This window comes from Theropithecus gelada, chromosome 15, assembly GCF_003255815.1.
Source record: "Theropithecus gelada isolate Dixy chromosome 15, Tgel_1.0, whole genome shotgun sequence".
NCBI classification, from domain to species: Eukaryota; Metazoa; Chordata; class Mammalia; order Primates; family Cercopithecidae; genus Theropithecus; species Theropithecus gelada.
Window position 1 is genome coordinate 90,457,901 of NC_037683.1, and position 554,838 is coordinate 91,012,738.

The 554,838-nt window shown below is 39.2% G+C and overlaps 4 protein-coding genes, 1 long non-coding RNA gene, 1 other non-coding gene and 2 pseudogenes across 9 annotated transcripts in view; 6 read left to right on the top strand and 2 right to left on the bottom strand.

Moving 5' to 3' along the window:
- Positions 1–4,432: 4,432 nt before the first annotated feature.
- Positions 4,433–5,734, top strand: FOXB2 (forkhead box B2). The gene has a single exon (XM_025358583.1). It carries the CDS (start codon positions 4,433–4,435, stop codon positions 5,732–5,734), a length of 1,302 nt encoding a protein of 433 aa, XP_025214368.1.
- A 17,678-nt stretch (positions 5,735–23,412) lies between these two features.
- LOC112607749 lies at positions 23,413–24,895 on the top strand (annotated as a pseudogene).
- A 44,252-nt stretch (positions 24,896–69,147) lies between these two features.
- Positions 69,148–69,254, top strand: LOC112608842. The gene has a single exon (XR_003116116.1). It is a non-coding gene; the product is annotated as a U6 spliceosomal RNA (small nuclear RNA).
- Positions 69,255–82,082: 12,828 nt separating this feature from the next.
- On the bottom strand, positions 82,083–84,775 carry LOC112607750 (40S ribosomal protein S16-like). The gene is made up of 3 exons (XM_025358885.1): positions 84,659–84,775; positions 82,500–82,622; positions 82,083–82,448 (listed from the first exon to the last, which is right to left on the bottom strand). Exons 1-3 carry the CDS (start codon positions 84,773–84,775, stop codon positions 82,158–82,160), a joined length of 531 nt encoding a protein of 176 aa, XP_025214670.1. The 3' UTR covers positions 82,083–82,157.
- A 57,500-nt stretch (positions 84,776–142,275) lies between these two features.
- VPS13A (vacuolar protein sorting 13 homolog A) lies at positions 142,276–388,954 on the top strand. Of its 4 annotated transcripts, XM_025360006.1 has the most exons (72): positions 142,276–142,663; positions 168,176–168,219; positions 169,601–169,643; positions 173,895–173,990; positions 174,555–174,656; positions 178,310–178,419; positions 179,506–179,565; positions 181,645–181,704; positions 181,907–181,987; positions 183,004–183,061; positions 188,639–188,766; positions 188,962–189,068; positions 189,877–190,048; positions 194,953–195,015; positions 195,490–195,622; positions 196,701–196,795; positions 197,425–197,567; positions 216,774–216,963; positions 217,044–217,158; positions 226,049–226,185; positions 228,893–229,025; positions 231,041–231,158; positions 238,613–238,751; positions 251,298–251,382; positions 253,828–253,982; positions 254,417–254,573; positions 258,172–258,251; positions 259,873–259,932; positions 260,135–260,288; positions 261,381–261,497; positions 261,575–261,678; positions 271,356–271,523; positions 273,573–273,877; positions 281,195–281,342; positions 284,809–284,962; positions 289,829–289,956; positions 290,341–290,510; positions 291,086–291,303; positions 292,010–292,242; positions 293,412–293,504; positions 293,999–294,355; positions 295,297–295,398; positions 296,836–296,994; positions 297,163–297,418; positions 298,721–298,881; positions 307,729–307,832; positions 312,647–312,929; positions 314,796–315,191; positions 315,456–315,560; positions 315,686–315,832; positions 319,463–319,591; positions 320,045–320,178; positions 326,613–326,742; positions 328,731–328,963; positions 332,191–332,344; positions 333,154–333,300; positions 333,816–333,897; positions 334,785–334,854; positions 335,982–336,087; positions 340,934–341,047; positions 342,253–342,398; positions 343,578–343,659; positions 344,820–344,933; positions 345,773–345,848; positions 345,936–346,099; positions 346,409–346,454; positions 346,564–346,687; positions 354,970–355,081; positions 375,232–375,317; positions 378,188–378,311; positions 379,818–379,892; positions 387,551–388,954. In XM_025360006.1, the coding sequence occupies exons 1-72, from the start codon at positions 142,564–142,566 to the stop codon at positions 387,599–387,601; spliced, it is 9,525 nt and encodes a 3,174-aa protein (XP_025215791.1). In that variant the 5' UTR covers positions 142,276–142,563; the 3' UTR covers positions 387,602–388,954. The 4 variants fall into 4 exon arrangements, with proteins under 4 accessions (XP_025215791.1, XP_025215792.1, XP_025215794.1 ...); XM_025360007.1 differs by lacking the exon at positions 261,381–261,497; XM_025360009.1 differs by lacking the exons at positions 375,232–375,317; positions 378,188–378,311; positions 379,818–379,892; positions 387,551–388,954 and adding an exon at positions 355,273–358,155.
- Positions 388,955–394,585: 5,631 nt separating this feature from the next.
- GNA14 (G protein subunit alpha 14) overlaps positions 394,586–554,838 on the bottom strand; it is a 220,631-nt gene continuing 60,378 nt past the window's right edge. Inside the window, exons 2-7 of the mRNA XM_025359602.1 lie at positions 494,307–494,491; positions 405,609–405,763; positions 402,569–402,697; positions 400,128–400,257; positions 397,083–397,236; positions 394,586–395,667 (exon numbers count right to left, since the gene is read on the bottom strand). Of these exons, the coding sequence (XP_025215387.1) occupies positions 395,477–395,667; positions 397,083–397,236; positions 400,128–400,257; positions 402,569–402,697; positions 405,609–405,763; positions 494,307–494,491 (944 nt within the window). The 3' untranslated portion in view covers positions 394,586–395,476. The remainder of the gene's footprint in view (positions 395,668–397,082; positions 397,237–400,127; positions 400,258–402,568; positions 402,698–405,608; positions 405,764–494,306; positions 494,492–554,838) is intronic.
- Positions 428,101–491,686, top strand: LOC112608039. The gene is made up of 4 exons (XR_003115931.1): positions 428,101–428,312; positions 482,345–482,446; positions 482,887–482,964; positions 491,423–491,686. It is a non-coding gene; the product is annotated as an uncharacterized LOC112608039 (long non-coding RNA).
- LOC112608037 lies at positions 546,964–547,357 on the top strand (annotated as a pseudogene).

A 554,838-nucleotide genomic window follows, 5' to 3' on the forward strand; every position in this document is an offset into this window, starting at 1 on the left:
TGGAAAGAAAAAGAAGTCCAAAGCGATGAAATGACCCCTCCGGGGTCACCCACCCAGTGGTGTCTGGACTCGAGCTGGAAGCCACGTTTCCGAGCTCCGGGGCTGGCTTTCTCCCACCCTCTTCAAATCCACTTTAGGAGTTTCGTCTGGGAGAAGTATGCGCCGAGAAGTCAGCCGAAGGTCAGGCAAGTGCCAGGCTAGCGTGACAAGGAAGGCTCCTGGGATGACCCCAAACGTAACTAACCCAGGCAACCTTCCGCACGTCAGAAGTCAGTGGGTAAAGGGAGAACCCATGGAAATTGAGATGTGCGCGTAAACCTTTGCCTTCTTTCTAGCCCTGCACGTCGTCCTAGCCCTATCGGTAACTTGTGTTCCTCCTCGCCCTGGGCACAGCTGTCCGCAGAAGCCGTGGGAAGGCCTGGCCTCGATCCAGCCCAAGGAGCGCGTGAGACCCTCCAGGGACTGGGGGCATGGAGGAGAATGAATAAATAACCTCTCCTAAAGTTCCACATCGTTTTTTACTCCCCTCCATAGAGCCAATTAAACGCAATAAAAGCTTGCATGGAACCCCTCTTCCTAGCATAGCGTCGCCAACAATTGCCTAAGGGGTAAACCAAATACGCCTGAGATAATTACACTAAGCCCGGGGCAATGATTTGCCTGCCAGCGTTCTGAGCGCCAGCCAATATTTGGATAGTGCAGTAGTTGTTTAAAAACAAAGAAAAAAATTACTCGCGGAAACTTGAAACCGACTGGTTGGTGCCAGGGTGGTTACACGATCTGTTTTTCTTGAGCGGGGGTCTGCAGGCAGCTGGAGCGCGCGCGTTCCTGCCCCCGCCGGTGCCACTGCGCGCCTGCAAAACTTGTCGGAATTAACCTCCCGGGAAGTAGGGGAAGAGGAGAGCGCGCTCCCCCACCGCGGCCCCAGCTCTGCAGCCCTGCCCCGCGCAGCGCTTGGAATCCCCCAGGATCCTCCGCGACGGCCGCGGCCCGCCACTCGCCAAAACAGACACGCGACCCGAGCTCCCTGTCTGCGCTCTAGGCCGCATTGTGGCCTGGGCCGCCGCGTACGACTGTGGCCTCGGTGGTGGGGAGCACTTTCTACCCTTACCAAGCACAACCTGAATGTGGAAGCGTGAGGCTCGGGGCGCTTCGCTCAGCCTCCGCGACTGTTTTGTCCCAGGTTGCGTGGAACCCGGCCAGCTGAACTCTGCTTGCCGAGGCCGAAGACACTGGCCAAGCCCCTGGCGTCCCTTGGCGCTGAACCCGAGGTTGTGGTGGCGGGTCTGCAGCCTGTAGCAAGCTCACCTCGTGAGCGCCTGGCTCATTTTTTGTGTTCAGGGTTCGTGTTATGCGCCCAAGATTTGTCCCGGGAGTCTTTAAAGGGCCCCTCCCCTCGATTTGTTCCCAGGCGCCGCAAGTGACCAACGGGCACAGTCCCAGAGCTGCTCCCCAAAAGAAGACTCTGCTGTTCCAGCAACCCGCGGAAGAGATGCTATCCGAGGTACCAACAAAAGATCCCTTTGCTCGAGCTGCGTGTGGGGTCGAAGTCTGGAGAGCCCTTACGCGCGCGACACGCAGAGCTCCTCAGCAGAGGCCTGACAGCGGTGCAGGAGACCCCAGCTTCCTGGGCTGGGACAGGGCTGTTGTCGCCCCGGCTTGTTCCAAGGAAAAGGAGCCACCTGACTCCAGCGGGCTCTTGTCAAACTGTGAGCGTCCGTGGAATTCTGTGGCTTCCTGAGGCCAAGAGGCTGTCCGCTGCTCGGCTCTCTAAAGTGTCTCAGCGGACAAAAATCCCGCAGAAACTCCTATGGCAGGAGGAACGCTTCTGGCATACAGTGAAAGAGAAAACATCCTCCTCTGAAAAGGGCTTAGGACCAAGAAGTTTCTCTTTCCCCCAGGCCTTCTTGCAAGCTTCCATTGTAACATCTATTCTCAGACGTCTCCTGGCCTAGGACAAACTGGCCACATAGAGCTAGCCAGAGATTTAGCTCCTGGCTAAAGATGGAAATTATGAGCCTGACCCGCTCACGGCACTCCTGCGACCTGGCTAAGCCACCCCGCGGACAGACGTGCTCCCACCGTGCAGCTCACCAAAAGCCAGAAGCTGAAAACACGCGATCTGGTGTCACCAAGGTTGCTAGTGAGGGGGCAGCCCCCCAAGCCGCTGGGCCGATGACTTTCTTCGAGTTTAGGCGTGGGAAAATCGAGTAAGCCATAGTGTCCAAATGCCCTTTTCTCCTCAAATCGCCTAACAGGAAAGGATCCATGAAATTTCCAACTTCAGCCACCCTGTTTTACAAATAATGAAACAGGCCCAGAAACGGAGAGTATACTTGTTTCTAAACTCTGCTTTTCCTCCCATCCAAAGGGCAAAGGTAGCCAAAACGAGTATACAACTTCAGGTTCTCCCTGCAGTAAACTGGGTTTGTTTCCTGCTGGGTGTTTGGATGAGTGCAGAGCAGGAACCTCCAAGCAGAAGGACCTTACGCCTGGGTTCATCCACCTCTCCCTCGCAGGTCACACCAGGATTTTGTGGACTGATAATTTTTGCTTCCTATTTAATTATCTCCATTCCACCTCCTGCCTAGCCCCGGCCCGACACCCCTATGCTAAGAATAGCAAAGACTTCCTTCTAGCACACACAGGTGATGGGACCCCTGAACCCCCAAATCTTACTTCTGGCCCCAGCTCAGACATTGCCGTCTCAGAGAAACCTCAACTTGTCCAACTCACTCGCTCCAGGAAAGTGTGGAGCCTCCATCTGCCAAGCCCTTAGTGTATATTCTATTCGTGATTTCCTAGTTACTGTCCTTCTCGCCCTCCATACCGCGATAGTGGAGCTGGGATACTGTCTCCTGTCTCTCTGCACCTGGAGCCTCACATGCAATTGGCGCGCAATAAAAATGAGATGAATTTGGCATTTGGCGAAAACACCCCATGCTTTCCTCCCCATGAGTTTTTCCCTCCAGCCCTCTGGTCACTGGGGGCTCAAGAAGAGGCCTTGAGGACACGATACTCTGAACTTGACCCGCAGTGGCTAGCCTAGGAAAAAGGGTTTTTGAGGATAGAGAAGCTCAGAGCGAGTAGATGAAAACAGGGAAGGGTAAAAGGAAGGGGTCGGAAGAGGGAGATGCCAGAGAGAAGACAAGCATGAAAGCAGTGTCCTGTCCCCCTCTACCGTGCGTGGTGGCCCGGGTGGGGCGCAGCAGAGGGAACCGTACATGGAGCTGGGCCCCCTCCCAGCGAACAGCCTGCGCCACCCGCCGCACCCGGCGGTGGCTGGGGGCTGCCGAGCGAGTGGTGAACCCGATGGGTGGAGAGCGCCCGAAACGAGGTGGAAAAGGGGGCGGGGGCCAGGCACGGCGCCTTTTTGCCCCTTCTTCAGCTGTAGACGCGGCGGCGGCGGCGGCTGAGTCCCTCAGCCTCGGTCATGTGATAGTCTCGAAGCGCTAGCTGCGGGGGTCTCGGCGTCTCGGGGACCATTACAAAACGCAGCCAGGAGAGCGCGTCGCTGCCACTGCCGCCGCCTCTCCTCCTCAAGACAAGCCGGGGAGAAAGGCGGCAGCTGCGGCGCAGACGGCTGGGTTTCCCCTGCCAGCACTTACCCGTCATTCGCAGACACCTTCTCCAGCCCGCCGCTCGCGCCCAGCATCCTGCGCCCCCCGCTCCTCAGCAGAGCCTGCGGGCGCCGCCGCTTCAGAAACCACCAAACTTTTTTCCCCCTCGGCGACAGCCTAGGGATCGGCGTCTCTTCTAACCCCGGCGCCGCTGCGAGCTTCGGGGAAGAGACGCGCAGGCTGCTAGAAGTCAATATTCTCTCTCCTTACCCTGATTTTTCCCTCCAGGAAAAGGAGAACTCCAGCGCGGTCTGGCTAAGTGCCTGGCCAGGGGACTGCGTCCAGGGCACTGGAAGTCCTGCTGTCACTGGCCTCCAGGACAGCAGGCGCAAACTCAGATTTAAAGGGCCAGAGTCTCTACTGCCCAGACCTTCCTCCCAGCCGGCTTGGTCTGCGTTTCCCTCCGACCTAGAAAAAGCAAAGAGGCCGGGAGGAAACACGGCCCCTCGCCACTCTCCTCTGCAGCCAGCTCCAGCACTCAGTCTTTGGCCACCCGGGGGAAGACGCAGAGAAGGCGGCGGTAAACCTGGCGCGCCCCGCCCGCGACTGTGCGCGCCAGTCGACAACCGTCGGGGCCAGAAGTTGCCAGCTTCTGAGAGCTGAGTAGGCCCGAAAGGCCAAGGTCGGAGATACCAGGCAATTCGGAGAAAGCCGGGGAGAGAAGCAGAGAGGGCCTGGAGGGCGAGAGGGCAAAGTGGCAGGACTGGAGGGGCGGAGTGGGAATTAGTGGGGTCAGCCAGGCCCCAGGAGCGGAGTGCGGAGAGACTCTGTGGCCCAGTGCGGGCCGGAGGGCGGTGGAGGAGCCGGGGGCGATGCCGCGGCCGGGGAAGAACTCGTACAGCGACCAAAAGCCGCCCTACTCTTACATCTCGCTGACCGCCATGGCAATCCAGCACTCGGCAGAGAAGATGCTGCCTCTGAGCGACATCTACAAGTTTATCATGGAGCGCTTCCCCTACTACCGCGAGCACACCCAGCGCTGGCAGAACAGCCTGCGCCACAACCTCTCCTTCAACGACTGCTTCATCAAGATTCCGCGGCGCCCCGACCAGCCTGGCAAGGGTAGCTTCTGGGCGCTGCACCCCGACTGCGGTGACATGTTCGAGAACGGCAGCTTCCTGCGGCGTCGCAAGCGCTTCAAGGTGCTGCGCGCCGACCATACTCATCTGCACGCGGGAAGCACCAAGGGCGCGCCAGGCGCCGGGCCGGGAGGGCACCTTCACCCTCATCACCACCACCACCCCCACCCCCATCACCACCATCATCACCACGCTGCCGCGCACCACCACCATCACCACCACCCACCCCAGCCGCCGCCGCCGCCCCCGCCGCCGCCGCACATGGTGCACTATTTCCACCAGCAACCGCCTACTGCTCCGCAGCCGCCTCCGCATCTCCCGTCGCAGCCCCCGCAGCAACCGCCCCAGCAGTCGCAGCCTCAGCAGCCGTCTCATCCCGGCAAGATGCAGGAGGCGGCGGCCGTGGCGGCGGCAGCGGCGGCGGCCGCGGCAGCCGCGGTGGGCAGTGTGGGACGCCTGTCTCAGTTCCCACCTTATGGGCTGGGCTCGGCCGCCGCCGCTGCCGCCGCGGCCGCGGCGTCCACATCAGGCTTCAAGCACCCCTTTGCCATTGAGAACATTATTGGCCGGGACTACAAGGGCGTGCTGCAGGCTGGAGGGCTGCCCTTGGCGTCCGTCATGCATCACCTGGGCTACCCCGTGCCCGGCCAGCTCGGCAACGTCGTCAGCTCAGTGTGGCCGCACGTTGGCGTCATGGATTCAGTGGCCGCCGCCGCGGCCGCCGCAGCCGCAGCCGGAGTCCCAGTAGGCCCGGAGTATGGGGCCTTCGGGGTCCCGGTCAAGGCCCTGTGCCACTCGGCAAGCCAGAGCCTGCCTGCCGTGCCGGTGCCCATCAAGCCCACGCCTGCGCTGCCGCCCGTGTCCGCGCTGCAGCCGGGGCTCACTGTCCCCGCGGCTTCGCAGCAGCCTCCGGCGCCATCCACCGTGTGCTCCGCGGCCGCGGCCTCGCCAGTTGCCTCTCTGCTGGAGCCCACAGCCCCTACTGCGGCGGAGAGCAAGGGCGGCTCCTTGCACTCGGTGCTAGTGCACTCCTAGGGGACCCGGCCGGCGAGGGGAGACCAGCGCGGTGAGAGACGCCCGGCCCGGAACCGCACAAACCACCCGACGGGGAGAGGGCGCCCTGGCCAGGTTGGGCAGAGCTGGTGAGTCAGCCTTTGTTGGAAAGGAAGATATTTAAATAGACGAACAACCCCAAAAAGTGGATTCTCCGGTGGTCTAAATAAATATAACCCTCCAGGTGTCTGTGTTTATACTATGTTGTACAATCAGATTAATGAAAGCCAATTTTCAGGTAAGAGTTTCTATTGTAATTAATATAAATCGATAAGTTATGGGGGGAGGGAATGAAGGAGGTTAGGAAAGCCTCATTCGCTGGTAAATTGGAAGTGGATTCCGACCCTTATTCCTGGGAGCAGAAGCTGGCAGAGCTAAACCTCCCCGGAAGAATCCAACAGAGAGTGACGCTGAAACGGATCTCAGCCACCACATTTCTCTCTGCTGGTCGCATCCTCGGCGGTCGCCTCTCGTGAACATTCAAGACAAAACTGCTGTCCACTAAGGAAATCTCGTTTTATTTGAGAAGGAAAAGAGGAAGCGTTTGATACCGTTATTTTCCTGGTCAGCTAAATGGGCAAGGAAACGGTGTCACGAATAAAGTCGCTTTGGAGGGGGAAGGGGAGGAGAGGAGACAGCGGGAAACCCACGAAATATCTTTGAGAAACAGCTAAGTTTCTTGGCTCTGACCCGGGGGTCAAAAAGGATAGGAGGAACCGCTAGAGCAATTAGTTTGCACAAAAGAGAATGGCAGCAGCTTAAAGGGTAAAGCCCCAAATTCCAAAAGTTGGGAAACACAACCAAAGAGAGACAATACAGGCGACTTTCCACCTGCAACTCGTTTGTGTATCAATCGGATGAGAGCCCAAGAATAATGTCAATTCCCACGATCTGTTCTATTTGGAATTTTAAGGAAACAAATCACTTTTATCGCGGGATTTTGTTCCCCTAACTTATGAATGCAGGAAAAACTCATCACTCGACAATATTGCTCTTAACGCTTGCAGGAGCGTTTCATGGCTGTTCCCTTCCAGTCTCCTCGGACGCAAGCGAGGGGACCACCCCGTCACCTTTGCACGCTGCGGCTGTTTTGGTATTCCGTGTGCTGTTTGGGCGCTTACGTCTTTCAGGCGAATTAATTCTTCAGTTTCAATTCGTGAATGGGAAAGAAACTTGCCTTGTCGCTGTTGCCCTTCCCCCCTCTTGAGCCCCAGGAATAGCACTTTACTCGCGACACACTTTTGGGAATGGAGGGGGGTAGAATGGGGAGAAACCGCTTTGCCCTTTGGCTCTAAGTCACCTCCGCCTCGTGTCTGCGCCGCGTTCGGGTTGTGACTTTGTTTATGTCTGCTGTTGTTGTACGCGGTGTTCTCTATTAAAGCTTCTCTCTGGATATCTATGCTGGCTCCGTGTGAAGGTGTTTCAGTTCTCCAGGGACGAGGCCGTGGTGAGTGCCCACAGTTAGGTTAGGTTGCTTTGCAAATCCTTCCCCTCCCTCTTATTTCTTAACTTCAGAACTTCAAAGTGGTGAATTCACTGGCGAGCCACCAGTAGGCACCGATTTCCTCCATTGCTCCTTTCAGCCTTTGACACCATCATCTCTTTTACTATCTATTTATTATTAGCGGTAGTATTTGAGAGACGAGAGCTCACTATGTTTACCATGCTGGTCTCGAACTCCTGAGCTCAAACAGTCCTCCCATCTGGGCCTCCCAAAGTGCTAGGATTACAGGCGTGAGCCATCGCGCCCGGCCACCACCTATTTTTAATATGCCGGTTTCCTAATTGAACTTATGTCCACCACCATGGTAGAGACTGAATTAGCAAAAATCCGCAACAGTGCGTTTTTCCTGTCACCACTATCCGTCACCTCTCTCCCATTTTGAGGTCCTCCACTACCGTCTAAGGCCAGGAACTCGGTGTCAGCGGGATGGGTGCCCGACGGCGCCCCCTTAAGTCTGCGGTGCTGGACGGAGGCAGCGGGGTTGGCGCCGGGACACTGGCGTTGCCGCCGCATTAACTAGGGAAGCGCGCCCAGCCACCGCCGCCTAGAAGACCTGTTGCGCGCGGGCACCGCGCTTCGCAGGAGGTCGCAGCCTGGGGCTTGGGCCCGCAGATCTCTTGGTGGGTGAAGGCCAGCAGCCACGCTGCGAGAGCTGCAGGAAGGGAACCCGTGGGCAGCGGCGGCTGCAGAGCGGAGGCAGAGCGGCTACCGGAGTGGGCCAGGAGGTCCCAGCCGGGTGTGGCGCCTCCGCTGGGGCCTGGGAAGCCGCAACCCGGCCTCCGCCCTCCACCCTTCAGCAGGGGTCTACTTTGAATCAGCTTCCGTCTGCCCAGCCAGGCCCAACGAAAGTCACCTCTGACCTTTCATCAGAATAAAAAGCCAAAAGACGACCCATGCACAGAATGACAATGGCAGGGGCAGGAATGGGGAGGAAGTTAGGTTACATCTTAAAAATAGGTGTTTCCACGAATCCCTTATTTACAAATCCCATTGCGGGGTGCCTCAAAGTTTTGACTTCGCCTGGGAGACTCTTCTCAGGCCAGAAGTTTTGTTTTGGGGGCTCAAACAATTCGGGAGTATATCCCATTCTTCCAGCTTGAGACTGCCAGGTTTCCTGTGAGGTTTTCCTCTCCGTTATTCTGGGACTATTGAAAGAGAAAAAAAGAAAGAAGGCGGAGGGAACCATGACATGGGAGTTATAAATCTGGGGGAAGTTTGGGGTCTGGCTTCTCTGTCCATCTCCAGGTGAGTCTGAAGCCCCGGCCCCGAACCTAGTTTAGCAGCAGCAAGTTACCCGGTCAGAAGGGCCTGGGATCCCAGGGGTTTCTTCAAAACACCTCCTCTTTCTTTCTCACCTGCCTGAAAGGCCCAATGTGCTTTTTAGGAGCGCCCTCGGTCCTGCTTTCAGGAGAGAGGTGAGGCCCAAACCGACCTGCGGCGCCAGGTGGGCTGGCTCAAGGGTCAGCCTCTCCAGAAAGAGAGGAAGCTATGGACTATGAAGCCTCCCATCACCCAGCTCCTGCCGTGGAACCTCCTCCTGCATCAGTGAGATAAACACAGTGGTTTGGTTTGTTTTTTACAGTAAGGAGAGAAAGAGCAGAGATGAGAAGGCACAGTTTTCATCCATAAGGGAACCTTGGTTCCTAAAGGAAGCTGTGCACGAAGTGGAGACTGGAGAACAGGGGGATTCGTGCAAATAAACAAGGCGGGGGCAGGGGGGGGGGAGGCTTTTCTGTCAAGGCCCTGATCCCAAGGGAGACCCCGGTTAAAGCCCTGGACACCGCCCTGAAGACCCTTCTTCACTAAGATGGCGCCTGTCGTTGAACCCTAACTGTATTGTGAGGGCTTCATCCCCAGTAGCACCTACTACAGCGTTGCCAAGCCGGGAACCTAGCAAGGAATAGTCTTGACAGACCTTTGGGACACCAGGACTGGGAGAACCCCCCAGGCCCAGGCTCACTGCTGTCACCAGAATCAGATCTATATACCCAAGTGCCAAAACACATCCACTCAAAGACATTGGAGCCAGGTTTAGTGCTTATTTTAAACATGCTAATGGGGATCCAGCCATTGATAAAGTATTGGTTTGGCAATAATGGAAGTTTATAGAGAACCACTAAAACCTGTATAAGAGGAATAATAAAATAATGGTGATATTTTGGTAACCCTCTCAACATGAAATCATGCTCCTAGTTTCCAGGATGATAGATAAGGCTGTAGTTGTTTAGCCTGTATCCCACTTAAGTGAACCCTGAGAAAGATGAAGAGAAGTAATGAGGAAGGAGGGAGGTGTTGATATTCTTAAAATAAAAGTAGAAAGAAAACAACTTGGAATGAACCACTTGATTATATTTTGGAGGGAAGTTGAGAACAGAATTAAGGGCCAAGGTTAGGATGAAGCTACCTTAGCTATCATCCCAAGGAGAACAGGCCCTCCCACAAGGGCTGGGACTGGCACAGTTGGCATCTGGCACTTAGGAAGCCTGTCAGTCAGGCTGGCTTGTGGTCAATTATCTCCTTAAGTAGACTGGCATTAGTCCAGCCAGGGAGGAGGACTAGTTGCATCCATAGGAATCAGAGCCAGTTAGCTGGAAGTGGCACTGCTGAATTCCAAGCATCTTTGCATTGAGCAGTTTGGAAGGCTGATCAACACATCTCCCCCTGGGTTTCACAGGTGACATTTGCCTGCTTGGCACTAGTACAGGAAGACTCCAGCTGAGTGTGGAAATAGAGTGCCTTAGGAGAAGCAACACTGGTCATTAAAGTCACTGATTCCCCTCAAATTCCATTCATCTGACAAAATTACCATTTTCACTCCATTTCATTCCAATGCCATTTCATTTTTCATTGTACCTAACTATGAAATGGGAAGAAAGGATAGCCTGGGGGCATGTTCAGGCTTGGAGGATGTGGCAAGGGCTTGAAGTGGTATTTGTGTTAACCAGATTATGTGTCTGTGATTCTGCGTGGGGGTGCAAGAGCAGGGTGGAGCTGGCGCTGAAAATGGAAAACTAAAGAAATGGTTGCAAAAGCCAGGCATAACCTAACCTCTTTTGGGGTTTAAAGGCAGAGCAGGAATCCAAGTGTAGGTGGGAAGACCTTGAATTTCAGAGGACAAAAACAACTTCTTCGAGTGCAGGGTTCCCCATTTTGCTCACTCTAAGTATTTACATTAACTTTATCTTTCAAAGTTGAAAAGCTACCTTATACCCTTTGGGGGAGATTAAAGAGATCTGCTTGGGATTTTAATTCAGTCTTAAACCATTGTTTAAATGGTATGAGTCTGGCAAAACTCCAGCTATACTCTGTCCCAAGTACTTTTCCCTTTAACTATTACCCGTGTGTTTTCAGGAAAATTCAAGCCACATGTTTCTCTTTCCCCCTTGCATCCAAATGTAGTTTTATTGAATTTTAGCACGGTCCATGACATTCAAATTCTGAGTTTTAAGCCATAATATATTCAGATGATCTATATTGAGTCACATGATATGCACATATATCATTAAGCAGAAAATAAAGCATCTAAGAACTACAGTTATATGATTATAGTAACATTTCTTTAGACTGAAGAGCCACACTGGATGCCACATTAAAAAGGATGTTATAAAATTATCAAAAACTTTTTAAAAGCTAACATAGTGATTCACGAAAACATTTTAAAAGAATATTGGAAGGAGGTTCTTTTTGTATTTAATTTAATCCAAACAGTTCTTTCCAGCCACGAGGAACAGTGTCCTTTGTATACCTGAGACGTCCAAGTTTTGCTCATAAGTCACGGACCTCATAACTGCAGCATCATTTTTAAAAGGAGTTAAGATTTGCTATCCAATCTGAGACACCGCCAGTCCTGTCAACACCTTCCTGGACAGCATGTTTCTACTGTTACTGCAGAAGGAAACCTGGGAAGAAAGGAGCTAGGGAGCTGAGGTCCAGGACCAGCTAAACTAGATTTATTCCAGAAAGATTTCACAAAGCTGAAACACACAGATAAAAAAAAAAGGAAGGAAAGAAGGAAGCAGGGAGAGGCAGAAGTGTGCATCCAATACTAACAAAGCAAAAACAAAACTTAATTACAATTTTCTAACCTAATGCCATTGTTTTGGTTTTCTCTCAGGAAGCTATAGATCAGTTATTTCAATGTATACGACTGAATCTATTGACACTAAAGAGAGTAAACTACGTAACTCTCAGGCTCATTTATTGCCTAAAAAGATGAGGCTTTAGTCTGCCTAAGAATTCATCAGGATGAGGATTTTGTGACATTAACTTTGTTGTAATTTATTTTACAGGAATTAACCTAAATCCCCCTAGGGAAATGTTTAAATAAATTATGCTATTTGCATACTATGGAATATCACGCAGCCATTATAAGTAATGTTTATGAAAATTTACTCCTAGTAGAAAATGATTATGAAAAAAAAAAAAAAAAAGGCTGGGCGCAGTGGCTCACACCTGTAATCCCAGCACTTTGGGAGGCCAAAGCAGGCGGATCACCAGGTCAGGAGATCGAGACTGTCCTGAACAATATGGTGAAACCTTGTCTCTACCAAAATACAAAAAATTAGCCGGGCATGGTGGCACCCGCCTGTAGTCTCAGCTACTAGGGAGGCTGAGGAGGGGGGAATCACTTGAACTCAGGAGGCCTAGGTTGCAGTGAGCTGAGATCGCACCACTGCACTCCAGCCTCCAGCCTGGTGACAGAGCAAGACTCAGTCTCAAAAAAAAAAAAAAAAAGATTAAGAAATCCCGTTGAAGAAAAACTAGAGCCCCATAACATATATTGAAAAGATACTAAACAGCACTACACCAAATACTAACAGTAATAGCTTTAAGTTAGTGAAATGACATTTTTGTGTGTGCTTCCCATATGTTCTAGATTGTTTTAGATTATCTGCACCAATTAGGTTTTACTTTAGAATTAGGAAAATAATTACTCAAAAATCTATTCAGCCAATATGACTGCTATTTTAACAAAATGTAGATCTTTTTTAAAGTTTTTAATTTTAATCTTTTATTATTATTATTATTATTATTATTATTATTATTTTAGACAGAGTCTCACTCTGTTGCCCAGGCTAGAGTACAGTGGCATGATCTCAGCTTACTGCAACCTCTGCCTCTGGGGTTCAAGCAATTCTCCTTCCTCAGCCGCCCGAGTAGCTTCGATTATAGGTGCCTGCCGCCATTCCCGGCTAATTTTTGTATTTTAGTAGAGATGAGGTTTCACCGTGTTGGCAAGGCTGGTCTTGAAATCCTGACCTCAGGTGATCCACCCAACTTGGCCTCCCAAAGTGCTGCGATTACAGGCGTGAGCCACTTCACTCATTTTTAAATGCAGTAGTTTAAGTCTAGGGGGATGGGTGCAGAGCTGACTGATTGAAATATAAATGCAAACAGCAGCAAAGACACGTGGAACCCTGCACAGCTTGCTCTCTTCCCGCCATGCCTTGGACCACGGCCCCCATTGCAGCAGGCTTTTCAGGAAGAAAATGAGGCTACCCCTTTACTTCAGGAATTTTCTGAGAGTCACTGTCACATAGAGCTGGAATTAAGAAATGTTAAGGGGTTAAAATCGAGCTCCAGGAGAGAAAGACCAATTTTGCCTGTCCTTTTTTTTTTTTTTTTTTTTTTTGTAATATCTAGGCCCCCAGCCAACTGGATAGTGCCCACACACACTGAGGGTGGGTCTTCCCCACTTAATCCACTCAGATTCACATGCCAATCTCCTCTGGAGACACCCTCACAGACACACCCTAAAGTAATGCTTTAGCAAGTCTCTCAGTATTTATCCCCTAATCCACGCAAGTAGACACCTAAAATTAATTATCACAGCACAGAACGTCTCAGAGCATGGTCTGGGTTCCAGCACATCAGCCTCACCTGAGCACTTGCTAGAAGGGCACAGTCTCAGGCACCGCTCACACCTGCTGAGTCAGTCTTTGCCGGTGAGGCCTCAAAAGGGCTTGGGGCTTGCTGAAGAGTAAAAGTCACATTATCGTATTATTTCTGCTGGCTTCGTCTCTTTTCACCTTTTGTGTTTCATGAATTTTTAGTAGCCTTAAACCCTTTTTGAAATTAAGAAGACAATTGACACAAAGTTCTACGTTCTACCAGGTTAGGTATTTCCTTCCAAATGAAAAATAATGTACAGTCTTCCAAAATAGTAATGTAATTTTTACTAATTCTAGCTGGCAACTCTTTCTGTGGAATGGCAAGGTTTTCAAGGGGAAAAGTTTTAGATACTATTTCTATTACTTTGATTAAACCTGTATTGTGTCTTCCCTATCTATGCCAAAATTGTTTGTTTTTGGAAAAAAAAAAATTCAAAAAAGCTATAGCTACTCAGATTATTGCATATTTCAGAAGGGTGAACATCTCCCAACTTTTATGCCAGAAGCCTGATGACTTATTAAAAAGGGTCACAGATAATTGAGACATGGATTTTCAAATAAGTTTCACTGGAGAACTAAAACTGTTGAAATTATAAGACTGAATTTCTAACCCAAAGAAAAAAGAGAATCAAAGTAAAACCAAATATATCCGCTTTGACCAGGTACAGTGGCTCACACCTGTAATCCCAGCACTTTGGGAGGCCAAGGTGGGGAGATTACCTGAGATCAGGAGTTTGAGACCAGCCTGGCCAACATGGTGAAACCCCATCTCTACTAAAAATACAAAAATTAGCTGGGTGTGGTGGTGGGCACCTGTAATCTCCACTACTTGGGAGGCTGAGGCAGGAGAATCACTTCAATCTATGAGGCAGAGGTTGCAGTGAGCTGAGACTGCGCCATTGTACTGCAGCCTGGGCAACAAGAACGAAACTCCATCTCAAAAAAAATAAGCTATAAAATTCTGTTTTACTAGCTTGAAATATAAAATAGATCTTCCTTCCTTCCTTCCTTCCTTCCTTCCTTCCTTTCTCTCTTTCTCTCTTTCTCTCTTTCTCTCTTTCTCTCTTTCTCTCTTTCTCTCTTTCTCTCTTTCTTTCTTTCTTTCTTTCTTTCTTTCTTTCTTTCTTTCTTTCTTTCTTTGTGAGACAGAGTTTCACTCTTTTTGCCCAGGCTGGAGTGCATTGGTGTGATCTCGGCTCACTGCAACCTCCGCCTCCCAGGTTCAAGCAATTCTCCTGCCTCAGCCTCCTGAGTAGCTGGCATTATAGGCCTGTGCCACCTCACCCTTCCAATTTTGTATTTCTAATAGAGATGGGGTTTCTCCATGTTAGTCAGGCTGGTCTCAAACCCCCAACCTCAGGTGATCTGCCCGCCTCAGCCTCCCTAAGTACTGGGATTACAGGTGTGAGCCACAGAGCCCGGCCTGATTGTATTTCTTTAATATACAAAAAAAGTTGCTTTTTCTTTCCAGTTACTCCTAGAAATGTCTTCCTTGTCAGAGAACTCCAGAGGCTGACTCAGGCCTAGTTATGCCCACCTTTTAAAGAAAAATTGAGGTCTATTAGGTCTGTAAATTGCCTCTCAAATTTTAAGTGCATATGAATCATCTGGAGAGGTTTTAAAACCGTGTTCTGGGCCCCACCTTCCAAGACTCTGACTCAGCAGATGTGGAGTGGTGCCTGAGACTGTGCCCTTCTAGCAAGCGCTCAGGTGAGGCTGATGTTGCTGGAACCCAGACCACACTTTGAGAAGTTCTGTGCTGTGATGGCTAATTTCAGGTGTCCACTTGACTGGATTAGGAAATAAATACTGACAGGCCTGGTAAAGCATTATTTTGGGGTGTGTCTATGAAGTTGTCTCCAGAGGAGATTGGCATGTGAGTCTGAGTGGACTAAGTGGGGAAGACCTACCCTCGATGTGGGCGGGCACCATCCTATTGACTGGGGATCCGGACAGAACAAAAACAGATCTATCTACGGTAGGTCAATGACAACTGCAGCCTCAGATTTTCAGTCTTCCCTGCATTCTTGCCCCCTACAATGTCACTTTGTAGATCTTCACATCCAGAAGTGATTATTTTCTCCCCACCCTTGACCTGTGCCAGTCTTGTTACTTGCAGCTCAGCCAATAGAATGAGGAAGAGGTTACAGTGTGCCAGCTCTTAGGTTATATTTCAAGAATCTTGCATGGTTCCGTTTCCTCCCATAGGCCCCTGCCACTGCCAGGAGGACAAAAGGATGAGTGATCATGTGGAGCAGAGTTTGGGTCATCCCGAACTCTTCTTCGCCAGTGGCAAAGAAGGTGTAGAGGTCTTGTTTCTGCTACTTACCTATGTCTTATAGCTCTAGCTCTCACAGAGTTGGTTCAACATGTGGATCATCTCAGTGTCTAAAGCTTACTGTCCTTTACCCATAAATAAACCAGTGCAAGTAGCAAATGTCAGTGCCTTGAAGATTTGAGTTTACCTTTAAAGCCATAGTCATAAAGTCAAGCCTCTCTCCTTCCTTCCTTCCTCCCTTCCTTCCTTCCTTCCTTCCTTCCTTCCTTCCTTCCTTCTTTCCTTCCTTCCTTCCTTCCTTCCTTCTTTCCTTCCTTCCTTCCTTCTTTCCTTCCTTCCTTCCTTCCTTCCTTCCTTCCTTCCTTCCTTCCTTCCTTCCTTCCTTCCTTTGTTCCTTCTTTTGAGACAGAGTCTCCCTCTGTCTCCCAGGCTGGAGTGCAGTGGCTCAATCTCAGCTCACAGCAACCTCTGCCTCCCGGGTTCAAATTATTTTCCTGCCTCAGCCTCCCGAGTAGCTGAGATTACAGCTGTGCACCACCATGCCTGACTAATTTTTGTATTTTTAATGGAAATGGGGTTTCACCATGTTGGCCAGGCTGGTCTTGAACTCCTGGCCTCAAGTGATCTGCACGCCTCAGCCTCCCAAAGTGCTTATTAGGCGTGAGCCACCATGCCCAGCCAAAGTCAAATATTTATCCTTTCTATTTTAAAAATCCTGTGTCATCCTTCTACCAAGAATTTCTGACTGGTTCTTTTTCATCATCCACCCTAATCTCACAGGTTGTGTGGCCCTGGTGCTCTTGTTTGACTGTTTGATCTTCCCTTTCCTTTTCAGCCGCTAACTTTGTCCATTACCCTATTCCCCTTCAACTTCTGCTAACTCCTGATTAAGGGCAGTTTAATTCTTTTTCTATTATTATTATAAGGGCAGTTTAATTCTATCTCTTTTCCTCTAATTCCTTAAGACCTTAACATTGGGACTTCACCTCTACAATAAAGCACTCCATTTTCCTAAAAAAGATAGCTCTTTTTATAAGAGAAACTGAAGTTTTCACCATTGAAATCACAATTGAAAAATATAAGTGTAGACGCATATCCATTCCAACGCATTTATTTATCTATCTATCTATCTATCTATCTATCTATCTATCTATCTATCTATATCTATCTATCTGGAGGCAGAGTCTCACTCTGTTGCCCAGGCCAGAGTGCAGTGGTGTGATCTCACTCACTGCAACCTCCACCTCCTGGGTTTAAGTGATTCTCATGCCTCAGCCTCCCAAGTAGCTGGGACTACAGGCAACACACCCAGCTAATTTTTGTATTTTTGATAGAGATGGGGTTTCACCATGTTGGCCAGGCAGGTCTCAAACTCCCGACCTCAGGTGATCTGCCCGCTTCAGCCTCCCAAGGTGCTGAAGTTACAGGCTTGAGCCACCACACTTAGCCCAAAGCCATGACTGTAGTTCTGGAACCATGCCAGAGGCTGACAATAAAACATGTTTTCTATTGTGCCAATTATTAAGCTATTGCCTCTCACTTGCAACTCCTCCCCGCCCTTTCCTACCCTAAGATGCTGTGACTAGGACTCTGCAAACTACATTTCTGCTTTGCCAGCTTGCTGTATATTAGATTCTGGTAATACAGGGCTCAAGTGGGAGCCAACGAGTGCAAAGAAGGAAGAAACTTGCTCCTTTCTATTTGTTTCCTCTGGAGCTTCCTTCTGCTTGCAATTCCTGGAAGCATCACACTGGCAATGTTTCTTCACCCTGGCAAAAGCAGCTCCTTCCCATAGCAGCAGGTGAACTCAGGTGGAAGTCTGCCAATACTTGGAGAACTAGATTTATCATGCCCCCATCTCAGAGAAAACAGCACCAGTCAGCAGGTGCCCCTGAGGTTTTGAGGCTTAGCTCCAATGGGGCCTCCTCTAACTTTCTAAATGTTAATAACTCCAGCTTCTTCCTTTTGTACTCTCTGCCCTAGGGATGGATAGTTGCTGCTTTTTACAGTTGCTACATCTGTGATACATTAGACCGCTCTTTTTACCCTTTCAGTTGTTTACACCTTTACACCTAGTTAATCCATTATATTAAATTCTGTCAGTAAAAATAACTGGAGAGGTTTTTGTCTCCTGGCCAGAATTTGATACATCTGTCGTCAAAGACCTGCTAGTCTGAAGCAGAAGACTGCCTCTTCCGAGAAAGGTGTATGTCAAAGGAAGTACAGGAGAACATGGATGAGAAAGTTAAAGTTCAGATTTATCAGGCCGGGCGCAGTGGCTCACGCCTGTAATCCCAGCACTTTGGGAGGCCGAGGCGGGAGGATCACGAGGTCAGAAGATCGAGACCACCCTGGCTAACACGGTGAAACCCCGTCTCTACTAAAAATACAAAAAATTAGCCGGGTGTGCTGGCGGGCGCCAGTAGTCCCAGCTGCTCGGGAGGCTGTGGCAGGAGAATGGCGTGAACCCAGGAGGCGGAGCTTGCAGTGAGCCGAGATTGCGCCTCTGCACTCCAGTCTGGGTGACAGAGCGAGACTCCGTCCCCCCTCCCAAAAAAAAAAAAAAAAAAAAAAAAAAAAAAAAAAAAAAAAAAAAAAAACAAAAACAGATTTATCCTGGTGTAGATATAGATATGATCATACATACCAATCAAGGAAAATATTGTAGAATTTCTTCACTTTTGCGAATAATAAAGTGTACTCTTTAAAAATAACTGTTAAAGCCTGGCATAACCTTGTGTCTTTTCTGTGTGACTTTCTTGCAACTTGGCTTTGAAAAATTGAATCTTGGGCAAGGTGCGATGGTTCATGCCTGTAATCCTAGCACTTCGGGAGGCCAAGGCAGGCAGATCACGAGGTCAGGAGTTCAAGACCAGCCTGGCCAATATGGTGAAGCCCTGTCTCTACTAAAAATATAAAAATTAGCTGGGCGTGGTGGAGTGCGCCTATAGTCTCAGCTACTCGGGAGGCTGAGGCAGAAGAATCGCTTGAATTTGGGAGGCGGAGGTTGCCGTGGGCCGAGATCACACCACTGCACTTCAGCCTGGGTGACAGAGCAAAACTCCATCTCAAAAAACAAAAAAAGAAAAAGAGAGAAAGAAAAATTGAATCTTTGTACAGATAGATTCTGCAATCTCAGTGTGACAGACTCAGTCCAGGGACAATTTGCCAGGGTGACGCTACTCCAGACCACACTATTTAGCTTCTGTCCTTCAATAATAAATGAACAAAAAACTCAATTCTCCCTGAGAAGGCAGGAGACTAGAGATCAAAGTGGTGAAAACTTCAACATTGAGAACAAAGCAAAACAAATCAAATGGGTTAAAGATAAATAGAATGTTTCTGACTTTGACAAAACATATGTACAGTGAGCCCTCCATATTTGTGGATTCTACATTCATGGATTCAACCAACTGCAGATCAAAAATATTCAAAAACATTATGTCTGCACTGAATATATACAGACTTCTCTTGTCACTATTCCCTAAACAATGCGGTATAACAACTATTTACATAGCATTTACAGGGTATTAGGTATTATAAGTAACCTAGAGATAAATTAAAGCATACAGAAGGATGTGCATAGGTTATATGCAAACACTGTACCATTTTGTATCAGAGACTTGAGCATCCTCTGATTTTTTGTACAAATTTAAGGGGTACAGCAAGTATAATTTTGTTACACGAATATATTTTGTCGTTTGAAATCTGAGCTTTTAGTATAACCATTGTCCAAATAACAACTTTGGATTTTGATATCCAAGGGAGTTCCTAGAACCAATCCCCCATAAATACCAACGGATGATTATATATTGAAGATTTTATATATGATTTCATCATTATATATTGATGATTATATATTGAAGATTACATATTGAAGTCTACTTACAATAGTCAATAATTTATTGAGCTTTTGTGAGTTAAATGCTTTACATTTCAAATCCCATATAAACTTATAACAACTCTTTAATTTAGGTGCTTTCATTATCCTTTATTTACAGATGAGAGAACTGAGGCAAAAACAGTTCAGGGAGATTTTCCAAGACCATCCAACCAGTAAGTGGGTGAGAATAAGAACCCAAGCTTGTCTGATATAAAGCCAGAGCTCTTCACCAGGAGGGATACTGATTTACCTTAAGCTCTTTAAGAGTGTTAAATAAAATAATAGCAAGTTGGAATAAACATACTTCAAGGACGTTTACATAGTTTCCTATTAGATCAGCAAAGCCATGTTTAGAATAGTGATTTTGAAATAGTATTCAAGTGCTTTTCAAATCAAACACCAAATGAAGGAACTCAAGAGAAATTCGAGAATTGTGAGGTCCATGCAAGATTTAATTTAAATGACAACAAGCTGACACACTATGTATTATTTCACTGGTTTGATATTAATATTTATGGAAACTTTTTCAACGTTTCTTGAGATATCTTTTTCATCTTTGTCTCTTCATTACCTAGGATAATACCTGACCCATGATGCATTTTTAATAAAGATTTGTTGAAGAAAAGAAGAATTTGGTCAATTCATGTCTCCATTATGATTTAATGAATATTCAAATGCATGGGCTCTCTGCCTACATGGTTAATTTTTAAAACTTAGTTAACTAAATCCTAGTTAGCCTGAATGGCCTTAAGAGAGATTCACAGAGTCAACTACTTTGCCAAAGTCATTTAGCGAGTGTGTGTTGGAACCAGGATTGGAACTCAGGACTGTCAAACTCAAATCCAGCTCTTATCCAGTGTTCAACTGCTTTAAATAGTCTCTTCTCTCTGTCTCTTAGTTTTCACATCTGTAAAACTGAAAAAACAATGCCTACCTAAATAGATTTGATTTACTCAATAAATAAAGTCAAGCATGTTGATAATTAAAACTGAAATTCATATTTTCAACATTTCTTCGTAATTGGAGACAGATTGAAAAAACTGTCTTAAAATTAATATGATTTAGTAAAGGATGCCAGATGAAACAAGGAGATTGTTTTGGACAACATTTTAAAAGCTAGATCCATACAGTATTTCTTACAACTTTTCAGAGCTGTAATGAAGACTTTAAAATCATAGTTATAGAAACAATTTCCTGGCTTTAAAATTAATTTTGGCATTATATGGTACTTACTTTAACGTCAATTTTCTTTGTTTCAAAAACATTAAAAGCATATTAAAAGAAATATTGGGCCGGGCACGGTGGCTCACGCCTGTAATCCCAGCACTTTGAGAGGCTGAGGCAGGCGGATCACCTAAGGTCGGGAGTTCGCGACCAGCCTGACCAACATGGAGAAACTCAGTCTCTACTAAAAATACAAAAATTAGCTGGGCGTGGTGGCTCACGCCTGCAGTCCCAGCTACTCAGGAGGCTGAGGCAGGAGAATAGCTTGAACCCGGGAGGCAGAGGTTGCAGTGAGCCAAGATCACGCCACTGCACTCCAGCCTGGGGACAGAGTGAGACTCCATCAGAAAAAAAAAAAAGAGAGAGAAAGAGGAGATTATGAACAGAGAGTAGAGGACAGTGGAGGAAAATTGAGATGACTTTTTGGAAGAAAGAAAGGAAACATTTGTGCTCATACATCCTACAATATATCAGGTAGGAGTTTGCTTTTAAGTTGGGCTTTGAAGGAAGACTAAAGTCAGTAGTTGGATACAGAAAGAATCCACTTCCTTGGGGTGTGTGTGGGGGGGGGGAAGAGAGAGAGAGAGAGACCTGGGGTGTTGAGAGCAGTTGTGATTTATATGGCAAGTAGGTACTCATCATCTTGGTTGAATACACATTTTCTTTTTCTTTCTTGAGAGGAAGTTTCACTCTTGTTGTCCAGGCTGGAGTGCAGTGGCATGATCTTAGCTCACTGCAAGCTCTGCCTCCCAGGTTCAACCCCGTAGACACGGGGTTTCACTATGTTGGCCAGGATGGTCTTGATCTTTTGAACTCACGATCCGCCTGCCTTGGCCTCCCAAAGTGCTGGGATTACAGGCGTGAGCCATCGCGCCCGCCTCCTCATTCTTAAAACACGTGGTGAAAACCGTGGCACAGCATGCTTTGATTTGGACTGGACATGTCACTGGCTCTCCTGACAAAATGGAACTGGGGAATAGTATGACCTTCACTTTTATGGAAATCTTCATATTCCTTACTGCATGGTGTTTTCCACTGTGTGTGTGTGTGTGTGTGTGTGTGTGTGTGTAACAGATTCACCCTTTGCAGGTCTCCTCAAAGCCGATTCCTCCAGAGATAGGTAAAGTCTTTCTTGTCCAACTCTATTTGTATCTTCTTGTACCCATTCCATGTCCTGCAACATGAAATTATATGGGACTGAGGGCCTCCCTCCCAAATTCTTGCAGCCATTGTCATCTTTCAATTTAAGACATAACAGGTGCTTTACCCGTAGGTGGGCAACTGGCTCCACAGCAGATTTAAATTGACCAGAAGGATCATTTTAAAGTTCTAATTCTAGACACCTGACCAAGAAAAATGCCGGCCTTTGTGAACATCATCTAAAGGGCAATACGGTGAAATGAGATGAGCTTGAGGTTTGAATTCCATCTCTGAAATTTATACCTTATTCACTTTGATGAGAATAATTGAGTATTTCTAGTCTGACATGAATCCTCAAAACAACTGTTTGCAGTAGCTCCTATTCCCCATTCCCACTTGCATTTCATAGGTAAAGAAACTGAGGCTTAGAGAGTCCATTTTCCTTCCAAGATCAGCTAGTTAATGATTGTGTCAGGATTGGAACTCAAGGCAATGAAACTCAAGCCCCAGCTCTTAACCTCAAATTTATATAGCTTCATAAGTTCCATAACTTATTTCTCAGTTTTCTTACCTTAGAAATTGAACAAATAGTTTCTACCTTACTGGGTGGGTGGTTGGAGTAGCAACACAATAAATATTAGCTTCCTTTCACCTGAAACTGTGGAATTGCTAAATCAATTTGAATCAAGGCCTTTGGTAGAAATAAGTGAACATTATAGGTAATGCCCTGAATTTCATCCTCTGTTTTTCCAAGTAATTATAGGCCTCCCAATGACCCAGGTGCTTCCTGGTTGCAGATTTGAGTCTCCTACAGAGAGCAGGCTTCAGAAATGCCTTCGTTGGTCCTTAGCAATTTAAACACCTTTGCTGTGAGTGATTGAGGACTTTTAAAAGAGCACTTCTCACATTTTGTTGACTATAGCTTTTCCCTTTACAAATAGAAACAATTGTGTACATTTACATATGTATCAATCTGAGCAGGGTTAGCTGTGTATTAACTTGGGGCAAGGAAAACTTAAGTCTAGAAAGGGAAATTGTCTTTAGTTTATACAAAGGAGAGGAAATGTACTCCTACTCCCCACAGAGAGGAAGAATGGACGAAGAAAGTACAAATGACCTATAGCCACATTGCTAAATCCCTTTCTCCTTTCCACAACAAACGATCAACATTCAGTGACAATACTATGATGTTGATTTTGTTTTAAAGTGGTGTATCATCAATTTTCATTTCTTGTTTTCTCTTTTCCTATCAGGTGAGATAAAGCCAATGAATGAGTACTTTTGATGAATCACAATGGCCTTTTTGATCTTTTGATCTTCCCCTTATTATTCAACTAAGACAACATAGAGCCATTTCCAAGGGTTTACACAAGCTTTTTTGTTTGTTTGTTTCCCATGCTATAAATTGGAAGACCTGAGTACTAGTGTCTGCAATTCCCTTTTTTCCTGATACTGAGAAAACAACAGAACTTCTCTTGAGTTTTAGTTTCCTATTTACATTAATCAATTTTATATTTATCAAGCATTCCTTATGCAGCAAACACTGTGTTGTTGGGAGTTGTGCAAAGGAGTATAATAATGCTGCCCTATTTACCCCCACAAAATCATTGCAAGATGAAGTGTCCAAACACTCTGTCCATCACCAAAAGTTGATAATTATCTTGTTCTAAGAAGGTCAGGCGAATGAAAGCTCTTTGTAGACTAAGTGTGCTACAGATGCTAGTGATGGGGATGGTGGTAATGACGATAGTGATGCCGGTGACGATGAGCAGGGGGGATGCTGTGAATAGTATCTATCCAGTGTCAGGAAAGTATTGATGCTACTGCTCTAGATTCATTGCAGATTTCAAAGGGGCAAACAAAACTTTTATGGGCATGGAAATGGAGTAGGAAATGATAGACCTTTTTTTTTTTTTTTTGCATTGATCTAATAGAAGGTTGCTGCAGGGAGCCTATAAGCCTATAGCACATACATCAACATTATGTTCAAGTTCTCAAGATCAGATTCCTGGGCTCTCTCTTTCACATGCAACATTAACATTCTTCTTGACACATTTTGTAATGTGCTAGCCAGAGTTAGACAGAAACTCAGATATCTAAGAGCCTACTGAATTATTTATAATCCTCGAAGCTGCCAAATGAAATTTACAGGTTATAATTTTTTCAGAGCATCTCACTAAAAATAACAATCCCAAGGCCGGGTGCAGTGGCTCACACCTGTAATCTCAGCACTTTGGGAGGCCAAGGCGGGTGGATCACGAGATCAAGAGATCGAGACCATCCTGGCCAACATGGTGAAACCTCGTCTCTACCAAAAATACAAAAATTAGCCGGGCGTGGTGGTGTGTGCCTGTAATCCCAGTTACTCTGGAGGCTGAGGCAAGAGAATCACTTGAACCTGGGAGCTGGAGCTTGCGGTGAGCTGAGATTGCACCACTGCACTCCGGCCTGGGGACAGAGCAAGACTCCATCTCAAAAATAAATAAATAAAAATAAAAATAAATTTAAAAAAAGAATCCCAGAACTGATTACATGCCCCTCCACATAGCAGGCATTATTTTTAAGTACACTGAGCACTCTCTGGTATAAAAGATAAAAATGAGACACTTGACACTCACTACTAGTTTGTTCCTTGAGTCAAATAATACTAAAATCTAGGATTTAGAAAATATTATTGTTCTCTCTTTTTTACACATGATGTTGATACGGCTTCTAAAACAATCTCAAAGTCATTAAACTATCATTCTAAAATAAACATACTTGAGATTTCTGAATTTCTAAATTTTATATATAGCTCATATTCATACTAAAGCCAAGACTTAAAAGACTGTATAGCCCAATGTCTGTTTCACTTTTTAAATGATTGGTCCTTGTGGATACAGTCCGGTAAGAATCTAAATTAGGCAAAGCTGACACCAGGACTCCAAGACGGCGTCAGTCGTACCAGCGAAGGACAAGAAACATCTAGAGGTCAAACTAGGGTCGCTGCCAAGTTGGACCTTGATGCAGGACTTTACCCCTAGTGCATTGCCGGAGCGATTCAAAGAGGTTACTACCGGTGCTACAACAAGTACATCAACGTGAAGAAGGGGAGCATCGCGGGGCTGACCATGGTGCTGGCAGGCTACATGCTCTTTACTGCCTTTCCTACAAGGAGCTCAAGCACGAGCGGCTACGCAAGTACCACCGAAGAAGAGGACAAGCTCTGCACTCGCCACCATGACCTTCTTGGCCCAAGCCCCTCCATGAGGAACACAGTCTTGATCATTGCTGAATCCTTTCATATCCTAATGGGAAGTAACCTCCAAATAAAAGATGACAGGTAAAATATATATATTTATATACGTGTGTGTGTGTGTGTGTGTGTGTGTGTGTGTGTGTGTGTATGTGTATATATATGAGTTAAGGCCAGGCATGGTGGCTCACGCCTGTAATCCCAGCACTTTGGGAGGCCGAGATGGGCGGATCACTTGAGGACAGGAGTTTGAGACCTGCTGGGCCAACATGGCGAAATCCTGTCTATATCAAAAAATAAAAAAATTAGCCAGGTGTGGTGGCTGCGCCTGTAGTCCCCGCTACTCCAGAGGTTGAGAGGCAGGAGAATCATTTGAATCCAGGAGGTGGAGGCTGCAGTGAGCCGAGGTTGTGCCACTGCATTCCAGCCTGGGCGACAGAGTGAAATTCTGTCTCAAAATAAATTAATTAAATAAATAAAAGTTAAAAATTATTTGGATAGATGCCAATTCAAATGCTTTGTTAGATGTGTGCATTTTCTGTTGCTGCTGTAATAAATTACCATAAACCTAGTGGCTTAAAACAACGCGATTTATTTTTACAGTTTTGGAGGTCAGAAGTCCAAAAATTAGTAGCCGAGGCTAAAGTCAAAGTGTTGGCAGGACTGGCTTCTTCTGGAGGCTCTGAAGGGATAATTCATTTCCTTGCCTTTTCTAGTTTCTAGTGGTCCTCTGTATTCCTTGGTTTGTGACATCCTGCTTCATCTTCAAAGTATGCTTCCATCATCACATCACCTTCTCAATCATCTTCTTCTTCAATTTTTTTTTTTTGTTTTTTGAGACGGAATCTCACTCTGTTGCCCAGGCTGGAGTGCAGTGGCCCGATCTCAGCTCACTGCAACCTCCGCCTCCCAGGTTTAAGTGATTCTCCTGCCTCAGCCTCCCAAGTAGCTGGGACTACAGGCATGCACCACCACGCCCAGCTAATTTTTGTGTTTTTATTAGTAGAGATGGGGTTTCGTCATATTGGCCAGGCTGGTCTCAAACTCCTGACCTTGTGATCTGTCTGGCTTGGCCTCCCAAAGTGCTAGGATTACAGGTGTGAGCCACCGTGCCCGACCCACTTTCTCATCTTCTGTAGTCAAATCTTCGATGGGGTTCAGGGCACGCCACCCCAAAATATAGCACCTTGGCATTTGAGAAAATAGCAGAACCAGGAAGGTCACTTCACCTTTCACCATCCTTCCTCCATAATGCAAATCATAAAACCTAGGAAGAATTTTCTGATCTTCCCCTGAAGCATGTCGTAAGATTCTTACTAAAGAGGTGCCCTCCCTATACCTGGAGGATAAAGCTAAGACAGAGATGCCAAGAAGAAACTGAACAAACAGGCCTCGCTGAGTTCCCCTCAGTTTATTACCATTAGATCAGATCAGACCCCTTTTATCCAATCATACTTCTGCATGACTGTCCACTCTTTATTAAACCTAAGCACAAAAATACATGGGTTTCCCTCTTCCATTGGGCCTTTATTTCCGTTGTTGTTGTTGTTGTTGTTGTTGTTGTTGTTGTTGTTTTTGAGATGGAGTTTCGCTCTTGTTGCTCAGGCTGGAGTGTAATGGCATGATCTTGGCTCACCACAACCTCCACCTCCTGAGTTCAAGTGACTCTCCTGCCTCAGCCTTCAGAGTAGCTGGGATTACAGGCATGCGCCACCATGCCTGGCTAAGTTTGAATTTTTAGTAGTCACGGGATTTCTCCATGTTGGCCAGGCTGGTCTTGAACTCCTGGCCTAGGTGATCCGCCTGCCTTGGCCTCCCAAAGTGCTGGGATTACAGGCGTGAGTCACCGCGCCCAGCCAGGGCCTTCATTTCCTTATGAGGGCTCCCATGTCACATAAAACTTATTGAGTAAATGTGTATGCTTTCCTCTGTCAATCTATCTTTTGATGGGGCCTCAGCCATGATCCTAGTGATGGGTAAGGAAGAGATTTCCTGTCCCCCACATTTGCCTTTGCCTTCCTCTTGTAAAGACACTTACCATAACGCTTAGGGCCTGCAAGATAATCTCCGTGTTATAAGATAGTTCTTTAATCACATTTACAAAGCCTTTTTTTTTGTTATACAAATTAATGTTTTCAAGTTCAGAGAATTAAGAAGTGGGTATCTTGGGTGGGAAGGGACATTATTATGTCTACCACACCAGATGAGTCACTCATTAATATGGGGCTTTTGTAGACCTTATCTAGATGTTCTACTACATGAAAAAGGTAAAATAACATTTGATTTCACATCTAATCAAGATGTTCATCACAGTAAACTCTATGGAGAACTCCAACTAGAGCACCTGACATTCAAGATTATGGGGCAGGAAAGAATTGAATCAAAGAAAAGTAACAAATAAAGAAGTCTCACAATAAATCTCACAGATTAATTGAAGGCAAGATGATTTTACATCCAAAGAAATCTGTTGCTTGCCTTCTATCTCCATCTCTTTAATTAAAGACACACGCAAAGCTAACAGGAGTCAGCCTGTGTTGAAAAACTGAAGTAGGTTGGGTGCAGTGGCTCACGCCCATAATCCCAGCGCTTTGGGAGGGAGGCTGAGTCGGATGCATCACCTGTGGTCAGGTGTTTCAGATCAGCCTGGCCAACATAGTGAAACCCTGTGTCTACTAAAAATACCAAAAAAATTAGCTGGGCATGGTGGGGGTGGGGGGTGCCTATAATCCCAGCTACTTGGGAGGTTGAGGCAGGAGAATTGCTTGAACCCGGGAGGCAGAGGTTGCAGTGAGCCAAGATTGTACCACTGCACTCCAGCCTGGGCAACAGAGCAAGACTCCATCTCAAAAATTTTTTCTTTTTTTTTTGTAAAATTTCCCTAGTAACTGATGATGTTTAGCATCTTTTCGTATGCTTACTGGCCATGTTTATGTCTTTTTAATTAAGGTGTTTGGTCAAATATTTTGCAGTTAAAAAAGAATGAGTTAAAATTATTTCAACTGTGCACTTTGTTGTGTCCGATATTGACCCAGGCCTGATTATCAACAGGTTTTGTTTTGTTTTATTATTTGGTTAAGTCTCCATCCTAGATGTTTGCTACTTTTTAACTCATGGATTAACTCTGCACTTGGGGAATCTTTGGACAGCATCAAACCCACCTACAGAATTCTGTGATTTAATTTCTTATTGAAAAAATAAATTTTAGAGATAGGGTCTGTCACCCAGGCTGGAGTGCAGTGGTGCAATCATAGCTCACTGCAGTCTCAAACTCCTGAGCTCAAGCAATCTTCCCCACTCAGCCTCCTGAGTAACTGGGGCTACAGGACCATCCCACTACTCCCAGCTAGGTTTTTAATTTTTTCAGAGATGGAGCTGGGGGTAGTAAGTGGGGGAATAGGGAGATGTTTGTGGAGGTCTTGCTATGTTGCTCAGGCTGGTCTTGAACTCCTGGCCTCAAGAGATCCACCCGCCTCTGCCTCTGGAGTAGCTCCGATTACAGGCTTGAGCCACTGCGCCTGGCTGGAAATACTTAATCTGGTTAAGAAAATGCAAATTGTACCACCAGAGAAACCTTCATTTTTCACTTTGAAGTGAGGATTACAAGATAAAGATCCTTCATATATATATACAATTTTATTTTGAGACAGAGTTTCACTCTTGTTGCCCAGGCTGGAGTGCAATGCGTGATCTCGGCTCACCGCAGCCGCCACCTCCCAAGTTCAAGTGATTCTCCTGCCTCAGCCTCCCAAGTAGCTGGGATTACAGGCACCTGCCACCATGCCCAGCTAATTTTGTATTTTTAGTAGAGACAGGGTTTCTTCATGTTGGTCAGACTGGTCTCGAATTCCTGACCTCAGGTGATCAGCCCACCTCAGCCTCCCAAAGTGCTGGGATTACAGGCGTGAGCCACCGTGCCCGGCAGATCCTTCCAATATTTAGAAACAAGGTTGGGGTTGGGAAAGAGGGGATGTAGGGATGGGGAGGAATCTGACTTCAACAATTGATGTGGGTTTGAGAACCTTGGATTCACCCCCTAAGTATTGACATGCAAAGAAACAGCATGAAAAGGGAAAAACATTTAAGGGTTGCTGGACCTCAGTGAAAAGGCAGAGGTTTATGTGGCTTGTAATATATAAGGAGCTTCACATTTCCTCTCTTAAAGAAGAGGAAAACAGTAGAATTGTGTCTGTGTGTGTGTGTGTGTGTGTGTGTGTGTGTGTGTTTATTTGGAAGAGTTGATTCTCAGTCATTGATACTAAATGTAAATTTCAGAAGTTCAAATGATAATATCTGGTGACTCCTTTACAAACCATAGGACAGGAGCAGGCATCTGTCAGAAATAAGGCAAACTTCAACTTTTTAAAAATTGTGCAGGATGTCACTGTATTTTCAAAGGATTTATGACATGTGCTCGAGTAATATAGATCTGCTCATATAAAAGTTAACATAAAGCTCCATTTTCCATTGTTTTCATACGGAGAAAGTGTTTTGAATTCCATATAGTTTTTCCCCCAAACAATTTTAAATATCTCTGCCAATAATGGGATGGTATACTTCATTTGCCTCCATAATTGTGTTCCTGAAATACAAATTACATTTTTGTAACTCGAATTGAATAATAATATTCCCAGACTCCCCATTATGTAAATAAATTGGTATGTGTATGCTAAAAGCAGCGCATACATAGATTATACATTGTTTCAATAATAGAGAAACTGAGGCACAAGAGAATAAGTGACCCTAAAACACCAACAGGCAATGATAGCACTGGGAACAGACACAGGATTTTTGACTTCCAGCCAGAACCATGAAAAATATACCAACTTCCCTTCCTAAAGCAGAGCACATTTTTATTATTGACTATAGATTTAAACCTTAAAAAAATTGTCTTTTTATCCTCTAAGACATTGTTTCAAACATGAATTACTGGAAAATTATTTCAACTGTGCACTATGTTGTGTCCCCTGTTGATCCAGGCTTGATTATCAACAGGTTTTGTTTTATTTAATTATTTGGTTAAGTCTGCATCCTGGATGGAGTATTTAGATTTGCTACTTTTTAACTCATGGATTAGCTCTTCACTTGGGGAATCTTTGGACGGCATCAAACCCACCTACAGAATTCCGTGATTTAATTTCACTTATGAATTTAAAGGGCTTACAGCTGCCTTCGCAGTTAAATGAGGATATACTGAGATGTTGCCCTCCCTGGCAGAGACAATTCCCCAAACAGCCGGACTTCTGCACTCCCAGGCATGGATAGTTTGACCAAGGAGAATGAAGCTAGCACACACACACACAAACACATCATCTGAGACTTTCAGAAAATGGGGATCCTAAGGGAAATCTTGGAGCATAAATTACTTTGCAGGCTTGTTTTGTTTTTGTTTGTTTGTTTTGTTGTGTTTTTTTTTGTTTGTTTGCTAGATCTTGGTTGAAAGAGATTTGTGTTCTTTCCAGATGCACAGCTGTGGAGTCTCTGGGGGAATTCCTTGCTCTTTTTCATTTTTGCATATCAGCCAAAAACTGAGATCTAAGCACCAAATGTAATATCACAAACCCCACAGATGATGTGGGTGGGTTTTCCAAAGGAGACTAGACAAGGAGCTGATTAAAATCCAAGCTGGGGATTCTGAGGGCTATGCTGCACCACGGGTAGCGGGTAGCGGGATGAGGGGCAAGAGAGCTGAACAGGTTGTTTTGTTTTGTGGTTGTTTTTGTTGTCATTGCTGTTTGTTTGTTCAGCTCTCACTGTGGCTCTAACCATTAGTATAAACTTGGCCAAATTAATTTGGCCTTTTGTTATCTTAGTTGTGCTGGTGAAATAAATGTTTGTTATATGAAAAAAAAAATTAGTGAACAAACCATAGATTAATTTTTGCTTGTCTTGTAATTAGGTATGTGACCTTAGCCAAGTGATGTGATCTTTACTCCTTTATTTCTTTATCTCATAAGGTAGTCTAAAATTTATCCTGGTTCTTTTTTTTTTTTTTTTTTTTTTTGAGACAAGGTCTTGCCCTGTCACCAAGGCTAGAGTACAGTGGTGCAGTCACACCTCACTGAAGCCTCAACCTCCTGGGCTCAAGTGATTCTCCCACCTCCGGCTCCTGGATAGCTGGGACTGCAGGTACATGCCAGTTTTTTATATTGGCATATAAAAATGCCACACATGGCTAATTTTTTATATTTCTTGTGGAGACAGCATTTCGCCATGTTGCGCAGGCTGGTCTTGAACTCCTGGTGTCAAGTGATCCTCCTGCCTCTGCCTCGCAAAGTGCTGGGATTCCAGGTGTGAGCCACCGTGCCCAGCCTCCATACTTTTCCTTTCCCTGAAGGAAGAGGAGAAATGAACGAAATATTCTCACCTTGCTTTTCTCCTTCCCTCTTGTCTCCTGGTAAGGCTCCTACTGGCCAAACCCAACAGAACACCATAAGGCAAGAGAATCGGTTGGTGAAATCCACACAGGTTCACCTCCTGTGGAAGGATGCAGGGTGGAAAAGGATGGAGAATGTACAGCAAGGAGCAAAGAACCTGGCTGACCTACTCTAGTGTTCACCAGAAAGAGCTGCAGTAAGGACAGGGAGGGTGAGACTTACCCAGAAATAAATGTCGAAGTCACCGGATGTGGTGGCTCACACCTGTAATCTCAGCACTTTCGGAGGCCAAGGCAGGTGAGTCACTTGAGGTCAGTAGTTTGAGACCAGCCTGACCGACATGGTAAAACCCCATCTCTGTCAAATACAAAAAATTAACTGGGGGTGGTGGCGCATGCCTGTAATCCCTGCTACTTGGGAGGCTGAGGCAGGAGAATCCCTTGAAATCAAGAGGTGGATGTTGCAGTGGGCTGAGATTGTGCCATTGCATTCCAGCCTGGGAAAACCCATTAGGTGACTGCCTAAAATCATGTAACAGAAAAAAGGTAAGAGAAGAAATCTGGGAACATAATTAATGTAAAACAATAATACGTCAAATAGCAGCTTCTGACACCAAGGGCAGGACTATGGCTAATGGAATACAGTTTCTACTGATTCAGAAAACAAACCGAGTGTGGATTTTGAATGGCCAGAGAGCTCTCTAGTTACAGAGCCTGTAGTAGTGAAAATAGGCTAAGCTATACTGCTCTAACAAGCAGATTCTGAACTCAGAGTGGGTAACACACATAGAGCCATTTTTTTCTCCCCAACAAAATGTGCTGGATTGTGGCCTCTTTCCAGGGCAGCTCCCATCCAAGTGGTGAGTCAGGGATCTAAGCATTTATCATTTTTTAATTATGTCATCTGGAACATGTGACTTCCAAGTTGCCACAGCAGAGGAAGGGAGAGCTGGAAGGCTGCACTTAAATGCTTGAGCCCAGAAGTGACATACATCACTTCCACTTAATAGCCATTGGTTAGAACTAGTTACATGGCCCTGCTCATCAGTGGGAGCTGGGAAGTGTCAGACCACATGAATATTTGGTGACAGATAAATATCTCTGCTGCAGTCCTACTTTAATTACTTATGTAGGCAGGATAGGGGTTGCTGGAGTAGGTGAAGGAGACCCCTTAGGTACATAAGAAAAGGTTACTTTTAAGGCCAGGTGTGGTGGCTCATACCTGTAATCCCAGCAATTTGGGAGGCCGAGGCGGGCAGATCACGAGGTCAGGAGATCGAGACCATCCTGGCTAACACAGTGAAACCCCGTCTCTACTAAAAATACAAAAAGTTAGCCAAGCATGGTAGCACACGCCTGCAGTCCCAGCTACTCAGGAGGTGGAGGCAGGAAAATTGCTTGAATCCAGGAGATGGAGATTGCAGTGAGCTGAGATAGCACCACTTCACTCCAGTCTGGGCGACAGAGCGAGACTCCATCTCAAAAAAAAAAAAAAAAAAAGAAAGAAAAGAAAAGGTTACTTTTTAGTAATGGAGTCTTGTTCTCTCTACCTTCCCAGGAATCTGAACTTTCTTACAAAAGAAGGTTAAACTGGACGTGTTCATTAATATAACATTATTTATTGAATACTGTTCAGGGATGTAGCTGAAGCAAATATGAGGTAATGGCAAGAGCACAGGATTTAGGATCAGATACTATAGCCTCAACTCTATCACGTAACCATGGGGCTATTACTGATCTTCTCTGAGCATGCCTTCTTTTTCCTTTTTTAGAGTCAGGATCACACTCTGTCACCCAGGCTGGAGTTCAGTGGCACAATCACAGCTCACCGCAGCCTCGAATGCCTGGCCTCAAGCAAACAGCAGTTTTCTTATCTGTGAAATGGGGACAAAATGTCTGCCCTTGAGGGTTCTTGCAAGGAGGGTGTTGCCTTAGTCATGAGAGCTAGGGAAGGTGTTCCTAACGCAAAACAATTCATCAGAGACGTGAAGGTAGAGGAGGAATTCACACATGAAGGGGGCTGAGGGAAATGATTTCAGAAAAGAAGCAGGCCTGGCGCGGTGGCTCACGCCTGTAATCCCAGCACTTTGGGAGGCCGAGGCGGGTAGATCACCTGAGATCAGGAGTTCGAGACCAGCCTGGCCAACATGGTGAAACCTTGTCTCTACGAAAAATACAAAAAAATTAGCCGGGTGTGGTGGCAGGCACCTGTAATCCCAGCTACTTGGGAGGCTGGGACAGGATAATTGCTTGAACCCAGGAGGCGGAGGTTTCTGTGAGCCAAGATTGTACCACTGCACTACAGCCTGGACCACAGAGCAAGACTCTGTCAAAAAAAAAAAAAAGAAGAAGAAAAGAAAAAAGAAACAGTCTCTGTGCTGGGAAGGACATCTTCAAGTAGAAGGACCCAAAGAAAGTCACAGTAGTGGTGTATAAGAGGGAGATTAAACATCAACCTTGCAGGCCATGTTTGGAATTTTGGTCTTCATCCTAACAATGAAAGGAAGATCTTAATGGAGATCTCTTAGGTTCTAAATAAAGGGAATTATATGATCTGACTTGTGTTTTAAAAATATCTCCCAGGTTGCAGTGAAGAGAATCCATTAGTAGGGAAGAGTAATATCAAATATACCAATCAAGAGGCCATTGGAGTAGATCAACTGATGAGTTTGGTTGAAGTAGGTGTACAGAAAGATAAGATGAAGAAAGGTACTTAAAAGGTAAAATTAATAGTACTTAATGGGAAATGGGATATAGGGTGTTAGGAAAAGGGAGGTGTCAAGAATTGCTGCTACATTTTTGGCTTGCCTAAGTGAATGAATAGTACATTATTCCCTGAAATTAACTCTGTAAGAAGACCAGGCTTGGGATATGGGAGGAAGATCAAGAATTTACTTTTGGACACATGCACATGTATGTTTATTGTGGTACTGTTCACAATAGCAAAGACTTGGAACCATCCCAAATGCCCATCAGTGATAGACCAGATAAAGTAAATGTGGCACATATATACCATGGAATACTATGCAGCCATAAAAAGGATGAGTTCATGTCCTTTGCAGGGAAATGGATGAAGCTGGAAACCATCATTCTGAGCAAACTAGCACAAAGACAGAAAACCAAACACCGCATGTTCTCACTCATAAGTAGGAGTTGAACAATGAGAACACATGGACACAGGGAGGGGAACATCACACACTGAGGCTTGTCAGGGGGTCCGGGGGTAGGAGAAGGATAGCATTAGGAGAAATACCTAATGTAGATGATGGGTTGATGGGGACAGCAAACCACCGTGGCATGTGTATACCTATGTAACAAACCTGCACGTTCTGCACATGTATCCCAGAACTTAAAGTATAATAAAAAATGTTTTAAAATGATGTATTTTTGCACTCCTTTACTTGCCATTTTTCTGTATATTTTTAGATGTATCCCCTATAAGCAGAATGTTATTGGATTTTGTTGTCTTTTTTAAACCAAGTCTGACAATTAAAAAAAAAAGTTCACTTTTGGCTATGTTGAAATTTTGTTCATTTGAGTAATTCAAGTGGAGATGACAGGAAGAAATTGATCTAATGTGTAAAATGCCTGGTTTTCCTGGAGTACAGTACATAAAAATCAGTGACTATTATTATTGCCATTATTATTATTTCTATTATGACTTTGAGGGACTTTCATAACTGGTGTCCAATTTACCTGCTTAGACTAAAATAGTATTATTTGCTTTCAGTCATAATTTGCCATTCTATTTTCATCTATTCTATTTCAATTTACCAATTATTTATGGTCCAGTTTAGATGTCACCTTCTCCATGTGTAAAGGCTTTGCTTGTTCTCAAAAAATCTTCAGACTCTGAAATCCTGTAAAATTTTGTGAATCTCAAATACTAGCTTTTGGCATTATTCCAAATTGAGCTGTCCTGACTGGAACCTCTTGTCCTTCTAGTTATCACACTCTCTTATCCCGTCCTAAACAAATTTTGGGTCTCCAGTTTCTACGTTTCCTCTGTTTTCCCTATCAGCATCCCTCCCATCTTCCCTTTCTTCCTTACCCATCATTTCAACAACATTCTTGTCAATATTTTCAACCTCTTTGTTTTTCAGTCCTTCTATTGCAATTGTCTAGCGAGATCGGGCACATTGGCTTACGCCTGTAATCCCAGCACTTTGGGAGGTTGAGGTGGGCAGATCGATTGAGCCCAGGAGTATGAGACTAGACTGGACAACATGGAAAAACCCCCATCCCTACTAAAAATACAAAAATTAGCTGGGTGTGGTAGTGCACGTCTATAATCCCAGCTACTTGGGAGGCTGAGGCAGGAGAATGGCTTGGACCAGGGAGGCGGAGGCTGTGGTGAGCCAAGATTGCACCACTGCACTCCAGCCTGGGTGACACAGTGAGACCCCATTCCCCACACCCCCACAAAAAAACAATTGTCTAACAAAATCTAACCCTACATTAAGCCAATCATCTACCACCTCTAAGATTTTATCTAGGCTTGTAAACACTGCTGGAGAAATTCACACTATGATGAGAACAACTGTGTGGTACTGTTATTGGAAAGGGGTCCTGATCCAGACCCCAAAGGAGGGTTCTTGGACCTCATGCAAGAAAGGATTCGGGACCAGTCCATAGAGCAAAGTGAAAGTAAGTTTAAGAAAGTAAAGGAATAAAAGAATGGCTACTCCATAGGCAGAGCAGCGGCATGGGCTGCTGGATAGCTATTTCTATGGTTATTTCATGATTATGTGCTAAACAAGGGGTGGATTATTCATGAGTTTACTGGGAAAGGGGTAGGCAATTCCTGGAACTGAGAGTTCCTCCCCATTTTAGACCATATAAGGTAACTTCCAGACATTGCCATGACATCTGTAAGCTGTCATGGTGCTGGTGGGAGTGCCTTTTAGCATGATAACGCATTATAATTAGCATATAATGAGCAGTGAAAATGAGCAGAGGTCACTTTTGTCGCCATCTTGGTTTTGGTGGGTTTTGGCCAGCTTCTTTCCCACGTGCCATTTTATCACCAAGGTCTTTGTGACCTGTATCTCGTGCTGGACTCCAGTCTCATCCTGTGACTTAGAATGCCTAAACTCTTGGGAACACAGCCCAGTAGCTCTCAGCCTTTTTTTTTTTTTTTTTTTTTTGAGACGGAGTCTCGCTTTGTGGCCCAGGCTGGAGTGCAGTGGCCAGATCTCAGCTCACTGCAAGCTCCGCCTCCTGGGTTTATGCCATTCTCCTGCCTCAGCCTCCCGAGTAGCTGGGACTACAGTTGCCCGCCACCTCGCCCGGCTAGTTTTTTGTATTTTTTAGTAGAGACGGGGTTTCACTATGTTAGCCAGGATGGTCTCGATCTCCTGACCTCGTGATCCACCCGTCTCGGCCTCCCAAAGTGCTGGGATTACAGGCTTGAGCCACCGCGCCTGGCCAGCTCTCAGCCTTATTTTAACCAGCCCCTATTCAAGATGGAGTCACTCTGGTTCAAACGCCTCTGTCAGTACAACCATAAATTTGTATCAAGGCTCCTATGAACAATTCATTTCCTTTCTAGCATCAAGCAATTCTTCTAAGTTTCCCTAGATTTCCAACTTGCAACCTGCCCACACCCTTGCTGTCAGCAGATGACCTTGCTTTTACAGACAAGAAAAGAAGGCTCCAGAAGAGGCCTAATGTAATTCCCGGTGTGAATTCATGAACACAGCTGAATCTATACTTATTCTCTCTTGATGTTCTCAAATCATAATGGGAGAAATTGTCCCCTTACTATAGGGCTACTTGTTATATAAACTCCATCTCCATTTCCACTCCAACCACCACCTTCGGGAATTGGACCTTCTCTCCTTTATCATCAGTGTCTTCCTCTGTACTGGTTCCTCCCTGTTGGCATTTAAACATGCCCAAATCTCTCCCACCTTTAGGGCAAAACAAAGATACTCCCTTGCAGTCACACAAACATCCCTTGCAGTCCCGTATCTTCTTTGCCCTACTCCCTCTCCATCTCTGTCTGGCTCTGTTTTTTAATATAATGAAAGTATTTGATCCTTCTTAAAGCATTCTCTTCCCTTTGTTGTCATGATATTGTGTTCACCTAGCTTTTCTTTAACCTCTCCAATTACTCCTTCTCCTTAAACGTGGGCTTCTCCTTAAATGATGGTGTTGTGTTTGGTCTGAGATCCTCATCTCTTCTTCCTCTCTGCACTCTGAGCATTAGCTGGGCATGGTGGCACACACCTGTGGTCCCAGCTACTTGGGAGGCTGAGGAAAGAGGATCGCTTGAGCCCAGGAATTTGAGGCTGCAAGGAACTATCACACCACTGCACTCCAGTCTGGGTGACAGAGTGAAACACTGTCACTGAACATTTTTTTCCTACATAAAATAATACACTCTCTGTGCAATCCTATCTACTCTCAGAGCTGCAAATTACCATCTGTGTTGATGGTCCTCGGTGTATAAGTATCTCAAACTCAAATATCCCTCTTGAGAGTCAGACCTACACATTCTGCCGCCTCCTGGGTATAACCAATTGGTTGTCTCACAAGCACCTCAAGTGTATTATGTACCTTGCACTCACCACTTTCTCCCAGACCTGCTCCTTCTTCTGCATTCGACATTTCAATGTCTAACAATACAATTTGCCTCAAGAGAACCCTGAGCATCACACACTAGTCTCCAAGTACCTTAAGGCAAGTATAGTATCTGTTTGTTCATCACTGTATATCCAGCACCATGGGGCAACACTTGGCACATTGTAGGAACATGATACATATTTAATGGATAAATTAATTACTCCTTACTCTCTCTTATTCCTTGCATTCAGCAAATCATCAAGTCCTGTCAATTCTTCTTTCTAAATATTGCTTCAATTCTTCACATTATTATGGTCACTAACCTAGTTCAGGCCACCATTATCTCTTTAATAGTCTTTTAGTTGATCTCACCTTGCCCCCTGTCACAGAGACTTATAGTTACACCCAAGGCCCATTCTCCCTTCTTCTTTTGCTACTAGAACTGAGCCCCATGCCTCCCAGTTAGAGGCCACATTTCCCAGTCTCCCTAGCAGCCCTATGTGACCAAGTTACAACATCACCCATCACCTGACATTGTTCTGGTCAACAGTCTGAGAGTGGGCGTGATATGAGGACCTTTGATGCTCCTCCTCTTTCCTCCTTCTGCAACTTTGCTGCAGTTTGGTTATGTAGATGAGATGGTGGTGAATCAGGTTCAACTTTACAGGTAAAGGGAGCACAATAGGGGATTGAAGAGCTACAAGATAAAAGGAATCTTGTCCTCTCCAACTGCTTGTCATCTCAATCTTTTATATGACAGAGAAATGAACATTTTTTCTTTTTGGAATTCCTGTTATTTGGCTTCTGTTAAAATAACTAAGTCAATATCCTAAGTACTAATTCCTTCTTTTTCTCAATCAGAATCTGTCTTCTGCAATCCAACTAAAATGATCTTATTACACTACAAATATGACCAGTCATTCCTCTTGTCTTATTCATTTTTGTGGTCTTCAGAGGGCTTAGTACATGATCTTGTTGATAGCAAGTATTCCAGAATATTGATTGTTGGTAAATTATAAAGTTTATCTTCTAGTGGTACCTAAATTGTTAAACATAATTGACTTTTAATTGTATGTGACACTGCCTCGTCAGTGGATGAGGTAGCAGCTTAAGGCTTCCACAGCTTCTGAAATCACCCCAACATAGGCGTCATCCCCCAACTCCATTATCCAATGACCAACGGATCAGTAAACTCTCTGATGCTGAGTCTTATCCACAAGGACAAAGTTCCCGTGTGTGTCACTTACCACCCTAAATGAAAGGAAGAGAAAGAAATAGATAGATGAAAGGAGAGAACAACGGGGGAACAGGGAAGGAGGGGAGAGAACAGTATTGAACTCTGTTTAGTGAGAAGTAGCAGAAGGTCATTAGGAATTTATATCCACAGTTACTTGGCAAGGTAGGCTGTATCTATGACCACTAAAAATTAAGCCATAATAATGAGTCTAGGTGCTATATTTTTGTCAGGAAGGTGATCATTACAAGTTTAGATTCCAATTCAGTTAATGTTTGTTAAACTCCTACTGTGTGCTAAGAATTGTGCATGGGAAACCCTCCTGAAATAATTCAGTGTTGAAATTCTACTTGCCCTCTAGAGAGGGTTTCTTGACTATCCATGGCTTGGCAAAATCTTCAAGAACAAGACCATGTTATAAATCCCTCCATTATCTCTTTAATAGTCTTTTAATTGATCTCTTTGCCTCATCTTGCAAATCTTCTCGAGTTCTAATCAGCTCAACTCGCGGAGCTGGGCTAAAATAAAAACTGTGTCAGAAATAGTGTCAGAAATTCCATCAAGTTTAGAGCTGCCTCCTCTCCCAAATGTATGTTTTTCAAAGCTCTGCTAATTTTTCTCCCAGTATAAAGTATCATAAATTTGATAAACATGAATCATCAGAGAGTGCCATCAATAATGTAGCTGTTTTTCACAAAGCACTGCATTACACTTGACATTTGGAAATGAAGTCCACATTTTTGTGTGACATACGGAACAAATTACACTAGACGACTGGAGGCACCTGGGCAACTGATGTTTTCATTTGGGTTCCTGCAGTTCCTTGTTATTTTGTATTCACTTCCTCTTGTTCTTTGTTTTCATTCAAATTTTGCATCGCAAAAAACAAAGTAATCTAGATGTCAAAAGGCAATGAGGATCATTTGGAATCCAAAGTGTCCCGGTACACTGTAAAGCCTTTTTTTTGTTTTGTTTTGAGATGGAGTTTCGTTCTCGTTGCCCAGGCTGGAGTGCAATGGCGCGATCTTGCAACATTGCGCGACCGCAATCTCCGCCTCCCGGGTTGAAGCGATTCTCCTGCCTCAGCCTCCAGAGTAGCTGGGACTGCAGGCATGTGCCACCACGCCCTGCTACTTTTGTATTTTTAGTAGAGACAGGGTTTACTCCATTTGGTCAGGCTGGTCTCAAACTCCCGACCTCAGGTGATCCACCTGCTTCGGCCTCCCAAAGGGCTCACAGGCGTGAGCCACCGCGCCTGGGCTCACTGTGAAGATTTTAAGTGGTACAAGCACTTGTTGTCTTTCCCACGGATTGTAGAACTCATGGCAGAGAACACAGCAACAAGTATTAAGGCAATGTAAATAATCCAGCTTCACCCACTCACTGAATAAAATGCACTACACTTTCAAAACATTGATCTCAGTTTTAACCCCACTGAAGCTTGAATACTCAAAACCTGTTGATCTAAACAGAAGAAACACCTGAAGCCTTGAGGCATAGTAGCTTTCTGAAGAACAAAAAAACCACATTAATATTTCATATAGAAAGAATTTTTCAAGTTCTCTAAACAAGTGAGATAGCTCACGTTTACCTCCAGCGTGGGTCTTCTGAGTTCCATTGGACAGAAAGGTATTAGGTAAATTGTAAACATCACACAGCTGCTTCCCTAGTTAGCAAAAGCAGCATACTATCAAAAACAATGAGATCTCCAAATCTGGAAGATAAAATAAAATATAATAACAGCTGTTAACATTTCTTAAGCATTTACGACACAATAACACTGTACTAAATATTTCATCTGGATAATGAAATATTTTTATCACATCAACCCTTTGAGACAGATGCACTTACCCTATTTTACAGACGAAGAAAAGGAGATCTAGAGAGGTTATCAATGTCGCACAACTAGAAAGAGGTGAAGTAAGGGTTTAAACACAATATACCTTTTTTTTTTTTTTTTTTTTGAGATAGTTTCTTTCTTGTTGTCCTGGCTGAAGTGCAGTGGCATGATCTCAGCTCACTGCAACCTCCGCCTCCCAGGTTCAAGCAATTCTCCTGCTTCAGCCTCCCAAGTAGCTGGGATTACAGGCGCCCGCCACCACACCTGGCTAATTTTTTGTATTTTTAGTAGAGAAGGGGTTACACCATGTTGGCCAGGCTGGTCTCGAACTACTGACCTCAGGTAATCCACCTGCTTTGGCCTCCCAAAGTGCTGAGATTACAAGCATGAGCCATCTGCGCTAGACCCTAAATACAATGTACTTTTGTTTGTTTGTTTCTTTGTATGTGTTTTGAGATGGAGTCTCACTCTGTCGCCCAGGCTGGAGTGCAGTGGCGTGATCTTGGCTCACTGCAACCTCTGCCTCCTGGGTTTAAGTGATTCTCCTGCCTCCCGAGTAGCTGGGATAACAGGCTTCCACCACCACTAATTTTCTGTATTTTTAGTAGAGATGGGGTTTCACCACGTCTTTGACCAGGCTGATCTCAAATTCTTGCACTAGTAAATACCAGAAATTTTGTGCTTTTCAACATATAAAAGTTTAGTAGGGGCCTGGCACAGTGGCTCATGCCTATAATCCCAGCACTTTGGGAGGCCGAGGTGGGTGGATCACTTGAAGCCAGGAGTTCAAGACCAGCCTGGCCTACGTGGTGAAACCCCAATTCTCCCAAAACATAAAAATTAGCCAGTGTAGTGGCCAGCACCTGTAATCCCAGCCGCTTAGGAAGCTGAGGCATGAAAATTGCTTGAACCTGGGAGGCGGAGGTGCAGTGAGCTGAGATTGTGCCACTGCACTCCAGCCTGGGTAATAGAGCAAGACTCTGTCTCAGGAAAAAAAAAAAAAGAAAGAAAGAAAGAGAGAGAGAGAGAGAGAAGGAAAGAGAAAGAAAGAAAAGGCTTTATTTTTACGCACTTTTAGGTTTATAGGCAAATTAAGCAGAAAGTGTAGAGAATTCTCATATACCCAAATTCCCCCAACCACATACATACCACCTACACTATGCATTCTATGGCTTTAAAAATGTACGATGACATGTATCCAGCATTGTAGCGTCATACAGAGTAGTTTCCGTGCCTGAAAATCCTCTATGCTCCACCTATTCATCCTTTCCTTCTCCCTAACCCCTGACAAATGTTGATCTTTTTGCTGTCTCCATAGTTTTGCCTTTTCCAAAATGTCATATAGTTGGACTATGTAGCCTCTTCAGAATGGCTTCTTTTACTTACTGATATGCATTTAAGTGTCCTCCATGTGTTTTTATATCTTTATAGCTCATTTCTTTGACTACTAACTATTTAATTGGACATACCACAGTTTCTTTATCCATTCACCTGCTGAAGAAAATCTTGGTTGCTTGCAAGTTTGGGCAATTATGAATAAAGCTACCATAAACACGCATGTGCAGGTTTTTATGTGGACAATAAGTTTTCAACTTATTTGGGTAAATACTAAAGAGTGTGATTGCTGGATCATAAACTAAAAGTATGTTTAGTTTTACAAGAAACTGCCAGACTGTCTTTCAAAGTGGCTGTGTCAGTTTGCATTTTTATCAGCAGTGAATGAGAGTCCCTGTTGTTTCACATTTTCCCCAGAATTTGGTATTGTCAGATTTTTGGATTTTGGCCATTCTAATATGTATATGGTGGTATTTCATTGCTGTTTTAATTTGCAATTCCCTATTGACATGATGTTGAGCATCTTTTTCTGTGCTTACTTGACATTGCCATCTGTATATCTTCTTTGATAAGGTATGTTAAGATTTTTGACCCCTTTTAAAATTGGACTGTTCATTTTCTTGTTGTTGAGTTTTAAGAGTCCTTTGTATATTTTGGAAAACAATCCTTTATCAGTTATGTATTTTGTAAATATTTCCTCCCATTTTGTGTCTTATTTTACATTCTTTTGACAGAGTCTTTTGCAGAGCAAAAGTTTTTAATTTTAATGAAGTTCAACTTATAAGGTACTTCTGTTATGGATGGTGCCTTTAATATTGTATCTAAAAACTCACTTGAATTTTCTCTTATGTTATATTCTAAAAGTTTTACGGTTTTTCATTTTGCATTTATGTGTATGATTCATTTTGAGTTCATTTTTGAGAAAGGTATAAAGTCTGTGTCTGGATTAATTTTTTTAAAATTAAAAAAGGCCCAGTTGTTCCAATATCATTTTGTTGAGAAGATTATCTTTTCTCCATTGCTTTGCCTTTGCTCCTTTGTGAAAGATCAGTTGACCATATTTGTGTAAGTCTGTATCTGGTCTCTCTATTCTTTTCCATTGCTCTATTTATCTGTTCTTTTAACTAGTGCCACACTGTTTGATGACTGAAGCTTTACAGTAAACTTTTTTTTGTTTTGTTTTGTTTTTCTTTCATGAGACCGACTCTTGCTTTGTCGCCAGGCTGGAGTGCAGTGGCGTGATCTCAGTTCACTGCAATCTCCACCTCTCACGTTCAAGCAATTCCTCCTGCCTCAGCCTCCCAAGTAGCTGGGACTACAGGCACATGCCACCACACCCAGCTAATTTTTGTATTTTTAGTAAAGACAGGGTTTCACCATGTTGGCCGGGATGGTTTTGATCTCTTGGCCTTGTGATCTGCATGTCTCGGCCTCCCAAAGTGCTGGGATTACAGGCATGCACCACCGCGCCCTGTCTATAGTAAACTTTGAAGTTGGAAAGAATTGGCCCTCTGGCTTCTTTTTAGTCTTCTGACTTTGTTCTTTTCATTCAATATTTTGTTGCCTATTCTGGATCTTCTGCATCTTCGTATAATTTTTAGAATCAGTTTGTTGACATTCACAAAATAACTTGCTAGAATTTTGATTAGGATTGTGTTGAATCTATTGATCACATGGGGAAGAATTGACATTTTAACAATATTGAGTCTTCCCCTCCATGAATGTGAAATATATCTTCATTAATTTAGTTCTTTGTTTCTTTTACTATCAGTGTTTCGTATATAGAACTTGTACATAGTTTGTTAAAGTTATTGCTATGTTAACTCTTGAACAATGAGGGGATTAGGGGTGCTGAACCCCCATGCAGTTGAAGATCCAAGTATAACTTTTGACTCCCCAAAAACTTAACCACTAATAGCCTACAATTGACCAGAAGCTGTACTGATAACATAAGCAGTAAATTAGCACACATTTTGTATATATATCAAACTATGTATGTGTTATATATAGTTGACACTTGAGCAACATGGCTTTGAAGAGTGTGGGTCCACTTACACAAAGATTTTTTTCTTTTCTTTTTTTTTTTGTTTTCTGAGATGGAGTCTTGCTCTTGTAGTGCAGGCTAGAGTGCAATGGCATGATCTCGGCTCACTGCAACCTCTGCTTCCCAGGCTCGAGCGATTCTCCTGCCTCAGCCTCCCGAGTAATGGGGATTACAGGTGCCCCCCACTATGCCTGGTTTTTTGTTTTTTGTTTTTTGGGTTTTTTTTGTATTTTTAGTAGAGATGGGGTTTCACCACGTTTGCCAGGCTGGTCTCGAACTCCTGACCTCAGGAGATCCGCCCACCTTAGCCTCCCAAAGTGCAGGGATTACAGGCATGAGCCACCGCCCCTGGCCTACGAAGATTTTTTTCATAAACATATTGGAAAAACTTTTTGAGATTTGAAACAACTTGAAAAAATTCACGGATGAACCGTGTAGCCTAGAAATAATGAAAAAAATAGGAAATAGCTTTGTCATGAATGCATAAAATATATGTAGATACTAGTCTATGTTATCATTTACTACCATAAAATAAACAAAAGCCTATCATAAAAAGGTAAAATTTATCAAAGTTTATGCCTACCAGCATTTACAGACCACACATGGCACCATTCACAGTCAACAGAATGTAAACAAATATAAAGATGAGGTGTTAAATCATAACTGCATAAAATATACTGTAGTACATACTGCACCGTAATAATTTTGTAACCACCTCCTCAAGCTGTTGTGATGGGGTCAAGTATTTCAAGTATCTGCTTAAAACACCATGTGATGCTAACTAATCGTCTCCACATGAGCAGTTCATCTCTCTAGTACATTTTGCATCACAGTAAAAGTGATTTCTTGCAGATCTCACATAGTTATTCATCATGTTTAGTGCAATACTATAAACCTCGAATAACACTATGGGAGCCACACATAGTGCCACTAGTGATGTTGGAAGTACTCCCAAGAAGCAAAGAAAAGTCATGACATTGCAAGAAAACGTTCATTGCTTGATACATACTTCAGATTGAGGTCTGCAGCTGTGGTTGCCCGCCATTTCAGACAGATGATTTGTCTTGTAAATAGACCATGTAGCCTGGGTGCTGTGCCTCATGCCTGTAATCTCAGCACTTCAGGAGGCTGAGGCGGGTGGATCACTTGAGGTCAGGAATTCGAGACCAGCCTGGCCAATGTGGCAAAACGCTGTCTCTACTAAAAATACAAAAATTAGCCAGGAGTAATGGGCTATAGTTGCAGTCCCAGCTACTCAGGAGGCTGAGGCAGGAGAATCACTTGAACCTGGGTGGTGGAGGTTGCAGTGAGCTAAGATTGTGCCACTGCCTTCCAGCCTACTTACAGCCTTCCAGCTACTTACAGTTGCTGTACAGAACGGTAAATGTATTTTCTCTTCATTAAGATTTTTCTGGGCCAGGCATGGTGGCTCGTGCCTGTAATCCCAGCAGTTTGGGAGGCCGAGGCAGGCAGATCACTTGAGGTAAGGAGTTCCAGACCAGCCTGGCCAACGTGGCGAAACCCCGTCTCTACTAAAAATATAAAAATCAGCTGGGTGTGGTGGCACATGCCTGTAATCCTAGTTACTGGGGAGGCTGAGGCACGAGAATCGGTTGAGTCTGGGAGGTGGAGGTTGCAGCGAGCTGAGATCGCACCACTGCACTCCAGCCTGGGCGTCAGAGCGAGACTCTCAAAAAAAAAAAAAAAAAAAAGTGTATGTCTTTTCTCCTATTAATCAATCTGTCTCATGTCAGTGATTTTTCAGCACACCTTTAGGTGTTAATTGACTTTATATTATCAGGATGGCTTCTCATCAACAGAAGGCTATTTGTAGGTAAGCTTTTGAGGAGCCAAAAGTTATACTTGGATTTTCAAGTGTGTGGAGGGTCAATGTCCCTGCATTATTCAAGGGTCAACTGTACTGTAGTCCTCCCACAAAATAAGCCACAGAAAAGAAAATGTTATTAAAACAATCATAAGGAAGACAAAAATATATTTACTATTTATCAAGTGGACGTGGATCACCATGAAAGTCATCATCATGTTCTTTATGTCAAGTAGGCTGAAGAGACAGAGGAAGAGGAGGGTTTGGTCTTTCTGTCTCAGGTGTAGCAGAAGCAGAAGAAAATCCCCAAACAGGTAGACCTGACAAGTTCAAATCTATGCTGTTTTAGGGTACACTGTATTTCATTTTGGGGGATGTTGATGTAAATAGTATTGTGTTTTTAATTTCAAATTCTCCTTGTTCATTGCTGGCATATAGGAAAGTAATTGACTTTTGTATATTAAACTTGTATCCTGCACCCTTGCTGTAACATGTATTAGTTCTAGGAGTATTTTTGCTAATTCTTTTGGATGATCTGCTTAGACAATCATGTCATCCAAGAACAAAGATAGTTTCATTTCTTCCTTCTAATTTATATGTATTTTATTTCCTTTTCTTGTCTTTTGCATTAGCTGTATTTTTTTGTAGACGTTTATTATCAGATTTTTAAAGTCCTCTATTCCCAGTTTGCTGAGAGTTCTTATTACAAACGTGAGCTGAATTTTGTCGAATGCTTTTTCAGCATCTATTGATATAATCATGTGATTTTTCCTTTTTACCCTGTTGATGTGATGGATTATATTAATTGATTTTCTAATGTTGAATCAGCCTTGCATACCTGAAATAAAACTCATTTCATCGTGATGTATAATATTTTTTTAGTCATTATTGAATTTGATTTGCTCAATTTTTTGAGGATTTTTTCATCTATGTTCATCAGAGAGATTGGTCTGTAGTTTTTTCTTGTAATTGTTTTTTGCTTGGTATTAGGATAATGCTTGCCTCATAGAATAAGTTAGGAAGTGTTCCTTCTGCTTCTATCTTCTGAAGGAAGACCAAATTTGCTCTCTAATTCACTCTGGTTCAATTTCTTACGTCTCGGAGTGGTTGCAATCAATTAGGAAATATAAAGAAGTCATGACCCACTTTCTTTTTTGTGTTCCCACTGACTAGCAACAACCAAGCACCAGGCCTGGAAGAAATATTGTCAGAGTGTGGATGTTGTTTTGTTTTGTTTTGTTTTGTTTTGAGTCGGAGTTTCGCTCTGTTGCCCAGGCTGGAGTGCAGTGGTGCGACCTCGGCTCACCAGAACCTCCACCTCCCGGGTTCAAGCGATTCTCCCCACTCAGCCTCCTGAGTAGCTGGGATTACAGGCATGCGCCACCACGCCCGGTTAATTTTGTATTTTTTAGTAGAGACGGGGTTTCACCATGTTGGTCAGTGTGGTCTCGAACTCCCAACCTCAGGTGATCCACCCACCTCGGCCTCCCAAAGTGCTGGGATTACAAGCATGAGCCACTGCACCCAGCCACGTGTGTGTTGGTTTGAGTCACCCGGGAAAGAATGCCTGACCCACCGTTGTCATTTGGCAATGGGGCATGCAGGCAAACACCACAGCTCCGTGGGACCCCACAAGAATTTATTACAAAGATTTACCTGAGGCCACCAGATAGGCAACGCTCAAGGCACGGTAATTCATATGGTATACCAGCCACGGAGAATTTTTGAGGAAAAGGAATAAAAATTATATTCCTATTACAAACTGCACTTTGACTGACCAGTCCAAAACTGTAAAGATTTTGAAGATGAAAGTTGGAAAACTGTGAATATAAGTGCAAAAGGGCAAGTTTCTTGACTATTTCTTAGACAGAAGAGTATTTTACTGGTTTCTAGTATGTGACTTATACTCTGAAAACTCATTGCAGACCATTTTTATAACTTATTTGCATGAGTTTTCAAGCATTGAATGTCCTAACTTTCTTAAATGTCTTTGAAAGTAGAAATCAGAAGGCTGACACATTTTTTTTCCACAGGATAAATAAATAAATGACCTTTATCATATTTAACCAAATAACTTGTAAGGTAAATACATAAACATAAAATAGAGGGAATGTGTGGAGAGATAAAACTGGTGTTGGTAAGCTGGACGTGGTGGCTCACACCTGTAATCCTAGCACTTTGGGAGGCCGGGGTGGGCAGATCACCTAAGGTCAGGAATTCGAGACCAGCCCGGCCAACATGGTGAAACCCCGTCTCTACTAAAACTACAAAAAGTAGCCAGGCGTGGTGGCACATGCCTGTAATCCCAGCTACTCGGGAGGCTGAGGTAGGAGAATCACTTGAACCCGGGAGGTGGAGGTTGCAGTGAGCCAAGATCACGCCACTGCACTCCAGCCTGGGTGATAGAGTGAGACTCCGTCTCAGAAACAAAACAAAACAAAACAAAACAACACAACAACAACAAAACAACAACAACAACAACAAAACTGATGTTGGTGTAAGTTATCTGTGGTTGTTCAGACTTCTGAGCATTGGGCTTCTTAGGTTTCCTTCTATTGGAACTCAAAAAATGACACCCCGAAGTATGCTGTGTGCTTTGAACTAAAGCAGCAGCCTCAGAATCAAGGTCTCTCTGACCTCCTGTCCGCATTTCTTGACCTCTGCCTCTTCTGAAATGCAGGGAGGGGCTTTCTTTGAAGTTCCCTTACCTGACTAAGGGAAGCATCTCCAGAAGGAATGAGATTGTTATGTACCCCCTCCCTGGAATCCACATTAACCAGGAAAGAGTAACTCATATCTCAGGAAAAGAGACTAACGGTCTATACCCAGGACACCACATCCAGACAGATTTTCACTTGTTCTTCTGAGGGCTGCTACCTGGGAGAGTTTATCTGAACACTAAGACAACCTTTGTTGGCAGTGCGGTTCCTCTCCTCACCCTCCTGTAGCTTGTTGTCATCACCGTCCAGGAGCCCCCAGCTCCTTTTACTTTCTGTAGCTCAAAATACTATTTAAGCTTCAACACATCTGGCCTTCTTTGAGTCTCAAACTTTGCGGGACCCCTGTGTGTATGCACATAACAAATAATGCCTTTTGTCCCGTTAATGTTTCTACTATTGAGTTTATTTCTTTCTTCTTCTTTTTTTTTTTTCTCTGAAACAGAGTCTTGCTCTGTTGCCCAGGCTGGAGTGCAGTGGCATGATCTTGGCTCACTGCAACCTCCGCCTCCCGGGTTCAAGAGATTCTCCTGCCTCAGCTTTCTGGGTAGCTGGGATTACAGGTGTCCGCCACCACGCCTGGCTAATTTTTTTGTATTTTTAGTGAGACGGGGTTTCACCATGCTGGTAAGGCTGGTCTCGAACTCCTGACCTCAGGTAATCTGCCTGCCTTGGCATCCCAAAGTGCTGGGATTACAGGTGTGAGCCACCGTGCCTGGCTGTCGAGTTATTTTTAAGACTCAAATATTGAACCTCCAGAGAGAAAACAAAAGATTCTGTCACATCTATACTTCTTAGAATCTGACTTTTCTAGAAAACAGTAAGATCCACACATAGCCAAGGCCCACCTTTTGGGTCAACTAGGAGGTTTAATTTTTCCGTAAACTTAGATAAATACAAGGAGATTAAAGGCCTCTTCAACTGTTAGGCAGAGCCATTGTTCACAATGGAGTGTATCCCTTGGTGTGATGGATTGCACTGATGTGTGGCCTTCTCCCTTTGAATGTGTGCTGATAATATAGACGAGCAAAAGTACAGAGAGCAGTAATACAGAATCCATGAGATCTCCAAGCAGAAAAGGCTGAGAATTCACACAGGAGCTAAGGGCTTTTCATGGTTGTTGAACCTAAAAAACTGAGTTTGTCAGACAACATTGAAATACTTGGTACCAACTTCCCATCATAAAATATTTCATTTTATTTTATTTTTTTGATTGAAGTCCACAGGAGTCTTCAAAGGAGACAAGGAGAAGGTGACGAAGGACTCCAATACAGCGATGTTTGTCTGCAGGCTCTGTTTGCACTTCATGCTTCCTAGGTTGGGTGTTACAGAAAGAGTTTTCTAACAGTCAGTCTGTTATAATCTAGGTCAGAGCACTTCATTTCGGCCCTTGGGAGATTAACCAGCCACTTGAATGCTAATTTAGTGCTTAAAGGACTAAAGACTTTAAAAATCATGGGCCTGTAGCTTACAGAGTTTTGAAAATAAACCTTCCTGCCGTGCGGCCAGGCAATGCAGCTGCACATAGTTTTTGAGGACCAAGGGTTGTATTCATCTCAATTTCTATGAATTACAAAGTAAGGCGATACCTTCAAATTATGTGTACTTTCCTCCTGCAAGCTTTTGTCCCCCCCCAAAAAACTATTTATTATACAACTTTTAAGCCTATTGCTTTAATGTAAATACATATGCTTCATATCCCATTGGTTCAGAGCGGACACAAATACTATAGTTTGCTACAGGACGAGAAATTTGACTGACAAATAACATGAAAGGAAATACTGGTTAATGGCATTGAAGTTAGAGATCACTCTTCTTTCACATTTAAAAAAAATCTGTTCTAGTCTTTGCAGATAGTAAAGGAAATGTAGTTAAAATCTCATTAAAGAACCATGCCAACATCACACAAGCTTAAAAGAAAGACTTAACATATGAATTTGCAGAACAAAGCCAGCTCAAGCCTACAAACAATCTATTAGCACATTTGGCAACACGGGGCTTTAACACTTAGTTATTCCTACGGCCTCAGGAAGCCGGGGCCTTCTTGTGGCCTTCCCCATCCTCATCCTACCCCCAACCCCTTTGCACCTGGACCCCGGTTTTTGTGTGTGTGTGTTATGAAGAGGGTTATTTTGCCATAGAGAGAGGAGGACTTTCATGACTTCAAACATGGACATTAGATCAAGTTTTTATCTTCTCCCATAATCCTGTCTTTGATGTCACCAGACTGAGACCTCTCAGAATAGAAAGGGGGAGCTGTGAAAAGAGGCCTAGTTCATTTATATGTTTAAGTGCTGCTGCCCTAATTCGCTCGGGTAGCATTTTCATTGTCTTCTGCTTTGCATCCTAAAGGCAGGCTTACACCAGGCAATTATGAATGGCTCCTCTGAACAAATAATTGAAATTCACAAGTTGTGGGGTATGGTTCAACAATGTCTGGGTTGGAGGTGTGAGATCATACATACTCCCTCAGGCATTATTAAAGTTACAGGCACTCTCCTTACCGGATGAGTATTTGTCTTACATTAGCTTTAATGGCAACTAATCAGGTAAGCTGCATGTGCTAAAGACCCGAGTGGTCGAGTCGTCACTCTTTACAAAGCCATCAGAGATCAGAGCTCTGTTGAAACAGTAAATTCTCCAAGAAACATGAGGTTCCAACATGGCTATCCAGTTTTGAAAATAGGAGTGGATATAAAGTAGATTTAATTTCTGGAGAAAAAACATTCTTTTGAGGTTAAGAAAAGACAGTGACATGGAAATTCTGCGTTCCAGAATTCGAAGAGTTCATCTTTTCTACACAACCGGGGTAGTGTCATCTACGCGGGAGGCTCGGGGTGAATGTTTGAAGGCCAGTATATTTGCACATGTGCATTCATACTCACACACCCTTAGCTGACTAATTACAAATTAATTACTCCAAGCCAAGTTCTGCCCTCTGCTGTGTATATCCAAATTGGTTAATATAGTGGTGTGTTCTCTAAGGAAAAGATTTATTCTTGCTTATAGAGCACAATAGGCTCTTGTATTAACATGAATATTTGTTCTAAAGTAGAATTCAATGCATAAGCAGCAGTCTTGAATGGGCCCTGTTCCGTGAGCGTCTAAAAGAATCTCATAATAATGTAAAGGGACTCTCACCTCTAAGGCTGTCCTACGACTTAGGGCTCGAAATTAACGGTCCCTTCCACATCCTAGTGAAAAGCCAATGTATCTCACCAGGTCTATTGTAATAAAAATACCTGATGGGGAATCTTGCCCTTCCCCCTTATTTGCTAGCATCTGTGCACTACTTGTGTGGAGAGAAAAGAAAAAAACAGGCAGAATGGAAAGTGTGTAATGATAGTATCTACAGATGAGTCAGATGCCCTGGAGGACTCCAAACTTCTCCAACTATACCTGTGTGAAAGACTCCCACACTTATTCTCTAAGTACAAGGAGATGTGTTCTCCCAATAAGATTTCCTGGAGTTAAATTGTAGGGCAATGAAAGAAGAAACTATCTCCTCTCTCTAGAACCTTAATTAATATTGTGATCTCAGAAATTCTATTTTCTCTTCTTTCTACCAGAAAGTGCTAGAATTGACAAGGAAATGTCAGAATTAAAAACTGGAGATTGGGTTAGTAGGAATTGATACCCATATATACAGATACATGCCTACAGGTAAACAAAGATAAACAGAAACAGAGCAGATGTTAATTATGACATTATTTGTAATTATAAGTGGGAAATAATGTAAATGCCCCTTATTAGGGACTGGTTAACTTCTGTGAAACGGATGTGGCCATTAAAAAGAATGAGTTAGATTCAGAGATGACTTAAAGGACTTCAGTGCCCCAAACATTGAAAACATAATGGTACTCTCCTAATATGTAATGCCAATTTAAAATAAATTTAAACCACAAAACTCAAAATCAAACCAAAATTTGATTTTGAAATCAAAATAGCTTTTCTCTAGATTTTCTTAGAGTCCAAAAATATCTTGCAACACACTTAAAGGATGGGGTTTCCATTTTTAATGCCATCTGGATTTGGTTCTAAGAGGCAAAAACTTATGATCCTCATTTTTTCTGGTTAAACGGAAATAACTAGTATTGAAAAACAAAAAAGCAGAGCAGAACAGAACAGCAGTTAAAAGCTGGGGTATGTCAGAGAGCCTAGGTTTGAATTTTGCCCTCAAAACAAACTTACTTTGTGGCCTTGGACAAATTATTCTCTCTGTTTCTTCTGTCATCTTCTGTATGATGGAAGTAATAAAGTTACCATTTCAAAGCATTAAACAATACTACATAAAATGATTAGTCCTGTGCTTGCACCAGTAAGCATTCAATAATTACTATTATTAAAGATTTTTGATGCTAGGAGTGATGCTGTCACAGAATCTGATTCAATCCTCTGAGCAGTTAGACAAGATGTTCAGGGATTTGGGTTGTAGTCCGTGTCTTTGTACTAAGTAGCTATGGAACCGTGGTAACATCTATATTTTACATTTTGGTTTTCTGTAGATACTGAATGTGTTCATTAAACAAGTTGACTTAGGATTCAAGACCCTTCGTGATTGACATCCTGTTCACCTGTAGAAATTTAAGACGAGGCTGGGTGTGGTGGCTCATGCCTGTAATCCCAGCACTTTGGGAGGCCAAGGTGGGGGCAGATCTTCTGAGGTCAGGAGTTCGAGACCAGCCTGGCCAACACGGTGAAAGCCCCCCATCTCTACTAAAAATACAAAATTAGCCAGGTATGGTGGCATGCATCTGTAATCCCAGCTACTCGGGAGGCTGAGGCAGGAAAATTGCTTGAACCCAGGAGGTAGAGATTGCAGCGAGCCAAGATTGCGCCACTGCACTCCAGCCTGGGCAACAGAGTGAGACTCTGTCTCAAAAAAAAAAAAAAAAAAGGAAGAAGAAGAAGAAAGAAAGAAATGTGGGAGACTTCAAGTCCACTTTTACTTAACCAAACTCTGAAGCCTGAGGTATAAAACCAAAGCAGGGGAAATACCAGTGTGATATAGACAAGGCGACTCGCTGAGTGACTAGCCTGGGTTCCATGTGGGTGATCTGCACAGGAAGCCCAGTTAGAGCTCAAAGGTTGTTTGGTGAACGTGGACCCAGAGCTGAGGGAGTCAGATCTTGTGCATTTTTAAGGAACTCTTCCAGATATTCCTCCATGCTATAACGACTGAGCTGAGATTCCTTCTAGGATGGAGCTTAGACACATTCTTTCCTTAGTTATGTTAATACTATGCTATCAGTAAAGCCTGGGTAAGCATCAGTCTTTCTAGGGGGACTTTGCCTTACTCTGAATACTCACCATAAAACCATTTTATAGTTTAATTATCAGAGAATAATCTATATTTTTTTCGCATTCAAATCTGTAGAGCTGCGTTTCTCAAATAATCTGTAGTGAAGGTCCATGCTTTCTTGTTGTTGTTTTTTTACTTGTAAATTAATCATTTTTATTTATTTATTTATTTATTTAGAGACAGAATCTCGCTCTGTCGCCCTGGCTAGAGTGCTGTGGCGCGATCTCTGCTCACTGCAAGTTCCGCCTCCCAGGTTCACGCCATTCTCCTGCCTCAGCCTCCGGCTAATTGGTTTGTATTTTTAGTAGAGACGGGGTTTCACCGTGTTAACCAGGATGGTCTCAATCTCCTGACCCTGTGATCCGCCCGCCTGGGCCTCCCAGAGTGCTGGGATTACAGGTGTGAACCACTGCGCCCAGCAGATCATTTTTAATTGTATATATTTATGGAGTACAAAGTGATGTTACGATTTATGAATACAATGTGAAATAAGTCAACCAAGCTAATTAACATATCTATCACCTCAAATATGTAATTATTTTTGTGGTAAGAACATTTGAGATTTACTCTCAGCATTTTTGAAATTTCCAACACTCTATTATTAGCTATATTCACCAAGCCGGGCGATGGAACAAAGAGAAACCCATACTCCTCTTGTCTAACTGAGATTTTGTGTGCCCCTTGATTATCATCTCCCCGTTTCCACCTATTTCTCCAGCCTCTGGTGGCCACCATTCTACTCTACTTCTGTGAGCTCAATTAATTTAGATTTCATAAATAAGTAAGAATATTTGGTACTGTATTTGCCTTTCTGTGCCTGGCTTATTTCACATAGCATAATGTTCTCCAATTCCATTCATGTTGTCACAAATGACAGAATTTCTTTCCTTTTTAAGGCTGGGCACTATTTCATTGTAGATACATACCACATTTTCTTTATCCATTCATCTGTTGATGGGCATTTAGGATGATTTCATAATTTGGCTATTGTGAATAGTGTTGTAATGAACTTCGACAAACTGATTTCAAATCTGTTCTGTAAATATCCAGAAGTAGGATTGCTGGATCATACGATAATTCCATTTTTAGGTTTTGGTTTTGTTTTGTTTTTTTGAGACAGAGGCTCACTCTCTCGCCCAGGTTGGAGTGCAGTGGTATGATATCGGCTCATTGCAACCTCTGCCTTCTGGGTTCAAGCGATTCTCCTGCCTCAGCCTCTCGAGTAGCTGAGACTACAGGCATGTACTACCACACTCGGCTAATTTTTTTGTATTTTTAGTAGAGAAGGGGTTTCACCATGTTAGCCAGGCTGGTCTTGAACTCCTGACCTCAGGTGATCCACCTGCCTTGGCCTCCCAAAGTGCTGGGATTACAGGTGTGAGCCACCACACCCGGTTATTTTTAGTTTCTTTGACGAACCTCCAAACAATTTTCTGTAATGGCAGTACTGACTTACATTCCCACCAACAGTGTACAAGGGTTACTTTTTCTCCAAATCCTTGCCAACACTTGTTATCTTTAGTCTTTTTGTTAATAGCCATTCTGACAGGCATGAGGTGATATCTCATTGTGGTTTTAATTTGCATTTCCTTAATGATTGATAATGTTGAGCATTTTTTTCCACATATCTGATGGCTGTCTGTATGTCTTCTTTTGAGAAATGTGTCTATTTAAGTTCTTTGCCCATTTTTAATTTGATTTTTTGTTTTCTTGCTATTGAATTGTATGAGCTCCTTACATATTTTGAATATTAACCCCTTATTGGGTACATGGCTTGCAAATATTTTCTCCCAATCTGTAGGTTGTCTCTGCACGCTGTTAATTGCTTCCTTTGCTGTGCTGCCACTTCTCTTTTGTTTGCTTCTGTTCCTTTTTTCCTTTCTTTCGTTTCAACAGGAAACAAAACAGAGCGAGTCACCTTTCCACATCACATCCTCCCCTTGGTGTAGTCCTCTATACTGAGCACATTCATCTGACATTTGTACAGGTGAATAGGATCTCAATCATGAAGAGTCTTGGATCCTAAGTCTTGGGAAAAGATGGTATTTGGTCACACGAATAAGTTCTTTAGTGGCGATTTCTGAGATTTTGGTGCACTCATCACCCAAACAGTGTACACTGTACCCAATGTGTAGTTTTGTTTTGTTTTGTTTTGTTTAGGAGCTTGCTGTGTCACCAGGTTGGAGTGCAGTGACGTGATCTTGGCTCACGACAACCTCCAACTCCCTGGTTCAGGTGATTCTCCTGCCTCAGCCTCCCAAATAGCTGGGATTACAGGCATGTACCACCATGCCCAGCTAATTTTTGTATTTTTTAGTAGAGACAGGGTTTCGCCATGTTGATCAGGATTGTTTCCATCTCCTGACCTCATGATCCACCTTCCTTGGCCTCCCAAAGTGCTGGGATTACAGGTGTGAGCCACCGCACCCGGCCCATTGTATCGTTCTTATGCCTTTGTGTTCTCATAGCTTAGCTCCCACTTATGAGTGAGAACATATGATGCTTGGTTTTCCATTCCTGAGTTACTTTAGAATAATAGTCTCCAATGCTGCCATGTCTTAGTTTGATGTAATTCATCTGTCTATTTTTGCTTTTGTTGTCTGAGCTTTGGGATCCAATCCAAAAAAATCATTGCCCAGACCAATGTCATAGAGTTTTCCCCTATGTTTTCTTTTAGTCATTTTACATTTTCTGGTCTTATGCTTAAGTCTTTAATCCATTTTGGGTTTTTTGTACATGGTGTGAGGTAAGGGTCTAATTTCATTCTTCCACATGGGGATATCCAGTTTTTCACCACCATGTATTGAAGAGACTATCCTGTTCTTATTGTATATTCTTAACATGCTTGTTGAATATCCCAATCCATTGTGGACTGAAATTTTTTAAAATACAATAAAAATGTCACAAATATATTAATCTGCTATGAAAGTTTCTTTTTCTTTTCTTTTTTTCTTTTTTTTTTTTTGAGACAGTCCCACTGTGTCACCCAGGCTGGAGAGCAGTGGTGCATTCTCGGCTCACTGCAACCTCTGCCTCCTGGGTTCAAGCAATTCTCCTGCCTCAACCTCCCAAGTAGCTGGGACTACAGGCACGTGCCACCATGCCAGGCTAATTTTTTGTATTTTTAGTAGAGATGGGGTTTCACTGTGTTAGCCAGGATAGTCTCCATCTCCTGACCTCGTTATCCACCCGCCTTGGCCTCCCAAAGTGCTGGGATTACAGGTGTGAGCCACCGCGCCCGATGAAACTTTCTTAATTTAATTTCTATACATATCTTTCTTAGATTTCTACCAGACAGTTGGAGGACCACCACAAGTCTTTGAGTAGCTTGCCCCAAAATCCATATTTGGTTGAATTTTAAACTTCTTTTTGAAAACTATTGCTCAGGTTTCTCCTTATTTTCTAAACATATATTGGGCCATTCCTCCTTCTCCTTCAAACGTGAAGCTCCTTCTCCTTCATCTTCACTTCTGGAAATGCTGGCAGGCTTTTTAGAGCCAACTCAACGGATAACTCAGCTGAGAGTAATTTCTCTTCCTCAGGCTACAATAGCACTTTGCGTCTTCCGTACTATACAACACAGGGTCTTAGTTTAGGCTTCCCCAAAAGCAGACTCTGAGACAGGGATGCAAAGGCAAAGAGTATATGTGAGAGATGATCTCAGGCAATACTGGTAGAAGAGTAGGGAAGAAGTGGTGTGAAAAAAAAGGAAGGGAAAGCAGCCAACAAAATGTTCATTGTTTACTAAGTTACCACTGTGGGCATTGGGAGCTTGATCAGGTTGAGTAACTTAAGAAACTAGTATAAATCTTCAGTGTTATGCTACCAGAGAAGCAAGGGATCTAGAGGATTTATTAGAGGTGAGAGCAATGTAATTCCTCAATGTTGGCTTGCCAAAGTGTTCAGTGTACTCTCTGGCAAAGAAATGCAAGTGCTGGCAGTTGGAGGTATCTGTGAGGAGATGCACGTAGGACGTGCACAGCAAATGCAACACCTATGTCTTAAATTACGGTTATTGGAGTGTAGACTGAGGTTAGGGGCTATAAACTGTCCTAATTTTACCTAAGGCGTTTGATAAATATGTGTTTCTAGAGAAGTGTTCATACATGTAATTTTCTTACTAGAAAGTAAGTAGGACACCAGCCTTCACATTTCAGAGTGTTAGCAAATTGATTAATTCTTACTATTTTCTTTCATTGAAGTAAGTGTTTATCTTTCTTGCAATAAAACACAAGTATAGATCACTACACTGTGTATTCCTGGATTGATGAGCTCTCGGAAGCACTGAGTCCTTTCAGGTGTAGGTGGAATGCCACTGTTCTAGCTCGAGCAGTGCTTCTCAAACTTTAATGTGCTCACAAATCAAGGAAGCATCTTGTAAAAATACAGATTCTGGTTCAGTAGATCTGGGGTAGGGCCCATGATTCTTCTTTTCTATCTGGCTCACTGATCCTCAGACCACGTTTTGAATCACAAAAGCATAGGTCATAGAATTAACAGTGTGGTTCCTTGGGTTACGGGTTCATTGAATGTCTTTGCTGTACAACATTCCAAAAGGCTTCAACTCCATTTCCACTGCTGTGCCAGAGCCAGCTTATTATACTGGCTCCCGAGAGCCAGTTAAATTTTCAGGAATTTGACAAGTCAGTTGTTAGCTTGGAATCAGCCATGGTGGGAGTACTTACACCACACAAGTCAGCAAATTCTACAAGTCAGAGTTCATGTTTTCCAGAGAGATGGTTGACCAGTATATGCATCCTTGTTGCTTCCAACCCTGAATACTACTCTGTCCCATCAGGCACGCACCCAGAAGACTATGAAGATCCTTCGGTCTTTTGAGGTATTGGTAGGAGTGGGGGGTGCTACAGAGGGTAAGAACACAAGAATCTCTGAGTAGAAATCAAGGAAGAAATACAGACATAGGTAATTGTTGTTGCTGTTGTTATAAGTTGTTTCATTCTTGATAATTTATTCTTTTTTTAAAATGTTTTTTATTTTTATTTTATTTATTTATTTATTTATTTATTTTTTGAGATGGAGTCTCACTCTGTCATCCAGGCTAGAATGCAATGGCAGGATCTCGGCTTACTGAAACCTCCGCCTCCTGGATTCAAGCAAGTCTTCTGCCTCAGCCTCCTGAGTAGCTGGGACTACAAGTGTGTACCACCACACCCGGCTGATTTTTGTATTTTTAGTAGAGATGGGGTTTCACCATCTTGGCCAGGCTGGTCTCGAACTCCTGATCTCAGGAGATCCACCCGCCCAGGCCTCCCAAAGTGCTGGCATTACAGGCGTTGAGCCACTGTGCCCGGCCTGAGAATTTATTCTGTGAAAATATTTTAACAGAGCAAAACTGTCTATTACAATATTATCTGTGAAAGTACAAAAAATGAAGACTGGGTGCAGTGGCTTACGCCTGTAATCCCAGCACTTTAGGAGGCCAAGGCAGGCAGATCACGAGGTCTAGAGATTGAGACCATCCTGGCCAATATGGTGAAACCCCGTCTCTACTAAAAATACAAAAATTAGCTGGGTATGGTGGTGTGCGCCTGTAGTCCCAGCTACTGGGGAGGCTCAGGCAGGAGAATCACTTGAACCCAGGAGGTGGAGGTTGCAGTGAGCCAAGATCCTGCCATCACATTCCAGCCTGGGCAACAGAGTGAGACTCCATCTCAAAAGAAAAGAAAAGTAGAAAAAATGAAATATTTTGTATCCATTAAGCAAGATTATTACTAAGCCTATAGAAATGTATAAAATGTGTATAGATAATGATAAGTGGGGACAAAAGCAGAATACAAATATGATAGTTGTTTTTTATGTGGATTTGTTGTTTCAACTGTGTAGAAACATGGATGCATATAACAAAAACAGGAATGAAATAAATACAAACAAAATCCTTGCTTTATAATGCTAGTTTTAGAGGAAATTTTAAAAAAATTCTGAATATTATAGCCTATGAAAAATAAAATGTAACAAAACATTTTAACTTGTCAATTATATTTATTTTCAAATTAAAAAAAAAAAAGTACAACAAAAGTAAGAACAGGAGTCAGGCACAGTGGCTCAGACTTGTAATCCCAGCACTTTGGGAGACCAAGGCAGGAGGATTGCTTGAGCCCAAGAGTTTGAGACCAGATTGGGTAACACAGCAAGACCCCATCCCCATAACAAAATTTTAAAATTAGCCTGCTTGGTGGCTCATACTTGTAGTCCTAGTTATTTGGAAGGCTAAGTTGGGAGGACCACTGGAGCCCAGGAGATCAAGGCTGTAGTGAGACATAATTGCGCCACTGCACTCCAGCCTGGTTAACAGAGCAAGACCCTATTTCAAAAGAAAAAAAGTAAGGGTAACCAAGCAAAGTCAGGAGAAATATGAAAAATAGTTAACATTTGTTATGTGTTACATGTGAAAAGCACTATTCTATGTTCTTTATAAGAATTAGCCCAGTTAATTCCCACAACCTATGGTTGAGGAGCTTTTCTTATTGCCATTTTGCAGATGAAAAAACTGAGGCACATAGAGGTTTGTAATTTTTCTAAGGGTATACGGCTGGTAAACCACATAGTTAGGTTTCAGACCTGACTCTTGAACTCTGTAAATTCTTGAATCTTCATAAAATAGCTTTTGCAAAGTTCTTTCTGTCTTTATTTATTGATTTATTGAGACGGAGTCTTGCTCTGTATTCAGGCTGGAGTGCAGTGGCGTGATCTCGGCTCACTGCAACCTCCTCCTCCCAGATTCAAGCAATTCTCCTGCCTCAGCCTCCAGAGTAGCTGGGACTGCAGACACATGCCATCATACCCAGATAATTTTTGTATTTTTAGTAAAGACAGGGTTTCACCATGTTGGCCAGGATGGTCTCAATCTCTTGACCTCGTGATCTGCGCACCTCGGCCTCCCAAAGTGCTAGGATTATAGGTGTGAGCCATCATATCTGGTCAAAATTCTTTCAGAAACAATAATCTTATCTGGAGCAAGAAAGATTCAGCCATAATTTGTTTGTTTGTTTTAAAAAATAACTTTGACCTGTGAGAGAAAAGTGTAAAACTAAAGGCAATTTCCGATAGACTCAACAGTCACTCTGCAGAAATAATCAGTTCCTTGCTGACTGGGGTAAGAAGAGGCTTCCCCACTCTTCTAGGCAAAGATGAGCCACAGTCAGGTTCTAGGGAATCTTCTAGACCTCTCCACTTCATGTTTCTTCCCAGGAGCCAGAAGCTAGGTCACATGGTTTAAACGTAGTATGTCAGCAAGCATCCAGCCTGTCTTTCCTCATGCTCTTCATCTGCTAATTAGGATGACTAGTATATTAACCCTATTGCCTTCAGTTGCCTAGGAGAGCAATATACGAAGACTATTCATTCAACAAATGTCCTAAAATCCCAAAGTATAGGAATTCTTAGAAAATGTATGATATCAATATAAGTATGTATAGGCCAGGCATGGTGGTTCATGCCTGTAATTCCAGCACTTTGGGAGGCCGAGGTGGGCGGATCACTTGAGGTCAGCAGTTCCAGACCAGCCTGGCCAACATGTTGAAACCTTCTATGAAAAATAGAAAAATTAGCCAGGCGTGGTGACATGTGCCTGTAATCCAGCTCCTTGGAAGACTGAGGCACGAGAATTGCTTGAACCCGGAAGGGGGAGGTTGCAGTGAGCCAAGATCGTACCACTGCACTCCAGCCTGGGCAACAGAGTGAGACTCTGTCTCAAAATAAATAAATAAATAAGAATAAAATATAATTATGTATAAATATAAAGTATAATCCTTTCACATACAGCTTAAGAAGGAATTTTATTTAGTGAAATACCATTAATTGTACTGTGACTAGCACAGAATATCAATTGTCCTGTTGAATATAGTGGACGTAATTCCTAGCCTTTTTCTTTAAAAATGTAACATACTGGCCGGGCGCGGTGGAGGCAGGCGAACCACAACATCAGGAGTTCGAGACCAGCCGGACCAATATGGTGAAACTCCGTCTCTACTAAAAAATACAAAAATTAGCCAAGCCTGGTGGTGCGTGCCTGTAATCCCAGCTACTCAGGAGGCTGAGGCAGGAGAATTGCTTGAATCTGGGAGGTGGAGGTTCCAGTGAGCCGAGATCACGCCACTGCACGGCAGCGTGGGCAACAGAGAGAGACTATTCCATCTCAAAAAAAAGGAAAAAAAAAAAGAACATGCTGACAATACCCCTGGATGAGTAAATAAATTACTTTGTGCTAACATATTATGAAATAAATTAGAAAATATTGTGATTGCATTATTTTCATCTTAACATCCAAGTGGTTCTTTGCCCTCAGAGTCAATATTTGATTTCACAAATAACCATAAAATTGGAACAAAAAGTAATATTATTACAATAAAGTTGTATTCAAGCATTACAAAATAAAGAGATTTTGCAACTGCTGTTTGCATTTTTCTGTCAGCTGCTCTACAAATTCAGGCTAAAAACACTTTAACTGCATTCAAGTCGGTTTTTGCAAACAAGCCTTTTAGGTTTAAAAGCTGTTCAACAGAATTGACCATCTTTGTAACTCTCCAGTTTCAAAATGCAAATAAATGGTCCTCTAGGTGCTCCCTACGTATTGTTACAAAACCTACATCCTTTTCACCCCTTTTATATTCCTTTTACGGCTATTAATTTTTAATTCTGGAGACACAGTCTTTGCCTTTCTGGTTCTCTGGCGGGAGATAAATGTGATTTAGATCCTGTTTTATGTATGCTTGGGGTTGATGGTTCTGATTGTATCTATTTCCCAAGAGAAAAATTGCTGGTCCCCACAAGTCCTTCCTTGCGGGTCATAAAACAAATATTAAATAATGGCAATAAGCTATGAACCTTCTAAGTGCTCCAATGTTTAATGAAACGATTGCTGGTGAAAATAGCTGGCTGTATAGACAACTCACGTGATTTACCTTATTAGTGTAGACCGTACACATTTCTCAGGCCCTCGAGACCTCCTAGTGCATGTACAGAATATCAACTATTATTTCTTGAGCCATATTTTTATAACTTACAGCCCTCTGGTATGTTGATGGGAGAACAGGGGCTACCCAAGTTGTGTTCTCTCAAAACTAGATTTCTGATTCCCAAACAGAACTATTTTTTGACACTTAAACAAACTCTGTAAGTCTGTTACATTTAATATTTTATTCCCCCCCACCCCACCCCCCGCTAACGGGCTATTTAATGTGAGGTTTGTAGAGAAGTAAAAAGTTAAAACTTTCAGCTCTTCCTTTCATTACTTTTACCAAAGAATCTACAGAAAAGAGCTGGAAGAGTTTTAAAATGCAACCTTTGATGACATTCTGGAGCTCATCTAAGTATACTCTTTTTTTTTTTTTTTTTTTTTTTTTTGAAACGGAGTCTCACTCTGTTGCCAGGCTGGAGTGCAGTGCCACAATCTGGGCTCACTGCAACCTCCGCCTCCTGTGTTCAATCAATTCTCCTGCCTCAGCCTCCTGAGTAGCTGGGACTACAGGCGCACACCACCATGCCCAGCTAATTTTTGTATTTTTAGTAGAGATGGGGTTTCAGCATGTTGGCCAGGATGATCTTGACCTCTTGACCTCATGATCTGCTCGCCTCAGCCTCCCAAAGTGTTAGGATTACAGGCGTGAGCCACTGCGCCCGGCCATAAGTATACTCTATCTTAATCACTGACAATTTTATTTACAGGAGTATAATCCACTCAGCGCTGTTATTGTCAGTCTTCTACAGATTCTGCAAAGATATTAGCTAAAGTGCATAGGATCTGTCCTAAAAGGCTCTAAGGAAAGATTTTAAAGTAGGTACTAGGATCAAATTACGTGTGTGCATGTGCATAACCACAGAGTGGGCTCCTCCCACCCCCCCACACACATATTAAGTCAAAATACAGATACTTTCTACTTTTTTGTGTATCTTTTTAAAACGAGTTTTGGGAACCCCTGCATGTGTCCCCCACTCATCTAAAATCCTCATAATTTATTTCTTCTCCCAAAATTATAAAAATTTTGTTTTCTTTCTAGAGGCAAAAATGTTCCTAAACATTAATACATATTTAAGAAACAAGCCAGAGCTGAGTGGTATCGCTTCACTGGGGATGGCTTTACTGATTGCTACAATGCTGCGGACTCATTGGGCTGATCCAAATATGCACTTAATTTCTGTCTATGTAAAGTATGCGCCAATATGATTTATACTGATTATATATAATTTATATAGATATAATTTATCTATATTATAATAGCTTTCTATCTACATCTGTCTATATGTAATTTATATCTAATTTATAGTTACACAACATAAACCAGATTGCGGCGATGAACATTCTCCAGTAGCAGAGGCATTTCAGGTAGATTCAAACAAATGATTTGCAAAGAATCATCAAAAATTGATCTTCTGTTCAGAGCTGCACTTCATTAAATAAATGTGGGATTCAGTCATAAAAAGAAAAACAATATGCCTTGACTAGCTATGTTTCACCTTTTAAAAGAGAAAGAGAGAAAAGGAAGGAGTGAAAGACAGAAAGAAGAGATTTTTTAAAAACTTCAACATGTTGTGATGAGGTAGAAGAGAGTGGGATTAGGGGGTTGTGGGGTTGGGGGAGGATTGGCTCTGGCCATCTTATTTCCATTTACTGACCGGGTCACCTTGGGAGAATCAGTTCATGTTTCTGAACATCAGTTTACTCCACAGAAAACGGGAATGATCATGCTCATCTTACAGGGAACACGAAGATATTTACACATAAGAGTTTTGGAAACCATGAACTCACATGGGTTAATTCAACGTGTTAATTCAACTTCTGTTTCTACTTCATCCCTGGGGTGAGACAGGAAAAGCTTTATTTTCTCACTTTAGTTGGATTCTATTTATGACACAATGGTTTAAAATCACGTCTTAAAGAGATGATGGCTTTGGGTATGAGTCAAGTCTACAGACTAGTGCTTTTTAAACTTCAGTGTCCACACAAATCACCGGCAGTCTCATTAAAATGCAGGTCTGGGGTGGAGCTTGAGATTCTGCGTGCCTAACCAGCTCCTGGGTAAGGCCAAGGCTTGAGAACCCTGCCTGGTTTTTGATAATATTAAGGGCTGCTTCCCCACTTCCACATGCTGAGCACACATTATTTACTGGATCACAGCGCAGAGTTGTAAGTGCTGCTGCTGATGTCATTCGAGTTTTTTTCATGGTGATAAATACGTCCTCTGGGAATGATTGCAGCAGACAGAGAGGACTGTAAATGGAATGACAGGGTGAGGCAAGTAGGGGAGAGGGTGATCCGTGGAAGAATCTGCTGCTTCTCCTCCTCTCTTGCCTGTCACTCATGATGAATGGCTCTATGCAGAAAGGTTGGACTCAACTGCAGTGGTGACTTGCAATTAAACTCCCCACACATTCTTTGCCATGTCCTTCATTAGCATACTGCCCATAGTATGTACCATAATTATGGTCCATAATACATATCATACCAGGGTGGAGATAAACCTTCATTTTGGTAGATTGTTACACATATAAGCATCTATCTCTCTTATTAGGGAATTTAATTTTATACCTTAAAGCAGAAGTTTTGGCTTCATAACATCAAGGTGAAGCAATAATAAGAAATACAAATGACAAATTACAATGAATAGTACAGAGGCAAGCCATCTTCACTAAAAGCCACGTAGACACCATAGTCTCAAGCCATTCATCCAAGAAATATTTATTGAATCTCTACAGCATGCCAGGTATCATTCTGGGATCTAGGATAAAGGACTGAAAGAAACAGCTTCTCTGCTCTGACAGAGCTTATAGTTTACATAAATAAGCAAATACAGAACATACCAGGTAGGGATAAATAAAGAAAAAAAAGATAAAGCAAAGTAAGGAAGAAAGGAAAAGCAGATACGGGAGTTTTATTTTATATAGGGAGGAGATGGTAGTGAAAAGGGGTCAGAGAAGACTTAAAGAAAGTGAGATCAAGATACATGGATGGGCCAGGCATGCTAGCTCAGGCCTGTAATTCTAGCACTTTGGGAGGCCGAGGCTGGAGACTGCTTGAGGCCAGGAGTTTGAGACCAATCTGAGGAACATAATGAGACACCATCTCTACAAAATTTTTTTTTAAGTAGCCAGATATGATGGTGTGCAACTATAATCCCAGCTACTCAGGAGTAAGAGGTGGGAGGATCACTTGAGCCCAGGAGGTTGAGGCTGCAATGAGCCATGATTGTGCCACTTCACTCCAGCCTGGGCAACAGAAAAAGACCCTGCCTTTTGTTTTTTTTTGTTTTTTTGTTTTTTTAAAGAGGGTATATGGATATACAGTTAAAGAGATAACCAGGCAGAGAAAAAGAAGAATCGAGAACCCCAAAACTTTTTCTCTAAGCAACTTTAAGAATCAGGTTGCCATTTTAATAAGGACCTTATGTAAGCAAAAATGAACCAAGTGTTAAAATATTCTGGGCACTATTTTTCTCAATTTAATTTTAAATTCAATTTTATACTGATAGGGAAAAAAAGAGAAAAAGAAAATGGACATCATTGGACATGAAAATTCAATAATAGGCAATCCTCTTTAAAATAAATGTGAATGATTTTTTAAAACTGGAGAATAAGGTTTTATATAAGTTATTTTGTATACAACTGATAATTACTGATAATTTTTTTTTTTTGAGATGGCTTCTTTGTCAGCTAGGCTGGAGTGCAGTGGCATGACCTCGGCTCACTGCAACCTCTGCCTCTCAGGTTCAAACAATTCTCCTGACTCAGCCTTCCAAGTATCTGGGACTATAGGAGCCTGCCACCATGCCCAGCTAATATATATTTTTTTTTTATTTTTAGTAGAGACGGGGTTTCACCATGTTGACCAGGCTGGTGTTGAACTCCTGACCTCAGGTGATCCGCCTGCCTTGGCCTCCCAAAGTGCTGGGATTACAAGTGTGAGCCGCTGCACCCAGCTTACCCTTTTTTTAATCTTTAATTTTTGTTTTGTCAAGATGGAATCTTGTTATGTTGCCCAAGCTGGTCTTGAATTCCTGGGCTCAAGCAATCCTCCCATTGAAGCCTCCTAAAGTGCTAGGATTACATGCCCAGTACAATTAGACGTTTAAATATACAAGTTTTCTTTTTAAAAAATGTTTACCTAATTTGCATACAAATGTTCCAATAATCTGTTACATACACCTTTAAAAAAAAAACTGTAATACTATATATTTATTTTAGAACATCTGTTAATGAGTAATATGGTTTGATTCTGTGTCCCTACCTAAATTTCATGTCGAACTGTAATCCCCACACGTTGGAGAAGAGTCCTGGTAAGAGGTGACTGAATCATGGGGGCAGATTTCCCCCTTGCTGTTCTCATGATAGTGAATGAGTTCTCATGAGACCTGGTTGTTTTAAAAGTGTGTAACCCTTCCCCTTTTTGCTCTCTCTTCTTCCTGCTCCAACCATGTAAGATGTGCTGGCTTCCCCTTCACCTTCTGTCACGATTGTAAGCTTCCTGAGGCCTCCCGGCCATGTCTCCTGTACAGCCTGCAGAACTGTGAGTCAATTAAGCCTCTTTTCTTTATAAATTACCCAGTTTCAGGGAGTTCTTTATAGTAGTGTGAGAATGGATTAACACAATGAGCAATAACACAACAGCTTAAATCAACATATTAAAAAGTCAAAAAAGAAAGATCATCTTAAGAGATTTCAAAAAATCTTCTGATAAAAATTCAACACCAGAGAACTTCTGCTTTCAGCAACATGCAATAAACGTATTTCTCTCACAAAGTAGAATTAAAAACTTTGGAATATATATTTTTATATGTATATATATAATTTTTTTTGAGACCGAGTCTCTCTCTGTCACCCAGGCTGGAGTTCAATGGCACGATCTCAGCTCATTGCAAACTCTGCCTCCCAGGTTCAAGCAATTCTCCTGCCTCAGCCTCCCAAGTAGCTGGGATTACAGGCGCCTTCCACCATGCCAGGCTAATTTTTGTATTTTTAGTAGAGACAGGGTTTTACCATATTGGCCAGGCTGGTCTCAAACTCCTAACCTCAGGGGATCCACCCACCTTGGCCTCCCAAAGTGTTGGGATAACAGGTGTGAGCCACCACACCTGGCCTGGGACATTATGTATTAAATGAACATAAGAAGACTCTGAAAGGTGGAGAGAAGAATCCAGACTGGCTAAGGATCTTGGGACCCAAGGAATGATGTGGTGGTAAGTTTCCTGGGTTTTCTTTTTACTTCAACATCCCAGACTTAGAGCTGAAGGAAACAGCAACCTCGAAACACCAATAGGCACAGACAAGAAAAAAAAAAAAAAAACCATGAAATTTTGCTCTCTGTAACCAAAGGAACAAGAAAGGGACAGCATAGCAAAACAAAAAACTTTTAGCCAATAACCTTGCTCTACTCTGACCAAGCACCAAAGAAAAGACTGTGACCTATTCTTGTCCCCACCAGCGAAGACTGTGTGGGTAGCTTAGATTTCCAGCCATCAGAGGCTGTACCAAGGAAGCTCAACACCACGCCACACCATGATGGTATCAGAGAAGGCAAATAGGGAACTGGGACTTTCATGCCCATTGCTGGTAACAAGACCTTCCCCACACCTCTACCATGTCAGTGAAAACCAAATGGGGAACCTGGACTTGCACCTCCGCATGGCAACAATAAGAAGCCCTTTCCTTCCCAGTGTGGTGGTGTCAGAAGGCAGTAGTGAAGAGTTAGGGCTTTCCACAGTTGTGTCCGTGGAATTCTTCTAGAATCCCCACTCCCAGTGGTAACAAGAACCTGTTACAACTCAGGTATCAACAAAGGCTGACTGGGAGAAGTGGACTTCTACCTCCACTTGTCAATAATGAGGCAATATGCCCCTCCAGTATACCAGAGTAATGTCAAAGAAAGCCAGATAAAATAGTTTAAATAAGACCCAGAGTCTCATAGCATAGTATGAAAATGTCTAGGTTTCAACTGAAAATCACTCATAATACCAAGAACCAGGAAGAGCTCAACCTGTTTGAAAAAAGACAGTGCTCTCTTCGGCAGCACATACACTAAAATTGGAACAATACAGAGATGATTAGCAGGGCTCCTGCACAAGGATGGCATGCAAATTCTAAAGCATTTCATCTTTTGTAATGCTGCCCAAGAAAATCATCCCCAAGACACATAATCATCAGATTCTCCACAGTCAAAATGAAAGAAAAAATGTTGAAAACAGCTAGAGAGAAAGGTCAGGTCATCTACAAAGGGAAGCCCATCAGACTTATAGCAGACTTCTCAGCTGAAACCATAAAAGCCAGAAGAGATTGGGGGCCAATATTCAACATTCTTAAAGAAAAGAAATTCCAACCCAGAATTTTATATCTGGCCAAACCAAGCTTCATAAGCAAAGGAGAAATAAGATCCTTTTCAGACAAACAAGTGCCTTACAAGAGCTCCTGAAGGAAGCACTAAATATAGAAAAGAAAGACCATTACCAGCAACTGCAAAAACACATTGAAGTACACAGACCAGTGACAATATAAAGCAACCACATAAACAAGTCTGCATAATAACCAGCTAACATCATGATGACAGGATCAAATCCACACATATCAATACTAACCTTAAATGTAAATGGGACCAGACGTGGTAGCTCATGCTGGTAATCCCAACACTTTGGGAGGCAAAGGGAGGCCTGGCTCACTTGAGGCCAGGAGTTTGAGAGCAGCCTGACCAACATGGCAAAACCTCATTTCTACTAAAAATACAAAAATTAGCTGGGCATTATGGCGGGTGCCTGTAATCCCAGCTACTCGGGAGGCTGAGGCAGGAGAATAACTTGAACCTAAAAGGCAGAAGTTGCAGTGAGCTGAGATGGTGCCATGACACTCTAGCATGGGTGACACAGCGAGGCTCCATCTCAAAAAATAAATAAATGTAAAGGGGCTACATGCCCCAATTAAAAGACATGGAGTCGCAAGCTGGATAAGGAACAAGACCCATTGGTATACTGTCTTCAAAAGACCCATCTCACATGCAGCGACACACATAGTCTTAAAATAAAGGGATGAAGAAAAACCTACCAAGAAGATGGAAAACAGAAAAAAGCCATGGTTGCAATCCTAGTTTCTGACAAAGCAGACTTTAAACCACCAAAGATTAAAAAAAGACAGAGAAAGGTATTATATAATGATAAAGGGTTCAATTCAACAAGAAGATCTAACTATCCTAAATATATACACACCCAACACTGGAGCATACAGATTCATAAAGCAAGTTCTTAGAGACCTGCAAAGAGACTTAGATTCCCACACAACAATAGTGGGAGACTTTAACACCCCATTGACAACATTAGCAGGTCACTGAGATAGAAAATTAACAAAGATATTTGGGACCTGAACTCAGCTCTAAATCAAATGGACTTGATAGACCACTACAGAACTCTTCACCTCAAAACAACGGAATATACATTCTTCCCATTGTCACATGGCATATACTCTAAAATCAATCACATAATTGTAAGTAAAACACTCCTCAGCAAATGCAAAATAACTGAAATTAGAACAGTCTCTAGGGTTATGGTGCAAATTATAAATTAAGACTAAGAAATTCACTTAAAACCATACAATTACATGGAAATTGAATAACTACTCTTGAATGACTTTTGTGTAAATAGTAAAATTAAGGCAGAAATCAAGAAGTTGTTTGAAACTAATGAGAACAAAGATACAACATACCAGAATCTCTGGGACACAGTTAAGGGAGTGTGAAGAGTGAATTTTATAGTCCTGAATGCTCACATCAAAAAGTTAGAAAGATCTCAACAACCTAACATCACAACTGAAAGTACTAGAAAACCAAGGGAAAACCAATCCCAAAGCTATCAGGACAAGAAATAACCAAAAGCAATACTGGATTGAAGGAGATTGAGACATAAAAAATCTTTCACAAGATCAATAAATCCAGGAGCTGGTTTTTTGAAAAAATTAGTAAAATAGACTGCTAGCTAGACTAACAAAGAAGAAAAAAGAGAAGATTCAAATAAACGCAATCAGAAACAATAAGGGAAATATTACCACTGACCGCACAAAAATACAAACAACCATCAGATAACACTATGAATAACTCTACTCTATGCACGTAAACTAGAAAATCTGGAAGAAATAGATAAATTCTTGGACATATACACTCTCCCTAGAGTGAACCAGGAAGGAAATGAATCCCTGAACAGAACAATAATGAACTCTGAAATTTAGGGAGTAATAAATAGCCTTCCAACCAAAAAAAGGCCAGGACCAGATGGATTTACAGTTGAATTCTACCAGATATATGAAGAGCTGGTATCATTTCTACTGAAACTGTCCCAGAAAATTAAGGAGGAGAGAGTCCTCCCTAACCCATTCTAAGAGGCCAGTATCATCCTGATACCAAAACCTGGCAGAGATACAATAAAAGAAAACTTTAGGCCAATATCCTGATGAACATCAGTGCAAAAATCCTCAAAAAATACTGGCAAACTGAATCCAGCAGCACATCAAAAAGTTTATCCACCACGATCAAGTAGGCTTTATCCCTAGGATGCAAGGTTGGTTCAACATATGCAAATCAATAAATGTGACTCATCACATAAACAGAACTAAAGACAAAACCCATACAATTATCTCAATAGATGCAGAAAAGGCTTTTGATGAAATTTAACTCCGTTCATGTTAAAAATTCTCAATAAACTAAGTATTGAAGGAACAGACCTCAAAATAGTAGGAGCCATATATGAGAAACCCACACTCAACATCATACTGAATGGGCAAAAGCTGGAAGCATTCCTCTTGAAAACTGGCACAAGATAAGGATGCCTTCTTTCACCACTCCTATTCAACATACTATTGGAAGTCCTGGCCAGGGCAGTCAGGCAACAGAAAGAAATAAAGGGCATCCAAATAGGAATTTCTATCCCTGTTTGCAGATGACATGATCCTATATCTGGAAAACTCCTTAGTCTCAGCCCAAAAGCTTAAGCTGATAAGCAACTTCAGCAGAGTCTCGAGATACAAAATCAATGTGCAAAAATCATTGCAATCCTGTACTCCAAAAACAGTCAAGCTGAGAGCCAAATCAGAAACAAACTCCCATTCTCATTTGGCACAAAAAGAATAAAATACCCAGGAATACAGCTAACTAGGGATGTGAAAGGTCTCAAGAAGGAGAACTACAAACCACTGCTCAAAGAAACCAGAGATGACACAAACAAATGGAAAAACATTCCATGCTCATGGATAGGAAAAATCAATATTGTTAAAATGGTCATACTGCCCAAAGCAATTTATAGGTTCAATGCTATGCCTATCAAGCTACCACTGACATTCTTCACAGAATTAGAAAAAACTATTTTAAAATTCATATGGAGCCAAAAAAGATCTTGAATAGCCAAGGCAATCCTAAGCAAAAAGAACAATGCTGGAGGCATCATGCTACTCCATTTCAACTATACTACAGGCTACAGTAAGCAAAACAGCATGCTACTGGTACAAAAACAAACACATGGACCAATGGAACAGAATAGAGAACCCAGAAATATGACTACACACCTACAACCATCTGAACTTTGACAAACCTGACATAAACGAGCAATAGGGAAAGGATTCCCTATTCAATAAATGGTGCTGGGATAACTGGCTAGCCATATGCAGAAGATTGAAACTGGATCTCTTCCTTACACCATATACAAGCACGAACTCGAGATGGGTTAAAGACTTAAATGTGCAACCCAAAACTATAAAAATCCTGGAAGACAATCTAGGCAATAGCATTTAGGACACAGGCACAGGCAAAGATTTCATGATGAACATGCCAAAAGCAATTGCAACATAAGCAAACATTGACAAATGGGATCTAATTAAACTAAAGAACTTCTGCACTGCAAAAGAAACTATCATCAGAGTAAACAGACAACCTACAGAATAGGAGAAAATATTTGCAAACTATGCGTCTGACAAATATTCATCTGTCTAATATTCAGCATCTATAAAAACTTAAAACAAATTTACAAGAAAAAAACATTAAAAAGTTGGAAAAGCACATGAACAGACATTTTTCAAAAGAAGATATACATGTGGCCAACAAGCATATGAAAATAAAAATCTCAATATCACTGGTCATTAGAGAAATGCAAATCAAAACCACAATGAGATGTCATCTCACACCAGTCAAAATGGCTGTTATTAAAAAGCTGAAAAATAACAGATGCTGGTGAGGTTGTGGAGAAAAAGGAATGAGAAAAAGGAATCCCACTGTTTGTGAGAGTGTAAATTCGTTCAACTGCTGTGGAAGACAGTGTAGCAATTCCTCAAAGACCTAATGACAGAAATACCATTCAACCCAGCAACTCCATTACTGGTTAGATACCCAAAGGAATATAAATCATGCTATTATAAAGACACATGCACACATATGTTCATTGCAGCACTATTGACAATAGCAAAGACATGAAATAAACCTAAATGCCCATCAATTATAGACAGGATAAAGAGAATGTAGTACATATACACCATGGAATACTATGCAGCCATAAAAAAGAATGAGATAATGTTGTTTGCAGGGACATGAACGGAGCTAGAGGCCATTATCCTTAGCAAACTAACACAGGTATAGAAAATGAAATATCACACGCTCTGACTTATAAGTAGGAGCTAAATGAAGCAAATACATGGACACATAGAAAGGAACAACACACACTGGGGCCTATCAGATGAGGGAAGGTGGGAGGAGGAAGTGGATCAGAAAAAATAACTGATGCATACTAGGGTTAATATCTGGGTATTAAGATGAAATAATCTGTACAACAAACCCACATGACCCTATGTTTACCTATGTAACAAACTTGTACATGCACCCCTGAACTTAATATAAAAGTTAAAGAAAAAAAGACAATCAACAGATGCCAACAGAGATGGAATTATACATGCTTGAAACAAATTAAGTAATAGGCAGCTTCAGCAGAGAAATAGAAGATAAATAGAAGAACCAAATGGAAATTTTAGAAATAAAAAATACTGTAGCTGAATGTAAAAGTTCAGTGAATAGGATCAACACCAGAATGGTGGGAACACAGGGAAAAAGTCAGTGAATGGAAAAATAGAATAATAGAAATTGCTCTGAAGAACTGAGAGAAAAAATAGACTGAAAAAAATGAACAGAGGTTAAGTAACAAAACTAAAAATCTACCATCATTTCATCAGAGTTCTGGAAGAAGTGAAGGAAGAGGGGAGGGCTGGAAAAATACCTGAAAAGATAATAGCTGAAAACTTCACAAATTTGACCAGAGATATAAACTTACAGATTCAACAATTTAAGTGAATATTAAACAGGATAAACCCAAAGAAATTCAAGTCAACACACATCATAATTAAACTTCTGGAAACTAAAAACTAACGAACAAAAATCTTGAAAGCAGCTGGAGAGAAACAACAGCATAACAAAACAACCTTTGTTTACAATGTAGTTCTGCCCCTTACCTTCCTATAATTTGCTGGGCTCATTTAGTTTCCCAAGAAAATCATTTACAAACTGTTGTCTGCTCTTTGGGCCCATTTCTTTCCCTTGAAAATTATTTACTACCCCTCCTGATTGCCCACATCCTCCATTTTCCTCTTTCCTCTGAGGAGGGTGTTATTTTGGCTTCAGCAATCTGACCCTCTTTGATTCTTATATTTCGTATGGCTCCCATGCTTACACACAATAATACATTTGTATGTCTTTTCTCCCATTAATCTGTCAATCGTCAGTTCATTTCAACAGACTCAAACCTTCAGAGGGGGAGGGAAAAATTCTCTTCACTCCTACAATATATCAGGATATATTTATCAACTAGTTTTTCTTTACCAATGATCTGTCTTTTCTTGGATATCAGTTCACAAAGATTAAATCATTTTAACTTTATGATATATTTTATATTTTATTCCCTTCTTTCATTCTCACTTTTAAAAATCCTTAGCTCAGCTGGGTGCAGTGGCTCACACCTGTAATCCTAGCATTTTGGGAGGACAAGGTGGTGGATTGCTTGAGCTCAGGAATTCGATACCAGCCTGGGCATCACAGTGAGACCTCATCTCTATATATAAAAAAAAAAATTAGCTGGGTGTGGTGGGGCATGCATGTGTTCCCAGCTACTTGGGAGGCTGAGGTGGGAGGATCAATTGAGCCCAGGAGGTCGACGCTGCCACTGTGCTCCAGCCTGGGTAACAGAGCAAGACCCTGTCTCAAAAAAATTTTGTTTTTACTGGTTTTGGTTTTAGTTACTATAAAATGCTTAGCAACTAGCCATAAAAAAAGAATGAACAAGACATTTGTCAATTAAGGTGGAGTGATTTCCCAGATACATTAAGTAAAAGAAAAAAAAAAGCAATGAATAAAAAAGAAGTTTGTTTTACTACATTTTGTGTAAAAATAAAGGGGCAATATATTTTCTTGGTTTTATAAACAGAAATAAAGGAAAGATAAGACAAAAACTGATGAAAATGTTTATAGGTGCTAATTGGGAATAAATGGAATGAATAGAGATAGGAGAGAGTTTGTCAATATTACCTTTTTATATAATTTTGACATTTGATCCATGTAAGTGGTTTACATATTATTTTAAAATCAAATGAAATTTTAAAAATGGGAAAAAGATTACTAACATTGAAAACCAATAGAACTTGACTGTGCATAAAGTTGATAACATAGCTAAAGAGAAGAAAGAATTAATTCAAGTAACTTTTATACATGGAAGTCTGGTTGAAAATCCTTCAAATATTTTAAAGGCAGAAAAAAAAGAAGCTTGACTCGGTTGTTAGGTGTCTTAGTGGAATAATTCTGGAACTTTCTGTGTATATGTAAGATAGGGCAAATGAGCAAATGAATTTGTTCTTTGGTGAACCAAGTCCCTTGCTGTGGGAAAGGGGAGATACACTTGTGGAATAGAGGAATGTGAGGTATCCTGTGATGTTGGATTTGAATTGCAGTATCAGTATAAATTGAGTCCCAGGAGCAATTAGCATACCTAGAGCCCAGAATGTGGCTTCTACATACCTTTCTCACAAAAAGAACCAGAGTTCTTTATGGAAATGGTTAGTTTCAGGTGTGAGGTGGGAGAATTACAGAGGGAACCTGGAATATCTTAAGCCTGAAAGGAAGGAAGTGCACTAAAACTCAAGGGAACACAGGAACCAATTGACCAAATATGGGACAATTTGAGCATCAAAGCCAACCATTTAAAAATGAATCTTTTAGTTTATTATAATAAGCGAAAAGAAGAGATAGGCAGTGAAAAAATTCTTTAGAGAAAATGCCAGCTAACAAATGTAGAAAGAAACACAGAATTAGCAAACCAAAATCACCAACGTACCACCACTACATAGTGATTGAGTCAGGCAAGGATTATCTATGAATTCTAAAAGCAATGTGGTGAAATGTAATCTCCAAACAGGATATCCACACAGTCTGAAAGACTACAGGGTCCTCACTAATTTTAGAGAAAAAGGTATATCTTCACAACATAGAAACATGTGCACACTACCTTAATCAAATGATCAAACTTGACATTATCAATAATGAGACAACCTGACGTTATGTGCCTCTTCTGCGAAGCAATGGAAAGTACCTACGTTGTCAGCCATGTAGTATTCTCTTACCAAAAATGCTTAACACTATACAAAAATAGGTAGAAGGAATAAGATCTAGTGTTCAGCAGCACAGTAGGGTGATTATAGTTACAATAATGTATTGTATACTTCAAAATAACTAGAATAGAAGATTTGGAATGTTCCCAACCCAAAGAAATGATAAATGTTTGAGGTGATGGATATCTCAGTTACCTGTATTTTAACATTACACATTGTATGCTTGTATCAAAATATCATATGTACCCTGTAAATAGATACAAACTATTATGTGTCCATACTAATTAAAAATTTAAAAATACATTAAAAATACTTAACCCTAATATAATTTTTGAGGATATAATTTAACAAATCCAAATGACGTGACATTCTACAAGACAACTGCTCTGAACTCCTCAAAAATGTCGATAACATGAAAGTCAAAAAAAGCAGGGGCTTATTGTACTAGATTTCAACAAGCTTGAGGAAACATGACAACTAAATAATCCTCTGCATAATCCTTGATTGGACTCTGGATTTTAAAACAAAAACTATACAAATACATGATTGGAGTAATTGGTGAAATTTGAATATGAATTACATTTTGGATAATATTATTGTGTCTGCTGGGCACAGTGACTCACACCTGTAATCTCAGCACTTTGAGAAGCTGAGGTGGATTACTTGAGCCCAGGAGTTTGAGACCAGCCTGGGCAACATAGTGAGACCTCACTTCTACAAATAATAAAAAGAAATTTTATCTGGGAATGGTGGCATGCACCTGTGGTCCCAGCTACTCCAGAGGCTGGGATGGGAGATGGGAGGATTGCTTGAACCCGGGCAGTTGAGGCTGCAGTAGGCCATAATTGCAGCACTGCATTCCAGCCTGGGTGACACAGCAAGACCCTGTCTCATAAAAAAAAGAAAAGAGAGAACATTATTGTGTCAATCTTAAGTATCTTGGGAGTGATAATGGCATTGCGACTGTGAAGAATACATACTGAAGAATTTAAAGGTGAAGCATCATGGTATTGGCAAGTTACTTTCAAATTATTCAGCACAACAGAGAGAGAGGGCAGGGGCACAAATGTGGCACAATGTTAACAGCTGATGGATATGGCTGAAGGGTATGGAGGCATTGTGGTTGTATGTGGCTGCATACCAAACTACCCCAAAGCTTAGTGGCTTAAAAAAACATTCTTTCATTATATTTTACCATTTTATGGATCAGGAATTTGGGAGGACTTTCACTGGATGATGGTTCTGCTCTAGGTGGCATTACCTAGAGTCACTTGGTGACTGGATATTCACACAGCTGATGGACAACTGGTTCAGAGAATCCAAAGCATGCCTGGTGCTTTGGTGGAGATGGTTGAATTTAGCTTTCCATCTCTGTGTAGTCTTGGGGCCTCTCATTAGTCTCTTCGCCAGGGTAGTGGAGCGTACGTGGCGGCTCAGAGATTCAGGAGACCCCCCAGAAAAGCCAGTCTTCTTGAAAGCTAGGTCCAGAACTATCACAGAGCTCTGAGTTAGATTTTAGAGCAATCTAAAATCTTCTGCCATTTTAGATTGCTCAAGAAGTCACAGTAGTTCAGATCCAAGAAAATAAGGGACCCCACATCTCAAAGAGAAGAGCGTAAAATAACTTATGACCATCTCTACTCCACCACTGTAGGTTTCTACAGTTTTGAACATTTTCAGAATGAGGGGTGGGGGAAGCTTTAAATGGTGTGTTCGGCATTTTTTTTTTTTTTTTGCAAGTATGTCTATACCCTAAACTCCTAATTGTTTCTTATTTTGATAGTTCCAAGTTGCCCTCCAAAAAGTGTATACCAGTTTGCCTAGCAAAAGTGCATGGGAGTCACTGTGATCTTCATTATTCGAAGTAGTTTTAAAGTATACCTATATTGTGACATTTCCCTCATCAAAAAGTGGAGTCGAATTCTTCTTCCATTCAGTGTGGGCCACACTTAGTGAGTAGCTTCTAATGAATAGGATATGGTGGGAGCGATGATATGTAATTTCTGAGCTGAGATCTTAAAAGGAGATCCAGCTTCCCCCTGAATCTTTGTCTGTTGGGACATGCACTTTGGGAGCCCTGAACTGACAGCTAAGAACCCTGGCTACTAAGAGTGGCCAACTTTTCTGAGGGCCAACGTGGGCACAACTATACTGAATTAAAAAAAAATAAACCCAAACATAATAATCTAATACATATTAGATTATGAATAAGTATACTCAAATGTGTTATTATTTTAACATAAAATATGAAAAATGATATTTATCTGAAATTGTATGTTCTGTACTACTTACTTTTATGTTAAATAAATGCTATTATTTAAACAAGACAACAGTAAGCCTAGATAGCAGTGGCAGTTAGAAGTGATTAATAGTAGGATTAATTAAATAAACAATATGTGTGAGAAAATATAGCAATATTTTGTGATGTTTCTGTCTTCTGATACAGCAATTTATTTGAACTCTTTTTATTTTTTTTATTTTTTATTTTTTATTTTATTTTTTTTTGAGACGGAGTCTCGCTCTGTCACCCAGGCTGGAGTGCAGTGGCCGGATCTCAGCTCACTGCAAGCTCCGCCTCCCGGGTTCACGCCATTCTCCTGCCTCAGCCTCCCGAGTAGCTGGGACTACAGGCGCCCGCCACCTCGCCCGGCTAGTTTTTTGTATTTTTTAGTAGAGACGGGGTTTCACCGTGTTAACCAGGATGGTCTCGATCTCCTGACCTCGTGATCCGCCCGTCTCGGCCTCCCAAAGTGCTGGGATTACAGGCTTGAGCCACCGCGCCCGGCCTTGAACTCTTTTTAAATGCTTTATTGGATTTTTCAGTATTTCAGGTTATATTTTTATAAATTCTTTTTATTATTATTATTATTTTTTTTGAGATGGAATCTTGCTCTGTTGCCCAGGCTGGAGTGTAGTGGTATGGTCTCTGCTCACTGCAACCTCCACCTCCTGGGTTCAAGCGAGTTTCCTGCCTCAGCCTCCCCGGTAGCTGGGATTACAGGCTTGAGCCACCACGCCTGGCTAATTTTTTCGAACTCCTGACCTCAGGTGATCCGCTTGCCTTGGCCTCCCAAAGTGCTGGGGTTACAGGAGTGAGCCACCGCACCTGGCCCTTTATTTTCTTTTATGGAATAGTAAAGCTGAATACAGGCAAAAGTAAAATTCAGTTTGACTTGCAGTTCTGCTTTTATCAAATCCATATTACAGTGATTCCTGGTGTCAGTCCAATGTGATGTCAATTAAGCTAGCTATCCTCTCAACAAAAATGCCTGTGTTCATTTGCACATGAAATACTCAGGATATTACTTACTGGCAACAGCAGAATTTGGACCTGTGGTGCTCTAAAAATGCCCATCTGTTCTGCATCCACAGGCTCGTTCTGGTACACCAGCTCATCATCAGGCAGGTGCTTTGCATCTGTAACTTCATCATTATAGGCTATCCATGTCTAAAATGTCCACAATTTTCAAACACTCACATTAAATGTCGTGATTAGTTAAGTGTCTCTCAGGGAAAATTTTTGAACTTGTAAAATTGAAAGTAGATTTGACATCAATCTAAAAAGCTTTTACACGGCAAAGGAAACAATCAACGAAACAAAAAGACAACCTGCCAAATGGGAGAAAATATTTGAAAACTGTATATCTCACAAGGGGTTAATGTCAAAAATATATCAGGAGGCCGGGCATGGTGGCTCATGCCTGTAATCCCAGCACTTTGGCAGGCCAAGGCAGGCAGATCACCTGAGGTCAGGACTTCCAGACCAGCCTGACCAACACGGTGAAACCCCATCTCTACTAAAAGTGCAAAAATTAACCGGACGTAGTGGCAGGCACCTGTAAGCCCAGCTACTTGGGAGGCTGAGGCAGGAGAATTGCTTGAACCCGGGAGGCAGAGGATGCAACGAGCCAAAATCGTGCCTTTGCATTCCAGCCTGGGCAACAAGAGCAAAACTCCATCTCAATAAAGTAAAATAAAATAAAATAAAACAAAACAAAACAAAATAAAATAAAATAAATATATCGGGATAGCACATAATTCAACAACAAAAATCCCAAATAACCTAATTTAAAAATGGTCAAAGGCCTTAAATAGACATTTTTCCACAGAAGATATACAAACAGCCAAGAGGTGTATGAAAAGGTACTCAACATCACTAATCATCAGGGAAATGCAAATCAAAACCATAATGGGTTATCACCTCACACCTGTTAGGATGGCTAGTATCAAAAAGAGATAAGTGTTGGAGAGGGTCTGGAGAGAAAAAGAGCCCTTATACACTATTGGCAGGAATGTAAATTGGTACAACCATTATAGAAAATGGCATGGCAGTTTCTCAAAAAATTAAAAATACCTTATGATCCAGCAACCCCACTTCTGAGTATATATCCCAAGGAAAGGAAGTCAGTACCTCAAGGAGACATCTGCATCCTCATGTTCATTGCAACGTTACTCATAGTAGCCAACATAGGGAGACAACATGAGCATTCATCAGTGGATGAATGGATGAAAAAAAACGTGGCATATACACACAATGGAATATTATTTAACCATAAAAAAGAAGAAAGCCTTGCCATTTGTGACAACAGGGATAAACTAGAGGACATTATGCTAAGTGAAATAAACCAGACACAGAAAGATAAATACTATGTGATCTCACTTATATGTTGAATCTAAAAAAGTCAAACACAGAAACAGAGGGTACAACAGTGGTTGCCAGGCAGTAGGTGGTGGGGGAAATGGGAAGATGTTGATCAAAGGGTACAAACTTTCAGTTATAAGATGGACAGGTTCTGGGAATCTAATGTACGGCATGGGTGGTGAGGGTGTGTTAATTAATTTGATTGTGATAATTACAAAAATGTATACATATATCAAGTTATCATGTTGTAAACCTTAAATATATATATACTATTTTTCAATTAAATATTTTAAAATAAAAAAAAGAAAGTAGATGCCAAGCAAGTTAAAGTTTTAGTAAAGTAATTTAAAAGATTCTGTTTTTTCTGGTGGCAATTTTTTGAGTTCTAAAACAGTCTTGTCCCAAAAAATGAGCTTTTTCTTACTATATGAGTTTTTGTCACAACCTACACATAATATCAAACAATCAGGTGATCAAATGATCAGTTCATTCTTTTCTACATTCCCTATGACCTCTTCAAAGATAATTCAACCCGTTTTGGAGAAACAGCAAATAAATTTTTACTATACTGTAATCCTATACTCAATGTTCATCTTCAACATATTTTCAAACTAGAGAAGGACATTCTTTTTGTCCCACACTTTGAAAATCTGATTTTTTGGCAGGCCAACATTTGAGCATCTTTTTTTTTTTTTAAACTTTAAAATCCCTCAAAAACTGTTTATTATACAGGTGAATTTTGATCGTCCTGATGGGCTTATCGGTAGGATTTCCGGTAGCGAGCACGGGCACCAGGGCCTCCAAACTTTTTGGACTCGCGGCGACGGGGATCAGCCACCAGCAGGGTCCGGTCATACTGGATGAGGATGTCTTTGATCTCCTTCTTGGAAGCCTCATCCACGTATTTCTGGTAATAGGCCACCAGGGCTTTGGAGACGGACTGACGGATAGCATAAATCTGGGCCACGTGACCACCACCCTTCACACGGACACGGATGTCCACACCAGCAAATCGCTCCTTGCCGAGAAGCAGACCTGGCTCCAGCAGCTTGTATTGTAGTGTGCGCGGCTCAATCATCTCCAGGGGCCGCCCGTTCACCTTGATGAGACCATTGCCGCGTTTGCAGTGCGCCACAGCTGTGGCTGTCTTCTTGCGTCGGAAGACCTGCACCGACTGCAGCGGGCCCTTGGACGGCTTGGCTGCGAGCGTGGACGAGAGAACCTAACCGCGCGGCGCTGCAACCGGAAAAGCGAGCATCTTTTAAATAGTCAGCAACAATGGTAACCATCTTGTATGTTTTAGTCTCAGGAGGCTGGCCCCTCCCATTCTATAAAGTCGAAATCTTATTAAGGGCTTCTATGGGTTTTGAGAAAAATGGCAAAGAACCAAAAGCTTTCATGATTAAGGCCTCAGTATCAGAAGTAAGTAAATCACACTCCCTTTTAGCAGAGTCATGAGAAGATATGCAGGTGATTTAACAGGTAAGAGCTTTTTGTTTCCTCTGCTAAAACGTTTATAGGCTGAGTAAAATTTGCCAAAATATACATCTGCATTGTCTATTGTTTATGTAGATGAACGAGCAAAGTCTAGTTTGTATTTGGATGAGATATAAGCCATCTTTTATCTTAATGTTTTCTGCATTTTTATTAAAATCCTTATAGAATTTTTTTTAAAGATGGTTTGAAACTCCATTTCCAAATAAAAGTACGTAAGAGCTAGGGGAACATATTTTTGTTGTCGTAAGTCATCATATTCATCTAGAATTTATAGTAATATTAGAAATTAGGTAAGGATTTAGATTTGTCTTAACATTTGCTAGGCCAGTGGTCTTAACATTATTTATTGGCCAATACGTATTTTACCAACTCTGATGGTGTTGTGCCGTGTCAGCTTAGCAAAGCCGGAGTTGCCAATTATGTTTCCTATTACCTTTTGCTCAAAAAAAGAGTATCTCTTTTAAGTTTTTAAATTATTAAGCATTCAAAGACCTAGACTACGCAGCATTAAATCCGGTTTTATCCTGAAAGAAGAATGAAAATTAATGAAATTCTAATTTTTATTCTAATAGGAAAAAAGAAGAAACCAACTAAGAAAGTTTTGCCGTATAATGAGCAATTAAAAAAAAAAATAATGCTTGTGTTTACCTGAGTCATTCTTGTAACTCAAGTTGGAATTGATTTATTCCACTGTAGGCTTTTTACTTATTATATATTCACATTTATTCATATTATACATAATCTATTCCCAGTTATGCATGTTAATTTATTTAGGGCTTTGCCATGTCTTCTTGCCTTTGGAACATTCGCCATTTCAGTACTTATTAGCTCTTGCTACAAAGGATTTATAGAAGTATCAAGATGATTTTAAAAGTGGAGATCATGCATGGGACTGCAGGTGGAAAAAAAGGAAGTAAGTTGTAAGATAGTCTGCCATGGACCACAGGCTCCATATTTACTACTTCTGTTCACTTACTTGAATTTAGAGGAAAGATTTGGTGTTAGAGAAGTTGAAAATGATGATTATTGAAAAAGTCTAGTTTATCTCTGGCTCTGGATTTTCTGTTTCCTCTTTGCTATGCATGATTTGGGGGACACCTAAGTTAGTTCTGGCTTCTTCACAAATGACAACCGAAAGCCTGAGATTAAACATTAAATTTATTTCCAAAGCTACTAGTTTATTGTCAATAGGAGAGATATCTGTGCATGTGTTGGTTCCAGTGATGTAATTGTCACTCTCATCAAAGGAATTGCCTCTCATTAGATTTAGTTTCATTCTCGAATAAAACATCATCATAAATATGATATAGGATTCATTTCAAAAGATCAGACCTATTAAATCAGTACTGGAGACTGCTAGAGGATATAATTTTTAAGTACATTAAACACTCTTAAACACATGGCCCGTCTTCCCCTAGATACCTCTGAGAAAATGTAATTAAAATGTAGTCTGTTTTGTGGTTTTTTTTTTTAAGGAAAAACTCATCAAATCTTTACGACATTAGAATATTGCATACCACAAGTGTTTGACTTTATTCCACTGGATTTGAAAATAAGTGCATAGTACTTATCTCTGCATATAATGGAGAACCTGAAATGTGTGAAGACATGCTTCAAATGATGAAGAAAATGTAAATGCATCTAGTTTAAGGGGAAATAGACTACCTGCTAATTGCTTTAAGAATTGAGTGATTTGGAAGACCTCAGGAGAGGGTTCATTTCTCTGATTTGCATACACTTCGCTCATGCTACCTGGCTTACCACAAACGCCTTGATGATGTTGTGTGTGGAGTGTTCCTCATCAACACCAGAGACTGAGAAGGATCCAGTGGCTCTGGGGACCAGAGAGCTTCTTCCCTTAAAGAAGCTGCCCTTCATTGATATCTAGCCCTTCAGAGAGCAGACTTCATGTTTGATAAATGATCTGGTTTTCTTGTTACTATCACTATTATTATTATTGCCAAAAATTAACTGGCTTAATTTTCTTGGTGAGCATATTAGTTAATATAGCCCTTTCAGCTCTCATAGAGAGCCTCTCTTAGACAGTCTAATAAAAAGGGCAGAAAAAAAGAAGTAATATTATTTTTATTTCCTTTCAGAGCTTTTAACACTTGGTAATATAAATAATCAAGGACTCTTAAAACCACAAAATCAAATGCTTACAGCCTGCTTTTTATGCAGGTGAAGAATACAAATTCCCTTGGGGGAGATGAATGAGGTAGAGGAGAAAGTGTGAGAGAGAAACAGGACAGAGGTGCATGGAAATGGTCAGAATATAAAGTATACCCATAGAGAATGGGGACAAAGGAGAATTGCAGAGGAGAAGGCAGTAAAATAAAGATGCAGCAAAGATTAGCAGAGGGGGGAGTAAAGTGGGAACAGGAAGATAAAGCAGAAGAAAAGAGAGAAAAAGTAAGTTGAAGAGGTAAATGGATTCTTCCTTAGAAAAGATAGAACTACAAAGGAAGGGATATATAACATAAGATACTGTGATATGGAGTGTGTATTATATCATTTTTTAAAAAAACAACAAAAACCTTCATATTTACCACAATTTATGTACAGACCGCACTGAAAAATCTGACCCTGTACTCTTGCATAATTTTTTGAACTTCATAAACCTGTGTCTTCCATATTGAGAGTATTAGTAGTGCTTGAGAGAATCAAACTAGCTCTTTCCATAGTAGACAAAACATATTTTTAAAGAATGTCTCAAAGTAGCAGTTTCTAGTTATATATGAGGGTAATCAAAATGTTAGGATTTTCATTTATCTTGAATACACAACCATGATTTGAAACAGTATAAAGGGTTGCAAGGCATGTCAAGGATAAAATGCACTTTAAAAATTAAAAGATTCATAAGGTTAACTTTCATTTCAGAGAAATCTGTTAAATATGAATGTAAAAATGAATAAAATATAAGGTCATAGGCAAATCATCCTGTTTTCATGAACCTTGATCATATAATAGAAGTTATATTTGTTACTGGAATGTGAATGAAGATGGAATTCAAGATAAGGTATTAATCATAATTAGAATGACTATGACAGGTCCGTGGTGACAAATACTTAACAAGTAGTAAGAATGCTTATTCATAACAAACCTCTTAATTCATTAAATTCTTCATTAAAAGGGCAACCTCTTAATAAGTTCAACGTAAAGTTGGTATAACATGCTATTTGCATTTTCTCTCTTTTTATTTCCATTTTAGTAGTGTATTGTTAACAAATTGAGATAAATCATTTAAAACATATAATTACTTGGATATAGTCGCATAGTAATTCCCTAAGCAATTGCATGGTTATAAGTTGTCAGTGTGCATATTAATTTATCATAGCCACCAGCCTCATCTTCATTGATTTGCTACTAGCTGTTAGAAAAACAGATTAAGAAGCACATGATGCCCTTCTCTGAAAGTTTCATTGAGGCACAAGTAGGGCAAACACTGCTTTCCAATTAGAATCCTGCTGTTTGCCAGGACTTGACAATGACTAATTACAGTCCTAAATGACTTATTATGTTTGAATGCATGATTATTTATAAATACATTTTAAGAGCTGCACAAAGAATCATTCCTGGTTTAAATATGAAAGCCTACTTTCGTGTAAAGAGCAAAGACCTGTTGAACACCTTGAGGTCAAAGAAAAAAGACATTTTAATGCTAATGTCAGAATTTGCTTAGGCAACCATTGTCTTACAAAGAAAAAAAAGTGTCTACGGTAATGAATTTGTAAGAGAATAAATGTTAGGTTTCAATCTCATCGCTACTGACTATGAAATTTGTCACTGGCCAGGCACTGTGGCTCACACCTGTAATCCCAGCATCTTGAGAGTCTGAGGTGGGAGGATCGCTCTAGCCCAGGAGTTTGAGGCTGCAATGAGCTATGATTGTGCCACTGCACTCCAGCCTGGGTGACAGAGGGAGATCCCATCTTTAAAATAAAGAAGAAAGAAAAGAAATAAAAACAAAGCAAAAAAACCTTATCACCATAGGATTTTTAGAGGAGTTCACTGTTCTTAAAATATAGAATTACCTTCTCAGCGGTGCTGGGAGAATTAAATACTTAAAACGTGTACAGCACTTTGACTAATGTCTGGGACAGGGTAAACACTCAATACATTTTAGTTTTCATTGTTATTCTGTAGCTGAGTGACAGTAACAATCATGAACTATCTGGCAGGTCCTGATTCCAGTAAAGCTGGGGTACAATTTTTGGATGTATAACTGATTTTTGAAATTTTGAATCATTTTGGGCAATTCATTTGATCATCCATCATGCATGAATCAGCTTCTATGAGTCAAGCACTGTGCTAGGCATGGGAAATCAGACGAATACCATGCACAACCATTGAATTGAGTTTCTTTGCACTGTAACTCAAATAGATGATGGAGACAGCAAAGTGGAGTTACAAGTTGTTTTCTCAAAAAACTGCTTTTAAACTTTAAAAATTTAAAAATATTTGAAATATGTATGAGTAGAGAAACTATTATGTTAAACACCATGTTTGTACACCAGCTTTAGCAAATCTTAGCTATTTCTATATTTTTCATTCACTCATGTGACAGATAGACCTAGGGTGACCCCAATGTTTTCCTACCTTTGTTTCCATGCCTTTGTGTAATCTCCTCCCCTTGAGTGCAGGCAGGATCTCTGACTTGCTTCTAACAAGTGGGTTATGCCAAACATGATAGACTATCACCCATGTGATTATCTGGTGTTATATACTTGACTCTGTCCCAGCAGACTAAAGTGAGTGAGTTTCCTTGCTAGCTTGATGAAATTAAGCAGGCATTCTGAGGAAGTTCCCATGGCAAGAAACTTCGGTCAGCTCCTAGGGTTTGCGAGCAAACTTCAAGTAAAAAGCAAACAAAATGCTGGGGCCCTCAGCCAGATAGCCACAAGTAAATAAATTCTAGTAACACCTGAATGAGCTTGGAAGCACATTCTTCCCCAGTTGAGCTTCTAGATGAGAACACAGCCCATCTGACACGTTGACTGTGGGCTTACGAGGCCCTTCACTGAAACCCAACTATGCTATGTCCAGACTCCTGACCAATGGAAACTGTCTCTTAATAAATATGTGTTGTCTGAAGCCACTAAGTTTGCAGTTATTTATTACACAACAATAGAACACTAATACAACTTCTAATAATATTACAAATGACTCAAAGGCAAAAGGTTCATCCCTCTTGCCTTTAAAAAGGGAAAGATTTCTATAATGCAGAGAAATCTATCAATATCATGAGAAAAGGCCCAAAATCTTTCCTAGGAATTACTCAAGTGTTTAACATGTCCTGCTGGCATGTAGGCTGTCATGCTATCTAATCTACAGTTAGAGTCTGTTTCATTATATTCCAGGATATTTTTTAAAACTCACATCAAATAGCTATTTTCCAGCCTGTAAGTTTTGTGTTCTGGAATTATTTTGTTCAGTTATTGCAATCATTTTGTCATCCAGGATTAAGAATTATGATTATAAAAAATAAACAAAAAAGAATTATAATTATTTTAACATTTTTTTCTTTATGATCCACTTCTTTATGAGCTTTCTCATTTTCTCTGGAACTTCCTAAACTGAATATCTTCTTCTCTTTGCCCTTTCAGACTCACTCCCTGTCCTTCTCTGCTTTGCTACCTGGGTCCCAGGAATAGACTTGTATGGATCACAGCAATGGGTGGCCTTCCCCAGTGATTACCCAGTTGTACATTTCTTTAGCTCTTTCTTCTAATATTTCAGCCTTTAGATATTATCCATTGACATCCTATAATGAAAGATAAAATTTTGACTCTGTTTTATTCCAGTGTCATATTCACACGCGTATACTTTATCACCTACCAAACAAATTATATATAAGCCTGGTTTCTGTTTGTTTGTTTGTTTGTTTGTTGGTGGGGAATTGTTTGTTTTTTGAGACAGTGTCTCATTCTGTCACCCAGGGTGGAGCGCGGTGGTGCAGCCTCGGCTCACTGCAACCTCCATCTCCTGGGTTCAAGCAATTCTCTTGCCTCAGCCTCCCTAGTAGCTGGTATTACAGGTGTGTGCCATCATGCCTAGCTAATTTTTGTATTTTCAGTAGAGACAGGGTTTCATCATGTTGGGCAGGCTAGTCTCAAACTCCTGACCTCAAGTGATCCTCCCCTCTTGGCTGGGATTATAGCCGGAATCTATAATTTGAACTCCTCAAGAGCAGTAATGTTATTTTATTCTCCCTTCTATCTCCAGTGTGCAGCACAGAGTGGTTATATAATAAATGCTTGTTGATTTAATGAATAAATGTCCATTTAATAGGTACATATACATTGATCTTTCCTTCTAAATCATAAGTTTCATGAGATCAGGGATCTTGCAGATATTGTTGACTACAGATTCCTGTTGCCTAGAACAATATCTGTTCATAGTAGGTGCAAACAAATAGGTGAAGAATGAATGAAGAGATGAATTTTTATAAGTTTGTAAGCTTGGCCACATATATTTCACATTTTTGTTATATTTTACTATTTAATTAGCAGAATATACACATTATACATAACAGACTTCTAGAGACTTATATTCACTCATGAAATTTGTTATTCAGTGTCTACGATTCAATTTATGCATATTGTCAGTCTGACTATTTAGAAATTATTGGAGATACCCTCAGTGACCCTGGTCAATGCAAGCAGTTCATTCACATGATTCAAATAGTTAGACAGCAACTGGCCAAGAACTCAGAATTTAATTACTACAGGAATCAATAAAAGAAAAAAGAAGAAAGAACAAATAGACTCATCATATATACACAGACTTAGTTACTTTATAGAATTGTTGGGCATTTAAACTCATATGCTTGCTTACTTGAGCCATTTAGGTGCTATTAATATTTCAGCACCTACCACAGTATAATGGAGCACATCGTATGTCAAATATACTGTTTAATTCATCTAATTGTTAAGAATCCCACTGCCTCCACTAGCCTTCTGCAAAGCTCTATTATGACTTTCTTCTTTTTAGACTTTCTTAGGAGAATGGGGAAAAAATGCTTCCAATTATTCTGAGTTTATATTCAATCTCACTCATTTTAATCGCTTTTATAAATTAAAGCCCTTCCATTTCATGTATTCACATATGCAGGCACAAAAAAGATTTTTGATGATTTCAGAATTGCCACTTCACTAAGTTAAATATTTCCAAACTCTTTTTTCTTAACATGACTGAAATGACAAATATAATATGAACAAACACTTAGAATTCAATACCTCTCAAGCAACAGAGATCTTCAGGATTTTATCTTAACATAGTGACATAATTAACATTTGTTAATCTCTAAAACCTCAATAAGGTAAATTGCCAGGTAGTTCAGAATAACTGAGCTATACAGTTAGGTAGAGTTTCCTTGGTTTTGTTTTTCCTAAGCAATTGAGAAACCAGCTTTGTGGAATTAAAGAAAAAATAGACCAGGTATCTTAGAAGTGCATGAGATATTTCCAAGGTTTCCAAAACTGTTTCACTCATGGCTTTGAAAGTTTCTCTTCCTTTATGGAGTAATTTCTTTAGTCCCAAATTGGAGTTCTCACTGAATGTGACTGTGAGGTTGTGTAAGATAATGTCTGACTAATTACATTCAAACAGTAAGTCTTGCATCAAAAGCTGTCTTATAAGAATGCTCATTTTAAAACAAAGGCAATTTACAATTCCATAATACTGTGGATCCTGCCATTTTGCATTTGTTACGAAATGGCCCAGTTTTGTCTGGGAATAGATTGTACCTCTAAATCAAGCGCTTTATGATTAAATCTAGTCACTTCAGGTTTAAACTTTCCTGGCTATTTCTAGTAAACAAGAAAGCTTTGTATCTAGAATGCTTTCCTGTAGCCTAGGGAACAACATTTGTACTTCAACTAATAAATCGACCACAAGGTTGCTTTCTTGGTTCTTTTCTCTTTACATGGTTAGTTAATTCTCAGTATCTTCTTTCGAAGAGGAAATTTTGGGTTTTGCAACTTTGCCATGTGGCTTCAGGAAGCTGAGGTAGAGATGATAAGCAAGTTAGGCTTTGGTTGGAGACAAACTCGGAGTTTATAAATGTCTCAGATATTTCCAATAAATTGGAGGTCACCACAAAAGATGTTAGGATAATAAATCTACCCTCTAAGTACACACTCCCTTTACCCAGCAGGGAGCCCCCTGGGATCATTTGTCTGCTGTTCATTATCTTGTCTGCATTATTCAACAGCCCTGTTCTTACTCAATGGGCTTCAGAGAGCTTTTAACAGCTGCAGCATCCTCCAATTTTTACTTAAGTTCTCTTTCTCTTTGTTACACACACACAGACACACACACACACACACACACACACACACACACACACACGACAGAAAAGAAAAAGGGAAGAGAAAGAAGACTTGTCTTTAGCACCCAAGAGCTACCTGAGTAATTGAGCCCATATTATAACTAAGCTCGTGTATTTCTTCTGCATTAACTGTAGTATTTGGGGGCCCAAAAGAGAAAGCTTACATTTAAATAACAAGCATATGAGGATTTTAAAAAAATATTCCAAACCATCTAAAAGATACAATGAAAAGGCAAAACACATTTAATTTCTTGGAGATACTAAGTTTAAGCTCTTTTTAAGGAAAAATTTCCTTTTGTATCTGGCAAACCAAGAAAGTTTTTAAAAATCACCAAGGAACCTACTACATGATTGAAAAAGAAAATAAGCTTTGAAGAAAGGGAGGAGCTAGTTTGTTAGCTCCACCCAGATCAAAACCTTTGCATTTCATTTGTTGAAATTAGGACATACTTAGCTGTTCCCTCAGATATGTTGGTTTTCAGAAAGGTTGACAATATTCACGACTATGATAAGACTTAATAGTACTCCCCTGAATCTAACTAACCTAATGCCATTGAGGTAAAATAAAGTATGGTATTGTATTTATCAACCAGATGATGGATACTGTAAAATAGTTTTTCCAATAACCAGAAGCAGGAACCTATTTGAAAATAAAAGTACATGATGACAAGAACTGCTAACAGTGACTGGAAGGAATGGGCAAAGAAGCATTAAACCTACAAAGAAGCTCATGGAAGCACTTCAGGGGCTTACCAAATGCTAACTGTTTCATCTAAATTACGTGACATTCATTCAGAGGACTAATGAAATTTTTCTAATCTAGACTATGGAGATCCACTATGATGAGTTCTGATCTCAACATCTTAAGGTAAAGAATATTTAAAAAGCTGAGGTAAACGGAAAACTTGTAAATAAAACAGCATTTAAAGATAGATCTAGCTCATGTTGTTCATAAGGACCGGCTTGGTTATCCAGTGATAATGTGATTTGTAACTATATACCACTTGAGCCATTCATTTTTCTAGGAAGGCTATGCTTTGGACTAAAATGTGTAGAGCGAGAGAATTGGAAAGAAGGAATACTTGTGGACAAAATTAAGTCATTTAAATTTGCTCCGGTGGCCCCAAGATCCTCTGATCTTTGGTAAGAAAATAAGGTCTACAGAGGTTACAGTCCACGGCCAGAATGGAATGTCTTGATCTATGTATAATGACAAGGGACTGCAATTTCCTAGCATTAGATCATCATATTAAAAACCAAGGGAGCTTTTCAGCACCACCATTTGATCAGATTAAGATCCTTAGTCTTGTACAAAACACAGCTTGTTAGCCACCCAACGTCTGAAAGCATCTCTAAAGTGTCATAGAAATGCTAAGTAGTCTCAGGCACCTGGACAATGCTTGACATCCAAGTAAAAACCAAAGACCTCCTCAATTATCAGGATATTTGTTACTAGGAAAAATCTAGTTAATTAACTGAATCGGTGATTGGAAATATGTAAATAAGTGCCTGAAACTTTTGTCTAAATCCTTAATATAGTTTCAGCTGGACCTCCCAAAGCACATTAAATGCTGTGAAGACAAATATGGCCTTTGTCACTTGCTTTCCAAGATGTAAGACAAATGTCTAAGAAAATTATAACAGTTATATACCCCTCAGAATTATTTTCTGAATTATTACCCATATCAAATCTGAAGCTGCTTCCTTAAACTATTAAAATTCAGTTTGTAAATGTGGCATTTGCCCTTGAATATCAGATCCAATTTTGTACATGCTTTATACATTAATCCCCTTTCTTACACAGTCTATCTCACAATGCAGAAAATTTGATTTTCATCGTTACCATTTATTTTGTATTCAATCAGCACAAAACAAAAGGTTTAAAATGGTGCATGTTTAAAGCAGCTTCAGTCTCACGAAGTAAGTACCCGAATTGACTTTGTGAATATGACTTCCATTTTTTTTTTTTTTTTTTTTTTTGAGATGGGGTCCCACTGTATTGTCTAGGCTGGTCTTGAACTCCTGGGCTCAAACAGTCCTGAGTAGCTGGGACCACAGGTGTGCCACTAAACCCCACCTTTTTTTGTATTTTTAATTTTATCACTACTAGTATAAAGTCTCAGGGAGGAAAAGATAATTATTCAATATATTTTACTATATTTTGGGGGCCGATTTCCATATTGTCTACTAATCACGACAATTTGTATAACAATAAGACAAAACTAAGGCTATTTTGGGGTCTGGCGTCTGGGGTCTGGAGAATGGTGGCCTCCTTTCCACAGCTCCACTAGGCAGTGCCCTCTGTCTACTTCAACTTCACATTTCCCCTTGACACGGCCCAGGTAGAGCTTCTCTGTGAGGGCTCTGCCTCTGCAGCAGGCTTCTGCCTGGGCACCCAGGCTTTCTCATACATCCTCTGAAATTTATGCAGAGGCTCTTAAGCTTTCTTCATTCTTGGACTCTGTGTGCTTGCAGGCTTAATACCACATGGAAGCTGCCAAGGCTTATGGCTTGGACATTTTGGAGCTAGGGCAGAAGCCTGAGCTGTATCTGGGCCCCTTTGAGCCACAGCAGAAGCTGGAGCTAGAGCAGCTGGGATGTGGGCAGCGGCGTCCCAAGGCTGCACAAGGCAGCAGGGCCCTGGGTTTGGCCCATGAAACTGTTCTTCCCTCCTTGGCATCTGGGCCCATGTTGGGAGGGCCTGCTGTGAAGGTCTCTGAAACGCTTCCAAGCCCTTTTTCCCATTGCCTTTGCTGTTAGCATTTGGCTGTTTTTTAGTTTTACAAATCTCTCTAGCAAGTGGTTACTCCACAGCCTGCTTGAATTCTTCTGAAAACGAGGTTTTCTTTTTTACCATATGACCAAGCTGCAAATTTTCCAAACATTTATGCTCTGCTTTTATTATTATTTATTTATTTATTTTTGATACAGAGTTTTGCTCTTGTTGCCCAGGCTGGAGGGCAATGGCACAATCTCAGCTCACTGCAACCTCTGCCTCCAGGATTCGAGTGAATCTCCTGTCTCAGCCTCCCGAGTAGCTGAGATTATAGGCACAAGCCATGATACTCAGCTAATTTTGTATTTTCAGTAGAGATGGGTTTTCTCTATGTTGGTTAGGCTGGTCACAAACTCCTGACCTCAGGTGATCCACCCACCTCGGTCTCCCAAAGTGCTGGGATTATAGGTGTGAGCCACCATGCCTGGCAAGTTTCTCATTTTCATCTGAGACCTCCTCAGCCTGGACCTCACTGTCCATATTACTACCAGCATTTTGGTCACAATAATTTAACCAGTCTCTAGGAAGTTCCAAACTTTCCTTCATCTTCCTATCTTCTTCTGAGCCCTCAAACACTTCCGACCTCTACCCATTACCCAGTTCCAAAGGTGCTTCCAAAGTTTCAGGTATCTTTCTAGCAATATCCCACTCTCAGTATCAATTTTCTGTATTAGACTATTCCTGCATTGCTATAAAGAAATACCTGAGACCAGGTAGTTTATTTTTAAAAAGAGGTTTAATTGGCTCATGGTTTGCAAGCTTTACAGGAAGCATGAGGCTGACATCTGTTCGGCTTGTGGGGAAGCCTCAAGAAGCTTATAAAAATGGCAGAAGGCAAAGGGGAGCAGGCATGTCACGTGTCAGAAGAAGGAGCAAGAGAGAGATAGTAGAGGAAGAGAGGTCACACACTTTTAAACAACCAGATCTTTCAGGAATTAACTATCATGAGAACAGCACCAGGGAAATGGTGCTAAGCCATTCATGAAAGTTCTGCCCCCATGATTCAATCACTTCTCACCAGGCCCCACCTCCAACATTGGGGATTACATTTCAACATGAGATTTGGGTGGGGACAAATATCCAAACTGTGTCAGGTTTTTCAATTTCTAAATAGTTAAACAGATCAAAAGAAAAGTAATGCTCATGACACATAAAATATTTAAAAATTCAAATTTCAGTATCCATATATAAAGTTTTGCTGGGACACAGCCACACCCATTCAATTATACATCGTCTATGGCTGCTTTTGCATAATGCCAGAGTAGAGCAAGGTAGAGTAGTTTTAGCAGACACCATCTGGGCTGTAAAGCCTTAAATAATTTACTATCTGGCTCTTTACAGAAAAAGTTACTGATCCCTGGGCTAGACTCTGTGCTAAGAACAATGTATATATTATTAAATTTAAGCAGCTATAGTTGCAAACCATTTTAGTAATTTAATTTCTTCCTCATCATTGTTTAGTCATTTATATATTTTCATGTCATTTAAAAAAGTTTCTTCCTCCCCAAGAAACATATCACCAATGTAAATAACTTAAAATTTGTCATTACTAGAATAATAGTGCAATGATAAGTGCTGTCTTCCTCTTATTTCTTGTCTCTTAAAAGATGTAACTTCCTTTCTTTCTGTCTCTTCATAAATTGTATAAAATTGACCTCTATAATACTTGGAAAATTCCACAACCCTTAGAAATGAATCAAAAATGCTAGTTTCTTCTCAGGCAGTACCAAGAGTCCTGTAATATATATACTTTCCCAAACAAGACTGGCAAACTTGGCCACTGAAGCAGCTGTAAAAATGGAAATGCAATCACAGGAGGAGTTATCAGCCTTATGAATTGAGGCGTCTTGACACTACTTGACATTCATTCTCAATTACCAAGTTCAGGCTTCTTGCCTTCATTGAGCAGCACTACAGAGCACCTCACATAAATGAGTGGATTCTGGGCAGCCATGATGGTGTAAGTAGCATGCTTCACTTCTTCAAAGGACTTGGGTCAGCCAACGAAGCACTAAGCATTAAATTATTTCTGACAGCAGCCACAGGCTATTAGAATGTAACCCGCCTCTCTCTTTCAGATGTTTATCTTTGAAGAAACTACTCACATTTTTATTGCAGTCATAAACTCTGTTGTAATGATAAAAATAAAAAAGACATCTAACCTGTACCTGCACACTGGAGCAGAGCTCTGGATATATTAACTGGTTTCTCTTACACTTTCTTCAATCTAAGTAATAAGGTAAGACTTATGAAAAGTTCAAAATGGAGAAGAGTTGCTATGGAGTCAGTAGGATAGGAGTCAGGGATGTAGAAGATACTTTGTTTTCCCAAGAACATAGGTGGAAATGAATAAGGAAAGCTGAGTTTTGTCCAGACATGTATGTTTTTGTTGTAGCATTTACAGAAACATCATGAATTATAAGATACGAAAATATCTATGACTTCCTTGGAATTTCACATTTCATAAAACTGTGTAATGTTAGGACCTAAAGGAATTTATGTTTTATACATTCACATCTTTACTGTGTGTCTAACATGTTTCAGACATTGTGCTAAACAGATACATGTATGATTACCAGTTATGTTCAATGCTATTAAGGAAAGAGCAAAGTACTTTGAGAGAGTCTAGCAGGAACGATGTATGTTAGGCTTGGGAATAGGTAAACGTCAGGCAAGGTTTTTCTGAGGGAAGGACATTTAAGCTGAGTTGTGAAAGGAAAAATATATTCCAGGGAGGAAAAATGTTCTATGACCAATGGCCAGTGGTATATGGTCCTTTCAAGTGAGTGAATAGGCCACTGAGGTTTGGAGATATGATCCCAACAATATGAATAACAAGATGATTCCACCTGCCTAGCAGGTTTCCTGATTGAAATTGAGATTTTTGTTTGGTGGAAAGAAATGTGTTATGAGCTCAATTCCTTAATTTGTAACACGCATTGTTTACTAAATCATATGGTTAGTAGGAAAATTAAAGTTCTGGAAAATGTCTGTGATATGGTTTGGCTCTGTGTCCCCACCCAAATCTCATCTTGAATTGTAATCCCCACATGTTAAAGAGGGACCTGGTGGGAAGTGATTGGATCATGGGGCAATTTTCCCCACGCTGTTCTCGTGATAGTGAGTGGGTTCTCATGAGATCTGACAGTTTAAAAGTGTAGCACTTCCTCTCTCTCTCTCTCTCTCTCCTGCCACCTTGGGAAGAAGGTGTCTGCTTGCCTTTCACCTTCCACCATGATTGTAGGTTTTCCCGCGGCTTTCCCAGCCATGTGGAACTGTGAGTCAATTAAACTTCTTTTCTTTATAAATTACCCAGTCTCAGGTATTTCTTTACGGCAGTGTGAAAACAGACTGATATGATCTGACATGGAATCAACTAAATATGTTCGATATCTGAATTTTCTCAGTTTTTTGGTATTATCATGATCATTATAAGAGATTATAAAGTATGGGGATGGAAACCTGCCTCCTATCTGTGGCTGCATTACCATGACTAAGATGACTTGGTCCTAGAAACCGTTTGCTTAGTAAAAGCCTCAAGAAGACCTAAGAGTTCCAGGCCAATGTTACAACCTTTTATCCTATAAAAGCACACATGACAAGAGACTCATTCCTTTCTTCTATGTAAATCTCTGACAAATATATCACTAAGGGAATAACAATGATCCAATGGGGAAAATATGGACAAATAACTTGAACAGGCAAATCAGAAGAAATACTAACATACCTCTTGACTGAGCAGTCTCCATTCTAAAAATGTATTTTGCAGCTACCTCTCCACCTATGTAAGAAAGTATAATTACGAAGATATTTATAGTAGCATTGTTTATAAAATAAATAAAAAGTGGAAGTAGCCAAATTGTTCAACCATTGGATTATTGACAAATAAAATTCAAAATATCCAGATAACAAAATACTACACAGCCATTAAAAGAATGAGGTAGATATATGAAAAGCCATTGATTGATGTGAAAAGCCATTGTCTTAGTTTATTTTCTATTGCTTATAGAAGAATACCTGAAAATGGGTAATTTATTTTAAAAACTAATTCATTTCTTATAGTTATAGAAGCTGACAAGCCCAAAGGTGAGGGGCTACATCTAGTGAGAGTCTTTATGCTGGTGGGGACCCTCTGAAGAGTCCCCTAATGGCATAGGGTATCTCATGGTGAGGGGTTGGGCATGCTAGTGTGATATCTTAGTCTCTTTTACACTTCTTGTAGTCACCAGTTCCCCTCCCATGATAATCCATTAATCCGCGAATGGACTAGTCCATTCATGAGGACCAGACCCTCATGATCAAATAACCTACAAAACTGCATCTCTCTCTCTCTTTTTTTTTTTTTTAGACAGGATCTCATTCTGTCACCCAGGCTGGAGTGCAGCAGCATGATCTCGGTTCACCGCAGCCTTGACCTACTGGGCTCAGGTGATCCTCCCACCTCAGCCTCCCCAGTAGATGAGGACTACAGTTGCATGCCACCATGCCTGGCTAATTTTTGTACTTTTTGTAAAGACAGTGTTTCGCCATGTTTCCCAGGCTAGTCTCCAACTCCTGAGCTCAAGTGATCTTCCTGCCTCAGTCTCCCATAGTGCTGGGATTATAGGCATGAGCCACCATTCTCGCCCCGCCCCCCCACCCCAACCTGTCAATATTGCCACATTGAGGATTACGTTTCAATTTGAGCTTTGGAGGGAACAAGCATTCAAACCACAGCAACCATCAAGATACAGTGAATGAAAAAAGCAAAGGACAGTGTGCCTAGTAAGATTCATTAGTCATTTTCTAAAGGAAATATATAGCACATGTGTTACTGGCTGAACTGTGTCTCTCAAAAGCTGTGTGTTGAGTTTCTAACCCCCAGTAACTCAGAATAGATTGTATTTGGAAATAGGATCTTTAAAGAGGTGATTCAGTTAGAATGAGGCCATTAGGGTAGGATCTATCTAATCTAACTCATGTCCTTCTAAGAAGAGACTAGGACACATGGAGAGACATCAGGGACACACACATACGGAGGAAAGGCCGTGTGAGAGCACAGCAAGAAAGTGGCCATCTGCAAGACAAGGAGAGACGATGCAGGAGAAGCCAAACCTGCCAAACCTTGATCTTGGACTTGTACCTTCCAGAACTGTGAAAAATATATATATTGCTTTGTTTACACCCCCCAGACTATGGTATGCTGTTACAGCGGCAACAGCAACCTGATACAACATGTATATGTATATATGTATGCAGAATATTTGTGGGTGTATACTCAAGAAACAGCTGATGATATTTATCTGGAGACAGTGCGACTAGGGGTCTGAGGTGAAACCTCAGTCACACAGTCTATTTTGCACTCCTTTATTTATTTATTTATTTATGAGACAAGGGCTGGCTGTGTCATGCAGGATGGAGTGCAGTGATGTGATCTCGGCTTACTGCAACCTCTGCCTCACGGGCTCAAGCCATACTCCATCTCAGCCTCCTGAGTAGCTGGGACTACCACATCTGGCTAATTTTTTTGTACTTTTCATAGAAGCAGGGTTTTGCCATGTCGCCCAGGCTGGTCTTGAACTCCCAAGCTCAAGCAATCCACAAACCTCAGCATCCTAAAGTACTGGGATTACGGGCATGAGCCACCACACCCTGTGTTTAACTTTTACCATCTACATCTATGGTGCGTTTGAGGATGTCTGGGCTGATCCAGTAAAACTCAGGACCATGAGACTATAGTATGGCACAACATACTAGCTTTACTGGGCACTGCTGGAACAGGGTTGCATGAGAGAGGAAGTGCCGCATGGAGTAGACCTTCCAGAGACAATGGTATGGGACCACCACCCAGAAGGAGAAGAGGGCAAGGGGACTGTCAAGGGAGAGAGGAATTATAGAGGGGGTTCATGCATCTAAGCAATGTCACTCAGCAGCAAGGCGGGGAATTGGGTCAGAGAGCTCTGAGGGGCAGCAGCAGTTCAGGGTCAATTAAACTACAGGGTTTGTCTTCTGTATGGCTAGCAGAGGTTAAGTGCAGTTGTGAGGGGGTATGCAAAGCAAGTAGACTGAATGGCTAAAAATATGCTTATCTGGCCTATATCTAAAGCAAATAGATGTATAAAAATTTGAGTTTGGCATCAGTGGCCTTTGAGCTAACAGTCCTACTCTGCTGTGAAGAAATAAACAACATAGGCGTCAATATAAGGAGCCATTTTTAACCCCTTTATATAACAGCATCATTATCATTATCAAGATCATTATTCTCACTGTTGTCATCATCATCAACTATTTAATAGAAAAACAGAGATCTGTCCAGGTAGACGTTTCACTGAAAAATAAGGTATCAGGCATTTTCACTTCTACTCTCCTCCACGGGGGGACCACAGACCACCCCTACCCCTTCCTCTGAATCCTCTACACCACGGCCTTTACCTAAGGCTGACAAGCTTGTGTGTACTGAATATCAGGATTTTTTTTTTTTTTAATCTCTCCTGGGAACTCATTTTACATTTTCTCAAAAGTGTTAATATACATTCCTTAGTAATATCGCAGAGTCAATAGGTCCTGAGAAGAAAATATCTGAGATATATTGGTTGATCCACAAATAGAATGTCTGTTTTTCTTTCTTTTTTTTTTTTTTTTTTGAGACAGAGTCTCGCTCTGTCGCCTGGTCTGGAGTGCAGTGGCATGATCTCAGCTCACTGCAACCTCTGCTTCCCGGATTCAAGTGATTCTACAGTCTCAGCCTCCAGAGTAGCTTGGATTACAGGCATACGCCACCACATCTGGCTAATTTTTGTATTTTTAGGAGAGATGGGATTTCACCGTGTTGGCCAGGCTGATCTCGAAATCTTAACCTAAGGTGATCCACCCACCTCGGCCTCCCACGGTGCTGGGATTACAGGCATGAGCCACTGCACTCGGTCCAGAATGTCTACTTTTCTAAGTAGCAGAATTATCTACACTAAAGTTTTGTGAGGAATAGGAGAGAGTGGAATCTTGCATGGTATAATTTTATTAAGTGACCTCTAACATTACTCATAATATTTTTTTCTTTTTTTGAGAAGGAGTCTTGCTCTGTCACCCAGGCTGGAGTGCAGTGACATGCTCTCAGCTCACTACAACCTCCACCTCCCAGGTTCAAGCGATTCTTCTGCCTCAGCATCCAGAGTAGCTGGAATTACAGGCACGTGCCACCATGCCTGGCTAATTTTTGTATTTTTAATAGAGACAGGGTTTTACCGTATTGGCCAGGCTGGTCTCAAACTCCTGACCTCGTGATCTGCCTGTCTCAGCCTCCCAAAGTGCGGGGATTACAGGTGTGAGCCATTGCACCTGGCCAGATTACTCGAAATATTTTATCTTGTAATCTAGTGCCAGATGCAATGCAGGTGGGTGCTGTAAGAGTCCAAAATGAGAAAGCTCAGTAATAGCTGATTAAGAATGGAATTTTCTTTTCTCTTTTTCTCTTTCTTTTTCAGATGGAGTCTCACTCAGGCTGGAGTGCAGTGTGTGATCTTGGCTCACTGTAATCTCTGCCTCCCGGGTTCATGAGATTCTCGTGCCTCAGCCTCTTGAGTAGCTGGGATTTCAAGTGTATGCCACTACACCCAGCTAATTTTTGTATTTTTAGTAGAGACACAGTTTTACCACATTGGCCAGGCTGGTATTAACTCCTGGCCTCAAGCAATCTGCCCACCATAACCTCACAAAGTGCTGGGATTACAGGTGTGGGCCACCACACCTAGTCTAGGATGGAATTTTCATAGAATCATTAGGACTTGAGCTGAGCCTTGAGGAATGGACAGCACTTGTGTAAGAAGCAAAAAAAAAATGTAGGCAAGATGTCTTAGTCCATTTTCTGTTGTTATAACAGAATACCTGAGAAGGGATGATTTATAAAGAAAACAGGTGGCGGGGCGCGGTGGCTCAAGCCTGTAATCCCAGCACTTTGGGAGGCCGAGACGGGCGGATCACGAGGTCAGGAGATCGAGACCATCCTGGCTAACACGGTGAAACCCCGTCTCTATTAAGAAATACAAAAAACTAGCTGGGCGAGGTGGCGGGCACCTGTAGTCCCAGCTACTCGGGAGGCTGAGGCCGGAGAATGGCGTGAACCCGGGAGGCGGAGCTTGCAGTGAGCTGAGATCCGGCCACTGCACTCCAGCCTGGGCGACAGAGCGAGACTCCGTCTCAAAAAAAAAAAGAAAAAAAGAAAAGAAAACAGGTTTATTTAGCTCACAGTTCTGCAGGCTGGGAAATTCAAGATTGGGCAACCTTACCTGACAGCTTCTGGTAAGAGTCTTGTGCTGCATCAAAACATGGTAGAGAGGCCGGGCACTATGGCTCATGACTGTAATCCTAGCACTTTGGGAGGCTGAGGTGGGCTGATCACCTGAGGTCAGGAGTTCAAGACGAGCCTGGCCAACACAGTAAAACCCTATCTCTACTAAAAATACGAAAATCAGTTGGGCATGGTGGTGTGCACCTGCAGTCTCAGCTACTCAAGAAGCTGAAGCAGTAGAATTGCTTAAACCTGGGAGGCAGAGGTTGCAGTAAGCCGAGGCTGTGCCACTGCACTCCAGCCTGGGTGACAGAAAAAAAAAAAGAAAAGAAAACAAGCAAACAACAACAACAACAACAAAAACACACACACATACACACACACATACACACACACACGTGGAGAAATGGAATGGGAACTGGGCATGAACACAAAAGGAAAATAGGAGAGGCAACCTTGCTTTATAACAACCTGCTCCTGCAGGAACTATCTGTTTCCACAACAACTACCCAGTCTTTTGAGGAAGACATTAACCCATCTTAATGATCTTAATGACCTAGTCACTTCCTTTTTTTTTTTTTTTTTGAGACGGAGTCTCGCTCTGTCACCCAGGCTGGAGTGCAGTGGTACGATCTCGGCTCACTGCAACTTCCGCCTCCCAGGTTCAATCTCCTGCCTCAGCCTCTTGAGTAACTGGAATTGCAGGCACGCACCACCATGCTCTGCTAATTTTTGTATGTTTAGTAGAGATGGGGTTTCACCGTGTTGGCTAGGCTGGTCTCCAACTCCTGACCTCGTGATCTGCCCACCTGCGCCTCCCAAAGTGCTGGGATTACAGACCTGAGCCACCACGCCCAGCCCCAATCACTTCTTTAAGGCACCACTTGCCAACACACTTATACTGAGGACAAGTCTTAACATGAGTTTTGTGCTGTGGTTTCTCGAACCATAGCATATGAGAAACATAGAATTGTAGTGCCAAGGTCCCACTCACGGCAGGAGGAACCAGGGAAGAACATCAGCGTCAAATGCCTCTGCCAAAGATACAAGGTCCAAATACCAACTGGTGGCCAGGATAAAGCTCTTCCTCATAGAGGCCACAACAAAGTAACACAGGGGTGATGATCACTTCAAGGGAAATCGGAGTTAGAGCTGGGGAGCAGAACAAAGCCATCAATAAAACAAACCTAATGGTCAGACAGCAAAAGCATTAGCAGTAAGAGGTTGAGAATTGGAATGGAAGTCAGTTTAAGATAAAAAGTTCAAATAGAAACCATGAAAATCTGAGGGTGTAGTAACCCTATTTTAGGAAGTGTTCCAAGATAGACTCCCAAGGTTTAGGGGATATATGGGGGAAAACATAACATTTCCCAATCAGATGAAGTATTTCAGCAACGTTCAATTGTTTTACAGATGAGAAGCTGATGTCCAGATACACTGGCTTGCCCAATATCATGCAACTCATAGCTGGTAAGTATGCAAAGTAAAAATGAAGATAAAATGATTGGGTTTTTGTTCTTTGGAATTTGTTTGTTTAACATTAAGAAAATTAGTTTAATTACAACTAAGAGTACGTATAGGAAAATGGAAGCAGAATGGTTCCTGATATGGGAATCAGGAAAGATGGTAGACAGCATAGATATGGTGTTTTAAGAAAACATGAATTACTTCAAGCCCAGAAGATAAAAATGTGCATAAGAACAAAGAGGAAGATACTGACGTCATGCTGCATTGTAGATGTATGCTTATGTGTGTTTTTTCAATTTATGTATAATTGGGATGGGCATGATGGCTCACGCCTGTAATACCAGCACTTTGGGAGGCCAAGGCAGGCGGATCACAAGGTCAAGAGATCGAGACCATTCTGGCCAACATGCTGAAACCCCGTCTCTACTAAAAATACAAAAATTAGCTGGGTGTGGTGATGCATGCCTGTAGTCCCAGCTACTCGGGAGGCTGAGGCCGGAGAATCACTTGAACCTGGGAGGCAGAGGTTGCGGTGAGCTGAGATCATGCCATTGCACTCCAGTCTGGCGACAGAGTGAGACTCCATCTTAAAAAAAAAAAAAAAAATTTATATATAATTGGTTGGGCGCAGTGGCTTATGCCTGTAATCCCAGCACATTGGGAGGCCAAGGCAGGTGGATCACTTGAGCTCAGGAGTTTGAGACCAGTTTAAGCAACATGGTGAAACCCCATCTTTACAAAAAATACAAATATTATCCGGGCACGGTGGCACACACCTGATTCCAGCTACTCAGGAGGCAGAGGTGGGAGGGTCACTTGAGCCTGAAAGGTGGAGGTTTATTGAGCTGAGGTCATGCCACTGCATTCTAGCCTGGGTGACAGAGCGAGACTCTGTCTAAAAAAATACATATATATATACACACACACACGTGTACACACACACACACAATTATTTGTCAATTATTTGTGATATAGGCAGTGCTGCTAATAGTCTCTAACAGAGATGAACCCCCGAGGAGAGAAGGTGGAGAGGGTAGAGAATCGCCTCATGTTGTTCATGTAGGGATTTCAGTCATTTCCTTGAAAAGAAATCACTTAACATTATGTTATTTGATTACGGTGTGTCTGTGTTGGTGTATGTGTGTAAAATTAGTACTTTTTAAATAACACATAAAAATATGAGCTGTACATCCACTGGTATTAAGACGGGTGGTCTGTCAATGTCATATTGTTTAAATGCTAAAAAATAAAATAAATTTTTATGAGAAGAGTCCCTTGAGGATGTAAAACATGTATGTGCCCTAAGTAATAAATGTGGCTTGTAATTGACATAGATAATTCTTCAGTTGCAGATTTTTTAGGAGAATATTGTTTTTTGGTGATAAAATGCCTAGGGTGAGATTTGATGTAACCATTTGGGACAAATAAACAATGTCTTGGTCCTCAGTTTCTACAGGGTATTCAAGATTGTTTTCACTACTACAACTGCTATTTCTGTCCCCATTATCTATTACTAGAAATATATATATGACGAGTCTGTTGGCTTACACCTGTAATCCCAGCGTTTTGGGATGCCAAGACAGGTGGATCACCTGAGGTGAGGAGTCCAAGACCAGCCTGGCCAACATAGGGAAGCCCCATCTCTACTAAAAACACAAAAATTAGCCAGGCATGGTGGCACGCGCCTGTAATCCCAGCTACTCAGGAGGCTGAGAATCACTTGAATCTAGGAGGCAGGAGTTGCAGTGAGCTGAGATCACACCATTGCACTCCAGCCTGGGCAACAGAGCAAGACACTCTCTCTCAAAAAAAAAGATATACATATATATATGGCACTTTGTCACTCCAGCCACAGATGACTATCAAGTTGTATTTCTTAAATGTTGACACTGATAGGTGGCATATATAGTGAGGTCAGGATTGTATGAGTTCTGAGCATTTGTTTGAGTAAGCGTTCTAAAATTAAACTCAGAATTTTTGTAACATATAAAGCTTAATAGAGTGCCAAAAGCCTTTACGAAGACTGCCTGAACTTCTGACCACTTACTTAGTGAACAACAAAACCTTCAAAGCATTTGCAAAGTCAATCAAACATTTTAAAGCTTTAAAGTTGTACTTATAAAACTGCTTTATCTGTGGATGAAAAATAATCTGTAGTTGATGCCAGTGAAATGTCACAGATGAGGTCAAATAAACTAAGAGACCACCTGAAACTTCGCTAGGTAGGGCAAGAGAACATTGAAGGAAGACAATGAATTGGAAATGAGGAAAAAAAAAAAGCAAAACTCCATAGGATTAATAAATGATCAACATGTTTATATTATAAATGTTCAGTAAATTACAATCAACCCTGGAAGAGTTTGTTGTAGAAAATGTATCTTAACTCTGAACCCTATGTTCACATGTGGTATGTACTTCTCTTTTCACTGGACACAAATATGGCTTTTATAATCAGAAGAAGATCACTTCCCATACATTTGGCATTTCCAAACATTATTTATAATTCACAGGAACAGATCATTAAGCACATGTCAGTAAGTCAGGTGAATCATATTTATATTATGCAATCAATCTTTTATTGGTAGCATGTACGAATAATTCACAGGGATCGAATCAGTTTGTGTCATCTAAAATCTGCATTACCTAGTCAAAGTTTAGTCATGGGACTCTTTAAGGGATATAACTGAGAACAAGATTGTCAATTGTGTCTACAATATACAAGTAAATAAATAAAATATTAATATTTCATTAATGACTGCCAAGTTCTCATGAGTTTTCTTGTGCTCACTATAAAATTTATAGTGTTTTTTTGTTTGGTTGGTTTTTTTTTTTTTTTTTTTTTTTTTGACAAGATTTTCTCTTTTTCCCCCAAGGGGGGGGGGGGTGGCGGGATTTCAGCTCAAAAAAAAAAAAAAAAAAAAAAAAAATTTATAATGTTTTCCAAAATTGATTATCTCATTCTTTGAATACTTTATTTTACAGATATAGAATCTGAGACTTAAAGGAAAATTGGCAAAGTTGGAACTAATACCTATGCCTTCGCTTTGTAAACCAAGTAGTGTGTTATTCATCAAACTATGCCAATATTCTGAAAATCAGGACTCCATCCTGCCTGTTTCTAGACGCACCCTTCCACTTCTATCCAGAACAGATCTTCAGTCCCTACATTCACGATGGCTGTGTCTGGTGCTTGCTAAAGTGTCTGTTCTGATTGATTCTTTTTTCTTTTTTTCATTTGAGACGGAGTCTCACCCTGTCACCCAGGCCTGAGTGCAATGGCGTGATCTCGGCTCACTGCAACCTCCACCTCCTGGGTTCAAGCTATTCTGCCTCAGCCTTCCAGGTAGCTGGGATTACAGGCACTCGCCACCATGCCCAGCTAATTTTTTGAGTTTTTGGTAGAGACAGGGTTTCACCATGTTGGCCAGGCTGGTCTCAAACTCCTGACCTCAGGTGATCCACCCGCTTCGGCCTCTCAAAGTGCTGGGATTACAGGTGTGAGCCACCGCGCCTGGCCCTGACTGATTCTTAATAATTTGAATATCACTCTTGATCAATCCAAACCTATTCAGTACCAAGTTTTGAAGACTGCTAAAGGTAGTCATGGGGATTAAATCCATTCTGAAGATTCATTGCATTGCATAATATGAATATTAGTCAAGTGACTTACTGACATGTGCTTAATGAAAGATATAACTGTTGAATAACTGAATAAACATTGGATATTAGCCATTGTTTGGACTTAGTACATAGTAATTTTTTGTGGAAAAGACAATATAATAGCAGGATGTAGACAATCCCCAAAATAAAAGATAACTATTTTAATCTGATGGTATATGTAGGCCTGCAATTATATTTTAATAGTGTGCTTTATTCAATTTAGATAGCTATAAATATCTTTCCTTGTCTCTACACAGTTCGTCTAATCAGATTTCAGTGGCTGCATACTATGCTAATGGATATAGGTTTGATTTTAACTATAACATTACCACTTTAAGATTAAATGTAATGGTAATAATACTTTTGGTAAACTCACATATTTGAATTTATATGATACAAGCCATTAAAATATTACTTATTTTTTTCAATGACTTATTTTGATGATTTAGGCTCTTGAAACTCTTGTAATTCTAAGTCTGAACTAACTTAATTTATCTTGGAAAATGAAAATGTACCTTGAAGGTACAAATTACTTTCACAATAAATACCAAATGATTTTGATTTGCTTAACATAAAATTTATATCAGTATGTTACATGCTTGTTTAGGGAATATGTCTATACGTTATTTCTGTGGACAACAAGGAAAAGATACCAACTTTGGAAAACTAGAATACAATGAGTTTGGAATAAAAAAAATAAAGCCCTATTCATGGCCATTTTGTTATCATATATGATATAATTTTCACCTGTCAAAAAATACCATTTGGATATTCATGCTATCGTGGTTGTTTGATACTTTCACTGCTGCTGCTGTTTCAGCTCAGACAAGAGTGTGATTTCATCCTGAGGTCAAATCCCATGCAAGCACGATTTATTGAAGAAAATTTCACCTCACCAAAGCATAATGCATTCTGCCAAGCTTGTTCATGCCAATGCAGGTCATTTAGTACATAATTGGCTGCAACTGGCACTCACACAAGCTGTGACATTTTCTATCAGCAACAGGGTAGTATTTGGAACGCCAAAGAAACAATTACATGCTGCAGAAGACAACCTGACGTGGAAAAAGAGGAAATGCAGTATTAAAGAAACCAGCTCTTTTCCATTTCAAAGAGGTAGTGAGGAAACTACAGTACCTGTCATTCGACTTTCTTCTGTAAAGTGTGAGAAGTGAAGAAAAGAGAAAATACTGACTTGGGAAATAAAGGATGAAACCATTTGGTGTCTTCTGTTTAGAGAAGGCATACAAGATAAAGAGAGTATTAATTAAAAGGACCCAGAGACCACTTAATATTAAGAAAAAATGGCATTGACTTAAAAAATGTCATTCCGTTGGTAAATAAAGGAGAGAGAAAAAAAACTGGAAAAAGGAATGAAAGAAATAAAGTAAGAGAGGAAGTAATCCTTGTAAAAAGAAAACAGACCAGGAGAATCTGGGAAAATAGAAACCTAAATAAAAAACTGTGGCATCAATAGATTACTTTAAATGCTTGTTTTCTTTAGTAATTAAATGTTACATAATATAACAAAGGTACAAATTTTGGACTCTCCCATTAGCAAAGATTTAAAAGAAATTGAATATCCAGTTTGGGCAAGTATGTGGAAAACAGTCTCGTATACTGCTAGTGGAAATATAAATAAATAAATTGTGTGTGGAACTAATGGGTAAAACTTTATTAAAATATTCATACACTGACTCAACAGTTCCCCTTGGCTGCCCATGACAGCTCACGCCTGTAATCCCAGTACTTTGGGAGGCCAAGGGAGGACGAGTGTTTGAGCCCAGGAGTTTGAGACCAGCCTGGGCAACATAGGGAGATCTGCCTCTACAAAAAAACAAAAAATAAAAAAATAGATGGTGGCAGTGGCACATGCTTGTGGCCCTAGCTACTGGGGAGGGTGAGGTGGGAGGATTGCAACAGAGTGAGACCCTGTCTAAAAAACAAAGAAACAAACAAAACACAATTTTAAAAAATTATCCTTGTAGGAGAGACACATATAAGTATGAAAAAATATATATACAAGGATATACTCTGCAGAATGGTTTAGATCAAGAAAAATTGAAAAACAACCAAAATATGCATAAGACATTTAAGTTCATCCATACAGTGAAATGCTATACATAAGCTAGAAATAATAAAATCATACATTAATACAATGTCCTATATATTAAATGAAAGTGCCTATAGTAGTAGTAGTAATAATAATAATAAGCATAATAGAAAGTTAATATGGTATGATTCCAACTATATGACATTCTGGAAATAGCAAAACTACGAAGACAGTAAAAAAATAAATCAGTTGTTGCCAGAGGTTGGGGGAAAGGAGAGGTGAATAGGCAGAGAACAGAGGATTTTTAGGGCAGTGAAATTATCCATTATGGACACTTGGATACAAGTACATCTACATTGTATCTTGATATATGTATAAGACATAAGATACAATGTATCTTGTATCTGCATTCTATCTTATATCTCAGTGTACAGAGCTGGATCTGCAATGGTGGATACTTGTCATTATACACTTGTTAAAACCCATAGAACCTATGACATCAAGAGTGAACCCTAATGTATATATGGATTTAGGGTGAGAAGGATATAGCAATGTAGAATCATGGACTGTAACAATGTACCACTCTGGTAGGGGATCTTGATAGTGGGGAAGGTTGTAGCGGAAGGAACAAGGGAACTCTCTGTACTTTCCACTCAATTTTGCTGTGAACCTAAAACTGATCTTAAAAAATAAGGCTTACTGACAATTTTTTAAAATTAACATTTATCCAGTAGTATGATCACGGCTCACTGCAGCCTCAACTTCTCTGGCTCAAGCGATCCTCCCACCTTAGCCTCCAGAGTAGCTGGGACTACAGGTGTACACCATCACACCCCAGCTAATTTTTTATTTTTATTTTTGGAGACAGGATCTCTCTATGTTGTCCAGACTGCTCTCAAAATCCTGTACTCAGAGATCCACTCACCTCAGCCTCCCAAAGTGCTGGGATTCCAGGTATAAGCCACCACATCCTGCCAAGAACTTATTTTTCATGTCGTGCTAATCCCTTTATAAGCATTATCTCATTTAATTCTCACAAGAATTTTATTACATAGGTAGTATTTTTATCGGCAGATGAGGAAATCTGAGACTTAGGGAGGTTAAATAAATTGCCCAAAATTGCTCATAAAAGACAGAGCTGTGTCTGAAAAGCGGATGCTCCTGGCTCACATGTCCAGGCTTTCCACATGGTACATGGGACTTACTGTGCTCCCAAGGCCAAGTCTTATGTAGATTCTCAAAGTCCAGATTCCCGAAGTATAAACGATCCAATTTTGAAAGAATTATCTTACTAAGTGCATAAGAAAAAATACAGAGTGTTGGCCAAACTGTTAACGTCCTTTATTAAAGGAGAAACTGTTGGATTGTATTACATTCTGTTCATTTCTGCAAGGTTTGTAATTTTTTATAACAACACTTACTTCTCGAAAGAACAAAAAACAATAAGTTAATAAAATGCAAAATTTCTTTTTTTTCTTCTTCTTCTTTTGAGACAGACTCTCGCCCTGTCCCCAGGCTGGAGTGCAGTGGTGCCATCTCGGCTCACTGCAACCTCCGCCTCCTGGGTTCAGGCAATTCTCCTGCCTCAGCCTTCTAAGTAACTGGGACTACAGGCACATGCCATCACGCCCAGCTAATTTTTGTATTTTTAGTAGAGACGAGGTTTCACCACATTGGCCAGGATGGTCTTGATCTCTTGACCTTGTGATCCGCCCGCCTCAGCCTCCCAATAAAGTGCTTAATTTCTGAAAGTTGATGGCAAAGTAGCATTCTAATGTGACTGATGTGGGCCCAGCGTGGTGGCTCATGCCTGTAATCCCAGCACTTTGGGAAGCAGAGGTGGGTGGATCACCTGAAGTCAAGAGTTCGAGACCAGCCTGGCCACCATGGTGGAACCCTGTCTCTACAAAAATACAAAAAATTAGTCAGGTGTGGTGGCAGGCACCTGTAATCCCAGGTACCTGGGAGGCTGAGGCAAGAGAATTGCTGGAACCTGGGAGGTAGAGGTTGCAGTGAGCCAAGATCGTGCCACCGCACTCCAGCCTGGGCAACAGAGCGAGACTCCATTTCAAAAAAAAAAAAAAGAATTTACATTTTTAAAAAGCTCCCCAGGTGATTATGATACTCAGTCAGGTTTGGGAATCACTGTCTAAGGGAATGTGATTTATGTGGATCAAATGAAAAAAGAGAGAGATTGCACCTTATGGTACGTTAACTCTGTAATTTCATTTTAAAGGTAGTGTCAGAGAAAGAGTTTCTACATTATCAGTATATGTAATATTACTGAAAACATGCCTACAACTTTGTTCATGTGAAACATGGCAATAATTTATATTTGCCTTGGAATGGAGGGAGGAAGGGTGTTCGTAAAGTTGTATAATTGAGTAATTAAAAGGTTTTGGCATTGGTGCAGAGATGGATATCTAGAATGACACAGCATAGTAAAGAGCACAGAAACAGATCCAAGCATAGGTGAAACTTTGGTTTATGCTAGGGTTGGCCATAGATCGATGGGTAGGATGGCATTGTGCAATGGGCTACCTACATGAAGGGGAATTAAGATGAACAGTTAGCAGAGTGCCTGATACTTATTGGGCATTCAGATTTTTGGTTTAAGAGAGCAACTGCTTAGAAAAAACAGTCCCTTAAGTTCTACTTTTCTAACTTTCTACTGTCAGCTGCCTTCATTAGCTGGGCCTTCTCTTCCTCTTCCTCCTCCCCCACCTTTTGTTAAATGTTTGTGTTTGCCTCGATTCTTTCTTTCTTTTATTTTTATTTTTATTTTTATTTTATTTTATTTTATTTTGGGACAGAGTCTTGCTCTGTTGCCAGGCTGGAGTGCAGTGGCGCGATCTTGGCTCACTGCAACCTCCACCTCCTGGGTTCAAGCAATTCTCCTGCCTCAGCCTCCCAAGTAGCTGGGACTACAGGCACCTGCCACCATGCCCAGCTAATTTTGTATATTTAGTAGAGATGGGGTTCCACCATGTTGGCCAGGATGGTCTCGATCTCTTGACCTCGTGATCTGCGCACCTCGGCCTCCCAAAGTGCTGGGATTACAGTCGAGCCACCTCATCTGGCCTGCCTTGATTCTTTTGTTGGTTTTCTTCCATTTTCTTCACACTCTACCTGCTCTCCTGGGTGATCTTATCCATTCTCATGACTGACCACCAAAGACAAAAAGAAACCCTAAGTCTATTCTTTCTAGTGGAGGATTTTGTCCCAAATTCTGGATTCATATTTCCAAAGCTGAAGGTATCTGAAAGGCATCTAACATTTATTATCTTCTCTCAATGTTTTTTCTACTGTAATTACAATCCAAGTTAACGAAATCACTATCCAACCAGTTTTCCAAGGTAGAAACATGTAAGACCAACTTAACTTGGTCTTCTCTATGTCAACTGACCACCAAGTCCTATAATTTATACCTCAAAAATATCTCTTAACAACTCTGCATCCCTGTTACCCCTGCCTTAGCTCAAGTTCTCACCATTCTTCCCTCTACAATTGCAGGTCTCCAATCTGGTCTCCCTCCTTTCCATCTCTCCTTGGTCCAGTTTATTCACAATCTTCCAATGTAGAATGATTTGCCTTAAAATAAAATTTGTAAAAAAGAAAAAAATCAAATCATGCCTACCACTCCCCTTCTTAAAGGGCTGGTGGATTATGAAAGCCTACATAATAAAGTCCAGATTTCTTATTTGGCAAACGACGATAATAACAGCAATAGCACACAAATGCCTATTTCACATATGAGCAAACTGAGAACTCAAGAGGTTAAGTACCTTTCCAAAGGTGACACTTACGTGGTAAAGCTGGGATTTGAACCTAGACTGAATCCAAATGAAGACCATACTCAATTCAAATATCGCTTCCCTGACCTAATGTAGGTGTTTACAGATTTTTCTCTCCAGATAAGCTGTGAACGACAGGAATGGCGTCTTATTTATCTGAGTGTCTCAAGTGTCTAGAGTGTGTGAAACAGAAAGAGTGCTTAGTATATGCTTGTTTTCAAAAAGTGGATGAAGGAACAGAGAAAGGAAAGAAGTCAATGAAATGAGTGAGGTTGCTTTAAGAACATGATGCTTTTAAAAACTACTTGAAGAATTGTTGTGTAGAAAGGCTTTATTTTCCTTAGAGTAGGGAAGCTTCACCTGAACTCCATGAATGAGTTTAGGGAACGCATCTCTCTAGGATGAGGGTTCATACTTTCACAAGTCTCACAAAGCTGTCTGTGATCCAAATTAAAAATGTTTAGAAACCTTGGCTGGTTGTGGTCACTCATGCCTGGAATGCCAGCACTTTTGGAAGTCAAGGTGAGAGGACTACTTGGGCCCAGGAGTTTGAGACCAGGCTGGGCGACACAGGGAGACTCTGTCTTTCCAAAAACAAACAAACAAACAAATAAATAACAAAAAACTTGAAAATTAGCTGGGCATGGTGGTGTACACCTGTACCCCCAGCTACTCTAGAGGTTGAGGTGAGAAGATCACTTGAGCCCACGAGATTGAGGCAGCAGTGAGCCATGATTACATCATTGCACTCCAGCCTGGGCAACAGAGCAAGACCCTGTCTCAAAAAAATACAATAATAAAATAAAATCTTTACAATAAAATATCAAAAGCTCTGAATTGGTGGATGCAGTCAAGCAGAGGCCGGAGAAATATATCCAGAGATACAAACGAAGGAATTTCCATAGAATTTAGAAGAGCTGAAGACTAGACTAAAATAATATCCACATTCCTTCAATCTCTGTCATTCTAAAATTCTAAGATGCAATCCATAACAAATTTGTCTTTTCTTTTCTTTTTTTTTGAGATGGAGATTTGTTCTGTCGCTAGGCTGGAGTGTGGTGGCCTGATCTCGGCTCACTCCAACCTCTGCCTCCCGGGTTCAAGCAATTCTGCTGCCTCAGCCTCCCAAGTAGCTGGGACTACAGGCGCCCGCCACCATGCCCAGCTAATTTTTGTATTTTTAGTAGAGACGGGGTTTCACCATGTTAGCCAGGGTGGTCTCAATCTCTTGACCTCAGCCTCCCAAAGTGCTGGGATTACAGGCATGAGCCACCACGCCTGGCCTTTTTATTTTTTATTTATTTTTTTTAAATCTTTACAAAGAGTTCGATTTTTTCAGAAGTATCAGGGCATCTTTCTCAGTCTGTTTCCTTTACCTTTCCAGGTACTAACCAGTAAGAATCATCTGTAGGTGTCTCCGCATTTCTTAGCAAACAACTCGCATGTAAATTCTGTTGACATCTACAGGCACTGGTAATTCCTGCTTCCACATCAGCTCCCTTCTTACCTGTTGTGTAGCCTGACTGTTCATTTATTACTTATCTTGCTCCCTAGGTTATCTAGATTTTAGTTTACATTGAACAAAACTTTGAAGCATGAGGTACAGAAATAATTGTTCTGTAGACTTAATTTTCTCTAATAAATTGACCCTTTATTGAGTCCATTTTCCTTTTTCCCTCAAAGACATTTAGTTATTCCATAATTGCTGTTGACATAACAAAACTTTCAAAAATTTTTATATTGCTACTCTGCAAAAGATAGTAATAAAACAAGAGTTCACTTTCATGATATGTAGAAGTTTTTCCTAGTAACTTTTCCCCACATATATTTCATTATTTTCATCTCCAAGTGATTAAAAGGATGTAGTACATTTTAAAGGATAGATTTGGACAAATGTGGAAGTTATTCGGAAAATAATAACACAACTGTTTACCATTTTGCACATGTCCTGAAGTTATTGTACCTTTACTTAGAAACTTAACAAATATTTGTAGTTTTTTATTAAGAACAACCATTGGAGTGAAGATTAAATAAATAATTTCTGTTTGGTATTATATATTAAATTGTATGTCTTGTTACTAAAGAACAAATTAAGACTTTTGCCCCATTTCACATATTCAGACTTCCATGATCACCCTTTCAAAACGGTAAGTCAGGTGTAAAATAGATTAACCTTCCCGTTTCTCAGTGTGAGAAGTAATGAGTGAGGCAAATGTAAATTACTTTTATTGTTTTTATTGGCACAAATCAAAGAAAATGCATCAAAAAGGACATCGACTCTGAAGGTGTAAGTTGGTTTCCTGGTTCAACCAATACTTGCTGCCATCTGCTGGCCTAAACAGAAAGCTGCAAGGAATGGACCGCTGTGTGGAGGGAGTTGGATCAGGTTAGTGACAGAGCATTTATATAGGGCAGGGAAGAGCTAATTTATCCAGAATCGTCCTTTTAGAAATACTGTCCACCCCAGCTTCAGAGCCAGCACCTTCTGACTAGCAAAGGAAAGAAGAGGGTAGATGGTTGATGGGTATCTGTCCCCGGGGTAATAAGTATTTGCCACGGTCTAAGAGTCTGGTGACGGACACCTTCATTTCAAGCTCCCCCTTCCTTACCCTGGATAGCAAAGCAAAAGAGTTCATTTCTTATTGTGTGGCATAACATTTCCTAAAATATTGCCTCAAGGAAAACTGTCTCTCCTTGGTCAGTGGTTGGAGGTTAGGTACGAATTGCAACATTCAGACACAGAATTTTGAAATATGTGGGCGTTGATTTTAAAATAAGGAAAGGCTAGGCACGGTGGCTCACACCTGTAATCCCAGCACTTTCGGAGGCCAAGGCAGGTGGATCGCTTGAGACCAGGAGTTCAAGACCAGCCTGGCCAACATGGAGAAACCTTGTCTCTACCAAAAATACAAAAATTAGCAGGGCTTGGTGATGCATGCCTGTGATCCCAGCTACTTGGGAGGCTGAGGCAGGAGAATTGCTTGAACCCAGGATGGTGCAGGGGGTTGCAGTGAGCTGAGATTGCACCACTGCACTCCAGCCTGGGTGACAGAGAGACTCTGTTTCAAAATAAAAATAAAAATATAAAATAATACAAGAGTTGGCACAAAAATCTGAATTATGCCTCAGATTATGCTTTTTGTAGTTTGACCAAAGACTTGAAGGGTTCATGCTGATATATGGAAGAGGAGCATTCTCAGCAGATGGAACAGACAGTACGAAAGCCCTGTAGTGGAAGGACAGGCGCATGTTCAAAGGACAGCAGTAGGATAGTGTGGCTGAAGCAGAGTGAGGAGCCGATGTAGAGCAGCTCATTGCTTCTCTTGGAAAATGGGAACTTCAGAACACAGCAGGCTCCATTCCCACGTTGCTGGGGCAGAATATGGCTGAGCCTATTAGGTGAGATATGGGCTTCCCTGCTCAGCACAGTTCCCATCACTTCCTGTTATCTCCCTACACAAAGCCAGAGGGTCAGTTGTCATTAACCATCTTTGCCATATATATGTGTGTGTGTGTGTATGTGTGTGTGTATACATATATATACACATATATATACACATAGAGAGAGAGAGACTTTTCTTTTAACCTATGTGAGACAGAGCCTGCTAGATGCCTGCTCTTGCACTCTCCTCTTTTCTTGTTAGTGACTGACATCTCTTTTATCAGGGGATGGCATGGACCCAGTTAAAACTTTTATTTTCCTTTATCCCTTGTAGATAGCAATGACCAACGACATATATGTGGAAGTTTATGGGCAGGACGTCAGGGAAGATTCTTTTAAAATGGCTGACTAAGCCACAAGCATTCTTTTTTTCCCCTTCCTTCCATTACCTCCTAAATAAAGAGCAGACATGATAGCAGGGGCCTCAGTAGCTATTTTGGATCCTACACTGACCTGTGGATGGAGGTCAAGGGCTCAACATGGTGAATAAGATAGAACAAACCCAAATCTCTGATAACCACGGAGCTAATATGCCAGCTTTGTACTATCTCCAATGGACCTCCTTCTTCTTCTCTTCCTCCTCCTCCTCCTTCTTCCTCCTTGAGAGAAAAAAAATCAATCCTTATCTTATTTAAGCCATATATTTGGGTTTTCTGTTAAAAACAGCTGAATTCAATCTTACCTGATAAATCACAACTTTAACAAAACTGGGACAAAGAGAGGCAGACTGGGAAGCCCGTGTCTTTCAAGAAAAAATAGTTATACATTCTTATAAAAATGTATAACTTTGTACAAGGATGAAGTCTATTTCTTTGTATTTCTTTCTTTCTTTCTTTCTTTCTTTTTTTTTTTTTTTTGAGATGAAGTCTCACTTATCACCCAGGCTGGAGTGCAATGGCATGATCTCAGCTCACTGCAACCTCTGCCTCCTGGGTTCATGCTATTCTCCTGCCTCAGCCTCCTGACCAGCTGGGATTACAGGCACGTGCCACCACACCCGGCTAATTTTTGTATTTTTAGTAGAGATGGGGTTTCACCATATTGGTCAGGATGGTCTTGATCTCTTGACCTCCTGATCTGCCTCCCTCAGCCTCCCAAAGTGCTGAGATTACAGGCGTGAGCCACCACGCCCGGCCTTAAAAAATAGTTTCTGAATCAACTTTCTTATTAGTCTCCCTGTCTCCAGCCTCATCCCCACACAACCTGTTATCATTCCTTTATTCTGGGTGATTTTTCTAGAATTTAAGTCTAATTACTTAGGGACCCCAGGCATGATAAGATACCATGCCTAGAATTTTCTTCTGTCAATCTTGTTTATTCTTGCAAAAAAATCAATTACCAGTTTTGTTAATCTTTTATATGAATTTTTGCATCTCAAATTCATTCACTTCAGCTCTGATCTGGGATATTTCTTTTATTCAGGTAGCTTTGTGGTTGGTTTGCTCTTGTTTTTCTAATTCCTCAGGTGCGATATTGGTTCTTAATATGAAAATTTTCTAACTACATATGTAGGCAGTAAGCACTATAAACTTTCCTCTTTACATTGCTTTAGCTATGTCCTAAAGAGTCTGCTATGTTGTGTCTCTATTTCCATTATTTTCATAGAATTTTTTATTTCTGTCTTAATTTCACTCTTTATCCGAAAGTCATTCAGAAGCAGGTTATTTAACTTCCATGTAATTGCATGGTTTTGATATATCTTCTTGGCATTGATTTCTGTTTTCATTGAGTAGTCACCTGAGAGTGTGATTGGTATGATTTTGCTCTTTTGAATCTGCTGAGACTTGCTTTATGGCCACGCATGTGGTTGATCTTAGAGTATGTGCCATGCGCTAATGAGAAGGATGTATTAATATATTATATTTTTGTTGGGCGAAGTTTTCTGTAGCTGTCTATTAGGTACAATTGGTCACATGTTGAGTTTGATCTGTCTAGCACTGTAAGTGCAGAGTCGACCTCTCCCACTGTAATTATGTGGTTGTCTAAATCTCTTTGCACATCTCTAAGAACTTATACATCTTCGTGCTCCAGGTTGGGTGAGAGTATATACTTAGGATAGTTAACTCTTCTTGTTGGATTGAGTCCTTTATCATTATATAATTCCCTTCTTTGTCATTTCTGATTGTTGATGGTTTACAGTCTGTTTTATCTTATGTAAGAAGAGGAACCCCAGCTCTTTGTTTTGTTTTCTGTTCACCCGATAGATCTTTCTCCATCCTTTTCCTTTGGGCCAATGGGTGTTAATATTATGAGACAAGTCTCTTGCAGACAGTTGGGACTTGCGTCTTTATCCAATTTGCCACCCTATGTTTTTTCAGCAGAGTGTTTAGACCATTTACATTCAAGGTTTGTATTTCAAATGAAAAGGATTTAATTTCTCCCTTGCTTACAAAGCTTACTTTGGTGGGACATGAAATTCTTGGTTGGAATTTCTTTTCTTTAAGAATGTTCAAAATAGGCCCCCAGTCCCTTCTGGCTTGTAAAGTTTCTGCTGAAAGGTCTGCTTTTAGCCTGTTGGGGTTCCTTTCACAGTAACCGGGCCCTGCTCTCTAGCTGCCTGTAAGATTTTTTCTTCTGTGTTGACCTTGGAGAACCAAATGACTATGTGTCTTGGGGATGGTCATCGGGTATAGCATCTGACAGGGGTTCTGTGAATTTCTTGAATTTGCATGCTCACCTCTCTAGGGAGACTGGGGAAGTTTTTGTGGGCAATATCTCAAAATATGTTCTCCAAATTGGATGTTCTGTCTTCTCATCTTTCAGGATTGCTACTGAGTCGTTGTTTTGTTCTCTTTACACAATCCCATCTTTCTTAGAGGTTCGATCATTAAACATTTTTTTTCTATTTTTGTCTGCTTGATTTTCCTTGATGGAGCAGGCTTCAATGTCAGAGATTCTTTCCTCAGCTTGGCCTCTTCTACTGTTAATGCTTCTGATTGCATTTTGAAATTCCTGTAGGAAATTTTTTACTCGCAGAAGTGGAGTCGGGTTCTTTCTTGAAATAGTTATGTCATCTTTCAACTTGGATTGTTTTACAGCTTTACTTGGATTGGGTTTCGACCTTCTCTTGTTTCCTGATGAGTTTCCTTGCCACACAAACACTGAATCCTGTTTCGAAGATTTCGGCTATCTCCATCTGGTTAGGCAGCACTGCCAGGGAGCTAGTGTGATCATTTGAGGGTAAGAAGACACTGGCTTTTAGAGCTGCTAGAGTTCTTACGCTGGTTCTTTCTCATCTGCGAAGGCTGACGTCCTTCCTTCCTTTTAAGCTGCTGTCCTTTGGCTTTATAATTTCATGTTTGAGGGTTTGACTGTGGTGCGATGTAGGTATAGATGAATGGTTTCATTTCTGGATGCTTTCAGAGGGCCAAGGCTCAGCTCCACACTCCTGGGCTGAGTGCTCTAACCCTAGGTGGTTGCAACTGGGCCTGTGGCTTTGTTCTCTGGTCTCTTGTGGTTGACCACTGGATGGCCTGGGGGAACCAAGGTGCTTGCTCCCAGACCACTGGCAAGAGAACTCCATTGGGTGCTGGGGATGACAGGGCTCTGGTGAGACAATGGAAGGCCACAAAGAGAAGCAATCCAAAGGGGCTGCTGGGGGTGGAAATGCTTTGGAGGGTAGGTGGGGATTCCTTGGGCAGCAGTGCTTTGGAGGGGTCGCTGGCTGCTGTTTCGAATTACTTTTTCAGAGTAAATGTCTTTACAATCACAGATTCTCTTTGGTTTACAGGGAGTGCTCTTGGGAATAACCCCTGTAGGGGAATGAGGGAAGCAGGGCTAGGGAGAGGGAGAATTCAAGTGGCAGAGGAGTTGCAACAGAGGCCTCAGCTGAGCCTATGAACATTTCTGACTTTTAAAAAGTCAGGAAACAACAGGTGCTGGAGAGGATGTAGAGAAATAGGAACGCTTTTACACTGTTGTGGGAGTGTAAACTAGTTCAACCATTGTGGAAGACAGTGTGGCGATTCCTCAAGGATCTAGAACTAGAAATATCATTTGACCCAGTGATCCCATTACTGGGTATATACCCAAAGGATTATGAATCATGCCACTATAAAAACACATGCACATGTATGTTTAATAAAGCACTATTCACAATAGCAAAGACTTGGAACCAACCAAAACGTCCATCAATGATAGACTGGATTAAGAAAATGTGGCACATATACACCATGGAATACTATGCAGCCATAAAAAGGATGCGTTCATGTCCTTTGTAGGGACATGGATGAAGCTGGAAACCATCATTCTGAGCAAACTATCGCGAGGACAAAAAACCAAACACTGCATGTTCTCACTCATAGGTGGGAATTGAACAATGAGAACACTTGGACATAGGGCGGGGAACATCATACACCGGGGCCTGTCAGGGAGTGGGGGACTGGGGGAGGGATAGCATTAGGAGAAAAACCTAATGTAAACGACGAGTTGATGGGTGCAGCAAACCAACATGGCATATGTGTGTGTGTGTGTGTGTGTGTGTATAAAACAAACCTGCATGTTGTGCACACGTACCCTAGAATTTTAAGTATAATAAAAAGAAAAAAAAAAGAAAATTTCTGGAGTTGGGACAGCTTTCAAAAGTTGTCCTATATCTAGACAAAGGAGCTGAGTCCTTCTACCCCTTCATTAACCAGTCATTAGATGTGGGCTGCTCCTGGGGAGGGGAATTGGGCTTGGGGGAGTCAGCTGTCTTCTTCCCAGGGCAACGGAGAGGAACACAGCTGTAAACCACCAGCAACTTTCAGAAGCTGGGGGGTGGGGGGAAGGCGGTGAGTTTTGGTCCTGAAAGGAAGCTGGATAGGGCCCTACAGCCTCCTCCTCCTGCTCCTGCTTATACCCTAACTATATACATATCAAGGTATAATTAATGTATTTAAACTTTTATATATTGCTCTTATTATAGCAACTTTCGTATCTCAATGAGTCAGAACTAAAAATATGCCTGGCTCTTTGTTGTGTGTTCTTGGATCAAAGACAGAACAGATTTACACCATTACCAGGATTAGCGTCTGTGAACAATCAAATTAAGTAATAAGTTCAATGTGTTCTGTCCCTTTAGGTGAAAGGAGTAATAACTATAGGAGTGAGTAAGCAAAGATCATTCCAAGTATTGTATTTGGACGGGCAGGTGTTACAGGCAGACAGATGCCAGTAATACTCAGTAATCAGGGAAAAGGACATAGGTCTTTTTTTTCAAGGCAGGTGCCTCCCTATTACCTCCTGCAGTTCCCATAAGATCCTCCTGTTCCTTAACATGTCCCTCACCTCCTATCAGTGATGACTGGCACAGAGCTGCCCTGGCATTCATTGCAGTGGCTCTCGGCTGCTCTGTCATCCAGCTGTCCTCATGATTCTGGTTTCAAGATAAAAATTGCAATGGACTTTCATTAGTTTTGAGGCCAGAGTTAACTGAAGTAGCTTGTTTTCTTAACCAAGGTAAGCTTGTTCCCCATATGGGTGTTAATTACAGATCCATGTTAGTTCATTGACTTAAAATCATGGCATGGGAATATATCCATATTTTCTGCTGGTCCCACCTAATGCTCTTTCTGTGCCTGAGTAGACTTGTTTAATGTCTTCTGTGATGCTGAAAATAAACCTTTAAAGTAGCTCATTTGGAAAAATAGAAATGTAGCGGTTGAAAGGAAATTATGATTGCACTGAGGTGATTACCCAGTTTCTTAAATAATACTGAAAAGGGAAATTTCAAAATTATCTGTGTATTAAACCATATGTATCCAAACTAAACACATACTATTTAATTCTTTAAAAGGATTGGGCTCTAGTAAGACCAAACTAAACCCAGCTAAATCTTTTCTTTATGTCAACTGGGTATAAACCCTTCCTCAGATTTGCATGGTGTTGACTGAAATTCTTGTGGAAAAAAATGTCCAGATTGGTGGAGATGTATTAAAATCATCATAATTCTGACTGCATGTTTTATCCTTATTGGTCCCTTTATGTGTTAACAAACATATAGAAATGGATGAAAGTGAAATGTGCAAGGATTATTGATTTTATAATAAGTCAGTTGCATATCTCACCTGACTAGGCAAAGTCAGGATAGTGCACCTCATAGAATTGAATGAAAATGCTCCTGAGAAGCAGGCACTTTGACTGTGTCCTCAGCACCTAGAACAGTTTCTGGCACATAGTAGTAAACAGAAATAATTATTTATGGCCGGACACAGTGGCTCACGCCTGTAATCCCAGCCCTTTGGGAGGCCGAGGCGGGCGGATCACCTGAGGTCAGGAGTTCAAGACCAGCCTGACCAACATGGTGAAACCTTGTCTCTACTGAAATACAAAAATTAGCCAGGCATGATGGCGGGTGCCTGTAATCCCAGCTACTTGGGAGGCTGAGAAGGGAGAATCACTTGAACCCGGGAAATGGTGGTTATGGTGAGCCGAGATCACGCCACTGCACTTCAACCTGGGTGGCTGAATGAGATTCCACCTCAAAAAAAAAAAAAAGAAAGAATTATTTATTGAACTAATAAACGGATGGATAGTGAAATCAGCTATACTTTGAAATGTCTCATAGGAGATCGTGGTGGGAGAGGCTGTGGAAGCCTGAAGCAAGGATGGCTAATGAGATAGCTGAGGAACATACAGAGTACAAGGAACTGAAATGAGCATCAGGAAGACTTTCTATTTTAAGACTAAAAGCCTTACCCCCAAAGGAATGTTCCTTAAATATTTCTGAAAGAAAGATATATTCAAGCAGGGGCAAAAGAAGTCCTTTCATCAAGAGATGCTTGAGTCACCTCGGTTATTTTAATCCAGTAGATAGAGCTTGCTTTATTATTTTTTGTAAGGCCCTGTCTTTTACATCCAACATGATTTCTTAAGGTTGAGGGCAGGTTTCTCCCCTGTCTAGGCAGGATATCTCACTGCTGCAATCTCGTGACTGGAATCCCAGCAATGTTCTTTAGTGTTTCCTTTGGCAGGAATCAAGTTCCTTCTTGCTATTCTACCTACTCATGATACAACTTCCAGCAACATCAGCTATTTGTGATTCCTGTCATCTTGAAAAATACCCAATTCTGGCCAAGTATCTTGTGAGAAAACGCTATAGAAATGATCCTTATTTATTTGTGTTTCCATAATCTGAATAGACTTTGATCCACTTTTGTGAAGGCTTCCTGTTTCCCCCAAGCAGTCGTGGGTACTTCTTCCAGATTTCTGTTGTAGATTGAACATGCATCCTTCATGAAAATTAGTATATTATAGCATAATTGGTGTATTAGTCAGGATTCTCTAGAGGAACAGAATTAGTAGGACAGACGTGTATATGAAAGGGAGTTTATTAAGGAGTATTGACTCACATAATCACAAGGTGAAATCCCACGATAGGCTGTATGCAAGCTGAGGAGCCAGGAAGCCAGTACGAGTCTCAAAACCTCAAAAGTAGGAAATGGCCAGGCGCAGTGGCTCACACCTGTAATCCCAGCATTTTGGGAGGCTGAGGTGGGCTGATCACCTGAGGTCAGGAGTTCAAGACCAGCCCAGCCAACATGGCGAAACCCCATCTCTACGGAAATTAGCTGGGGGTGGTGGCATGCGCCTGTAATCCCAGGTACTCGGGAGGCTGAGGCAGGAGAATTGCTTGAACTCAGGAGACGGAGGTTGCAGTGAGCGGAGATAGCTGCTCTGCACTCCAGCCTGGGCAACAAGAGCGAGACTCCATTTCAGTGCAGTCTTCAGTTTGTGGCCAAAGGCCCGAAAGCCCTTGGCAAACCCACTGGTAAGTCCAAGAGTCAAAAAGTTGAAGAACTTGGAGTCTGATGTTCAAGGACAGGAAGCATCAGCACAGGAGAAAGATGTAGGCTGGAAGACACAGTAAGTCAGCACCCTCCACCTTCTACCTGCTTTTTCTAGCTGTGCTGGCATCTGATTGGATGATGCCCACCCACATTGTGGGTGGGTCTTTCTAAGGGTGGGTCTTCCTCTCCCAGTCCACTGACTCAAATGTTAATCTCTTCTGGCAACACCCAGAAACACCCAGATACACCCAGAAACAATACCTTGCATCCTTCAATCCAATCAAGTCGACACTGAATATTAACCATCACAACTGGTCATGTGCTTTCCTGCCCATAGATGCAATGTTCCTTGAAGAAAGAGTGTGTCTCCATATCTATTATAACCTGACACAATTGGTGCTTAGTAAATATTCATTAAGGTAGAAATTGATCTGACTTAACTAGCTACAAGGAAGATATATGAACCTCAATATGCCTGTCAGTACTTTGAGAGAAAGTTGGATATGTCCAACCCATCTTTAACCCATTCCCCATTTAGAAAACAAATGTGCAGCTCACTGCCAGTGCAGTATTCTCAGGGCAAATGGGAAATGGGTTAAGGGGATATATGTTAACCAAGACTGATAGAAGTCAATAAAACTTTTTTTTTTAAATTGCAACACTTCAGCTATTCTGTTCCAGGTCATCTTTCCTCATTTTGCCATAACAATCCACAGTTCATTACTTTAAGTTGAACCATGTGAAACTGACGATAATCAACTATTTTAGACGAGGACACCCTGCAATATCATATGGCTCAACCTAAAAATGTAGAGGAAGATGGGAGATGTGAACTTGTCAATGCATCTAACACCTCCAGGGGTATCATCTAATCTTCTCGTAAGCTTTTGACACCTTCTTCTTAGAACTGAAAAGTTTCCACATAACTTAGTTTTTGTTGGCATCTTTGCAACAAAAATATCGCTTGGGTTTCCTCCAACATGCAAACTAGCAGTAAATTACCATGATTACAAAGGTAAAGGTAAAATATCCTAAAACAAAGAGAAATGCAGATTATCATTTGGTGGATGTGTTTTGCTAGGGAACTAGATGATGTCAGAGGGCTGCCTTCTGTTTCCATTCTAAAGAACAAAGGTGAGAAAAAAATAAGAATTAATGTGATATTAAGGACATTGTAAAAAAAATACAAAACATGTGCATATGTAGGTGTGTATATATATTTCAATTTTCTATTTTACTAGTTTTGGCAAATATGATTTGTTTTACAACAAACTTTACTAGCAAAGAAAAGGAAGGAAGAGAAAAGGAAGAAAACTAGGAAGAGGAAGGAAAAGGGGGGTGAGAAGGAGGAAAAGAAGAAAAAGAAGCAAGATCTCCTTATTTAAAAAGAATTAATCCTCCACTTGTGTTTAATGTAGCAAAGCAGCTGCTGTGATCCCTTGAAAGAAAACTGTCAAGAACTCCACTGATCTCCTTGAAGTGACCACGTCATAGTAGCAAAGTCAAGCATGGCTCACTCATGAATCTCAGACATTTCTGTCACCAGAATCTACATCCTGCAGACAGTGGCAGGCAAAGCAAGGGGCAGGAGATAGGCTCAGTGCAGAGACGTCAGCATTGTTGAGGAGCAAGCTTGGCCATCCAGGATTATGTTGGGTTACAGAGGTGCAGAAGTGTTGGGATATAGAGATTTAACAAGAGCAGGTCCAAAAGAGACGACTGTCAGCTGGACATGGTGGTTCACACCTGTAATTCCAGCACTTTGGGAGACCAAGGCAGGCAGATCACTTGAGGCCAGGAGTTTGAGACCAGCTTGGCCAACACTGTGAAACCCTGTCTCTACTATAAATACAAAAATTGACTGGATGTGGGGGTGCCAGCCTGTAACTCCAGCTACTCGGGAGGCTGAGGCAGGAGTATCGCCTGAGCCTGGGAGGCAGAGGTTGCAGTGAGCCGAGATCATGCCACTGCACTCCAGCCTGGTCAACAGAGCGAGACTGTCTCAAAAAAAAAAAAAAAAAAAAAAAAAAAGGAGAGAGAGAGAGAGACTACTGTCATTGTCATTATCCTTTGAGTTATATTCATACTCCAGGAAGGAGAAAAATGAAGATTCATGGATTATATGTGGAAATCTATTAGAGAAATCAGAAACCTCCTGTTTGACTGCTTTTGTTTCATTTTATGGTTTTCTGAAAAGTTTTAAACACTTTGAAAACTAAATCTTGACTACAAATATTTTATTTTATGTACAAATAATCTACAATAAAGATATGATTATCACGTTTGAAATTGTAGTACACTACTTTAAAAGTAGAAGATTTAGGAAGATGGAAGCATAGCACACTCTCCTGGCTCGTGTGTGTATCAAAACAATATGAATAAGCTCCACTCACTTGTTTCTTCACATACAACTTGCAAGATTTCTCCACTTTTTTCTCTCTCCTTCCGTCTCCCTCTCTCCCTCCCTCTTAGTTTTAAAGGGTGTTTTTTTCTGATTACAAAAGGAATACATACCCAGTGAAATAAATTCAGTGATCAAAACATAAAAGAAACTCAGAACTTATCCCTGATTTCACCACCTGAAGACAATCACTATTACATCCTAGTATAAGTTCTTACAGACTATTTTCTATGCAAATGCCCACCAAGCTGAACAAATATCTGGAACTCTTAGCACATAGCAAGGACTCAAAAAAAGTCAGCTCTTGGACGGATGTATTGGCTTACGCCTGTAATCCCAGCACTTTGGGAGGCCAAGGCAGGCAGATCACTTGAGGTCAGGAGTTTGAGACCAGCGTGGCTGACCTGGTGAAACCCTGTCTCTACTGAAAATACAAAAGATAGCTGTGCATGGTGGCACACGCCTGTAGCCCAGCTACTTGGGAGGCTGAGGCACGAGAGTCTTGAACTCAGGAGGAAGAGGTTGCAGTGAGCCAAGATCACACCACTGCACTCCAGCCTGGGTGACAGAGTGAAATTCTGTATCAAAAAAAAAGGTTGGCTATTAACACTCTTTCATTTTTAACCAATCCTTTGGACTTAAGATATTCTAAATACATTTTCTTTCAAAATGTATATGATCATTTGAATGAATGCAATTTACAGAATAATTCCTCTATTAATGGATAATAAGCTTCATTTTCTACTTTTCTCTATTGTAAACTATGCAATAAACATCCTCATTCCTACAGATGTGCACATATGTCCATTTTTCCTAAAAAGAAGACAGATTTGTGTATAAACTATTCCAGCAGTTTGATATCTGGCTTATTGCTAAAACTTTCTGTGCATTAGTTTCCTCGATTGTAACAGTTGGTAATAATATCTACTTGCAAAGTTGTTGTAAGGATTAAATATTTATGTGTATAAAGTGGCACTACAGAGCCTGGCTCAGAGGTAGAATTCAATAAATGATTATTTTTCTTTAAAATAATTTACTAAAAATAGACTAATTTGTTGAAGGTTAAGCACAATCTAAAAGCTATTTACAAATACTGTCAAATGGACATCCAGAAAAATTATACCAATTTCTACTGCTATCAGTAGGGTTGGAGATTGCCCATTTACCATTTCCTTCAGAACTCTGGGTACTATCAATTTTTTAAACCTTTGTCGATTTTATAGATGAGAAGTGCTTTCTTGTTTTTTATTTGGATATATTTTATTAGCAGGAAACTTGACATATTCTTATACATCTATTATGTATTTATTTCTCTCATGAATTGTCTATTCAAATTGATTGCACATCTTTCTACTGAGTTCTTTTAAAAATTTAAGAGTATCCTGTATTTTAATAACATCATAACTTTGAAGATCTTTCTTTCAGGCCAGGAGCCATGGCTCATGCCAGTAATCCCAGCACTTTGGGAAGCTAAGGTAGGCAGATCACTTGAGGCCAGGAGTTTGAGACCAGCCTGGCCAACATGGCAAAATGCTGTCTTTACTAAAATTACAAAAATTAGCCAGGCATGGTAGTGTGCGCCTGTAATCCCAGCTACGGAGAGAGACTAAATATCCAATTTTAAGAATTGTTGTCCCCGGCCGGGCGCGGTGGCTCAAGCCTGTAATCCCAGCACTTTGGGAGGCCGAGACGGGTGGATCACGAGGTCAGGAGATCGAGACCATCCTGGCTAACATGGTGAAACCCCATCTCTACTAAAAAATACAAAAAAAACTAGCCGGGCGAAGTGGCGGGTGCCTGTAGTCCCAGCTACTCGGGAGGCTGAGGCAGGAGAATGGCGTGAACCCGAGAGGAGGAGCTTGCAGTGAGCTGAGATCTGGTCACTGCACTCCAGCCTGGGTGACAGAGCAAGACTCCGTCTCAAAAAAAAAAAAAAAAAAGAATTGTTGTCCCCTAATTCAAGTTAAGTAAAATGTATTCCCTTGTACTACATAATTATTAGGTCTTAAGCCAGGGCTTCTCAACATCGATCTATTAACATTTGGGGCCAGTTAATTCTTTGCTGTAGGAGGATTTCCTGTGTGTTGTGGAATGTTTAACAGCATGTCTAGCCTCTACCGAATGTCTGAAGACATTGGCAAATGTCCCATGAAGAGCAAAATCACTCCTAGTTGAGAAACACTTCTCTAAGCAATCATCGTTGGGTGGTGCCTTGGTTCATTTTGTGCTGCCATAACAGAATGCCACAGCCTGGGTAATTTATAATGAACACAAATTTATTGGCTCACAGTTTTGAAGGCTGGAAAGTCCAATATCAAGATACTAGCATCTGGTGAGGGTCTGCTTCTTGTGTCAACTTATGGTGGAAGGTCAGAGGGCATATGAGAGAGAGAGAACCCAATTGAAAGACTTTTTATTAAAGCATTAAACCTACTCATGAAGGTGGAGCCCTCATGGTCTCTTAAAGGCAGCCCCACCTCCTAATGCTTTTACAATGGCAATTAAATTTCTTTTCCTTCCATTTTTTTTTTCTTTTTTTTTTAGACAAAGTCTTAGTCAGTCGCCCAGGATGGAATGCAGTGGCATGACCTCGGCTCACTGCAACCTTCACCTTCCAGATTCAAGTGATTCTTGTGCCTCATCCTCCCAAGTAGCTGGGATTACAGGTGTGCACCACCACACCTGGCTAATTTTTGTATTTTTAGTAGTAAAGACAGGGTCTTACCAGGCTGGCCAGGCTGGCCAGGCTGGCCTCGAACTCCTGGCCTCAAGCCATCCACCCGCCTTGGCCTCCCAAAGTGCTGGGATTACATCCGTGAGCTACTGTGCCTAGTCAGTTCTTTTTACTACATTTTAAAAAACCAACTTGTGTGACAATTTGGTAATACCTCTGCTATGGCTTGAATATCCCGTTTGAAACTCATGTTGAAATTTAATCGCCATTCGTGACAGATTGAAAGGTGAGACCTTTGAGTGGTGATTGGGTCATGAGGGCAGAGCTCTCAGAATGGATTAATGCTGTTATTGAGAGAGTGGGTAAGTTATCTTGAGAAAGGGCTCCGGACAAAAGGATTAAGTGTCGACCCTATTAGTTTGTTTTATTTTTAATTTTATTTATCTTTGTTTTATCTTTCTGTCTGGTGCACTCACTTGCTACGTGATGCCTTCCGCCATGGGTTGACCTTCATCAGATGTTGGTGCCTTGCTCTTGGACTTCTCCGCCTCTAGAACTGTGAGTCAAATGATCTTCTGTTCTTTATAAATTACCCAGTCTGTGGTATTCTGTTATAGCTGCAGAAAATTGACTAAGGCAACATTTTTTTCTGTTAATTTCAATCTAAAAAATATTGTTGCCATGCTCTTTGACATAGAACTTTGATGTCTAACTTACTCATCATCTTGAATGCAGAACTACCTCAAAATGACCTTTTGGTCAGAAGGCATACCCGAGCCCACCTCTATATGGAGGTGAACTGGCTTTCTTATATTTCATTGTCAGACTACTCAGTGATCATAAAGGAAGCCAGTTGTAATGCCATCTCATTAGAGTTGATCATTATAGCAATTTGCTGTGTGCTTTAAATAGTTACACTTAAAACACTTGGTAAAATATGTAACCTTGAACTCACTACCCCTTAATACTTATCAAAAGCTTGATTGAGATAAAAAAAATTATTTTTGGAGAATTGCCTGTTGGATAAGTAGCCTACCCATTTCTCTCCATGTTAATGTATCTATCCCTATAAAAAGACAGACGGTCAGAAACATTATTACTTAAGCTCTAATATATGGCTTACCTGCCTCACCCGATTCATTTATTCAACATATATCTACTTCAGGCATGGTGCTTGGTGCTAGGGATGTAGCAATAAAGAAAATACAAATTCCCAGCACTCAGGGAGCTTGTATTCTATGAGAGGGTGTACTAACTAGTTATTGCTATATAACAAACCACTCCCAAATGCAAGGTCCTTAAAAAAAAAAAACACTCATTATTAGAATTCTTAAAACATAAGGGGCAGGTTAGGCCAATCAAAGAGACTGAGGCAACCTTGGTGACTTGGCACTGCTCCATGTATTGTTCATTGCCTAGCAGCCTAGGCCAGGCATGTTTCCATTGCAATGGCCCAGAGCGAGACAGTACGCCTAACCGTGCGAGTGCTTTCCAAGCTCTGCTTGCATCACAGCAGCTAATGTGTTATTGGCCTAAGCAAGTCACATGAATGAACGCAGAGTCAAAGAGTGAGGCGGAATGCCCCCCTTCACAATAGGGGAATGCTGCAAAGTTAAATGACCAGATACAGAGAGAGGTAAATTAATGGAATCAATGGTGAAATTATTACAGAGGGAGACAGAAAACAAGCAAATAAGTAGTGATAAGTACTGTAAGAAATAAGCAGAGTAGAAAAAAAAATAAGGAGTAGAGGAGGGATAGAGGGATAATGTTATTTTTCATAATATGTTTAAGGGAAGCTGCTTCAATTAGGAGGTATTTGAAGAGAGATCTCAATGTGAGGAGGGATCATTTGGGGGAATTTGAGGAATACAAGCTAAAAGGAACAAAACAGAAAAATAATGAAGAGAATAAACACGAGTGAAAAGACAACCTAGCTGGAAGCTATGAACTTGTATTCGCATCAGCCCATATGGTTGCCTGACCACTGCTATCCATTTGTTAAATGCATTTGCAGGAATGTGGAGAGACACTGACTTAATTTTTCTGCTCACATTGTCTACAGACCCGCTAGTCTGATGATGAGGTATCAGTAGTTAATGCGGAGGCAGTCCTCAAGTCCTCATGTTATTCTTTTTTTTTTTTTTGAGACGGAGTCTCGCTCTGCCGCCCAGGCTGGAGTGCAGTGGCCGGATCTCAGCTCACTGTAAGCTCCACCTCCCGGGTTCATGCCATTCTCCTGCCTCAGCCTCCCGAGTAGCTGGGACTACAGGCGCCCGCCACCTCGCCCGGCTAGTTTTCTGTATTTTTTAGTAGAGATGGGGTTTCACCGTGTCAGCCAGGATGGTCTTGATCTCCTGACCTCGTGATCCGCCCGTCTCGGCCTCCCAAAGTGCTGGGATTACAGGCTTGAGCCACCACGCCTGGCCTATGTTATTCTTTTCATTCCAAATGCTTTGATGAATTTTATGCAATTAGAGAAAAAGTCAGTTTGTACTGACCGCGGCCACTAAAGGACAAATTCAAATTCTATACTTCCTCAGAGACCAGCTCAAATGTCTGACATAGCCAGTGAGTAGAATTAAACCTTCTTTGTTTAGGAATTCGTCCATTAACCGTATAATGTTGAGAAAAAAACAAAGCCAAACTTGTATTCAATACCACAAAGCTGCAATCAACTGAGTCTTTCTTAAAAGGATATGAAAAGCAAGAAAATCTTTAGTATGCCATAATTAACATTCAAATGGAAGAGAAATCAATTCAGTAGTAAAAATATGTGGTTAAAAATGTCATAAGCTAACATTACTAAGTTTGATTTTCAAATCTGAAGTTTAGTTGAAAGGATGCTTAGGATTCATTTTATAAAAAATATAATTGATTTATAATCACTGTCATTTAAAATGAAAGTTTTCTTTTAAAACCGATTATTACAGTAGTTCAACTTGAATACCAATTTGGAAGAGTTTTGTATCAAAAATCCCACTAGATGGTGCTCTTTTAACTTTCTGGAAGGGAAAGTTGAGGCCATTTGAATCTCTAACTGATGCTGGAATCAGCTACTTTAACATTAATGAAAGCAAACTGGTGTATCTGACTCAGAATTTCCTTGGATATAAAAAGCAGAGTGTTTAATCTAAGAACAGTATAAATGTGATAATTGACAGAGACTACTCTTCTTTTTTTTTTTTTAGATGGAGTTTTGCTTTTGTTGCCCAGGCTGGAGTACAATGGCGCGATGTCGGCTCACTGCAATCTCTGCCTCCTGGGTTCAAGCGATTCTTTTGCCTCAGCCTCCCTGGTAGCTGAGATTACAGGAGCCTGCCACCATGCATGGTTAATCTTTGTATTTTTAGTAGAGATGGGGGTTTCACCATGTTGGCCAAGGTTGGTCTCAAACTCCTGACCTCCGGCTGATCTGCCTGCCTCGGCCTCCCAGAGTGCTAGGATACAGATGTGAGTCACCACGCCTGGCCTAGTCTTCTTAGCAGTGGAAAAACACCATGATTTCTTTCAAAGAAGAGATTCTGGGAACATTTATGTTTATGCTCTTTGGGAAGTAAGGTTTTATAAAATATGAACATTGGAAAACTTTAGACATTATCAGGTTCAACTTAGTAATTGAATTGAACTAAATAATTTAATTAGAAACATACTTCTGTTAGGGCTGGGCGTGGTGGCTCACACCTGTAAACCCAGCGCTTTGGGAGGCTGAGGTGGGCAGATCATGAGGTCAGGAGATTGAGACCATCCTGGCTAACACGGTGAAATCCCGTCTCTACTAAAAAATACAAAAAATTAGCTAGGCGTGGTGGCGGGTACCTACTGTAGTCCCAGCTACTCGGGAGGCTGAGGCAGGAGAATGGCGTGAACCCAGGAGGCGGAGCTTGCAGTGAGCCTAGATCATGCCATTGCACTCCAGCCTGGGCGACAGAGCGAGACTCTATGTCAACAAAAGAAAAAGAAAAAGAAAAAGAAAAAGAAACACACTACTGTTATACATGAGGCTTAAATGTACCAATAGCCTTTTCTGTAATTACAAATCTGTTTCTGTCTGTGATACTGTATGTAAATTCTCTCTATATAAAGTACTTAAGCTAGCTCTCCATGATGTAGAAAATATTATTTATTAATAAGTGCTGGATCATATTACAACCTCTACACATGTCTGTGTGTGCATGTGTGTACATACCAGGGAACAAGGGATTTGTTGTTTTCTCATAACGTCACATACATGTTTATTATGTCAGTAATGGTATGTCTTATCAGGATATATAGAAGTGCATAAACTTAGAAAACAGTTTTATATATAGTTCATAAAACAGCTCTTTGTAGACTAGTATATTTGCAGGCAAATAGTTATTAAATAAAGAATGTTGGCCTGGCACGGTGGCTCACACCTGTAATCCCAGCACTTTGGGAGGCCGAGGCAGGAGGATCATGACATCAGGAGTTCGAGACCACCTGGACCAACAGGGTGAAACCCCATCTCTACTAAAAATACAAAAAGTAGCTGGGCATGGTGGTGCACACCTGTAATCCCAGCTACTCAGGAGGCTGAGGCAGGAAAATCGCTTGAACCCGGGAGGCGGAGGTTGCAGTGAGCCGAGATCACACCACTGCACTCCAGCCTGGGCAACAGAGCAAGGCTCCATCTGAAAAAAAAAAAAAAAACAAAAATGCTGGCCGGGCACAGTGGCCGAGGCGGGCAGATCACCTGAGGTCAGGAGTTCAAGACTGGCATGGCTAACGTGGTGAAACCCCGTCTCTACTAAAACTACAAAAATTAGCTGGGCATGGTGGCACGTGCCTGTAATCCCACCTACCCGGGAGGCTAAGGCAGAAGAATTGCTGGAACCTGGGAGGTGGAGGCTGCAGTGAGCTTAGATCGTGTCACTGCACTCCAGCCTGGGCGACAGGGCGAGACTCGGTCTCAAAAAAAAAGAATGCTGAGATATAAACTGTGATTAAAACAATCAGGAAGTAGGATATTTGAAAGTGAGTACTTGGTTTACTTATGCATTAGTTAAGATTCTTACTGGGAATGATGTTATGTTGTGATGATAAAAGCATATACTAGAACAAGAAGAGTGTAGATATCATAGAAATACAAAAAATACTGTGTACATTTATCAAGCTAATGCATCTCCTTTGACAGTGAATCTCTATATTAATATTGAAGGAACAGTGTGCATTTAAGTACTTGGTAAGTGTTGATGTCAACTTAATTTTCTAAACAGAAGTATAAACATGAGGTTCAAATTTGCTAGTAACCTTTTTTGTTATTGAAATATATTCTCTATCTGTGACTTTTGAAACGACCCTGGGTAGACATCTCTTAGGTGAATCGAAAGAACTTACTCATACTCAGTAATAGCTAAATTCACTTTTTTTTTGTTTGTTTTTTGAGATGGAGTTTCACTCTTATTGCCCAGACTGGAGTGCAATGGCACGATCTCGGCCCACTGCACCCTCTGCCTCCCAGGTTCAAGCGATTCTCCTGCCTCAGCCTCCCAAGTAGCTGGGATAAAAGGCTTGTGCCACCACGCCCAGCTAATTTTGTGTTTTTAGTAGAGACAGGGTTTCTCCATATTGGTCAGGCTGGTCTCGAACTCCCGACCACAGGTGATCTGCCTGCCTCGGCCCCCCAAGTGCTGGGATTACATGTGTGAGCCACCGTGCCCGGCCGTTTTCTGGGTTTTTATCTTTCTTGACATCCCTACACTTTTGTTATTGCTGACCTCCCTTTCTTCCTGTAAGTCCTCTTGGATTTCTATGTCAGCCCACTCCAGGTATACTGGCTTTTGTTGTAGGTCTCTTTTCTCAAGTTCATTTTGTTTCTCCCTAAATGGATGGTTTCCTCACAGTTTAGTCCTTATTCTTTTGCTTTTCTTTACAATTCTTTACTCCAAAGTGTCATCCATACATTAAGTATCAAGGTTGCTTCTGTGTAGGGAGCCTCAAGCAGTCATCTCTTATTCTAGACTCTCATTGGAACCCCATTCCTTAATTTCTAACTAACACTAGACATTTCCTCCTGAGTGACTATTTACTCTCCGTCCCGAATATTTTCCGCTAGATTTCAAGTCTCATGGAACCTAAAACTAAAACTCTTTATCATCTCCTATAAAACCAATGTCTTGTTTTCATGTTTCAGTTGCTCTATATGATACAACCTTATTATATTTACCTCATCTACCACACTTAATCAATTTTGAAGGCTCTAAATTCCACGTTTATGACCTCCATCACATCAATGTCTTTCTATTCATTTGAATTGCGTTGGCCTAGTTGAGATCTCTAATTACCTACTGCCTAAATCTCCGTAATGGACTTTTCGCTGCTCTTTAACTCTGGGACTTTCTCACCCCACCCCATCCTGGTCAGTGCTTCCCACTTGTATGTTTTATTTCACTTGCATTAACAGATAAGTAGGGGAGGGTAGGTGAGGCAGAGTGACAGTGGCTGGCCTTAGAACTGCACATTGACGTGTGGTCCGGGCTCTGGGGAAGGGCTTAACAGAAATAGCAATACACACATGGTCACACAGCTTCCAGTTGAGTCAATGGTTCACAAAGGAGGGAAAGAAATCAGAGGCAGGAAATCAAGATCAGGGTCAATATTTGAAAGTCCAGAGAGGAAGAGAGTTCATTTCTGGAAGGTCTTTCACATCCTGTCTAAATCAATATTGGCTCACAAATGGAGACGTTGGGCTGAACAAACAAGGAGGGGCAGTGGTATCAGTGGGTTCAGTTCAGAGTGAGCTACCTAACCCCACTGCCCCGTGCCACAGGACAATTAAGAACAGACTCTCAGCACGTCACATGCACAGCCCAACTTCTCCATCCTTCACCTGGACCTACTTCACACTTCGCTGCTTGACCTGTTCTTGATTATCCGAACCTTTGACCCTTGGACTCATTACCTATTTATAGACTGGCAGTTGTTGCCTGTCCTGACACTTAAGCAGCTCTCTGGCCCTGAGCCTGGCTTCCCTCCTCAGTCATAATTTGAATTTACTCCCTTTGATGACATGGCTTCCCTCTCTCAGCCAAACATCTCCCTTGCTACAGACTCAGCTGCAGGCCCCAACTCCCCTTTTATAGATATAGGTACGTACAGAACTGTTAACTAGATAAGTAATTAAGTAGTGAAAAGGTAGAGAGAGAATTCTGAGGTACTGAGGAGGCAGTTACTGCAAAAAGCAGATACAACCCCAAGGTTTGAGTGAGCAAAGGGACAGACTTGGAAATTTAGAAGAGGGGCCCTCAAACTGAAACTCAGACTTCTGAGGCGAGGGGATGCTTGACTGGCCCCTGTGACTCTGAGTTCTGAGAAGCAAACTTCTAAGAATGGAGAACAATGAGGTTGGTTCTGACTGTTTTAAGATGGTGAGGTAATGCTGATTCTGAAGTGTTGGAGAGAATGCAAGCCAGATTAAGGTGCTGTTAAAGTGATATGGCAGAGCATAACTGCTGGCTACCTGAGACTGAGAGGTCAGGAAAGACCTCACCTCTATGATGAGGTGATATCTGGGCACAAAACTGAATAACAAGGAATCAGCTTTTAATATCAGTCATGTTAAAATCTGAGATCAAAAGCACTGATGGACATCAGTATTTGGTACCCTCTTTTTCTGGGAAGAGCGCAGCTGTTTTAAGTATTTAGAGTCAGAGGAAGGTGCTTGAGAGTCCCTTATTGTACATCCCTCTTTCTAGTATTTTACTGGGATCACAGCATAATCGATATTTTAGTACATGCTGGTAAGGTACCACATTCAGATACTTTTCTTTCTTGAATATTTTTACCAAGCACCCTGTGCAGGGATATTAAATTGTCATGTAGAAGCTCTTAACTCTCAGGCTTATCTCATCCTCTGGGGCAGCCCCTAGTTGACTTCGTCTCAGCAAACCCTTTAAAAATTATTTTAAAAATAATTATAGTTTGATAGAAAGTTGGAAAAAAATCTATAGGGAGGTCCCATATACCCTTCACTCCAGTTTTCCTGAGTGGTAACATCTTATATAACTATAATGCAATATCACAATAAGGAAAAATAAAGATATTGGTACTATCCATGGAGCTTGTTCAGATTTCTCCACTTTTATATGCACTTATGTGTGTGTGTGTGTGTAGTTTAATGCAATGTTATATAACCACTGGGACAATCAAGATACATAAACATGTATCATAAACATAAAGCTCCTTCCTGCTCTCCATATGTAGCCACACCTATCCATCCTACTTATACCTACCCTCTGGCAACAACTAATTTGTTCTCCATCTCTATAAATTTGTTACTTCAAGAATGTTTCACAAATACAATCATACAGGTTTTCACTCAGCGTGATTCCCCTGAGATCCATCCAAGTTATTGCATGTATCCATAGTTCACCTTTTTTATTGCTGAGTATTCCACAGTGTGGACACACCACAGTTTAACCATTCACCAGTTGAGAACAATTTGGGCTGTTTCCAAGTTTTGGCTATTCATGTATAGGTTTTTGTGAGATCTATAAGATTTCATTTCTCTGGGATAAATGTCTGGGAGTGCAATTGCTGGGTCATATAGTAAATGCATGTTTAGTTTTTGTGGCAACTGCCACAATTGTTCTCCAGAGCGCTTAACTATTTCACAATCCCACCTCCAGTGAATAAATGATCCAGTTTCTCAGTATCCTAACCAGCCTTGGTTTTGTCACTATTATTTTTTACAACCATTCTGATAGGTATAATATGATAAGATATCCTGACATCTCATTGTGGTTTTACTTTTCATTTCCCCAATGGTAATGATGTTGCACATGTTTTCATGTGCTTATTTCCATCTGTATATACTCTTCAGGAAATGTCTGCTCATATATTTTGGTAGGCTTTTGAGAGTTCACATCCATGTCTATCAATTATCCAATAAGGTTCAGATCCTGCTCACAGCAATTCATCAATGTGCATACATAGTTTCCCCAGAGAGTTATAACATAACACACAACATAATAGCATTTCTGATACATCATTCTTCACCAGCTTAGAAGGGCAAAATACATGCTCACTATAAAAAATTAAACTTGAAAGAACAGAAAAAGACACACATTGCCAAAAGTCTCACCATATAGAGATAACCACTGTTAATATTTGGTGAGCATACTTCTAGATTTCTTTCTGTATGTAAATGCTCTGCACACTTAAAAACTCATCATTTTATGTAATTAGTGGGATACTATTCTGCACCTTGTTTCTCATAAGCATATATTATTGACATCCTTCCACACTAGTATAGACTTTCATTATCATCTTAGTGCCTGTATAGTAACCCACTATGTGTGTATGTTTACTTAACTAGTTTCCCTATTAACAGATATTTAGGTCGTTTCCATTTCTTTTTGCTATTATAAACAATGCTTTAAATAATGTTCTTGGCTGGGTGTGGTGGCTTATGCCTGTAATCCCAGCACTTTGGGAGGCCAAGGTGGGTGGATCACTTGAGGTCAGGCGCTGGAGACCAGCCTGGCCAACATGGGGAAACCCCAACTCTACTAAAAATACAAAAATTAGCTGGGCGTGGTGGCCCTCGACTGTAATTCCAGCTACTTGGAGGCTGAGGCAGGAGAATCACTTAAACCCTCCTGGGAGCGGAGGGTGCAGTGAGTCAAGATTGCACCATTGCACTCCAGCCTGGGTGACAAGAGCGAGACTCTGTCTCAAAAAAAAAAAAAAAGTTCTTATGGGAATAACTTTTTGGATTTTTATAATTATTTTCTTAGGGTAAATCTGTAGAAGTGGGATTGCTGAATTGGAATTGGTCATATATACATGTACATATGTACACTGATATATATACACATATGTACTGTGTCAGTTTGTAAATGTTTAGGAACTGCCTTTTAGAAAGATTGTGTCAATTTACATTTTCCTCTGCCCTGCTTAAGATTTTCTTTTGTTTGTTTGTTTGTTTTTCTGAGATGGAATTTTGCTCTTGTTGTCCAGGCTGGAGTGCAATGGTGTGATCTTGGCTCACTGAAACCTCTGCCTCCTGGGTTCAAGCAATTCTCCTGCCTCAGCCTCCTGACTAGCTGGGATTACAGGTGCCTGCCACCATGCCTGGTTAATTTTTTTATTTTTATTTTTTAATTTTTAGTAGAGATGAGGTTTTCACCATGTTGACCAGGCTGGTCTCAAACTCCTGACTTCAGGTGATCCACCTGCCCCGGTCTCCCAAAGTGCTGGGATTACAGGCGTGAGCCACTGTGCCCGGCCTTAAGATTCTTATAAGGTTTTTACCTTTTTGCTTGTATTCCCCTTCCAGTGATTTTTTCTCTTTTTATTAAGGATTGGAACACACAGTCCAAATAAATTTATTTATTTACTAATTATTTTTTCACTGTGTCACCCAGTGTGCAGTGGCACCATCATAGTTTACTGCAGCCCTGAACTCCTGGGCTCAAGAGATCCTCTCTGTCACCCTTCGAGTAGCTGGGACTACAGGCATGTGCCATCATGCCAAGCTCCAAATAACTTTTTATTGTTTAAAAATTTTAAATTTTAAAGCATAAACAGATGGAGCACAGGGCTCTGTGAAGTTAGATTACTAAAAGTCCCATACCTATAAAACGGCTATCTTCTGCACCTGTTCCTCCAGGACACCTGCTTCAACAGCTTTGTGGTGTGCTTCAACAGCTTTGTTATCTGGCCATCTAGCCTGCTCCCACAATGCCCATGGGGAATGATAAAGACAAGCAGCCCACAAATGACATTTACTTGTGGACAAAAGAATTAAGATCAGGAGAAAAAAAAATTCCAAGATTACTACCAGCATGCCAAAATTTTAAAGACGAAGAGCGGTGGCATGGAAACTATACATAAAACTGCAAATCCTACTTGCAAAGTTAGAGATTTATTATAAAGTTAGATGATAATTGCAATTTGGGGTCATTCAGATGCTCTCCCCCTCTTTTTGTTTCTCATTTGATCAAAGAATGCAGTATAGCATTTTAATTGTGATCTAGAGAAAGAATAACTTACACTGACATACGTCCTAATTTGAAACTCGAGCTTTATAGTAGTCCTTGGGCGTATTTTTCAAGGTACAACAGAAATTTGGTTTGTTGGTTTAATGAGCATACCTTTTACATGGTGATGTTAATATATTTTTGCTTACAAACTTCCTTAGATGGATTAAGCAATACAAAGACTGAATGCAAAATATTGTCTTTCAGTATTTACGAAGCAAGTTCATGTACATCTAACACTAGATAAGAATTCGGTTACAGTATGCATCCACTTATTTCTAACGCTTCCTCAGCAGAATTTTTTCATTGCTTTATGCTTATACCTCTAACTTTTCAGCAACATCCCTTCCCCTTCCTCACTTCCATAAAATTTTCCTAGATTGTAGAAAACTAATATGAAAGCGTTTGCAAGATACTTAAGATGTATTTTTGGAGTTCTGGAAATTCTTTTAACTTTGAATTTGTAGTGCTAGATATAACAGTGGAATTTTGCAGCTTCTGTGTATCTGGCTTCTTATTAATAGCGCGATGGCAAAATGCCTCATTATGTACAGCTCTTCCCTTTCCTAGGTATTTTAGCCTCTATTAGTTTCTCCGTGCAGGTGTTCTGAAGTAGATTGTTAGCTGAATGCAAGAGAAGCAGGAGGGGTGGCGGCCAATCAGAAGGGTCAGGTTCCAGTTCTTACACAGAACATTGGTTGTATGACCTTGCACACATCCCTAACATTTCAGTTTCATTATATTTAAGACTAAGAGGTTGGAGACCTCATAAAGGTCCTTCAAATATAAAATTATATGAAAATCATTCATAAACTCATGTCAAAATTTATAGTTTTTGTCAGGCATTCTACTTGCAAAGGCACACCTTAAACATTTAATTTTGAAAAATCTGGTGACTATGCACAAAAAGTCGTAAAATGACACAGGAATTAATAGAAATCAATCATTATTCCTTTAATGTGCAAAGAGAAAACGCTCAATGTACACTTTTTCGGTCCTGAAGATGATTAATTACAGTTCTCTAAACCTCACATTTAGCCTGTGACCTCAGGCCTTTGGGATTACTTCTAAATAAGACCAAACGGGTCGAAAGAGCTGTAATTGTAATTTATTTTAGGTCAGTGGTTCGGTGGAGGCTTAGGGGTCAGGGGTCCAGCACTCCCAGTATTTCTTGGAGGGTGTTCAGTAGTTTCCAGACCGGCTGACTCTAACTCTTATCTGCAGGGAAGCGTGTCACTCTTTGGAATGAAAGACGGCTCCGCATAAACGACTTGACCAAAAATGGGTGCTCATCTCAGATGCGGGGCAGGGACTATGTAATTCCATCCTCGACTCGCAGCAGGAAGTTAAGTCCTCCTAAAGGCCAGGCGGGAGGTTACAGGCGCCGAGACACCCAGGCTTACTGGACCCTCCCAGCCTGTAATAATGGGGGGAGATGCTCCCTGGGACAGCCCCCTGGAAGCCTCCGGCAACTGGGCTGGGATCTGCCCACTCTTACTCAGGGGCGAGCCCTCTCGTACGCTTGGAGGCGGCCACCACCTTCTAGGGGGAGGGGCGTTCCCTTCCGGCGTAACCGCCCCGCACCCGCCCCGTTCCGGGGGGCCGTTGGGGACTCTGATCTGCAGGAGGGGGCGGGGGCGGAAAAAATCCGGTAGCTCCAGGCCGGTGTCCGGTTGCCAGGCAATGGGGAGGAGGCGGGGCCGACAGGAAAGAGGAGCCGTGCTCGGCGCGAATAGGGAACCCTCCAGAGCTGCGGCCGCGCAGCCGCCTTTCTTCCCTCTCGGGGCTGCGCGCCCAGGTCTGCGCCGCGCTCCGCCTCCAGTCGAGCACAGACCTGCGCACGCGTCGTGAGAGCGGCCAGCTCTGTCCCTCGCTGAGCTCGCGCTGGGGCTGCGCGTCTGGCCAGTGGGGGCGCCGCAGCCGGAGCCGCCCCGGAGCCGGTGAACCGAACGGCCTCAAGGGAGGGGCGTGGGGAAGGCGGCGGGAGGAGGAGCGCACGGGCCGGCCGCCGTGCCCACCACGGCTGAGGAGCATGGTTTTCGAGTCGGTGGTCGTGGACGTATTGAACCGGTTCTTGGGGGACTATGTGGTGGACCTGGACACGTCCCAGCTCTCTCTGGGCATCTGGAAAGGTAAAGAGGCCGCCGCCGCTCCCCGGCCTCTCCTGCCTCCGGGCCATTTCTCTGCCCGAGCGGGCTCCGGCGTTCTCGGGGCTTCGAGCACCTTGCTCGCCGGGTGCAGCCACCTGCCGCCGCCAGCCTCCGGGTCAAGTTACGTAAAGCCGGGCGGCAGTTCCCGGGCCTCCCCCCTCGAGTTGTTTATATTTTGCGGGGAAGGAGAGGGTTACGAGTGCGGAATGAAAAGGTTTGTATTTTCTGAGCGGAGCGAACCTGCAGTGGGCTCCGTGGGTCTGGCGTTCAAGTCCTGGCGAGGGGCCCTTCTCTACCCTTGGCCCCGCGCGGTCCAGCTTTAGCCGCGCGGGGCGAGGAATCGAGACGACGCCCTCCTGGGCTGGGTCCCATCCCTGTCCTTTGCCCCCCTGGGGTTATGAGGGAGGCCCCAGAAAGCCCCCGCGTGTTGCATGCTGCCTCGCAAGTGAAGGCAGGGCGCTGTGACCTGGGACGCCCGCTTCCTAGCTTCCGCAGCCTCCGTTCCCGGCTAGACCCGTGGTGCTTTCTGCTCTCCCGCTTCCGGCTGTAGGACCCGGACGCCGGCTCTCTCGCCTGGGTTCGGCCGATAACAAAAAGGAAACTCACGTGTAGAGTAACTCAGAAAGTTGTTTGTGTGGTTGCAGTTGACAGCCTGACCCAGGAACGTGTCACATTTTCAAGGCTTCAGGATATGTGGGTCAGAGTGAATTGCCGAATTTTAAAGAAAAACCAAGGCGTGCGGTGCAACGTCTCAGACCTGCAAAAGACCGGACTGAGCGGGGCCCTACGCTGCCTAGGTGGTGAAGGACCGAGCTTTCCTTGTGTCCGTTTAGTTTGGCGTTCTGCCTTACTGAGAGCCTCATTTTTAATGTTTCCATCTGTTTTTGTATTATTCTCTTGTTTATTTTAAACACCCGCTAGACATTAGATTCCTTTATGAAATGAATTTCCCAGGCTACAGTGAGGGTTAATTTTGTGTGTGAGTAGTGTGTTTAAATATATATTTAAAGTAATTTTAACTATTCTTGTCTATGCACACACTTCCAGCCTTCTTCTAAAATGCTTATCTCGACTCTTGTCGTTTATGAGATGATGTAAACAGGTAATTTAGTTTGATTTTAAAGAATGTTACTACGGTGGGGACCTAGTGTCATGATGGAGAGTGAGTGGACTACAAAAACTAGGGTCATAGCGATAGCTGCTCAGCCTGTGTGATTAGTACGAGAAACTTGCAGACTGTTTATGCAGCTTCTTAGTTGCAAAGTGAAAATGAAATTTGTCTCCCATCTACCTCAGAAGGAAGCCTTAAGAATACTTGAGGTGAACTTTGATCTGTAGTGGAACCTTGCTTCTGCACTCAGGGTGGAGGTTTGTTTAGAGTGTGACTAATCAACTTATTTATTTAAAATTTACATGCAGTAAAATTCACTCTTGTGATACAGTTCTTGACAAATGCTAAGAGGCATGTATCTACCACCACAATAATGACACATAAAAGTTTCACCAAGCCTCCCGAATTCTCTCAGCTGCTCCTTTGTAGTTGACCTCACGCCGCCTCCTGGCAACCAGTCATCCGTTTCTATCCCTCTGTTTTTTTTGTTTTTTGGTTTTTTTTTTGTTTTTTGAGACGAGTCTCGCCCTGTCGCCCAGGCTGCAGTGGCGCGATTTGAGCTCACCGCAACCTCCGCCTCTCGGGTTCAAGCAATTCTCGTGTCTCAGCCTCCTGAGTAGCTGCGACTACAGGCGCGTGCCACCATGCCCGGCTAATTTTTTGTATTTTTAGTAGAGACTGGGTTTTACTGTGTTAGCCAGGATGTCTCCATCTCCTGACCTCGTGATGCGCCCGCCTCGGCCTCCCAAAGTGCTGGAATTATAGACGTGAGCCACCGCACCCAGCCCCATCCCTCTAGTTTTTTTTTTTCCAGAGTGCATATAAATGGAATTATATGGTATGTAGCTTTTTGGGTCTGGGTTTAATTCGTCCATTTATCGCATACATTAGTGAATTTCATTTCTGTTTTTTTGAGTAGTGTTTCATTCTGTGGATGGACTGTATGTTTGTTTGGTTTTGAGAGAGAGTCTCACTCTGTCGCTCAGGCTGGAGTGCAGTGGCACAATCTTTGCTCACTGCAACCTCCGCCTCTCAGGTTCAAGTGATTCTTGTGCCTCAGCCTCATGGATAGCTGGGACTACGGGCGCGCCACCACGTCCCGCTAATTTTTGTATTTTCAGTAGAGACGGGGTTTTGCCATGTTGGCCAGGCTGGTCTCAAACTCCTGACCTCAAGCGATCCGCCTGCCGCTGCCTCCTAAAGGGCTGGGATTACAGGCATGAGCCACTGCGCCCGCCTAACTGTAAGTATTTATCTGTTTGATGGTTGAAGGATATTTCAGTTTTTGGAGGTTATGAATAAAGCTGTCATAAACATCCATGTACAGGTGTTTGTGTGAATATAATTGTTATTTCTCTTGGATAAATACCTAAGAGTGGGATTGCAGGTTCATTTTAAATTGGGTTGTACGGTTTTTTTTGTTTTTGTTTTTGATTGAGATTTAATTCATATACCACAAATTTCACCCTTTTAATATGTACAATTCAGTGTTTTTTAGTATAGTCACAAAAATGTACAACCATCACCATTCTCTCGTTCCAGAACATTTCGGCACCCCAGAATTAAACCTCATGCCCATTAGGAGTGACTCCCAATTTCCTCCCACTTCTCACTACTGCACCTCTGGCAACCACTAACCTACTTTCCGTCTTTATGGATTTGGTAATTCTGGACGTTTCATTTAAGTGGAATTATATAATATATGGCCTTTTGTTTCTGGCTTCTTTAACCGAATGTATTTTCAAGGTTCCTCCATGTTGAAGGATGTATGACTATTTCATTTGCTCTTTGGTTGAATAATATTCCATTGTATTCATAGACCACAATTTATGTGTATTCACCAGTTGTTGGATATTTAGATTATTCCTAAACATCCACCTTTTGGATACTATGAATAATGCCACTGAACATTCATGTTCAAGTTTTTTTGTGGATGTATGTTTTAAATTCTCTTGGATATATACTTAGAAGTGGAATTGCTTGGTCATATGCTGACTCTTTGTGTAACCTTTTGAGGAACAGCCAAACTCTTTTTCCAAAGTGTTTGTTTTCTTATTGTTGAGTTTTGAGCGTTCTTTAAATATTAAGCATACCACTGCTTCATCAGCTATGTAATTGGAAAATATTTTCTCAGTCTTTTCCCATTTTGTCTTTTGTAGAGCATACATTTTAAATTTTAGATAAAGCCCAGTTTATAAAACATTTCTTTTATGAATCATGGCTTTTGGTATTCATATCTAAGAAATCTTTTCCCAACCCAAAGTCAAAGATGTTCTCCTACGTTGTCTTATGGAAGTGTCGTAGTTTTAGGTTTTGGATCTCTTTTTGTGCAAGGTATAAGATATGTGTTAAAGGTTGAGGTTCATTTGTTTGCATGTGGATGCAAATATCCAATTGTTCAGCACCACTTGCTAAAAAAGATGATCCTTTCTCTGTTGCATTATCTTTGCATTTTGTAAAAAAAAAAAATCAGTAGACTTAATACTGTGTGGATTTAGTCTGTCTCAACAATCTATGCGTCTGTCATTTCACCAATACTATACTGTCTTGATAACTGTGTCTTTGTAGTTAGTCTAGAAATCAGGTAGTATGATCCCTCTAACTTTAGTCTTTATCAAATAATTAAAAACAAGTCATTGTCCAGGTGTGGTGCTCATTCCTGTAATCCCAGCACTTTGGGAGGCTGAGGCAGGAAGATGGCTTGAGCATAGAAGTTTGAGATTACAGTGAGCTCTGATCATGCCACTGCATTCCAACCGAGACAACAGACAGCAAGACTCTGTCTCAAAATAAAATAAAATGTCAGTGTTTTATTTATAGAAATTGGTTATGTTTTGATAGATGAAACTTTAAATAATAGCTGGAGTATTTTTAAAAAATATTCTTTGAGAATTTCAAAAGTAGTAATTTGACAAATTTGGAGGATTTTTAAAAAACACTGTTTGAAAATTTCTGTAATAGAAACTAGATGGCCAGATGTAGCAGCTCATGCCTGTAATCCCAGCACTTTGGGAGACTGAGGAGGGTGGATCACTTCAGACCAGCCTGGCCAATGTGGTGAAACCTCATCTCTACTAAAAAAATAAGATCCAAAAATTAGCTTGCTACTGTGGTGCTCGCCTGTAATCCCAGCTACTCAGGAGATTGAGGAAGGAGAATTGCTTGAAGCTGGGAGACATAGGTTGCAGTGAGCTAAGATAGCGCCACTACCTTCTAGCCTGGGTGACAGAGCGAGACCCTGCCTCAAAAAATAAAATAAAATAAAAATAAAAAGACAGAAACTAGATGCTGCATAGGAAAATTTTAAGATAATATTTTATGGTCTAACACAAAGGACCTATTGGTAGTTGTAAATGTGTGCTTTTGCTAGGCTTCTGTGTAATAATCCAGCAAATTTCAATAGTAGCGTGTTAGTATAATAATATCAATTAGTATTCAGTCATTACTAATAATGGATGGTGATCTGAAAATTTGTTACTGAGATGGATTCTTTGGAAATCAGAATGCATTTTCCCATGGAAGCATTCTTATATATGAATTATGAGTTTTCCAAAAACCTGCATTTAACTATAATGCAGCAGAAGAGTGCTGCGGTACTGGGTTCAATACAGTAAGTAGACTCACTGCTAGAAGAATCTGTCTGACAGGGAAGGAAAAAGGAATTGAGCTTCATTCCAGGACTAACTCTTGGCAAATTTTGATGTGGGTAAGGTATACTTTTTATACACTTCTATTTATAATTCTCCCTTCCCATATATCATCTAGAGAGGTGGTAATATTTCATAGACTCATCTGAAATTTATCCTCCCACCTTTCTCAAGCAACGTAGCATTTCACATGTTTTCTTTTTCTTTTTCTTTTTTTTTATTTTATTTGAGACGGAGTCTCGTTCTGTCACCCAGGTGGGAGTGCAGTGATGTGATCTCGGCTCACTGCAACCTCTGTCTCATAGCCTCAAGTGATTCTCCTGCCTCAGCCTCCCAAGTAGCTGGGATTAAAGGTGCCCATCACCATGCATGGCTAATTTTCGTATTTTTAGTAGGGACGGGGTTTCACCATGTCAACCAGGCTGGTCTCAAACGCCTGACCTCAAGTGTTCTGCCCACCTTGACCTCCCAGAGTGCTGGGATTATAGGTGTGAGCCACAGCGTCTGGCCATTTCACATATTTTCTTTAAGAGCTAGGCTGCATCAGAATCAGCCATAGGTGCTTGTTATGAACACTAATTTTTGAACCTGCCCCCAGAGATTATAAATTATGTATCTGGAATAGGACATCAGAATCTTTTTTTTAAACAAATGACACTGGGGACTGTGATGCACAGTTGGGTACATTTTAAGAGAACATTAAGGAGAAAAATATTAGAATTTTAAATAGACAAAAGCAGTAGTAAAGGTGGCTTGTGTGATAGAATTATCATTTGTAACACAGGAAGTACCTGTACTTTGTAGCCCCTTCTTAAGTTAGCCTCCCTTGTCACTATTTTGTTTGCTCCAAAATCATGATACTTGGACAAATTTGTAATTTTTTTTGATAATGCCTAACATCTTCATGTAACATTAGAAGTTCAGATTTCTTGTCTATTAACTAACATACATATTCTGTTTTTGAAATGTTAATCTCCCAGTTTTCCCTTTATAATAGAATCATGTGTTTAGTGGCCACTTAACTGCATACCCCCATTATACTAGAAGCAGTACAGGAAAATGAAGATTCAGTTAGGATACAGTTTTTTATTTTAAGGAGTCATTCTTCTGTGCCCAGAATACACTAGGGAGCCAAACAAATGATTCTTACAGTCTGGTGTTAATGACCAATTCTAATTCCTTACATATTATTTTTGTATTTATGTTCTAAGATATTTTAATAGAACTTTAAAGACTATGAAACATTTTATTATAAAAAGTGTTATGAGATTTTATAGTACCTCTGCATATACCCATTATCTAGATTCTGTCATTAGTGTTATGTATTAACAGGTTTATTGAGGTATAATTTACATCAGGTAAAATGTATGTTAAAGTCTACAATTTGATAAGTTTTAGTGTATGTATGCATGCAGGTCACAATCATAACATGATAATGAACATATATATCATACCTTAAAGTTTCCTTGTGCCTTTTTGTAAACCACATCTTCTAACCCTCCTTGTCCCTTTTACCCTTCTTGTCCTCAGGTTTTTGCTGATTTGCTTTCTGTTACTGCATATTGAGATTTCTAGACTTGTATAAATGGGATTGTACAGTTTGTATTCTTTCAGTCTGGCTTATTTCAGCATAATTATTTTGAGATTCATCCATATAGTAGTACAATCAATAATTTATTCCTTTTTATTGCTGACTATAGCAAGTGGTGGTGAGGATGTGGAAAAACTGGAAATCTCTATTATATCTCTCCTGGGGATGTAAAATGTTACAACTTGGGAAAACAATTTGGCAGTTTCTTTAAACATACATCTACCATATTATCAAGCCATTGCACTTCTGCATGTTTACCCAAGAGAAATGAAAGCATATGTTCATGCAAAGATTTGCACACAAATGTTCATAGCAGCTTTATTTTTAATAGCCCCAAATGGGAAACAATCCAAGTATCCACCAACAGTTGATTGGATAAACTGGCATATCCGTATAACGGAATACCATTAATACTTAACCACACGTTTTGTCACATACCTGTCCATCGATCATTTCTCTATCCATGCATCAATTCATATTATTAAATGTATTTCAGAGTAAGTTATAGAGATGAGTTCATTTCCTCCTAAATACTTTAGCATGTGTATCATTAATTAGAGTTTAGTATTTGCTTATTTTTTCCTTTTGAGGTAAAATGTATATAGAAGAAAATATGCAAATCTTAAGTGTACATTGACTGAGTTTTGACAAATACATACACATGTGTAACTCAAACCCCGTCAAGATATAGAACATGACCATCACCCCAGAAAGTCTTTTTCCTGATCTTTCCTGATCTACCCTTATCTTCAGAGGCAACAAATACTCTGAATTTTTTTTTTTTTTCTGTCATACATACACATCTATTCCTGCTTTGCTGAGTGTTTTCTTTTCCTTCAAGAATGTTGGGGCCGGGCATGGTGGCTCATGCCTGTAATTTCAGCACTTTGGGAAGCTGAAGTGGCCAGATCAGTTGAGGCCAGGAGTTCGAGACCAGCCTTGCCAACATGGTGAGACCCTGTCTCTACTAAAAATACAAACATTAGCTGGGTATGGTAGCGGGCACCTGTAGTCCCAGCTACTTGGGAGGATGAGGCATGAGAATCGCTCGAACACAGTAGGTGGAGGTTGCAGTGAGCCGAGATTGTGCCACTGCACTCCGGCCTAGGTGACAGAGCAAGACTCCATCTCAAAACAACAAAAACAAAAGAATACTGGATTTTGTCAAATGTTTTTTTCTGCATCTATTACTATTATAGGATTTTTTTCTTCTTTAACCTGTTGGTGTGATAGATTACAGTGATTGATCTTTGAATGTTGAACTAGCCTTGCATACCTAGAATAAATCCCATTTGGTCATGATGTATGCATTTAGCCCTCAGTATCTTCAGGGGATTGGTTCCGAGACCTGTGCAGATACCAAAGTCCACAACAGGGGGGGCATGGAAGCTCTCCACCACCTTACTTTGCCCTGTCCATCTCTTTATCTGTATCCTTTGTAATATCCTTTATGATAAACTGTTAAAATATAAGTATTTCCCTGAGTTTTGTGAGTTATCCCAGCAAATTATCAAACCAAATTAAAAAGTTGTGCGAACTCTGATTTATAGCTGGTCAGTCAGAAGCACAGATCACAGCCTGGGGCTTGTGACTGGCATCTGAAGTGAGGGGCAGTCTTATGGAACTGAGCCCTTACCGTGTGGGATACGACAGTATCTCTTTTGTCTTTTTCTTTTTCTTTTTTCTTTTTTTTTTTTTTTTTTTTGTGAGACAGAGTCTTGCTCTTTTGCCAGGCTGGAGTGCAGTGGTGCAATTTCGGCTCACTGCAACCTCCGCCTTTGAGGTTCAAGTGATTCTCCTGCCTCAGCCGAGTAGCTGGGACTACAGGCACCCGCCACCACACCAGGCTAATTTTTGTATTTTTGGTAGAGATGGAGTTTCACCACGTTGACCAGGATGGCCTCGATCTCTTGACCTTGTGAACCACCCACCTTGGCCTCCCAAAGTGCTGGAATTACAGGCGTGAGCCACCGCGCCCGGCCGGATATAACACTATCTCTAGGTAGATAGTATCATTATTTAATTGAATTATAGTTGGTGTCTGTTCGAGAACTGTTTAGGGATGGGAGGGAAAAACTTCATACATCTGGTTACAGAAGGGTTCTGTGTTGAATATGAGAGTAGAGAGAAAAAACTTTATTTTCCTTTGACAGTGTCATATTTATAGCTGTTTTTTGTTTGTTTTACTTGTTTCCGTTTTAAACAGTCTTCCCCTCCTCTTTTGCCGTCTCTGGTTTTAATTGATCTTTTGATATGATTTAATTTTTTTCTCCTGTCTTAGCATACCAATTATACTTCTTAATTTATTTAAGTGGTTGTCTTACAGTTTGCGCTGTTCACCTAAAACTACTCCAAGTCCGCATCCAAATAACATTATAGGTCAGGCACAGTGGCTCACGTCTGTAATTCCAGCACTTTGGGGGACTGAGGCCAGCGGATCACTTAAGATTAAAAGTTCGAGACCTGCCTGATCAACATGGTGAAACCCTGTCTCTGCTAGAAATATAAAAAATTAGCTGGGCATGGTAATGTGGGCCTGTAGTCTCAGCTACTCAGGAGGCTGGGGTATGAGAATTGCTTGAACTGGGAGGCAGTGAGCAGAGATTGTACCACTGCCCTCCAGCCTGGGCGGCAGTGTGAAACTCCGTCTCAAAAAAAAAACAAAACCAAAAAAATCCCACTGTACTACTTCATGGAAAATGGAGGTAGTATACATAATACTCTGTCTTACAATAGAGTATACAGATTCCTCCCTTCTGCCCATTATAATATTGTTGTCATTATTTTCATTTATCCATAAGCTATAATAATCCAGTGAATTGCTGCTGTTAGTATTTTGGACATCATTTTTCTGTTAAGAATAAGGAAGAAAAGACTTAATTTACCTTCATCTCTTAATTCTCTAATGCTCCTGTAAATCTGAGTTTTTGGTTTAAATCATTTTCTTTCTTTCTGAAGAACTCCTTTATTTATTTTTATTTATTTTTATTTTTGAGATGGAGTCCCGCTCTGTTGCCCAGCCTGGAGTGCAGTGGCGTGATCTCCGATTACTGCAACCTCCGCCTCCCGGGTTCAAGCAATTCTTCTGCCTCAGCCTCCTGAGTAGCTGGGACTACAGACGCACACCACCCTGCCCAGCTAATTTTTGTATTTTTAGTAGAGACGGTGTTTCACTATGTTGGCCAGGATGGTCTCGATCTCGTAACCTCATAATCTGCCCACCTGGGCCTCCCAAAGTGCTGGGATTACAGGTGTGAGCCACCACTCCCGGCCTGTCTTAACTATTTTAAGTGTACACGTCATGTAATAGGTACACTTACATTGTTGTGCAACCATCACCACCATTCATCTCCTGAATTCTTCGTCTTGCAAAACTGAACCACCATACCCATTAAGCAGTGACTACCCATTCCACCCTCTTCCTAGACCCCAGTAACCTTCATTCTACTTTTGATCTCTGTGAATTCGAATACTTGAAGTATAAATGGAATTATACAGTGTTTGCCATTTGTTACTGGTTTCTTTTTCTTTTTTTTTTTTTTTTGAGACGGAGTCTCGCTCTGCCGCCCAGGCTGGAGTGCAGTGGCCGGATCTCAGCTCACTGCAAGCTCCGCCTCCCGGGTTCACGCCATTCTCCTCCCTCAGCCTCCCGAGTAGTTGGGACTACAGGCGCCCACCACCGCGCCCGGCTAGTTTTTTGTATTTTTTAGTAGAGACGGGGTTTCACCGTGTTAGCCAGAATGGTCTCGATCTCCTGACCTCGTGATCCACCTGTCTCGGCCTCCCAAAGTGCTGGGATTACAGGCTTGAGCCACCGCGCCCGGCCGTTACTGGTTTCTTTTACTTAGCATGTATCCTCAAGGTGCATCCATGTTGTAGTAAATGTCAGAATTTCATAAATTTTCAGGCTAAATAGTATCCCATTGTATGTATATACTGCATTTTGTTTCTCCATTCATCTGTTGATGAAAAGTTGGGCAGCTTCCATCTTTTGGTTGTTGTGAATAATGGTGTTATGAACATGGACATTTTTCTTTGAGCTTAACTCTGCTGTCAGATTTTTGGGTTACATACCCAGAAGGAGATTTACTGGATCACATGGTAATTCTATTATCAATTTTTTTGAGGAACCATCATACTACTTTCCATAGTGGCTGTACCATTTTACATTCCTACCAACAGTGTACAAGGGTCGCAATTTCTCCACATCCTTACCAACATGTATTTTCTCTTTTTTTGATAGTAGTTATCCGAATGGATATGAGGTGGTATCTTGTAGTTTTCATTTACATTTCTCTAGTTATTAATGTTGAACATCTTTTCATGGGCTTATTGACCATTTGTATATCTTAATTGGAGAAATATCTATTTAAGTCCTTTGTTCATCTTTTAATCAGGTTGTTTTTTGAGTTGTAAGAGTTTATATGTTTATATATATACTGTATACATATATAGTATATGTATGTATACATATGTGTGTATATAATTTACAAAGAAAAGAGGTTTAATTGGCTCATGGTTCTGCAAGCTGTACAGCTGTACACTGGAGCTAATATCCAGAGTGTGTGTGTGTGTGTGTGTGTGTATATAGTGTGTGTATATATAGTGTATCTATATAGTGTGTATATATACATATATGTATGTATGTATACAGTATATATGTATATATGTATACATGCAGTATATATGTATATATAGACAGTGTAATATATACATATATGTAACATACATACATATATACTGTATATATATATACACACACACATATTAGATATTAGCTCCTTATCAGATATATGATTTGCAAATATTTCCCATTTTGTGTGTTACCTTTTCTTCCTTTTTTTTCCCTGCTAACTTTTATTTCAGGTTCATGGGGTACATGTGCAGGTTTGTTGTGTGGGTAAATTGTGTGTCACTAGGGTTTGATGTATAAATTATTTTGTCACCCAGATAGAGAATATAGTACCCGATAGTTTTTTAATCCTCATCCTCCCCACACCCTCCACCCTCAAGTAGGCCTCGGTGTTTGTTGTTTCCTTGTGTCCATGTGTACTGGATAGAGTTTGAATACATGTCCCCACCAAGTCTCATATTTAATTGTAATCCCCATTGTTGGAGGTGGGGACTGGTGGGAGCTGGATAGAATTTGAATACATGTCCCCACCAACTCTCATATTTAATTGTAATCCCCGTTGTTGGAGGTGGGGACTGGTGGGAGACAGTTGGGTCATGGGAGTGGATCTTTCATGGCTTGGTGCTGTCCTTGCAGTAGTTCTTGCAAGATCTGGTTAAGTGTGTGACACCTCCCTGTGCACTCCCCCTCTTGCTCCTGCTGTGGCCATGTGACATTCTGGCCCCCCTTTTGCCTTCTGTCATGATTGAAAGCTTCCTGCGTCCTCCCCAGCATCTGGGCAGATAGATGCTGGTGCCATGCTTCCTGTACAGCTTGCAGAACTATGAGCCAGTTAAACCTCTTTTCTTTGTAAATTACCCAGGCTCAGGTATTTCTTTATAGCAACACAACAATGGACTAACACAGTACTTCAAGGTTTAACACCCTCTTGTAAGTGAGAATATGCGATATTTGGTTTTCTTTTCCTGTGATAACTCGCTTAGGATAATGGTCTCCAGTGGCATCCATGTTGCTGCAAAGGACATAATTTTGTTCCTTTTTATGGCTGTGTGGTAGTCCATCGTGAATATATACTGCGTTTTCTTTATCCAGTCCATTGTTGACAGACATTTATTTTGATTCTATGTCTTTGCTATTGTGAGGTAGTGCTGTGATGAACATACGCATTCATGTGTCCTTATGGTAGGACAGTTTAAAGTCCTTTGGGTATATACCCAGTAATGGGATTGCTGGTTATAATGGTAGTTCTTAATTCTTTGGTAGTTCTTAGTTCTTAAATCTCCAAACTACATTCCAAAGTGGCTGAACTAATTTACATTCCCACCAGCAGTGTGTAAGTGTTCCCTTTTCTCTGCAACCTCATCAGCATCTGTTATTTTTGACTTTTTAGTAATAGCCATTCTGACTGGTGTAGGATGGTATCTCATTGCTTTTCATTTGCTTTCCTCTAATGATTAGTGATGTTGAGGTTTTTTTTTTTTTTTCCCGTGTTTCTTGGCCACGTGTGTCTTTTGAGAGGTGTCTGTTCATGTCCATTGCCCATTTTTTAAATGGGGTTGTTTTTTGCCTGTTCATTTAAGTTCCTAATCGATTCTGGATAATTAGACCTTTGTTGGATGTATAGCTTGCAAATATTTCCTCCCATTTTGTAGGTCATGTGTTTACTCTGTGGACAGTTTCATTTTCTGTGCAAGAGCTCTTTAGTTTTAATTGGGTCCCACTTGCCAATTTTGTGTTTTTTTGCAGTTCTGGAATTTTCATCATGAAATCTTTGCCAGGGCTTATGTCCAGCGTGGTATTCCCTAAGTTTTCTTCTAGGGTTTTTATAGTTTTAGATTACATTTAAGTCTTTAACCTGTCTTGAGTTGATTTTTGTATATGGTGAAAGGTAGGATCCAGTTTCAGTCTTCTGCGTATGGCTGGCCGTTATCCCCACACCATTTATTGAATAGGGAGTCCTTTTCTCATTGCTTGTCAGTTTTGTTAAAATCAGATGGTTGTAGGTGTCTGACTTTATTTCTGGGTTCTCTAACATGTTCCGTTGGTCAACATTTCTGTTTTTTATCAGTGCCATGTTGTTTTGGTTATTGTAGCCTTGTAGTATAGTTTGAAGTCAGGTAGTGTGATGCCTCAGGCTTTGTTCTTTTTGTTTAGGGTTGCTTTGGCTATTCAAGCTCTTTTTTTGGGCCCATATGATTTTTAAAATAGTTTTTTCTAATTCTGTGAGAAATAACATTGGCAGTTTGATAGGAATAGCACTGAATCTGTAAATTGCTTTGGGCAGTATGGACATTTTAACAATTTTGATTCTTCCTGTCTATGTGAATGGAATGTTTTTCCATTTGTTTGTGTTGTCTCTGATTTCTTTGAGCAGTGTTTTGTAATTCTCATTGTAGAGATCTTTTACCTCTCTGGTTAGCTCAATTCCTAGGCATTTTATTCTTTTTGTGGCTATTGTGAATGGGATTGAATTCTTGATTTGGCTCTCAGCTTGGATGTTATTGGTATATAGAAATACTACTGATTTTTGTACATTGATTTTGTATCCTGAAACTTGGCTGAAGTTATTAGTTCTAGGAACCTATGGGCAGAGACTGTGGAGTTTTCTAGGTATAAAATCATATCGTCTGCAAACAGGGATGATTTGACTTCCTCTTTTCCTATTTAGTTGCCTTTTATTTCTTTCTCTTTCCTGATTGCTCTGGCTAGGACTTCCAGAACTATGTTGAATAGGAGTAAGTAGGGATCATTATGTTGTCCTGGTTCTCAAGGGGAATGCTTCCAACTTTTGCCCATTCAGTGTGATGTTAGCTGTGGGTTTTTCATAGATGGCTCTTATTATTTCCAGATATATTCCTTTGATGCTTAGTCTTTTGAGGGTTTTTAACATGAAGGGATGTTGAATTTTATCAAAAGTCTTTCCTGAATCTATCAAGATGATCATGTGGTTTTTGTTGTTAGTTCTGTTTATAATGAATCACACTTACTGATTTGTGTATATTGAACCAACTTTGCATACCAGGAATAAAGTCTACTTGATCATGGTAGATGCTGGATTTGGTTTACTGTTTTGTTGAAGATTTTTGCATTTGTGCATTTGTGTTAATCAGGGATATTGGCCTGAAGTGTCCTATTTTTGTTATGTCTCCGCCAGGTTTTGTTATCAGAATGATGCTGGCCTCATAAAATAGAATTAATTAGAGAGGGCCTTCTCGATTTTTGGAAATAGTTTCAATAGGATTGGTACCAGCTCTTCTTTATATGTCCGATAGAATTTGGTTATGAATCCGTCTGGTCCAGGGCTTTTTCTGGTTGGTAGACATTTTATACAATTTCAGAACTCATTCTTGGTCTCTTCAGCTCTTCAGTTTCTTCCTGGTTCAATCTTGGGAAGTTGTATGTTTCCAGGAATTCATCCATTTCTTGTAGATTTTCTAGTTTGTGTGCATAGAGATGTTCATAAAAGCCTTTAAGGATTTTTTTTGTATTTCTCTGGGTCAGTGGTAATGTCCCCTTTGCCATTTCTAATTGTGTTTATTTGGATCTCCTCTCTCTGTTTTTTCTTTGTTAGTCAGGCTGGCAATCTATCTTATGTATTCTTTCAAGGAACTTTTGTATTTTTTTTGTTCAGTTCAACTCTAATTTTGGTTATTTCTTTTCTGTGGCTAGCTTTGGGGTTTTTTTGGGGTTTGCTCATTTTTTAGTTCCTTTAGGCATGATGTTAGTTGTTAACTTTAAATCTTTCTAACATTTTGATGTGGGCATTTAGCACTATAAACTTTCCTCTTAAGACTATGTTAGCTGTGTCCCAGAGATTCTGGTATATTGTATCTTTGTTTTCATTAGTTTCAAATAATTCCTTTGTGTTTTTTTTTTTTTTTTTTGAGTCAGGGTCTTGCCCTGTTGCCAAGGCTGGAGTGGAGTGGCATGAACACGGCTCACTGCAGCCTCAACCTTCCAGGCTCAAGCAATCCTCCCACCTCTCAGCCTCCTGAGTAGCTGGGACTACAGGTGTGCACTCCCACACCTGGCTAATTTTTTTGTGTGTGTTTTGCAGAGCCAATGTTTCACCATGTTGGCCAGGCTGGTCTGAACTCCTGGCCTCAAGTGATCCCCGCACCTAAGCCTTGCAAAGTACTGGGATTACAGGCATGAGCCACCGTGCCTGGCCCAAAGAATTTCTTGATTTCAGCGAAATTAGGATTCCATTGTTTACCCAAAAGTCATTCAGGAGCAATTTAATTTCCATGGAATTGTATGGTTTTGAGAGATCTTCTTGGTATTGATATCTATTTTTATTGCACTGTCATCTTGAGAACATGGTTGGTATGATGGTATGATTGTGGGATTTTTAATTTGTTGAGAATTGCTTTATGGTTGAGCATGTGGTTGATTTTAGATAGGTGCCATGTGCATATGAGAATGATGTATATTCTGTTTTTGTTGGGTGAGGTGTTCTGTAGCACTCAAATCCATTTGGTGAAGTGTTGACTTGAAGTCTGTTTAATACTGTCAGTGGATTGTTGAAGTCTCCCACTTTTATTTTGTGGTTGTGTAAGTCTCCGTAGGTCTCTGAGAGCTTGTTTTATGAATCTAGATGCTCTAGTGTTGGGTATATACATATTTAGGATAGTTAAGTCTTCTTGTTGAATTGAACCTTTTATCATTTTGTAATGCCCTTGTTTGTCCTTTATGATTGTTGTTGGTTTCAAGTCTGTTTTGTCTGAAAGAAGTTACCCATACCTGCTCTTTTTTGTTTTCCATTAGCTTGATAAATCTTTCTTATTCCTTTACTTTGAGCCTGTGGGTGGCATTGCATATGAAATGTGTTTCATAAAGACAACATACAGTTGGTTCTTGGTTCTTTATATGAATTGTCGTTCTGTGCCTTTGAAGTGGGATGTTTAGCCTGTTTACATTCAAGATGAATATTGGCATGTGCAGATTTCATCCTGTCATCGTGTTGTTAGCTGGTCATTATGTAGCCTTGATTGTATAGTTGCTTTATAGGGTTAGTGGTCTCTGTATTTAGGTGTGTTTCTGTGGTGGCCAGTAACGGTCTTTCATTTCCATGGTTAGCACTCCCTTAAGGACCTCTTAAAAGGCAAGTCTGGTGGCAGTGAGTTCACTTAGCATTTACTTGTCTGAAAAGGATTCTATTTCTCCTTCACTTATGAAGCTTAGTTTGGTTGGATATGATATTTTGGTTGGAATTTCTTTGCTTTAAGGATGCTGAATTAGGTCCCCAACCTCTTCTGGCTTGTAGGATTTCTGCTGAAGGGTCTGATGTTAGCCTGATGGGGTTCCCTTTGTAGTAGACCTGCCTCTTATCTCTAGCTCCTTTTAATATTTTTTCTTTCACATTGACCTTGGAGAATCTGATGATTATGTGTCTTGGGGATGGTCATCTTGCATAGTATCTTGCAGGGTTTCTATGAGTTTCCTGAATTTTCATGTCAACCTCTCTAGCTAGGATGGGGAAATTTTTGTGGACAGTATCCTCAAATATATTTTCCAAGTTGCTTGTTTTCTCTTCCTCTCTTTCAGGGACAACAATGAGTTATAGATTTGATCTTTTCACATAATCTCATGTTTTTGGGAGATTTTTTCCATTAAAAAGTTATTTTTCCCTTATTTTTGTCTTACTTGGAGAACCAGTCTTCAAGTTCTTGAGATTCCTTCCTCAGCTTAATCTGTTCTGCTGTTAACACTTCCAATGATATTGTGAAGTTCTTGTAGTGGGTTTTTTAGCGCTGTCAGATCAGTTTGGTTGTTTCTTAAAATGACTTTCGTTTTTCAGCTCTTGACTCATTTTACTGGATTCCTTAAATTCCTTGGATTGGGTTTCTCCTGAATTTCAGTATCTTCTGAATTTTATGCCCATCATTTCAGTCTGGTTAAGAACCATCGCTAGGCTGGGTGCAGTGGCTCACACCTGTAATCCAAGCAGTTTGGTAGGCTGAGGCGGGTGGATCACTTGAGGTCAGGCGTTCAAGACCAGCCTGGCCAACATGGTGAAACCCCGTCTCTAATTAAAATATAGAAATTAGCTGGGTGTGGTGGTGGGCACCTGTAATCCCAGTTACCCAGGAAGCTGAGGCAGGAGAATCACTTGAACCTGGAAGGTGGAGGTTGCAGTGAGCCGCAATTGTGCCACTGTACTCCAGCCTAGGCGACAGAGCAAAACTCTGTCTTTAAAAAAGTAAATAAATAAAATAAGAACCATTGCTGGGGAGCTACTGCAGTCATTTTAAGGTAAGAAAACACTCAGGCTTATAGAGTTACTAGAGTTCTTGCCCTAGTTCTTTTTCATCTCTGTGGGCTGATGTTCCTTTAATCTCTCCAGTTGCTATCCTTTGGATGAGGCTTTTTGCTTTTAGGTTCTTGGATGCCCTGAGGGTTTGACTGTAATGTAAATTGAGTTTAGTTGACTGGCATAGTTTCTTGATGATTTCTGGGTGCCAAGGCTCAGCTCAGCACTCCTGGCTTGCATGCTATAACCCTGGTGTGTTAGGACTAGGCACATGGCTTTGTTCTCTGTCCCCTCGGGGTTAAGCACCTCTTGCACTTGTGGGGCCAAGGTGTTCCTGGTCTGCTGGGCAGCAACACTCTGATGGTGGGGCCGGCAAAAGTGCTTGGTTAGGGCAGTGGCAGTGGGGTGTGAGGCCTGCACATGCTTTGGAAAAGCTGTGGGGGGAGGCTGTGGGTGACTGTGTCCTGGCAAAACAGTGGGGGGAAACTGTGGGTGGGCGCATGCTGATGGAGGCCCATGTGCAAGTACTTTCTGATGGTTAGCTGGGGCTTGCCAGCAAAGGAGCTATAGTGGTGGCTGCCAGGAAGTGCTGTGGTTGGGCATCAGCATATGTTCCAGTTAGATGTGTCCAGGCAGGGACTGTGGAACAGGCCGGCAGCCAGGGATGGGGGACGGGGGGCACTCAAATCAGACAAGCCCTGTCCCATGGGCAAGATAGTCCTGTTCTGTCTAAGTCCAATAGTCAACAAAGACCAAAGCTACCTAGAGGTGTGTGGTGAGCTTTGGGAGATGGACATTCCTGGCCATGCTCCACTGCAGCCATTCTCCCACCAGGCCCTCTGGGCTCCATGCAGACTGGAGTCCTGTTTCTGCCAAGTTCCCAAGCAGCTGTCTTTGCAACCTCAAATGTCTGTGGAAGTCATGGAGCCTCCTTCAGCTAGGATTCTAGAGGTCCATGGCAAGAATAGGCTACTCCATGCCTGTTTAACTCATCCTTTCCCCAGGAGCATTTGGGGTCAGAATGAGTCATGGTGCTCGGGGAAGTCCCTGTAGGGTTCCCAGCTTTCTTCTCCTTCAGCCCAGTATCTGCATCCTCCTTCTGTCCACTCTCGGTGCCTTCCTTCCAAAGATCTGCTCAGAGTGTGCTGGTCTTTTTGCTGACTCTGTGTCTGCTTGGCCACCCTGACTCTTCTGTGTTGTCTGTTCATCGTATATCGTGTCATGTGAGGAATAAAAGTTTTAACATTTGATGAAGTCCAGTTCACCTATTTTTTTTCTTTTGTTGCCTATGCTTTTGGTGTCACATCCAAGAAATCATTGCAAAATGCGGTGTCGTAGAACTTTCCCCTATGCTTTATTCTAAGTTTTATAGTTTTAGGTTTTACATTTAGCTCTTAGATCCGTTTTGAGTTAATTTTTGAACATGGTATAAGGTTCTAGTTTCATTCTTTTGCTTGTGGATGTTGTGGATTTCAACTTTTGTTGAAAAGTTGTTGAAAATACTGTCCTTTTCAAATTGAATATCCTTGGCATCCTTGAAGACAATTATTTGACTATATATGTGAGATCTTATTTTTGAGCTTTCTGTTCTGTACCACAGCTCTATGTGTCTGTACCACACTGTTTTGATTAATGTGGCTTTTAGTAAGTTTTAAAATCAGAAAGTGTGAGACTTGTAAGCTTCTTCCCCTTTTTCAAGATTGTTTTAGATATTTAGGATTCCTTGAGAGTTGATGTGGATATAAGTGTTGGATTTTTCCAGGATTCTGATATGGATTGCAAATAATTTATAGATTGTTTAGGGTACTGGTAGTATTGACATTTTAACAGTATTAAGTGTCCCAATCCATGAACATGGGATGTCTTAACATTTCTTTCTTTCTTTACTATCTTTCAGCAACATTTTATGGCCTTCACTGTATGCATCATTAGTTTCCTTGGTTAAGTTTACTCCTTAACACTTTTATTATTTGTGTTGCTGTTGTAAATAGAATTGTTTTCTTATTTCTTTTTTGTATTGTTCTATGTTAGTTTATAGATACTGATTTTTTGGTGTTGATTTTTGTATCAAGAAACATTCCTTAATTCTAACAGTTTGGTGGAATATTTAGGTTTTTCTACATATAAATTCGTGCCATCTGTGAACAGAGATACTTTTACTTTTTCCTTCCCATTTTGGATACCTTTTATTTCTTTTTAATGCCAAATTGCTATGGATAGGTCTTCCAGTGAGTGACAAATGTGGACATCTTTATCTTGTTCCTGATCTTAGAGAAAATATTTCAGTCTTTCAGTATTGAGAATGTTAGCTGTGGGCTGTTTATACATGACCTTTATTGTGTTGAGGTAGTTTCCTTTTATTTGCTTTTTTTTTTTTTTTTGAGTGTTTTTTAATCATGAAAATGTTCTGAACTTTTTCAAATCCTTTTCTGCATTGAGATGATTGTGTTTTTTTCCTTCATTTTGTTAACGTGGTATATTATGTTGATTTTTTTGTATGTTGAATCATTCTTGTATTCTGGAAATAAATACTATTGGGTTATATTATATATTCCTTTTAAGATGCTATTGAATTTTGTTTGCTAGTATTTTGTTGAGGATTTTTGCGTCATTATTCATCAAGGATATTGGTCTGTAGCTTTCTTGTAGTCTCTGTCAGGCTTTGGTATCAGAGTAATGTCTGCCTGACAGGATGAGTTTGGAAGTGTTCCCTTCTCTTCAATTTTTTGGAAGAGTTTGAGGCGGATTGGTGTTAATTCTTGTTTTAAATGTTTGGTAGAATTCGCCAGTAAAACCATTTGGTCCTAGGCTTTTTTTGTTGTGATTTTTAGGATTTTTTGATTACTGATTCAGTTTCCTTAATGGTTATAGGTATGTTCAGAGAATCTGTTTTATCAAGATTCAGCCTTAGTATGTTGTGTATTTCTTTTTTTTTTTTTTTTTTTTTTTTGTGAGACGGAGTCTCGCTCTGTCGCCCGGGCTTCAGTGCAGTGGCCGGATCTCAGCTCACTGCAAGCTCCGCCTCCCGGGTTTACGCAATTCTCCTGCTTCAGCCTCCCAAGTAACTGGGACTACAGGCGCCCGCCATCTCGCCCGGCTAGTTTTTTGTATTTTTTAGTAGAGACGGGGTTTCACCGTGTTCGCCAGGATGGTCTCGATCTTCTGACCTCGTGATCCACCCGTCTCGGCCTCCCAAAGTGCTGGGATTACAGGCTTGAGCCACCGCGCCCGGCCGTATGTTGTGTATTTCTAGGAATTCATTCATTTCTATAGTTTATCTAATTTTTTGTTCGTAGTACTTTCATAATCCTTATTTCTGTAAAATAGATAGTAATATCTCTGTCATTTCTGATTTTAATTATTTGACTTTCCTCTTTTTTTCCTTAGTCAAACTAGTTAAAGCCTTATCAATTTTATTGATTCTTTTTTTTTTTTTTTTTTTTTTTTTTGAGACGGAGTCTCGCTCTGTCACCCAGGCTGGAGTGCAGTGGTGCGATCTCAGCTCACTGGAAGCTCCATCTCCCAGGTTCATGCCATTCTTCTGCCTCAGCCTCCCGAGTAGCTGGGACTACAGGCGCCTGCCACCACGCCCGGCTAATTTTTTGAATTTTTAGTAGAGATGGAGTTTTCACCGTGTTAGTCAGGATGGTCTCAATCTCCTGACCTCATGATCCACCCGCCTTGGCCTCACAGAGTGCTGGCATTACATAGGCATGAGCCACCGTGCCCAGCCTATTGATCTTTTTAGAAAACGAATGGTCGGTGGCCAGGTGCAGTGGCTCACGCCTGTAATCCTAGCGTTTTGGAAGGCTGAGGCGGGTGGATCACCTGAGGTCAGCAGTTTGAGACCAGCTTGGCCAACATGACAAAACCCCGTCTCTACTAAAAATACAAAAATTAGCTGGGCATGGTGGCAGGCCCGTGTAATCCCAGCTACTCAGGAGGCTGAGGCAGGAGAATCGCTGATTCCAGGAGACGGAGGTTGCAGTGAGCCAAGATCGTGCCACTGCACTCCAGCCTGGGTGGTACAGCAAGACTCCGTCTCAAAAAAAAAAAAAAAAAAAAAAGAAAAGAAAAGAAAACTAATGCTTGTTTTTTTTTTTTTTTTTAAATTTTTTTTCCATTCTCTTTCACTTATCTTTGCTCTAATGTTTATTATATTCTCCCTTTTGCTAGGTTTGGATTTTGTATTTTTTTCCCTATTAAGGAATAGATTTAGGTTATTGATTTGGGATGTTTTTTCTTTTTAAACATAAGCATTTACAGCTTTATGTTCCCTTCTAGCACTGCTTTTGCTGTATCATACTAATTATGATGGTACAGTCTGTTTTTATTTTCATCTCAAGATATTTTCTAATTTTTCTTGAGATTACCTTTTTGACCCATTTCTTGTTTAAGAGTGCTTAATTTCCATACATTTGTGCATTGTTCTGTTTTCATCTGTTATTTATTTCCTTATTTATTTTATTTATTATTATTAGAAAAGATACCCTGCATGATGTCAGTCTTCTATAATTTTACAATTTTGTTTTTAATTGACATGTATTAATTGTGCATATTTATTGGGTACAGGATGATATTTCAATACATGTCTACATTGTATAAAAATCAAATTGGTATTTGGAATATCCATCACCTTGTACATTTATCATTTCCTTGTGAGGACATTCAAAATCCTCCTTCTAGGTATGTTAAAACATGCAATACAGTATTGTTAATTGTAGTCACTCTGCTGTGCAATAGAACACCAGAACTTATTCTTCCCTTCTTACTGTAACTTTGTTCTCATTGACCCATCTTTACCTATTTCCCCTCTCGCCAATATTCCCCAGCCTCTGGCAACCACTATTCTATACACTACTTCTAAGATGTCAACTTTTTTAGATTTCACATTGGTGAGTGAGATCATGCAGTATTTGTCTTTCTGTGCCTGGCTTATTTCCCTTAGCATTATGTCCTCCAGGTGCATCTGTGTTCCCGCAAAGGACAAGATTTTATTCTTTTTCTTTTTAATGGGGAATAGTATTTCATTGTGTGTGTGTGTGTGTGTATCACATTTTCTTTACCAGTGCATCTGTTGGTAGACACTTGATTGATTTCATATCTTGGCTTTTGTGAAAAGTGCTGCAATAAACATAAAGTGCAGGTTTCTTTTCAACAAACTGATTTCATTTCTTTGGGATATTTATACATTAGTGGGATTGATGGATCATATGGTAATTTTATTTTTAAATTTTTTGAAGAACTTCTGTACTGTGTTTTATAATGGCTGTACTAATTTATATTCCCAAAAACAGTGTGTAAGAGTTTCCCTTTCTCCACAGTCACACCAGCATTTGTTATTTTTTTGTCTTTTTGATGATAGCCATTCTAATAGATTGAGGTAATATCTTCTTGTGGTTTTGATTTTTATTATCTGATGATTGCTGATGTTGAGCCTTTTCTCATATATATACCTGTTGACCATTTGTATGTTTTCTCTTTACAAAAATTTTGACACTTGTTTTGTGACCTCACATATATCCTGAAGAATGTCCCATGTGCACTTGAGAAAAATGTGTATTCTGCTGTTGTTGGGTAAAGTGTTCTGTCTATGTCTTTTGGTCCAGTTGGTCAATAGTGTTAAGTCCTATTTTTCCTTATTAATCTTCTGTGTGTTTGTTGCATCCATTACTGAAAGTGGGGTATTGAAGCCTTCTACTATTAATATAGTACTATCTATTTCTCTCTTCAATTCTGTCAGTGTTTGCTTCATATGTTTTACTGGTCTAATGTTTGGTGCATACATGTTTATAATTGTTACATCTTTTTAGTGAAGTGTTGGTTTTATCATTATATAATGCCCTTCTTTGTTTTTTGTAACAGATTTTGACTTAAAGTTTATATGTCTAATATTAGTATATAGGCTAAATATACCTTATCTGAAATGCTTGAAGTGATTTGGATTTTGAATTTTTTTTCCTTCAGATTTTAGAATATGTACATATACATAATGAGATATCTTGGGGATGAGACCCAAGTCTAACACAAAATTCATTTATGTTTCAAATATACATTGTACACATAGCCCAAAGATAATTTTATACCATATTTTGAATAATTTTCTGCATGAAACAAAGCTTATGTACCTTCAACCATCAGAAAGGAAAGGTGTCACTATCTCAGCCACCTGTGTGGACAGTCTGTGGTCGTTTGGCATCATCATTATTCCTGACTGAATTTATATGCTGATAAGCAATCATTTTCTTACATTGTTCACACATAAGTTCTTAACAGTAAGAAATATGAGGTACCATTAATTCAGTGAAAATATAATGTGTTTAGGGTGAGTAAGCAGCACAGTGGGGAATATCTGTATCCACTGTTAAACAGCAGCAACAACAAACAGTGGCAGGCAGGCTTTCAGTCTCCACCTACAGTGCTGTGTTTTGATTAAAAGGTAACTGTAGAATGTACTTTTTTTTTTTTTTTTAAGTGAGAAGAAACATTAGAAGCAGTTGAGGGGCCAGGAATTGGATCCTCAAGGGATGAGGAGGCATTTTGCTAGATGGCTTTTTAAAATGTTTCCTCCGGAACCATCTGCCTCACTAACTGTTTTTTTTTGTCTGAGAAGTCTCTGATTTTATAAACTGTCATAATTTCTTGTTCTGTTATGAAGGCATGCTGCTCCAGTCCTTTAATAAGCCCATCACACATTTTCACCACGTGGTCTATAGATACCTTTTTGCATTGGTAACATCATCATCTTCATCTTCATCATCCACTTGTGGTATCGTGTCAGCACTCAGAAAGTTTCCGATTTTGGAGTTTTGGATTAGTCATGCCCAGGTTATGTAGGTACCTTTGCTCTTTTGGTTATTTTTGCATGGGTTTACTTTTTTTGTTTCTTTGCTTTTAACCTATGAGTGTTCTTAGAGCCAAAGTGAGTTTCCTGTAGACCACGTACTTTTATTTTCTCTCTCTCTCTCTCCCTCTCCCTCTCTCTCTTTCTCTCTCTCTCGCTCTCTCTCTATTTATTTTGAGATGGCATCTCACTGTTGCCCAGGCTGGAGTGCAATGGCGCGATGTCGGCTCACCGCAACCTCCACCTCCTTGGTTCAAGTGATTCTCCTGCCTCAGCCTCCCAAGTAGCTGGGATTACAGACATGCACCACCACGCCTGGCTAATTTTGTACTTTTAGTAGAGATGGGATTTCACCATTTTGGTCAGGCTGGCCTCGAACTCCTGACTTCATGTGATCCACCTGCCTTAGCCGCCCAAAGTGCTAGGATTACAGACGTGAACCACTGCTCCCGGCCAGGATCCTGTTTGTTTTAATCCATTCTGCCAATCTGTCTTTTTATGTGGGAGTTAAGCCATTTATATTTCAAGTGGTTACAGATAGGGAAGGACTTAGTATTGCCATTTTGCTAATTACTTTCTATATGTCTTACAGCATTTCTTCTTTCTGTTTTACCCCTTACTGCCTTTCCTTTGGTTTAATTTTTTGTTGCAAATTTGATTCCATTTGTGTTTAATTAACTAATAACATAGTTAATGTTATCATCATAGCAATGAAGTGTCGCTATATTGCCCAAGCTGGACTTCTAGGCTTATGTGATCCTCCCACCTCAGCTTCCTCAAGTAGCTGGGACTGCAGGTGCCTGCCACCATGCCTGGGTGACTTTTGTGTTTGTTCTAAAGATATTTTCTTTGTGGTTACGATGGGATTACATGTAACATCCTAATGTTATAGCAGTGTATTTTAAACTTTGGTTAATCCCATTTTGCAATTGTCTTATAGTTCTTGGACATTCTGTTCTATTATTTTTCTCGTTTTCTTTTTTTATTGGCTTTGAATTGGGAAGTCTTTATTTCTGTATCTTGGGACTCACTGATTTTGCATTAAATAATTTTTTCCCAATGGTTTATTGCAAGTATATTTAAATGTAGTTTACTTTTTGCATATTAATCTTGTATCATGCTACTTTGTTAGACTCATGTTATTTGTGTAATTCTAATTAAAATGTTGTATATGTTAACATTGAGCTACAATTGCAGAGGTCAAAAGTTACAGGAAGTGAGATTTGGTTAAGCATACTCTCTTAGACTATGTAGGAGAATGAAGGTGAGATAATAAGATTATAGGTAGATTTTATTATCTGTTATGCACATTATTTATGTATTTTTCCTGAGTATGACAGGAATGAAGCATACTTATTAACTTTTTAAAGTGAAAAATATTTGATTGTTTGAATCTTTTCTTTAATCTCTTTTAGGAGCTGTGGCCCTCAAGAATCTTCAAATTAAAGAAAATGCCCTGGTAGGTTTTGACTATGAAAAATTTGTAAAGTTATTGCATTTAATTATGTATACTTCTTCCTGATTCAGTTTGCCACCTTCAGTTATTTAAATTTGAGAAAGTTTTTTGTAAATAATTTTTGCAAAATGCAAATTTTGCAATATGGAGTTTTACTCTCCTTCAAAGCACAAATGGACAGTGTGATTTTTTTCCTATTTAAAAATAAATATTGTTTTAGGCTGGGCATGGTGGCTCACACCTATAATCCCAGCACTTTGGGAGGCCAAGGCAGGTGATTATTTGAGGTCAATAGTTCGAGACTAGCCTGGCCAACATGGTGAAACCCTGTCTACTGAAAATGAAAAAAGCTTTGCCAGGCATGGTGGCGGATGCCAGTAATCCCAGCTGCTAGGGAGGATGAGGCAGGAGAATCGCTTGAACCTGAGAGGTGGAGGTTGTAGTGAGTAGAGATCGTGCTGCTATACTGCAGCCTGGGCGACAGAGTGAGACTCTGTCTCAAAACCAAACAAAACAAAAACAAACGTACAAAAAATACAGATGTTTTTATTTTGAATTTTTAACTTGTTTTCTGATTTTTTTTTTTTTTTAAGACAGGCTCATGCTCTGTCACCCCAGGCTGCAGTTCAGTGGTGTGATGATAGCTTACTGTAGCCTTCAGCCCCCAGGCTCAAGGTGTCTTCCCCCATCAGCCTCCTGAGTAGCTGAAAAGTTTTTAATTTGGTCAAGACTGGTTCATTTATTCTTTTAATTGCTTGTGCTCTTATTGTCATATCCAAGAAGTCATTACCGAATCTAATGTCATGAAGATTTTCCCTTAGGTTTTCTTCTAAGAGTTTTATAGTTTTAGCTCTTAGGTTTAGATCTTTGATCCATTTTGAGTTAATTTTTGTATATGGTATAGGATAAGGGTTCAGTTTCATGTTTTTGCGAGCGGATATCTAGTCTTCCTAGCACCATTTATTTAAAAGACTGTCCTTTGAATGGGGAGAATGTTTTGAAAGTATTTTTTACAAAATGTGTATTTTGCAAAATAGAGTTTTAATCTCCCTAAAAGCATAAAAGGGCATTGTAATTGCCACTTCTTTTTCTTAAAATAATATAAAATTGGTAATGATTTGATATGAGTAGATTTTATGGTCATTTTTACTGTAGACCTTTATCCCCAATTATTATAAAAAGAGCAGCTTCCCTGAATTTTATGAATTTGATAATAATATCGCAATTATATCTTTATAGATGTAAATAAATGTTGATGGTAAGGAAATGTATAAGTTTATTTTAAAAATCCCTTGAAATAATTTTTGGAAGTAAACAATATTCATTTGTGTTGTTAAACTCTGTATCTACTAATGTTTTGTATATATATAAATTTTTTCTGTAGAGTCAACTGGATGTACCATTTAAAGTTAAAGTTGGTCACATAGGTAAGCCATTTTTATTACTGGGATATCCTCCTTCCTGGACATGCAGCCAGAACAATTTGCCTGATATCTCTGTTATGTGATATTTTTCATGTTTCTGAGCATCAATTAAAAATAATTACGTGTTTTTGTCTCAGTCGAGCTTCGTTGTGCAACTTAAAAATATTGTTCGATTCATATATCTCTTGCCTAGTATTTGATAACCTAATACATTACATATCTCTTTAGGTGGTAAATTGAGTTAATTCAAAGGATTACCTCTAATGGAGAGCTTAGCTGTTTCGGTTTCCTAGGTTTCTGACTAGTTACCACTGCTATGTTTTGATTAAGGTTGGATATGTTGTGTAAAGAATAGGTTCTGGGTCATCCAGGCTCTGTGACTAGGGGCCAATTTGAAAACTAATTTCTGCTCTGCAAGTTTTTGTATGTTTTCAGAAAATACTCTGCTTTTTCTTGCTTGGTATTATTTTTACCAGTGTTTACTGTTTATATCGTAAATATACTGGTTGAGCAGTAAATGATTGGAATTTGAGGTTTTAACAGGTTTAATAAAAACTTGTCTGTCATGTTTCTTGTGTTACAGTTTTACTGGTTTAAATATTGTGCAAGATAATAGTGTCTTTAATTGGGACTTTGAGATATTTTTGTTATATAGATAGTTTTTGTAGTAGAATGTATACATTGTTATTGAAGCTATATGGTTGTCGCTTGGGGAACAAAGTATTTTGAAAGCTTACCTAAATTACATGATAAAGGTCTTCATAATTATGTGTACTTATGGTTGGTATTAGACTATATACCATAGAAAGCTTTCATCATCATATGTTACTGACAGTAGAATTCTATCCTCTCTGCCCCTACCTTTTAAACACTATTTAGCATGAGTAAGAGGGGGAGAATGTCACCCATTTTTATCTACTTAACATTTTAATTTTTTCATATTTCTGATTACGTGTGTACATTTTAAATACTTACAAGTTTGTATGTATTGAAATACTTGTAATTATGCTATTTTTACAATTTTATAATTTTTTTATTAGCATGTAAAAAGGATTTCTCATAATCTGAGTTGATTTGATCTCATGTATTCTGTACCATAATAATCCAGTGCATGCATATTTGGATATTATAGAATGATTTTATTTTTCCATTGGTACAAAAATATTACAATACATATTTTTATATAACTTTTAAACTTTTACCAAAGGTCATTGAATTTTACAGTGATGATTATTATATTTCAGTGTATGTAAATTTAACCTCAATTCAAGAATAGTCAAAAAAATATATCAGTAAAGTAGATAGACCTATTTTCCTTAGACTCTGCCTGCCTTCTCTTTTCTTGCCTAATTTTGTTTAAAAATGATAAGGTAATTTTCAATGATAATATAAGATAGTAGAAAGTACACTGAACTAAACCCAAGATAATTTTGAGAATCATTTAAAGTGTTGTGTACCTCTATCATAGCACCTGTCTTTTAAAACTATCACTATTTTTCCCCCCTTCTACTAGACATCGAGTTTCTTGAGAAGTGGGTTTAATTTTTAGTGTATCCTCACCATTTAGCACATTACCTGGCATATATATTAGGGGCACAATTTGTTGTATGAAAGTAGTACATGTTTCCAAATGAATGATACAGTAGCACAATCAGTTTTATAGGAAAGTATTGTCCCCTTGCTATTATTAGGTATTGATCTTTCAAAGTTTTCCTCATTTAGAATGCAGAATTACAGGTATATCAGCTATAAATACACATGTACTATTATAAAAGAGGTTGTCTTCTGTGGAAGGCTTTTGGAATTACATCTGTATATTTTTCGAAATTTGCCAAATTTTCTACAAGGAGTCTACATTTTATAAGAGAAGGAAGAAAAGGTTGGTTGGTTTGTTTTTTGAGACAGCGTCTCGCTCTGTTGCCCAGGCTGGAGTGCAGTGGTGCGATCTTGGCTCATTGCAGCCTATGCCTTCCTGGCTCAAGTAACCCTCCCACCTCAGCCCCCGAGTAGCTGGGACTGCAGGTGTACGCCGGCTGAGTTTTGTATTTTTTTAGAGACAGGGTTTTGCCACGTTGCCCAGGCTCATCTTGAACTCCTGGACTCGAGTGATCCTCCTACCACAGCCCACCAAAGTGCTGGAGTTACAGATGTGAGCCACTGTGCCTGGTCAAGTTTGGCTTTTTTAAAAAAAGATTCGGTGGTGAAAATGGCACACTGTTAATATGCGTTTATTATTTATACAGTTTTGTCATTGCTCTTTGTCCTTTTGTTCATTTACTGTTTTTGAAGTATTACTGTATATATTTTAAGCAGTCTGTTGGTACATTTATAAATAAACTAACCGTGTCAAATTTGTTATAGTTTTTTTCCCAGTCTGATTTCATTTTGGTTATATTTTTGGCCTGTACAGAAATTTGAAATGATCATCATGTTCTCTGATTTAAAAACTTAGAAAGTTATTCCCCTTTTAGAAATCAGATAGTTTAGAGGCTGTGCAGGGTAGCTGATACCCATAATCCCAGTACTTTACAAGGCAGAGGCAAGAGGATTGCTTGAGGCCGGGAATTTGAGACCAGTCTGGGCAAAATAGTGAGACTCTGACTCTACAAAAAATATAAAAAAGAAATCAGATAGTTCGTTTTTCTCTGAAATGATATTGTATGATGAAATCTTTTTCTCAGTTTGAAGTTTTCTAAACATGGAGTTTATAAAGTATCATGAGATGGATCTAAGTGGATTTAAAAAAATTTCCCAATCACTAACCAGTTTTAGCAACATTGTATATTTAATAATCTATTCCTTACACAATTATGGCAACTGTTTATAAATCTAGACACTCATACCATTTAAACAATTTTAAAATATTTTAAAACTCTCTATTATGAAAATATTCTCAAGATACAAAACTAGAGTGAGTACTTTAAGAAACCCCATACATAGTGTTTTTGTAGTTCAAGAACCCTTATGCTTGGATGAGTTTGTGTCCTTTGTAGGGACATGGATGCAGCTGGAAACCATCATTCTCAGCAAACTATCGCAAGAACAGAGAACCAAATACTGCATGTTCTCACTCATAGGTGGGAACTGAACAATGAGATCACTTGGACTCGGGAAGGGGAACATCACACACCGGGGCCTATCACGGGGAGAGGGGAGAGGGGAGGGATTGCATTAGGAGTTATACCTGATGTAAATGACGAGTTGATGGGTGCTGACGAGTTGATGGGTGCAGCACACCAACATGGCACAGGTATACATATGTAACAAACCTGCACGTTATCCACATGTACCCTAGAACTTAAAGTATAATAATAATAAAAAAAAGAACCCTTATGCTTAAAAAAAAAATTCATTGCTATTTGATTGTCTTAGGCTGTTTTCATTAGTTTGCATAATTTTCAAATATTACCCAGAATGTTTTATTTTTACTATATGTGTAGTTTTTCACGTATAAAGTTTATATGTATGATTATTACCATGTGTATATAAAAATTCCTGTACGTACGCACATATGTATGTATGTAACACACATACACATAATGAAAAATATATATACACATACTTATTTAAAGTACATAATCTACCTTTTATTGGGGGGAGGTAAAGGTCTCACTCTATCACCCAGGCTGGAGTGCGGTGGCATGATCATGCCTCACTGTAGCCCCGAGCTCCTGGGCTCAAGATCCTCCCACCTCAGCCTCCCAAGTAGCTGGGACTACAGGCACATACCGTCATTCTTGGCCAATTTTTTTAGTTTTTATTCATAGAGACAGGGTTTCGCCATGTTGCCTAGGCTGGTCTTAGAACTCCTGGGTTCAAGTGATCCATCTGCCTTAGGCTCCCAAAGTGCCAGGATTCCAGGTGTTAGCCACAGCGCCTGGTCTTATCTACCATCTTAAAGCATTAAAAAAAATATATATGGAGGTTTAGAGTAAGGATTGGGGAAATTCAAAGTTATGATATTAACGATTGTTGATTAAGGGAAGAAGAATATTGGTTTGTTTATGGTACGGAGAACTGTAAATAGAAACTTGTGTAAATATTTTGAATATAATCTAGGTTTTCCAACAATACTGATATAAATACAATAATTTCACATCATTACAACAAACACTTGTTGTTTTTGGTTGTAAAATAGCTTTCAATAAAGTGATTAAGCGGATCTCTTCTAATGTCTGACAGAAAATAGACTAACCCTAAATGTAGGTTGAATGAGTAATATTTTTTGTCCTTTTTTTTTTCAAAAAAATGTAGGTAATCTTAATCTTATAATTCCATGGAAAAACCTTTATACTCAACCTGTTGAAGCTGTATTGGAAGAAATTTATTTACTCATAGTGCCTTCTTCTAGTAAGTTAAATTTAGAAAAATTATAATTTAAGTTTTTCTTTTTTATGGATGGAAAAATCTTTATATTCAAAATACTTTTGGGATTTTTTTGAGATTTTAATATTTAAATTTGATATTTGTTAATTCAAATTAAATTGGTTTTTACTCTACATTTTTGGAGATTTTGAATTAATGATTATTTATTATTTATTATTATTATTTTTAAAGATAGAGTCTCGCACTACCACCTGGGCTGGAGTACAGTGGCACCATCTCAGCTCACACTCTGCCTCCTGGGTTCAAGCAATTCTCCTGCCTCAGCCTCCTGAGTAGCTGGGATTATAGGGGCCCGCCACCACGCCCAGCTAATTTTTTGTATCTTTAGTAGAGATGGAGTTTCACCATGTTGGCCAGGCTGGTTTTGAACTCCTGACCTCATGATTCGCCTGCCTCAGCCTCCCAAAGTGCTGGGATTACAGGCATGAGCCGCTGTGCCTGGCCAATTAATGATTATTTGTAAGGACTTTTTTGGAATGACTGTATTTTTAAGGTAATTATGATTCTTCCTTTTTAATCTTCCTGTAGGAATAAAATATGATCCTATAAAGGAAGAGAAACAACTCATGGAAGCAAAGCAACAGGAACTGAAAAGAATAGAAGAAGCAAAACAAAAAGTAGTTGATCAAGGTAAAGAAAACAGTAAATAGCAATGCTAATAAGAGAAGTGGTAAAGACCTAAATATTTATCATAATTGAATATTATTTTTCTCTGGAGTTGCTGAGATTATTTAACAAATATGAGAGAGTCTCATTGCATGGGGAATTTTAATGTAGTTTGTATGCTTTGTTATGTGTACAGAAATTTTACCTTATGGAAATTTATCTTAAGGCAAATAATATGTCTAGCTTATTATTATTAGGTTTACATATTTTAAATATATATACACACATACACACATACATACTAGGTAAGTTCAGTTTTTAATGATAGCGATTAATTTTATCGAGCATATTAATTTTCTAGCCTTTGCTTTCATATTCTCCTTATATCAATTCTTCACCCTTTTGGAGATACTTAGTTTCTTGATATATTTCTATTTGCCTCTATCTGTTTATTTACCCTCTGGCTTCACATATTTTCCAATTAAACTTAGACCATATGTTCCATTACTGCAACCTCTTTTTCATTATTGGAAGCAGTGTCCTGCAGAAATCTAACTCCTTTTCACCTGTTCTCTGATCCTTATTGCCAGCTACTTTTTATACTCTCACCTAGTGGGTTTTTTGCCTTGGCATGTAAATATTCTGTTGTTTATCTTGAAACATGAAGTCATTTTCTTAACCTAGTCATCTGTTTATCTTCTTCTCCTCTGTCATTCATTTAATGGTTAAACATCTTAAAATTAAAAAAAAAGTTTACTGACTTCACTGTCTCTGAAACGCATTGATTTTCTTTTAATAAAAAATAAGCTTCAATAATAAATGTTTTACTTGTTGGCAAACATTAATAGAGAGTTAACATGTAATTCTTCACAACATCTCTTGTAATTCTGTTTTTTCTTTGTAACAGTTACTTTATATTATGTGTAGTCATTTATCCTTACCTCCAGTCCTCTTTCCTAAGTCTCCTAGGCCTTTTCTTTTTAAAAATTATTTTTATTTTATCAAGATAATATATATGCATAGCTTTAAAAGCTAAGCAGTATTATAGTATCCATATTAAAAAAAAACAACTGTTCCTGGCCCAGGTCCGCACCTATATTGCTAAATATGGTGCTTACACCTCTGTTTCTTGATTTATTTAGATATTATTTATATATAAAAAACATGTTATATATAACATAACATGCATATTTTCTATAATATATTTTATAACATATAATTAATGACGTTACATATTTTAAACTCATCTTGTGTTTCATTGGCATATATTTGACATATAATATATAACACGTGTAATATATATATACACACACGCATCCTTTTATGATGTACTATGAAGATTGACCCTATTTTTTCATCTTCTCTGTATAGTTTTATCACCTTTTTGGTTAAATCAGAATTCATTGTTTATAGTATCATGACTATATATAAATGTTTTATTTATATGTGAATAAATAAAAGTGGCTTTGAGTATGACTGTTTATTTTGTAGGCTTTTACTTAACCTCCCTGTTTTGTTATTGGGCTCTCCCTGTTCTCCCATGTACAAAATTTGGATCCTATTAGGGCCATTTTCTCTAAAATAAACCCTTGTGTTCTTACTAGGGTGGGAAAGGGATGTTGCTTGGATATTGGGCTGGGAGAGGGAGGAGACCTAACTTAACTGCTCATTATGCAGATTTAAATCAGTTCTTGTGTGATCTTCCTCTCTCTCCACTATGTTCCCTGTTTGCTATTTTTTTGTTTGGTGGGTTTCCAGTTCCTGTATCTTTCCAGGGTTCTGTGACTTGGTTTTTTGGTGGTGGTGTTTGTTTTAAACTCATCTTGTGTTCCGTTTTGTTACCCTGCAAGACATAGGCATTGGCATGCTTTTCAGGTAAAATGGATAGTTGGTTTTATTCAGGATTGGTGCTTTATTGACAGAGTAATATGAGAAAAAAGAGCAAAGGAATTTAAGGTGTTGGTAAAATAATGCATCATGGAATCTGAGCTGCATAAGGAAGTCAGGAGGAAGTAGTGGGTAGAGAAAGAAAGACTTAACATTTAATTGAATGACTAAATGAATTTATGAAAGAAAAGATTTTATTAGGTAGTGGTGAGAGTCAAAGATTAAAATATGATCCCCTGTCTTTAAAGAGCTTGTATTCTATTGTCTACTTAATTCTATAATCTATTTATATGTGTATATATTGATTTAACTCTGGTGTATTTGAGGTACATATGATTAATATCTTCAACTTTCCTTTCTCTAAGGCCTCCTGGGCCAGCTGAATTAGAGAGTAGTAGGCAGTTAGAAGAAAAGATAGATTTATATATATTATTTCTATATAGTACTAGAAATATGAAAAGAGGAACAGAACTACAAATAAAAAAGAATATAGCTTTCACTGGCATTTTTAAAGGGAGAAAAAGGATAATAACTATGGTTATCAAAGGCATATTTCAAAAAAAATAGGAACCTCAATTCTTTATTCTTCTTTATTCTTTCTTTTCTTTTTTTGAGACAAAGTCTCACTTTGTCTCCCAGGCTGGAATGCAGTGGTGTGATCTCGGCTCACTGCAGCCTCCACCTCCCTGGTTCAAATGATTCTCCTGCCTCAGCCTCCCAAGTAGCTGGCAGGGACCACCATGCCTGGCTAATTTTTATATTTTTAATAGAGATGGGGTTTCGCCATATTGTCCAGGCTGGTCTCAAACTCCTAACCTCAGATGATCTGCCCGCCTTGGCCTCCCAGCATGCTGGTATTACAGGTGTGAGCCACCTTGTTCCTCCAATTCTTGATTCTTTCTATTTCTCTGGAAAGTAATGGAACTTGAGATACTTAATACTCTTTTCTGAACATGAAATAGATGATGAACTTCTTTCATCTTTGTTCAAATGGAGAGAGGAAGAAGATCTTATTTCCTATTTTGTATTTACTAGGGGAGGAGGATATTCAACTGTTTTACACATCTGTACACAGACAACTTAATGGTGGTATCACAAATTTTGAGAGAGATTTCTGTTTTGCTGTTGTTAGTGGATTTTCTCATTTAAATCTATTATAATTCTTACCTACTAATCTTCATTTTTTATCTCATTTTTTTTTTTTTTTTTTTTTTTGAGACGGAGTCTCGCTCTGTCGCCCAGGCTGGAGTGCAGTAGCGCGATCTCGGCTCACTGCAAGCTCAGCCTCCCGGGCTTACGCCATTCTCCTGCCTCAGCCTGCCGAGTAGCTGGGACCACAGGCGCCCGCCACCTCGCCCGGCTAGTTTTTTGTATTTTTTAGTAGAGACGGGGTTTCACCGTGTTCGCCAGGATGGTCTCGATCTCCTGACCTCGTGATCCGCCCGTCTCGGCCTCCCAAAGTGCTGGGATTACAGGCTTGAGCCACCGCGCCCGGCCTATCTCATTTTTTAAAATATGTTTTTGTACTCAGGCATAGGTTAGCAAATTATAAAATTTAATGTCAGTAAATTCTACATGGTCTGCTTTAGTCTCATGGCACGATAAACTAGCTTTTGAAAAATGTTTAATTGCTTTTGAAAGACTTTTGGAAAGCAAGCTATTAGTGTTCTATTTACATATATATATATGTATGTTTCAGCAAGGCAGCATAAGTATGTTACTTCAATATGTGGATTTTTATAGAGTATATTTTTCATTCAAGTTAAAAAAAAGAATATTTGCAATTGTAGAACAACATCTGCCGGAAAAACAGGACACTTTTGCAGAAAAATTAGTTACACAGATCATAAAAAATCTTCAAGTGAAAATTTCCAGTATCCATATTCGTTATGAAGATGATGTAAGTATTTTAATATGTGATATTTGTTTTTATATTTATATGTAAGTTATTTTACTATTTATTGACACCTGCTTTTTAATGGCCAACCTATTAAATACCAAGAGGATACAGAGCTAAAGATGATGTAATCCTTCTTTTCTATAATTATAGTTGTAATTTGCAGTCCTTAGTATTGAGTGCTTGATTTTACACTTTCCCAAAATGTTCAGACATTAGATCATGAAGGAAATGCCTTGGGAGTTATGAATTTAGCAGTTATGTATTTTTAAAATAATTTAAAGTATGCTGTGTTTACCTCCTGGATAGAGTACTGGTCTAGCAATTAGTGGAGCTAGCCTTAAATAATTCCTTGATACTGAGTAAGTCATTTGTTTTCTCTTAACCACATAATTATTTGCTTTATAATCCTATTTTGTTAGTCTTTTTTAATAATTTTTTTGTAAACTGGAAAACATGCAGTTTAATATTCCCATGTAACACAAATATGTTAATAATTAATATTTTATTTGTTTTAGGAAAAATATAGGAATAATAGTTTTTCTGGAAAGTAATAAAATGTTTTTGGATGTTTGAAATAAGTTACTTCCCAAAAAGTTACCCCTCCCTCTCTCCTTCCCTCTCTCTCTCTCTTTCTCTTTTCTTGTCTTGTCTTTTCTTTTCTTCCTTCCCTCTCTCTTTCTCTTTTCTTTTCTTTTTTTTCTTCCTTTCCTTTCCTTTTCCTTTTCCTTTTCCGGCCTCATCTGTCGCCAGGCTGGAGTGCAGTTGCCCTACCATGACTCACTGCAAGCTTGACCTTCCTTGCTCAAGTGATCCTCCCACCTTACCCCCACCCACCCACCCTGCAGTAGCTGGGACTATAGTTGCACCCCACCAGGCCTGGCTAATTTTCTTACATGTTTTTGTAGAGGCAGGGTCTCACTATGTTATCCAGGCTGGTCTCCGGGGCTCAAGCAATCCTCCTGCCTTGGCCTTCCAGAGTGCTGGGATTACAGGCGGGAGGCACTGCACATGGACAATTTTTTCTATAAAGTGAATTTTGTCCAACTACTAAAAATCTGAGTAAATTTTACTTTCTTTCCTCTTTAGATTACAAATCGGGACAAACCGCTGTCATTTGGTATTTCCCTTCAAAATCTCAGCATGCAGGTATTTTGTTTATACAAGAATCCTAGCCATATTTAATTGTGCAACATGGTTAATTAAACTACTGCTCTTTGTATATGCCAGCATTAGAAATAGGTGTCTATGTAGAACGGGTGCAGAAAGGACCTTGATTGGATTGGAATCGAGGGTATGTAGATTCATATTTCAAAAAATGGTTGAAAATCAAATTCAGAAATATGAGGTCCTATTATTCTTGGTAATTATGATGTTAGATACTTTTGCTTACTTTAAAAAATCCATTTCCAAGTTTGTAATGAGTAAGTACCAAATACAAGTAATAAATATTCATATCTGAAACTTCTATAAGCCTTCAAAAACATAAATCATCAGTTTTTCTCAATATCATTATTAATATTGTAGCATAGTGTTTTCCTGTTTAATTTTTGAAATCAAGGAATTTTAAAAATATAAGAGCACATAGAGAATTTTGAAGCTTGCTTGCCTCCAGAATGGATGGCTGTTAAATTAAGAGCCTGTTAACATAACCTATTTGCTTAAAGTCTTAAATATTTTTATAGGAATAAGCTGTTTTGGATAAAGTTTAAATCCCTTTTGTTCTCTACTTCCACCCACCCCTCATTCCCCAGAGATAAATATCCTAAGTTTTAAAACTTTTATATAATATATCTATTAAAAATGTAGGATTTTAAAAGTTTACACACGTTTTATATGACTCTTCTATAAGTTCCTTTTTGCACTTTCCAGTGTTTTTGACGTTTATCTGTGTTGCCACACGTAACAGAATTCAGTTTAACTGCTGTATCATATTTCATTACATTATTTTATTTGTTACATCTATTGGGTTTTGTGTATGATTTCTTTTTTATTATTATTTTAAAATTGAGCAGCCTCCCAAGCCAGAGCAGGCTCAGAGAGACTCCACAATTTCTTTTTAAAATGTGGCCCCACTGCAAGGAAAAAAGAAAAAATGGCCTCCAAAAAGTTATTCAAATACTGTCATTAAGTTGAAAAATAAGAATGGAGAATTAGCCATTGGATTGGGCAGTGGGAAGGTCATTGGTAACCATGATAACAGTGGTTACTTATCATCACCTTTAGAAACTTGTCTGCCAGCCTAGACCTATTCAGTTAGAAACTCTAGGATTTGGATGCAGCAATCTGTGTTTTACAAAGCCCTCTAGGTCAGGGTTCCTGGGCCGCAGAACGGGAGGTAAGGGCTGGGAGTGAGCATTACCGCCTGAGCTCTGTGAGATCAGTGGTGGCATTCGATTCTCACAGGATCCTTGCAAATCTTATTGTGAACTGCGCATGCCAGGGATCTAGGTTGTGCCCCGATGGAAAAGTTATCTTCCATGAAACTGGTCCTTGGTGCCAAAAAGGTTGAGGACCACTGCTCTTGGTACCAAAAAGGTTGGGGATCCTAATGCATGCTAAACTTTGAGAACTACTATTCTAATTATCCATTCAGTTCTCCACATAGAAATGAAAACCATCTTTCTAAAATACAGATCTGATCACTCTGTTCCTCTCAGTGGTTTTTCATTGCTCTTAGTTTTGTCCTTAAACAACTTATAAACTCTTTTTAAACCAACCTCAGGCAATACACCTGGTTTTACCTTTTTTCTCTGTTTTGCATTATATTCTCTCGCATACTGAGCTACTTCAGTTGCCGGAATGTGTCCTATATTTGTGTACCTTTGGGCTCTGCCTGATGTGAATCATATTCCTTGTCGACCTTAGAATCAATAATTTTTAGTTACATGTTCTATATTAGGTTATATATAACATCTCTTTATCCATCACACCCCTGAATTGGATGCTCCTGCCATGTCCTCTCAATGAACTGTGTGTTTAACTTCTACTGTGGCACTTACCTGTTGGAAATTGCCTATTTCTTTGTTTGCTTTTCTGACCTGCAATGAGCTCCTTCCTTGAAAGCAGATACTTTACTGTGGTCAGTTAGTATTTTTTGATGGAGTGATATGTCTTTAAAGGCATTTTCATGGGACATTGGTCTAGGGTATGATAGATAGTGATTTATCACTCTGCCATTTCAAATGGAATGACCTTTTTCCTGCCATTCTTTTTTTTCCTTTTCAGACAACTGATCAATACTGGGTTCCATGTTTACATGATGAAACTGAGAAACTAGTTCGTAAGGTAAATAAATACTGTATTTGTCAACTCATGGACTTAAGAGAATTTTGGAAAGCCAAATGATAATATATAGATAAGGATGTATGTAAATTGTGCTTATTTGTTTAACTCTGTGATATGGCTCACTTACTTATTTGAGACTTCTAAAAATAGTATATGTTAAAAATTCTAAGAAAATGAGACATCTAATAAATTTTATTTTCAGTTAATCCGATTGGATAACCTTTTTGCCTATTGGAATGTGAAGTCTCAGATGTTTTATCTTAATGATTATGATGACTCCTTGGTAAGTAAATTTTTTTGATATGCATGTATATATTTGTTGGTATCATATTTTGAATGAGGTTTAATTCATTGTCATTTATCTAACATACTGTAGTCAGTATTTTTTTCTAGGCACAATCTATTAGCAGAATTTACAGATACAGGTGAAGATGTATTTAACTATGCACAAGCATGAATACATACCCCCATCTCTTTTTTTTTTTTTGGAGACAGGGTCTGCTCTGTTGCCCAGGCTGAAGTGCAGTGGCACGATTATAGCTCACTGCAGCTTCTAACTCTTGGGCTCAAGCGATCCTCCTTCCTGCCTCAGCCTCTTGAGTAGTGAGAACTATAGGCACATGCCACAATGCCCAGCTAATATTTTGATTTTTTGGTAGAGACAAGGTCTCACTTTTTCTTGCCCAAGTTTGTCTCAAACTCCTGGCCTCAAGCAATCCTCCCAGCTCAGCCTTCCAAAGTGTTGGGATTACAGGTGTGAGCCACTGCGCCCAGTGATACCTGCAAATCTAAATAGTTCTTAGAACATCCTTTTATAAGAGTAGTTTGGTGAGATATTGTTTAACTACTACCTTAATATTTTGCCATAGCTAAGTCCTCCTAAGTTTGAATTGTTTTTTAGAATTGTTTTTAAACATTTTTCTTTTGCGGATAATAGGATTTTTTAGGATAAAGACATATTAGCATGAATATGGCTAGGCGTGGTAGCGCACGCCTGTAATCCCAGCACTTTGGGAGGCCGAGGCGGGTGAATCACTTGAGGTCAGGAGTTCAAGACCAGCATAGCCAAAGTGTTAAAATACAAAAAATACAAAAATTAGCCAGACACAGTGCTGCATGCCTGTAATCCCAGCCACTTAGGAGGCTGAGGAAGGAGAATCACATGAGCCCAGGAGACAGGGGTTGTAGTGAGCTGAGATTGTGCCACTGCACTCCAGCCTAGGCAACAGAGGGAGATTCTGTCTCAAAAAAAAGACATATTGGCATGAATATAAATAAAAGCAATTTGTCTCTTAATAGGACGACTTGAGGAATGGCATTGTCAATGAAAATATTGTTCCAGAAGGTTATGATTTTGGTAAGTACATTTTATAAGATAAAAAAAGTAGTTAAAGCAATTGGTATAAATTTTAAATTAACATTGTTGCTGTCACTGTGCTAGTTCATATTAAATTTCCTTCTATATAGTTAAATGTATTTATAATGTATATACAAAACCAAATAATATATTTTTTATTAACATATATTTTATTGTTATGAAGCTTTTGACTATATTTCAAAACTGTAGGGAAAAATGTCCAACAAAAGATGTTAATGAATTATGATAAACCTCTAAGGATTATTCAATAAGCATTAGGGTAATATTTATAAAGACATTTCAAAATGGCAAATGTAATTTAATAAGGCTAGCTAGTACAGCCTTTCTAAAAATAGTAAGATCATGCTACATTTAAAATTTTTTTGATTTATACTTTTCTGTGTTTTCCAAATTTTCTAAAATGAGCATGCATTACTTTTCCAATCAGAAATGAATTACTAAAACAGAAAGAAAAAATCAGTGCTGTTTCTCAGCTTCCCGAGTAGCTGGGACTACAGGCAAACACCGCCACGCCTAGCTAATTTCTTTTGTATTAGTAGAGACGGGGTTTCACCATGTTGCCCAGGCTGGTCTCGAACTCCTGAGTTCAGGCAATCTGCCTGCCTCGGCCTCCCAAAATGCTAGGATTACAGGTGTGAGCCACCTGGGAACCCGGGAGGTAGAGGTTGCAGTGAGCCGAGATCGTGCCCCTGCGCTCCAGCCTGGGTGACAGAGCGAGACTCCGTCTCTACAAAAACAACAAAAAAAGTGCTGTTTCTTCTACCATGAGGGCACTTAATAAAAGTTGGTGATGGATAACTTGATTTTTGAATCTGCATGTCTGATGTCATTAACTGTAGAATATCCTTCCTGAAAGTATTTCCTTTCTTGGCTCAGTGATACTTTTCTGTCTGTATTATATACCTTCATGATTACTCAAGTGACTTTTTTTGTGCCCACTCTTAAAATAATTATTTTTATTGGTTTGAATTTGGTTTCATTTTCTTGATTCTCTTCTTATAGGACATATTCAGAACAGATGAGTTATCTGTGTTTATGATTTTCAAATCCATTGTGGTCAAGTCGACTGATTTCTTCTTTGCCCTGAAGTCATTTCCTGCTGTATCAGAGTTCAATGAGGGGAGAGAAAGTACTGAGTAATTTGAAGAGAACAAATGTAATATAAAGAATTACTAAGTATAAGAGGAGACTGGAGTAACAAGGGACTGTCTCATAAAAATGCTAAAGAATATAGACAGAAGAAACATCCCCTACCCTAGGGCTAGGATGGGGTGCCCAAAAGAGAATGTCCCCCTACCTCAGGACTGAGCTGTAGACCTTGTTGGAGGACATAGTGTGGCTTATTGAATGGCAGGAAATTCTCTGTGGTGCTGTGCCAGCAAAACCTGTTGGTACTTCACTCTCTGGAACTTTCTGGAAATCTACCTCTAGGGAGCCTCATGGAGGGGTATCTCTCTGAATGCACTCCAGTACAAAACTGCCTTAGCAAGGTGCTGGGGGAAGTTGCTGGCATCTGGCTGCTTCTAGCTGCCATGTACTACAAAAGGCCAGTGCTGAAGAACTCCATGCTGGAGGAAGCAGACACTGCAGAAGCTGCCGGTTCTGTAGGAGCTGAGTGTGAGAGAAGCCATGTTCGTGCAGGAGCCTATTGAGTGAACATACTGGAGCAGGCAGCATAACTCTTTCCTCCTGCAGTGTCTCTCCAGTGTCCTCTGCTGATAAAGCTTAACATTATGCCAGCTGGGAAAATAAAAAAAAAAATTTTTTTTCTCTACATTCTCTGCCTTCAAAAGAAACATATTTAAAGACCCCGAAATCATTTTTCAGAGCAGGCTATGAAGGAGATGTTTGGAGCTCAGAAGTAATAAATTGGTAACTGGCATACCTGTTGGAGAGGGAAGGGGGAATGAAGGTTTTCTTTTTGTTTATTTTTATATTTAATCGGGAAGATGACAGCTTGTTTATAGGCTGAGATGGGAATGATCCAGTAGAACATGACAAATTGATGATGCAGGAGAAACGGGGGACAGTTTCTGGATTGATATAGGTGAAAGAGAATGGTGTCTAGTACGCAAGTGGAGAGATTTGCTGCAGATAGGAGCGTAGTTAGTTTATTTATACGATAGAGTTTAGTTGTGAGAGAAGTCCTCATACTGAGTAGATGAGTAGATATGGTGATAAAAGTTGATGGAAATTCTCCTCTGAGCTCTTCAATTAAAAAATAAGTATCTGAGGTGTGTTAGGGTTCTCTCGAGGGACAGAACTAATAGGACAGATGTATATATAAAGATGAGTTTATTATTAGTATTCACTCACATGATCACAAGGTGAGATCCCTTAATAGGCCATCTGCAAGCTGAGGAGCAAGGAAGCCAGTCCAAGTCCCAAAGCTGAAGAATTTGGAGTTTGAGAAGAAGAATTTGAATGTTTGAGGGCGAGAAGCATCCAGCACAGGAGAAAGATGTAGGTTCAGAGGCTAAGCCAGTCTAGTCTTTCCATGTTCTTCTGCCTGCTTTTATTCTGGCCACGCTGGCAGCTGATTAGATTGCACCCACCCAGATTGAGGGTGGGTCTGCCCTTCCCAGTCCACTGACTCAAATGTTAATCTCCTTTGACAACACCATCACAGACACACCCAGGAACGATACTTGCATCTTTCAATACAATTGAGTTGACAGTCAATATTAACCATTACATGGGGTGTTGGAGGTTTTTGGAGGGAAAAGAGAGGATGAAATAGGAATGCTAGGGGAGTGAGAGAGAGAATTGACTAGGGCAATATTCTCAAAGTGTGGTTCAAACTAGCAGCATCATTTAGACATGCATATTTCTAGGGCCTTTCCCAGACCTCCTGAATCAGAACCTCTGGAGGTGAAGCTCAGCATTTAATGTTTTTGTATTTAATTTTTTATTTATATAAAATTGTGGAGTACAATCTGTACATGGATCTATTGCATAGTAGTGAAGTCTAGGCTTTCAGTGTATCCATCACCTGAATAATGTACATTGTACCCATTAAGTAGTTTCTTATCATCCACCCCTCTCCCATTTCTCTACCTTTCTGAGTCTCCAGTGACTGTCATTCCATGCTCTATGTCCGTATATACACATTATTTAGCTCCCACTTACAAGTGAGAACATGCAGTATTTGTTGTTCTGTTTCTGCATTGTTTCACTTAAGATAATGACCTCTAGTTCCATCCATGTTGCTGCAAAAAATGTGATTTTCTTCTTTTTTTTGGCTGAAAAGTATTCTGTGATGTTTATGTACCACATTTTCTTTGTCTGGTTACCTGTTGATGGACACTTTGGTTGCTACCATATCTTTGCTATTGTGAATAGTGCTGTGGTAAACATATAAGCGCTTTTTTTTTTTTTTTTTTTTTTTTTTTTTGGATATAATGATTTCTTTTCTTTCGGGTAAATACCCAGTAGTGGAATTGCTGGATCGAATAGTAGTTCTGTTTTTAGTTATTTGAGAAATATCCATACTGTTTTCCACAGAGGTTGTACTGATTTACATTCCCAACAACAGTAATCCCTTTTCTCCACATCCTCACCAAAATCTGTCATTTTTTTGTCTTTTTAATAAAAAAGACATTGTGGTTTTAATTTTCATTTCTTGGATGATGAGTGATGTTGAGCAATTTTTCATATGCATGTTGGCCATTTGTATATCTTCTTTTGAAAAATGTCTATTTATGTTCTTTGCCAACTTTTTTTGTTTGTTTTTGAGATGGAGTCTCGCTCTGTCTCCCAGACTGAAGTGCAGTGGTGCAATCTTGGTTCACTGCAAGCTCCGCCTCCCGGGTTCATGCCATTCTCCTGCCTCAGCCTCCTGAGTAGCTGGGACTACAGGCGCCCACCACCAAGCCCAGCTACTTTTTTGTACTTTTAATAGAGATGGGATTTCACCATGTTAGCCAGGATGGTCTCGATCTCCTGACCTCATGATCTACCTTGGCCTCCCAAAGTGCTGGGATTACATGCATGAGCCACCGCGCCCAGCCCCTTGCCCACTTTTTAATGTAGTTGAGTTTTTTGTTGTTGCTGTTTGAGTTTCTTGTAAACTCTGGATATTAGTCCCCTGTATGATTGATGGATAGTTTGCAGCTGTTTTCTCCCATAGTACAGTTTGATGTTTTAATAATCTCTCCAGGTGATTCTAATGAATACTGAAGTTTGAGACCCACTCAGGTAGAATAGGGTTCAAACCATACTTTGAGAACATTGCCTTTTTGGGGGGGGGCAGGGGAAAGGGACATATAGTAAGTTAAATATTTTACATTTTGCAGGCCATACACAGGTCCTGACACATTCCTCTTTGTTTCTTTTAAACAACTCTAGAAGTGTATGAAGCATTTTTGGCTCACTGGCTCTACAAAAATAGGCTATAGCATGGATTTGGATGATTCTTGGACTCAAGGACTGTTGTGTGATTGCTCAACAGCATTAAGGATGCACTTGAGATTTATGACATTAAAGTGAGACCCAGCAGTATGTTTTTACCCCCGACCGTGTTCAGCTCCTTAGGGGCACTGTGGAGTTAAGCAGGTTACTCCACACTGACGAAGTGAGAGGTTAAGGAGTCTATGCAAAGGAATGATTAAAATAACTGATGATGGAACTTCAGTAGCGTGGGGATGGACCGAGGATGTGAAGCAGAGGTGTAGGGCAGAGAAAGGTTGGAGGATCAATGAATTGTAGGTCCAGGGTAGCATCTGTCACCATCACCAGCCACTAGATTTATTTCTTTCTTCTGTTCTTTTTTTTTTTTAGTGTAAGAAGGAATACAGAAGAAAGAACAATATCTTTAAGCATTTGTTTATATTCAAACATATTCTTGAATGTTTAATGTTTAAGAAATTAAATGTTAGTCCGTATCGATGATTAAAATAAAAGGAATATGTCATCTTTATATACAAATTAGCTTATAATTTAATGATGGGTCTTTGTCTAGATTCTGCTATTACTGGTTTTCCTCTGAGTGGTTCTTATTCTTTTTGGCACCAAACACAAAGAGTTGAGAGGAATTTATCTTAGATTATGGATTGAGCCAAGCAGGTAATCCTGGGCAAACTTTCCCTTTCATTTCTCTCCTTTTACCAATTAAAAGTAAGAACACAGATGGATCTAGAGAAACTGATCAGAAATTCAGAAATTATATAATGGAAACCAGTGTTAATCCTCTTAGCATTTCTAATGTTCATTCATTCTATAAAACTGTGTACTTGTATTAAAACTATTTTATTGAATTTTTTTTCTTAAAATGTTTCTGCTTTTAAGTATCATATTGGTGTTTTGAAGGGGAGTTCAATTTGCCTTTATTGTATTTATGGAAGACAGTGAATTATAAGTAGGAAAAAGATAAATAATCTTTTCCACTAATTAAGGAACAGTTCATCTGACTGAACCATGGCAGTGTGAACATCTGGGAATTGTAGAAAGGGTATAAAATAAATGGAAATCACTGTTTTCAACTTCATCACTTTATTGCCTTGAGACTTTGGAAATATAACTCAGTTTTATTTTTTTTCCATTTGTATTGTTTTTCAGTATTTCGTCCCATATCTGCTAATGCCAAACTTGTGATGAATCGCCGATCTGATTTTGACTTTTCTGCCCCCAAAATAAACTTGGATGTTGAGTTACATAACATAGCAATTGAATTTAATAAACCACAGGTGATTTTCTTTAATACAGTTTTCAGTTGTGAATTATTGTTTGATGAAAGCAAAACTAAGATTTTAAATGTTTCACTAAAATTCTTGATGTTATATGGTAACATTTCCCTAAAAAGTCGGTAATGTAACTTTTATCTTCAGCAATTGAACAAAAAAATGTGATACATTTAAGAGCTTTAATTTTCCATTCTTTAGTATTTCAGTATTATGGAGCTTCTTGAATCAGTTGATATGATGACACAAAATATGCCATATAGGAAGTTCAGACCTGATGTGCCTCTTCACCACCATGCCAGAGAATGGTAAAATGCCTTGAGTTTTTTTTTTTTTTTTTTTTTTTTAAGATTTTAAAAATACGACATACAGATAAATTTCTCGACTTCAAGAGTAATCTTTAAAATATACCGTTTTTAAGGTCTGATACAAACCATAATTGATTTATAGCTAGAAATGTATGTAGCCGCTTTAGCTTATTGAGTTGATGAAACTGATTTAAGGGATTCTTCCTAACACAGTTTATAACTTGAGATACTCAAGTACCATAGTTTTCATTTACTATAGATGGGTCAGTATATTTAGAACTATTACAAAAACAAATCCTGGTTTGTTTTCTTGCATTGTCTCTCCCCAACCCCGACCTCAACTTCCCTATCAGATACACTGAACCAATATTATTAAACCTGTATTTTAAAACCTAAAAATGTTATGGAGTCTATGCAAGATAATCCCATTTTAAAACTCAAAAGTCTTGTTATTCCAGTTTTTAAGCTATTCCCTAGTTTCTAGAAGTTACAATTACTCTTTCAGTTGACTATTTCAGTTATTATTCAGATGACTAAATGTTATTTGCCAATTAATGCCTTAATAGTTCTTGTGTAGAACCATATTAACAAAATGGAATGATTTTGCTTATTTTCACTTAAGAAAGAGGAAAGATTAATATTGAATGGATTATTGATGCAAACAGGGTTGGGTAAAAAGGAAGTACTCAGATAATATATCATTTTCCTAATCTTTGTATTATAGTTATGTATGTTGTTAGAGTAGAAGCAATGTTATATTTCATACTGTTGATTTGAGGGTGTTAAATGTTTTTCTTTTTTTAACTAGGTGGGCTTATGCTATACATGGTGTTCTTGAAGTAAATGTTTGCCCCAGGTTACGGATGTGGTCATGGAAGCATATTAGAAAACATAGGGGGAAAATGAAGCAATATAAAGAACTGTATAAAAAAAAGTTAACAAGTAAGAAGCCACCTGGTGAACTTCTCGTGTCTTTGGAGGTTAGCATTTAAAAATAAATTATTGAATGTTTTGTACTACATAACTCCTTATTGGTCTTCAGTGACTAATACACTCTACCTTTCACTCCAATTTTTATTGACCTTTTCATCTCTTTTACTTAGACTTTTTTGTACTTCTGTTCTGAACTTCAGCTGGATAATACAAGATTTGTTGAAATTCTCCTGTGAGCTTTTGAAATTTGAGATTATTCTCAAGCTGAAGGAATTTGGGTTCATGCAAATAGTAACTTGAAACCTCTATTGATTATGTCATTTTTAACCTCAAAAGTCTAAATAGTGTTTGCTACATTGATTGTAACTTCTCTATGTTGGTTTCAAAGCCTTTTATGTGTCACCACTGCATTTTCCCCTATGTTACCATCTGACTATGCACTAATTTAATGTTTCCTGTCCTCTGTATATTTAATGCTCATTCTTATAGCCACACCTGTGCTCATAAATGCTACCTGCCTTTGTCTGTCTACCCACTCAATTCTGCTCATCCCTGAAGTTCTACTTAAGTCTTAGTGCTTGCATGAACATCTCTGAATTTTCTGCTTATACAGAGCCCTTTTTCTCTTAATTTTTGTGGTATTTCTAGTCTCTACCAGTAATTTTACATTTAATTATCTATCTTGAGATATTATTTTTGTATTAATCTTGTCTTAGCATTATGACATGTTTCAAGAGGGACTCTTACAAGTTGGTGAACTATAGCTTACAGAGATTAAGGGAAGTTAGTCTCTTGAAGTTAATATAAACATTCTGAATCCAGAATGAATTTCTAAATCATAGATTAGATTGAGTTTTACTTTTATTTTCAATGCGGGAGACTTTCTGAAGACCTAGGGCTATTAGGAATGCCTGGGCTTAGAGTCTTTTGGGGGATGGGTTCAGGTTTTCTTAGTCTTGAATCGTAACCTGAATCCTCCAAGTCTGGATAGGAGAACCCTGAATAAGTTATTCTGAAATAATAATAGGTTGTAGTTACTTCTCTTGGGGGAAAAATAGTTTGAGCATGAAATTCTCAAAAGTAATTATGGGTATGTAAAGATAGCTATGATGAAAGATTTAGCTAATCTCAGCTTATTTCAATAGCTATGACAACTATGAAAAGTGTTAAGTATTAAAAACAAGTTTTAAGTGTGTCTGGGCCTACTTGAAATATAGGCATACTTTGCTTTATTGTGCTTTGCTTTTGTACAAATTGTGTTTTTTACAAATTGAAGGTTTGTGGCAACCCTGTGTCTAGCAAATCTGTCAGCGCCATTTTTCCAATAGCATTTATTCATGTCTGTGTGTCACATTTTGGTAATTCCCAAAATATTTCAAACTCTTTCATTATTATTATATCTGTTATGATGATCTGTGATCAGTGATCTTTGCTGTTACTGTTGTAACTGTTTTCAGGTGCCACAAACTGCATTCATATAAGACAGCCGTTAAGTTAAGTTTAGACTAAAGCTGCATCCCTACATATTTTAAGTTCAGCCAAAAGGTTTCTCTGTAAGCCATGAACTATAGCTTAAATGGAAGTGTAAACAGACTCTAGTCTACTCTTGTGCCAATCACCAAGTTTTGGCCAATCACATGTGGCCAGTTGTTCAAACCGTGTTCAAATAAGGTGAACACTAAGCTATAACCAAACCAGCTGTTTCTGTACGTTGCTTCCATTTTCTCTATGTCACTTTCCTTTTTCTGTCCATAAATCTTCTTCCATTGCGTGGCTACACCAGAGTCTCTGAGCCTCTTCTGGCTCTGGAGGCTGCCCACTTTGTGAATTGTTCATTGTTCAATTAAACTCTTAAATTTAATTCTGCTGAAGTTTTTATTCTAACACAGCAAACTTAATAAATGTTGTGCGTGTTCTGACTGTTCTACTGACTGGCTGTTTTCCTGACTCCCTCTCCTTGGGCCTCCTTATTCCCTGAGATAAAATAGTGAAATTAGGCCGATTAATAACCCTACAAAGGACTCTAAGTGTTCAAATATAAGGAAGAATCATACATCTCTCACTTTAAATTGAAAGCTGGAAATTATTAAGCTTAGTGAGGAAGGCATGCTGAAAGCAGAGACAGGCCAAAAGCTAGGCTGCTTGTGCCCAATGGTTAGCTGAGTCCTGAAGAAAATTGAAAGTGCTGTTCCAGGGAACACATGAATGATAAGAAAGTGACACAGCCTGTTTACTGACGTGGAGAATATTTTAGTGGTCTAGATAGATGAAATCAGCTACAGCATTCCTCTAAGCCTTATCCAGTGCAAGGCCCTAAACATATTCTCTTCAATACCATAAAGACTGAGAGAGGTGAGGAAGCTGCAGAAGAAAAGTTTGAAGATAGCAGAGATTGGTTCCGAAGTTTAAGGGAAGAAGCTGTCTCTATAACATAAAAGTGTAAAGTGAAGAAGAAAGTGCTGATGGAGAAGCTGCAGCAAGTGATCCTGAAGATCTAGCTAAGATCGTTGATGAAGGTGGCTGTATTAAACAGATTTTCAGTATAGATGAAACAGCCTTTTACTGGGAGAGGATGCCATCTGAACTCTCATACCATGAGTGAATAAGTTAATGCCTGGCCTCAAAGCTTCAAAGGACAGGCTGACTCCCTTGCTAGGTGCTGATGTAGCTAGTGACTTCAGGTTGAAGCCAGTGCTTCTTTGCCATTCTGAAAATCCTAGGGCCCTTAAGAATATGCTAACTCTGTTCTGCCTATGCTGTATACAAGGAACAGCAAAACCTGGATGACACCATATCTGTTTACAACATTTTAAACCTAAACTCAGGCCTACTGCTCAGTAAAAAATATTTTTTTCAAAATTTTATTGCTAATAGAAAATGCACCTAGTCACCAAACCTCTGATAGAGAAATACAAGATGAATGTTGTTTCCATGCCTGCTAACACTACATCTGTTCTGCCACCAATGGATGGAAGAGTAATTTTAATTTTCAAGTCTTATTATTTAAGAAGTACATTTTGTAAGGTGATAGCTGCCTTATGAAATAGGTAGTTATTCCTCTGATGGATCTGGGCAAAGTAAATTGAAAACCTTCTGGAAAGGATTTGCCATTCTATATGCCATTAAGAATATTTGTGAATCATGGGTGGAGGTCAAAATATGAACATTGACAGGTGTTTGGAAGTTGATTCCAAACCTCATGGAAGACCTTGAGAGGCTCAAGATTTCAGTGGAGAAAGTCACGCAGATGTGGTGGAAATACCAAGAGAACTAGAAGTGGAGCCTGAAGATATGACTAAATTGCTACAAACTTTAACCAATGAGGAGTTGCTTCTTATAGAAGAACAATAAAAGTGGTTTCTTGAGATGAAATATACTCCTGGTGAAGATGAGAACATTGTTGAAATGACAATTAGAAATTTACAGAAAATTAATTGATAAAGCAGCGGTGTGGTTTGAGAGGATTGACTTCAATTTTGAAGGAAGTTCTGTAAGTAAAATGCTATCAGACAGCATTGTACGCTACAGAGAAATCATTTGTGAAGAGTCAATAGATGGGGCAAACTTCGGTTAAGAAATTGTAATAGCCACCCCAACCTTCAGCAGTCACCACCCTGATGAGTCAGCAGCTATCAACATTGAGGCAGGATCCTCCACCAGCAAAAGATTACAACTTATTGTTATTGATGGCTCAGATGATTGTTAGCACTTTTTAGCAATAAAAATTTAGCAATAAATTTTTAAAGTATTTTAAAATTAAGGTATTTATTTTTTCTTAAGACAATGCCATTGTACCCTTAATAGATTACAATGTAGTATGAACATAACTTTTTTTTTTTTTTTTTTTTGAGACGGAGTCTCACTCGGTCGCCCAGGCTGGAGTGCAGTGGCTGGATCTCAGCTCACTGCAAGCTCTGCCTCCCGGGTTTACTCCATTCTCCTGCCTCAGCCTCCTGAGTAGCTGGGACTACAGGCGCCCGTCACCTCGCCCGGCTAGATTTTTGTATTTTTTAATAGAGACGGGGTTTCACCATGTTAGCCAGGATGGTCTTGATCTCCTGACCTCGTGATCCACCCGTCTCGGCCTCCCAAAGTGCTGGGATTACAGGCTTGAGCCACCGCGCCCAGCCGAACATAACTTTTATATGCACTGGAAAACCAAAACATTTGTCTGACTCTTGCCTTACTGTGGTGGTCTGGAACTGAATCTGCAGTATCTCTGAGGTATGCCTGTATCTTAATGATAACATACAGGCTGTACACGTAATATGAAGGATTTATGATTATATATCTATGTGTAGTTTTTTTTGGGACAGGGTCTCACTTTGTCACCCAGGTTGGAGTGCAGTGGCACCATGACCCCTCAGACTTAAGCTGTCCTCTCATCTCAGCCTCCTACGTAGCTGGGACTACAGGCATGTGCCACCATGTTTAGCTAATTTTTATATGTTTTGTAGAGGTTTTGCCATGTTGCCCAGGCTGGTCTGGAATTCCTGGGTTCAAGTGATTCGCCTGCCTTAGCCTCCCAGAGTGTTGGGAATACAGGCATGAGCCACTGTGCTTGGCCTTGTAATTATATTTTTAGTTGAAAATGTCGCTAATATGTTTACCCTTATCTGTAGTTTAAACCCAAATAAAATCATTTTAAACAATGCATGTACATATTTTAATATGTGTTTATTACTTGAAGAGTTTGGAACTCTTTTATGCATAATATGTATGATTTCATTTTTCAAAATATTACTCTCTAATTTACTAATTTCCATGCTGATATGTGTTCAAGCATTGCTTCCAAGAATTTAACATATGTATTATATTGATGAGTGTTCTGTTGTTTGCTTCCTATTATATCTTTTCTTTAGTGCAGCAGTTTGATAGATTATGTGCTTATTAAGTTATTTATGTAAAGTTATTTTTGTAAAGTTAACACATTTTTGTTTATATTTTTCAGGAGTTGGAAAAAACCTTGGATGTCCTTAATATAACTATAGCTAGACAGCAGGCAGAAGTTGAGGTAATTCTTGGCTTTTCAATTAGTAAAAATAATTTTAAATTCCATATAGATATGACAGATGTGATATTATTAATCTTGTACTGTAACATACTGTTTCCAAAAAATGGTTCAGTTTGATTTTTAGTATTGTAAGAAAATTATTTAATATTTTTTGGCACATCCATTTAAATCAGACAGCTTTCTATGGGAAAAAGTCTTTCTAAATAATTGGGCTTTTCAAATATTCAGTTATGAAGGTTAAAAGCCAATTTAATTTTTTTCAATCATCATTTCTTATAGGATGGTGGAAAAACTATGTGGTACTCCTAAATTCTTATGTTTGACTAATGTTGCAGTTACTGTGTTCTGTTGTTAATGTGTATATTGTTTACATTCATTTTGCTCAAGAAGATAAGTTCTCAGAATGTCTTGCTTATATTTGTTTCACTTGCTAAAGGATAATATGTCATTTATTTGAAAATTTGTTCATTTTAGGTAAAGAAAGCTGGATACAAAATTTACAAAGAAGGAGTAAAAGATCCAGAGGATAATAAAGGGTGGTTTAGCTGGCTATGGTCTTGGTCAGAACAAAATACTAATGAACAACAACCAGATGTTAAACCTGGAAGTATGTCCATTTCATTTTACAGCATAATCACTGGGTGTCAAAATAAAGTTTTGCCATTTTTGCCTAATTAAATAGACATTGAAGTATATTTATGTAATTATATATATAGTTATTACAAATAAAACTATTAAAACACTGAAAATGTATGTTAGTTTAAAAATAAAAAATAATTTAAAAAATCTTACTAGTGCTTACAGAAGAGCTTTATGCCCAGAGATTTAGTGAATGCATATAGCACAGTAATAAATAAATAAAAATTCCAAAGTGGTCTCCATTGTAAATTTTTTTTTTTTTTTTTTTTTTTTTTTGAGATGGAGTCTGGCTCTGTCGCCCGGGCTGGAGTGCAGTGGCCAGATCTCAGCTCACTGCAAGCTCCGCCTCCCGGGTTTACGCCATTCTCCTGCCTCAGCCTCCCGAGTAGCTGGGACTACAGGCGCCCGCCGCCTCGCCCGGCTAGTTTTTTGTATTTTTTAGTAGAGACGGGGTTTCACCGTGTTCGCCAGGATGGTCTCGATCTCCTGACCTCGTGATCCGCCCGTCTCGGCCTCCCAAAGTGCTGGGATTACAGGCTTGAGCCACCGCGCCCGGCCAGTAAATTTTTATTGAAGTTGTTTCTTGGAAAGATTTTTGATTTTTAACTAACAGCTTAAGAGTATAGCTTTGGAGGTTTAGAGACTTAGGTACATGTTTTAGATCTATCACTTATTAGCAGTGTGTCTCTGGCACGTTATTTAAGTGCACTAAACCTCAGTTTTATCATCTATAACGTGGGAGGAAATTACAATATTAATACTACCTACTTTTTATACTAAATGTGTTGATTAGCACAGTGCTATTAATTGTCTAATATAGTTAGCCATTTTTGAGCTCTTGCTTAATAGAAATATCATAAATTAATGTTGCTAAACTTACATATTTAGCAGTTTATATTTTGGATAATTACTTGTAAAATTGCCAGCCCCATTCAAACATTCAGTGTTTAAAGTAAATTTCACATGCTGTTTATTAAAGGCAGATAAATTGTGTTAATTTTATTGTTTTTATTTAAGAACATAAAGCACTTCTTTATAATTTGTAGTTCTTGAAGAAATGTTGACACCTGAAGAAAAAGCTTTACTCTATGAAGCAATTGGCTATAGTGAAACAGCAGTTGATCCAACTTTGCCAAAAACAGTAAGATGTTTTCTTGCCTTATACCTTAGAATTTATTTATTTATTTAGAGACAGGGTGTCACTCTGTTGCCCAGGCTGGACTGCAGTGGTGTGATCTCTGCTGCCAGCCTTAACCTGGCCTCAAGCAGTCCTCCCACCTCAGCCTCTTGAATAGCTGGAGTCACAGGCATGCGCCATCATGCTGGCTAATTTTTTTTTTTTTTTTTTTTTTATTGATAGAGAGAGGGTTTTGCCATGTTGCTCAGGCTGGTTTTCAGTTTCTGAGCTCAAGCAATCCGCCTGCCTCGACTTCCCAAAATGCTGGGATTATAGGCGTGAACCACTGCGCCTGACCTTATGCTTTGGAATTTAATGTTACATATATCTATTTTTAATCCTTTCGAAAATACATGTTACTGACTTGTTCTGTGATCTTTTTTCTGAGTCTATAATTGCATTTATTTTCATTTCTAAGGTAGGGATAAATATTGTCTCTTTTTTTGGTGTTATTTTGATGATTCTTGAAGAGATAAAATGTTCTTAAAATATTTGGTGGTTTTTGAAATGAATGTACTATAAGAATAAGATTATTTGTTGTGTTTATATATATACATATATGTTTTCATTTTATTCTTCTGAATATACCTTAGTTTGAAGCCTTGAAGTTTTTTGTCCACTTGAAAAGTATGTCTGTTGTTCTAAGAGAAAATCATCAAAAACCTGAGCTGATAGATATTGTAATAGAAGAATTTAGCACCTTAATTGTGCAAAGACCAGGAGCGCAAGCAGTAAAGTAAGTATTAATTTATTTTCTTTTATCATATATCAAAAAACTTCTCTGTGTTCTTAGACATTAGGTCACAATCCTAGTCTTTTGTAAAGAGCACTATAGTTTAATATATCCTTTTGTGGTTTCAGGAAACTTAGGGGGTTTTTTTTAATTGTTAAAATAATACACGTTCAGTAGAAAACCACATTCCAGTGAAACACAGGGCATTAAAGAATAATACAAAAATGATCAGCAACTACATCCCACAAAAAGAAACAGTATTAACAATGTGGTTTTTATCTGAGAGTGTTTAGTTTTATTTTTTTTAAATAGCTTTGAGATGTAATTCACATACCCTGCAATTCATTTAAGGCATATGGTTCGTTGATTTTTCACAACTGTATTATATAGTAATTTCACATTGGTATATTTACAAAGTTGCACAACCACCACCACTGTATTAGTCCATTTTCATGCTGCTAATGAAGACATACCCAAGACTGGGAAGAAAAAGAGGTTTAATTGGGCCAACAGCTCCACATGGCTGGGGAGGCCTCAGAATCATGGCGGGAGGCCTCTTCCATGGTGGCGGCAAGAGAAAATGAGGAAGATGCAAAAGCAGAAACCCCTGCTAAAACCATCAGATCTCATGAGACATATTCACTACCATGAGAACAGTATGGGGAAGCCACCCCCATGATTCAGATTACCTCCCACCAGGTCCCTCCCACAACACATGGGAATTATAGGAGTATAATTCAAGGTGAGATTTGGGTGGGGACACAGAGCCAAGCCATATCAACTACTGTCTAATTCCAGAACTTTATTTATTTTTTTTGAGACAGGGTTTCACTCTGTTGCCCAGGCTGGAGCATATGGTGTCAGGATCTTGGCTCACTGCAATCTCTGCTTCCTGGGCTCAGGCTAATCTCCAGCTTCAGCCTCCTGAGTAGCCGTGACTACAGGCGTGAGCCACCAACACCTTGCTAATTTTTGGAATTTTTGTAGAGATGGAGTTTCACCATGTTGTCCAGGCTGGTCTAGAGCTTGTTGGCTCAAAGCAGTTCACCAGCCTCAGCCTCTTGAAGTGCTGGAATTACAGGTGCGAGCCTGGCTCATTCCAGAATATTTTAACAACTCCCAAAGAAACCCTGTAACCATTAGCAGTCACTCCCAAGTGCCCCCTTACCCAGCCCCTGGCAACAACTAATTTACTTTCTATTTGAAAGGATTTGTCCATTTTGGACAATTCATATGAATGTAGTCATACATATGTGGTCTTTTCTGTTTGGCTTTTTTCACTTAGCGTGATGTTGTCAAGGTTCATCCTGTTGTAGCGTGAATTAGTACATTGTTTTTGTTGCCTAATAATCTCTATTATGGATATGTCACATTGTGTTTATCGATTTAACTGTTGAGGATATTTAGATTGTTCCTTCTTTTTGGCTATTCTGAGTATTGCAGCTACGAATACTCATGAGTAATATTTTCTTTGGAGGTGGGTTTTAAATTTCTTGGGTGTATACCTGGGGTGGAATTGCTGTCTCATATGCTAATTCTATTTAACCTTTTGAGGAACTTCCAGACTGTTTCCCAAAGCAGCCTCACCATTTTACATTTCCATGAACAGTGTATGATGTTTCCAATTTCTTCATATCTTCATCAGTATTTGTTATTATCTGTTCTTTTGATTACAGCATAAAATGGTATCTCACTGTGGTTTTGATTTCCTTTTTCCTGATGGCTAAGGATTTTGAGCTTTTTTTGTGTGTGTGCTTATTGGCCACTTCATGTGCATGTCTTCTTTGGAGAAATGTCTATTAAATTTATTTTCCTATTTTATATTGGGTTGTCTTTTTATTTTTGAGTTGCAAGAGTTCTTTATATATTATTGATACAAATCTCTTATTAGATAAACAATTTTCAGTTATTTTCTCCCACTGTTTTCTTTTTATTTTTCTTAATGGTGAAGTCAAATTTATATTTTCTTTTTTTACACATGCTTTTCATTATACCTCAGAAATCTTTGCCTACTCCAGTGGTACAAATATATACTCCTATATATTCTTGTAAGAATTTTATACTATTTCCTCTCAAATGTAGGGTTATGATCCATTTTGAGTTAATGTTATTGGATGGTGTGAGGTGGGGGGGGTTCAGCTTCATTCTTTTTCATGAGATTATTCAGTTGTCCTAGCACCATTTGTTGAAAAAACTATTCTTTCCCCATTGAATGATCTTGGCAGCCTTGTCAAAATTTATGAGTTGATCATAAATGTAAGGATTTATTTCTAGACTCTTAATTCTAATCCCATTGATCTATATGTCTAGCCTTATGTCGGTACCCTGCTGTCTTAATTATGGTGGCTTTATAGTAGAACTTGTAATCAGGAAGTATGACTCTTCCAGTATTTTTTGTTTTAGCTGTCCTGATTTCCTTAAACTTCTGTATAAATTTTAAGATTGTTGTCCATTTCTGCAAAAATATAAGCTTAGATTTGATAAAGATTGCATTGAATTTTGTGGATCAGTTTTGGGTGTACTGAACAAATTATTCAGCACAAATTATTCAACTACTCATCTAAACAATATTAAGTCTTCCAATCCATGCACATTGGTTGTCTTTTCATTTATTTAGATATTTTAAAAATTTGAACAATGTTTTGTAGTTTTCAGATACAGTACACCTCTTATGTTAAATTTATTTGCAAGTATTTTATTGTTTTTGATAGTATTATAAAAGAATTGTTTCCTTAATTTCACTTTGGATTATTATATGTGTATAGACATACAATTGAGTTTTGTATACTGCACTTGTACCCTGCAACCTTGATGAACTTGTTTCATTAGTTCCACGAGTTTTTTTTTAGTTGATTCCTTAGGACTTTTTATATACATGATCGTATAATCTGCAAATATAGTTTTACTTCTTCCATTCCAGTGTGGATGCCCTTTCTTTTATTTTCTTGCCTAATTGCCCTGGCTAGAACCTCCAGTAGTATTTTAAATAGAAATGATGAGAGTGGGCTTCTCTTCTTGTTTCTGTTCTTAGAAGGAAGTGTTCATCCTTTCACCATTATGTTAGATGTGAGTTAGGTGTGGTCTGCATCATTTTACAATCCCACCAGCAATATACATGGATTCATAGTTTTCCAGAGCATTCCAACACTTGTTATTTTCTGTTTTTTTTTGTCTTTTTTGTTTTTTTTAATTTTTATTTTAAAGTGTAGCCATCCTTATGGGTGTTAAGTATAGTATTATATTGTGGTTTTGATTTGAATTTCTTTAATGACTAATGATGTTGAGCATCTTTTCATGTGGATATTGGCCCTTTGTGTAAGTTCATTGGGTCTATTTTTAAGTATTTTTCATTTGTTGTTGAGTTATAAGAATTCTTTTGTATTCTGGATACTAAACCTTCACCAGGTACATGATTGCAAATATTTCTTTCTATTCTTTATTTTGTTGTTTCACTTCATTGACACTGTTCTTTGATGTACAAAAGTTTTTACTTTTGAAGCTCACTTTATCTGGTTTTATATTTTGTTGTTCATACTTTTGATGTCTTATCTCAGGAGGTTCACCTAAGCCAAGGTTGTGAAAGTCTACTCCAATATTTTCTTCTAAGAGTTTTATACTTCTGTCTCTTACATATAAGTTTATGACCTGTGTCGAGTTAATTTTTGTAAATGGCATAAGGCATCAGTACAACTCATTTAATTTGCATGTGGATATCCCGGTGTCCCCTCACACTTGTTGAAGACACTGTTCTTTCCTCAATGAACACTCCTGGTACCATTGTTGAAAATCAATTAGCCATAGATGTATGACTTTATTTTTGGACTTCAATTCTATCTCATTTTTATTCTAGACTTTCACTGTGATTATCATTATACCAATATTGTACTGTTTTGATGACTGCAGATTTTTAGTAAGTTTTGAAATTGGGAAGTGTCTTCCTTATTTTGTTCTACTCTTTCAAGAATGTTTTAGCTGTTTAAGGGTTGCTTGCAAGAGCTTATGAATTTGAGGATTCACTTTTCCATTTCTGGAAAGTATCTCTTTGAAATTTGATAGCGATTGCATTCAGTATGTAGATTGCTTTTGGTAGTCTTGCCATAATAACAATATTAAGTCTTCTGTGAACATAGGATATCTTTCCATTTAAATAAATGCTAAATAGATGCTTTTTCTGTTTTTATGAAGAATTTCAGAAGGACTGTTATTAATCTTTAAATATTTTGTAGAATTCACTTCACAAAATGAAGCCATTTTGTCCTTGTATTAGTCTGTTTCATGCTCCTAATAAAGAGATACCTGAGACTGGGTAATTTATAAAGGAGAGAGGTTTAATTGACTCATAGTTCGGTATGGCTGGGGCAGCCTCACAGTCATGGCAGAAGGCAAATGAGGAGCAAAGTCATATCTCACGTGGAGGCAGGCAAGAGAGCTTGTGCAGGGGAGCTCCCTTTATAAAACCATCACACCTCGTGAGACTTATGCACTATCATGAGAACAACACCGGAAAGACCTACCTTCTTGATTCAGTTGCCTCCCATCAGATCTCTCCCACGACATGGGGGAATTATGGGAGCTAAAATTCAAGATGAGATTTGGGTGGGGACACAGCCAAACCGTGTCAGCTGAATTCTTCTTTGTTGAGAGTTTTTGATTACTGATTTACTCCTAACTAGTTATAGGTTTTACTATAAGTAAGTTTAAAAGGTTATAGTAAGTTTTACTATACTAAAGTTTATTGTAAAGTTTTACTGATAGTTTATAGGTTTATAAGTAGGATCTGTAAGTTACAGTAATTTTACTACAGGTTTTTAAGGTTATAGAAAGGTTTTACTTCCTATTAGTTATCTAATTTTCTATTTCTTCTTAAGGCAGTTTTTGTAATTTGTATATTTCTAGGAATTTGTTCATTTCTTTGTTTTGCTGGTACTATTTTTTTGCAGTACTTGTTTGTGGTACTTTTTATTCTTCTATGGTGTGTCATAATGCCTCCACTTTCATTTCTAGTTATAGATATTTGCATCTTTAGTGTTTTTTTTGTCCTATTTTAGGTAAAGGTTTGTTAAGTATGTTGTCCCTTTCAAAGTGGCAACTTTGATTTTTTTCATTCTCTCTGGTGTTTTTGTTTTATCTATTTAATTTGTCTCCACTCTGATATGTATTATTTTGTTCATACTGTGAGCTTTGGGTTTAATTTGCTCTTCTCTTTGTAGTTCTTTTTTTTTTTTTTTTTTTTATACTTTAAGTTCTAGGATACATGTGCACAACGTGCAGGTTTGTTACATATGTATACATGAGCCATGTTGGTGTGCTGCACCCATTAACTCATCATTTACATTAGGTATATCTACTAATGCTATCCCTCCTTCCCTCCCCCTCCCCACAATAGGACCCGGTGTGTGATGTTCCCCTTCCTGTGTCCAAGTGATCTCATTGTTCAGTTCCCACCTATGAGTGAGAACATGCGGTATTTGGTTTTCTGTTCTTGCGATAGTTTGCTGAGAATGATGGTTCCCAGCTGCATCCATGTCCCTACAAAGGACACGAACTCATCCTTTTTGATGGCTGCATGGTATTCCATGGTGTATATGTGCCACATTTTCTTAATCCAGTCTGTCACTGATGGACATTTGGGTTGATTCCAAGTCTTTGCTATTGTGAATAGTGCCGCAATAAACATATGTGTGCATGTGTCTTTATAGCAGCATGACTGATAATCCTTTGGGTATATACCCAGTAATGGGATGGCTGGATCAAATGGTATTTCTAGTTCTAGATCCTTGAGGAATTGCCACACTGTTTTCCACAATGGTTGAACTAGTTTACAGTCCCACTAACAGTGTAAAAGCATTCCTATTTCTCCACATCCTCTCCAGCACCTGTTGTTTCCTGATTTATTAATGATTGCCGTTCTAACAGGTGTGAGATGGTATCTCATTGTGGTTTTGATTTGCATTTCTCCAATGGCGAGTGATGATGAGCATTTTTTCATGTGTCTGTTGGCTATATGAATGTCTTCTTTTGAGAAGTGTCTGTTCATATCCTTTGCCCACTTTTTGATGGGGTTGTTTGTTGTTTTCTTGTAAATTTGATTGAGTTCTTTATAGGTTCTGGATATTAGCCCTTTGTCAGATGAGTAGATTGCAAAAATTTTCTCCCATTCTGTAGGTTGCCTGTTCACTCTGATAGTAGTTTCTTTAGCTGTGCAGAAGCTCTTTAGTTTAATTAGATCCCATTTGTGAATTTTGGCTTTTGTTGCTGTTGCTTTTGGTGTTTTAGACATTTAGTCCTTGCCCATGCCTATGTCCTGAATGGTATTACCTAGGTTTTCTTCTAGGGTTTTTATGGTTTTAGGTCTAACATTTAAGTCTCTAATCCATCTTGAATTAATTTTCGTATAAGGAGTAAGGAAAGGATCCAGTTTCAGCTTTCTACCTATGGCTAGGCAATTTTCCCAGCACCATTTATTAAATAGGGAATCCTTTCCCCATTTCTTGCTTTTGTCAGGTTTGTCAAAGATCAGATGGCTGTAGATGTGTGGTATTATTTCTGAGGGCTCTGTTCTGCTCCATTGGTCTGTATCTCTGTTTTGGTACCAGTACCATGCTGTTTTGGTTACTGTAGCCTTGTAGTATAGTTTGAAGTCAGGTAATGTGATGCCTCCAGCTTTGCTCTTTTGGCTTAGGGATTGTCTTGGCAATGCGGGGTCTTTTTTGGTTCCATATGAACTTTAAAGCACTTTTTTTCCAATTCTGTGAAGAAAGTCATTGGTAGCTTAATGGGGATGGCATTGAATCTATAAATTACCTTGGGCAGTATGGCCATTTTCACAATATTGATTCTTCCTATCCATGAACATGGTATGTTCTTCCATTTGTTTGTGTCCTCTTTTATTTCACTGAGCAGTGGTTTGTAGTTCTCCTTGAAGAGGTCCTTTACATCCCTTGTAAGTTGGATTCCTAGGTATTTTATTCTCTTTGAAGCCATTGTGAATGGGAGTTCATTCATGATTTGGCTGTCTGTTTGTCTGTTACTGGTGTATAAGAATGCTTGTGATTTTTGCACATTAATTTTGTATCCTGAGACTTTGCTGAAGTTGCTTATCAGCTTAAGGAGATTTTGGGCTGAGACAATGGGGTTTTCTAAATATACAATCGTGGGGAATGCAAAATGGTGCAGCCACTCTGGAAAACAGTACGGAAGTCCTTTAAAAATTTAAAAATAGAGCTACTATATGATCCAGCAATTCTACTTCTGGGTACTTATCCAAAAGAATTAAAATCAGAATCCCAAAGAGATATCTGTACTCCCATGTTCCTTCTACCATTATTCGTCATTCCCAAAATACAGAAACAACACAAATTTCCACTGGCAGATGAATGAATGAAGAAGAGAAAAGTGGAGTATACATACAATGGAATATTACTGAGCTTTTAAAACAAAAGAATTCCTGCCATTTGTGACAACATGAAGGAACCTAGGATACATTATGCTATAAGAAATAAGCCAGACACAGAAAAAAAAAATACTGCATGATCCTACTGATATGAAGTATCTAAAATAGTCAAACTCATAAAAACAGAGAGTAGAATGGTGTTTACCAAGGTTGAAAGTTGGAGAAATTGAGAGATGTTGCTCAAAGGGTACATATTTTCAGTTATAAGATTAATAAAGTACTTTGGGAGGCCGAGGCCGGTGGATCACCTGAGGTCAGGAGTTCGAGACCAGCCTGGCCAACATGGTGAGGCCCCGTCTCTACTAAGAATACAAAAATTGGCCGGTTGTGGTGGCGGGCGCCTGTACTCCCAGCTACCCGGGAGACTGAGGCAGGAGAATCGCTGGAACCTGGGAGGCGGAGGTTGCAGTGAGCTGAGATCACACCACAGAACTCCAACCTGAGTGATAGAGCGAGACTCTGTCTCATAAAAAAAAAAAAAAAGAATAGAGTTCTGTATACATAACATCCAGCATGGTGATTATAATTAATAATCATGTATTGTATACTTGAAATTTGCTTAGAGAGTAGATTTCAAGTGCTCGTATCACACACACACAAATAGTAAGTATGTGAAGTAATTAAGATTTTTATTAGCTTGATTGTGGTATTACTGTCTGATGTGTATATATACCTGACAATGGAAAAGGAGTGGGTTAGAGAAATAGACACAAGAAGGGTCCTTACTGTGAACACTTAGAAACAGTTTCAATATGACTGATAAAGGAGCAGAAAAGTATTTCCTTGTGCTACGTTTGATTTAAATGCATTCATTATACACATCTTCATTTCAGAGCAATTTCTAGTTACTTACATTTATCCACTACAGATGCTTTAAAGTCAACACTACCAAAGAAACACATATAATGGCACCAGTTTAAAATGTGTGTGTGTGTGTATTCATTAATAGTAATAATTTGAAAATGTAAAAATACGAGATTCCTAACTAGTTGCATGCTTATATATGGTTTAAAATACAGTGATGCTGAATAGCTATTTTTTATGTACCAATGAGAGTAGTCTATATGGTTTAAAATACAGTGACGCTGAATAGCTATTTTTTTATGTACCAATGAGAGTAGTCAATTTAGACATTCACACTGATAAATCATAAAACTCTTTCTGTGATTTTTTTTTTAGACGGAGTCTCGCTCTGTGCTCCAGGCTGGAGTGCAGTGGCTCAGTCTCGGCTCACTGCAGGCTCCGCCTCCCGGGTTCACGCCATTCTCCTGCCTCAGCCTCCTGAGTGGCTGGGACTACGGGCCCCCGCCACGCACCTGGCTGGTTTTTTGTGTTTTTGGTAGAGACGGGGTTTCACCGTGGTCTCGATCTCCTGACCTTGTGGTCCGCCCGCCTTGGCCTCCCAAAGTGCTGGGATTACAGGCGTGAGCCACCACGCCTGGCCGATTTAATGACTTTTTACTTAATTTTTTTGGTATCTCCTCTTTTGAGATTGCCTTCAGAGCCAGTCTTATCAATCTGTGGCTACACTGTTTTGGACAAAACTGATAATGATTAAAACAATGGCAAAAAGTCTAATTTTGGGAACTCAGTCACTTATTCATCATATATAAATCAAAATATTTCCAAATATACAGTTCCCTATCTCCAAAAATATTGACAGTTTTTCATCAAACAGGAAAGTCGAATGAAGGAATAGAAGCACAAGTTTAAAACAAGACTTAAATGTTTTGAATACTGTCAAATGTTTATCAATATATCGTGACTACCTGGATGAAAATCACTCATTTTCAAGTGAAATGTTATATATACCTACAGAAACTAGATATTCATATATTTTATAGCCAAATATTGTGCACATGTTAGGAATGATACTTAACCTTTTTGATGTTTTGATGTTCTAAAATTTCAAAAGAGAAATGTATTCTGTATGCATTCTTGTATAACAAAACTATAAATAAAAATTTGGTAAGTGTAGTAGGCAAAAGAATACTCCACTGAAACGTGTCTATGCCCTATTCCCTGATTGCTGTGAAAATGTTAGGTGACATGCAAAAGGAGAATTAAAGTTACAGATGGAATTAAGTTTGCTAATCAGATGACTTTGAGATGAGGAGAGATTATCCTGGATTATGTAGGTGGACCCAATATAATCACAAGGGTCTTTATAAGTGGAAAAAGCAGGTAGAAGAGAGAGAACCCGAAAGATGGCAACATGAGGAAAACTCAACCTGTTGTTGCTGGCTTTGGAGATGCAGGAAGGGGGCCATGAGCCACGGAATGTAGGCAAATTTCAGAAACTGGAAAAGGTGAGAAAATATATTATCCCCTAGAGCATCCAGGAGAAATGCAGCCCTGCCAATGTCTTGCCTTTAGCCCAGTGTGACCCATTTCAGACTTCTGACCTCCAGAATTAAAATATAATACATTTGCTATAATACATTTCCATTGTTTTAAGCTATTAAATCTGTCTCAATTTGTTATAGCAGAAATAGGAAACTAATACATTCAGTTAGCTGGTGTTTTTGTAGTCATATTCCCTCTGAAATAGTTTAGATAGTGATTGTTTTTTTAAAATATTGAGTGTATTCACAGCCATTATGAGCACTCAATTATAACTTACCAAAATAGTTAACACATCTTGAAAAATAGCCTGTAAGAATTTAAAAAGTGTTTCTAAGGAAAGGATTAAAAAAAAGAAATAAAATTATTTGATGCACAAAAAAAAAAAAAAAATAAATAAATAAATATACAATCGTGTCATCTGCAAACAGGGACAATTTGACTTCTTCTTTTCCTAACTGAATACCCTTTATTTCTTTCTCTTGCCTGATTGCCCTAGCCAGAACTTCCAACACTATGTTGAATAGGAGTGGTGAGAGAGGGCATCCCTATCTTGTGCCAGTTTTCAAAGGGAATGCTTCCAGTTTTTGCCCATTCAGTATAATATTGGCTGTGGGTTTGTCATAAATAGCTCTTATTATTTTGAGATACGTTCCATCAATACCGAATTTATGGAGAGTTTTTAGCATGAAGGGCTGTTGAATTTTGTCAAAGGCCTTTTCTGCATCTATTGAGATAATGATGTGGTTTTTGTCTTTGGTTCTGTTTATATGCTGGATTACATTTATTCATTTGTGTATATGTTGAACCAGCCTTGCATCCCAGGAATGAAGCCCACTTGATCATGGTGGATAAGCTTTTTGATGTGCTGCTGGATTCGGTTTGCCAGTATTTTATTGAGGATTTTTGTATCGATGTTCATCAGGGATATTTGTCTAAAATTCTCTTTTTTTGTTGTATCTCTGCCAGGCTTTGGTATCAGGATGATGTTGGCCTCGGAAAATGAGTTAGGGAGGATTCCCTGGAATCGTTTCAGAAGGAATGGTACCAACTCCTTGTACCTCTGGTAGAATTTGGCTGTGAATCTGTCTGGTCTTGGACTTTTTTTGGTTGGTAGGCTATTAATTATTGCCTCAATTTCAGAGCCTGCTATTGGTCTATTCAGGGATTCAGCTTCTTCCTGGTTTAGTCTTGGGAGAGTGTAAGTGTCCAGGAAATTATCCATTTCTTCTAGGTTTTCTAGTTTATTTGCGTAGAGGTGTTTATAGTATTCTCTGATGGTAGCTTGTATTTCTGTGGGGTTGGTGGTGATATCCCCTTTATCATTTTTATTGCGTCTATTTGTTTCTTCTCTCTTTTCTTCTTTATTAGTCTTGCTAGTGGTCTGTCAATTTTGTTGATCTTTTCAAAAAACCAGCTCCTGGATTCATTGATTTTTTTGGAGGGTTTTTTGTGTCTCTGTCTCCTTCAGTTCTGCTCTGATCTTAGTTATTTCTTGCCTTCTGCTAGCTTTTGAATGTGTTTGCTCTTTCTTCTCTAGTTCTTTTAATTGTGATGTTAGGGTGTCAATTTTAGATCTTTCCAGTTTTCTCTTGTGGGCATTTAGTGCTATAAATTTCCCTCTACACACTGCTTTAAATGTGTCTCAGAGATTCTGGTATGTTATATCTTTGTTCTTATGGATTCCAAAGAACATCTTTATTTCTGCCTTCATTTCGTTATGTACCCAGTAGTCATTCAGGAGCTGGTTGTTCAGTTTCCATGTAGTTGAGTGGTTTTGATTGAGTTTCTTAGTCCTGAGTTCTAGTTTGATTGCACTGTGGTCTGAGTGACAGTTTGTTATAATTTCTGTTCTTTTACATTTGCTGAGGAGTGCTTTACTCCTCAGTAACTTTGGGATAAGTGTGATGTGGTGCTGAGAAGAATGTATATTCTGTTGATTTGGGGTGGAGAGTTCTGTAGATGTCTATTAGGTCCGCTTGGTGCAGAGTTGAGTTCAATTCCTGGATATCCTTGTTGACTTTCTGTCGCATTGATCTGTCTAATGTTGACAATGGGGTGTTAAAGTCTCCCATTATTATTGTATGGGAGTCTAAGTCTCTTTGTAAGTCTCTAAGGACTTGCTTTATGAATCTGGGTGCTCCTGTATTGGGTGCATATATATTTAGGATAGTTAGCTCTTCCTGATGAATTGATCCCTTTACCATTAGGTAATGGCCTTCTTTGTCTCTTTTGATCTTTAATGGTTTAAAGTCCGTTTTATCAGAGACTAGGATTGCAACCCCTGCTTTTTTTTGCTTTCCATTTGCTTGATATATCTTCTTCCATCCCTTTATTTTGAGCCTGTGTGTGTCTCTGCATGTGAGATGGGTCTCCTGAATACAGCAAACTGATGTGTCTTGACTCTTTATCCAATTTGCCAGTCTATGTCTTTCAATTGGACCATTTAGTCCATTTACATTTAAGGTTAATATTGTTATGTGTGAACTTGATCCTGTCATTATGATGTTAGCTGGTTATTTTGCTTGCTAGTTGATTCAGTTTCTTCCTAGCATCGATGGACTTTACATTTTGACATGTTTTTGCAATGGCTGGTACCTGTTGTTCCTTTCCATGTTTAGTGCTTCCTTCAGGATCTCTTGTAGGGCAGGCCTGGTGGTGTCAAAATATTGAAGCATTTGCTTGTCCGTATAGGATTTTATTTCTCCTTCACTTATGAAACTTAGTTTGACTGGATGTGAAATTCTGGGTTGAAAATTCTTTAAGAGTGTTGAATATTGGCCCCCACTCTCTTCTGGCTTGGAGAGTTTCTGCCGAGAGATCTGCTGTTAGTCTGATGGGCTTCCCTTTGTGGGTAACCCAGCCTTTCTCTCTGGCTGCCCTTAACATTTTTCCTTCATTTCAACTTTGGTGAATCTGACAATTATGTGTCTTGGAGTTACTCTTCTCGAGGAATATCTTTGTGGCGTTCTCTGTATTTCCTGAATTTGAATGTTGGCCTGCCTTGCTAGGTTGGGGAAGTTCTCCTGGATGATATCCTGCAGAGTGTTTTCCAACTTGGTTCCATTTTCCCCGTCACTTTCAGGCACACCAATCAGACATAGATTTGGTCTTTTGACGTAATCCCATATTTTTTGGAAGCTTTGTTCATTTCTTGTTACTCTTTTTTCTCTACATTTCTCGCTTCATTTCATTCATTTGATCTTCAATCACTGATAGTCTCTCTTCCAGATGATCGAGTCGGTTACTGAAGCTTGTACATTTGTCATGTAGTTCTCGTGTTATGGTTTTCATCTCTATCAGTTTTTTTAAGGACTTCTCTACATTGGTTATTCTAGTTAGCCGTTTGTCAAATCTTTTTTCATGGTTTTTAGTTTCTTTGCACTGGTTACATAGTTCCTCCTTTAGCTCTGAAAAGTTTGATCGACTGAAGCCTTCTTCTCTCGACCTGTCAAAGTCATTCTCCGTCCAGTTTGTTGTGTTGCTGGCGATGAGCTGCGTTCCTTTGGAGGGGGAGATGCGCTCTGATTTTTTGAATTTCCAGCTTTTCTGCACTGCTTTTTCCCCATCTTTGTGGTTTTATCTGCCTTTGGTCTTTGATGATGTTGATGTACTGATGGGGTTTTGGTGTGGGTGTCCTTTCTGTTTGTTAGTTTTCCTTCTAACAACCAGGACTCTCAGCTGCAGGTCTGTTGGAGTTTGCTTGAGGTCCACTCCAGGACCTGTTTGCCTGGGTATCAGCAGCGGAGGCTGCAGAAGATAGAATATTGCTGAACAGCGAGTGTTGCTGTCTGATTCTTCCTCTGGAAGCTTCGTCTCAGGGGTGTACCCCCTGTATGAGGTGTGAGGTGTCAATCTGCACCTAGTGGGGGATGTCTCCCAGTTAGGCAACTCAGGCGTCAGGGACCCACTTGAGCAGGCAGTCTGTCCGTTCTCATATCTCAACCTCCATGCTGGGAGATCCACCGTTCTCTTCAAAGCTGTCAGATGGGGGCATTTACCTCTGCCGAGGTTTCTACTGTTTTTCGTTTAGCTATGACCTGTCCCCAGAGGAGGAGTCTATAGAGGCAGGGCAGCCTCCTTGAGCTATGGTGGGCTCAACCCAATTCGAGCTTTCCAGGGGCTTTGTTTACCTACTTAAGCCTCAGCAATGGCGGGCACCCCCCCGCAGCCTCGCTGCCACCTTGCAGTTAGATCTCATACTGCTGTTCTGGCAATGAGGGAGGCTCCGTGGGCGTGGGGCCCTCTGGGCCAGGTGTGGGATATAATCTCCTGGTGTGCCGTTTGCTAAGACCCTTGGTAAAGCGTAGTATTAGGGTTGGAGTTACCCACCCTAATACTAGGGTGGTATTAGGGTGGGATTTTCCAGGTGTTGTGTGTCTCAATTTCCTTTGGCTAGGAAAAGGATTCCCAATTCCCTTCCCCCTTGCACTTCCTAGGTGAGGCGGTGCTTCCTCCGCTTCAGCTCTCACTGGTTGGGCTGCACCCTTGGACCAGCACCAACTGTCCGACACGACACACCCCAGTGAGATGAACCCGGTACCTCAGTTGAAAATGCAGAAATCACCCGTCTTCTGTGTTGCTCATGCTGGGAGCTGGAGGCTGGAGCTGTTCCTATTCGGCCATCTTGGGCACGTCCCCCTGCTCTTTGTAGTTCTTCAAAGTGTAAAGTGAGGTTTTTGGTTTGATAGTCTTTCTTTTTTAATGTAGGTGTTTGCAGACAAAAATTTCCCTATGAAAACTGCTTTGGATACATCTTGTATGTTTTGTAATATTGTGTTTGATTTGCATCCATTTCAACATATTTTCTGATTTCTGTTGTGTGTTTTTTTTTTAACCTGTTCCTTCTTTAAGCGTGTTTAATTTCCACATAATTGTGAATGTTTCAGTTTTTCTTCTGTTCAGTTCTAATTTGATTCCATTATGGTTGGAGAAGATGCTTGGTGTATTTTCTTATTAAACTTATTGTGATTTGTTTTGTGACCTAACGTTTGGTCTGTCCTGGAGAATGTTCCATGTGCTTGCACTTGAGAAGAATGTATCTTGCTGTTGTTGGGTAGAGTAGTCCATATTTGTCTGTTACATGTGGTTGGTTTATAATGTTGTTTGGGTTCTCTATTACTTGATTGTTCCTCTGCCTAAATGTTCCTCATTTAATGAAAGTGGGAGCTTGAAATTTCTAAGTGTTATTGTGAGCTATTTCTCCCTTTAATTCTTTCAAGGTGTGATTCATATATTTTGGGGACTTTGTTTGGTGTATACATGTTTGTAATTATTGTATCTTTGATGAATTGAGCCTCTTAATCAAAATATAATGACCTTTTTTTTCTTGTCACAGTTTTCTATTGAAAGATATTTAAGTTAATTAATTAATTTAGATACAGGGTCTTGCTTTGCCACCCAGGCTAGTGCAATGGTGTAGTCATAGCCTTACTGCAGCCTTGAATTCCTGGGCTCAAGTGATCTTCCCACCACAGCCTCTCGAGTAGCTGGGATTAAAGGTGTGAGCCACCATACCTGGCTAAAGATTATTTTATATGTTAGTATAACCACCCAGCTCTCTTTTGGTTACGAGTTACATGCAATATCTTTTTTCATCCTTTCACTTTCAACCCGTATGTGTCTTTGGCTGTAAAATGTGTCTCTTTAAGGCAGTATGCCTATGGTCCCTGACTTAGGCTAGGTATATTAAATACATTTTTGACTTGGAATATTTTTGATGGGTTTATTGGGAAATAATCAGTCATAAGTTGAGGAGCATCTGTATTGTTGTATCATGTTTTTTTCATCCAATCTGCCAGTCTCTGTCTTTCCTTTGATTAGTTTAATTTCATTTACATTTAACGTGTTTACTGGTAGGCAAGAAGTTCTGCCATTTTGCTATTTGTTTATTGTATGTCTTATACCTTCTGTCCCTTCAATTCCTCAATACTGTCTTCTTTTTTTTCTTTTTTTCTTTTTTTTTTTTTTGAGACGGAGTCTGGCTCTGTCACCCAGGCTGGAGTGCAGTGGCCGGATCTCAGCTCACTGCAAGCTCCACTTCCCGGGTTCACGCCATTCTCCTGCCTCAGCCTCCCGAGTAGCTGGGACTACAGGCGCCCGCCACCTCGCCCGGCTAGTTTTTTGTATTTTTTTTAAGAGAGACGGGGTTTCACCGTCAATACTGTCTTCTTAGTGTTTGTTAATTTTTTTGAGTATATATTTCTATTTCTTCCTCATTTCTTTTTCCAAACATATTTTAGTCATTTTGTTCAGGGCTACCGTAGGGATTACAATTAACGTTCCAAATTTAAGACAGTCAAATTTGAATTGACACTAACTTAACTTTAATAGTGTATAAAAACTCTACTCTTATGCAGCTCCATTCTTCATCTTTATGTTATCATTTTCACAAATTACTGTTTTACATACGTGTATTCATTAGCCTAGGTTTATATTTATTTTTATGTGTTTGTCTTTAAATCATAGAGGATTTAAAAAGAGGAGTTAAAAACCAAAAATGCAATTACTGGCTTTTTTCTTTGCTTATGTAGTTACCATTACAAGAGTTTTTTATTTATTTGTATGGCTTCAAATTACTATCGAGTATCCTCTCATTGCAGCCTTTAGGACTCCCTTTAGCCTTTCTCGTAGGGCAAGTCTACTAATGACAGACTCCGTTTTTGTTCATCTGGAAATGTGTTCATTTTTCCTTCATTTTAGAAGGATAGTTTTGTGATATATAGATTTCTTGGTTGACATTTTTTTTTTCATTTGGCACTTTAAGTACATGATCTTGCTGCCATTTGGACTGCATAGTTTCTGAGGAGAAATTAGCTGTTAATCTATTAAGTATCTCATATATGTGATGAGTTGCTTCTCTCTTGCTGCTTTCAAGGTTTTCCTTTTTTGGCTTTTGACAGTTGGGTTATAATATGTCTCCGTGTGAGTCTCTGAGTTTATCCTAATTGGAGGTCTTTGAGCTTCTTGGATTTATAAATTTGTGTTCTTTATCAAATTTGAGAAGTTTCTGGCCATTACTTCTCGCAGTATTTTTAATATCTTTTCTTTTTCTCATGTCCTTCGGAGAGTCCCGTAGTGTATATGTTGTTCCACTTGATGGTCTCCCACTTTAGGCACTGTTCATTGTTCTTCATTATTCTTTATGCTCCTCAGACTCAATCATTTCAGTTGTCCTATATTCAAGTTTGATGGTTCTTTCTTTGGGCTGCTTACATCCTCTGTTAAACCTCTCTGCAGATGGTTCCCAAATCATGATTGTTTAGCTTACGATTTTTTGATTTTAGAATGGTGCAAAAGTGATCCATATTTAGTAGACATCTTACTTTGAGTATCCATACAACCTTTGTTTTTCACTTTTCAGTACAGTACTGAATAAATTCCATAAGCTATTTAACATTTTATTGTAAAATAGGCCTTGTGTTAGATGATTTTTCCCAACTGTAGGCTAATATAACTATTCTGAGTACATTTAAGGTAGGGTAGGCTAGGCTATGATGCTTGGTAGGCTAGGTGTGTCAAGTGCATTTTAAACTTATGACATATTCAACTTACAATGATTTTATTGGGACATTACGCCATTATAAATCAAGGAACATCTGTAGTGAATTTTTCATATTGGCTGTTGTACTTCCCACCTTCAAAATTTCTATTTGGTTCTTTGTAATAATTTCTGTTGATTTATATTCTGTGCTCAAATGTTGTTTTCCTGGTTTTCTTTAGTTTTTGAGTGTAAGACAGCTTATTTAACATGTTGGCTTAGTGAACATAATGTCTAGTCTTCTCTTTTCTGTGTATGCTTTGTACATTTTCTGTTTAAAACTTGATGTTTTGAGTGGTATAATGTGGTAACTGTGGAGATTAGATTTCCCCCCCTCCGTGGTTTGTTGTTGATTGTTGAAGATGTAGTTTTCCATTTGTCTACCTACTGTAGTGGGTAGAATTGTGTCATCCAAAACAGTATGTCAATTTCTAATTCCCAGTACCTGCAAATACAGCCTTATTTGGAAATAGTCTTTGCAGATGTAATCAAGTTAAAATTAGTTCATGCTGTATTAGTGTTTGCTCTAACTGAATGATGTGTGCTCTTCAAAGAGAAGAGAAATTTGGACACAGACTCGGAAAATAAGACAGACTAGAGAAGACAATTTGAAGATAGACATAAAGAGGAGAATGCCGTGTGACGATATCTTCTTAGCTGCACCCATATTAATGTAGATTTTCTGTAATGTGGTGTGGGGATTAGAGGTGGAAGATGGTCATAGCTCAGATGCCACAAGCTCTCCCTGTTCTTATCAAATTTCAGCAGATTTTTGTTTGTTTGTTTTGAGATGGAGTGTACTCTGTCGCCAGGCTGGAGTGCAGTGGCACAATCTCGGCTCACTCTGCCTCCTGAGTTCAAGAGATTCTCCTGCCTCAGGTTCCTGAGTAGCTGGGATTACAGGCAGGTACCACCACTCCCAGCTAATTTTTGTATTTTTAGTAGAGACGGAGTTACACCATGTTGGCCAGGATGGTCTCGATCTCTTGACCTCGTGATCCTCTTGCCTCGGCCTCCCAAAGTGCTGAGATTACAGGCGTGAGCCACTGTGCCCAGCCTAGATTTTCTTGAATAAAAGTTTTTCTGTTTGCTGTATGCCCTTAGATCAATTTCCAGAGATTTTATAATTTTCACTTGTTCTTTCCCTGTTTGGTTTGCTGGGGAGAAGAGTTGCTGAGCTCCTCACATAGTCATTCTCGAAGTCCTGCCTCATCCTTGGTTTTTAAATGTTTATTTTATTGTTTTATTTTTTTGAGACAGAATCTTACTCTGTTGCCCAGGCTGGAGGGCAGTGACATGACCTCGGCTCACTGCAACCTCCACCTCCCTGGTTCAAGCGATTTTCCTGCCTCAGCCTCCTGAGTAGCTGGGACTACAGGCAAACGCCCCCATGCCTGGCTAACTTTTGTATTTTTAGTAGAGACGGGGTTTCACCATGTTGGCCAGTTTGGTCTCGAACTCTTGACCTCAAGTTATCCGCCTGTTTCAACCTCCCAAAACGCTTTGATTACGGCTGTGAGCCACATGTCTGGCCTTTAAATGTTTATTTTTATTTTTAGAATAAAACGTGTGTGGAGTTGTGTTGTATGTGCAAAACTTTTCAGTTTTACATTAAGCATTGTAGATTTACTGTCATTTTAATTTTAGCTTATTATAACTTTGTTACATAGAAATCAACACAAATAGGATTCTTTGTGAATTAATCTATGTCAATTTAGAGGAACCATTGTATATCTTCTTTGATGGGAATGGACTGGAGTCAGAAACGCAAAGTGAAGTTGTCTTCATTAATATTTTAAATCATTTTCAATTGTAAAAATCCTTTACAGTTTTACTGATTACTAACTTTTGTTCTTTTTTTTTTTAAATGCAGATTTGAAACTAAAATAGATTCATTTCATATTACTGGCTTACCAGATAATTCAGAAAAACCCCGCCTCCTGTCTTCATTGGATGATGCAATGTCACTCTTCCAAATTACATTTGAGATAAATCCATTAGATGAAACTGTTACTCAGAGGTGTATCATAGAAGCTGAACCTTTAGAAATCATATATGATGCAGTAAGCATGTTTTTAAATTACTAAGTTTTAATATAATTTAGTTTGCTTTGAGTTTGTGATAATGATGTTTATTTTAACAGAGGACAGTGAATAGTATAGTGGAATTCTTCAGACCTCCAAAAGAGGTACATCTAGCACAGCTCACTTCAGCAACTTTGACAAAACTGGAAGAATTTCGCAATAAGACAGCAACAGGTAAATGCCAATATTAATGTTGATGAATTAAATACTGTATCCTATATTAAACTTTTATTTATGGTAGAATATTTTTAGTAAAGTTTATTTTAAATTTATGATATTTCTAGACTGGTTTTAGTTAACAGAAACTAATTTAGTACTTTTATGTTTAAAGGCAGATAAAACCATAATCATTTTTTACACTCAGAAAGTTGATACCTAGTAACCACGTTTAAGTTAGTTGCAGAATTTTGCTTAGGATACTTGGACCACTATTTATGACAAAAACTGGCCTCTCGTTTTCCTTTCTTAGAATGCGTTCCAGATTTTGATATATCAGCCTCAGGGAAAAAAGTTCTATCCTTTTTTATTCTCTAGGAGAGTTTGAATAAGGTCAGGTATTATTTCTTCCTTAAATATTTGGCAGAGCTTAACAGTAAAACCACTTGGTTTTGGAGATTTCTTTGTAGGAAAATTTAAGATTACAGATTGAACTTTTTAATTAAATAGTTGACCATAGAGATTATCTGTATGATTTTAATGCTTTGTAATTGGTTAGGACTTGTTTTCTAACTCAATATATGATGCTAAAAAAAAATGTTCCTCATATGCTGAAAAGCCTGTCTTTTCATATCTGTACCTATTCATTAGGTATGGATTGTTAATCGTGTACTTCAAGTTTTTTGTATCCTTTTGTCACCTAGTTCTAACAGTTATTAAGAGAAATACATGAAAAATGCCTCGTTATCAATTGTGGATTTTTCTATTTCTAATAGATCTGTCAGTTTGTTTAAAAAAATAAATTTGGCTGGGCATGGTGGCTCACGCCTGTAATCCCAGCACTTTGGGAAGCCGAGGCAGTTGGATCACCTGAGGTCAGAGTTTGAGACCAGCCTGGCCAACATGGCAAAACCATAATAGAGATGGGGTTTTAATAGAGAGCGGGTTTCACCAGCCTGGGCAACGGAGCGACACTCTGCCACACACACACAACATAATAATAATAAAAATTTAAAAAAATAAATTTTAAGGCTGTCATTAAGTACATGCAGGAGTAAATTATTTTTCCTCCTATAAACCAAATATTTTATCTGTGTAAAGTTGACCACCTATATTTTTAATGCTTTAATTTTTTTCCCTTTGCACTTTTTTACTTTATTTTATTTTTGATCTGGTATCAGTATGAAGTACAAAGTTTCTTTTCGTTAGAATTTACCTGGTGTATGTTTTTTCTTTTATTTTTACTTTTTCCCTATATGTTTTCAGATGTGTCAAGTCAACAACAGGTAATAGGATTTTTTCCAATCTAAATTTATGATCCTTATTTTTTATTTATATCTACTGTTTGCATTTAATTAATGTATTTAGGCTTATGTCTAACAACCTATTTTGTGCTTTTGAATTTGGTTTTCCTTGTTTTATTTTTCTTGCCTTCCTTTGGGTAAATTCTAGGATGCCTTTCTTCCCCCTTCCCTACATTTGATCGGGAAGTTAAATATTCTCTATCTCTTTTTATTTTAGAAATTACAGTATACATTTTTATAAAAATATAAATATAATGAATAATTTTATATTCTCCTAGTCATTATATGGACTTTAGTACTGTTGAACTTTATGTACTATCCCCATATACTAATTTTTGTACTTAAAAAAAACTTTATTGGACTATATGTGTATAGTTCATGGTAGTTTAGAATTACTTATGCATTTACTACCTTCTTTGCTCTTCATTTCTCTTACACCTACACTTTTTATCTGATTTTATTTTCTTTCTGTTGGAAGTTCATCTTTTTTTTTTCTTTTTCCAACCTCCGTCTCCTGGGTTCTAGCAATTCTCCTGCCTCAGCCTCCTGACTAGCTGGGATTACAGTCACCCACCACAATGTCTGGCTATTTTTTAAAAAAAATTTTTAATAGATATAGGATTTCACCATGTTGGCCAGGCTGCTCTCAAACTCCTGACCTCAGGTGATCCATCTGCCTCGACCTCCCGAAGTGCTGGGATTACAGGAGTGAGGCACCGTGCCTGGCCTGGAAGTTCATTTGTAAACTTCCCTTGTAAATATTTTATCTTGTAAGAATCTGCTGGTGGCAAATCTGTGCTTTTTTTTTTTTTTTTTTTGATACAGAGTCTTGCTCTGTCGGCCAGGCTGGGGTGCAGTGACATAATCTCGGCTAACTGCAACCTCTGCCTCCTGGGTTCAAGCACTTCTTTTGCCTCAGCCTTCTGAGTAGCTGGAATTACAGGGGTATGCCTTCATGCCCAGTTAATTTTTGTATTTTTGCTAGAGATGGGTTTCACCATGTTGGCCAGGCTGGTCTGGACCTCCTATCCTCAGGTGATCCATCTCCCTCAGCCTCCCAAAGTGCTGGGATTACAGGCATGAGCCACCATGCCCCATTGTATATTAGTTTGGCATGACACTACTGCATATAGAATTAAAGGTTGATGTTCATTTTCTCCTTAACACATTGAAGAGGCCATTCTGTCTTTAGGTTTTCATTACTGATGTTGAGAATTCAGGTGTCAGTGTGTCTGCTGTTTTTTTGTATATTATCTACCCTTTTACATTCAAGAACTTTTTATCTTTTGTATTCTGTTGTTGCAATTTGGTGTATCCAGCTATAGATTTGCTTTATATATCCTTTTTGGGATTCATTGGATTTCATGAATCTGAGTACTGGGATTTTTAATGAATTGTAATGATTTCTAGAAAATCTGTCTGGAAAATTATTAGCCACTAACTCTTTACATATATTCTCTTCTGGAATTCTGGCTAAATGAATTTTAGCCTTTCTTACTCCATCTTCCATTCTCCTTAACTTCTGTATCCTGCTTTGTTTCCATCTGTTCTTCTCTGTGTTACGTGCTGGGTCATTTCTTCTAATTTATCTTTTAGTTTACTGAGTCCTTTTTTAGCCGTGTCCAATGTGGTATCAAATCTCTTCATTAAGTTTAATTTCAGTGATTATATTTTTCCCTTTAGGAATTCTGTTTGGTTAAATTTAAAATCTGTGTTGTCATTCTTTTTTGGTTTTGTATTTCCCATGGATATCTTTACACTTGTCGTCTTTTTTTTTTTTTTTTTTTTTAGAGATCATAAGTACAGTATTTTATATTCTGTCTCACCAGTTAGTTCTCTCTCTTCAGATAGTCCGTTATGTGAAGGCTTTTGTGGTTCTCTTTTTCCTATCTTCTGTCTTTTGTTTCTTTTGATTCTTACTCATGGTAATGTGTGTCTTTTTATGCTTGGTAATTTTTCATTGTAATCTGCTCATTTTCCTTAGAATATTATTTGGGAGAATTCTCTGAAGCCTGAGATAACTGAGCCTTCATTCAGGGAAGATTTATATTTCTTCTGCCAGGTACCTTGGGTATGTTGGTGGCATAACTAAATTCATTGCTTAAGACATTCTGGACTGCCAAAGAATTGTTGGGCTACATACCTCCTTGAGGAATGTATCATAGTTACAATTCACAGAGGTATTACCTTTTTCTTCTAATTTTTCTCAGGGCCTTTGTTTGCATCCCCCTGTGAGTGTGTTTTAGGGAGAGGAAGGTTTAATTTCAGGATTATTCTTTCTTTGAGTGAGTGTCCTTTAATGTTTCAGATTTGTGAGGAGAACTCTTGCTAGACTCTCCATCTTTGTCTTCTGTTTCCTCTGTTCTGAGAGGCTGAAATTCTCATTGGAATAAGATCCAATTTCATTGTCAAAGTTTTAAAATTCTGGTTTTGTTAAGTCTGGAGTACACTTCTAATTGAACTCAGAATTTGTCCCATTTTGGTGGCTATAAAATCTGGCATGAAATTATAGTTTTTCTCTTGCCATTTTTATTATATTCACTTTATCCTTGTTGGTAGATATGAGATGTACTATCTGTCATTTTCCTTTGTTCTCTCTCCTAAGATAAAATAATTTAGATAAGTGAGTCAAGAAATCACTTCACATTTTGATAAGACCTTCAGGAAATGTCTAACTAGTTGTCTTTTGTTAGGCTATATTGTAATATGCATCTTGATTCATTATTAATTTTTCTTTTTTTTCACGGAAAAGTATGTGTTATATTCTTCAAAATATATGTGTCTTTCTTCTCTGGCTTTTGCTCATTTTTCTCTACTATTTTTATATCCGAATGTTTTAAATTAGATCGTACGTGAATACCTTACCTCTAGAAACTGTAGGGTTTGCATTTATTCCTGTATTCTTTGTTAAAATCTGGGAATTCCATTTCTAGTTCACATTCTGTATATTGGTATATTATATACTGAGTAGAAACCAAAGCATAAGATCAGGCTACTTCTAGTCAGTTGTTCTTGATTGATAGAAACTCATAAATACAAATTAATCATATTGGAAACACACTACAGACATCCAGATTTTGAGATATTTTTATTTCTTAAGATTTGTTTTCCTAAACTTTATTACTTAAAAAAATTACCAAACAGTAAATATCCACAATATAAAGTTCACATGTTACAGAAACATGTTTTAGAAAGTGGAAGTCTTCAGTATTTTAGCTTCTGTACATAATAACCTCTAAAATTTGAAGTCTGTTCTTCCAACTTTGTTTTCTTTTCTACACCAATAGTATAAAAATGCTAATTCTATGAAAAAAATGGAAAGATTCTATGATAGGTTTTTGTGCTTAATTTTTAAAATTTAATGTATTTTGGATTTTTTCTAGAAAGTTAAAATTTACCTATTTGTGAAGGGACTCATATATGTTATAATGACTCAGGTTACTTAGGTTCTTTCCTTCCCTCATTTTCCTCCTTTCTTCCTTTTATTTTGTTACATTCTCCTCTATTAATATCCTGGTTTCTTTGTTGTATTATAGGTTGAATATCCCTTAGCAGAAATGTTTGGGATCAGAAATATTTCAGATTTCTTTGGATATTGGAATATTTGCATTTTACTTACTTGTTGAACATCCTTAATTGGGAAATATGAAATTCAGAGTGTTCTAAGAAGCATTTTCTGTGAATATGATCTTTGAGCATCATGTTATTGTGGTGCTGAAAAAGTTTTAGATCCTGAAGCATTTTGATTTTGGATTTTCAGATTAGGGATGCTCAGCTTGTTATTTCCCCCTTCCTTTCTAGGAACTCAAGGTCTTTCAGGTCTTTTTGTTGTCGAGTATGGCACGAGCTTACAGAACCTGCTCAACTAGTTATCCTTTGTCTCTGGCAGGAAAACAGATGTGATCATTTGCTAAAACTCTTCTTTCAGAGTACAAGGTTCTCTGATAGGATCATAGCAAATCATTTTCTTTCAGTTATTTCATTTATTTACTCATTTAAATATATATAAAGAGTCTAATCTATATGTCAGACGCTGTGCTAGGTTTTAGGGAACATAGCAATGACCAGAATGGATGTAGTTCTTGCCTATTGATGGATGTTACACTTTTATGGATAGGACAAATATGAAACTAAGAGCAATCTACTGGAAAATTTTGATTAATGCCATATGGGTCCAATCAGGAGAGTAAAACCACACAGTAATTTTAATGGGTATATTTAATGTAATGAATTATTAACCGTAATGAAGGATTGTTTTGTTACTCCAAAGAGTAAATTTAAAGAATATAGCAAGGGGCCAAGTGTTGTGGCTCATACTTGTAATCCCAGAGCTTTTGGTGTCCAAGCGGGGAGGAACACTTGAGGTCAGGAGTTGGAGACCAGCCCGGAAAACATAGTAAGACCCTGTCTCTACAAAAAATTACAAAATTTGTCAGGTTTGGTGGCGTGTACCTATTGTCCCAGCTACTTGGCAGGCCAGAGACTGGAGGATTGCTTGAGCCCAGGAGGTCAGGACTGCAGTGAGCTATGATAGCAACTCCTACATTGCAGCCTAAGTGACAGAGTGAGATGCTGTCTCCAAAAATACATGTATTTAAGAAGAGTAGTTATAAGGAATATAGAATTGAGACAGTGTTCCCTAGGAAGAGGTCTCTGTCTTCCCTGAGAATTGAAATCCACATCTTGTTGGAGAAGGAACCTCTGTGAGTCACTGAATGGCAGAAAAGCCATGCTGGTGTCTTTCTGGTAACCTGCTCTCTAAAACTCTGGAAATCCATCCTCTGAGGTGAAAAGGGAAAAATATTCATGGGGCAACGTCTCACTGCCCTCGTTCTGCTGTGAAACCACCTTAGGAGGCTTCTAGGGGCAGAATACTGGCTTTTGAGTGCTGTCGGCCCTTGTGCACGGCATGCATTGTGTTGGAGGAAGGCGCAGTGTTGCAGGATATTGCTAAATGAGTGTACTGGAACCAGGAAGCAAACTCTTTTCTCCTGCAGTGTCTCTCCTGTGTTCATTATCTATTTCAGTGCTAGTTGGCAAAGAAAAATCATTTAAGCAACTCAAATCTACTTTCACAGAGCAGACAAGTGGGTGAATTTGGAGCTGAGTGAGGAAACAATTCTATAATCAGCCCAAATGCTGTTAAGGAAATGAGAATGATAGATGCCCCAATTTAGTTTTGGTGGTAGTGTCAGAGAAGATCTCTGAAAATTCAACATTAAGACCAGATATATTTGTAGGATCCACACTGCTAAAGGGTATAAGAAAGAGCCTTCAAGGTGATGGTCAACTGTGAAGAGCTTAACTTAGCAAACAGTTGGGTGAATTTGGAAGTTGTGGAAAGCTGAACTGGTTCTAATGTAATGAGTGAGGGGAGAGCGGAGGGATGTTAAAGATGCATACTCTTGATTATGCAAAAATGAAAATCATATTAAGCAGTTAGGATTTTGTTGTAAGTGCAATGGAAAATAGGGGAGAGACCCAATACACTTAAGCTCAAAATAAAATACTCTCCACTCTCTTCCATTAAAAATAACTTAGAGAAATCATTGTGTCCTGGCATCAAGAAAGGCTTTGTTGAAACTAAGGCTTACGGTAGAACTTCCAAGGAGTACCAGAACTTTGATTTGTAGAGGCCAGAATACACGAGGAATCCTTAGACTAGAGATGGAAATGAAGATAGAGAAATGCTTAACAGACAGACTCTGGAGAATCTTGAATGTCAGATTGACCCTTCTGGATGCTTCTTGTTGCTTTAGTAAAATCATGCCATCTGTGTTTGAATCCAAATCATTTGGGGAAAAAGAATGAATAACTGTTTGAGTCAATTCTGCTCTTAAGTTTCAGGCTAATTGGATGATCTTCAGAATTTTTGATGATCTGTCAGTCTGTTTTCAAACCTCTATCTCATCTCTCCTCCCATCCTCATTTTAAGAGATTTCACTTGAATTTGCTTCTTACAGGCTATGGGAAATGCCAAGGTTTTTTCTTCCTCTCTCTACTAGAGTCTTGCTTGGGCTGCCTGGGCAAGGCCACTGGAATCCCTTAAAGATGACACAGTTTTGATTATAGTTTCTCATATTTCAAGGAAGAGCCGTCCCAGATATAATTTATTAGTGTTATTTTTATAAAGAATACTGGAGGCAGCGTAATTTGTGAAGAAAAGAGGTTTATTTGTTTCATGGTTCTACAGGCTGTACAAGAAGCATGACTCCAGCATCTCCTTTTGGTGAGGGTTTCAGAATGCTTCCACTCATGGCAGAAAGGGTTAGGGAGCCCACATGTGCAGAGATCACATGGCAAGGGAAACGAAGGAGGTGCCAGGCTCTTTTAAACAACAAGCTCTAACTCACAGAGCAAGGACTCAGTCGTTACCATGAGGACAACACCAAGCTGCTTGTGAGGACTCTGCCCCCGTGACTCAGACAGCTCTTATTAGGGTCCCACCTTCAACATTAAAAATCAGGTGTCAGCATGAGTTTTGGAGGGGTGAAACACCAAACTGTAGCACAGACTTAGATTACTTATTTTCTATTTTAATTTAAATAGATATTTAAAACAATATATTTTAATTTCTTTTAATTTATTCATTTTCCTTTCTGTTGGCTTGTATATCAAGCTGATTATGTGTTGGCACTTGACACTTGTTCGGTGTCTGCTTTTAAGCTTTGTAATTGTGTATATATATTTATTTGTAATTTTAAGTACATTAAAATTGTTGACATATTCTTTAATTTGAACATGTATTCTTTAATGATAAATTCTTAACTTTAAAGGTTATATTAAAAGGTACCGACCTGCCTACGTTTTGTGTGTGTGTGTGTGTGAAAAACTGTGCCTTTTTGTTTGAGTCAGATCTTTTTAAACTTTGTAAGTCAAATATCTTTTATTTACTCAAACTGATTTGATGGCTGCTCATATAATTTTTTATTTTAAGAAAGGGTTCTCATCTCGTAGAAAATAATTTGTTTAGATTTAAAAGCTGATGCTGGACTTAGGGACATAAACTAGATGACTTTGGTATACTAATCACATGCAAGTGAATGAATTAAATTTATTAAACTAAAAAACTCCAAGTGAATGAAGGACCTAGGGAATGGGAAACTCTGGTTTGTTGCCTTTTCTGGTTTACATATGATTTTATTGAAGATGATTTGATAATCCAGGATTTTTTATGTTCTCAGAATAATACTAAGATCAAGTATTATTGTTCAGTATGGTAAGTGTAGCTCTATGAAGTTTATGATTTGAGAAGTATCTATGTAGATTCTAAGAGTTGTTGTGAATAAATGTTTTATGCCACTGAAACTTTTTTGTTTTTTTTGGTCTATATCTTTCTTCCCAATTTTACCAAAATTGAGTTTATAGGTTAAAAAAATTTTTTTGAGGAATTACTCCAATTTTGTACTCAGCTATATTTAAATAGGAGTGCACGCATTGGCAGATATTTTAAATTTTATATTGGAAGTATTTTGCTGAGGTCATTTTAAAATTAATACTAATTTTACATTAAGATTGTTTTATCAGTTCATATATTTAGTGACTCTATATTTCTCGAGTAATTTGTGAAAAGTATTCATAGAAAATATTTACATTTTTTCCAGGTCTACTGTATATTATTGAAACACAGAAAGTTCTTGATCTCAGAATTAATTTGAAGGCTTCATATATTATTGTCCCACAAGATGGAATTTTTAGTCCTACATCAAATCTGCTTCTTTTGGACCTTGGTCATCTTAAGGTATATACTAATAATATTTGATTTATGATATATCATTTAGGGTGTTTCTTTGTTTAAAATGTATTTTATTTTTTAGACAGTTTGATTTGTTGGTTTTTTTCCTGTATTTGTGGTAGATAAGTAAGATTTGAGAAATCTTCCTTTCTGATAAACAAAGTGAAGTCTCGATTAGGTAGTTTTCCTACACTTATGAAAACAAAATGACCAATTAAACTCTGCAGGGTCAGGTTAGAATCTAAGATTGATTGATTGATTGATTGATTGATTGACTGATTGATTGATTGATTGATTTGAGACACAGTCTTGCTCTGTCGCCCAGGCTGGAATACAGTACTGTGACCTTGGCTTACTGTAACCTCTGCCTCCTAGGTTCAGGTGATTCTCAGGCCTCAGCCTCCTATCTGGGACTATATGTGCCCGCCACCACACCCGCCTAATTTTTGTATTTTTAGTAGAGACAGAATTTCACTATATTGCCCAGACTGGTCTCGAACTCCTGTACTAAAGTGATCCACTTGCATTGGCCTCCCTAAGTGCTGGGATTACTGGCGTGAGCCCCCACACCTGGCCCAAATCTAAGATTTATATTTATAGTATTTGAGAGTCATGCTTGAGAAGCTTATTTCTTTCTCAATTTAGATCTGTTACTTGATTACTTAAAGTATATAGAATGAGAGAGAATTCTGGAAACAATCAAATACATCTTCATCTTTCTGAAATTTTTTGTATGTAAAATTATATATATATAGACATTTTAATATTTGTATTAAATAATTCTAAATTGAGAAATGGCCTTCTTCTGTTTACCTAAGTCACTTCTTTTTTTCTTTTTTCTTTTTTTTTTTTTGAGACAGAGTCTGGCTCTGTGGCCCAGGCTGGAGTGCAGTGGTGCGATTTCAGCTCACTGCAAGCTCCGCCTCCCGGGTTCATGCCATTCTCCTGCCCCAGCCTCCCGAGTAGCTGGGACTACAGGCCCCCTCCACCATGCCTGGCTAACTTTTTTGTATTTTTCAGTAGAGATAGGGTTTCACTGTGTTAGCCAGGATGGTCTTGATTTCCTGACCTCGTGATCCGCCCGCCTTGGCCTCCCAAAGTGCTGGGATTACAAGCATGAGCCACCGCGCCTGGCCCTCTTTTCCTAATTATATACTTTTTTCTTTCCAAATTTTCACTGGAGAATACATTTTTTTATGGTATTCTAGATCTGTACTCTTCACTGTAGTACCCACTGACCAGCCACATGTAGTTATTTAAATTAATTAGAATGAAATAAAATTAGTTCAGTTTCTTAGTCATATTAGCCACATTTAAGAGTTTAATAGTCAGAAGTGGCTAGTGGCTACTGTATTTTTTGTTTTTGTTTTTGAGACATAGTCTCACTCTGTTGTCCAAGCTGGAGTGCAGTGGCATGATTTCAGCTCACTGAAACCTCTGCCCCCGAGTTCAAGTGATTCTTCTGCCTCAGCCTCCCAAGTAGCTGGGATTTCAGGTGTGCACCACCATGCCCAGCCAATTTTTGTATTTTTAGTAGAGATGGGGTTTCACCATGTTGGTCAGGCTGGTCTTGAGCCCCTGACCTCAAGTTATCCACTGTCATTGATTTCCCAAAGTGTTGGGATTACAGGCGTGAGCCACTGTGCCCGGCCTGTATTTGAAAGCATTGATATAAAACATTTCCGTTATTGTAGAAGTTCTATTAGACAGCATTGCTGTAAATCATTAAATATAGAGGAATATCTATCACAATTTAAAGAACCAAGAGAGGTGGATAATATTAGAATGCTGTTTCTGGCCACCTAACAAAAATACGTGCCTGTCCTTGGTACTGACATCTTCCCTTATCCTATTTTTTAAAATTCTGCATTTGTTAATTGTGTAAACACCCACTGGGTATATATTTATAATAAAATTTATACAGCTTGTTATTCACATTTGAATTTTCAGTTGTTTCAAGGGCAGTGTGGTATAAAAGAGCATAAAGTTAGGAGTAAGGATATCTAATTTTGTGATTTTAGGCAATTTGCTTAACCTGTTACCTAAAATTGATTACTTTTCAAATAGAGATAATCTTTTTTTGAGGATTTACTTCACATGAGCTATATAGAGGGAAAAAAAGTTAAAAAATATATGTGTACACACATGTATTTTTATGAGTAAGAGCTTTATGTACTATTGTGGAGTCATCTCCAGGATGTTTAAGTGAGAAAAGTAATGTGCACAGTATGCCAAGAAAGGAGAGATGCAAATATAACTTGCCTGGAGTTGCATAAATGGCAGAGTTGGAACTAAAATTCAGCTATCCTATTTAATTCTGGACTCTTTTACTTCTTATTGTAAAGCTATATCAGTATTTGTCATACTGTAAAAACATTTTATAAGCTAAATTTGTCTCTTGATCTTACTCTTAATGAGAAGGCCTCTTATCACATTTAAAGAATTTGTACACGTATTATTCTTCAGGACCATCTTGGTTTCTTTCTTTTAATGTAAGTAAATGGGAAATATATCCTAATATGTAAAAATTTATTTTCTCTCTCTCATCATATACCTCATGGATGAGGACCTTTCTAATAGCCTTATTATGTATGCTTACTTGTGAATTTATCCTCTCATATTAACATTTTATATTATAGGTCTAAAAATTAAAACTTTATACTTACATTTTGAAGTATTTTGCATAGTCTAAACTATTAAAATTAACTTGAAGGTGACAAGTAAAAGTCGTTCTGAATTACCAGATGTGAAACAAGGTGAGGCCAATCTTAAAGAGATAATGGATATAGCTTATGATTCCTTTGATATTCAACTTACAAGCATACAACTGCTTTACAGTAGAGTTGGTGAGTATAAAATGCATTATCTGTTGATTGATTTTGTTGAAGTGATTAATTAGGTTTTTAGGCACTTTGAAGACCTTCCTCCTAAATGTGTTAGAACTTCTATGTTTTTGAATTAGAAATGATAGTAAATATTGGTTAGCTGTTCTTACCAGGAGCAGTCTTGCCCCCCAAGAGACATTTGTTGATATCTGGAGACATCTTTGGTTGTTACAGGTAGAGGGTGTGTGGCACTCCTAGCATCTAGTGGGTGAAGGTGAGGGATACTACTAAGCATCCTACAATATACAAGCCAGTCCCTCATGACAAATATCAGTAGTGCTGAGGTCGAGAAATCCTGATCTATATCAGTGTTTTTCAGTCTTTGACCAAAGTTGGCCCATATTGAAAATGATATTGGTATTACTACACAGCTGGATAACCAGAAGATATTGCTCAGGACCAGAAGTAAGCAGCCTGGGGATTCTGACAGTCATGGACAGCCATACAAAGACTGACGAGGGTCACTCTCCTTGGCATACTTATATCTCATTCACTGTGGTGTACCAATCAGGAGTCTCTGATTTAGAGCTAGTTTTTAAGATGAAGTCAAAGCCAGAAATTCACATGACAAGAGCCTTTTAAGTAGTTAGGAAGAGACCCCAGACTCATTCAGCTTTCTTTTCATTCTGTTATACTGCTTTTGAATCCCTAGAGTGTTAGTGAACATGCAGATAATTCAATAAAGTTTGATCTGTTGAAGAGATCCATATGTAGAGATCTGTATGTTTGTATGTGGTCAGATTTTAATTACCTGAGCTAACCAATAAAAGGAGAAACAATGAGAATCCAAAGTAGTTATTATCAAAATTGTTAATTTGTATGGGACTGAAACATTTTATTTAATTATATTTGCTTCAGGATAGTGAACATAGTTTGTATTTTTATCATATTCTAATTGTGGTGGAGGAAACCCAAAGGTATAGTGGGTGGCAAAAGTACATTATTTTTAAAGTCCATAAATTCTTTTCAGGGAATAAATTACTGGGTTTGGTTTTCCTTGACTGGAATTTAATGACTCAGAATTATTGGGTTCAAATGAGATAGTATATGTGAAAATGCATTATATGACTGAGATCCCATTAATCTTGTTATGAATTTTTAAAGTTATTTCTTTCTGATTATACCTATTTTAGAAAATCTGAACAATTCAGAAACCAAAAAGATAAACCTTTATGTTACTGCTTAGGCAAGAACACCATTGATATTTTGTTGCATATTCTTTTAGTATGTTTTTCAGTGTATGTGCCTGTGAATATGTGGGATGTGCTTGTTTGGTGTTTATATTGGAAGTATTTGTGAATGTATTTTTTTTTTACATGATTTATACAGTTTTATATCCAGATATTTTTTCTTTTACCAGTAATATTTTGGTCACTTGAACTCATGGTTTTTATTGTCTATATTATGCTATATGGCTATGGTCTCAGTTATTTAACCATTCCCTTATGGAACATTTAGGCTTGTAACTCTGCAGTGATTGTTGCCAGGGAGGGGGTCACATGTTAGTAGACCTCAATTTTATCACTAGCAGATTGATCACAGGCAAGTTATAAATTCTTTTGAGTCTCAGTTTTCTAAAGTGGGATTATTATATATCATTTTGAGAACTAACGTTTAAACATTGCCTAGAAGAGTAGAAATTATAAATTAATAAATGGTAGCTTTTATTAGTTACTGTTAAAGAACCTCACTTTTTACTACCTTTTGCATTACTGCCTTACTGCCATGTTACTTTTTTGGGTAAGGTATATGGTTGGTGTAGTGATTGTCAGTGGGTGTATAGTAGATTTGATGATAACCTACTGATTGTGTGTACCTGAGAATGTGACATTAAGATTACCTAGATGTGGGGAAATTTTCTTATATAATGGAATATGTGACTATAAAGTATTAATAGTAATTTTAGGTTTTGTGTGTTTTTCATATTATAGTTTCATTAAATATGTTATTAAATATGAACCATTTTCTGTACTTAGGTGATAATTGGAGAGAAGCACGAAAACTCAATGTATCTACCCAGCATATTTTGGTACCCATGCACTTCAATTTGGAACTGTCTAAGGCCATGGTTTTCATGGATGTAAGGATGCCCAAGTATGTATTGTTTGTTGTGTGTGACTGTGGATTTTCTGGGTAATTCTGTAGCTAGGGAAATACCATACTTAATGTGTGTGTGGTAAAATGTATATAAAATTTACCATTTTGACAATTTTTAAGAGTATACTTCATTGTCAGTAGATTCACACATGCTGCTGTTATGCAACCATCACCACCGTTCATTTCCAGAACTGTTTCTCTTCCAAACTGAAACTCTATACCCAATTAAGCAATAACACCCCATTCGCCCTGCACCCAGCCCCTGACAACAACCATTATACCTTCTGTCTTTATGAATTTGACTATTTTAGGTACGTCATATAAGTAGAATCATAGAAAATTAGATTTTGTGTGCCTGGGTTTCTTCACTTAGTATAATGTCTTCAAGATTCACCATGTTGGAGCATATGTCAGAATTTCATGTATTTTTAAGGCTGATTAATATTCCTTATATGTATACACTATGTTTTATTTATTCATCCTTCAGTGGACATTTGTGTTGTTAATGCTGTTTGGCTGTTGTAATAATGCTGAGGTACAAAATATCTGCTTAAGTCCCCGATTTCAGTATTTTCGGGTATATACTCAGAAGTAGAATTGCTGGATTATATTGTAGTTCGGTGTTTAAGTTTTAGAGGAGTGCTGTTCTGTTTTTTATAGCAGTTAACACCATTTTACTTTCCTACCAGCACAAGGGTTTGAATTTCTTCACTGCCTCTACAATACTTGGTATTTTCTGTTTTGTTTTTGTTTTTGTTTTTGTTTTTTTTATTTTAATAGTCATCCTAATAGGTGTGAAGTGATGTCATTTTCTTAATGCTTAGTGATGTTGAACATCTGTTCTTGTGTTTGTTGATCATTCATGTATTTATTTGGAGAAATATGTATTCAAGATCTTTGCCCATCTTTTAATGTGGATATTTATTTTTTTCTTTTTTTTTGTGATGAAGTCTCGCTCTGTTGCCCAGGCTGGAGTGCAGTGGTGCGATCTTGGCTCACTGCTACCTCCACTTCATGGGTTCAAGTGATTCTCCTGCCTCAGCCTCCTGAGTAGCTGGGACTACAAGCGTGTGCCACCACGCCCGGCTAATTTTTTGTATTTTTGGTAGGGACGGGGTTTCACCGTGTTAGCCAGGGTGGGCTCGATCTCCTGACCTTGTGATCCACCCACCTCAGCCTCCCAAAGTACTGAGATTACAGGCATGAGCTGCTGCGCCGGCCTGAGTTGTGAGAGTTTTAAAGTATATTTTGGATATTAATTCTTTGTCAGATATATGATTTGCAAATATTTTTTCTCACTCTGGGTTTCCTTATCACTCTGTTGATTGTGGCCTTTGATGTCTAAAAGTTTAAAATTTTTATTGTCCAGTTTATCTTAGTTGTCTATGTGTTGGTGTCCTATCCAAGAAATTATTATGAAATCCAATGTCATAAAGCTTTTCTTCTTTGTTTACCTTAAAGAGTTTTAATAGTTTTAGCTTCTTTTATTTAGATCTTTGATCCATTTGAGTTAATTTTTGTATGTGGTATGTAGAATAAGGACCCACCTTTATTCTTTTGCATGCAAATATCTCATTTTCTCAATATAATTTGTTGAAAAGACTGTCCTTTTCTCATTGAGTGGCCATGGTACCCTAGTTGAAAATCATTTGTCCATATATGCAAGAGCTTATTTTTGGGCTTTCTGTTTTATTCCATTGATCTCTATGTCTTTATTTTCCTGTACCACACTATTTAGATTACTGTAGCTTTGCAGGAAGTTTTGAAATCAGGACATGTGAGTTATTTAACTTTGTTCTTTTTCAAGATTGTCTTGGCTATTCAGGATCCTTTGATATCCCATATGAATCTTAGGATGGAGTTTTCTTTTCTTGCAAAAAATGTTATAGAGATTCTGATAAAGAGTGTATCAAACCTGTAGATCCCTTTGAATAGTATTGACATCTTAATAATATTGACTGTTACAGTCCATGAACATGGAATATCTTTCTGTTTATTTGTGTCTTCTTTGATTTCAGCAGCATTTTCTAGGTCTCAGTACTAAAGTCTTTTGCCTCATTTCTTAAATTTATTCTTTCTGATGCTATTGTAAATGAATTAAAAAAAAATTTTTTGGATTGTTTATTGTTAGTGTATGGGAACTTAACTGATTTTTATGTCCTGCAACTTTGTGAATTTGTTTACAGTTCTAAGTTTTAGGATTCTAAAGTTCTAACAGATTTAAGATTTTCTACATATAAGATCCTATCATCTGTGTACAGAGGTAGTTTTTTTCCCTTTCTGATATGGGTGCCTTTTTTTCTCTTTCTTGCCTAATTGGTCTGTCTAGAATGTTTTAACACTCTCTTGAGTAGAAGTGGTTTAGGTTGGCATCCTCACCTTAATCCTGAGCCCCGAGGAAAAGCTTTCAGTATTTCACCATTGAGTATGAGGTCAGCTGTGGGGTTTTTATGGATGACCTTTATTATGTTGAGGTAGTTTCCTTCTGTTCCTAGTTTGCTAACTTTTTGTTACGAAAATGTGTTGAATTTTTTCAAATCCTTTCTCTGCTTTGAGATGACCATGTGATCATGTGAAAAATGATCAAGATGATTTTTTTTTTCCTTCATTCTCTTAATGGGGTATATTACCTTAATTGCTCTCTATATATTAAATCATATTTCTTGTGTCCAGCAAAAAATCCTTTTATTCTAGGAATAAATCCTCTTATTCCAGGAATAAATAAATTCCAAGAGTAAATGATATATAAACCATTTAATGGGCTATTGATTTAGGTTTGCTTGTGCTTTTGTTGAGTTTTGCATTAATATTTTTCGGATATATTAGACTGCAGATTTATTTTCTTGTAGTATCTTTGTCTGGCTTTGATATCAGGGTAACGCTGTCTTTATAAAATGAATTAGAAAGTATTCCTGCCTCTTCGGTTTTTGATTGTTTGGTAGAATTCACTATTGAAGATCATGGGAGATTTTCTTTGTTGGGAGGTTTTTGATTACTGATTCAATCTCCATAGTAGTTTATCCAGATTTTGTTTCTTCATAATTCAGTGTTGGTAGATTTGTGTTTCTTGGAATTTGTTTCATTTAGATTATCCAATTTGTTGGTGTAAAATTGTTTATAATTGTCTTTCTCTTACAACCCTTTTTGTTTTGTAAAATGAGTAATAATGTTAACCACTTTCATTTCTGATTTAAATTGTCTTTTCTCTTTTTTTCTCAATCTAACTAAAGGTTTTCAATCTTGATCATTTTGAAGAACCAACTCACATTTTTGTTGATTTTTTCCTCTATTGTTTTTCTGTACTTTATTTTATTTATCTCTGCTTCCATCTGTTTTTTTTTTTTTTTTAAATTTCTGCTAGCTTTAGGTTTAGTTTGCTGTTCTTTTTCTAGTTCCTTAAGGTGTAAAATTAGGCTATTGATTTTAGGTCTTTCTTCTTTATTAATGTAGGTGTTTACAGCTATAAAATCCCCTTTTGGCAGACTTTTGCTGCCTCCTATGAATTTTGGTATGTTGTATTTTCATTTTCATTTGTCTTGAGTTATTTTCTAATTTCCCGCGTGATTTCTTTGATCTCATTGCTTGTTTAACCATCCGTTTTTAAATTTCTACACACTTGTGACTTCTACGTCTTTTCCTTCTACTCTTGCATTCTAGACTCATTTCATCATTATTGGAAAAGATTCTTCTTATGATTTCACTGTTTAGACATTTTTTGACACTCATTTTTTTACCTGACATATAATCTGTCCTGGAGAATGTTTCATATGCACTTGAGAAAAATGTCTATTTTGCTGGATGGAGTGTTCTGTATACATCATTTTGGTCCCAGTTAGTCAATTTTATTGGTCCAGTCCCCTGTTTCCTTATTAATCTGCTACCTGGTGGTTCTATTCAGTATTGACAGTGAGATATTGAAGTCTCCCATTATTATCATGGAACTGTCTGTTTCTTCCTCTTAATTCTGTCAGTGCTTGCTTTATATATTTTCGAACTCTGATGTTTGGCACATACATGTTTATAATTGTTATGTCTTCTTGGTGAAGTTATACTTTCATTATCATTATATAATGGCCTTCTTTATTGCTTGTAACAGTTTTTGACTTGCAGTCTACTTTGGCTGTTTTTGTTATAGGCATCCCTGCTCTCTTTTGGTGATTATTTGCATGGAATGTCTTTCTTCATTTTTTTTTTTTACTTTTAACCTGTGTGTTTTCTGTGATTTAATGTGATCTCTTGTAGACAGTATGTACTTGCATCCTGTTTTTTAATCCATTTTGTCACTTTAAGTTTTTAATTGAGAAAAAATATATTTACATTTAAAGTAAATACAGAAGGGGAGGACTTACTTTTGTCATATTGTTATTTGCTTTCTGTATGTCTTATAGCTTTTTAAATTCCTCGCTTCCTCCTTTAATGCTGCCCTTTGTGTTCAGTGGATTGTGTGTGTGTGACATGCTTTGATTCCTCTATCATTTCCAGTTTTGTACAGTTTACAAATGTTTTCTTTGTGATTACCATGGAGATTATGTATCATATCCTCAAGTTATAACAATCTATTTATTATTTCTTTGTTTTTTTAGACAGGGTCTTGCTCTGTCGCCTAGGCTAGTGTTGTGGTTGTAGCTCACTACAGCCTGGAACTCCTGTGCTCAAGTGATCCTCCTGCCTTGTCCTCCTGAGTAGCTGGGGCTACAGGCACACACCACTACACTCAGCTAATTTTTAAATTTTTTTGTAGAGGTGGGTCTTGCTGTGTTGCCCAGGCTACAACAGTCTATTTAAGATTGAGGCAGGTTGCATAGTCTTATGCCTGTAATCCCAGCACTTTGAGAGGCCAAGCTGGTAGGATTGCTTGAGGCCAGGAGTTTGAGACCAGCCTGGGCAACATAGGAAGACCCTGTCTCTACAATAAGTAAATAAATAATTAAATAAAATTAGCTGGGCGTAGTGGTGCATGCCTTTAGTCCTAGCTACTTGGGAAGTTAAGGTGGGAGGATAGTTTGAGCCTAGATGGTTGAGGCTATAGTGGGTTGTGATTATGGCACTGCACTCCAGCCTGGGTGACACAAAGTTTAAAAAGTGAAAAATAAAGTTGATACCAAGTTAGGTTCAATTGCATGCAAAAACTACTTGTTTCCTGTTTTGCCCCCTCCAGTTTATCTTATTGATGTCCCAGATTATATTTTTATATATTCTATACCCATTAACAAAGAATTATAATTATTTCTTATGCATTTGTCTTTTAACTTATGTAGAAAATAAATAGTAGAGTTATAAACCAAAATTCTAATAACATTTGCTTTATATTTGTCCATGTATTTATGTTTACTGGGATTATTATATTTCATTGTTAGCTGAAGCTATGTGCCTGAGATCCTAAGTAGAGAAGTCTCTTGAACTAAGACTGGGCCATTTAGATGATTTATTTCTAAATAGTTTTAGACTGTAGGTAGCCATTTAACTTCTTCCTTATAACAGCACCTTTTTTTCTCCCTTACAAATATTCAAACCTCAGGCACAGATCTATTTTAAAATTTAACTAAAGGCTTTTCTCATCTAACATCCAAACACTTCCAGGAGAGTTGCTACTAGCAAGGCTACATGAGAAGGCTTCATGCCTAGTTAAAGTGTACCAGGAAGAATAGAGGGAATTAGAGAGACCCTGGCCTTTTCCTGTATGGTACATGGTATGGACATTGTTTTTAATACTTACTATACTTAACATGTAAAAGGGAGAGACCCACACCCTTTTTTGTTGACCTTTACCTCATAGTGACTCTATAACAAGCATTGTCCGGGGCCCTAAATCTTACTCTCCTAGATTTTCTTTTCTTAGAAAATCAAAGCATGCACTGAGAGTCTTGCGGAAGAGGAATGCCTGGAATTTGGTTTAAGAGACAGAAGGAAAGAAAACCATGCTGTGTATTCCCTTGTTTTTTTCAAATCTAGCTTTAGATATGGTTCAATTTTAGAGAAAAGGCTTAAGTCTTTTCATTCCTCCCTCCTTATGTCCCCTGCTTGTTTACTCTTTTCTACTATTCTTGTGAAGTTTTTCATTCTGTGATGATAAAGATTAAAGATCTGTGTGATTTCTTGTTGTAAACATATGACTATGAATTGACATTTTTAAGCATAGTTTAAATACTTTCCTTCTTGGTAAGTTACAGGGTACCGGAAAAAGTAGGTGATCTTTCTCTGAGGGGAGAAAAGTGCAACTTTTATCTTCGTTTGGACTTGCTCTATCAATATATGATTAGGAAGAATTTAAGTCTCGTGATGCAGGGAATATGTATAGCATAGCAGGAATTAAAATAGCCGATTATAATAATATATCTATAATAATGTAATAAAGATTGATAATGGTTATAGATTCAGACCAGCTTATAGGTTAGTATAATTAAAATACAGGCCAGAAATGATAATGACTTAACTTACAAAGATGAAATCTTAGAATTTATTTGGTTTCTATTTTATAATATTGTGAGCAATATAAAGTGGATAGGATATGTTAAATCCTGGAACTTCACAAGTGTCAGGAACATTCCCTTGAAAATTGAGCTGCATTAATTTGAAGGCAAATAAAAGGATACTTGTTATTTGGTAGGTACTGTTTTGGTACCCAGCATCTTTAGATTGCACAACTTGCAGATTTTTCAAGAAAGTGAAAGTAAGTTTAAGGGCATTAAGAGGATCGATTCATAATGTTTAATGAAGTTAAACTACTCTGCTTGTGATTAATTACAAATATTTAGGGTATTGGAAATAAAAGAAAGCTTGTAATTTTCTGTAGGACTCCAGTACAGTTTTAGAAAGATAACGTAAGTAATCAGTGTGCATACATGGAAAAAGTAATTTTTAGGGAAATGCAGGGATAAAAATGGGGAGTGAAAACTTTCTCTCTCTGATAGTGAAAACTTTCTCTTTCTCTCATTCTCAAAGGAGACTGTCAAGGCAATTAAAAGAATAATAAAGCACTCTGATGTGATTTTGTCCCATGATCTTTGCTATATAGTCTCGTGAGCAGGCTATTTGCACTGCCAAACCTTAGTTTTCTTATAGGAACCATATACATATAGGAACTTAAAATAAATAGAGAGCAAAAATAGGTTGTCTGCCTCATAGATTGTGAGGACTGTTTACAATGATGCATGTAAAGTGCTTTCCTCAATGCCTGTCACATGAGAAACACTTGATTAGTAGTAATTGTCAATTGTATACAGTAAACAGTAGAAGAACATTACATGAAATAAAATCATAAACTTCTGAAAAATAATGAGGTTAGCCCATCTAATGAGACTGGTTAATAAGGTAAGACAGAAATTGGAGTAGAGATTTTTAGTGTTTAAAATCACATTTGATTCAGATAATTTGAGAACAGTCTTTTAAATTAGTGCACTTAAATCAGAATAATTCCTTTATAATTACTTATTTTTATCTTTTCAAAACAGATTCAAGATTTTTGGAAAGTTACCTCTTATTTCTTTACGAATCTCAGATAAAAAACTACAAGGGATTATGGAATTGGTTGAAAGCATTCCAAAACCTGAACCAGTAACTGAAGTATCTGCCCCTGTCAAATCATTCCAGGTAATGTGATTTTCAAAATTAATATAAGCATGAATTAGGAAAGTCCACTAATAATATTTGAAACAATCACAGGAATTTTATGTAAGACAGTTTGCAATTTGTTTTGAATAGACATTAAGAAAATTACATTTTAAGAGAGAAACTGAAATGGTAAAAATTATAGTTAAGAAAGATATAAAATAATAAATCGACTTTCCTAATTTTTGCTGCCTCCAATCCCTTTCCTGAGCGATAACACTGTTAACTACTGCTTCTCTAGTTTTTCAGAAAATATTGATGGCATATACTAGTACAGACATGCACAAGAACATGCATATGCATATGTGTGTGTATGCAGTATGTGTATGTACACATACATGTATATATTCTTTTTTTTTTTTCTGAAACAGAGCCTCCCTCTGTCGCCCAGGCTGGAGTGCAGTGGTGTAATCTTGGCTCACTGCAACCTCTGCCTCCTGGGTTCAAGCAATTCACTGCCTCGGCCTCCTGAGTAGCTGGGATTACAGGTGCCTGCCACCACGCCCGGCTCAATTTTTTGCATTTTCAGTAGAGACGGGGTTTCACCATCTTGGCCAGGCTGGTCTTGAACTCCTGACCTTGTGATCCACCCGCCTCAGCTTCCCAAAGTGCTGGGATTACAGGTGTGAGCCACTGTGCCCGGCCTGTATTCTTATATTTTTAAAATTAAATGAAATAATTATACTCACTATTCTGAATCTGTATTATTTTTACCATTATTATCATATATGCCTTAAATAAACGTTTATGTTAGCACATACAGATCTACCTCATTTGTTTATGGTGATATAGTATTTCATTTTCTGCATATACCATCTTGTGCTTAATATGTCTCCTTTTGATGGATAGTCACATTATGAGCGTTTATAGTTATGAAAAATACTGCTTTGAACTTCCTCTTATATATATACACTTATATATATATATTTGCTTATACTTTTATTCATAGAATAAATTTCTAAAAATGGAATTGTTGAATAAAAGAGTATGTGATTTTTGAATTTTGATTATTTTGCCAAAAAACATTTTTTTTGGGGGGGACGAGGTCTCCCTCATTTGCTCAGGCTGGAGTACAGTGGCGCAATCTTGGCTCACTGCAACCTCCATCTCCCAGGTTCCAGCAGTTGTGCCACCTCAGCCTCCTAAGTAGCTGGGACTACAAGTGCGTGCCGCTACACTTAGCTGATTTTTGTATTTTTAGCAGAGATAGGGTTTCCCCATGTTGGCCAGGCAGGTCTTAAAAGCCTGACCTCAAATGATCTGCCTGTGTTGGGCTCCCAAAGTACAGAGATTACAGGTGTGAGCCACTGTGCCCAGCCCAAATTTGCTTAACTTATAGTTTGCTAACAGTAAATGAATATCTTTCTCTGGTTTCATTAGTGAGTATTAGCAAATGTTAAAATTTTATTTGAAGTGAAAAAATGTTATCTTCTGGTTTTGATATGCTTTTTTAAATGAGTAGAACATACTTTCCTAAATTTACTAATTTAATTTCTGTTTTTGGAAACTGCTGTTAATACCTTTTTTCTATTGGGTTATGGTTGTCTAATTAAGGAAATAACCTGTTTGTCATTTAAAATTCCTGTTTTTTCCTCATTTTGTTGTTTGATTTTTATCTCATATATAAATTTATTTTTGCCAGGCAAAAGTATTTTATTTTTTACATAGTCACTTTTTTTTTCCTTCATGATTTCTAGATTTGTATCATGTGACTTTTCCCTTTCTGAGAGAATTTCAGAAAGAAAAAAATATATTCACATTTCCCTCCATTTTTGGGGGGTACAGAGAGTTCTTTACTCATGTTTAAATGCTTTTCTTTTGAAGTGGTTTCAAACTTGGAACATTCCAAAAATAGTGTTAATAACTTTTTTTTTAATTATACTTTAAGTTATGGTATACATGTGCATAACATGCAGGTTTGTTACATAGGTATACATGTGCCATGGTGGTTTACTGCACCCATCCACCCAGCATCTACGTTAGGTATTTCTCCTAATGCTCTCTCTCCCCTAGCTCCCCACTGCTCAACAGGCCCCGGTGTGTGATATTCCCTTCCCTGTTTTCATGTGTTCTCATTGTTCAACTCCCACTTATGAGTGAGAACTTGCAGTGTTTGGTTTTCTGTTCCTGTGTTACTTTGCTGAGAATGATGGTTTCCAGCTTCATCCATGTCCCTGCAAAGGACATGAACTCATCCTTTTTTATGGTTGCATAGTATTCCATGTTGTATATGTGTCACATTTTCTTAATCCAGTCTGTCATTGATGGGCATTTGGGTTGGTTCCAAGTCTTTGCTGTTGTGAACAGTGCTGCATTAAACGTACGTGTGCATGTGTCTTTATAGTAGAATGATTTATAATCCTTTGGGTATATACCCAGTAATGGGATTGCTGGGTCAAATGGTATTTCTGGTTCTAGGTCCTTGAGGAATCGCCATACTGTCTTCCACAATGGTTGAACCAATTTACACTCCCACCAACAGTGTAAAAGCATTATTGTTTCGCCACATCCTCTCCAGCATCTGTTGTTCCCCGACTTTTTAATGACCGACATTCTAACTGGCATGAGATGGTATCTCATTGTGGTTTTGATTTGCATTTCTCTAATGACCAGTGATGATGAGCTTTTTTTCATATGTTTGTTGGCCACATAAATATCTTCTTTTGAGAAGTGTCTGTTCGTCTCTTTCACCGAGTTTTTGATGGGGTTGTTGGTTTCTTACTTGTAAATTTTTTTCGGTTCTTTGTAGATTCTAGATATTAGCCCTTTGTCAGATGGATAGATTGCAAAAATTTTCTCCCATTCTGTAGGTTGCCTGTTCAATCTGATGATAGTTTCTTTCGCTATGCAGAGGCTCTTTAGTTTAATTAGATCCCATTTATCAATTTTGGCTTTTGTTGCCATTGCTTTGGTGTTTTAGTCATGAAGTCTTTGCCTATTCCTGTGTCCTGAATGGTATTGTCTAGGTTTCCTTCTAGAGTTTTTATGGTTTTAGGTCTTGCATTTACGTCTTTAATCCATCTTGAATTAATTTTTGTATAAGGTCTAAGGAAGTGGTCCAGTTTCAGTTTTCTGCATATGGCTAGCCAGTTTTCCCAACACCATTTATTAAATAGGGAATCCTTCCCCCATTGCTTGTTTTTGTCAGGTTTGTCAAAGATCGGATGGTTGTAGATGTGTGGGGTTATTTCTGAGGCCCCTGTTCTGTTCCATTGGTCTATATCTCTGTTTTGGTACCAGTGCCATGCTGTTTTGGTTACTGTAGCCTTGTAGTATGGTTTGAAGTTAGGTAGTGTGATGCCTCCAGCTTTGTTCTTTTGCTTAGGATTGTCTTGGCTATATGGGCTCTTTTTTGGTTCCATATGAAATTTAAAGTAGTTTTTTCAAATTCTGCAAAGAAAGTCAATGATAATTTGATGGGGATAGCATTGAATCTATAAATTACTTGGGGCAGTATGGCCATTTTCACAATATTGATTCTTCCTATTCATGAGCATGGAATGTTTTTCCATTTGTTTGTGTCGTCTCTTATTTCCTTGAGCAGTGGTTTGTAGTTCTCCTTGAAGAGGTCCTTCACATCCCTTGTAAGTTGGATTCCTAGGTATTTTATTCTCTTTGTAGCAATTGTGAATGGGAATTCACTGATTATTTGGCTCTCTGTTTGTCTGTTATTGGTGTATAGAAATGCTTGTGATTTTTGCACATTGATTTTGTATCGTGAGACTTTGCTGAAGTTGCTTATCAGCTTAAGGAAATTTTGGGCTGAGGCATTGGGGTTTTCTAAATATACAGTCATGTCATCTGCAAACAGAGACGATTCGATTTCCTTTCTTCCTTTTTGAATACCCTTTCTTTCTCTTGCCTGATTTCCCTGGCCAAAACTTCTAATACTATGTTGAATAGGTGTGGTGAGAGAGGGCAGTCTTGTCTTGTACCAGTTTTCAGAGGGAATGCTTCCAGGTTTTGCCCATTCAGTATGATATTGTCTGTTGCTTTGTCATAAATAGCTCTTAATATTTTGAGATACATTCCATGAATACCTAGTTTATTGAGAATTTTTAGCTTGAAGGGGTGTTGAATTTTATCAAAGGCTTTTTCTGAATCTATTAAGGTAATCATGTGGTTTTTGTCTGGTTCAGTTTATGTGATGGATTACGTTTATTTATTTGCATATGTTGAACCAGCCTTGCATCTCAGGGATGAAGCCAACCTTAATTGTGGTGGCTTAAGCTTTTTGATGTGCTGCTGGATTTGGTTTGCCAGTATTTTATTGAGGATTTTCACATTGATGTTCATCAGGGATATTAGCCTGAAATTTTCTTTTTTGTGTGTGTCTCTGCCAGGTTTTGGTAGCAGGATGAGGCTGGCCTCATGAAATTAGGGAGGAATCCCTCCCTCTTTTTCCATCGTTTGGAGTAGTTTCAGAAGGAATGGTACCAGCTCCTCTTTGTGCCTCTGGTAGAATTTGCTGTGAATCTATCTACTCATGGGCTTTTTTTCACTGGTAGGCTATTAATTACTGCATCAATTTTGGAACTTGTTATTGGTCTATTCAGGGATTTGACTTCTTCCTGGTTTAGTCTTGAGCGAGTGTATGTGTCCAGGAATTTATCCATTTCTTCTAGATTTTTCTAGTTTATTTGTCTAGAGGTGTTTATAGTATTCTCTGATAGTAGCTCGTAGTTCTGTGGAATCAGTGGTGATATCCCCTTTAGCATTTTTTATTGTGTCTGTTTGATTCTTTTCTCTTTTCTTCTTTATTAGTCTGGCTAGTGGTCTATGTATTTTGCTAATCTTTTTAAAAAACCAGCTCCTGGATTCATTGATATTTTTGAAGGGTTTTTCATGTCTCTGTCTCCTTCAGTTCTGCTCCGATCTTAGTTATTTCTTGTCTTCTGCTAGCTTTTGAATTTGTTCTTGCTTCTCATGTTCTTTAATTGTGATGTTAGTGTGTCAATTTTAGATCTTTCCCGCTTTCTCCTGTGGGCATTTAGTGCTATAAATTTTCATATAAACACTGCTTTAGCTGTGTCCCAGAGATTCTGGTATGTTGTGTCTTTGTTCTCATTGTTTCAAAGAACTTACTTATTTCTGCCTTAATTTCAGTATTTACCCAGTAGTCATTCAGGAGCAGGTTGTTCAGTTTCCATGTAGTTGTGCGGTTTTGAGTGAATTTCTTAATCCTGAGTTCTAATTTGATTGCAGTGTGGCCTGAGGGACTGTTATGATTGCCATTCTTTTGCATTTGCTGAGGCTTGTTTTACCTGCAATTACGTGGTTAATTTTAGAATAAGTGCGAAGTGGTGCTGAGAAGAATGTATATTCTGTTGATTTGGGGTGGAGAGTTCTGTAGATGTCTATTAGGTCCGCTTGGTCCAGAGCTGAGTTCAAGTCCTGAATATCCTTGTTAGTTTTCTGTCATGTTGATCTGTCTTATATTAACAGTGGGGTGTTAAAGTCTCCTGCTATTATTGTGTGGGAGTCTAAGACTCTTTGTAGGTCTCTAAGAACTTGCTTTATTCTTTAAGAATGTTGAATATTGGCCCCCACTGTCTTCTGGCTTGTAGGGTTTCTGCAGAGAGATCCGCTGTTAGTCTGATGGGCTTCCCTTTTTGGGTAAACCAACCTTTCTCTGTGGCTGCCCTTAACATTTTTTCCTTCATTTCAACCTTGGCGAATCTGACGATTATGTGTCTTGGGGTTACTCTTCTTGAGGAGTATCTTAGTGGTGTTCTCTGTATTTCCTGAATTTGAATATTGGCCTGTCTTGCTAGGTTGGGGAAGTTCTCCTGGATAATATCCTGAAGAATGTTTTCCAACTTGGTTCCATTCTCCCCACCACTTTCAGGTATACCAGTCAAATGTAGGTTTGGTCTTTGCACATAGTCCCATATTTCTTGGAGGCTTTGTTCGTTTTCATTCTTTTTTCTCTAATCTTGTCTTCATGCTTTATTTCATTAAGTCGATCTTCAGTCTCTGATATCCTTTCTTCCGCTTGATCGATTTGGCTGTTGATATTTGTATATGCTTCACAAAGTTCTCATGCTGTGTTTTTCAGCTCCATCAGGTCATTTATGTTCTTCTCTAAACTGGTTATTCTAGTTAGCAATTCCTCTAACCTTTTTTCAAGGTTCTTAGGTTTCTTGCACTGGGTTAGAACATGCTCCTTTAGCTCAGAGGAGTTTGTTATTACCCACCTTCTGAAGCCTATTTCTGTCAATTCTGCAAACTCATTCCCTGTGCAGTTTTGTTCCCTTGCTGGAAGGAGTTGTGATCCTTTGGAGGAGAAGCAGCATTCTGGTTTTTGGAATTTTCAATCTTTCTGTGCTGGTTTTTCCCTAATCTTTGTGGATTTATCTGCCTTGAGTCTTTGATGTTGGTGGCCTTCGGATGGCGTTTCTGTGTGGATGTCCTTTTTGTTGATGTTCATGCTGTTCCTTTCTGTTTGTTAGCTTTCCTTCTAACAGTCAGGCCACTTTGCTGCAGGTCTGCTGGAGTTTGCTGGAGGTCCACTCCAGACGCTCTTTCCCTGCGTGTCACCACTGGAGGCTGCAGAACAGCAAAGATTGCTGCCTGTTCCTTCCTCCAGAAGCTTCGCCCCAGAGGGGCACCCGCCAGATGCCAGCCAGAGCTGTCCTGTGTGAGGTGTCTGTCGACCCCTGCTGGGAGGTGTCTCCCAGTCAGGAGGCATGGGGGTCAGGGACCCACTTGAGAAGGCAGTCTGTCTCTTAGCAGAGCTCGAGCCCTGTGCTGGGAGATCCGCTGCTCTCTTCAGAGCTGGCAGGCAGGAATGTTTAAGTCTGCTGAAGCTGTGCCCACAGCTGCCCCTTCCCCCAGGTGCTCTGTCCCAGGGAGATGGGAGCTTTATCTATAAGCCCCTGACTGGGGCTGCTACCTTTCTTTCAGAGATGCCCTGTCCAAAGAGGAGGAGTCTAGAGAGGCAGTCTGTCTACAGGGGCTTTGCTGAGCTGTGGTGGGCTCCGCCCGATTTGAACTTCCAGATGGCTTTTTTTACACTGTGAGAGAAAAGCCGCCTATTCAAGCCTTGGCAGTGGGGATGCCCTGTCCCCCACCAAGCTCGAGCATCCCAGGTTGACTTCAGACTGCTGTGCTGGCAGTGAGAATTTCAAGCCAGTGGATCTTGGCTTGGTGGGCTTCATGGGAGTGGGATCCTCTGAGCAAGACTGGCTTCAGCCCCCTTCCCAAGGGAGTGAATGGTTGTCTCACTGGCATTCCAGGTGCCACTGGGGTATGAAAACAAGCTCCTTCAGCTAGCTTGGTGTTTGCCCAAATGGTTGCCCAGTTTTGTGCTTGAAACCCTGGGCCGTGTTGGTGTAGGCACCTGAGGGAATCTCTTGGTCTGTGGGTTGCAAAGAACATGGGAAAAGTGTAGTATCTGGGCTAGAGTGCACCATTCCTCATGACACAGTCCCTCAGGGCTTCCCTTGGCTGTGGGAGGGAGTTCCTGACCCCTTGCACTTCCTGGGTGAGGCAAAGCCCCACTCTGCTTCAGCTCACCCTCCGTTGGTTGCATCCACTGTCTAACCAGTCCCAATGAGATGAGCTGGGTACCTCAGTTTGAAATGCAGAAATCACCAGCCTTCTGTATTGATGTTGCCTGGAGCTGCAGGTTGGAGCTGTTCATATTCAGCCATCTTGCCAGCCACCAGTGTAAACAAGTTTTATCCTCAGTCTGTTAGAGAGTACCTTACTAGCTGGGTGTGGTGGCTCACATCTGTAATCCCAGCACTTAGGGAGCCAGAGGCAGGCAGATCATTTGAGGTCAGGAGATCAAGACCAGGCTGGCCAACATGGTGGAATCCCGTCTCTACTAAAAATACAAAAATTAGCCAGGCATGGTGGTGGGCACCTGTAATCCCAACTGCTCAGGAGGCTGAGACAGGAGAATCGCTTGAACTCTGGAGGCAGAGGTTGCAGTGAGCCGAGATTGAGTAACTACACTCCAACCTGGGCGACAGAGCGAGACTCTGTCTCAAAAAAAAAAAAAAAAAAAAGTGAGTTAATGTCCCATTACTCCTGAACACTTTAGTGTTCACTTTAGTGTTTTGCAATATTCTTCTCCTAGTCTGTTGGTGAGTTTTTTTGTTTCTTTAACTGTTTTTTGGAGAGCAAAAGTTTAATTTTAATACTATTGAATTTAGCAATATTTTCTCCAGATATTGAACTTTTTGTATCACATCCCTGCAATTTTTGCCTAATTTAAGGTCAAGAAGATTTTTCCCTATGTCTTTATTCTGGAAATTTCTTAGAGTTAGGTTTTATACTTAGGTCTCTCATCCATTTAATTTTTCTATGTGGTGCATGTGATGGGATCCTCTTTCTAGTTTTACATCTGCATTTATAGTTATTTCCGTTTTATTTGTTAAAAGGACCATTCTTTTACTGTTGAGTTGACTATATATGACACAGACTATAAATAGACTGTGTAAGTCTATTTCAGACTGTTCTTTTCCAGTGATTTCTGTGTCTACCATTTCCATCTGTTTCTGTCCTTTTATTGATATCATACTGTCTTAATTATACTATAGCTTAATGTGTTGAAATCCAGAAAGGTTAGTCCTCCAACTTTTTGTATTTCCAAAATGTTTTCGACTCATTCTTTTGCCTCTTAGAATCAACTTATCAATTTCCACAAAAATTCCTGCTGAGATTTGGATAGAAATTGTGTCATGAATTTGGGAGAATTAACATTTTAGCAGTATTGAGTCTTTCAATTCATTAACGTGGTATATCTTTCCATTTGCTTAGGTCTTTTTAAGTTTTTAAAAATTGGTGATTTGTAGCTTAAGCATCTGTTCGTTAATATATGTTGTTAAATTTGTACGTAGTGTATGGGCTGAATTGTACCCCTCAAAATTTATATACTGAACCCTAACTCTGCTATTTCACATTGTGACTGTATTTACAGATAGATTCTTTACAGCAGTGATTAAGTTAAAATGAGACCACTAGAGTGGTTTGACTGGTGTCTTTATAAGAAAAGGAAATTTGATCTCACAAAGAGACACCAGAGATGCATGCACACTGAGGAAAGCCCATGTGAGGACACAGAAAGGAGGTCATCTGTAAGCTAATGATAGAGGTGGCCTCCAGAACTGAGAACATAGGTTTCTGTTGTTTAAGTTACCCAGTCTGTGGTATTTTGTTATGGCAGCTCTACCTATCTCATACAGATTTTGGTACCAAGCAGTGAGTTGTTGCTTAACAAGCACTTAGAAATGTGGAAGTGGTTTTAGAACTGGGTAATGGGTGGAGACTGGAAGAATTTTGAGGTATATATTAGAAAAAAACCTAGATTCTATCGCTGAATAAATTGTTGATATAAAATATGGACGTTCAAGCTGTTTCTGGTGAGACCTCAAGTGGAAATGAGGAACGTGTTATTTGACATTGAAGGGAATGTGGTCCTTGTTATAAAGTGGCAAAGATCTTGGTTAAATTATGTTCTAGTGATGAACTTGGATATTTAGCTGTGGAGATTTTTAAGTAAAATGTTGAAGGCACAGTCTTCTTTCTCCTTGCAGCTGGTCAAATCACTTGAGGCCAGGAGTTCAAGACCAGCCTGGCCAACATGATGAAATCTCGTCTCTACTAAAAATATAAAAATTAGCGTGGTGGTGCACACCTATAGTCCCAGCTACTCAGAAGGCTGTGCACGAGAATCACTTGAACCTGGGAGGTGGAGGTTGCAGTGAGCCGAGATTGTGCCACTACACTCCAGCCTGGGTGACAAAAGGAGAATCTGTCTCAAAAAAATAATAATAATTGTACAATATATGGTTAATATGTATTTGATTTATTACAAAGATGCCAGCCTAGCTAAGTGGGGGAAGGATCAACTTTTCAACATATGGTGCTGAAACAACCGGATTTCCATGTGGAAAGTAAATTAATTTCAACCCTTATCTTATATCATATGCGGAATTTAACTTGAAATGAAACATAGACCTAAGTATAAAGTCCACAAGTATAGTTTCTGGAACAAAAAATGTTGGAGAAAATGTTTGAATCCTTGCAGTAGGTAAAGAGATCTTAGGATATAAAAAGTGCAAATATAACAGGAGGAAAAAAAAATTGGACTTTATGAAAATTAAATTTTTCTGCTCTTTGAAAGACATTGTAAAAAAAGGTGAAAAGGCAAACCATCTAACCATCCGCTTGGGAAAAATATTTGCAAAAATATTTTTACAAGTCCAGTCTTGTATCTAGAATATATGAGAAGACTAACAGCTCAATAATAAATGACTAAACAGATAACATGAAAAGATGTTCGACTTTGTTACTCACCAGAAAAATGCAAATCAAAGCCACATAGAAATACTACTGCACAATGGTTAGAATGGCTAAAAGTAAGAAGAAAGATAATACCATGTCAAGGTATTGCCATGACAAGGATTTAAAACTCTCACACGTTACTTGTGAAACTTGAAAATAGCATAACCCTTTGTAATAGTTTGGTAGATTTTAAAAATAAGGTTAAGTATATACTTACCATATAACTTGGGAATTCTACTCCTAGGTTTTTACCCAAGAGAAATGAAGTCATATGCCCACCAAAAGACTTGAACTAGAATACTCATAGTAGGGTTATTCATAATAGTAAAAAGTTGCATAAAACCCAATTGTCTATCCAGAAGTGAATGGATAAGAAAAAATAGTATATTCATACATAGAATACTATGAATATAGTATTCATAGGAGAAAAAATACTAGTACATGTAGCAGTGATGGGCAGTGATCGAGAATGGGGGGAGCTTCCCTCAAGACTCCAGGGTATTTTAGGGAATAGAATGCAGGATTACTTGCAAATTCCTTTAAGAGCTTAACAAAACTTGTATTCTAAAACCTAACAACTACATTACAGAAGAGGAAAATAATAGCCCAGTTTCACTAATAAATGTAAGATACAAAAATTTCAAAACATTAAAAGTTGAAATTAAGGTAACATAGTTGTTACTTTTGGGGGGATGCCTAATGATTGCAAGGAGCTTAAGGGAGGCTTATGAGTTGCTTGTAATGTTTCGTACTGGACATGGGTAGTTGGTCGGTTGAGTGTGTTTACTTTCTGAAAATGTATTGAACTTTAGAGTTTATGTACTTTGTGCAGTAGATTATAATGTACTTCAAAAAAAAAGAAATGCTGCTGCTGCTTTCCAAAATGAGCAGAATTTCACAGAAGGGGAAATACAAATAACCAAGGAAGCTGTTTGTGTTTGATATGATATGTAACCATTATGCATTTGTGAAATTATAATTAAAACTAGGATGACATGGCCAGTGAGACTGATATAATTTAAAATCTTTGAACACCCTAAGCATTGTGAGGATATGGAGATACTGAAACTGTGCTGCTGGTGTTAGTGTAATGTCTTATCACCACTTATGAAAATGGTTTGATAGTCCTCAGTAAGGTGAACATATATAATTTTACTCTTTGGGGAAGTTTTAGCCACAAGCACCTATATCAGGAGGAAAAAAAATAAATTGGACTTTATAAAAATTAAATTTTTCTGCTCTTTGAAAGACTTGTAAAAAAAAAAAGGTGAAAAGGCAAACCATCTAACCATCCACTTGGGAAAAATATTTGCAAAAATATTTTTACAAGTCCAGTCTTGTATCTAGAATATATGAGAAGCATACAAGCAAAAGCAAAACTCTGTAAGCAACACAGATGCTCACCAACAGTATAGTGGACAAATACGTAGTGGTTTATTCATCGGTGCAATGCAGCGTCACAGTAAAGTTCAGTAAACTATGAGTGTGGCTAAAATTTAAACATTGTTTTGTAAAAGAAGGAAGTCACGGGAAAATGTATGTCATATATGCTACAGTTTGGAAAGAGGCAGGAGTAAATGATGTATTATTTAGATAATCATTCATAGGTGCTGTAGTACAAACAACTAAGTAAGAGCAAGATCATGATGAGAGGTAGGGAGCGTGACAAGGAGGAATGAGATCCAGGAGGAACACATAAGAAGGTGCTTCTAGGTCAGGATATGGTGATGTTTTATTACTTGGCTGGGTTGGAAAATTCAGGTGGGTCTTTTATTATTATTTTTTAAACTGTAAAATTTGTTTTTATATATGCTCTATTTCCCCAAACTGTAAAAGAGTAAATTTCCTGAAATACCTTTCAGAGATTAAAAATAAAACTAAATTCCCCAATTCTAGGGGCTTTAAGTATTGTGACTTGTGTGTTCCTCACAGATGTCCTGATTTAATACTACGTTGAGTTAAAATATAAGTTCTCTTTCTACTCAAAGCCTTCATCAAGGACATTATTACAACAGTTCTACAATTTTTATTTAGCCTTAAAATTGTAAAACTACTTCTTTAAAATCTGCGTTTTATAATTTATTTTTCTAATTTAGACCTGATATGTTCTCAGTTAATTCAAAGTGGATAGCTTTTTGTCAAAACTGTTGTAGAACTTTGAATAAACATCTTTGGAATAAGCGGTGAATAAACATTTTTGCACTAATGAACAGTGAATTACTTTTCTTTCAGATTCAAACATCTACTTCTTTGGGAACATCACAGATTTCACAGAAAATAATTCCTCTCTTGGAACTTCCGTCTGTTTCTGAAGATGGTAAAATGAAACTGCTTAAGGATATTTTTCTTACTTTATTAAAATTTCTGTTTTGAGGCATATTTTTCTCAAAGGACCACATAGAGGAAGGGAAATACCTTTTCCTTTTAAAATCTAGGTTATTGGTTGAGGTTCTAGGAATGAAAGACAGATTAACATGAGAAAACAAGCAGATTTACTGGCATTCGTATTTCACGGGTACATGCAAGAAACTCAGGGATGAGTAACTCAAGGTGGTGATTAAAATTTGGGTTTATATATCAGTTTGGGCTTAAACAAAGGAAAAGAGGTTTTGAGCTTCAGGGGTAGGGGTTGCTGGGGAGGCAAGGTATATGGGAAGGCGACCAGAAAACGTATGGTGCATGAGGGTAAAGTTTCTTACGCAGATTTGTCAGTATTTTCTCTTTTGATAAGAATGTCTTGTGAGTAAGAGTCATCTTCCCTGGAACAGAAAGGAAGATACCTTTACAGGGTAGATTTCTCTTATAAATGTTAATTTCCCTTACAAAAGGGAAACTTAGGATCTGTCTTCAGAGCTTTTCCTGTCTGCTGTTTCTCAGAATAATTGACTCAGTGTAATAATCCTTATGCCAAAAAGTCATGTTTTCGAGTGGCATATTTTGGTCTTCAATAGTCATATAAGAAATTTCAGGCAATAGCAAATATTTGTATATTTTCAGGAAATTTTAACTAAAATTTACTTAAAATAGCACAATTCCTTAAAGTTGTTTTTGCGATGGGAATTTTTTGGTATAAAGTTGAACTCAAAATGACAACTTTATTTTGACCAGCCGGGCGCAGTGGCTCATGCCTGTAATCCCAGCACTTTGGTAGGCCAAGGCCGGTAGATCACAAGGTCAAGAGATTGAGACGATTCTAGCCAACATGGTGAAACCCCGTCTCTACTAAAAGTACAAAAATTAGCTGACGTGGTGACGCACACCTGTAGTCCCAGCGACTCGGGAAGCTGAGGCAGGAGAATCGCTTGAACCCAGGAGGCGGAGGTTGCGGTGAGCAGAGATAGTGCTGCTGCCCTCCAGCCTGGCGACAGAGCGAGAGTTGGAATCAAAAAAAAAAAAAAAAGTGACAGGGACCACTAATAAGTTAATTATCTTTATTTGGCTGTGAGTTAAAAAATGCCACAAAACTTCATAGATGTCTTAATTTCTAATGTGTTTTTTAGTTATTTGGAAAATTTTGCTGTAGTATATTTAAAACATTTTAAAAAATATTGTTAAAGGAGAATCATCTTAATAATTACCTACATTTACATATAAAAACTTGTAACTATTCTGATACCAAATATCTGCTTTTTAATGACCATATTAGAAAGAAAAGGTGTGTGTCTATATTTTTAAGACTTTAAAAATTGATAAATGTTAAATAACAGAAATTGCCATGTCGATTCTTGGTTTCTTTTTTTTTTTGAGACGGAGTCTTGCTCTGTCGCCCAGGCTGGAGTGCAGTGGCACTGTCTTGACTCACTGCAAGCTCCGTCTCCTGGGTTCACGCCATACTCCTACCTCAGCCTCCCGAGTAGCTGGGACTACGGGCGCCCACCACCTCGCCTGACTAATTTTTTGTATTTTTGGTAGAGACGGGTTTTCACCGTATTAGCCAGGATGGTCTCGATCTCCTGACCTCGTGATCCGCCCACCTCAGCCTCCCTAAGAGCTGGGATTACAGGCATGAGCCACCATGCCTGGCCGATTCTTGGTTTCTTAGAGAACAATTTATTTATTTATTTATTTATAGTCACCGGAGAGAAGTTGTTTGTGAGATCATCTACTTTAATTTCAATCTTAGTTTATTAGGGATATACTTCTGATTGTTTCATTTAAACCTTGTTTTATTGGTTTTACTAAGTTATCTAATGCCTTTTAGTCCTTTTTAATATCAATATATGTGTGTATGTACATCAACATGTATATACATATACTATATTTATATGTATATACGTATACAAAGCAGTGCTTGATCTCAGTTTACTTCATTCAAACTCTGCTGCTAACATTGCAGAGATTATACCTAAGCCGTGTTACACTATCCAGGTAGAGTGAGCATATTAACACATTACTTTGAGTATTCATGGTGTGTATATCATTGGCATTGGCATTTCCTGTAAAATTTAAGCGATTTTAAAATAGACTAATGATTTCAAAAGATGGGCTTCTTAAGCTAAAGATTACATCTTATAATGTTCCATGCTGCTTAGTCGCCAAGAATGTTATTTAAAAGTACAGTATCCCTTTGTTTAAAATTGACAATAAAAAAGTACAGTAATGTCTATATTATTTTCAATTTATTTTTGTTCTGATGTTTATATTTTATATTTAAAAGAGAGCCTTAGTGTTTTTGTGTTCATATTTATTTCAGAAAAATATTGAAATACTGTTAAATTGATCATTTTAATTATTGACTTAAATAATGTTCTGTGAAATTTAGATTCAGAGGAGGAATTTTTTGATGCACCATGTAGTCCCTTGGACGAACCTCTTCAGTTCCCAACTGGAGTTAAAAGTATTCGAACCAGAAAGTTACAAAAGCAGGATTGTTCAGTAAATATGACTACGTTTAAAATACGATTTGAAGTACCAAAGGTAGGTACTATGGTGAAATTGACATGGCTTAATTTGTTTGCTGTTTCTACTGTTTACAGATTACGATACAGTCTCATTGTTAATAAGCACTATCTTTTTCATCCCACTATCTTTTTCACCCTAATTAAACTAAATCCAGACTTGGCTGTGTGATTCTTCTTCACTCCTTTTTTTTTTTTTTTATAAGATTAACTTCGTTAATCAAGAGTGAGGGGTTTAAATGATATATTGTGGGTATTCAATACATGTTTTTGTGAAAACAGTTATTTATGTTGTGTGTGTATTGTATGTCTGTGTGAGTATAAAATCTCTCCTAAATTTTAGATAATAATATATCAATTGTATGTATACCTCATATATTCACATGTAACCACTATGCACTAAACATGTTTTTGTTTTATGTACTGGTAGTTTCTTCTTTCTTTCTTCTCCAGGTTTTGATCGAGTTTTATCACCTTGTTGGAGATTGTGAACTATCTGTGGTAGAAATTCATGTTTTAGGATTGGGCACAGAAATTGAGATTAGAACATACGATTTGAAAGCAAATGCCTTTTTGAAAGAGTTCTGCTTAAAATGCCCAGAATACTTGGGTGAGAATCTCTATTTTTTAAAATAAATAAATTGATTTCATTGTTTGACTACCTGCTAGAGAGTTTTCAATTCTTTAGGCTCCGAATCAGTACATTTGCCAAAATATTCTCAGAGAACCATTCCTTTTTTAGTTAATCTTTAACTTTTATAGTTGGTAATCTGGTGGGTACACCGGAGATAAAATGAAGATAATTTTATTCATTATGGAAAATCAGATGGTAATGGTTGAATTTTAAATCTACTTAACTGATTATTGGAACACTGAATTAGTTTCCTATTGTTGCTCTAACAATTTACCACAAACTTAGTGTGCTTAAAAACAACACAAATTTATTATCTTAAAGTTCTGTGTGGCCGAAGTCTGACACACGTCTCACTGGGCAAAACTCAAGGTGTCAGTAGGATTTCCTTTTAGGAGGCGCTAGAGGAGGGTCCATTTCATTGTTCAGTCAGGTGTTGGCAAAATTCATTTACACGTGCTCTAAGTCTATGTTTTCTTGTTGCCTGTTAGCAGATGGCTGCCCTTAGGCCTCTGTTGCTTTTTGCACGTAGCTGCTAACCACTACAAGGCATCGGATACTCCTCATGTTGCCATATCTCTAACCTCGTCTTCTGCCTTTTGCTTCCACTCCTCAAACTCCAGTGATTAGATTGGACACACCTCAATAATCCAGGATAATATACCTTAAACCTTAACCTTAATCACGTCTTCCAAGTCCCTTTTGCCGTATGAGTTAACATATTCTCAGATTCCGGGGGATTAGAGTGTAGGTATCTTTGTTGGGGGCAGAGGGCAGTGTTCTGTTTACTGCAAACCTTTTGTGTTCCAGAATCATAATGGATATATGATCCCTAAGGAAGTGTTCTGTTTCCTATGTTAGGTAATTAGGATTGTATTTATATTTCTTCATTTCTATTTTTTGGATTTTTTCTTGAAAGATATTTGTGAACAGTAGAGGGAATTATTAGGACACCAGTTTCATTTCATTGAACTCCTTTGTAGCATAGTAATATTATGTATGAGCAGAGGTGGAATTAAAATTTTTTAAATAGACTTTATTTTTTAGAGCAGTTTTAGATTCATGGGACAGTTGAGCAGAAGGTACAGAAGTTTTCCATATACTCGTACCCATACTGCATAGGCTTTTTCATTATCAACATCCTCCACCAGAGTGGTACATTTGTTACAATTGATAAACCTACACTGACACATCATTATTACCAGGAGTCCACAATTTAAAGTTCACTGTTGCTGTTATACTTTCTGTTTGGACATGTATAATGACATGCATCTACCATTACCTTCTCACGTGGAGTAGTTTCACTGCCCTAGAAATCCTCTGTGCTCCACCTATTTGTCCCTCCCTCCCACTGTAACCCCTGGCAACTGCTGATCCTTTTAGTGTCTCCATAGTTTTTCCAGCATGTTACATAATTGGAATCACATATATCCTTTTCAGATTGACTTATTTCACTTACTAATACATACTGAAGTTACCTCCATGTCTTTGCATAACTGGGTAGCCCATTTCTTTTTTAGCAATGAATGATATTCTCTTGTCTGGATGTACCACAGTTTATTTATCCATTCATGTACTGAAGGATATCTTGGTTGCTTCCAAGGTTTGCCAATTGTTAATAAAGCTGCTGTGAACATTTGAATGCAAGTTTTTGTGTAGACATAAATTTTCAGTTTCATTGGGTAAATACCAAGGAACATGATTGCTAAATCATCAAGAAACAGTTTGCTCTAGTAATTGGAAAGAAGAGTAAACCAATGTGACAGTGTTCCCTAATAACCCAGGAACTTTATAGCAGTTACTAATTTTTATGTTTATTCTTATGTTTGTTTTCCCAAGAACAAAGGATTAAAAAACCCTTGCAAACAGAAAAAAGAGTATACAGTTATTATTGTGCTTATTTCTGTAATATTTTTGTTTCTGTTTTCTCAGAGGGAGTGAATAGCAGTTTCTTGCACAAAGTAAATGATCAGTAAATGCTTGTTCAATGAATGAATAAATGTGTAAACAAAGTGGGAACTTTTTTAAGGCTTCAAGTGTGGCTAGCTCTTGCAGTAGAAAACAGATTTATGTGCTAAGCATTGAGTTTGGAGGACTCTGTGCAATTTGTGGCATTTTTTTCCTCAGGAATTGTATGATTAGTTTGTAGTCCTTTCTTCCAGTCTTTAGATACTAATTTTCTAGCAACCATAAGTCATTTGGTGATGACAGTTTTAAAGGCTTTTTAGAAATTCTCTTCTACAGTGGTTTTCTTAGTATAGCACATTTTGAGCAGAAACAGTAATATTAAAATGGGAGAGTTCCTTTAATCCCCCTTGCAGGACGTGCCACAGGGGTATGCACATCTCTAGGGGGAGCATGCACATGGGCAGGTGCAGAGGCTGTGGGGAGTGCTTTTGGGCTCCGGCCCCAGGGCAGCATCTAGGGGTAGATGTCTACAACTCCTAAAGCCCAAGGGGCTGTGTTAACAGTATGCTCTTTCAACTTTGCCATCTGCAGACGGCTTTTGTTAATCAGTTCAATAGACTGTCTTCCTTATCACAAGGGCAGGGGGCCAGTGTGATGGCCTGAATTCTTGCCCAGTGTACCAGAAGAATCGGATGACATGTGGGCTGGAAGGATGAGTGCAAGGTTTTATTGAGTGGTGGAGGTGGCTCTCAGCAAGATGGATGAGGAGCCGGAAGTGGGGGATGGAGTGGGAAGGTGGTCTTCCCGCTAAGGTTGGGCCGTCCAGCAGATGGACTCTTCTCTGACTGCCCCTGGCTGAACTCCCCTCGGCATCCAGATGTCCTTCCTCTTCTCTCTTTCTCTGCCATGCTACCCCGCCACTCTCTGCCACTATCCACCACTCTGGTTCTCTGCTCTTCTCAGTGCTCAGATGCGTGTATCTGTGCCCACTAAGGCCTTGGGCTTATATGGGCACAGGATGGTGGGTATGGTGGGCCAAAAGGCAACTTTTCAGGTGCAAAAACAGAAATGCTTGTTCTCACTTAGGGCCTCCGGTCTTTAGGCTTGAGGGTGGGGCCTTTGCTGGGAAACTGCCCTTTTCTACCCAGTATTTCCCTGTCTCCTGTCCATATCAATATAACTAATAAAGACTGATTACATGGTAATAGGGTTTATTTTAATCTAAACTAATATACAGAAAACTTTGTTTCATCTCATTCCTGTTCTGTCTTCTGAACAGCTGGGTTTTCAAGGACTCTGATGATTTCCTTTTTAGTTATTTCAGTGATCCAGGGCCAGAATTCTCTTCCTGCCCTTTCATTCTTCCTAAAAACCATTCTGGTTTCTCTTTAATTGATTCCTATTTTTCTTACCTTACCTCCTATCTAGGTTTAGAAGGGTATGAGACTTCAGTGTTGTGGCACATGAGGAGGTAAGGGAATTGTGAGGAGAAATTACACTTTTAGAGTTTAAAGAACAAAGAATTTACTTGACTTGAGTAAGGTAGAATCCAAGGTCCAGAACTCATACAGGAAAGCCTTCTTTTGCAATTACATAATTAATAAGATTGCTTGAATTTATTTTCGTTACCTTTCCTATGAAAAGATAATTTTTAAAAAATTATTTTTAGATGAAAACAGGAAACCAGTTTATTTGGTTACAACGCTGGATAACACAATGGAAGACCTGTTAACGCTGGAATATGTAAAGGTAAGCAGTTTCATTTATATCTGCTTAATATGGTAAGTATGCAGCTGAAATGTTATAATCAAGTTTTGTAAGTTTCGTATTATTCAGTTTGTCTAACATTCACTCTAACATAATCTCTGTAACTCCTAATACTAAGATTTTTTTGATTTGTCATCTTGTATTAAATAGCTGTGATTTATAAATACTTCATATAGCAAAATAAGAAGATTATATTCTAAGTAGAAATGACCTGGAGTTTGATTTTTTTTTCTCTCAACAGAGGTACTGAGAAAGAAACACACTTTTTAGTCTTGATAGAGTATATTGTTATATGTGATACAAGATGATGCTTTCCCATTATTTTCCACTGTTTTGTGAAGTTACCTGATATTCCTAGGATCAATAACTCCATTCCTTTTTTATTGATTTATGATATTCATTTAATCGTCTGTTAAGCTTTTCTATGTACTATGGTGTATTTCTAATTTTTCCATGTTTCTGCTGACTTATTTTTATATGTGTCAGACTATTTTAATAATTACTTTATAATAATAATGCAGAAAGCATTTAATCACTTTTAAAACCACTTTTGCTATCCATTATTGACTAGATATTTTAGGATTTTTGTTGTAGTATATGCATTATATAGTTTTTATATAACAAAAATGTTCTAGACCTAAAGAAAATGGATAAAGAAAATATGATATATACACAAAACAGAACACTATTCAGCCTTTAAAAGGGGGGGAATCCTGTCATTTGTGTCAACATAGATGAATGTGGAGGACATTATGCTAAGCAAAATAAGCCAAGCACAGAAAGACAAATACCTCATGATCTTCTTTATGTGTGGAATCTAATAAAACTGAACTCATAGAAGTAGAGAGCAGAGTGATGGTTACCAGAGGGTAGCAGGGATGGGAGGGAGGGAAGCAGAGGGAATAGAGAGTTGTCAATCAAATGGTACAAAGTTCCAGATAGACATGAGGAATAATTTTTGAGATCTGTTATACAGCGGGGGACTGTAGTCAATAATAATGTGTATTTCAAAACGACCAAGAAAGTGAATTTCAAATGTCTCACCACAAAAAAAGATAGGAAAGTGAGGTGATAGATATGTTAGTTAGCTTAATTTAATCATTTAACATTGTGTACATATGTCAGAACATCACATTGTACTCCATAAGTGTATATAATTATGATTTGTCAATCAAAAATATTAAATTTTTTAAAAAGAAAAAGAAAACACAGAGTATTTGGATACTTGGTGGACAATTCTGTCACAAATTTTGTTTTTAAATACAGGAAGAATTAGGAAGAACCGTACAGAGTTGTTGATGACCGAATGATTATTCTCCACACTTGATAATATCCAACATTTCCTCTCTTGATAATAAGAATGATAGTACGTAACGTTTATTGAATACTTGTTATGTGCCAAAGAGTCCCACACTTACATTTTCTTTTGTTCTGGTGAAGCAGTTGCTTATTTAGGTAATTATATGTGTGTGTATATGTATATATATATATATATGTATATGAACAGCTGGAAAATTATATAAATGTGTATTAGGATTATAATGTAATTGTATTTGTATGTCTTCCTACCATGTTCTAACAGATTTGTTTTCTCTTTGGATAGGCTGAAAAGAATGTACCCAACTTGAAAAGTACCTATAACAATGTTTTACAATTGATTAAGGTATGAGTAGATAATTTATTTTTTAATTATATACTGTATTTCTATTTCTTATGGAAATTATTTTCTAACTGGAATTGTAAGATCCTTAAAGATAAGAAAATATTATAAATTGTATCCTTTATGCCACAAAGCATAGTGCCTTGTAGACAGCTGGCAAGCAAATATTTATTGACCTATCACTAAAATCAGCTTTGTTCTTTAGGTAAATTTTTCCTCTTTGGATATTCATTTACACACTGAAGCACTTCTGAATACAATAAATTATCTTCATAATATCCTTCCGCAATCAGAGGAAAAATCAGCCCCAGTGTCCACTACAGAGACTGAAGACAAAGGAGATGTCATTAAAAAATTAGGTATGTTTTTTAAAAATTTAGCATCAACTTTTTTTCCTTTTTTAACCATGTAGGTCAATAAATCTAGACTCTGACTTTATCATTAACTTCAAATATTGGCTTCAGAATTCTGTTGCCTAGGTTAATATCTAGAAGGATTCATTATATGCTAGGATAATTTTAGAAAATAAAGGAAACTACTGCTGAAGAAAGTGTTGCTTTTGTTTATCATATATAATAATTGGTTTTAGTTTAAGATTATACTGTAGGAGTGTTAGATTAAAAAATTTTTTTTTCTTCCACTTTGATCCCAGTAGGAGGATTAGATTTAAATTAAAATTTAATGCATTTCATAACATTATTTTAGATTAGACAAATATGACTAACAAAATTTGAGTAATGTCAGCTGGGTGCAGTGGCTTGTGCTTGTGATCCCAGTGCAGGGAGGCGAGTGTTGTGAGGGTTGAGACTGGAGGATCGCTTGAAGCCAGGAGTTCAAAACTAGCCTGGGCAACATAGCAAGACTCTGTCTCCAACAAAATTTTAAAAATTAGTTGGGCATGGTGGTGTATGTCTGTAGACCCAGTTTACTTGGGAGACTGACACGGGAGAATCACTGGAGCCCAGGAATTCAAGATTGCAGCGAGCTACGAGCTACGATTGCACCACTGCACTCCATCCTGGGTAACAGAGTGAGACTCTGTTTCGAAAAAAACCCAAAAAACAAAAAAGAGTATCAGAGCATATTTTAAAATCAGAGTATAATACTTTCGAAGCAGTGAAAAGTTGCAATTTTGATAATGACAGGTACCACCTAGTAATTACTGGCTCTCAAAAAATTTTGAAATTTATAGCTACAGTGTTTTAGTTTCAAATGTTTAGTGTCTTCTAGAAACAATGTTTTGTCTATTTGCTTTTGTTTTCATTAGATTTGATTGTTTTTTAGAATTTTCAGTTCAATAGGGAATATTATACCTTGCTTTCAGCTGAATTGCAGATCAGGTTTTCTCTAATATCACTATTTGTGGTGATATTTCAGTTACTTTATAAGTATAGTAAGGTAACTACTAAACATTTTTCCTCATGTTTTACCATATGAATTTTTTTTTGCAGCTTTAAAACTATCCACGAATGAAGATATCATTACTTTGCAGATTTTAGCAGAATTATCGTGTTTACAGATCTTTATTCAAGATCAGAAACGTAACATTTCTGAAATTAAGATTGAAGGTAAAAATTTCACAAAAAGCAAATTAAAAGACATTAAATGAAAGAAAAGGCAGTTAATAATTCTTTTGTTCCCTTAGGGCTTGATTCTGAGATGATTATGAGGCCTTCAGAAACTGCAATAAATGCAAAGCTAAGGAATATAATTGTTTTAGATTCTGATGTAACAGCTATATACAAAAAGGTAAGAATTTTTTAAATTAAGTAATAGTACATCATTAAATAGGATTGTCCTTTAGGAGTGGTCATAGGTATCATTTAGAGAGTTGTCAGAATTGAGTAATGTGGCTTATTATGTGTGTGGGTTTTGGAGTCAGGCGTGATTGGGTTCTTAGCTCTACTCCTTAGTAGCTGTGTGACCATTAGCAGGTTACCTAATCTTGGATTCTGTTTCTTTATTTGTCAAATGAGGATTGCAGTATCTCATAAATGAGTTAAGTATAAATAATGCTCCAGGAACAAAGTTTTGGGAGAGAATCTAGTAAATACCTTTTTCACTTTTTTTTTTTTTGTTCTCTTTATGTACTCTGAATCTCATAATGCATCTAGATACATTTGAGGGTCTGAAGTCTGAGGAAGTGAGCTTTTTAAATAAAACTTATTCTCATCAATGATCACTAGTATAGTTGTTTTAATAATGTTAAGAGAGTCATTTGAACTGGATGATGAGTTGTTGAAGGTTAGGTGATTTGTTACTGGTTATAAAACAGTAAGGTTCCTGTTACAGAGTTGAACAGCAGCATCCTACCTGAGGCAGGTAGGATTATGTATTTAAGGAGGTTAAAGGAATATCAGATAGTAGGATCAGGAAAAGCTGAAGTACTTGTTGAGTCAGGAAGTCAGTATTTGGAATATGTCAAGAAGAAAGGAAATAGATAAGTAGATTTTGCCAGTAATACTAATGATATAGTGATGACCTGATTTTTATGTTTAAAAAATTCTTGTTTCTGATATCTTCTTGTTATGGCTTGTTTCGTGAGATAGCAAAACAGTTCCAACATCAAAGAGAAATGACTCATAGCAATAAGGAGCAAGAAATTTTCCAGAAGCCATGATTTTATTTGTTTCTATTATTTTTATTTTAAAAATCACAGTATCAGAATATTTAAGAAATAGATTATCCATTTTATTTTCCCTGTCTAGAAAGTAAAGCTCACAGAAATAAAGTATCTGTGAAAAGTTATGCAGAACTGAGAGCATGATCCAACCCATTGTTTTTGTCTCGTAATTTTATATTTATTTTTTATTTTATATTATTTTATTTTTTTGAGACAGTCTTGCTCTGTCACCCAGGCTGGAGTGCAGTGGTGCAATCTTGGCTCACTGAAACCTCCACCTCCTGGGTTCAAGTGATTCTCGTGCCTCAGCCTCCTGAGTAGCTGGGATTATGGGTGCATACTACCACACCCAGCTAATTTTTATAGTTTTAGTAGAGACAGAGTTTAACTGTGTTTGGCCAGGCTTGTCTCAAACTCCTGGCCTCAAGTGATCTGCCTGCCCCGGCCTCCCAAAATGTTGGTATTACAGGCGTGAGCCACTGTGCCTGGCCTGTAATTTTATTTTTAATATATCTACATGGTTAAAAATTCAGTTTACAAAAAGTTACAAAATGAAAAAAATCTTTCTCTCTTGTCTTCCTGGCCGATTTTCATTTCCGTTTCCCTATTTCTTGACTTTGATTCCATTGTACATGGTATTTAAACAAACTGCCTTGTTTAGTAACTTTCCACGTGTCAAAGAACCAGAGAGGCATAAGGTTTTTGCCCTTATGAAATCAGACCTGATTATGAATCAGTTTCATAAGCCTTGTACAGTGATATATACTATTGTGTCAGTTTTAAGTATACTGAAACATTGAGCCCCTCAACTTTAAAGGTTGGCGCCCCCAGCCCATTTGTCTTGGAGCAGCATCCTCCATTTACCGTAGCACCACTGGACAAATACTCTTTTTATTTATATATGCCATAAGGTAAAAAGGATTCTGGCTTACCTGATAGTCTCATGAAAACATATCATAGTAAATTAGTTTCTGATATCTTCTTCATAAAAAATATTTTGAAAGTAAAGGTTTAAAAAAATCCAGTTTTAATGCTTAATTCTTGGTAATGGGTATACAAGTCTTTCTAATTATTCTCAACTTTTCTGGCCTTGTTATTAGGCCAATACTTGCTTCATAAGATGAGTTGGGAAATGCTTTCCTCCTCTGTTTTCTGAAAAATTTATATAGAATTTGCATTATTACTTCCTTAAATGTTTGATGGAATTATCAGTGAGAATATTTTTCGTGTATAGTTGAGACTGGGATTCACTTTGTTTTCCATATGGCACTCAGTATCCAAAGGAGATCCATTCACTGCGTTTAATTGATATACCACTTAAGTCTGTTATAGTTTATGAATTTCCTTTAGTTTCTTCTCTGCCCTTGTGTGTGCCATTTTTTGCTATCTTATTCTGAACAATTTTCCATAGCCTCTATCTTGCTGATTATGTTTTCATGCTATTTAACATGTTACTGTCTCCTGTGTTTCCTTAAATCTATATTTAAATCTCAGGGCGCAGTGAGATTCAGGGTTTGGGAGTAGGGGTTGGCAAGATACTTCATAGTTAGTGGTGTGTATTTGCAAAGGAGGCACATAGTGTGTAGCTGTCTTTTTTTTCTTTTCTGTTTTGCGCTGTCTTGGGGTATCTTTCTTTTTTTTGATGTTAGAAGCTATTTGTCGTTATTTCCTGTAATTTGGTCTTGAGGTGTGTGTCTGGAGAGTGGCCTTAAGCCAAAATAGCCACTTTCTAGCTGCAGGCATGTTGGTCAGATGGAACACTGGGGAGACAACACGACAAAACACCTTCGAGGGGTGCCCACCAGGGAGGCTGACGGGAAGTCTGGAGGCAGTAGGGACATTTCTTCATTTATTAAATGGGAGAGTTCACTAGTCTTTATGCCAGCATCACCAATCATTTTGACTTTTCGAAAGTTTATTCTCCAGTAGATTTCTTAGGCAGAGCTCTTAGGAACAATAATCCTTGACATTTATATTTGCAGGGTAGTTTGAGTGGATTTTAAATCCTTGACTTGAATTTTCTTTTCTAGATGATCTTAACACATGTTACTCCATGTCTTACGGCCTCCTATTGGTGTTGACAGTTCTGATGACAGTTTGACTTTCTTTCGCTTCTAAGAACTTTGCCATTTTTTCCCAGATATTCAAAGCTAATTTGAAGCTTTATGTAGGGACTTCGGACAGGCAGACATCACAGTAGATGGTCAGGAACTGGTCTAGCAATTTTATGGCTTCTCAAATTGAGAGCATCTCTTGCTCTGAGGCTAGTCAGTTTCCTTTGAGAAAAATAGTGTAAGTATAAGCCTGACAGCCTAGATTCCAGGAGCCAATTGGTTGAAAGAAGTGGAGGCCGCATCATTTATAGATTTTTACTTAAAATACCGATTTTTTGATATGGTGTTTTATTAACCGTTTTTCTGTACCTGAAGTCTCCTAGACCACAGCCTTTCTGCTCTAAACTCTGTCTTGAGCAAATCTGTTCTATTGAACTCAGAGAGGAACAGTCATATAGCCCTACTCATATAACTTGCAGAGGATATTCAATTTTTTGTTAACTAATTTATCAGTATTTTTATATATATAGAATTTATACATTTATATGTAAATTATATATGTATAAATACCTGTAAGTAAATTAAGAAAAAACTAATTTGTATATTATATAATCATAATATATATAGATAAAATTTTCTCTCTCTTTCGCTCTCCAATTACACAATCACGGCTCACTGCAGCCTCAGCCTTCCCTGGCCCAGGTGATCTTCCCATCTCAAGTCCCCCAAGTAGCTAGGACTACAGGTGCACGCCACCACACCCAGCTGATTTTTGTAGAGATGGGGTTTCATCATTTTGCTCAGGCTGCCCTGAAACCTCCTGAGCTCAGGCGATCCACCTGCCTCAATCTTCCAAAGTGCTGTGATTACAGACATGAGCCACTGCGCCTGGCCTATTTGAGATATTATAGTCAGCAGAAGATAAAAAGCCTTTCTCCACGTGGAATAAATAGTAGTTAATCAGTAATATAAAACAATATTAGAGAGTGATATGTGCTTTGAAAACCAAGAAAGCAGGGTAATGTGACAGGGTAATTCACGTATTACGATTATCAAGAAATGCTTTTTTACAGTAGAAACATTCGACAAAAAATCTGAACTGTGGATTTGAGCTCTGTCAAAAGAGCATTCCAGGTGGAGGAAAGAGCAATTATAGAAGCCTTGTAGCAGGAAGATGCTTGATATATTTTGGGAGGTTGTAGGGGCCTCAGTAACCTTTGGATATAATTATTTATTAGTTTCTGTTTTGGTTTAGTTTTTACTTTTTAAAGTCAGATTTATTGAGACAATTTACCTACAGTAAAAATTACCTTTTTTAGTTGTAATTCTGTGAGTTTTGACAAATACTGTTGTGTAACTTACTTTCAGCATATACAATGGGTCTGCCACCCCTAAAAATTCACTACTGCCCTTTGAGGTTAGCCCTTCTCCCCATCCCAGCACCTTGGAATCACTGCACTGGTTTTTGTTCCTATAGTTTTGCAGTTTCCAAAGTATCATATAATGGAATCATGCAGTTATGTAGTCTTTCACATGTGTTTTTTTTTTTTTCCTTAGCATGTGAGATTGTAATTTTTGTCTTTTCTCTTTATGTCTTGATCAGTCTGGTTAGAGATTTATCAATTTTATTGATACTTTGAAAGAACTAGCATTTGTTTCAATTGAATGTTCTCTGTTTTTAATTTTATTTCTGCTCTTTTAAAATTCCTTCCTTCTGCCTGCTTTGGATTTAATATGCTCTTCTTAAGGTGGAAGTTTAAATTATTGATTTGAGAACGTCTTTATTTTCTATTATAAGCATTTGCTGCTATAAGTATTCCTTTAAGCACTGCTTTAGCTGCATCCTGTAAGTTTTCATATATTGTTTTTTTAATTTTCATTCAATTCAAAGTATTTTCTAATTTCTCTTCTGACTTTCTTTTACCCATTGTTTATTTAGAAGTATGTTATTTAACTTCTAAATATTTTGAGATTTGCAGATCCCTTTCTGTTACTGATTTCTAGTTTAAATTCATTATGGTCAGAGGAGAAACCGTTTCAGTTCCTTTAAATTTGTTGATGTTTGTTTTATGGCCCAGAACATATATGATTAATCTTGGTGAACGTTTCAAATGTATTTGCAATTAATATGTGTTTTTAGCAATTGCTGGGTTGAATGTTCCATTTGGGCAAGTAGGTTGGTGGATATAATTATTCAGGCTACTGATTTTCTGTTTACTGGTTGTGTTGAAGCTTCTGATTACAACCATTGATTTGCCTATTTCTCCTTTCAGTTCTTTCAATTTTTTGCTTTATATGTTTTGGCGATCTCTTGTTAGGTACATATAAATATATATGAATTTTATGCCCCCTTTATGAATATGTAATATGTCTCTTTATCTGTGGTAACTGTGCTTGTTCTGAAGTCTACTTTGGTAGTAATATAGCCATTCCAGGTTTCTTTGGTTAGATTTGCATGGTCTACCTTTTTCTATCCTTTAGCTTTTAATGGATGTCTTCTTGTTTAAAGTGAGCTTGCGTTTTTTTGAGGCAGAGTCTCACTGTGTTGCCCAGGGTATTCTTGAACTCCTGTGTTTAAGCTCACCTCAGCCCTGTAACTGGGATTATATGTGCATGCCACCACATCTGGCCTAAAATAGGTTTCTTATAGACAGTGTATATTTAGATCTTTTTTTATGTAATCTGACAACCTCTTGGCTTCTAATTTGTGTTTAGACTATTTTATAAAACTATTGATATGATTGGATTGTAATCTGATATCTCTGATTGTTCCAATTTTGCTTATCCTATTCTTTGTATTCCTTCTTTTGGCCTGAATTTTGATTAATTATCACTTATTTTATGGTTTCTCTTGGGTTTTACAATGTATATATCTTTAATCATAGTCTATCTTCCAATAATATTTTATTGTTGTACGTATAGTGTAAGAATCTTACAATACCATACTTCCAATTCCTGTTTCCTGTCTTTCTTGGTATCATCATAATTTGCTTTATTTTGGTACATGTTGAAAACTCACAATGTGTACCTACTGGATTTGGTTTAGTCAGTTTTCTTTGGAGCAATTAGTTTTCTAAAGATGTTTTACATTTTTCTTCATTGCAACTCTTTCTGTAACTACTTCATGTAGTTTCTGTCTATTGTTTGTATTTCTCTCTGAAATACTTTCTCTCTCTTTTTTTTTTTTTTGAGATAGAGTCTTGCTTTGTTGCCCAGGCTGGAGTGCAGTGGTACAATCTCAGCTCACTGCAACCTCTGCCTCCTGGGTTCAAGCAATTCTTCTGCCTCAACCTCCCAAGTAGCTGGGATTACAGTTGCGTGCCACTGCACCTGGCTAATATTTGCATTTTTAGTAGAGATGGGGTTTCACCATGTTGGCCAGGCTGGTCTTGAACTCTTTGACCTCAGGTGATCCACCCGCCTCGGCCTCCCAAAGTGCTGGGATTATAGGCATGAGCCACCGCATCTGGCACTTTCCCATTTCTTATAATGCAGGTCTGCTGGTAACGAATTCTCTCAGCTTTTGGGGTATAGATGAGAAGGGAGGTAGGAAAAACCTTTATTTTACCCTAATTTTTCTGAGTGACATTTTTGCTGGGTTGATAGTATTTTCCCCCTTTCCAACTGTTAAAAGATGTGATTTCATTGTTCTTTGTTACACATAGTTTTGATGAGAAGTCTATGACATTTCTTATTTTTGTTCCTTTGTACATAACTTGTCATCTTTTTTGACTGCTTTCAGGATTTATATATAGTGTGTCTAGATGAGTTTAATTGTGTTTTGATATTTGTCCTGTTCGGGCTTTTCTGAGCTACTTGGATGGCTTTCATTATTTTTCATGTTTTCTTCAAATAGTTTCTCTGCCTCTGTCTCCCCTACCCCCCGGCTCCCCTGTTTTGTCCTCCTCCACTTGTTCCCTGTTCCTCTTCTTGAATTCCTAAAATTCTTACTAGATTTCTGTTTTTAGTCTCACAGCCTTTGGATGTTCTGTTCAAGTTTTTTTCCCATTGTTTTCTTAGTGCATTTTAATTCGAATAATTTATCTTGACCTATTTTCAAATCTACTGATTTTGTCCTTGGCTCTGATGAAAGTACTGACAAACCCACTGAAGGTATTTTTCACTTATGTTGCCATGTTTTTTAACCTTTAATATATCCTTTTGACTCTTCTTTTTTCCATTTTCTCTGCTATAATAATATTCACTATCTATTCATGCATATTTTCCTTTTCCACTTGAAGCCTTTACCATATTAATCGTACCAATTAAAATGAAAAATTTTAGTTTTAACATGGTTGTTATAGATGAGTCTGATTCTGTTGATTCCTTTATTATTTGTTTGAATTTTTTCCCTTGCTTTTATTGGGCATCTCATAATTACTGATTGAATGTCAGACATCATATCATGTATAGCAGGGGTCCCCAGCCCCTGGGCTGTGGAATGGTACCGGTCTGTGACCTGTTGGGAACTGGGCCGGACAGCAGGAGTTGAGTGGTGGGCGAGGGAGCATTATTGCCTGAGCTCTGCCTCCTGTCAGATCAGCGGGGGCATTAGATTCTCATAGAAGGGTGAACCCTATTGTGAATTATGCATACGCGGGATCTGGGTTGCATGCTCCTTATGAGAATCTAACGCCTGATGCTCTGAGGTGGAACAGTTTCATCCCCAAGCCATCTCCCTACCCTCCAACCCCCGAGCTCCTCTCTTGTGGAAAAATTGTCTTCCACAAAACAGCTCCCTGTTACCAAAAAGGCTGGGGACCACTGATGTATAGGATAATAGAGACTGATTTAAATATCATAGTATTTATGTCTGGAAATGGGGATGCCTCTTTTCTGCTAAGCTATTAGCTTGGGGTTGGGGGTTGAGCTTAGCTTGGTTTGAATTTTAGATTAATATGATTTCCTTCACGACATTACTGCTTCAGTTTCCTTTAGTTGTAGCTTGTGCTTAGGGTGGGTGGAGGCTGTGTTGCTCAGATTTTGCTCTGTGCTGAGCCTTTGACCTTTCTTCTACTCTTGTACCTCAGAAAATTCGCTTTCCACATTCTTAGCTGTGTCCTAGATGTTAGAGGCTCTTGCTGCTTGTTTCTTAGTGCTTGTGAGCTTGGTGGTGCATATTTGGGGAGAAGGCAAAGTGGTTTGGATAGGCTTGTTAGTGTCCTGGTCCATTTTCAGTCCTAGCCAGGGCTGTTTCTATGAGTCTCAGAAATGGAGTATTCTTGGCCATCCTGTCCCTCCTCCTCATGGTATCTGATTGATAGCTCTCATATTTCCTATGTGGGATTGACTGTCCTTCCCTTCCCCTAGCAGAGGGAGACCGCTAATCATCTGGCCCCAGGAGAGTTCTTGTTCTTCCCCTAGATACAGAGTTATATTTTACTGTTGTCCCTAGGATACTGTTTTTTCACCTGTGCCCTGAGGGCAACAAGGTTTACTAGTTTCTTATGGCTATTGTTTTGAGAAGATGATAATTTTGGTAGTGCTTTGGGCCTTTTCTGCAGTGGAGGCTTCTCACCTTTTCCAGGGTTGTACCAAGGAAAGCTTTCTCTTGTTTCCCACTTGCACCCCGCCCCCATCTTTCTCAAGAGCTCCTCACGTGTGTGGCTCCCAGGGATTCTGCATCTCACATTAGTCCACACTTATCCTTTATCATTTTAGCTGAATTATTCTTACCTATATTGTATAGTATCTGATATCTCTTTCTCCTCTCTACCACAAGTGAACTGGTGCTTATTTTCTGTCTCTCCCTGAAGGTACCTGTTTGTCCTTAGATTTTTAGGGACCTTTGTTGTCCTGTGACCTCAGATTGCTAATAGTTTTAAGAAAGTTGTGATACCATAGTTTATCTGTTTTTTGTTTTTTTTTTTTTTTTCCTTTTTTTAAGGTTTGGAGGGGCCCTCATTCCAGCTTTGTGCACCCTAGGCAGAAGCAGGACTGTAGACTTCTTTTCAGCCCTGTCTCGTACCTCAGCCTTCGGAGGTCACTTATACATCTGGTTCTGGAGGATTCTTTGTTCTGTAGTTGTAACTGATGTGCTTGTTGATGGCTCTTCAGCTCCCTGTTCTTGCTTGCCTCTAGCATTTAGGAGAATTGAGAAAGCTGTGAGCTTAGTGCTCTGTCCCTCTTCCAAAAATTTTTTTAACATTTTACATCTCCTGTTGTCTCCACCATTTTTAACTGTTGTTGCAGAGCTTGAGATTTTTAACCACTGAGGTGATTTCTGGTTGGCAATTAAGATGGCCCTTTACAACCTGATAAGGAACAGAAGTATAGCAATAGGAGGAGACTCCTTTGGAGAATCCAGAAAAATCTATTCACATACCTCAAATCAAGAATAGATTTCAGTAAGGTGTAGATGTACAGTGTTTTTCAAATTTTTGTCAGTGAATCAAGAAATACATAGTTGTTCTCATTACAAAAGTATACTTGCAGACTGAAAATACATATTCAGATACTTCCTCTTCTCTTCTCCATTAAAAAAAAAGAAAAAAGGAAAAAAGCTGGAGCCAGAACTACTACCTTGATTTTATGACCCACAAAGGGAGTAGCCACCACCAATTTGTAAAACTTTGTAGTGTAGGTTCCAATAAAGCTGTTGTAATCGAATTGTTGCCTCATTTGTGCTTGGCTTGTGAATACTTGAGAGATTTTCTGACTATGTTTTGTTATTTTTTACTGTTTTATTTTGTACTGAAAACACTTCATTTCAAAAATCGATTGTGATAATTAAATTTTCTCTTATTAAGGCTGTTTATATCACTGGAAAAGAAGTTTTCAGCTTCAAAATGGTTTCTTACATGGATGCAACTGCTGGTTCTGCATACACAGATATGAATGTGGTTGACATTCAGGTTAATTTAGTAGTTGGTTGCATTGAAGTAGTTTTTGTCACAAAATTTCTATGTTCTATATTGGTAAGTATTATTTTTTATTTTACACTAGTTGGAAATTGCTGTATGTCAAATATGGATGAAGACTAATAAGAATTCCCTGCTTGAAATTTTTTCTGATTTTTAAAATAATTTTCTGGGTACCATTTATTATACATAATGACTGAAATGTGTAGTTCCTTCTTTATATAACATCATTTTGACATGGGAATATTCCAATTAATTGAAATACATATTTTATATATTAACATTAAGTATATGTACATTATATATCATATATATTTTATATATTAATTAGAACCTTCATTTTATATGTCATTGGCCTAAGTCTTCGTTTTGCCTGACTTACAACTATAATTTTAAAATACTGAATATATAAATTGAAGTTTGTTTTGGTCTCAAGTCATCATTAAGAAAAGGTTCTTTTAATTTTCTAGAGACAAGGTGTTGCTCTGTCACCCAGGCTGGAGTGCAGTGGCATGATCGTAGCTCTTTGTAACCTTGAACTCCTGGATTCAAGTGATCCTCCCGCCCCAACCTCCTGAGTAGCTGAGACTACAGGCACATACCACCATGCACATACCACCAAGTTTTTTTTTTTCTCTTCAAGTGTTTATAGAGATGGAGTCTTGCTCTGTTGCCCAGTCTGATCTTGAACTCCTGGCCTCAAGTGATCCTCCTGCTTTGGCCTCCCAAAGCACTGAGATTACAGGCATTATGTCCGACACGAGAAAATCATATTTTCGATTGCATTGTCATTCCGTGAATATCAGGGACTTTAAGGAGTTAGATTTAACCCCTATATGACTCCACCCTAAGGCATTTCGATTCTTATTTCTGCTTTTCTTGTTTCGGTTTTTGTTTTTCCCTTGCTGTCAGCTGATATTTTTTTCCTGTGGGTGTCATACCTGTCTCCATGACATCACTATTCATTCTTTTAAAATGCTGTCTCTGTGTTTTAGTGTGTGAACTAGGTAATCAAATCTAAGGTTGTAGTGGAATAAATAGGCCAAGTGTGGCAATTCTTACAAGCAAGAAAAGTATTTGTGTATTCATTTGAATGTATTTGGGAACGTGGAGCCCTCTTTTGTTATTTCAGAATTCTAGGTTAATTCCATATAATGTTGCTGTTTTGTGATCTTTTAAATTTAGGTTATCATGCAGTTTTTCTATAGCCATAAAATCATTTTGCATACAAAAATGTAAAGATAAACAAGTATTCCTTGTTGAATTTCTTCTCTTTAAAAAAAAAAAAATTAAAGTTGGGGTCTTGCTCTGCACCCCAGGCTGGAATACAGGGGCGTGCTCCTAGCTCACTGCAGCCTCAAACTCGTGCAGATCCCACCTCAGCCTCCCAAATAGATTAAATTAGCAGGGACAAGAGGTCCCTGCTAATTTTTTATTTTTAATTTTTTTTTAGAGACAGGATCTCGCTATATTGTGTAAACTGGTCTAGAACTGCTGGCCTCATGTTATCCTCCTACCTCAGCCTCTTGAGTAGCTAATTTATTTTTATAACCAAAAAAATCATGTCACTTGAACCCTCTTGTACTTATACTTAGAAATTACTAAAATGTTAGGTTTCCTTTGAACATGAAAATTAAGTATAAGAGTATAAATCTAGGTAATTATATTATATGTCATTGAAGTATTTTTTTGGAATTTGGAAATTGGAAAATTATTTTGAAACTTCTTAAACATATTTTATTTATTTATTTTTACCTTACAAACATAAATGAGCTCTCTGTCCACTGAGGTTGTATAGAGAAATAGCGTTGTTCCCTTTAGGGAAAGTGAGATAAGGGAAATAGATATTTGTAAGACATTCCAACGATCCCATTTAGCTTTGTTCTGAGGACTAGATTTTTATTTTATATGTTGTCTTTGTGTTTCTCAGTTTTTGTGGCAGAAAATTAAGATTTTATATAGACAGTAAGACTTTGAATAAATAATGTTTGGTTATATCAAGTAAAAGTTTTTTTTTTTTTAATGGAGGTGAAACCAGAAATATCATTATATATTTAATGTCTTATTTATTAATAACCTTAAGAATATAATTCTGTTATGTTACAGGCTTTTATAGATAATTTTCAGGCAGCTAAACAAGCCTTGGCTGAGGCAACTGTTCAGGCAGCTGGAATGGCTGCTACTGGTGTAAAAGAACTGGCACGAAGGAGTTCCAGAATGGCACTGGATATTAACATCAAAGCCCCAGTTGTGGTCATCCCGCAGTCTCCAGTTTCTGAAAATGTTTTTGTTGCTGATTTTGGGCTAATTACAATGACAAATACCTTTCATATGATAACAGAGAGCCAGAGCTCTCCCCCACCTGTTATTGATTTGATAACAATAAAGCTGAGTGAAATGCGACTATACAGGTAAGCTTTTCACGAGTATATTTGTGTGGAATGCAATATTTTTCTAACTTTTTACGTTAAAGACTTTAATGTCTTGAGTAGTCTGTTTACAGTGAGTTTTATTTTATTAATTATACGTAATTTAGTGATTCTCTCTTCCTTAAGTATATTTTGGCAAAATCAGTTATAGTCTTTGCATTTTAAAAAACCTAGAAAGTGTTTGAAACTTTCTTCTTAGGTAATTAGGAAAACTACAAAATTTATTATCGGAGGAAATATATTTGTGCTTCTTTGTAGTTCATTATAAGTTACAGGGCTATGGAATAAATGAGGAATTTCTAACGTAATACGTTTATTCACTTTGCAAATACAGTATCACCTTATCTTCTCTGTCAGTTGTGTGCTATGACTCTGATACTGTAATTTAAACAAACAAACAGTAGAATGCAACCTTATGTATTCGTTAACCATGGGGTTGGGAAGTAGGGGGATAAACAAATGTTCAAATAGTTCCAGAGCTTTTATACTGCGTCCTCTGTGTTTCTGTGCTGTTTCTAATCCCCATTCTGAATTTATGTCCTATTTTCCAACTTGGATCCTTCTCTGTTTATACTTCTCAACTGCCCTCTTCCTTCTTTCTGTCATTTTTCTTTGATATCATTCTCTTGCTTGTCTCTTCACCTTATTTTTGTTTCATTTTTTACTTAACTCCCATTCTCTACTTCTCTTTAGCTTCCGATGAATCTGTCTTTCCCTCCTGCACTTTGACCAATTGAATATTTTTAAAGCAGCTTTATTGAGACATAATTGACACAGAACAAGTTGCATATCTTTAATATTATACCATTTGATAAGTTTTGATATGCGTACGTTTCTGACAGTTTTTGTACAGTTGTATTATTTCTTCCTTAAGTATTAGGTAGAATTTACCAGTGAAGCCATCTGGTCCTAGAGTTTGCTTGTGGGAGGTTTCTAAATCACAGTTTTTATTTCTTTAATACATTTGGGGCTGGCTATTCAAGTTATTTTTTCTCGAGCGATCCTCCCTAGTTTTTTAAAAGATTTTTTGCATTTCATCTAAGTTGTAAAATTTAATGGCATAAAATTTTTCATAATGCTCTTTATTTACTGATAATCTGTAATGGTGTCTCCTGCCTCATTCCTGATATTTATAATTTCTGCCTTTGTACTGATGAATCTGATTGGAGATTTATACGTTTTATTGATCTTAAGAAGCAGGTTTTGGTTTTATTGTTTTTTCTATTGTTTTTGTGTTTTCTTGTTCGTTGATTTCTAATTCAATATTTATTATTCTGCTTTGGGCTCAATTTTGCTCTTTTTATAAGTTTTTTTAGGTGGTAGCTAAGATTATTGATTTGAAACATTTCTAATATATGATATAGTGCTGTAAATTGGAGTACTTATGTTGTGCTATAAATTTTAAGTTACTCTACAATCCTGTGTAGCTCTCTTCTCTCTAGTATTTTATTATATAACTCTAACTACCTTGGTTTCTCTTGGATTCTCATCTCTTACCTTCTCTACTCTGGGGCTTTCCTGGCCTTCTCCTGGGTTCCCCCTCCTTGTCCCATGGCCTGTTAATTATTGCAAAACAGTAGTAAACTGAGACAGTCGTAGGGCTTACCTCATTTTTTTCCCAACTCTTTGGAGTCATTATCCATTTTTGATGTCTTGTATCTTGAAAACTATTTTAAATAAATTTTGTCATTTTTTTTTTTTTTTGGAGAGCAGGGTTATTTCAAGCAGGAGTGTAAACCCATTCATGTTACATCATCTTAGATGGAAGGAGAAATTTCTGTCACTTGAGCACTTATTAAGCACCAAATATATCCCAGGCATTGTGCTAAGAATAAGAAATATAATAGTAAGCAATATTTACAAGGGATTAACAAACCCTACCTCATTGGGTTGTTGTGGTAGGTACTGTTTAATAAATATAGTGGGCTGGTGCATAAAAATGGGATCATATTTTGAAAAGGTTCTAGAAATTAGGTCCAAAGGAGACAAAACTAGAGGTTGGAAGGATAGTTTGGTAACTATTGCAGTAACTCACATAAGAATTATAGGTGACTTAGTCTAAGGTAGGGGAGTGAAGTAGTGGAGAGCTAACCAGAATTTATAGTAACTGATGATTGAATGGGTGTGGGAGTTAAAGGAGAGGAGAAATTAAAATTCACTTTAAGTTGCAGGCTTGGAAATCAGTGTTTGATGATGATGCACTTCACTGAGATAAGACAGAATAATGCAGAAAAACCCAGTAGAATACAGAGAGTAATTATTTCCATAATAGGCAAAGTAGCCTGAAAGTGATTGCATGACTTCTACATGGAGAGATCTTGAAAGAAATCCAGAAGGCAGTGGAATATTTGTGCCTAGGTGATGCATATAGGTGACGTTGTTTAGACTTCTAGGTTTAGGAGTCCTTAGTAATAATTTGTGCTAGTCACTGAAGCCATTGGAATGAACACAGTCACAAGAAAGCTTGTAGAGTGGGACATATGAGGAAGAATGCTGAGGAATACCAGTATTTAAAGAATTGGCAGAAAAAGGAACCCTCAAAAGAGACTAAGAAGGAGCAGAGAGATGAGAAACCAGGAAAATGTATTGAGGCAGCATTGAGGGTCCTGCTGATATTGTTAACCATGAATTAATACTGTGTCTTTTTTTTTTTCATGCAGTACTTGGTATTTTGTGTTTGGAATCCAACAGTCAGTTGGATTGAGACAAAACTGAATTTTTGCCAAGCAAGTGTGACCAAAGGTAGTGGAACAGGATTTTAATGATTGAGAATCATGTTGATGGATAATAGAGAGGTGATATGATTTGGCTGTGTCCACACCCAAATCTCATCTTGAATTGTAGCTCCCGTAATTCCCACATGTTGTGGGAGGGACCCAGTGGGACATAATTGAATCATGGGGGTGGTTCCCCCATACTGTTCTCATGGTAGTTAATAAGTCTCACAAGATCTGATGGATTTATAAGGGGAAACTCCTTTTGCTTGGCTCTCATCCTCTTTTTGCCTGCCACCATGTAAAGATGTGCCTCCATGTCTCCTTTGCTTTCTGCCATGCTTGTGAGGAAGGGATCCAATTTCAGTTTTCTGCAAACGGCTAGCCAATTTTCCCAACACCATTTATTAAATAGGGAATCCTTTCCCTGTTGCTTATTTTTGACAGTTTTGTCAAAGATCAGATGGTTGTAGATGTGTGGTGTTATTTCTGAGGCTTCTGTTCTTTTCCATTGGTCTATATATCTGTTTTGGTACAAACACCATGCTGTTTTGGTTACTATAGCCTTGTAGTATAGTTTGAAGTCAGGTAGTGTGATGCCTCCAGCTTTGTTCTTTTTGCTTAGGATTATCTTGGCTATATGGGCTCTTTTTTGGTTCCATATAAAATTTGAAGTAATTTTTTCTTATTCTGTGAAGAAAGTCAATGGTAGCTTGATGTGAATAGCGCTGAATCTATAAATTACGTTGGGCAGTATGGCCATTTACCTCAATGAGATACCATCTCACACCAGTTAGAATGGCAATCATTAAAAAGTCAGGAAACAACAGATGCTGGAGAGGATGTGGAGAAACAGGAATGCTTTTACACTGTTGATGGGAGTGTAAGTTAGTTCAACCATTGTGGAAAACAGTGTGGCAATTCCTCAATGATCTAGAACCAGAAATACCATTTGACCCAGCAATCCCATTACTGGATATATACCCAAAGGATTATAAATCATTCTTCTATAAAGGCACATGCACACGTATGTTTATTGCAGCACTATTCACAATAGCAAAGACTTGGAACCAACCCAAATGCCCATCAGTGATAGACTGGATAAAGAAAATGTTGCACATATACACCATGGAATACTATGCAGCCATAAAAAAGAATGAGTTTGTGTCCTTTGCAGGGACTTGGATGAAGCTGGAAACCATCATTCTCAGCAAACTAACACAGGAACAGGAAACCAAACATCACATGTTCTCACTCATAAGTGGGAGCTGAACAGTGAGAACATATAGGCACAAGGAGGGGAACATCACATACCGGGGCATGTCGTGGGTGGGGGGCAAGGGGAAGGATAGCATTAGGACAAATAACTAATACTAATTAGTTATTTAGTAGAAATAACTAATACTAATTAGTTAACTAATTAATGCATGCGGGGCTTAAAATCTAGATGATGGGTTGATGGGTGCAGCAAACCACCATGGCACACATATACCTATGTAACAAACCTGCACATTCTGCACATGTATCCCAGAACTTAAAGTATTTTAAAAAAAAAATTAGAATTGTGTTTTGTGTTGCAAATAGCTTTTTTTCTTAAAAATATGCTATAAATTTTCCATGTCTTTATTTTGAGTGCATAAATTTTTCCAAATATTTTATTCATCAGTTTTTAGAAAATCTAAATCTGCCTTTTGTTATAAATTTGATTCTAATATATATAATTTTTGCTGTTATAAGTAACACTGTATTGATGATTGATATCTTTATTACATCAGTACTTATGTAATTGTCTACTCATTTCTTTGGGATAATTCATTTCCTTAGGATGAGTTCCTAGAAATAGAATTACTCAGTTATAAAGTATAACCAATTTTTCCTGAAATAATTGTAAAATAATTGGTAATTGGAAATGCAGTTGCTGGGCATGTTGGCTCACGCCTGTAAACCCAGCACTTTGGGAGGCTGAGGATGGCAGATTGCTTGAGCTCAGGAGTTTGAGACCAGCCTGGGCAACACGGTGAAACCCCATTTCTACAGAAAATACGAAGATTATCTGGGTGTGATGACGTGTGCCTGTACTCCCAGATACTTATGGGACTGAGGCAGGAGGATTGCTTGAGTCTAGAAGGTTGAGGCTGCGATGATGTGTGTTAATGCCACTGCACTCCGGCCTGGATGACGAAGTGAGACTGCCTCAAAAAAACAAACAAAACCCCAGAAAATGCAGTTTAGTTACAATGTATTAGAAAGCGCATTAAAAAAAATGGGAATTCATGTTTGTGACTAGGTTCTTTATACATTAATCCAATTTGACTGCAATTTAGCAAATATTTATTCGCTATATGGCACATGCCAATCATCTAAGTACTGACAAAAAGCGGAGAATAAGATGAACATAGTTCCTGCCCTCATGAAGCTTTCATTCTAATTGAAAATACAGAGCACATAATAAACTATTGAAATGCAATATGTTAAATGCAGTGATGGAAAAAGTGTAAGGTACATGTGGGAGCACATAGGAAAGGTTTATTTAATCCATATATTGGGTAGTACTGATAAGAAAAGTTTTTCCTGAGAAAGTAATCTTTTCACATAGCAGTTTTCTTTCTCACAGTTTGTCCAAAGGACAGAAATTTACTCAAAGATATATATACACACATATGGGTGTGTGTGTATATATATACACATGTGTGTATATATGTGTATATATGTACACATACGTATGTATATATGTGTATGTATGTATATATATACACATGTCTGTATATATATACACATATATATACACATACACACATATATATATGGAGAGAGAGAGAGAATAATCCAAGTATTAGGGTGAAGAATTGGAAACTGAAATTTTAATAATAGAAGGGTAATTAAAATACTTATAGCCATTTATTCTAATAAGGCCATTAAAATTATATATGCATCCTAGCCTATGATAGGATGCATATATAATTGCATATGCATATCAGAGGATAACTGAAAAAAAGAAAAGAAAACCTATGTGTGCAGCATTCCCTGTGGGGCTTTTAGATTCCTTAACCTATTACTGTTAAGTGGAGACTGCAAGCATGCAGGCATATGTATGTTTGGTGTCACTCTGTCATTCATTCATTAAATGGCTTGGTACCAGGCTTTTTGGGAGATCCTGATGAACTCTCATATTTCTCTCCTGTTGATTAAATGGTTGCCAAAATTCTACAGTCATGATGTTATACCTTAGTTTAAGGATTTGCTGCTAATTAAAATATAAGTACATTATTGAGGAGTAACACTTTGAGATTGTCACTTTGAGGTACAATGGGAGGCTTCTATGGCCACATTGTTACTTGAAGGGGTTCAATTGACCTACTACATTTTTCTTCATTCCTGAGTATCAGTCTTACCTTTATAAGTGCTTGGAAAGGAAAATATAGTTCAACTTAATATGAAATTGTATGTATTCAGCTATTTTAACTCATAGAAATAGAAATTTCGTATGGTGCTGCTTATTTTTTATAAAGTAAGGGAATATGTGATATTTTGTTATTTATCTAAATCAGTGAATTAAAATGTTTTTATAACGATGTCTTATATAATGTTTGTTTACAAATTACATGGAGTGTTTTTGTTTTGTTTTGTTGTTTTTTGTTTGTTTGTTTTTTTTGAGACAGAGTTTCACTCTTGTTGCCCAGGCTGGAGAGCAATGGTGCAATCTCAGTTCAATGCAGCCTCCGCCTCCTGGGTTCAAGCGATTCTCCTGCCTCAACCTCCCAAGTAGCTGGGATTACAGATGCACACCACCACACCTGGCTAATTTTTGTATTTTTAGTAGAGACAGGATTTCACCATGTTGACCAGGCTGCTCTCGAACTCCTGATCTTAGGTGATCCACCTGCTTCGGCCTCCCAAAGTGCTGGGATTACAAGTGTGAGCCACCGCTCCTGGCCTACATAGAGATAATTCTTATTTTAATGGTTTGCTATACAACTTTTATACTTTTGCAGTTTTTACTATATTACAAAATTGTATTTAAAAATACATATTTCTCCCCCCCTCCCTTTTTTTTTTTTTTGAGACAGAGTCTCGCTCTGTTGACCAGGCTGGAGTGCAGTGGTGCAATCTTGGCTCACTGCAATCTCCACCTCCCCGGTTCAAGCAATTCTCCCACCTCAGCCTCCTGAGAAGCTGGGACTACAGGCACGTGCCACCACACCCAGCTAATTTTTGTATTTTTAGTAGAGATTGGGTTTCACCATGTTGGCCAGGCTGGTCTCAAACTCCTGACCTCAAGTGATCTGCCCACCTCAGCCTCCCAGAGTTCTGGGATTACAGGTGTAAGCTACTGTACCTGGCTCTATTTCTGTATAATATGGAACACTCAGCTTAGTGTAAGTCACCTAGGTTTTTAGTGGGATAGAACATCACTCAACTCATTTTGACAGATAAAAAAAAAAGCCTGATAGATTTTTTTCCCTTTATACCCAACAAATTATTGATTTCTGCTATTTGCATATAAAAGGATACATTTAAGTTAATCTTTTTTTAACTACCCGAATGTATATGAGCCAATTTAAAAGAATGTTATCTTTACTTATAGATCTCAATTTATTAATAATGCATACCAGGAAGTACTGGATCTACTACTGCCATTAAATCTGGAGGTGGTGGTTGAACGAAATTTATGCTGGGAGTGGTACCAGGAAGTTCCTTGTTTTAATGTAAATGCTCAGCTGAAACCAATGGAGGTAACTTTTTTTTGGATACTTAACAATTTTTGTTTTGCTTGTTCAAAAATATTGCTTGGGGACATAAGGCATCATTTGAGTGGAATTTGTATATATATAATCACCTTGGTCAGAATTGAAGTAGTGATTATATTAAATTAGAATTCATTTAAAAATGGTCTCCATTTATTACTGGAGATAAAATGGCAAGGAAGCGATGACATTGTCTCTGACTTCATGGAACTTGCCAGTTTAATGCAGAGGTTGGTGGTGATGGTGATCTGGAAGGTATAGTAGTAGTTAGATAGTAAAAAAAGTAATCTGACACATAATTAAAATAGTTATAAATTGTGGTAAATTTAATGAAGAACACAAATAATAGGCATGGTGTTGTAGTCAATTAGATATGTTAATAGATAATGTATTGGAAAGACCTAGATTAGAAATACTAATGTTGGAGTCATCAGCATATAGATGGCATTTAAAGCCGTGGAAATATATGAAATAATCTATACAAAGGAAGAGAAAGTATTAGAAGAATTCGTAAGTTGAAAATGAAAATGGCAAATGTGTCACCACCTTAGTTTTACCTTCTTGTTGGTTGACATTGCTTCAGAGATCTCTCATGGAACTGCCCACAAGTTCATAGTTTTTTCCCTTGACTGGATGAAGGTCAAAAGTGTGTCACATGCTTTGCCGAAGTGATAGCAACGTACACTCTGGGAGATTTCTTTAAGAAACCTACTTAACAAATCCTTCTCCCCATCTCCCAGTTTCCCTATTTCTTTCTGTAAAAATTTTATTTATTAAGAGAAAACCATCATTTTAGAGATTTCAGACTTTTAAGTCAAATGTATATTCAGAGCATAAAACATGATAGCATTATGAAAATCTTAGTGTGTAAGATAATAATGGCTGCTTTAACTTATAGGGTAGGAGATGGAAGTTATCTTCTTAAGATAAGTATTTGAAGTCTATTTATATTGGTGAGATAACAGATAGAAACTTGTAAAACATAAATAGTGTGTTCCACCCAGCATGCTGGGGCCATTGCCACCCCACTGGGCCCAGTTATTAGGCGTATTTGTGTGGGGCAGCAAAGACACTGCTGTCCCGTGCTCTTCCCAGGTGGAATCCATACAGAATGTCCAGGTGATGCTGCAGACAATCTGCAAGTGCCCAGCTGCCTTTTGAGGCCAACCCTCTAGGATAAAGTTGGTGCTTCCCTTACTCTAATTCACTTGAGTAGTTGATTAGCTGCTGTTGCAGCTCACCCCAGAGCCCAGATATTTGTTCCCTCCTGGGCCTCATCTTCTGTGTCAGGGAGAGGCTAGAATCGGTTGTGAAATCAATTAGTCTAACGCATCCAGACCAAGTGGAGCAGCTTGTGATTTCTGACTTGTCACATTTTCGGTGGTTGCATACACAGCCTGTCCTGACATGTAGATACTGCACATCAGCAGCCCTGGGATCCTTACAGTTCTTTCAACTTCCTCCACTGAGCTCCTGGCAAAAGTGAAGGAAGAGTGCCGATTAACAATCAGTATTTGAGGTGCATGCGATAGACAAATACTAACTGGAAGACATGGTTTAGAAATTGTAATATTTAATTTCTGCTTATTATATGAACTATTTTTGCAGTGCCTGCTACATAGTTACAAAATAAGCATCATGAATAAATGAATGAAGGAATGAAAGCTTAAAAAACCCAAAACATTAGTAGTATGTATAAGGTACACGTGGACGTAATTTTAAAACACTAAGTTAGTGTATCATCTTTGAAATGCAGTCAAAGAAAGCTTGGCAGAAGTAAAACTTATTAAATATTGTGTGATTCAAATTATCTCCTTGGGGTCATAACAGCTAAAAATATAACTAATCCTTTTTGTTGTTTTGACAAACTTAGAAGTGAGCCAAACTCAAAGATCTTTTTTACATTATTGCTGTTGTGTTAGGGTTCTCCAGAGAGAGACAGAGTGTATGTGTATGTAAAGAGAGAGGGAAAAGGGAGAGACTTATTTTAAGGAGTTGGTGTACATGATTGAGGATGCCACCAAGTTCAAAATCTGCGGGGTAGGCCAGCAGGAAGGATACCCAGGGAAGAGGTAGTGTTGGAGCTCAAGTCTGAAGGCAGTCTGCTGGCAGAATTCTTGCTTGGAGGAGGTCAGTCTTTTTCTATTAAAGGCCTCCAACTTCAATACGAAGTGATTGGATGAGGTCCACGTGCATTATGGAGTGTAATCTGATTTACCTAGCGTCTAGTGATTTAAATATTAATTTCATCTAAAAAATATTTTCACAGAAACATTTAATGTTTGACCACATACCTAGGTACTGTGACTGAGCCAAAGTGACGTACAAAATTAACCATCACAGCTATTAAGGCAGGTCTTATGCTGTTGATTTGGGACTAAATTTGTAACAGCTAGGATTTGAAATTGGATCTTTATTTATTTATTTATTTATTTATTTATTTATTTTTGAGACAGAGTCTCTGTTGCCCAGGCTGGACGGCAGTGGCACGATCTAGGCTCACTGCAACCTCTGCCTCCAAGGTTCAAACAATTCTGCGTCAGCCACCTGAGTAGCTGGGATTACAGGTGTGCACTATACCCGGCTAATTTTTGTATTTTCGGTAGAGTCAGAGTTTCACCATGTTGGCCCAGCTGTTCTCTAACTCCTGGCCTCAAGTGATCTGCCCGCCTGGGCCTCCCAGAGTGCTGGGCTTACAGGCGTGACCCACTGCATCTGGCCTGAAATTACTAGCTCTGAGTTAGTTCCTAGTTTATGTGTGGACCTAAGCATATTAACCATTTAGGTTCAGTGTCTTATAAATATAAATATCAGGATTGCATCGTTGGTGCATGGTTGTAATCCCAGCTTCTTGGGAGGCTGATGTCGGAGGTTGTGCCCAGGAATTTGAGGCTGCAGTGAGCTAGGATTGCATGACTGCATGCCAGCCTGGGTGACAGAATGAGACCCAGTCACTAACTACCTAACTAAAAATAAATAAATTTCAGGATTATATTCCATATACCTAGGACGTTTTTGAGGTTCAAATAAAATAGTTCATGTAAAGCACATTGTGAACTCTAAAATTTTTGATTAACCAAATGTATCATTTTTGATTATTCTACATTTGTAAAATGAGGTGCTTACTAACCAAAAAAATCCAAAGTAGATAGATAACTACTTAAAGTTCATTTTAAAGGTTTAAAATTACTAGATTATTTGGTACATTAATAACGAATAGTTCTTTATTCATAACTTCATTGGCGTTAGCACCTAATTTAGTTCTATATTTCACAAGCTACTAAAGAGCACATGGTCATTTAGAAAACTGAATATTCAGTTTGTAAAAATGTTTAATTGATGTGGTAGAGGATTGAAACAGTCTTTCATTTTTCTCTTCTGAGAATTTTAACTGTAGTTAAATTCTTCAGTGAAGTAGCAGTGCTAAAAAGAGCAAATATTTTTTGTTTAACAGTTCATTCTTAGTCAAGAAGATATAACAACTATTTTTAAAACATTGCATGGCAATATATGGTATAAAAAAGATGATAGTGCCTCACCTGCTGTAACAAAAGACCAATACAGTGCCACTAGTGGAGTTACTACTAATGCTTCACACCATTCAGGAGGTACGTTTTTAAAACTTCAAATTTCTTCCTGCTTTCCTCTCTTTCTCTCTTTTTCTTCTGTCTTCTTCCCTCTCCTTCCCTCTATCTTTTCCCTCCTTCCTCCCCTCTTTCTTCCTCCTTTCCTTGTTTCTTTCCTTCTTTTTCTTTAGTTTGGGCAAAATAAGATTTGTAAATCTCTTTCTAATCAGCTAATTCCATTCAGACATCTCTAAATTGTCCATTAGTCACTGTGTTGATTTTTTTTCTTTGAATGAAAGTTCCTAGTCCTATTGTAACAAAATTCCTCAATCTATATTCGTGTTTTCCTGACTTCCTTGTAGCTCCTTATTTTCCATTTTTCTCTCCTTCCCCCATCTTCTCCCTATCCCTAGTGTGGTATATATCCCAAAGAAATCTTTTATATTGACATTAGGAATATCAGAGTATTAGAGGTGCAAAGAGAGGCTGGCTCATCATTAGTAGATGGTGGAGTTTAGCAAATGTTTGGGAGATGGATGGAATGGAGTAGAAGGAAGCAGAACTCAGAAAGAGGCTTCATCTAATGTTGGATCCAGTGTGCTCCATGGAAGGTGGCTGGTTTCTGAGTTCAGCACGAGCACATACAGAGGGTTAGTTAGTGCTGGGATGACTTTGCTGCATAAGCATAAAGTTTTCATTCTGGCATTATAGGGGATCCTCAGACTTACCTACCTCAAAATGAAACCTGCTAGTTCACAAGACTCACCTTTGCAAAGCCCTGAGGTATTACACAGCATTTTTACTCAGAGAATCCTAACAGAAAAACAGCTTTACATTTACAGCATTGTAGGAAACCCCACCCTTACTAGCTGGAATAATGAAACCAGTCCTTTATTGTTAAATATGAATGGTCAGATATGAAGAAACTTGTAAAAAACCCAAGCATGAATGAAACTAAGATAAACAGAATAGTGTTTTCTGAAGGAAACAGATAGTTGAGGTGACAGAAAAGGAAGCAGACAAACAAAAAACAAACTCTGACATTCTAAGAGGATTTTGAGAAGATAGTATAAGAAATGGATCCCACTAGCACCACCAGCTCACCCAAGCATTGGAGAGTTGCTGGAAATCTAAATATTATTGCTGAAAATTTAAAACAAAAACACTAAACATGGAATTAGAAGTATTGAGTTGGAATATTTGGTCGAGGCAATCTCCCATGACAGAGAAGAAAAAAGCACAGGGATGGAAAATGTGATCAAACTTAAAGAGTGATGTTTTAGTTCAGAAAGTCCAAATTCCAGAATAAGTGTTACAGAAGAAATAATTGAGGAAATGGAAGGTAATTCTTTAAAGAAGATAGTACTCTCCTTTTATCTGCAGGGAATATGTTCCAAGACCCCAGTTGATGCCTGAAACTTTGGGTATTACCTATGTTTGGATAGTACCCAAACTATATTTTTTCCTGTACATACATATGTGTGATAAAGTTTAATTTATAAATTAGGCACACTAAGAGTTGAACAACAACTATTAGAACAATTTTAACAATATACTCTAATAAAAGTTATGTGAATGTGGTCTGTGTGTCAAAGTATCTTAATATTTTCAGACCCCAGTTGACCTGACTGCAGGTAATTGAAAGTGCGGGTAAGGGAGAACTGCTGTAAACTGTCCAGACCTAAGTAAATATTGAAGGAAGCTCTTGGCTATAATGAATCTACTGAGTTTCCAGCAGATTGGATAAACTAAGATTCCACATGCAAACACATTTTCATGAGATGTCAGAATGGTAAAGCTAAGATTTTTTGAAGTTTCAGAAAAAAACAGGCTGCCTGTCAGGGACTTAGAAAAAAATGATTGCATGATTGATTTTTGTTGTTTTTATTTATCAATAAAACATGATGGAATAGAATCCCTGGATGGTGGAAGACAATGGAGAAATGTATTCAAAATTCTAAGGAAAGTGGTTTTTGAAGCTCAGATTCTATACACAGCCAAGCCAATACCCAAAATGTGAAAAGAAAAAAATTCTCAGATTTCCTGTGACAGAGTTCTTCATACTCATTCGTAAAAGAAATTAGTCTGAAAATGTATTTCAGCAAGTCAGGGAATCTAGGAAAGGGGAAAATATGGGGTTAAAAAAACCTAGGCCTACCCAGGAGTGCATTGAAAAGGAATCTCCAAATTATCTGTGTGAATAGGCTAGAAAGTAATTAGCTTTCATTAAAAAGTAAATGAGAATGCTTTAAGAAAAAAAAAGCCATGTGGAAGAATGTCTTATAGAAGAAAAATAGCATGAATTCCACATAGTATGTAGGATACAGAGTTAGCTATATTATATAACTGATATAGAGAGGAAAGTGTTTTCTGTTCTTAAGAAAGAAATTTCTATACCCTGGTGCAGAAGTGGACTAAATTTTGCATAATTTTGAGCCATTGTTAGAATGTGAGAAGAGAACCTCTTATTTTTCAGAGGTGCACTCATTGTGACAGTATAGCAGCAGAGGCAGTATTAGTGTAAGTCTCATTGAAAAATACTACATGGTCATAGTTAAACAACACGTCAAAGACTTCTTAGGTAAATAAAGTAAATGTTATGAACCGTGATAACTTAGAAGTAAAGACATTACTAAGCAAAGCTGTAAAGAGGAAGATGGTTCAGGGGAAACAAATAGTAAGGGCTTAAAGAGTGAGAGATAATGTCTGCAGTTGATGTAACAAGAAACAGATGTTTGAGTATGTTATTTTAATTGTTTTCTTCTGGAAATTTTTACACATATACCAAAGTAGAAGGAATAAGGTAATGAACCCACATGTATTCATCACCCACTTTCACTCATTAATATCATGTGGCTGCTTTTGTTACTGCCCTCACTCTGCTCTTCCCCCTTCTTCCTCCAGTCTATAAGATATTTTAAAGCAAATCCCAGATATTATACCATTGATTGCTATTTTTCCATAAGCAATAAGGACGTTACTTTTTAAATATAGTAACGTCATCACCCTAAAAATTAGCCGTGATTCCTTGAGACCATGAAAATATCCCCTTAGGATTCATCTTTCTCCTGAATGACTCATTGCAAGGTTTGTTTTTTTTCAAATAATGATAAAAGTGTCAATTCACAAAGAAGATGCAACAATCCTAAATGTGTATATACCTAATAACAGAACTGTAAAATATCTGCAGCAAAATTGACAGAACTAAAGAAGAAAATACACATATACAGAATCATAGTTGGCGATTTGAACACACCACTCCTGGTAAATGATAAGATATGGCAACAAACTTGACATAATTAATGTAAATAATGTTACACTCACTTGCAGAATACATTTTTGTCTTTAAGTCATTCCTGGAATGTTTACATTCTCTCGTTCTGTCACCCAGGCTGCAGTGGTGCGATCTCGGCTTACTACAAGCTCCACCTCCTGGGTTGACGTCCTGCCTCAGCCTCCCGAGTAGCTGGGACTACAGGCGCCTGCCACCATGCCAGGCTAATTTTTTGTATTTTTAGTAGAGACAGGGTTTTACCGTGTTAGCCAGGATAGTCTCGATCTCCTGACCTCGTGATCCGTCTGCCTCAGCCTTCCAAAGTGCTGGGATTACAGGCGTGAGCCACTGTGCCCGGTCGTTCATACCATTATTTATCAGGAAAATTTCACATTTCACCAGATGAGTTAAGTTGTAGAAGACTGACAACACCAAAGGTTGATGAGAATGTGGAACAGTTGCAATTCTCATGGACTACTGATAGGAATGTGAAACAGTATAACCACTTTGGCAAAGAGTTTGGCAGTTAACATATACCTACCTTTAACAGAGCAATTCCAGACCTAGGTATTTACTCCCAGCGCACCCCAAAATAAGTACATATATACACAAAATGACTCATTTAGGAATACGTATAGCAGATTTACTTATAGTAGCCCAAATCTGGAAACATCTCAAATCTTCATCAATAGGAGGATAAACTCTTTTCATAGAGTGCATGAGTAGCTGTAAGAGTGAACTACTTGTACATGGAACAACACGGTTGAACCTCGAAAACATTATGTTGACTGAAAGAAGCCACACAGAAAATTTTACAATCTGTATGACTCCATTTATATGGAATTTGAAAGTATACAAAACTCATCTATGATGATTGAAATTAGAATGGTAGAGAGGTTGAGGATTGGCTAGCAAGTGTTAAGAGGGAACTTTCTAGAGGGATATAAGTGTTCAGTATCTTAATTGAAGTGGTGGTTATGTGGATATATACACTTACCAAATTTCATCAAATAGTTCATATAAGATACGTATATTTCATTGTATGTAAATTTCTATCACAATTGAAAATACATTACCTGGCATGATGGTACTTTTCTCTGAAGTTAGATATAACGAGAATTAGAAAGTGGTGTGTTTTAATTTTAAGCTCATTTAATATGTGCATATAATGTCCTGATTCAAAATTTAAATGTAGAAAACAAATTTTGGATTCTTCTCATAAGTAGAAAAATTTTTTAAATGTCTCTTGGTTTTAGTTTTTTAAAGTAAAATTTGAATACTAAATTATGTGCCAGGTACTGTAGTATGCATTTTACATGTGCTATTTTACTTAATCCCCAAAACATATTCAGTGATTAGGTCTATTTTTCCTTGGAACAGAACAGTGGTGGAAACAGAAGCATCAAAAGGAAAGAGAAACACCAAGTGTTCAATTAATATTCCCAAATTATTATGGAAAGAGTCCTAAGCCAGAAACTGAGTTTTACATGTGAATTTCCTAGTATTTTATTTTCTTGAATGTCATTTTACTATACCTGTTTAATTAATAGTTCTATTAAATCTATTTCAGGGGTATTTTAATGAGCTAATTTTTAATATATTTTCTTTTATTAAATAACTTTAATTTTTTCAAGGAGCAACTGTGGTGACAGCTGCCGTGGTAGAAGTACATTCACGTGCCTCACTAGTTAAGACAACACTAAACGTGAGCTTCAAAACTGATTATCTCACCATGGTGCTGTATAGTCCAGGTCCTAAACAAGTAAGTCCAGGAAGAAAAGAAAATGTATTTTCACTTGTGAAATTTGCATAGGTAGATGTTTTTAAAGTAAAAAATGTTAATACTTAACATGTATTTTGTAGTATCTGTCCCTCCGAGAAAAGTGGTTGATCTTTTTACTCTAATAGTAATTGTAACCATTTCCCTTTTAAATGAGTTATCTATCATGTAGCTAATAATGTGAAAAATAAATTGTAAAATTGAAGTGATATGTATATATTTTTGGCTTTTCATTAGAGCCCTTTGGAGACAGAGAATTTTGAGATTTGTTATAAGCAGAGGCAATACTTTGTAGTAGTTCATATCATAAAATACACGTTAGACTTGTGTTTCTGTGTAATTTTGTATTGATTTCTCCTTTCATAGGCTTCCTTTACAGATGTTCGGGATCCTTCTCTGAAACTTGCTGAATTTAAATTGGAGAATATTATAAGTACTTTAAAAATGTATACAGATGACTCAACATTTTCTTCCTTCTCATTAAAAAACTGTATTTTAGATGATAAAAGGCCTCATGTCAAGAAAGCAACTCCTCGGTATGTATTGTAATGATGTTCTAAGGTTTTACTTGAGAAATTGTTGATACATTTTACAGAATTCATTTCCAGAGTTGCACGTTCATTTTCTGAGTGCATCCTAGGTTCCTTAAAGCTTCAGTTCAGTCAACTCGTAGTACTCAGTTAACATTTAAAATGTCCTGGTTCTGTTATGTGCTATTCTTACTGAATAATTGATAGATTGGTTGAGTAAATAGAAATAATCAGTGCAATTAAATTGGTTTTTACATTATTTAAATTACATTCTCTAATATAAATTATTGTTAATCCATGCTAATTGCAATGGGAAGTACATGAAAAATTGAAAAGAAAAAATATCCTGAGATTCAGACTCATAATTTATTGAACATACACTTCCTAATTTATGATACATTTGTGTTTCAGAAATTTGTAAGTTTGTTATTTGGAACACTTTATGGATCTTCCCAAGAGACATGACTTCGGAATGCTTTTTTTTTTTTGTCAGTGAAAGAGATAAGAGGTCTTTAAGTTTTACTTGTATGTTTGATTACTTCTAAGTTACTCATGTAAGGAATTGTTACTGTGTTTTCCAGAATGATAGGACTGACTGTTGGTTTTGACAAAAAAGACATGATGGATATAAAGTACAGGAAAGTCAGAGATGGCTGTGTGACTGATGCAGTCTTTCAAGAAATGTATATTTGTGCAAGTGTAGAATTTCTGCAGACTGTTGCAAATGTCTTTCTGGAGGCCTACACCACAGGCACTGCTGTAGAAACCAGTGTGCAAACATGGACTGCTAAGGAAGAAGGTTAGTTATTGGCTAAAATATTTAATATTTGTTTTATTGAAGTGCTACAACAGGACTTACCTTGATTAGCCTTTTAGATCATCAAGGTAAACACTTTAAGAAATTAAAATTTTATTTTTCAGAGTAGAAGGAAAACCTTAATGTGTTTTCTGGGAGGTTGTATAGTTTGCATTTTTTTAAAGGTGTGAATATATATTGCATTTAAAAATTATGAAACCTATATTAGAATAAGTAATTGTACTTCAGGCAGTAACATGAAGGAATTTGCCTAATGGAAAAAAACAAGCGAGCGAATAATCAACCAACCATACCTTTTCACAATTAAGATAATATTTCAATTTAAAACACTCATTTATTTTTCTTGTATTTATTCCTAGCTTTTAACATATGGTTTCTTTGTTATCTTTTTGTAATATGTCATTTACTGTGGTATAGTAGAAAGAGTATCAAGTTGAGAATTGGAAACTAGATTAGGGTCTAGGCTTTCCAATTAAATAGTGGAGATTTCCCCCTCATTTAAAAATGTTCTTATGCCTATAGCTTCTTCAAATCTTCACTAAGGGTTGTAGTTGATTCCTTTGGAATCTAAGATTCTTTTATTTTACTTTTTACTATTATTTCATTTTATTATTTTCTTATAAATAATAAATTATCCATAATATATAGCAAATATTTTAATTTATTAATTTATTTTTATTTGTTTTAGTACCTACACAGGAATTAGAGAAGTGGGAAATTAATGTTATTATTAAAAATCCTGAAATTGTGTTTGTGGCTGACATGACAAAAAATGATGCTCCTGCTTTAGTCATTACAACACAATGTGAAATTTGCTATAAAGGTAACCTTGAAAATAGCACAATGACTGCTGCTATTAAAGATCTCCAAGTGAGAGCCTGCCCGTTTCTTCCAATCAAGAGAAAAGGCAAAGTCACTACTGTGAGTTAACTATCTGATCATCTGCTTAATTGTAAACTATTTAGGAAACAAAAACTACCTACATGTTTTCCAACCTTGCTCTGTAAAATGTCTTTCTCTCTGCTTAGAGAGCTTAGCTTAGAATGTTATTGACCAGCTTTGAAACTCTTTCATTCTTCCAGATGTTGCTCATTATTGTTAGTATTTGTGGGAATATTCTCAGTAAAAAGTTGGGTTCATCTTGACACTTTTCAGTTAAGATCTTACTTTGACTTTCTAATCATGTCAATTCCAAATAGCTCTTTGGACTTTTAAGACTTTCTGCCAGTTGTTTGCTGTGTTGTTTCAGTTTTATTGTTTTAACTTTTTTCTCCCATTTGGATGTTTTTGCTCAAATAATGCATTTTTCCTTGTCTCCATGTAATGTGATTTGAACTTTCGGCCATTTGCTTTGACATAGTTCACGTTGATACTTTACTCTCTAGTAACCTCTTGGCCTTCCTCCTCTTTATAACTCTACTTAAAATTCATTCCTTTACAGACATCTTTTCAAGTGAACTGGCTGACTCCCAGCAAATACTTACAAAAATATTTGAACTTCTAAAGGAGTAATAGAAACATATGTTTTTGTTTGTTTCTTTGTATTTTGTTCCTGGTGCTTGGTATGCATCTACAGAAGCATACATGTTCTAAACATTGTCACCATATAAATATAAGATGTAATTTTGATACAAAGAATATATGTATATTAGTTAGGATGTAAGATAAATTGTTGCCCAAATTTACAAGACAGTTGGCCCTCCACTAAGCAAAGAGAGAGAATAGAAAATGGAGGGTATACCAATTCTCTCTTAGGTTTTGATTTAGAAGTTTTACATATATATTTCTTCTGTTCACATCTTTTTTGGCTTGACCACACTTTGCTGCAATAAAGGTTGGAGAATGTGGTATTTTTTTCCGAGCTACCTTCTGCTCAGATAAAACTTATATTACTGTGGAAGAATACAACAGATATTAGGTTCTAGAGGTCCTTCCTATGGGACAATTAAGGAGTGTATTAAGTAGTAACTTTTTAAATAGTTATTTTTATTAACTCGTTTATTTGACATACCTATTACTAGGAGAGTCTTTAAATAGAAATATTTTTATATTTAAACATTAATTTAGTGGTATTGATTTTTCTCTCATAGGTTTTGCAGCCCTGTGACTTGTTTTATCAAACTACTCAGGCAGGTACAGATCCACAAGTGATCGATATGTCAGTAAAATCCCTGACACTAAAGGTAAATTAAAATATAATCGTTTGAATATTCAGTGCATTTTTAAAAAGTAGAAAAGCCTAGAAAGTTATTATAGCAAGTCTTTTCATTGTTAGGCAAACAAAATAGATGTATTTGTGTTTTTGAAAATATATTTTTATGAGATATTTACAAAGTAATATTATTTAATACACATTTTATGATGAATGTTATTCTGTATTTTATTAAATACGTTTGTGTGGTTAACATCTAATATCCCTAATAAATATTATTGAAATTATTTTATACTTCATCAGTTTAATAATATCTACAAGATTCGTGTAAATATTTTAACAAGTCACAATTAGTTATAGTAATTTAAAAAATTGTATAAACGATAGTTTGTACTATTTGTGGTAGTAATGTTAATTCAATATTTAATTTCTCATAATCCTTCAGCAAGTGTATTTAATATTTCTTGAAGTAGTATGTTTCAAAGTATTTTGTATAGATTTATCATTAGTTTTTTTTCCATTTAGGTTTCACCAGTTATTATAAATACTATGATTACCATAACTTCAGCACTGTATACAACTAAGGAAACCATCCCAGAAGAAACAGCTTCTTCTACTGCACATTTATGGGAAAAGAAGGATACAAAGACTTTAAAAATGTGGTTTCTTGAAGAATCAAATGAAACTGAAAAAATAGCTCCCACAACTGAATTGGTACCCAAAGGCGAGATGATAAAAATGAACATTGATTCTATTTTTATAGTTCTTGAGGCTGGAATTGGTCATAGAACAGTGCCTATGCTTCTGGCAAAGTCACGTTTTTCAGGGGAAGGCAAAAACTGGAGTTCCCTAATAAATCTGCACTGTCAGCTTGAGCTAGAAGTAAGCATATTTTTCCAGTTTTATAACAGATAATGATACATATGGAATATTATGGAATCTTATGTAGCTATTTAAATTAAGCTTATTGTAAATATGATGTTGGGTCAAAAACTTTTAGAAAAAAGTTTTCAAATTTTGCCCTTGAATAATTGCTTTTATGTATACAGTCCTTTCACTTTTAAAGTACATCTCCACATTAAGTTTGTATTTCAACTGATTTTATCAACTTAAAGGTAATATATTATTCAACAGTTGTTGATTAGATTGAGAATTCTTTTTTTTAAGAGTTAAAGTTGAGGCCAGGCCCAGTGACTCACACCTGTAATCCCAGCACTTCGGGAGGCCAAAGCAGAAGGATCGCTTGAGCCCAGGAGTTCAAGATCAGCCTGGGCAACATGGTGAAACCTTGTCTCTACTAAAAATACAAAAAATTAGCCAATGGTGGTGGCTCACACCTGTAGTCTCAGCTATTCAAGAGACTGAGGTGGGAGGATCACTTGAGAATAGCTGGGAAATCAAGGCTGCGGTGAGCTGAGATCGTGCCACTGCACTCCAGGCTGGGGGACATAGTGAGACCCAGCCTCAAAAAAAAAGAGTGAAAGTATTATCTTTTTTTTTTTTTTTGAGGATATAGACAGAATTTCTGAATATGTGGATAATAATCTCTTCTGATATAAAGAGTTAGAAAGATATGCCTTATACTTTTATATAATGTAGAATCAAGCAAAGATGCTTTAAAGGGGGTTTTATCTGGACTAAATTGTGAAGAGCGAATATGTACTATGAAGTTAGCCAAGTGAGGAAAATGCTGAGGGAGTGTTTATAGGAAGCTACTGAATGGCATGTAAACTGGTTTTCGTATAGAAGAAATAACAGGGCCAAAAAACATGGTGGGAAGCAGGATAGTAAATCATTTTTAATTTTAAAAATTCTCTCTATAGGTGCATTATTATAATGAAATGTTTGGTGTATGGGAGCCTTTGCTTGAACCCTTAGAAATTGATCAGACTGAGGATTTTAGACCATGGAATCTTGGTATCAAGGTATATATATATGTGTGTGTGTGTATATATATGTATGTATGTATTTTAAAAGACTACTTTTTTTAAGAACAGATTTAGGTTCAAAGCAAAATTGGGAAGAAGGAACAGAGATTTCCCATATACCCTCTATGTCTACACATGTATAGCTTCCTCCTTTATTAACATTCCCTCATCAGTCTATATTTGAGGTCTGAAAAAATTTTCCAAAACTGAGAATGTTTATGCCATATTAGACACTTTATTTTAATCACAACAAAGTTCGGGTTGTCTCATCATGGGCCTTGCCCACATGCTTCCTTGTTTGCCCTCTTAATGTAATTTTCAAATCTCAGGCCAATGTTTCCTATGCTTCTAATACAATTATGTAACAAGTATTATGTGCCAGATACAGCAACTCTTGGAGGAAAATAGTTTTTATCCCTAGTTTGACTTGTGAAGGGACTGAGACCAGGGAGGTTAAGAGACTTCTTGAAGTAATAAGCTACAGAGTGGAAGAGAGAGGATGCAAATCCAGCTGCAGAGGGGTTAAATCCACTCTAAACCACTATGCTATAATGCCTCTGTCATCTTCTTGTAAGTTGTTGTCTATCCTGAGTTTCCTTCATCCTCTGGGGAGGTGTGTATGTGTGTGTGTGTGTGCAAGAATGTGTATTATTTGTTTGAAATATATTGTGTGTTTATATAATCATGAGAATCGGGGCCTTTAGATGGATGAAATTTTGCTTCTGAAGTAAGAGACTGCAGAATTACTCACGTATTTCCTACCTAATAATGACTTGGTCAGCCTGCGGACAGATTTTCAGTGGCTTAAAGCCAGTTAAAGTAACAGCAGAGGTGGCTAGCTTAGCATGTTGAGCTCTTTTCGTATTAGATCATTTAATTTTATTTTCCAGATATTTTAGATGAAGGATTTTAAAAGGAATTCCTTGATGGTTTTTAGGTTAGAATACACATGGTCAGTGGATCTGTGACTCCTAAAAAATGGTAAAGGGTATTGATTCTTATGAGCTCTAGGTTTATAACACTGTTCTGCTACTATTACCTGCCTTTGTAAGTCTCCATGTTTCTGTTCTTTATTATTAGCATGACCAATACATTAAGTTACTGTTTTCTGAGTTTTTATGTTGCTTTGAAGTATGTGCTTTTATATTCAGATGCCAGGTACACGTAGTAATTCTAGGTCTTTATTATTCCTTCTGAATTATATCTGCCAGTTTACTATCACTGAGGATGACATGATTTATTTTCTCTAATATTTCTATCCTGTGTGACCTTAGTTGGCTGATGTCCAAGTAATTTCAGTAAGGCAGTAGAACTTACTGAAATTAGAAAAGATAAAATGTACTGATCTCTCTAATGTTGTTATTGAAATTTGTCTAGTTATGTTGTGTTCCTAGAAATAATTTTTTCTTGTATTTCTGTGATTTATCATTTTAGATGAAAAAGAAAGCCAAAAAGGCCATTGTTGAGTCAGATCCTGAAGAAGAAAACTACAAAGTGCCAGAATATAAAACTGTCATTAGTTTCCATTCAAAAGACCAATTAAACATTACATTATCCAAATGTGGTCTTGTAATGTTAAATAATTTAGTCAAGGTAAGTAAAGAAATTTGAAACTTTAAATATTGAGATACTTGTCTGAGTTGATCTGTCTGTTGAATAAGAAGTTTAATGACTTAGTTATTTGTCATTTGTCCTCTACTGTTCTCCTTGTCATTTAATTTTACACATTTAATTTTATTTAAGATAACTCTTTCTTATTAGGCATTTACAGAAGCTGCCACTGGATCTTCAGCTGACTTCGTAAAGGATCTGGCACCATTTATAATTTTAAATTCCCTTGGACTTACTATCTCTGTTTCGCCAAGTGATTCTTTTAGTGTACTCAACATTCCTATGGCAAAATCATATGTATTGAAAAATGAAGAAAGTTTAAGTATGGATTATGTCCGAACCAAGGACAATGATCATTTCAATGCAATGACCAGCCTAAGCAGCAAACTCTTCTTCATTCTTCTTAGTAAGTAGTTGCTGTATTACCTTTCTGGGGCTTTTTTGTTTTAAATTACAATTTACATGTTATTTTACTCTTTTGTAGAATCTTAGCAAGGTTTTTTTTTTTTTTTTAAATTCTCCTTTCTGATAGGTCAAGAGCTGTTTTTTGTCTTTGCAGTATCTTGGTTGCAGTGTGTCATTACTAAAACTTTGTATTCCAAACTTTTTCTTTATCCACTGCATTATTCAGAGCATGGCAATTTACTGCTTTGTTGTTGGGAAGAGAAGTATTAGATCTCGCCCTCATTCAGCTTTTATAGACCATAGATGTTTAGATGTTTGTGGGGATTCTTTTATTCACATTTGGTATCACTTGATGGTATTCCACTAGTTTTGCAACTGAATGAATTCAAAGTTTGAATTCATGCAAATGGCAATTTTTAATGGTTTTAGGATTTGTAAATAGTTTTTTTTTTAATGTTCTGCCTATTGAGATGAAAATTTTTTCCTTTGTCTTTTCTGCTTCCTAGAAGTTTTTCATTTTTATTGGAGGTGAAATATATACATTCTTAAATTATCATAATATGTAGTCATTGTGAAGTTAAATAGTCCCAAAGCCTCCCCTACACCACTTTTTGATACTCTGGCATTTAAGTAGTTATTGAGGAGGGCATCATTTAGAAGATTAATTAGACATGGGAGGGTAGGCTACTAAAATAGCTTGTGTTTCTAGTTAGAAAATAACATGTAACAGGTGTTTCAGGTATTGTCATAACGTTGTACTTAATGTTCTCATAAATTTTACCTCTTTTTTTTTACATTTTTATGAATGGGATGGTAAATGAAATTTATGCAAGTAATTGCATCCCCAATACAACTTGTGTTTTAGGTAAATACATATAAAATTTTGTGTAATCAAGTCCAAGATATAAAGGAAAAGTGACACAAGTTGTTGGAAAAATTAAAAACAAAAATTGTAGTCACCTTGATATTTACCAGTGTCTACCAAAAGCTATTATGCTCTGGTTATTCTTACAGCAAGCCAGAGATCAATATTCTTGTATTTTATAGTACTTGCTCTCGTTACTCATTTTGGAAAGGTTTGCTCTTGTTGTCTTGGGTTAAACTCCTGAATGGGATTTTGTAATGAATGCTGTGGAAATATATGGTGGCTTCTTAAAATATCCCTTTTACGGTCTATATCCGAAGACTTTAGTGACTATTATTTATAAGTTTAAGAATCATCTGAAATTTCTAATATATAACATGTAAAATTAATATTTAATGAATTATAATAAAAACTTTTAAACATACTTATTTAATTTAGCACCTGTTAACCATTCTACTGCTGATAAGATTCCTTTAACAAAAGTGGGACGACGTCTGTACACTGTAAGACACAGAGAGTCTGGAGTTGAAAGATCTATTGTTTGTCAAATTGATACAGTGGAAGGAAGTAAGAAGGTCACAATTCGCTCCCCAGTGCAGGTATGAAGTGATCAATTTTGGGGGATGTCCTGTTATGCATATCTGTGTGCTAATAAAATTTAAAAAAGAGAAAAACACCAAAGCAAATTATTACTGAAAGAATATAAACCGTAACAGAAATACAGCTGATATCAAAAGAAGAGTCACTACCAGCAGTTGCACTACTCAAATATGACCAGTGGTAGGAATTTGTTTGATATACTTCTTATAATTTTTTAATAGGAATATTTTGTAAAATCTTCTTAGGGTATTTTTTATAAATAAAATACTCATCAGTGTTTTGCTTTAGGTCTTTGTAATGTATTTATATCCTTTCTATTTGATTAGATAATTCTTAGAGAAATAAAAAAAATTTTACAGCTTTGTTGAGGTATGTACAATAAACTACATATATTTAAAGTTGATGACTTTTGACACAAAAATCCACCTTTGAAACCTTCATCACAGTCAAGGTAATGAACACATTTATTTCTTAGAAAAATTTTCTATTTCCCCACTTTCCCATTCCCAGGCATCCACTGATCTGTCCTCATTGTACATTAGTTATGTGGCCTAGGACTTTACATAAGTTGAATACAGTACAGATGGAGTTTGACTTTCATTCAGAAAAATTTTGTGTGTGTGTGTGTCAACTCATGTGTATCCATGTTGTTACATGCAGTTACATGTTGTTTCTCAGTAGTCATCTTTATATGGATATGCCACATATCCATTTTGAGTGAACCTTGGTATACCGTGTGAGGTTAAGAATTGAGATTTTGGGGTTTTTTTCACCATATGGATTTTTTTCCAGAGGATTCTAGTTCCTTCTCATTTTTCTTTAAACTTGAGAATCAGGTTATCAATTTTGTCAAAAATCTGGATAAAATTGGCTTGTCTTTTAATGTTTTAAATTCTGATTACTCATTGGTAGTGTTTAGAAATACAGATTATATTAACCTCTATTTGCAGTCTTAACTAGACTCACGTATTCTAGTAGATTTGTGTAGATTTAGATAGTTACGATAGTTGCAAATGAAGACATTTTTACTTTTTCCTTTCCAATCTGGATGTGTTTTATTTTATCTTGTTTATATTGCCTATCACACTGGCTAGAATACAATTCGAGTAGAAGTGGTGACGTCTTATGTTTTTGCCTTGTCCATTCTTTCACCATTAAACATGACTTGTGTTGTAGTTTTGTAGATGCCTTTTCTTACATTGAAAACATTCCTGTCTATTCCTAGTGTGCTGAGAGTTTTTATCAGAGTCGATTTTTGTATTTTGTCAGATGCCTTTTCTGTGCGAGAGGAGGATACATTTTTTCAATTGTTAGTATGATGAATTACATTCATTGATTTTTTTAAATGTTAGATCAACTTGCATTCCTAGGATTAATCTCACATAATCTTGACGTCTTACTAACCTTTTAGTATATTGTTGGATTTTGCATTTATATTTATGAGGGATATTGGTCTAGAGTTTTAATGTCTGTCTTTCTCTCTTCCTTTCTTTTCTTGAGTCTTGCTCTGTGCCCAAGGTTGGAGTGCAGTGGTGCCATCATGGCTCACTGGAGCCACATTCTCCTGGGTTTAAGCAATTCTCCTATCTCAGCCTCCCGAGCAGCTAGGACTGTAGGTGCACACCACCACACCTATTCCCCCATCTTGCTCCGCCTCTCATTGTTTAACTTTTTAACTCATTAAAGCAGCAGTCCCCAACCTTTTTGACACCAGGGGCCTGTTTCATGGAAGACAGTTTTTCCACAGGTTGGGGGCTGGGGCATATGGTCTCAGGATTCCTTTCTCAAGAACAGAAAGCTCCACCCATATGTGTCCCTGTCCCCTGCAGGGACACCAAGTTAACAACTATCTACACAGAAAAAAACACCATAAGAAACAAAAATCAGGCAAGCACTCACAGTACTGGATTTAACCTCAGATCATCAGGCATTAGTTAAATTCTCATGAGGAGCATATAACCTAGATCCCGTGCACGCACAGTTCACAATAGGGTTCACCCTCCTATGAGAATCTAATGCTGTGGCTGATCTGACAGGAGGCAGAGCTCAGGCGGTAATGCTCTCAAGCCTGCTGCTCACTTCCTGCCGTGCAGCCCACTTCCTAACAGGCCACAGACTGGTACCAGCCCATGGGTGAAGGGCTGGGGACCTGTGTATTAAAGTGTGTTTAACGTGGGGTTTCTGTAGGCACCACGTAGTTGGACCTTATGTTTTGTTTTGTTTTGTTTTTTTATTTTAATCTGAAAATCTGTGCCTTTTAACAAGGATAATTAAACCACTTATATTTAAAAGTTGTTATTGATATGGTTGGGCTTAAACTTGCTATTTTTTTTTTTTCTATTTGTCTCATTTGTTCTTTACATCCATCTTCCTTTTGTTTTCTCTTTCTCTTTTTTTTTTTAATTAATTGAGCATTTTTGTTACGAATTCATTTTATTTCCTTGTTGGTTATTGGCTGTATCTCTTTATACTTCCTTGCCTTTTTTGTTGTTGTTGTTGTTGTTGTTACTTTAGGGCTTTATTACGTACATATTGTATTAGTCTACCTTCAAGTAGTATTTTGCCACTTCACATACAGAATCACAACTTTAAACCAGTATACTTCCACTTCTCATCTCCCACATTTGTATAATTATGTTCATACATTTTCGTGTCTATGTATGTTAGCCAAAACCCCATAATACAAGTTACTATTTTTCTTTAATGAATTATGTTTTAAATTGGTTTAAAATACAAACTGTATTTGATATTTATTATCACTTTTTCTTCTTTCAGTAATGCTAATAATGAATTCTTTCAGTTTTTATTTCACATATATGTGTTACAGATACTTTCACTGGGCCTAGAGATCTAGATTGGCAACGTTTTTTCCCCATACTTTAAAAATGTTGTTCTGCTGTCTACTGTATTGCATTGTTTCTGATCAGAAGTCTGCTTTTTTTCCTGTATTTGCTCTTCTACAAAATGTGTCAACCTTTTCTTTAGCTGCTTTTGAGATTTCTTTTTTCTTTATCATTGGTTTTAAGCAATTTGGTTATGATGAATCTTACTGTAGTTTTCTTCATGTTCCTTGTATTTGGGGTTTACTGACCTTAAAATCATGGATTTATAGTTTTGATCAACTTTAGAAAACTTTTTGCCATTGTTTCTAAAATTTTTTCTGTCTTCGCCCTCTCTTCTCTCCTTTAGGTTCCAGTTAGGTATATATTAGGGTATTTGAACTTGCCCCACAGCTCAGTAATGCTCTGTTTGTTTTTCCTTTCAGCTTTTTACCCATTTCTTTTTTGATAGTTTCTCTTGTTAAGTCTTCAGTTTCCCTTTTCTTTTTCAGTGGCCAATCTGCTGTTGACGCCATCTGATATATTTTTCTCAATAGTACTATGAATTTTTTTGGTTTTTTATTTTCCAGTGTCTCTTTTTAGCATACTTAGTCTTCTAACTTTTTAGTGATATTGGATATAATTTTAATAAATGTTTTAATGTCCTTGTCTACCAATTCTATTACGTGTCATTTTAGGTTTGTTTCATTTTATTGATGTTTCTTTTCATTATGGTATTTTTTTCATTCCTTTAATGTACCTGATAATTTTTTATTGGTTACCTAAAACTACTGTATATATCAGAACCAGACTTTGTTCTTCCTGTTTCTTTTAGGCGGATCTTTACTGAGCCGTAGATAATCTGCACATGTCCTGGTCATGACTCAGCTGAAGTTTTGACGTGAAGGGGACACTCAATTTTCCAGAATTCTGTCTGTACAGCTTTTGCCTCTCCATGCAGGTCTCTCCCCTCCAGTACAATATGCTGTGAATTTCAGTCACATTGGCTTCCCCAGATTTTCAGATCTTGTCTCTTCAACTTGGCTGCCTGCTTCTCACACAGCAGACTAGAAACTCACTCTCCAGACAGCAAGCTGGGTAGTCATAGCTTCTGTAGCTTTTTCGTTTTTGTTTTTGTTTTTCCCTTGTGCTGCCTATTGTGCCTTATCTGAAACTGTGGTTTGATGTTTGTTGTTTGTTTTCCTGCTTTTTAGTTGATTAGGGTGGGAAGCTATATCTGGTCCCTGTTATTCTAGCATGGCTGAAAACAGATATCCCTTCTCTTTCACTTTTTATTTAGGTAACTATTTTAAAAGGTGACTAACAGCCGCACTCATTACTGTTGATTATTTTGCCATTTAGTTAAATAGTTGAACGTGAATTTTGAATTTCTTACAGGTACTTTGTATAGACATATTTCTATTGCTTCAAATGTATAGAGCAAATAGTTTTTCTAGAATTAAAAATAGAGTACAGTTAAGATTATTCATTTATCAAATTCTTAGTTCTCATGTTTCATATGCTGCTATGATGTTTTTAAAGTAGAATTTGGTAAGATATAGAAAGATTATGAGAAAATTGTTTTACTAAACAATTTGTTATTATCTATTCCAAAGATAAATATGAGTATTTGGAAGTTTTCTGATTACTATGTATATATTAATCAGAATAATACATTTTTGCCTGACCATTTTTTGCTACTCACTGGATGAGATACCATTTTTTGCTACTCACTGGATGAGATACTCTTCATACTTTTCTCTCTAAAGAAAGTTGCAACAATTCAGTCACCTCTTCAGGCCCCAATTCTAATTCTAGTTCTCTTGCTATATCCACCATATCTGCAGTGACTTGCTCCATTGAAGTCCTGAATTCCTCAAAGTCATCCATGAGGGTTGGAACCAGCTGGTAATGTTGTTATTTTGACCTCCTCTCATGAATCACAAATGTTATTAATGGCATCTGGATGATGAATCCTTTCCAGAAGATTTTCAATTTACTTTGCCTGGATCCATCAGAGGAATCATTGTCTATGGGAGCTGTTGCCTTAAAAAATGTATTTCTTAAATAATGAGACTAATATTATTTAAGTCAAATATACAATATTACATATAATATTAAGAAGTTGAAATTACTCCTTGATCCATTTGCTACAGAATAGATGTTGTGTTAGCAGGCATGAAAGCAGCATTAATCTCCTGTACATCTCCATCAGAACTTGAGTGACAATGTGCATAGCCAATGAGCAATAGCATTTTGAAAGGATTTTTTTTCCTGAGAATAGGTCTCAGTAGTGGGCTTTAAAAATTCGGTAAACCATGCTATAAACAGATGTGCTTTCAAATTCAGGCTTTGTTTTTCCATGTATAGAGCACAGAGTAGAGTTAGCATATTCTTAAAGGCCCTAGGATTTTCATAATGGTAAATGAACATTGGCGTAACTTCAGGTCACTTGCTTCATTATCCCTTTAACAAGAGATTCAGACTGTCCTTCGAAGCTTTGAAGCTAAGCATTGACTTCTCTTCTCTAGCTATGAGAGTCTTAAATGTCGTGTTCTTCCAATAGAAGGGTGTTTTGTCTAGTTTGGAAATCTGTTGTTTAGTGTAGCCATCTTCATCAGTGATCTTAGCTAGACCTTCTGGATAACTTGCTGCAGCCACTTGCCGCTTCACTTTGCACTTGTATGTTATGCAGGTGGTTTCTTCCCTTAAACCTCGTGAACAAACCTCTGCTTCCAACTTTTTTTCTGCTACTTCCTCACATCTCTCAGCCTTCATACGATTGAAGAGAGTTAGGGCCTTTCTTAGGGGAATGTTGCAGCTGGTTTGATCTTCTATCCTGTATTAGGCTGTTTTCATACTGCTGTAAAGAACTGCCCGGGACTTAGTAATTTATAAAGGAAAGAGGTTTAATTGTCTCATAGTGCAGCATGGCTGGGGAGACCTCAGGAAACTTATAATCTGGCAGAAAGCAAATGGAAAGCAAGGCACCTTCTTCACAAGGCAGCAGGAAAGAGAAGTGAATGCAGGAAGAACTACCACACACTTATAAGACCATCAGATCTCGTGAGAACTCATTCACCATCATGAGAACAGCATGGGGAAACTGTCCCCATGATCCAGTTACCTCCACCTGATTCCTCCCTTGACACATGGGTTATGGGGATTACAATTCAAGATGAGATTTGGGTGGGGGACGTAGTCAAATCATGTCATATTCAGACCACTAGAATATTCTTCCTGTTAGCAATAAGGCTGTTTCACTTTCTTGTCATTTGCGTGTTCACTGGGTTAGGACTTTTAATTTTCTTCAAAAACTTTTCCTTTGCATTCACAACTTGGCTGTTTGATGCAAGAGGCTTACCTTTTAGCCCATCTCTGGTTTTGACATGCACTTCTCTTTAACATTAATCATTTCTAGCTTTTGCTTTTGATTTAAAAGTGAGAGACATGTGCCTCTTCTTTTCATTTGAAAGAGGTCATTGGAGGGTTATTAATTGTCCTATTTTCAATAGTATTGTGTCTCAGAGAATAGAGAAGTCTGAAGAAGAGAGAGAAAGTGGGGAAAATGTCCAATTTGTGGAGCAGTCAGAACATACACATTTATTAATTATAGCACATATAATTATAACGAAAAGATTGAAATATCGTGAGAGTTACCAGAATATGACACCGAGGCACTACGTGAGCACATGTTGTTAGAAAAATGGCACCAATAGACTTGCTTGATACAGGATTGCCATAAACCTTTAATTTGTAAAAAATGAAATATCTTCAATGCACAATAAAGCAAAACATATAAAACAAGGTATGCGTATATATGAATTTACTACTTTTGATAGTCAGGAGAAATGGTATTATTCAAAATAAAATTTGCCCACAGTTACACAGCTAGTAATTAGCACTGCCAGTATTTATCTCAGGTTTGTTTCACTTTAACATCTATGTTCATTCTGCTATCATATTGCTGTTGCATAATCATAAACTTGAGGAATTGTTCCAGCAAGATAGCTTACCTGCAACATGCTTTTGTTTCTTTCTTATCTTTGTAATTTTTGAGAGACAGGGTCTTAATCGCCCAGGAGTGCAGTGGCATGATCAATGCTCACTGCAACCTTGACTTCCCAGGCTCAATAATCCTCTCACCTCAGCCTCTCCAGTAGCTCGGACTACATGTGTATACCACCATACCTGGCTAATTTTTCAATATTTTGTAGAGACAGGGTCTCACCATATTGCCCAGACTGGTCTCGAACTCCTGAGGTCAAGTGATCCTCCTGCCTCAGCCACCCAAAGTGCTGGAATTATAATAGGTGTGAGCCACTGTGCCCACCCACTTTTATACAGACGGATGTTCCCTTTTCCTCTGCTCCCTTAGACTTTTCAAGCTTATGCTCATTCCGTTTTCCAGACCTTTGATCTTTCCTTGAAATTTCAACTGCTAGTTTATTCTCAGCTTCCAACCAACTTTTTCCACACTAAATCTGAAAGGGAAAACAAAGTAAGCAATATCAGACTTTGGTAAGTAACTTCACATTCCAAACAGCCACCATTTAGAAGCATGTGTTTCTTAATAGGCTCCATTTACATCAGTGATAAGTTGAATGTGAAATTTATTTGGAATTATATTTATAATCAGAAAATATGTTGGAAAACTTACAGTTAATGTCTGTTGTGGAATGCTCTGGATGTTGATTATTGGTTTGATAGTGGACTTTGAAGTTTATTATAATACAGATGTCTCCATCCACACCATGGAGTTTTAAAAATATTGAAGTTTAAAAATGGTTCCCTTAAATTTAAAAAAAAATGCATGAAGTTGAAGCCAACTGTTTGGTTTCCCTCCTTAGTCCACATTCCCTCCTTCCTTCTTCTTTGAGGCAATATCAATTTGGTGATATGTTGTGTATATTTCTAGTACTATATTTTAAAAACTACTTCCTGTCCAGAAAGTACATACTTGTGTTTTTAGTGTCTTACAGAAATGTTACACTGTTCACCTTGTTATGCTATGTTCTGTTTTCATTCAAATATTTGAAGTGTAACCATATACTGATACATAGGTCATTATTTTAATGATGTTACATGATTATATCAATTTGAAGAAAATTTTCTTATTTTTCCATTGTTGAGATTGTTTTCATTTTCATTTTTTTATAATAAAATCAGTGGTGTAGTGAACATCGGTGTCTTGAGTGAGTGTAGTAAACAATAAATGAATACACATGTGTAAACATTTCTCTAGGTATGGCACTAGGAGCAGAATTGCTAAGAAGAAAGTACATTTTCATTTTTACTAAGTTTTTGTCAAATTATTCTTCAGAGTTATGTTATCAGTTTACATTCTACCACTAGTGTATATGAGTTCCTGTTCACATCATTTTCAACTGTTGATATTACCATACTTCTGATATTTTTGCAGTTTGTTGGTATTAAAAGATATTCTATGAATGTAATTTGTATTTTCTTGATTACTAGTAATGTCAAGTATCTTTTCCTCTTTATTGGTCAGTTTTTCCATTCTGTGAATCACTTGTTTACATTCTGTTCCTGTTTTCCTCTTGATTGCAACTTTCTTAATGATTTTTAGGATTTTTGAGTATGTAGTGGTTATAAACCCTTTGTCAAGTATATTACAGATATTTGCCAGCCTGTAGATTGTCACTTTTACCATACAAATATTTAAAATTTTGATTTTTTTCTATGAATTTTTTTCTACTGTTTTTGTCTAAACAAAAACATATCTCTAAACAAATTAGTCTCTATCCTAAAGTGAAGGAGATATTATCTTATTCCCCTGTAGGATGCTTAAAGTCTGTTTTTGAGATTCCTTTTATATAAAACTGTGGAAATTTTTCTTGTATATTTTAGGATAAATAATATGTTTGTTTCTTTTCTAATTTACATAAGCAAGATGAATATTGCCTGATAGTTCCTTTGTTAAGATATTTACATGGACTTTTTTTTTTACACATCTGTAGATTCTTAGATTAATGATACTAAATATTATTTGTTTTTCTTTCCCAGATAAGAAATCATTTTTCAGTCCCACTGTCTGTTTACGAAGGGGATACCTTATTGGGAACTGCCTCACCTGAAAATGAATTCAACATACCATTAGGATCTTACCGGTATTTTTTCTTTGTCATTTTATTTACTCTGAGATCTCTTGTAGACTTTTTAGTTTCTGATTTCACATGGATAACTTTGATCAAATCCATCCTGCTAATAACTCATCTAACTCCTGTAGGTTTCTGTGCACTTAGATCTTAAAAAAGAAGTATTATTTAATTTATTGTAATAACTTATAGCAAGCACATTATATATACTTTTCTCTTAAATATATTTTTGTTGCAATATAAGCATCATAAGCATAGTCATATGATTAAGAGTTTTTAAAATGTCTAATAGATGATGCCTGATGGTTTCTGAATTTATACTATTATGAAGTAAATTTTACTTCTCAGAGGTTTTATAATACAATTTTTTGACATTCTTTTAGTAAACAGAATATTTTATCCTTTTCATCTTTGTTCATTGTTCAGGGATGGAGTTGAAATAGAAGTATATACTACATTAATTTTAAATTTTTAAAGTAATTAAATTTGATACAAGATATGTTTTAAGAAAATATTAAAATTATAACAAAATATGAGCTAGTCTTATAGATTTATATCATAACAAGTAAATATTAGTCAAGATGTGTAATCTGGAATTGAAAATAATCTCTTCTATGGAAATTTAACCCTATTGGAGAATAAAACTTTCCTCAGAATTAAGCATTGTAGTTTGTTTAAATACCATTTTAGAATACACACTAGAAATAGATACTTACCTCAATGCTACAGAAGGATAGAGGCAGAACTGCAAACAGTGCTTACCTGTTCCCTTGTCCAGAAGTTCAGAATGGGATCCTCAATGCTCTGAAGACGGTCTAGCAGTTTTAGGCACGTATTTTCACATAGATCGACTTGCTAAATCTAATGAGTGTTTTATTGCTTAGTTCAGACTTGCTGAGGGAAAGAATTGTATTGTTGAGAGAACAACAAAATAGTCATTTACAATATCTGATCTTGCTCTAGAGATGATTTGGGGTGGGTTACAAGACTAGATTAAATATGGCATGTAAGATATATTTAAAAATTTCTGTGAAGAACTTTCATTTTCTTCTTGGATAATAAAAGTTAATGATACTCTACTTTTTAATACATTTCTGGTATATATTTTGTGTCTCTCTCCGTAGTAGAGGAAACAGTACCTTTATACTTTTTTCCAAGGCTGAATGTTAATTTGTTACATGATAGTTAATCTATCTTAATGAGAATTAGTAGTGATTAATTCATCTTAATGAGAATTGTTACTGATTAAGTACTTCATCTTAACTAGAACTATTAGTGACTAACCAGCTTGGATTTTTCATTGGGCATTTTTTTTTTTTTTGAGATAGAGTTTCGCTCTTGTTGCCCAGGCTGGAGTGCAATGGTGGGATCTCAGCTCCCAGATTCAAGTGATTCTCCTGCCTCAGCCTCCTAAGTAGCTGGGATTACAGGCATGCACCACCATGCGCAGCTAATTTTGTATTTTTAGCAGAGACGGGATTTCTCCATTTTGGTCAGGCTGGTCTCAAACTCACGATCTAGGTATTCTTTTAATCTAGTACTTCAGTGTAGGTGCACGTATATTTAAGATGTGAGGTCTTAACAAACAGTTATCTTTCTCTATTCTGTTTCTATTCTTAGATTAATGTTACAGATAAGTATAGATGCAGATAAATATAGGAAAACAATTTATATTTTATTAAAATATTTAAACAGAATTTAAATATACTGATTCTTTTATTAATTTAACAAATATTTATCAAGGTTTTCTGTGGATGAGACACTCAATACCAAGAAGAATTGCATGTGACTTTTGCCATCAAAAGATGGATATATGACATAAATGTATGAAGTAGGAAACAGTGGGTTTTGGAGAGTTATAGAAAGTGTTACAGTTGCCAAAAACTATGGAAAACATAAAAGGGATTAATGACTGACTCCTGGGCAAGATACATGAAGTACAGTAACATGTAATATAGTAATATGGAGATTAGATGGAAAAGGCTAAGAGGAAGGTGTGCATGAACAAAGAGAAGGAAGCATGAAAGCATAGTGTTATAAGGAATAGTTGGGAATTCATTGGAATGTAGAGTACATGTTGGAAGATAAAATTTGAAAGATAATTTAAGTTCACAGTTAGGTGGTTGCTCTCTCATTTTCTTGCTCCATTTTTATAAATTTTATCTCCGTCTTTTAGTTTGATCTGTTTTTTTCTTCTTGTCTCAGATCATTTGATGTTCTGTTTCAAGACCATTCACTCTATCTTCTCATTTAAAACCTCTTGTCATTGATTATCTTTCTTTCCTGTTTTCTTCATTCATTCCTTGAACTTTCCTTTGACCTTTTATATTTCTCTTACCCAGATCTTCTCTTCAGAACACCCTTTTTGGGAAAATTGTCACTTCTGCAAACACCTTGCAGTCTGTCTGGAAAGAGCCAACCACTCTGCCCTCAGTCTACTCTATACATGTGTTTTGGTACCTATCACAATGCAGTAGTTATCTTTTAACATTACATTTCCCACCTGATTATGATCTTACTCATTTGTTTGTTTTCAATTTTGCCTTGTTGGTACATAATAGGTCCAATAAATGTTTTGATAAACTGGGTAAGTGTATTACCATTAGTTTAATTTGGAAAAAAAATAAGGTTTTACCTTTAAGTGTTAGGAGTAAGAGTGGAAAATAGAATGAAAATTATAGAAGGAAGTAGAAGTAGAATAGGCTATATCTGTTAACTCTTTTGACAAATAATTTATATACTTCAGTCAGGGAAGAAGGAAGTCTAATATTGTGTCAAAGTCCAGGGTGCCAGTAGCTGGAAGTCACTGAAAAAGGACATGCAGAAAAGTGGGTAGAGTGGTTCAGTGTTCAGTCTAGCAAATTTAAAGTGCCATCAGAAATTATTACAGAAATACATCATAGATATTTAACATTTTAGGAGTAGAACTTAGGAAAATAATCAGGGTTGGAGATAGTGTTGACTGTTGTTCATCTATAAAGGACAGTGTCATAATTATAGCTAATAATTTTTACAAACATAAAAATATTTCTGAAATGTTTATTCTTGGCTACAGTGTCTGTTCAAAAATTATTAAGTATAAAATATTGCTGAAATGTAAACAATGTAATATTCAAATATAAAGATTAACTATGTGACAACCAATAATTTTGTCATCATTTTCTTAAACCACTCTTCTGCAATGACAACAAAAGCCAAAATTGACAAACGGGATCTAATTAAACTAAAGAGCTTCTGCTCAGCAAAAGAAACTACCATCAGAGTGAACGGGCAACCTACAGAAAGGGAGGAAATTTTTGCAGTCTGTCCATCTGACAAAGGACTAATATCCAGAATCTACAAAGAACTGAAAAAAATTTATAAGAAAAAAACAACCCCATCAAAAAGTGGGTGAAGGATATGAACAGATGCTTCTCAGAAGAAGACATTTATGCGGCCAAGAAACGTGTGAAAAAAAGCTCATCATTACTGGTGATTAGAGAAATGCAAATCAAAACAACAATGAGATACCATCTCATTCCAATTAGAATGGTAATCTTTAAAAAGTCAGGACACAACAGATGCTGAAGAGGATGTGGAGAAATAGGAATGCTTTTACACTGTTGGTGGGAGTATAAATCAGTTCAACCATTATGGAAGACGGTGTGGTGATTCCTCAAGGATCTAGAACCAGAAATACCATTTGACCCAGCAATCCCATTACTGGCTATATACCAAAGAACTACAATAAATCATTCTACTATAAAGACAGATACACATATATGTTTATTGCAGTACTGTTCCCAGTAGCAAAGACTTGGAACCAACCCAAAGGCCCATCAATGATAGACTGGATAAAGAAAATGTGGCACGTATACAGCATGAAATACTATGCAGCCATAAAATAGAGTGAGTTCATGTCCTTTGCAGGGACATGAGTGAAGCTGGAAACCATCATTCTCAGCAAACTAACACAGGAACAAAAAAACCAAACACCGCATGTCCTCAATCATAAGTGGGAGTTGAACAATGAGAACTCATGGACACAGGGAGGAGAGCATCACTCACTGGGGCCTGTTGGGAGTTGGGGAGCAAGGGGAGGGAGAGCATTAGGAGAAATACTTAATGTAGATGATCAGTTGATGGGTGCAGCAAACCACTGTGGCATGTGTATGCCTCTGTAACAAACCTGCACGTTCTGCACATGTATCCCAGAACCTAAAGTATAATTAAAAAAAAAAAAAAGCTAAAGCAGAAAAAAAAAAATAAAGTACAATATCATACTGCTGTAAAAAAAAACAAAAACAAAAAAGAAAAACACTCTTCTGCATCTATGGCCCACATTTTAATAAAGTTAAATATCGATTGAAAACTTTCATTTGATTAATGTTGGAAAGCTTGTGATTATTTTTTCAATAGTAATTTTTTTAGTTTATGAATTCAGTCATGGCATTTATTTCCTTTTAGGCCCACATATCCAGAAAAGCCAAATTCTTGCAGTTATATGTACAAGTCACAGATGATTCTATGTGGTTTGCTTTGCATATATAACTGATACGATTTATGTATTTTTATATGAAACCATTCATCTTATAAGTGTACTTTTAAGATAGTAAGTTGTAAGAAAAATACTCTCCTCTTAAAAGTCAAAAAACTTGATGCGCTTCCAGAAAGTTAAGGTGATATCTATTTATCTATCTTACTTATATCTAAAAGGTATATGAAAATATAAAAATTTATTACAATATTGTGAAAGGAGGTAAGTTTGTTATTCTAAAGCTGTAATTATATACTTTAATATGTTTTCCTTTAAAGCATTTTAAACTGTATCATTTAATCTCATGCAGATCATTCCTTTTTCTGAAGCCAGAAGATGAGGACTATCAAATGTGTGAAGGAATTGACTTTGAAGAGATTGTGAAAAATGATGGTGCTCTTCTAAAGAAGAAATGTAGATCTCAAAACCCTTCCAAGAAATCATTTCTCATTAATATTGTTCCAGAAAAAGATAATTTAACGTCTCTATCAGTGTATTCAGAAGATGGTTGGGATTTACCATACGTAATGCATTTGTGGCCACCTATCCTGCTCCGAAATCTTCTTCCTTACAAAATTGCTTATTATATAGAGGTATCGGCAAATTGTTTTAGTGCTTTCCTGTTTTTGATTTTGTAGTTTCAGTTTTTTAAGATTAAGAACAATAAAAACTATTTTAAAGATCTAATAAAAATTAGAATACTAGTAAAGAATAGGTAATGCAGATATTCTTTTGCAACAAGTATGAGAATTATTATTGAAATAACATTTAAGAACTAGACTTCAGTGACAAAAAAAGCCTGCTACATTATATTGTATTCTTTTAGCGCTGATTTTCTTAAAAGATTATATACTTGGTAAAGTTGCTTTTTTTCTTACATACTCTTTGTTTTAACAGATGGTGTGGTTTCTTCCTGTTGTTATAACATAGGAATCCGTACATCTTAAGATTTTATGTGAATATTTCATTTGCGAGGCTTATCAAATGGAAGAAAGTAGTTCTTCATTGTCATCTATTATAGGTTTATTTTACCTTTAGAATTACCATTTGTTTGCTTTTTTAAAAAGCAGGTTTCTCTCTGTTGCTCAGACTGGAGTGCATAGCTCACTGTAGCCTCAAACTTCTAGGCTCACGTGATCCTTCCTCCTCAGCCCCCCGAGTAGCTGGGACTACAGATGCATGCCATGCCTGGATAACTTTTTTTAATTTTTAATTTTGTAGGGACAGGGACTCACTGTGGCTTGTCTTGAGCTCTTGGGCTCAAGTGATCCTCCCGCTTTGGCCTCCCAAAGTGCTGGAATTACAGGCGCGAGCCAGTACACCCAGCAGTTTACACTTTTCTGATACATTGCTGTCAGATTTGAAATTGCATCCTAGCTCTGTCACTTGCTAGCTGTATGTTCTTGAGTGGGCTTTATTGCTTTTGTAAATCTTTTGTTGTAGTCTATAAAATGAGAATAATAAAATTTGCTTGGTTAAGACATGGGGGAAATCAAATTAGATTGCATATGTAAAAGATTTGGTACAGTGCCTGATAGACAAGGGTTGCCATTTATTTATCACTCTAGCACTACCACCACCATTGTTATTTTGTGGAATATTATTTAACTTGTAAAAAATCAAGAACTCCTTACTTTTGCTTTAATTAATTTAAAATCATGAGATGAAGAGATTCATATATTATAATAATAGGAAGAGAACAAGATAGAGATGCTGGAAAAACTGGTGAGATATTCAGATGTACTGTCAAGTTATGTTTCTATTCTCATAGAACTTTTAATTGGATGCTTTTAGTGATCACATTCTGTCTGGCAGTTTCCAAAGGATATGATCAGTCTTTAGAAAGACAATTGAGCCATGGTATGGGGAAGGGACTAGAGGGGACAAGAGCGGTTAGGAGACTCTTAAACTGAGAGGTCATATAGTGACATGAACTGAGATAATAGAAGGGTGGGTCGAGGGAAATGAGCAGCTTGGAGAGATACATATGATGTAATAATATAAACAGTGATTGGAAATGGGTGATGAGGGATTGTGGAGGTAGTAGGGATTGCTTATTTTGGATTCCCATCAGTTTTTGCCCACATTTTACATTGTTTTGTTGTTTTCAAAACAAAAATCACTAGTGGTTAAGATTGTCTTTTTGTTGTTGTTTTACCAATTGTAGTGTTTTATGTTTATAATTTCCAGGGGAGTTTCCCATTATGTTATTTAATCTAATCTTCACAGTTTGTCCTTTAAAGTAAGTCATTTAGAACATTTTACAAATACAGTAGGTCAAATCTCAGATTAAATCCTGTGTAGAGATTTACACAGTTGACAAAGTTAGAACTTGAATGTAAGTCTTCTGACTTGTTCTGATAGGTGCTTCAGAAGCATTTTGTGCAGCATTTGGAATAAATAAATAGAATTTTGAGGCATATTATTCTGCAACATTTAAATTTTTTTTTTTATTACAGGGAATTGAAAATTCAGTTTTTACTCTAAGTGAAGGACATTCAGCCCAGATTTGTACTGTACACTTGGATAAAGCCAGGCTACGTTTAAAATTACTTGACTATCTCAATCACGATTGGAAAAGTGAATATCACATAAAGCCTAATCAGCAAGACATTAGTTTTGTCAATTTTACCTGTATTACAGAAATGGAAAAGACTGATTTAGATATTGCTGTCCATATGACTTATAATACTGGTCAGACAGTTGTGGCATTTCATAGTCCTTATTGGATGGTCAACAAAACTGGTCGCATGTTACAGTACAAAGCAGACGGAATTCATCGAAAGCATCCACCTAATTATAAAAAGCCAGTTCTCTTTTCTTTTCAGCCAAATCACTTTTTTAATAACAATAAGGTATGCATTGTTTATTCTGTTTTTCCCTTGTCTTTATCTGTTTGTCGATTTTTAGTTTTAAATATGAAGAATAAATATTATGAAACTTGGATAGAAATAACTTGTTAAATATTTGAGGCCAAAAAGATTGGAATTTAATATTATAAAGGTTTAGTGCATTAACAATGTAATATTTTGTTTATGCTAAAAACTAATTTTTATCAGTTTAAGCAGGAATTTTTAAGGGTACCTAAATTGTGATGTATTTGAAATATTTTTTCCTAGGTTCAACTTATGGTAACTGATAGTGAATTGTCCGATCAGTTTTCAATTGATACTGTTGGTAGTCATGGAGCTGTTAAATGTAAAGGCCTGAAAATGGACTATCAAGTGAGTTCATTCTGTGCTTATCAAGAAACTGTTTATTTTAACTGTTTTATTAACTACTTAATTAAATTTTATAAGGATGTTATGATACATAACAGTTTTTGAGCTGTTAATTTTATTTTTCTTAGGTTGGTGTCACTATAGACCTGAGCAGTTTTAACATTACTAGAATTGTGACATTTACCCCTTTTTATATGATTAAAAACAAAAGCAAATACCGTATATCAGTGGCTGAAGAAGGAACTGATAAATGGCTCTCTCTTGATTTGGAGCAGGTGGGTAGATGAATTTCAGAAATATACCTCTTTGGATTCTATTTTCTCCTTAATGTTAGATACCTAAAGTCACCATGTAACGTTTTAACTCTCCTGTTACTCCAGTGTTGTTTTAGTTTCATAAATCTTCATTGAATATTTGTACCCGGCTCTAGATAGATGGCAAGGTTCAATTTTTAATAATTAGATAACTAGGAATGCCCAGCTTGTTAAGGGAGGTAGACGTTTAACAATTACTAACCACTTTGGTTAAATACAGCAGCCAAAGACTAGATAAGGTATAAATGCATCAAAGAGACGGAAATTATTTATTCTCTCTAGGAAGCTATTAGGAATGCCTTCAGAGAGTAGGTTAAGCCAGACTCTTCTCTAGTTACTTGAGGAGAGTAGTAACTTAGAAGAAATGTTGATTCTGTGCCATCATTAAACCTTTGGATAAGAGTTTTCTGAATGACTGACAGGTTGATGGAATATTTTATTTTTGAAGAACTTTTATTCTAAAAGTTAGGATTAGAGAAGTGTTGCTGTTTCTATTCATTATTCCTTTTTGCATATAAAATCATCCTTTTTGGGATTATTCTTGAAGTATATGCTTTAGCATTTCCTTTAGGGCTGGTTTTGAAGGTAAATACCATCAGTGTCTCTAGAAAAATCTCTCTGGCTGGAGCACAGCGAGAGGGACAGTGATCGGGATATAAACCCAGGCGTTCCATGGGGCAATGGCAACCCCCTTTGGGTCCCCTCCCATTTTATGGGAGCTCTGTTTTCATTCTATTAAATCTTGCAATTGCAAGAAAGAGAGAGAGAAGAAGAGAAGAGGAGAAGATAGATAGATAGATAGATAGATAGATAGATAGATAGATAGATAGATAGATAGATCGATCTCTCTGGCTGCCTTCACAGTCTTTCTTCTCTTTGTCTTTGATGTTCTGCGGTCACGCTGCTATATGTCTATATGTGGTTTCCTTTTATTTACCCTGCTTGAGGTGCTTTACTCTTAGATCTGTGGATTAAAGTATTTCATGCTTTCTGTAAAATTTGCTACTACTGTCTCTTTAAATATTGCCTCTCCTCCGTTCTTCCATTTTTTCCATCTAAGCCTTTAAATCAGACATGTTGGACTTTCATACTCTATCCTCCATGTCTCTTAATAGCTCTTTTATATTTTACAACTCTCTTTGCTTCATTCTGGGTAAGTTCTACATATACATCTTTCAATTTTTTTTACTTTTGCTGTGTCTGAACTACTATGTAAGTCTTCAGCTGAGTATTTGAATAATTATAGTTCTTATTCCCAGAAATTTCACCTTTTTTCAAGTCTATTCATTCTTTCAACAAATATTGTTTATTTTTATGTGACTTGCAATATACTATTTAAAGGCACAAGTTCCCATCTTTATGTAGTTTACATTTCAGTGGGTGTAAGGGGGAAACATTAATAATACCATAATCAATTAGTATATAGTATGTTTCAAAGTGACAAGTCTAATGTGAGAAAGTCTTATGTAGGATAAGGGATATTAAGAGTTCGAGAGCCAGGGGTGGTCTCTAATTTTATATAAGGTGGTTAGGATGGGACTCATTGGAGTCACATTTGAACAAGGACTTCGAGGAAATGAGAAAGTTAGCAATTGTCAAGAGCTCAGCTGAGGAGGAGAGAGCTGAGCTGCCAGGTGTTGGAGTAGCTGATTAAGACAAGCCACAATGAAAGTAACAGTCAAACCTTTAATCACTTACTGTGATAGTAAAGATTGAGCATCCTTAATCTGAAAATATGAAATCAAAAATGCTCCAAAGTTCGAAATATTCCAAAATCCAGAACTTTTCAAGTGCCAACATGATGCCACAAGTGAAAAATTCTACACCTGACACTTTATTTTTTTCACTTTCTTAACTGTCATTTTTTTTTAACTGTTAGGTACTTATGTGTGAGTAAGTGTAAGAAAATGATTGTTTATTGGTAACACAAATTGAGAGTCAGGAATGATGGTGATGCCACACAGCCATAGATTGTCACCATGGGTGATTAAGATAGTGACACATTCTCTTTCTGATGGTACAATATGTACAAACTTTGTTTCATGCACAAAATTATTTAAATATAGTATAAAATTACTTTTGGGCTATGTGTATAAGGTGAATGTGAAACATAAATGAATTTTATGTTTAGACTTAGGTACCATCCCCAAGATATCTCATTATATATATGCAAATATTCCAAAATCCAAAAGAAGTCCAGAATCTGAAACACTTCTGGTACCAAGCATCTCAAACAGGGGATACTCAACCTGTGTAAGCAGGAGGCCAGATCAGAGAAAGCACAGTTACCACCTATTCTGGAATGGCATTGGACAAGGGTCAAGTGGATCAGCACAAGACATGGGGCTTGTCTCACTGTCTATGAAACCTTGAACAGTGTCCAGCAGTTTTATGGACCTGGGGAATGGAGTAGGACAAAGGGGAGGAGCTAGGAATGAGCACTGAGAGTAGACAAAAAGTGTCTTCACTTTTTGTGAAGTGACCATACCCTTGTTTTAAACTGATCATCTGTGTCCCAGTTCTCAGCTCAGGCTCTACCTGTCTCCCTGATAAAGAGGTCCTGCAGGAGCTCCCAAGGAAGGCCTCTGCCGCAAAGCTCTCATAAAGAGCCTCCAAATGAAGTGCCTGGGCTAGGCATGCAGACATGGGTAAAAGCTTTGGGACAGGGTTGCTTGAATCCTTAAGACTGCAGTGCCCTGGCTGTGCACAGTCAGGTTATATTCCTAAGCATGTCTCATATCTCGTTCCATTAATTCCATTTTATGGTTGAATAAAACTGTCTTTAACAAGCTAAGATACTTAGCTGTAACAACCAGGTTCTGCTACATTGTCCTCAAGTTATGTAATGATGATCAGGTATCACACATGAGCAGTCTCACTGAAATATATGAAAGGATCAGTCTGGTCAGGAGTTGACTTAATAGCTTACAGACAAGGCTGTTCTTCATTCTTGTTCTTTTAGCTCAATTTCTAGATTCTTTTGTCCAGTCTTCTTTCTGGTACCTTGACTATCTCCTGTTCTTTTAGTTTGGTTTCCAGATCACTCATGTTGAAGTTATTTCGTAAAATTCCGAACTTCCTTCCTACTCTGAACTTTGAATACTACTTTTACTTTTTTACCCTTTTTTGACAACCAGATGCTAGATTTAATATATGTTCTGACTTACCATTTTTGTGTACTTTGACTTCTGCCTAATTTCCAACGTTCATACCTGATTTTGATTTTTAGTAACTGAATGTACACTTGTTTTAAACCTGATCTGTGTCCCAGTTCTCAGCTCAGGTTTCTTGCTGATTTTTCAACCCTTCTCTGTAAGATCATGACCACATTAAAGTCTCTTTTCTCGCCAGCAGTTCACTTACCATAGTTCTTCAATTTGCTGTCCACTGCTTCTTGAGTGCATAGTGCTGACAAGTGACAACCCATCTTCAAGTTGAAAGTTTACAGCTGTTTAAGCAACCCAATAACTAGAGCAGTGTTAAAAGAGATTTTTTAAAGTTTAAGTGTACTCTGATGGGAATATTAAGATGATTTGTGTATTTATGGTGAAATCTGTTTATTTTTATAAACATATATAATGTATATTTTAGTGTATCCCCTTTTGGCCTGAGGATGCTTCTAGTAAACTTCTTATTCAAGTTGAAGGGAGTGAAGATCCTCCCAAAAGGATATATTTTAACAAGCAAGAAAATTGTATTCTATTGCGTCTGGATAACGAGGTAAGTGGTTTTGTTTGTTTGTTTGTTTTTGTGTGTGTGTGGTATGTGTTTTTGGCATATATCATTAGAAAAGCTAAAATATACTGACTGGTATTTTATTTATTTTTTTGTATCAAATAATTACTTCTGTTGATTTTTCCTCTTTCCCCAAAAATGAACAAACATTTCTTTTTGTAAAAGGAAACAGAGATCTAAGATAATTTAATTGTTATATAAAAAGTTAGTTGGAATGCCTGGAATACTAGAATATACCACATCTGGAATGTCATCTGTCTGTAATACAGTGATTGAGATTATAGATTTCCAGAAATGCAATACCAAATTCTGAATTGTTTTCTCAATCATCCCAAAAATTAAATTATCAAGTTATGAGTAGTCTGTTCTTAGATGTTATTAGTTAATATTCTTGGGAAAATGATTATATTAAAAATGTTTTCTTTTTCTTTCTTCTAGCTTGGAGGTATTATAGCAGAAGTGAATTTGGCTGAGCATTCTACAGTTATTACATTTTTAGATTATCATGATGGAGCAGCTACATTCCTCTTAATAAATCACACAAAGAATGAACTTGTTCAATACAATCAAAGGTAAGATTATCACAAATACAGTAACTCTTGATGGTGTAAGTCTAGATGATGAGGCATGGTTTTTATGATAATTTCTTAAGAATATAAACACTGATAATAGCATTGTAGCTATATAAAACGATGTTCCATTAAAAAATGTATTTGAAGTATGTAGGGGTAAAACTGACTTGATGTCTACAGTTTATTTTGAAATGCTTCAAAGAAAGAAAAATGGAAGAGGTGAAACAAGTGTGGCAAAAGCTTGTTCATTGTTGACTCTGATGAGGACTGTCAGAGTTTGTTGTGAGTCTGAATTTTGCCTATTCAATATAGTGTAAATATGTAAAATTTCAGATTTTCTTTTTTCAAACAGTAGGTACCTTCTTGTTGAGGTGTCTGGGGGAAAGGACTGCTTCCTTAAAGGCTATAATTGAATCTTCGTGGTTTAGGACTACTCTTAAACATCATTCATTTTAATTTGCTGTGATATCATATCTTCTTAGTGCTACTACAGCTTATGCAAGTTTCTGATCCTGTACTTAGTAGTTCCAGGTTGTCTTGAATTTAGTTTGTTTGCTTTCTTTCTGTATTTTCACCTGTTACTTTTCAACAAGCACATATTTATCATTGCACTTACACTTTCTTTCCACTGCTAACTGTACCACTTCTTATCATTGATTAAAATCAGACAGACATTGAGTAAAGACCACAGGGCTAGACTAGCAAGTACCTAAAAGTCGTTTTGGGTAGCATTCTCTCATCTATTTAAGATGTTAAGAAAGAGGAATGCCTGTTTTCTTAATTATCCACGTTATAAAAATGATAAATTGTTTCTAACCATGTGTGTGCAAGTGTCTTTTTAGTATAATAACTTCTTTTCCTTTGAGTGGATACCCAGTACTGGGATTGCTGGATCAAATGGTAGTTCTACTTTTAGTTTTTTAAGGAATCTCCATACTGTTTTTCATAGTGGTTGTGCTAGTTTACCTTCCCACCAGCAGTATGAAAGTGTTCCCTTTTCACCACATCCATGTCAACATCTATTTTTTTTTTTTAATTATGATCATTCTTGCAGGAGTAAGGTGGTATCTCATTGTGGTTTTAATTTGCATTTCCCTCATAATTAGTGATGCTGAGCTTTTTTATATATGTTTGTTGGCCATTTGTGTATCTTCTTTAGAGAATTGTCTATTCATGACCTTAGCCCACTTTTTGATGGGATTATTGTGTGTGTGTGGTTTTTTTTTTTTCCCTTGCTGATTTGTTTGAGATCCTTATAGATTCTGGATATTAGTCCTTTGTCAGATGCATAGTTTGCAGATATTCTTCCATTCTGTGGGTTGTCTCTTTACTCTGCTGATTATTTTTTTTGCTGTGCAGAAGGTTTTTAGTTTAATTAGGTCCCATCTGTTTTTATTTTGTTGCATTTGCTTTTGGGTTCTTGGTCATGAACTCTTTGCCAAAGCCAATGTCTAGAAGAGTTTTTCCAAAATTATCTTCTGGAATTTTTATGGTTTCAGGTCCTACATTAAAGTCTTTGATCCATCGTGAGTTGATTTTTGTATAAGGTGAGAGATGAGAATCCAATTTTATTCTTCTACATGTGGCTTGCCCATGATCCTAGCACTTGATGATCTCCCAGAGTAGGAGATAGTCAAGGTACCAGAAAGAAGACTGGACAAAAGAATCTGGAAACAAAAGAACTAAAAGAACAAGAATGAAGAATGAGCCTTGTCTGTAAACTATTAAGTCAACTCTATCTTAGGCCCTGACCAGACTGGTCCCTTCACATCTAGTCCCTTCACTATAATAGGGTGTCCTTTCCCTACTTTGTGTTTTTGTTTGTTTTGTTGAAGATAATTGGCTCTAAGTATTTAACTTTATTTCTGGTTTCTCTATTCTGTTCCGTTGGTCTACATGCCTGTTTTTATAGCAGTACCATGCTGTTTTGGTGACTATAGGCATTGTAGTATACTTTGAAGTCGTATAATGTGATGCCCCCAGGTCCTTTTTGTTTAGTACTGCTTTGGTTATGAGGGCTCCTTTCATGGTTCCATATGATTTTAGGATTTTTTTTCTAGTTCTGTGAAGAATGATGATGGTATTTTGATGGGAATTGCATTGAATCTGTAGATTGCTTATGGCAGTATGGTCATTTTCACAATATTGAGTCTACCCCTCCATGAGCATGAGATGTGTTTCCATTTGTTTGTTAAACTTTGACTTTTAAATAAACATTCCCTTCTTATGTAATCTCCGCTGTCATTATCCTAGTTCAGTAACCCTCCATTTCTTATGTATTTGAGTAGATTTTTTGTGTATTGTTTTGTTTTGTTTTATTTGAGTAGAGTTTTGTGTTTTGTTTTGTTTTGTTTTGAGACACTGTCTCAGTCTATTGCCCAGGTTGGAGTGCAGTGGTGTGATCCAGGCTCACTGGAACCTCCACCTTCCGGCTCAACTGATTTTCGTGCCTCAGCCTCCCAAGTAGCTGGGTTTACAGGCATGTGCCACCATACCCAGCTATATTTGAGTAGATTTTTGATCTATCTCTATATATCTAGTCTTATCTCTAGTAAATCTCCCACTTTCTACTAGAATGAATTTTCTAAAATAAGAAATATAATCATATCTCTCTTTCAAATTTTTCTTTTTTTACCCATTTCTTTAAAAATATACTTCTAGGCTGCCTTTCTAAAAATTTGTCTTTCTGTGGCCTAAATCTTACCCTATACAAAGTGAAGTTTTTGTTTCCTCAGTGCTCTAGGTCTTTCCGTGGGTTTTTACCTGAATAGGTGTTTCTTTCAGCTAGAAAAATGCCATTCTGTAATTATTTAAAAGTCAAGAAACAACAGATGATGGCAGGGCTGTGGAGAAATAGGAACGCTTTTACACTGTTGCTGGAAATGTAAATTAGTTCAACCATTGTGGATGACAGTGTGGTGATTCCTCAAAGACCTAGAATCCGAAATACCATTTGACCCAGCAGTCAGTCCCATTACTGGGTATGTACTCAAAGGAATAGAAATCATTCTCTTATAAAGATAGATGCACGCATATGTTCCTTGCAGCACTATTCACAATAGCAAAGACATAGAATCAACCCAAATGCCCATCACTGATAGACTGGATAAGGAAAATGTTGTACATATACACCATGGATACTATGCAGCCATAAAAAGGAACGAGATTATTCCTTTGCAAGGATATGGATGGAGCTAGAAGCCATTATCCTCAGCAACAAGAACAGAAAACCATTCCCACTTATAAGTGGGAGCTGAACAATGAGAACACATGGACACAGGGAGGGGAACAACACACACTGGGGCCTGTTGGGGTCACGGCAGAAGGGAGAGCATCAGGATAAATAGCTAATGCGTGTGGGGCTTAATACCTAGGTGATGGGTTGGTAGGTGCAGCAAACCACCATGGAATACATTTACCTATGTAACAAGCCTGCACGTTCTGTACACGTATTCTGGAACTTAAAAAAAAAAAAAGAAAAATGCCATTCTATGTGATCCCTTCCCTTGCCACCTTAATCTAAGTACCCCAGTTTTTGATAGCACCTTTACATATGTAGATTACAGCATTCATCACATTGTGTTATTTTCTTGTGAGTTTGAGATGTGTACACACAGATAGTTAATAGTCTACTAAACTATGGTTAGTTTCCCTTTTCTTGGAATTTTCATTGCCTGTCCTAGATAGCCTAGTACATTTTTGCATAAGGAATACTCTGCAATGAATTAAACAGATTAAAATTTGTGTGAATTAAAAGCAGTTTTAAGTATTTTTAAACCAAATTTATTTGCTAATCAACACATTTACATTTGATTTTTTTTTTTCATGGAGAAATGAAGACTGTGATTTTGTTTTCTCCTCCACATTTCTGTCTCTTGGCTTTTTAAAAAATATAGATATTATTTCCTGCATATAAAAGTAATAGTTGTTAAATTACTATTTAAAAAAATACTAGAGAAAAAAATGTGAAAGAGGACCATTTAATCCCTGAAATCCTAATACTGTCAACATTTTGGTTCATTCCTTTTCCTCTCCTTTCCTTCCTCCTTTGTTCTCTCCCTCCCTCCCTTTCTTCCTTCCTTATGTATCTCTCATATTTGACAGCTATTGTGAGCATATAAATTTGTTTCAAAGCACAATTTTTTTTTCTTTCTAACTTTTATTATAGGTTCAGGGGATATATGTGCAGGTTTGTTACGTGGGTAAATTGCATGTCACGGGGTTTTGGTATACAGATTGTTTCGTTACCCAGATAATAAGCATGGTACCCAATAGGTAGTTTTTCGATTCTCAGCCTCCTTTTACTCTCCACCCTCAAGTAGGCTGCAAAGCATGATTTTTACTGAATGAATGATATTCCATCATTTAGATGCTCTACAGTTAAATAATACTTAATTGTTCAGAATTTTTATTTCAACTTTTATAATTTTAGAATCAGTTTATCTTCTTTTTTTGTTTGTTTGTTTGTTTTCTGAGATGGAATTTTGCCCTTTCGCCCAGTCTGGAGTGCAGAGGTGCGATCTCAGCTCACTGAAACCTCTGCCTCCTAGGTTTGAGCAATTCTACTGCCTCAGCCTCCTAAGTAGCTGGGATTACAGGTGTGCGCCACTGTGCCTGGCTAATTTTCGTATTTATAGTAGAGACAGGGTTTCGCCGTGTTGGCTGGCTGGTCTCGAACACCTGACCTCAGATGATCCGCCTGCCGCGACCTCCCAAAGTGCTGGGATTACAGGCATGAGCCACCGTGCCGAGCTCAGTTTATCTTCTAATAATGATCTTCAACCCATTTGTAATCATTGTAAAAACTAATTTATAATTCCTTACCATATTTTTTGTAGTATATTTTCTTCTAATGATTTTTTTGAAAATACGTATTCTGTTTCAGTTATGGGTAATTCCTTTTTTGTTATTGAAGGTTTTGATACATTTAAAATCAATTTTAAGATTGAAACAGTATCTGCTAGCTTAGCCATAAAAAATTGTAATGCTTTTTTACCTTTTCTTCAACCTCTTTCCAAATTCTTACTTTCTTGTGAATGTAATTTGGGATTTTTTCAACCAGATTAATATAAAATGGTTAGCTTTTCAAAATATGTATTATTTGATTCAAGGCCCTTTTGGTATTTGCATTGATTTTAATGTTTTAACAAAAAAAGACTTTCTTAAACTGGTTTAGTTGTTCACTATGGGTTCTTCAATATTTCTGTATCCTAGTTGTTAAAATGTTATTTTGAGTTTGTCTCTAGCTTGGTTGGAAAAAGTCTTGAGTTTTTTTTTTTTAGTAAAGATTTGTGGGTAGTGTTATGCTATTGCTTGTTTGAAATGTCTTATTCTTACAAATTTATGACAATTTGACATAAAATTTTAAGTGATAACATTTTTCTCAAAATTGTGTAGATAGTGTGCCATTGTTTTTTGACATTAAACGTCATTGAACTGTGAGAGGAGCATTTTTATTTTCTTGCGAGTAACTGTGATTTTCTTAGATATGTGTTAGGGGTTTTTCCCCCCCATTTTCTTACAAATATATGTCTAGAATGATACTGTTTTCATTAATGTCTGATACCCAGTAAAGTCTTTTTTTTTTTTTTTCTGAGACGGAGTCTCACTCTGTTGCCCAGGCTGGAGTGCAGTGGTGCCATCTCGGCTCACTGCAAGCTCTGCCTTCTGGTTTCACACCATTCTCCTGCCTCAGCCTCCCGAGTATCTGGGACTACAGGTGCCCGCCACCACACCCGGCTAATTTTTTCTATTTTTAGTAGAGACGGGGTTTCACCGTGTTAGCCAGGATGGTCTCGATCTCCTGACCTTGTGATCTGCCCGCCTCAGCCTCCCAAAATGGTGGGATTACAGGCGTGAGCCACCGCGCCTGGCCCAGTGAAGTCTTTTAATCTGTAGATTTAATTCCTTCTTCTGCTCAGAAGAGCTGTATTTTATTACTTGTTTGGTGTATAACTTTTGTAATTTTTTTTTCTTTCTGAGCATCTTTTTTGAGTCGGTTGAATTTCTTAGATGTGTATTTCACGTTTTGTGATTTTAAAGACTAATTTAGTTACTTTGTTTTTGCTCTAGTAAGACTTAGGAAAGAGTTACCAATTAAATTCTCTTAGAATTGGTATAAATAGAGTAAAGTAGTTGGAAATAATTTTCCATAATTAATTGGTATTAAAAAATTGACAAAACAGTTTTAAAGACTTGAAGACCTTTATTTCCTAAGTAGAACATGTATTTTCTAAGTGGGAAAATAATGAGAAATATTCATTAGTGAACCCTTTTTTAATTGTATAAGGTAAAAATTTCAGCCTTGTTTTAATCAAAACTATCACAGATCTCAATTAGTGAACTAAGAATTAATGAAGTATTATTTTAGGTTTTTAAAAATCTATTAATGTACTTGCATTTAATTTAATGCATATTTTTACGACTTATGTCAGTTCTCTCAGTGAAATAGAAGATTCCCTCCCTCCTGGAAAAGCAGTGTTTTATACATGGGCTGATCCAGTGGGCTCTAGAAGACTGAAGTGGAGATGTAGAAAAAGCCATGGTGAAGTAACACAAAAGGATGTAAGTATTGGGTTATTATGGGTTTCCAGCAGCCTTTTTTAAAAAAGGTATTTGGGCTGGGCGTGGTGGCTCACGCCTGTAATCCCAGCACTTTGGGGAGGCCGAGGTGAACCATGAGTTCGAGATCAGCCTGGCCAATATGGTGAAACCCTGTCTCTCCTAAAAATACAAAAATTAACTTTGGGAGGCCAAGGCAAGCAGATCACCAGGTCAGGAGTTTGTGACCAGCCTGGCCAACATGGCAAAACCCCATCTCTACTAAAAATACAAAAATTAACTGGGTATGGTGGCAGGTGCCTGTAGTCCCAACTACTAAGGAGGCTGAGGCAGAAGAATCAGTTGAACCCTGGAGGCGGAGGTTGCAGTGAGCCAAGGTTGCACCACTGCACTCCAGCCTGGTGACAGAGTGAGACTCCATCTCAAAAAAAAAAAAAAAAAAAAATGGTATTTGATTTTCAGCCTTCCTAGTTTTAAGGACTGTTTGTGGCCACGCTTTTAAAAAGCTGCCAAAAATCTTCAAAATAGTATTTAAGTATTGACTTAACCAAAAATGTTTCAAAACAGAAATAGTCTTATTTTGTTTACATCATTTGCTTCTGCTGTGTTATAAAGAGTAAAGTTGTGTTTAGAGAAGTGCTTTCAGCATTCACCTGAAAAACAAATATGTTCTCTGCCTTGACAATCATACTAGGTAGATTCAGCTTCTAGAAGGAACATTTAAGGATCCACTGAGTGAACTAAAACAAATTTATTTCTGGGTGGCAAGCTATGACGATCATGTTATGCGCATCTATTTTCCAGTAACATTTTAAATACTTCCAGAACATTTTTTAAAGTTTTTTGTCCTTCAAAATTCATCTTAATTTGACTCCTGATTTTTTTTTTTCTCACCACTAGTGATTTTTTCTTCCTGCCTATCAGTAGGTGGTATTTTCTCATTGTCTTTCAGTGCTGCTGTTGAGGAGTCTGGTGTGGGTATTGTTTACATTGTATTTAAGAGGATTGCCTATAAGTGGCCTAACTTTAAGTTTTAAAAATTCATGACTATTAGATTTATTCAGGAAAAAAAATTGTACTTTGATATAAAAATAGTCTTATTCATTTCATCTGTTGATTAGTACTTTGCATATTTATATCATAGTGATAGTTTGAAGCTTATAAAGATAAATCAGACATTCACTGTAAAATACTAGAAAGACTAGTGAAATAAGTTAGTTTTCTTGATTCTCAGTGTGGTTTTAGTGATATACATATATATACTTAGAAAGTATTATAAGTAACGTAAGTATACCTAGATAATTATTTTATGGTAACAACTCACAGTTTTTAATTTCTGTATATTGTAACGTGAATGTATGCTATACAGTAAAATTTTCTGAAAATCAGAATATTAACTAGAAATTAATGGCTGAATATTAATTATGACAATTTGCTATGTTTATCGTGTCATTGACCCTCAAAACCCTGATATCAGCACATTTATGTGAGATTCCTGCAGAAATAGCCTCATGATGAATATACATGCTTTGTAGAATATGCAATTGAGAAATAAGATTTTTTTTATCCTGTTTGATTCAGCTATGAAAGGAAATGTGAATTTCAGACTGAAACAACTTTTAATACATATCTGTATTCTTAGTCTTAGAATTGCTGTAGTCTTAGAATAAAGCAGAAAAAAATACTTTGTGTTACTGATTAGCCTACACGGGAAGATTCAATTTTATTAAAATGTTTAAATTTTAAAAATAAACAACTGGCCTGTTTTATGAGTAATAACTTTATATCAGATAACATCAAATGATTTCAGTAATGTAAATTTGCAAGTACTCTACAAATATTAATTCACTTAGTTGCCACTAACCCCATGAAGTAGGTGCCATTAATAGTCTCATTTTATAAATGTAAAATCTAAATTTCATGTTCTTTGGGACCAAATTCTAATTTTTTGTTTTTGTTTTTGTTTTTGTTTTTTGGTGGTTTTGTTCTAGGATATGATGATGCCTATAGATTTGGGGAAAAAGACTATTTATTTAGTTTCATTCTTTGAAGGTTTACAACGCATTATTTTATTCACTGAAGATCCAAAGGTATTTAAAGTAACATATGAAAGTGAGAAAGCAGAGTTAGCAGAGCAAGAAATTGCAGTGGCATTACAAGATGTTGGAATTTCTCTTGTCAACAATTACACGAAGCAAGAAGTAGCCTATATAGGCATCACAAGGTTAGATGCATTAAATTTTGGATACATTTAAATGATCAGTTTCTAATTGTTAAGAAATTGTTGTTGTAAAATCTTTTTTTTTATTGTTATTATTTTTATTATTATACTTTAAGTTCTAGGGTACATGAGCATAACGTGCAGGTTTGTTACATATGTATATTTGTGCCATGTTGGTGTGCTGCACCCATCAACTGTTTTTGTAAAATCTAAAATGATTTAGTTTCAGTTTTGTGCTTTGACTATTCATTGACACTGTGGTAATGCTAATTTTAACTGTGCTTGAGGGAATGTTTTGCCTTTTGAAATAAAGATATGGCAGAAATCAAATTTATAAACTCCTTATGTTAATCCTTCCACTTATCTAAAAAGTTATATTTATTCAGCTTACCAAAAGTATGTTTTGCATATCATACAAAATGCTTAGTTCATTTTCCATTACCATCCAGCACAGTTCAGGGTACATATGCTGTAGCTTTTGGAGGATTAACATAAAGACAATCACTTTCTAATTTGACCTTGGCACTTTAAGATCTAATAAGATCTAATAATAATCACTGTATTTATCATTTCTCATTTAAGACATCACCATTAAATCTTTTGTCTCTCCCTTATGTCCTTATTATTCCTATTCATAAACAGTTAAGTTTAAATTAATTTACATATATTAGTGCTTAATGTGAGAATATTTCTTCTATATAACCAGGATAATGTAATTTTAATCCTTTACTTGAGTTAAATTCTTGAATATATATAAACGTATATGATACAGATGTAAATTTAGTTTTCTGTGTACATTAATTTATATGTGCCCCTGACCTCTTATTGAATCTAATCAATGCCATCTTAAAAGGAATATTAAAATCTATTTTCTTAAGGATTTTTCTTCTCAAAAAATGTTTTTACTATTTAAATAGATAAAATACACCATAGATTTTTAAGACCTTTAGACCTATTATGTGTTATCTTCTAAGCTAAGTGATGTTAATGCAAAGATGAATAATACGTGGTCTCTACCTTTCTATTTATTAAATGAATATAAGTTCTATAAGGAATAAACAAATAGAATGCCTAAATAAAATTAAACAACTTAAATATTTAAACAGAATAAAGTCTATAGGCCTTTCAGCATTTTAATTTCAGTACAACTAGATTTCTTCCATTCACACTCTGTATCCTAAATAACTATTTTATACTTTGTCTCCCCTCAAACCCCCATTCTCTCAGCTTACTACCTTGCATCCCACTTCACTGAAAAAATTGAAGCAGTCAAAAGCAAACATCCAGAGACCCATCTCACCCCCTAGTATCACAGCTTCCTATCTACTGGCATTTGCATACTACTTGCTGTACTGACATACTCCCAACAGTTTGCAGTAGATATATGTGCTCCCGTTTAAACAGATTTTTCTCTACTTTTGCACTGTACTTCATTTCCTCCTACCTACCTGAGGACATTGTTCCAGCAGGCCTTTTCTTCATCTCTCCTAAGTCAACAGCTTTTGGCTTTCTACTGAATTGTTTCAGTGTTACTTCTCTCAACATAAAAAATTCTCTTGAACCTACTTTCCTTGCTACCTGTTGCTCATTTCTTTGTTTGCATTTATAACCAAACTCCTCAAATGTACTGTCTGTTTCAAAGGAACTTAACATATCCTGTGTTCTCCAATTCTTTTTCATCCATTTTCCTCTTTAACCACTCCAAACAGGATTTTGCTTTCAAAACACCATGAAACTGGTTTTGTCAGCATTATCAGTGACCTCCGTAGTGCCATATCCAGTGTAGAATTATCGGTCTTTACTTCATAACATTTAACACAGATCCCTCCTTGATGTAGTGTCTTTCACTTGACTTCCAGAATACCTCACTGTCTTGGTTTTTCTTCCTATCCAGTCTCATTCATTGGTTCCTTGTCTTCCCTCAACTGCTTACATTGGCCAAATGCCTTGAGGCTCTTAGACCTGGTCTTTTTCTCTTGTGGATTTCAGTTTTATGATTTCAAATACTGCCCAGAATATCTCTCTTATTATGTCTTCTGTCACCTGTCATCTGACCTTGAGACTTCGTATATCCAACTGTGCATGCAAAATCTCTGTTCAGATATTTAAGAGGCTTCTTAAACTTCATATGTATATACCAAACTTTTTATTTTCTCCTTCTACCAAAACCTGCTTTCCAATCAGAGTTAATCAAAAATAGTTCCTTCTAGTTATGCAGCCCAAAAATACTGAAATTGTCTTTGTTTCCTCTCTTTATCTTGCACCCCAGACCTAGTTCATCAAGAAGTTCTGTGCTAGTTCTACCTTCAAAGGGCAAATAGATGTGACCACTTTTCTAATATCTCACTGTCAGTAGCCTCATCAGGGCCATCACCATTTTTCATCTGGTTTACTGTAGTAAACTAACAAGTTTTCCCGCTTCTAGTCTTGACTCCACTCTTTTTTTTCCATCCACTTCAACACAGAGTATATTCTTAGCAAAATGTAAGTCAGATTATGTTGCCAGTTGTCTTATAACCGATCAGTGGTATCTCATATCACTCAGAATAAAACTCAGAGTCTTTCCAGTGGTCTACAAGGCCTTACATTATTTGCTCCCCCACTGTAAGTCTTACTTTATTTTCTATTCCTAATGCGTTTCTGACATGCCAGCCTCCTTGCTCTTCTTCATATACTGCAAGTGTGCCTCCTGCTTAAGGTTCTTTGCTTTAACAGGCCTCTCTACCTGAAATGTTTTCCTCCTCTTGTCTGCTGGATAATTCTCTCAGCTCTTTTAAGGTTGCCAAAATCTCACTTTCTCAGTGAGTCCCCCGTTGGCCACTCTGTTGTAATATTGCAGACCCCACCACTTTACATATTCCAGTTCTCCAGATCCCCCTTGCCCTGTCTACATTTTCTTCTTTCAAAAGCATTTTCACCTCCTACATATTAAATTTTACTAATTTATTTTGTTTACTATTCATTTTCATTCCCCAATGAAAATGAAGCTCCAGAATGACAGAGATGTTCACTGATACAGACAGCCCTAACCCCTAGAATAGTGCCTGAGTAGTAGCTTAATAGGTAGTAGTTGAATGAATTCATGTTTTTAAATTTGTAACATGCTCACTTGTAACTGAGGCTATTGTAAAATTTTACTGAAGGTATTGTAATTCATGTAATACACCAGTTAAAATAAATATGTTAATAAGTTAGTATTAAATACTATGATCTTTGCTTTCTTATATAAGTTCTGATGTGGTTTGGGAGACAAAGCCCAAGAAGAAGGCAAGATGGAAGCCAATGAGTGTAAAGCACACTGAGAAGTTAGAGAGAGAATTTAAGGAATATACTGAATCTTCACCTTCAGAAGATAAGGTTATTGAGTTGGACACTAACATTCCGGTAATATTTTTAAGTACTGATGTGAAGTTTTAATTTTGTATCTGTTGTAGTTTGGTGAATCACTAGTGAAATGTAAGGGAAGTTTGGCTTCCTTATAAAACAAAATAATCAATCATGTCATACATACCTTGTATAAAATGTTTTAAAGAGGTGGTTATCTATATTAAGAAATCAGGCTGGGTGTAGTGGCTCACACCTGTAATCTCAGCATTTTGGGAGACCAAGGAAGGCAGATTACTTGAGGTCAGGAGTTCAAGACCAGCCTTGCCAACATGGCAAACCCTGTCTCTACTAAAAATACAAAAATTAGCCAGGCATGGTGGCAGGCACCTGTAATCCCAGCTACTCAGGAGGCTGAGGCATGAGAATCCCTTGAACCCGGGAGGCGGAGGTTGCAGTGAACCGAGATGGCCCCACTGCGCTCCAGCCTGGGTGACACAGCAAGACTCTGTCTCAAAAAAAAAAAAAGAAAAGAAAACATTCTTTTAAGATGCTAGATGCTAATGGTCTGCTCTTTGGGTTAGCAGGAAACTTAAAAATGTTTTGTTTTTTCAATGTACCTTCTTTAAGTATTTTATTTTTCCTTTATTCATTTTTATTGTGTAAATTTTAGTACATTTATGTAAAAAGTGATACAGCGAAGCATTGTAAGAATTATATGAATATGTGAATTTTATGGACATGGGTTATTAAGATCTAAATCTAAACCAATACAAAGATTTAGCTTACTGTGAGTTTTTGGTATGAATTTCTAATTGTAGTCATTTATAAATAAATTAATGTTTTCACTTGGGGGATATATTTTTCAGGTTCGCTTAACACCTACTGGTCATAACATGAAAATTCTGCAGCCGCGTGTAATAGCTCTACGAAGAAATTATCTTCCAGCATTAAAAGTGGAATATAACACATCTGCACATCAATCGTCGTTTAGAATTCAAATCTACAGAATACAGGCAAGTCTTTCTGGAAATATAGGCAAAATTGTATTCTAAAGGAACACAATGTGAAACCAGATCTATTCCCACAGTCTGCTTTATCTAGTATTCAGTTTCAGTGTTGTGCTAGACTTTTTTTTTTTGAGACAGTCTCCCTTCCCTCTGTCGCCCAGGCTAGAGTGCAGTGGCAGAATCTCAGCTCACTGCAAACTCTGCCTGCCAGGTTCAAGCAGTTCTCCTGCCTCAGCCTCCTGAGTAGCTGGGATTACAGGTGTGCGCCACCACGGCTGCCTAATTTTTGTATTTTTAGTAGAGATGGGGTTTCACCATGTGGGCCAGGCTGGTCTCAAACTCCTGACCCCAGATAATCCACCCGCCTCGGCCTCCCGAAGTGCTGGAATTAAAGGCATGAGCCACCGCGCTTGGCCAGGGCTAGGTAGACTTTGTGATTCTTTTTATTTTTTAAATCCTGTTATTCTGGTCAGGTTGTATAATTGACATACTAATATAGTGACATGTTTTTATTTTCTTAGATCCAAAATCAGATACATGGTGCTGTATTTCCCTTTGTGTTTTATCCTGTTAAACCTCCAAAGTCGGTCACCATGGATTCAGGTTTGTTTTTATTTTTAGATTTCCATAAAAGCAGTTGTATTAGCTGTTTGATTTACTTTACTATAAAAATATGAAGTGAAACCATTCTTGGGTTTAATTTTTATAGGATCATTGGAAAATTAAACTGCTTGAAAAAGGACCAGCAAGTACTGTACACAACTAACTTTGATAAGATTTTGAGTAAATCTTGAAGAAAAGATTCATTAGAAACATATATTGAAATTTTTAGAAACGTTAATTTAAAAAGCAGATAATCTGTAAACCTGTGATGTAAAATCCTTTAAAACCTTTGAATGAACAATAAGGAAGTTCAAATCTAGAGTGTTTTCTAACAGCAGAAACTGTTCTATGTTCTCCAAATAAGAATAACTGACAAGTCCTTTCTACCCTTTTCTTTCCCTTTGCCTTTCTTCTTTCCTGCATATCCCTCTTCCCCCTACTTTCTCTTCCCTCCTCACCACCGTACTTAACTTTCTTCTCCCCTTGCTTTCCTACCTCCACCCCACACCACTACCTCTAAAGTATCTCGCGGGGAATACTCTTTATAACTCGCTCAAAAGCTTTTTGGCCAGTATAATGCCTAAGCCCTTCCACCTAGAGGTCCGGAGCAAGTCCCCAGAATCTGTTTTCACAGTTTCCCTGGTGATTCTAATGCATACTTCTAAACCGCTAATTGTAGAATTAGTTATCTTCAGAGTGACTATAGATAGTTTTAAAAACAATGCTGGAGTCTGAAATTAAGATTGTAATAGATCTTGCCAATATCAGTAATTTTAACTGATATTTATTATTTAGTAAATGATTTTCCATTGTGGTGTATATTGGAAGAAAATGCCTACTTTTTACTTAAAGCATCATGGGAGTAATTATGTTTATAACCTTTACAGCACCAAAGCCCTTTACAGATGTCAGTATTGTCATGAGATCTGCAGGACATTCCCAGATATCACGTATTAAGTAAGTGTCTTAATACATTTCTTGTATATTTATTTAATGTTTGATTTAAATATATGAATTGTTTATACTCTTTAAATGTTAGACAAGTCAAAGATTTAAGCATATTAATTATAAAGGTCAAATAAAAAAATCTATTATAATGTTGTGGCTCATGCCTGTAATCCCAGCACTTTGGGAGACCTAGACAGGCGGATCACTTGAGGTCAGGAGTTCGAGACCAGCCTGGCCAACACAGTGAAACCCCATCTCTACTAGAAATACAAAAATTAGCCAGGTGTGGTGGCACGTGCCTGGAGTCCCAACTACTCAGGAGGCTGAGGCACAAGAATCGCTTGAACTCAGGAGGCAGATGTTGCAGTGAGCTGAGATCGTACCACTGCACTCCAGCCTGGGTGACAGAACGAGACTGTCTCAAAAAAAAAAAAAAAAAAGGAGGGGGGGCTCTGGATGAAATACATCTAGGTATTTCCAGTCGTCGTTTCTGGATTTTGAATATTTATTCTCTTGTATATGTATTTGTTTTTTGTTTGCAGTTGTCTATAATCATATATTGTTTTGAAAAAGGAAAACAATAATATTTTCATCTTCACTCACTACCCATTCCAAGAAATGGAGGATGGACTGAAACCTCTATGTAATAATGTCTATCTAGTTTCCCCTTCCTTATCATCAAGATAAACTCTATTTCCTTGCTGTTTAAAATATAGTTTTATTGTGCATATGTACCTAAACATTATGCCTTTTAGTTTTAATTTTTTAATTTTTAGAAAATTGTTTCAGACTGGAAATAAATGTTGGGACTTGCTTTTGTTCATTCAACATTTTTATTAAAATTTATTCATTTTGTTGTATGTAGCCATAGTTTATTCATTATCACTAATGTGTAATATTCTGTTTTATGACTCCGTATGGCAGTTTACTTATCCATTTCCTCTTTATGGCCATTTTCATATTTTGACTTTGTTGCTGTTATTAACAGTGTTCCATGATTTTTTAAAATTTAGTCAACTAAGTAGTCCTAAGTTTCAGAGTTGTAATATTGATCTCATACTTTTTTCTCATCTAATTTTTGTAATACAGTTGTTAATTGATGATTTTTAAAACATCTTTTCTTCTTTGTAATATAGGTATTTCAAAGTATTGATTCAAGAAATGGATCTCAGGTTAGATCTTGGGTTTATCTATGCTTTAACAGACCTTATGACAGAAGCTGAGGTAACTGAAAATACAGAGGTAAGACTTAAAATAATAACATTTGATGGAAAGGATTAGGGAAGGAGAACTTTAAAAGAAAAAGGTTATTATAAATTTTTAAAGACATTAAAATGATTTTGTCCCATTTAAAAAATACAGTTAAACAAATTTTATTACTCTCTTGTGGTACATACCTTTTTAGAAATCTTATTTTCTGATGACAGAAAATCAGCAAACAGAAGGAAAGGCTTGGGGTGAATACCAGATTGAAAAGGATAATTTATTATGTTCACATCACTTTTTTCCTCTTTTATTTTCCTGGATTACTTTGGCTTTGCTTTCACTTTCATTAATAATTTAGAAATTTAGGGTATGTCCAGGATATTTAATGAGCGAAAGGATAGGAAAATTAAAAGGTGGTATCATCTTGGTGACTGGAAGACCATAAAATCATAGTTATAAAGTAGGTCAGATATAGTCTCTTTTTTACTTGCCCTCATAGATTCATGGGTGGAGAAAGCAAATTAATAAGAGTTTATTGAGGTGTAGATCACATACCATACATTTCACCCATTTAAAAGATAGGGTTCAATGACTTTTAATATACTCACAAAGTTGTACAATCATCGTCACTCTCCAATTACGGAACATTTTCATCATCCCCAAAAGTAACTGCCTATGCAGCCACTGATACACTTTGTGTCTGTAGGTTTGCCTGTTCTGAATATTTCATACAAATAGAGTCATACACTGTGTAGTCTTTTGTGAAGGGCTTCTTTGACTTAGCATAATACTTTCAAGGTTCACCTATGTTGTAGCATATATCAGTACTTCATTCCTTTTTATGGTCAAGTGATACTCCGTTATATCACTTTTTTTATATCAAGAAGTGGATGGGCCACTTTTTGTTTATCCATTTATCTGTTAATGGACATTTGGGTTGTTTGTTTACACATTTTGGCTATTATGGATAATGTAATGAATACTTGTGTACAAGTTTTTATTGGACAAAAACTCTAAAGTCTTAAATGAAACTTTATTTAAACTTAATCACCATGTGATTAAGCAATTCCACTCCTAGGTATATAGCCAAAAGAAATAAAATTTATTAGGAGTGGAATTGCTCAATCACATAGTAACCTTATATTTAATCATTTGGGACTGTTAGACAGTTGTGTAAAGTGCCTCTACCATTTTACATTCTTACCAGAGCGTATAAGGGATCTGATTTTTCCATATTATCTCCAACACTTGTTATTATCTGTCTTTGATTCTAGCAATCACAGTGGGTGAATGTGAAATAGTTTTTCACTGTGGTTTTGACATGTAATTACCTGATGACTAATGAAGTTGAGCATCTTTGATATGTTGATTATCTTTAATATGTTGATTAGTTAATTTGCATATCTTCTGTGGAGAAATGTCCATTCAGATCCTTTGCTTATTATTTAATGGGTTGTCTTTTTTATTATAAAAGTTCTTTGTATATTCTTGATACAGATCTCTTATCAGATATATAATTTTCAAATATTTTTTCTCATTCTATGTGTTGCTTTTTCACTTTCTTGATGTTGTCTATTGAGGACCAAAAGTTAAAGTTAATGGAGTTCAAATTATTTTTTCTTTTGTTGCTCATGCTTTTGGTGTTGTTTCTAAGAATCCTTAGCTAAATCCAAGGTCAGGAATATTTAGTCTTAACGTTTTAAGAGTTTTAAAGATCTAGCTCTTATGATTAGGTCTTTGATCAATTTTGAGCTCATTTTTGTATATGATGTATAAGGATCCGAATTATTCTTTGGCATGTCGCTATCCAGTTGTCCTATTACCATTTCTTTAAAAGACTATTTGTTCTTTGAATGGTCTTGACACCCTAGTTGAAAATCAGTTAAGAATACACACATGATTTTATTCCATCAATCTATGCATCTGTCCTTGTGCACTGCACACTGTCTTAGTTATCGTTTTGTATTAAGTTTTGAAATTGGGACATATGAATCTTCCTACTTTGTCCTCCTTTTTCAAGATGGGTTTGGCTGTTCTGAGTCCTTTGGAATTTCATATGAATTTTAGAATCAACTTGTCAGGTTCTTCAAAGAAGTCAGCTGGACATCTGATAGAGACTGCACTGAATCTGTAAATCAATTTGGGAAGTATGGCCATCCTAACAGTATTAGGTCTTTCAGTCCTTGAACAGGACATGTTTATCCATTTATGTAGATTTTTAATTTTTTTTTCAGAGTATAAGTTTTACACTTTTTTCGTTAAATTTATTCCTATGTATTATATTCTTCTTATAGTATTATGAATAAAATTGATTTTTTAATTCCATTTTTGGATTGTTCATTGCTACTGTATAAAAATACAGTTGTTTTTTTATATTGATCTTGTATTTTGCAACCATACTGAATTGTTAGCTCTAATTGTTGTTCCGTATATTCTTTTGGGATTTCTGTACGTAAGATCTTGTCATCTGAGAGGAGAGGTAGTTTTACTTCATTCTTTCTGATCTGAATGCCTTTGTTTCTTCTTCTTCGGTAGTTGTTGTGGCTAGAAACCGGTGACACGTTGAACAGAAATGCCAAGAGCAGACATTCTTGTTTTGCCTCTGATCTTAGAGGGTAAATTTTCAGTCTTTCAGTATGATGTTGACCCTGGGTTTTTCTTAGACATCCTTTTTCAGGTTCAGGAAGTTCTTTTCTTAGTTGGTTGAGTGTTTTTTAAATCATGATTATATATTTTGTTGTTCTTTTTTCTGCATCTATGGAGATGATTGTACAATTTTTGGGTTTTCTATTGATATGTTTTATTACATTAATTGATTTTTTTTTTTTTTTTTGAGACCTAGTCTCGCTCTATTGCCCAGGCTGGAGTGCAGTGCTGCAAAAGCAATCTCAGCTCACTACAACCTCCACCTCCTGGGTTCATGCAGTTCTCGTTTTTCAGCCTCCCAAGTAGCTGGGATTACAGGCATGTGTCACCATGCCCAGCTAATTTTTGTAATTTTAGTAGAGACAGGGTTTCACCATGTTTCTGTGTTTTTCATTCTGACTCCAGGAAAACCCCTTCTATTTGTCACTTTCTCTGATTTTCTCCTGCAAACTAGTAGGTCTACAGATTAGCCAGTATCTTCTATAAATCAATGACTTTCCTTTTAGTTGTGTTTCACCACATCTGCTGTTTCTGAGAGCACCCTTAGGCTCGAACTGCACTCTGTGTTATGAATGAAATTAGTTCCTTTGGGAAGAGATTAATAGTGATCTGTTTTAAAACCTACTTTCCCCATCAGCAAAAACCTCTAACCCAGGCCTCTGAAGCTGGCGGTGGGGACAGTTGTGACACCCTTCTATTTGAGTAACACCCCAGTTTAGGAGCTGAGCACTATGTGTGGTGGGGTAAGAGGAGCAGCGGACTGAGATGATCTCAGCCTGCCTCGGCTAGCATGGAACCAGCACGTTAGAGGCCTGGGCAAGGGTGATCACAACTCTAGTATTCTCAGTGGTTGTGTACCCAAGGCAGAGCTTTTTTACCATGCACAGAGGCTGGACAGAGAAAGGAAGCCCCGCCAGGTGCGGTGGCTCACGCCTGTAATCCCAGCACTTCGGGAGGCCAAGGCAGGCAGATCGCTTGAGGTCAGGAGTTCGAGACCACCCCGGCAACATAGTGAAACCCCATCTCTACTAAAAATACAAAAATTAGCCAGACGTGGTGGCAGGTGCCTGTAATCCCAGCTACTCAGGAGGCTGAGGCAGGAGAATTGCTTGAACCCAGGAGGCTCAAGTTGCAGTGAGCTGAGATCGTGCCACTGCATTTCCAGCCTGGGTGACAGAGCGAAACTCCGTCTCAAAACAAAACAAAACAAAACAAACAAAAAACCATAAAGGAAGCCCCCACCTCACAATTGCACTCAACCGTAACTTAACCTCAGCAGCAGGTAGCTGGGAACAGGATGAGAAATGCTGACGTCCTGTTCTTCCCAGGAAGAAAATCCTCCAATTGACAACTGGGCCAAAAAGGAGCTCTGTGTTCTTGGGTATAGTAGTCTAGAGTAAAATTCTGGCTCATTAGTCTGGGAGAGGGGACAGAGGGAATGGCCTTTGTTAAAATACCACAGGTTCACTTTTCTTACCAAATTTTTTAGGTTTTCTTAAATAGATGTTTCTTCATTTGCTTATGATCTTGCAACCATTCCTAGAGGCCTTAAATTTGTTGTTGCTGCTGTTGTTGTTGTTTAAATTTTATCAGTTTAGCTGGGGTGCTGGTTTGGAGAGCTTCCCATACTGTCATCTCAGAAATTGATTTCCAAATATACTTTTTATAAGGCTATCGTTTTTATGTTTTTATGAATATGTTAAAATAATCTGGGAGCCCATTTTTCAACACATTGAAGTTACTTCAGTCTGAGCATATAGAGAAGTACTGATGAATATCAATAATGAAACCACTAATCAATTAATACAAAATTATTTTCAACACCTTCTTTATTTTATTATATTACTGGTCTGTGTAGGTTGCATTAAAGCAATTACAAGTAGACTACAAAATACAAGTCGACTGTATGATTATGTTTAAAAAAACGAATATACCCAAGAGAGTGTTGATGGTATGGATTAGTGTCATTTTGGGATAAGATTTATAGTCACATGGAGAAAAGCTTAGTGTCTTAATGGTTTGGGTAGAAATATAGAAGATAATGCTTGTCAGTTTGTCAGTGGCAGACAGAACTGTCCTAATGATAGAGATGTTACTTTCCCTTCTAAGGCAATCATAAGCAATGTTAAGTGAGTCTAGATCTTATAGAAGAGTTTTGGCAGTGTGTCTGCTATTTGCTTAAATATCTCATGCAGGTAGTTCCATTTAGTTTTAATATTTTGTGTTCCTTTTATAGGTTGAGCTTTTTCATAAAGATATAGAAGCTTTCAAAGAAGAATATAAAACATCCTCATTAGTAGATCAATCACAAGTCAGCCTCTATGAATATTTTCATATATCTCCTCTCAAGGTAGGAGAAAGTCGTTTTTATTGTCCTTGATAATCTAGGTAATAGCAAATTGAGGTAGCATTTATATTGTGTTCTTTAGTAACACATAAAATCGGTAAATCTACAATTAAACTAATTAAGTAACAAAGGAATTACCCTTTTACATTTTTATTTATTTTTAAATAATTTTTTATCATGTGGAGTCACCTACAGCATGTATTTATGTTTATAATTTGACCTAACATTATTTTGCCTTGATTTTCTGTTAAGCTGTTAGGTGACAATTTTCAAAATTTTGCATATGATTATTTGTGTATTCGTTTTAAAGTAATTTATAAAGCAGCCCTAAGAACTGAAGATGGAATGGTATCAAATCTAAGTTAGTTTTTAATGCAAAATTCCTATAAGCTAATTATACAAATAATTGAAGAAAATTATTAACCATATGAGTACTCATTGTATTACATATACTCGACATATATGGTTAATATATGTATGTGCAATACAATGCAGAAGTGTTTTTTAACTGGCTATTAACTTGTGAAATAATTGAAACATACACTTTTGGAAATACAAATGCCTTTCAACTTATGACAGAGTTACGTCTCAGTAAAACCATCATAAGTTGAAAATATTTTAAGTCAGAAATGCATTTAATACACCTAACCTGCTGAACATTAAAGCTTAGCCTAGCCTCTTACACATGCTCAAAACAACTGGGCACAGTCATCTAACACAAAACCTATTTTCTAATAAAGTTATTATAAAGAATTTTGAATCAAAATTCAAAGTACAGTTTCCACTGAAGGTGTATTGCTTTTACAGCATTGTAAACTTGAAAAATCATAAGTCAGACATAATTCATATACATATGGTCCCCATCATAAGTTGGGACCATATGTATTTGCATCATTTTCAACAGCTTCAACTTTTAGATTTTTAATGTTATTAACAAATATATAAAAATTAGTATTTTCTTAGGTTTACCAAAAGAATGGGATAGGATTAAATATTATGCAATCTTAAATTGTTGAATTGAAGATTTAAATAGAGCTATGTTAGATTTTAAATTTCTTCATATTTCTACTTAGTAATTTTAACATAATCCAGATAACTTTGAAATCTTATTTATGGTGTAGTGAATTTAAAATTAAACTGTTTTTTAAGAGTTAAAATTGTCAATATGAAGAAAATACTTTTAAATATATATCTCTTTATCTTTTTAGTTACATTTAAGTGTTTCACTGAGTTCGGGCGGAGAAGAAGCTAAAGATTCAAAACAAAATGGAGGACTGATTCCAGTTCATTCTTTAAATCTTTTGCTGAAGAGTATTGGTGCCACACTGACAGATGTACAAGATGTAGTTTTTAAGTATGTTTAATATTCAAATCTGTAAATTGATGAAAATATTTCTATTTTATATGTACCTAAAAATTTCGTAAATGAAAAAGTGTGTAAAGTACATTACAGATCATAGGCAAAATGAGGTTTTTGCATTTAAGTGACGTACAATCTGAATAACACAGAACGTATGGTTTGCTAACCCCTAATTACTAAATTACAGAATTATTAAATAATTTCCTTAAGAAAAAGAGACATAGGCCATGCAAGTTGTACGTTTTAAAAGATCTTTCTGGCTTAGGGAAGGATAGGATGTGTATGCCCGAAGATATGGTGTCTGAAATGTATGGCTTTAAGGCTTTTAAGCCTCTTCAAAGCATATGCAACTAGAACAGAATGAATGCAATAATAGGGGAAATGAAAGGATCAATTTTAAATGTTGTAACCAGGAATTTATATTTTAATGTGAGTCATAATGAAGCTCATAGAGTGGCTGACCAAAGAGATTCAGAGTGTCTGAGTTGAGACTTTAGAAGAGAATAACCCTTTCAAGTAGCATCTAGAATTGATTATTAAGAACAGTTGTAAGAATTAACAGGTCCAACACAAGGTAACACTGAACCTAGATAAAGTTAAGTTAGTGTCAAATAAAAGTACACAGGTATGACATTAGCAGAAATAGGATTCCACTTAGCAACAAGAAGCATAGAGCTTTTCAGTTACTGTATCAGGTATATACTATGGATGGGTTATAAGTAAGCTAATCTTAGAATATATATTCTGTGAATGGGGTTGTAAGTAAGCAGGCAAAACCTGCTGTAACTGAACCTGGCCATTCTTGAGCAACCTCTTTATCAGTGTGTCAGACATTTTCTATGTGGGCCATGATAGGACAGAATGGTGAAATAAAGTTCTAGTGAAATCCCATTGTAGTACATGAGTGGGATTCAGAGGATCTCAGAATTTTCTAAATTACATGAAAATTTATGTGTACTGGTGACTTTTCTGAAAATAAGATCCATGTCTTTTATCAGATTCTTAGAGGGTTCTTTGATTAGAATATGCAGAGATGTATATAAAAAGTAGATTTCCTGATTGGCATGGGAAAATGTACTAGAAGGATTCTAAAGAAAATAAAGCCACTCATTAATATTAAAAATACTTTCTCCATACACATGTACAGACAATATATTTTTATGCTTTTTTCAGGCTTGCATTTTTTGAACTCAACTATCAGTTCCATACAACATCTGACCTACAGTCTGAAGTCATAAGACACTATTCAAAACAGGTTTGTCTAAGATTATCTTACAGAAGCGACAGAGTGACGCAGACTAGTAAAACCTTTTGTGTCTCTACATATATAATGTAGAATTGTCGAGGAACTAAGTAGCCATTTTCAAATTATTAAAGCATGGGTATTTTCCTCAGAATTGTAAAAAGAAATTGAGCTCAACCACTATTTGAATTTTTTGTCCTTATATTTTTTAGCCACTGACGGAAATTTTTTCTGGATCAGCATGGACTGGAAATAAATAAATCTTTAAATAAAATATTAACTAATTTATCACACTTAAGTAAAAAATGGGTTCAAGGAAACTATTAGTAACTAACTGATGAACATGGGATATTTTTAGCGTAACTAGTTAAGTCAGCCAGATATATTTTTTTAACAGATGTTTTTCCACTTCTAGAGAGACTCCTGTGTTTTAGGATATAACTTACGGAGTATCTGATAGAGCTATGGTATGACAGATCACTGAACATGACTCAGGAGATTTGGATTTATCCCACTTTTGCCATATACCCACTATGTGACCCCTGGGTATCATCTGACTTGTATGTTTCTCCAATCTATAAAATGGTGGTAGTAATGACAATGATCACAGATAATTATAAAAGTGAAAGTATTTTAAATATTCTAGAGCTTTACATGAGTATAATGTCATATTATTTTTAATACTATAATACCAAATTACTTTTTAAAACCTAAGAATAGCAATCAATAGGCCTGGCATGGTGGCTCACGCCTGTAATCCCAACACTGTGGGAGGCTGAGGCTGGCGGATCACTTGAGGCCAGGAGTTTGAGACCACCCTGGCCAACATGATGAAACCCCATCTCTACTAAAATCACAAAAATTAGCCAGGCCTGGTGGTGTATGCCTGTAGTCCCAGCTTGAGAGGGGGAGGCACAAGAATTGCTTGAACCCGTGAGACAGAGATTGCAGTGAGCTGAGATGGCGCCGCTGCACTCCAGCCCTGGGCAAAAGAGCAAGACTGTCTCAAAAAGAGAAAAAAAAAAGAGTAGTGATTAATAAAATGAGATGATTTAGGAGTTGATGTTGGCATTAAAGGCGTTAGCCTGAGAAAACTGGGTGTGTGTTTTAAATAACCTACAAGAAAAAAAATAGATCTAATCATCTGATTAATGTTCATGTTTTATTTTTAGGCCATTAAGCAGATGTATGTACTCATTCTTGGACTTGATGTTTTGGGAAATCCATTTGGCTTAATTAGAGAATTTTCTGAAGGTGTAGAAGCATTCTTTTATGAACCTTACCAGGTAAAATAGTTATTTTTGTGGTTGTGCAATATGTCACTGATACTTTTGAATAGATAATACATTTCTATTGTTGAGTTAATAAGTGCAAACATTTTGGAACACACATACAAAAGGACATTATTTTGCAGCAAACAATGGTAAGAGGTTTTGGGGGACATTTTTACCTTTTTCCTCAAAATTTAAACTTAAGGTTTTGTTAAGCTATGCTGAATTGTAAGTGTTCTCTTGGAATATAAAAGGTGGATAAAGTAGAAAGAAGATCACCATGTCTTGCTTTGCACAGTAGTGTGGAACTGTAAAAATAATCATGCAGACTGACACCAGGCCAAGCAATCTTAAAAATCAATGGGAAAAAGTATGATTGTTCTATGTCCCTTAAAACTTTTTCTCAAAAAGCCTCCTACTTTCACTTATGAATGTATAGGGGAATAAAAGATAAAGTAAAATTAATATTGATTTTGTATACTGTAATTAAAAACATTAAAAGCATTAAGAATTTTAAAGTGTTTTATTTATTTGAAATTTTTATCAAGAGTAGTTTGAACTGCGCTTGCATTTTCCTCATAAACTTGCAATATGGATCAAGCATCTTTCTGTACTTTGTTGAGTTGTCATACTCCTTTCTAAGGGTCAGCTTCTAACATTATATCCTTCACACTTTCAGTATCCAGAAATATCCCTAGGAATCCTTTTAATGTGAAACTTTTTGCTGATATCACTTCCTCTGGGACAAAATTATCCATTTTTGTTACTACCTCTTTCCTCGTATATATCTGTAAGCTCATCTTTAAAAGTGTGTATAACTCACTCACTCATTTATTTATTATTTGGCCCTTTAGGGAGCCATCCAGGGTCCTGAAGAGTTTGTGGAGGGAATGGCACTAGGACTTAAGGCACTAGTTGGTGGAGCTGTTGGTAAGAAACAGAATATCTACCAAATATTTTTGTGCTAGAAAGTAATGGCATCATTACTTTTACTAAAGATAAAATAATTTCTGTTAGGTGGATTAGCGGGTGCTGCCTCCAAAATCACCGGTGCTATGGCTAAAGGGGTAGCAGCTATGACCATGGATGAAGACTACCAACAGAAGAGAAGAGAAGCTATGAATAAGCAACCAGCTGGTTTTAGAGAAGGCATCACTCGTGGAGGAAAAGGCTTAGTTTCTGTAAGAAATTTCACAGGGTTGTGAAGAGTTGGGGAAATATCTTTTAAACCTACATTTTGTGAATAAGGAAATAGACATGATTCTCACTCCTTAAATTATTATTTGGATATTTTAAGAGCAGTGGGTGGTAGCATATAAAACATGTCAGTAGCCTCCAAAAACATTCTGTTTAAATAAAATACTTAGGAGATCTGTTAATTCTTTTGATATATAAAAAGCAGAACTCTGTATTTTTTGCGTAAGCCAAACTTGGTTCTTCTAGGCATCATAAAAAAGTATTATAAATTTTCAATTGTGTTTTCCTTCTAGGGATTTGTTAGTGGCATAACAGGAATTGTTACAAAGCCAATCAAAGGTAAGTATAGTAGTTCTTTTGCGTGATGTATATTACCAAGTCTTTCTAAGTTTATTCTGTTTTCATTCTTGGATGCGATTGTCAGAAACTCTTTTTTTTTTTTTTCCAGGAGCTCAAAAAGAAGGAGCAGCTGGTTTCTTTAAAGGTGTTGGGAAAGGTTTAGTGGGAGCGGTAGCAAGGCCAACTGGAGGCATCATAGACATGGCTAGCAGTACATTTCAGGGAATAAAAAGGTAAATCCTCTTTGGTGTTAGGATATACGTTAAAATGCTTAAGCCATGAGAAATGAAACTTATCTGCTTTTTGGCTTCAGGCATTTAGTTATTGTCTTTGTTTTGTGCTGCTGTAACGTACCACATAATATTGCAGACTGGGTAATTTATAATGAACAGAAATTTATTGGCTGACGGTTCTGGAAGTTAAAAGTCCAAGGTTGAGAGGCTGCATCTGGCCATGGCCTTTTTACTGTGTCATTCCATGGCAGAAGGACAAAGAGAGGGCAAGAAAAAAAAAGGGAACTAAAGTCACCCTTTTATAAGGAACCCACTCCCACAGCAACAGTATTAATCCATTCATGGGGGCAGATCCTCATGGCCTAATTTCTTCTAATTAGGCCCCACCTCCTGACTGGGGATTAAGTTTCCAACTTAATCCTTGAGGGGGCACATTCAATCCATAGCAGTCATCAGCACTACAATATGGCAGGTTGCATATGGTCTTCCTAATTCTTTTTGATATTTTTTAAGTTGCTGCCATTGCATTGTTTCAACCCTATGGAGTTCCCCTTTATTTTTCATTCATTCCTAGCAGGCTTACAGGAGCAGTTTGGCAAGTTAAGCAAACTCAGTTATCTTAGTTTAAATACATTAATGCTATACATATCAATTATAAAATTAGCAAATATAATCTATATCCTTTTTATGAAATGAAGAATGGCATTTTGTATTTCTTGGTTCAAACTAAGTTTGTCTTCATCCTTCCTTTATTATCTTATTTTGTTATAAGTTGTTATAGTAGTCCTTCTTGATCTGCAGGGATCTGCAGTGGATGCCTGAAACCTTGGATAGTACCGAGCCCTATATATACTGTGCTTTCTCCTATACATACACATCCATGATGAAATTTAATTTAAAATTAGGCTCAGTAAGAGATTAACAATAATAATAAAATCAGACAATTATAACAATATACTGTAATAAAATAAAATAAACGTTACTTCAACACAAGCACTGTGATACTGCAATAGTCATTCTGATAACTAACTGAGACGGCTACTGTGTCACTAATGGACTGGTGGTGTATAAAGCATGCATATGCTGGACAGAGGGATGGTTCATATCCCAGGAAGGACAAAGCAGGGTGGCAAGAAATTTTATCACGCTACTCAGAATGGCATGGAATTTAAAACTTAGGGATTGTTTATTTCTGGAATTTTCCATTTAATATTTTTGGACCACAGTTGACCATGGATAACTGACACTGCAGAAAGCAGAACTGTGGATAAGTGGGTACTAGTGTATATGCATTCCCTTTCTCTTCCTTTATGCAGGTAATTTTAATACATATTCTTTTTTCCTCCAAATTAAATTTAATGTAAGGCTGAAATTTAGTAGTTTCATTATTGTTACCTCTGTCCTAGAAATTTGTAACACATATAACAGATGATAAAATTAATGTTAATGAGACCTATCTCAGAAAGTTAGGTGGGTGGCTATCTTCCTAATCTTTTTCCTTTGTGTTTTCTCTTGCTTTCTGCTCTATAGGGATATGTATTGTCATCATATGAGCTATTCCTCTTAAGCCAGTATTTCATACTGGTTACCATAATTGGGTGTTTCTGGTTTTGGCATTTAGAATTAAGATGGGGAAAAAAGGAATCATTCTCCTGTACCTGTAACTTTAGTTTCATAAATATAATGTGTTGAGTCATAGTCGTCAGAGAAGCTCAAAAGTCAATGAAACATAAGGAATTTGAACCATGTAAAGGCTTCCGCCAAAAGCTACTAGAATTACCTTCCATTTATCTAAAACCTTATAATTCTATACCCAGCTGTATTACCTTTAGGGATTGAGGGCATAATGACACATTTTTAGAAAAAATAATAAAGACTAAGAACTATTAAAGGACGTACTTGTGAAAAAAGACACTGAAAATAAAAGGAGGAATGGCTTACAAGATTGAAATGTAAAAATATAAATTGGAAAATCTAATTGAGCTACATGAAAGCAACATTGGAAACAAATTATTAAAAAATAATAAAATGCAGTTTGGGGAGAGAATGATTGGCATTAAATATTGTCATTTGTAAAGAGGATGTACTTACTAATATTAGATGAAACAGACATTAAGGCAATAAAAGCATTATTTGGGATAAATAAGGTAATTAGGTAATGATAAAAAGAACTACTAAGTAGGAAGATAGTAACAATTTCAAACTTCTACTCAGTTCGTAAAATTGCCTTAATTTTTAAAAGCACAACTTGACAAAACTGTAAGAACTTTTCAAATGTACAATAATCGTGGAAGAACTTAATATTTTTCTCAATAATTGATAGATCAGGAAGACAAAATGAAAGTAAGTAAATTTTATCTGAATACAGTTAACAAGCTACCTAATACAAATGTAAATAATGACTCAGCACATTTTAGGGAGCGTTGTCTATGATATAGACACTTCTGATCATTTGAGGGGCCAGCAATGAACACAATTGGCAATGGTCCTGTGTTTGTACAGCTTACATTCTAGTGGGAGAAGAGTAGACAAAAATAAGCAACTGATAAATATATGATATGCTAAATGGTGAAAAATAAAGCATATTAAAGGAAGTAGGGAGATGCAAAATGGTAGGGAGGAGGGTTGCTGTTTTACATATTCAGTGATCAGGGATGCTTAACTCGTAAGATTATATTTGAGGAGAGACCTGAAAGAAGTAAAGGGTGAGCCATGTGAGAAGAATGTCCCAGGCAGAAGTAACAGCAGTTAAAAAGCCCTGATGCAGGAACATGCTTGGCCTATTTGAGAAACAGCAAAACTAGTGTGCCTGGAGTAGAGTGAGGAACGGGGAAAGTTGACAAAGACGTTACCAGGGAACATGCAGGGGATCACATCGCGTAGAACTTGGCAAGCCTCTGTAAGGACTTAGGCTTGTGCTTAAGATGAGAGGCCATGGAAAGGTTTTGAGCCAGAGAAATGTGAGCTGGCTGCTGCCTTGAGGCCTAACCACAGGGGACTAGGGTGGAAACAACACTTAAAAGGCTTTTGCAGTAATCCACGTGAGTGATAATGGTGATTTGAGTGATAATGGTGATTCGACTATTACAGTACTAGAGGTTATGTTCTGTATGTATTTTAAAGGTAGTGTTAATAGGATTGGTTGATAAATTGGATGCAGGATATGAAGGAAAGAGAATCGTGAAGAATAATTCTGAAGTTTTTATGTGTAGCACTGGAAGGGTGAGGTTGTCATTCTTTTTAGGGAAAGAGAGGGTATTAGACATTTCCTTTTGAATATATTAAGCTTACAATATCTCTTAGACATCCAAATGGAGACATCACGTCATTGTTGAGTAGAGGAGTTTGAAGTATAAGAGAAAGATCCAAGCTAGAGGTAAAAATTCAAGATTTGTGAGCCTATAATAAGGTGTTTGAAACCATGAGATTGGATCACCAAGGGAATGAGACTGAAAAGAGAAAAATAAGGTCCAAGAACTTGGCTTTTAGGCACACCATCTCTTAGAAGTTGGGGAAATGAGGAAGACCCAGAAAAGGAGACTAAAAAGAAATGGTCATTAAGTTACCTAAAAAATGTTGTCAATTTCTACAAAAAAGGTAGCTGGGTTTTTGATGCAGATGGCATTGAATCTGTAGTTCCATTTGGGGAGTGTAGCTATCTTAACAGTATTATCTTTTATTCCATGAAAATGCAACATCTTTCCATTTATTTAGGTCTTCTTGAATTGCTTTCAATAATGTTTTACAGTTTGTAATGTGCAAGTCTTATACTTCTTTTTAAAAACTTATTCCTAACTATTTTATTTTTGATGCTGTTTTAAATGGAATTGTTTTCTTAATTTTATTTTTGGATTGTTTATTGCTGGTGTGTTGAATCCAACTTTTTTTTTTTTTAAATATTTATCTGAGTTTCTGCAGTCTTACTAAACTTGTTTATTAGCTCTAATGGTTTTGTGGGTTCTTTTGGGGTTTCTATATGAAAGAGTGTATCATCTGAGAACTAAGGTAACTTTACTTCTTCCTTTCTGATCTGGATGCTTTTTTTTCTTGCCTAGTTGTCCTGGCTAGAACCTCTAGTACAATGTGAACTAGAAGTGCTGAGAGAATAGACATGCCTATATTGCTTCTAATCTTAGGGGGAAAGCTTTCAGATGTTTGCCATTAAGTGGATGTTAGCTATAGGTTTTTGTGTCTTTGTGTCTTTATCATGGAAAGATGTTAGATTTTATCAAATGCTTTTTCTGTATCATTAAGTTGATAATTGTGTTTTCCTTTGTTTTATTAATACAGTATAATACATTATTTGAGTCTGATCTTAAACCAATATTGCACACCTGGGATAAGTCCCATTTGGACATAATGTCTAATCATTTTTGTATTTTACTGGACTTGGTTTGATAGTATTTTGTCAAAGATTTTTGTGTGCATATTTATAAGGGATATTGGTCTGTGGTTTTCTTGTGATGTCTTTGCCTGATTGGGGTATCAGGGTAATATTGTCCTCACAGAATGATTTAGGAAGTGTTCCCTCCTCTTCAAATTTTTGGAAGACTTTGTGGAGCATTGATGTTAATTAAAAAAAAATTAGGAGAATTGATCAGTGAAACCATCTGACTCTTTTATTTCTGGTGAGTTTTAAAATTACAAATTCACTCTCTTTACTTGGTAAAGGCCTAGTTAGGCTGTTTCTTGAGTCATTGTCAGTAGTTTTTATAGGAATTTGTTCAGTTCATCTAGATGATCTAATTTGTTGATATATATTTATTGATCATAGTAAATATTTACTAGTATTCTCATATAATTATTTTTCCCTTATGTAGTATTTATTCCTAGTATTCCCTTGTAATTATTTTTTGTTTCCGTAAGATTGGTAGTAGTATTCCCTCTTTAATTCCTGTTATTAATAATTTGGGTCTTCTTTTTTTTCTTTATCTGTTTAGTTGATAGCTTGTCATTTTTGTTGTCCTTTTCAAAGAACCAGTTTTTAGTTTCATTGATTATATTTTTTCTATTCTCTATTTCTTTTATCTCTGCTCTAATTTTTATTATTTTCTTCCTTCTGCTAGCTTTAGGTTTAGTTTGCTTTTTCTACTTCTCAACTTGTGAAGTTATATTATTGATTTCAGACCTTTTTTAATGTAGACATTCACATTTATAAATTTCCCTCTGAGCACTGTCTTTGCTGCATCTTATAAGTTTTGGTATATTGTATTTTTGCTTTTATTTGTTTCAAAGTAGTGAATTTCTCTTGTGATTTTTTTCTTTGACATTTTGTTATTTATGCTTCTATGTTTTAATTTTCACACACTTTTAAATTTCATAAATTTCTCTTATTTACGCATTTCTAGTTTTCTTATGTGTGGTCAGATATCATACTTGTATATTTTCAGTACTTTTTTTTTTTCCTTTTTTTTTGAGATAGAGTCTCACTCTGTTGCCCAGGCTGGAGTGCAGTGGCGTGATTTTGGCTCACTACAACTTCTGCCTCCCAGGTTCAAGCGATTCTCCTGCCTGAGCCTCCTGAGTAGCAAAAGGCACACACCATACCCAGCTAGTTTTTTTTGTTTTTTTTTTTTTGAGACAGAGTTTCACTCTTGTTGCCCAGGCTGGAGTGCAATGGTGCGATCTCAGCTCACCGCAACTTCTGCCTCCCAGGTTCAAGCAATTCTCCTGCCTCAGCCTCCCTAGTAGCTGGGATTTCAGGCATGTGCCACCACACCCGGCTAATTTTGTATTTTTAATAGAGATGGGGTTTTTCCATGTTGGTCAGACTGGTCTCAAACTCCTGACCTCAGGTGATCCACCCGCCTCAGCCTCCCAAAATGTTGGGATTACAGGCATGAGCCACCGCGCCTGGCCATTTTTGTATTTTTAGTAGAGATGAGGTTTCACCATGTTGGCCAGGCTGGTCTTGAACTCCTGACCTCAAGTGATCTGCCCACCTGGGCCTCGCCAGAGTGCTGGGATTACAGGCGTGAGCCGCTATGCCTGGCCTGTTTTCAGTAGTTTTATATTTACATTCAATGTTAGCCAAAAGGCCAAGAAGCAAGTGCTAATTTTGTGTTATTGAGACATGTTTTATGACCTAATCTATAGCTAATACTGAATAATGTTCCATTCCACTTGAGAAGAATATATATTCTGCTGTTATTGGTTTGAATGTTCTATAGACGTCTGTTAGGTCTAGTGGATTATAGTGTTCAAGTTCTCTTTTTTCCTTGTTGATCTTTTATCTAGTTGGTATCCATTTTTGAAAATAGGGTGCTGAAATCTTCCACTATTATGGTGGTATTGCCTTTTTGTCTTTTAAATTCTTAGTTTTTGTTTCATGTATTTGGGGCCTTTTTTGTTAACTGCTTATATGTTTATAATTTTTTATCTTTTTGATGGATTGACCCTTTTTCATTATAAAATGCCCTTCTTTGTGTCTAACAAGAATTTTTTTAAAGGCTGTTTTTTTCTGACATTAGCATAGCCACTCCAGCTTTCTTTTAGTTACTGTTCACTTTGCATATGTTTTTTCCTTTTTAGTTGCAACCAGTTTGTGTCTTTGACTCTAAACCAAGTCTCCTGTGGATAGTGTATTGTTAGGTCATATTTTTAAATCTATTCTGTTTTTATTTTTTTACTTATTTATTTTTTGAGATGGAGTCTTGCTGTGTCGCCCAGGCTGGAGTGCAGTGGCGTGATCTCGGCTCACTGCATCCTCCGCCTCCCAGGTTCAAGTGATTCTTCTGCCTCAGCCTCCCAAGTAGGTGAGACTACAGGCACATGCCGCCACGCCTCGCTAATTTTTGTATTTTTAGTAGATACGGGGTTTCACCGTATTGGCCAGGCTGGTCTCGAACTCCTGACCTCGTGATCCACCCACCTCAGCCTCCCAAAGTGCTGGGATTACAGACGTGAGCCACCATGCCTGGCCCTATTCTGTTTTCAGTTGGAGAATTTATTCATATGTATATGCTCATGCATGTGTATACATTATGTTAACGGTCCCCAGCCTTTTCGGCATCAAGGTGTGGTTTCGTGGAAGACAATTTTTCCACAAACCAGAGAGGAGGGATAGTTTGAGGATGTAACTCTTCCACCTCAGATCATCAGGCTTTAGTTAGATTCTCATAAGGAGTGTGTACCTATATCCCTCACATGGGCAGTTGACAATAGGGTTCGCCTTCTTATGAGTATTTGATGCTGCTGCTGATCTGACAGGAGGTGGAGCTCAGGCAGTGAAGCTTGCTCGCCACTACTCACCTTCTGCTGCGCTACTCAGTTCCTTACAGGCCACGGACCAGTACTGGTTCAAGTCCCAGGGGTTGGGGACCTCTTAATAAATATTTGTTGAATATGTGATACTTGTTGAGTAAACAAATTGAGTGGTCACTTATGACCAAATAAGCAAAAATGTTAAATCTAATACTACCATAAGCAGTATACAGTATGTGTTTTTTGTTTTTTTGTTTTTTTTTTTTTAGACAGGGTCTCACTCTGGCATCCTGATTGGAGTGCAGTAGCTTGGGTCTCAAACTATCCTCCCACCTCAGCCTCCTGAGTGTCTGGCACTTCTAGTGCACACCACCATGTCTGACTAGTTTTTTATTTTTTGTAGAGTGGGGTATGTTGCCCAGGATTGGGGTATGTGTTTACAGTAATACACATCAAGCCCAGTAGGAATGTGAGAACTGTGAGAGTATTTGAACATTAGAAAACTATATAATGTGATTTATAACATTAATAGATTAAGGAAAATATACCATGGGATCAAAACAATGCCAGAAAAGAAATTCTTATTTAAAATTCATTGCCTATTTAAGATTTTCAAAAACAATAACAAAAAAGAACTGTTGGTAAACTAAAAGTAGCAGTGAACTTTCTTGACTCGATAAGGGGTGCTTTAAAAAAAAAAGTTGCTGATAACTATACTTGACAGAAAACTCTTAGAAGCTTTCCCTATAGTCAGGAATGAGACAAGGATGCTTGCAATCCCTTTTTGTTTCTAGCATTGAACTAAAGAAACTAGACAACGTAATAGGAAAAGAAAAAGCAGCAATTGCTAATACTGTGATTATTATCACAAAGAAAGTTCAAGAGACTTAAACTTCTCTATAGTTCTGTATTTTTCTAGAGAACTTATACTATTTATGTTACAAAAACAATTTAAAATTAGAAAATGTTGTAATATTTTTATTTAATCTGAAATAAGATTGTTTTTAGTAATTGCATTTAAAGTTTATTTACAAGTTTTTGAATAATTTTTAAAATCAAGTCATTTTTTTTTCCTCTAGAGCTACAGAGACTTCTGAAGTGGAGAGTCTGCGACCTCCTCGGTTCTTCAATGAAGATGGAGTTATCAGACCGTACAGGTTGAGGGATGGTACTGGAAATCAGATGTTACAGGTAAATTAAGAACTGTCTTATAAATTAAGATTAATTTAGTCAAGTTAGATTTTTTTTAAGTAGCCATTTAATATATATTAAATTATTTGGGCTTTTATCTATTTTGCTTAATTCCACTTATAAGTTTCTTATATTTACTTAGATTTTAAAGTACATTTATTTACTATAAGATTTTTTTTTCTTTTTTACAGGCATCAAAAAGTTTGATATGAAAAGTTAATGCATGACTTTGCAAGTGAAAGCCAACAGTAGATTTTAGTCTTAAAATTTACAAACTACGTACAGCTGTTTCAGTATTTTGAATACAAAGAAAAACCTTTTGTATTGGTAACTTTTACTAGGAATTTTAATGAATCTGGTTTTTTTATAGGGTATTCTTAGTTCTGCACTGGATTTGCTAGATTTGTTGAAAGCCTTTGTACCTTATATATCCTCATCATTGGTGGTACTTACTTAACCAATGAAACCATTTCTGTTGTGGGGTTATTAAACCACTGGTAGCTTTTATACTAGATATATAATCCTTATATCCAGTTACACAAGCAGAAGGAAAAACAAAACTCAGGAACACTGCTATTGTGAATTACTCTTGGATTCTTGTGCTTTGCCTTTGAAAATGCTTAAATGGCCATGACCCTCTTCCTGCTTTATTCTAGTGTAGTCTGTATAAAACTTGTGGGATTTAATAAGCAGTTCACATGCAAACCAGTATCTTTTAGTAATAAAAAGTAGCTTCTGGAACAATAGATATTTTGAAGGTAGAATCTGTTTAGACAACTTTCTTACTTGGTAAATTTGACTTTTTAAAACCTGGATTATACTGTAGATAACTAGTAATCATATATAGGCTATACCAGTGTCATGTTGTTTCTGTGGTTTAGAGGTGGAATACTAAATTAAATCATTTGTTTGAAAAAAAACAAGGAATCATTATGTTATGTAGGGTTGCGGATACTCATGGTAGCAATAAACTATTGGAATATGAAGTTTCCTTTATAGTTTTAATATTTTAAATACTGTGATATTTAATGTGATCAGAGTAAAGATTTAAACTTCAGTATTTTACCTATTGTAGGACATATAGTATTCCATGAAATATACTTCTAACTCTTTCTCTGAGGCTTCTGTCTAATATGTTAAAATGTAACCGTAGAGTTAATATGCAATATTTAGTAAAGTGATTTTATACTGTATTTAAAATGTTTTTAAAGCATCAAAATAATTGTGTATTGGGATAGAACTGGTAATCTATTAAGAGGTTGTGCTCTAATGGACAGATTGTACAGTCTCCACAATGACAGTGTATCGTTCTTTGGAAGGTAGTAAATTTGCAGAAGTCACTTGTGACTGATACAGTCAAAACGTGTATTTCTACCCAATACCTACCTTCCCTTGTTAGAACACAATTAACAACTTACTAACATTTTACTAGACTAAAAATCAGATATAGTATGAAGTAAGGATGAGCATTGAGGAGAGTTTAGGAATATATCCTCATTATAAGTGAGCTCGTTATGATAACCCATAAGGAAGCCATGAGATACCAATAATTTGATTTCAGTGACAAGTACATACCTTCCCATTGTTTTCTGAAGGTTTAAACTTTGAGATGTAAAAACATGACTTTTGACTATGTACTTTTAAAGATACATATTTATTTTTAATAGGTCAGTCTCATCATTAATCGCTAAAAGAGCTATTTAAATGACTAAAAACCACAGCGCTTGTTAGCCATTACTTGTTCAGCAAGCATTTACACAGTATTAGCTGAAATATTTGGATTCACCAAGTACCTTGGGATGTTGCAGTTAGCATTTTTTTCTTACAGGTATAAAAAGTGGATTGTTGTTTTGGTGGTAGTGGGTTTTTTTTTTTTTTTAAATCAAAGCTCTAGTATATTATTAGCAAACACTTTAAAAATATGTAAATACCAGTACTATGGAAAATAATTAGCTGACACATAAACTGGATTTAAAATCCATCTCATCTGCCTAGATTTTATGTAAGTGATATAATGAAGGTGCCTTAAAATATTTGATACTTTCAAATGTTTCTCATGTTATTTTCTTATTTTCCAAAAAAGGTGTATTCACTAAATTGTATACACTCATATAATGATTAAATATAAAATACATTCTTCTATTGTGCACCTTTCTATCTAGAAGGTAGTACATTACTACAGTGTTTCCTGCTGGTCAAAGTTGCCTATTAGAGAAATAGAATGGTAATTTTAATATAGTCACAGAATACCTTATTGATATCATCAAACCAATGTATACATTGAGTTTGTACCAACTAGTGGAATTGTCTTAGGTCTATTAAGTTATGGAATGTTATATCCATAATTACAGCCTGAGTCATAGCTGAAAAAATCTGCTTTAAAATTATTCTCACTCTTTGAACATTTCATAATCTTACATGTTTTTAAGCAGTTTGCCATACTGTACTAACGTTTGTGCTTCTTCTTTCCTTTGCCATGCTTACAGAAAATTCAGTTCTGCAGGGAGTGGATTATGGCTCACAGTAGCAGTAGTGATGATGATGATGGTGGTGATGATGAGTCAGATCTAAACCGTTAAAATTCATATGTTCTTTATTTTACTTGGAATGTTTCATTACTATGTTTTGTATGACTTACACCATAATGCCCATATGTCCATTTAGAGGGAGGTAAAACACGTTTTCTTTTCAAATGTTTTCCTACACATCTTCATAAAGCAAAATAATTGTATTCTTTAAGCACAGAAAAAAAATGTATCTTACATCCAAAGTAGGGCATCCAACATATTATAGATCTGCTTATAGCTTTGTATTACATAGTTTGTCTTTAAGATTTCAAGTTAGACTTAAATGTAATTTTGATGTTCACTGGTTTTATTTTAGATTACCTTCTTATTTGTTAGCAAAATGCCTTTTTTTAATGGTCTCTGTAAATTTTCTGGGTTTTAATGTAATGCCACTGTGTGAAAAAAAAAGGAAGAAAATAGTAATAGTCATTTAATGTTTTATATTTATTATTTTAAAGATATTTTTGTCAAATTTCTTTTAATAATAATAAACATATGCAATCTAAAGCAGTGTGAATTTGTTGTTCTATCCCCAAATCATATAGATTGAACTACTATTATAAAAAAACAGTCATGGCCTCTCATGGAAGGTTAGATAGTAAAATAATTTATAGTCTAAGAATGAAAAAAAGCCGTTCTTTCATGTCTTTGCTTTACTCTTTATTGTTTTGTTTCACGTATTTTTTGTGAAACAATGAACAAAGTTGGTTTTAATAGTCCTTATAGTCACTTATTAATTTGTATATGCATCTACTGTATTTCTATTATGAATTCAGAATATTTGGAAACTTCTATTGTAAACTATATATATTTTTTCTGTGTAATATTAGGGAAAATGTTACATAGATCTCTGAAAGATCCATTAGTAAATCTATTTTATGTTTTGTGTAATAAAGGTTTTTTTAAAAATTTCAACATAGATGAAACTGTCCTATTTCTCTAATATATCAGATGTACATTTAAAAAATTCTATGTAAATGATCATTGGTAGTTAGAATGTTTAATCCCTATGACTGCTGTGCTTTCGGATCAACAAAGGAACATTTATCTAGACTTCTGCTAATCGTGTTGCTTATACTGAGCTTCCGCTGTAATAGGTAGCTGGCCTACTACAGCGGAAGCTCAGTATAAGCAACTGGTAATTTAATTTAACTGATTCAGCACATGATTTCTTAGTCTCTTCTAATTCTTAGGTTTATCAAGTTTTATTTCTATAAATCATTCGCTGTGTTTTTTGAAAGTGACTACTTTAAATTTGAAAATATTGAGATTACTGAAAAAAAAAAACTGAAAAAAAATCAGCTGTTTTGAAATTTCTTCCTATGCAGAATTCATTCAAATTAAATAGAAATCAAGATTACGTATGTAAAATTTGTTTGAAAACAAACTTACTAATATGTAAACATCAAAAAGTTCTTTTTGAAAACTATTATGTAAACATCAAAAATTCAATTATTGTTTTAATTGCTGTAGTATTTTTATCTTTTTAGAATAAGTAAATAAAAATAGTGACCATTAAAATAGTCACTACTGGTATCTGATACTGACTTTGTATTTGTTGCGCACCCACTCCTCTCTCACCCTGGGCCAGAATCAAACAAAATGTACTGCTCCTTCTAAAATCTAGAAAGAATACTGCCTAGTTTTGTATTTTGTGTATACCTAAGGAAGGAAGAGTCTGGAAGTTTCTTCATTGTCTTCTTACATTCCAACTTTGCCAGGCACAAGGCCTTTGTAAAAGAGACTGTGGAACTACTTGTTTGCAAGACATTTCCCAAATTTACTGTATTTGGCCTGTGACAGTTTCATGGAATGGGATTCATAAAGATGATCTTAACCTTTCATTCCTTAAGAATTTATCGGAAAAAAAAGTTGTGGTTAGCAGTGATTTACCGTTTTCATGAAAAGAAAATCGGAGGTAGGATTACGTTTATTTAAGATATCTTCAACAGTAAAAATATTTTAGATATTATTCTAGTAACTAGTAAACATTGCTCATGTGGTATTAGAGTTTCATCATTCTTCAGTTTTTAGCCCTTAGAGATGAAATGTGCTCTTTAACAGTGTAATTGCCCTGGTTTTTCTGCCACCGTGAAATTATCTTTTCAAGCCTCTTTGAGGACAGGTATTAATTGTGTTCCAGTTTTGAAAAAAAAACTTTTTTTTTTTTTGCTTTTACTAGAGAAAAATTCAAGACAGAATTGCTCTTTTGTTTTACACCATTGTTCTCTTGATGGAGATAGAGGATCTAGACAAAAATATACTTAATTCTTATCAAATATATAGTTTGGATTTTAATAAGATGAACTCTTGTTTATCAGTGGCTCTATAATTAGCTAGAACTTTTAAAATGGTGGTATCTAACAGGAAAGTCTAGTGAGAAAGCTATGTTTGAGAATTGATTATGTAATGCCACACCTTTCCATATGCTTTAACTTCATTTATGTTCCAGATTTCTGCACGATAATTGCTTATGTATAGAAAATGGGAAGGAAGGTTCTCTTCCCTAAGGGAGTGATTACCCTAGAGGTTCCTTATTTTGCTTTGTGTCTGCCTGACACTTGAGTAACATATTGAAAACTGGCAGGAAGAAAAATTTGTAAAAAATCTGTAATTGTGGACACTCATAACCATGGATAAATAATCTAAGCCTGTAAATGAAATTAATTAGTACTCACATTGGATATAGATAAAACAAATGTAAATTCAGAATAATATTGCCAGTTTTCAGTATTATAGAAAAGGAAGTCAATTTTTAATTTGTTTATTTAAAATAATCAATATTTTATAAATTTTAGTTTTTGAAACTATTCAAAACACATATCACCGATGCAGTGTTGGATGTTGATTTTAAGTTCAGGTTATTTAAATGTACAGCTGGAGCCATTGCATACTTATGACGAAGACATCAATATTCAATATGAAAAATACTCTGTTGTTTCTGTGTCTCAAGATGATAAATGACTGCTATAGTAGCTACTAGTTTGTCTGATTTAAGTCTTGTAATGAAATTTTGCAATCAGCTTTTTTATGGTGGTGGGAGAAGGACCAGAAACAGCCATCCCAACTGTTACTGAGTATTTTCTACTGCAACTTCAAACTTCAGCTTTTTGTTTCCGAGATTTCCTTGCAAAATAGTAAAGAGTCTTATGGATCTAAATCAGGTGACATTAACTGTACACACATTATTTAGCTCAAATAATAATTATGATGGATATGTGAAAATGTTAATTTTATTTATTCCAGCACCTTTGGAATAAATGGAGATCAATTAAAAATGCTTATGCTGTTAATCATTAATATTAGTGAATGAATTTGTGAATTCATAAAGTACAGTCAGTACAGCCAGCATTATACAAAACAGAAAGTCCTGCATCAAAGGAAAGTAAAACAATTTCAAACAGGTCTGTGTTAAGAGAACTAATTAGAATAATTTATGATTTTCATAGGGATTTATTGTCTGGTTTGTTTTAACATGGCAGAATATTTATCATTCTCCATAAGTATTATTATTTAGCAGTTATTCCATAGCAACCAATATATAGCAACAATCTACCTCCAAATATCAATTTTAAAACACACGTTTAACAATGTTATAAAACTGGCTTTTGATGAATCTTCTTCATTGCTTACACATGTTTTAAGCAATGAACTTGTAAAGATTTCTACTGAATTGCATAATGCCATTCTTCTGGATCTTAGAGATCCTCAAATATGTGACCACTGAAAATATTATAGGCATTATTTTTGTTTTTTAAAAACATAACCAGGATAGTCAGAGATTTAGCTAAGTATATTCAATTTATCTTAATTGAGCATGTTATATTTTTCTACTATAAATTATCATTTATCAGTAATCTGTTAACTACATTATGTCTACAAAGGTTTTCTGAGTATATTCAATAAAACTTGGCATTTCTATGAATTAAAAATTTTACAGACCTGCATTTCCATGGAAAAAGCTAAAAACTTCCTGTGAATCCATTTGCTGACATTAATTCTCAGTTGACTTTAGTATTTTATAAAGATAGGAAATTTTTCAACATTAGTTATTCTCTACATTAAGTAGATTATTTTCTTCATTAAAGTATGCTCATAGAGAAAAGCAGGAAACTATAGAAAAGAAAAAAAATTATCCTTTCTCCCAACCATTTATGGTATATTTCCTTTTTAAATTTTTTATTCACCTGGTTATGACCCAAAAGTATACACTGCTATTTTATGTTTTACTACATATTTTTATAAGCAGCAGCATTAACTTCTAAAGATTAAAAAAGCATACAGCTCCTAGAAATATCCCCAGTTGGAAACCTATTCTTTATTTATGGAGCACGTAAAGACCTAGCAGAACTTTTTTTTTTTTTTTTTTTTGGAGACAGAGTTTCACTCTGTTCCCCATGCTGGCGTGCAGTGGCTTGAATAAGTTCACTGTATCCTCAAACTCTGGACCCAAGTAGTCCTCCTGCTTCACCCTCCCAAGTAGCTGGGACTACAGGCATGCACCACGATGCCAGGCTAATTTTTAAAAATGTTTTGTAGAGACAGGGTCTTGTTATCTGGCCTGGGCTGGCCTTGAACTCCTGAGCTCAAGCGATCCTACCACTTCAGCCTCCCAAAGTGTTGGGATTTCAGACGTGATCCATTGCTCTGGGTTTTTTGTTTGTATACCTAATGTAGAAGCTTTTTTCTTTTTCGTTAAACATTTCTACCTTTTGACTCTATACTTTTTAAAAAATGTTTCCTCCCTTTAAATAAATCTTTTAAAATGTGTATGCCTGGGTATGTGTGTGTATAAAATTCCTGTGTCCTTCATTGTGTCTGAATGTTGACAGCTGAGTTGTCCTGTGGGTGTAGTATAGTGTGTTCTTAAACATTTCAGGTATTTTTGAATTTATCTATGTTGTCTTTGAATCCTTTACAGAAATACTATAACTGCCGTCATGGAAGTTGTTACAGAAGGGAGGCTGTTTTTGTGTCTTGTTTATTTCTTTTCTTTCAGAAATTACAGATGTTTATAATTAGCTTCAAACACTGCCTTAATAGCAATTGGAAGATAACTGCCTTCAGCCGACGTGGTCTTTCCCTTTACTTCAGGAGGAGAATGACTACTAATCTGGAAGGAAGGGCTTTTACTATGGCAGGCAGATCACCAGAGTAGTGCCGAACACTTCCTGGCTTCATCTGAGAATTTGAGTAAGTGGACAAGAACGAGGAGCCAAAGGCTATTGGACTTCACTCTTCATTTTATAGCTCTTCCTCTCCAGAAGGATACTTCTGAATGGGATGAGAACACTGAAGAGAGCCAAATTGTGTTATTCAGGCAAATTAGAATTCTTAGCATCTCAAATAAAGCAGATTCCATGGAAAAGATTTCCATGGATTTTTGGATACAATTATCATACCTTACTAGTATGATACTTACAAAGTCTCTCTTGGAGAGACTTTGTCACATTATTTTCAAAGGCCTAAATATTGAACATTTAATAGTGTGTACCACTATATTTTGGACCAGTAGAGTCCAAAATAGAGTAACGAACCCCACTTAGAACCTTCCAGTGTTATATAAAAATAATTTTTGAATAAGATTTTGAAATAAATTATGTCTTCCTCTGGTGGCGATGATTCCACTTCGTGGAGGTTCAGGTTTTTTCTTTCAAGTGTAAAATTTATTCATTTCCCACCGCCCTCAACACCCCACCCCCGGCCTGTCCCTCTCTTTTTGTTGTTGTTACTTGTTGTTGAGACAAGGTCTCACTCTTGCCCAAGCTGGAGTGCAGTGGTGCAATCATAGCTCACTGCAGCCTTAAACTCCTAGGCTCAAGTGATCCTCTCACCTCAGCCTCCCAAGTAGCTGGGTTTATAGACACGAGCCACTGCACCTGGCCTAATTCTCTTTTTTTAATTCAGGAACTTAAGTGAGATGAGTTTGATTTCTAGATCTTTCAGTTTGTCATCATTGCATCCCTTAAATTTGTAAATATATTAAGAAAGGATAAATGCTACTGTAATAGAAAATTCAATACATTATAACATTAAAAGAAATCCTCAAATGTTAAGCCCAGGTAGGTTCAATTTGAGTCTTACATCTTTTTAACCAAAGATCTGTCAATACAGCTAAAAGTGCACTAAGTATTAGCCAGAAGGTCTGCAGCCTTAATTAAGCTACAGTTGCTAAATTCTGATACGGGACTCAACTCATGATTTCTCTACTGATGTGATAGAGCTCTACCCAGTAACTTCCCCTAGTTACCTTGGATAGACACAAAGATTCTCAGCATAAGGTGAGTTTAGTAAAGCTCATTCAGAAATATTTATGTGTGTGTACATGGGTGCTGTAACAACATTGTTAGAAAACTAGTATACATTATGAAGAGTCTATTTTTTATTGGCCAAATGTTCTGTGAAAGGATACATTCACTTGCCAAATGAAACAGTTATGCAAAATCAAATTAGAGGCCTCTTCACTCATCTGAAAACAAAATTTAATGTCATCTATTAAAGGAAGCACCGTGTTTTTTGGTGTTCTGTTTGTTTTTGTCGGTTAAGAATCTTTCGTTTTAAATTCAAATGAAATTGATATCCTAGTCACTTCTAATGATGACTCTAATGAATTGTAATGGTAATTTTTTGGTGAAAATTTATCACTGTAAAGAACCCTATGGAAGCACTGTAAAGAAATATACATTTAGACATTTCTGTGATACTTCAAGTCTAAAGTAGTTTGAGTTAGAGATCTTATGAAGATGCAGTGTTGGAATACAAATGTGGGAGACTGAACATTTCATGTAAAGTTAATCTTTCTGGAATAAGTTGCCAAAAGAATAAAATGCATGGTCATATATATATATCTATATTCATATAGATATATATGTATTTGAATTTTTGCTGGCTTTATTTGGTAGCATAGTTTATATGAATACAAAGAAAAGATTTAATGCCATGTATTCATTTCTTCTACAAGTCTTTGTTATACTTCTGTTTATTATATATTCAGACACTCTTGTAGATAGTAGAGTTACAGCCCTGAAGAGAGTATTGAAGGTTCTTGCTCATCTCTCATGAGCTTATAATTGTAGTGAGCTTTATGGGGCATAAAACACATGCCACGTTAGAGGCCAACCCTGTAATGTCAGATCTTCACAGTCTCGTTCCTGTTTGTTGTGCAGCTGCTATATGCAAGGCTCTGAAGAACATTAGGAATCAAAGACACCTAAGATATGACCCATCTTCCACAGAGATAATGATCCCTAGGTATTACATGAACTAGAAGCATTGCAAGAGACATGATACAGTTTGTGAGATATCTAAATCCATATACCAATGAACTGTTAAAATGAGATCCCACTGAGTCTACTGGAATATATATAGTTCTTCTGTGCTAATTCATTTTGTTAATAAAAATTTTTTTGAGATATAGCAATACCCTGTGGCTAAGGGCCTGGATTCTGGAGCCAAGTAAACCTGAGTTCAATTGTAGCCTTTTTCTTTTACTAGAGTTATTATTTTTTGTTACACTTATCTGACCTCAGTTTCCAGGTTGTAAAATAGAGATAATTGTAGTGCCTATCTTGGTGGTGGTGCTGGGGTTAGAACAAATGAGGTAATGTATATACAGTCATAGCTCAGAGATATTGCAAGTTCAGTTCCAGACCACCAGAATAAAGCAAATACGGCAACAAAGCAAGTCACTTGAATATATTTGTTCTCCAGTGCATATAAAAATTGTTTACAATGTAGGCTATTATGTATGCAATAACATTATGTGGTTAAAAAATATATATATATACTTTAATTTAAAAATACGTAATTGCTTAAAAAAAAAAAAATCCTGATGATCATCTGAAGCATTCAGTGAGTCCATCTTTTTGCATGCCTGATGTTGATGGTTGCTGACTGATTAGGATAGGGATTCCTGAAGGTCGGGGTAGCTGTGGTAATATCTTAAGATGAAGTTTGCCACATTGATTGGCTCTTCCTTTCATGAAAGATTTATCTGTAGTATTTGATGCTGTTTGATAGCATTTTACCCACAATAGAACTTCTTTCAAAATTGGAGTCAGTCCTCTCAAACCCTACTGCTGCTTTATCAGTTATTTTTACGGAATAATCTAAATCCTTTGTTGTCATTTAAACAATCATAGAATCTTCCCCGAGAATAGATTCCATCTCAAGAAACCATTTTCTTTGCTCATCCATAAGAAGCAGTTTCTCATTTGTTCAAGTTTTATCATGAGATTGTAACAATTCAGTTACCTCTTCATGCTGCACTTCTAATCCCCTTGCTATTTGCACCATATCTGCAATTACTTCCTCCACTGAAGTCTTGAACCCTCAAAGTCATCCATGATGGCTGGAATCCACTTGTTCCAAACTCCTGTTACTATTGATATTTTGACCTTGTTTTGTGAATCACAGATGTTTTTAATGGCACCTAGAATAGTGAATCCTTTCCATAAGTTTTCAATATACTTTGACCAGATCCATCAGAAGAATCACTCCCCGTGGCAGCTATAGCCTTACAAAATGTATTTCTTAAATACTAAGGCTTGGAAGTTGAAATTACTGTTTGATCCATGGGGGCTGTGGAATGGATGGTTGTGTTAGCAGGCATGAAAATGACATTAATCTTGTATATCTTCATCAGAGCTCTTGAGTGACTAGGTGGATAGTCAATGAGCCGTAATACTTTTTTGAGTGATAGCTCTCAACAGTGGGCTTAAAATATTCAGTAAACCGTGCTGTAAACAAATGTGCTGTCATCTGGGCTTTGTTGTTGCATTTATACAGCATAGGCAGAATAGCTCTAGTGTAATTCTGAAGGACCCTAGGATTTTTTTCTTTTTTTTCTTTTTTTCTTTTTCTTTTTCTTTTGAGACAGAGTCTTGCTTTGTCGCCCAGGTGGAGTGCAATAGTGCAATCTCGGCTCACTGCAACCTCCACCTCCTGGGTTCAAGCAGTTCTCCTGTCTGGGCCTCCTGAGTAGCTGGGATTACAGGCGCCTGCCACCACATGGGCTTTAGTAGAGATGGGGTTTCACCATGTTGGCCAGCCTGGTGACACTCTCCAGACCTCAGGTGATCCACCCACCTCGGCCTCCCAAAGTGCTAGGATTACAGGCATGAGCCACCACACCCGGCACTTTATTTATTTATTTATTTATTTATTTATTTATTTATTTATTTATTTGATAGAGTCTTGCTCTGTCTCCCAGGCGGGAGTGCAGTGATACGGTCTTGGCTCACTGCAGCCTCAAACTCCCAGGCTTAGTTGATCCTCACACCTCAGCCTCTTGAGTAGCTGAGACTACAGGCATGTGCCACCACAACTGGCTAATTTTTTAAAAATTTTTTGTAGAGATGGGGTTTCACCATGTTGCCCAAGCTAGTCCTGAACTCTTATGCTCAAGTGATCCACCCGCCATGGCCTCCCAAAGTGCTGGAATTACACACGTGAGCCACCTCACCTGGCCAGGGCCCTAGGATTTTTGGAATGGAACATTGGCTTCAACTTAAAGTCACCAACTGCACCAGGCATGGTAGCACCCACCTGTTGTCCCAGCTATTTGGGAGGCTGAGGCAAGAGGATCCCTTGAGCCCAGAAGTTCGAGTCCAGGTTGGGCAACATAGCAAGACCATGTCTCTAAAGAAAATGAAGTCACCAGCTTCACTAGCCCCTAAAAAGAGAATCCAACTGTCCTTTGAAGCTTTAAAGCCAGGCATTGACCTCTCTAGCTATGAAAGTCCTGGATAGCATCTTTCAATAGAAGTCTGTCTCATCTATGTTGAAAATCTGTAGTTTAGTGAAGCCACTGTCGTCAGTAATCTTAACTAGATCTTCTGGATAACCTGCTGCAGCTACTCCATCAGCGCTTGCTGCTTCACCTTGTGCTTTTTGTGTTACGTAGATGAATTCTTTCCTTAAACCTCATGAACCAACCTCTGCTAGCTTCAACTTTTCTTTTGCAGTTTCCTCACCTCTCTCAGCCTTCATATAATTGAAGAGAGTTAGGGCCTTGCTCTGGATTAGGCTTTGGCTTGAAGAAATGTTGTGGCTGGTTTATCTTCTATCCAGACCACTAAAACTTTCTCCATATCAGCAGTCAGGCTGTTTTGCTTTCTTATAATTCTTGTGTTCACTGGAGTAACACTTTCATAATACTTCCCTTCAAGAACTTTCCCTTTGCATTCAAAATTGGCTGTTTGGTACAAGAGGTAACCTTTCAGCCTAACTCAGCTTTTGACATGCCTTTCTCACTAAGCTTGGTCATTTCTAGCTTTCGATTTAAAGTGATGGACATGTAACTCTTCATTTCACTTGAACACCTAAGGGTCATTGTAGGGCTGTTAATTGGCCTAATTTCAATATTGTTACTCAGGTAATAGACTCAAGGAGAGGGAGAGGATTTGGGAAATGTCCAGTCGGTGGGGCAGTCAGAACACACACATTTATAGATTAAGTTCACTATGGGTGTAGTTTATGGCACCTCAAAAAGGACTATAAAATAGGAGTATCAAAGATCAGTGATCGCAGATCACCATAACAGATACAATCATGATAAAAGAGTTTGAAATATTGTAAGAATTACCAAAATGTGACATAGAGACAAGAAATGAGTACATGCTGCTGGACAAATGGTGCCTGTAGACTTGCTTGATGCAGAGCTTCCATAAACCTTCAATTTGTAAAAAACACAATATCTGGGAAATACAATAAAGTGGAGTATAATAAAATTAGATATGCCAGTAATTATTAGCATGGTGCCTAATAATAATATTAGTCATCATTATATAAATTCCTCATTTTTCTCCTCTTTGCCAAGATAAAAGAATCTATTCTATTTAAGAGTAGATTTTAAGAATTTAAAAGAATAGATTTTAAGAATTTAAAAGAAGAGATTTTAAGAATTTTAAAAAGAGTATTTTTTTTCCTTTCAAGGTTAATAGAGTAGTTAAAATACCATGACAGTTTTCCACATACTAATTGGCAAGCAGTTGAAACAGTAAAACCTCAGTGATTTGAACTGCTCTGAATTATACAGTATTTTAAAAGATATGTTACTGCTGCTTCCAGGGATATATAATACGGTGGACCCATAAATGTTGATCCAGTAGAGGTTCTGCTGAACTGCTTTAGTGAGACTTTTGTTACTGTGCACCTACATTACCCTTGATGCACCCACTCTGGCCCTTCTCCTAGAATATATTAAGTATGTTAATTGATGGTCTGCTGTTGTCAGTACACATAACGATTTCGTGAGCATAGTTGTTTTCCTTCTCCAGGCTTTTGGTGGTACTAGTTGATGACAACAATTCATATCTCTTAAGATATAGTAGTTTCTTTCAGTTGATTTTATGTCAAAGGTTATGCTCAGCTTTCCTGCCCTGTCTAAGCTTTCAGTATAGTCTATACATATGGTTTTGCTAACAGTCAAGATAGCATATTAGCATGAGAGAAGATGAAGGTATGAGGGATAAAATAAGTACTGGTTGCTCTTCAGATTTGACGATATAATCAATAAGATTTTATTTTCTGAAAACCAACTTACCTCACAAGGTAAGCTACGTGTCAGTTCTTTATTCTTGTTTATATTTATTCTCATTCAAGGATATGAAATCATTAAGTTTTGATGTCATAAATTTCTACCATATTTGATTATGAAGCTCACTTGAATACCTTCTTTTTCCTGGCCATGGCACTTAAGTCTGAGGTTTGAAGTGAATTAGTAAAACTTTCTTTATCCCTAAACATTCATCATATAACTCTAAGGAAGTTATACTTATTGACTGAGTTTTTCTCTAAAGATAAGATTGTTTTGAACAATTTGTCTATTTACTTCTTAGTTTTAAAATGGCAGTATTTACCATTTTACAATTAACTTCCTGAATTTTGTTGGTTTTAGAAATAAGCTTAAATTTTAAGTAGAATCTATTCATAAATGCTTCCTCTTTCCCACTCCTCTCCTGAACCCTCAAATTAACCAATCTATAAGGCCATTTATTTGTTATCTAGTATATTTTCTTGCTAGGTAGTATTCATTTTTATCTTTCATCTGAATGAATTTCATGGTTTTTTGTTTTTTATTTTTTGTTTTTGTGATGGAGTCTTGCTCTGTTGCCCAGGCTGGAGTGCAATGGTGCGATCTCAGCTCACTGCAACCTCTGCCTCCCAGGTTCAAATGATTCTCCCTGCCTCAGCCTCCCAAGTAGCTGGGATTACAGGCACCTGCCACCACACCCAGCTAATTTTTTGTATTTTTAGTGGAGACGGGGTCTCACCATGTTGGCCAGGCTGGTCTCAAACTCCTGGCCTCAGGGGATCTGCCTGCCTCAGCCTCCCAAAGTGCTGGGATTACAGGCGTGAGCCACCATGGCCGGCCAAATATCATGTTTTTAGTCCCCCCATTTTTGCTATGTATTTTTAAAACTCTCATTCATACCTCTTTGCAACACTTGTCTTCCAAATGAGTCAGATATTGATTAGATTTGGGTTTTTTATTTTGCTGAACAACATGTTCTTGTCCTTTAACAAATTTTCTTAAATATATTTCCCATTAATGATTAACACATTCTTTGGGACTTAAGGCCTTTTATTTTAGTGATTTATTCCTATTTTTAATCTTTTCATATTTTGCATTTCTCAGAAGTATTTTGTTAAGGGATTCTGTTTCTTCCTAACATTTGGATGATTTGAGAGTGTTAGAAATGTCTCTGTTACCATGGCTCTGTCCTTCAAGTTCCACTTTTTTTATGTTTCCAAATGTATCATTAATTTGGTTTGAATTTATGTATGTTTAATAAAGTATGGTTTATGTACTCATCTTTTCTAAATGCAAAAGGACATGTTTACCAGTAAACATATTTTTTAATTATTACCTATAGATTCTGACAATTGTATATAATGAATGCAGTTTCCATTGTGTTTTTGTTTATTTCTTTCAGTAATTCTTAAACGATGATAGGTAATTTGTATATATACTTCCTAATGAATAAGGCAAAAAAAGTTTTTCCTTTCACATTTAAGCGTATAAATGAGGCTAACATGTCTAAAGTACTGGCATTGTTAATTCCTTCATATTTCAGCCAAATCTTCGTCTTTATGTAAAGGCCCTACATGATAATTCCTAAACCCTGATTTTGCTAATTCTTCCTTTATTTTAAAGGCTATCAAATTATTTTAGTAGAACCATGTATACCTAGCATCTGTTTGGGATGGAGGAAGATAGGATTTTTGATACTAAATTATTTGAATACTGTCGACCTGTAACAAATTAGCAGCCTACCTCGGCAACTATCAGTATCCAGGATATCAGAGATATTTTTTGAAGTACCATGAGGAAAGTATGACTGATACCATAAGGAGGAAACATCATGATATGTTTGGTATAGTGAAATGCACTGGAATTAGAAGTGAAGAATCCAGTTTTCTGAGCCCAGTTTTGCACCTTTGCCAAGCAAGTCACTTAGATGTCCTCTTACCTAATTACACAAGATGGTGAAAATTTAGATTTAGAAGATTCATTAGACACTTCCTGGTCCTCAGTTTCTTTGTGTGTAAAAGGAAGAGATTGGTTTGGATGAACAATAGGAGTTTTTCAGGTCTAAAATTCTGGGGTTTTTTCCCTAAAAATAATGATGTTTTGAGAAGTCTAAAGCTTAATATATAATGCATTTATAAAGTCAGGCAGGAATTTGTGACTACAATGTGACATTTGTAGACTTTTTGCAGTGTGATGTTCTCTCCCATAACTTCTGTGGATTCACTTTCAAAGTTTTGGATCCTGTTTATAATGTTCTCATTCCGTATTCTCATGTTTATAATGAACACTGAGCAGCAAGATTTTGCTGTGTGATGAGTTATCTTTGACGTTTATTCAACTACAGTCACTCTAATAACAAAGGATACAGTTGATTACGTTTCAAAGCAGACTACTATGACCGTAAAGCTCATTCATCTTTCAAGTGTTACATTTAAGGTTTTGGATGGAAAGCATTATATGAATTACTTTCTTTGGATTTTCTTTATTTCTTACTTATACCAGATGCTGTTGTGACTATCGAAACTGGTTTAACTGCTTATATGCACAGATTAGATTTGATTTAAGTTGGGTCTGAAAAGTAGAAAGTGATGAGAGGTAGGCTTAATTACAATGCCCAAACTTAGCATAATATGGAAATAAAAGTTAGGTACTTGGAATAAACCATAGCTTTTAAATTATTTGAAGGTTAGGATCTATTAATGGTGCATGTAGGCTCTTGAATTCTATTAGCTGTGGTATTCTTGAGGAGGTCAACATTTGTATTCTTGATTTTTAAACTAAGCCACATGGAACAAAAGAAAATGAATCTTTGTAAGCCAGTTTCTTTTCAGATATCAAAAAACTGAAACAATAAAAGAATGTAAAAATTTTTTTAAAAAGCTTAACTTCTACCTCCACCATTATGCTTCAAAAGCCCAGAGATCATTGCTGTTAATAGATTGATGTATACCTTCTAGAAGTTTCTTATGTATGTACAAGTATATGTACATGTATGCATTTCTACTTTTCATTCTATACATTCTCTTTTGTAGTATAATTTTATTTACTATATATCTTATACATCTATGTCAGTATGCACAGGTCTTCATTTCTCTTTTTTATGACTTCATAATGCCCCATTGTATGGCTGTACATGAATTTAACTAATACCCTATTAATGAATATTTAGATTTTGTACTTTTAATACAATATTGCTGTGAATATTTTTATATGTCTATTTTGGCATACTTTTGCCTAAGATAAATTCTAGCAGTGGAATTGCTAACTCAGATGGTATGTTTAATTGATTTGCATTTTCCTGATTTTGAGTTATAGTGAATATTTTCTCATGTTTATCAGTCAGATATTGTTTGTTTTTTGCTGAACTACCTGTTCATATTCTTCATACATTTTTCTACTGCTTTACTCATTATTTTCTGTCGGTTTCTTCAAATTGCTAGAATTGTCTATTTTGAAATTGACTCACTCTCTCTGTATTGACAAATATTTTCCCAAATTGTCCTTTGAGTTTTGTGTTATTTTACTTAATTACTGTTTATTTGCTTATCGTTTTGCCATTCAGTAGTGGTTAAGTTCTATGTACTTAACAATTTTTTATGTTGTGTTTTATGGACTTTGCTATATTTTGGCCTTTCCCACTTCAAGATTATTAAAATATTATTTTTTCTAGTACTTTTATAGTCGTTTTGTATACTTAAATCATTGATCCATGTAGAATTGATTCGGTATATACAGAGAAGGATACAGCTTTAGCCAATGAGTTACTTAAAACACCATTTATTTGATAATGCATGTATTTACCCACTGATTTGAAGTGCTGTCTTGATTTAATAAATTTCTGTAATTGGATAGGATTTTATAATGTCCTATATGCATATGGTCAGTTTCTGCAATCTGTATTCTTTCCTTTGATATGTCTGCATATACTTTACCAGCACCAAACTGTTTCACTACTGCAGCTTTATAAATTGCGTTAATGTCTGCTAGAGTAGCTCTTCTCATTCTTCTTTCATAATTTACTGGATATTACCACATATTTTTCCTAGATAAGTTTTAGTATAATTTTGACAAATCACATTTTACCTCCTACCCCGTGCTCCAAAAACCACCATCTTGGGATCACATGAAGAGAGTGTGTGTGTGTGTGTGTATGTGTGTGTGTGTGTGTGTGTGTGTGAAAATTAGGAGTCAATAACATCTTTATTATGATAATTTTTTATGTCCAAGAATAAGATATGGATTTCCATTTTCAAAATTTCTTTTACTCCCCTGAATACAGTGGTATGGCTTTTATCACCTGTATTCTGCACATTATTTACTAAACTTATGGGTAAATATTTATCTTTTTTATTACCCTTGTAAACAGGATTTGTTTCTCTTCCATTTCCAAATTGATTACTGGGTTTTGTGTGCTTGGCTTTTCCAAATGTACTGTCATTCACAAATAATTTCTACTCATGATGCTTCTTCCTCTTAATAATTTATATTGCTTAAAACATAGTTCATTTCATCTAAGTTTTCAAAATTACTTGCATAATTTATAAATTATCTAATACAGTAGTCCTATCATATCCACAATTGCTTTCTGCAGTTTCAGTTACCCTTGGCCAACCATGGTTGGAAAATATTAAATGGGAAATTTCAGAAATAAACCTTCATATACCTTTTATTACAGTATAATTGTTCTATTTTATTATTGGTTATTAGTCTCTTACTGTGCCTAATTTATAAATTAAACTTTATCATAGGTATGTATATATAGGAGAAACCATAGAATATATGTAGGGCTCAGTGCTGTCTGTGGTTTCAGGTACCCACTGGAGGTCTAGGAACATATCCCCCTGCAGATAAGGGGGAACAACTGTAATTCATGTTAATTGTTTTCTGAATCTGTATTTATGTCCCTTTTTCATTTGTAATACAAAGTATTTGTGTTTATTTGCCCTACCTACTACAGTAAATAGTAAAGATATTCTTTTCCTCAATATTTTATAATCATTGAATTTAGAAACTTCTTCCATGCAATTAATCTGTATGACTCATCCTGCTATTTTAGTTTTTTTTTTTTAACTTCTTTCTCAGATAAAAATGAAAATACCAACTTTTTATACCAAGATCATCATGAAGTTACTTCTTAGCTTTCTTCTAAGCTAAATCACTTTAGTTTTTTGGTACAGCTTCAAGGAACACAATTTTCTAAAACCTTTATATCCTCTCTTGGATTTCTTCATGGTTTTTCACATTTTGGCTAAATTCACAACATGCCTCTTCTTGAGGGATCTTAGTCATAATTACATTGCTTGCCTTGCCTGTAAAAATAGTAGGCTAGCCTGCTATATACTTTAAATAGCTAAAGTAACTCCATCCTCAGAGCAAATATTACTGAAAATAGAATTGAAAATGATAACTCTGTTTTCTTCATATGGTTATATTTACATTTTTGAAGCAAACAATTGTTAATAAACAGTGTCATGGATAGACAGTGTTTCAACAGTCTTGAAAATAAAGATTGTTTCAAAGGCTAAGTAAGCCTTGGGGTCCCTGTTTGTCTAGAAACTCTCTGCTCTTTATTTTTTAACGAGTTGTGAGATGGACAAAGAAAAGCATGTTTGTAAGATATATACGGAATGTCTAGGGCAAGGCAGAAGCTAATAAGTAATTTATGTGATGCATATGTTTATATATGTGTTAGTATTTACATGTGTTTTTGTACAAATATTAAATACTAATATATTTTCCAATATAAAGTCACCGTAATAGTTAAATACCTCATTAGATTGAATTTAAACTTTGTAAGATAACATCAGCTTCTAAAAGTCTAGCAGTAAAGGTTGGCATTGCTGCAACCGAGTAATCTTAAATAAAGTAGTGCAAGTAGATGCTTTTAAAAAGGAAACAGCAGTGATTTTACAAATAATGAAATCCGTTTTCTGTATGTCCATGGTTTGCCCCATTGAGAAATGGTTCTTAGAGGACTATAAGGCATTGTTTGCATTACAGTAGGAATATTACCAATTTTCTCATTGTCTCTCACTTTTTTCTTTTAGGTCATGGAAAATGGAAGATTTGCAAAATACAAATATTTTACCCACGTCATGATCAATAAGACAGATATGCTAATGATAACCAGACGGTAACTTCCTTTCTTTCTCTTATGTAATTTGATAAGGGGTTAACTGGCAGCCACTCATGCGGTGAAGATCTGTTATTCATCTTTTGTTCCATATAGCCACAGTGATTCTTGGGTCCTCTTGCTCCACAAGCCTAACTCCCTAAACGTTACATAAATGTCCTGCATAGCTTTGTGCATGCATACAGATAAACACAGTCATGCACAGACACAAATATTTTCGTATTTCTTTCAGCCAATTCAGACGGATGCAGAAATTCCATAAAACTGTCCTCTTAAAAGTAAGCTTTCTTCTCGCTGAAAAAGTGTACAATTTTAGGTTATCCCAGAAGTCAGCAGTCCTCTGATAGTATCTGTTTGTTAGAATACATACAGATTAACGTAAGTGGATATACTGGTAGAAGCAGATAAAATTTTAGGTGGATACTACAGCGACTTCTTCAAATAGACAGTGGAGGGGTACATGCAAAAATACACAGTGGCATAGCCTCAGAGGGGCAAGTGTACAGGAGTCATCGTTAAACTAGGGAAGGAATGAGCAAGTGCATTAGTAAGATGGCAGTCTCTGGGTGGTGGAGAGTGAAAATACGGCCAGTGGGGAGAAGTTAGAGCTAAATAGAAATGAATTGTCAATCTATGGTTTTGTTCACTATTGAAAGGTAAAGTTATATGAACATTGTGTTGGTTCAAGGTGACTACGAAGCAGTCACTTTTAATGTTGTAATCTCAATTTCTGAATCTAAAATGTATAGCTCTATTTTAATTTTCTTATTTAAAAAGTAACACCAAGTGGAAAACTTCCACAATATTAGAAATTATACCTGTAAAAAGTAAGTCTTCATTCCACCCCAGATATTAGTTCCTCTGTTCCCTTCCAAGAGGCAGCCCATTTTTTACTTGTTTCCTTTGTATCCTTCTTGAAATAGTCTATGCCTCTACAGGTAGACATACACGCATATTTTAATGCAGATGAAAGTCTCTTATACATAGCATTATGTACTTAGTTTTAATTTTTCACTTGAGATCTATATTTTGAAGGTTATTACATGTCAACATATGGAGATCTTAATTTGTAAATTCCTGCCTAATATTTATTTAGGAGTATGTACTAATTTACCTGTAACTTGTTTCTAGACTTTTGTAATTGCAGACATTGCTTCGGCAATCATTTTTGCTCATAAAAATTTTCCATCATGTTTTTAGTAACTCACTTTCCCATTGACTAAAGGAAAGGTAACTAATCAGCATTAAGCAAAATCAGTTGCAAAGTTTGGTTCCAAATCTTGCAACATTTTAAAAGCTTTTTTTTCCTCAATGCCGTGAACCTCCTTTAGATGAGGCCACAGTGCCTTGACAGAGTAAGGGAAGTGAATTAGTTGTAGTTGAATAAAACATGATGGTTATACTTGGGATTCCCTTTCCAAGTTTCGGGTTTGAGGATAAAAGGATCTTTGAATGAGGACTGGGAATAGCTACTACATTGGCCAGTTGTCTGTGATTTTTCACATGGTTGGAGATGTCCTGGAGCACCACTGGGTTTGCTCCATCAGCTCCCGTAATCCAGGATTGGTAAAGGAGGGGAACAGGGACAGAAGATGGAAGTGAGAGATATAAATCCTGGCTAGCTTTCTCCTTTTCCATCCTAGCCAGGAGCCAGATGTTTCTTTAACTCAATCTAATAGAAACCTCTGGTTGCACCTACTATTGATGTTTCAATCAGAAGGAAAAATTAAGAAGAAAAACATTTGAAGGAAGGATTGAATAGACTTCTTATAGACAGAAGGTTTTTTCATTTCTTGGTTTCTTTCTTCAAAATGGGAAAACAAGAATGTATTTAAAAATTAGAATGATGCTTTTTGAAGTCTTCCTCTAAAATTGGCAGTAATGGGACTTGATTTTACTTGTGAACATTCCAAGGCCCTCAGTATGATGATTCTGTTCAACATGGTTAGAAAAGCTTCTGTCTGATGTAGTTGGGAAATACATTACATGGAGCCTTAGAAATGAAAGTATTTATTCTAATGCATTAGTTATATGAAAGTTTCTCCAAATACTGGCTGATAATTGGTTCTGTAAATGTATCCTGTTTCTTATGACGTGCCTTACATATTTGATTTTATAAGTGCTTCAGTTTTTCTAAATATGTTGTGCTATAAATTTCCCATTGAGCATTATGTTAGCTGCATCCCACAACTTTTATGTTGTATTTTCATTCTCATTCTGTTCAAAATATTTTCTAATTTCCTTTGAGATTCTTTGACTCCTGGATTATTTGGAAGTGTTACTTGTGTTTATAAATACTATTGTTATCTTTTTGTTTTGGTTTCTAGTTTAGTTCTGTTATGATCTGAGAACACACTTTATGGTTTCAGTTCTTTTTATTTTTTTTTTTTACTTTTTTAAAATTTTATTTTATTTCATTTTATTTTGAGGCAGAGTCTTTCTCTGTCGCCCAGGCTCGAGTGCAGTGGTGCGATCTCAGCTCACTGCAAGCTCTGCCTCCTGGATTCACGCCGTTCTCCATTCTCTTGCCTCAGCCTCCCGAGTAGCTGGGACTATGCAGGCTCCCACCACCATGCCCGGCTAATTTTTTTGTATTTTTGGTAGAGACAGGGTTTCACCATGTTAGCCAGGCTGGTCTCGATCTCCTGACCTCGTGATTTGCCCGCCTCAGCCTCCCAAAGTGCTGGGATTACAGGCATGAGCCTGTGCGCCCGGCCCCTCAGTTCTTTTAAATTCATTAAGAATATAGAATTTAGTCTATGTTGATGAATATTGCATTTGCACTTGAGATTCATTCGTATCCTGTTGTTATTGGCTATAAGTGCCTCAATTTTAAAGCGAATTCTGTTTTTTTGTTTTTGTTTTTGCAGTGGTGTATTGTTTGTAACAAAGGGAACATTTGGACAGCTCACGTGTGAGTGGCAGTATAGCTTTGATGAGTTTACCAAAGAGCCATTCATTGTTCATGGGAGAAGATTGCGCATTGAAGCAAAGGTATGTTGAGTAGATTTATTTGTTGAAAACTTGGAACTGAAAATAATGCTTTGAAATCGTCCTTTTTATTTGTACAGTGCTCTACCTCTTTTATAGATGTCACCTTCTCTTGGTATGGCTTTCCTTTAATACCTGCTATCTTACCCAGGCTTAAAGAAAAAAAAAAACTAGGCCAAGAAAAACTGTGCTTTCTGTGCTATTGCACTGACAATAACATTCCTGGGCCCTCGTTGTATGTTCAGTAACAGAACCCCACCTTCCCACATATGAAATAATGGGTAGTGGCTATTAGCCTGTACTCCAGTCCATATTGCTTTCCTGGCTTTTTATTTTTCCCTTTCTAACATTAATACTTTCTCTTATCTCTTTGATTTCTTCCCTTTCCACCTCTTCATGAGACCTCATATCTACAATTCTACAATCATTCTGTTTTTTGAGACAGTCCCTTGCCCTGTTGCCCAGGCTGGAGCACAGTGGCGCTCTTGGCTCACTGCAACCTCCGCCTCCCAGATTCAAGCAATTCTCCTGCCTCAGCCTCCTGAGTAGCTGGGACTACAGGCATGTGCCACCATGCCAGACTAATTTTTGTATTTTTAGTACAGATAGTGTTTCACCAGGTTGGCCAGTCTGGTCTTGAATTCCTGGGTCCAAGCGATCTGCCTGCCTCAGCCTCCCAAAGTGCTGTGATTATAGACATGAGCCACTGCGCCCAGCCTTATCCTTTTTTTTTAAATTAGAAGAAGCTAGTTTCTTCTAGTGTCCATATTTGCATGGATAGTTGAATTACTTACAGAACATGTTAGACTAGCATGTGTGTATATTTTTAAGCTGGATTCACTCATGATTCTATGGCCAGATAACAACTGTGTCAGAAAAAACTGTGTTTGGAGAGGAAAAACAGTGGCACTACTCCCCGACTTACCTCCTTCCCATCCTTTATGTCAACCCTTTATGGCTTTAGCAATTGAAATATCACCTTAAGCTTTTTAACTTAGGTTTAGTGATAATGGTTGTGTTATTAATAGAATGTAGTCTTTTTTTCTATTGGTTTTGATTCTTCTTGGTTCTTCATTCTTGTCTTTTTTAAAGTGCATGATTTGTGTAGATGAATACTTTAGGCATGCAGTAATAAAGCTTTGTGGCATTTCTTTTTTTTGAGATGGAGTCTCAGTCTGTCGCCCAGGCTGGAGTGCAGTGGCGCGATATCAGCTCACTGCACGCTCCGCCTCCTGGGTTCACACCTTTCTCCTGCCTCAGCCTCCCGAGTAGCTGGGACTACAGCGCCTGCCACCACGCCCGGCTAATTTTTTTGTATCTTTAGTAGAGACAGGGTTTCACCGTGTTAGCCAGGATAGTCTCGATCTCCTGACTTCATGATCTGCCCACCTCAACCTCCCAAAGTGCTGAGATTACAGGCGTGAGCCACCATGCCTGGCCTGTGGCATTTCTTTATGGATTTTTACAACCAGATTTTCTTTTTAATGAATTTATATATTCTGTTTATAGGAACGAGTGAAGTCTGTATTTCATGCCAGAGAGTTTGGAAAAATAATTAACTTCAAGACCCCAGAGGATGCCAGGGTAAATATAATAAATCTTTTATTTAAAAAGATAGGAGCTGCTCACTCCAAAACCATGTAAGTGCACTATTTTTTAAGGTAGATACATTTTGTTTCAGAATTTTTGTTTGTTTTGCTTTTGTGTTTTGACAGGTTTTAGTATATATAACCAGGTAATATTTTCCCTACTTTTTTTTTTTTTTTTTTTTTTACTGGATTCAATTCAGCATACCCGCTTGCTTTTCAAACCAGAATATTCCATCTTACTTTAAATGCTAACTATAATTTTTTAATTAAAAAACAAAAATTATTTTTAGTGTTAATCCATCAGCTCCAGCAGGAAAGTATAACCCCACATTGTTGATTTTTCTACTGCATAGCTACCGTGATTTTTTAAAAAGTTGCCATAGCATGACACAGACCAAAAGGAGCCAAGCCCGACAGAAAATCCAAGTTTGAATACTGATTCTGTCCTCCTTGACTATAGAATCTTGGACATCCAGAGAAGGCTACTGGATTCAGTTATCTTTCCCTATCTTAGGGCTATCTTAGTAGGCTCTTCTTTTGTTTTGGTGGGCGGGGGGGCTTAAATCAGTTTTTTTTTTTTTAATTATACTTTCGGTTCTAGGGTACATGTACACAATGTGCAGGTTTGTTACATATGTATGCATGTGCCATGTGGGTGTGCTGCACCCATCAACTCGTCATTTACATCAGGTATAACTCCCAATGCCATCCCTCCTCCCTCCCCCTTCCCCCCTCCCCACAATAGGCCCCGGTGTGTGATGTTCCCCTTCCCATGTCCAAGTGATCTCATTGTTCAATTCCCACCTATGAGTGAGAACATGCGGTGTTTGGTTTTCTGTTCTTGTGATAGTTTGCTAAGAATAATGGTTTCCAGCTGCATCCACGTCCCTACAAAGGACACAAACTCATCCTTTTTTATGGCTGCAGAGTATTCCATGGTGTATATGTGCCACATTTTCTTAATCCAGTCTGTCACTGATGGACATTTAGGTTGATTCCAAGTCTTTGCTATTGTGAATAGTGCTGCAGTAAACATACATGTGCATGTGTCTTTATAGCAGCATGATTTATAATCCTTTGGGTATATACCCAGTAATGGGATGGCTGGGTCCTATGGTATTTCTAGTTCTAGATCCTTGAGGAATCGCCATACTGTTTTCCACAATGGTTGAACTAGTTTACAATCCCACCAACAGTGTAAAAATGTTCCTGTTTCTCCACATCCTCTCCAGCATCTGTTATTTCTGACTTTTTAATGATCGCCATTCTAACTGGTGTGAGATGGTATCTCATTGTGGTTTTGATTTGCATTTCTCTGATGGCCAGTGATGATGAGCATTTCTTCATGTGTCTGTTGGCTGTATGAATGTCTTCTTTTGAGAAATGTCTGTTCATATCCTTTGCCTACTTTTTAATGGGGTCGTTTGTTTTTTTCTTGTAAATTTGTTTGAGTTCTTTGTAGGTTCTGGATATTAGCCCTTTGTCAGATGAGTAGATTGCAAAAATTTTCTCCCATTCTGTAGGTTGCCTGTTCACTCTGATGGTAGCTTATTTTGCTGTGCAGAAGCTCTTTAGTTTAATTAGATCCCATTTGTCATTTTGGCTTTTGTTGCCGGTGCTTTTGGTGTTTTAGACATGAAGTCCTTGCCCATGCCTATGTCCTGAATGGTATTACCTAGGTTTTCTTCTAGGGTTTTTATGGTATTAGGTCTAACATTTAAGTCTCTAATCCATCTTGAATTAATTTTCATATAAGGAGTAAGGAAAAGATCCAGCTTCAGCTTTCTACTTATGGCTAGCCAATTGTCCCAGCACCATTTATTAAATAGGGAATCCTTTCCCCATTTCTTGTTTTTGTCAGGTTTGTCAAAGATCAGATGGCTGTAGATGTGTGGTATTATTTCTGAGGGCTGTGTTCTGTTCCATTGGTCTGTATCTCTGTTTTGGTACCAGTAGCATGCTGTTTTGGCTACTGTAGCCTTGTAGTATAGTTTGAAGTCAGGTAGCGTGATGCCTCCAGCTTTGCTCTTTTGGCTTAGGATTGTCTTGGCAATGCAGGCTCTTTTTTGGTTCCATATGAACTTTAAAGCAGTTTTTTCCAATTCTGTGAAGAAAGTCATTGGTAGGTTAATGGGGATGGCATTGAATCTATAAATTACCTTGGGCAGTATGGCCATTTTCACAATATTGATTCTTCCTATCCATGAGCATGGTATGTTCTTCCATTTGTTTGTGTCCTTTTTTATTTCACTGAGCAGTGGTTTGTAGTTCTCCTTGAAGAGGTCCTTTATATCCCTTGTAAGTTGGATTCCTAGGTATTTTATTCTTTGAAGCTATTGTGAATGGGAGTTCATTCATGATTTGGCTCTCTGTCTGTTACTGGTGTATAAGAATGCTTGTGATTTTTTTTTTATTATTATTATACTTTAAGTTCTAGGGTACATGTGCATAACGTGCAGGTTTGTTACATATGTATACTTGTGCCATGTTGGTGTGCTGCACCCATCAACTCGTCAGCACCCATCAACTCGTCATTTACGTCAGGTATAACTCCCAATGCAATCCCTCCTCCCTCCCCGCTCCCCATGATAGGCCCCGGTGTGTGATGTTCCCCTTCCCGAGTCCAAGTGATCTCATTGTTCAGTTCTCACCTATGAGTGAGAACATGCGGTGTTTGGTTTTCTGTTCTTGCGATAGTTTGCTAAGAATGATGGTTTCCAGCTGCATCCATGTCCCTACAAAGGACACAAACTCATCCTTTTTTATGGCTGCATAGTATTCCATGGTGTATATGTGCTACATTTTCTTAATCCAGTCTGTCACTGATGGACATTTGGGTTGATTCCAAGTCTTTGCTATTGTGAATAGTGCCGCAATAAACATACGTGTCCATGTGTCTTTATAGCAGCATGATTTATAATCCTTTGGGTATATACCCAGTAATGGGATGGCTGGATCATATGGTACATCTAGTTCTAGATCTTTGAGGAATCGCCATACTGTTTTCCATAATGGTTGAACTAGTTTACAGTCCCACCAACAGTGTAAAAGTGTTCCTATTTCTCCACATCCTCTCCAGCACCTATTGTTTCCTGACTTTTTAATGATCCCCATTCTAACTGGTGTGAGATGGTATCTCATTGTGATTTTGATTTGCATTTCTCTGATGGCCAGTGATGATGAGCATTTTTTCATGTGTCTGTTGGCTGTATGAATGTCTTCTTTTGAGAAATGCTTATGATTTTTGCACATTAATTTTGTATCCTGAAACTTTGCTGAAGTTGCTTATCAGCTTAAGGAGATTTTGGGCTGAGACAATGGGGTTTTCTAAATATACAATCATGTCATCTGCAAACAGGGACAATTTGACTTCTTCTTTTCCTAACTGAATGCCCTTTCTTTCTCTTGCCTGATTGCCCTAGCCAGAACTTCCAACACTATGTTGAATAGGAGTGGTGAGAGAGGGCATCCCTATCTTGTGCCAGTTTTCAAAGGAAATGCTTCCAGTTTTTGCCCATTCAGTATAATATTGGCTGTAGGTTTGTCATAAATAGCTCTTACTATTTTGAGATACGTTCCATCAATACCGAATTTATTGAGAGTTTTTAGCATGAAGGGCCGTTGAATTTTGTCAAAGGTCTTTTCTGCATCTATTGAGATAATCATGTGGTTTTTGTCTTTGGTTCTGTTTATTGATTTGCGTATGTTGAACCAGCCTTGCATCCCAGGGATGAAGCCCACTTGATCATGGTGGATAAGCTTTTTGATGTGCTGCTAGATTCGGTTTGCCAGTATTTTATTGAGGATTTTTGCATCGATGTTCATCAGGGATATGGTCTAAAATTCTCTTTTTTTTTTTGTTGTGTCTCTGCCAGGCTTTGGTATCAGGATGATGTTGGCCTCATAAAATGAGTTAGGGAGGATTCCCTCTTTTTCTGTTGATTGGAATAGTTTCAGAAGGAATGGCACCAGCTCCTGCTTGTACCTTTGGTAGAATTCGGCTGTGAATCCGTCTGGTCCTGGACTTTTTTTGGTTGGTAGGCTATTAATTATTGCCTCAATTTCAGAACCTGCTATTGGTCTATTCAGGGATTCAGCTTCTTCCTGGTTTAGTCTTGGGAGAGTGTAAGTGTCCAGGAACTTACCCATTTCTTCTAGGTTTTCTAGTTTATTTGCCTAGAGGTGTTTATAGTATTCTCTGATGGTAGCTTGTATTTCTGTGGAGTCAGTGGTTATATTCCCTTTATCATTTTTTATTGCATCTATTTGATTCTTCTCTCTTTTCTTTTTTATTAGTCTTGCTAGTGGTCTATCAATTTTGTTGATCTTTTCAAAAAACCAGCTCCTAGATTCATTGATTTTTTTGGAGGGTTTTTTGTGTCTCTGTCTCCTTCAGTTCTGCTCTGATCTTAGTTGTTTCTTGCCTTCTGCTAGCTTTTCAATGTGTGCTCTTGCTTCTCTAGTTCTTTTAATTGTGATGTTAGGGTGTCAATTTTAGATCTTTCCAGCTTTCTCTTGTGGGCATTTAGTGCTATAAATTTCCCTCTACACACTGCTTTAAATGTGTCCCAGAGATTCTGGTATGTTGTATCTTTGTTCTCATTGATTTCAAAGAACATCTTTATTTCTGCCTTCATTTCATTATGTACCCAGTAGTCATTCAGGAGCTGGTTGTTCAGTTTCCATGTAGTTGAGCGGTTTTGATTGAGTTTCTTAGTCCTGAGTTCTAGTTTGATTGCACTGTGGTCTGAGAGAGTTTGTTATAATTTCTGTTCTTTTACATTTGCTGAGGAGTGCTTTACTTCCAACTATGTGGTCAATTTTGGAATAAGTGCAATGTGGTGCTGAGAAGAATGTATATTCTGTTGATTTGGGGTGGAGAGTTCTGTAGATGTCTATTAGGTCCACTTGGTGCAGAGTTGAGTTCAATTCCTGGATATCCTTGTTAACTTTCTGTCTCGTTGATCTGTCTAATGTTGACAGTGGGGTGTTAAAGTCTCCCATTATTATTGTATGGGAGTCTAAATCTCTTTGTAAGTGCTTTATGAATCTGGGTGCTCATGTATTGGGTGCATATATATGTAGGATAGTTAGCACTTCCTGTTGAATTGATCCCTTTACCATTATGTAATGGCCTTCTTTGTTGCTTTTGATCTTTGATGGTTTAAAGTCTGTTTTATCAGAGACTAGGATTGCAACCCCTGCTTTTTTTTGTTTTCCATTTGCTTGGTATATCTTCCTCCATCCCTTTATTTTGAGCCTATGTATGTCTCTGCATGTGAGATGGGTCTCCTGAATCCAGCAAACTGATGGGTCTTGACTCTATCCAATTTGCCAGTCTGTATCTTTTAATTGGACCATTTAGTCCATTTACATTTAAGGTTAATATTGTTATGTGTGAACTTGATCCTGTCACTGTGATATTAGCTGGTTATTTTGCTCGTTAGTTGATGTAGTTTTTTCCTAGCATCGATGGTCTTTACATTTTGGCATGTTTTTGCAATGGCTGGTACTGGTTGTTCCTTTCCATGGTTAGTGCTTCCTTCAGGGTCTCTTGAAGGGCAGGCCTGGTGGTGACAGAATCTCTAAGCATTTGCTTGTCTGTAAATGATTTTATTTCTCCTTCACTTATGCAACTTAGTTTGGCTGGATATGAAATTCTGGGTTGAAAATTCTTTTCTTTAAGAATGTTGAATATTGGCCCCCACTCTCTTCTGGCTTGTAGAGTTTCTGCCAAGAGATCTGCTGTTAGTCTGATGGGCTTCCCTTTGTGTGTAACCCAACCTTTCTCTCTGGCTGCCCTTAACATTTTTTCCTTCTTTGTGCTGGTTACGTAGTTCCTCCTTCAGGTCTGAGAAGTTTGATCGACTGAAGCCTTCTTCTCTCAACTCGTCAAAATCATTCTCCATCCAGCTTTGTTCCGTTGCTGGTGATGAGCTGCGTTCCTTTGGAGGGGGAGATGCGCTCTGATTTTTTGAATTTCCAGCTTTTCTGCCCTGCGTTTTCCCCATCTTTGTGGTTTTACCTGCCTTTGGTCTTTGATGCTGGTGACGTACTGATGGGGTTTTGATGTGGGTGTCCTTTCTGTTTGTTAGTTTTCCTGCTAACAGTCAGGACCCTCAGCTGCAGATCTGTTGGAGTTTGCTTGAGGACCACTCCAGACCCTGTTTGCCTGGGTATCAGCAGTGGAGGCTGCAGAAGATAGAATATTGCTGAATAGCAAGTGTTGCTGTCGGATTCTTGCTCTGGAAACTTCGTTTCAGAGATGTGCCCAGCCATGTGAGGTGTGAGGTGTCAGTATGCACCTAGTGGGGGATGTCTCCCAGTTAGGCTACTCAGGGGTCAGGGACCCACTTGAGCCAGGCAGTCTGTCCATTCTCAGATCTCAACGTCTGTGCTGGGAGACCCACTGCTCTCTTCAAAGTTGTCAGACAGGGTAATTTACATCTGCAGAGGTTTCTGCTGTTTTTTGTTTAGCTATGCCCTGTCCCCAGAGGAGGAGTCTTCAGAGGCAGGCAGGCCTCCTTGAGCTGTGGTAGGCTCCACCCAGTTCAAGCTTCCCACAGCTTTATCTACTTAAGCCTTAGCAGTGGCGGGTGCCCCTCCCCCAGCCTCACTGCCACCTTGCAGTTAGATCTCAGACTGCTGTGCTAGCAATGAGGGAGGCTCCATGGGCGTGGGACCCTCTGGGCCAGGTGTGGGATACAATCTCCTGGTGTGCCGTTTGCTAAGACCCTTGGTAAAGTGCACTATTAGGTTGGGAGTTACCCGATTTTCCAGGTGTTGTGTGTCTCAGTTTCCCTTGGCTAGGAAAAGGGATTCCCTTCCTTCCCCCTTGTGCTTCCCAGGTGAGGCGATGCCTCGCCCTGCTTCAGCTCTCGCTTGTCGGGCTGCACCAGCTGACCAGCACTGATTGTCCGGCACTCCCCAGTGAGATAAACCCAGTACCTCAGTTGAAAATGCAGAAATCACCCGTCTTCTGTGTCGCTCGCACTGGAAGCTGGAGGCTGGAGCTGTTCCTATTTGGCCATCTTGCTCGGGAACCTAGGCTCTTCTTAAGTTAAAGAGGCACCAACATCTCTGTGAAATATTTGTATGTTAGAATAAGCCCTGTATCACCTCCATGGCCTTGATCTGTCATACATACACAATAATAATAGACATTACTGGTAGAAAGTTTGTGTATTACATTTACATTTTATTTTTGTTATTTCAAATTATTTTAGAATAGAAAATATATTGTAAGGGCACCTAAAATGCTCAAGAATGTCGCTTCTACTACCCTCTCTGGAATTGTACTTATTTCTACTCCATTAGTAGAATCCTATATCTGGATTCATGGAAGTTCATGATATAAAATCAGCACAGATTGGAAGTAATGTTTTTCTCTCAGGCTGGCTCATTTCACTTATTCTGAAGATGAATACCCAAAGACCTTAGAAAAACCGCATTCCTACTATTAAACCAAGTACCATTGTCCCTGAGTCATCTGGGCCATTGAAGTGAATGATCTCTTTTGCAGGATGAATTTTATGTATTGGCTGTCAGTATATACCTAACTAAACTATAAAGCTAACTTCTAAACCTCATTACATTTTGTTTCATTGCAAGTTCACTGAAGTAAGCAAATGTTCCTTTATTTTCCCACCGCAGTGGATCCTTACAAAGCTAGAAGAAGCAAGAGAACCTTCTCCGAGCCTCTGACAGAGAACACTGCCTGAAGACACACAGCAATAAGGAATTACAGCTCCTAGACTGTACCTTTCAAAACCTGTTTGGGAAGCATATTACAGAAATAATTTCAAGTACCCTGTATTTTGGATGATAAAAAAAAAACCAAAAAACAGAATCAGGTAAAACAGCTATGTGATTAAAATATTTCAATTCTTCAGCAATTACCTGGTTTTCTAACTTGAATCATGCATGTATTTATAATTATAATTATTTTGTAAAAGAAGAAAAAATTATGAATCTTAAATATTTGCTCCAAGTTTTTCTCTGTAATGGTGGAGAGGCTGCCCGTAATTCATCTCCACATGGAGCCAAGTTTAATGTTTCTAGTTCACATTTTGAACTTCCATCATGCTTATTTCAGACTCCCTGAGTGATGGGTAAACAATCAAATCAAACATTGCCTCAGTGGTATCAAGAGAACTTTGGTGGTGGTTTCTTCAGAATCATGAAGTTCTTTTTATAGACAAATATTTTGATATTATTTTCCTTATTTTTAATATAAAGGATAGGTTTGAATTATACTTAAAATGCATAGCATGATTATTTAAAACAATCTTTTAAAATACAATTTATAACATAGATTGACGCCTCCCCTTAAGAAAACTTAAAGAAATTAGTATGCTACTCAAAAAAGGAAGTCTCTGAGAACTTTAGGGACTTTGAAATATTTCCTCAAGCGTATTTCATGAGATCTACTTGGTTTATCCAAGTCATGTTTTTAATAGACTGCTAATATCAAAGGAGAATATCTAAAGCCTTAACAATGCCTACTTTCCATTCACTGTTAACATGGAATATACAAAATTCCCAACATCTTAGATACAGTGAATTATGCTTCCAACAGACAGTCCTTCTCATAAGTAAGTGTATGTACCCTGAAATCTAGCCCAATAAGCTGTCCTGTTGCCAACAGATTGAGAATTTCTGGTTTGCTTTCTCTACAGTTATTCAAATGAGAGTCACTCTTCTAAATTTACAGCTCATCACAGAAATCATCAGCTATACATTAGTAAAAATAAGGACATGAGGTTTTCTTTCTTGGTTTTTGTCCAAGATCTTTGCACCTTAATATTAATGGACTGTTTCAGGTAAAAGGGAATGAATGTATGATTGTGAACTATGAAGAGAATGATGCAGGATCCTATTTAGATACTGAATAATACAGAGTATTCAATGCATGTTGTATGTGCCACCAAGTTATTATAAACTGTTTTTGGAATTGAAGACTCTGTATAGTCAATGGTTGTGAAATTCTTCTCAGGCTCCTAAAACCCTTGCTTTGTTGTAAAAGCTAAAATAAACAGCATGCTATATTGTAATTGTTATTTCTTGCTGACCAAATCTACTTAATGCTTCTGATTTCTCTCTGATGACTAAAACACATTGTTTATTCTCAGTAGTTTCTCCCAAAATGCTTTTTGCTCTGCTGAACTTAAATTGAATCAAACCACACGTTTCAAACCACATGAAAGTGTGTTTCCATGTTGACCTTTTTATAAAAAAAAGAAAAAAAAGTGCATATTTTCTCTGTTGCTAAGCTCCTCCAGTTTTGCTTTTGTCAGAATTAAACCTAAGAGTAGAGGTAGTCAGAGAGCTTGCATCAGATTGTCCTCATCCAAAACAAAATACTTCATTACCCTTCCAATGTTATGATTTCACCAGTCTCAGAAAAATTACAGCCCCCTGCCTCCCTGGGTGTAGTGTCGTGAAGCAGAAAAGCCTTACACAAATAGTAAACATAGAAATTCTTCTGGTGTCCTCTGGCAGCCAGCAGGAGTGGGTCTTGTAACTAGTCCACATAGAAAGGATAGTGCCTGTCTTTCTTGTTCCCTTGCCATAAGAATCATGAAATATCTCTTCTTCTTCTTTCCCTGCCACTGGTTTACACGTCACCTCCTCCCATGGCTTCCTTGTCTCTAGAGGGACCCACACTTTCAAGAGCTACATCGTATCATTTGTTTTAGAAGCTTGTCTTCATCTAAACAAAAACACTAAGAACATCAGTAGATCACTAGATAACGAGTCAGTGTTTTTAGCATCACATTTTATAATTTAGTTTTTGTTTGATTCTATAGCCCATTTTTCTTGAAGGTTAGAATATACAATCGTCTTGTATTTGAAAACCATCTGCCCTAAATTACATTTAACTACAATAAATGGCTCTCTGCTGGAGAAATTTAAGCTTGTCTTAAGTTGTTTGGTGGTGGCTATGGAATGAGGTGTTCAGTCTTGTGCCCCTTCCATGTATTATTTGCTAACTCTATTACTAGGCCCTTAATTCCAGCATAGCATGTCTTCTGGTCTATGATAATTATGCGAGGACCAAGACAGAGTTCCCTGCCAACTCTCCACCAGAAAATCATAAGTCTTTGGAAAGAGCGACTTTGATTTCTTCACATTTAGAAAATACTCTCTGAGCCAAAAGGCACGTACACTTCTCCAGTGTCTTCCCTTGTAGAGTGTATATATTTGCTGCTTTTCCTCTACTGTTTGCAAAAATCCCAAGGTCAGTTTAGTGTGGCTGAGTTGTTATCTGGACTCTAAATAATCATTACCACCTGTAGGCAGTTCTTACCTACCCCTCTCCTTCACAATCATAATCCATTTGGAGGCAACTATCTTGTGGCCTCCAAATGAATCAGTCTTTCTTAGACTTACATGATCTTTTCTATAATAATTCTCTCATTTCTTCTCATGGTAATAGCAGTAATATTGTTCCAGTGAATATCTATGCACCTAGCTCATCTCACACAGTAGCATCCCACACAGTAGCATCGTATTACTGTCTGGTAAAAAGTAAGATTAAATTAAAAGGACTCTACACAGTGCTGAATTTCCTGCACCTAAATTACCCAGTTATCACTTGCCAGTATTCGTTGATCCCTCAGGCTATGTCAAGTGCCCCTTCACGTAGGCCCCTGTATTAAAAAGATTGGTACAATATACTTGATTAGTTTGCCTGTAGAAGCTCAAAGTATGTGCCAAATACATTGACAGTGGATGCTTTGGTGGCTCAGCCAACACAGATCAGAGAAATCTTTTCGGGTTCCAGGGCTATTGCTTGTTACCTTTTGTCAGGATCAACCCAAATCCTCAGGGATGCTGTTTTTCCACACTAAGTCCTAACTCATTAGTGGGTCATGAAATCAACTCAACAGCTCAAGACCAGTATATTTTAAAAGTGAAATAAAAAATAGAGGAACAGTAGAGCATGTAAAATGGTTAAGTATTGGTTCCTGTTTCAGCGAAATCTTCTATTTACTGTGTATACGGGGTCACAAGATAAAGTGTTTCCTATTATGAAATGCAATTGAAAAAAAGAAAGCTTGAAAGACTCTGCAGGAGGCATGGGCCATCCAGTGACTGTTGGAAGAGTCTGGATTGTGTGGAGCCTGACCTTAGATAAGGAGCAGCAGATCCACAGCTCAGGAAGTCTAGAGAGGCTCAGCACTTTCTCTTTTGAGTGAGAAGATGGAATCACTCTTGTTTGGTTTCTGAAACATTTTTCTTCTCTGCTGTGTATCAGGCACCTCGTATGATCCAGTGGAACCAGAAAAAGCATAGAAAAATCAGATCCACAAACAGCACCCACAAAAGTCCACAGCAGTCTTTTGTTTACCTAGATGTACTTTAACCTCTTTACCACTAAGCATTTTACTATCATAGAATTGGGGACAGACATTGTCCTTTGGAGTCCGTTGAATTTGCACCATCTTCCTTTTGGCTGATTGACCATACAGGTGGCAAAGGCCTTTAAAAATGGGGAGCTAATATGTAGGGCACATTCTGGTAGGGCCAAAATATTCACTATGCAAATATCAATGCCTTTTTACCAAAAACAGTGGATTTCCTCATTGCTTTAAGATCCAAGTAGAAAAGGTAAATAACTCACATTCCATATGCAGGACTCAATACAGACTTAGTCAGTCTGATTTTCTTTGGTGCTATTCAGTATAGCGCAACTCTAAAAGGAACCCCATTCACTCTCCTGCTTAGTCCTTTGAAATATACTTTTGAAGTTATCCCTTATCATTAATGGCAACCTAATCAAGCTAGGATTCGTCCGTTAAAATTGCGATTCTTGTAATCTGTACTGTCCATTTTTGGCCACTCCGACTGTTAGAGCAAACTTTTCTCCACTGTCACAATTGGTTTAAAGTATTATTTGTTTCAGGACTATCCGAAAAGCAAAGCCGGCACATTGAGAAGATACAGAATCCTACTCTATTACACACCTTACTCATGTTTCTTTGATTGAAACCTTTTTCTACTTTATATTTCCTCTTTTGTAAAGTAAATTTTTCCATGTCGTTTAAAAAATTTTTTACTTTAGAATTACAGATGAGTTCTTTTTTTAAAGCATTATGGCATTAAAAAAAAAAAATTTTGGTTACCCAAAAAGCTATACAAGAAATATAACTTCAATTTTTTTAGGCTGATATGGGTATTTTTTAAAGTTTTTATTACTTTATACAAATACAAATTATAGTTTAACACCTGCTATGATGATAGATATCACACTGTTATGATAGAAAATCCCTGTCAGTCATTGAACTATTCATTTAGTGTTACTCTGATACCTCAATAATGTGCTCCTTCTAATGAAGTCCTTGTAACAAGAAACCCTGTGAGATTGGTATAATGAGATATCTAATAATCAGAAGTATAATTAAAGTAGAACATGTTGGAAAATCCCAACATTTCCTGTTATGCCATCGTACCTCCGGTGTTCAGTTCATTACTCAAAAGTTCCCAATTCTCGGGCTGAAAAACATTCAAGTAAAAATGTAGCATAGATTACACTGAAATATTTTCAATATCGATGATTTAATAGCCACACTCACAAACTATTAGGAATGGTATCTGGGACTTGTTACAAGGTCAGATAGATTGTTACAGACTTTTAAAAATAATTATCTCTGTATATGACTGTGTATTACATATAAAAATGATTTTTTCAGGAAAGGTGCACTTTAAAAATATTCTCTTGCTAGTTTTTTTAATTGATCAAATAGCCTGTGCTGCTTTGGAATGTTTATTCTTTGATGAAAATATGGTCATTGATTATGATAGTTTTAAAAATATCTATTTCTGCATCGCTGCAGGATTTCCTACACTTTTCTGTTCCTCATTCCTCTTTTATGTGTGCTTGGCTCAGTTGCCTGTTACACAGTCTCTGCCTTGGTTTTGTGTATTCTAAGATAATTTATAAACACAGATGTTTACAGTGAAGTTCTTCCTTTTGAAACTAATCTTATTCTTTTATTCCTCTCTCTAAAAATTGGTTGGCCATGCTCACTAATGACTTTCTTAACAATAATCATTTCTTGGTATTCGTAGATTTGGATTGCATGGTAAGATGACTGTCCATTTTCACCATGTATACCTTTGTCAAATAAAGATTTCTGATTTTTGGTCTGCTTCTGTTTTTAGTTTTTTGATAGAACTGGAAACATTATCAATAGCTTATCCTTGCCTATATAAATTCCACCCTCTTTGGGGCTTAAATAAATGTGAATAACAGATTGTCCAAGGTCCTGATTTTTCAGTCAAAGGAGGTGATATTCCAGCCCTGCATGATCATTGCTGACTAAAAGCTTGGGAGTGGTATGGTATAGTACCTAGTGAAATCTTTTTTTTTTTTTTTTTTTTTTTGAGACAGAGTCTTGCTCTGTCACCAGGCTGGAGTGCAGTGGCACAATCTTGGCTCACTGCAACCTCCATCTCCCAGGTTCAAGCGATTTTCCTGCCTCAGCCTCCTGAGTCGCTGGGACTACAGGTGCGCACCACCACACCCAGCTAATTTTTGTATTTTTTAGTTTTAGTAGAGATGGGGTTTCACCGTGTTGGCCAGGATGGTCTCAACCTAGTGAATTCTTAACCACCGACATTCTGCCTCTTAACCTTAGAAAACTCCGCATGACTCATTTCCCCAGTAAGTAATGAGTATATTGAATGAAGGGCCAGGAGGGAATTTTCTACTGGCAGAATCAACATTGGCAGAGGTAATTCACCTCTGATACTGAGAGTCTAGCCTTTCCACGCCTTAAGAAAATATTGTTACCACCCTTTGAATGACTTATTTAACAGCCCTCCTACAACTAGAATATGGAAAGCCATCATTTTCTTGTATGCTTTAAGTGGTCAGCCAACTATAACAAAAACTCAATGCTAGAAAGTGCTTGAAATAAGAAATGGAATTCTTCATTGTTTAATTTCCCCAATTACTGGATTCTGTTGAACCCTTTTTATGTTAATTGGCTAGTGAAACCCAGTCCATAGCCTCTAGCCCATCATGGGTGGGGAGGGGGATTGTCTTGTATTTTGTTTGTGCTTCTAGATATCCTAAAGAGCTCCACTCCCCTCTCTCTGTTCTCGTGCAAAATTGTCTCGGCTATTTCTGGACCTTTACTGTTCTAGATAAATTTTAACATCAATCTGTGAACTTCCACAAAAGTTGTTGTTATTGCATTGATCTCTTGAGTAAGGATTCATTTTTTTAAAGTTAGATGTTGCTATTGTAGAATCGCTACATATCAGAATAATTTGTCTTTTTCAGCACTTGGAATTGTTCCCACAGAATGGGGACGCATGGTTCCATAAAGTATGTTAGCCAACCGAGGTGCATTTTATAGACTGATTTGAGATAGACACTTCATACCTTATATCCCCAAATGGTGTGTGTGTGCGCACAGGCATGTGTGCACACATGCACAAAACCATCTTGGGCCTTTAGTGTGGAGCACTCTTACTTCCCAGAGGAATCTCCTTCTGCTTCACCCAGCCAGCTACTGAGGGAACTGCAGCATGCCACGATGATGCGTACAGACTTGCCTTGAAAGGAGGAATCTTAAGAAAGTTTCCGAGTTACTATTAAGGCCACAGCATTTTCCTGTTTAGGAGCAGAACCATCAGTCAACCATGAGCTCTAAGAAACACAACATAACCCAATGATAATAGCAGAATGGTATATTCTTAGCCTCCTCAGAAAGGCACAGCATACATAATTCAAACAGCAAATCTGTAGTGGCCATCAGAACTTTGGCAGGGTTACATAACATTTGTCAAACAGTGTGGGCTTTTAGCCATTTCATACGTTTACAAGACCTAGTCATATACTATACATTGGGGATAAAAATGTATATATACACACACACACATTTTTCACCAATACAACATACATGCTCTCTACAGCCCATTACTCTATGCCAGCTTTGGCTTCGTGGTGATCAAATTGTGGCAAAGCTAAGTTAGATATACTTGTATATCTATTAATTTGGCTTAGAAAATTAACACACAAAAAGAACTAAGTGTTCAAAAAAAACTTTGCCATCTTTGGTGGCAAGTTAAAGGAGTCAGCCTTCAGCATGAGGTGAAAATTTAAAATGTCTCTAAATTACAAGATTTAATAAAAAGCTTCAGACTCATTAGCATTTTTTAAAAAGTCACCAATTAGTTCTAGAGGTTTCAAGGCATGATATATAAACAGGCTCCTTGCTTACATAATTTTAATTGCTATTTTTAAACATATTTGAAATTTAAAACTAAATCAAAGTGGCCTTTAAAAATTCTAGAAAACACCAAATTCAAAAATTACACAAAATCTTACAGCCAAAAGTCAAGAAAATAATTATTAAAACAATTTGGGATGCAAGGACTTTTAAAGTATTTTGGTAAACTCAAATGTCTTCCAAGTTCCATCACCCATCTCTGTCTCCACGATCTGCATGGCGTCCTTAGTGCCTGGCACGGGGCTGGCTCTGGAGATGTCAGAAGCACTTGCAAATAAAACAAGGAGTTTGCAAATCACATCTTCTGTTATGGGGGAGGAGTGGGCAGCAGCTTTTAAACAAGGTTGAATTCCCTTAGGTTTAGCTGTAGAATTGTGTCTTTGACAGCAGCAAACACAAAGCGAATGTTGTCTGTATCTGTAGCACACGTGAAGTGAGAGTAGATGACTTTCTCTTTGTCAGGATTCTGATCTTGGTAAAGCTTCAGGATAAAGTCTCTGGCAGCTTTGACATCCTGCTTTGGTCCTAGTCACAAGTGCAATTAGGGGAATAAAGACACAGACTTAACACCATGTCCTCCCAAGAACCATTTTTGTTTGTTTGTTTGTTTTTTGAGACAGAGTCTTGCTCTGTAGCCCAGGTTGGAGTACAGTGGTGCAATCTCAGCTCACTGCAACCTCCACTTTTGGGGTTCAAGCAATTCTCCTTCCTCAGCCTCCCAAGTAGCTGGGATTACAGATGCGTGCCACTACGTGCAGCGATTTTGTATTTTTAGTAGAGACGGGGTTTTACCATGTTGGCCACACTGGTCTTGAACTCCTGACCTCAGGTGATCCACCCACCTTGGCCTCCCAAAGTGCTGGGATTACAGGCGTAAGCCACTGTGCCTGGCCCCAAGAACCATTTTTTAATGTACTCTTGTTCTTATTTGAGATCCTGCTTTGATCTTTATTTCTAGGGAACAGTTTACCTGCAGCATTATTTTTATGGTATCTCATCATGAACCCATAAAATAGTCATATTTTAAAATGTCCTCTGGTATCTAAAAATTGTACTTTATGGCGATTTGTTTAAACATAGTGACCCAATTTGTCTGATTTGGACCACTTTTGAAGAGAAGTAATCCTTGCTAACACATATGGACAGACAGCTCTGGTCTAGGAGAGATAAAAGGAAGAATGTGGGAACTAACATTATCAGGCTGATTTTAAAGCTCGAGGGCGCTATACTGCACAGCCGGTATGGTTAGTAAAAGGGGAAAGAAGAGAGCTGAAACATGAATCCACTAAATATCAGTGTCAAACTGAATGTTTGAGATCTCCTGTACCAGAAACAATTAGCAACAGGGCATGAGACTCTCCTACCTTGGACATGTTATGTATAAAGAGCTTCAGAGTCTGCCATGTGTCTGGGAAAAGGGATGCCACAGTCTAACATACACATAAGAAGCACCAGGTACTCCAGCTGGCACGAGGAATGCACAGATAAATCAAGCAGATCTCTGCCCTCACGGAGCCAACTGGGAAGAAAGCTGAGTGAGCAGAGGATACGACATAGCGTGATGTGGCCAAGAGAGCAAGCGGGGATCAGGCTGCCAAGGGAGCAGAAAGGAGGAGGCACCCCTACTGCAGACCGGATGGGCAGGGGAGGCCAGAAATGCTCCCAGAGAAGGGGAGGCCTTTGCTGGGTTTTGGAGAACAACGTGGAGGCAGTGAAAGGAGTTGGCAAGGATATTCCCAGCACGGAGGGAAGCGTGTGTGGAGGTGCTTCGGTGAAAACACACAATGGTGCAACTAGAGCTTCTGTTTGAAGGTGGGAATAGGGAGAAAGGGCGTTCTAGGCAGACCAGGGAGACCCTTTTTGCTGTGGTAACTCTAGACTGATGCCCAGGAGGTAGACAAGATCAACACAGAAATACCGTCCACAAGATAGACACTTACCTGTGTATTCTGGGAAATAGCTAATTAGATGAGAGTACATGATTTTCTCTTCCAAAAGATCCTTCTTGTTCAAGAATAAAATCACAGACGAATTCAGAAACCAGGGGTAGGTGATGATGGTTTTAAATAAGGCTTTGCTCTCTTCCATGCGGTTCTAAGTGAAAAACAAGGGACTTGGGATGAAGTAGAAAGGAAATATTTTGGAAACAACATGGCACATTGCCAGTCCATCCATCTCTTCCCTTGCCCAGCTGCAGTCTCTGGACCACTGTCTGCTGAAGCTGGTGAGCATGTGGAGCCCAAGGCAACAGGCCTCCTACTTCTGTTTGCCCCTCCCCAAGCCTCTTACCAACCTTCCCCTTCTGGGTCGCCTCTCCTGTTGCATCCCAGGTCTTCTCCAGCCCAAAACTCACAGGGAGGAAATAAGAAAGGCTTTGGTGCAACTTGGAGAAGGAAGGTTCCTACCCACATTTGACAAATTTCCTGTGTCATGTGATCACTGGAATTACCAAGGAGGGAAGTGCCAACTTCAGACCTGACACGGCCACCTCAGTTGGTTATGGGCTTCCAGACTGGGCCTCAGCAGTCAAATGACAAGGCTCTTCCAGCAAGGCCTCTGCCCCAGGAATGCTAGACATTGGCAGAGACGGGAGGCAGTGCTACTGTGAACCCACCCTGTGCCACACTTTATAAGCAGAGCAGTGGCCCGTTTGATGGGTGAGCATACTGTTGTTCAGAACGTCATTTTTTGTTTTTTGTTTTTTGGTTTTTTTTAGATGGAGTCTCACTCTGTTGCCCAGGCTAGAGTGCAGTGGCACGATCTCGGCTCACTGCAACCTCCAGCTCCTGGGTTCAAGCGATTCTCCTGCCTCAGCCTCCCGAGTAGCTGGGACAACAGGTGTGTACCACCACGCCCGGCTAATTTTTTGTACTTTTAGTAGTGACAGCGTTTCACTGTGTTAGCCAGGATGGTCTCAATCTCCTGACCTCGTGATCTACCTGCCTCGGCCTCCCAAAATGCTGAGATTACAGGCGTGAGCCACCATGCCCGGCCTTATCTGGAATATTTAAATAACTTTCCCGAACCCCTGTAATAGTGGGACCTGGGGAAGGTTACATAGAAAGACAGTGATAATTTCTACATGTCAGACATTGGCAAGAAGATACTAAATGCTCCTAATTTACTGAGAGCAGACAGGGCACAAACAAATCTTATCTGTGACAATAATTGTTCTAGATAGCATTCCGTTCTTTCTCAAGTATTTCTGAGAGGAAAGAAATAAGAACTTCCCTGTAGGGAAGGAAGGGATCAGAGTGAAAAACATCCAAGCTCAGCACACACACTCCACAGGGCCATGCCATCAATCACTCTTTCCCCACAACTTCCAGACACCCAGGCTCCTTCTGCCACTCCATACACTTTGGGGGAATTACGATCTGGAATGTATTAAAGCTTTAAAATTTATTATTATCTTATTGATAATGATCTCCAAGGAAATAAAGTATATGAAAAATTCCCAGACAGTATACAGAGTGTACATAATACAGATCTACAACCAGGAGGGGAAAGTCTGGAGTGGCAACCACTTAATTTTTCTCCAAATATTTTGTGATTTTTAAGAGAGGAGAACGTGTTAATTTCTAAGCACTTTGGGCTGAGATACTGGTCCCTTGTGCACCTTACTAATCTTTTGAGTTTCCTGAGGAATGTCACAAATAATTCCTGAAACAAATTTGGAGCCATTTTTTTTATATTGATAACTGAATGTCTTAACAAAAAAAAAAAAAAAAAAAAAATCTCCAATTGAGAGAGCTGGGCGGCAGCCAAGATTTCTGTTCTTTGCACAATGACACAATTAAATGGGTTAATCCTCCACTAATTAGGTAATATAAGCTGTGCTCCTCAGAGAAAAGTCTGCTCTCAAGAAATACAAGATACAATTTGTTCAGTTATTGCCTAATCCTGGACTGAGTCCTTTATTGATTTACTTTCATGCCTTGGAAACAAAAGACATTTTTCTAAAAGGTCAAGAGGTCTTAGTGCAAGTTCAGGGGAAAAGATGATAAGGAGGGCATGAGTGTTCCAACGCAACTGTCCCCAACCTGACAGAGAGGTGGCTGTGAGGGTCTGAGGGTCCTCTTCACTCTCAGGGCAGCTCCCACTGATGCAATTGGACACAGCCAGTGTTATGGCCACTCTGAGGGGACAATGCGTGCCTGACTAGGCTGGATCCATCCCAGCTGCCCTGAGGGAGTCCCTCCCAGGAGACGTGAAGGCAGATGCAATCCCAGGCAGCCCCAGAACAGCTCCAAGCATCCAGCACCACTGCCCACCCCAGTTCCACTAGGGATCTAATTCGGGAGCACCATGGGCCTATGGAGGTTAGGAAGCCTGTGCCCAGGTAAAGTGTTTTAGAGATAGTGCTGCTCAGCATTGGCAGTGCAGCAGAATCCCTAGTGGACTCTCGAAAGAAGCCTCAACCTAAACTCAGTAAACATGAAATTTTAGTGTTCGGTCCAAGAGATGGCATTTGTAAAACGCTTGCCAAGAGATTCCACTATGCCACCAAGGATGAGAACCTAGGCTTTTGAATAGGTTCCAACCTTCACAGCACAGTGGATTCACCTGGGGTGCTTTTTAAAATTCCCCCCACTCAGGCCCCCTTCACCACCAATTCAATCAGAATCTCTGGGGTTGGACTCAGGCACCAGGTTTTCATTAAGTCCCTCAGCGAACTCCAGTGTGCATTCAAGTTTAGAACCCGGGTTCCAGGCTCATGATTCTCAGCCTTTCATACGTATTTGAATTAGCTGGGGTCTTGTTAAAATGTAGATTCTGATGTCGCTGGTTGGGGTTGATTCAGTAAGATTGCATTTCTAACAAGCCATCCCAGTGATGCCTGTGCCACTGGTCCACAGGTTACACTTTGAGTAGCAAGACTGTTGAACCTAATGACGAGGGTCTATTTCCTGACCTAGTTGCCTTAGAAACCACAGAATAGGGCTCTGGCTTCCACAGCTACCCAAACTTCCCGCCTAGCGTACCTCATTGTCACACTCAGCCAGGACCTGGTCATATTCGCTCAGAGCAACCAAGAAAATAATGGAGGTGACACTCTCAAAGCAGTGAATCCATTTCCGTCTTTCCGATCGTTGGCCACCAACATCCACCATCCTGTTGTGTAGAAACACAGATCCTTCAAAGGTTGGAATACATGACACTTTAGGGGAAAAGGACATGAATTATTATAGCATGGAAACCAGTGCTCTTTGGGGTCTTCAATAATTTCTAAGACAGAAAAGAGGTCCTAAGTTTTAAAATGTTTGATGCTGCTGCTTTAAGCAATGAGGGACCACTGGATGTTTCCTGGCAAAGAAGGCAGAGAATGTAAATGACATTTCTGAAGGCATGCAGAGGTGACTTGGGGAGCCTGCTGGTTAGGAAGCTAACCAGTGTCCAGGCAGAAAATGCAAACCTCCACTTGGGTTCTTTGGCGACCACTGCAGAGCCCCTGGATACCAGACACAAGAGGGACAGAGTAGCCAGCTGTCTTCCGGGTCCCCCACGCTGGACTCAGGACCTGAGCCTATTCTGTTTTCGTGGCTCCTCTATTTTACCGTAAATCCTTTCTGCATTCTCTGGATGCCACCTCTTGTTCCCTATAAAAACCTACAAGTGTCCTCTGTCCAGCACAGAAATCCAAAGCCTCTATCTGTGTCTCTGGGAAAAATTTCAGCAACTCGCAGCCCAGGGATCACGAGCTCCAATGCTCCAGGAATCAGGCAGTTTATGGGAATGAGGCAAGTGGGTTCCCCAAAGTATAAAAACATACACGGCACAACAGCCGGGGGCCCTGTCTGCAGGGAAACCTGCCGCATACCTGCTGCCAAGCTCTGCAGAACAAAACGCAGGCTCGCCATGACCACAGCCTCTGCCTTTTCAGGAGAAACAAGGTATCTAATGTGTTAGCTCAAACGATTCTTAATAACACCAAGTGAGCCAAAGAAAACACATAATGGACCAGATACAGCTGCCAAGTCACCCTCACCCACCCCTACCTCACCGCCCCACCACACACACACCAGTCCCTGAAGACACTGGGTCGATGTGCTTAGGTGGCCCACAGGCCAACCACCCAGAACTGTTGTCCAGAAAAGTGCAGGAAGGAAAATGAAAAATTCAATCCTGTCCTTGAACCATGTCCTGGAGGTGCGACCACTCCCACAATGACATGTTCGTGGCTGGCTATCACAGCAGGGAACCATCTGGAAACAGGACATTGCAACTGTCAAAAGGCTGAGCTTGAAGAAGCCATTCTATAAAGGCCTCAATTTCAAAGATCAGAATTTTTCAGCCAGAAATATCCCACTGGGAGAGGTGCTCTGAGTTGTAAAGTAATAGATTTCACTGGTGGATGATGTTAAACCCATTCAGCAGACTCTAGAAAGTAATGCAAAACCCATTCTTCACAGTCCAAGAAGGATAAACTTAGAAGAAATAAAAGTCTTTTCTAAAACAAAATAAATAAACAAAATCCTTGGGATAAACTTAGAAGAAATAAAAGTCTTTTCTAAAACAAAATAAATAAACAAAATCCTTGGGAGCCTCTCTCTAAGAGGTTTTGGACACGGCAAAAAGCAGTTAATTGTGAAAAGGCCTAGAGAAATTCATGGGCGCACAGGGGGCTACTATCAAAATCAGGGATATGCTAATATAGATGGGGGACATTTTTGAGGGGCTGGACCCGAGGGCTCCCCAAACACAGCAATTCTGGATAGAGAAGCACTGAGCTATAACGGGATCAGACAGGACCCGGATGTGGGAGGACTGGTGTGTTGTCTCAACTAGAAAATCATGTGCGATAATTTTTAGGAAGAACAAGGGAAATAGTGGATATAAAAGTGCTCTGAAATGTGCAGTGCTACGTATATGCCCTATATTATTCACTTTTTACCATAACTAAATGCAGTGAAGATTCACTGAAGTCATCCTAAAAGTATTCCCTATATTTGTAAGTAGAAATGCATACATTTTTACACAGCTGTTAGTTTGTATATATTATTCTTTATAGTTTTAATACACATTTTTGTATAAATTCTTAATTTTCTAAGGATAAATCTTGGAGGAGAAAATAGAGGAGAAAGGAAATATTATTCACCTTTAAGGAAAAGACATCGATAATCACTATATTCAATTTGTGGGATACAGAAGTATATACATTTGTGTGTGTGTGTGTGTGTGTGTTACACATAAGAACCATTCCAGGTTCCAGTAAGGAAACCCTTCTTCTCCAAGGGTAATAGGAAGGTGACTTCCTCTCCATTCTAGGGTTGAGATCTACCACAGTTCTAAATACAACGAGCAGAGAGGGTCACTCTGTCCTAAGAGATATAATCCCTGCTTAGCAATAACACGTTTAAGAATCCATCTGGGGCCTTCCACACCTGGGCGGATTCTTCATGGTACATCAGGGGGACAGACTTACCGAAAGATGATGTTTTCCAAGTCAAATGGATACTCGATGATGCCGGTGGTGGGCACTCGGACGCGAAGCACGTCTTGTTGTGTTGGCACAAATGATGGTGTGGCGATACGGTCGATGTCAGTCAGGTAACTGTATATCAGAGAACGAGGAACTGAGTCTCCTCTTAGAGAAGGGAGAAATGTCCATCCTATTCAAAGGAAGTCACCCCCCACTCACAGTGAGCCCCACAGAGACACATAAATTCCATCAATGACTTTCCTAAGACCCAGCGCCAGGCCAGGCTTCTCCATCCTTCCTATGACTGTTTTGAACACAATATGGGTCAGAAGGACTTTCATGAGCCTTCTGGGACATCTGCAGAGCACTCCGTCTCTGGCTCCTGGGTTCTAAGCTCCATCGCCTCTATTTGATCAGCGAGGGAGACAGTGGGGCTGGAGGGACCAGGATGTTGGAAATGGCTCTCTCCAACGCCCCATCTGTCATCCTCCCTCCAGAGGCCCTTCTCCCTCCCACTCACCCTTGTCCAAGAACATTATATAATGGAGATGCTGTTCTCCAAAGCTTTGCTCAATGAACTAAATAGAGTTTCTAAGAAAATACACAGACGTAAAACAGGCCGAGGAGAAATTCAAAACAACAGCAACAAGAAAAAGTTTTCCTGTTGAAGACACTGGGAAACTATACATCTCCAAAAATAACCCAAAACTTGCCTTCACTTATTTTTGGCCATATATTGAAGCCCTGAGCTTAAAACATATATATATTTTTTTCTGTAGTAAAATAAGAGAATCCTTTAAAAAAAAAAACACAACAACTTTAAGGCCTTTCTAAAAGACATTGTAACTCAGGCCCTAGCTAACAAAAGAGTTGGAGATGCAGAGCTAGAGCCCCCTGCAAGCTGAGACCAGCCCTGCCCTGTCCCAGCACAGGATCAGGGGCTGAGCAGGTTCACATGGAGGCTAACCAAGAGGTCACAGGCAAACCCTGTTCACCACATGCCTTCAGCTCCAGAAGCAAAGCACCGGGGCAGCCTTCCACAACCCACCTCCCTACCCAGATACAGTCCCAGGGCTTATCACTGTTTTTGCTGTACTTTGATGTGTAATTATTTGATTTATACCTGACTTGCTCCACCAGACTGTACATTCTCTGAGAGCAGAGAGCATTGGTTGTTTAATACCTGCAGCCCTTACCACAGTGCCTGGCGCATCGCAAGCAGACCTTTTTAGCCAAGGGATTGAAAACCGCTGGCTCAGATGGAGAAAATGAGCAAGTACCTTGAGTCCTGCTGGTTTGGAAGGTTGGGCAACTGGGTTCAGGAGACGCTGTTTTCTCTGTGACAGCTCTGACCACCACCCTAGCCATGCCCCTCGTCCATGTCAGTGGCCTTGCTCCCATGGTTTTCAGGGTTACATTGAATTCTGTAGCAGGTCTGGTGGGTCTTCCCCAAATGGATCTATATCAAGAGCCCTAGCCAATCCCCAGGACTTCACAGAGGCAGCTAACTCAGGCCACCTCAGCTATGGCTCAGGAACGTCGTGCCTATTCCTGGCTCCTTGAGGTGTCAAAGGCAAACCCTCCTCCGTCCGTGGCACTCTTTCCTTCTTCCACCTCTCTATGCTGATCTAACACCTTATTGGGGTTTATTTTCCTGCCTTGAGGCTTTTTTGCACCTAAACATTCCTGTACTTAGATTAGTTGTGCCAACCTGGATTAATGACATTAAACTCTCAGCCCGGGATAAACACCAAAGAAAGGCCATTGAAACCACAGGACGCGACACTTCTGGCTTCCTCTCCTGCCCAATGCCTTGTCCAGCTCAATGCCTGCTCCGAGGGTGACAGTGGTACCCAAAGGGAAGGAGGCAAATCCGGGGAAGGGATTCCTGAGCCTCAGGGGATGGAAGATGATATGGGACACGTGAGAAAGCTGAGCTGCAGAAGCAGAAGTTATTGCCACTTTAAGAAGGACCCATATCAAACTGTTGCCCAGTGGCCAGACTGAGGAGGCACTACCCTGGGATATTATTTATTTATTTATTTAAATTTTCCTTTTTTTGAGACAGAGTCTCACTCTGTCACTCAGGCTATATTGCAGTGGTGCAATCAAGGCTCACTGTAACCTCAACCTCCTAGGCTCAAGACATCCTCCCGCCTCAGCCTCCCGAGTAGCTGGGATTACAGGCACAGGCCACCACGCCCAGCTACTTTTTGTATTTTTTGCAGAGACGGGGTCTGCTCTGCTGCCCAGGCTAGTCTCGAATTCCTGGTTTCAAGCGATCCTCCCACCTCTGCCTTCCAAGTCCCTGGGATTACAGATGTGAACAGGAAATGCCTAAGAAAGTGAAAATCTGTCATCTCTATGAGACAGCTTGCATGCCGGGACATCTAAATAGAAATCTTCTTACCTTCAAGGATTAATGAATTAAAACTTGAGCTGTATGGGTCCAAAATACAGTGTGTAGGCCTTCCCAGGCGGCCAATAAACAAAGGATTGAGCTTCCTGTGTGCGCTGGGAGCACAGCCTGCCTGTGCCACTAGAGGGCAGCACCAGATCAGCGGCTGATGGGTCAATGGCCCCGCTGCTCTAAACTTCACTTAGGATTTTAGGGCAGTTGGACCGGCTGTCTTCTGATGGGGAAACCCGAAAGGCAGAGGAATATAGAGAGGAGGAAAGTCGAAGCCAAAAGCAAGGGTATTTCTTGTTTATATCAGGTAATTTAAGCACTCCAAAGGAGATCAGTCCCACTTAAGGGACCTCAAATTTGATTGAGTCTCTCACTGGAAACGACAGGCTTAGAACACAGCGAGAGCAGGTGGGTGTTGGCGGGAAGAGAGGTCTGCGATCCACAGAGTGACTGACGGCTTTAGGAGGTGGTGAGAGATGGCACCAAGAGGTCAGGTGGGATACGGAAAAGCGGAGGCAGGTAGCGCTGCCGCTGTGCACCGCATTTCAGCAGCGTTCAGCGAGAAGCTTCTTTGAAGTGTGGCCGAGCTTGCCTGAAAGCACCGCGGGCAGCCAGGCTGGGCTCTGTACTCACTATTTGGCAGAGTCCGACAGCTGGTACTCCCTCCTCCTGTCATAACACTCCTGGATGCCTGGATCTTGCCAGAGCTGCTTGATGGCCTCCACCTGCTCCCTGGAGAGCATGGAGACCTTGTCCACTTCCACTTCTCTGATTATCTGGGCATTTTCCTACTCAAAGAAAAGAGAACCTTGCATCAGGCAAAGGAAAGGAAGCCAACCCATTGGCAATGTCTGGACAAGACTTGCCCTGGTCTGTGGATTTGGAGAGCTCTCACTAGGCCTGAGGCGTGGTGGGCACCCTCCCAGGGGCTGCTCGCAGCCAAGATACGCACTGCAGCCATGCTGAGTGGAGATGATGTGGCTGCTTAGCTCTGTGCAGAGACCACAGAGAGCCCAAGACCTACAGCTTCTGTGCCCAGCCATGTCCTGGGTCAGTTTCACCAGCATTCAACACCCAGTGGTAAATAAAGAGACACTGGAGCTATCATCCTACCAGCAAACTTTACTTCTTCATTAACATGTGACTCATTTGAGTATCTGCACAGCCAATGAGGCCATTTAAAAATGGTGGAAGCTGGTCCACCTGGTACACGCAAAAAGGAGGTGCATTGTCTTTAGAGAACTGAAACACAATAATACCAACTAATCATCAGTCTGGGATTTTGTTCTCTCTTTCATTAAAAAAAAAAAACAAACAAACAAAAAACTGGCCAGGTGCGGTGGCTCACACCTGTAATCCCAGCACTTTGGAAGGCTGAGGTGGGCAGATCACAAGGTCAAAAGTTCAAGACCAGCGTGGCCAACATGGTGAAACCCCGTCTCTACTAAAAATACAAAAATTAGCCAGGTGTGGTGGCGGGCACCTGTAATCCCAGCTACTCAGGAGGCTGAGGCAGGAGAATCGCTTGAACCTGGGAGGCGGAGGTTGCAGTGAGCCGAAATGGCACCACTGCACTCCAGCCTGGCGACAGGCCGAGACTCCGTCTCAAAAAAAAAAAAAAAAAATTACACTTTGGGAGGCTGAGATGGGCGGATCACGAGGTCAGGAGATCGAGACCATCCTGGCTAACACGGTGAAACCCCGTCTCTACTAAAAATACAAAAAATTAGTCGGGCGTGGCGGCAGGCGCCTGTAGTCCCAGCTACTCCGGAGGCTGAAGCAGGAGAACGGTGTAAACATGGGAGGCAGAGCTTGCGGCGAGCTGAGATCACTCTACCGCACTCCAGCCTGGGCGACAGAGTGAAACTCTGTCTCAAAAAATAAAATAAAATAAAATAAAATAAAATATATTTATATATAATAATTGACTTTACTTTTTGGAGCAGTTTTAGCTTGCCAGCAAAATTGTGGGGAGAGTACAACGCATTCCCACACAGTCTGCTTTTTATTTTCTTGCATCACTGATACAGTTCTTTCCCACTGGAAGCCTCCCTCCCAATGCACTACTCTCCCCACACCACTGATTATTATAATATTATCATATTTATTATTACTATGATTATTAAATAATTATTTCTCTATTACTATGGGAATTAAGGCCATTATTACTGTAATTATTACTATTACCGCAGATTACCATTTATTGGCCATGTACTATGTGCCAAGGCCTCTACATACATTATCTCATTTAATCAATGGGAGGTTAGCATGAGCCAGAAATCTTTCCAAACCTCAGAAAATGGAAAAGATAAGGTTGGCCTGCAGCCACAGCATTTCCACGTGTTGGCCCCAGAGACTCAGCATCCTTTCCTTGGCTGCAAGTTGTAGCAGACAAATGAATCCTGGCAAGAGAAGCAGGACCCCAGGCTCTTCTTCCCCCTCCCATCTTCCTGTATCCCACAGCAATTACATCACCATGCAGGGCTGGCTACACCGGCAGCTGTGAGTCAGCAAGCATCTGCTTAGTAGCTGGGATGTCAAGTGTAGATGGTACCCCCTGAAAAGTCACTTTTATCGTGTGTCGTTCATCCTTATAATTATCCAACAGCAAGCCAGAGAAAAGGAGGATCTTACACATCCACTTGGCTCATCCTAACCAAGGACTGTGATTAAATCGATGTGACTCTTCCCCACACCTATCATGAAAGTGAATGGAAACTCTTCTGGAGACTGTAGGACCTTCAGAGGCAGGTAGGGTCTCAAACAAGGTCCAGGCAGGATGGATTACTGGAAAGTGTGCTGGACTGGGAATCAGGACCCTGAGCTCTAAATGGTGTAATTGGGACTTTTAAGGACCCCAACAAGTTACCTGCCTTAGTGTCCTCATTTGCAAAATGAGCCACGATTTCCAGGGGCACCTGAATTATAAAGTGTTACTTAAATGTAAGTAGAATTAGCCTTTACTATTGTAGCAGATGTCTAATAAGTATTTCTTGTTTGCAAAAACAGGATACATCAGTAGCCTCTAAACCCTGACTTCTAATCTCACCACTGGCATACTGCACATCATGGGCCCTCTTCCTGACCGGCGAGAATGACAGACGGAGAACCTGGACGGTGATTATCCAGTGTGGTGCAGAACAGCTCTCTCCCAAGTCCTCCCCTCCTCTCGCCACCCTCTTGCTTCCCAAATAGGTCAGCTGCGCTGAGCTCTACCCTCTCAATGTAAAATGTCTGTTTTCCTCTCTGTCTTCATGGCAGGCCAGGACATGCCACGAGGGCAGAACCAATGTCTTATTTGTTCTTATATCCCAGAACCTAGTGCAGTGCCTTCTACTGCAAATAATAGGTGCCTTCTATTGATAGGTGCATGCAGTAAACATCTGTGGTGCATGTAAAATTCATCTACCTAACAAGGCAGAAAATCATGAGAAAATAAAGAGTGAAAGCATGCTAGGGTGGGAAGACAGAAGTCCGTGCAGGTCATGGTGGGAGCACAGAGCAGGTCAGCCTCTCAGAGGAGGAGACGCTCAGGCGATGCTTGGCCAATCTGTAATTCTAACTTGGGCTCTGGTGGCCCTCAGCATCCTTGCTTCTTATAGGCATGCCTCTTTTGCTGCACTGCTAAGTTTCACTATCAAAATCAGGTTAACTGCTGAGCGTTAGTACTGCGACAATCATCAGGGCTGTGACAAATGCATTTCTATCTCTCCTTCTCACGAACACAATGTAGGACTGAACTTTAGGGTGAATGAAATGTGAGTGGAAATCACTCGTCTCTTTTGAAAATAAATGCGATGACTGAGCACAGTGGCTCACACCTGTAATCCCATCACTTTGGGAGGCTGAGGGAGACGGATCACCTGCGGCCAGGAGTTCGAGACCAGCCTGTCTAACATGGTGAAACACTGTCTCTACTAAAAATACAAAAATTAGCCGGGTTTGGTGGTGCATGCCTGTGATCCCAGTTACTCTGGAGGCTGATGCAGGAGAATCACTTGAACCCGGGGGGCAGAGGTTGCAGTGAGACGGAGCTACTGCACTCCAGCATAGGCAACAGAAGGAGACCCTGTATAAGACAGAGAGAGAGAGAGAGAGAAAGAAAGAGAGAGAAAGAGAGGGGAAGGAAGGAGAAGGAGAGGACAGGAAAAAGGAAAGGAAAAACTTTTCAGAGTCAGTGAATAATGCACCACACTCATTTTCATCTGCTGTGGTGATTTTGGAAGCATGAGACAAGATGGGGCCTCCATCGCCCAGGGCTCCTAAGTGACTACAGTGAACACAGACATGCCCTCACTTGCCATGCTGGATATGTGGCATGAGTGAGAAATCAACTCACAAGTTATCAACAAAGTTAAGTAAGCTGAACTTCGGGCAGTTTGTTAGTGCGGCATGACCTACTGCACAGATCCTGACTGATATACGTTGCAATGGATAAACCCAGCCTTTGGCTCTTGCAGTAGAGAGAAAAAGTGGAACCCAGTGAGATATCAAAGAGGAAAGCAAGCTTCTACATGAAAAATAGGGAGTAAATATAGATATGACCTGTCAGGTCACCGGGAGACCTCACCAGGACAGGAAGACATATTGTCTGTTTAGCCAGGTGAGGAGAATTTAGAGAATCTGGCTTGAAAGAAGCAGAGAGCTCAGCCTCTTTGGAAACCCAACAGTAGAACTTGAATTTGGAGCAGACTGCACCCAAGAGGCCCAGAAGTACTCCAAGTGCAGAGATTTATTTTTTATTTATTTTTATTTTTTTAAAGATAGAGGCTCACTCTGTCTCCCAGGCTGGAGCACAATGGTATGATCTCAGCTCAACGCAATCTCCGCCTCACCAGGTTCAAGCAATTCTCCTGCCTCAGCCTCCTGAGTAGCTGGGACTACAGGCACCCGCCACCACCACTGGCTAATTTCTGTATTTTCAGTAGAGACAGGGTTTCACCATGTTGGACAGGCTGGTCTCAAACTCCTGACCTTAGGTGATCCGCCCACCTCAGCTTCCCAAAGTGCTGGAATTACAGGCATGAGCCACTGCGCCTAGCCGATTTTTTAAACTCTTATTTTGAAATAATATAAGACTTGCAAAAATGTGGGGAAAATGGTACAAAGAGTTCTATGCCATTCAAGATTGGCCAAATGTGAACAATTAACTACTTTGCTTTATCATTCATCCTTTCTCCCTCCATGTGTGTGCAAACACACACACACTTCACACCCATGTGGGTCAACACACACATTTACTTTTTTCCTGAAACATTTGAGAGTAAGCTGCAAGCACAATGCATGCAACTTACTTATCTCTAGAGACTTAGTGTGATTTCCTAAAAACAAGGACATCATCTTGCATAATCACAGCATAATGATCAGCATCAGGAAATGAGCATGGACACACCATTATTATTATTATTAAAGATTATTAATCTTCAGGCCTTGTCCCAAGTTTGCTGGTTGTTCCAGGAATGTCCTTTATCTGGTCTGGAGCCCAGTGTAGGATCGTATGTTGCATTTAGTGGTTGTGTTTCGTTAGTCTCCATTTATCTGGAAAAATTCTTGGTCAGAGAAGTCATTTTTGTCCCTCTGAATGAGAATGGCCCAGCAAGGGTCTGTTCTTTTGTCACAAGTCATTATGAGGATGGCTGGTGGAGACAGTGGCAGCTGAGGCCCCGGAGAATGTTCCAGGGACAAGTATGAGGAAGGGCAGGGAGGAATGAGGAAGGGAGTACCCTGTAACCTTTATTTAAATACAATTTTTAATTGGAATATGGAATATGAAATGAATGACTTTCTGTAGACCCTTAACAATGTCTGTCTGTGTATTGTAAGAGTGGAGTTGGCTGAGTGCGGTGGCTCACGCCTGTAATCCCACTACTTTGGGAGGCCAAGGTGGGAGGATCGCTTGAGCCTAGGAATTCAAGTCCAGCTGGGCAACATAGTGAGACCCCATCTCGACAAAAAATACAAAAATTATCTGGGCATGGTAGTTGTGCCTGTAGTTCCAGCTACTCAGGAGGCTGAGGTGGGAGGATTGCTTGAGCCTGGGAGGTCAAGGCTGCAATGAGCCAAGATCGTGCCACTGCACTTCAGCCTGAGTGAAAGAGTGAGATACTGTTGCAAAAAAACAATGATAATGACCCAACAGAATGGAGTTTTGTGCATAACTCTGGTTTGGCAAGCAGCTCATCCACAGGTGTGTGGGTACTTGGATGGGCCTGTTCAAACAGCCTCCACGGCACCTGCATTCTGAGCACAAGGGACTCTCCTGCACTGTGGGGAAAGCATTGAAGGCTGGCTTCATCTCAGGGAAAGAGAGGACAAGAGTCGGAAGAGGATGAGGGTTAGGGGAGATGTGACTTGGGTGGGGCACATGCTGAGTCTGAGGTGGCCAGCATCTAACTGGAGATGTCTAAAAGGCAGATGGATAAAATGGGTCTGCCTGTGGTTCACGGAGAATCCTAGGCTAGAGAAACATCATGAGTTGAAATTGCCTAACACATTCATTTAATCGAAAAAAAAAAATCACTCTCAAAGGAGTAAATATTCTAGGAGCAAACTCAGCGATACAGAAACACGACCAGGCTCTCAAAATTGAGCTCATATCTGGCTTTCTCTTTTTCCTTTCTCAAACAAAATCACCATATTCACTGCTCTGACAGGGGAACCTGGAAAGCAGATGTCCTCCATGTGTGTTTCATTCAGAAATTCCCAGGCTAACAGTAACAGGAGCTGCTGATGAAGTGGCGCCCTGCCGGTTTCACGCAGGGATCCGCGGCTGCCAGTGACAGTCCCTGTCGAGTGCAGTGAGGCCCTCTGGCTGGGACCCAGAGCCCAGCAGGCTGCCCCATCTCCACCAGATCCTCCCCACGCAGGGCTTCCTGCCCTATGAATGCCCCAGGACAGCAGGGCTCCGAGCTCTCTGTTCAAGATCGACTTTCCCAGTTAAGCTAGAGTTCTTGTTCCTTTGTCAGATCATTAAGCATTTTGGTTAAATTTTATATTTTTAATTTCTATTTACTTATATTTTAATTGACAAAATTGTATATATGTTTGACTTACAAGCTGGTGTTCTGATACATGTATACATTATGGAGTGGCTAAAACAAGCTGTTTAACATTTGTATTACCTCACATGCTTATTGTTTTGTGGTGAGAACACTTAAAATCTACTCCCTTAGCACTTTTTTTTTTTTCTTTTTTTGAGACACCATCTTGCTCTGTCCCCAGGCTGGAGTGCAGTGGCATGATCTCAGCTCAATGCAACCTCCGCCCCACTGGGTTCAAGCAATTCTCCTGCCTCGTCCTCCTGAGTAGTGGGATCACAGGTGCCCACCACCATGCCCGACTAATTTTTGTATTTTTAGTAGAGATGGGGTTTCACTATGTTGGCCAGGCTGGTCCTGAACTCCTGACCTCAAGTGATCTGCCCACCTTGGCTACCCAAAGTGCTGAGACTACAGGCATGAGCCACCGTGCCCAGCCTGCAGTTTTCAAATATACTATATATTATTATTAACTTAGTCACCATGATACACAATAGATCTCTTGAGCGAATTGCTCCTGTCTAACCTTTTTGTTAAAATTAATTGTTAACGTATTGATATGGTTTGGCTCTGTGTCCCCACCCAAATGTCATCCTGAATTGTAATTCCCATAATCCCCACGTGTCAAGGGAGGGACCTGGTGGGAGGTGATTGGATGATGGGGCGGTCTCTCCCATGCTGTTCTCGTGATAGCAAGTGAGTTCTCATGAGATGTGATGGTTTCATAAGTGTTTGGCAGTTCCCTCTTTACAAGCTCACGCTCTCTCCTGCTGCCTGTGAAGAAGGTGCCTGCTTCCCCCTCTGCCATGGTTGTAAGTTTCCTGAGGCGTCCTCAGCCATGTGGACCTGTGAGTCAATTAAACCTCTTTCCTTTATAAATTACCCAGTCTCCAGTATGTCTTTATAGCAATGTGAGAATGGACTAATACACGTATCATAGATAATAAAAACTTACTATTTCAAGTGTCTACTGTGATGTACAGTATCTATAAGCTTTGTAAACACAAGTGAGATTAAGATAAAATGTATTATTAAATATGAGAACTCTTTGTAGCATAATATTTCCAACTTTTGTAAAATCACCCCTCTTTAACAACTACAGAATTATACTCTGTGTTTTCCATGTCCAGAATTACACTATGTGTTCTATTAAACAAAAATTATGAAGTAAAATTTTAATATTCCATAACCATCAGCTTTTGAAGCAAAATATTACATCATAAAGAAAATGCTAGTTAACCATGGCAGAGAAAGGAGTTTTTCCTATAGAAAATAAACAAGGAACTTCTGATTCTGGTAAAGGAGGACGACTAGGAAATTTGAATCAACTGTCCCACTAAGGGCAGCTAGAAATGGCAGACAAAATATTTTGCAAATATGCTTAAAAGTATTAGAACGCTAACGCAGGCCCAGCGCTGTAGCTCATGCCTATAATCCCAGAAGTCTGGATAGCCGAGGCAGACGGATCACTTGAGGCCAGGAGTTCGAGACCAGACTGGCCAACATTGTGAAACACCATCTCTACTAAAAATACAAAAAATCAGCTGGGCGTGTGGTGCATGCCTATAATCCCAGATCCTCAGGAGGCTGAGGCAGGGGCATCACTTGAACCTGGGGGGTGGAGGTTGCAGTGAGCTGAGATCACACAATTGCACTCCAACTTGGGCAACAGAGTGAGATATGTCTCAAAAAAAGAAAGAAAGCTAATGCAATGATGCAATAGTTAATAACTGCTAAGCCACTACATAGGGGAAGACAGTGCCCAAGCAGATGAGCCCTACAATGGGGATGTTTTACTCCTGGGGCTTCTGTCAACTCTGGAAGGGACAGCTGACGGTTCAGCAGCTCTTTTTCCAACATCACAGGGCTAGAGTGACAAGGATTGAGGTTAAGGCTCTGCAAGAGCAAAAGACCCTCACACAGCCTCTGGCTCTGCGCTAGGATTCCACAGGGCAGCCCTGAGGGGTTTGCAACTCAGTTGGAATCATGACAATCTCAGATATCAAGTATCTCCAGACAACTGGCAGAAGACAAGGAAACTCCCTTTTGGAGTTTGAGAGATCTTCCTCATCCTCAAATTATTTTCCCAAATATGTATCCAGGGCTCCACCCAAAATAATCAAGCCTAAGAAGATGGGACAACCGCAAAGACAGATGACAAATAAAAAGATGGCAAAAGATCTGCCGTGCAAACACTGACCCAGAGGAAACTGGAGTCTCTCTACTAAGATAAAAGCAGACTTCAAGGTGAAAAGCAGAGCTAGAGCTAGAAGAGAGGCATATTTCGAATAACAAAAAGATTTGGAAAAACATAGCAGCTCTAAAGTTTTATGTAGCTATTAACATAGGATCAAAATCTATGGAGCAAAATTTCACAGGTGGAAATGGAGAAATGGACAAATCTTCATCGTATAGAGATTTGAACATACCTCGCTCACTGACTGACAGTGTAAACAGACAAAAATCTCAGGAAAAATATAGACAAACATTATGATCAGCAAATTTCAACTTATGGATACATTTTGATGCATTCAAAATAACGTAGAATATATACTTTTTTAAAGCACACCTATAGTGTATAAATGTATATTTATAAATATATTGTATATTTATAAATATATTGTATATTTATAAATATATTGTATAAATGTATATTTATAAATACACTTTTAAAAGCATATGTAGAATATTTAATTACTAAGACTTCATGTAAAAAAAATTGGTTTTCCAGCTTCTTTTGATCAATTTTCATCTTCTCTGGAAACTCTAAGCTCAGCAGGGACTCGCGCCCCTCCCTCTTGTCCCTGCAAGCTCACTCCATCCACTCCGCAGACACTTCAATATTAAACACGGAGCTAAAGGCAGCTAGGCTTCTCCAATCTCCCGTGCACGCAGAATGGAAGCAAGCTTTGTAAACCCAATTCAAGATTCAATAGAAATCTTCATTTCTACTCCAATCTTCATCCTTCTCTTTCACTTCCTCTTTTCTCCAACAACAAAAATAAATAACAGAATTTACTGGCCACAAAGTGTTGGCTTGAGGGGCCAAGTTAGTTACTTTATCTTCTCTTAACAGTCAAAACTTCAGTCGGGGCTGGGCACCGTAATTAATCCCAGCAATTTGGGAAGCCAAAGTGGGAGGATCACTTAAAGCCAGAAGTTTGAGACCAGCGTAGGCAACAAAACAAGACGCACATCTCTAAAAATAAAATAATAAAAAATAAATTAGTTGAGCATGGTGATGCATGCCTGTAGTCCCAGCTACTCTGGAGGCTGTGGCAGGAGGATCATTTGAACCCAGGTGTTGGAGGCTAGAGTAAGCTATGATTGTGCTACTGCCCTCCAGCCTGAGCAAGAGAACAAGACTCTGTCTCTGAAAAAACAGCAACTTCAGTGTGTTTCACTAAACAGGCTCTTTCCCAAGGCTCCTGTGATAAATACATAAATACTTAAACACCTGTAGCTATGTGAGTGTGAATAATGCAGTTGAGAGATGGTATGCGTGGCCTTGCACCGTGCCAGTTTAGCTGAACCTATTGACGTTTCCCGGAATGCTCCACCACGTTTGGTTCTGGGTTACGGCTGGCCACAGAAGAAACAGAAAGAGACTTGCAGAAGGACGCAGCCACCATCCGGGTCTGGAGTTCAGAGGCCTGCTTCTGCTTAAAAACAACCCAGCTGATCTTCTGCTCAACCTCACAGGTGCTCTCAGCACATTTAACGCCTGCCTGGATCTTCTCCTTCGGCTTCTCCACATCCTGGGGCAGGCACATGTGCAGATCCATGGCCAAGGGTGCCAGCTTCTTCCACAACTTACCTGCACCATCAGGATGGTGACACCTGTGCAGGTTCCAGTTCATCCCCCCAGAATCCACCTGGCTTTTGTGGTTTCTGCTTTGTCTTTGCAGGTTCCAGCCTACCGTTGTTCTTCCCTGCTTCACATCCCCATTTTCTCCCTGACTGCCAGCCCTGCTGACCTATAGTGGCCTCAGGCCCCCCCGAGACACACAGCAGCAATAGCCTTCCAGTGTCTTCTTCACAGCTCCAGCAGCGAACGCAGTTCAGTCCCCATCATGAGCCCATCGTTTCCCAGCACTCTGTGCAGCTCCGACTCCCTGACACACAAGAGCTTCCGTTACGGTCCGCTCAATTCTATGTAGGGGCAAAACTCCCCGATCACCTTAGGTCCAGGGGGAGGTAGTTAGGGTTCAGTTGGGGTGCCGTCAACATCCCACACTCAGCTGGGCACCAGCAGGCAGACTCGTTCACCACTCAGTGCACAGCGTCACGCCCCTGCTCCACGCCAGATCCAGGGCTAGCTGCTGGGAATAGAAATAGGCCCTAACCTTGAGGATTGCAGAATTACAGCTGTCCTTCTGAGTAGGAATGACAACAGACCCCACACAAATGCGGAGCTCAAAGGAAAGGAGACCTTTCAACTGGGGATGAGTGAAGAGACGGGCTAACGACTACTTCCCACTAGAGGTGGCCTGATGCGGGGGGAGGAGAAGGTGCTACATCTTCCCTTCTTGCTGCCAAGAACATGGCTTCCTGCCTGTGCTTGCCAAAGGTGGTTCTGTGAATGGAGCGGGGGTGTGGGAGGGGGACCAGACCAGCCTTTGCTACATTGCATTTCACATAACACGCCTTTCCCTAAGATGCTCTGGAAAGCGCCTAAACCCTCAGTGGAACAAAATCAAGTGAAATTTTCCAAACAGCATCTGGTAGCCCAACTCCCTCAACACCCTCCAAACGAGGAATGCGTGTATTTGGTCAGTGGGGCTGCTTCTCAGAAAATGGCTTTGGGGCCCAGCAAGGTGGCTCATGCCTGTCATCCCAACATGTTAGGAGGTCAAGGCGGAAGGATCACTTGAAGCCAGAAGTCCAAAACCACCCTGGGCAGCAAAGTGAGACCTGTCTCTAAAAAGAAAAACAAAAAGAAAAAAAAAAAGTAGCCAGGCGCGGTGGTAGGCGCCTGTAGTCCCAGCTACTCAGCGGCTGAGGCAGAAGGATCGCTTGAGCCTAGGAGTTGGAGGCTGGAGTGAGCTATGATCACGCCACTGCACTCCAGCCTGGGCAACAGCGAGACCCCATCTTTAAAAAATACATATTTGTTTTGGGCCAGTTAATGGTATGTGCCCAGGGGCCATTAGATATGGTCATGTTATGTGGGAAGATAAGAGTTTTCTGTCCCTGTCACCATCTTGTTCACTATCTTGTTCCTTCCCTTCCTCCTCTAGTTGAGAGAGTTCTTTTAGTTCTTTAGCACATAAAAATTGTTTTATCACCGACAGTCCAATTTATCAAGAGGAAGATCTCTTTTGTCTGTGCCTATCTATCTTCAGAATCTGCGGAGCCTGCTGCTGGGAGGACGGCAGGGTTTGCTCCCAATTTTCCAGCGACCAGGGCCCTGCTGGGGAAAAGGCTGGGACTCTGCAGGGAAAGGCAGAGGGCAGAAAAGGTGAGTGACCAGAGCGGCAGGGCTCAGGGAGCTCTCAGACCAAAAGGCCCCGCCACAGAGAAAGTAACAAATGCTTTGCCCCACCTGTAGGCTTCCTGCAGCGGCACAACCAGCTGTGAGAAATCTCATTCTCTTTCTGGTGTTGGATTATGTTCACAGCCCTTCCAGACAAGGAAGCAGCACTAAAGGCTCACCGTAATTCAACAAAACACCAGCAAGGCTTCCATTTAAGAACAGGTTGGTTTCAGAAACGTACTTGTACACTTGGTTATTGGGAGCTGAAAGTATTTTCCCACTAAGCCAGGATGGCTACGGGTCCAGCACATCCTATTTTCCTTTCTTCCTGGGCTCACAAGTCATGCTGTGTCTCCCAGCCTTCCTGGCAGTCAGGTGGGCCCGTGTAACTGAGTTCTGAGTGAGGGAATTCAGGCTGAAGCAATGCATGCCATGACCAGGCCTGACCTCCAAAACCTCCCATGCAATCCCCCTCTGTCTTTCTTTTCCCATTTCTTCGCTGAGAGAGAGTGAGGGAGAACGGGTGTGGGGAGACGCTCAAGGTGATGGGGATCTGGATTTTGAATGACTGTGGGGAGCGGAGCCCAAGCACCACACTCCCACCAACTTATATTGAATTGACACGGATGTGACTACAAAATCAACTTCATTTTGCTAAGCCACTGAGTTTGTGGTACTGGTTTATTATTTTAACTTTAGTAAATTTTACTGCATACAGCCAAAGAGAGAGAGAAATGATGTTAGCATGGGAGGTTCTTAAAGAAATCCATTTTAACCAGTGCAGAGATGAATTATCACACCAAGTATAAATCCTCGCTATAAGTTTTGGTGCAGTACATGTACTTTTTTTTTTTTTTTTTTTTTTTTGAAACAGAGTCTTGCTCTGTTGCCCAGGCTGGAGTGCAATGGCGTGATCTTGGCTCAGTGCAACCTCTGCCTCCCAGGTTCAAGCAATTCTCCTGCCTCAGCCTCCCAAGTAGCTGGGATTACAAGCACATACCACCATGCCCGGCTAATCTTTGTATTTTTAGTAGAGACTGGGTTTCACGATGTTGGCCAGGCTGGTCTCCAACTCCTGACCTCAAGTGATCTGCTGACCTCGTCCTCTCAAAGTGCTGGGATTACAGGTGTGAGCCACCATGCCCAGCCTCAATGTACAATATTTGTAAAAGCTACTTATCTGTTATCTGCTCCTTTCTGCCACCCTACCTCACAGTGACTCTCTCTTCAAGGTCCCGTTTCTCAGACCCAAACTACAGTACTACTTCTTATGTATAAACTTTCTAACACTGCGAGCACCAAAACCTCCTCGTTCCTCTCTTCCCCAATCAAAAACTGCAGGTACGCCAGACAGGAGGCTGTTAGCCCTGGAGAGAACTCTATTTTTCAGTTTCTTTCCTTTATCCAGATCTGAGCCCAGACATGGTATGATTAGAGAGGACAGGCTAATGACCCCGGAATTTCAGTGCCTTAACAGCACAGGTGTATTTTACAACCCTTCACAGTCCATTATGAGGTCATGGTAGGGGTGGGGAGGACTCTCCTCCACAGAGTTATTCAGAGATCTAGGCTCACTCCAGCAAGTGAGTACACCAGCTTGAAGGGCCCTGGAGTCCTTCACTAGATTATTTGACCCAGTCTGCAGGGGAGGGAAGAGAACATGGAGCAGTGTTCAGGAAGTGTTATGGGACATGGTGGATTTAACCTCTGGACACAGCTCATTGGCCAATTAGTCACAAGGCTCCTGCTAAGTGCAAGGGAGGCTGGGAAATGTGTTCTTCCCATGTGTTCAGATGGAAGGTGGAATGGGATTTGGTGAACGCAGAGCATACTCTCTACCGCTCACAGTCTTGAAATCTCTTTGAAACCACATTGGTTTCTAACATTTGTATGATGCCAGTGTATGCTTTCACGTAGATCAGGGTAAACTGCAGCTGATGGGCCACATCCAGCAGACTGCCTGTTTTTGCTAATAAAGTTCTATGGGAAGACAGCTATGCCTTGTGATATTGTGATATTGTCTGCCTGCTTTCAAACCTGCAACAGCAGCGTCAAGCTGTTGAGACAAAGCCGGTATGGTCCACCAAGGCTAAATCACTTATTATCTAGCCATTTACAGAAAATGTTTGCTGACACCTTCTACAAACAGTCCCCAACTTATGATGGTTTGACTGAACAATTATCTGACTTACGATGGTGTGAAAGCAGTAACCATTCAGTAGAAACCATACTTTGAGTATCCATACAACCATTCTGGTTTTCATTTTCAGGTCAGTGTTCAATAAGTTGCATGAAATATTCAATTCTTCATTATAAAACAGGTTTTGTGTTAGATGATGTTGCCCAACTGTAGGCTAATGTGTTCTGAGTGCATTTAGCAGGCCAGGCTAAGCTATGCTGTTTGGCAGTTTAGGTAAATTAGATGCATTTTTGACTTTTGATATTTTCCATTTATGATGGGTTTATCAGGGCATGATCCCATCATAAGTCTAGGAGCATCTGTATAGACTGATAATTCTAATTAAATGCATCCAAGTAGCACACTGCTGTAGCTGTAATTCCTAATGCATTCATTCATCAAGCATGCGTGTATGCAGCACCCATAAACTCTTTGCCAGGCTTATTCGAGGTAGAAGTATGCAACTATGAAAAAAAATTGTCTTTATGCTCAAACTTCTAGTCTTTATAAGAATGATGGTAAGAGGTGTGCAGAGTGTGGAGAAGCAACCTTTTAAAAATGTATTTAATTAGTGCAAAAAGCAAGAGAATCCCACCTAAGCAAATTTCCCCACTCTTCAGAAGTTTTAAAGGGCAATTCCCAGAAATAATTTAGATTGTGGACCTGCCCCGACTGGAAGCATGTATAGTCATCCACCACATAATGATATTTCAGCCAACAACAGACTGCGTATATGATAATGGTATGATAGGATGTAAGATTATAATGCAGCATTTTTACTGTATCTTTTCTATGTTAAGATACAGTTAGATACACAAATACCACTGTGTTACAACTGCCTACAGTGTTCAGTACAGCAACATGCAGTACAGGTTTGTACCTTAGGAGCAAAAGGTAACCCAGGTACCTAGACCTGGTAGCCCAGGTGCGTAGTAGGCTAGACCATATGGGTTTGTGTAAGTGCACTCCATGATGTTCACACAATAATGAAATCACCTAACTTCACATTTCTCAGAGGGTATCCCTGTTGTTAAGCGATGCGTGACTGTACGTAGTACCATTAAATAAAATGCCACCCAATGGAAAATCTTAGAATTGTTCTGATTCCCATTAACAGAATTAACAGAAGTAACAGAATTTTCCCAGTTTCTTTTTTTCTTCTTTATAACTTCCTTAAGCAAGCCATGTTATCATGTGCTAGTTCCCCTGAGGTACAATATCGCATTGTTTATTTTTACCAAGTATACGCCGTGTCTATCAACCAGTGGCCAGACATTTCCAGAGAGGCGGAAATCTAAGACAAGCGTGGAAGGACAGTCCCTACATCCTCCCTGGGGCGCTGCTGACTTTTAAGAGAAACCAGTGGCCTCCCCAGTCTTTGAAAAAGGCCTCATCAAGGCAAATCCAAACAAATTTTCCCCCAATTCACTGTCAAACAGGTTTCATACTCAAACCCCAATGCAAAGGGAAGGGAATGTTAGATTCATTAGTTTAACGCCAGCTAGGCAGGTACAGCTGAGGCTGAGCTGAAGAATAAATGTTAGGAAACAAAGTTATTTGATGGCAACACGCCAGAGCATAATCTCCCTCTTGAGAACCCCTCTTAGGCCCAGGCCTCCTTCAGACCCCTACCACCTCCCTGCTCAGACAAGAACTTTAGAAACAAAGAGAATATGAGCCATTGGCAGTAGTTCATGGTACCAGACAGCCTGGAAGCTGGAGCTGGGCCAAAGGACATTTGGAATTCTGGGATTCCATGGGCTTCTGCATCCTTAGAGCATTTGTCCCAGGGACTGCAGGATTCTGGAGCTTTGGCATTCTGGTTCTCGGCTGGTGGGACTAAATAAATTGCCCTTTTCTGTCTCCACCCTGACTTCTTCATGGTCATGGTCTTGACTCTTGATTTACAAAACGGGATACACCAAAGCAAGAAGAGGGGGCTCTGCCTGTGTCTATACACTTCTGCTCCCTAGGGCTTGTGGTCAGCCCCAGTAAAACATCCAGTGATTAGCCTTACCGATGCACAGGAGGCTCTTAATAAAGGGCAGAGACCATAATCCTCATCTTCATCCATCTCCCTCCCAACTTCCTAAGTGCCTGGGGGCTTACATGCCACCTCAGAGGAATGAAGAAACTTGCCAATTCTCATTGTTCATGATTCCATATTTACGAATTCACCTACTTGCTAAAACCTACTTGTCACCTCCAAATCAAACTGATGGCACGTTCACAGTCATTCTCCACCGTGTACAGAGCAGCAAAAAATCTACGTCACCTGATGCACATGTTTCCATCTGAGATCGAATTAGTTCTGGTGCTGTAAAAATTGTTCTTCCTATTGTCTATCTAGTGGCCAGTGTTTGGAATTTTCATGTTTTTGGTGGTGATTTTGCTAAGATAGCACTTGATATGGTTTGGCTGTGTGCTCAGCCTAATCACATCTTGAATTGTAGTTCCCTTAATCCCCATATGTCGTGGGAGGGAACTGATGGGAAGTGATTGAATCATGGGGGTGGGTTTTTCCCGTGCTGTTCTCTATAGTGAATAAGTCTCACAAGATCTGATGAGTGAATAAGTCTCACAAGATCTGATGGTTTTATAAAGGGCAGTTCCCCTGCACACACAGTCTTTCCTGCTGCCATGTAAGATGTGCCTTTGCTCCTCCTTCACCTTCCGCCATGATTGTGACGCCTCCCCAGTCATATGGAACTGTGAGTCCATTAAACCTCTCTCCTCTATAAATTACCCAGTCTTGGGTTTGTCCTTATAGCAGCATGAGAACGGACTAATATGGCACTAGAGTATAGTGTGACCCTAAGAATGTGATGGCCCTATGGGGGATATACATGTGTCAGACTGGCTTCCTTCAAGAGGACTCAAGATATAATCTCAGGTCATCCCCTACTAGGGAGCTTTCAATGAATTTATCTGACCGCAGGGCCTCAATTTCCTCATTGGTAAAATGAGGAGGGGAGGTGGGGGTGGTCTTTTCATCATTAGCATTCTCTAAAGAATGTATTTTTTAATTATAAAGCTTCATAAATATTTATTGTTGTGGACATTCTTTCAAAGTATAAAGGCAAATGCAGCCACTGTAGTCACTCTTTTTCGAGTGCTCTAAAGCAATCATCATAACTATACTTAGCTGAGGATGTAAAGGAATGCCACCATTGATAAAGAGGTCTGTTCCTGGGATCCAGGGTGAACACTATTCTAGGATGGCCCTGAAAACCTTGAGGATGACCAATGTGTAGGTCCCTCTCTCTTCTGTGAATCACACATCCTCAAAATAACCAGGAAGACAGCCTCAAAGGCAGTTATTCCCCAAAAATAATATTGCCCCAAACCGTTTTCTCTCTCGACACACACATGTTCATGAGTCACCCTGGGGCTCTGGACCGCAGGTTTTTCCGGCTCAGGTGAACAAGCCAACGTGCAGCAAAGCTGCTCAGCCACTCTCCGAAGCAAGAACCCGAGATTCTTTGTCATAATCAGGTGCGTAAGGAAACCTGTTGGGGTTAGTACAAAGTGTCTCTCTCTTTAAGCAGCTCGAAGTTATACAGACATTTAACCAAGTCTCCTACTTCCTGTCAAAAAATCCCAACCAAGCAACCAGCCGAGCACAGGTAGGTGGTGAGTGACAGATATTTGTGCAAAAATTAGATGTGGTCTCGTGAAGTCCCCACAGCCCAGGAACATTCCACTCAATCTAGTGAGCTCCATGCTCACTATGTGCTGGTCTCGCACCGCATCCGGGGGAAGCGGATGTAACTCCACAGAGGCTGACTTGAGAGACACGATCCAGTAAGAGGCTGGACTGCTTGATCCAGAACCCCGTAGAAATGCACTGGTCCTGTCAGCAGGTCTGAGATAGATGTCTAGCCAAGTGACAAGCTCCAGTACGGCCTTAGGATTCACCAAAGTCACCCCTACTCATGAGACGTGTGAGGCATACAGATTTGCCTTTAAGTGGCAACGAGGATATCTGCACTCCAGATCTTGGTGGAGAATTTAGTCTCTCTGCTGCCTAACTCTTATCAAATTTGGAAACAAATGGTGTCTATGGACGACTTTCCTGAAGTCCACACAGCCCAGCGATGCCTGTATAAGCATTTCCAGAGTGGCATATTAAACACAACACTACTCCACAAAACGTGGTACATATCCTTAAAACAATTTCCTTGATCAAATTAGTTTAGGACAAAGTCTGAAAAAGTTACCCAAGATTTTTACTTAACTGCAGAACGGCACACAAGTGTGTGTGTGTGTATGTGTGTGTGTGGTGTGTGTGTGTGTGTGTGTGTGGTGTGTGTGTATGTGTGTGGAGGTGTGTATGTGTGTGGAGGTGTGTGTGTGGTGTGTATGTGTGTGTGTGGTGTGTATGTGTATGTGGTGTGTGTGTGTGGTGTGTCTGTGTGTAATGTGTGATGTGTGAATGTGTGGTGTGTGTATGTGGTGTGTGTATGTGGTGTGTGTGCGGGGTGTGTGTACGTGTGTGGTGCATGTGTGTGGTATGTGTGTGGTGTGTGTGTGTGGTGTGCATATGTGTATTTGTGGTGTGTGTATGTGTATGTGTGGTGTGTGTGGTGTATGTGTGTGGGGTGTGTGTGTGTGTGGTGTGTACGTGCAGTATGTGTGTATGTGTGTTGTGTGATATGCGTTTATGTGTGTGGTATATGTATGTGTGTTGTGTGGTGTGTATGTATGTGTGGTGTGTTTATGTATATGCGTGTGGGGTATATATGTGTGGTGAGTGTGTGTATGTATATGTGTGTGTGTATGGTGTGTGCTGTGTGTGTGTTGTGTGTGTGGCGGGGGTACATGTACCCCTCAGGGTAGGGATCTGCTATGGTCTGAAAGTTTGTGTCTCTCCAAAATTCATACATTGAACTCTAATCCCCAACATGGAGGTATTAAGAAGCGGGGCTTGTGAGTGGTGACTAGGTCATGAAGGTGGAGTCCTCACGAATAGAATTCGTGCCCTTATAAAAGAGGTCTGAGCTGGGCACATTGGGTCATGCCTGTAAGCCCAAGGACACGGGAGGCTGAGGTAGGACTGCTTGAGGCCAGGAGTTCAAGACTAGCCTGGACAACACAGTGACACTCCCTCATTCATAAAAACAAATAAACAAATAACCAGCCGGGTGGTGTGTTCACCTGCAGTCCCAGCTGCTTGAGAGGCTGAGGCAGGAGGATGGCGTCAGTCCAAGGGTTCAAGGTTACAGTGAGCTATGATCGCACTACTGCAATCTAGCCTGGGCAACAGGGCAAGACGCTGTTCCTGAAAAAATAAAAAGAGGCCTGAGGGAGCTTGTGTGCCCCTTCTGCCATGCGAAGACACCAAGAAGATGCCATCTCTGAGGAGCAGACTCTCACCAGACACTGGATCTGCTAATGCCTTCATCTTAGACTTCTGCAGACTTCCCGACCCCCAGAACTGTGAGCAGTAAACACGACTGTTTATAAATTACCCAGCCTAAGGTATTCTGTTAGAGCAGCCTGAATAGACTAAGACAGATCTTAGTCTCTTTTCTTCATTAATTTACTCCCACGTTCCTAGAATGGTGGCTGGCACATCAATACTCTTTGAATGAATAAATGAATCTTACTGAAAATTTTTACATTCAATCAATACAGATAAAATACATTGAAGTCAAGGAGTAATATGCATGAACAAAATGCAACAGTTCATGAAAATGTGCAACTATGCACACCAAACTCTTAACCATTCAGTCACTTAGAAAGATAATGCACATGTGTATGGTTGAAAAACAACAGCAAGAACAGCCCTGAAGCTACAACAGGACTCCTTCAACAAATGCAGCATTTAGTGAGAATTTATGGAACTGAGCAAACCTGAGCAATCATAAGCCTGCAGCCACGACGACAAATACAGCAACACGGACTGGGGAGGCCCAAACATAGCACAGAGCTTTGGATATGCTAGTTTTATGATGAGTTTCCAAAGAGCGGCTTTAGGATACACTACTTGCCAAATACATATAGTTTCAGTGGCAGCCGGGGATCCATTTTCTTACAGGGTAAAATTGCTGAGACTCCAGCAGATTCCATAGCTTGTGAAAGTCAGAAATCTTGCTGCAGTGTCTGCTAATGCTCAGAAGTGAAAGCCTCATGGTTCAGTATCTCTTCTCATTTGCACAGGCACAGAGCTCAGGCTCCTCACCCACTCCGTGCAGCATCCGATCTGTTCAAAATCTTGGATTTCACAAGCAAGAGCCACATTGCCCAGCCTTCCACTGCCTCCATAGTCCCACCCACGTCCCCCGCTCCCTCCCTCTACTTCTCCTGAAGCTTTGGATTTGGTGGCTCCAAAATCTTCACCGTTTCTTACAAGAGTGACTTCCCCTTTCACTCAGACATAAAGGAGGAAGTCTCAGATTCTACCCCTAAACTTGCAAGTCCGATCTACTTTTGTGAACCCCCTTTGTTTTTGGGTGGCCCATCATCCATTCTCTCTCCTTTGGGTTATAGCTGAGCTTGGGAGAATGACCTTTTGCTCAATATGTGCATCTTGGCATACCTGTTAATTCAAGTTTCCTGCTCTCCTGTGGCTAAGTGCCAGGCCACTCAGACTTTGCTGAGCTGTTGAACCTTGAGGGGATTTATCTGATAACAGTGGGGACAGGGAAAAGGAACAGATGAAATTCTTTTATTTTGGTGGCTATGGGATCATCAGGATTTTTTTTTTTTTTGGTAGTGAGACCCCAGGAGTTTTCAGGTTCCTGTTCATTCTGAGACTGTTTCTTCAGCCTGCTTCTTGATTCTATGACCTCACTATAGCCTTTCCAAAAACTCTGTTCTGCAAATGTGAGTCAGTTTATTTCTGTTGCTTACAACCCAGGAACCTGACTCTTTGCCCCACCAGTAGAGCAAAGGCCTTTCTAATGAGAAGAGTCAGGGTCTACCAAAAAAGTTGTTTTGCTTTTAACGTGACACATCTATTAGCATCTCCCATGAATGTTAAGTTTAGTTTGGGAAATGCCCTAGATGTTCTGGATTTTTATTTCTGAATCTACTCAAAGTCTATGGATTCCAGCCATATGGTTTGCATTAGTTTTCTATTGCTGTGCAACAAATTGCCTCAAACTCAGCAGCTTGAAACAATACCTTTTTGATGATCTCAAAGTTTCTGTAGGTCCGAAGTCCAGGCAATGGTATAACTGGGTTCTCTGTGCAAGGTCTCACAAGGCTGAAATCAAGATATTTGCTGGCTGTGCTCTCATCCAGAGCTCAGGATCTTGCTCCAAGCTCATTCAGGCTGATGGCAGGATCCAAGTCCTCAGGATTGTAGGACTGAGGTCCCTGTTGCCTCATCAGCTGTCACCTGAAGGTCTCTCTCAGCTCCTAGAGGCTGCCCTCAGTTCCTGGCCATGTGGCTCTCTCACAGCATGGCAGCATCCTTCTTCAAGGCTAGCAGAGACTCTCCTTGAACTTTAGATCTTCTTTAATGGGCTGATTAGGTCAGAACAGCCAGGATCATCTCCTTTTGATTACTTAAAGCTACTGATTAGGGACTTCATTACATCGGGACTTCACTTTGTATATCCCATAATCTAATCGGAGTGACAGCCAACACTGTCCTGCCCACACCCAAAGGGGAAGAGATTATGCAGGATGTGTACACCAGGGGGTGTGAATCTCAGAATTCTGCCCAGCACATGGTCTTGTTCCCAGTTCTCTGGGGAGCAGAACTACCTCTTAACCATTCCCTTGGCTTATATTTTTAAAGTGTATATGATACCTCATATAGGGCTATTGTTAGGATTACTGTCTCTGTTCACATGATGCCCCACATAAGGAATATATATTCTTGGAATTAAGAACCAAGACCCATTAAACTTCGCTGAGAGACTGGTAGGTTTTGCCTTGTGGTCCATAGGAATCACATGAGTGAACCTGATTCTCTTCACTGTAGCTAGTGGGAAGCTCAGAAACAAATATGTGGCTAATTCTAAGTAACTGAGTAAAGTTTATGAGTACTTGTATCTTACAATACCTGTGTTTCATCCCCCACAAGCCCCTGCCCAGCCTCACTCTTTCATTTTAATTCAAAACTCTTCTGGCACTGACTACTATTTTAAGGTAGATAGTCTTGTAAGTAGCCTCTAATGTGTTGTATAAGGAAATAGAGTATACATAAAAAATGAAATAAAATAATAATAATAGCTAATCTCAACAGAGCCATTATTGTGACCACCCAGTATAAGCATTACCACATTTGATCTTTACAACCACTCTAGGAAACAAGATACTTTAATATCCTTATTTAATAGATGAGGAAACAGATGAGGCCTAGAGAAGAGAAGAGATAGTATCAGAACAATCATGCAAGTCCAAGCATGCCTGACCACAGAGCCTAGGCTGTTAACCATCACACTCTATTGATTTAAATACATTTACATTTTAAAGGGGAGGAAAGAGTGAGGATAGTTGGCTGCCTATGAAACTCTCCAGATCGAAAGAGACCATCACACATATTGTAAAGACCAGAGGAATTGTTTTCTGCACACCTTGCCTGGTAAGTACTCTTCTACAACCTAAAACAAAGTGTAGAATTTGATAAGAGCTAAGCCCTGCTTGAAAGCAGAAAAGGGGCTTTCAGAAATAGAAGGGCTTGGAAACAAGTAAGCAAGCATTTTCCTTGGTGAGTTATAAACAGGTGTTAGAGAATATCTGACACCAAGACACAAGCACGATGTGACAGTTTCCATATAGAAGACTCTTGAATATTCACCGTGGAACTGAGGAGTAAAGTATGTTCTTTCTAAAACAGAATATGAAAAACTAGAGTTGATAAGACACATTCTGAAGGCACATCGCTGATGCCAGCCCACATTCTTTAACCCTTACTCCAAAGTATATTATTTATGCAATAAATATAATATAGTTATTGGAAAATAAATGTTTATTATAGTAAACATAAATACAATATTTAAAAAAATAAATCAGCTAATAATTATTGTCAGAGGTTTGCATCCATATCAATATCAATGTGATGTTTATGAAAACATAAACACAGCTGACTAGTTTACGTACTTACCTAGGACCATAAATAGCCTTGACTAGGGACAGCCAGGACTTAGGTTTCATGCCTACGACTCACTAGGATTCACTGTGACTCACGACGCCACGTAGTGGCAGCTTTGACAATTGCAAGTCCATTAACAGAAGCAAGACCCAGGGTGCTTACTTTATACCTAACACCTATAAAGTTTCAGCCAGAACGATGTAGCTAGGTTTTATCTTGAAGTCTATTTCAGAGCTAATATGAAGGTAAGAACCCAGGCATTCTGACCCTTTGAGAGAGTGAGAGCAAGAGTGAGAGAGTGTGAGAGAGAGAGAGAAGGGGAGAGAGAGAGAGAAGGAGAGAGAAAAAGAGACTTAGAGTTTAGTGGAAGGCGCATCTTTGCTGCAACTTTTCAAGTTAGTAGAATATTATCACCAACACAAAATGTCCCTTGGGGGACTATGTTCTATAAATTCAAATTTTATTAGTAGTCATTTGAAGTGCATAAAAACTGACAGGAGAACTTAAGTTGCTTCCACTAATTATAAAGCAAATGAGTGGTAAAGGGACTAAGACCCATTGTGCATGCCCCTGAGCTTTCCATAGTACTCCATCAATGTCTTATAGACAGCTCTGTGTGATGGAGTGGCAATGCCCTATCGGAGTGTGAGAAAGCAGCCAAGACGGCAGCTGATTTCCCTTGCACACAAGGACACATGTGAGGTTGTCCTACTCTTTGCACTGAATTTAACTTCATGTTTCCAGAGGCCACATTTCCCACTGATATGCCTTTTATTTCATAAGCACCTTCATCTGGGCTATAGACACCCTCACACCCAGACTGCCACTCTTCATAAATTTTCAAAATCCTGCTGCGATGGTAATTCAAGTCTAGTTTTGCAGTAGTTCTTCCTCAACACCAAAGCTTACATATTTTTAAATAAAAAAGTCCCCCTTGGCTCGCAGAGAATCATCCAACAACATTCCTTACTCTGCTTATTTTTACTTTTTCTTTTTTCTTGGTGTTTCACTTTTTCCACTCTTTTCAATTGCTTGAAGAACTCTTAAGCACACCACAACAAATATTTGGGTCACAGCTTGCTTTAATGATGTGCTTTCAAAATAGTGGTTTTAATCCTGGATGCAATTTTTGTTGTTGTTTTCCTTTTGCAGTGATAGCCCACAGGCATTTCTGCCTGGGATCGGGATCATAATGAGGAGAATAGGGCACCCCAGAATTCCTAAGGGCCTCGTTATTAACACCCCAGCCTTGCGATCCTCAGAGCATATGTCCTGGCTTTCCTCTAGATGGCACTGTGGAGCAGAGGCGACTGTCTCAGGGACCTGTATCTTCCTCTATCAGCCATTACCCACTTCTCTGCAGGTGAAACCAGGCCCAAGTGCACAGATTTGAAGAGGAAAAGAAAGTCTCCTGGGAACTCCTTGCAGCCTGGGGGGAATGTGGAAGCAGTGGATGTTCTGTCTGGGTAGCAGTGTGGCGGGTTAGGAATGGGCTGGCCACATGCGTCTGAACCTGCGGTGTGCTTCTGATGGATTAGCGACTGGTGAGAAGACCCCATCACAGTGGGGCACAGTTAGTAAAAGTTCTGGATTTAGTTAGCCCAGATATCAAAGTCTCATCAGAATATGGTTGCCAAAAAATAAAAATACAGGATACCAGTTAAATTTGGATTTTGGATAAACAGCAAACGCTTTTTTAGTATAAGGATGCCCCATGTATTTGAAGAGAACTTGCACTCAAGTCTCTTCTCAATTTACTGTACTGTTTTCCTAGAGTAAAGATACTAAAAATATCTGTGCACTTTTGTATCAGAGATTGTTTATCAATATCGAGGGCTTTTCTCTGGCTTTCAAAGCAAATTTGGCATTAGCAGGGCTACATCCTGAGGGGACACAGCAGCAATCAGCGCCCCTTTATTCCTGAACAGTATCTCCACTGTGCTTTCCAGACTTCCACAAAGTCCACCTCTCTGCAGAACCTAAGCTCCTTTTATCACAAGCTGGGGGGGGGGGGTTGCCCTCTTCTCCCCCTTACCCAAGACTCTAGCCCCACCTCCTCATGGCACTCTATCACCAACAAAAGGTCCTCCCCACTGTCATCACCCTCCGTCCCTCACTCATGATAAAAAGGTAAGGGACATACACGACAATGTGAATGTACTTCATGCCACTGAATTGTACACTTAAAAATGGCTAAAGTGGCCGGGCATGGTGGCACGCACCTGTAACCCCAGTTACTCAGGAGACTGAGGCACAAGAATCACTTGAACCGGCGAGGTGGAGGCAGCAGTGAGCTGCGATCATGCCACTGCCCTCCAGGTTGGGCGACAGAGTGAGATCCAGTCTCAGGGAAAAAAAAAAAGGAAAAAAGAAAAAAGGCTAAAATGGCAAATTTTATGTTAGGTATATTTTACCACAATGAAACATACAGAGCAGGGGGATTGTCTTACTGTAAGACTGCCTGCAGCTTAGCCCAAGCCCGGCCTGCCCTCATCTCAAAGTCGTCTGCAGTGTCTTCCTGCCTGAGGAATCCAGGCAAAATGACACCTGGCCTCGCCTCCTGTCTGCCCTCATGTGTTCCTTCGTGAGCTGTGTGCAGACCCAGGATGTCTCTCTTTGCAACTTCCGCCCCCACATCCGGCCCCAGGCACCGCCTCTTGCCTCAGGAGACCCCACTGCTTTGAGGCCCTCATCTCCAAAGTCCTACCCGCAAGCTCTTTCCTGAGCTCTCCTCTGTCAGTCCCACTTGCAGGGGAGGCTGGGCCCCTAATTTCTGCTATTTATATTAGCAATGCCTGATCTCTCAACAATTTCATTTTTTATTTTCCAAATGTCAAATGAGCTTCTCAGTAGCCAAGCATAATAATGTGTCCTTATTTGACCCCAAACTCCCCTGACTTCCAGGTACAAAGCTTTCTCACAGCCCATGGGGCCTAGAAAGTGCCTTTTATCTTCCTGGCATCTCTCGCCCATCATCTGCCAGGCATTCTGTGCCCTGCCCATCCCGCTACCCCACAGTAGCCGGACAGAGGAGACCAGTTTGTGTCCTGGTGCGGGCACCAATGGGTCTCGTGGATCCCCTATAGCTCCATGCACTTCTCAGGGACAAGTTCATTTCCTTCTCTGCTTTGGTTTTCCTGTTCTTTTTCTCCCATCCTCCAAACCTCCCATCAGAAAAACTCTTCCAAACTCTAGTGAGCCGAATCGTGTCTCCGTCAAATTATGTCCTCCTGGAACCTCAGAATTGTTGGAAAGAGGGTCTTCACTGATGTCATTGAAGTAAGGATCGAGATGAGGTCACACTGGATTAGGGTGGACCCTAAATCTGATGAGAGTGTCTATAAGAGACAGAAGAGGACAGAGGGAGACACCGGGCAGAGGCCGATGTGAGGATGGAAGCAGAGACTGCAGTGTTGCGTCTGCGAGTCGAGGAATGCCAAGGGTTGCTGGCGACCAGCAGGGCTGGGAGAGAGGCACGGGAAAGATTGTCCCTCGGAGGCTCCAGAGGGAACCAGCCCTTCCAACACCTTGATTTCTGACTGCTGGCCTCCTGACCTCCGAGCCACCCAGTTTGTTAAGACAGCCCCAGGAAATTAGTACATAAACCAATTGGCAAAACTCTGGACAGACGGGGACCAATGACCCAGCCTTGGCTGGGAGGGTGTCTACAAGCAACTGTGACGGACTGGAGTCCCTACAGGTCCTCACGGGAGCTCCTAGGAAAGAAAGGGGTCTGGAGACGAGGACACAGGGAGGAAAGGGAAAGAAATGAAGGGGCCAAAAACCATCTTTAGCCAGACCTGCCCCCTGACTATGCCTAGGCTATGGGGGATGGAAAGGGTGTGCCCAAGAATGAAAAGAACGAAGTGCATTATCACCAGCACAGACTGTGGGGCGTGGACGGAAGAGCGGGGGCCAGGTCCAGTGTCGTTGACTTTTTTGGTAAATTGGATTTATTTATAGCACCTCTCCCTTACAGGTCTCACCACAAAACCACACCAAATCAACCCAGTGGGATCACAGACGTCAAGGGCTCAGAAAATAAGGTATAAAGTTAATTTGTTAACCTGAAAGCTGTTCTCTAACTCAATTTATCTAAGGGAGACAGTTCCATTAGCTGTGCTAAGTGGCAGATATCCAGCCTTCACTTGTGCCAATCAGTCACTGAATGATGGGCCTTCATGAGTCCCAGGTGGGTCCCCAGCAGGCTCTCACCAGGCCCCCACGGAGGGCTGCAGGGGGTGGCATTCGCACTGTGAATGCTGCAAAACTTGGCTGTCCAAAGTGAACCCCTCACCAGCCACAGCGCACCAGCACGGGAGCAAGGGAGTTTGCTAACAATGCAGAATCTCAGCCCCCACCAGATAATGACTCCAAAGCTGCGTCTTAGCAAGATCCCAGGTAGTTCATTTGCATGGTAACATTGAGAAGCTCTGGAATAAAACATGGGCTTGGCCTCGAAGGTGATTCTTACAACATCCCTCTGGAACAAAATTATTATATTCTAAAAAGTAAAAAACGGGGCTCAGAAAGCTTGGGCAACTTGCCTGATGTCACACAGCTTGTAAGCAATTGGGTGGGATTCCATTTCTGATTCCAAACTCATCTTCTTAGCCTCGCTCACCATCTTTACCAGAAGGGGTAGATGACAACACGGGGATCCTATATCATGATCCTATGTCATAAGGATCAGTTAGGAAGTAAATCATGAGGGATACAGTCCTTGTAGCTTTATACTCACGTTTATTTTAAGGTATTGACAATATATAACCCCTAAACATGCTTCTTTTCAATCAGTATGCATTTTCATGTTAGAATTCTTTGAACAAATAATAGCATCCCAGCAAACCATCTTTCCCTAAGAAAGGCCCAGCGCTTTCTGATATTCTCCTGAGCAAGCGTAAAAGCCAAAGAAAGTATATATTATGTGCTTTTTAATTCTTGGCCCACAATATATAATAAGCACACAACTTATTGTGTGCTTTAAGAATACGGTGAAACCCCGTCTCTACTAAAAAAAAAAAAAAAAAAAAAAAAGAATGTATGGATTCCTCTCTTATATGATTGCTTTCTACATGCTTTTTTGTTGTTGTTGAGAAACTTCTATTGGGGGTCAAGGCAAGAGGTGGGTGTATTAAATCACATGGTTGCTACCGAGGGCTTTTAGGCTGAGACCACTTGTCCAGCCTGCATAGACAGGATTTTCTGAGTATGAACATGAGCTTAGCAGCATGAGTAAGATTTCTCTTAAATAACTACCGAGAAGTAAATTTTATCTAGAAACATGACATTTTAATCAGATGTTCACCAGTCTTTGCCCTGCAGCTCTTTGTCCCTGGGCATGTGTTCAGCCAGACTCGGCAGCTGTGACTCTCAGACAGGCAGTTATTTTCCTCTGGGAGCTCCCCGGGGCTCAGGGCGCGTTGCTGGAATACCAGTGAAGGGGGTGTCCTGCTGTGGTCACAGGCGCAGTGGCTCTTGCCTGGGAGGCTGACTGTACCCTCCCCCATTCGTGGTCCTTTCTCCATTCTCCCAACTTTGGTTAGAAATGACTCAAGCTCAGGCCGGGCACAGTGGCTCATGCCTGTAATCCCAGCACTTTGGGAGGCCGAGGTGGGTGGATCACGAGGTCAGGAGTCTAAGACCAGCCTGGCCAACCTGGTGAAACCCCATCTCTACTAAAAATACAAAAATTAGCTGGGCATTGTGGTGGGTGCCTGTAATCCCAGCAACCCAGGAGGCTGAGGCAGAAGAATCGCTTCAACCCGGGAGATGGAGGTTGCAGTGAGTCGAGACGGAGCCACTGCACTCCAGCCTGGGCAACACAGCAAGACTCCATCTCGCGGAGAGGGTAAAAAAAAGGAAAGACTCAGCTCATCCTTTCTGCCCCTCGACCCCTGACTCCGTCATCCCCTCTCACCACCACCCCTGCCTCACCTTTTCAGGTTCAGGGAGAACTGGCAGCTTTAAACCCCCCAGGGTCCTCAGATGCGCAGTCACCAAGTTCCTCCACCAGAGCTGCTGCACTTGGTCTTCCCCGGGGGGCTCCGTGCCTCTCCAGCAGAGGAGTAACCCACGGGAGCTCTCTCTTCTAAGGTGTCTCCAACCCAAGGGTAATAAACAACTTGGGTTGGCAGCACAGATTAGGAGAGGGGTTGTCGGATCACTAAGCTCTGATCTTGATCCTCTGCTGTGAATGCGAAGCACACCATTTCCAAATACAGAGTCCTACTGGATCCCCATGGGATTTCAGAGCAAAAGTGACAGCGGAACGTGGGAATCTTAAAACTCCCACACCAGTAAGTAACCTCCTCTGCTCTCTGGATGAGGAAAGATACTAGGAGTCCCCATTGTAATCAGATATGGCAACAGTGCATCTCAAACAACTGACACACTTTAGGCAATTCCAATAATAATTCTCTACTCAAGACAGCCAAGAACCAGAGCTGCTCATAAAAAGCTTGGAATCAGTGGATGTCACTTAAAAAAAGAAAAAAACAAATGTTGTATTATATGTGGACCAGTCAGTTCTCAGACAGATGCTAACCTTTGCTTTTAAAAATCTCCTGGCCTGGGGTAGGACCAAGGCCAAAGGGATTAAATCTAAGAAAATGGACCTTTATCCTTAACCTTTAGTTTTTAACTCCAGCCAAACATTTCTGTCATTTAGAAAGTGTGATTAACTTTCAGATAGGTGTTTTTGTTCCTTCAGCAAAGAACACATGTAGTTTCTCAACCAATATCAGTAGCAATGAGAAATGCCCCAAAAAATAATTGTTTGGCTTCCATTTCAGGAGTGGGTGCTGGTAGAATCATGCTAATTTCAATAGGTCAATACCCTAGGAACCCCCACCAAGGACAGGAAATATTGGGATAGGAGAGCAGCTTGGAAGTTGGACAGAACCAGTCTGATGGCTGAAATTTAGAAGGAATCCTGGGGCTGTCTGGCTTTATGTGGGTGAAAGTGAATGTATGGCTTCCCCTCTTTTATATAATTGCTTTTTACATCAGCAAAGAAAAGAAAGAGAAATATATAGTTATAGTGCCTTTTATCATTACTTATATAATTACCTTTGCTGGAACTGGTTTGTTGCTGTTGTTTTTGGTGTTTTTGAGGCAGGGTCTTGCTTTGTTGCCCAGGTTGGAGTGGAGTGGTGTAATCTCAGGTCACTGCAACTTCAGCCTCCTGGGCTCAAGTCATTGCCCTACCTCAGCCTCCAGAACAGCTGGGACTATAGGTCCTTGCCACCAAGTCTGGCTAATTTTTGTATGTTTTGTGGAGATGGGGTCTTGCCATCTTGTCCAAGCTGGTCTCAAACTCCCGGCCTCAGGCAATTCACCTACCTCAGGCTCCCAAAGTCCTGGGATTATAGGTATGAGCCACCATGCCCCGCCGTGTGTGTGTGTGTGTGTGTGTGTGTGTGTGTGTGTGTGTGTGTGTGTTTAAATGTGGATTTGAATTACCTTTTACATCACTAACTTTTAACCTGAAGACCATCTTTAAGTATTTCTTTTTAAGATGGGCTTCTAGCCACAAAGTCCGTTTTTTTTTTTTTCTTTCTTTCTTATTCTAGGGATATTCTTATTTCTCTTTCATTTTTGAAAACAATGTTTTTGAGATACAATTCCCATACTACACAACTCATCCATTCCAAACACACAAGTCAATGGTTTGTAGAATATCCAACGAGTCATGCCACCATCATTATGATCAATGTTAGAACATTTTGATCACCCCTCCAGAAAACCCCCATATCTATTAGGATTCTATATGTTGAAATCTGAATCCCCAGTACTGGTGAACGTGACCTTATTTGGAAATAGGATCTTTTCAGATGGAATCAAGTTCAGATGAGGTCACTTGGGTAGCCCTTATTCTCATATAAGCAGTATCTTTATAAGAAGGGAGAAACTTGGACACGGACACACAGAGAGGTGAATGCCATGTGAAGTCAGACACAGACACAGAGGGAAGACGGAGGCAGAGATTGGAGTTAAAAGCCAGGAAACTCCTGGGATGCCAGAAGTGGAAAGAGGGAGGGAAGAATCTTCTCCTAGAGGCTTTAGAGGGAGGATGGCTCTGTCAACACCTTGATTTTGGACTTCTAGCTTCCAGAACTATGAAAGATTACATTTCTATTGTTTTAAGCCACCTAACTTGTGGTCCTTTGTGATAGCAGCCAGATACTCCCCATTTCCTCCCCCTTTTCCTAGCCCTGGGCAGCCAATAAGACAACCTCTGTCTCGATGAATTCGCCTATTGTGGATATTTTCTATGTCGGAAACCACACAATATGTAATCCACCGGGATTGGCTTCTTGCCCTAAGCTTAAGGTTTTCCAGGTTCCTCCCTGCTGTAGGGCATGTACTTCATCTCTTTTTATTGCCAAATAATATTCCATTGTAGGAAAATACCACACTTATTTATCTCCTCCTTTGTTGAGGCCATTTGGACTTTTTTTACACTTTTTGGCTATGAGCATTCATATACAAGTTTTTGTGCGGATGTGTGTTTCTCTTGGGTATAAGCCTAGGAGTAGAATAGCTGGGTAATTCTATGTTGAAGTTTTTGAAAGGACTGACAAACCGTATTCTAAAGCAGTTGCCCCATTTTTTATTCCCACCACCAATGTATGAGGGTTGCCTTCATTTTTGAAACATAGCTTTCCACCTTTGCTTGATACAGGATTTTTTTTTTTGAGGCCTCAACTTTCTAAGCTCAAGCAATCCTCCCACCTCAGCCTCCCAAGTAGCTGGGAACACAGGTGCATGCCACACCAGGCTAATTGTTAAAATGTTTTATACAGACAGGGTTTTGCCGTGTTACCCAGGCTGGTCTTGAACTCCTGGGCTCAAGCAATTCTCCCACCTTGGCCTCCCAAAATGCTGCAATTACAAGCATGTGCCACTAGGCTGGGTAATATAGGATTGTTGATTGACTTTTTTCATTGCCTCTGGCTTCTATTTTTCTAATGGGAATTCTGCTATTAATTTGATTAGGGTTCCCTTGTGCATAATGAGTTTATCTCTTGCTTTTTTCAAGATTTCTCTTTCACTTGGACTTTCAGCAGTTTGACTATTATGTGTCTGGGTGAATACATATGGCTCTCTTTGCATTGCTCCCACTTAAGAGTTCATGGAGGTCCTTGGATGCTTCAGTTAGTGTTTTTCATCAAATCTGGCAAGTTTTCAGCCACCATGACAGAATATTTTTTTCTATTCCTTTCTCTGCTCTTGTCCTGCATTCCATATGCAAATATTGGGGTGCTAAATGGTGCCCCACATTGATCTGAGGCCCTGCTTCCTTTTCTTTCTTCTTTCTAATCTTTAGAATGCATAATCTCTCGGGATCTCTCTTTAAGTTCACACTGATCTTTTCTTCTGTTAGCTCAAATCTACTACTGAGCCACTCTAGCAAGTTTTTCATTTCAGAGATCGTACATTTCAACCTCAAAATTTCCATTTGGTTCATTTTTATAATTTCTATGTGTTCAGTCATTGTTGTCATTCTGTTGCTTAATTCTTTAAATATGGTTTTCTTTAGTTCTTGAACATATTCATAATAGCTGCTTTGAAGTTTTTGTTTGCAAAGTTCAACCTCTGGGGCCTTCCAAGCCTGTTTTTTGTTTGTTGGTTGGTTTGTTTCCCTTTGCTGGGCGTAGGTCACACTTTGTTATTTGTTTGCATGACTTATAGCTTTTTGTTGAGAACTGGACACTTTAGATAATACATGGTAGCAGCTCTGTGTACTGATCTTTCCCTCCCCTCTTCTCCCTGCCCTCTGGGTTTGTTGTTTGGTCATTTGTTTGTTCGTTTAGGGACTATGCGTGACTAACTCTGTGATGTCTATTTTCCCTACCACATGGAGCCTCTGAAGTCTCTGCTCGGGTGTTTCTCCCCTTGGCTTCCTAGAGGCTGGCCCCTGAGTCAACATAAACCACTTTTTGGTCAAAGATTGTGCTTAAACCCTCTCAGCCAGTTAGAGATTCTTTTTTTGCCTTTTACCACTCTGTGTGTGTGTGTGTGTGTGTGTGTGTGTGTGTGTGTGTGTGTCTTGGAGACTGCTTTCAAATTTCAGGGAGTTTACAGTTTTGCTCCATGTTCAGCCAGGGACTAGTAGCTCAGAGGGTCTCTTACTGGGCACTCCTGAGGGGGTGCAGAGTTGGGCAGGTGCCCAGCTGTTCAGATCACCAGGATGAGTGTAATTTTTTAAAGTCTGGATTCATAGGAGTCACCTCTGGGTCAGAGTAGCTTGCTGAGCCGGGGTTTGCTCTGAGGTTGTGCTTATGCCCTTTGAGTCTTCCCGCAAGTTTTCCAATAAATCTGCATGTTACTGATGGATCTATGTGGCTTGGAGAATGCTTTCCAGTCTAACCCATGACCCTCTCTGATTGTTCCTAAGTGAATATAGCCTTGTGTACACCATGCTTCTGGAGCCCTTGGGGTGAACATCATCTTAGGAAGGGTATTCTGGGCTGTCTCTTTCCAATCTGCCATGTTGCATGTGGCTACTAGATTCATGGAGCTACCAGCCCCCACCCCTTAATTGCTCACCACCACCATGTCTACTGCTTTGTGAATGAACTTAGGCAAGAACTGCTTCATGTTGCTTTCCAATAAAGTTACTTGTCTGGCAGAACTGCGGAACTCTCCATTTCTTTTTTAAGACTAGTCAGGTGCAATGGAGCTCTCCATTTCCATTCTTATGACAACCTGCATCTCCCTTTAGATAGAACACCCATGCCACTACACCAAAGCTGGGAGCGGGGACAATGGCCCATTTCTGCAGTGAAACTTCTGCTCTACAAGTGGGCACTGTGTGTTAGGGTGGTGAGGGAAAAAGTTGATAGTCCTTGGTTTTCTTTTCTTGCCCCTCTTGGCATAAAATCTTCATCCATTAGGCATACTGAGGGGCCCCAGACGTCTTGACCTATCATGTCTGAATCAAAGCCCTTGATCCACAAGTAAGCTCTAAGTGGGGAAAAGATCTTCTCAGCCACACTTGCCTAAAATAGCACTTCCACAACTCAGGGCTAGAGGGTATGAGATACACTGGCAGCCTGCCCCTCTCAGAGGGGTCCTAGACTAGGAGCTGGGGAGTGGACAGTAGCAGCCCCCATCTTCTTGGCTACATCTTCCTGGATAGAGCTTCTATCACATGGACATGGGGGCAGGGGCATGAGAATGAGTCACGGCTCAAATCCTACCAACTCTTAATGCTCTTACTGGCATACAGATTTTCTTGCATAAATGTTTTTCCATTTGCTGTATGCTTTTAAGACAATTTCTAGAGGCTTTGAATTGTTGTTTGATTATAATTTTTGCCAGTTAAATGGCTGTTTCACTGGAGAGGGTCTACCAAAACCCTCACACTGCCATTCTGAAGATCTGAAATCTTTCCTTTTAATCAGACATACAGATGGTCAATCTAATTCTCTTTTCAGTCACTGTCTAAAACATCCTTCAAGATCTGAAGTGTCCTTTCTGTCCTTGTGTTGTGTTTGCTACACAGAGTAGGCATTTCTAATATTTATTAATATTTCAAGAGTTTCTCTCTTTCCAGGAATGTGGGAAGATTATCTTCTCCTGTGCTTCTTGAAGTTGGTGTGACTATGTGATCTGATTTGGTCGACGTAATGTGAGAAGTTTGTCACTTCCAAGCAGAATCATTTAATTGCTGCTGCATCCTTCTCTATCTTCTCTCCTCTGTTGCAACAAATCCTGGAGCCTTGTGATGATCATAAAATGGGAACATCTTTGTTATCCCAGGTCCTGCATGGTAACTGTGTGAAGCACAGCCCTCACCCCTCTGGCTGGACGTGTTGCATGAGCAAGAAATAAATCTTAGTTGTTCTAGGTCACTGAGACTTGAGTATTGCTTGCGTCTCCGGCATATCCTAGCCTATCTCAACCAGTAAGAATGCTGTTCTTAAAACTCTCAACACATGTAGCACATTTTTGTGAATTTCAGTGGCCCTTAGCTAAAGTCAGTTTCATCTTTTGATGTGTGTATAAGATCTACGTTCCTTAGCAAGTCTACAAGGTGCTGCATTATTTGGGCCCTCCCAACCTGTTAGTCTCAGGTCCCTGTAGGATGCTTTACCTCCTCATTTCCTCTTTTGTTATATGGAGCTGCATGTGGCTCCCACCCCCATAAGTACTAACAGTTCCCTCTCTTCCTTCTTATGAGACCTACCATTCATCCATCCAGACTTGCATGTGCCCTATTCTTAGGGATAAGGAAAGCTGGGAGAGGAGGGTGGGGTGAAGACGGAGAATAAATGAAATATTGCATTCATATATAAATTGTTTTGCAAGAGGGAGGGCCCAGAAATAGTCCTAGGATAAACTGTGTTGTTAAAAAAACAAAAGAAGTTTCCAGACAAACTACTTACAAGAATGTATCAAAGTTTTATACTCTCTGCAAGAAAAGACTGACAACCAAAAAAGAAAAAAAGTCTGGTTAAAGATTATTAGATTCATCAGTCCGTTGGGTGGACAACCCTAACTTCCCAGAAGTTCTTAATCATTTAGGAGTATCAAAAAATCGCTCAAGCATTTAATCAGGAATGTAAATTACTTCCCAGAAAGAGACTGTGCATTACATCATGCAGAAAGCTCTACTGCAGACCAGGTTTGGACAATTTTGCTTTCACAGAAGGCTGTAAAGAGACAGTCTTGACATGGTTGGTTCTGGTTCACTCATCAGTTTTCAGCATTCCTGTGTTTTGTTTTCATTCATTCAAACATGTATTGAACACCTACCAGATGACTAGATGCTAATGTTATAAAGATAAAAAGAAAGCCTCTGCTCTTCAGGAAGGTCACAACCTTTGGGAATGATGAACATGTGCATACGTAATTTTGTAAGAAAGCAAAACTGTGCTTTGGTAGGTTTAGGAGGCTGTATGAGTGATGTTGAGGAAGCAGGTCTGCATGGACTCATAGTGACTTCAGGGAAAAGGAGGAGTACAGAATATGCTTAAAGATGAAATACTTATGTTTTGGACAGCAAGGAGTCATCAGGGCATCCAGTAACCTCCCCGTACTCTGGAGGCGGAGAATGCTCACTGGTACAGAATAGTCATGGCATGTTCAGGAAGTTCACTGAACCTCTGGGTGGGGAGGACTAGGGTGGAGAGACAGTGGCCTGTGGGGCTAAGGAATCTGGATGGAGTCCTGAGGACATGGGCTGACACCAGGTCATACCAGGAAAAGAAGCACCTTATCAGGTGACTCTAGAGAGTATCTCCAATTAGAAAACAACAGGAAGAGAAGAATAGGAGTCTGGGAGATAAATAAAGGTGACTATAATAGCACAGGTGAGAAATGATCAGGGTCTGATCCAATCCAGCAGCAATGTGAACCATGGTGGCTGTACAATACTCTGTCAGGGATTCAGTCAACATCTGTTTCCTTGCAAAGAGCTTATAGGAGATTGGGGTATTCACACATCCACAAATACGACTAATTTGTAAGACAGAAAGTGGTGAATGCCTGTGAAAGCTATAGCTAAAGTGCCACAAAGGATTAGAAAGTACATGAGAATACTATAATTGGAAAGATCAGGAAAGGTTTCAAAGAGAAGGTCACTGTATTAGTCTGTTCTCTCGTAGCTATGAAGAACTACATGAGACTGGGTAATTTGTAAAGAAAAGAGGTTTAATTGACTCAGAGTTCTACAGGCTGTACAGGAAGCATAACTGGGAGGCCTCAGGAGACTTACAATCATGGCAGAAAGAGAAGGGGAAGCAAATGCATTTTACCAAGGCAGCAGGAGAGAAAGAGAACCAAGGGAGAAGTGCCACACACTTTTAAACCATCACATCTCACAAGAATTCACTTGCTATCACGAAAACAGCAAGGGGGAAATCTGCTGCCATGATCCAGTCACCTCCCACCAGGTCCCTCCCCAACATTGGGAATTACAATTCAATATGAGATTTGGGTGGGGACACAGAACCAAACCATATCAGTCACCTTCGAGATGAGTTAAGAGAACAATAGGATGAAAGCTGAGATGGGTTGGGCTGTTCAAAACTGGAGAGATAGATAAGCAAAGATCTGGGAGTAAGAAAGTGAAGGGACAATACCGGAAGGTATTAGGTTCAGCCCCTGCAGGAAATTACATGGAAAAGAAACACTGGGGCCAATTAAGGAGAACTTTGCTTGCTGTGGAATTTGGGCTCAATTTTAAAAGTAATGTGGAGCTATTGAGGTTGAATGGGCAGGGAAGTGATGAGATCAGGACAGTGCTTGAAGGTTGGTCTTGCAACAAATTAACATCAAAGAAATTGATGAATAGGGTCCACCCTAAAATCTGGGCACTCTCTGTGGGTGGACAGCCCAAGAATGCAGGGGCTGGGAAGTGTGAGCACACTTGAGAGGAGCAAAACAAGTGGACTCAACATGACCCATTAAAGACTGGATAAAGGAAGTATGGGAGGGGAAGGTACCAACATTAAATAAACTTGAAAGACTGATAGGAGAGATAACAGCATCATTATGAGAAGGTGAAAATCACAGAGGAAGAGCAGTTTGAGCAGGGACAGTGGGGGATGAGTTTGCTACATATTGTGCTTGGGGTGCCTGGGATACATTTTAGGGGAGATATTCAGAAGGGTAGTTGAGAACGTAGGAGAAAAGTAAGTGCTAGGCTTGAGACTGGAAAGCAATCACCAAAGTCACTCGCAACAGTCGTGCAGGAGTCAGAATGAACTATCCAGACAGTCTATGCATGATACCGCACCTGGTGTTTAGGGACTTGTAAAGGTCATAAAAAGTTGTTTGTCCTCAAATATAATGGGAGCAGAAGGTACACACCCAGAACATTATTATGAGCAGGAATAAACAAATATACAAAAGATAAAATATGTATCAACTGCATCAGTAAGTAAGAAGCAGCCTATTGCGGTTTTTTGGAGTCTGTTTCCCCATGGAATCACCACATTAATAATATTACTATAGGCTAATTCTCTTGGAGTTATATTTGTCTTTTTCTGGAATTTGACAAAGTGCTGAATCTGGCAGCGCTTGTCCAAGTAAAACCAACTCCATACGGCTTTACACCAGCTCTGTCATTCAGCCCCCAAAATGATTTACAGATAAAATACCCTTGGAAATCCATGCACTAGGACTTCTACTGATAAAGTGTCATTACTTTGGAAAATGGATGACAGCATATCAGCACTTTCTTTGCTAAGATGTTTTAACATGTCATCAGGGGAAGGTGTGTTAAGCAGAACTATGATACTATCACTTTCAAAAAAACCCCTCTCTGTTTCCTGAATCTTTCATGGCACAGACTCAATGATGTGATGGAAAACTGCATTTCTGAGCCCTTATCTTCCAAAAAGAAATATTGTCCTGAAGGTTCTAGCCAGGACAATTAGGTAATAAAAAGAAATAAAAGGCATCCAGAGAAAAAGGGAAGAATTAAAACGATCTGTATTTGCAGAATAGGTGGTCCAGCATATAGAAAATCCTTAGAAATTTATTTTTGAAATATCAGAACTAATAAATAAGCTCAGCAAAGACACAGGATACAAGATCAATGTAAGAATCAATTGTAGTTTTATACACTACTGTTATTGTTTGTGTCACCCTAAAATTAAAATGTTGAAGCCCTAAGCCCTAATGTGATGCTTTTGGAGGTAAGCCTTTGAGAGGCAGTTAGGTTTGGATAAGGTCGTGAGAGTGGTGCCATCATGATGGGATTAGTTCCCTTATAAGAGGAAGAGATATGACATGATCTCTCTCTCTCTCTCTTCTCCAAGCCCACACACAAAGAAGTCATGTGAACCATCTGCAAGCCAGGAGGAGGGCCCTCACCAAGAACAGAATCTTCTGGTAACTTGATCTTGGACTTCCCAGCCTCCAGAACTGTGAAAAATAAATGTCTGTTGTGTAAGCCACCCAGTTAATGACATTTTGCTATAGCAACCTGAACTGACTAAAACAACTAGTAATCAACATTCCAAAAATGAAATTAAGAAAACAATTCCATTTAGAACAGCATCAAAGAGGAATAAAATACTTAGGAATAAACTTAACAAAAGAAGTCTTGTACGACTTATACACTGAAAACTACAAAAAATTGTTGGAAGAAATTAAAGAAGATCTAGGACTGAGCACAATGGCTCATTCCCGTAATCCCAGCACTTTGGGAGGCTGAGGCGGGCAGATGGCTTGAGCTCAGAACTTCAAGACCAGCCTGGGCAACATGGAAAAACCCATCTCTACAAAAAAATACAAAAATTAGCTGGGTGTGGCAGTGTGCCCCTGCAGTCCCAGCTACACCAGAGGCTAAAGTGGGAGGATGGCTTAATCCCAGGAGGTGAAGGTTGCAGTGAATCAAGATCATGCCACTGCACTCATGCCTGAGTGACAGAGTCTGACCCTGTCTCAAAACATAAACAAAAACAAAGGAAATTAAAGAAGATGTAAATGAATGGAAAAATATCCCACATTCATGAATCTGGAGACTTAATATTCTTAAGATGGTAATACTCCCCAACCTGATCTACATATTCAATACAATCTCTATTAAAATTTCACCTGGATTTTCTTTTTTTTGCAGAAATTGACAAGCTAATCTTAAAATCCATATGGGAATATAAGAAAACCAGAATAGCCAAAACAACCTTGAAAAAGAAGGACAAAGTTGGGGGACTCACACTCCCTGATTTTAAAGCTTACTACGAAGCTATTGTAATCAAAACAGTGTGGTACTAGCATAAGGATAGACATTTAGGATAATGGAATTGAGAGCCCAGAAATAAGCCCTCAAATTTATAGTCAACTGATTTTATTACATAGGTGCCAAGATAATTCAATGGGGAAAGATTGTTCCATTGAATTGTACCAGGGCAACAGGATATTCACATGCAAAAGAATTAAACTGGATCCCTATCTCATACAATATACAAAAAATAACTCAAAATAGATCATTTATCTAAATGGAAGAGCTAAAACTATAAAACTCTTAGAAGAAACATAGGCATAAATCTTTTTGACCTTTGGTTAGGCAATGAATTCTGAGATACGACACCAAAAGGGAAGCAACAAAAGAAAAAACAGGTAAGTTGTACTACATCAAAATTAAAAACTTTTGTACTTTAAGGCATACTTGTCAAAAAAAGTTAAAAGACAACCTATAGAATGGGAGACAACTTTTGTAAATCATGTATTTAATAGGGGACTTCTATTCAGAATGAAGAACACTTACAACTCAGTAATAAAAGAATAAGAATGCAATTTTAAAATGAACAAAATATTTGCATAGACATTTCTGCAAAGAAGATACACAAATGGCTGACAAGCACTTGAAATGATGCTCAGCCTCATTATCCATCCAGGAAACACAAATCAAAACCACAAAGAGGTACCAACTACATACATTGGGATTACTGTCACCAAAAAGATAGACAATAACAAGTATTGGTGAGGATGTGGAGAAACTGTAACCCTCATACATGGGTGGGACTATAAAATCATGTGGCCACTTTGAGAAATAGTTTGACATTTCCTCACCTAGTTAAGCATAATTACTAAATGGCCCAGCAGTTCCACTCCTAGGCATATGCCCAAGAGAACTGAAGACAAATGTCTACACAAAAACCTGTTCATGAATTTTCACTGCAGCATTATTCATAACAGCCAAAAAGTGGAAACAACACAATACCCATACCGATGAATGGATAAACAAAACATTATTGTTGAATCACACTGAAATATGATTTGGCAATTAAAAGTAAATGAAGTACCGATACAGGTTACAAAGTAGATAAGCCTTAAGAACATTATGCTAAGTGAAAAAATCCAGTCACAAATGGCTACATATGATATGATTCCATTTATATGAAATGTCCAGAATGGTCAAATTCATAGAGGCATAAACTGGATTAGCTGTCACCTAGGACTGGGAGGGCATGGAAATAGGAGCATGATGGCTTAATGGGTCCAAGGTTTCTTTTATGGGGGACATAAAATTTTGTGATCCACACCCAAGTTGGCTGGCAGCTGTTTGTGTTGAATCAAGCCCAGAAGCAATGAAGAGACAACTTATCTATATTGCTTCCGTCACTCAGTGAAGGAAATTCACATTATAATAATGGAATATCACAATGAGCACAGGTCTGACATGGAAGACAAAGTATTGATATAAACCCTCTTCTCCAGTGTAGCTATGCAAGGGAATTTGCTCAACTGATAATCACCTACACCCACAGTCAGGTTGTGGGTGTATAATGACAAGCAGAAACAGTTGCTATGGTTAAGAAAACTTGATCACTAGGATCAGAACTTGAAAAGGCTTAGTTGGATGATAGTGCTTGTGACGCTAAAGCAAAATGGCAACACCTGTCCTTGAGTATTTATTGTACATTACCTAAAATGTATCCTGGGGATGGGGGCTCAGGCCCTAGGAGAATAGCTCTGGCCCTTCAGTAAAACAGTAGAGAGAGCTGGGGGAATCTGGCTGTGAAGGCAGCAAGTGGTCTGGCTCCAGAGGAGGGTCTGAGAACTGAGCATGGATCCTTCCTTCCCTCCTTGCTCCCCTCTCCTCTAAATCTCACCACTCCTCTTCGTTCTTTCTAGAGCATCCTCCGAGAGAAAGGATCAGGTTGAGATAAGCAATCATCTGGGGCACAAAATTTCAGGGGACAGAACATGCATTCTCGGGTCTCTGCACAAACCCCATGGGCCTAGGAGTGCACATGCTGCCCTTGCTCACCAGACACATCGGGAAAGGAGACCTACATGGGCTCTAGAAGCTGCTCGGTGCTGTGGGTTAGGGGTGCTGGGGTTCTGGGGTACCCAGAGATAGAGGGATGCAGGCATGGTGGGATATCCCCTTAACCCCTTAAAATCGTCACCTCAGTAGGTAGGACACAGCAGAAGCAGGCCTAAGTGTGCCCTTGAGCTTGGACTTCTGATGACTAAATTGGCTTGGCAGAAATACATATGACTAAGAAATGCAAAAAGAGATGCTCTGCATTATAAGTAATTTGGGAAATTGGAATTCTAACAACAATAATAACTTAGCTTAGATGGGTTTAAAAAGGGGAGGGATGTGGTCAGAATGCTCTAGAAATGAAAGAATGTGTTCCTTAAAGTAGCACCCAACTTCCTGGGAAAATGATTCACATTTTAGATTTTCTAAAATACTGAAATGACAAAATCATACCAACAAGACTGCCTCTCTTGGTACGTTAAAATAGCACAGAATATCAGAGTACTGAAAACCGGCATCGCCATCTCTAGGTAATGAAGGGGAGGTGCCCTGAGAGCAGGAAGTAACATCTTCTTCATCTCTGGGGAGCCCACAGAGCACAGCAGAGCAGCTGGCTCATGGCTGTCTTTTGAATGAACAGAATCAGAATACCAGTTCACACAGAGAATCGTAAAGCTCCCACACAAGAGTGTACAGGGTCCACATCTAGAAACACTTGCTGCATAATTGAAGATTATTTGTGTCAAAGGGACAATGTGAAAAGAATAAGGGCCAGATTGCCTCTTAAACCTGTTGACTTCCACACATGTTCTCTCTCCTGAAGTCTTAATAAAATGATAGGATAGTAGTTTGTTTGTTTAAAGGCAGGTCCTATACACTGAAAAGGACAAAATGCATTGGAAATATTGCAGGGGAGTAACAAGAAAATTTGAGAAAATGGAAAAGAAATGCAGATAAGTGAGTGCATAGCACTTAACAGGAGAGAAAGCTGAAACCTTGTATCTCTCGGGGAGAAACCCAAAAGAAGTCAGTGGGTTCATACCTGGGGACATTTCAAGGCTCCTCCTGGGCTAAAGGTCCACCATTTAGAAGGGTGGTGGTGTTCCTGAAGGCAGTGGGGTTGGCTCAGGGAAAGACTGCATGAGCAATAGCTGGGTTTCCACCCTCCACAATCATTCCACCTTGTCAGGATTCTATAATTTGCTCCCTCAGCCAGAAGACATGCAGGCACCAAGTATAGCTTAAGGAGAAAGGTGCATTTTGAAACCAGGTATGGGCCAGGCACGGTAGCTCTCACGTGTAATCTCAGCACTTTCGGAGGCCGAGGCAGGTGGATTGCTTGAGGCCAGCAGCTCGAGACCAGACTGGGCAGCATGGCAAAACCCTGTCTGTACTAAAAATACAGAAATTAGCCAGGTGTGGTGGTGTGCACCAGTACTCGGGAGGCTGTGGTGGGAGAATTGCTTGAGCCCAAAAGGCAAAGGTTGCAGTGAACTGAGAACTGAGATCATGCAACTGCACTCCAGCCTGGGTGACAGAGCAAGACCGTGTCTCAGAAAAAGAAAAGTAAAAGAAAACAGGTATGTTAAGTAAAAGTCCATGTGTTGAATCCTAAGCCCTCCAGCCTCTTTTTCCCACTCAGAATATGGCAGCCAGAGTTGAGAGCAGAACATTCCTCAAAAACAGACCTGGTCAGGAGAAAAAGCCTAATAATTACAGGCATTTGAAGCCCCATAATAGGCCACCATCTAATCACCCACCACAGCACAGAACTTCCTATCTTCTTTTATAGTGCCTTGCTTCTAAGAAAGAAGGAATAGTCAAGGTTAGCAGGCAGTTAAAGACAACCTCCAACATAAAACAGAAAGAAAGAAACAAAGAAAATGAAGCTATTTGCGGGAAGCAGTGACAGTGTAGAAAAGGGAAGAACAATGTTATAAAACTTACAATTATTATCTCCAAGAATCAGAGAAAAATCTTGGAAACAAGAAGAGTCCCATAAAAAAGGAACAATTGGAGAACAAAGAGAACATTTTAAAAGTTCAATAGACAGGTGGGGAAAAATGAAAAAATTCCTTCACATACAGAATAAAAAGAGAAAGACGTAGAACTTAGAAATAAAATAAGAAGAAAATTAAAGAACTATCCAGGCAGTGTAATATCAGTCTGATGGGAGTTTAGAAAGCAAGAACAGAGAAAATAGAATGAGAGACCTTTTTAAAGGAGTCTCATATGAAAATTCCCAGAACTAAAGCACATAAATCTTTGGACAGAAAGAGCTCTGGAGGACCCAGTATAATGAATGGGAAATACCCACCTCAGTAACAGTAGGGATAAAATGAAGATATGAAATTCTTTGAGAAAAAGATAATATATACGGAATGAAGAATTAGAATGGCATTGGATTTTTCACAAAACAAATACAAACTAAAAGATGGTAATGTTTTCAAAATCAGAGTGAGAATGACTTTCAACCTAGAATTCAATACCCAGACAAGTATTGATCAAGTGTAAGGGCAGAATAAGACATTTAAGATATTCAAGAATACAAAAGAAATTCTCTCCCATGTCCCTTTTCTTTGGAGGACATGAAAGGATGTGCTCCAAGTAAACACAGAATCAGAAAGAAGAAGAAATAACAACTGGAACCCAGTAAAGATGTAAAGGGAAGTCTCATAATCAGAACTTGCAATCAATTAAAAGAACAACCATTCTAGCTCAGAACAGGAGGATAAAGAGCTTAAAATGAAACATATCCAAGAGAAAAAATGGAATTTATAAATATAGTTTGTCTTAAGAGGAATTTTATAATTCTGCCTGAAAGTTTAGGAATAAACTAGTAATGGGCACATAAAACAACCTTCTTGGAAAAAATTAAAACGTGTTCAAAAAGAGAATTGTGATCATGGTTAAAAATGGCTCAACTGTGAACAATATGTATATAATCATAACAGTGATAAATTATTTCATCGCAAATTGTTATATAACAATGTAAGGAATACAAGTGTGGGTGGGTGGGTGGGTGTGGGTGCTGTAGGCAGGGAAATAAAATTGTTTCCATTAGAAAGTAAATAAGAGTACTACCCTTTTTGGTAGTATGAATCAGGGATGAGGCAGGGGACTGCTCTTTTTCATTTTATATCTTGTACTACAGTTGTCCCCTTTATCCATGGAGGGTATGTTCTAAGACCTTCAGTGGACACCCAGAACCATGGATAGTACCAAACGCTATATATATTGGCCTACCTCAGAGATATGAATTTGGTTCCAGGCCACTATAATGAAGTAAAAATTACAATAAAGTGAGTCACACAAATTTTGGTTTCCTAGTACATACAAAAATTAGGTTTATACTCTATTGTAGTCTATTAAGTGTGCAATAGCATTATGTCTAAAAAACAATGTACATACCTTACTTGAAAAATATTTTTTAAAAATGCTAATTATCATCTGAGCATACATCACGTTATAATCTTTTTGCTCATGGAGGGTCTTTCCTTATGTTGATGGCTGCTAAGGATGGTGGTTGCTAAAGGTTGGGGTGATTGTGGCAATTTCTTAAGACAGCAATGAAGTTTGCCGCATTGATTGACTCTTCCTTTCATAAAAAACTTCTTTGTATCATGTGATGCTGTTTGATAGTATTTTACCCACGGTAGAATTTAAGTTAATCCTCTAGAATCCTGCCACTGTTTTATCAACTAAACCTATGTAATACTCTAAATCTTTTGTTGTCATTTCACAAATGTTCACAGCATCTCCACAGGAGTAGTTTCCACCTCGAGAAACTACTTTCTTTGCTCATCCATAAGAAGAAACTCTTCATTTATTCAAGTTTTATAATGAGATTGCAGCAATTCAGTTACATCTTCAGGCTCCACTTCTAATTCCAGTTCTCTTGTACTTCTACCACATCTGCAATTATTTCCTCCACTGTAAGTCCTGAACCTTCAAAGTCATCCATGAGAGTTGCAATCAACTTATACCAAACACTGGTTAATAATTTGACTTCCTCTCATGAATTGCAAATGTTCTTCATGGCACCTAGAAGGGTGAATCCTTCCCAGAAGGCTTTCAATTTACTTTGCCCAGATCAATCAGAGAAGTCACTATCTATGACAGCTATAGCCTTATAAAATGCATTTCGTAAATAATAAGACTTGGAAGTCAAAATTACTCCTTGATCGTTGGCCTTCAGAACAATGTTGTGTTAGCAATCATTAAAAAGAAACCACATTAATCTCCTTGTACATCAGAGCTCTTAGGTGACCAGGTGCATTGTCAATGAGTAGTAATATTTTGAAAGGAATCTTTTTTGTTGAGCAGTAGGTCTTAACAGTGGGCTTAAAATATTCAGTAAATCATTCTGTCTACTGATGGGCTGTCATCCAGGCTTTGTTGTTCCATTTATAGAGCACAGGTAGAGTAGATTTTGCACCATTCTTAAGGGCCCTAGGGTTTTGGAATGGCAAATTAGCATTAGTTCCAACTTAACGTCTCCAGCTGCATTAGCCCCTAACAAGACAGTCAGCCTGTCCTTTGAAGCCCTGAACCCAGGCATTGACTTCTCCTCACTTGCTATGAAAGTCCTACATGGCATCTTCCAATAGAAGGCTGTTTCATCTATATTGAAAATCTGTGGTTTAGTGTAGCCACTTTCATCAATTATCTTAGCTAGATCTTCCTTTTTTTTTTTTTTTTTTTTTTTTTTTTGAGACGGAGTCTGGCTCTGTCGCTCAGGCTGGAGTGCAGTGGCCGGATCTGAGCTCACTGCAAGCTCCGCCTCCTGGGTTTATGCCATTCTCCTGCCTCAGCCTCCCGAGGAGCTGGGACTACAGGCGCCCGCCACCTCGCCCGGCTAGTTTTTTGTATTTTTTAGTAGAGACGGGGTTTCACCATGTTAGCCAGGATGGTCTCGATCTCCTGAGCTCGTGATCCGCCCGTCTCGGCCTCCCAAAGTGCTGGGATTACAGGCTTGAGCTACCGCGCCCGGCCTTAGCTAGATCTTCTGGATAACTTGCTGCAGCTTCTCCATCAGCACCTGCTGTTTCACCTCGCACTGTTATGTTACAAAGATGGCTTCTTTCTGTAAACCTCATGAACCAACCTCTTCTCACTTCCAACTTTTATTGTGCAGCTTCCTTACCTCTCAGTTTTCATAGAATCAAAGAGAGTTAGGGCCTTGCTCTGGAATTGATTTTGGCCAAGGCAATGTTATAGCTGTTTGATCTTCCATCCAGACCACTAAAACTTTCTCCATATCAGCAATAAGTCTATTTCACTTTCTTATCATTTGTGTATTCACTAGAGTAGCACTGCCAATTTCTTTTAAGAACTCTTCTTTTGCATTTACAACTTGGCTATTTGGTGCAAGAGGCCTAGCTTTTGGGCTGTCTCAGCTTTTAACATGCCTTCCTCACTAAGCTTAATCATTTCTAGCTTTTGATTTAAAGTGAGAGATGTGTGACTTCTCTTTTCACTTGAACACTTTGAGACCATGGTAGGGTTATTAATTGGCCTAATTTCAATACTATTGTGTTTCAGGTAACAGGGAGGCTTTAAGGAGAGGGAGAGAGACGAGGAGTGGCCAGTGGGTGGAGCAGTCAGAACATACATACATAATGTTTATTGATTGTCATCTTAAATGAGCATGTTTGTGGTGCCCCCAAATAATTACATTAGAAAAATAAAAGATCCCTGATCACAGATCATCATAATGGATATAATAATAGTGACAAGGCTTGAAATATTGGGAGAATTACCAAAACGTCCCACAGAGACATGAAGTGAGCATATGCTGTTGAAAAAATGAACCCAATAGACTTGCTCAATGTAGTATTACCATAAACCTTCAATTTATTAAAAAAAGGCAATATCTATAAATTGCAATAAAGTGAAGCACCATAGAATGAGGTATGCTTGCTTTATGTTTTTTCATCGGATAACTGAAACAGCTACTAAGTGACTAGTAGGCAGAGAGCATATACAGCATGAACACACTGGATGAAGGGATGATTCATGGCCCAGGTAGGATGGAGCTGGACAGTGTGGGGAAAAGAAAGAGAGATCAGACTGTTACTGTGTCTATATAGAAAGAAGTAGACATAAAAGACTCCATTTTGTTCTGTATTTGAGATGCTGTTAATCTGTAACCCTACCCCCAACCTTGTCCTTGCAAGAGACATGTGCTGTGGTGACTCAAGGTTTAACGATTTGGGGCTGTGCAGGGTGTGCTTTGTTAAACAAGTGCCTGAAGGCAGTATGCTTGTGAAAAGTCATCACCATTCTCTTAATCTCAAGTACCCAGGGACACGTACACTGCCAAAGGACGCGGGGACCTCTGCCTAGGAAAGCTAGGTATTGTCCAAGGTTTCTCCCCATGTGATAGTCTGAAATATGGCCTCGTGGGAAGGGAAAGACAGGATCGTCCCCCAGCCTGACACCCGTAAAGGGTCTGTGCTGAGGAGGAATAGTATAAGAGGAAAGAAGGCCTCTTGGCAGTTGAGATAGAGAAAAGCATCTGTCTCCTGCCTGTCCCTGGGCAATGGAACATCTTGGTGTAAAACCTGATTGTATGTTTTATTTACTGAGAAAGGAGAAAACCGCCTTAGGGCTGAAGGTGGGACATGCTGGCAGCAATGCTGCTCTTTATGCACTAAAAAGGTTTATGGAAATATTTGCATATGCATATCAAGGCACAACACTTTTCCTTAAACTTATTCACGTCACAGAGATCTTTATTCATATGTCTTACTGCTGACCTTCTCCCTACGATGATCCTATTATCCTGCCACTTCCCTTTCTCTAAGATGGTAAAGATAATGATCAATAAATACTGAGGGAACTCAGAGACCGGTGCCGGCGCGGGTCCTCTGTATGCTGAGCGCTGGTCCCCTGGGCCCATTTTTTCTTTATACTTTGTCTCTGTGTCTCATTTCTTTTCTCATGTCTCTTGTTCCACCTAACGAGAAACGCCCACAGGTGTGGAGGGGCAGGTCACCCCTTCAGACAGTATGAGATTACATCATGCTACTCAGAATGGTGTGCAATTTAAAGTTGTTTCTTTCTGGAATTTTCCATTTATTTTTGAACTGCAGTTGACTATGGTTAACTGAAACCAAGACAGTGAGACCATGGAGAAGGGGAACTACTGTACAGAATTTTAAAAAATATTATGTACCAGTGTTACTTTGATTAAAAAGAAAAAAGTAAGCAGCTGAGGCAGCTTTAACTAGTCAATTGACATTTCATCATCTCCTCTTTCTTATCTGTGAAATAGGAATGTTATCTTATAGTATTTTTGTAATTGCCAAATAAGCCAGTATGTAAAGCACTTTATAAATGATAAAGCTAAATCCAAGAGATATAAAAATGTGAACAGGAGAACCATGTTGCTGTTTTAGTTATACTAAAAACACAGGCACGACTGAGTCCTAACCCAACACAAGTCATATGTAACACACACATACACACACCACATTCACAGCTGAAAACTAGGATGTTTTGGTTCATTAAAAATTGTGGGTAAATAGCAGTAACAATATTAACCATTTATGAATTACAGATTTTGAAGGAATTAGAAGTACCCACCACTGAAGCCATCCTGAGCATGATCTAGCCCCTTTTTAGAGTTTCAGTAGACACTTCCAGGTCTCACCATCTCGCTCAGATCTCACTGTCTCAGAGAGTTGTTATTAGGAACATCAGCGTGCTAAACATACCATGCTGGGCACTGGAGCCAGTTTATACCCAGCTGAAAAACCCAGTTGACATCACATTTGATAACAGGACCATCATCTAAAAGGATCATTGATAATGTGGAAGATTCAGAGAGAAGAGAAAAAAAAAACACTTAAAGCAATGTACAGTCCAAAATAGCAGTTTTAGAAGCAAGCTGCCTTCACTCCATGTGACAGAGAACAAAAAATATAGAACCAGCAGTATCTTCCAACTCACATACAAGGAGGAGATATTTCCTAGGGGCACAGAGAAATTTTAAAAACTGTGAAGAGGTGGTAAGATAACTGAACTTCCATATCCTTGATTCTGCTATCTCCAATCTGCCTGGCACCAAGTGCATGGAAAATTTCCACCTGACTCAGGGTTTCTACACTGGAAAAAGTAAAATCGAGGTGGATAACTAGCCTCCCCACCTTCTTGGGTTCCCTGGCAGGAGACTTGTCCTTTCCTCAATCCATGGGAAGCATCGTGAGCTCCTGGAGAGATAAATATCACTGAGGACAGCCAGAAACAAAGCAGGGAGGCAGGACTTCTATCTCCCACCCTGGAAACTCTGTAACTCAGCCAAAGTTGATGCCAAATCAGAGTGTTCAGCAGCGTCACTCTGTAGGACGTACATTCCACAGGTTCTCTAGGCACAAACACCTAGACAGCCTTCCCACACTACTAAGAATCCCATTTGGGACCTCACCCATTCAGATGGGCAGCACTCTGGATTTTACTAGAATTGAGAAAAGCTTGGGCTTAAGGCACCTTCTAGTGCCAAAAAGGAGGCAGTGATCTAGTGTGAGGAAAAAGAAAATAAAAAGGTAAGTTACAAAGACTCTTTAAGCAAACACATCTAATAAAAAATAAAACAAGCCAGACAGAGAAGACTGGAATTAGTAACTAATCCTTCAATGCCAAGAAACAGACATACATCCACAAGAAACAACAGCAAACAGGAAACCATGGCCTCCTGAAATTGACAAAGCAAGAAACCTGCAACTGACCCTAATGAGATGGCAATATACAAACTGTCTGACCAAGAATTCAAAATGGCAGTTTTAAAGACACTCAGTGATCTCTAAGATAATACAGAAACAATTCAGAAGTTTATCAGATAAATTTAACACAGAGATTAAGATAATAATTTAAAGAATCAAACAAATCATGGAACTGAACAATACATTTGCAGAACTGAAAGACTCATTAAAGGTTCTCAACAACAGAATGAATCCAGCAGAGGAAAGAATGAATGAGCCCAAAGATAGGTGGTGTGAAAATACAGTCAGAGGGGAAATAAAGAAAATAATGAAAAGGAATAAAGGTTGCCTACAAGATACAGAATTACCACAAAAGACAGAATCTAAGAATTATTGTTCAACAGGAAGTTGTGCAAGAGGAAGGGGTACAAAGATTATTTTAAAAAATAATAGAAAACTCCAAAACTTGAGAAAGAGATAAATATCAGAACAGGAAGATCAGTGAACACCAAACAGATTCAGCCCAAATATGACTACCCCAAGGCATAAAATAATCAAACTTTCAAAAGTAAAGGACAAGGAGAGAATCTGAAAAGCAGCAAGAGAAAAGCAGCAAATAAAATATAAAGGAGCCACATTTTTTTTGGCAACAGACTTCTCAATGGAAACCATACAGTCCAGGAGGTAGTGGAATGACATTTTCAAATTGTTGGAAAAATAAAACTCTGCCATCCAAGAATACTGTATCTATCAAAGCTATCATTTAAATATGAAAGAAAGATAAAGTCTTTACCAGACAAACAAAAGCTGAGAGAATTCAGCAGACTCATCTTAAAAGAAATGCTAAAGAAGTTCTTCAGTCAGAAATTTAAAAATGCTAACATGCAAAAAGGAAACATTTGAAGGTATAAAATCCACTGATAAAATTAAGTACATGGACAAATGCAAAATAATACTGTAGTTGTGGTGTAAATTGACTAAGTTCTCCAATTAAAAGGCATAGAGTGGCTTAATGGATAAAGAAACAAGACCCAACTATATGCTGCCTACAAAAACCTGCTTTACTTATAAAGACACATGTAGATGGAAAGTAAAGGAGTGGGAAAAGATATTCTATGCAAATGAAAACTGAAAAAGAGCAGGAGTAGCTATACTTGTATCAGATAAAATAGACTACAAATCAAAGACTGTAAAAAGAAACAAATAATTCATTATATAATGATAAAGGGGTCAATTTGGCAAGAGGATATAACAGTTATATAAATATCTACCCACCCAACATTGGAACTCTCAAGCATTTAAAGCAAACATTAATCCATCTAAAGGGAGAGACAGATTGCAATACAATAATAGTAGGGGACTTCAACATCCTACTGTCAGTAATGGACAGATGATCCAGACAGAAAATCAACAAAGAAACATTGGAGTTAAACTACACATTAGACCAAATAGGCCTAACTGACATTTACAGAACATTTCACCCAACTGCTGTAGAATACACATTCTTTTCATCACCAGAATAAACCATGTCTTAGGCTATAAAACAACTCTCAACAAATTAAAAGAGTAAAAATCATATAAAGCATCTTTTCTGACCATGATGGAATAAAACTAGGAATTGATAACGGGAAGAACCTCAGGGTTTCTACACTGGAAAATATTTTTGATAATAGATTTTTCTATTATCCACTAATATTTGGATATTAAATCCACAAATATTTGGATATTAAACAATATGTTCCTGAATGACCAACGGGTCAATGAGGAAATTAAGAAGGAAATTTAAAAATTTCTTAAAACAAATGAAAATGGAAATACAACATACCAAAATCTATGTGATACAGCAAAAGCATACAGCAAAAGCAGTACTAAGAAGCACATTTATAGCAATAAATGCCTATATTAAAAAACTAGAAAGACTTTGCATAAACAATCTAGTGATGCACCTCAAAGCAGCAGCAAAGCCAAACCCAAATTAGTAGAAAGAATGAAGATCAGAATATAAATAAATAAAATTGACACTAAAAAAATATAGGTCAACATAATGAAAAGTTGATTTGTTTGAAAACATAAAATCGGCAAACCTTTAGTTAGATTAAGAAAAAAAAAAAAAAGAGAGAGAGAAGATCCAAATAAATAAAATCTGAAACAAAAAAGGAGACATAACAACTGACATCCCAGAAATACAAAGAATCATTAGAGACTATTACAAACAGCCACAGTCCAACAAATTGGAAAACCTAGAAAGAAAGGATACATTCCTGGACACATCCAACCTACCAAGAATGACATATGAAGAAATAGAAAACCCTAATGCAATATATAGCATCTTAAAATGCATTTCCCAGAACCCTCTACCAATCCTTCTTTACAGGAAAAATATATTATCAAAAATATTTGGGGCCAGGCACGGTGGCTCATGCCTGTAATCCCAGCACTTTGGGAGGCCGAGGCAGGTGGATCACTTGAGGTCAGGAGTTGGAACCAGCCTGGCCAATATAATGAAACCCTGTCTCAGCTAAAAATATAAAAATTACCCAGGCATGGTGGTGCACACCTGTAATCCCAGCTACTCGGGAGGCTGAGGCAGGAGAATTGCCTGAACCTGGGAGGCGGAGGTTGCAGTGAGCTGAGATCACGCCACTGCACTTCAGCCTGGGTGACAGAGCAAGACGCCATCTCAAAAAAAAAATGTATATACTTGGGAGATGCTCAGAGGAACATGGCAGCAGTGGAGCCAGCAGACCTGGCACTCACTAACAGTGGTTGTGTGGGTATGGGGGCACCGTGGTGCACAGGACATTAGAAAGACTGATATGCTACTCACCATCAGGTGAAGGACTGTAAGCCCACACAAAGTTCTTCTTATTTTTACTAGAATGAACATGTTAAGTCAAAAACGGCTCCTTTTTTGTGCCTCCTTAGTGCAACTTCTCCAGTTAGACCATTTGAATATGGCCATTTAGTTACAAATGTCAAAGGCTTTAGGTGCTGCTTACCTTCCTTTTTTGTTAATGTGCTTTTATTTATTTAAAAAAAATTACAATGAAGGTGCCTGTTTTGTCTATACTGTGTGCTCTAATCATAAAGTACCAATAGTGATTTGCTTTTTATATTACTGTAAAATGTTATAATGTTAATAGTGCTTTACTTTACAGTTTGATTGAAGTAAGATTATATGAATTTACAAACAGGACTGTGGATCATGTTACCCACTCCCCTCACAATGCTGTCCACGTATTGGGTGAGTTATATTGATCTATCCATATCAAATTATGTTGAATAATTATGTATCTTTCTTGGTTATACTGATTTCTTATTCTGGTCACTATTACTAATTCTCTGTCAATATTCTCCTTTTTAACTAACTCTTTTTCTGAGAAAAGCTCACTGGGTTATTATTTAATTTTGTAAACAGATAGGATGGAAGGATGTGCAATGCCATATCATTGGTAGAAGGTTTTTTAACATCTTTGAAGTATGACTTTAGCTGAATATCTTTACAACTATCTTGAATACATCTTTTAGAGTACACAAGATTTAGCAAAAAGATAAAGTCTGGATAAAATATAATGGTGGTTGTTGTCGTTTGACAGAGTCTCACTCTGTCATCCAGACTGAAGTGCAGTGACACAATCTCGGCTCACTGCAGCCTCTGCCTCCCAGATTCAAATGATTCTCGTGCCTCAGCTTCCTGAGTAGCTTGGATTACAGGCACACACCACCGTGCCCGGCTAATATTTTTTGTATATTTAGTAGAGATGAGGTTTCACCACGTTGCCCAGGCTGATCTCGAACTCCTGAGCTCAGGCTATCTGCCTGCCTCAGCCTCCCAAAGTGCTAGGATCACAGGCGTAAGCCACTGTGCCCAGCCAAAATACAGTTTCAAACGTCCCTATTCTGTTCCATATTTTCTCCACCTACCCTCCAAATACTGTTAATGCAAAAGGCATCAGTAATGATTTGATAGTATTAACTTCGTGGTCATTGTTTTTTTTTGTTTTTGTTTTTGTTTATTTTGAGATGGAATTTCGCTCTTGTTGCTCAGGCTGGAGTGCAATGGCACAATAATCTCAGCTCACCGCAACCTCTGTCTCCCAGGTTCAAGTGATTCTCCTGCCTCAGCCTCCCAAGTAGCTGGGATTACAGGCATGTGCCACCATGCCCAGCTAATTTTGTATTTTTAGTAAAGACGGGGTTTCTCTGTGTTTGTTAGGCTGATCTCAAACTCCCGACCTCAGGTGATCCGCCTGCCTCAGCCTCCCAAAGTGCTAGGATTACAAGTATGAGCCACTGTGCCTGGCTTTTTGTTGTTGTTGTTTTTGAGATGGAGTCTCACTCTGTTGCTCAGGCTGGAGTACAGTAGTGTGATCCTGGCTCACTGCAATCTCTGTCTCCGGGTTCAAGTGATTCTCCTGCCTCAGCCTTCCGAGTAACTGAGATTACAAGTGTGCGCCACCACACCTGGCTAATTTTTGTATTTTCAGTGGAGACGGAGTTTTGCCATGTTGGCCAGGCTGGTCTCAAACTCCTGACCTCAGGTGATCCGCCCACCTCGGCCTCCCAAAGTGCTGGGATTACAGGCATGAGCCACTGCTCCCAGCCAAGAGTTTTATCAATATTGGAAACTCTTGCATCATTTCAAGAGTAAACATGAGGAAATAGAGCTCAGACTTAGGTTAGACCAAGGAAGAACTCTGTAAGATGCCAGGCTGATACGCAGCAAATGGGCTGCCTTAGAGGAGTCAGGGGGAAAACCTCTTTTTCCAAAATACCCTGAAATGTAGTTAATTAGTAGCTAACTCGCTAAGGATGAATTTTTCTCACCTACCTTAGTATAGAGTTGGTGATGGGAGTTTCTTCTTGGCTGATTAGCCCTCTCAGTCATGGTAAGTTGGAGATAACATGTTGAAGACGGGCAGACGCACAACAGGAATGTCGCCTGGATCCCTAAGTGACTGTTTGGTGGAAAGCTGCCGGACCAGGTACATCGACATTCTATGAATACGAAATGAACTTCTCTTGTGTTGCGGCACCGAGATGTATGGACTTTTGTTACGGCAACTGATATTATCTTGACTAGCAAATACAGATAAATGGTTTTGACAAAACTGAGTGATAGGTACAAAGGCATTGATTACATTCTCTAAAGTTTACTGTATGCTTAAAATATTTTATAATAAGAAACCAGAATGCTCCATGCCTTCAGGAACCCAGAGAAATTCACTACACACATAGTTTAAAGAAGGAAGCAAATGAGAAGGAAAAAGTATATACTAAGGGCTTCCACTGTTTTGTAATGCTCTGTTTCTTTAAAAACAAGTTGTTCTGAGCTAACCTAGCGAAACACTAAAGAAAGGCTACTTGCTCTATTAATCAAGTAAAATCATGTTCCTTAATTGGTCGGCTTTCTTCCCAGAGAGAATAATGGTTCATGAGAGGAATAGGGAGTGTGTACAATCCCAGGGAGACCCTAGACTTGCTTGCAAGGAATGGATCCCAAGGCAAGCAGGAGTGATGTCCGTGACATGTTCCACACTGGGAAATGCACCGGGGGAGGTAGTCTATCTACATTGTCCTCGGAAACTTTTACTGTATCCTCTGAAGATGAGTAAATAGGGAAGGAATTTACTGTTTTTCCTTCCTCTGGCAAATAATGACATTTCAAATCATGAGAGTGGAAAAGTACTGTTTCTGAAACAATTGTCTTTTAGGAAATTTTTATGTAACCTGCCCATGTGGGGGAAGTATTAACACTACCCAGGTTACTTCCACCTTGACTGCTTCATCTAAAGCCTCAAGTATGAAAGCCAAGTTTTCACAGGACATAAAATAGGAATTCTTTAACTCCTTGTTACTAAGTCCCTTCAAGAAGAGCTTTGCCCTAGAATGCCCTGTTCATTCAGATTCAAGATCCACAAAGTTTTAAGGACAGCATAAATCCCTCAGATGGCACAAGTACCTTCTGTAGCCCAGATATAGAAGTGGCTCTGAGGGCAGGGACGGGGCTCTCTCATCTGACTGCAAGGTCCAGGGCTGTGGGTCGCTGGGTGTGCAGAGTTAAACGAGACAATGAAACGGGAGAGCTGTGATCTGGATCTGCCAAAAAAGCGGCACTAATCTGTATGACAGGAATTCCTAGGTACATTCTTTCAGCCAAGAAGGGGAATCAGAGATGTCTGCATGGAGGAAGTGACATTTGAACTCAACCTTAGATTAACAATGTACCTTTTCCAGAAAGGTCAAGGTTATTGAAAATCAGTAAAGTGCTTACTGGGGGTTGGGATTAATCAAATTTTATGCTTCACTCATGATATGCTTTGTGTTTTTAATGGAGTATTTCAAACAAAGGCATACAGAAGAATATAACAAATGTTTTTGTACCCATTATCCTGCTTTGTGAAATCACAACATTAAACAGCATTTGCTTTAGGTCTGTAGATCACATAGAAGTTTCCTCCACCACCCTCCATTTCGTATTCCTCTTTCCCTCCAGAGGTAATATAAGCACTGTCTTGAGAAGGGCACTTGTTTTTCTGATTTGGAATCTGTATCCTCTACTTCTTACTCCCATCCATGGCAGAGGTGCTCGGACACTATTTGTCCTCTCCATACCTTAGAAGAATTCTCCACCCAGGACTCCACTGGAGTGCAGGTGGTATAGGTAACAAAGCCTACTGGTCTTGGCCCTAACTCCAGCTGGGACCCAAGAGGTGGAGAAAACAAAGAGCTAGATGTGATCTGCCTTCTGGCTCTTCCATTTGTGTAGAAGCTGATCTGGGCCTGAAGTGGACACTCCAGACATTGCATCTCTGGGGAGATGGTGACCACACTAGACCATCGTCAGATATCCTGTTTCCAGCTATAATTCCTCCAGATCCTAGCAATGTGACCACTCAGGACACAGCCTCGCAGACACCCTTGATTTACCTGTAAAACAAAGACACCACATCCCTGAGCTTCAGACCTAGCAGGGCTGAGACTGTGTGCCTTCCCTATGCCTCCTTGGCACCTTGAGCTGACCACTATTGGCACATTTCACAACTATGTAATAATTACTGAGTGATGCCTTCTCCACTTACCTCTGAACTTCCTGAGCATAGAGACCATGTTCCTCACATGTAATAGGTGTTCAATAAATACTGAATGAATTAAGCTGATGAAACAAACATATTTATGAGCTAACATATCTATATACATATGTACTTCATGACCTACAAAACCTACAAACAACTACCAGGTGTAATTCTCATTTGGCAACACAAATTAGCATAAATGACATTAGAAGCCAGTACCACCCCATCTTAGCATTAATGCTTGTATTGCTGCCTCTGGAAATGCTATTATAATAGTGACCGAGTCCTCAGCTTCTAAAGCTGAACTATCCAGGGTCAAATCCAGGCACTGCCATTTGTTTGTCACTGCAAATTAAACCTGTTTCTTAGTTTCTCATCTGTAAATTAACCCAAATGAAAACAAGCTGCACCGGGTGTGGTGGCTCACACCTGCAATCCCAGCACTTTGGGAGGCCGAGGCGGGTGGACCACTTGAGGTCGGGAGTTTGAAACCAGCCTGACCAATATGGAGAAACTCTACCTCTACTAAAAATACAAAATTAGCCAGGCGTGGTGGCGCATGCCTGTAATCCCAGCTACTCGGGAGGCTGAGGCAGGAGAATTGCTTGAACCCAGGAGGCAGAGGTTGTGGTGAGCCGAGATCGTGCCATTGCACTCCAGTCTAGGCAACAAGAGCGAAACTTGGTCTCAAAAAAAAAAAAAAAAAAAAGACAGAAAGAAAGAAAATAAGCCGCACCAGGGCAAGGATTTGGGTCTGTTTTATTCACTAATTTAACAACATGCTTTTAACAGGGCCAAGCCCATAGGAGCTACTCAATATACTATATAGTTAGTGACTGGATGGATGGCTCCTAAGAGCCATCTCCTAGGGTTATAGTAGGGATTGTGTGATTTAATGTGTATTCCAGTGCTCAACATGATGCCTGGCACACAGTGGGCACAGGACGCACTTAGACATCTTTAAAATAATGATTTTCATTAGTAGTTCATGGCTCTTGGGGGAATGCCATCCAATCAATCAGTCTTGATTTTGATCATCCAGCCCCCAGAGCTCCCCCTACTGAGGATGCCATGAGTTTGGCTTTGCCCACTGGGTGATGACCAGTTTCGGAGCCACTGATGGGCATCTCCAGCCCTCCTGGCTTTGCAGGGTACAGGTGTTTGGGTGATGCGATGAAAAACCTACACCCCAGGCAGTGGGTGTCTGCCCCTGTATTCCTGCATCTTCCCATTCTATAAAGGTTCCTGGGCATAAATGTATCCAGCTAAATCCACACACTGGTTAAGAAATGGTAACAGCTGTGAGGGAATTACATGGGTGGAATTTTCTGACACTTGGCCTGATATGTGGGGTGGGAAGCAAATGTCAAGCATGTTCCGGATTTGCGAGAACAATGGGCAAAATGCTACTACGTGGAGAATTCCACAAACATTAGAAACGTAAGATGTTATTAAGGAAAGGCTAAGTAATTTAGCCAGGTGGTTCCTCATAACCCTTTAGCCTTCACCTTTAAGCACCCCCTTCAAACCCCTGCTCTTTTAAGTAACATTTGTAATTCTTCTTGATCTCAAAAGCTCATTTCATTTTTCATCATTATGAAAGTTCACTGTAGAATTCTGGAAAATACCAGCAGAATGATTAACAAATATGGAAACTTTACTGCCACCAGATTCATCACTGTTGGTAAATCTCCTTTAGTACTTCATAATTTACAAATTGCTTCAAAAAAAAAAATTTGTGACCATATTGCAAAGAATTGAATATGGTACCTTTTCCATCTACATTGTGTACATCTTAGTATATTATTAAAAAGACTTCAACATTTTGATTTTTTAATCTACTGTAAAGTTAGGTATACATACAAAAAGGCCACAGAGCATATATAAACATTTAAAAGTAAGAATAGCCGGGCACAGTGGCTCATGCCTGTAATACCAGCATTTTGGGAGGCCGAGGTGGGTGGATTACCTGAGGCCAGGAGCTCAACACCAGCCTGGCCAACAGGGGAAACTTCCTCTCTATTAAAAATACAAAAATTAGCCAGGCATGGCGGCGTGTGCCTGTAGTCCCAGCTACTCAGGAGGCTGAGGCAGGAGAATCACTAGAACCTGGAAGGCGGAGGTTGCAGTGGGCTGAGATCATGCCACTGCACTCCAGTCTGGGTGACAGGGCAAGACTCTGTCTCAATAAATAAATAAATAAATAAGGATAAAAACAGTAAAATGAACACCCTGGAGTATGATTCTTTCTGAGGACTACATAGCATTTAAACACATGGGGATGTCATAATTTAGCCTTCCCCCGTTAAATATTTAGGATTTGGGATCTTGGTGCAAATCTCTGATAATTTCTTTTCTTTTCTTCTCTTTTTTGAAATGGAGTTTCACTCTTGTCACTCAGGCTGGAGTGCAATGGCATGATCTCAGCTCACTGCAACCTCCACCTCCTGGGTTCAAGCGATTCTCATGCCTCAGCCTCCCAAGTTAGCAAGGATTACAGGCATGCACCACCACTCCTGTCTAATTTTTTTATTTTTAGTAGATACAGGGTTTCACCATGGTGAACAGGCTGGTCTTGAACTTCTGACCTCAAGTGATCCACCTGCGTCGGCCTCCCAGAGTGCTGGGATCACAGCCGTGAGCCACGGCACCCAGCCAATAGGGTGAAATTTTGGGAGTGAACTTACCTAGGCAAAGAATATATAACTTTTTAAATTTTAACTCTGATGTAATTATAGATTCACATGAGGTTGTAAAAAATAGTACAGAGAGATCCTGTATAACATCTACCCAATTTCCTCCAATGGTAACATATTACCAAGCTATATTACAACATCACAACCAGGATATTGACACGAGTACAGTCAAGATATAGAACATGTCTGCCTTCACAGAATCCTTCCTATTGCTCCATAACCATAACCACTTCCCTCCCAGCCCCAGCCCCACTGAGTCTTTAACTCCTGGCAACCACTAATCTACTCTCCATTTCTGTAATTTTGCTGTTCCTAATATATACAATTGAAATCACATAGTATGTAACCTTGTGGGACTGGCTTTATTCACTCAGCATAAGTCTGCGAAGATTCATCCTGGTTGTTGCATGTGTCAATAGTTTATTCCCATTTATTGCTGAGTGGTAACAAAGGCATGGGGGTACCACTGTTAACCACTCACCTGTGAGAAAGATATTCAAAGTGTTCCCAGTTTTTGGCTATTACAAATAAAGTGGTTATAAACATTTGTGTACAGGATTTTGTGTGAATATAGTCTTCACTTCTCTGGGACAAATGTCCAGGAGTAGCTGGGTTGGATGGCAGTTGCACTGTTTTTTTTTTGTTTGTTTTTGTTTGTTGAGACGGAGTCTCACTCTGTCGCCCAGGCTGGAGTGCAGTGGTGCGATCTTGGCTCACTGCAAGCTCTGCCTCCTGGGTTCACGCCATTCTCCTGCCTCAGCCTCCCAAGTAGCTGGGACTACAGGCGCCTGCCACCACGCCTGGCTAATTCTTGTACTTTTAGTAGAGATGGGGTTTCACCATGTTGGCAAGGCTGGTTTCGAACTCCTGATCTCAAGTGATCCACCTGCCTCAGCCTCCCTAAGCACTGGGATTACAGGTGTGAGCCACCGCGTGCCCAGCTGCAATCTTAATGTAAGAAACTCCCAACTGTCTTCCAGAGTTACTGTACCATTTTACATTCCTGCCAGCAACATGAATGGCTTAGTTCCTCCATATTTCCCCCAGCATTTGGTGGTGTCATTATTTTTTATTTTAACCATTCTGATAGGTATAGATAATACCTCATTGTGATTTTAATTTGCATTTCCCTAATGGCTAATGATATTGAGCATCACTTCATGGATTTGCCATCTGTATATCTTCTTCACCAAAATGTTGCTTCATGTCTTTTGGCCATTTTCTAATTGGATCATTTGTGGATCATTTTTTTTAGAGTTGATTTTTTTTTTTAATTTTTAAAATAGTCTAAATCTAGTTCTTTGTTGGATATATGGCTTGGAAATATTTTCTCCCAGTTTGTAGCTTGTCTTTTCATCCTTTTAATATAATCTTACAGTTGATTTTTTGTTGTTGTTGTTCAGATTGGGTAATTTCTATTGTTCTGTCTTCCAGCTCACTGATTCTTTCTCTGTCTTTCTCCATTCAGTTGCTCAGTCAATCCATTGAGTATATTGTTTTGGTTATTATTTTTTTTAATTCTAAAATTTCCACTTTGTTCCTCTTTATATGGCTTGTTTCTTTGTTGAGACTTTCTATTTTTTCCTGTTTCTAACCTGTTAATTGCTCACTGAAACATTTTTATCATGGCAGCTTTAAAACATTTGTCAGACAATACTAACATCCCTGTCACCTTGTGATTGGCATATCTCGATTGTCCTTTTCATTCAATTTGAGATCTTCCTGATACTTGGTATAGTCACTTTCTATTAACTTGGATATTCTGAATACTATGAGACTGAATCTTATTCTGTTTTAGTGGTCTTACTCTGACCCTGCTCTGGCAGGGGAAGTCGGAGAGGGGAAGGGAGAGGAAGACAGGGGAGCCGCCTTGCTATACTGCAGGGGCTCCTCGATCCTGCTGGGTGAGGGCTGGGAGATCTGGTTCCCCCTGGCCTCCACTAAGACCTCCCTGCTAGGAGAGGTAGGACAGCCTCATTGCTGCTCCCCATGTGATCTCTCCCTGTGCCTTGGTTGGGGGTGGCCTTGTTAATGTTGGCCAGTGGTGAAAGTCCCGCCTCTCCACTAGGCCTCCTGTGAAAGCAACCCAGCAGGAGAGGGAGAGGTCTCTTGGTTCCTTCTTCGTGGGAATGCGAGTTCCAGCTTCCTCTGACACTGCCCGAGAAGGGGGGTTGGGTGAGAGTGGGAGGCTAGACTTCCCTCTGAGTCTTTGCTGGCATGGGTGTAGGTGGGCCCACAGTGTTTTTCTGTGGTGTTTGGCTACAGCAAGGTGGCTATTGCTTAAACCTTGCCTGACTTCTACCTTGTCCTTTCTTGGTGCTTCAGTCACAGGGAGCAGGCCTTTGTTGGAGCTTTTTTGTCTGCACCCTTTGCTGTTTCCAAGTTACTGGCATCTTCAGCTCCAAGTCTGGAATATATGAGGCAATAAGGAAACCCAGGCAACTCAACACCATGTCCTTTCCTTGGGTCCTAAGGTCCCTGTTCATCTTCCTTATTATTTCCACCCTTCAGAGTCTTCTTAGGTGTGTTTTAAATATAATGTCAAGGATTTTTAGTTGTAGTTGTTAGCAGGAAGAATTAGGAAAAGTATGTCTATGTTTCCAGAAACAGGGGTTCCCATATCGTTTTAATTCTCAAATAGAATATGACCTGTTCTGAACACCAGTCCTCATGGACGATCAACTGCGCCCACTGCGGGGCAGCGGTAATGAATATCAGTCTTTATGGGCTGATCCTCAAGGCGTTTTAAGGAGAGATAGGATGTAAAAGGTAAAGATCCTAGATGGGAGGCACCCAATAAATGCTTTCATAATGAACCAATGATGTGCAAATGCCAGTGATTTCAAAAACTTCAACTGAGCTTCCCATAGAAGTATGGAGGAACTTGTTAAATGAAAAATGACTTCAAAAACTATGTGATGTTCATTTCTCTCCCTCTCCAAACTTCCCATTCCTTTGCATGAATGTGAGCCCTGTGCTTGTACTGATTTCTAAAAATGCTCAAATGCTCTATGGAAATACAACTAATACCTGACTAAGTACACAAAGAAATTTACATCCAATTTCAGGATTTTTTTTTTTTTTTTTTTTTTTTTGAGACGAGTCTTGCTCTTGCTCTGTGGCCCGGGCTGGAGTGCAGTGGTGCAATCTCGGCTCACTGCAGCCTCCGCCTCTTGAGTTCAAGCCTCATCCTCCCAAATAGCTGGGATTACAGGTGCCCGCCACCATGCCCCGCTGATTTTTTTGTATTTTTATTAGAGATGGGGTTTCACTATGTATTTGCAGTAGAGACGGTGTTTTACCATGATAGCCAGGCTGGTTTTGAAGCCCTGACCTCAAGTAATCCACCCGCCTTGGCCTCCCAAAGTGCTAGGATTACAGACGTGAGCCACCATGCCTGACCCCAAATTTCAGGATTCTAATGAAGAAGGCAACAGATGGAATGTGTTTAAAAACAGGGAAGCAAAGTGGCCTCCAGTGAGACCCTATCACCTCTCAACTTAAGATGTCCCCAAATTACCTATTCCAACAGGCTTTATCACCTACTTTTGTTAAGTTTCCATCTGAGAAGTGAGAATTTAAATAACTCCCATCATAGCCAACTTAACCTATGAGTAATGGAAACAAATCGTTTTCACCAACTTCCATCAGAAATTCTTTTCAAGGGCCCTTATAAACACAATCTTTTTTTCTAAGCCTTAAATATTTGATCTCTTGCTTGTGACTATACAAACCAGTTCTTCATTTCACAAGACCTGCTCTCACAGGGAATGGGGCCGTCTACAGGGATTTAGCCTGCAGGGCAACCTCATCACACCACCCAGGACACTCTTCTGAAGGCCAAAAGCCAGAAATGTTTGAAGAGGAAAAAGCTCCTCAGAAGACTCATTAACATAACCCAGTTTTCAGCGTGTTCCTCACCAAAAGAAACGGCCTGAAAAAATATGATCTCCCTTTCTTAAAAAAAAAAAAAGAGAGAGAGAGAGAGAAACAAGTCCCCATTCATTCCAACTGGCTGCATCCTCTGTTGGGGAAGCCATGGACTTTGTTGAGCTATGGTTCTAGAAGTCTGCTGGTCGACTTTTTTTTTTTTTTTTCCTAGAGACAGAGTCTTGCTCTGTCGCCCAGGCTGGAGTACAGTGGCATGATCTCAGTTCACTGCAACCTCTGCCTCCCGGGTTCAAGTGATACTCCTGCCTCAGCCTCCTGAGTAACTGGGACTACAGGTGCATGCCACCACACCTGGCTAATTTTTGTATTTTTAGTAGAGACAGGGTTTCATCATGTTGGACAGGATGGTCTCAGAATCCTGATTTCATGATCCACCCGCCTCAGCCTCCCAAAGTGCTGGGATTACACGCATGTGAGCCACCGCATCTGGCCTCTAGTTGACTTTAAATTGTAATTCACTGCATCTTCCAAAGTTAAAAGTCCCTAATCATTTGTACTCTCCCTTGCCTGGGAGAATGTAGAATTAGAGATATGAATTTCAACTGGAGAACTGATGAATAAATAACCCATGTCTGCTTTTGCAGAGAGTAAGTCTGGCCAAGAATACAGTTTAGGGGACAGGCTAAATTTGAGAGCCTAAGTAGAAACAGCCTGGTGAATAAATAATATATATTTATAATACAGCACTTTTGAAGCATACGCTGAATAAGAAACTATTTTTAATGTCTGTACTTGTTATCTTTCAATTTCTTTAAATAAACTTGCAAAGGCTCTTTGAATAATAGCATGAATAATCAAATTATGAATTACCCCAAAGTCAAGCCAGCATTAGTTGCCTTTCTCCCTTCCCGGTTACACTTTGCACAGTGCTCCAGACTGGTGTTCACGGTGCTGTATTGTAAATTACTGGTCTATGTGGCTGACTCTTTCCTCCATTTCCCTGCAGACTGGAAGTCCTTAATGGCAGGATGAGTTATAATTCATTCTTGCTCTTGAGGACACAGCAGTGTCTGAACAAAACTCAGGAAATGAATAAATGCATGGGTGAATGAATGAACGAACTAAGCAGGAATAAATTAGCAGATTTTGAGTCGCATGCTGTTTGTTAAGTCAGAAATTTTCAGATATGACAAAGAAGGACATAAACCAAGATGTGATTTTCCAGCAGAGAGGAAGGACTACAGCTGGAGCAAGGCACCATCATTTCTGCCTTATTTTTATATAAAGCTTTGAAGTATGTGACTCTATATAAATGTGTGGGACAGCACCCTTCTTTTAATCAGGTAACAGATGCATGATAAATATATTTTCCCTTTTTTTGGTTGGCAGGGGGCCTTAGGTGAAAATAGGTTAGATCAGCACTATCTGATAGAAATATGACAGCCACTTATGAAATTTAAAACTTTTTAGAAGTCATTAAAAATGTAAAAAGAGGCTGGGTATGGTGGCTCATGCCTGTAAGCTCAGCACTTTGGAAGGCCGAGGTGGGAGGATCACTTGAGGCCAGGAGTTCAAGATTAGTCTGGACCACACAGCGAGACCCCATCTCCACAAAAAAATAATAATAAAAAATAAATGAATAAATAAAATTAGCCAGGCATGGTGGTGCATGCCTGTAGTCCCAGCTACTTGGGAGGCTGAGGTGGGAGGAGTGCTTGAGCTCAGGAGGTGGAGGCTGCAGTGGGTTATGATCACACCACTGCACTCCAGCTTAAGCAACAGAGTGAGACCCTGTCTCTTAAAAAAAAATGAGAAACTAATTTTAATCAACTATTTTAAGTCAATATATCCAAAACATTATCATTTCAACATGCAATCAATGTAAAAAAATTATTCATGAGTGGCCGGGTGCGGTGGCTCACACCTGTAATCCCAGCACTTTGGGAGACCAAGGTGGGCGGATCATGAGGTCAAGAGATCGAGACCATCCTGGCCAATGTGGTGAAACCCCATCTCTACTAAAAATACAAAATTAGCTGGGCATGGTGGCACACGTCTGTAGTCCCAGCTACTTGGGAGGCTGAAACGCTTGAACCCGGGAGGCGGAGGTTGCAGTGAGCCGAGATCACGCCACTACACTCCACCCTGGCAACAGGGCGAGATTCAGTCTTGAAAAAAAAAAAAAATTATTCATGGGATGTTTTATGTTATTTATACTAAGTCTTTGAAATCCAGTGTATATTTCATACTCACAGGACATCTTCATTCAAACCATCCACATTTCAAAGACTGAACAGCCAATATGGGGCTAGTCACTACCATACTGGACAGCAAAGAGTTAGAAAACAAATGAGTGTTCATTTGCAGCAACCACTTTTCATTTGGGTTTCTGGTACCATTACTTTCCTCCACCTATCCCAAGACTCTTAATCATTTATCCTCACATTATCAGAGTGGTTTGAGATATCTTGTTTCTTATAAGTCACTAGAAATCTTATTTGGAAGTGTATAGAATAAAAATTCTAAATGGAAAAAGAACATAGCAGATTTTATCCACATTTCCCAGTTGAAAGTAAGTTCAGATCCACAAGATACCTATAGTCACACAGCTAGTAAGTCTTCAGGCCACAACTACAGCCTAGGTTTTAGGACACTCATTTCAACATGCCTTTGCCTCCATCTCACCATCTCTCCTAGAAGTCAGAACATTTCAGAGCAGGAAAAAACTCAGCTAGTTTGGGAGTTAAGTAATGAAGAGAAAGAATCTCTTGCTTCAATATGCTTACCCAATTCCTACATAAAAGTTCAAATGGCTCATTGGGGTGAGGAAGAGGTCAGGTCTCAAAAGGAAGTTATTTCCCCAACTTGAAAGATAGTTGGTTCCCTTCCAAAGGCAGGAAATCCTTTTAAAAATCAATCAATCAATCCTCATTTTTAAGAACAAACATGTAGATCATGGATGCTGGATCCAATGCCATGGCTGAGAAAATGTCACCGTCAAAGCCAAGAACAGCAACTGAATCCCCCCGAGCGGCACAAATCTTATTGGAATTCATTTAAAAAAAAAAAAAAAAAAAAAAAAAAAAAACAGCTGTCTTTCCCTCTATTTTCACTGAGTCTAACCTCGTGTGCTATTTCTCAAGTAAACACACAAAGCATTACTCCAATAATCGGAAAAACAGATGTTTGTTTTTAGTGGCTCCTCTTTTCCTCATTTCTACCTCTTGTTCAGCTCACTCTTTTTTTCGAGATGTAGTCTTGTTCTGTTACCCAAGTGAAAGAGTCCAGTGGAGGGCAGTGGTGCAATCTTGGCTCACCGCAGTCTCCACCTCCTAAGCGATTCTCTTGCCTCAGCCTCCGGAGTAGCTGGGATTACAGGCGCTCACCACCACGCCCACCATCTCGCCCAGCTAAATTTTTATGTTTTCAGTAGAGAAAATGTTATCATATTGGTCAGGCTGGTCTCAAACTCCTGACCTCAGGTGATCCACCTGCCTCGGCCTCCCAAAGTGCTGGGATGACAGGCGTTAGCCACCACGCCGGCCTCAGCTCACTCTTATTAATGGGTTTAGTCATGTGAAAGTTTTCAATGTTGAAGAAGCTCTCTACTATTCTGCCTGCTTCCCTGCTCTCTCTTATTCTCTATCCTCCCCCTTTGTATTTCTTGTTTTAATTCTCTACTGTAGTCACTACTTCTACTATTGCTTTAATCCCACCCTTTCTACCCACTAAGAAAGAAAATACATCTAGAAAATGCATTTAGACCTACTAAGCATCAGAAGATGTAAATTTTGTTCCTTTCATTTTAAAAAATGATTTGTGGCATTGGTGTGATACATCACATGAGTTATTTAGTGAAGGACAGAACAAATGAGTAAGTATGTTGAGATGCTTGAGAACCAGAGCTGTCACGATGGAAGGAGAGAGAGAAATACAGACTGTGATGAGGTGGGGTGGAGAAAGGTGGTGTTGGATTAAAACTGGAGACGACTGATGAAAATGTCTGCATGCATTTGTATGCATGCATGTTTGTGTACATGTCTTGCTGGAAATCTTATTTCTGAACAACCACATGGGGCTAGTCACTACCGCAGCACGTGTGTATATGTGTGTGTGTGAGTGTATGTTTATGTTTCCCTAGCTCTGTTCACTGAAAGGGTGAGACGCATATAACCACCAAATACGTGGCAATGAGCTCCCCAAGCAACGGGATCTTGTTTCTGACTACAGTTCCCCTGGAGAAGGAACCAGGCCTCCTTGGAGAAATGGCTGTGTCCAAGACTGGGTCAGGGGAAATAAAAGTCGACCTTAAACATCTTGCACCAGAAAACAAGGATATACTGGGAGGATAAGGAGAGCTACAGACGTAGCTTTAAGGGGCTCCTATTGGCCAATTTCCAGCATCAAGGAGTATAATTTCTGGTAACATATTAAAATGAAAAGGAAGAATTGAGAACCTAGTGAGGGTATTTTTGTGGTAAAATATACCTAACATAAAGCTTAACACCATCCCTCTCCAGAACTTTTTCATCATTGCAAACCGAAACTCTGTACTCATTTGGCAAGAACTCCCTATTGGCCCCTCCTCACGCTCAGCCCCTGGCAACCACAATTCTACTTTCTGTCTCTATGAACTTAACTACTCTAGGTACCTCATGTAAGGGAAATCATATAATATTTGTCTTTTTCTGTCTGGCTTACATCACTGAGCATATTTTCAAGGTTCACTCGTGCTGTGGCATGTGTCAGAATTTCATTTCTTTTTGAGGCCAAATCATATTCCATTGCAAGTACATACCACATTTTGTTTACCCATTCATCCACTGACAGACATGTGGGTTGTTTACACCACTTGGCTATTGTGAATAATGCTGCTATGAACATGGGTATGCAAAAAGCTCTTTGAGACCCTGCTTCCAAATTATTTTGTGTTTACACCCAGAAGTGGTAATTCTATGTTTAATTTTTTGAGACCCAGTGAGTTTTTTAAAAAGAGGGAGAAGGAACACATTCTCTCCAGAAAATTACTAGATAAATGCTAAAAATCTGATCATTTTAAAAACTATTATATTGTACCCATTTATTTAATAGATCTTACTGGCAGGGATTACCAGTGGATGCTAATGGGTGGAGAACGGGATGTACACAGAGTGGTGAATGTCACCCTTCATATTACTTATTAATCATAAGACAAAGATTCTTGTACAGGTTGGTGACAAAGTAATGACAAAAACCACAATTACTTTGGTTTACTTTCCTCCACCTATCCCAGGACTCTTAATCACCAATGTAATGCAATGGCAAGATCTGGTGGAAACCACGTTATCCAAGTGACCAAAACTTAGCATCAGCAACAGTGGGACAAACTGGCAAAAAGTGCCTCTTAAAGTGTCTGGTGGGAAGGACACATCACCACATAGTAGTCTTTGTTTTTTAATAAGTTTTCTTGTGATAGAATTCACTTTCCATATTTACAATTTAAAGTGTACAATTCAATGATTTTTAGTATATTCACAGGGCTGTGCAACCACCAAAATAATTTTTAGAGCGTTTTCAATCATCCTCAGAAGAAACCATATATCCACTAGCAGTCAACCCTCATTTCCTTCCAACTGCCCCAGCTCTAGACACTCACCAATCTTCTTTTTGTCTATATTGATTTGCCTATTCTGGAAATTTCAGATCAATAGCACTATACAATATCTGGTCTTATGTGACTACCTTCTTTCATTTAACATAGGTTTTCAAGGTTCATGCATGTTCTAGCTTGTGTCAGCGTCTTTTATTTTCGAATAATGTTCCAGTACATGGACATTGCACACTTTATTATTTTTGAGACAGTCTTACTGTGTCACCCAGGCTGCAGTGCAGTGGTGCAATCTTGGCTCACTGCAACCTCCGCCTCCTGGGTTCAAGCGATTCTCCCACCTTAGCGACCCGAGTAGCTGGGATTATAGGCACCCACCACCATGCCCGGCTAATTTTTGTATTTTTTTAGTAGAGATGAGTTGCAATGAGGACTCTATTTCAATATTACGGAAGAAGCGTTAAACAGATGAGTCAGATGAGTCTGAACATCATGGGAATACCCCGTAGTCCTTCCTGCCAAAGCACGTTGCCCTCAGATGGGTTCTGCGGCTGTTAGGTTTGGTTCCCAGTCAATGGCCTCTGGCTGTCTCACCAAGGAGCAAGCCTCCACCCCTGACCCAACACGCCCCTGGGAGAAGTGATGGAATGCTCCCTTTGGCCCTTTTTATATCAGGCCCCTAGGATATAATTAGGAGGCAGCTCCCAGAGCAGATGTGTAGGGAGTTAGGCTGGAAAGTTTCCATGCAGAGAAAGGGGAGAGGAGGGAAGAGGCCGATTGCCTGGAGACATTTATGAGTCTAAGATGATTTGATAAGTGATGAAGCAGCCCAGCCCTTGGTGGGGGAGGAGAGATGCTCTCAGAACTAGCTAAGTGAGGGAGGCACCAGTTTCTCTCCATATTAGAGTTGCCCAGTTAGAGTTGGATTTCAAGCTCCTGGATTATAGGACACCATGCATTTTCTCATTGCAAAAAAAAAAAAAAAAAAGTTATTTTTTTAAATACAGAGGGGAGTAGAGGTTAAGAGAACCTTCCCAAAGTGACCATCATCTTATGAAATCCCAGAATATCCTTATTTTATTATTCTCCAATTCTAAGACAGCTCCTCCATCCCCCTTCTAGTTCAGAAACTAAAGATCACCTGGTCAAGTTCCTCTGGGTCACACAGCTAATTAGCCACAAAGGTACAATTTCACTTCCCACTTTGCTCCCTGGGACAGACCTTGCTGTTAGACTCCAAGAGTGTCCGTCAAAGGGTTCTTAAAGCTGCACAGAAAACAGGACAGCTCTGCTCCCTATGGGCCCCCTTCTTCAGCTTCCTGCAATTTCAAGGCTCTGGGGATGAGGCCTATTCCTCACTGAGTTGGAGAATGGGAAGCGTAACACACGTGTGTGTCCTGCAGAGATGGGAGAGACAATGTACGCATCCCCCTTCTTCCTCTTGTGTTTTTCCCATCTGAATGAAACCAAACTCATGAGCAAATCTGGGAGTCTGAACAGCTTGCAGGTGAAAAGAGTTGGAATCTGTAACATAATCCAGGCAGAATCCCAAGTGGGCACAGACCACACGCCCTCACAGTCCTCACTCATCAGAGGCCTGTCTTCTGGCCCTGCTCCCTCCTCCTCCACGTCTATCCCCATCTCCATGTCTGTCTCTGTCAACAAAACAGCCTATTCCTGCGGCCTCAGTGAGCTGCTGATGTGACTGATGCAATTCACATGGAGCCCTGGAGAAGCAATCAAAACGAACTTGGAACTTGTGTTTTAAGGGTCTGGTCAACCAGAAGGCCTCTAATTTGGCACAGAATGTTACAGATACTCCCCACAGGCACAAGGTAGACCCTCGACAACTGTTTGATGAATGAATAACCTCATGCCTGTGCTGCCGTGGGCTCCATATTGGCTGCCTCCTGGCCCTACCGTGGAGCCTCCCTCAAGGTCTCTCTCCAAGAAGGAAATGGCTCAAGGTGACAGAGCCCCCACTGTCTGCTCGGACCCCACTGTCCCCCTCACTTTGTCCAGTGTTTCTTTCCAACCACACAAATCCAGACCCAGAAACACAGGCATGTACACAAAAATATTTCCAGAACACAAACATGGCATTTTTTAAACAAAAATCTGTAATAACATAAATTACACACTCCACAGCCCCAGGATAACTTCATGTGGATTTGAAGTCAGTGTTAAAGGGATTAGAGGAGTTTTAGTCACTCTTCTCAGAGTTACTACTCATATGTTAATTTTAAACTGCTAATATTTATTTTTAATTAAAATGTAGCATTTGGGTTTTTTAATGTTTATTTTTTAATAAAGAGAAGTAAAAAGAAGAAAACTAAGATGACTTATCTCTGCAGAGATAATCTTATTCTGTAGAGATAATCTCTATCCACATTTTAAAAAGTAAATTGAATATAACAGAAAAATTAACAGGGAAATTATCTTTTCCCACTCCATTCAAACGTAATCATTTTTACAGTTTCTTATTTCTTGAAAAAGTAACATATCTGTAACTATTTATGTATTCTTTATCAAAGGTATCTCATATACACAAAGGGATATTCATAAACACACAAACTTCTTTCTATACCTCACTTCTCTCATGCCTGTTATATATTGATAATCTTTTTATATCAATAAACATAGCTTTACCTCATTGTTTTTAAAAATTTAAGCATTTGAACAAACCCCTGCTAAAAGGCATCCCATTTAGACCACTCTCAGAATATACTATCCAGGTTTTATTTGATTTTTACTGGCACTGGTTTGAAGGTCACTGTCATGCTTTGATTGTTTCAATTAGCAAAATAAATTTGAAATAATCTCTGGCTTGTTTACTTCTCTTCAAGGAAAATAAAAAAATATTTTCTATGCAACTATTTCAAATCCAGTCAACAGAAGGTTCTTCAATCCTCAAACTTCATCCAGTGAAAGCACCAATCCTGATATATCTCTGGTTTCTTTGATGGCATGACCCCTTGTGTAAATATTGATAGAGATTATACTGACAGTTGTGTAGGCCAGCTAGATCCTAGCCAGGGAGAAAGGAATTTATGAAAGGCCAGGAGTAGAGAATTCAAGACAGAGAATCCCCCAATCTCCTCATTTAGTACTTTCATAATCGGATCATTAAATGATACCCTAACACTCTACAAGGCCTTGAATCACCCATCAAGAGGCATACAGAATAATAGTTAGTAGCTCTGCCTGGGACATCAGGCCTCCTGGGCTCAGTTTCCCACTCTGACATGTGCTACTTGCATGATCTTGGGAAAGTTATTTACCTCCACAAACCTTAGTGCCTGTATCTCTAAAGTCGGGGCAAGTAATAGTACCTACATTAAAGATAAAATGATATATTTCCAATAAAGACTGGCATAGAGTGCCTGGCATGGATTCACACTCATTTTAGTGCCCAGGAGTATACACAGTCCCTGCCCTTAGGGAGCTCACGAAGTACTGGAAGAGACAACTGTGATGGGTCTATGACACAGCGGACACACTCAATAATTCCGTGAGGAGGCACAGCAATTGCATGACAGTCCCGGCCTCTGCCCCTTCCTCTCTTTCATACCACTCTTCCATGTCATTAGAGGACTGCCCTGCTGGGTGAGGCCTGAGTCTTCCCGAACACATGGCGACCTTATAGCTAAGTCTACCACATTCTGGGTTCAGGACTGGAAAGTCCTCAATCCAGTTATGAGCCATGCTCTCTATACTTTAGCATTAACCACAATACATTTTGGTCACCTTATGCTTTGCTTTTTGGTCTTATCCTCAATTTCTTTAAAACTTGGTTGATGAAAAGGGTATTATCTATTGAATATCTCTCCTAGTTCATAAGCAAACCATTGTTCCCTTCAGCGCTGTTTTTTTTTTTTTTTTTTTTTTTTTGGCTCTCAGGGATTCTAAAACAGCTGTCTGGTGACTCTGCTTGAGAAGTCATCGTCAAACTTAACTTTCCCTGGAAGGGTACATTTGCAGCTCGACAAACACATCCCAAGGGCTAAGCATGGCCAATCCCAAGCTTCCCAAACTAGATTTAGGGCCCCATGCAAGGCTTTTTGGTTATCTTGCAACTCAGAAGCAGTATTTCTAATGGCCAAATATTTCTTTGGAAAAAGACAAATATGGCCATGTGGACCCCTGTTGCTTTTTGCCCAATACCACAGACCCAAAGTCAAGGAGGCAAAAATCTATCCCATGGGAGAACAGCTGAGCATGTCCTCTGAGGTTGCGGATACTATGGATACATTTGAGTTGATAATATTGTCTTCACACAGGGTTTTAATGTCATTGACTTCACGTTTATTTAGCCCGAAGGGATGCAGAGGTGAACCCGACATGATTCCATTTGGTCTGAAGTGGAAGAGATGCACAAATTAAGAATTATAATGTAATACGAAGGATGCTGGGCATTACAGGTACACTGGAAAGAGTATCTAACCCAAGGGAGGGTGGGCGGAAAAAGAAGGTGTCAAAGAAAGTCTTCTGTGATTATCAGATATCTTATTTAAGACCAATACATGAAGTTAGCTATTTATGAGTGCAAAGGAAATCAGTTTCAGGTCGTTCCGGGAGATGGAGAACATGAGATGACAGTGAGGCCCGCGAGAAGCAGGAAACCACAATCCAATAGGGAGAGGAAATGAGGCTAGACACTGTGAAAGGTTCAAGAAAAGCCAGAATGTGGCCTTAAGGTCACCGGCATGGGCTCATAAAAAAATCACATTCCTTTGCCCCAGGAATGGGTTCTTCAGTAGGTAGGCTTTTGGCAAACTGGCCTGCACCCATGTCAGGCACTGTGCTACAAAGGTGGGGAAAAGTAGGCATAGACCTTGGCCTTCATGCATTTTCCATTCTAGTGGAGGACAAGAAAGACTTGGGCGGGCAAAGAGAAAAACAAAGTAGAGAGAGGAGCATGTGGAAAAGTCCTGGGCTTGAAGGAGCATTGTGAATACAGGGACCAAAAGAAAGGAGGTCACTGTGGTTGAAGCTGAATGAGCATATGGCAGAGCCAGGCAGATGCTGCTGCCCAAAACCACAATGCTTGCAAAAATAATAAAAGAGAGCCTGTTGATCTGCTATTGGGTTCCTCGCCCTTAAAATGCCAAAACTATGATGTAATAACTTGAGATTTCTAATGGTGTTCATCTGGAATTCAAAAGGTATTTGTTTGTTTGTTTATACATTGCCTTTGTCTGAGAGCTGGAGGAAATGGACATGAATAAAGCATTGCTCTTGAGGAATTCAAGAGTGAGCTGGTGCCAGTTTCTGTGGTTCACGTCAGTAATCCCAACACTTTGAAAGGCCAAGGTAGGAGGATCACTTGTGTCTAGGAGTTCAAGACCAGCCTGGGAAACATAGTGAGACCCCATCTTTGCAAAAAAAATAAAAAATTAGCCAGGCATGGTTGTTTGCACCTGCAGTCCCAGTTAGGAGGCTGAAGTGGGAGGACGGCTTAAGCCTGGGAGGTCGAGGCTGCAGTGAGCCATGATCATGCCACGGCACTCAACCTGGGCAATACAGCAAGACCTTGTACCAAAAAAAAAAAAAAAAAAAGCTAGAAGACACAGACATGTAACAGAGTTTCACACTATGGGGAGAGATGGGCACTGACAGGGGCAGGTGGTATATGACCTGCAAGCAGAGAGAGTCACTGAAGACTTAGAGGTCTCCAGGAAACCTTTACTCAAGGATCTCCTCTTCAAGGCAATGGACCATTAAATCCTTGAAGCTCTGTAATACCAGACTAGTTGCCCATTTTATTTCGTCTTGGGCCCAATCTTTAGAAAGCACTCTTAGCTTGCGCTATTCATTACATTCATATAACATAGATTTGTTAAACGTCTGCTATTGCTATGGGTTAGGTCTCTTTGTCTAAGTTTCCTAGGTGAAAATTATTATTTAGCATTATCAGCCATTCACCATTCACATCAACCTTTAGTGGCAGAGATACCACCCACTAGGAGGCAGGGAAGCAAAACTGTCATAGATGGATTTTGCTTATGGCGTTCATAATCCAAGTAACACAGGTCAGCCGGGTACGGTGAATCACGCCTGTAATCCCAGCACTTTGGGAGGCCAAGGCAGCCGATCACTTGAGGCCAGGAGTTCGAGACCAGCCTGGCCAACATGGTGAAACCCGTCTCTACTAAAAATACAAAAATTAGCCGGGTGTGGTGGTGTGCGCCTGTAGTCCTGGCTACTCCGGAAGCTGAGGTGACAGAATCACTTGAATCTAGGAGGCGGAGGTCGCAGTTAGCTGAGATGGCACCACTGCACTCCAGCCTGGGTGACAAAGTGAGACCCCATTGGGGGTGGGGAATGGTAGGGGGGCAGGGGGAAGTAACACAGGTCTTGACCTGGCATGGGGGTTAGGAAGGACATCAAGTTACACTTTTGTGGACAGTGACAAGAGTAATCTCTGCCCAAATATAGAAAATAAAAACAAACCATTCTCACGACATTAATGACAACCTGTCTCTTAAAGATGGCAAAGTGAGGATCATGGTTGAAAAGAACAGGCTCTTGATTTCCCTTAACACAGAGCCCACGGTTGGGTGGACTCAGACGTGTGAACAGCCAGAGACAGCCAAGTGCCTGGTGCAGTTTGGACCTTTCTCTGCTAGTGAGAGAGTAGAGGAATCACAGAAATGGCACGTTGGTTAGGGAAAATTTCCCCCCAATCCTTTAACCCTCTCATCGCCAAATTTAACAGAAATCAAGCAACCTGAAAAATATCATGGGAATTCTTCATCTTCCTGCCCTTCTGACCTGAGCTCTCTGTGAGGACTTTCCTATCCATAGGTGCTTGTTCTTGTGGTGTGGAGCGGGGTGCAGATGTGGATGCCCATGTCCACAGGCAGGGGCCACTCATTCATTCATTCATTCAAAAATAGGAAGTGAGGGGCCACCCATTAATTCATTGTTTCAAAAATAGGTATAAAGAGCCGAAAAAGAGGTATCATCAACAGGAAGAGGGTGAGGATGCACCTGTAAGCCACACACATTGGACAACACAGGTTCTTCACTGCAAGTCTGTGTATGTGTACTTCTAGTGCTTATCCTGGTACTTTTTTTTTTTTAGACAGGGTATCACTCTGTCACCCAGGCCAGAGTGCAGTGGTGTAATCACGGTTCACTGCAGCCGCGACCTCCCAAGGCTCAGGTGATTCTCCCACCTCAGCCTCTTGAGTAGCTGGGACTACAGATGCATACCACACTCGGATAATTTTTGTATTTTTTTGTAGAAACAGGGTATTGCCATGTTGCCCAGGCTGGTCTTGAACTCTTGGGCTCAAGCAATCCACCTGCCTCAGCCTCCCAAAGCATTAGGATTACAAGTGTGAGCCACCATGCCTGGCCATATCCTCGTACTTTTTAAATATGTCTGAAAAGAACTCTTGTATTATATGAAGTAAAACAGCTTGTATTGACATATTATATATAACATTGTACTTAATGCCGTGTCTTATTAACTAGGAAGCCCAATCAAAAAAGCTTTGGTGAAAAAGGTAGCCTGTTCAGGACACAGCAGAATGTGATTTTTTGCTTCTAAAGGTAGGTTACTCACACATTTAAATTTTGTAATGTCACCAGGAGCCAACATAGCCTTCCAGGGAGGAAGGGAATAAAAACACGGAGACTTTTGGGGAGCTGCCCAAAACTGTTGAGGATAAAAATGACAGGGCAGGAATTTCACTTCAGGCTGGCTGTTGTCCCCTTCTAGCACACCAAGAGCTAACCTGGCCTTCAGAAAGAAGACTTCCTCATTTGGAGTAATTCCTAACATTGTGGAGAGCTCCAGTCATCAGGGACTCCAAATAATGACCATCATGGTGATAAAACCCAAAAGCAAAGGCAAATCTCTACATAACCTACCTGGGAAGACATTCTATATCAACACAAAGCAGAGATACAGTGGGCAGGATCACACCCACTGGGATACGGTGAGGTGGCTCACACCTGTAATCTCAAAACTTTGGGACGCCAAGGCGGGTGGATCACCTGAGGTCAGAAGTTTGAGAGCAGCCTGGCCAACATGGTGAAACCTTATCTCTACTAAAAATACAAAAATTAGCTGGGCGTGGTGGCGGGCGCCTATATTCCCAGCATTCAGGAGGCTGAGGTAGTAGAATCACTTGAACCTGGGAGGCGGAGGTTGCAGTGAGCTGAGATTGTGCCACTGCACTCCAGCCTGGGTGACACAGCAAGACTGTCTCAAAAAAAGAAAAAAATAAATAAAACAAAACCAAAGCCAAAAACCTTTTAACAATCTGTTTCTATCGGATTAGTGCATGCATTCTGTTTGAAACTCATGTCATTTTCCCTACTACCAGTTCAGAGCCTTGGGGAGAACTGGGGGCCACCACTACTCAATCATAATGGTCTCCCACATGCCATCTTTCAACCACTTCTACTGCCTTCAGGATAAAAGGAAGGCAGGTAACTTAGAGGCACTCAAAATACACGTAGAGTTATTCCTGTCGTCTTCAACCTTTTTACAATTAACCACAACTTAACTATGCAAATGACTAGAACACTAGTGGTGTTTTCTTAAAAGAAAATTTAGAAACGTCATCTTCTTATCCTTAATGAATTGTATACCCACACACAGAGGCAAATAACTTCCTAACCAGGTCATATAAATGGCCAAGTTACATAAACCAGCCCATATCTTTACTTCTAATTACAGATAGATAGAAAGTATCATTAAAAAAAAAAAAGTGCCATTATTTTAAAATTTGATTTAGGGAAAATACAAAGTTAAATGTGAAAGGTATTTTACATCAGTTTTAGCTCATCTTAAATTAAACCCGGCAGTGTTTTGGTGTCAGAAATCAAGGTTAAGCACACAAGATACAATGTCACAAAGCTCCCTGAAAACACTGTAGCTGCTAAAAAGAAGCACCAGTTAAAAAAGCAAACTGTCTTAGCTTCTAATGAATATGCTTTTTACTCTAAAGGCAGGTTTACTGATAAAACAAAAACAGAGGCCGGGCGAGGTGGCTCACACCTGTAATCTCAAAACTTTGGGAGGCCAAGGGGGTGGATCACCTGAGGTCAGAAGTTCGAAAGCAGCCTGGCCAACATGGTGAAACCTTATCTCTACTAAAAATACAAAAATTAGCTGGGCGTGGTGGCGGGCACCTGTATTCTCAGCTATTCGGGAGGCTGAGGCAGTAGAATCACTTGAACCTGGGAGGCGGAGGTTGCAGTGAGCTGAGATTGCGCCACTGCACTCCAGCCTGGGTGACACAGCACGACTCTGTCTCAAAAAAAGAAAAAAAAAAAAAAAATTAAAACAAAACCAAAGCCAAAAACCTTTTAACAATTTGTTTCTATCAGATTAGTTCATGTATTTTGTTTGAAACACATGTCCCCTTCCCTACCACCAACTTTTTTTTAAAAAAGCTTTTAAACAAAGTTAAATAATTCGTGTTCTCACTTATAAGTGGGAGCTAAATAATGTGTATACATGGACACAGAGTATGAAAGAATAGACACTGGAGACTAGGAAGGGTGGGAGGTGGTGAGGGAGGAGAAATTACTTAATGGGTACAATGTAGACTACTTGGTGATGGTCACACTAAAAGCCCAGACCAGGCGTGGTAACTCACGCCTGTAATCCCAGCACTTTGGGAGGCCGAGGCGGGTGAATCACCTGAGATCAAGAGTTCCAGATCAGCCTGGCCAACATGGCGAAACCCCATCTCTACTAAAAATACAAAAATTAGCCGGGCGTGGTGGTGGGTGCCTGTAATCCCAGCTACTTGGGAGACTGAGGCAGGAGAATCACTTGAACCCGGAGGTGGAGGTTCTAGTGAGCTGAGATGGTGCCACTATGCTTCAGCCTGGGCAACAGAGTGAGATTCCATCTCAAAAAAATAAAAATAAAAAAATGAAAGCCCAGACTTCACCACTATGCGACACAGCCATGCAATAAAACTGCATTTTTACCCCTCAAATTTAATTTTTTTTTAAACTTTTAATACAGAGGGGATGCTTTCTAGAATATTTTGCTTAGGATACTGTTGCAGAGCTTATTAACCAGTTAATAAGCAAATCTGCTCCTAAATTCACCAATACCAGATGAACACCCGAATCCCTTGGCAGGACTCCGAAACAACCCCGGGAGGGGAATTTACCTCTTGGTACATGTTTGAGGCATTCATTGATCGGTGAAGTAACTGGATGTTCAGAAAAGGCACTTCTGAAAGGAGAACAGCACAGACACACCTCTGTTGCCTTTTTACCGCCAAAGAACTGGGGCACAGCTCTGCTGTGGGAAAGCACATTCTGAAGAATTTTGGATCTATGAGCATGTTCCTAGCATCACTGATAACGATTCTAACATTCACAAAAGGTGTGAATTATGAGAGTGTTTCACATGTTCCCCTTTATATTTTAGGAGAGCAATATAAAGTTGAATGCTATTTTTATTCATTCATTCATTCATTCATTCATTCATTCATTCGAGATGGAGTCTTGCTCTGTTGCCTAGACTGGAGTGCAATGGTGCCATCTTGGCTTACTGCAACCTCCACCTCCTGGGTTCAAGCGATTCTCCTGCCTCAGCCTCCTGTGCTTGCAATTTAAAAGACTCAGAAAAATATTTCATATGTGTTGAATGGATGCATAAGTGTTCAAACAGAATGATAGCCTCACTAGTTTCCGGATTGTTTGTAACTTTGCAGGATCTCCCTTTTTCATTAGGTTTTAAAGGCATTTCTTTGGATGTGGTAGGTTCATACTCAGTTTTGAGGTAGGGGAAGAATTTATTAACATTTCAATGGTCAAATCAATGTTATTACTCATCACTGGCTCCCAAACTTCCCCTTATCCCAGTTCAGGCTTAAAGGGGCGTGGGTGGTTTAACTGTGATGGCAATCAAGAAGAAAGTTCAGCTTCTTTCCATCTTATTCTTTCCCATTTTCCACACTCTTATATTTCAAGCTCTGATTACAGCCGTTTTCACACTAAAGCAAGCATTGATTAATCAGAAAACTGTTGGGATAAATGGAGAAGCTCCTGCCTAGAGTTTTGGTGGAGAATTTGTTGTTTGTTGGTGGTGGTGTGACAACAGGTAGAGCTCAACGGAATACATGGTAAGGAGAAAAATGGACCATGTGATTTTTAACGCCCACTAGGACGTGGGAAGCACGGCCTGAGTTTAACATTCGCCAGAGAACCAGCCAACCCTGGGCTACGGCCAAAGTTGGAACATCGGCCTCTGTGTTCCCAGAGGTTCATGGAGAATCTGAATTTTTCAAATTGGATGAGGAAGTGGGATAGAAAAATATATTTAAACAGATGTTTTAAAAAGTACAACATAAAAGGCTCTTAAAATACTCCCAGCCCCGAGAAACTCTCCAATAAAAAAGTGACAGAAATTGACCATTTTCACTGAACTCTGCCTGATTTCCTCACATGTGTCTTTAAGAAATTCTCCTGGAAATTCAGCCTTCCACTTTCTGAGAATGGAAAGTAAATCTGGAAGAGTTATTTATGCATAGATGTGAGATTTTATCAAAGGGCTTTCTGGTGTTAGAAATATACTCTCCCATGATCCCGCCCCCAAAATACCACATTTGATTGCTTAAATGTGAAGTTAGATATTTGATGCTTATGTTTTTTACTTGATGAATTATCTCAGTAAATCAAAATATGTATTAATGATTAGTAAAAATACAAACTATTTAATTTCCTAATATAATGTCTTTATTTACTCACAAGCAAAATCATATGGTATATATATATTTTTGAGATGGAGTCTCACTCTGTCACCCAGGCTGGGGTGCAATGGCGTGATCTCAGCTCACTGCAACCACCGTCTCCCGGGTTCAAGCGATTCTCCTGCCTCAGCCTGCAGAGTAGCTGAGACTACAGGCATGTGCCACCACGCCTGGCTAATTTTTATATGTTTTTTAGTAGAGACAGGGTTTCACCATGTTGGCCAGGCTGGTCTTGAACTCCTGACCTCAGGCAATCTGCCTGCCTCGGCCCCCAAAGTGCTGGGATTACAGGCATGGCCCATACGGTATTTTTATTATAAACAAAACCTACACCTTCAACCTGTTATTAACACAATCTGCATCTCTGATTGCCTTATCCATCAAAAGGAAATTACGCTTTCTAGGTAGCAACAGTAGGAGAAGGAAGGCGAGAAGGAGCCACTGGTGTGATTTTGAGAGAATGAGGTGCAGCTTCTTCCTCTGCCCCCGTCCACATCTCAGAGCTGGAGCTCTGGGCATGAGGCTGTGCTCTGTCCCTGAAAGACTCAAAGGAAACAAACAGCATTTGCTTTTGGGTGGAGATTAATTAGGTCATTCCATGGAAAAGACTGCCAGAAATCTCCCTCCCTGCTGTGGAAAGGTTGACAGGAAAGCAGAATCCAAATTGAACCCCTTCAAATTATGTCAAGACACATATTTATCAGTGGTTCTCGACCCTGGCTGCTCAATCAGAATCACCTGGGAGGGACCTACAACTCAATCCACATGCTCAGGCTGCCTTCCAGAGCATGAACTCGAGTCTGTGGGGATGATACTCTTGGCCTTGGCCTAACAGCCCCACAGGTGATTCCAATGTGCAGCCAAGACAGAGAATCATTGTTTGGGATGTTCTAGTGCCTGATAAACCCAGCAGTAGGAAGAAGAGGAACTCCAAGGGACTGAGTGATAAAGGCATCCCCTTACCCAAATGTGGGACCTGCGAAAATTTCAAACAAAATTAGCAGAGGCCTTGTGAGTCAATTCAAATAAAAACATTCAACCTTTCAAGAGTGGTGGTTGACCGGACGGCTCAAGTCCATAGTCTCAACTGAATTTTGAATGCAGCAAAAGCTTCTAATGGAAGAGCAAAATGCTTTCTGAAGACAAATCCAGTCCTCACACTTCTAGCAACATTCCCTTCTAAATTAGATACTTAGAGTGGAATGGCAGGCAAAATAATCCCCTTACTGTTTAATTATTGTATTTGTCCATTCTTGCATTGCTAAACAGAAATACCCGACACTGGGCAATTTATAAAGAAAATAGGTTTAATTGGCTCATGGTTCTGGAAGCTGTACAGGAAGCAGGGTGCTGGCATCTGCTCGACTTCTGGGGAGGCCTCAGGAAACTTACAATCATGGTGGAAGGTGAAGGGGGAGCAGGCACATCACATGACTGAAGCAGGCACATCACATGACCAGAGCAGGCACATCACATGACCGGAGCAGGAACAAGGCAGGGGAGGGAGGGGGTGCCACACACTTTCAAACAACCAGATTTCGTGAGAACTCACTCACTGCCATGAGGACAGCACCAAGGGGATGGTGCTAAACCATTCATGAGAAACCACCCTCATGCTCCAATCACCTCCCAACAGGCCCCACCTCCAACAGTGGGGATTACAATTGAACACAAGATTTGGGCAGAGACACAGATCCAAACCATATTAACTATTAACTCTTCTTTTAAAAATTTGTTTTGGTTCTTGTCATGATTGCCCTTACAATTAAAGTCCTGTGCAAATATGACATGACCCCAGTGTAGTTTAGCGCTCCTATAAGCAGAGCAGAAGGGCAGTGAAGGAGCTAGGGTCAGCTGTGAAGAGCCCATAGGCCTTCTTTTTTCCTGTGATTACTAAACATGGAACTAATGTTTGACCTTTGCCCTTGGGAAATTCTGTATCTACATCATGTGAACAGATTCTACGGAACCTTTAAGGGGTTCATATTTTTTTCCTTCACTGTAGGACAGGACTAGAATGAGAATTTCCCAAGTTCAAGAGACTGCAAACAGCAAAAATTATGATGCTTTTCAGGCTTCTGTGAAATCATCACAAGTAAACATGAATTATAAACTAACAAGACTTAGGAACCCTGCCACTGAGCAAATGCCTTTGTAATATTTATTCAAGAAGTCATAAATTTGAATTGCACCCATAAAACACTCTTGAGAAACATTCATAAAAATTAAGGTTTATCAACAGAGTGAGCAAATACATATGAATCATTTCTTTCTTAATAAAATAAGCAGGCAAGGTATAAGAAAAAATCTTCAAGGCTATGTCTTAATTGAAAAAACATGTTAGTTAAAAAAACAAATGCGGAACTAAATTTCTGATAAATTTCCTTTAATAAGTGGCCTGTCAAGTAATAGGCAAAGACTTTCAACAGCCTAGCTGAGCAATAATCTCACTAACAATGAAAATAAAACCCTCTAAAACCACTTTTAATTCTCTTCTACATACATAAGAAAATGTAGCTCTGAAACAGAAACAGAAACAAACGGAAAAAAACAGCAGATAATACAGAAATACTCAGCAATAAGAAATGAGGAGAAGACTGCACCACTGTGAAAATAAAAGCTAAAGTTTTGTTCATCCCTGCCATAACTAATCAATTGTTTCAAGTTATACAATACTTTGTAAAGAAGATAACATATAGCATGCCTCCTAAACTATCACTGAATACGACTGAACCACTAATCATTTTATCATTTTATGACCTAAGCATGGTACTTTGTTACAGTTTCATGTTTGGAATCAAGACTAGCCCTGAGAAAAAATGATTAGAAATAATAGCCACAGGAAAATGATAGAGAATAAATTGATGAAAATGACCTAAACAAGTAATAAAAAGAAAATGAGCCTATTTCTGATTTTTGAACCTGCCCCAATAATAACCTTGTGTTTCTCGAGGGTCATTTAATTTGTAAATCACTTCCTTTTGCTCATATTGGCTTATAAAGTAGACAGAGCATGTCTCATTCAACAGATAAGAAAATAGAAAAACAGAAACAGTACAGCTTCCCCAGGACCAGGGTCAGCAAAGTACAGCCCATTGATTAAATCCATTCATGGACTGTGGATTTTTTGCATGGCCCGTGAGTCAAAAATAGTTCTTACTATTCTCAACTGTATTCTTAACTTACTATTCTTACTATAAATTCTGTAAGTAGAGTTTATAACTGAGCCACACTTATTTGTTTACTTATTAGATATTGCCTATATCTGCTTTCTGCACTACAACAGCAGAACTAGGTAGTTCCAACAGAGATCATATAGCCCACAAATATTGACTCCCTGGCCCTTTACAGAAAAGTTTGCAGACTCCAGCCCTAGACCCACAGTGGAACCATGAGCAAAGCCCAGATTTTTTAGAGCCAATCCAGTGTTCTTTCCATTCCACCTTCTGCCTCTCCTTAAGCCATTTTAGCATTCAGTTCATCTCAGGTGTCTGAGAAAGTTTATACAACAGGAATTGAGATACTTGAGCCAGACATGGCAAGTAAGGAGGAGACAGGAGGTACAATGGACTTGTATCCTAGTTTCACAGTCATGGATGGAGAGGAATCCTGCCCGGGATGGTTTGTACCCAGAATCTCACCCATATCTAATTTAGACAATGAGATTTGGGATTTTTTGTTTGTTTGTTTGTTTGTTTTTAAACAGTTTCACTCTGTCCCCAGGCTGGAGTGCAGAGGCACCATTCTCAGCTCACTGCAACCTCCGCTTCGCAGGCTCAGTGGATCCTCCCACCTCAGCCTCCTGAGTTGCTGGGATTACAAGCATGCACTATCACACCTGGCTAATTTTTGTATTTTTTTTTTTTTAGAGATGGGGTTTCGCCATGTTGCCCAGGCTGGTCTCAAAACCCTGGGCTCAAGAGATGGCCGCTCACCTCTGCCTCCCAAAGTGTTGGGATTACAGGCAAAACCCACTGTGCCCAGCCTGATTTGGGACTTTTTGAGTTGATAGTTGGATTAGAATTAGGGTCTTAGAGTTGATGCTGGAATGGGTTGACTTTTAGGGATGTTAGGATGGAGTGGATGTATGTTGCACGTGGGATGGACATGAATCTTGGGGAGCCAGAGGAGTTGAATTGTGTTCCCCCGAAGCTCATGCTGACCCAAAACTTCAGAGTGTGTAACCTTATTTGGAAAGAGGGTCTCTGTAGATGCAAGCAAGATAAGATAAGGTCATACCGGATTAGGGTGGACCGTAATCCAGCGACTGGTGTCCTTATAAGAAAAGGGAAATTTGGACACAGACCCAGAGAGGACAGTGCCGTGGACACACAGACACGGGGGAGAATGCCAGACGAAGGCAGAGGCAGAGGTTGGAGGCAAGTGTCTACAAGCTAACGGACAGCAAGGATTTCCAGCCACCACCAGAAGCCAGGGAAAAAGCCAGCAACAGATTCTCTCAGAGCCTCCAGTCAGAACCAATCAACCTTGGTTTTGGCCCTTTAGCTTGCAGAACTGTAAAAACAATAAATTTCTGTCTTAAGCCATCCAATCTTAAGTACTTTGTTATAACAGCCCTAGGAAACTAATACAGATTAGCAGGCAAACGGAGATGGCCTAGACAAAAGAATTAAGGTCAAGAGAAAAGGAGACAGTGGTAGATGTCAAACCACATAAAACCATTTTGTTTAAAATATAAACTAAGTACGTCTAGAAGACCAAGAGGAAAAACAAAACAAAAGCAAAAACCTAGAGCCTTGATAACTAAGCTGATTAGGTTTTACAAACGCTGCTGCCAACGTAAGCAGAAGTGGCTTACACATGAGCCTTTTCTCCCCAGTGGGTCTGTTTACAAACCCATCCTTGAATTCCAAGCTTCGCCCAGTCACCTCACCACGACTGGTAAACAAAACGCATTTTACAATAGGGGAAAACAGATGAACTGAAATCACCCCCAAGAACATTCCTGCCATGCCACTTCTCTGAAGTAATCTTAAATCTCCACAGAAAGCCTAATTTTGAGAGTACATTAGAAAGGGTAAGTAAAAAAAGAACTGTACCTTTTCAAAAAGATACAGCAATGTATAAAGGAATCATCTCAGTCACTTCTAGAATCTCCTAGTGGCTCAGTGTGTGCCTCTCACCTTACTTCACACCAGACATACCGTAGGCCAAGCTTGCCCAACCCATGGCCCCTGGGCCACATGCAGCCCAGGACAGTTTTAACTGCAGCACAACACAAATTCATAAAACAGAATGAGATTTCTTAAAACAGAATGAGATTTTTTTGCAATTTTTTTTTAAGCTCATCAGCTATTGTGAGCGTTAGTGTGTTTTATGTGTGGCTCAAAACAATTCTTCCAATGTGGCCCAAGGAAGCCAGAAGACTGGATACCCTTGCTGTAGGCTAATTCACCCCACACAATTTTTTTGTTTTGTTTTGTTTTGTTTTTTGAGATGGAGTTTCACTCTTGTTGCCCAGGCTGGAGTGCGATGGCACAATCTCGGTTCACTGCAACCTCCACCTCCTGGGTTCAAGTGATTCTCCTGCCTCAGCCTCCCTAGTAGCTGGGATTACAGGCGCCCGCTACCATGCCCAGCTAATGTTTTGTAATTTTAGTAGAGACGAGGTTTCACTATGTTGGCCAGGCTGGGCTCGAACTCCTGACCTCAGATGATCCACCTGCCTCGGCCTCCCAAAGTGCTGGGATTACAGGCGTGAACCACCGTGCCCGGTCCACTCCACACAATTTTTAGCATAACTCTGTTGCAGGGTGAAATTGTAGGCAAGATGTGTTCCTTCATTTCTTTAGGGCTGCAAGGACATGATGGTAAAGACATAGATTGCAGAGATGAGGTAAAGGTAAGTCTAAAATTTGGTGCCTACTGTGTTTTACTATGTAATCCCATAAAAATTTAAATTGATTGCTTTAAAACGTTTTTTTTTTTTTCTTTGAGACGGAGTCTTGCTCTGTGGCCCAGGCTGGAGTGCAATGGTGTGATATTGGCTCACTGCAAGCTCCGCCTCCTGGGTTCACACCATTTTCCTGCCTCAGCCTCCCGAGCAGCTGGGACTACAGGCACCTGCCACCACACCCGACTAATTTTTTGTATTTTTTAGTAGAGATGAGGTTTCACTGTGTTAGCCAGGATGGTCTCGATCTCCTGATCTCGTGATCGGCCCGCCTTGGCCTCCCAAAGTGCTGGGATTACAGGTGTGAGCCACCACGCCCAGTCTTTTTAATCATATATATATGAGTGTAGGTGCCACAAGTTCATAATAAAGTTGTCCTTAGGGGTCCATATTAAAGCCCATGCAATTCTGGCATTTTACTAGCTAAATTCCTTTTTCACAGACCCACAAGAGACCCATCTGACACAGAATTTTTCTCTTTATCATCATGTCATGTTGTCATTTGGTATCAATTATTTCAAATAAACTCTGATTTCTAATATAGTTGCTTAATGAACTCAGACACAGTATTATTCTCCTTTGGATTTGCATTCCAATGTACCATATAAAATTTTATTTTTCTTCTCTCTCACTCCTGCCTCATTATTTTCCTCCGGTTTTCAGCAGATTTGTATTTTAAATAACTGGTGGTGAGGGGAAAGCAAATGGCAGCTTGACACCAGCACTTTACGGAAGCACATTGCTGGCTGGGCCATTAGCATTGTTCTCATGAGCCTTCGCTTAGTTCCCAAGATGGGTGAGCTCCCAACACAAACAAACAAAACCCACTGATTTCTCTGAGTAGTCTGCACCAATTAGTGAAAACATTTCCTGAGACTGGGAATTCTTGAAACGCTGGCCACTGTAAACCCAATGTCCCCATGGCTCCAGTGAAGAAATTAACTGGGTCTCTTAGCAGAAAGGGAAAACGTATGACTTCCTTTTCTCAGCGCCGGAAATAAGCAACCTAAATAACAGCCCAAACTTTGCAATCCCTGCATGCTGGGTAGCCTCACGCTAGCACCATGAGAGAAATCCTGCAGAAAGAAGACCAGGCGGCTAACTAAAGTCCTCAAACTCCTCTCGATGATCCCCACCCCAGGGATCAAGAGCTTCTTCTGGCATCTGACCAAAGCACTCAGGGAATCTTTGTGCTAACCAGAGTGGGCAGGCACACATTCACAAATAGGGCAAGTACCCCCTAAGCACGTTACCTTATTCTGCTCACACACATATTGTATCCTTAGCGTGTCCATCGCTCTGATCATGGCTTGCATGGCGGTGAATATGTTTTGGTAAACCAGCTTCGTGTACCCCTTTCTGTCTTCATCACTGTAACCAGACCCATGGATAATTCTCATCTGCTTGATAAAGGTGCTTTTCCCACTTTCACCAGTTCCTATGAGACAAAACAAGTGGAAAACGCTGTCATCAGACTTCCAAAGGAACACATGGAGAAACAGAGGACCTCCTGGCAGTATTAATCCCCATCCCAATTAATAGGTTGATGGGTTGGATTTGGAAGGGACTGCCAAATAGTTATGCAGTTTTAGGCTACAGAGCAGTGCCAGCCTAAGCCTCGGGCAAGTGCCACCCTCAGTCCAGGGAAATGCTTCCCCACATCCTTGCCCTAAGTCCTTGAAAGAACAGGCAACCATGTCTGAAAGACCTGAGCATTTGAGGGCTTTGTCACTGAGAAGATGGCAGCGGCCATGATAGGGCTGCTTCAGAGTGCAGGGAGGATTTGAGCCATAGAACATTTGGAGGAGAGAAAATGGTTCATGAATCAGTCAACTCCTTCCTTTCAGATAAACAAACATTCTTCATCCCTGCACAAGAAAGCACCGTTTCCCAGTGGTGCCAAGTGTCTATGTGCTTGCTTCTTTTCATGTCTCAACATGCAGTTCAGGAGGTCCTCAAAACTCACAACACTTGCACATAGCAGCCAAGGAACACGTTAGAGTATGAAGCCATCCCTGTTGTTCTTAAATGTGCATTACAGGTCCAGATAGAACATATGTGAAATATGACATCAAAACTCTATATTCATATTAGATTGAGAGTTTGCTTGAAAAGGTAGTAAAAGTTGCAGTATAAGTGACAGAAATTTAGACAATAGAATTAAAATATTTGCTAATATTTTATTTGATAATTTATCATATGACACCCCTTTACCATGTTTGGAACATGATGGGTCCTACTCATGGCTCCTCACAACCACTTGATGAAGAATTTGCTATTGCTGATACAGTTCAGATCTGTGTCCCTACCCAAATCTCATGTTGAATTGTAATCCCCAGTGTTGGAGGCGGGGCCTGGTGGGAGGTGATTGGATCATGGGGGTGATTTCTCATGAATGGTTTAGCACCCTCACCTTGGTGCTGTTCTCGTGAGAGTTCTAGGAAGATCTGGTTGTTTAAAAGTGTATGGCACCCCTCCCCCTCACTCTTGCTCCTTCTCTGGCCACATGAAATGCCTGCTCCCCCTTTACCTTCCCCCATGATTGTAAGTTTCCTGAGGCCTCCCCAGAAGCCGAGCAGATGCCAGCATCATGCTTCCTGTACAGCTTGTGGAACCGTGAGCCAATTCAACCTCTTTTCTTTATAAATTACCCAGTCTCAGGGATTTCTTCATAGCAATGTGAAAACAGGCAAATACAATTATCATCTTCATTTTGCAGATAAGAAACCTAAGATTCTAATTGGTTAAATAATCTCTGCAAGCTCACAGTCGGCAAGAGAAAGAACTGGGATTTACTCAGAATTGAACTACAATGACAAACTCAATTAGAGAAGAATGTCTTGGTCTGATCTAAAGGGGACAAACCCGAAGTTCACAGTCACACACTGAACCTCAAACCTCAGCCAACCCACTGTCTTGCAGGCTCAGGTTGCTGGGGCACATGGGAGAACCCCCAGACGGGGAAGTGTCCACACAGTCTCACTGGCCTTGCTTCAGCCTCCAGAGACAGGATAGGTAGACACTGTCCTCCCATTTCAGACACCAGAAAACTGGCAATTAGGGGATGAGCCAAGGTTGGGTGCAGATGCAGACTTGCAGGGCTGGAAGTCAGGTGTCAACGCCTTGGCCTTCAACATTCACCACAGACGTCACATACCTTAAAAAGGATTTCCTTCTCCTGTGTGCCACCAATAGTTAGCCCTACCTGCTTAAAGCCCTCAAAGTGCCTTGGATACCCAGAAGCAGCACATAGCCTAAATGCTTGCTTGCAGATACATCTCTCACCACACCTTTCATCTAGTAAAGGCAGGGCCCGGAATTCACACATTTAGGTACTATGAACAATGTGCCTGCTTTATAGAGAGCACTCAAAGAAATGGTCAATGAAGGACTGAATGGAACAAACATGAGAAGTCAGCAGGTTCCTCCATAGGTCTTACATCATAGACAACCTCAGAAAAACGAGACATGAATTGAACAAGGATAAACTGTGATGCGACCATGTGCCCCTGGGAACCACCATTTCGTAATGACTCTTGGCTGCACAAACCCTATATGAGAAGTGAGAACCTGTAGAAAGACCTTATACTGTCCAGGCTTGGTTCAAAGTCCCAAATCAGATTAGCTCTCTACTCCTGCAGCATCTTAGAGTCCCTGCGTGTGACTATGATACTGCCATGTCTTCTCCTATTCCACCCAGCGGAGCTGAGTCCAATCCAGTGCTAGATTACCCCAAGCAAACATTAATATGGCTACATTTACACGTTGTGAAGCTGATATGAATGCAGAGATTATGTAATCACCCCAAGGCAGGCTGTGGTTTATGGTCCTCACGCCAGAAAAATCACTCAAGACACATCCCAAAATCTAAACTAAGAGAATCTTTTTGCTAATAAGAGTCATTCACTTACAATGTTATTAATAGTTAAAGCTAACCCCACCACCAGCCCCAAACACACAAACCCATTTTAAAAGCCACCGATTTTTGCTTTCAGACACGGAGTATTTCAAAAAGTAAATGTTAAAAGTGATTTTAAGGGTTCATGCAAGAGAAGATATAGATGTATTTGATAAATACCCATATTTTAAAATATACTTTAGTTTTAAATTGTGGTTGTTCAAAGAATTAAAAAACCAAATGTGGGGCAAAAAAAGGGCAGGATAAAGGCAAAGAAAAGATACTGAAAGACACACAGCACTGAGGGCTAAGGTTGAGAGAGCAAAGAGACTCACTGTGTGGAGGTCCTCTTCTTTCATTTAAGCCTCAGCACCACCCAGCTTTTTTTTTTTTTTTCCAGTAGGGAAATTGAAAATCAGAAAGATTTTAAATTGGTTGTCCAAGGTCACTCAGTTTGGAAGTGTTGTGTCCTGGGTCCAAATGCAGGTTTGTGTTGGTATATGCACTTCATAGGACAGCACCCCTAGTTATGAGCTAGTTTTACACTGCGTATTTCCCCCAAGTACATGGTCTCATCCATCGCTCCTATCAGCTTACGTGCAGCCTTCACCTGGTACAGAGATTCCAACCCTTGAAACTTTACCTTTTAGCCTACAGAGATCTGCTGTAAATAAGATGGTCCCAGCAGCAGGTGAGTGCACGGGAAGGTAGATGATGGCATCATTCTTTCTATAATGACAGTGGTGACCAGGACCACAGGGACGAGTTAAACTCAAGCTAAGGATCTCAATTGAGTTTCCTCACTTGTTCTAAACAGAAACTCAACACTCAGACATCAAGTGTAAGACTGTTCATTTATTCACAAAAAGCAAAAGAAAAATCCAAAGGGTATGATTTTTAGAGTGAAAAGTATTGGTAATTAGAGGACTGGGTGACTTAGGTGACTTAGATTCTACATCCTACCTAAGTACCTGTTAGAATGTGTGGTTTACTTCAGTAGCATGGGTCCGCTCTGCCTTGTTTCTTACCTCTTCATGAGGAATTTCTCACCTGCACCCCCACAAAATGCATGTGCTAGGTGGAGGGTCCTCTGCAGCCTGAACAGCTACACACAGCAAAGAGAACAGGAACCCTCACCCTGGCAGCAGCTTTTTGGTTTACAAGGAGTGGGAGGTCTTTTAACTGAAAGGTGAATTTTGGTGTCTGGTTCCAAAGGGATTCACTTAGATGTAATGGGGCTAGGAGTGGAGGGGTCACAGCCCAGAGGGCTTGCAATCCTGGACCCAATCCATAAAATCACAGAGTGAAAGAAGGAATAAAATTACAATTCCATCTCTAGACTCTGTTTCAAATATAATTAGGGGAAATAGCTCTTCTCCATTTAGTTTTTCTCTGTTTTCATATTTGAAAATAAAATCCAACAATGGTAATAAGTACTTTTAAACTTTCAGCATCATCTAGAGCCTGCCACATATATATTTTGGAGACAGAGTCTTGCTCTGTTGCTCAGGCTGGAGTTCAGTGACGTGATCTCAGCTCACTGCATGCAACCTCTACCTCTGGGTTCAAGCAATTCTCATGCCTCAGCCTCGCCAGTAGCTGGGATTACAGACGTGCGCCACCACACCTGGCTAATTTTTGTATTTTTAGTAGAGACAGGGTTTCGCCATGTTGCCCAGGCTGCTCTCAAACTCCTGAGCTCAGGCCATCTTCCTGCCTCGGCCTCTCAAAGTGCAAGGATTACAGATGTGAGCCACCATGCTTGGCCTGGCGCTTGCTGTATTTGAGATAGTTGCTCACCATCATCCATCTGCAACTGTCTTTTGTCATAAAATCAGTGGCAAACTTCTGGGGAAGGCACCCTGGCCAGTAACAGATTGACTAGAAGACTTAATGTCCCTTTCTCCACATTGATCCTCTCTGACCTCTCAGCAGGCAATAAAACTGCTCCTGATCTAAGGTTCTCATAATCTCCCAAGTCTCCTGCTATACAGGTTTGCCTTGGATCCTCTGCCTCCCCTCTCCCCCTAAACTTGGGATATTTCCTTTTCCAGGGTAGACACTCAATTACTGGTTAAACTGAACATAGAGACCTTGCTAGTTGGCACATACAGATAATTTCTTTTCCATCTGAAATTAAAACTCACCTCTACCGGCTTCCTGCTTACTGTGGGTGAGAGCTGTGAGCCTTTGACCTTGCAGGTTGGGAGTTTTCCTACAAGACACTTGCTCCTGGCCTTCCACTCGTCTAGCACTTCCCAAACCTCAATTATTTGTGTACCAACCTTGTGATTTTTCTCATACCCATATGTCACCTGTGTGATTATTTAATATTTAGCTTTATTATTTCAACAAACTTGTAACGAAAGGAAACCTGTCATAAGTATTATTTGCCACGATCAAACTAAATATAACAAAATAAATGACTTCAGCAATATTTCAAATAAAAACATCCTGTCTATCACCAGTGATCCGGGAACCACATTGGGAAAATCATACATATGAATTATCATTTCTTTATGTGAAATTTACCTGTTTACTTTTCATGCCTAAAGGAGATTCCCCCACTCTTCTCTCTAGAGTCTTCTGAAATTCTACCCGTGAACCTCATCCCAACACAAAATAACCAAGGATTGAAACTTATGTCAGTACAAAAGGCCTTTAGGAACCAGGAGGAAACAGAGGCCAAAGCAACATAAATCTTTCCTAAGTGATAGTCCAAGGACATCAAAACAGAAAGTCAATTGTTCTAATGTTTACATAAAATTCAGAGAGACTGCCTCCCAGAGAGCCCAAGCAGGCTGATAAAGCTTCCTAGATAGGAAGCATCATCTCCCAATTGTCTGTGATGTGTTCCGAAACCATCGTGAGAAGCCACTGTTTTTAGCTCAGTTTTGCATAAGGCAACGTAAATAGAACAAAAGAAGTCAGAACAAGAATGAGGACACAGTCCTGGATGTTGCTCATGCTGTCTAAATCATCTATGTGCCCAACAGGCGGAAGACGGACATGCGCATAACGGATGTGGCCAGCAGGTTGGCTCTCTAAGGACAGGGACCTTTTTTTTTTTTCTCATTTCCTGGTATCTTTGGAGCCTAAAAGAACACAGAGTAAGAGCCTAATAAAATATTCATGAATGGGTGTTTATTGGCTGTAGACAGCCAGGATGGCTTCCGTTTTGAAAAGCAACAAGGAAGTGGATTTCCCGCTCAGAGTAGGTGAGTCTGTTGTGCAGGCAAAGCAACCTCACCAGTGAGCAGGCCTCTGATGAAGACACTTGTGGCCAGGTGCCAGCACACTGGGAGGCTCAGGTTCCATTTCAGGGCTTTTTAATGGGGGGATACAGGACTTAAGAATTCCTTTTGTAATCTTTAGGAAGGAGCGGTTCTCAGCAGCAAAGAGGCCTGCCCAGAGGATGGTGCCAGGCCTTTGGGGGCACTCTGCTTGGCCCCAGAGAACTCATAGCTGACCTTGGGCAGTAGCTACCCATGCAGCAGGAGTTTCTGTACATGTGTGTACTGCAATCCTGGGGCTTGTAAAAGATACTGATTTATGGGCTGGGCGCTGTGGCTCACGCCTGTAATCCCAGCACTTTGGGAGGCCAAGGCGAGCTGATCACGAGGTCAGGAGACCGAGACCATCCTGGCTAACACGTAAAACCTCCGTCTCTACTAAAAATACAAAAAATTAGCTGGGCATGGTGACGGGCGCCTGTAGTCCCAGCTACTCGGGAGGCTGAGGCAGGAGAATGGCGTGAACCTGGGAGGCGGAGATTGCAGTGAGCCGAGATCACGCCACTGCACTCCAGCCTGCGCTACATGCAAGACTCCTTCTAGGAAAAAAAACAAAAACAAAAACACGAAAAAGATACTGATTTATGAGAGCATCGGCTAATGCTGGGAGAAATTCCAAATGACTCCCTACCTACGTGCAGGACAGTATCCAATGAGGGAGAGGGATGCTCATTAAAAATGCAGATTCTTGGACCCCTTGTCAGGTCTAATAATTTTGACAGGTTTGAAAATATGCATTTTTCACCAGTATTCCAGGGGTTTGGATGCACCCTATCCACAGCCTGGTTGGGAAACACTTCTCTGGGGCCCTTCAAAGGGGAACCTGTGTTAATAGAATATGCCTGGGACTGGAATGCTCAAGCTATTACATTACATTCAGTTTAGTTGATTTTTTTTTCAAGCAGGTTCCAATTTTATTTCTGCATGATAAAATATCCCCTCCGGAGCTCTGTTTTTCAATTTCCAGGGGGAAAACATTTTTAAAGTGCCAATAAGATTCACTTCTTCAAGTTACTCCTGCCAGTTTCTGTCCAGCCCCTACATCACCTTCACAGTCAGGTCACTCTCCCAGCTTCTGTACTTGCAAATAGAGGAGGGGCTATTTTTCACCATAAAATGAGAAGTAGCAATAATTCTAGGAAACACAGAACTGGAAACAATTGGAGACAGGGTTCACGGCTGCTCTCTCAACAAGAGGTTACTACAAGGCTTTCGAAATAAAAAAGGGAAGTTGAAAGAAACTAAGTGATGAGGTTCAATACACAGTTTAAGATGAAAAAACAACGGCAGAACAATGGAGCAGAATTCAAAATATGTTGTATTATTTTTGTTAGGTTTTTTGTTTGTTTTTTGAGACAGAGTATCACTCTGTCACCCAGGCTGGAGTGCAGGGGCACAGTCTCAGTTCACTGCAACCTCCGCCTCCCGAGTTCAAGCGATCCTTCTGCCTCAGCCTCCTGAGTAGCTGGGATTACAAGCGTGCACCACCACACCCGGCTAATTTTTGTATTTTTAGTAGAGACGGGGTTTCACCATGTTGGCCAGGCTGGTCTCGAACTCCTGGCCTCAAGCGTTCCTCCCACCTCCACCTCCCAAAGTGCTGGATTACAGGTGTAAGACACCACGCCCAGCCTTGTTAGTCTTGTTGATTCTTTAATCTGCAAAACCATCTTTATTGCCTAACCAAGAAGAGCAGCAATTCCAAATATTTCCTGCTACTTTCTACCATCTTTGGATCTCATTTTGATAAAGAAATAATTTTCAAGTCCTAACTTGATTTGTGAGTACCTCTTATATCAGATAAAGTCAATGGGTCATGCTAACAAGTTTTAATCACAGAGAATTTTTGAATAATTCTTTTTCTAATTTGAGATATCAAAAATATTATATTTCTCCTATTTGCAATATGTGCACTTTTTTTTACATCTGCATGCATCTTTTTTACTGATACAAAGTATTTTACATATTTATAGGGTACCTATGAGTATCTGTTACATGCATAAAATCAAACCAGTGTAGTGTATTTGGAGTATCCATCACCTTTAGTATTTATGTCTATGTATCAGTAACATTTCAAGTCCTCTCTTCTAGCTACTTTGAGTGTACAATACACTGTTGCTAACTATGGTCACTCTACTTTGCTATCAAATATTGGGCTTATTTCTTCTATCTAACTGTATGCTTGTTCCCACTAATCAACCTCCCTTCATCCTCCCCTCCCACCCACACCCCCTTCCTGGCCTTTGGTATTTATTATTCTATTCTCCGCTCTGCAAGACCAAGTGTTTTATCTCCCACCAATGAGTGAGAACGTGCAGTACCTGTCTTGCTGTGCCTGGCGTATCCCACTTAACATAATGACCTCCATTTCCATCCATGTTGCTGCAAATGACATGATTCATTCTTTTTCTGTGGCTGAATAGTATCCCATTGTATATATATACCACACTTTCTTTATCCATCTGTCCATCAATAGACACTTATGTTGATTCCTTATCTTTGCTACTGTGAATCGGGCTGTGATAAACATGCGAGTGCAGGTATTCCTGTGATATACAGATTTCTTTTTTCTTTGGATAAATACCTAGTAGTAGGATTGCTGGATCATATGGTAAGTCTATTTTGAGTTGTTGGAGGATTCTCCATACTGTTTTCCATAGTGGTTGTATTAGTTTACATTCCCACCAACAGTGTATGAGTTCCTTTTTCTCTGCATCCTTGCCAGCATGTTATTTTTTGTCTTTTTAGTAGTAGCTATTCTAACTAGGGAACGGTGGTATCTCATTATGGTTTTGATTTGCATTTCCTGACAATCAGTGATGTTGAGCATTTTTTCACATATTGTATGTCTTCTTTTAAAAAAATCGTATTCATATTCTTAGCCCACTTTTTAATGGAATTATTTGATTTAATTGTTAAGTTATTTGAGTTCCTTATATATCCTGGATATTAATCCCTTGTTGATTAATAGTTTGCAAATATTGTCTCCCATTCAACAAGTGGTTTTATTCACTCTGTTGACTGTTTCCTTTGCTGTACAGAAGCTTTTTTTTTTTTTTTTTTTGAGACAGGGTCTCATTCTGTTGCCCAGGTCAGAGTGCAGAGTAATCCTAGCTTACTGCAGCCACAAATTCCTGGGCTCAAGTGATCCTCCTTCCTCAGTCTCCCAAGTAGCTGGGACTACAGATGCATGCCACCACACCCAGCTAATTTAAAAAAATTTTCTTTTTATAGAGACAGCATTTCACTGTGTTGTCCAGGCTGGTCTTGAAATCCTGGCCTCAACTGGTCTTCCTGCCCTGGCCTCCAAACTTGTTGGGATTACAGGTGTGAGGCATTGCTTCTGACCTGTTCTTTTTGCTCAGGATTGCTTTGCTTTGGCTATTCAGGCTTTTTTTTGCTTCCACATGAACTTTAGGATTTTTTTTTTCTCATGCCGTGAAATATGATGTTGGTATTCTGATAAGGATTGCATTGAACCTGTGGATTACTTTTGGAAATATGGTCATTTTAATTATATTAATTCTTCCAATCCATGAGCATGGATGTCTAATTCCACTTCTTTGTTTCCTTTTCAATTTATTTCAGTAGCATTTTGTAGTTTTCTTTGCAGAGATCTTTCACCTCATTGATTAAATTTATCCCTAGGTATTTTATTTCTTTATAGCTATTGTAAATAGCATTGCTTTCTTGATTTCTTTTTCAGCTGGTTCACAAGTGGTGTATAGAAATGGTACTAATTTTGTATGTTGATTTTGTGTTCTGTAACTTTATGGAATTTATTTATCAACTCTAGGAGTTTATTTTGGTGTTCTTTAGGTTTTTCTAGATATGAGATCATATCATCTTGTTTATATAACATTTCAAATGTCTAATAAAATGTGTCTCCTTCAGGCACATTTAGGAAAAAATAAGTTTATATCATCAGCAAAGAGGTACAATTTGACTTCCTCTTTTCCAATTTGGATGCCTTTGATTTTTTTCTTTTGCCTGACTACTCTGGCTAGGACTCCCAGTACCATGTTGAATAGGAGTGGTGAAAGTGCATATCCTTGTCTTGTTACAGACCTCAGAAGAAAGAGTTTCACTTTGTCCCCATTCAGTATGATGTTAGCTGTGAGGTCTTCATAGATGGCTTTTATTATTTCAAGGTATGTTCCTTCTATTTCTAGTTTGGTGAGTTTTTATCATGAAGGGATGTTGAATTTTGTCAAATGCTCTTTCTCCATTTATTAAGGTAATAACATAGTTTTTGTCCTTCATTCTATTGATGTGATATATCATGTTTATTGATTTGTATATGTTGCACCTTTCTTGTATCCCTGGTATAAATTCTACTTGGTCATGGTGCATTATGTTCGCGATGTGCTGTTGGATTTGGTTTGCTAGTATTTAGTCGAGGATTTTTTGCATCTATGTTCATCGGGGATATTTGCCTGTTGTTTTCTTTTTCTGTTGTGTCCTTGCCTGATTTTGATACCAGGGTAATGCTGACCTTGTAGAATGAGTTAGGGAGACTTCCCTCCTCTTCAATCTTTTGGAATAGTTTCAGGAAGATTGGTATTAGTTCTTCATTATACATTTGGTAGAATTTGGCTGTGAATCAATTTGGTCCTGCTTTTTCTTTGTTGGGAGACATTTTTATTACTGATTCAATCAGTAGTTGTAATTAATTGGTTTAGGTTCTCTATTTCTTCCTGATTCAAGCTTGGTTGGTTGTATATTTACAGGAATTTATTCATTTCCTCTAGGTTTTCAGCTTATCAGTGTATATTTGTTCATAATAGTGTCTGATGATCTTTTGTGCTTCTGTAGTATTCATTGTAATGTCTCCTTTTTCATTTCTGATTATGTTTATTTGGATTTTCTGTCCTCTTGGTTAGTCTAGCTAGTGGTTTATCAATTTTGTTTATCTTTTCAAATAACCAACTTTTCATTTCATTGATCTTTTATAATTTTTTTTAGTCTCTTTCATTTAGTTTTGCTCTGATCTTTATTATTTCTTTCCTTTTGCTAATGTTAGGTTTGGTTTGTTCTTATATTTACTTCTTTGGGGTGCACCATTAGGCTATTTGTTTTTGATATAGACATTTATTGCTATAAACTTCCCTCTTAACAGTCCCTTCACTGTATCCCACAGGTTTTGGTAGATTGTGTTTCCATTTATCATTTATTTCAAAAATGTTTTAAATTTCCATCTTAATTTCTTCATTGACCAAATAATGATTCAAGAATATGTTATTTAATTACCATGTATTTGTATAGTTTCCAAAATTCCTCTTGGTATTGATTCCTAGTTTTATTCCATTGTGGTCTAATAAACAATATAATTTTGATTTTTAAAAATGTTTGAGACTTGTCTTGTAGCCTAAATAATGGTCTATTATAAAGAATGTTCCATGTGCTGATAAGAATGTATATTCTATTGTTGTTGGATAAAATGTTCTCTAAATGTCTGGTCAATTTGATCTAAAGTCCAGATTAAATCCAATGTTTCTTTGTTGATTTTCTGTCTACATGGTCTGTCTATTGATGAGAGTGGAGTGTTGAAGTCCCCAACTATTATTGTACTGGAGTCTAGCTCTCTCTTTAGATATAGTAATATTCGCTTATGAATCTAAGTGCTCCAGTTTTGGAAGAATATATATTTAAAATTGTTATTTCCTCTTGCTGAATTGATCCTTTTATTATTATACACTGACATTTTTTGTCTTTTGAAGTATGTTTTATCTGACATAAGTATAGTTATTCCTGCTTGCTTTGGGTTTCTGTTTGCATGTAATATCTTTCTCTATCCCTTTACTGTGAATTTATGTGTATCTTTGCAAGTAAAGTGGGTTTCTTGTAGGCAGCATATAGTTAGATCATGTTCCTTTATTCATTCATCCAATCTACATCTTTTAAGTGGATAATTTAATCCATTTACATTCAAGGTTATTATTGATATGTGAAGTGTTTTTTTTTTTTTCCATATAGTTGTTTTCTGGTTCCTTTGTTCATTTCTTTTTCTCTTGTTTGTCATTGTGGTTTGGTAATTTTATGTAGTAGTACCACTTGAGTCCTTTCTCTTCTTCATTTGTGTGTTTCATTAACCAATGGGTTTTATATTTTCATGTATTTTCATGGTGGTAAATGTTGTCCTTTCACTTCCAGGTTTAGCACTTCTTTGTGCCTTTCTTGTAGGGCCAGTCTAGAAGTTATAAATTCTCTCAGCATTTGCTTGTCTGGGAAATACTTTATTTTTTACTTACGAAGAATAATTTTGCTGGATATAGTATCCCTGAGTGGAAGCTTTTTTCATTCAGTACTTTTCACATGCCATCCCATTCTCTTCTGGCCTGTAAGGTTTCTAATGAGAAATGTGCTGTTAGTCAGATAGGGGTTCCTTTATAGGTGACTATAAACTTTTCATGTGCTGTTAGAATCCTCTCATTGTCATTAACTTCAGAGAATTTGACTATAATATGCTGTGGAAAAGACCTTTTTGCATTGTATCTGTTTGAGCATCTTTGAGCCCCCTGTATCTGGATGTCTAAGTCTTTTCTAAACATGGAAAGTTTTCATCTATTATTTCATTAGTATGTTTTCTAACACTTTCATTCTCTCTCTGCCCTTGAGGACACTGATAATTTAAATTTTGGTTGCTTTATGTTGTCCCAAATATCACAAAGGCTTTGTTTGCTCTTTCCTTTTTATTCTTTTTTCTTTTTCTTTTTTGTCTGACTTGATTACATTAAAAGACCTATATTCAAGTTGAGATTCTTTCTTCTATTTGAGCAAGTCTATTGTTAAAGCTTTCAAATGTATTTTAAATTTCATTTTATAAATTCTTTAGTTCCAGAATCTCCGTTTGATTCTTTTAAAAAAAAAAAACCTCTTTTTGGAAAATTTCTCATTCATATCCTGATTTGTTTTTCTACTCTTCTGTTTTTCAGAATTCTCTTGAATCTCACTGAGCTTCTTTAAAATCAGTATTTTGAAATCTTTGAGATTTTGTGAATTTCTCTTTGATTGCAATCTGTTTCTGGAGAATTATTGTGTTCCTTTGGAGGTGTCCTATTACCTTGCTTTTTCCTGTTTCCTGTGTTTTTATGTTGATATCTGGTATAACAGTCAAACTTTTTGAATTTGCTTTCATAGGGGAAGACTTTTTCCTGAAGATATAAGATATGTACATATAATTCTTCATGACAAGATATATATATACAGCACTTTGGCTTCGATTTCGGGTACATGCAGTTAGTACTTATATGATTTCTTCAGCTGTAAACAGTGTCAATGGTGTCTGTGATTTCCTCAGTGGCTTAGGGTGCAGTTATTAGTGAGTCTGTGTTGAAGTTTTACTGGGGACTATGATGCCTAATGGCCAGTCTGCAGGCCCTAGTGGTGACAGCAGTAAACTGAGCATGCCTGTCCGTAAAGCCACAGTATATGTTGGCTCTGGTGTTAATGGGTCTAGGTTGGCCAATTCTAGGGCTTCCAGTTGGCTTGCTCAGATGCTGGTGGTGGCAGCAGTGGGCTAGGCATGTGGGCAGGTGCTCAGACCACTTGGCAGCAGGTATGATGTGGCCAATGGCAGTAGCAGTGATGGGGCAGCCCACTGGAACCAAATGGTCCATGCTGTTGTTCCTGGTGTCTGCAAAAGTCTAGGAGGGCCAGTCCTCTGGCCTTCAGGTGGCTTGTGCAGGTGGTTGCCAGCTGTGGTGGTATGAGCAGGTTGGGTGAGCCCAACCTCAGCCCCTGGGAGGAATGTTCAAGTGTCAATGGTGTTGGACTAGGTTGGTTGATCCCAGGCCCCTGATGGCAGACTAAAGTAATGGGGGAAGATAACTAGGTTGGTGGACATGTCCTCAGGGCCCCTGGTAGTGAGTTCAGGTGATGATGCTGATAGGCAGAGGCCAAGCAGTCCACAGGCCACTGGCAGAATGTTCAGGTAGGGGCAGCCTTGGCTGTACTACAGGCCTGCCTCCAAAGAGGATGAGGCCACTCAGTGGGAGCTGCTTAGGGAACTGTAAGGCTTACAGTTTTTGCTGGCACCTTGGTCCCACAGCAGCCTGCAGCAGCAGCAATGCTATTTGTCTTTGGGGCATGTGAAAGTGCCTGGCCTCTCCTCTTCCTTCTTGGCCTGGCAGCAGCAGAAGTGGTGTTGGCTTCAGGGCAGGACACAGTCCTTTGAGAATTGTGCTCTCAGGCTGGTGCCCACTATGGGCATGCCACCAGGGAGGGCAGGGTCATTTTCAATGGGAGCAGCATAGGCAGGCAGCTGTGGGGCTTATGGCTTTCTCACGTCTTAGTCCCACAATAGCTGCAGCTGCAGTGGGATCTGTCCTCAAGATGTGTGAAAAGGGCCAGGCCTCCTCTGTTCCTCTTTGGTCTACCATAGCTGCAGTGGCATCAGCTCCAGGGAACACAGTCCTTTGCCAGTTGATTTCTCAGAATGGTGCCATATTGTAGCTCCTCGAGTTTCAGGAGCCTGTGGGACTAAGCATGGGCTCCCTTTGGAGCAATGTCACTGCACAATCTCTGTAGCTCTCTATGCGAGTCTCAAGGCCTGCAAGGGTTAAGGACCTCTCACTGGTAGAAATACCTTGCAGGAATGTGGAGCCCTGAGGAGGTCATCCATTTACCTTTTCCTCATGTTTGGGAGCTTCTTCCAGCTCCCAGCCAATCCTGGCCAAGCAGGCTACCTTGCTTCCCTCTCCCCCTTTGCTTTCGGTGCTTCCCATCACTTTTCTGTTGAATGCCAGTGTTCTCTCTTACATGATGTATTTAAAGTGTGAATATATACTTGCTATTTTGGTTCCTCTCCGTGGAAGAGGTGTGTACTAGCTGCATCTAGTTGGTCATCTTGCCTCCTTCCCATAAGTGCATTTAAAAGTTCAAATGCAATGAGGCTACAAGGCTAATTTTTACTCTAAGTTAATTTCAGCTATTCATACAATCAAATTTTTATAACTTATTGTAAATATGGTATTCCTAAAAAAATCAATACAAATGTTTCACTTAGTGTTGAATGCCTTATTTCAGGAAATGATTGGCATTGATTTATATTAATCTTTTGTATGTAGTCACATAATCTAGACATCTTTGAGATGTGCCAAAACATTATAACTGATGCTTCCACAAAGAGTTACACAATTGTGCTCATTCTATGTCAATAGCTCATATGTATAAGATTCCAGAAATGTAACAAAATACAGAGAATCTTAAATATAGAGAATCTTAAGAATCAAATGCTTATTAGGGACAAAACTCTGTTTTAGAAAACCCTCTTGACATCAATTACTTTTCCCTAAAAATAAATAAACCACACAAAGTATAAAGGAAAAAAAACTCTTCAAATAAACTCTGTGGCTTGTAGATAAAATATTAGTGATTCTCTTAGAAGTACATCTCATTTCACTTGTAAGAAGGGTAAGTTGGGCATGGTGTCTCATGCCTGTAATCTCAGCACTTTGGGAGGTTGAGGGAGGCAGATCACTTGAGGTCAGGAGTTCAAGACCAGCCTGGCCAACATGACGAAACCACGTATCTACTAAAAATACAAAAATTAGCCGGGTGTGGTGGCATGTGCCTGTAGACGCAGCTACTCAGGAGGCTAAAGCACGAGAATCGCTTGAACCGGGAGGCAGAGGTTGTAGTGAGCCAAGATCATGCTACTGCATCTCAAAAAAAAAAAAAAAAAGATTCATGAGCTCACTGTCATCTCTAAGAGACTGACTCATAATTGTTTTACTTCCTTAAAAAGGCAAATTGTAAGCATATTCATTAATGGATCTTCAACTCACTGCTGCTTCTGAAAATTAACATTTTCCTCATTCTTGCAGAAACATTCACTAAGAAATCATAACACCAGGGCTGTGGTAAGACTTTAGCCTCTCGGACTTTAAAAGAATATGAGAAGTAATCTAACACTACAGCGGTTAACACAAGAATGAGCCTGAAGTCTGAACTTCTCCTTGTACAATTATGACTGTCCAGAAGTTTGGTTTTTCTTATGTTGAAAAAGAAAGGGTAAAGACAAAAATTACTTAAAGGAAAAGGAAGAAGCTCTAGAAAGAGCCAATAGACTTAAAATTCTTAAGCCTCAATCAGGCAGGCACAAAGATGAAGCAACCATCTTAAAGCACTACAACATTTTGCTGAAACACCAGTAACTAGAGTACCTAACCCACCTTCCTATTCTCTCCTCCACTTCTAAAGATAAGTTTAAAAACAAATGCTAAAGAAGAGGAGCTACCAGTACAATTAAATACAAAATCAAGTTAAAAAATGAAAACACGGGAATTCCAATACCGTATGTCTTTAAAAATATAATGCACTACCATTCACCTTGGAAAGCTAAGAAATCATTCTCTTGAAGTCCTTCTCAGAACTGTGTCAGAATATGAGATTAGTTTTATTCAGATGGAAATATATATACGAATAGGTATACAGTATTTTTTAGCCCACCATTGTGAATGAAAATATGCAAATTTGGCCTTGAAAGGTCCAGTTTATGAATGCATGGTCAAAGTAACAGCAGGATATTGGAAACATAACATCAACCACTTAAAACTCAGGCCTTACTATTTTCACCTTCCTTTATCTATCCCTATAGGCCGGCCGACTCCCTGGCCAGGGTGTCCAGCTCATCCTCAAACTGTTCCGCATTACTTTTCCTGTAAATTCTCCTAAGTTCCCAAGAAGAAAGTCTCGTTCTCTTCTTCCTGTTACTACTATAGCTACATACCATTATGTACTACATACCATTATTGTTGCATTTGCCATGATTTTTTTTTTTTTTTAACAGGAAGAAGGGCTTAATGGATTTACAGTTCCGTGTGGCTGGGGAGGCCTCACAATCACGGCAGAAGGCAAGGAGGAAAAAGTCACGTCCTACATGGGTGGCAGCAGGCAAAGAGAGAGTTAGTGCAAGGAAACTCCCCATTATAGAACCATCTGATCTCGTGAAATTTGTTCATTATCACAAGAAATGGGAAAGACCTCCCCCATGATTCAATTACCTCCCTCTGGGTCCCTCCCACAGCACGTGGCAATTCAAGATGAGATTTGGGTGGGGCCACAGCCAAACCATAACATTCCAACCCTGGCCCCTCCCAAATCTCATGTTTTCACATTTCAAAACCAATCATGCCTTCCCAACAGTCCCCACAAGTCTTAACTAATTTCAGCATTAACTCAAAAGTCCACAGTCCCAAGTCTCATCTGAGACAAGGCAAGTCCTTTCTGCCTACAAGCCTGTAAAATCAAAAGCAAGTTAGTTACTTCCTAGATACAGTGAGGGTACAGGCATTGGGTAAATATAAAGGTGATAAACTGGACAGAACAAAGAAGCTACAGGCCCCATGCAAGTCCGAAATCCAGTGGGGCAGTCAAATCTTAAAGCTCCAAAATGATCTCCTTTGACTCCATATCTCATATTCAAGTTATATTGATATAAGAGATGGGTTCCCATGGTCCTGGGAAGCTCCACCCCCATGGCTTCACAGGGTACAGCCCGTCTCCCGGCTGCTTTCACGGGCTGGCATTGAGTGTTTGTGTCTTTTCTAGGTGAAAAGTGTAAGCTGCCAGTGGATCGCTATCATTCTGAGGTCTGGAGGACAGTGGCCCTCTTCTCACAGCTTCACTAGGTGGTACCCTAACAGGGACTCTGTGTGGGGGCTTCAACCCTGCATTTCCCTTCCGCACTGCCCTCGCAGAGGTTCTCCATGAGGGCCCCACTCCTGCAGCAAACTTCTGTGTAGGCAGACAGACATTTCCATATATCTTCTGAAATCCAGACATTTCCATACATCTTCTGAAATCTAGGCAGAGGTTCCCAAACTCCAATTCTTGGCTTCTGTGCACCTGCAGGCTCACCACCACAAGGAAGCTGCCAAGGCTTGAGGCTTGCACCCCATGAGGCCACGCATTTGCCATGATCTTTATATGTCTTCTCATTAGTCTATGAGTTCCCTGCAATCAGCAACTATCTTCTCCCTTTTGAACCCCAGCACCTGACAACACCGCCTGTAAGAGTAAATGCTCAAGAAATGTCTGAATAATTTAAGAATTATCTAATACACACTTTGGGAGGCTAAGGCTGGTGGATCACCTGAGGTCAGGAGTTCGAGACCAGCCTGGCCAACATGGTGAAACCCTGACTCTACTAAAAATACAAAACATAGCCGGGCATAGTGGCAGGTGCCTGTAATCCCAGTTACACAGGAGGCTGAGGCAGGAGAATCGCTTGAACCAGGGAGGCGGAGGTTGCAGTGAGCTGAGGTCACACCACTGCACTCCAGCCTGGGTGACAGAGTGAGACTCCGTCACAAAAAAAAAAAAAAAAAGAATTATCTAATCCGCACTCCTTATCTAATCACCATAGAGCCTTGGGCTTTTTCTTAGCATTTAATTCAGAGAGGCCTCTCCCAGTATAAATGAAATATACCCTCCCCTTGTAAATCTCCTCTCATTGTCCAAATCAACAAACAAGTTTGTGCCTCTTCAACTTTTTGAGTTCTCATCAAGAGGTCTGTATTATGACATCCCTCTCTGAAAGAGAGAAATTTCTTTTCTGGTGTACAGCTGTGAATCAGGAGGTGCTTAGAGTCATTCCAATCATTTTTTTTTTCCTTTTTTTTTTTTTTTTGAGATTGCTCTGTCGCCAGGCTGGAATGCAGTGGCGCGATCTCGGCTCACTGCAAGCTCTGCCTCCTGGGTTCATGCCATTCTCCTGCCTCAGCCTTCTGAGTAGGTGGGACTACAGGTGCCCACCACCATGCCTGGCTAATTTTTTGTATTTTTAGTAAAGACAGGGTTTCACCGTGTTAGCCAGGATGGTCTCGATCTCCTGACCTCGTGATCCACCCGCCTCGGCCTCCCAAAGTGCTGGGATTACAAGCATGAGCCACCGTGCCCGGACTCCAATCATTCTTTAGTAAGCATCCATTGATTGCCTAGCTGGGCACTATCTAGGCTTGAGTTTACACCCCTGTTGGAAAGGTCAATTCCCCAGATTTCTTTCCTCTAGGCCAAAAGCCCTTTGAGCCCCAAACTCTCCATGACTAAGACCAACACATCTGGGTAAGAATTTTTCAATGTATCTCTTACTGGTAGCCAAAAACTGTTCCTTAAATATCTACATTTAATTTCCAAGGGGCAGCCCAATGATTCATGACTAGTAATCACCTCCAGCCCCATTCATCAAGATGTCTATTTGTGGGGAGATGTATTCAAAAACAGGCTGGATTCCTCTCTCCAGGATGGGTTAAAATAGCCAGGATGACCATATCTTCTGGTTGCCCAGGGCGACCTGGGTTTATAACCATTGTCCTGAGGTAATTATTGATAGCATCCTTTGCATTATCCAAAGTATCCTGTTCCAAAAAATAATGTACCTGGTCATCCTACATATAACTCCATCTTATTGGGGGTGGGGAGGCTTTATAGCCTCTTCTGGTATTGCAACTCTAATTCACTTCCAAAACACACATTCCAAAAGAAGAAAATCCATAAGCAACCAGCTTTTCCTTTTCATACAACCTCTATCTTAAAAAATAACTGAGATTTTCAATAAGAAAATTGTGGGAGTTGGATGTTTCTTATATTGGGAGGATGTACTTTTTGCCCTTGCTATAAAACCAGCGAACAACATAACCCAACTGTCTGCTTCATTACAGACAGTGGGGAAACATAAGTGAAAAAGGTCATTTCAACTAAAATGCCATCCATAGATGAGATAGCTATTATCTGTGTTAATTATATCTCCAATGACCTACTTATGGGAAAAATATCTTTCCACCAGAATCCTATTTGATGTATCTTCAAAGGCTGTAATTAAACATATAAAAAGAAGTTCTGTTGTTATAAGAAAAGAAAAAGAAGTAAAACGAGCTCTATTTTTGTTCTATCAATTAGTGGAATGCCTTTGCTGTCATAATAACGAAAGTTATTCCTCCAAGGTGTAAGGAGGCAAAAGAGAACAATCTGTGGCTTCCTTTCGTTTTACCCCAGTGATACAGATGTGTCCTGTGGTTTTTTCACTGGAATGATGGAAAAGGTGGGATGGCACAATAATTACAACAAGGCAGTCCATTTGGGATTTATTATTCTTTTTCTCGGAACTAAAGAGCCTATCCTTGCTGGAATCCCAGATTTCTGGCATACTAGTTAACTGTATGACATTAAACAAATTACTTCAACCCTTTGACCCTCAGTTTCCTCATCAAGTAAATGAGTATAATAAATAAATAAGTATAATATATCAAGTAAATGAGTATAATATAAATGAATATAACACATCATCATTTGTTGTGAGAATGAAAATTACATTAATTGTAGAAAGCAGTATTCAAACATTATTATGATAAGTGATAAGGGTGATACCTGTGGAAATGGAGAGGAAGAAGCAAATGCCATGGTTTGGAAAACTCAATGCATTGGAAGACAAGGTTGGAGATGGGAATCATAATATTTGAGACATTGGTGAACTTAGTGGCATTTCTATTAACAAGGAGGAAGTTGGAAAACAGTGCCTGCATCAGTTTCTTAGGCTGCTGTAACAAAGTACCACGCGCTGGCTGGCTTAAATCCAGGGAAACACATGCTCTCACAGAGCCTCTGAGGAGGACTGTACTCCACGCTCCTCTCCCAGCTCCTGGTGGTTGTGGACAATGCTTGATGTTCTTTGCTTGTGGCAGTGTAACTCCAACCTGTGCCTTTGCCTTCACATGGCCCTCTTTCCTCTGGTGTGTCTGTGTCCAGTGTTCAGTCTTCTTAAAGACACCAGCCACAATGAATTTGGGGCCCACTCAAATCCACTATGACCACGGCTTGACTTGAATACATCTACAGAGACCCTATTTCCAAATAAGGTCACATTCACAGGTTCCAAATTCATCACAAATTGGAGTGGGGGGCACATGATTCAACCCAGCTCAGTGCCTGTTTGGGAGCAGTGACCACAGGGTCAACACTCTGAAATTGGACATGACACAGTTTCTCTAGGAGGACTTTTACAGAAATGAAAAGAATAATAGGGATTCATGCACATTTTCTAAATATAGCAGATTTTTTTAACCTCTTACACGAAAGGGGAAGGGGCTCTTCGTTGTTCTCATTTGTCTTACCCACCATCCAGCATTAAGCAGCATGTTACAGAGTTTCTTCTTTACAACTTTTCCCCTCACGTTATTTTCTACTTGCAGCTACTTCTTTAACTCAAGTTGTTTGATTAGGAGTAAATGTGCATAAACAATCATATTATTAAGCTTCTGCACCAATGTGGCACCACCACTTTAACTTCATCCTCAACCACCCCAGAAGTGTGGACCTTTCCCATTTAATATTGTAAATACATGGCTCAACTCTTTACTATTTAATGAGAAAGTCTTTTTTTATTTTTTTTTCTGAGATGTAGTCTCACTCTGTTGCCAGGCTGGAGTACAGTGGCACAATCTGGGCTCACTGCAACCTCCGTCTCCTGGGTTCAAGCAATTCTCCTGCCTCAGCCTCCCAAGTAGCTGGGATTACAGGCACATGCCACCAAGCCCAGTTAATTTTTGTATGTTTAGTAGAGATGGGGTTTCACCATGTTGGCCAGAATGGTCTTGATCTCCGGACCTCATGATCTGCCCACCTCGGCCTCCCAAAGTGCTGGGATTACAGGTGTGAGCCACCGCACCCAGCTGAGAAAGTCTTTCAATAGGGCATGTAGTCTCTAGTTCAACACAAGCCCTCCCACATGCTATCACTTGTCCCTGTGGTCTGATAGCAGATCCACTGGCACATTTACGGTACCTGTTGGAGCCCTGAAAGCTTAAGTTTGCCACCCATGAACTCCATGATTTCTAACACCTTGTGGCCCTGAAACCAGCCCTCCTTTTCAAGCTAGAACTATCACTTGACTCCATTTCACCCAAAATTCCCTCACTTGTCACTGAAGGGCCAGCCATTTTCCCTTATTATTCAGTTGTTTTGAAATGTTTCTCAGTCCAGCTTTTGTCTCCCCCACAACTAGATTAAAAATAGCTTCGTATTTTGTATCCTCCCACAACACCTAGCCTGACAATCTGCACAGAACGTTCAAATGCTTGCTGGCAGAAAACGAAAGGCCAGTGAGACAATGTCCTACAACGGCTCTGCTATTCTGGGGCTCTTGGCATCACCCTCAGAGTTGGGGAAAGGAGCCCCAACTTTGGAGGACCTCATTTCGGCCCTCTTTCACCTTCTCCCCACCCAAGGCAGCAATGAGAACATAGGCCCAAGGGACCGTGCCTATTTGTAGCCCATGTCCTCTTCCCAGCTTCCTCATTCCAAGCACTTGGGACTCTGGAATTTTCTCCACCCAAATGATCCCAGACCCACTTCTAGGGCTTGCATGGGCCCTCCCCAGTCCATCCTCTTGGGGGTGAATATGCCATTGGTGTACACGTCACTAAATCTCAAAGTAACCAGGGGACAGATGTTTGCAAGGCTGTGTTGACAAAGCCTGGATGTACTAGCCAGGGCGTCTGTAAAGTCTTTTGCACTGTGGGTGGGAGGGGGTACAGAGAAGGGAACACCAACCAGGGGCTTCCACTGGTAATCCTGCCTGCGCCCTGCAAATGTATGGTGCCTCCCTGGCTCAACATGCACTCAGGGGTTAAAACGGTAACTATTAATGGCAATATTCTCTCATTTCCAACTTTTATCCAGGATATGCTCTTTCAGCCTCGGTATATTTTGGTATAGATCTACTTGGTAAAGAAAGATCTGACTTAGAACTGTTCACTAAAAGAATGGTAGACTAAATACAGAGACAGCCTTCATCTTCACTGAGGGTTTTTAAGAAGTGAAAGAAACTTTGCAAGCATGTACAATTGGTACATATTATTAGCTAAGGGTGCTAAGATTCCTCTGAGTTAGCCAGAGTTTCTGGAGCAGACATAATATCCAGGACAATTGGGAGTAATGTCATGTGGTCACATGCATATCAATATCCACCCTGAAATACCATTGCAGTGCGCATCTAGGTTCAAAACACAAGCATTATCATAAAATACACTCAAGTTAGGCACTACAGCATGAAATCAATTCAACAATACTAATTAAAAGTACATTTAAACTATCTTCAAAGCAGCTGTTAAATCTCACTTTATCTATTCTATAATCCAACCATTGTTTACACATGGAAGTTCAAAGAGAATCAAATGGGAGATGGAAATGAGATGGGCTTGACAAGGCTTTGTTAAGGTCAGGTTGTCCACAGGGGCAACAAAATTAGTCACGGGGTAAAGTGTGCAAATTAAAATGGTCACCTTCGTATTCGCTCTCAAACACTGGAAATTTAGCTATGCTAGGACTCAAGATCAGACTTCAGATTTTTCCTTACTGGTTATGCTATTGCGGGCCCAGCTCCTGTTTTAAATTCAGTATGGAAATGAAAATTCAGCTCTGATTTTCCTGATAAGGAATATCTTCAGGCAGTCTGCTTGGTCTTCCCCTACCCCTGCCCTCAAAACATACATTGCTCAATTGTTTTCCATCATAATTTCAAAGGGAAAATTTTCAACCTTTTTGGCAGATTAGCTGAAAATTTTCATTATACTTTATACACAATGTATGTGCCTGCAAATCAACAAGCAATGTAAATCAAGCATCTTTGGCTAGCATGCTTTGACACAGTTTGATATATTATACATTCTTTAGCTGTTCTTTTCCTCTTCTCCCTCCTCATCCTTTTTCAAATTTTGAATCTTCAGTTTCTACTCATCTACTAATGCTGACAACTCAAACTCTGTCCTGCAGATAGCAGGGTCTTTAGACTTCCTTTATGTGGTCAACCACTGGCATAAACTCATCTCCATCCATGCCAGCCTGACCTTAAGCCCCCATGAAGTACATCCTGCGGCAGGCAGAAAACTAGTCAAGGGACTAGAAAAAGCAGGACCTCATCATATACATGCTCAGACACTCACCCACCCACCCTTCAAGTGACCCCAAATCACTGGGTCATCAAGTTCTGAAGCTGCCTCCAGACTGAAGCTGAAGCCCTCTTTCATGGGACCCTTCCCTGCTCCTAAAGTCTGGTCAATTCCAGCCCCTAGGAAGAAATATAGTGAAAAATAGGAAGGATTATTCTCCTACTGGATCTGAGCAGCATCTTTGGGCAACAAGAAACAATAAGAAAAAGAGTTAGGGCCATGCTCTTGGCTTTTTAAAAAAATAATCCTTTTCATTCTTCATGGTTCATTTGGCAGAAATCATCTTCAGTGATTTTAGAAGGCCAGTATTTGCAAATACAGCCTTAATATAAAGAAATGCGCCCGGGCGCAGTAGCTCATGCCTGTAATCGCAGCACTTTGGGAGGGCGAGGCAGGCGGATCACCTGAGGTCAGGAGTTCGAGACCAGCCTGGCCAATGTGGTGAAATCCCATCTCTACTAAAAATACAAAAATTAGCCAAGTGTGGTGATGGGTGCCTGGAATCCCAGCTATTTGGGAGGCTGAGGCAGGAGAATCACTGGAACCCGGGAGGTGGAGGTTGCAGTGAGCCAAGGTATACCTATTGCCAACAGGAGCAAAACTCTGTCAAGAAACGATAGGAAGGAAGAAAGGAAGGAAGGAAGGGAGGGAGGGAGGGAGGGAGGGAGGGAAAGAAAACAAAGAAAGAAAGAAAAGGAAGGAAGGAAGGAAGGAAGGAAGGAAGGAAGGAAGGAAGGAAGGAAGGAAGGAAGGAAGGAAGGAAGGAAGGAAGGAAGGAGAAAAGAAAGAAAAGAAGGAAGGAAGGAAGGAAAGAAACAGGAGGAAAGGGGAGGAAAGAGGAAAGAAAAGAAGGAGAGGAAAGAGGAGGAAAGGAAAAAAGAAAAAAGAAAGAAAGAAAGAAAAAGAAAGAAAGAAAGAGAAAGAAAGAAAGAAATTCAATACAAGTAATCAATTATTCCCAAAAGTTTTAAAATAAAATTGAATCTATAATATGCAGATTCTGGGATATTATTTGTTTTTTTTTCTTTTGGTGGGGAGTTGGTGGTGAAAAGTGAAGGACAGTGGAGGCTTTGAGAGGCTGAGAGATGAGCAAATCTGAGAAAATGATTTGGAAATGAAAATAATGAGAGATAAGATACTCCAAGCATTTTTTGGGTTTTCATAGCTTTGGTTTCTGGAAAGAATAGATTTGCTGATGAACTTTCCTAACAGAATTGAAAACTGAAACTTTTCTTGGTCCTATATTCTGTGATATGTCCCAAGTTACACCAACTGGTGAATTTTATTCTCTTTTTTGTTATGATATATTATTTATAACAATTGCATTCTGCTCTTTTAAGAATTTCAAGATCACCTCACCAAGAATCATTACTCTGACATAATAAAGGAAACAAATGTTACAAAAGACCCAATTCACTCAGCAAGGGAGCAGAGCAACCTCTTCTGGAAGGACCTACTGTTGTAGCCTTCATGACATCAGAGAAACAAGAATAAATTTTAATATCATTATTATTTTACCTTAGTTTCTTTTAATGCCCAAGCATTTTTGGGTTCTTGTAGCCAAATACAATTAGTGCTATTAAACATCACAATTTAAATGCCCATAACTATCAGATTCTAACTTATTTTCCATCCAGCGTTAAGCAGCGGAAACTGTGCCAACCAACAGAACACTGTACTGCAGGCTGCCAGGAGAAAAGTGAACATAACTCAATGAGGGTTTTCTGAAAACTGCATCTGCTGCATCAACATGACAATATGAATGAGGACCACTCTATTTACCTAATGATGACGTGACCTGCTGGAAAAACACATCAAAAGTCCCAGACTAACCTTATGGAAGCTAACTATTCTCATATGTCTCTCAGAGGAGCTTCATAAATATTGATCATTCATGGAAGGGTGAAATCTCAATAATTAACCATGTTCTTTTCTACTCCCCCAGCCCAGCTCTCGGATATACCTGGGCTCCTTCCTTAGTACCTCTCCCTAAGACTATGCAAGAGACAGAGAGAGTGTAAGGGAAGGAATGTTTATGGAGAAACCATGTGTGCCAGGCACTACACCTACCATCTTCATAAATGGCATCTCAAAGTACTGCTGGGACTAGATCTTAACCACACTGAAACAAGATCAGACCTATATGGCACATCAAAATCAATCCCAGGTGAGTCAATGATTTATATGCAAAAAACTTCAATGATCAGTTTTTTTAAAACAGCATCAATAGATAAAAAACAGGGAAAGTACATAAAGGCAATTCACAAGAAGAGAATACAAGGAGGCCTATGAAAACTATTTGTCCTCATTATCATGGAGTGCAAATGAAAATCATGCCATACCATATTTTGTTTGCAAGAGGGGCAAAATTGACAAAAAAAAAAAAAAATCCAGTGTTAATGGGCATATCAGAAAAAGACACCCATTCCCATTTATTCGTGTGCACAGCAAGATGAAGGATAATATGACAGCTTGTATCACCATCATTCAAGGTGGGATGTTATCATCCAAAAATTCCAATTCTAGGATATACAATCTAAATAAATCATTGGACAAGTGGCCAACTACCTATGTAATGGGAAAGTAATCACAGTGTGATACACAATAACAAAAATGAGAAAAAAAATAAATGCGTAGTGATAGGAGACCAATTAGTTATGTTGACTCTCCACAATGGAAATAGATGGCCAAGAAAATCAATGCAGATGAATATTTACTGACATGAAATGCTGTCTACCGTACAGTCAATGAGAAAGGAATGAAAAAAACCTACCTGGCCAGGAGGGAGTATAGTAAAGGTTAAGAGGGGCTGCCTGTGCTCAAATTCCCAGTCTGCCACTTACCTGCTGCCTCACCGTGAACAGGCTCTCAATTGGCCTCATCTGGGAAATGGGAATTATAATACTGCAAGCACTCAGCCAGTGCTCAGCCCACAGCAAGCCCTTAAAAAGTGTCTGTTACTTTCAGGTGAAGATGATTTGGATGATTTTTATGCTTGCACACGCATACACACACATTTGTAAGTTGGAATTATAGTCACCAAAACTTAATAGTTGTAATTACTGAGTGATAGGGATACAGTGTTTTATTATTTATGCATAAGAAAGTAAACACAATTCTATCCCCTCTTGGTTATAAGCCTGTCATGTCTATTCATTGTCATAGTTCAAACCTAAGCATTTTTGCTAAAATTTTCTTCAAAGTTTTAGTATAAGTTTGACTGTGAGCAAGAGCAGGGATGCTGTCTGTTCTGCTTCCTCTCTATTTTCAATGTGAGGAATTCATATTCTGTTAGCTATTTTGATACTAAAGTCATCCACTTTATATACATTTAAAAATACTATTAATACTTCATCAAAACAATTTTGGATCCCCAAGATAACTGTGTCAAAACATTCTCCGACAAAGGTCTGTGTTTATAAAAATGAAGAACTGAGCTGCACTGTAATTCCTTTCTAAATCTTCAGAAAAACGCCTCCTGTCTGTTCCAAATCGCTCACTGACACGGCGTTTATTACCCTGTGCTGGAAGCCAAATGGGGATCTCATTTCTACTTCGAGAATTAAAGATAAAATCCTGTACTAGAGTTGCATGTTTTTGTAGCTGACTTTACTTTTTTTAAATGCAAATGTAAAAGTGATACTTTTCCTCCATCTGACTAGCAAAAAATAAAGTCAGATAACAAAACGTTGGTGGACGTGTGGGGAAATAGAAATGTTCAGGCATTGCTGTTGGGAACAATAAGTTAGTGCAGATGCTTTGAAGAGAATTTGGCAGCATTTTTTTAAAAATGAAAATATGCACATTTTAGATCGGTTATTAGACGATACTACGGAATTACTGTGGTTTTATTAGGCATGATAATTTTACTGTGGTTACATTAGAGAATGATTATTATCAGGGAATCAGTGATGGACTACTTAGGGAGTAAAGTCTAAAACTTTAAAAGGTTCAGTAAAAAATAAACACACACGGCTGGGCACAGTGACTCACGCCTGTAATCCCAGCACTTAGGGAGGCTAAGGCGGGTGGATCATTTGAGCTCAGGAGTTTGAAACCAGCCTGACCAACATGGCGAAACTCAGTATCTACCAAAAGTACAAAAAAATTAGCTGGGCGTGGTGGCATGGGCCGTTCCCAGCTACTCATGAGGCTCAGGTGGGAGGAACACTTGAGCCTGGGAGGCCTAAGTTGCAATGAACTGAGACTGCACCACTGCCTCCAACCTGGGTGAGAGTGAGACCCAATCTCAAAAAGAGAGAAAAATCCCCACATGTATGCCTGAGTGTGTGTCTATCTAGAGAAAAAGCATATATGGCAAGATTAAATTTTTGGATAATTTAGGTAAAAGGCAAGCAGATGATTATTGTGTTCTTTCAACTTTCCTGCAGGTTTAAAAAATTTCAGAATTAAAGACTTGGAGAAAAAAGTGGCATGGCCTCATGTCCACAAGGTAACATGCACAACAATGTCCACTGCACCATTAATAACTGTGAATTACTGGATATTGACCAAATGCCTGAAAAAAATGTGTATTTGTTGGAGGAAATATTTTACAGCAATGAAAAGGAGTGTACTGAATCTACAGCATAACAGCATAGATGGATCTTAGAAAGCAGTGCTGAGTGAAAAAATAAATACCTGAATGTAGGTTGCCTAACGAGTCTCATAAATTTTAAAGCACACATAAGACTGGGCACGGTGGCTCATGCCTGTAATCTCAGTAGTTTGGGAGGCTGAGGCGGACAGATCACCTGAGGTCAGCAGTTCAAGACCAGCTTGGCCAACATGGTGAAACCTCATCTCTACAAAAATACAAAAAATAGCCAGGCATGATGGTGGGTGCCTGGAGTCCTAGCTACTCAGGAGGCTGAGACGGGAGAATTGCTTGAACTCAGGAGGCAGAGGCTGCAGTGAGCCAAGATCCCTCCATTGCACTATAGTCTGGGCAACAGAGTGAGACTCCATCTCAAAACATAAAAATAGAAATAAATAAAGCATACATAAAATGCGTTGTTTCACAGTTGCATATCTATGAAAGATGTGGAGAGTGGATTCAAACACATCATGGCAGATATACGGAGGTAGATGCTAATGGGGTGGGAGCAGGTATCATAAGGGAAAAAGAGGGGCCATGACAGATGATACTGATGAAAGCAATCCATTCCTGAGCACTGCAGCTGGAAAAGGCTTTATTTCTGAGTTTTAACTTACTGGATCAAATGTTTTAGAAAGGAATAAAATGCATTCATTATAAAGCTGAATCATTCCAGGCCACCACCAGGACATGACAATACATCTCCATGTGTGTTAGCAAGTCCCAGAACCCAGCCTTCCTCTTCCTCACAGCCCAGGCCACTCACAACCATGTGCTCAGAGCTCTCCCTCTCCTCTCTCACTCCTAACCAACCCCAGGTTTCCCAAATCAGAAGCTTGCTTGGAAACTGCCTTGTGCCACTCACTAATGTGCCCTACCACCGCCCCCCGGCCCCCAGACACACACACCTCCCCCAGCCCCTTTTCTTCTTAATCATGGTAACCCAGCATGGGGTTAGAGTTAAGGTACAGTTAAGAATGTATCTTCGGCAGATACAACTTCAGCCGTTGGGGGAGGATGCACTTTCTTTTTGGGGACAACTTCTTTGAGAGCCTCCAGCACTTTAAAGATACTAATAATTTTACATTTAGAAGTTACAAGAATCAGTACGAACAGGAAACACATTTATACAAGAAAAGACATTTTCCACCCCACACAGCGTGGGTTGCCATGGTTAAGAAGAAATCATTCTCATCCAGGCAATGACCCTCTTGCAGCCCTTCATTTTGAAGTGAGCTATGGGCAAACTAAGAATAAACTCAGGGGTCTAGGGGTGCCCCTCCACAGCAACCTTGCCCTGGGCTGACACCAAGGAGGCATGCACTGCATGCATATACGGAATAAATGAATGAATGAATAAGTGAATGAGAAAGAAAGGAGAATGGGAGAAAGAGAATGGGAGAAAGAGAAAGGGACAAGAGAGGGAAATGGAAAGAAAAAGATTAGGAGAGAGAAGCAGCTGACTCCGTGAGACTACGGTCAATTGCCAGAGCCAGACACATCTCCCAAATTTATTATTCCCATGAGCAGTTATGATCCAGTGGCAAAGTAACCAGAACGCAGTGTGCATCAACAAAATCTCAGTGAAATCAGTGAAGACCACCTTGCTTTTTCCAGTGTTTTTATGTTCTAGGGCAAGTACAGACATTTTGCTGTGCACTCTCATTCTAATTACTCGAACAATATTTCATTAAGAACAACATACTGGTTAGCTGGGGATATGAATGGCCCACGCTTGGGAAACTTTCTGGCAGAGGATGTAACTCTCTTTTCAATAACTAACAAAAATATGATAGAAAAACAAGAGAGGGTCTGGAAAAATGGTACAAGGAAGAAAGGTAAGTGTAAAACTGTTGTGCTCCAGTGGAACAAGGAGTGTGGTGGTTAATAGATGATTGGTTCATGGGAGCAAATGACACCATAGAAGATTAAGTAACCTTTAGCATTCATGACTAGATTTCCCTAATCAGGAATGAAAAGGAAAAAGACACTTTCTCAAAAAACAGGGGATCATTTGCATAATGTTTTCATATTAGCAATTTATGATCATATTTTTGAAGAGGGAATTGGAGCAGCCCTTAGGGATTACCTTATCCAACCCCCTCATTTTGCCAATGAGTTCAGAATGGCTAAATGACTTTTCTCAGGCCTTAGAGCCATTAGAACCACAACCCTGGAAGGATCCAGCCCCGTTTTTACAAATGGGACTGTGTCCTCTGAAATCTGTCTCAGTCTCCCAGCTTTCTGGGGATTCAATTAGAAAACATAAACATATTTTAAAAAATAATTCATAAGACAACTGAGGCTATTTAAATATAGATTGGATAATATATAATGGAAATGTTATTAATATTCTTAGATGTGACAAGTATTTTGTTTATGTAGAAGGGTTCTTAACAAAGAAGCATTTGGAGGTGCCATGCCATGAAGTCTACACTTTTTACACTTTTACATTGTCCAGCAAAACAGAGCAGATAGATTAGATAGATAGATAGATAGATAGATAGATAAGCAAATATGGCAAAATGTTGACAATTACTGAGTTTAGATGGCAGAAAAGGGGAGTTCATTATACTGTTGCTTCAAAATTTTTAAGATTTTTCATAATAAGAATAAGAGAATATAGATACATTTTTGAAAATCACTCTTTTAAAGCATTTCAAAGTTTAAGTAGTAGTCTTAGATCTGTGTACCCAGCTGCTCAGATACTCTGTATGACACAGCAAAGCCAGACTTCCAAAGGAGGGAGATTTATGGAGCTCCCGGATTGTACATCTAACCCCAATGACAGCAAAATCACTTCTAGAAAATGTATCTAGGAAGTGGTAGAAACCAGATGAGGTCTCCATTAGGTATGATGAAGACACCTTGGACCCAGGTGTCCCTGTGTGCCACTCTTCCCAGGTGTCCCTGTGTGCCATTCTTCCCATAGAAAGCTAGGGTAGGGTAGAGACTGGGGTCTGCCTTCTGTATAAAGTCGGAAGAAGCCTCTGAAAAAGTATGACAGATGATAATGATTTCCCAAGAAAGACTGCTACTGCCTTTGTTTACTTCCGTATTCTAAAGAAACAATTTCAAAACACCTGATTCAGAGTTGTATCTCCTCTAGCAAGTACCATTACTGAAAAAAGGTGAAGAAAAAAAAAAAAACCTCCCCTAAGAACCTAAGCAGGACGGGTCTAAATATTTGGGTCTTCTCCATTGTTGGCTGGCTTTGATTTTCCTCTTCCCTTTGAGGATGATTTAAAGGCTGTTGCTTTCACCACTTTGACATAAACCAGAGGACCTATCCTTTCTCTGGATTCTTACCTGTGACACCACAAATTTCTTATTACTATTACGAAATGCCTCTTGCTTCTTGATTCCCATCAATTCACTGTTCAAAGTCCAACTGCTCAGAATGGAGTCCAACTTCCCAGAGGCATCTCCTTGGAACTTGGTCCCAAGCTCCACCTGTGACAACCAGCACAGCTCCTGGGAGGGCTCTGGCTGGGAAGTTGCTCGCTGTGCTTGCCAAACATGGGGAAGCTCAGACAATAAAGGTGCAAGTGAGATAAAGGACTGGGGAAGCTGAAGACAAAGGACAGGGCATCCCTTCTGGGCCAGAGGACATAGGGAAGAAGGGCCAGGGTGTCTACATCCTGACACTTTGATGGGGGAGATGAAAAGGGCGTGCTCCAGGAGAAGGGCACAGCGTTCCACAGGGCATGCAGAAAAGAAAGTGCATGTCACAGAGTGATGGCAAGCATGTGTGTGCAAACATGTGCAAGCTGGCATTAAGGGAAGATTTTTTTTTTAAATTTTTTATTATACTTTAAGCTCTAGGGTACATGTGCTGGGAAGATATTCTTCAGATCTGAGCTTGGTAAAGTGAAAGCAGAGGTTAGTACAACAAAAACAATTTCCTTGGCCATTTCTCCCCTTCAGGTTTATTCAAAAGAAAGCACCACTTAAGAAACAACTTGATATATGTGCATTCCCCTCTCCCAAATTACCTAATGAATAGTGCCACATAAACAAATGGTCCTTCCATCCCCTTTCTTTGGGGGCACAGTCATGGTTTAATAGGTTTACATTTTCAGGCTCAGCTTTTAAACTGTTGAACTAAACCTACAGATAGAAAATACTTCAACCAGGCGGTGGTGAGTTTACTCTTGTTATGTAACATACACCATTGGCTTTAGACCAGAAGTTGATTCTGAAAATATTAGGTATGTAATCCTCACCCATGGCTACCCATGAGAATTACCTAGAGAGCTTTAAAAAAAACTATGTGATACCAGGGCTTGCCCCTAGAAATGTCCATGGCTATTCAATTATTCAGGTTTGAGAATTACTGGGAAAGGGCTATAATTTTTTCACACTTTTCATTTTTTAAAAACTCTATGAATATAAGTAAGAATAAGCCACACTATATTTAAGGAAAATATATAAGTTAAAGCAGAAATAAGCTACTTAGACAAAATTAATTACTTAATAGTTTAGTTAATTTTTTTTCCTCCCCAGTCTTTTTTTTTTTTTTTTTGAGGTGGGGCTCTTACTCAGTCACCAAGGCTGGAGTGCAGTGGCACGATCTCAGCTCACTGTAGCTTCCAACTCCCAGGCTCAAGTGATCCTCCCACCTCAGCCTCCCAAGTAGCTGAGACCACAGGTGCACAACACTAGACCTGGCTAATTATGGTATTTTTTGTTTGTTTGTTTGTTTTGGTTTTTTTGTAGAGACGGGATTTTCCCATATTGCCCAGGCTGGTCTTGAACTCCTGAGCTCAGGGAGTCCGCCTGCCTTGGCCTCCCAAAATGCTGGAATTATAGGCCTGAGCCACTGTGCCTAGCCTCCTCCCCCATCTTAAAGGGAGGATGTTTCAACTTTCCTCACCAATTTTATTCAGGGTAATATCACCTTACCCTGGTTCCAACAGCTACTCCAACAATGGATTCAGCTAGCTTCCTTTGTATCTTGAGTAGCCAAAGCACAGAACTTTGCAGAAAGACAATGCCTAATGCCTCACCTTATGCCTTAAATGAGGAGTTACTAATTTTCTATTTTCCCCAAGTTAAGGGAATGGTGGAAAAAAATAGAGTCCTTCATACCTTCACCCAAACAAAAGTCTCCTTAACTTTTTTGAGAATAGACCCATTCCTCCTGACTTCCTAAGCTTCACTTTTCTAGCTGACTCCTAGCTAAATGGAAATGTAGACAATATAAGACCCTCTTCAGACAACTCTCTTGGCCATAATCATAATTCTCAAATGTTTGAACAGTCCCAGTGTTTTCACTACAAACACTAACTTAGGTCAGAATTTTAAAAACGACTTTTATATAGGAATTGAATCAGGCTTCACAATTAAGGTGTCACCAGGTACCTATTAAAATGCATTACAGTGTCCCCTCTAGATCTCCACAGACCCCTACAAGGCTGAGCCAGGCAATGAGGATGGGGTATGGCTAAGTTTATCTATCATGCCCGGTTTTATACATTCCATTCTATGGGTCAAAATACCTTCCCAAACCAGTCAAACTAATTTGTTCCCTCAAATGAACAAATCCATCTTTAGAGGCCAAATAAAGGATAAGAAATATTTTTAAAAAGAAGAGTGAGAATCAGAAAAGCCACTATAAAATGCCGTACAAGTAATGTCAGGAGTTCATAGTTTCATTGCTTTTATCCATTAACAGATGACTAGATAAGCATAATGTGGTATGTACATACAATAGAATTTTATCCAGCCTTAAAAAGGAAGGAAATTCTCACAGATGCTACAGTATGGATGAAGCTTGAAAATATTTGCTAAATGAAATAAGTCAGATGCAAAAGGGCAAATATTATATGAGGGGAATGGAGAGTTCTTATTTAATGGATTTAATGAGTTGCTCCTTGGAATGATAAAAAAAATTTCTGGAAATGGACAGTAATGATGGTTGCACAACACTGTAAATGCACTTGATGCCACTGAATTCTACACTTAAAAATGGCTAAGAGGGTAAATTTTGTTATGTTAGTGCAAAACCTAGGAAGCTAGAAATTGATGACATTTTCCTTCAGCTGACTAATTACTACATCAACACACAAAAATTCTGTTTCCTCTTTTCCTGGCCATCTAATTTCTACCAGTCAAATCAGGTATTAAAAACAGTCTTAGGAAATCTCTCCTCTTTTCTTCACTTCACTTTCTCTCTTTTTGGGGATAAAGCCCAAACAATCTACCACTGACTTTCTTTGAAGTGTCAAAGCCTGAAAGCAACATCATAGGTTCACAATAGGGATTAGGAAAACTCAGGAATCACTTTCACACAACTCAACAATGGGATACTCAGATGAGTAGCATGAATGCCTTTATACTAGAGGCCTGAAGATATACCAGCCCTTCTCTCACGGAAATCATATGAGTTAGCAAGGCATATAATGATCTGTGATCTAAATAAAGTTAGGAAGTAGTGTATGATCATGTTTGAACAGAACAGATCAGTGCTATGGAAAGTCTGGGGAGAAAGAAAGAGTAGAGTCTGCATCATCTTAACAGGGATGGAACAGCTAACGTAGATGAGGAATTGAGGATTGAGAGCAAGGAGGGTATTTGGAGAACACTTAGAGGGACAGAACCCAAAAAAAAAGATCACGTATGGGGCAGGGAAGGGACATAAAGGAGAGCCACCAAGTTAGAGTAGGGGATTTATTCTAGGAAGTAGGAAGTAACATGAAAAAGGGAGGCTGACTCACTAATCTATGTGGTGAAGAGGAAGTGGTTTCAATGATTCAATGATTGAAATTGTTTCAATGATTGAAAAAGGGTCTACTCATATGTGGTAAAAGTCCCATAGGCTGGAAAGCACCTATTAGTTACTGAATTTTGCTGGAAAATTTACAACAAAAAAATTAATACTTGGCCAGGCGCAGTGGCTCAAGCCTGTAATCCCAGCACTTTGGGAGGCTGAGACGGACGGATCACGAGGTCAGGAGATCAAGACCATCCTGGCTAACATGGTCTGTCTCTACTAAAAAATACAAAAAACTAGCCAGGCGAGGTGGTGGGTGCCTGTAGTCCCAGCTACTAGGGAGGCTGAGGCAAGAGAATGGCGTAAACCCGGGAGGCGGAGCTTGCAGTGAGCTGAGATCCAGCCACTGCACTCCAGCCTGGGCGACAGAGCGAGACTCCATCTCCAAAAAAAAAAAAAAATTAATACTTGTTTCATACTTAGATTTAGCCTATATTTTCAACCTTCTTGATATTATAACCTAAAAGTTTGAACATGTAAGATCAAATAACTTTATGTTTAGAATTTTATTTTTCAAAATGAAATTCCCATTAAGTCATCCTCTACCCTAATCCCTAGTATTTACTATGAAATGCTGGGTCCCATTCTAAGCCAACTCACTGTAAGTGGCCTTTTCCCCGAATAGGTCGTCTTCAGATCATGGGGCCTCCTACAGGTCTTCATTAGTTTATTCCAGCCCCAGCCAGCATTAGATCCCAATACCAGATTTATTAATTTGTGGGAGCAAACATAGGTACCTGTTATTAAATTTCCAGCAACTTTAGAGTCTGTATGAAACCAATCTGGCATTTGTATTGTTCACACAAATACAGTAATTCAGTGGCAGAGGATTAAAGGCTCAAAACCCCTCAGCATGCACTGCTGCACAGCGAATGTAAACCCAGGAGCTAAAACCAAATGAGAAAGAGATTCATCGAGCCAGGGAACACCATAGGCTCAACGATGAAGCCTAAGGCAGATCCATTTTTCTCTCCAGAGCTCATGCTGTATATTATCATTAGGAGGGAGGTACTGAATCTTTTGCCTTAGGATCTGAATCTGTTTCCATGGTGACAAGAGAGTGGGTCTTTAAACTCCAGGACAAATGAATGAAGCATTCACGGAATCAGGCAATTTCTGGTTATTTTCAAAGCTTAGGAAAAGACAGATAATGGCTGTAAGTCTTGCCAAACACTGATTTGTTTCATTTTTAAATACAGAGGTCAATGATGGAGAAATGTAAGAGAACTGCATTCCGAACCAATACTGACCTTAGAATAAGTATAAAACAGTCCTGATTCTTAATGGGGCTTATCGTGTAAAATAAAATTACGCTGGCTTCACCTCAGATGGCACTAACACTGTAATTGCCATGAATTCAAGCAGAACATAGCAATAGGAGAAACTGGGCTTTTTTAAAAAAAAAAAAAAGATTTTTTTTTCCTTTCAGTTCAATTGAAGTGTTGCTTTCTAAATACCAAGGACAGTTAATCTCATGCTTTCAAATGGTAACAATGAACCCAACAATCTAAGTGAATAACTTTTTAAGTGTAGAATCCTTTTGTGGACTCCCTATTAGTCAACTTTCTATGGAGTGCAGTTTGGGGTCTTGAGGCATTACCTGTTTGTTAGAGTTTATCTAGAAGGCCAGCACTACTTTTACAGCTCTCTTGACTAAACTTGTTATAAAGTTGGATGGCGATGGATTAGGAAGTCTTGTCTGGTACCACCATTTTTGCAAAAAGATGTCAACTCCATCCCTCAGCTCATTTGATCTATTTTAACTTTAATATATGGATCTTCCCTTAGTCAACAACAGAAAACTCTCACCAGACAAAATGCCTCAAAGGACCTTCCATCGGATCTTTATCAAATTCTCTTTGTGAGTCCACTGGTAATTGTTTGAAGGACACAGTCTCTTCCTTTCTCCACATGTGTGGTTCTTAATCCTGGCCACACTTTTGAATCCTCTGAGGAGCTTAAGATGGAAGTCTCCAGAGATTTTGATTCAATTGGTCTGGAGAAAAGTCCAGGCAGTGCAATTTTTTTTAAAGAAAAAAAAATTTTAAGAGACAGGGGATTTCTCTGTCGCCTGGGCTGGAGTGCAGTGTCAGGCTGCATACTTTAAAAAAGCTTCTCTGGTGGTTCTGAGGCACTGCCCAGGATGAGAACCATTGATACCCAGAGACTACCAGGATGGTTAGGGCTAATGAGCTCACTCTTTTAAAGCATTTATTATATAAGTTATATATGAATACATTTCTTCTTATTTAAAAAGTTAAAATATGGCTGGGCATGGTGGCTCATGCCTGGAGTCCCAGTCCTCCCTTTGGGAGGTGGAGGAGGGCAGATCACTTGAGGTCAGGAGTTGAAGACCAGCCTGGCCAACATGACAAAACCCTGTCTCTACTAACAATACAAATATTAGCTGGGCATGGCAGTATGTGTCCGTAATCCCAGCTACTTGGGAGGCTGAGGCACGAGAATCACTTGAACCTAAGAGGCGGAGATTGCAGTGAGCCAAGATTGTGCCACTGCACTCCAGCCTGGATGACGAAGCAAGAATCTGTCTTTAAAAAAAAATAAGTTAAGATATTACAATTAAATCCTTCTTTGGCCACCTGCCCTGCTTCCAATCCAGGGACATTCTTCCGGGACTCATTCTGTTCATTTACATACATACATACTCATAGATATACTGGTGAATATACACATATATGAAAATACAAATACATTTCATTTTTCAAAATAATTTTAACATGTTTCCTACTATGCATATTGTTCTGCTGCTGTTTTCACCTAACAGTATGCCTTTGAGTGCTTTCCATGTCATAGTTCTCTGTTTTATTACTTTCAACTACTATATGGCATTTGCATACCATGTAGTACTTGAAAGTATTTCTTGTAAATGAAAGTATTTCTTTTAAAATGCCATTCCTGTAAATCTCTGCTGTCCAGTATACTAGCCACCAGCTAAACGTGGTTACTGAGTATTTGAATGAGACTGGTATGAATTGAGATGAGCTAAAGTGTAAAATATAGACCAGATTTTGAAAACTTAATACTAGGAGGAAAAGAATGTAAAATGCCTCATTAATAATGTTTTATATTGATTACATGTTGAAGCAATAATATGTTTCATATATTGGATCAAATAAAATATAATATTTAAATCAATTTCACCTGTTTCTTTTTACCTTAAATTTTATTTTTGAGACAGAGTCTCACTCTGTTGCCCAGGCTACAGTGTAGTGGCACAATCTCGGCTCACTACAACCTCTGCCTCCTGGGTTCAAGTGATTCTTGTGCCTCAGTCTCCCAAAGAGCTGGGATTACAGGCATCCACCACCATGCCCGGCTAATTTTTGCATTTTTGTAAGAGACAGGATTTCACCATGTTGGCCAGGCTGGTCTCAAACTCCCTGCCTCGAGTGATCCTCCTGCCTTGGCCTCTCAAAGTGCTGGGATTAGAGGCGTGAGCCACCACGCCCAGCACTTTTTACTTTTTAAATGCAACGATTTGAAAATATGAAATTACTGATGTGGCTAACACTGTATTTCTATTGAATGAGTCTGCACCAAATAATGGGCATTTAGGCTTCTTACAGTTCATCTGAAATCACAAGAAAATAAGTGCCACAGTGGACATTACAATACATCAGTTGTTCCCAATGGGATGCTATCTGGTAAAGAAACACTCTGGCCACAACTTAGAGGGGTAACTGGCACTTACTGAGTAGAGGCCAGGGTTGCTGCTAAACATCTGGCAATGCACAGGACAGTCTCCCAAAGCAAAGAACTGGCTGGCCCCAAATATCACCAGTGCTGAGGTTGAGGTTGAGAAACCTGGTTAAGTATAAATCCTTGTCCACGTGTGGGAGTGCTTCTATTTTTTTTTTTTTTTTTTGGACAGGGTCTCACTCTGTCGCCCAGGCTGGAGTGTGGTGGTGCAGTCTCGGCTCACTGCAACCTCTGCCTCCCAGGTTCAAGCGATTCTTAAGCCTCAGACTCCTGAGTAGCTGGGATTACAGGCGTGTGCCACCATGCCTGGCTAATTTTTGTATTTTTAGTAGAGAGACAGGGTCTCGTCATGTTGGTCAAGCTGGTCTCGAACCCCTGGCCTCAAGTGATCCGCCTGCCTCAGCCTCCCAAAGTGCTGGGATTATAGGCGTGAGCCACTGTGCCCAGCCAGGAGTGCTTCTTAAAGGTAGATCTTAAGTCATGGAATTGTCTGTGCTTTTGAAATGTTCATACACAACACCAAACTGCCCTTCAGAGTGGATATGCCAATGTCACCTCCCATCAGCAGGACAAGAGAATATTCAAATTAATCTTTAAAGAAAAAGTAAATAAATCCAGCTGGAAAAGGTTGAAAGGCTTCAAAATGTCCACTAAATATTATAAGTTCCTACAACCACCAGCAGGAATGACAATACAACTCTAAGTCCTAGAGTTTTAAGTAATATTTGGAAGTTTTAATCTATCCTCACCCTTTTATGAAATGTCTTTCATGATCCCAAAACATAACTCACTTTGGGTCCTGGCATTGTTCATTTACAACTAACTGACTAGTATATCTCTCTGCTTTACAACTGTGGCCAAAATTTGAATCTTAGGAGAGTGAACTTCAACAATCTCAAATGCTACACTAATTAAAAATAAGAATTATTATTTGTATTTGTCATATACCCAGGGCCCTAAAGCTCTATTCTCCCAAAAATATTGCCCTTGGAATAACCTTCATGTGTAGTAACTGATAACACAAGTCATGTGCCTGGGCCCAGTGTCTGTTCTCAAACATACTACCTATTTATTATTTAGAGATGATCCTGCCAAACAAATCAGCAAGTACAAATACGTTATAAATCTAAATCTGTTATGCAAACCTGGAGGTACGCTTTATGTAAAATGTATTGCTCCCATATGTTTACATTTTACCTAGTCTTTAGGAAGCAAGATGATCGACCTTCTCCAATTTTCAATTTCCATGTTTACAAAAATGCAAATTTTTGCTGACATGATTCGTGTTGCAGGGTTGGTTTTTTTTTTTTTAGTCTGGAGTGCAGTGGCGCGATCTCGGCTCACTGCAAGCTCCGCTTCCTGGGTTCACGCCATTCTCCTGCCTCAGCCTCCCAAGTAGCTGGGACTACAGGTGCCCACAACCACGCCCGACTAATTTTTTTGTATTTTTTAGTAGAGACAGGGTTTCACTGTGTTGGCCAGGATAGTCTCGATCTCCTGACCTCGTGATGCACCCACCTCGGCCTCCCAGAGTGCTGGGATTACAGGCAGGAGCCACTGTGCCCGGCTGTTCCAGGGTTTTTTAAAGACATATCAATGTAAGATACTCGACAGCCATAAGCTCTGTAGGTAAATTCCAACCCTTATCAGCCTCCTCTGCTGTGAACTTCCAATAAAGAACTAACTTTAACAATCATCCTGGAGTGAATCTGAATCCTGAATTCATTCTCAGTATGCATTATAGCAGGCAAAATGAGATGAGAGCTACAAATAATTACAGTTAATTGTAACTAGTCACCATTTTCTCCTACGAGTTTTAAAAAAACATGTTTGGGGGGCAGTTCTCCAGAGTAAAGTTATTCCGGCCGGGCGTGGTTGGCTCACACCTGTAATCCCAGCACTTTGGGAGGCCAAGGCGCGTGGATCACCTAGGTCAGGAGTTCGAGACCAGCCTGGCCAACATGGCAAAACCCTGTCTCTACTAAAAATTCAAAAATTAGCCGGCCATGGTGGTGAGCGCCTATAGAACCAACTACTCGGGAGGCTAAGGCAGGAGAATCGCTTGAACCCGGGAGGCAGAGGTTTCAGTGAGCCAAGATTGCACCACTGGACTCCAGCCTGGGTGACAGAGTAAGACTCCATCTCAAAAACAAAGAAACAAGTATTCCATTATGGCCAGCAAAAGTTTGTGATAATGTTCTTGCTCTAAATGATATTTATTGCTCTAAAATGATATTTATTGCTCTCAAAATATCTTGCTCTAAAATGATATTTATTGACTTTCCTATTTTTGGCCTAAAAGATTCTAAATAATTTGTTCTATGGAGGTAGGGAAGAAGAGGAGGAAGGAAGATTAGAAAGAAGGAGGTGGGCTGGGCGGTAAGCTCCCTGAGACAAAGTGGTCTTTCTTGTTTATCACTTTACCTGCAGCTCCCAGAGCAGGTTCTGGCTCATCCAGCATAGCTCAAATACTGCTTAAAGAATGTTAACTGGCCAGGCGCAGTGGCTCATAACCTGTAATCCCAGCACTTTGGCAGGCCGAGGTGGGTGGATCACTTGAGGTCAGGAGTTCAAAGACCAGCCTGGCCAACATGGGGAAACTAAAAATGTGGGGGCTCAGATATTTCCAGTGGGAATATAGAATCTCACTCTACTAAAAATACAAAATTAGCCAGGGGTGGTGGCACACGCCTGTAATCCCAGCTACTCGGGAGGCTGAGGCATGAGAATCACTTGAACCCAGGAGGCAGAGGTTGCAGTGAGCAGGGATCATGCCACTGCACTCCAGCCTGGGTGACAGAGCGAGACTCCATAGAAAGAAAGAAAGAAAGAGAGAAAGAGAGAGAAAGAGGAAAGAAAGAAAGAAAAGAAAAGAGAAAAGAGAAGAAAAGAAAGAGGGAGGGAGGGAGGGAAGGGAAGGAAAGGAAGGAAGGAAGGAAGAGGAAGGGAAGGAAGGAAAGGAAGGAAGGAAGGAAAGCAAGGAAGGAAAGGAAGGAAGAAAATTAAGTTGTTAACTATTAAAAAAGTTACCCAGGTAAAAATATATACAAGTTAAATCCAAATTTTGATTCAGAAATGCAAATTCGGATCTGGCAAATCTATGGCATAGAATCTGCTGGTGGGGAGGGCAGAGCCCTTCACAACAGTTAACCTGAGGAGGAAAGGCTGACTGGGCTTTCCTAGGTGCAAGAGATGGGGCAGGATGGCGAAGTCTCTCAGAATTTACAGGCGGGGAGCTCCCTGGGTTTGTCCTGCTCATGGGCCACAGAGCTGAGGAGCAGGCTGCAGAGGAGATGGGGCTGCCTTCAGCAAACCCCCTTTAGCTGGTCTTGTGGAGGGAGCAAAGACACAATTGAAACAGCAAAGGTGCACTTCAGAAACCCCTAGGGGGATGCAATTTGGAAAGAGACTGTGATGCCACTTCTGAGATCAGCAGGAGTCTCTGCTACTCAATACTTTCAGGTGGATCTCCAAATCAGACACGTTTTTCAATGCCCAGGCAGAAAGAGCCTTCTATTTAGCCCAGCTTTGACGAGAAACCCAAGTCCCATATGTTCCTTCTCTTACTCTGTTAAAAGGCTCTACCACCCCAGATGCATTTTAAACTGAATCTCCAGCCCCATGAATCTCTTTTGCCTTTTTTTTTTTTAATGGGGTTGGGGAAAAAAAGGTTCCCTCCCCATAGAAGGTGGGTTGAACTTACTATTGCTATTAATATACGTTTCAAGCATGCTCTTCCCTTGATCCTGGTTGTGACGTGGTAACTAGCAAGGCGGCCAGGGGGATGCAGTCCTATTAGCACAGCAGCATAGGCAGAGATCATTGGCATTGGAGGAAAATACCTACTGCTGGATGTGCTGCAGCTACTCCTCTCCAGTGCTGGAGGGGCCAGAACTGTCCTGCCCAACAAGTTTCCTGAGCACCTACTATGTGTTGGGAACTGTGAAACGGGTGTGAACGACAAGGACACAGCTCCTGCTCCCCAGGAGCTGACAGAACGGTCAGCAGGAGACAACTGCACAGGAGGCCACTCATATAGTGAGTTCTGCCGACAGGGGCTGCTCCAGGGAGGAATTAAGGTGGAAGGAATGAAGGGCCCAGGCTATCTTGGGGCTTTGGTTTCTCCCCTGGGTTCAGTACTTCAACGGCTGTGTCTGGCCCCCTAAAGCGAAAAAGAGTGCCATCTCCTCTTGGAGGAGGGTAGTGGGGGATATATGTTTTTCTTTTTTCTTTTCTTTTTTTTAAGACGGAGTTTCGCTCTTTCACCCAGGCAGGAATGTCGTGGCGCAATCTCGGCTCACTGCAACGTCTGCCTTCCAGTTTCAAGCAATTCTCCTGCCTCAGCCTCCCAAGTAGCTGGGATTACAGGCGCGTGGCACCATGCCCGGCCAATTTTTGTATTTTTAGTAGAGATGGGGTTTCACCATGTTGGTCAGGCTGGTCTCAAACTCCTGACCTTGTGATCTGCTTGCCTTGGCCTCCCAAAGTGCTGGGATTACAGGCACGAGCCACCACACAAAAATCACAGAGAGGAAAATGTCCATACATTTTAGGACCAAGAATTGTATTTGGATTGATTTTTGTCATTATTGTTTGCTTGGAGGAAGTTGCCTATCTTTAAAGCAAACAAATAAATATATATATTTACTTAATTCTAACAGCATTTCCCCCAATTTTAACAGCTTTATTGAAATACAATCAACATACTATAAATTTACCCATTTAATGTGTACAATTCAATGGTTTTTAGTATATTTACTGAGTTGTGCAATCATCACCATAATCTCATTTTAGAACATCTTATCATGTTTTAAAGAAAGAAACCCCAAAAGAAACTTTGTACCCATTAGCAGCAACTCCTTGCCCCCACCACTGCAGCCCAGGCAACACTAATCTACTTTGTCTCTTTTTTTTTTTTTTTTTTTTTTGAGGCGGAGTCTCGCTCTGTCGCCCAGGCTGGAGTGCAGTGGCGCTATCTCGGCTCACTGCAAGCTCCGCCTCCCGGGTTCCCGCCATTCTCCTGCCTCAGCCTCCCGAGCAGCTGGGACTACAGGCGCCGCCACCACGCCCGGCTAATTTTTTGTATTTTTAGTAGAGACGGGGTTTCACTGTGTTAGCCAGGATGGTCTCGATCTCCTGACCTCATGATCCGCCCGTCTCGGCCTCCCAAAGTGCTGGGATTACAGGCTTGAGCTACCGCGCCCGGCCTACTTTGTCTCTTTAGATTTGCCTATTCTGGGCATTTCATATGTGGAATCATGCAATATATGTGTTCTTGTGTGTGTGTGTATAATTGGCTTCCTTTATTCACATAATTTTTTAGGTTTATTTATCTGGTAGCATGCATCAGTACTTCATTTTTTTTTAATTGCCAAATAATATTCTATTATGGCTATTCCACATTTTGTTTATTTTTTCATCAGATGATAGACATTTGGGTTGTTTCCACTTTTTGACTACTATGGATAATGATGCTATGCAGATAAGTTATCCAGACAAATCTTCCATTCTTCCTCTTTCTTGGGTCAGTCCTACCTTTAGACATTTCTTTTTCCTCCTTTCTTTCATAAGATGAAAGGAAATATCATATATCCATCATAGTTTTATAGAATACATAAAAAGACACAAATTCCAAGTTGGCCGCAAAAGGTATTTTAGAAGAGAGGCTTTGTTTCAATGTGTAATAAACTGATGTGTGACCTGTGATCCAGTTTTTAAAAATATTTATGTCAGAATCACAGTCTGCAATTAGAAACTAAAATTAACTAGCAACAAATAAAATAAATTAGTTTGAATTAGCCAAAGTAATCAAGTCTATCAAAGAAATTAAATATATTAAGCAATAATTAGCCTAAACATCATCCCATGCCTTGAAAATCTTGCAAAAACTTGGTGTCTGTATGCCTCCTGGGGACTCTGTACATTTTTAAATGAGGTCAGGCCAGATCCAATTAGGATGCTCTGAATGCTTTGGGGTTATAGTTTAATGAGTTACAGCAATAATTTACTAAATGTTCCATTGTGGCTTCATGGAGATAATATTACAGGTAGATAGCATAGGTCTATAGAACTAGCTGATTAGGATTTGCAGAAATAAACTATGAATAGTAAGCCAACAATACACTGTCAATGCTAAATAAATACTTAGTGATATTATCTCAGCTAAAATGAGATTATAGGTCACTTTAATACTCTGCTTGAAAGTTATTTTTATCAATCCTTGAATGCTTTCAGAGAATAATCTGTTAAATTTTCTGCATCATAGATGTTGGGTTGCAGGAGAGGGGAGCATTAAAAGTAAAGCTCTAGGTTTCAGGCAGGGTGCGGTGGCTCACGCCTGTAATCCTAACACTTTGGGAGGCTGAGGCAGGCGGATCACCTGAGGTCAGGAGTTTGAGACCAGCCTGGCCAACATAGTGAAACCCTATCTTTACTAAAAATACAAAAATTAGCCAGACGCAGTGGCAGGCACCTGTAATTCCAGCTACTCAGGAAGCTGAGGCAGGATAATCACCTGAACCTGGGAGGCGGAGATTGCAGTGAGCCAAGATTGCACCACTGCACTCCAGCCTGGGCAACAGAGCGAGATTCCGTCTCCAAAAAAAAAAAAAAAAAAATCATCTAGGTTTCAGCTTCCACTAGGATACAACTGATCTGTGCTCAAGGGATAAGCTGGCTCAATTTCTCCAGGGCATCTGCAGGCTCCATGACAGTGTGATACTGGAAGGAGGGAAGGCAAGGGATGAGCAATACACTGAGGGGAAATCTTGCACCAAAATCTCTAACCATGGGCTAGGATGCTGGACATGGGTCAAGAATCATCACAAAGTTCAAAGACAGTGGCCAAATGCAATTAGACTTTCGTACCACTTAAGCACTACCCTTTGTTTTTGTAACTTCTGTCTGCTTCTCTGTGGTTAATAGACCAGAGGTTGGGGAAAACTTTGGTGTTGGCATGTGACTAACTCCACTTTAGAGAAGAGGGTCAGGAGAGAAGGCAGCATATAAGGAGCTTAGAAAAAGAGTAACCATTGTACTATTCATATATATCTACAAGTATCTATGTATCTCTATACATCCCATAACCTCACGTTGTAAACCTCAAATATCCACAACAAAATTTATGTTTAAAAAAAGATATGGGTATCATGCCATGTACCTGTAATTCCAGTATTTTGGGAGGTTGAGGAGAAAGGATCACTTGTGCCATGAGTTCAAGACCAGCCTGGGCAACATAGCAAAAGCCCGTCCCTAAAATTAAAATTAAGCAAAAAAGAGAGAGGACCAGCCGGGTGCGGTGGCTCACACCTGTAATCCCAGCACTTTGGGAGGCCGAGGTGGGCGGATCACAAGGTCAAGAGATTGAGACCATCCTGGTGAACATGGTGAAACTCCATCTCTACTAAAAATACAAAACATTAGCCGGGTGTGGCGGTGTGCACCTGTAGTCCCTGCTACTCGGGAGGCTGAGGTAGGAGGATGGCATGACCTGGGAGGCAGAGCTTGCAGTGAGCTGAGATCGCATCACTGCACTCCAGCCTGTGTGACAGAGCGAGACTCTGTCTCGAAAAGAGAGAGAGAGAGAGAGAGAGAGAGGACCTACAGGAAACACAGGCAAGCTGCCACTGAACATAAGCAAGAGCATGACACTGAAACCAGTCTCAGCAACAGGACAATCAAGCTGCACCTCGACGGTATTTAAAGTTTGAAGAAAAAGGCAAAGTAAAGTCTAGAGAGATCATTACTTTCAGTGGTTTACTTCCAAATTAAAAAGTTGTTTGATTGGTAATTTCAAAGCCAATGAAGGTTTGTGTTTCCTGCCTTCCCGGACTGCCATGGGTCTGGAGAGGTGATGTGATTAAATACAGGCAGTAGTTTACAGCTAATGATGACCAATGGAAGAAAAAAATATTTCTACAACTTGAAATTCATATATTACATATACTGTTTCTCCTTGCATTTTAAATGTGTAGGGATATGAGGATTAATGTAAGTATATTTCTTTTTTTCACTTGAAATGGGTAGAAACAAGGATTCTCATCAATTGACACTATCAGGAATATTTGTTCATCTTTGAGAGTCTCATTAGGTATAATTAACAGTAGCCATCACATCAGGCAAGCTCTGGAATCTACGTACTTAATATAATATTTTTCTTGTTTATTTGCAGGCAGGCAACCTTCCTCCATGCTGCAGCTATGCTATCCGTGACATGTGGCCTCCAACATTGCTACAACAAAAGAAAAACAGGGGAGTTTTATGTGCCTTGACCCAGATAAGACTCTCTCCTCGGAGTCACATGACTCTAAAATAAGTGCAAGGGAGGTGGGAAAACTTGGCAAGTACTAACTGTTAGCTGCTTCACACCCAACTTCCTATAGAAGAGTAAATCAGCCAGATATCCACCCTATAGGGGGGAAGTAAATAAGGTTGCCAAGAAAACTTTTCTAGAGGAGGATAGTTTGAAATCACTAAGCATAGCTGGAGACACAAGATAATGGTTTCACGCTTCATATCCTTACTCAGTGTCCAGAGTTGGGGCTCTGGCCCAGACAAGGAGTGGCAGGTAGCTGGTATGGCCCCATTTGACTTCATATCTGGCTAGAATACAAGTTTCTCAACTTCAACTCCAATGTCATCAAAACTGGACATTAGCCAGGCATGGTGGTGCATGCCTGTACTCCCAGTTAGTTGGACGCTGAGGCAGGAGAATAGCTTGAACCTGGAAGGCGGATGTTGCAGTGAGCTGAGATTGTGCCATAGCACTCCAGCCTGGGCAATAAGAGTGAAACTCCATCTCAAAAAAAAAAGAAAGAAAGAAAGAAAAAGAAAACTAGACATTACATATTACTTCCTTCTAGAATGAAAGACTCTTATTGAGATATCAAATTTGCCTAAACTTTTCACATGAAAAAAAATTTACTTCCAGGTCTTGCTTGACAGTAAATGTGTATTAACTCTTGTAAATTAAAAATTGCTTGAAGATTTTTTTTTTAAACTATTGATATCGATCTCCTATTTCAGGCCAATTGAGTTATAATGTCTAAAGACAAGCCCAAACAATTATTATTTTTTTTAAGAAGCTGGGTAATTCTTAAAAGCAGTTAAGGTTGAGAGGTTCTATTTCAGATGTAAATCCATCTCATCTCCTAGAAATTACCACTTTCTATTGATTTTAAGTCTAAAAAACTTTAAAAAGTATGAGTGCCTAAGACCCACCTCAGATATTCTGATTTAATTGATTGAGTTGTGGGGGGCTGGACTTGGGGATATTTAAAGTTCTTCATGTGATTTTAACAAGAAGCCAACTATAAGAACTGCCATTTTGTGTCAACACAGCCATCCCTAAATCTCCTCACCAGACCAGAGGTGGCATGACCAAAATGGGGTTTTGGGAGAAGGGGGTAGAATCTGCACTGTTGGTGCTATCCATGGTGCTGAAATGGTGTTGCAATGAATTTTTTTGTTAGTAACCATGGTGAGCACTTATTGTTTAAAGTATTAAAATATAAAATCTGCTACAGTTGCATTTTTTAAATTGAGAGATGTAAATCTACTGCTAATCACAGAATGACATTCCTATGGATTTTCAATTCAGTATCATGGCTTGTTAAGGGAGAGAGATTGACGGATATGGTGAGGGAGGGGCAAGGAGAAGAGAAAGATGTTGAAAGAGAGGGTAATTTGCTGTTTGTCTAGTGATCAGATAGGACAAAAATAAAGATAGTTATGGCCTGTGCTCTTGGCAAATCCACATATTTTTATTTTTAGTTGATGATAGTGTACTGAATACTGAATATTTTTAATTTTAAAAAATATCTAAATTTTTACATCCCATCTAAAACTCGAAAGCATAATGTTTATTGTTTTATTTTTCTAAGAATATAGAGTGGCTTTTTTGAGGAAAAGCCTATTTCAAGAGTAACATCTTCATTTTATGCTATGTAACAATACTACCACTGAAGAGTTTCAGTTGATGCATTTGTGTAGCTTCATAAAAAATGGGTTAACATGGTGTCAGGGAACTCTAATCATTAGATATGGCCAGGAGGTTAATGTTTCCCACCTTTCCCTCCACATTCTGTACATCATTATCACAATTAAGTTGCCCAGTCAGTAATTTATTATTTCAGGTCTGAAAATCTATGCTCATTTCCTCAAATTTTACAGAGATGCTCTATGTTCCATGATTCATCCAGCAATGACTTGGTAACAAAGGGTTAAAAGGTTAAAAAAAAAAAAAAAAGAATGCTATACACCTTTCCCAATTTATGACTGTTCTCAGAAACAGAGCAAATATTTTCTGGGTTAAATGACATATGACACTATGAAAATATGAGCCTCATATGCTAACCTGAAAATATCAAATATTTGAACCCCACCTTATCAGCAAATAGCTCAGAAATTTATGCCTCTTCCTTGCTAACCTCTAGCATTTTCCATGAGGTAGTAGTATGTGCATGGACAGAAATCTAGTAAAACACACGGAAACACCCTTTGAAACAGTTATAGTCCTGTTTTCTGCAAGCAATTAAAAATTAAGGGCTTTAGGCTAGACACCAGAGGTGCTTGCTAATATGCAGATCCACAGGCTGTTTGAAGAGTTAGTGGGGAAAAAAGTCTCTCATTTTAAATTAAAATTACTCAAGAACTCATTTTACTTATTACCAAGCTAAATGAGCTTGGACACCTGAATTTACTGCTTTGGGGGAAAGAAAAGTAAGTTACTGCCCTATATTTTCTTAAATAGTGTACATTCCAAAGAAAGAATTCCAGATAAATTCTATGTTCCCCTAGATGAAAGTTCAGAGCTTTACCAATTTGGTTAGTATAACAATAAAATAGAGTTCAGTTCTCAGACCTTGCTTTATCCTCCATCTATATCGATATTTAACAAGTTGGTCTCATAAACTCAAGTCTTAGTGGATTCAGGTCAAGATGCTTTCAAAAACAAACACATCTGATCATCCTACAAGGGTGGGACAGCCCTCCCTCTAGGACTGTCATCAGTGAGACATGACTTCTATTCACCAAAGAGGCTTTCAAGAGCCAGTTTACCATCAACACATGGAGAATCATTTTAGCTTAGCCTCCTTAAACTTCTGATATTCCCCATCTGCAGATTAAGCACTCTGAGAACCTTCCTGTTTACTGACCACTTTCAATGAGGGCTCTGTAGAATGGAGAAGCAGGATGACAGAAGGAGTCACAGGAGGTACTTTGGAATTGCTCTTCCCATCAAATGACCTCAAAACTTGTTCTCCCAGTAGTCATGCATTTTTTATGGAAGTGAACAAAGAAATCAAATACTCCTCTCTCACCATTTAAGAGTTAGTATTACTGCAGTATGAAGATACTCATCATCAGAAACCACAGACAATAGGTCAAGGGTTGTCGAGTGAAACCTTAAATGATCATGGCAACAAGTCTTGGCCAGGAGTGGTGGCACATGCCTGTAATCCTAGCACCTTGGGAGGCTGAGGCGGGCAGATCACGAGGTCAAGAGATTGAGACCATCCTAGCCAACATGGTGAAACCCCGTCTCTACTAAAAAAGAATACCAAAATTAGCTGGGTGTGGTGGCGCACGCCTGTAGTCCCAGCTACTCAGAAGGCAGTGGCAGTATAATTGCTTGAACCCAAGAGGCGGAGGTTGCAGTGAGCTGAGATCACGCCACTGCACTCCACCCTGGTGACAGAGTGAGACTCCATCTCAAACAAAACAAAAACAAACAAAAAGATTAAGTCTTGCTTGCCTTTTATCTGAGGATCACTGGGCCTGCCCTGCATCAGTGGCCCTGTGATTTCAGTCTCTCACATAACTCTAGAAAACTCTTATTACATCTAGGGCCAATGACAGTTTTATACTGCTTGAAAACGTGTTTAGAACTTGCTTGATATTGTGCTTCCAGTATGAGTCAACTATTGGAATAGATACAATAGTGAAAAATATCAATCTGGAACTAGAAAAGGACATGTTTAGTCACAGGTTGCTACAACCTTGAGATATAGATGAGCACCATATGTCTTAAAACTCATAAAATTTAAAAAATTGAATGAAGATAAAGAATATTTTCATGCAAATCTTTTCATAGCCTCGGTTTACAGACTGTCCTTGCAACATTTATCCAACTTAAAATCTTATCCTCATATTTCCCATATTGTAGTTTGGTTGAAACCTCATTTCTGCACAAATTTTGTCCCTATGAAGAGGTAGGCTTCAAATACAAAGAGGATTCATTACCAGAAAAGGGAATGAACCAGCTGGGTAAGAAGGGCAGACACTGTAAGTGCACCTAGAATACTGAGATCCAGTCTTCATTAACAATAAGGACTTCCACTTGATGGGCATCCAAAACACAGACAGGTGGACCTAAACAATGCTGTGGCCCTTATCTAGGACTATGGGGTGACACTGGCTATGATGCCTGGGCAACTGCTGGGCCACTGCCTGTGCCCTATTCTCCAGGCCATTTAGCCCTGGGAGGCTGGCAGTGAGCTGCCCGAGATGGGATGAGGATGTCTCTACCCAGGATCTCTGAGATCTAGGGCATCAGTCCCACCCTATGTCATGCCTATGAAGTTGGAATACTGGAGCATGTGACTGGCCCTCAGGCACTGAGAACAAATAAGAGGTCTTCACACTAAGGCTGGGCACAACTGAATGCAAAGGAGCAGAGCAGGTGGAGTTGACAACTGTCTTCAGATGAGAAGACACTGCCAACAAACGCCTCAACTATTCTCCCATACCCACAGGCTACTGGGAATAGACCTCTCTGCAGGGCAGGTGTGTATAGGGAAGGGGTTGCCTCAAGTCCTGCCGTTCCCCAACAACAGACAAAGATTTGGAACCAGAGACAAGCTGCTTGTCCGAACTGATACTGGTTCTGGTTTCATGATCAATGACCTTGAGGCACATTCTTTTAATTTCCCCAAAATCTAGTTTCTCCAGTTTCATAAAGTGATGTTAACTTTGCAAATTCAAAGGAAATCTTGATGTCTGCAAGTCCCTGGTCTTGGGCTTTTCAAAGACCCATTGTTCTTCCTTCAGCCATTTAAGGTTACTTTCTACAACTAGATGCTACATTTTCCCCCAGATAGACATTTCAATGACAGTCTCACCAAGATGCAAAAATAGGCTCAATTTTATGTTTCCTTTAGGTCTGCTGACTCATTTATTTAAGTCAATGGCAAGTCCTAACTTGTTCCATTGTGAAGTGCTTGGACAGAAATTACTGCTATTATAACAGTGATGTTTCTACACTTTCCAGTGATGCCCCTTCCTTGCAACCAATCCCCTTGCTAGGTGATTCATTTCTATCCTTCTCCAATTCCTCTTGGGGGCACACTTGAATCTAGTCATTTATTCATTCAAAATCTATTGAGAACCTATTACGAACCAGGGCTTTGGGAATTTTTGTCTTCTTCTGACAATTTTTAGGTGGGCTGGAAATATTCCAGGCCCACTTGTAGCTTTCTTCCATTCTCATTTAATATATAGCACATAACTAGGGTGACCATATGTCCTAGTTTGCCTGGAACAGTCCTAGTTTGTGCCTGCTATGCAAGCATAGATCTCAATAGTGCCTACTTGGGTCATAGACCACTCTGGGTTGCCGCTGCCACTGCTGCCATAGTGCCAGCCCCCTGGGTCTCTGCAAGGCCAGGTGATGCTCCAGAATGGGAGATAAGCTGATTTGGGAGCAGACTGAATCCAGCTTCATTCAACATTACTACCAGTTACTTGATAAAGATAGAACCCAAGTAGGTACAATTTACATTGATGCATCATGCCTTATGTGGGAAGGACAGCAATTCCAGGGGAAAACTGCCATTGTGGAGAAGTTGTCTAGCCTTCTGTTCCAGAAACTCCAGTACAGCATCACAGGAACAGGACCATTAGCCCACATCAGATAACTGCATCATCAGCCTGGTTGTGGGTGAGCTTAAGGTAGATGAAGACCCCATCACCGGGTTCCACCAGATGTCACTCATGTTCCTATTAAAGAATATCAGTGAAGCTTGGGTTTGCACCAATGACATGTTCAGGCTTGCCCTGCTCAACTTTGGCTGACCTCCTGTCACCCAGGCACTCACAGTGTTTCCTCCTCACTCCTCTTCCCAATACTATTCTCACTCCTCCACATGCTCCAAATATCATACACAAATGAGCAGGGCCACAATGGGAGTGCGCACAGTGTGCTGCTGCCACCAAGGTGTTGTGCATGATGTTTGGATGCTAGACTAGTTGCACCTGATGAGAGAAATTTGTATTGTACCAGTGCATTCCTCAGTAATACACATGCATGCAAGTAATATCAAAGGTTGTCTTTTAAAAGAATCTACTGACGAGTTGCTCTAGTAACCCAAAGAAGTGAAGGAGAAAGCAGCTGCCTCACTGCCCAGACATTGATTTCTCCAGAAGTTTCAATGCTTAAAGATACAGTAAAGCCACACACACACACACACACACACACACACACACACACACACACATAGTGCCCACTTTTACTCAGACTATCTCAGTTTGAATTATAAATGACTTGGTCACCCTAAAGATAACTAGATCTATCTGCAGTTCTCATAGACTTTATGCAGGGTGTGTTTATGGGTGGGGCGGGGGGGATGTGGGAGTGGAAGGAGTCCCATTTACAGAGACCACATGAAACCTTAGTTATGTGCTAGGCTGAGACAGGCTACAAGAGGAAACCATGAAGCTTGCTGCCATCTTTTAAGAATCATGTTTGGAATCAGTTCTTTTCAGAGGGAGCTAACAGAGAGGTTGACAGCATAGACTCCATAGCCAGACCTGTTGGCTCTACCATTTCCTAGCTGTGGGCAAGTCATCTAACCTCTCTGTGCCTTGGTTTCCTCATATGTAAAATGAAGATAATCATAGTACCTGCTTCATGTGGTTGTTGTAAAGATAACATGAGTCAATGTACCTGGCACATCAAAACTGCTATGACATGTTTTCTGCCACAAATGATTGCCCTGAATTCAGATCCAAGTCCAAGACAACTACACAGTGGCTGGATACAAGGGAGGTCAACTTTCAAGGGAATTTTGGTGCGAAAGACTCTGGTTCAGACATTGGCAAAATTACCCCAATTGGATCCTTTTAGGAAGTAAATGTGTGATAAACAAGGCAGGTCACTGAAGTTGTATCTCAAGTTTGGCCAAGTCACAGAATCCTTAGGACCCAGGGTAGCTGAGTGCCCAGAAGAAACAATCATCCATTCCACACTCCTGTGGATGCTTCTTATCATCTCTCGTCATCCAACTTCATCTGTTGGTAGCTCTCCTTTGCCACCTTAAATAAATACAGGAAGGACGGGCCAAGCTTCATTCACAGAGGAAGAGGTGCATGAAATATCTGGAACCTCAGAACCTTGACATCAGCAGGAACCTTCCTCTTCTGAACTCTTAAATTGTAACATCCTTCTCTTCAATCACAGCGTCAGATCACTCCAGCTCCCTGAAGCTCATAAATACCTTGGGCTCCTTGAAGCCTCCGTTGTTTCACAAATTATTTTTTCTCCATCTTCATTTTCTTTCCTCCACAGCCTGGATCACGTGCCCTATCATTGTAATGCTCTTTCAGCAACACTTTACTTTCACCTCCCAGTGTTTGTCCACCCAAGGCATGAAAGCTTCCAATCCTGGATTGATCCCACTTGGCACAAGAAAACCCCAAAGAAACTGCAGAATATTTTAGGTTTATGCTGCTACTCAGCTATAGTTTACAACTTCAGTGGGCTCTCAGTGGTGTGCTTTCCTTTCTGTGGTCTAACTCACTAGCCTTCCACCTTCATTCCTGTCCTCCACAACTTTACCAACCTCTCCCCATCCCCTACTGCTTTCCACCAGGCATGTAAACACTGTTTCAGAGACACTGACCACCAGGATAGAGTCCAATCTCCTTAACTGCTGTTCATCTGCCTCCCCTGAGATCTTGTCCATTACCTTGAACTGATAGTTTGCTATCACCCAATGACAATTTGCATGCCCATTTTGCATAAGTGTTTTCACTTCTCTCCAGTCCACCAGATAAATGTTTCTGAACTTTTCAAACACAACCCCCTTCACTCCCTCATCCCAGCTGCCACAATATTTAGTCATTTGTTACAGTCATATGACTTGACACCTCCTGTCATCGGTCTGATATACAGACTGATAGCAGGTAATCACAGATACATTGTGCAACACCTCCTGTTGTTACACATGTATCTGTGGTTGCCTAACATGGGTCTGTATATCTGTATTTGCCACAAGACATCGAGCTCCGTAAAGTCAAGGGCCTGGTCTTGCTCATCTTTCTCTGCTCAGGCAACTGGGAAGTCTCCAGGAGACACTCAAAAACCATTGACTGACTGATGGAAACCTCACTCTCTGACTGGCAAGGCTAGGTTTTCACATCTGTACCCAGCTATGTTAAATCAAGATCCCCACTGATGAATGCAGTGCTAGCATCTGAAATCGTTGGTCAAACTGCAAATATAACAGAAGGCAGTGCTCAGAGACTTCCCAGCAGCACTCACTGCTGTGAAGCTCAGAAGTCTTGGGATATGCACAAGAACTTCACCCTATCTCTAATTGGGCTAATTCTCCCAAACAAATGATGAGACAACGCAGTCTTTGTTTTGTGAATCTGATCAGGAAATGCAAGCCAGACATTAAAGACTGAGTTCGGGTTTAAGGGGCTGGGAGCAGAGAAGAAAACAATCAAGGAAAACAAGAAAGCATTAAATTTACACTCGAGGTCATGAGGGCTTCAGCTAAAAAGGCAGATACATAGCAGGCAGCTGGGAAATGTGGAAAAGCTCTGGCAACAGAAAACCCCAATTCAAGGAATCTGGACTCCTCTAACTCCAGATTCCAAAACAGAGGACTTCTCTGCAAGTTCATGAAGTTCCAGTAAAACTTTGTTTGGAATTTTACTTGTTTTATGTTCTCCTTGATTAAGAGGTTAGGACTTTTAAAAACTCTTTTCAGATGATTTCTGTTGGACTCTTTACTGACCTACTTCTGAGTGTATGTGTGAGAGATGCTAAACAGCCTAACTCCTGTGTCTACAAGCTTGAGATGAGATCCCCATCATCTCCTCTACAAGCTTTCAGCCCTCTAACAGACTCCCCCACTCCCAAAAATCCTTGATTAGCCCCTAAACTAATGTTTCTAAAACTTTTCTGTGCATGCCACCTGGGGATCTTGTTAAAAATACAGAGTCTGCCTCGGTACATCCAGGGTGTGGTCTGCAAGCCAGCATTTCTAACAGGCCCCCAGCCAAAGCCATTGCCTCAGGTCAGAGGACCACTCCTGGAGGAGCAAAGTTCTACCCCTCCACTGGTGGACCCAAAAGACATCACCCAAGGGACAAACACGGTGCTCCATTGATGTGCAGGAATAAAGTATTTGAATTTCATGTTACATTTATCTAAAAACATAAAATCTCAACAAACACAGCTAACTAACCTCACTTGGTCCAATGTCAGATTGTGTGAAAAGGAATACTGAGACAAGGGCAAAAATAGAATTCTGCAACTCAGAGCAGTAGACAGCAGTGGACTCACTTGTTCATTCCCATTCAGCTTTCTGCTTAAACAGTGCCAAGAAACTGGAAAAGGTAACATTAAGAATCTATCTCCACCAATCAAAGGTGGTCTAACAGTTCAAAATAATAAAGATTATTTGGAATATGGGCTTATAGTGTTTAATGATGACCTTGGTAGTATATTGCATCTGAAAATAGTATATGCTTATGATTTTAAAGTAATAATCCCTAATTTGAAGAGTACATATGCAAACATTATTTGACTGATGGGGTGTGCAATCCAAGTTTGGAGACTACTGTTCTAAACTACCAGCTTGCCTTTCCTTGCACCAGAGAATAAAATCCCTAGCCTCCACTCTCCCAATCCACCCTGTCTCCAGTCCTGTGACCTACCCTCCCAACCTCCACCACCCCAACCAATATTTCAGCTGAAACAGTAGCAGGAAGAGCCAGCAAGCCCAAACTCAGATGACTGTAAGGGGCAGGGAGGTGTTACAAGAAAGTGGTCCAGATCCAGACCCCAAGAAAGGGTTCTTGGATCTCATGCAAGAAAGACTTCAGGGTGAGTCCATAGAGTAAAGCGAAAGCAAGTTTATTAAGAAAGTAAAGGAACGAAAGAATGGCTACTCCATAGACAGAGCAGCCTCGAGGGCTGCTGGTTGCCCATTTTTATGGTTATTTCTTGATTATATACTAAATAAGGGGTGAATTATCCATGCCTCCCCTTTTCAGACCATACAGGGTAACTTCCTGATGTTGCCATGGCATTTGTAAACTGTCATGGAGCTGCTGGGAGTGTAGCCATGAGAAGGATCACAGATCACTCATGGCTGTCTTGATTTTGGTGGGATTTAGCCAGCTTCTTTACTGCAACTTGTTTTATCAGCAAGGTCTTTATGACCTGTATCTTGTGCCAACCTCCTATGTCATCCTATGACTTAGAATGCCAAACCATCTGGGAATGCAGCCCAGTAGGTTTCAGCCTCATTTCACCCAGCTCCTATTCAAGATGGAGTCGTTCTGGTTCACACGTCTCTGACAGAGGGATCACAGAATCTTAAAGAGGGAAGAGTGCTTACGAGACCAGAATATGCCACCCCAAAATATGACCGTAGGAGACCAGAATATTCCATCCCAAAATATGCCTTTTAGGCATAAGAATTATTTTAAGCTGATTATTTTGAGAAACTACAGACACAGAAGTTCCGAACATAGAGTCGAAGTTTCCTTTTGTAAGGGAAATTTGTATCTACAAAGAAAATATCCGTTCCTAAGGGCGTCTCCCTCTCTGTACCAGGAAGAGAAGGATGACTCACTATAGTCTCTTATCAATGAAGAAGGCACAACTTAAAGCTGCATAACAAACCTTACCCTTCTTTACCTTGCTTTTCCTGGGTAGCTCCCCATAACTGGACTTCCCCCAACACCCTTGTAACCATTTCTCTGACCATAACTCCAATGGCATGATTCCAGCCTCCTGGCCTCTCATCTCTGAATGTGACCTGCTTTGCCTATATGCCTCTGAAGGTATGGAGCACAAAATGGAATTCCTCACCTAAAGTGTGGTATGATCAGCACAGAACAGCACAGGATTATCACCTCCCTTTTCTCAGACAGTTTACCTCTACTAATATAGCCTGTGATGTCTATCCAATACATCCCCTGAATGTTTTTATTGGTGCTTGTCCTCTGCTACATCATCCTCATTTATAATTCCAGATTTCCCTGTTGGGCTGTGGGAGGTTTTTAAACCTTTATGTCGTTAGATTTCATTTATTATTCTTTAGTATTACCTTCTTATGCCTGTAGTGTATTCTTGTTTTTGCCTTCCCAAAATGTTTGCCCTTCTGTCTGTAACAGTATCTCTATTTATTTTCCAGGCAGTCTTAGTGGTGCTAACAATCAAGTGGCTTGCCTTGTTCCGACCTGAGTGTTCTGAGTGTTCACCAAACACTCCCCAGGCTACAACAGCTGCGCTCCCCTCTGAAATCAGGACACAAGAATTGAAAGCAACTGGAACAGATACATCACTTACTCCTGGTATCCAGAACCCCAGAGCATCTTTCCTATAAATTGGTTGTTCAACTTTTCTTTCAATTCCAGGAGCTCCCCAGTATCAGTTTCCCATTGTTGCTATAACAAATTACCACAAACTCAGTGGCTTAAAAGAACACCAATCAGGAGTCTAGCATCCAAAATATATAAAGAGCTTTTTTTTTTTCATATATATCCATAACATATAAAGATCTCTCACAACAACAAAAAGATAACCAGCCCAATTTTTTAAAAATGGTCAAAAAATGGAGATTTCCTCAAAAAAGATATATATAGAGAGTCAACAAGCACATGAAAACATGCTTGACATCATTAGTCATCAGAGAAATGCAAATACAATTCAGAGTGAGGTGCTACGTCACTCCCACTAATGAAGTGGCATTGTTGTCTGGGGTAAATACCTGAGGTTCATTGTCCCACACCAAGGGAATCAAGGACACAGACACACAAAAAGTGAGTTTAAGAGCAGAGGCTTAATAGGCAAAAGAAAGAGAACAGCTCTCTCTCCTGCAGAGAGAGAGGGGCGCCCGAGTGGGCCTTCTAGTCGGTGGCAAAGTGCACCGGATTTTATAGATGAGCTTGAGGAGGCAATGTCTGATTTACATAAAATTAGTTGGACCAGGTGTGTCATTTACATAGTGCATGAAGAAGCTGGCCACCCCACCCTAACCTTTTATTATGCAGATGGGTTCTCTACCTGGCCAGCACCATGTTGCCTGTTCCTTTACTGTACCCGTAGTTGACAGGAAAAGGAAGATGGAGCCTCCATGTTGAACATGCCTGGTCCCCAGGTAGCAATTTCCTATTGGCACAGCTGCACACATTCACCCGTGCAAGCTTCCAACTGGCTTACCCATGTCTGCAGCTCGATTTTACAGGCTGTTTTGTTTTGTTTTTAGAAAAGAAATGATTTGGCGACTGCTTTTTATTAAAAGGAAAACCTTACTAAGGACTCTCTTACCCTCACTCTCTGCCTAAATAATTTCTTTCTAGCTCCTGTATCATTTGGATAGCTATACTTAAAGAAAAAGAAAAGAAGTGTTGATGAGGACATGGAGAATTGGAAACCTTACACATTCCAGTTATTTGGTGGGAATGTAAAATGGTCAGCTGTTATGGAAAATAGTTTGGCAGTTTCTCAAAAAGTCAAACAGAATTACCACATGACCCAGCAATTCTACTTCTAAGCATCTATACCCCCAATACTGAAAGCAGGTACTCAAATTAGTATCTATACACACAGGTTCATAGCAGCACTATTCACAATAGCCAAAATGTAGAAACAGCCCAAATATCAATTGATGAATAGCTAAAGTTATTGTGGTATTTATATACAATGGAATATTATTCAGCCATAAAAGGAATGAGGTACTGACACATGCTACAACATGGGTGAACTTTCAAATATTTGCTAAGCAAAAGCAGCCAGACGCAAAATGTCACATATTATAAGATTCGATTTCTATGAAATATCCGTAGTGACAGAACACAGATTGGTGGTTACCCTGGGCGAGGTGGGACAGACAGATGGGCAGCGACTGCCTAATATGTATGGAGTTTCTTTCTGGGCTGATGAAAATGTTTTGGACCTAGATAGAGTGTTTGCATAATACTGTGAATGTACTAAATGCTGCTGAATTGTTTGCTTTAAAATGGTTGCTTTAGTGAATTTCACTGCAATTGAAACACACGCACATGAGCATACATATACACACACACACACGAATTTATTCTCTCATAGTTGTGGATTTCAAAAGTCCTAAAACCTAGGGGTTGGAGGGCTCTATTCCTTCTGGAGGTTCTGGGGGAGGCTTCATTCCGTGCCTTTTTCCAGCTTCTAGAGGCCATCTGCCTTCCTTGGCTTTGGCCCCTTCCTCCATCTTCAAAGCCTGCAGTAACTGAAACTAGGCCTCACAAAACCTAAAAAGTTAGCACCAGGTGGCCCT

Coding starts and splice junctions, on each gene's coding strand:
- FOXB2 (XM_025358583.1), top strand. CDS start 4,433: ATGCCGCGGCCGGGGAAGAACTCGTACAGCGACCAAAAGCCGCCCTAC.
- LOC112607750 (XM_025358885.1), bottom strand. CDS start 84,775: ATGAAGGGCAGCTTCTTTAAGGGAAGAAGCTCTCTGGTCCCCAGAGCC. Junction 82,623..84,658: donor ACATCATCAAGGCGTTTGTG/GTAAGCCAGGTA, acceptor CCGCGCGGTTAG/GTTCTCTCGTCCACGCTCGC. Junction 82,449..82,499: donor GCGGCAATGGTCTCATCAAG/GTGAACGGGCGG, acceptor CTACAATACAAG/CTGCTGGAGCCAGGTCTGCT.
- VPS13A (XM_025360006.1), top strand. CDS start 142,564: ATGGTTTTCGAGTCGGTGGTCGTGGACGTATTGAACCGGTTCTTGGGG. Junction 281,343..284,808: donor CTCAGCTGAAACCAATGGAG/GTAACTTTTTTT, acceptor TTTGTTTAACAG/TTCATTCTTAGTCAAGAAGA. Junction 315,833..319,462: donor TCTCTCTTGATTTGGAGCAG/GTGGGTAGATGA, acceptor TGTATATTTTAG/TGTATCCCCTTTTGGCCTGA.